Source organism: Nomascus leucogenys, chromosome 3 (assembly GCF_006542625.1).
Source record: "Nomascus leucogenys isolate Asia chromosome 3, Asia_NLE_v1, whole genome shotgun sequence".
Lineage (NCBI taxonomy): Eukaryota > Metazoa > Chordata > Mammalia > Primates > Hylobatidae > Nomascus > Nomascus leucogenys.
The window spans coordinates 44,922,612-45,499,327 of NC_044383.1; the positions used below are offsets into that span (position 1 = coordinate 44,922,612).

Genomic DNA, 576,716 nt, shown 5'->3' on the forward strand with positions numbered 1-576,716 from the left:
TGGTGGCTCATGCCTGTAATCCTAGCACTTTGGAAGGCTGAGGCGGGCTGATCACTTCAGTCCAGGAGTACGAGACCAGCCTGGGCAACACGGAAAACCTTGTTTCTAAAAAAAATACAAAAAATTAGCCAGCCATGGTGGCATGCACCTGTAGTCCCAGCTACTCATGGGGCTGAGGTGAGAGGATCACCTGGGCCCAGGAGTTTGAGGCTCCAGTGAGCTGTGATAGCACCACCACTGCACGCCAACCTCAGAGACAGAGTGAAACCCTGTCAAAAAAAAAAAAAAAAAGAAAGAAAGAGAAGAAAAGAAAAGAAGAAAAAAATTTAAAAAAGGATGGGAAATATTGTCCTCCTTTTATTTAAAATAAAACTGGGTCTTACAAAGTCAAGTAATTTGCCCAACATCAAACAGATGGTCATGGAGGCGGAATCTGAACTTGGGTTGCCTGACTCTAGGAAATGCACATGAAGACTATGCTCTTAACCACTCAGTCCATTCAGACTAGTTTTACGGGGGCCCTCTGGCTTCTGTGTGTCTAATTAGTGTTTTTCTAAGTATGGCCCATAGACCACAGGCATCATAATCACCATGAAAAACACTGAAGACTCTTAGACCTCACACTGAAAACTCTTAGACCTCACCACCACCTAGCTGAAGGAGAATCTATTGGGGGTGCTTGGCCCAGGAATCTGCATTTTAAACCATCATTACAAGTGGTTCATATGCATTCTAAAGTTTAAAAAACAGCCAGACTGGTTGGATTCTTTCAGAAGATAAACTGTTTCATTCTTGTTTCTGTTTATCTAAGACCTAGCATGGAGGTCTTTATAAATGCCAATAAAATGGATGGATGAAGGAGTACATGAATATGTTATTTAATCTTTTTTTTTCCTGAGACGGAGTTTTGCTCTTGTTGCCCAGGCTGGAGTATAATGGCGCGACCTCAGCTCACTGCAACATCCATCTTCTGGGTTCAAGGGATTCTCCTGCCCCAGCCCCCTGAATAGGTGGAATTACAATCACCTGCCACCACACCTAATTTTTTGTAGTTTTAGTAGAGATGGGGTTTCACCATTTTGGTCAGGCTGGTTTCGAACTCCTGACTCCTGGTGATCTACCCACCTGGGCCTCCCAAAGTGCTGGCATTACAGGAGTGAGCCACCGCACCTGGCCATGTTATTTAATCTTAATGGCTATGCCAAATTGACTCACTATTTTATATTACATATTGCTTCACTGGTTTGATTTTATTCCACTTCATCATTCCTCACTGAGAGTAAGCTTTGAATGTTGATCGGGTCCTTACCTCAGGATTATATTTTATGGCAAAGTAGTAGGGAAATATGTAAAAATTGGTCTTCTCTCTCAAGGCTTTGACAGTTTACATGCTCTCGTTTCTGCTGATTGGCTGGCATTTTGAGGCCTCTGAATCACAATCACCAGTAAGTAAACCTGAAGCCCTTGTGTTGGAGCAGATCCAGCTCTCTTCTGAAATGGCCAAGCCTGTGGGTGTTGTAATGTTGCAGGGGAAGAGGGCTGTGAGCTAGCACAATGTGCTGCTTGTAGGAAGAGCTGGGAGCCAGCCCCAAGGGATGGCACAAGGATATACTAGCCATGACAGATTGCCTTTTGTAACCATGACATACAGGCCATCAGCTGCCTTTGTTTCATTCCCCTGTGTTATATGGATCTGGATATAGAATGATGACACACCGCAGCAAGAGAAGTCTGTACGTGTTCCATTTAGGAAGGAGTGTCAGGTCCAATCTAAACAGCCTGTCTTCCAGTATCTCTTACGAGGGATGTTCTTACCTGCTTTGCCTATCCAAGCTTTATAGTATTAACTATAATTGTTGGGTAAGGGTGCTTGATTCAGGAACCTCTCTTAATAATACACTGAGTTTTTTTATTTCTTTGGCCTGTTTCTGTGACAGCTCCCTGATGAATATTGCCTTCTCATGTGTCCCACATCGACATTCTGCTGGTTCATATATCCTTATATTCTATATAATATCATATATCCTTATATCCTGTTTCATATATCCTTATATGCTAATGCATATAAGGATATTAGACTAAGAAATATAAAGATATTAGACTAAGAAACATAACGATATTAGACTAAGGATATGCTAATGCATATAAGGATTTTAGACTAAGAAGAAAGAAGACATGATAAATTCCAGGGGATTCTCAGTTTTTAAAGATGAGACTCTTGGTTGTAAGTACTCACCTTAAATCACAATAGATTATATTTATTGTATATTTTATTATAGATATAATCTATAATAGATTTTATTGATTTATCACTGTAAATCAGCTTTTCACATTGCCGTCCTACAAAACATGACTCCTATAAAATGCTATTTGTATAAAGAGGCCATGGGCAAATATATATTCAACTATATATGTGTGTGTACATATTATATATATGACTTCCTTGGAGACTTATAGACTGTGTGTGTGTGTGTGTGTGCGCATAAAACTTGCTTGGATATTCAGACTACACACACACATACACACACATGTATATGGATACACTTATATAAATGCTATAAACATCACTTATTTGGAGAGCCTTAGTTTATAATTAAGGTTCACTATAGTCCTGCAATCAAGACTCTATTTAACTTTATTTAACCTACTTTTCTGCAGTCTTTTTTTAAACTTTTATTTTGGATTCAGGGGTAGATGTGCAGGTTTGTTATATACATAAACTTGTGTCATGGAGGTTTGTTGCACAGATTATTTCGTCACCCAGGTACTAAACCTAGTACCAAATAGTTATTTTTTCTGATCCTCTTCCTCCTCCCATCCTCCACCCTCAAGTAGGCCCCAGTGTCTGTTGTTCCCCTCTTTGTGTCCATGAGTTATTAAATGCTGATTTAATATTTCTTTCTCTATTTACTATACCAAAAAAATCTATATAATGAAGGAAAGGCTAAAATAAGTGGGCAGAAATTGGAAACGTCTCTTTCAAAAGTTTCTTCAGGCAGATGCTCTACATGACTGTGGAGACAGCTGCTAGTTTTACTCAAATTTGGTTGGAATTTGATTGGAAAAAGGTACATTACTTGCAAGACCCTCTTCCCATGCTCAAAAATCTCCCTTCTCCAATAGTTGCTTTTTGTCCGCTCCCTGCCCCCAACCCCTCTAGCTACTGCAGTCAGTAGGAAATATGAGACTTTCAAGAGAATATTGCCTTGATGCATGTTTGATTTTATATTGGGTTTATATATTGTATATCAAATGCATGTGGATTATATGTAGGCAACTCTCATAAGTAATGCATTTTGCACTGACAAATACATTGATGTGAAATCAAGGATGGCAATTTCTCAACAGAAGAATATCAGAAGTAATGGAGACCTTAATTCCATTTTTCTTATTGCCTCATAATAGGAACTATCAGGCTCATCAAGCAAACACTTAATAACAACTTATGGCAATGCTTGGAGAGCATTCTTAATCAGTCTCCACCCTAATTCTTCACTATATTTGTAAATGGAGGTGAGAATTGGCCACAGTATGCGGGTACAAAGACCCCACAGAAAACTCTAAGCTCTAAGTTTGGAAACCTCTTAAGTTTAGGAATGCAAAGGCGTCAGTTTCCACAGATGAATTTCAGTTTGATCAATGGTAAAATAAAGCTAATGATGAATCCCTGAATGCTTTGTGGAGAATTCTGAGTTAAAATTCTAACTCTGTCCTTCAGAAGATATGGCAGCCATGAGAATGCAGCTGTCAGAGCTTCAACTGCGGGGAGCAAAACTGGCTATGAGCCACAGCTCCTGTGTCTCAACTTCATCACTAGCTTCCCAATGAAGCCGCACATTGTAGACACTTCCTAAATATTGGCTATCACTGTTTTTATTATTAGTTGTATGATTGCTAGGCAATTAAACTTCTCCGAAACTTAATTTTCTTATCTGTGTGGTGAGGATAATAACACCTACATGTAGGGTTGGCTTAAGATAATAAAGATGTGGTAAATAAGATGATAAATAATGTCTATAAAACATCTAACAATGCTTGACTCTCAGTAAATGGTAGCTATTGTTATACCATGTCTTCTATTTCTGTGATTATTTCAGATGTATGTCTTCGTTCTTCAACTAGTTCCTAAGCTTCTTAAGGACAAGAACCACATTTTATACTTTATATTATAAATACAAATACTTCGTATTTATAAGTTTTTAAATCTTTTGTGTCTCTAGTTTTGCTCATACTGAATATGGCACAATTATTTCAATTGACTTATGAAAAATAACAACATATTTTGTACCAACACTTCTCAAATAGAATAAGAGCAGTCAAGAATTTCTGTTTACTTATTAATTCTATTAATTTTCATTTTTCACTCTACAGAGTACTTTACCTATTTAATCTATAATTTATATACCATGGACTGAGCATCTATATGCTTAATCATTACAATCATTATTTTTCCATCGCTAGCAAATGTAAATGTCAATTTGGAATTTGAACAATTTCTGTTTTACTCAATGTCTTTTCACTGAGTCTTACTCCCCCTTATGAAAATAGCTTGGGAACAGTGTAACACATTGGAAGATTACAAGAGAGGAACAATTTTGTCTTAACAAATTTGAATATAAAATTGTTATGAGTGACAAAGTAAAAAATAGGATAGGGCCCAGGAAAATGAAAATAGAAAATATCTTGTATATGCAGGTTACCTGGTAAACAAATAAAAGACACAAAACAAAGCTGATGTCAACATGCACAATAAAATGTAAGCAAAATGTGTGACATTCTCACAGCCCAAGGAAGACATGACAAATGGGATAAAAATTTATATATATATATAATTTTCTAAAGTATATATATAAAATTTTCATCCTATATTATACTTGGCTTCCTTCTATATATATACATCTATATATATAAAATTTTCTAAATAATATGTATGTATATATGTAGAAGGAAGCCAAGTATAATATTAGTGAAAGACATGAAACCATATCTTGCCTGTCATCAGTTATGGCATACATTTTTTGTTTCATCTTTTCTCAATTAGTGAGCTCAGAAAGATATGGAAAAGAAATGTGGGAATGTAGAATGCATGGGAGGAAGAAAGCAATTATATAACAGATCATTATTTGGACAAAAGGATAAAAGGTCCATATTTATAATGAATCGATATTACCTATATGATCTTAAGCAGGCTAAACAAAAAACTGAAAGAGCCTCTTTCCTGCCCCAAGAGAGAGACAGAAAATGAGAAAAGTTAAAGAAAGGAGCCAGGAGGGCAAAGAAAAAGAGAGTGGGGAATAAATAAATCAGAAAAAAAAATTAAATAATACAAGTTTAGGCAACCTGAGTGATGTTTTTTCACTTCTTATCTTAATAAGCTATGTTTGAGCAATTTTTCACCTTCAGTTGTTGGTAAACAATGAAATGGCTGGTCTTGAGTAATATATTTCTATATATTTCCAGATGAGATATTAGCAGAAATTTTATGGCAATTGTGCATTCAGCTTATTTTTGTCTGTAGATCAGATGGTACATCATTATTTCCCAACTGTGTGCTGAGGAGGAAAAGTTTATTATCCTCTTCTCTGTTACAATGCAGAATTAGGAGAGTTACTGGGAGTTAATGAAAGAATTCTAGAAAAAGAGTCTGAAAACAGAAGACCTATAGTGTGGGCCTTTCTTTTCCTATCTGGGAAAACACATGGACCTTAAAAATGCCCATGCCACCTTCCTCATGAGGTTGTTGCAAAGTTCCAAAGAAATAATGCTAAAGACAGCATAACTAAATCATAAAAAAATAGAAAATATGGGAATATAAGGCAAGATGCATCTTCTTTACAGAAAAACCCAAGAGTAGAAGCTGAATGCCTTCTGCTATGTTTCTAAAATAACTCAAGCAAAGTTAAGGACCAAGTCGAACCTTTTCTTTACTATGACTTGAATGAAAAGATGTAGAAGGGAGCAGAGAGACATTCCAAAGGAATATGGTGTTCACAACCAGGTATTTAGCAGATGATTTGAGAGCTCGTCCCTATGTTTACTATTTAAATGAACTGGATGACAAAACAGACAAATCCTAGAATCAAACATGTGGGATCTCTCCTGCTGTCTCCTAGTCACCCATCCCCTTCTTTACCTCTGGTATTCTGACTCCCAGCTCCACCCTTTGCTAGCTACATGCACTGGTCTCTTTCCCCATTCTCCTTGATCCAACAGTGTCTTATCATCTGTCCACTGCTTACTCTTTCTTTCTCCCCATACTCATTCTCTCAAGTATCTCTCACTAATCACATACTTTCATATATTCCCTAGGTGGGAAAAAAAAATCCAAATCCATACATCCCACATGTGAACCTCTAATTCCATATTCCCTCAAGCCTTCAGGATACTTCCACTTTGATTTCTTTTTGCAATCTTTAATCCAATATGCCCCCAAATAGAATTATTCTCGTTTTCTTTTTCAATTCCTCTTTTATTTCAATTCCAGAATCTGTATCCTCCCAATCTTGAAAGATGGAAACTGAAATTTTCCTATATTCTGGCCAGGCTCAGTGGCTCATGCCTGTAATCCCAGCACTTTGGGAGGCCAAGGCGTGTGGATCACCTGAGGCCAGGAGTTCCAGACCAGCCTGGCTAACATGGTGAAACCTGTCTCTACGGAAAATACAAAAATTAGCCAGTTGTGGTGGCACACGCCTGTAGTCCCAGCTACTTGGGAGGCTGAGGCAGGAGAATCACTTGAACCCTGGAGGCAGAGGTTGCAGTGAGCCGAGATCGGGCCACTGCACTCCCACCTGAGTGACAGAGTGAGACTCGGTCTCGAAAAAAAAAAAAAAAGAAAAAAAAGAAAAATTTTTCCTAAATTCTCTGATTTCCTCAAACTCTATTGCCAATCTCTTAATAAACAGTGATGTTCTTTCAAATTTTTTCAAACTCCTTTTCAAAACTTTGCTCAATTATCTCTTTTCTCTGTCATTCTTTTAAAAAAGTTTTCAATTATTACTATTACCTATCTAGTCTAGTATCTAATTCCAAATACCTTATATCATTATACTGGTCTCCTGCCTGGTTTTTCATTTTTGAGTCTTTATGAGTTGAATCATTATGTATGTTGCCAGAAGATTAATTTTTACAAAATCATTTTATCATATTAAATATCCATTTAAGAAACCATAATGAAAAACTTCCGCTTCCAAATATGATGGTGTAACTCATACAAGACTAGTTCTCTCACTAGATCAAATATACAAGTCAATTGTTTTCAGGCATAGATAATAGGGTACAAATTTGCAATCTTGAGATAGGCATATTTTTAAAACTCAATAGAGGAATCCTGACAGAATGCTAATATTTTATTATCCTAGAATAAGGCAGAAAACAGGCAAGGAAGGAAGGAGAAAGAGAGAGAGAGAGAAAGAAAGGAAAGAAAGAAAGAGGAAGAAAGAAAAGAAAAAAGAAAAGGAAGAAAGAGGACAAGTGGAAAACAAATAGCGAAAGGTCAGAATGGCAGATTTAAACAAAACTGTACCAAAAATTACATTAAATGCTAATACAGAAAATACTCTAAAAAAGGCAAATATTATCAGACTATATATATATATATATTTATATATATATATATAAAAGCAGGGTCCAACTACGTGCTTTCAACAAAAGCACACTTTAAATATAAAGGAAAATAGGTTGAAAGTAAAAGAAATAAATAAGTATACCATACAAGCAGTAAGAATAAGAAGGATGTCAAATTTATAACAGACAAAGTAGGCTTCAAGACAATGAACATTATCAGAGTCAAAGCGAGATATTTCATAATGTTAATTCATCTAGAAGACAAAAGTCAATTCATTAGGAAGATAAAACAACCCTAAATATGTAGGCATCCAATAATAGAACTTCAGAATATGAGAAGATCAAACTGATAGAGATATAGGGAATTATTCAGTTTCATAGCTGTATGTTTCAACATATCTCTTTCAATAATTGGCAGAAAAATTAGACAGAAATAATATAGAAATATAGAAAACTTGAACAGCACTATTAACCAATGTTATAATTGACATTTGCAGAACATGCCTAAAGAACCCATAGAAACTGAAGCAATAAAAAGGGAAATTAGAAGATATTTGCAACTAAATGATAATAAAACATGACATATCAAAATTTGAGATACAGCCAAAGTACTGCTTAGAAATAAATTTAGTGATTTAACTGCCAGTGTTGGAAAAAAGTTTATAATCAATTATCTGAGTTTCTACCATAAAAAGTTAGAAAAAGAGAATCAAATTAATATCAAAGTAGTAGGAGGAAAGGAATAATAAAGAGGAAATAATAAAATAAATAAAAATGTTAGAGAAAATTAATAAAGCCAAAAGTTGGTCCTTGGAAAAAATTAATAAAAATCAAGTAACTCTAACAAAAGTAATCAAGGAAAAATAGAGCTATAATATGTGCCAATATCAGAAATAAAGTAGTACATATCATTAACAATACAAACAATAAAATAAGAGAATTTTCTGAAAACTGCAAATAAATTTGATAAATTATATTAACTAGACACATTCCTTGAAAAACACAACTTAAAAAACCATTTCCAGAAGAAAAAGAACATTTCTATATCTACTTTAAAAGTTGAATTTGTTTTATAAAATATTTCCACGTGCATGGACAAAAATTCCAGAACCACATAGTTTCATTGATGAGCATCCTATCTAATATGAGGAAGAAATTGTTACACTCATCAACGATTTTACAGAGCTGTAACACTGAAGTTGTTCATGTGTCCCTGAAATTGTTAGCATACAACCCTTCCTGACAAACATTCTTAGTGTTCTGATGGATGAATTGGAGCCAAGGTTATTAGAATAATATGGAAATTAATCAAAGTAGCAAATAGTTTAAAACGATCAGTTTTAAAATTGGGAAGTACATTTGACAAAACTCAACACCACTTTATAATAAAAAATTTTTAGGAAAATAGAAATGGAAAGGAAATGTCTCAATCAGATGAAGGAATTCTATAAAATATCCTCCAGGTACAATTATAATTAATGCTAACATATTGAATACTTTCACCTTGAGAATGAAACAAGAGAAAGCATGTCTTTCTTATCACCTCCATTTACCATGATACTGGAGGTGCTATTAAATAAAATAAATCAAAAGAGAAAACAACAACAACAAAAAAGATGGGAAAGTAGAAACGACACTAAATTTATTTTATCTTATTTTATAATTTTCATTTTATTTTATTTTAATTTTTATTTTCTTGAGAAAGCGTCTTGCTCTGACACCCAGACTGGAGTGCAATGGCATGATCTCGGCTCACTGCAATCTCTGCAGTGAGCCTCTCCTGGGTTCAAGCGATTCTCCTGCCTCTGCCCCCCAAGTAGCTGGGATTACATGTGCCCACCACCTTACCCGGCTAGTTTTTGTATTTTTAGTAGAGATGGGGTTTCACCACGTTGGCCAGGCTGGTTTCAAACTCCTGAACTCAGGTAATCTGCCCACCTCGGCCTCCCAAAGTGCTGGGATTACAGGTGTGAGCCACTGCACCCGGCCTAAATTTATTTTTACATGGTGTGGTGATGCATATAGAAAATCATAACTAGTCTGCACAAAACCCACTATATCTAATAGATGAATACAGAGAAAAGTATTAAGATACAAGACTAATATTTAAAAAGCAATTGTTTTTTCTTATGCTGATAAAGTAGATAGTTCATAAAACTATGCTTCTTTCAGAACTCTATTTTCTTGCTTTGAAAGTTTATCCCTCTTTTTTTCTAGTCACCAGAAATAAAAACACTATTATGGTAATACTTATAACAAAAAATCAAAATATAATTATGACAATAACAGCTATAATTTTTGGTATCTATCACATATAATAACAATTGGAAATAACTATATGCCATTGACTTTAAAAAGTGATTTATATGAATTAATTTAATTTACAAACAACTCTATTGGTAGGTGCTACTATTATTATTTCTATTATCCTCATTTTTTTGGTTTGTTGTACAGAAAGTGGAACTCATGCAAAGAGAGGGTAAGTAGGTTAGCTAAATTCACATAGCTAGAAATTGCTATAGCGAGATTTGTATCTGATTGGTTTGATCCAAGAGTCTACAGATGTAACCACCTCTCTATACTGCGTCTCCTGTGTGATGATGGAGTATCCCATGTATTCCATTTCTTTAAATGACTACCAGGATGCATACATTTCATGGAATTCCAGTAACCTAAAGCTAATATAGAGTTACAGGCTGAAAATCTTATTCAAAAGAAGTTGGTCATGTTTTCTTTCAGTTTCCTTATACCTGGCCCTCTGGTTAAAAACAAAATAAAACTCTTTGAAAGAAATTATGGACTATTGCAATGCACTATTTCAAAGCTTTCTCTTTCTCTCTCTTCTTCCCTTGGTAGCAGTAAGAATCACACTAGCATTTTCATTTTAAATAGGACTGTTCTCTCTGAAGAAAATGAGCAGAAAGGTAAATGGGAACAGTACAGATACATCAGCACAGATAAATCCCTGCAAAAGGCTGTAATTAGGCTAAGCTGATGGTATGTGTTAATGAGAAGTGGCTCAGATGATTCACAGTATGGATCCTGGAATTAAGAAAAAAAGAACATTATCTGGAACAAAGATATGACTTTCACAAAGAATATGTGAGGGAGCAGTACTGTATTTGCAATACACACCTTATCTGTTCACCATTTATGAGAATGTAGGCCACCAACATGTGAATGTTAGGTCCACATTATGGTAGGTCCACAATATGGATTTGCTGAATAAGTGCATGAATAATAAGTAGGTAAATGAAGCTTACTTGCATTGTTACCAGTCATTTTTATTGTTGCTGTCGTAGCTAGTTTTAGTTCTTTTTAGCTAAAAAGATTACTAAAACATTGTAAAATTCTTATCTATTAAAAAGTGGTAAAATATGATTTCAACTGAGAGAGTTCAGAGTCATCACTGCACTACACTTGTTATGCTAACAAAAACCAAAATAATGAGAAATACACTGAGCAAAAGATCAGTAAAATCTTTACACTGAAAATTATAAAACAAATCCAAATACATAGAGAGATATACTTTGTTTATACATCAACAGACTCAATAGATTAAATTATATGTTGTTTAATAACTTTCGACATAGGTTTCAATGTATTTCAATGAGAAAGTATTTTCAACAATCATTCCTGCAGGAACAATTGGAAATCAATTTTGAAAAAAATAACCTTGATACATTTCCCAAACCAGATACAAAAATATACCTCAGATTGCAAATCTGAAACTAAAACCTTAAGTACAAAGTTGTTAGAAGATAACAAAGAATAATATCTTTACAAATTTGGGGTAGAAAACTAACCATAAACAAAAAAAGATTAAAAAATTATTAAAATAAAAAGCTTCTAATCTTCAAAAACATCATTAAAAAAATAGGCCAGATACGGTGGCTCATGCTTGTAATCCCAGTACTTTGGGAAGCCGAGGCGGGTGGATCACCTGAGGCCAGGAGCTCAAGACCCACCTGGCCAACATGGTAAAACCCCATCTCTACCAAAAATTCAAAAATTAACCAGGCATGTTGGTGCACGCTTGTAATCCCAGCTACTCATAGGAGGCTGAGATATGAGAATCACTTGAACCCAGGAGGTGGAGGTTGCAGTGAGCCAAGATCACGCCACTGCACTCCAGCCTGGGTGATAGAGTGAGACGGTCTCAAAAAGCAAAGGAAAAGAGAAGAAAAGAAAACAGCTAATGTACAACATGAGGGCTATAGTTTATTGTATTGTACTTGGAATTTTGGCTAAAAGAGTAGATTTTAAGCGCTCTTGCCACACACACAAAGGATAACTAGGTAAGATGATTGACATGTTAATTTGTTTGACTATAGTAACCATTTCACTACATATATGTATAGCAAAGCATCACGTTATTCACATTAAAATATATGGAATAATAAAAGAAAAAGGCAATTCACAGACAAAAGGAAAATATTTGCAATAGATATTTGATAAAAGACTCTAGGAAATTTCAAGAACTCCAGAAATAAATAACAACAAAAAAATTAAATTTAAAAAATGGACAAAATACTTGGACAGACACTAAACAAAACAGAATAGACAGAAGGCCAATAAACACAAGAAAAGATGTTCAACATTGTTAGTCATCAGAAAGAAATGCAAAGTTAAACCCTAGTGAGATACTACTGCTTACTCACTATGCTAGCTAACATCAACTGCACCAAATGTTGGGGAAGATGAGGAGCTACTGGGCCTTTCCATATATTGATGATGGGATATATATTTATAGTTTATAATATCACAGTGACTCTCAGAAACTCTAAGTTTCTGAAACTCCTGTGAGATAGCAATTCTGCCTTTAGGTAGTTGCTTAAAATAAAATATTGGTTTGCAAGATTGTTCGCTGAAGATTTGTTCACAAATAGCAAATTATTGGAAATAATACAAATGTCCATTAGTAGTAGAATGGACACACAATCATGTTATATTTATTCAATAGAATGCCCACTACTCATCGACACATTCGACAGCCTGGATAAATATCACAAACATTATGCCAAATGAAAAAAGCGCAAAGGAGTGCATACTCTAGAGTTGAATTTCTGTAAAGGTCAAGAACAGATAAAACTAATTCATAGGAATAGAAATCACAATAGTGTTTGCTTGGTTCTAGGGCAAATTTTGACTGGGGTAATTGCTAAGATTCATCAACGTGTACAATTAAGATCTGTGCATTTTACTGAATGTAATTATACCACAATTAAAAGGAAACTGGAAACTGTTGCAAAGCAGGTGTTTTCAGAATTTACTAGTGCTGGTGTAAACTAGTAAAACTTATTTGACATATTGCTGTAATTACTAGGAATTTTAAAGAACGTCCACATTTTATATCCCAGTAGTTCCACTCAATAAATACATGCTAAAAAGGTAAATTCTCAACTTGGAGCGGGATTTTTTTGTACAAGATTGCTTTAATTCTTGTTATTAGTAATAAAAATTAAAAACATGTTTTCAATTACAAGACGATTTTAAAATAAACTATAATACATTAATCTTGTAGATAAATCCATTAAATTATTTTAAAGACTACATAAAAACATGGAAGCATACTCATAACATTATGTTAAATAGAGGAAAAAGTTGCTGGGCAAAAGAATTATATATACCAATAGTCTACAGAATATACAATACCTTTCAAGAAATACATAGGCACATTCGTAGTTTTAAAAGAATGAAATTCTAGACCTTTGACTCTCATCTACACTCTTTTGTAATACTAATTTGGCCTGAGAATTTCTGGTTTGAAGCAGGGTCTCCTTTTCTAACTTTCAAAGGAAAAGCCCAACCCTCTCCTTTCCTGAATCTTATGATGTGATTTGTTCCAGGCTGTATAAATGGCTGAGACTCCCTAACAAGGGAATAATTGACAATATTGACGTTGGTATTGGGAAAGGAACTGACCTTAAGAAAATAGCAATCCCTTTCCAAGGGCATTTAACCTCTGCAAGTCAGTTTCCAATTCCTTGCTTTAAAAAAAAAATAGAAAAAGGATACACTTGAGTGGTTAGTAGATAGATCATAAAAAATAATTTTTGTGTCTTGGCTGGAAGCCATCATTCTCAGCCGACTAACAGGAACAAAAATCCAAACACCGCATGCATGTTCTCACTCATAGGTGAGAGTTGAACAATGAGAACACAGGGAGGGGAATATCACACACTGAGGCCTGTCAGGGAGTGGGGGACAAGGAGAGGGATAGCATTAGGAGAAATACCTAATGTAGATGACGAGTTGATAGGTGCAGCAAACCACCATGGCACATGTATACCTGTGTAACTTACAAACCTACACATTCTGCGCATGTATCCCAGAACTTAAAGTATAATAAAAAAAAAAATAATTTTTGTTGATGCATCACTATGTGATTTGTGACACAGAGCTTCATAAAGAGTTCAAAAAATTGTGGCATTATGTAAACATGGTTTCTCAGCACTCACATCTATTCAAAAAATGAAAAAGATGATGAATTTTGTGTTATTCTGTCAATAAATAATCATCAATGGATGCAGAAATTAAAAGGAAAAGATCTATTTACATCATTAAGAAAAGCATCGCCAATAAAGTTTTACTCCTAATGCTTAATCATTTTTCATTAAACTTTTAATGAGTTATGATCCTTTGGACAGTTATATACAAATAAAAATTAAAATCACACATCATTAAAAACTTTTTAAAAAATGCAACCTTATGGTCACAGGAAATGAAAACAATTTAAGTTTTAATGTACATGGAACTTTTAGTCGCAGAGAATGATCTATTGATCAATAAAAGAAATAATAACACCAATATGTTATATTAAAATATATTTGTAGGAATATGTAAAACATCTGTAGAAATTACTGGAATGAGAACATGAATAGAAGGAGAAAAATAAAAGATGTAAAACTTTAAATTCATTAAATAAGGGAATTTTTAAATGTATATTAGGCATCAAATCATTATTGTATTGGATTCATTTTGAAAATTGTGTAACAATTTAATTTTAAACTATTAATATTTACAATGTGCCATAAAGTGCATCCTTAGCAACTATTTAAAAATATGACACAAATTTCATATGCCAACCTAAAAATTTGCAGTCACTTAACAGAGTTTTGCAAACTTTGGGGCTATAGAAGCAAAAATAATATTTAAGCAGCTGTTATATATTTTTAAATTTTTATTGTTTTTAAACTTCTAAAACAAATAAACAAAAAAGTATGGTCTTCAAAAGACTAGAAGAATTACTCCAAAATGAAAATGGTTATATTTGGTCACTGGGAATAAACATTTTCCCTCTTCCACTAATTTGCTTATTGGTTATATATTTTCCTTGATGAATTTATTAGCTTGAATTATCCTTATAATAATAGCAAAGGTTATGACATTTAGAAATAATTACATATAAATTTAAACTCAATGACCTCTGAGTAAATGTCCTAGATGTCTCCTTAGGGGCAAAGTTCAGAAATTTTAGTACTTCCGTCTTGTAATAATCACTTCAGCAGTATCATATAGTTTTTGTTTATTAAAAGATTCTTGGCAGCCATACAAATGACTGGGTTTGCCAGATGACTGTTGTTTATCAATTAGAATGTTTTGGCATCTGCCACATTTTTCATTTTTATCTGACATTTTAAATCTAAAAACCCACTGGGTGTTTACAAAGATTTAGAATCTGTCTTGCTCCTACCTCAGCATCCTTCATAAAGCTCTAACACCTTTAACCTCTTAACAAAACACAGTGACTCACAACTATTAGTGGTCAGGTTTGTCAGAAACTAGATTTAAATTGCTTCCCTGTTTTTCCCCCACCCACAGGGTGAAAGACAATGAATCAGGAGGAGTGAAGAGACTATTAACAAGTGAATGAAAGGAAATCTTTACACAATAGGATATCCAGTCCTAAAAATTGTAGATTTGAGAATTAAACACCTAGCACATTTGAATCAGGAAGAAAGACTAGGCAACTTTGATGAAATTTTCAAATAGGTTAAGAGGCCAGTAGCTCTGTGCTCTAAGCCTAGAGGCAAGCAGAAAAGAACAAGACTCTTAGGATGAATGGGAAAAAAAATGCCAAGGCAGAAAAAAAATGAGTAACAAACATTTAAAGAGCATTATATTTCACATGTCCTCTATAATATGAAGGACAAAGCACTTGTCCTGCCTGGCAAAATAGGCTCTGAAAGATTGTTGCTTCAAATTAAAGGCAAAAATTAAATTAAATAAACCACAAAGGAAGAACAGTGAAGGAAATGATTTTTCCCTTAATGTCCTTACGAAGGAAAGGAGAGACAGGATAGGCCAGTGAAGGAATATGAAACCAAGTCATTTTAGAGTAAAAGGGCACTTTAACTTCATATTGTTATTCCAAAATTCAGTTCCATACTCTCATATTTACAGTCTGAAGTGCTAAGTATGCCAAGGTGCTATATATTTGAGTTGGTTTCTGTTTTCAGATATGAAGAAAGCCTGGTAAAAACTGCTTTCTTATTTCTAGAAAAAGAAAATAAAGGATAACTATTTTGTAAAAACAAACACAAATAATAACAGTTTGGCTTTGGCACATAGAATTAAAGAATAATTATTTAATCTCTCTATGTCTAGAGAGGATATTAGTCCATCCAATTGACTCATCTTCATCTTTCTAGCTTCCAGTCAGGTCTGCAATTAAAAGGGTGACAGGAGCGTGTTACTCTTAAATATCATCTACATTAATGTGAACCACATTTTCACTCCTCTCCCAGTAAAACTATTTATTACAAAGCAGCAGAAAAACAGAATGGTGTGTCATCCACAAATGATTGATTTCATAAGCAGTTGTGTCACTCTTGACAGTTACTTTGCTTCATATTCCCCTGCAGATGACCCTGATCATAAAAAAGAATATTCATACTCAAGGCCATTGGAATGAGAACATAAAGGGCTTTCTAAAAAATGGTAAATGGTTTTGAAAACATTATCCAAACATTATTTCCCAAACCCCTAGATGCAAGACTCAAAAGAGAGGTTCATAAAAAATATCTATTGCTAGATTTTTCCAGGTGTAGACTTGTGATACCTCCTCTCACTGAGGTTCAAATATAGTGATGTGTGCTTTCTAGATGCTACAGCTTTCTGAAAGGGAAAACTTGTCATAACATGCCTAGAAGACTCTCCATCTGAAGTTGTCACATTATACTCTTGCTGTATCTTGCTTAACCTGATAGAATCAAAATACAATATTCATCATCAACATGTAAAGTTCTGTCCCTCTGAAGGTTTCCCATGTCTCACTAATACACTATGATCCAGGCTCTGCAAATAGATGAAAAGTCATTACCTGATCCAAGTCTTTGGAGGTCTGTCTTCAAGACCTGGGAGCTTCAGGTGCATTCCATATCCTTCCAGAGGCAACTGTCAGTGGAACATGCTCTGTTCTAAACAGCTCAGAAGTTGTCGCAACTAGAAATTTCTTAACTGGAAGCAGATTAATCATGGTTTCAAATATGACAGATGCTACTAAGGTAAACTTGTTAGGTGAGTTCTTAGCCAGTGATGAAAAACAGTGTGATTGAGACTAAAATTCTCACTCTTGCCAAGCCAATCCTCATGTTCCTTGCCTCAAGGGTTAGATGAACTGGAAGATTCTCAGCAGAATCTGAGACTCTCTACTTAGAAAATAATTTCCACTAAGGGTGGATGAAATGACCCCAGTCATATGAGCATCTCTGTAAAATGCCACATCCTCCTGCCTCATCCAGCTGCAACACTTCTAATGCTACCACATTCCCAATTATTGCTTTGGCTTTTCTAAATTTCTTTTACCCTGGTATGTAAATTGGGCATTAGAATTGGCAGGAAATAGTATATCCAATTTTTCAAGATCTCTAGCTAGCTAAAGGCAAATAAACAAAAACAAAACTGACTTTTTTTTTTTCTACTCTCCGACCAATCTCTTTCTTGCCATGTAAGCAGTCTTGTGTCTGCACTCCATGAAAGTTTGAAATCAGATAATCTGGAATTCCAGAACTGCATAGAGTTCTATTTTCAGTAGCAGGCATTTATATTATGGAAAATTACAAGGGTAATTACAAGTCCAGTTTGGGTAAATTAAAACAACCAAATTTCTAAAATGATCTCAAAACTAATATTTCCATGCTTCAAAGTCATCTGAAGAGGAAGAGTATTCCTGAATTAGTTCCTGAATTTTCATCATTGGTTCAGACATGTCTATGTACATGCAGAGCATAGGAAAGAATTGCAAACACACTTGTATCAGAACGTGCATTTTAGTCAGGTAGGACTTAGTGGCATGAGGTTAGTTTAAATACCTTCAAGTTTCTTTGGATTGTGTCAGTTATCAATTAGGTTCCATTAGAGTCAGTTTGATTGGAAATTGTAGTTGGAATTGGCTTTGCTTCCATTACTATAATAGTTTCAACCACTTAATTAAAATTATTTACAGATTTACTTTATTTATTAGAAACGTTTTATATTCCTATATTTTTAATGTATAATTCCACTTACAATGTAGTACATTCTACTGGCATGCCAATTTGAGTCTCTGAAATAAAACATAACGGAACTATATTTCCTCCATATGGGAGCGTTTGCTTTTTTCCTTCATTTTCTCCTTCCCACCTAACATCATGATGGCTGCAGATATCTGCAAATCTTCAGGTTTAGAAGGGAATTATAACTCTCTATCATCTATCTATCTATCCACACACACACTTATATATTTTACACACACATACACTCTCTCTCTTTAAGAATTGCTTATTGCTGATGTATGAATATTGAAGGAAGTACTAGTTGTTTATGTTTACTATTTTGTTATAGGATTTAAACAAATGAACTAAACAACTATGTATATCACAAATAAAACTTAAAACATACCAAAAAAAAAAAAAACAGCTGGAAAGACAGTTCCTGTTTTGGCAGTATACAAACTGCTGGAATCTAGTCTATGCTAGCAAATACAGACATTTCTATACTAGAAAACACAGATATTCTTGGGGAAAAGAAAAAAGAAAAGAAATGATGGAATTTTCAATTATTACATAGTTGATCTTGAACTATTTTGCCAAACATTTTCTGCAATGCATTCCTACCCACAGGAAATCCAAATCATTGTAGTTTGGGGCACTTTTACACTGAATGGGTTATTCATCCATATAAGGACCCTTTACTGCTTTGTTTATTCTTTTACAAATTTTATTTAATTTATTTTGACCTTTGTCCCTGATCCCCACTTTCATTCAATCTCCAGTTTTTCCTGAAGAGTGACCATATCACTGTAAAGTACATAGCATATATGAGACTTTCATATACTATTTTATTATAAATCTCATTGTTTCCTACTTTTCTTACTGTACATTATGCCTGTGAACTGGACTGTCTCCATAATTTGTGGGGCCCAGTGCAAATTTTAAATATGGGACTTCTTATGAATAATAATTTAAAGATGGTGACAGCAAAGTGTCTAAGTGTGAGGGCCTTCTAACCACACCTTCTAATCCTCTAGAGTTGCATATTTCACACATCTATAAAGCAGGCCCGGCTTGTGAGAATCCAACATATTGCATTAAGCATATGTTGTTTGTTACTTCTTACTGTAAAACCTCCACCTTTAAACTGTCCTGTTCCCCAATGACTCATAATTTCATTTCCTTAAATTCTGCACCATTAAATATGTCAGCATTTATATGCCCCACGATGGAATAGTGTGCATGCCATACATCTAGGAATGAGAATTTTTTGGTCATAGGTCATATGGTTGATCAATTTTACTATATATTTCCAGATTATTCCAGAAATATGCTATGCACTTCCATCAACAGTGCTGAGTATTCATTTCCCACTCAGTTTGCTAGTCTATTTCTGTCAATCTGTCATTTCTCTTTTCTTTTTCCTTTTTTTTTTTTTTTTTTAATGTAGTTTTGCTCTGTGGCCTAGGCTGGAGTGCAGTGGTGTGATCTCAGCTCACTGCAACCTCCTCCTCCCGGACTCAAGTGACTCTCCTGCCTCAGCCTCCCAAGTAGCTGGGACTACAGGTGTGCGTGACCATGCCCGGCTAATTTTTCTGTTTGGTAGAGACAGGGTTTCACCATGTTGGCCAGGCTGGTCTCAAACTCCTAACCTCAAGTGATCCACCTGCGTTGGCCTCCCAAAGTTCTGGGATTACAGGCGTGAGCCACTACACCTAGCCATTTCTCTTTTCATTTATGATTTAATTCATTGAACAGAAATCCATCTCTGTTTACACATATACTTGTATAGTAGTATTTATGATTTTAGGGTCTTTAAAAAATTATTTCTCCAATCCTAGGACACAAAAGGGCAAAGGGGCTCTCCCTTCTCCTGTCTTGGTAGTGGCTTTAGGGCCCTGCAGAAGGGTGGGGCCCATCTTCTCTTTCACTCCCTCTCCTTGCCTTATCATGCAGAAGGTTTTCCATGAAACACTTCATCTCCTACTTCCATCAAGGCTTCTAACACCCCCAAGGTATGTGGGCGGATCAAGAGAAAGAAACTTGCCCTCTAACTGACTCATGCTGCCCATACTGCGTGGCCAGGATGTTTACAGCTGCTTGTATTCCAGGTGTTAGGGAGGTCTTATAGAGAATGCATCTTTTAGAATGGAGCTGAGCTGAGTCTCTAATCTACACACATTTTAAAATTTGTGCCTTTAGGTCTGAACCAGGAATTTATTGTTTTCTTAAGGAGATTAAATTCCTTGATATTTGCATAACAACTAGTCTTGTTTTGGTTAATTACTTTGGAGTACCATCCCCTGAGGTTTGCATTTTTTGTGAGCCTCTTGGTAGGGACCTAGGCTATCTGTGTCTGAGGTTTAAAATCTCGAATTTAGGGTATGTGATTCTTCAATGGTGTGCGATGAGGACCTTTTGTAAGTGCACCTGTGTATGCGGACCTGGTATTTTGAATGGCTGGAGTATGCTAGAGCTTATGAGTCAGAGGGAAACAAGGCCCACAGACAAGACAAACATGAAAACTTACTCCCTTTGCTAATGACTATAGCAATTCATTAAGACATGTGGATTTGCCTAGGAAGGGGGTGGTAAATTGGAAAACAACTGAGGAAAGTATTGCAGTATGTTTTTACCCTAATATGTCCTCATTTGTAAAATGTACCATTGTACTGCATACTCCTAGACAAGAAAAACAATGTCAGTTATATTTTTAAGACATCATCAATTTTAAGGAGCATTCTGAGTAGAGATACAAAAAAGTAAAACAAAAATGCACTTTGAAATCAATGAAAGGTAGTTAATTTTAATCCAAGGACTGTTAACTCTTTGTAATGATTTATTTTATGATTCAGATGAGTTAAAACACTCACATGCTTTGGCTTTTGATAAAGTGAAATTACCTAGGATTTTGCAAGGCCCAAAGATCTCTTCTTCAAATTTTGTAGGGGCTTTAAGAGGCCACAGCTACTGGAAAAAGGGTCTTGAGACAGGTTATCTGTTAACTCTAACTGTTACCCAAACTTTGCACAGTAGGTGTATAATCTCCATTTTACAGGTATGGAAACTGAAATTCATAGAAGTTATAACATGCTTAGAGAAACTGCAGATGAAGTCTAAATAGGTGGCTCACGCTTGTAATCCCAGCACTTTGGGAGGCCGAGGCGGGCGGATCACGAGGTCAAGAGATTGAGACCACGGTGAAACCCCTTCTCTACTAAAAATACAAAAAATTAGCCGGGCGTGGTGGCGGGCGCCTGTAGTCCCAGCTGAGGCTGAGGCAGGAGAATGGCATGAACCCGGGAGGCGGAGCTTGCAGTGAGCCGAGATTGCGCCACTGCGCTCCAGCCTGGGTGACAGAGCGAGACTCCGTCTCAAAAAAAACAAAACAAAACAAAACAAAAATATATATATAATGTATAGCCCTTCATTGAGACCTTTAATTCATAGAGCACCAAATGCCTGGTTGCCCTACTATGTAGATACTTGATATTTTGTTGTAGGTCTCATAGTCCAAATGGCTACCTGTACATGTTTTGGAATGTAGAAATTGTATTCCCTTTCTTATATAATAAGAAATACAATTTATAACTTAGTCCAAATGAAGTTTCTAAGTCAATATTATTTATGTTCATGTTATTATCCAGTAAGCTACATGTGTAAACAGGGTATAAATCTGTTCCTCCTATAAAATGGAAGGAGGCAAAATAAAATTCCTCCTCCTCTCAAAATATTTTCTTTACAGACTGGTTGTCTTTAATGCCTGTCTTTATAAACAACTTCAGAATTCATATTTTAAAAGAAAAAAATATCTAGGAAAATAGAAGAATTGATACATATGTTCAAGAGATAATTCTTTGGATAAATATTAACAATTATAACAGAAAAAGTAATATACAAGATTCAGACTAAGAAAAGGAATTTAATTCTTTGTGCAGAGACAATTTGAAAACAAATTTAAGGGAATGCTTTAAGACAGTGTGTTAGCATTTTTCAAAGTGCTTAACTTAGAAAAATATTTGTACGAAAGAATGAGTTAAACAGCAACATATTCTTGAACAAAAAAGTTTTAAAAACTACTTTGTGCTCTTAGAGATTCTTAATGCATATCAGCTTTACAAATACTCTGGATGAAATGGAAAGCTTTATTGGGAAATAATAAATGATCAACATTAACTCCAGAGGTCATAAAAAACCTGAAGAAATCATTGAGAAGTTTAAAAGACAATAAAACATCCCTTCATGAAAAATTCATGCTTAAAGGGGTTATAGATTATAGTTCTATCAAGTCATCAAGGAATAGACAATTCTTATGCTATCTAAACTATTACAGAGGGATTTAAAACTGAAATTTTCTAATGCACCAGACAGGCTAGAATAATCCTGATATTAAAAAATTTAAAGGTTAGAAACAATTACAGACCATGCTTACTTATAAATTGTGATGCATTATTGCTAAATATTAGCAAATATAATCCACCCAGTAGGGCTCATTCTAGCTGTGCAAAGGTAGAATAATATAATGAAATCTTCCAATATAAAATGTGTTTTAATTCTAAGACTTTAGAACACAATAAAAGTTTGTTTAAGATTTGTGGGTAGGCTGGGTGTGGTGGCTCATACCTGTAGTCCCAGCACTTTGGAAGGCCAAAAACGGAGAATTGCTTGAGTCCACGAGTTCAAGATTAGCCTGAGCAATATAGCAAGACCTCCATTTCTACCAAACCAAACAAAACAAAACAAAAAGATAGAAAAAAAAAATTAGCTAGGCATGGAGTGGTGGTGCATGGCATGGTGGTGCATGCCTGTAGCCTCAGCTATTCAAGAGGCTAAAGTGGGAGGATTGCATAAATCCAGGAGTTGGAGGCTATAGTGAACTATGATGGTGCCACTGCATTACAGGATAAGTAATAGAGTGAGGTCCTGTCTCTGGCTTTTTTTTTTTTAATTTGGGGAATTGATAACTAAAAATTAGAGTATTAGTATTCAAACCGTGGCTACAATGAAGTATGGAATACTCTTAAACAAATTCCAAGTCCCTGAAATGCCATGTCATAATTTTTCTGTTATCTATGTATCATTTATTTATTTGCAAAGCAAAATACTAGCATAGTACTGAATATTTGTCTTCCTTAACAGCAGCCATGGAGGTGATGCCACCAGCCATGACTGGTGTTGCTAATTTTCCCCCTTTTTCCTCCTCCTCTTCTCCTTCTGTTTCTCCTCTTTTTTCTTCTAACTCTTCCTTTTCCTCCCCCTCTTCTTCTCTCCAACTCCTCTTCTTCCTCTTATTCCTTCTTCTTAATTTGTTTTTACTATGGTAAAATACACACAACATAAAATAAATCATTTTAACCCCCTTTAAGTGTATACTTAATGTGTCATTAAGTACATTAATGTGGCTGTGCAAACCATCCCTGGTGATTTATTGATGTCCCATCCTGGAACCACTAAACTCAGGCTGGGGCTAGCATAATCATTGCCAATATGCTTTAAAAGTGGAGAGTTGCAGACCTCTGAAATGCAGCTTGGTCTTGCTGGGCAAACCCTTCTGGGAGCTGATCCATCGCAGCTCAGCCATCACCTCCATGGACTCCTGCTATGCCGGAGCTCTCCTGCCACCACCGTCCCAGCTGCATAGTCATTACTGTGTAAGTGAAATAAGACTTGAGCGACTCTTTTCTTATAACCAGTTGAATAATTCTTCATTTCCTTAAAAATATTTTTCTTTCTGAATAGAGAGTGCTCCCTCATCAATCCTGCATCCTTACACTAGCAATCCTGAAGCTTTTCCTAAATGTTCAACTGCCTGTTGAGGCATTACACATTTTCAAACGCATTGCTGTTTATTGATACAATTGTACAGCCTTTTCTGGATCTACATTTTCTATGAGCTTTCCAGCTTGCTCCACCACTTCTGAAGTTGCTGGGTCAGGGGTGCTGTTTTCTAGATACATCACGCAGACTGGTTGTTTCTGCGTCTCCTTCAACATAGTGCCAGCTTGCTTGGAAGCCCTGCTTTTCCATATTCAAAAAGGCACCGTTACAATCTGGCTTCCATTTTGAAAAGGTAGTTTGCAGGTATTTATCTGCTTTGCCAAGGGACTCCAGCCCCTTATTTCTCTTTTGCACTACCATGTCCACATGGGCCTACATGGTGGGTGAGAAAGCCTATTTCTTTTGGCCCCTGACCAGCTGACCAGTAAGAGTTCTGGTCAGCTATTCATAGGATTTTCATTGCAGACATCATCAGTTTACTTATTCATGGTCTCTCTCCCTTATTTGAATATAAGCTCTATGTCAACTTTTCAATTACTGTGTCCCATGCCTGGCACATCACATGAAGATAAAGAGGTATGCAGGGAGAAGGGGTACAGAGTTTCCAAGCCCTCCCTTGTGCCCCAGTCTCTAGGAACCTCCAGATATTCAGCTATATAGAAGCTCCAAGATCCTGTCTCTTAAAAATTTTTTTAAGTTAAAGATTTGTGGGTAAAGGATGAATTATTGTTTGGATAACATTAGAAAATCGACTAAGTATTTGGAACAAAATGAAGCTAAATACCCCATGTGAAATACCAAAGAAATTCCAAGTAAATTAGGATTTAAATATCAAACAGAACAATATCAAAACCCAAAGAAAATGTAGGTACATATTTTTATATTAGAATGAGAAAAGGCTTTCTAAATATGATACCTAAGGTAGAATTCATGACAATAAATCATTAATAGATTAAACTACATAAAACTTTCAATAGTTTTACAATTCCATAAGTGTCATAAGAACACTCCAAAAGCAATGAATTCAGTTGATAATTATATTAAATTTTCACTTATTCCCCTCTTTGTCTGTGTCTCTTCAGTTGCTCCATTAAATTTCCTCATAGAATTATGGAATTTTAGAGCTCCTGAGGTCCTTAGAGATTATGTATTCATATTGCTTTATTTAAAGGAAGCTTGCACTTTAAGAAATTAAGATTGACTGAAGGTTTGTAGCAGAACTAAGGTTAGAACTGATTTCCTGCCCAGTATTAATTTTACTACATTACTGTGTTCTTTAACCACAAGTCATAAAGAACATTGCATTTGTATAGGTACACACACATATATATATATATAACTGTGAACACATACACACTCAAATACGCAGATTATTCTTGAGTTGAAGTTTGGGAAAAAGCACCTAGATTTGAATTTTGACTCCGTTGCTTACAAAGTAGTTGAGCTTTGCAAGCTTCTCTGGCAATTTTTGAAATAAAAACAATTATGGTAATTGTAATGATGTAGCTACCATTTATTGGACATCAACTATGGGCCAGGCACTGAGCTAAGGATTTGACCTATATATTTTAATCCTTAGTACAAGCCTACAAAGTATGAATAGTTGCCCTCACTTATAAATGAAGAACCTGTGCTTGGAGAGATTAAGCACTTTATTTAAAGTCACTCATCCAGGTCAGGGAGGAAACTGCTCTTGCTCTTTCCACATTTGTAAATGTAGACAAAATGTGAATGCGATGATACATACAATGTGCTTAACACAGTGCGTGATGTTTAGTAGATGTTAAATAAATGTCAGTCCTCTTTCCTCTTTAGGCAGGATCTAGGTTACATATTTAACTATGGTAGGAAAAGATGACATGCTGAGTTAACAAGAAATGGGAGAGCGGCACTCTGGAAAGCCAATATCATGAAATCCTATATTTCTCCTTCCTTCTAGGTCCACTTCACTTGTCTGAGGGTTCATTGTGATTGGTGGCCACATTCTCTCACTGTTAGGGTCCCTTGGAACCTGATAGTCATCAAAAGAAGACCTAATCCAAGAGTCTTTCCTCTCCTACCTAATCCTTCAGTAAGGCAACTGCTGACACCTCCTCCACCTAATACCTATTTCTTAAACCTCTCCCATTGCCAAAATCCTTTTTTCCTACTCGGGCCCAGTAGCCGTCACTATCAGAGTATTTGCTGCCTCTCTTGATAGTTGATTGAAGCCTTGTGAAGTGGAGGAAATGCTTCACGTGATGGTGTGGGAGTGTGTGTTTTCATTGGGGATTATAACTGTGACTGCAGTTGGAAAGGATATGTGTTCCTGGAATTTTCTGTTGTAGTTCTAGTGCAGATTTAGATTCCATTAATATGACATAGTAGTATATGATGATTTAAATAGACTTAGGCGAGCCGATGTAGGAGTTCAGCCATCGTATAGAGCAGTGCTGCTCAAATTGTGGTCTGGGGACTCAGCACCAGCAGCAGCAGGAGCTTGTTAAAACGCGATTTACTTGGGTTGCACTACAAATACACTGAATCAGGGTCTCTGGACTTGGGTCTCTGTTTTACCAAGATCTCCAGGAAATTTCTGGGCATGGTAAAGTCTGAGAAGCTCTGACCTACAAAACCATTTTCATAGCAAAATGTGTTGCAAGTTTCAGAGTAGCAATTTAGAAATTAACATTTATAGACAACCCATTATTAAGTGCAGGCATGGCTGACTTTATGAAAATGAGTAGAGGGCTATTGACACTGTCTCCAAGGAGTACATCAGATAGTAAAACCTCTCTTTCCAGTGTCTTCCACCCTTAAGACCATGATTCATTTGTACATCCTTGGCCAACATAAGGTTCCCACACGCACCTGATTTGTGAGAACAGAAAAAGGTAACTTATGCAGAAAAGCTAAAGTTTGGCTGAAATTTTTAGAATTTAGGTTTATTCCTGCCCCAACACCTACCTCGGCAATCGTATTTTCACATGTATGTTGCCTATATTCAGAAGGACAGACTGTTGATAACGTTAATAAAAATACACATTCTTATGTATGTTGTGCTCTATTTTCAGCTTAGCTCAATTAACCAACTCTGAAGTGCCACTTCCTACCCAAACCTGACTGACCAAAGGCAAAGTTCAGATTTATAGGATTGCGTATTCCAAAAGCTTTTGGCACGGTTTTTGCACATAGTAGATTGAGTGCTAATTGATTAATAGAGGTGATTTTTTTTCCTTTTCAAGGAAATGCTTGAGTTTTGTTTTAGAAAACAAATTGTTCCATATTTTTAAAAAACTCCTAGAGATAATAAAAAAAATGATTCCATGAAAAAAATTGAACCCAATAGCCTTGTTTTGCTTCAGTGCAACTTAACATTGCTTTTCTCTCCAATTCTGAGGGTGACATATTATCAGTAAGGGTGGGTACAGCTCTGATATGGTTTGGTTCTGTGTCCCCACCCAAACCTCATGTTGAATTGTAAGCCCATGTGTTGGAGGAGAGACCAGCCTGGTGGGAGGTTATTGAATCGTGGGGGCAGACTTTCCCCTTGCTGTTCTCATGATAGTGAGTGAGTTCTCATGAGATCTGGTTGTTTGAAAGTGTGTAGCACTTCTCCCTTTGCTTTCTGTCTCTCTCCTGCTGCTGTGTGAAGATATTCCCTTTTACCTTCTGCCATGACTGTAAGTTTCCTGAGGCCTCCCCAGCCATGTGGAACTGTTAGCCCATTAAACCTTTTCCTCACAAATTACCCAGTCTCAGATATTCTTTATAGCAGTGTGAGAACTAATACAGGCTCTCTTCTAGAAGATGTATCAGAATCTCTGAGGGTGATATGAATACAGTTTGAATAAACCCACTGATAATTTTGAAACTCCTCTGTTGATAGTCACAGTTATAAACAAGCAGTAACTAGCTAGGATATATGCTAAAAAATCTAATTTATGTTAGCAACAATATTACAAAATCTCTAGAAATACCCTGAATAAAAAATGAGGGTGACCTATATGTAGGAAACAGCATAAACACAGTTTTATTGAGGGACATAGATTAAAAAAAAAGTTAAGCCATTCAATGTTTTGAAGGAGTATGAGCTTTGAAAATTGTTCAACTCTTAAATTATTAAAACGGCTTAATGCAATTTCAATTAAAATTCTGGTGAATTTTTTTCAAACTTGTTGAAAACATAATTTTATTGAGAAGAAAAGGGCAAAAATATTTAAGAACATTGAGTTAAAGCAGAATAACAAGATAGGACTTACCCAAGTACACACACACACACACACACACAGACACACACAAATTTACTATGTATATACACACCCAACTATCAATCTATTTACCCTATATATATATATTCTCTCTATATATACCCTATATATATTATAGATATATATATCTCTATAAGTAGATATATAGAGATATACAGATACCATATATATATATATATGGTAAGTAGATATATATATCCACTTACTATAGATTTATATATATAGGGTAAATATATATACTTACTATATATATAGGGTAAGTAGATAAATAGGGTAAGTAGATAGATAAATACACTTACTATATATATGTATACACACACATACACATACACACACATGCTTACCCAACTATTATATATATATATATATATATGGTAAGTAGAGAGATATAAAATATATATAGTGTGTGTATATATAGTAAGTGTATTTATCTACTTACCTTATCTATTATCTACTTAGCCAATATATATTATATATTTTAAATATTAATATTAAATATTATATATTTTTAAATATTATATATTTTTAAATATTTTAATGATCAGGATTCTTTTATGATTTTAAATCTTTGCTGTGCTAATAGGATTTTCAGTTTTTTTCATCTCAATTACTTCAGACTGACAGTGCAATTACCTGAATTAATTGCTCAGTAACCTGACTAAATAAATTATATATATAATATATTGTATATATAATAATATATAATATATATATTTATATTTTTTAAGGTAGAGACAGGGTCTTACTGTGTTACCCAGACTGGTCTCAAATCCTGACCTCAAGTGATTCTCCTGCTTTAGCCTCCCAAAGTGCTGGGATTAGAGGCTTGAGCCACTATGCCTTGTGGCAATAACATTTTAAAATGAATTTTAAAGCTAAACATTTTAAAAGTGTGTCATAGAGCAAGAATTGACCACAGATCTACAAAAGTGAAAAAGAAAAGTCACAAACAATTAAAAAATAGCAAAATATAATATATTGCATACTATATAATAAAGAGTATACATCAGCAGAAGAGAAAAGACTAATGTTAAAGATAAATGTTAAATTGGAAAATAAATTGGATAGGTTTTTGTGGTCTTAGAGCAAATGGGTTGCGTCTAGCAGGAAGGAATAAATATAAAACATTTTCATATTTTGAGATGATAAAAAAACCTTTTCAAAAATTGACACCATTAGTTATAAATTGCAACCTGGATTCAGACTGAGCTCTATTTAAAGCCTGCATTCCACTACTCTGCCTTGGAATACAGGAGAAAAAAAGATAAGGAATAAGCGGTGGGGGGTGGGAGGTGTCTTTTATTCAGCCTATATTTATATCTTCTATATAAACCAACTAAGACTTTAAGATCAACAAGTATTTTAAAATATTTTAATGATCAGTATTCTTTTATGATTTCAAATCTTTGCTGTGCTAATAGGATTTTCAATTTTTTTTTCATCTCAGTTACTTCAGACTGACAGTGCAATTACCTGAATTAATTGCTCAGTAATCAGACTAAATAAATTCCCTAACTATGCTATGTATTGACTTTGGGTTTCTAATACAGGGAAAGTTACATTTTGAGCCATTTGCAGTGAGATTCCAAGACATTCTTTTGAATAAAGAGATTAACCTTAACATCTTAGGAACAAATAAGAATGACTTTGTGCTGGTGGTTCTCAAGCAACTGCCTTACTCTGTCCTTGGTGATCAGAGCTCCTCTGGACCCAAATGTTTTTCTGATTCCACCATACTGCTCATTAATAGGATATAATAGAGATTTCAGAAAGAGCTTTTAGTTGTTAATGAGGAAGCAAACAAGTCGAGGAAGAATAACCTCCCCATCACATACTAATTATTCTTGAAGGCATACTTTGATATTTTGATAGGAGAGTGGAAATCCAGGAAATGATACAACTTCTTAAAAATATAAGGATATTTATAGTCATATAACCTATCATATCATGACTGAAAAAGACCATTGAAGAGAAACTCAGAAATAAACTTGATATTAATTTAGGAATTAAGCCCTCTCTTGGTTAAATCAAAAGCTACAAGTGTGAGAGACTCTGTTTTGGATTTGACGAGTAGAGATGGCACGACGACACTAAAGCTTAGACATTCCAGCTCTCATATATAAAGTCGAAGATGGGAGCCTTATACTTTTGATGTTATATGGGAGGAGATGATGGAAAGAGGGAGTAAAATTTTATTGGGGATGTAAGTATTTGTATAGACTGAATTTAAAGAGGCCCTTTTGGGAAAAAAATATTAAATGTTAAAAGCTAAAATGGAAATATAAATTAGAGCTGATAGTCTTAGAGCAAAAGAATTGCCCTTGGCAAAAACAAATTTGTATAAAGTATTCTCAAAGATGGATCATATTATCAGGACTGAGGAATAGCATCAGTAAATAAATGGTTAAAAATAAAACAGGAGGAAAGAGCTAGTACAGAGTGAGTCTTATGATACCTATAAATCAAATATGATGCCTGGCACTATTTATATCCTGATTTGGACAAACTCGTTTAAAAAAAAACACATTTATTAGATAATCAGGGAAATTTGAATGATTGCCTGCATATTTGATATTATTAAAAGATTTTTGATCTGCTTGGTTTTTAGGCATGATGTTTGTGTACTGTGATTATTTTTAAAATCTCCTATGTTTTAAAATTACCTTATAAAATATTTTCAAAGGAAATGATATGTGTCTGGAGGTTTGCTTTAAAATATTTTATTGCCAGCTGTGTTAGGGTATAGATAAAATGAAATTATCATATGCTAATAATTATTGAGGCTGGAAAATGCGCGCTTCGGGTTATACTATTTTCTTAATTCTTGTGTGTTTGAAAATCTTTATAATATAAATTTACAAAAGAAATAACAATGAAGATGATGAAGTAAATCCAACTCAGAGAAGTAAAAGTTTTGTATTAAGTTTGGGAATACTTTTTTAATTTTTAATTTTGTGGGTACATAGTAGGTGTATATATGGAGTACATGAGATATTTTGATACAGGCATAAAGGAGTAATAATCGTATCAGGGTAAATGAGGTATCTGTCCCCTCAAGCATTGATCCTTTGTGTTACAAACAATTCAACTATACACTTTTAGTTATTTTAAAATGTACATTAAATTGTCATTAACTAGTCATTCTATTGTGCTATCGAATACTCTGTCTTATTTATTCTATATTTGTGCCCAGTAAGCATCCCCATTTCACTCCCCTCCCTGCCACACAAAAAAAAAACCCTTCCCAGACTCTGGTAACCAACATTCTAGTCTCTATCTCCATGAATTCAGTTGTTTTAATTTTTAGCTCCCACAAACAAGTGAGAACATGAGAAGTTTATCTTTCTGTGTCTGGCTTATTTCACTTACGACGTGACATCCAGTTCCATCCAGGTTGTTGCAGATGACAAGATTAGCTACTCTCTGTCTTTTGATTGGAGACTCTAGTCCATTTACATTCAATGTTATTATTGATAACTGAAGACTTACTCCTGCCATTTTGTTATTTGTTTTCTGGTTGTTTTGTGGTCTTCTCTTCCTTCTTTCCTTCCTTCCTGTCTTCTTTTTAATGATTTTCTCTGGTGGTATGTATTAATCTATTGCTTTTTTTTTTTTTTTTTTTTGAGATGGAGTCTCACTCTGTCACCCAGGCTGGAGTGGTGCAGTGGCACCATCTCGACTCACTGCAACCTGCAACCTCCACCTCCCAGGTTCAATCGATTCTCCTGCCTCAGCTTCCCAAGTAGCTGGGATTACAAGCACTCACCACCACACCTGGCTAATTTTTGTATTTTTAGTAGAGATAGGGTTTCACCATTTTGGCCAGGCTGATCTCGAACTTCTGACCTCAAGTAATCCTCCTGCCTCAGCCTCCTAAAGTGCTGGAATTATTGAGCCATCACACCCAGCCAATGTATTGCTTTTTTATTGTTTGTGTAACTGTTGTATGTTTTTTTATTTGAGGTTTCTACGATGCTTGCAAATAATATAACCCGTTATTTTCAACTGATGACAACTTAACACTGATTGCATAAACAAGCAAAGAGAAAACTAACAAAAATTCTACACTTTAACTTCATCTCCTGCTTTTAAACTTTTAGTTGTTTCTATTTATATCTTATTGTACTGTATATTTCTTGAAAATTAGTTGTAGTTATTATTTTTGATTGGTTCTTTCAGCCTTTCTACTTGTGAACAGTTTACACACCACAATTACAGTGTTATAATATTCTGTTTTTCTGTGTACTTACTATTACCAGTGAGTTTTGTACCTTCAGATCTATTACTGCTCATTAATGTCCTTTTCTTTCAAATTGAAGAACTCTCTTTAGCATTTCTTATGGGACAGGTCTGCTGTTAATGAAATGCCTCAGCTTTTGTTTGTCTGGGGAAGTCTTTATTTCTCCTACATGTTTGAAGGATATTTTCACCAGATATACTATTCTAGCTTAAAAGGTGTGGTGTTGGTTTTTTTTCCTTCAGCGCTTTAAATATGTCATGCCACTTTCTCCTGGCCTGAAAGGTTTCCACTGAAAAGTCTTCTGCCAGACATACTGGAGCTCCCTTGAATGTTCTCTCTCTCTCTCTCTCTCTCTCTCTCTCTCTCTCTTTCTCTCCCCCTCCCTCCCTCTCTTGCTGCTTTTAGGATCCTTTTTTTATCCTAGACCTTTGGGAGTTTGATTATTAAGTCTTTGGGATAAGTCTGCTTGGTATTCTATAGGCTTCTTGTACATGAACATTGATAACTGTCTCTAGCTTTGGGAAGTTCTCTTATATCCCTCTGAATAAACTTTCTACCCCTATCTCTCTCTCTACCTCCTTTTTACGGCCAATGACTCTTAGATTTGTGCTTTAAAGCTATTTTCTAGATTTTGTAGGCGTGCTTTTGTACTTTGTTCTTTTTCATTCTTTTTTCTCTGACTGTATTTTCTTTCTTTCTTTTTTTTTTTTTTTTTTTTTGAGACAGAGTCTTGCTCTGTCGCCCAGGTTGGAGTGCAATGGTATGATCTTAGCTCATTGCAACCTCTGCCTCCCAGGTTCAAGCAATTCTCCTGCCTCAGCCTCCTGAGTAGCTGGGATTATAGGCGCCCACCACTACGCTTGGCTAATTTTTTGCATTTCTTTTAGTAGAGATGGGGTTGCACCATGTTAGTCAGGCAAAGTGCTGGATTACAGGCATGAGCCACCACATCCCACCCTCTGGCTGCATTTTCAAATAGCCTGTCTTCAAGTTTACTAATTCTTTCTTCTGCTTGTTCAATTCTGCTAAGAGACTCTCATGCATTCTTCAGTATGTCTATTGCATTTTTCAATTCTAGAATTTCTGCTTGATTCTTTGTAATTATTTCAATCTCTTTGTTAAATTTATCTGATGGAGTCCTGAATTCCTCCTGTGTGTTGTCTTGAATTTCTGTGAGTTTCCTCAAAACAGCTATTTTGAAGTTTTTATCTGAAAGGGCACATTTCTCTCTCTCTGGGGTTGGTCCCTAGTTTATTTGGTGAGGTCATATTTTCCTAGATGGTCTTGATGTTTGCAGATGTTTGTCAGTGTCTGGGCATTTAAGAGTTATGTATTTGTTGTAGTCTTCACAGTCTGGGCTTGTTTGTACCCATCCTTATTGGAAGGCGTTCTAGGTATTCAAAGGGACTTGAGTGCTGTGATCTAAGTTCTTGGTCACTGCAGCCATACCTGCGTTAGGAGGCACTCTTAGCCCAGTAAAGCTGTAGCTCTTGCAGACTTATAGAGGTACCACCTTGGTGGTTTTGGATAAGATCCAGAAGAATTCTCTGGATTACCAGGCAGAGTATCTTGTTCTTTTCCCTTACTTTCCCCCAAACAAATGGAGGGTCTGTCTCTGTGCTGAGCTTCCTGAAGTTGAGGGACGGGTAACACAAGCACTACCCTGTAGCCACTGCCACTGGGATGGTGCTGGGTCAGACCTGAAGCCAGCACAGCACTGAGTCTCACCCAAGGCCTGCTGTAACCACGACCTGGCTACCGCCTATGTTTATTCATGGCCCTAGGGCTCTACAATTAGCAGATGATGAAGCCAGCCAGGCTTGTGTCCTTCCTTTCAAGGTGGTGAGTTGCCCTCAGCCCCAAGTGGGTCCAGCGATGTCATCTAGGAGTCAGAGCCTGGAGTTGGATATCTTAGGAATCCACCTGGTGCCTTATTCTACTGCAGCTAAGCTGGCACCAAAACCACAAGTCAAAATCCTTCCCACTCTCCCTTCCCCCTTCCATAGAGGAGTCTCTCCCCATGGCCACCACCACCCCAGGCCTGTGGTGAGTATTGCCAGGCTACCGCCAAACTCACTTAAGGCCCAGTGGCTCTTCAGTCAGCTTGTGGTGAATGCTTCCAGCCCTGGGCCTCACCTTTCAGGACAGTGGGCTCTCCTCTGGTCCAGCCCAGATCCAGAAATGCCATCCAAGAGCCAAGGCCTGGAATTGGGGACCCAAGTGCCTGTTTGGTACTCTACCCCACAGTGGTCAAGTTGGCACCTAAGCTGATTTTTGCTTCTGATGAAGGTGCTTTTTTATATAGTTAGTTGTCAAATTTGGTGTTCTTGTGGGGAGGATGACCAGTGGGGGCTTCTATTTGTTCTTTTGCTTTGACAATCAGTAGAGGCATCTATTTGCTCTGGCATTCCATCTTGCTCTGCCTTCCTAGAACCGTGGATCTGGGGCTACATTTTGTAATGATTAAGCCAATCTCAACTATGTTTGCTATTTAAATATAATTTTAAAAAGTAGTCTGACACATTAAAGAACAAAACGGATTATCGGCAGGGAGAAAAACAATTAGTTGTTAAATTATTTGCTCATAAGGCATTTATTATATAGGCACATAATAATAAGCTTCAATAATTAAAGAAGAGCTCCCATGTGGATGGTTGCCATGCAGTAGAGGACGTATCATGAGGTGCAACATGGGTTACCCGAATTTACAGAGTTCACAAGTCTAGAAGCAATGATAAAAACACATCACACGTACTCCAACTATAGAAAACAAAGAAGTAAGATTGATAACAAAGGTAACAAATGTACTGTTTAGCAGGGGATCATGTGAGAGATTTATTTATATTAAGGCTTGATTTGACCTGTTAATGTGGTATATTGGACAAATTTGGGTTTTTGAGTCAGAAAGACCTGAATTCATAGCCCGGTTTCACTATTTTTCATGAGAATTTACACGTATAATTCATTCTACATCCCCTTACTTTACATGCTATAATAAAAAATTGGCACACTATGCCAATATTATATATTTATATTATGTATATATTTGTATAATTAACATAAAATTGGCATAATATTACCAATTTTATAGTACTTTTGTGGGTATTAAGTGTTATTCCATATATAAAGTGCTTAGCAGAGTGTTAGCTTTTCCTATCTTCCATCTGGGAACTTCTCTAAAATTTAATTCCTGATTGGGTTTTGCTTATTTAGATAGTCTTTTTTATTTCACAATTTTTAATAAAGGGGCTGACATGCTAAGTAAAATGAGTACAGACACCATCTATTGATTAAATAGAGTAAATGCCCCTGGATTAAGGGGAAAAACACAAGCAGCCTTCAAATCTACCCTACCCTCTAGTGGCAAATCTGGATAACTGCATAGTTCTATCAAATTCTGTGAAAATAGATTGTGAATGTAAAAATGCTATTTTAAATAACAGTAAGTGTTTTTTTTATAGGGTTATTAGTTTCATGTCCTTGTTTGGTCACTTACGGAACTAATTTCAAAAAGCAGTTAAATTTTAGAACTGCGGAAACAAAACACTGCTAGATTTGCAGCAATTCTGATATAATCCCAAAGCATAATTTCCTTATTAATGGTATAGATTTCTGGGCCTGTGTTTAATTTGAGAAGTCTAAATGCTATTTGGTTATTTAAACTCAATTTTGACTTCAAAAGCTTTTTAAAGATGAAGAAACTAGTATGTTATAGGGATTGAAAATAATAAGGACAGAGAAAAAAGAAAATTATCAACACTCTTTAAATGATACACATCATCTGTGCTTCAATCGGTGCATTTTGTAGCTATAGACCAGAATGTCATCAATACTAACATTAGATACAAGATTAAGGTTGCAATTATTATGATACCCTAGAAGCAGGATTTTTTTCTCTATTATTTCAGTTGTCTCCTTTGTTTCATATCTGGATAATCTGAAGTTGATACTAGCAAAGGTTTGTCTGGGGAAGAAATATGTATGTCAATAAGCTCAACCATATTGGAAGATATGAGAGTTGTCTCTAATAAGAGATATGTTATTCACTATATTTAATGAAATCAAAGATAATAATAGGCCTAAGTAATCTAGAATTGTGAGTTGCTGATTATAAAACACAGCCAAATGAAAGCAAATCAACAATAGTGCAACAAAATGTGATCTGTTTAAGACTCAAAACAGTAATTCTCAAAGTAGAAATTCCTGACCAGTGGCATCAGCACTGGCTGGGAACTTGTTTGAAATGGAAATTCTTAGACAGGGCCTAGACCTACTAAAGCAGGAACACTGGAGATTGGCGAACTCCAGGTGATTCTGGTGTATGCTAAAGGTTGATGCTAGGAGACTATTCTCCAGGGCATTTCTTCATATCTCAGATCAGTTTTTGTCCCAGACTATCTTTTCAATGATGTGTGTTTAATTAAAAGCCTTGAAAGACAGAAGACCGTCTCCCTCCAGTGTAGAGGGTAGATTTGTTCCTAACCAGTATAATAAAGATGTCTTCATATGGGGCAAAGATTGGACAGTTTTGCTGGCAGCCCCTTTATAAGATTGGGAGGTTCCTAAACTTGGAATTCTGCTGTAACATAGGCTTATCATATGTGCAACATCCACCTGGGTCCACTTCTGCATCTTCTCTGTGGACTTGTGGAACAAGGAGAACGTGAAGGTGTTGAGGTCCGCTGTGATACAAGTCCTTTGTCTTTGACCCAAGAGTTTCCTGTCTCCTGCCAGCATCTATGAAATTGTGGCAGGCTACTTTGTTAGCCTATAAGACTCTTCGTGGTCCTTTGCAGTTTAGAACAACGGGACCAGAACACTCAATTAAAATGGATCTTTCTCACTTTAGTCACCTCTCTGCTCAGGTGTCATTTCCCAGGGGAGCTTTTTCTGACCACTCTATTTAAAATAGTATCTTGCACAGAAGAACAGATTTCTCACATTTTCACTTATTTATAGGAGCTAAAAATGAAAAATATTGAACTCATGGAGATGAAGGAAGTACAGTGATGGTTACCAGAGGCTGTGAAGGGTAGTGGGGAGGTGAGGATAAATGGGAAATGGTTAATGGGCACAAAAATACAATTCGATAGAATGAATAAGATCTAATATTCTGTAGCACAATAGGGTGATATAGTTAACAATAATCTATTGTCTATTTAAAATAACTTTAAAATTAGAATTGAAATGTTACTAATACAAAGAAGTGATCAATGCTTGGGTGACAGATACTCTAATTACCCTGATTTGAATCATTACACATTTTATGACTGTATCAAAACATCACATGTACCCCATAAGTATATACAATTATTATGTACCCATAATAATTCAAAAAAGAAAAAACAAATAGTGCCTTGTGTCATTCATTTCTACTCCATAACCTACTGTATTTTATCAGCAATTATTCTTACCTAATATAATAATATATCTGATTATAATTATCAACCTCCACCACTAAAATGTAAGCTCTGTCAGGACAAGGGGTTTGTCTTTTGTTCCTAGAACAAAAAGAACACTGTTTGTTTTGATAAATATTCATTAGACATAAATATTAAACAAATATCAATATAATATATATGATTTAAATTTATCAAATGAATATATCTTTCCCAAGCAGTGCAGATTTAATAGGCCAAGAAGCTTTTTTTAATTTTAAATTTAATCAGATCAATTTTTGGCCTGTTTTGTTAGTAAGTTCAGTCACATTTTGTATCATTGTCTTAACATGCATCTGGAAGAAGGCATATTAAATAGTCCCAGGATATACAATTTCCAGTGCCTTCTTAACTCATTTTTGGTTTGAACTTGCTTTAGAGCCAAACCATTTGCAGATCTTCTAATCTTTTAACCTCCTTTGCTGATTTGACCTGTTTTGAATTCAAGTAGCTTTTGGAATTCTAAAGAACAGTAAGTATTTGCTGTGAGGTGCTGCAAAATGAAGGCATGAAGCACAGAATTCTAAATTCACTAGAATGCACATTTATGAGCTCTCAGAAAAGGAATAGTAAAGCTTAGATGATTGAAATTATTTGTCAGAATATTTATTGAAAGAAATGTAATTCTTTTTCTGACTGTGTGCCTATATCTGTATAAACACATTCTCAGTAAAAGTATATTTATTTGTAAATGTGTATTTACAAATATATAGTGTATACACACACGTATATACACTCACATAACGAGCATATGTTCTTTATCTTCAGTGTCTTATAACCTTAACTAAAATATTTGAGATAAGGATTCACAAAGCAGAGCCACCCAATTCCCAGTAAATATTCTTGTATCATACCTTTCCAATTAGTAGGAACTGACTTAGTTACAGTGACATAAATTGAACAGTAAGATAGTAAGTCAGTTAATCTACTGGCACACATGAATTGGATTTACTCGAATAAAGAACAACAGATTCTTAGCACTTATAGGAAGACCTTTAATTGAGGAAATTTAGAAAAGCATAGATGTTTTTCTTAAATATTGAACTCACAGATATGGCGATTCATATCATCCAGCTGGCTCTCCAGATCAACCATATCTGTAAGTTCAATATTTAACTCACAGATATAACTGGATGATATAAACAGATGAGAAGAGAAGCTGGGCAGAATGAGCAGGGAAACCAAATGAATACAGGAAGACAAAATTTTTCACATGCTCTTGGTATTGAAAACAAACCTTGATGTAAGTACACAAGAAGTTTAAAATTCAGAGAAATATAATTTACTAAGTGCCAAAACATAAATATTAAAATAAAATTATTAAATGGAAGCTGGCTGGTTTCTGAGATTTGGCCTTATTTGGTTCAATAATTGTATGTAAGCTTTGCTTTGCACATTTATGAATATGCTTTTATTAGGTTACTGAAAGGTAATCAGGCTTCTAGGAACTGATTTATATGAACCAAAACCACAAAGAAGACCTGATAAGCCAGAGTATCAATGTTTTATGTGAGCAGAGAAATTATCCATTGTTCTGTAATCAGATACTTACATAGGCTGCTCTAACAATTTCCCACTTAATAAATGAGTCTATCTTGACTCACCTACTATAAGTTATAATAGCTTATAATAGCCTATAAGTTATTATAAGAAGATCATCTAATACGTAAGAGCAAAGGAATAATAATCCTAATAAGTAATACCTTGCAGTTATAAAACCAATAATGGTGAGTAATATTAATTAAGCAATACCACAGATCATGCACTAATTATATTAAAATGCTCAATATAAAGAAGCCATTCAATAGATATTTGTTCAAGAAATAAACACAAAAATCCTCACAACTCTGGGAGGTATACACTCACTATTTTCAATGAAGGAAATTAAAGCTCATGAAGTTAATAACTTTCTCCATTTATTAAATGGCTGGCCAGGAACTCGAATCCAGGTCACTCTGACTCTGTGTTTATAACAATTTTGTTAAACGGGTTGCTTGAAAATGTATGTATTCTTCTCCACCTTCACACCGGCTAGAATACTCCGTTTTAGGCGTTCATTTATCCATACCTACTATAGATTTATTATGGGATTACCTCGTTATGATACTTTGCATTGTTTAATAGTTTATTTTAGCGATAACTTAAAATCCTTGAGGAAATTTTGAACTCACGGTTATCATCAGCAACCCACTTGTAAACTACTTCGTAGAGTGGGTTATTTCAGCAAATAGTTAATCTCATCTGTATTTTTATTTTATTTTATTTACTTATTTATTTATTTTGAGACAGAGTCTCTGTTGCCCAGGCTGGAGTGCTATGGCGCCATCTTGGCTCACTGCAACATCTGCCTCCTGGGTTCAGGTGATTCTCATGCCTCAGCCTCCCAAGTAGCTGGGATTACATGCGTGTGCCACCACACCCTCCTAATTTTTGTATTTTTAGTAGAGATAGGGTTTTACCACGTTGGCCAGGCTGATCTCAAACTCCTGATCTCAGGTGATCCACCCACCTCAGCCTCCCAAAGTTCTGGGATTACAGGCGTGAGCAACCACACCTGGCTTCATCTGTATTTTTATTTGTTGTTCAGAATGTTACTTTCAAAAGAAAATTCTAGAGTGGCATCCTCCTTGTATGCTTTAAATACTTTTTCTGGTTTGGCTTAGATGATATATAGCTTTTAGAATTTTTCCAGTAGGGCTAGGATAATGGCCAACTGAGATATGCAGGTAATGTTTGCACCTGGAAGCTCAAGTCCCTTTCTGTGTCTTCTAATATCTTCCTTTCTTTACTTCCTTCTTGCCTCCATTCCTGCTTTTTCCTTCTAATATCTAACTGCTACTTCTCACTTTCTCTCACACTTTCAGAGAAAGCTTACATTCAACTGGCATTTTTCTTTCACCAGATTTCTGTGTACACTCTGGAAGCTGAGATACTCAGTATTACCCTGAATAATACTTGCTAAAACCCTTAGCAACCCCCCTTCCATTTTCTCCCGCAGACAACTCTGGAAATGTTTGACACTATAACAGAGCTATTCATATCAGCCTTGTGCAGCAAAAGGAGAAGAATGCTTGGATTAGGAGATGTTGATTCCATCTCTAACACTGCCAACTGTATGACCTTTATCAAGGTGCTGAAATTCTATTACTTTAATATCCTCACTTGGAAAATAATAGGATTAGACTAGATAATTGTTTAGATCTCTTCAAATTCTAAAATACCATGATTTCTAAAAATATGAGTCAGGTTATTTCTAGTGGGTTTTAGATTGCAACACAGTTCTCAGTTCATATATGTTGGTTTTCACGTGAGTTATGCACAAAAGCATAGAAAACTATCTGCAGCCTCAAGACAGCGTTAGACAGAATTTTGGAGGGAAATGTGAACAACAATATGATGATACAAGTTTAGAGGTGTATTTGAGGCATAATAAAGAGAAAACTTGACTGGAAGGGAGGCTACTAGTTAAGGTAGTTGGAAAAGAGATAGTATATTTAAGTAACCAGCTTTATGAGGATTTTACATTGTAGGTTGAACAATTTGAACTTAGGTGGAACAATGAAGAGGATTTTAGGAATCAATTTGGAATGTTAAGCAGAGACCAGAGAAAGGTAGATCATTTAAGATGCTACTTTAACAGTTCAAGCATTGTGTGTTGACAGCTATCATGATGGAGAAGGAGATGAAGACCTGAGGTTTTTTTTAACTGACAAATGAATAAATATGAAGTACTGATATATCTTATCTCAAAAAAATTTCCTAGGTCTCTGACTGAAAAGTCCTACAAATAATGACCTAATAACAATGATCATCCTCGCTTATAGAATATGATCTTGTAAAATTCCACATTAAAAAGGAATCGGGACCTCTTAGGGAAATAATTGAGCAGAAGCAGCAAACATTCAGGATGACAGGTTTGGTAAAAGAACTTTGGAGCCAACTTATAGAAGCTCTCACAAGCAACAGAGGGTATAATTTTAATATCAGTAAGGATAATAATCCTTACTGATTTTAAACATATGCATAGAACCATATATTTATTATAATACTAAATGAAGAAAAACCAATTTTGGAAATTTGTAAATAAAGGGAAAGAATCATGCATTTTGGATAACTAAAATATATGTGAAAACAATTCCTCTTTATGGAAGTATTCAGTTAATAAATGAAGAACTGATCAAGTTGGGATGCCACCATTTTTAATCTCCTAATTAACTCTTGGGTTTGTGTATTGAAAAGCAGTAGTCTCTGACAGTCTAAAAAAGAGAAACAGCTGTGCATTATCAGCCTCATTATGGAAGAACACCATACAGTCTATAAAATATTTTTTTTAAAAAATCTTAAACTTATTAAGGTTATAATTTACAGTACTGGTTCTTAACTTAGTAGGGTGGGCATTTTGCCACCAAGATGATATTTGGCAATGTCAGGAGACGTAGCTGACTGTTACAGTTTGGGACGTGTGTGCTGCTGGGATCTAGCTAGAGATACTGCTAAACATCCTCCAATACTCAGGACAACTCCAATAATAAAAAAATTACCTTGAAGGTTGAAAAATCACCTATTGGGTACAAAGTTCACTATTTGGGTGATGGGTGCACTAAAAGCTCAGACTTCACTGCTACATAATATATCCACATAACAGAACTGCACTTGTACTCCCTGAATCTATAAAAATAATAAAAAAAGAATATTCGATTAGGGAAAAAATGACCTTACCAAAAATATCAATAGTGTTGAGGTTAAGAACGCTTGAGTCACAGGAAATGTGAAAGGCGAGGAATGTGGAATATAATCAGCAAAATTCTGATGGTATGAAACTACAACACAAACTACAGTTTCTTCAACAACAAAAACAACAACAAGGCCAGGTGTAGTAACTCATACCTGTAATCCCAGCACTTTGGGAGGCTGAGGCGGGTGGATCACAAGGTCAAGATTTTGAGAGCAGCCTGGCCAACATGGTGAAACCACATCTCTACTAAAAATATAAAATTAGCTGGGCATGGTGGTGTGCGCCTCTAATCCCAGCTACTGGGGAGGCTGAGGCAGGAGAATCATTTGAACCCCAGAGGCTAAGGTTGCAGTGAGCTGAGATCATGCCACTGCACTCCAACCTGGGTGATAAAGCAAGACTCCGTCTCAAGAAAAAAAAAAAGGGCAAAGGCAAATCAAATGGACCTATATATCTAAAGAAACATGAGACAACATTGAGTAATAAAAGATAAAGGCCTTACTTGAATTTCAATTTAAACAAACTATAAAACATTTTGACATTTATGAGATAATTTGAAATTTGAGCACTGGCTAGATATTTTTAAAATTTTAGATGTACTAACAGTATTTTTTTTTATTATTGTACTTTAAGTTTTAGGGTACATGTGCACAATGTGCAGGTTTGTTACATATATATCCACGTGCCATGTTGGTGTGCTGCACCCATTAACTCATCATTTAGCATTAGGTGTATCTCCTAATGCTGTCCCTCCCCCCTCCCCCCACCCCACAACAGTCCCCAGAGTGAGGACACAGGAAGGAGAACAGTATTATTATGTTGAAAAGAGACTTTATCTTTTAATAATTCATCCTGAAATCCTCATGGATGAAATATGTGATGCTTGAGATTTGCTTCAAATTAAGGTGAGAGAAGTGGCTAGAGATACAGATAAAACCAGATTATGAAACAAGGCTATGTATTGATAATAGTTGAAACCGAGTAATGCTTACAAAGGGGATTATTAAACTGTTCTGTCTAAAATTATATATGTTTAACAGTTTCTATCTTACAAAGGGAAAGGATAACTAGAGGAGAGGCAGTATTCAACATTGATTCCAGAGTCTCACTTCCTGGTTACTGGGAGAACTTCATTAACTTGACACTTATTTGGCCCAGAGACATGGGGATGATGAATTTGAGTTTGAAATGATTGAGTCTGACACGGCAGGAGGTTGCCCAAGGAGTGATTACAGCAGGCAGATAAAAATAAACTCTTGAAAATTAGCTGATAAACTCACAGTTCAAATTAACAAGTGGGAGATAGCAAAGCTGCTGTGGGAGCAATAAGATAGTATTTAATTGTGTTCAAAATCCAAACCAAAACTGCCTGTAGCTGCTGAGTACCAACTAAAAGAAAGGCAGTTAGCTGGAATAGCATAGGAGACTACAAGAATCTAATGATTGTTCTTTTCTCAAGGAAGTAGAGTTGATAAAACATCTGAGTCCTCAGCTGCTTCCACCATGAACATTTGTAACTAGTCACCGACATGTTCATGTCAGTTTAGTAAAGTCTGCCAACAAAGTTCACTGAAATATTGAAATAAAGGCTCCCAAGTTATCTTCTTTTAGCAATTTCTTGCTTAAAACAAATTAAGTTTGGGGCTTCCTAACAAAGCTTGAGGGATGTGACAATATAATAAACATTGTTAACAGGTTTTTGTGAATACTCACTATGTTCTATACACTATGCTGGGTACAAGATATTCCTTATCTCATTTGTATTTTATACATCAAACCCTAACATAGCATAATAGGTGTGATCTGAATAACTTAATTGCATGAAATATGCGGTCACAAATTTGTGGGGTTAATAAAATTTCCAAGGTAAGCCTGTGTGTGTTTAGAAATTTTGAAAGCTTGGGTGAGCCTTTTTTTTATTTTTGGTACTGATGGCAGTTGTACATCCTAATTGATATATCAATGGGGATGTTTCTGGATCCTGTGGTTTCCAGCACTGTGGCAGAGATTTCAAAAATAGTTTGGTTAGTTAGTGCCTCTCTGGTGGTCAAGACCCAAAAACATGAGAGCAGAACAATAATAATAATAATAGAGCATACCCTTTTCATCCCAAATTCCTGAATTAGGGTTGACTTCATCTATTGCTTCCCAAACTACACTTTCTCTCCACTCCCTGGGAAGTGAAAATGAGTTGATTCAGTTTATATCCCAATTGGCCTTTCCATGGGGTTAAATATGCAAAATAGCAAGTGATAGGCCCCACTACACAGATGGAAAGACTCAGCTTCATCAACAATAGAAAGCAATATACTCAATATCAAGTGTACATAAGCAGAGTGAATATGAAGCCAACACTGTCCTTTAGTAACAGTTATGGCTCACAGCTCATATATAAGTGAGTTCAGAAGAGAAACTGAGTGGGAAAATGAGAAGTTTCACCTCCCCGGAAATATGTTCTCTCAAGTATTTCTAGATGAATTTCCAGGTGAAAAATCAAATTTCTTTAAATTAAAAAAATTCAAAATGACAAATGGAAGTTTGTTGATGCCAATATATTTCTAAAGTCAAAGTTACAGAAAGAAGCACTGCATGTCAAACATTATGAAAATACTATGTATGAGAGAATAAAGTATATTGGAAAAACAAATGGATAATTCTTTAAATCCAGAACTAGTTTGTATCTTCTGATATCATAGAAACAATGTCGTTGTAAACTTCTTGAGGGGCGTCCATTGCCCAGATAAAGTCCAAGTGATTGTAAAAAGGAATCTCCTTGTGGTAAATAAGATTGGGGAGTTTTGGAAGCAAAAGGCCAACGTCTTGGGGGTCAGCCAACAGGTCCTTGCCACCGTTCCACACTGCAATTGGTACATTCATGGCTGTCACATTGTAGTAGGGAGGTTGGGGCTAGAAAACACAAGACAAAGAACCAGAGTTTAGGTAACCACACTTTAAACCCAGTACTTATTATTCAAGTAGAGTGTATAACATTAACTGACAGTTTTATAAGTGAATTCTAGCAATGATTGCGCAGAGAAAACCACCTTTATCCACAGAGCAAAGTGAATGCAACATGTTTTAGATAAGTGCTTCTCAAATTCTAATGGGCCTGTGAATCACCTGAAGATCTCGTTGAAGTAAAGATTCTGATTCAGTAGATCTGGGGAAAAGCCTGAGATTCTGCATTCATAGGTGATGCTGATGCCATTGGCTCCAAACCATGCTCTGAATAGCAAGGCTTTAGACAGTAAGTCTTACAAATTAAGAAGGTAGATTGCAACTAAAGCTAAGGGAAATGGATTTGATTAGATTCTAATTGTTAATAGGTTGTTTCTACCCAAACACTCTAAAATATGATCTCAAAATATCCTGAGTCATTTATTTTGGCTTTGTATTGACGTCTCAGTACGGTCAGGGGATAGGTCAGTTGTTTCAGTTATGGAGCTGTAATTGTTGAATACTTACCTGAGTATTTATAAAATGTTGCTTCAAATTCTGAGAAAGGGTATTATCATCCCCATGTCCTATTTCTCGAAAATCACAATTCACACATAGATTTTAAAGAGGTTTACAAAACAGAAAAAGGAATAAGAGAATTATCTTGAATTTTCTTGCTGCCCAGAGAGAATTTTGTTACATATTTTTAGATCATAGTTTCAAGAATAGTAATCCAATATACTAAAAGTTTCTGTATTCTCACCTTTTGTCTAATAGCCAACTTGCCATAGCAAAATATTTTATCATATGTAATTTTCCATAGTATTTTCATGATTTCTATTATATTTCCTAAATATTAGAGAAAAGGGAGTGTGTGGAGAATATTCATAATTATAAACCCAGTTTATTTTACTCACATCCTATTATTCAAAGAGTTTTCTAGATGCTGGCCCTGGCTCTTAAATTTGAGTCATTGCTTCAGTTAGTTAAAGACCAACCTGGTATATTATTGGTTTAGTTGGAAGAAGGGTGGACTTGGGGACTGGGTTTCTTGTTCCTCTAAGATGAAGTCCTCTGATTATGAGTATTAGAGCCCAGTAGAAAGAGAGACTCAAAGTAAGCCTGTGTTTTGGAGATTTGAGAAAGTGATGGTGGAGGAAAAACTGTTTTCAACAAAAGTTTGCTCATGCTATTCTGAAAACTTTAAAGACATCAAAAATGCAAAATCAAGGTTGGGGGGCACCTTCTCTACACATAGGTCATTGTTAAAACACATAAATTCATTCTAAATATTGAGTCGTGGAAACGAATGAAAATTAGTAGAGTTGTTCAGCTACTACTTGGATGGAAAAATTGGATGTGGTGAAAAGGAAGAAGAGAAGGTTACAAAATACTATAGGGTGCTTCCCTTGTTCAAAAATAGTCAGTGATAACCCGAGAGCTTACCCTGAGCTAAGAGCTTATAGATATTATAGCACTAAATCCTGTCAACAACTTTCTGAGCCTGGGTGGAGAGATGAAGAAATGACTGCCTGCAGATAAGATAAACTTCAAAGTCTGGATTCTTAGTACGACAAGTGTGAGGACTGCTTAATATGTCTGCCTATGCCAAAGGCCTCTGCCTATTGTAAAATATTTCCAGCCTTGACCTGCAAGCACAGCATTTTTTCTTCTATTTGGGAATATTTCCCAGTGAAATCACTCCTCTGGCCGTCAACAAAGGAAAGGGTATTTTTTAAGAAGACCAGAAATTCCATGAACAGTTAGAATTATTAGCTTATTATATCAGGTATTAGTACTTCAGAATGGAGAGGACAGTGTGCTGGGGATCTGGGATATGGGACAGGTCTGTGTAATGGCAATGGGTAGTGGTAAGTCCTGGGAAGTCTCTCACGCATGGGGGTGTAGTACTTCGAGGGCAGCTTTGTAAACCTCTTTAAATGAGCGTAGCCACCAGAGCACGAATGCATAGTCATGTGGGAGAATGAGAGACAGCACATCAACATTCCTTTGGAAAATAGATGTGCAGTTAACATAATTTCTTCTTTAACATTTAAATAGTTAGTTTTGTTGTTCAAAATGTGAATAATTCCAACTTTAAGAAGCTTACCTGATTATAGTGCATTCTATTCTGAACTGGGCTTCCCCAGTCATAAGCTTGGAATTTCCCAGACTTAACAGCCTAACATAGAGAAATTAAAAGCAAACATAAAAATTATTATGTTGTGAAAAATAAAATTCAAACATTTCCAAGCAGTTTATTTTCAATTTAAACAATTATTAAGACATATTTTTCTTATTCCAAAAGATTATTAATAATCTAGGACAAGGTATTTATGTAAGTTTAAATGCACCTTCACTCAAAATAATTTTTCTTGCATGCCAAGTCATAAAAAGCATTTGCTGGGGGGAGGGATAGCATTAGGAGATATACCTAATGCTAACTGACGAGTTAGTGGGTGCAGCACACCAACATGGCACATGTATACATATGTAACAAACCTGCACATTGTGCACATGTACCCTAAAACTTAAAGTATAATAATAAATAAAATTTTAAAAAGCATTTGCTTCTTTGAAACAAATTCATAGTTATTTTTGTGTGGTAGTCAGTGCCAGAAAAATTACCTTCCAGGTGTACTCAGCAGGATATTTTAAGAGTGTGTTTAGGTAAAGTGAAAAGGGTTGAGACATACAAAATAAATTTTAGCAGCATTTGGAAAAGGATACCTGGGTCCAATGGAACATGTTTTGAACAGAAGTTCCTGCTGGATTATGTGATATATACACATCCAAGCGACTCTAGAAATCAACAGACACATATATTATATGCATACTAAGACACATACTCCATTTCTTAAAAATAGTAAAGATTTATGTTTTCTGATGCAGGTCAAGTGTTTAAAGGTAGCATTTACTGGAAGGATATGAACAACACATTTGTATGTCACTTCAGAATTTGCAAAGTGCAATTGCATGTGTTAACCCATTTAATTTGTAGCTGCCTAATGAGGAGAACTTATTAGTTCCATTTTATCAAAATGAAAATTGGGGCACAAAGAAGTTTAGAGAAACGTCCAAGATCCACACAGAATGGAGCCAGATGCTTTAATTTGGGTCTCTGAATCTGAATTCTCAGCTTTTATGCTTCTCTATCCAGTGCTAGAGTGCTGTAGGTTAAATATTCACACACAGGCCTCTTGCTTTGCAGAACCCCAGGCAATAAACTGAAGTTCCTTTCTCCAGTTGCAGAGGGCCACTTCATAGTGACTCTTAATGCCATTAATATAGAGGACTGTGGCCAGAGTGAAACAAATTGGCCATCTTCATTGGAGACTGAAGATGGTCTTCCGCAAATTAGTACGCAGAGGATGAAATCTCTAATTTTCTTTGTTTCCTTTGTCTTATTTTACTATTATTTTTCTTATAAGACTCTCACTAATGGAATACAGTAATTTGTTCTGCCTTTTCTTAGTGTGATGAGGACAGGCTACTCTCTGTTAAACTCCACATATGGAATGACAAGTAACTACAACACTTCATAGAATTATACCTTCTTATCAATAGATGTAATTTTCTTAGGCGTTCAAGGGTATATAAAGTGACAACTTTGAGTGGAGATAGTTGTCTATGAATAGTAGTAGAAAACCTTATATGCTATTACTATGTGCTATATGGTTTGTACAACGTTCTATATGCTTTAAACATACTAGCTCATTTGATCTTCACAATAACCCATTTTGTGGATGAGGAAATCAAGACAGAGGCGTTTAAGTCAGTTCCAAATGTAGGGTTTGAATTTAAACTGATCTAAATCCATACTCTTAACTAAGATAGTGTATTTTGTCCGTATGTTTTGAAACTCTAACTCAATACAAAGTGAATGAAAAGATAGATAAAGAATATGGGCAAAGTCAGCCGGGCGTGGTGGCTCACGCCTGCAATGCCAGCACTTTGGGAATCCGAGGCATGTGGATCATGAGGTCAGGAGATCGAGACCATCCTGGCTAACGTGATGAAACCCCGTCTCTACTAAAAATACAAAAAATTAGCCGGGCACGGTGGTGGGTGCCTGTAGTTCCAGCTACTCGGGAGGCTGAGGCAGGAGAATGGCGTGAACCCGGGAGGCGGAGCTTGCTATGAGCGGAGATAGCGGCACTGGACTCCAGCCTGGGTGACAGAGCAAGACTCCATCTCAAAAAAAGAATATGGGCAAAGTCTTACATAAATAGTTGCTCAGAAATATAGTCTGTAAGATTTATGGAAATGACTGTCAGCATTAGAAATATTTATTGAAAACATTTATTCAATACCTAGATATTTTTCTCACAAAGGAGCCTGCTAAAATATATGGTTCAGTCTTTTCTCTTACAGAATTTAAATGTAACACCTAGTATTTAGGTGGTCATAAGTGAGTAGTGAATTGTTTTTTTTCTTCATGTTGTTTATTTGGTTTAGGGGCAATTGGGGTGATGGAAGGATGCTGGAAGTGACGAAATTGGGAGCAATGATTTGTGATTTCTCTAATGTTTATCAGGATATCACAGTTCTGAACCTACTCCTAGTTCTCATAAAGTACCACTTCTAAGTGGCAATGAAACAAGTAATCAAAGATGTTGCTCAAAATATAGAAATTGAAATGCATACTAACCGTGTTAAAGTTCTTACTGTCAAATCCACAAATTATAAATAAGGCATTGCTGCAAAGGAGATTCAGTGTCTCACGGGAGCACACTTCAGTAGCAAGAAATTGATCAAAGAAGTTGTGTGGGTAGAATATTTTGTCACCAAATATAATCTGAAAAATAAAGGCACTATTAGAGTGTTGTAGCAATCAAGCTGCAGAAAAGACTCACTAATCTACTTATACATGTGTGATTAGGATGATGATATATTCCTATTCTTACATGTTGTTTTAGGAATTTCCAATACTTTCATTTAGTTAATTCCCTAATAAAGTTGTGAAATGGGCAGCACAGATATCAATACTGGGTATCTATTGTGGCACTGAGAACTGTACTCGCTGCTGAGAGGAAGTATAAGACACAAAGAGTTACAATCTAGTTGGGGTGATAGGAGTTGTGTGATAAAATCTTAAAAACACATGGCAGACTGTCATAATGAAGTGCCAAGATGTGAGATTTCAGCAATAAATTGTGAAAAGTTTGGGAGGAGAAATTGTGACTTGGCCATATTTTCAGCAAAGCCTTTACAGAGGCAACGAGGCTCAGTATAAGAATTGAAAGAGTTTGCCCCAACTCTCTTTGAGGAAGGCAGATATTTTGTCATCTCTATTTTATACATGAGGAAACATGAGGTTAACATGAGTTAGGGTCTTGGGCTAATTAGAGCTCGATTATACTTAGAATCCTTACCCAAGCCTCTAACTTGAGGTCTAGTGCTTTTCTAAATTTTAATCTACGTCTGCATTGCCTATCAGAAAATCTGAGTATGAGTAGGAAATAAGTTCTCAATCAATGTAGCCAATAAATATATCTGGGTCATCACTAAATTTTAGATTTTAATAAAAGTTTTCCAAATGTAGTTTGCCTATAGGTTAAGTTCTCTTAGGCTTTAGACATACATATTAATACAGAATGAAAAGAGATGAATAGTACAAAATCATAGAAGGAAATGGAATCATTATATTTTATAGCCTGAGGCTAAACCGTTCTCCTAAAGGAAAGAGTGTGTGTGTGTGTGTGTGTGTGTGTGTGTGTGTGTGTGTTTGTGTGTGTTGGTTTTACTGGGTGAGAGAATTAGGGTATTAAGCATTGTCAAACAAAACGATTAAATCCATAACATGTGTGCCTACTGCATAAGACACTTAATATTTATAATTTATTGAAATCCACACCACTGACTTATGAAATCCCCCATTTAAAGATGAAGGAGCTCTTAGGAAAGCCAAAAGGGAAAGCCATGAGAGATCTCAAGGTGTTTGCCTCACTCAGTCACTGATTTATTTCCCCCTTTTCTCCTTCTCCCTTCCTTTCCTTTCCCTCCTCTTTCCAGTCCCCCTGGCCCGAGTGGGTTAGTCTTCTCATTTGACTATTTTGTTTTGTTTTTATTTCATCTTCCCTCCTCCTGGAGTGGAATCATAGCCTTAACACAACTGTGTAGAGTGCTTAATAAACAAACCACCTGTGAGAAAGCAAAACTACTCCCAGGCATTGCTGACCCACATGAAGCTAATCAAGAACAAAGAAAGAAAGGGGGATCTCTCAGGCTGTAGAGGAGATTCAAACATGGTCAGTGCTATCAAAGAAATAATACCGATGCGAACAGTTCCATTTTTGGATATAAAAATGATTGTTCTCTTTTTATAACTCTGTTCTCTTTCTATAACTTTAAAATCCATGGGCAATCGAGTGTCTTAGATTCACTTAATTAAAGAGAATTGCATACCTTGAAGAGGAATTGAGGAACAAATCTAAGTTTGTTTATAAGGCTTTTTGTATACTTCACAGTGGCAACAGGAGCTAGAGCATAGAAGGTTTTGATTCTTTTAGCCAGGCTGGGATTGGTGGAAAAGGCAATAAAACCTGAAAAAGAACAAGGAACTGATGAAAAAGGTGTGTGTATGTTGTTGTTGTTGTTTTTTTTGTTTTTACAAGTGTGACATTATTTTGGACTTACTAAGGATGGTGTTTGAGACAACCTGAGAAATTGGCATCTCTGCTGGCTCAGAGTGATTACATTTTGGTATATTTGTTTTATTTTCATAGATTTTTCTATGGGGACATGAGGCTGGAATGTTTTAAAAGTTATCAAAACCCTTATCTGACCTTAGAAAATAGGCCAAATTTAGGATACTTATATGGTTACAAAAAAATTTTTTTATGAATTTCTTTATGAATTTATATTTTTTATGAATTTAAATGTATCTCATTACAATGAGATAATTAATTAACACTTAATATGAGTAGAGTATGTAAGTGGAAAGGTTAAGAGTAGAAATTTAAATATGACCAAACTTGATCTGAATCCTGGCTCTGTGGTTTATTGGTTTTGTGACCTTGAACAAGCCACCTAATCTCTAAGAACCACTGTTTCCCTATCTGAAATACAAGGATAGTGAAGAGTGCTTCATTAGGTTGTTAGGAACTAAAGGAAGTAAATCATGTAAAGAAAGAATTTATCATGATTCTTGGCACATAGTAAATGCTTGATAAATGAGGACCCAAGAAAATTCAAATATCTAGACATAGTAAATACATTCAGTAATTAATTAATTTTGTAAGCAGTAGTATACTAGCAGATGAGGATGTGATCAAGTAGTTATCAAGTTTAACTCTGCAGTATAGCTACATAGGCAAGGCCCTCCCACTGTCAATAATGGCATATTGATGAGACTCAAGAATGGCCTAAAAAAAACCCTTTCAGATCTAGACAACTATATAATATGTAGTCTGATTCTATTTGTGGAAGAATGGTTTTTCCAAGAACACCCTTCATCCAGGTCACCACCATCTCCCGCATGGGTACTATAAGAGTCCTCTAATTGGTTCTCTGCTCCTGCCCCCTTGCCCCTGGCAACAAAAGGGATCCTGTTATGAATCACGTAACTCTTCAATTCAAAATTATTCTGCAGTTTTCTTTTTTTCTCAGAGTGAAAGCTAAAATCCCTACAACAGCCAAAGAGCCCTGAACAGTCTTTCTTCCCCAACATCTGTGATCTCATCTCTCACTCTCTCTGTCTCTTTCTCAATTTGACTCATCCACACAAGGCATAGCCTCACTGCTGTTCCTTGAACAAACTAGGTGTGCTCCAGCTTCAGATTCTTCTCACTTGCTATTCTCTCTTCCTGGAACATCTGATGCCTACTAGGTAGGCACATGACTCAATCTCTGACCTTCATCATGACTTTACCCAAAGAGTGCTTGTGTTACCTATCTACAAATTCTGTGAACCCCTCTGGTGCTCTCCAATGTAATTCCCTGGGTTATTTTCTCTCCATAGCTTTACCATTATCTAAAATGTATTACATTTTACTTTTTAACCTTTTTTATTTTCTCTGCCTCCTATCTCTAGAGTATAAATGGTACAAAGGCAGAAGTTCTCATCTATTTTATTTATTTCTGTATTCTTTTGATACGTCATAGGAGCCTGCCCCATAAATATGGTCAAATAAATAGAATAAACTTAGGTCAGTGGCTGTATGGTATAATGCTTCAGAGTATGTGCTTGGGAGTCAGACCGCCTGAGCTACCCTATTGGTAATAATCCATGTAACCTTGCACGAACTGTATCCCCTTGTTTTGTTTTTCCATATAATAGGAATTACAATTGTCCCTATGTTACTGTGTTGTTGGAGGCATTAAATAAATGGAAAGCAATTAGTGTGGTTGCTAATATGCGTACCATAACCACTGGGAAAGTGTTTATGAGAAGTAAACCATTTGGCCTTGACTGCCATTACTTACCAATGGTAGTGCCCTGGGAATGGCCAACATAGTGTAGCTGCTTCTGTCCAGTTTTCTTTACAATGAAGTCGATTGTGGCTGGAAGGTCATACTTAGCCATTTCATCAAAGCTGAAAGGAAAAAGACGAAATGAAAGTGAATACATTTCCTTGCTATTGTTTCTAAAATTCAAGCATTTATAGCTAATGATCCCTTTGAGATACAGAAAACTGGATTCTCTAAACATTGATGCTTATAGACCATCAGTGGATGTCAGGTGCCCTTTGGGGCAGCTTCTTATAAACAACTGACATCATTTCTGAAGCGCAGCATTGCAGCCACAGTTGAATCCAAACAAGATAGTATCTGTAGGTGGGAATTATTTCTATCCCTGAAATGAAATGTCAGATTTAATAATAATGTGTATGCTGTGTTCCATGTCATTTAATATAAATGCTATCTTTCTATTTTATTTTTCACAAATCAGCCAACATGATATTTTGAAAATGAAAACTGTATTATGCCACTCCCCTTTTAAAAACTTCTCAGTGCACTCAGAATGAGGCCCAAGGCTCTCACTATCACCACTACTGTCCCGTCAGCACCTCAGTCTTCACTCATGTCATTTTCCCTTTTCCCACTACACCTGGGACACACAGGTTTCCTTTCAACTCCTAGAACTCTTGGAACACTTTCATGCCTTAGCATCAGCAGCCGGATTTTCTTCTCTACCTCCATCAGTAATTACCAGGAATAACGCACAAGAAGACCAGTGAGAGAAGCCCATGATAATCTCTCCCTGATATCTGAATTTCACTCTCCCCACCTCTCCTATTGATGATGATTCAGATTGCTGTTCTCCTACCCCCAAATGGGTTTTTACTTCTCTTTTGAATCCATGTGGACATTCCTTTTGGAATTTTCTAGGGGCCATGAATTTCCTTGCTTCAGCCATATTGTTCATTCCATTTGGAAAAGCACATTCAGGGATTCCCTAATGGAGACTCCTAAGATCACAGAAAGTTTGAAGGAAAATCTACCCTAGGAATGAGGTACATGGAAGAATCCAAGAATGGATTAGAATGAAAATGACTTGTTTATCGTCCTACTTGGAGTGTGATTTGTTAAAATGGGACTGGATTAGAAGGGACAAATGCCTATGCTTTTAAAGCCCAGTGTTTATTTTTAATTGTCCCTTTTGTTTACCTGAAAGCCCAGAATTCAACTGAATCTGGTGAATAGTACAAGTTTCTCCTGGCCCAGGTGTTTCCTCTGCTGTTGCCCAGCCACACATCATAACCAGCGTCTGCCAGAATGAAGGCAAGGCTGTTGTTCGGCAGGTTGGAAATCCAGTTTGTGGCTGATGCAAGCAAACCATGCTGCAAAAACACAACAGGTCTCTGGCCTAAGGAAGAAAAATATTTATAAACTTTATAAATTTATTCCTTATTCTAGGATAAACGTGAGGCTAGAAACAGTCTTCTATATGACTAGCACTAAATACATTTGCCTGATTGAGTTGATTATTTTTGAATATCTTCATTGAGGTGATGATTTCTCAGGGAGTTTGATTTCTCAGATGCCAAAACTTATGAAACTGCACACCTTAAATATGAGCAGCTTATTATATGCCAGTTACATCTCAATAAAACTACTGAAAAAATTATATTCTCAGGTAATTCAGCACAATGTTAAATTTGGTAAACTGAGTGGTAAAATTACGAGTAATCTTTTTTTCTTCTTTTTGTACTTCACAACATTTCTACAATGAGTAAAAGGTAAATGTTTAATAGTAGTAGTGAAAATTAGCCTGTATGTGTTTAGGAAATGAGCCTTGAATTGGCTCCCCATCTTCCCCTCTGCAACATACACCCTGGCTAACTCTTCCTGATCCTCTAGATCTTCATCCAGTTATTGTTTCTGAGAGTGAGCTTTCCTTGACTCCCCTCGCTGAGTTAGGTGATTTTATTAAAACTTTCAGTTTAATATCCTATGTACAGTTGTAGCTTGAGCTTATCACATATTATAATCACTCATTTATCTATTTCATTGGGTTGATGATGATCTCCTTGAAGACTGAAAATATAGCTTATTTTTGCATTTCCAGAATAGCAAGACATTACATTTTTAGCAAGAAATGAAAGGAGGAAAAAGGGAAGAACAAAAGAAGGAAAAGTTGGAGGAAGAAAGGAGCGAGAGAAGGAGGAAGAAAGAAGGAAAGGAAAAAAGAGAGAAAGGAAGGAAGGAAGAAAAGAAGCTTATATATACCTGTATTCCCTGAATTTTTCTTCCCATAAGGAATTCTGTTGACTTCAAGGATATAACCATCTTCAGTCACAACTTCGTATTCTTCATTTGGGTATCCCCAATAAGTAATCATCTGACTCTGAGGAAGAAAACCCAAAAGTTTAAATTTTGGTTGATTTTTAGATATATCTAATAAATGGATATTACTGTTTATTTTTAATTGGTCATATAAAATCTTTAACTCATTATGATTTTAAATAATAGCATCTTTTAGTTTTATAGGGTTTTTCCCCAGAGTAACTTACAATGTTCATAGTCACTTCAGGGCTTTCAGGATGTAATTTTCCAAAGAAACCTTGTGTAGTCCCCAGTACAGATATCAAACTTGCCATTGTTAAAAGCAGCCACATTTTGGACCTGCCTGAAAGAAAAGAATAACTCGTGCCATGGTTAACCCATTATACTTTCATAATGCTTATATTTTATGCCAATTTTACCTTTGTGCCAAGTAGAGGAATGCTTGGGTTTGATTATATTCTGTTGGGCAGTAAGCTGAGACATGTGGATGTCAGCACAGGTAACTTAATGCTTTTAATGCTTAACATGTTTTCACTGTTTGATTCCTTTTGTTTAAGAACATTTCCCACTTGGTTTCAAGCCATACTGAATTAATCTTAATTGGCAAAAAAAAAAAAAAAGCCTCTAATTGGCATAACAATGTGTCCTTATTATGCTTTGTGTTTAAGACTTTTGCCTGCTTATTTTTGAGAGCCCAGATTTGGGTGAGGGATGTGTGGGCCTTTGACTTCTCTATATCCAGTCTCTATATAATGTGTGTTCAAAGTCATCATGACGATTTTAAATGTTATTTATAATAGTTATTCCATAAACATTTACTGATTTAAGGTTATTATGTGATTTTCCCACCTCTGCTTCCAGGGTAGCTGGGACTACAGGTGTTCATCTGGCTAATTTTGTTTTCTTTTTTTTTTTTTAGATATAGAGTGTTTCTACATTACTCAGACTGGTCTCAAACTCCTGGCCTCAAGGTATCTTCCTGCCTGGGCTTCCCAAAGCACTGGGATTGTAGACATGAGCCACCACACCTAGCCTTATAGACAATATTTGATATTAGACCCACAACACCTGAACTTCCTTCTATGTTGTAGTCACCAATTATAAGTTTGAGAATCTTCAGATATTAAGCTGGTGAAAAAGCTTCAATAGAGAAATGATATTGTCCTCAAATATTTGAAGGGAAGCCATGTAGAGGACAGTTTTAAATCACTTCATTTTTAGTGTGTCAGAAATAAATTATTCAATAAATATTTATTGAGAAACTGTATGTTAGGAGCAATACTTGGAGGTCACATGTAGAAATATTTGACTTGAATACAGTGAAGAATTTGTAATATTTGGATCTTTGGATTCAAATGGAATTCTTTGAAAAGTGGTGACTTCCCAGTTGCTGATAATATTTCAATAAAACCCATTTATAGTAATTCATGCAGAGCACATAGCATAGTTCCTGATTTACAATAAAGCCAGACCAGAACTCTCAAGGCCTAAATCTGACCCTCTGGTGTAATAGTTTGACCACTGGTTTAGTATGGGATTGGATTTAAGGGTATCTCTTAAAAATCAGTTTTTGGCCAAGCACAGTAGCTCATGCCTGCAAACCCAGCACTTTGGGAGGCCGAGGCAGGCGGATCATGAGGTCAGGAGATTGAGGCCATCCTGGCTAACACAGTGAAACCACGTGTCTACTAAAAATACAAAAAAAATTAGCCAGGTGTGGTGGTGCGCGCCTGTAATCCCAGCTACTCGGGAGGCTGAGGTGGAAGAGTCCTTGAACCGAGGAGGCAGAGGTTGCAGTGAGCGGAGATCGCACCAGTGCACTCCAGCCCAGGAGACAGTGTGAGGCTCTGTCTCAAAAGAAAATAATAATAATAATAATAAAAATAAGTTTTTAACTAAGCCTTGTTTTTACCACGATATTTTAGGGAGAGATAAACTAATATATAAAGACTAACCAGTAGTGTTGTAACATTCAAACCAGAGGCTTTCATCAAGCATTTCAGGAACCCACATGGCCTCCATTAAGTGATTTGCCATTGTAAAGTGAGGACACTTAACCTACTGTTTGCATTGAAGAACATCCCAACGGGCTCAAAGATGTTCAAGGGCAGAATAAATTTCTCAAACTGCTTGTTGCCAAGTCCTAGGAAAATACCAGTAATGAACACATACAGAGGGCTCACTGTGTGCTGTACTGCGTGTTCAACATGGTATACGTGAAATGAACTATCTTTGCTAAGACAGTGTCCTCATCTATAAAATAGGACCTGTAATATACATTTCTCTATGTTAGGGGAATTCACTATGATAACAAAAGTAAAGTTCTTAACATGCGGGGCATCTTATAAACATGAGTTAAATATAGTTATTATTACTATTATTTAATTCTCATAGCAACTCTATGAAGTACGTAGCATTATATTATCCATTTTACAAATAAGCAAGGTAAGGCTAAAAGAGGACTCAACCAACCAAATATATAGAAAGTAGTGGAGCCGATATTTGAAACTAGTCTATTTCCAAAGGCTATGTTCATCCCCACTGTAATACTTCTTCAGTATGATCCTGGGCCAGCTTTTATAGGGACATCCCCAGGGAGATTTATATAGTTTGGTCTAGACTTCTGTTTTGAAAGGTTTATAATTTAAATAAATGTTTTAGTAGCCTATAAAGTTTCACAATGGTATTAATAATGATCAATTCAACAGCAGTTGATTTGGATGATATTAGTCAACATAGCATATTAATACAGCTGATTTTATGACACTAGATTACTGATCTATTCCTTCTCAAAAAGAAGAATCACAGAGACTAGACTTTCACATTAGGAACTTAATAAAATTTGTAATTCAATAATTAAGAAATTATGAGACTTTCACATTAGGCACTAATTGTAATAATAAACAAATTTGTCATTCCATAGTTAAGAATCTCATGTCCATACAAAAAAAAGAAAAAATAAATCCTAGAGGAATAAGCCATAATTTAAACAGGTACATTTATAGAGGTGAATATGCAACAAATATCTAAGCCTTTAAAAATGCATCACTTGGGATAAAGAAAAAATCTAATAATTCAAATAACAATTTTGTTCAGCAGAAGTTCTACTTACAGTTTCCTCAGAAATAGTTAGGATTCTGTTTCTCTGGCTGGTTAGTATTTTGGTCAATGTTATATTGACTTCTTATATACAAAACCTTCAACAATGGTCAGATTCCTCATCCATTGATTACCTTACCAAAAAGATTTACTCTCTGGGCATTATCTAATGTTAACAGGACAAAACTACAAATGAAATATTGCATTCATTTTCACATAGTACTGAGTGCTCACCTTTAACTTTTAACAAAGACAAATATTGGCCAAAGTAGTTCTGAGGATTAAAATGATCTAGGAACCATTAAAAATAATCCTTGATAGCCTAAACATATAAAAGTTTTTGAGCCAAAGGTATAATGCAAATGATTATATAGTTTGGCTCAGATAGAGAGGCATAAAATGACAAAAGGCCACCTGTTATTCTTTAAAAACACAGCGCATAAGCTATTTTGACTAGATGGTTAGATAAGTGAATGTGTTCAGCAAAGATTAATATTTTATTATGGTCTTTGACCAGGGTCTCAAATCCTACAGATAATAGTCTAGCTATTATACAAAACCCAGCCCTTGACCTTTAAGAACATATGTTTGGTGTCTTTTTCCTTCTGAGAAATCTAAGTTTAATACCTGGATGATGAAACAATCTGTACAACAAACCTCCAGGACACAGGTTTACCTGTGTAACAAACCTGCACTTGTACCCCTAAACTTAAAATGAAAGGTAAAAAAAAGCAAACAAAAAAATCTATTGGTTATAGTTTGAACAATATGAATGCATTTATTAAAAATATACATTAAATTATGTTTTAAAATACAGTTGATCCTTTACAACCATCATGAGCATCTGTTGCTCATGGGATACATGTGCAGAATGTGCAGGTTTGCTACATAGTATACATGCGCCATGCTGGTTTGCTGCACCCATCGACCCATCATCTACATTAGGTATTTCTCGTAATGCTATCCCTCCTGTTGCCCCGTAGCCCCTGGCAGGCCCTGATGTGTGACATTCCCTTCCCTGCGTCCGTGTGTTCTCATTGTTCAACTCCCACTTATGAATGAGAACATGCGGTGTTTGGTTTTCTCTTCCTGTGTTACTTTGCTGAGAATGATGGTTTCCAGCTTCATCCATGTCCCTGCAAAGGACATGAACTCATCCTTTTTTATGGCTGCATAGTATTTCATGGTGTATATGTGCCACATTTTCTTTATCCAGTCTATCATTGATGGGCATTTGGGTTGGTTCCAAGTCTTTGCTATTGTTAATAGTACTGCAATAAACATATGTGTGCATGTGTTCCTTACAGTGGAATGATTTATAATCCTTGGGGTATATACCCAGCAATGGGATTACTGGGTCAAATGGCATTTCTGGTTCTAGATCCTTGAGGAATTGCCACACTGTCTTCCACAATGGTTGAACTAATTTACGCTGCCACCAACAGTGAAAAAGCATTCCTATTTCTCTACATCCTCTCCAGCATCTGTTATTTCCTGACTTTTTAATGATCGCCATTCTAACTGGAGTGAGATGGTATCTCATTGTGGTTTTGATTTGCATTTCTCTAATGACCAGTGATGATGAGCTTTTTTTTCATCTGTTTATTGGCCGCATAACTGTCTTCTTTTGAGAAGTGTCTGTTCATATCCTTCAACCACTTTTTGATGGGGTTGTTTGTTTTTTTCTTGTAAATTTGTTTAAGTTCTTTGTAGATTCTGGATATTAGCCCTTCATCAGATGCATAGATTGTAAAAATTTTCTCCCATTCTTTAGGTTTCCTGTTCACTCTGACGATAGTTTATTTTGCCGTGTAGAAGCTCTTTAGTTTAATTAGATCCCATTTGTCAATTTTGGCTTTTGTTGCCATTGCTTTTGGTGTTTTAAACATGAAGCCTTTGCTCATGCCTATGTCCTGAATGGTATTGCCTAGGTTTTCTTCTAGGGTTTTTATGGTTTTAGGTCTTATTTTAAGTCTTTAATCCATCTTGAGTTAATTTTTGTATAAGGTGTAAGGAAGGGGTCTGGTTTCAGTTTTCTGCATATGGCTAGCCAGTTTTCCCAACACCATTAATTAAGTAGTTCTCTAGTTCTTCTCTAGTTCTTTCCCCATTGCTTGTTTTTGTTGGGTTTGTCAAAGATCTGATGGTTGTAGATATGTGGTGTTATTTCTGAGGACTCTGTTCTGTTCTATTGGTCTATATATCTGTTTTGGTACTAGTAACATGGTGTTTTGGTTACTGGAGCCTTGTATAGTTTGAAGTCAGATAGCATGATGCCTCCAGCCTTGTTCTTTTTGCTTGTTTTAGCTATACGAGCTCTTTTTTGGTTCCATATCAAATTTAAAGTATTTTTTTTCTAATTCTGTGAAGAAAGTCAATGGTAGCTTGATGGGAATGGCACTGAATCTATATATTACTTTGGGCAGTATGGCCTTTTTCACAATATTGATTCTTCCTATCCATGAGCATGGAATGTTTTTCCATTTGTTTGTGTCCTGTCTTATTTTCTTGAGCAGTGGTTTGTAGTTCTTGAAGAGGTCTTTCACATCACTTGTATCACTTGTTAAGTTGTATTCCTAGGTATTTTATTATCTTGGTAGCAATTGTGAATGGGAGTTCACTCATGATTTGGCTCTCTGTTTGTCTATTACTGGTGTATAGAAATGTTTGTGATTTTTGCACATTGATTTTTGTATCCTGAGACTTTGCTGAAGTTGCTTAACACCTTAAGGAGTTTTTGGGCTGAGATGATGGGTTTTCTGAAGATACAATCATGCCATCTGCAAAAAGAGACAATTAGATTCCCTCTGTCCCTATGTGAATATCCTTTATTTTTTTCTCTTGCCTGATTGCCCTGGCCAGAACTTCCAATACTGTGTTGAATAGGAGTGGTGAGGCAGGACATTCCTGTGTTGTGCCGGTTTTCAAAGGGAATGCTTCCAGCTTTTGCCCATTCAGTATGATATTGGCTGTGGGTTTGTCATAAACAGCTCTTATTATTTTGAGATATGTCCCATCAATACCTAGTTTATTGAGTGTTTTTAGCATGAAGGGGTATTGAATTTTATCGAAGACCTTTTCTGCATCTATTGAGATAATAATGTGGTTTTTGTCATTGGTTCTGTTTATGTGATGGATTACGTTTATTGATTTGCATATGTTGAACCAGCCTTGAATCAAATGGATGAAGCCGACTTAATCGTGGTGGATAAGCTTTCTGATGGGCTGCTGGATCCAGTTTGCCAGTATTTTATTGAGGATTTTTGCATCGATGTTCATCAGGGATATTGGCCTGAAATTTTCTTTTTTTGTTTTGCCTCTGTCAGGCTTTGGTATCCAGATGATGCTGGACTCATAAAATGGGTTAGGGAGGAGTCTCTCTTTTTCTGTGGTTTGGAATCATTTCAGAAGGAATGGTACGAGCTCCTCTTTGTACCTCTGGTAGAATTTGGCTGTGAATCCGTGTTGTCTTGGGCTTTTTTTTGGTTGGTAGGCTATTAATTACTGCCTCAATTTTAGAACTTGTTATTGGTCTATTCAGGGATTCGACTTCTCCCTGGTTTAGTCTTGAGAGGGTGTATGTGTCCAGGAATTTATCCATTTCTTCCAGATTTTCTAGTTTATTTGCATAGAGGTGTTTATAGTATTTTCTGATGGTAGTTTGTATTTTTGTGGGATCAGTGGTGATATCCCCTTTATCATTTTTATTGTGTCTATTTGATTCTTTTCTTCTTGATTAGTCTGGCTAATGGTCTATTTTGTTAATCTTTTCAAAAAACCAGCTCCTGGGTTCACTGATTTTTTTGAAGGGTTTTTCTTGTCTCTAGCTCCTTCAGTTCTGCTGTGATCTTAGTTATTTCTTGTCCTCTGCCAGCTTTTGATTGTGTTTGCTCTTGCTTCTCTAGTTCTTTTAACTGTGATGTTAGGGTGTCAGTTTTAGATCTTCCTTGTTTTCTCCTATGGGCATTTAGTGCTATAAATTTCCCTCTAAACACTGCTTTAGCGGTGTCCCAGAGATTCTGGTACATTGTGTCTTTGTTCTCATTGGTTTCAAAGAACTTATTTATTTCTGCCTTAATTTTTTTATTTACCCAATAGTCATTCAGGAGCAAGTTGTTCAATTTCCATGTAGTTGTGCAGTTTTGAGTGAGTTTCTTAATCCTGAGTTCTAATTTGATTGCACTGTGGTCTGAGAGACTGTTATGATTTCTGTTCTTTTATATTTGCTGAGGAGTGTTTCACTTCCAATTATGTGGTCAATTTTAGAATAAGTGGTATGTGGTGCTGAGAAGAATGTATATGTTGTTGATTTGGGGTGGAGAGCTCTGTAGATGTCATTCGGTTCACTTGGTCCAGAGCTGAGTTCAAGTCCTGAATATCCTTGTTAATTTTCTGTCTTGTTGCTCTGTCTAATATTGACAGTGGGGTGTTAAAGTCTTTCCACTATTATTATGTGGAAGTCTAAGTCTCTTTGTAGGTCTCTAAAAACTTGCTTTATATATCTGGGTCCTCCTGTATTGGGTGCATATATATATTTAAGATAGTTAACTCTTCTTGTTGCGTTGATCCCTTTACCATTATGTAATGCCCTTCTTTTTCTTTCTTTATATTTGTTGGTTTAAAGTCTGTTTTATCAGAGGCTAGGATTGCAACCCCTGCTTTTTTTGCTTTCCATTTGCTTGGTAGATATTCCTCCATCCCTTTATTTTGAGCCTATGTGTGTCTTTGCACATGAGATGTGTCTCCTGAATACAGCACACCTATGGGTCTTGATTCTTTATCCAATTTACCAGTCTGTGTCTTTTAATTGGGTCATTCAGCCCATTTACATTTAAGGTTAATATTGTTATGTGTGAATTTGATCCTGTCATCATGATGCTAGCTGGTATTTTGCACATTAGTTGATGCAGTTTCTTCATAGTGTCATTAGTCTTTATATCTTGGTATGTTTTTGCAGTGGCTGGTACTGGTGTTTCCTTTCCACATTTAGTGCTTCCTTCAGAAGCTCTTGTAAGGCAGGCCTGGTGGTGACAAAAATCCCTCAGCATTTGCTTGTGTATAAAGGATATTTCTCCTTCACTTATGAAGCTTAGTTTGGCTGGATATGAAATTCTGGGTTGAAAATTCTTCTTCTTTAAGAATGTTGAATATTAACCCTCACTCTCTTCTGGCTTGTAGGGTTTCTGCAGAGAGATCCACTGTTAGTCTGATGAGCTTTCCTTTGTGGGTAACCCAACCTTTCTCTCTGGCTGCCCTTTGTATTTTTCCTTCATTTCAACCTCAGTGAATCTGACTATTATGTGTCTTGAGGTTGCTCTTCTCAAGGAGTATCTTAGTGGTGTTCTCTGTATTTCCTGAATTTGAATGTTGGCCTATCTTGCTAGGTTGGGGAAGTTCTCCTGGATAATATTCTGAAGTGTGTTTTCCAACTTGGTTCCATTCTCCCCGTCACTTTCAGGTACACCAATCAATCACAGGTTTTGTCTTTTCACATAGTCCCATACTTCTTGGAAGCTTTGTTTGTTCCTTTTCATTCTTTTTTCTCTAATCTTGTCTTCATGCTTTATTTCATTAAGTTGATCTTCAATCTCTGATATCCTTTCTTCTGCTTGATCAATTCGACTATCGATACTTATATATGCTTCATGAAGTTCTCATACTGTGTTTTTCAGCTCCATCAGCTTATTTATGTTCTTCTTTAAACTGGTTATTCTAGTTAGCAGTTCCTGTAACCTTTTATCAAGGTTCTTAGCTTCCTTGCATTGGGTTAGAAATGCTCCTTTAGCTCAGAGGAGTTTGTTATTACCCACCTTCTGAAGCCTGCTTCTGTCAATTTGTCAAACTCATTCTCCATCCAGTTTTGTTCCCTTGCTGTTGAGGAGTTGTGATCCTTTGGAGGGGAAGAGGCATTCTGGTTTTTGGAATTTTCAGCATTTTTGCGCTGGTTATTCCTTATCTTTGTGGATTTATCTACCTTTGATCTTTGATGCCAAGGACCTTTGGATGGGGTTTTTGCATGGGCATCCTTTTTGTTGATGTTGATATTATTGCTTTCTGTTTGTTAGTTTTCCTTCTAACAGTCAGGCCCCTCTTCTGCAGGTCTGCTAGAGTTTGCTGGAGGTCCACTCTAGACCCTATTTGCCTGGGTATCACCAGCAGAGACTGCAGAACAGCAACGATTGCTACCTGTTCCTTCCTCTGGAAGCTTCATCCCAGAGGGCACCCACTAGATGCCAGCCAGAGATCTCCTACGTGAGGTGTCTATTGACCCCTGCTGGGAGTTGTCTCCCTGTCAGGAGGCACAGGGGTCAGGGACCTACTTGAGGAGCCAGTCTGTCCCTTAGCAGAGCTCGAGCGGTGTGCTGGGAGATCCACTGCTCTCTTCAGTGCCTGCAGACAAGAACGTTTAAGTCTGCTGAAGCTGCACCCACAGTCACCCCTTCCCCAAGTTGCTCTGTCCCAGTGAGATGGGAGTTTTATCCACAAGCCCCTGACTGGGGCTGCTGCCTTTCTTTCAGAAATGCCCTGCCCAGAGAGGAGGAATCTAGAGAGGCAGTCTGGCTACAGTGGCTTTGCTGGGCTACAGTGGGGCCCGCCCAGTCCAACCTTCCCTGTGGCTTTGTCTACACTGTGAGGGGAAAACTGCCTACTCAAGCCTCAGTAATGGCGAACGCCCCTCCCCCCACCAAGCTTGAGAGTCCCAGGTCGACTTTAGACTGCTGTACTGGTGAGAATTTCCAGCCAGTGGATCTTAGCTTGCTGGTCTCCGTCAGGTTGGGACCCACTGAACAAGACCACTTGGCTCCCTGGCTTCAGCCCCCTTTCCAGGGGCGTGAACAGTTTTGTCTCACTGGCATTCCAGGTGCCAGTGGGGTATGAAAAAAAACCCTGCAGCTAACTCGGTGTCTGCCCAAATGGCCACCCAGTTTTGTGCTTGAAACCCATGGCCCTGGTGGTGTAGGCACCCGAGGGAATCTCCTGGTCTGCGGGTTGCAAAAACCATGAGAAAAGCATAGTATCTGGGACGGATAGCACAGTCCCTCACAGCTTCCCTTGGCTAGGGGAGGGAGTTCCCCGAACCCCTGTGCTTCCCGGGTGAAGAGATGCCCCACCCTGCTTCTGCTCTCCCTCCATGGGCTGCCCCCACTGTCTAACCAGTCCCAGTGAGATGAATCAGGTACCTCAGTTGGAAATGCAGAAATCACCCACCTTCTGCATTGGTCTCGCTGGGAGCTACAGACTGTAGCTGTTCCTATTCGGCCATCTTGCCCGGATCCTTCTTTTTTCGCTTGTTATGCTTAAATACCTAGCAAAATTCTGAAAAAATAGTTATCGTTGAAAAGAACAAAATGGGCAAGCTATAAATGATTCACCTTTCCACCAAGCCCCACAATACAACTGATTGGAGTCACGTTGTTTAAATAAACTAGGAAAAAGTCAGGATATATAAAATACCATGTGTATTTGCATATTTTTTATGTATACTAATGTCCCACCTTCACTCGACTCTGGTTGATTGTCATTGACGATAGAAAATTTTGAAAGGAAAAGATAGTGATGCATTCTTATAAAAATCAGCACAGAAAGGAAGAGTTTTGCTATCCTAATGCAATTTGTTTTAACTTCACTAGCAGATAGGAGGCAGATTAAGCATGTTTCCTCTTGACATTGTTTGCATAAATTTCAGCAAGAAAATGCAGGATGTGTTCTTTTGGCCTTTTACTATAATTGAAGAGGTTTTGGAGTCAGAGTCTTTAGAAAAATGAAAATCCTAGTAGTGTTTGAAAGAGATTTATGATCCTTAGTAAAAGATAATGCAACCAAAGAGCCAAACATTCTCTTGCTTTTTAATATATGTTAAATTCTGATTTGTGAGGGATAACTCACGTAGTCTTACAAACTACTGATGAGGATTTGTTTGTAGTTTGCAATATATATTCAGCTCCATGAGAAAACATGATGCTTTCTCTGCTCCCCTGTCCTTTTCTCATCTTTAGGTCCCAGCTTAGCCATTACTTCTCTGAGGAAGACCACCCTGACACTGTTCTTTATCCATCAATATTGGGCTAGGCATTGGTTTCATACATTCCCATGAAATCCTATCGTTACCTCTTTTGTAGGTAACGATAGGTAACTTATTACTTTATAGGCAGTCAAGTCTCTTCAGTTGGACACACACACACACACACACACACACACGTTCCTTAAGTGCAAGGACTGAAATTTGTTCACTCATTATTATATCCTCAATGCCTAGAACTTGCCTGGAACAAAGTACATGATCAATAAATATTTGATGAAAAAAATGTTTAAAGAAAGTAAAAGAATTACAAAATCATCTATATACACAGGCATAGACATATCAAATATATGCTTTGCAGTAGTAAACTACCTAATGGAGATTTTTTAAATTGTGTAATTAACTAAATGAGAGTATAGCACGAAGGAGGATATTTAAATATATATGAGAAAAACATATGTAATAGAGTATTACTATTTATTATTTCTGATGACAATGATAAGAAATTTTGGTAACAATAATAGAAAAGCATTTATATGCTGCTGGAAAAAAAAGGTGTAGTTTAAGTCTTGCACAAAGTGTGTCATGGAAACCACCTTGATTTCAAGATATTTGGGATGGACATCAACAAACACCACTGATATATTCAATGTTTGAGGCTTTAATTAGGACAAATGAAAACATGAATCTAGTTTAGAAATCATCTTTAATTAGGCTGTAGTGGTAAGAGGTCAAGAGCAGGGGGAACGATTGTCTCCATAGAGACATGTGCTAGCTGATTATAGGCAAATCATGTATTCACTTAAGCCTTACTTATGTAATAAACAGTATATAAATCATAGTAATAATAAACACTATAATAATAGCACTATCATAGTAATAGTAGTAACACTATAATAATATAAAATCATAGTAATAATCATATTAATGTAATACTATAAATCATAGTAATAATAACACTATCTGTCCAACTACATGATAGGTTTGGCACATAAATGACCTTCTTTGCTTTTCTTTTTTTTTTTTTTTATTATGCTTTAAGTTCTAGGTTACATGTGCAGAACACGCAGTTTTGTTACATAGGTATACACATGTCATGGTGGCTTGATGCACACATCAACCCGTTACCTACATAAGGTATTTATCCTAATGCTATCCCTCCCCTAACCCCCCACTCCCGACAGGCCCTGGTGTGTGATGTCCCCCCCCCGTGTCCATGTGTTCTCATCGTTCAACTCCCACTTATGAGTGAGAACGTGCGTGTTTGGTTTTCTGTTCTTGGGTTAGTTTGCTGAGAATTATGGTTTCCAGCTACATCCATGTCCCTGCAAAGGACACAAACTCATGCTTTTTTATGGCTGCATATAAACACATATGTGCATGTGTCTTTATAGCAGAATGATTTATAATCCTTGAGGTATATACTCAGTAATGGGATTGCTGGGTCAAATAGCATTTCTAGTTCTAGATCCTTGAGGAATCGCCACACTATCTTCCACAATGGTTGAACTAATTTATACTCCCATCAGCAATGTAAAAGCATTCCTATTTCTCCACATCCTCTCCAGCATCTGTTGTTTCCTTGCTTTTTAATTATCACCATTCTCACTGGAGTGAGATGGTGTCTCATTGTGGTTTTGATTTGCATTTCTCTAATGACCAGTGATGATGAGCATTTTTTTATATGTTTGTTGGCTGCATAAATGTCTTCTTTTGAGAAGTGTCTGTTCATATCCTTTGACCACTTTTTGATGGGGTTGTTCGTTTTTTTCTTGTAAATTTGTTTAAGTTCTTGTAGATTCTGGATATTACCCTTTGTCAGATGGATAGATTGTAAAAATTTTCTCCCATTCTGTAGTTGCCTATTCACTCTGATGATAGTTTCTTTTGCTGTGCAGAAGCTCTTTAGTTTAATTAGATCCCATTTGTCAATTTTGGCTTTTGTTGCCATTGCTTTTGGTGTTTTAAACATGAAGCCTTTGCCCATGCCCATGTCCTGAATGGTATTGCCTAGGTTTTCTTCTAGAATTTTCATGGTTTTAGGTCTTATTTTAAGTCTTTACTCCATCTTGAGTTAATTTTTGTATAAGGTGTAAGGAAAGGGTCTGGTTTTAGTTTTCTGCATATGGCTAGCCAGTTTTCCCAACACCATTAATTAAATAGGGAATCCTTTCCCATTGCTTGTGTCAGGTCTGTCAAAGATCAGATGGTCCTTTTTTTGCTTGGTACGTTTTACTCAAGATTCAATATTTAAGTTTCACTTCAAATGTCACCTCCATGATGAGGACTTCTCTGAATTGTCCAACAGAGTTAGTTCATTCTTCTCCTGGTTGTACTAGGTCTTTATGCATACCACACTTCTCACACTTTTTGTGCTTTAAATATAAGCTGTCTGTTTCCTATCTAGACTGTGTATAATGAATGAAAGGGTGGATAGAATATATATATATAAAATATATATTTCTATATTATATATGTTATATATAATAAATTAGCACATGAGTAGAGACCAAAGAAGATAATAAAATAGCACATACTTTAGAAAATTTAAAGATCTCGGGACATAAATATAAGATAGTATTATCAATAGTGTTTCATGTTGGCCTCACTGAAGAAACATAGCAAGATCCACAAGAGTGCCCCAGCCTTTTCATAGGCAGATGCTGCCCTTTATATACTGTGAAAATTTATTTACGTTTTTTTTTTCTGACAGGAAGAAGAATAGCATAGGCACAAAAGCATGGGCTCTGGGGTTAAACTGATTAAGCTCAAATTTTTGCACTACCACTTGCTTCCTGTATGAATTTATATCAACTTCACTTCGGTCTCTCACTTCAGTCTCTCACTTCCTTCTTTTATAAGATTGGGATAACATTGCTTACCTCTCAGATTGTTGTTGTTAAAAATTAAATGAGATAATTAATTAAATGAGATAATTCTTAATATACTTAGCAAAAGGCATAGTATAGATGCTCAGTAAATGGTACTTTTTATTTTTATTATGAATAAGTTGACTAATTTCTCAAGACCTCATTCGTTCATTGAAAGCAAATATTTATTGAGTGCCTATTGCATGTTCAAGACTGTTTCAGAAGGTAGAAATACTGATTAAAAAGGCAAAAGAGATTCCTGTCCTGTAGGAGCTTACATTTTACAGTACAGAGAGACAAATAGTGAAGAAATGGACAAAAATCTTAAACAGACCGTGAAAAGCACTGTGAAGAAACAGAGTTATATGAAAGAGAATAAGCAGAGGTGGATCACTTTGGATGAGGTTGCCATGGAAGGCTTCTCTCAGGAAGCAACTGGGACCTAAATGACAGGAAGGAACCAGCCTTGTGAAGAGCCAGTGAAATGCATTCCAGGCCAAGTTCAAAGAGCATGAAGTGGGAAATGACTTGTCATCTTCAGTGAACAGAAAAGAGGCCAGGATATGGCTGAGGCACAGGGAGTGAGGGTGAGAGTGGTATTAGGTAATGCTGGAAAATAAGCCAGGAGCAGATCATAAGGCTCATGATAAGGAGCTTTGAATTCATTTTAAGAGGAATAGAATGCACAGAAGGGTTTGAAGCAGGGTAGTGATATGCTATATGTTTTTTTAAAAATCAACCTGGAGGCTGTATAAAGATGAAGAAAGAAAGGAAAGAATGGAAACAGGAATGGCAGTTAGGAGCTTTTGCAATGTTTCAGCTGAAAGATGATAAAGCTTTGATCAGAATGGTAGCAGAGAAGGTAATAAGAGCTGATTCAAGGTATCTTGCAGGTGTTAGTCTGATAGAATTTACTAACGTTAGATTCAGGAGAGGTCAGGGTGAGATAAAAAAAAGGAGAAATAAGAATGATTCATAGGTTTTTGCTTTAACCAACTGGGTGGATGGTAGATTGGATGGTTAATTACACAGGGAAGCCTAAGGAAGGAGCAGATGGGAGTGGGAAGTAGAAAGTCAGGAAATCCATTTTGGATATTTTGACTCATAGATGAAAATATGAAATAGATATTTTTCATAATACTGTTGAGTTTAAGGAAACATTTGTATTGGGAACAAATGTGACTGTAATTAGTACACAAATGGTATCTAAGCCTTGGAATGGGATAAAATCACTTAAGGAAGTAGCTCTCAATTTTGACTATGTATTAGAGTCCCCTGGGGAACTTTTAAATACAGATGCCAAATCCCAGCCCTGATCAATTGAATAAGAAGCCTAGGTTGTTAGTTGGACATGAATATTAAAAAAGAAACCCTTAGGTTAATTCTGACCCATTCATGAGTGCTGAGAACCACTGACCCAGGGAGAGATTTTAGAAAGAGAAGAAAAAGTAGCCCTAGATTGAGCTCTGAGACACTACAATGCTTAGAGAACTAAGATTCCCACTAAAGGGAACTGACAAGGAGTAGTCCAAAAGACTGAAAATAGACAAACTTGGTACCCTCAAGAGAGGAAAGGGTTTAAAATAGTGTGGCTAACTGGTTTCAGTGTTACTAAGAGGTCAACTATGCTGAGGACAGATGTAGTGTTTTAAAATTTATTTTTCATTGAAGCATAATATACACATAATAAAGTGTACTGTATACATCTTAAGTGCACATTTTGATTACTTTGTGTACATGTAGACACTGGAGTAACTGCCACTCAGATGCAGATATGAAACTTTCCAACACCCTAAAAGGATCTTTTGTTTCTCTTCCAGATTCATATCTCCCTCACCTCCAGGAAGAAGGCAATTTTCTGATTATATAGTCATGGATTAGTTTTGCCTGTATTAAACCCCTTATAAAAAGAATTATACAATATGTACTCTTGTGTCTGGCTACTTTTGCTCAGCTTTATTTCTCTGAGTTTCATCCATGTTATTCCATATATCAACAGTTTATTCTTTTTTGTAGCTCCATAATTTTCAATTGCATAAACTTAGTTAATAGAATTCGTCTAGTCTTCCATTGATAGATATTTGGGTTGCTTCCAGCTTACTGGCACTTATCAATAAAGCTGTTACAACCATTCTACACATGGTTTCTGATGGACATATGTTACTTTTCTACTGGGTATTTTTCTAGGAATGGAATTGCTGGTCCCTTAGGATAGGTCTACATCTGACTTTAGAAGATCCTGCCACACAGTTTTCCAGAGTGGTTATGCAAACTTACACCCCCTCCAGCAATAAATGGGAGTTCCAATATTCCATATACTCACCAACACTTAGTATTGTCATTCTTTTAATTTGTAGCAATTGTGGTGGATGTGAAGTGGTATTTCATTGTAGTTTTACTTTGCCTTTCTTGATAAATAATGGGAGACTTCTTTTTTTTTTGAGACAGAGTTTTGCTCTTGTCACCCAGGCTGGAGTGCAATGGTGCGATCTCGACTCACTGCAACCTCCGCCTCCTGGGTTCCAGTGATTCTCCTGCCTCAGCCTCCCAAGTATTTGGGATTACAGGTGCTCACCACTACACCCGGCTAATTTTTTGTATTTTCAGTAGACACAGGGTTTCACCATGTTGGTCAGGCTGGTCTTGAACTCCTGACCAGTGAGAAACAATGAGAAACATTTAACATACTTACTGGGCATTTAGTTATCCTCTTAGCGAAGTCCCTGTTCAAAACTTTTGGCCAATTGTATTGACTTATTTTTCTTTTTATTTCTTTATTTTTTATTCTTTTTTTTTTTTAAGACAGAGTCTCACTCACTCTGTTGTCCAGGCTGAAGTGCAGTGGCACAACCTTAGCTCACTTCAACTTCTGCCTCTTCAGGTTCAAGTGGTTCTCCTGCTTCAGCCTCCTAAGTAGCTGTGATTACAGGCATGCACCACCACGCCTGGCTAATTTTTGTATTCTTAGTAGCAATGGGGTTTCACCATGTTGGCCAAGCTGGTCTCAAACTCCCAGCCTCAAATGATCCACCCGCCTCGGCCTCCCAAATGCTGGAATTACAGATATGAGCCACCACAACCAACCAACTTGTTTTTCTTTTAATTGTTGATTTGCAGAAATTCTGTATGTAATTTGGATATCGATCATTTGTTAGATGCATATCTTGTGAATGTTTTCTTCTAGTTTCTCAGTGTCTTGCTTTTACGGTCTTTTAATGATATATTTTGATGGAAAGAACATTAATTTTAATAAAATCCAATTCCTCAGTTCTTTTATGGTACTTTTAATGTCATATGTAAAAATCTTTGCCTACATCAAGGTCATGAAGTTATGTTTTTCTCTATAAACTTTATTGTTTTACCTCTTATATTTAGGCCTCCCCAGCAATGCATATACACTCATGCACAAAAAATGTTGCCTATGATTTCTGAGGGCTTGTGCAGATTCCATGAAGTCCATGCATGTTGAGAATATCTGTTCTAGCTGAGCTACCATCTCTTAGGAATCAACCCATTTATAATGTAGATATTGTTTCCCTTTCTAGGGTCTCACTCTGTGACTCAGGCTGGAGTGCAAAAGTGCAATCATGGCTCATTGCAGACTCAATCTTGTGGGCTCAAGTGATCCTCCCAATTCAGTTTCCTGAGTAGCTGGGACGACAGCTGTGTGCCCCCTGGCTAATTTTTGTATTTTTTGTAGAGATGGGATTTCACCGCGTTGTCCAGGCTGGTCTTAAACTCCTGGACTCAAGAAATCCTCCCACCTCAGCTCCCAAAGTGCTGGGATTACAGGCATGAGCCAGCCTGCCTGGCCTTGAATCATTTTTATAAGCTCACATCCTTTGTCTTTACATTCAATCAGTCCCCAAGTCTACTGCTGATCTTTGATGCCTTTTTTTTCCAATTATTTTCATTCCTCATTCCCTTTTTTTTGTTCTAGACTTTTATTACACTTCAGCTCTGATTTTTGCTGTCACTCTTCACTGGTATTCTAGACACTAATTTTCCATTATTCAGTGCATTAGCAAACTGTTGCTCAATTTACAGTTCAAGTCCAATTGTATCATCTTTGGCTTGAAAATTAGAAATGGCTGTCACTGTCCCATGAATAGAGTTTAAATAGCAAAGAATGTATTTCATTCAACAAATAGGCATTTTTAGAGAATCCCCTCCGTTCCAGGAAATAAGAGTATTCCTAAAATTCCCAACCCCAGTTGATCCCTCTGCTTCCTATGACCTCCATTGCACCTTGGTAACTGTAAAACTCATCTTGGTCCTTAAATCTCTATAGTTTTATATTGCTTCTTAATGACTTCAGAGCATGCCCTATTAGTTCAAGAAAATGAACTTCATTAGAATACATGTATATATAACTACAGAGCACATTAGTATTTTAGATATTAAATTAGCTTATTTCCATCATCATTTCACAAATACATGAGACAACTCTAGGTGCTTAGCAAATGAGTTTATTTGATTGTCTTCATTAATTTCCAAAGTCTTTTTTTTTAACTCATTTGTGGGCAACTGATTACATTGTCATCACAGCTCTTCTTAGAAACTTAGGGTGGCCTTTGTCAATCTGAATAGTTGACAGTGACATTATTAAAAGCAGACATTTGTAACCCGAAGTTCATGTAAATTTGTGTGAATTTCTAAGGTGAGTAGTTTCATGGCTTCCATTAGACTCTTAAATTTATCCTTCACCAATAAAAAGGTTAAGAATTATAAATACTGTAACAATCTTTCAAATAACAATTACAACATGTTCAATAAGTGCATGAGTGAGATCGAGTGACAATGTAAAACTGAAAGAATATTCGTGATGATAGAAGGATTTTCTGTAGATGAAAAATATCATGCAAAAGGTTATTTTATATGCATTATGAAGTCAATGTCAGCATTAAAGGATAGGTCATAAATGTGATCATGATTATTTCTGTAACTATTTTAGAGTACTAAAATATAACAGTGAAACAAGGAATATTTTGAAAACATATAAAAGGCATATATATATATATAATAACATCAAGAGAAAAATCCCATTATCAACAAAGTCTGATATTTTTCTTAAAAAATAGTGATGGCAATACAATAATAGAAAAAAATCCTGATCCTTGCATCTAGGAAGACCTTCTTTATTGTTTCTACGATTTAAGAGTAAATATCCTGAAGTGCACCATGATTTTAGAATAAATCCAATTGATTATAGGAAGGCAGAGACAGAGGGTGAATGAGGTTAGAGATTTGATAGAGTAAGTTGCTGACATCTTTAGGGTCAGACAGTAAGATTGTTTTTCCCAATCACAATACAGCTGGGATTTCTTTGTTGGTTACATGGGATTCTAGAGGAGTAGGCTAAATGAATACAAAGAAAGAAAAGAGATTTCACAATTAATCACACTTAAAAGTACTATTATGTCTTTGTAAAACCACGTTTTACTAGAAGAGAATGTGTATCTTAATTATTTATGTTACTATTGGTGACAGTGAGTTGGCCTTAACATGTATAACTTCTAGAAGAAAGACCACTTGCATATTAGCAAAATGGAAAACATCCACATCAAAGTAGCTCAACTACACCTGGCAAGTTATTTGGGGCCCTTCTATGAACAGACTGAGATTAGAGGTTGGACAATATTTTTATTCCTAATCTTTTAAGGCAATGGTAAAATAGACTGTTAAAAATCAAACCGGATCTACTTTGTTGACTTTCTGAAGGGATTATGATAGGTGTGTTTTAGAATTTCTAGACAAAGACCAGTCTGGGTGGCTGGCTAGTCTCCTACTCTGGCAAATTTGTCCTAAGTTGATCCCTTGGGTCTAGTGATAAGGGTGTTGACCACACCCTTAGAGTGAACAAGGTTTAGCCCTAATCCTGCCTAGGTCTGCCTCCCACCCTACCCCCAACATCACTTGGGCAAGAAAAGTTTTCAAGGAGTCCCTGACACAAAGGAGGCAAGTGGAGAGCCAAGAAAGGAAGCTGAGGAGGCTTTGGCCAAGAGAGAGAATTGTAAAAAATTACTCTGGGGAGGGAAAACCCTGGATGCTCTGACTATGAATTTATAGACAGAATCTGCTGCTCTAGGCAATACCCAAGTAATATGACAGAAGCATGAAGACAAAATTGTCTTTGGCCGTGTCATATGATGACTAGAGTAGGTTAAACAGATTCAAGAATATTAAGGTTTCATTAGTTTTAGACAACACTTTGTACATTATATGTGCTTTTACTTGCATTATTATATGCAATATTCAAAGCCTATCTGTGAGGTAGCCATTAAATGTCATTGGTTTACAAGTGTGAACACCAGTTCAGGTAGGCCCATTGGACTCAGGGCATGCAGCTGGAGACCGGAGGAGCTAGGAGCAGGGTTTCTGCTCATGGACTTAGTTCATCTTCTGGTTTACACTGGGATTCTCTGGAGCATCCATTGAAAGTCACTGTACTAGCTTGCTAGGGCTGCGATAACAAAATGCTACAGACTGGGTGGCCTAAACAACATAAATTTATTTTCTCACAATTTTGGAGGCTGGATGTTCAACATCAAGGTGTTCCAGGGTTAGTGTCTTCTGAGGACCCTCTGTCCTCGACTTGTAGATAATTTTCTCCCTCTGTCTTTACATCATCTTCCCTCTGTACCTGCTGCATCCAGATTTCCTCTTCTTATAAGCACACCAGTGATATGGTGTTAGAGCTCATCCAAAAGACCTCATTTAACCTAATTACCTCTTTAAAGACTCTCTATCCAAAAATAGTCCCGTTCTAATGTATGGAAGGTTAGGACTTCAACATATAAATTTTGGGATGATACGGTTCAGACCATAAGAATCACCAATAACAAAACTATGTCCTTATTCACTTAATATTTATAAATCATGTGTGATAAAATGAAATTTGCAGTGCCTGAAACACTTTTTATAATATAAACTTGAATATTAAAAATCAAAAATGAATCTTTTTTAGCTTCAATTAGAACAATATTTAGTCATGCCAAACTTTACAGTTTTTTCTTTGGTTTGTTTTCCTGGTTGTGAGCAGAAATAAATGACAGTGGGGCTCAGGACTTTTGTTTCATTAAGGTCAACAATTTAAGAAATTTTTCACAACATTAGCTCAGAAAGCTAAAAATTAGGTAATTCCATAATGCTATAAACCTAGTAGATGTAAAAAGTTCACTTGTCAGCCCATGACTCCTGAGAAATTTTCCAAGGCAAAGCAAATGAGAGACCCATCCCAAATAAGGGACCCCAAGCAAGCACATAACTTGCTTCTTCTTATAATCTAATATAATATCCGTGAAGCTTCCTTAGTATCAGAAATGCTGGCTCAGACTTCCAGACTGCAGAAGCTATGTGAAATCTGTAGCTTTGAGGGGAGTTGCAGTTAGAGTCTGTGGATCTTAAATTAGTTGGTTAACAACTTGATCACACACCAGGGCCTGTTGTGGGGTGGGGGGAAGGGGGAGGGAAAGCATTAGGAGATATACATAATGTAAATGACGAGTTAATGGGTGCAGCACACCAACATGGTACATGTATACATATGTAACAAATCTGCACGTTGTGCACATGTACCCTAGAACTTAAAGTATAAAAAAGAAAAAAACTTGATTGGAATGTCTATGCTTTAGAGGAATCTTCACATATCCAAATAAATATTTAGAGAAGCCAAGGGTGGCTCTATGCCTTGGGGTAATTAGAAGTTTAATTGGCAAAATTCTTAATATATGGAACATTTTCCATCTGAAATATTCTATTAGAAACAATACCAAATAAACAATTTCAGAGCACATATTTAATGAGATGTTTACTAATTCCTTTGTTACTTGACATCAAATTAACCAAAACAGAAAATTCAGAAATTATTGTCCACAATAGAAAGAATCTCTACTTTCTCTTTCATATTTACTGAAAAGAATGAAGTTCCACTGAAACTTAGGCATCCACTGGGAACATTATAAAATTCCACAGTTTAAAGTATAATAAAATAAATAAATAAAATTCCACAATTACCACTTGCATAGACCAATGTACTTAAAAACATGGAAGGCCAGTCATATCAAACAGATTTATAAAATTAATCATACGGTAGCCATGGCATACTATGTAAACAAATGCCAATAAAACAAGTAAAGTGTACCTTCTTTTAGTAATAAATATATCTTATTAAAATATATTTCATTTAAGAAAATAAAATTGTAATCAGGTAAAGTTGAATTGATTGTTTAATAAAATCATATCATCCATTAGTTAAATTTTACTACTATATGATGATCTGGTTTGGTATCTTGGGAAAAACAATATTTCTACCAAGACATTATACTTGCAAGGTTTTCAATAGTTAATTCTAGGTTTACTTGATTTGGCTAAAAGTTAAAAACAACATTTTTTAAATTTACAAGTATGTCTACCTTTTAGATGTAAGTATGAATAAACCAGAGTTTAGTTTAACTAAGGCTCTTCCAGTATTTGAGTCTTTTGAGGCAGCTATACCCACAAACCATTTTTATTGACCTAGTCAACTTACATGTACTCTACGACTACATGTAGAGTTTTGAACTACACAGAGTTTTGAAGAAAAAAAGCTCTTGTATTCATAGCTACACAACTTCAAAATTTGAGCACTTTTTGACATTTTTTCTTTAAGCCAAACCACATTCTCTTTAAGGAATGAGATTATTTTGATTTCTCTCAGTAGTATATAAAGCCACTTGCAAAGCTAAGGAAAGATGTCTCCTCATAGGCTGTAAAACAGCTACGATGCAATTAAGACTTTTGGGGGCTTTTATCAGTATTGAAAAGTAGGACAAGGCATCTTCCTTTAATTATCTCATATTCCCCATTTTCACTGTTCCATTCCTTTTAAGGGATACTACACTGGAGTTAAAAATCTCCACTTGGTGATAAACATACTTTTGAAAATATCAATCTCATTAGTCATCCTTATTTACTCTTCAACCATAGTTGATTTTATTGGATACATCCTGCTTAAAATCAGCTTGAAAATTTTAAGGTTTCACTGGAAGAGAGCTAAAATGAAGAAAGAATGAAGCAAACAGTAAAAGAGGAGGTGTTTCCCAGCCCAGATCGATCTGCCTTTCTAATCGTCTCCAATATTTTCCATTCTCTCTCTTTTCCCCTCCCCAATTTATTTTTTTCTGTAACTTTTACTTAGTAAACTATTTTTGATATAGCTTAAATACTGTGATTAAAATAAAGAAGCAGTTAAAAGTGTGATCTAAAGTAACCAGCAGGAATGTTTAATGGTTTTTCCCATTATGTGTGATAGAATGTGTATTTCTGCCAGACGCAGTGGCTCATGCATGTAATTCCAGCACTTTGGGAGGCCGAGGTGGGCAGATCACTTGAGGTCAGGAGTTCGAGGCCAGCCTGGCCAATATGGTGAAACCCCATCTCTACTAAAGATACAAACATTAGCCGGGCGTGGTGGTGTGTGCCTGTAATCCCACCTACTTGGGAGGCTGAGGCAGGAGAATTGCTTGAACCCAGAGAGTAGAGGTTGCAGTGAGCCAAGATCATGCCACTGCACTCCAGCCTGGGTGACAGAGCGAGACTCTGTCTCAAAAAAAATGTATATTTTACATCAGGAAATTAATTTTTTCTCTTATTCAAAACAGGAAGTTACTGCCAAAGGGAAAGAATTAGGGTTTCCCATTATTAAGAAGAAGGGCAACAGGGAGTTAGAGAAAAACAGAAAGTAAGATTCAAGATTTTAAACCTAGATGCAATCTCTGGGTTAATAGATTAATAGTGCCAAGCATTTCTCAGAGTGCACTGGAGAAAATTAAATACAAATAATCTATATTTGAATAAATTTTGGAAATTACATTAGCAGAAACTGAGGAAATCTAATAAGAGCACTAACAGTCACAAAATATAAATGATCATCCCAGCACAAAGTAGCAAGGGACAAGAATGGGATGATATCTAATAAAGCTTAGAAAGAAATTCTGATTGAACACAAACAGAAAATACTATTTGTGATCACTGAGGTAAAGGACTAACTTAGGCAGAACTGAATATTGATATCAGAACTACAAAATACAATTGTATATAAATGTGCTTAATGTGTAGGGAGCTTTACAGAATTCTTATTTCAGAGTTTGTGGTTGTTTTAGATTCATATTTTCATGTAAAAAAATCCCCCAAATCCAGCCTTGTAATTTTGCTTCCTGCTTTCCATCTGCATTTTTGTATTCTGGCTCCAGAAAGCCAAACAGCCTCTGATGTCAGGGATGAGTAAGAAATAGTGAAGGAGTCCACGAAAAAGTCATGATTAATCCAAAAACTATTTTACATAAATTAGAATATAATATGTGGAATTAGTCAAAGCTCAGATTATATTCTGTTTTTCTCTTGAAAAATGAAAGCTATCTCATTCGGACTTTTTATCCTAAATCACTTATCTTGAAAGTATTTCCCAACAAGGGACTCAAGGTTCATGAGGTCCTTCATTATCTACCAGTTGGTTTCTTGGTCTCTTGAATTTCCAATGTGTAACCTATCTTCAGTTGTGAGTCATGAAGCTCTTTGGCAAATGCTACAGTCAATGCAAACTTTTCTAATGAAATGAGATTTTTAAAAAAGTTTAGCGTAAGATAAAATGGCAGTTAACTTGTGGTTTGAAGATATGCTCCAAGAAAATATGTTTATCAGAAAGTCAACTGAGGATTCACTTTTCTAATTCAGTAATTCTCACTTTTTGTTTTCAAGACCCTTTACACTCTTAAAATTATTAGGACTTTCAAAAGCTTTTTAAAAAAATGTGGGTTATATGTATATAAAATTAGAGAGACAAGTGCTTTATAGTTTTGCAAATCTCTTTCATGTCTGGCTCCACAAAACAGTTGGATTTTTATATTTGTGTCTACATTCAATCTACTGTAATAACAGCAATAAAAGGCAAATGATGTATTCATATGATCATGAAAGGATTTTAAGTTATACTTTATTTAAATCTTCATAATCAATTAAATAATTCATTATGCATATCATAGAATTAGTCCAACTTGTCCTATCACATTTACATCACTTCATTTATATATTAATGTTTGTTGGGAATCCTAGATTTGATTCATATACAGCTACCCAGAGCAAAATATAAAAACTGATCATTTCTGGTGCTGTTTTATATGGTATTAGTTTGACGTCACCCATAATCCTTCTATATTCTCCTCTGTTTAGAAGGGGAGCAGGATTGAATTCTCTTTCCTATAATGTGTTTCTGCTTTCGTCTTAATAAAAGGGTTTTCATTCATTGGGGCAGTTGTGAGCAGGTGCACAGGCTGATAACAGAAGCTTATGGTGGCTTCTGGGTGAACTGGGAATCACCCACACAGTGCTGCAGGCAGCTGAAATCTGCCATCATTGGCTCCCCTTTTATTCCTGAGCTTCACTTGCAGCAACTCCTAGGAAAGTTCCTGTAAATCACTCATTTCTGGCAGTGACTTTTTTTTGACCTTCATTGCTTGAGAAGTTCCATCAGTTGTGTAAGCATCTAATTCCACGTATAAGAACACTTTCTGCTTGGAACACTTAGAGTGGCTTCTTTATTCTGACCAAACTTTGATATATACAGCTCAATTATTCTGGAAAAATCATTCAAGTAGTATAAAATTGGTATTTTTTTTATTTTCTTCATATTGAAAATATGTGATTAAGACAATTATATATAATAGTTATTGTGTAACTATTTTACATTTATATTATAAAGAGATAAAATAGTAATTTAAGAAAAAGTTGTGGCTATTTGGAAATAAAGAGTCACAGGTGCTAAGCCATTAGAAAGAAAGTAGCTCTGTAACAAAAAGCTTTGCTAAAGGTTTTTCGTAGTTAATAGAAGGGCAGGGACTAGAAATCCAAGTAAGCCCCATAGCAACACTCTCTCCACAATTCCCAGATGCAGAAAGCCCTTTTCTTTAAAGAGAAAATAAATAATTAAATAACTTCATGTGTGTGTAGTATTTTTTGTATACATAGTACATGTATGTATATATAATACATATTTACTGTATATACATACCTACTATTACGTATAATACATACCTACTATTTATATATTTAATATATGTACATATAATACATATTTACTACATATATGTATTATATGTATATTCAGGTCCAACACTGTAACATCCTCTCATCATCCTGTTGGTTTTCTCACTCTTCTCATCCATTCTTTGTCCAGCCCATTTAATTTGTACAGAAATGGCTTCCAATATCTCTAACCCAATCTTTCTCCTAAACTTCAATACCATATATCCAACTGTCATTTGGCGATCTAATCTTGGTTCTGTTATTTACTATTTGTAGGATCCATGCAAGTTATTTAATCACTATAAATTCACTTCTTCACTCTAAAATAAGATTGTTAATACCTACTGCAAAGTATTAAGAGTTCAGTGAGACAGTGTATGTAAAGCACCTGGCATACAATAAGCATACAATTAATGGTAACTATTATGACCACTTTTAAGATTTTCCCTCCCTCCCTCCCTCCCTCCCTTCTTTCCTTCTTCCTTTCTTTCCTTTCCTTCCCTTCCTTTCCTTCTTTCTTTCTTTCTTTCTTTCTTTCTTTCTTTCTCTCTCTCTCTCTCTCTCTCTCTCTCTCTCTCTTTCTTTTCTTTCAGACAGGATCTCACTCTATCACTCAGACTGGAATGCAGTGTTGTAATCAGTGCTCACTGCAGCCTCAATCTCCCTGGGCTCAGATGAACCTCCCACATCAGTCCTAGCTATTACGTTTTTCTTACTGCATGAAGATATGTAACATTAACCTTCTTCCTACTGGATTATTATTATTATTATTTTGAGATGAAGTCTCACTCTGTCGCCCGATCTGGAGTGTAGTGGCACGATCTTGGCTCACTGCAACCTCCACTTTCCAAGTTCAAGTGATTCTCCCACCTCAGCCTCCCGAGTAGCTGGGATTACAGGCACCTGCCACCATGCCTGGCTAGTTTTTGTATTTGTTAGTAGAGACAAGGTTTCACCGCGTTGGCCACGCTGGTCTCCAACTCTGGGCCTCAAGTGATCTGCCCCGCTTTGCCTCCCAAAGTGCTGGAATTACAGGTGTGAGCCACCACGCCTGGCCCCTGCTAGATTATTAAACAATTTTCAGATTGATGTTTTGATCAAGTGATCACTTTATTCTTCTAAAATTTATGTCAGTACTATTTTTGTTTAAATAAATATATTCCTAATTTACATCCTATACAGCATACTCTATGCTCCAATTTCTCTCATTTTGACTTCAGCATTACATATTTTAATCACTGATTTCTCTCTGGGATTTATATAGGTGATTAGAGTTGGGGAGAGCTGGTAGGTGGTGATTAACTATGTGGATCTAGTATTTTCTTTTCATTTCTGACACCCATAAAGGATACCACAAAACCAGCTTCAGAGTACTTTTGAATTTTGTTAAAATTAATTTTATTGAGGTCTAACTTATATACAATAAAATTCACACCATTTAAGTAAACACTTAAATGAGTTTGATGACCTCCTTATCCATGTAACCACCAGCCAGTAAAGTTCTAGAACATTGCTGTCTACCCATTTCCTTCAAGCTCCTCCTTTGTAGTCAATCATTCTCTATCCCCTTCCCCAAGGAAACAGTAACCTGATTTCTATTGATATAGATTGTTTTCCTATAATCAATATAAATCATACAATATGTACTCTTTTTCATTCAGCATTGCAGCTGTGAGATTCATCTATGTTGTTGCATGTACCAGTAGTTTGTTTTTTGATACTGCTGAGTAGTATTTACTGTCTGAATATGCCACGATTTATCTATTTACCTCTGATACTTTGTTTACAGTTGGTTTTTTTTTGCTATTACAGTTAAGGCTGCTATAAACATTTGTGTACAGGTCTTTGGAATGATACATGCTTTCATTTTTTAATGAAATACATGTAGTGCTTGGCTAGAAATATATGGAGTGCTTGGCTTGAAATATATGGAGTGCTTGGCTAGATGCCCTCAGCATCTTCCCCCTTTCAGCTGATCCCAAGCCTTCCCCGGACATTTTCCCTCATCTTCATGGCATATGCAATGCTTGACAGATTTCCTTGTTTGTAGTTTGTGTGCTTGCATACATGTGTGCATTATTGTAGAGTGACTGGCAGGACTCAGAAAAGGCAGGAGCATGGAGACAATTAAGTGCCAGGTTCAAGAAGAGCTCACTTAGTTTTTCTTGGATTTAATGATAACTTTTTTGGCTTTTGGTTTTGAGCCATTTTTTTCTTTTCTCTCTTTCTCTCTCTCTTTCTTTCTTTTTTCTTTCTTTCTTTCTTTTTTTAATTTTCTCATTTGTATAGAGATTCCCTAAGCATTTAAGGTGCTCCGGCTTCCAGGCTCACATCGCTGGGACTAATTAAACCATAGTCCCTACTTTTGTGGCACTCAGAATCAGGTGAGAGAGAGAGACATAGAAAAAAGGTTGCAACTGATTCTGTGTTTATTCAGTGTGATTAAGAAAAAAGAACAATTATAAATGGAGTGGCTTGTTTTCTGTGATCTCCCAAACTAGGCTGTGAGTTCTTCAAAGGAAAGCAATGCATTAACTTCTTTTTCCATTCTTTTTGCAAGACCTAGAATTAAATATTAAGAGTAGAAGAGAATCATCTGGTTTGCCTCAGGTCCTCAAGTATTAGAGGCTAGGAAACTAAGGCTCTGGGAGATTGACAGAGTTGTGAAAATGTCACAAAGCTTGTTACTGATAGATTCAGGGGAGACTATCAAGTCACTTCTCTCTTCATTATACCAATGCCTTCTTTCAAATGATGCAAAATAATTTAATATTTTTATGTATTTTTTTCACACATAGGTCATCTTTTGTAAATACTTGATTTAAGCTTGATAAACGGTTTTACTTGGAAAGCAATTACCATAGTTCTGAATCATTGTTCTAATGCCCAAAGTGTATAGTTTTTCAGTATTCATATTTAAATTTAGTGTTTACATTTTGTTATTTTTCTATGCTCCTTGAAAATGATATCCTCCCTTTATCAGCCCTAATTTAGTACAGTGACTTTGGTGAATCTGGGACTACATTTATAACTGAAGTTTTGCTGCAAGTAAACAGTTCAACTTCAATAAGTAGAAATATTTTGAAGTAAAGATGACATGACTGAGAAGGAGGGTTTTTCTTGCGAGGAATGGACAATGGCAAGAAGGAAAATGGGCTCTATCATCTGAGCCTACTGCAGCCACTAAATGACCTGAGTTGTTAAATCCAAGGCTCCATAAACAATTCTTACAGAGATGAATTTATTGCCAACTTGTCAATTTGTTACCTGTTCTACATCAAAATATTACAAAAATGTCGGAAAGAGAAGAGGGAAAGCGTCTATTCCTCGACTGAATCTCCGAGTCTATCCCCCAGATCTTCTTTTCTTGCATGTCTTCCCTTCTGCTGCAGTTCTTATGACACCGTAAAAGAAGCAGAGTTGATCTTTTGAGTTTCTTTCTCTTGTTCACCTTTTCTTATCCCCTAATCCCCGTGTTCACAGTGACCTTTGGAGAATCTGCCCCATCCTCTCCCTTTCTGTAGCATCTCTCTCACTCTCCCATAGAACAAATGCAATCTCCCTTTACATTCTCTGTGTTTTCATATACTTCGGGCCTTTGGCAATTTCTGCTTTTGGTTTGCAGCCTATTGGGTATTAATGGCTATTGTGGTTTAATCACATGAATGCATTTTATCTGATATGTACACTGGTTTTTGCCTTACTGCTGCAGATTAAAAAAAGAAAGAAAGAAAAAGAAAACTTCCAAAGAGGTTATAGCAAAAATGAATAATTCAGGAAAAAAGATACAGGAAATAAATTTGAAGAGTATTTCTGAGATCCATTGCATCACAATATGTAGGTAGTAAAATTCCTAACTCTCAGTGAATTAAAGGTGCTATTGTTTCACTGGCTGCTTCTTTCCATTCAGTTCCTCCACCTTAGTTCAAAACCTCATTATTTTGCCTTAATTATGGCATCAAACTCCAAACTCAATGTTTCTCTTAGAGTGTTCTGTGGGTCACATGTCTCTGAATCACCTAAAGTGCTAATTAAAATTGTAGATACCTGCAGTCAGCTCCAGGCCTGCTGAATCAAAATTTCCTGGGATAGGGCCTGGGATTTATGTAAATAAGCACTCCAAGTGACACAAGTTTTATCACTGATTGATTGATTCATCAGGAATCTACTGTTTTCTAGACATTATATTAGGTAAATCATGCCAAAGTAGATATGTTTCCTGTCCTTACAGAGTTTACAGTGTAGTGGCTTATGACAGACATTAAACAAGTTGGCACACAGATACTTACATAAGGGCAATGTGGTGAATACAGGAACAAAAAGACTAAAGTGTAGAAGGTAGGAAAAGGTCAAACTGCTTTCATAGTCAGAGAATGATTTGAGAAAGTAGTATTTAAATGTGAGAACTGAAGGATGAGAAGGTGTTAGCTGGGTGAGGAGTGTGGGGAAATTATTTCAGGGAACAGATCTTAAAACTCTCAGCTTGGAAGACGCTTGTTTGAGGAGCTGAAAGTAGGCCAAATTACTGAAGAATCGAGAATGAGGATGAGAGTTGTGTGAGATAAGTGGAATGATGATAAACAATTTAGCCTGTTAGTAGATTGCCCTGGCAACTATGAGAAAGATGTGTCAGAGGGGGCTACATAAACACAGGTCAAAGGCAGAGACTCAGATCAACAGCAGAGAACTAACAGTCACTTGGACTAGAGTGATGGCCTGGGTGCAGACAGATTTGAGATAAATTTAAGAGCTAGAATGAGCTAGACTTGGAGTTTTTAGACGTGAATAGATTTCTCACCTGGCCCAATGAAGTTATTATTTTGCCATTTAATGAGCTGGTAAAGACTAGGAAACTGACAAGTTATTAAAGGGAAATCCAGAGGTTAGATTTGGACATGTTAAGTTTGAAATGACCACCCCTTCACCACCACTCTATTACCCACCCTGGTATTACTTTCCTCCTTCATTGCCTCTATTCCTTCAGTTTCACATTGCTTGCTCCTGTCTCTGACATCTAGGTGTGTCCCTGGGAGATCTCCAGTTTGAGAACTGTGACTCTACATTGAACTACTAATAGATTCTAAAGAGCACTAAGTTCTTGTTCACCTCTTCAGTTTGGCACTTCTGCATCCTCGTCCTAAATGATTTCAATCCCATTTTCCATGTGGGCAACTTCTAGTCAATTTCAAATATTTCTGCTATGGATTCTACTACGTTCTCCCCAAACAAATGTCATTCCTCCTTTGTGCCATCATTTTTCTTTGGCCCTAATTTTTGAATAACTTCTATCACATTGTTTTGACATGTTTGGTTCACATGTCTTTTCTTCGATAACGCTATATAACTTGATACAGGAAGCACCCCTTATTAGGTATTTAATAGAGACAGGAGTCTCACCATCTCACCCAGGGTGGTCTCAAACTCCTGGACTCAAGGTATCCTCCTGCCTCAGCTTCCAAATGTGCTGGGATTACAGGCATGAGCCACTGTGCCTGCCTTCTGCAATCTTCTTATGAAACAAACAACCTTCCAACTCTGAAAGCAGTAATACAAAAGCAGAAAATGAACTAAAATTTGTAAGGAGACTGAGAAGAGTGTTTACATTGCATAGCAATCCCAAAGTTTTAAAACTCCTCTTTTAGGTATATCACTTTTTCTATAAACTTTCTACTACCTCTAATAGTAGGCACATAGTCCTTTCTCCTTATTTTTCTTCCTTCTCAGAAGCAATTGGCTTTAATTTTCCTTCTTGCAGTCCCTCTCTAAATTTCTACATTCATGGTATTTTAGTTGACAAGATAAAAGTTTGACAAAAAATATGAAGCAAAATAAAAATTCTGACTTTAGCCATAGCTTCAAACATCTGTATTTATTTAAGCATGGCTTTGCACAGTGTTACCTGACACTAAAGAGAAGTGTGTAGTATTATGAAATAGTGCAATGATGATTCATAAACTAGTCTGGCAATTGAGGAAATGCTGACTTTGAGCAGATGACATTCACACTGGATGAGCAGAATGAGTAAGAAATATTTGACAAATCTTGAAAGCAAGATTTTAACAAAGTTAGTTTGATGGAGGCGAATCATTCAGGTAGAGGAAATGGCACCTATGAAGCCCTTATAGTGGCATGAAAATGATAATTTCAAAAACTGAAAGAAGGATAATGTGAATGAAGCTCTGATTTTCAAGGTAGTGCCAAAGGCGAGACTACTTAGAATGACAGAGACTGTATCACATAGAACCTTATGGGTTATGTTTAGAATTTGGAATTTTGTTCTAAGAAGAAAGGAAGCCACTGAGTTGTATTAAGCAGGGAAGGAATTGACAAAATTATATTTGCTTTCTACAAACCTCATTCTAATGGTAGTGTGGAGAATTGACCAGAGAGGCGAGACTGCCTCTGGGAAAGTTACAAGGCCCTTCCACGATTCCTAGTGAAATATGATAGTGACCTGGAAAAGGATGGTGATATTAAAGAAAGATGGCAGACTTAAAACACATTTAGCAGGAAGAATCAACAGGACTTAATGATTAATTGGCTATAAAGGATTAACAAGGTGGATGTGACAAGGATAATGATCAGTTTCTGTCTTGGGCAGATTGGTGATAATGTGCCATTTACAGAGATTGGTGCCCCAAAGGCGTCATGACCAAAAGGTAAGATGACAGGTTTAGATGGGGTGTGTTTAGTTTGAAACACATGTGAACCATTCAGTTTGAGTCATTGAGAAGGCAATTTGAGCTATAGACCTGGCACTAAAGGATGAGGTTTGAGCAGAAGAAATAAAATTTGAAGTCATTATTATAAAAATAGCACCTGAAGGCATAAGAATAGTTGCAATGTCTTCTAAAGTTTACATGAGAAGAGAAACTACTATTAATCCATCAGTCATTTGACTTTTAAAAGACGAAAGAGGATAACATAATATGAACATCAAACAATAAACAGGCACACAAACCCCATCTGCTACTCTTCAGGTTCTTTAGGAGAATGATTTGGGAAAGTCATATAGAACTGTTTGTCAAGATCATTTACTATTTGTATCTTATATTGATGACCAAATACATTTTAAAACTCATCCACTGATATTTGATTTTAATATACATCATGAAACATGGAGTGGAATATAACTCATCATTACGAAATTAGTAACTCACCAAGGTTTTGGCCAGAGAATGATGGTAAGATGGAACTCAAGACAAAAAATACGGAGCCGAGAATCAAACTCTAATCAACTGCTGGGGCACTTGTCTCAGTCTCTTGGGATGTAAATGTTCTTGTCTCTTAATTGAGAGTTGGAGTTGATTCTAATAAGTGATTCTATGATTAACCATAGGCCACTTAGCCTCAGGGCCCTGGAAATACCTTTGCACCCAGCTACAGAAAATCCGAGCCTTGATCACCTTGGTCAACTCCATCTTGGCTTTAGCTCAGACATCAAGGTTAATCTGTTTATTGCTTCCTGGCTCTGTGAGTAGAAAGCATGGATCACTTGAAGTGTCCATGAAGATGAAGTCTGCTTTTACTCCCTCACATTCCAGACTATGTAATGACCCCAGAACAAGTACTTTATTTTTTTTTTTTTAGACGAAGTCTCGCTCTGTCACCCAGGCTGGAGTGCAGTGGTGTGATCTTGGCGCACTGTAACCTCTACCTCTGAATTCAAACGATTCTTCTGCCTCAGCCTCCTGATTAGCTGGGATTACGGGCACGTGCCACCATGCCTGGCTAATTTTTGTGTTTTTAGTAGAGACGGGGTTTCACCATGTTGGCCAGGCTGTTACCAACCTCCTGACTTCAAGTGATCTGCCCACCTCGGCCTCCCAAAGTGTTGGGATTACAGGTGTGAGTTCTATAAATGAAAGGAAATTTCAACTCTTGTCTCAAGTTTATTGCTTGCTGTCGGGTACTAGGATCCAACTAGACGATCTCTCACATTCAAAGAGCATAGGAAATAGGAAACACCATATATACAAGTAATATTCTGAGGAGTGAGGTAGATCATAAGGTATAAACATTTACTGAAAGATTAAGTTGAAAAGTAACTATTTCTCCTCCCTGTTTCTCTATTCACAATTCCCTCATATTCACCAGAGGGCCACCGAAAAGGTTAAAAAGGAAACAAGAAAAAAAAGGACTCCTAATGCTTACTAGATAATGATTCCACCCTGAGACCAAGAAGCAGAAAGCACAGGTGCTTCATAGAGAAGATAATAATTTATTTAGTTATATCTCAACTCTCCTGCTGTTGTTTTGCTATGTGCAAGGAGTACCCACACATATCCTTGAAATGAAGCTTTCTAGCACCCATAAAAATAGGGCTTGGGTCTCCCTGTATGTTTTTCAGTTTATCAATTACACCTTGAAAAATCAGATTTAATTTTAATGGTATTGACCTATCATAAATATTTTAGGACATAAATTAAAGTACCTTTAGACTCATCTAGCCCAAACCTCTTGTTTCAAAGGGTGAAGTGGAGACAGAGAGGTGAGGTGATTTGTTCAAAAGGCACATATAGCTGGTTAATAGCAGGATTGCAACTAGAATATAGTCCTGTGAACTTTATATTATAATGCATAACTCAGGATGGCTATAAGATCACCAAACATAAAGTATCATAAGCTTTTGCTTGATGTTCAAAAATTGCTGAAAGGAGAACAATGAGCAATAGTTTGAAAACATTCAGTTTCCCGAGTGTACAATATGGATAATGTCAACTTGGTACAGTTAACATAACCTTAGACTTTTCCTCGAGTTTAAGGTAAACAACCAGCATGCACTTCTGAGGGCTATTGACTGGAGGATGAAGATAAGATAATCTTATGTAGGAAATTTTATCTTTGAAATTAACTACATTTTACTTGCTGGGTACATAAAAGTGGGTACATAGAGGAAAATAAAAGACTTACTGTTTGGACTTTTTAAACAGGTAGACATTTTAATACCTTTTGTTCTCTGTGTGATTTTTAATACTACATTTTATTTTAGTGTGAGCTAACATTAGTAACACCTGAAAGAACATTCTGAATTATCTTGAGGACATTTATGCAAAAGATAGAAATAAAATACAAATAGTTTCCTAAGACGTGCAAAGGCTGTGCTCAGATTATTTTCTCAGCAGTCCTCAATTCCGCTGCTTTTTCCCTTTCCTGTCTTCCATAACCCCTGTCTTCTCTTCCTTTTCCTTCTCCTTTCTCTTTCCTATGAATACATGTACATAAATTCAGAAGTAATACCTAGAGAACCTTATGAAGGAAGGATTTGGGGTCTTCTTAGAGAAGATTTATAGATCTCAAAATTTAATCAGAACTATTGTTTTCACTTTAACCAGCAATCTGGGTCTGGATAAGAGGTTGGAAAACCATAGGCTATGAAACCAGCTGTTCCCCAATTTTGCTCCCTCTCCTGGGAGGCAACAATATTGAAAGCAGGCCAATTAACAACCCTACAATAGCCTCTAAGCTGTTCAAGTGAAAGGAAAAGTCTAATTTTAAATAAAAAGCTAGAAATGATAAGCTTAGTGAAGAAAGCATGTCAAAAGCTGAGATAGGCCAAAAGCTAGGCTTCTTGTGACAAACAGTTAGCCAAGGTGTGAATGCAAAGGAAAAGGTGTTGAAGGAAATTAAAAGTGTTACTCTAGTGAACACATGAATGATAAGAAAGTGAAACAGATTTATGGCTTTATGGAGAAAGTTTTAGTGGTCTGGGTAAAACATCAAACCAGTCACAATATTCCCTTAAGCCAAATTCTAATCCAGAGCAAGGCTCTAATTCTTTTCCATTCTATGAAGTCTATGAGAGGTGAGAGAGCTGCAGAAGAAAAGGCTGAAGCTAGAACAAATTTGTTCATGAGGTTAAAATAACCTCCATAACACAAAAGTGCAAGGTTCAGAAAGACAAATATAGCATGTTCTCGCACATACGTCAGAGCTAAAAAAGAACATTTTATGAACGCAGAGAGTAGATTGATGGTTATCAGAGCCCAGGAAGGGTAGGGTAGAGAAGGTGATGAAGAGAGGTCGATTAATGGGTACAAGTATAGAGTTAGATAAAAGAAACAATATCTGGTGTTTGATAGATCAGTAGATCTATCAAATAGACGATAGTTAACAATAATCTAATGTACATTTCAAAATAGAAAAGAATAATTTGAATGTTTCTAATATCAATAAAAGATAAATATTTAAGGTGAGGGATATCACAATTACCCTGACTTGATCTTTACATATTATATTAATATATCAAATTATCACATGTACCCCCAAAATATGTACATCCATTATGTATCAATATAAAAGTGCAAGGTGAAGCAGCAAGTCCTGCTGTAAAACCTGCAGCAAATTATTCAGAAGATCTACTTAAGATAATTTATGAAGGTGGCCACACTACACAAGATTTTCAATGTAGACAAAATAGCCTTCTATTGGAAGAAAGTGCCATCTAGGACTTTCAGAGCTAAAGAAAAGAAGTCAATACTTGGCTTCAAAGCTTCAAAGGATAGGCTTCGTTAGGGGGTAACGCAGCTGGTGACTTTAAGTTGAAGCCAATGCTCACTGACCATTTTGAATATCCCATGGCCCTTAACAATTACTCTAAATCTGCTCTGCTTGTGCTCTATAAAAGTAACAATAAAGCTTGGATGCCAGCATATCTATTTACAGCATGATTTACTGAATATTTTAAGCCCACTGTTGAGACCTACTGCTCAGAGAAAAAAATTTCTTTCAAAATATTACTGCTCTTGACAATGCACCTGGTTCCCCAAAAGCTCTGGTGGAGATGTTCAATGAGATTAATTTGTTTTTCATGCCTGCTACCATAATATCTATTCTGCAGCCCATGTATCAAGAAGTAATTTTAACTTTCAAATCCAATTATTTAAAAAATACATTTCAGAAGGCCTTTTCTGCCATAGATAATGATTACTCACATGGAATCACTACTTTCCTCAACAAAATAAATTGAAAATCTGGAGTCTGTGGCCAGGATAGCAGGGGTCTGCTGTGAGGAGCTCTGCACTTGTGCTGCCAGGAGCTTCGGCTCCACTCCCTGTGCGGTGTGACTTTAACTTGAAGAAAGAAAGAAGATAGAAATGACATTCCTAGGAATCCAGAGTCAAATTACTGATTATTCAGCAACATAGGCATCCCTCAAAGGTGATCTTGTTCCCATTTTGTAAGCAAGGAAACTGACGCAAATAGAAGGAGTTGTCAGACACCCTATCAGGTTGGTGCCCCTCAAGGTCAGAGATCCCAGAAGAAGAAGCATGCACCCATCTTTGCTGTTCTCCAGGCTCCTTCAGTGACATCTCCAGGTGCAGGAGTGAATCAGAGGAATAGGGCCTGAAGTGAACCCCCAGCAAACCGCAGCAGCCCTACAGAAGAGGGACCTGACCATTGAAAGAAAAACTAAAAAACAGCAAAAAATGATCAATAACAAAAAGTCCCCACAAAAGTCCCACCCAAGGGTCAGCAGGCTCAAAGATCAAAACTAGAAAAATTAATGAAGCTGAGAAAGAATCAGTGAAAAAAATGCTGAAAACCCAAAAGGCCAGAGTGCCTCTTCTCCTCCAAATGATTGCAATGCCTCTCCAGAAAGGGTGCAGAACTGAACAGAGGATGAGATGGACAAATTGACAGAAGTAGGCTTCAGAAGATGGGTAATAAAAAACTCTGCTGAGCTAAAACAGCATGTTCTAACCCAATGCAAAGAAGCTAAGAACTTTGATAAAAGGTTAGAGGAGCTGCCAACAAGAATAAACATAGAGGAACATAATGTTTAGATTATGTTAGAAAGGAACATAAATGACCTGAGTGGAGCAGAGAAACACAGCACATGAACTTCATGAAGCATACAAAAGTATCAAAAGCCAAGTCTACCAAGTGGAAGAAAGGATATCAGAGTTCGAAGACCATCTTGCTGAAATAAGGCATGCAGACAAGATTAGAGAAAAAAGAATGAAAAGGAACAAACAAAGCCTCCAAGAAATATGGGGCTACATTAAAAGACTGAACCTATGACTGATTGGAGTACCTAAAGGAGACAGGGAGAAGGCAAACAAGCTGGAAAACACACTTCAGGATATTATCCAGGAGAACTTCCCCAACCTACCAAGATAGGCCAACATTCAGATTCAGGAAATATAGAGAACACCACTAAGATACTCCATGAGAAGTTCAGCCCCGAGACCCATAATCAGCAGATTCTCCAAGGTCAAAATGAAGGAAAAAAATGTTAACAGCAGCTAGAGAGAAAGGCCAGGTCACCTACAAAGGGAAGCCCCTCAGACTAACAGCAGACCTCTCAGCAGAAACCCTACAAGCCAGAAGAGAGTGGGGGCCAATATTCAACATTCTAAAAGAAAAGAATTTTCAACCCAGAATTTCATATCCAGCCAAACTAAGCTTCATAAGTGAAGGCAAAATAAAATCCTTTCCAGACAAGCAAATCCTGAGGGATTTTGTCACCAACAAGACTGCTTTGCAAGAGCTCCTGAGGGAAGCACTAAATATGGAAAGGAAAGACCAGTACCAGTCACTGCAAAAACACAACAAAATATAAAGACCAATGACACTATGCAACAACTAGTGTGCAAAATAACTAGATAGCATCAGGAAGATAGGAATAGAAATACCATTTGACCCAGCCATCCCATTACGGGGTATATAATCAAAGGATTATAAGTCATGGTGCTATAAAGACACATGCACATGTATGTTTATTGCGGCACTATTCACAATAGCAAAGACTTGGAAGCAACCCAAATGTCCATCAATGATAGACTGGATTAAGAAAATGTGGCACATATACACCATGGAATACTATGCAGCCATAAAAAAGAATGAGTTCATGTCCTTTGTAGGGACATGGATGAAGCTGGAAACCATCATTCTCAGCAAACTATTGCAAGGACAAAAAAACCAAACACCACATGTTCTCACTCATAGGTGGGAATTGAACAATGAGAACACATGGACACAGGATGGGGAACATCATACACCAGGGCCTGTTGTGGGGTGGGGGGAGTGGGGAGGAATAGCATTAGGAGATATACCCAATGTAAATGATGAGTTAATGGGTGCAGCACACCAACATGGTGCATGTATACATATGTAACAAACCTGCATGTTGTGTGCCCTAGAACATAAAGTATAATAAATATATATACATATATTTTATATATATACACATATATTTTATATATACATATATTTATATATATACACATATTTTATATATATACATATATTTTATATATACATATATTTATATATATACATATATTTTATATATATATATAAAAGAAAAGGCCTTTGATAAAATTCAACATCGCTTTATGGTAAAAACTTTCATTATACTAGGTATTGATGGAACATATCTCAAAATGATATGAGCTATTTATGACAAACCCACTGCCAATATCATATTGAATGGGCGAAAGCTGGAAGCATTCCCTTTGAAAACTGGCAGAAGACAAGGATACCCTCTCTCACCACTCCTATTCAACATAGTATTGGAAGTTCTGGCCAGGGCAATCAGGCAAGCAAAAGAAATAAAGAGTATTCAAATAGGGACAGAGGAAGTCTAATTGTCTCTTTTTGCAGACAACATAATTCTGTATTTAGAAAACCCCATCATCTCAGCCCAAAAGCTCCTTAAGCTGATAAGCAACTTCAGCAAAGTCTCAGGATACAAAATCAATGTGCAAAAATCACAAGCATTCCTTTATACCAGAGCCAAATCATGAATGAACTCCCATTCACAATTGCTACAGAGAGAATAAAACACCTAGGAATACAGCTAACAAGTAATGTGAAGGACCTCTTCAAGGAGAACTACAAACCACTGCTCAAGGAAATAAAAGAGGATACAAACAAATGGAAAAAACATTCCATCCTCATGGATCGGAAGAATCAATATCATGAAAATGGCCATACTGCCCAAGGTAATTTATAGATTCAATGCTATTCCCATCAAACTACCATTGACATTCTTCACAGAATTAGAAAAAACTACTTTAAATTTCATATGGAATCAAAGAAGACCCCATATAGCCAAGAAAATCCTAAGCAAAAAGAACAAAGTGGAGGCATCACGCTACCTGACTTCAAACTATACAACAAGGCTACAGTAACCAAACAGCATGGTACTGGTACCAAAACAGACATATAGACCAATGGAACAGAACAGAGACTTCAGAAATAACAATACACATCTACAGCCATCTGATCTTCAACAAACTTGACAAAAGCAAGCAATGGGGAGAGGATCTCCTATTCAATAAATGGTGCTGGGAAAACTGACTAGCCATACAGAGAAAATTGAAACTGGACCCCTTCCTTACACCTTACACAAAAATTAACTCAAGGTGGCTTAAAGACTTAAATGTAAAACCCAAAACCATAAAAACCCTAGAAGAAAACCTAGGCAATATCACTCAGGACACAGGCATGTGCAAAGATCTCATGATGAAAATTCCAAAAGCATTGCAACAAAAGCCAAAATTGACAAATGGGATCTAATTAAACTGAAGAGCTTCTGCACAGCAAAAGAAACTATCATCAGAGTGAACATGCAACCTACAGAATGGGAGAAAAATTTTGCAATCTACTAATCTGGTAAAGGTCTAATATCCAGAATCTAGAAGGAACTTGAACAAATTTACAAGCAAACAAGCAAACAACCCCATCAAAAAGTGGACAAAGGATATGAACAAACACTTCTCAAAAGAAGACATTTATGTGGCCAACAAACGTACGAACAAAGCTCACCATTACTGATTATTAGAGAAATGCAAATCAAAACCACAATGAGATACCATCTCATGCCAGTCAGAATGGTGATTATTAAAGTCAAGAAACAATAGATGCTGGAGAGGCTGTGGAGAAATAGGAACACTTTTACACTGTTGGTGGGAATGTAAATTAGTTCAACCATTGTGGAAGACAGTGTGGTGATTCCTCAAGGATCTAGAACCAGAAATACCATTTGATCCAACAATCGCATTACTGGGTATATACCCAAAGGAATATAAATCATTCTACTATAAAGACACGTGCACACGTATGTTTATTGCAGCACTATTTACAATAGCAAAGACATGGAACCAACCCAAATGCCCATCAATGATAGACTGGATAAAGAAAATATACTACATATACACCATGGAATACTATGCAGTCATAAAAAACAATGAGATCGTATCCTTTCAGGGACATGGATGAAGTTGGAAGCCATCATCCTCAGCAAGCTAACACAGGAACAGAAAAACAAATATCTAGGAATAGATAATTCATCAGAGAACAGAAGAAACCTAGTTACTTGCACAGGACTAAAACTAATTTTCCTGACTCAGGCCATTGCCCCTCTTACTGTATTCAGCTGCCTCTTTCAGACTAACTAGAGATTGCTGGAAAATTATACATTCTTCATTTTACTCTACATATTCATTTCACTAACATGTAAATTCTACATGATTTTTAGAATTTTTTTTGTCACTAAAACAGAATGACATATAGCAAAGTCAGGAAATTTGGGACATAAATGTTTACATAAGTATTTATTTCACTTTTTTAGTATGTATGGAAATATTATTTCCATACATACTAAAAAAATATACTAACCTTATGAAATGTCCAGAGATGTCACTTACACCTGCGTTGAGATCTACCTCTAACGTGAGTAAGGAATCCTGTATATACTCATCTATTTTAAGGGGAAAAGCCACTGTGGAGGAGAGAATTGATGTTTCTGGGATAAATGGACAATGGAGAAAAAGTAGCCAAGGCCTCTAATCTGAAGTTACAAAGCCCCCAAAGAGTTATCTGATTCATGAATCTCTAAGTATTAGTGAAGAGGAGCAAACACTATAATTAATCACCTTAACTTGACATTTTCATGTTCTTACTCTCCTTAACTTGACATTTCTATTTTCTATTTCACAAGAAACTAGCATATGACCATCAACCGAGAAAGAAGTATGTAAGAGGCTAGCAGGAAATCTATTTTCAAACCCCTAAATGGTTCTTGAGTTTAGCTCCAAACTACTTGGCTGAAAACCTGACAGTTTTAATATTAACCTAAGGGCTTAAAAGGTAATTCTTGTCCTTCAGATTGCTTTAAGCATTATTCATAGGAGAATGCTTTCTTAACCCTGACACACTCAGATGGGACATCTCATTTGAGAAGCTGTTTGGAGTCTCTTGGTTTAACTTTAACACTTATATGATTTGTATTGTAGTTCATAAATATACACAATAAAATAAAAATTTTAATAATTTACCATTTAAGTAAGATGGATGTACAAGGAAGATCTCTGTTTATCCGGTGACTTCAGATACTTCCTCCTTCCTGTCAGTGTGATTTATGGGATATTAGCACCTCCATTTAAGAAGTCCTCATTATCGGGTTCTCCTGAACTAATCACACCTCAGAGCATTGGGCTCTTTCTCACCTCTTTAATGAGCTTCTGCTTCTCCCTAGGCATGAAATTGTCATTTCCTCTGTGAAGTCTTTCTTTCTGTCCCTCAGGAAAAAAACTTTGGAGTTGTACTTTACTTTTGCTCTCACATCCCATTTTCAGTCAGGAAATCATATGGGCGTTGCATTAATAATATATCTGCCAACCATCTATATTTTATACCTTCACTGCTATGACCTTGGCCGCCCATACCATGTCTCCTGTAGATTACCATCATAACATTCTCTTAATTGGTCTCTCTGCTCTCACTTGTTTCTCCTCCAGTCCGTTCTAATGCAACATATCTGATTCTTTTTAAGGCATTATTAGTCAGGCCATGTCCCTCTCTGCTACAATCACTGCAATGACTCCTCATTTCACTTCATATAAAGATTTAAATTCTAACAATATAAGGCCCCATGCCACCTGACCTCCTGCTACTACCTGACTTCCACATTCTACTATGTTCCACTTGTTATTCCATACCAGACATCCTAGAAATTCTCTGGCCAAGGCAGGCCTGTATTTTATCTCTTTTCGAGGTACATTATGGGAGCATGGCAGAAGGGTAGTTTTATGACTTATACACACGCTGAAAGTCAAGGTATTATTAGGCATAAATGGAATTTATTTTTTAAACATGTGGCTCTTAAGTAGGTCTCTTGATGGCATAGATAGTCCACATGTATAAATACATTTGTTTCAAGTTGGGATTTAGTGAAATCACTTACTAAGTGATCACATGTTTTCACAACACATGTAACTCATTTTATAAAATAATTAATTCAAGAATGTTACCATCCCTCCAGCTCTTTCTACCGAATCATAAAGACAATTCAATCTATTTTCAGGATAAGGGAGCCTGCCTTACTATCCTGGGACAAAGATTTAGAGAAAATGACAAGGAAAAAGTGAACAAAAAAGAATCCCAGGAGAAGTAGTTTGTAAATGTTTTTGAATGGATCAACGGTGCTATATAGCCATTAGATCAAGGAGAGGACGGCACAAAACAGCTAAAAAGCATTTTGTGGGAGACTTATTTTTCCCTCATGGCGTTTGTGAAAATACAAGTAAAGGATGTTATTAATTTGAAATCTGCACTGCGTCTTCTTTTAACTGGAATACCTCTCTGGGACTGAACCACTTGATCCATATTCTATTATAGTCAAATCTTGAAATTTAGATTTTATTATAGTTTCACCAATTTATAGTGACTCTGCAATACACTTGAATATGCACAAATGCATAATTTGAAAGTGGGAAATGTGCTGACAGGACACTCAGCTGGTGAGAAAGCCAAATGCCAGCATATTTCACCTCTGCTTCTACTTATTATCACATGCTCATGTAGCAGTGTGGTCGATGTATTTTGGGGATGGGAAATTCAGTAACTTGATGTATCACAAATATCTAAATACAGTTTTCTCAAGAATGTAAAAAATGTATTTTACTTACAATTATTTCAATACCTCCAACAACCAAATCAGACTAGTCAGAAAAGATACAGATTGCTTTATAATTGGCCAGGATTTGCTGAAGAGCCACATTGGACACTTAGAGGTATAGAATAGCTTCCAATGTAGATGGACCATATCTGAAAAGTTAAAGAGAATTGTTAATATTATCTCAATATTCTTTTAATTTTTATCAAGGCTACATATTTATATAATTTAAAAAATTTGAATCATGATCTAAGCCACCATCAGCTCTCATCTGGATTAGTACAAAAGGCCTCTTAACAGATCTCCTTGTTTCCACCATTTTTCTCTGTCAATGCAGCCATCAGGGTGACCATGTTAAAAATGTCACCACTTCATGTCCCTCTTTGCTCTAAGCTCTCCATCTCACATAGAGTAAAGTCCATAGTCCTTTCTAATAAACTGAATTATCCTGCACAATGTTGCCTCTAGTTCCCTCTCTGATTTCACCTCTGACTCCTCCCTCCTTAGTCAGGCTTCTAGAGCCACACTGGCCACTTAGCATCCTCCCCTCAGTGCTTTGTCCCACTTAAGTATTTTCAAAGTCTGGTCCCTGGGTCAATACTGTCAGAATCACCTGGGAACTTATTAGAAATGCAAATTCTCGAGCCCACCTGAGATCTACTGAATTAGTTATTTTGGGAATGGAGCCTGGAAATCTCTGTTTATCAAGCTCTCCAGATAACTGAGATGCAAGCTAAAGTTTCAGAACTACCTTAATTGTTTCCTCTGCTTAAAATATTTTCCGTCAGTACTTTAGGTTGGATTCTTTAGAAAACAGAGCTTGAGACAGGGGTTCTTACTAACTGATTTGCTGAGGGAGTGCTCACAGGTGAAATCTGTAAGGAAACAAGGGAGAAGGATAAAGAAGGGAAAGAAGCTAAGTCTTAGTGGAATCCCACAGGGAGCTCTGAAGTATAGTGTTACACCTGGAGAAAAGTCCAGTTTTTGTAGTCCAAAGTCAGCCAGTCAACTATTGTGAGTTGCCCTGTGAGAAGATAATAAACTGTCAGACATTACAGAGGTGAGGTGCTTTCTATCAGCCGAGGGTGAGCTCAGGAGGACCATACAGCTGTGATTTCTTAGCAGTCAACACTCGAAGCTGCTGAAAGCTGGCTGCACCAGCCTGTTAAACTGGGTCTTAGCAGGGCACCAATAGGTAGTACTATACCCAGATGCATCCTTGACTCTCTCTTACTTGGATTCCTCTTAATTACTCATAAGATAATGGTTACCTTTAAATAGTGATAATTCTTTCTGACCAAGAAATAAGAATCAAGGCTGAAATATAGTGGAGCACACATGTTTACCTCTGCTCTCTCCAGAAACCATATTAGAAAGAAAATAGCGGGACATTGACTTTTCCTTAGGTCAAACATCATTGTGTTAGTGAGGCCATCTCTTACCACCCTATCTAAAATGGCAACACCCTGTTCTCCTCCTAATACTTTTTTTTAGGTCAGGCTTATTGATGAATAAAATTCGTATAGTAAAATTTACTAGTTTTCTAAGGGTACAGTTCTATAAGTTTTTACAAATGTACAATTGTGTAAATTATTAACAAAGTCAAAACATGTAAGAGTTACTTTGCCACAAGAAATTCTCTTTTGCCCATTTTCAACCAGATCTCTTCTTATCTCTAGCCTCTGGTAACAATTGATGGTTTTTCTGTTCTATCATTTTGCCTTTTCCAGAATGTTATATAAATGGAATCATGCAGTATGTAGGCCCTTGAGTCTAGCTCTTTTCACTCAGCATAATGCATTTGAGATTCACCCATGTTATTGCATCTATCAAGACTCCATTCCCTTTTATTGGTAACTAGTAGTATTTCACTGTACGGATGTATCACACTCTGTTTATCACTCACCAGTTGAAATGTATTAGGTTCTTCTCACCCCCTAGTTTTGGCAATTATAAATAAAGCTGCTATAAACATTTGCCTACAGGAGTTTGTGTAAATTTAAATTTTCATTTTTTTTTCGTGTGTATATGATTGTTGCATCATATGGTGCTATGAATTGAATGTTTGCATTCCCCCAAAATTTGTAAGTTGAAGCCTGAATCCTCCATGTGATACTATTTGGACGTGGGGCGTTTGTAAGGTAATTAGGTCATGAGAGTAGAATCTTCAGGAATGGATTACTGCCCATTAAGAAGAGATATGAGAAAAATGGTCTCTTTCTGCTCTCCACCATGCGAGGACACAGTAAGAAAATGCCCATGAGGAAACCATGAAGTGGGCCCACACCAGACCTTGGATCTGCCAGTGCCTGAATCTTGGATTTCCCAGCCTCTAGAACTGTGAGAAATAAATTCTACTGTTTAAGCCACTCAGTTTATAGTATCTTTTATTGCAGCCTGAGCCGACTAAGATATAACTTTGTAAGAAACTGCTCAACAGTTATCCAAAGAATTTGTACTATTTGGTCGTCCAAACCAGGAATGTAAGAGAGCTCCAGCTGCTATGCATTCTCACTAACACTTGGTATTGTGAGGTCACTTTTTTTCAGTCATTCTAACAGGTGCGTGGTAATACTGGTGAGGTCCTTCCCCAAATAATTAATGATGTTGAGCATCTTTTTGTGTAGTCCTTTTCCATCTATATATCTTCTTTAGTAAAGTATTTGGTTAAATCTTTCCCATTTTTAGAATTTAAATTTTGAGCCACAGAAAAGTTGCAAAACTAGTAGAGTTTTCTGTTATCTTTGATCTCACTTCTATTAACATCTTTCATAATTGTAATAATATAATTATCCAGAACAAGAAATTCTCATTGGTACAGGATCATTAACTAAGCTATAGTCCTTATTTGAACTTTTCTAATCTTCCTATTGGAATGTTGTTTATCTGTTCCAGAATCCTATTTTGGATTCCACATTGCATTTCATTGTTTTTTCCTCTTTAGTATTTTTCAGTCTGTAATAGCTCCTCATTCTTTCCTTGTTTTTCATAATTTTCACAGTTTGAAATAACACTTGTTATTTTGCAGAAGGTCCCTCAATTTAACAAAAAAAAAAGTTTTCCCATAATTCAAATGAGGTTGTGCATTTGTTAAAGAATATCTCATTTTTAATTAGTTGTTTGTTTCTTTTAATTGCTGAGGTTTGGGGGTCTTTTAATGATAAATTTTGCAAATATTTGTCCCAGTTTGTTGCTTGTTGTTTTTTTTTTCTTAGTGTCTTTTCAAAATGCAGAAGTTTTTAATTTCCCAAGGGAAAATAGACAAATGGAAATAAAATACTAGTTTTATTTGTGGTTGGAGATTTGTCTATGTTTTTATATGCATTAGCCATTTAATCACTGTCATTATTCTACAAGAGTATTCCATTGTGAGAACACACCAAAACTTATGTATCCATTTTATTGTTTTTGCTTGTTTTTTTTTCTTTTTTTGTAGAGATGGGGTCTTGCTATGTTGCCCAAGCTGGTCTCCAATTTATAGCCTCATGTGATCCTCCCACCTTGGCTTCCCAAAGTGTTGGAGTTACAGGCCTGAGCCATGGGGCCAGGCCTCCATTTTATTGTTGATAACATTTTGTTTTATTTTCATTTTGGGATATTGTGAATAATGTTGCTCTGAACATATGTTTTGATTTCTGTATATTCCTAGGAATTGAATTGCTAAGTCACATAGTAGATATGTTTAGCTTTAGTAGATATTTCTAGGCCACTCTTCAAATGATTGTGCCATTTTACAGCAGTGTTTAAGAGTTTTGTTTTTCTGTATGTTGACCAAGTTTGTATTGTCAATCATTTTTCTTTGGGCCATTCTAGTATGTATGTTAGTATTTCTTTCTTTCTTTCTTTTTTTTTTTTTTTTTTTTTGAGGTGGAGTCTCACACTGTCACCAGGGCTGGAGTGCAGTGGCACAATCTTGGCTCACTGCAACCTCCACCTCACAGGTTCAAGTGATTCTCCTGCCCCACCCTCCCAAGTAGCTGGGATTACAGGTGCCTGCCACCATGTCTGGCTAATTTTTTGGATTTTTAGTAGAGACAGGGGTCTGTTAGGGTATTTCTATGTTCCCTGATGGCTAATGAGGTTGAACATCTTTTTCTGTTTATCAGAGATTTGAATTTCTTCTCTTGCGAAGTACCTATTCAAGTATTTTGCCCATTTCTAAATTTGCTTGTCTGTATTTTTAAAATCAATTTGTAGAAATTCTTTATATATTACAATCCCTTTGAAGTTCCTAATTTTAATATAATTCAATTTACCAGCCTTTTCCTTTAGGATCATGCTTTGTGTGCTCTGTTTAAGAAATCTTTGCTTACTCTAAGGTCTTGAAAATATTATGTTTTCCTCTTTATTGTTTTGCCTTTTACATTAAGATCAGCACTTCACCTGAATTATTGTTACAGTGTACAAAACAGGATATAAGATATACATAATGAATGTAATCTCTAGCTGTTTTATTGTAAACCCCAAAGTTTTCCCTATATGGCACTGTCATTTTATCAAATCAGATGACCATACATGTATGACTCTGCTTCTAAACTCTCTAGTTTACTTCGTTAGCATATTTTTCTATCCTTGCATAAATCTTTCACTGTCTTAAGTACTGTAATTTTATAACTCTTGATATTTAATAGGGTAAATCTTCCAATATTAATACTTTTGAAAACATTTTCTTCACTATTTTTTACCACTAGCAATTCTATATAAAATTTAGATTCAACTTATAACTTTTTACAAAAAAGGATTTTAATTGGGATTGTATTCATTGTATAATTCAATTTGGGTAAAACTGATATCAACAATACTAAGTCTTCAATCATGAACATCTATAGTTCTCCTCACATTTTGATTGTTTTAATGTTTCAAAATAGTATTTTTTTTTTTTTTGAGACGGAGTCTCGCTTTCTCACCCAGGCTGGAGTGCAGTGGCGCAATCTCAGCTCACTGCAAGCTCCGCCTCCTGGGTTCATGCCATTCTCCTGCCTCAGCCTCTCCAAGTAGCTGGGACTACAGGCGCCCGCCACCACGCCCGGCTAATTTTTTTGTATTTTTAGTAGAGATGGGGTTTCACCGTGGTCTCGATCTCCTGACCTCGTGATCCGCCCGCCTCGGCCTGCCAAAGTGCTGGGATTACAAGCGTGAGCCACCGCGCCCGGCCCAAAATAGTATTTTAATACACAGGTTTGACACATTTTTCTAGGTTTATTTCAAGGTATTTCATACTTTTGATGCTACTGTAAATCTGTTTTTAATTTTTTTAAATGTTTATTCTTTAACTTTTGATTATGGAAAATTTAACAGATGTACAAAGTAGAGAAAAATAATACAATGAATCCCAACCTACTTATCAGCTACCTTCAGCAGTCATCAACTCATGGCTAATTTTGTTTAATCTATACCTCAAACTTTCTCCCCTGCACTGAATTATGTTGAAGCAAATCTAAAATATATATTTTCTTTTGTAAATATTTCACCATACATCTCTAAAAGGACTTCTTAAAACAACACAACTATACTTCTAAAATATTATTACTAAAATATTTTTAACATTTAATATCATCAAATAACCAATTATTGTTCAAATTTTTTAAACTACCTCATGCTTGCCTCTCCCATAGTTTTGTGCTTAAGATCCAAATAAGAGTCACATGTTAACTTTTGTTTCCATTTTGTGAATTTAATTTAATCCATTGATGCCTTTTCCTCTTTAAGTTTTTTTTCTAATTTTTAAACTGAGAACATTATACAGTAAAACTGACTTTTAAAAATTTGGTGTACACTTTATACATTTTTACATAATTTTTACATATATAATATATATTATATAGGATATATATATCCTTTCTTATTCTGTATATATAATATATATATCAGGATGCCTTTAGTTTCATCACCAGGAAGATCTCCCTTATGCTATCCCCAGTCATACTTCTTTTCCTACTCCCTGGCAACCACTAATCTGTTTTCTATCACTGTTGTGTTCTCTTTCTGAGAATGTCATATAAATAGAATCTTAGAGATTCATCAGTTGATTGTGTTTATCAATTGTGCATTCTCTTTCCTTGCTAAGTGAGATTCCATTGCACCCTCATTACCCTCTTCCCTATACACTCTCCATCAAATCATGTATACAACCAGTGAAAAATAACTCAATCTCTTTTTACCTTTTTTTCATTCCCCCCTCCCCATCTCTAATTTATGCTACCTTCTGTTCTCTACAACCACTTAGCATTCACTGGGTAAACCTGTGATCTGGCATAAGAACTGGGAGTCCTATGTTATGCTTATTTATCTGCAGGAATAGTTACAATGGTTCCCACCTGGAGAAGACATTTATATTTCACCTAGGCCCCTATTCTTCCCTTTCTCGCCTATAGGTCTCTTAGAAAACTAGAAAACATGCTAAGTTTTTTTGTGGAATGATGCCTGCTATTGCCCCGAAGAAACAAGATCTTTTTCTATACCAGCTAAGTCCTCTGCCCACTGTCCCTCCACCACCCTGCAACTACGCTAGCTTCTAAAAATATCCAATTTTGATTACCACATAAATATTGAATATTCCGCTGTGGTCTGAGAGAGTACTTGATATAATTTCAGTTTTCTTACATTTACTGAGACTTGTTTTATGGCCTGTCATATGGTCTAGCTTGAAGAATGTTCCATGTGCTGATGAATACAGTGTATATTCTTCAGTTGTTGGGTAGCATGTTCTGTAAATATCTGTTAAATACATTTGTCATAGGGTATAGTTTAGGTCCATTGTTTCTTTGTTGACTTTCTGTCTTGATGACCTGTCTAGTGCTGTCAGTTGAGTATTAAAGTTCCCCATTATTATTGTGTTGCCATCTCTCTCACTTCTTAGGTCTAGTCGTAATTGTTTCATAAATTTGGGATCTCCAGTGTAAGGTGCATATATATTTAGAATTGTGATATTTTCCTGTTGGAATGGGCCTTTTATTATTATATAATGTCTCTCTTTGTCTTTTTTAACTGCTGTTGCTTTAAAGTTTGTTTTGTCTGATATAAAAATCCTACTCCTGCTTGCTTTTGGTGTCCATTTGCATGGAATGTCTTTTTCCACCGCTTTACCTTAAGTTTCTGTGAGACCTTATGTGTTATGTTAGGTGAGTCCCCTGAAGACAGGAGAAATTTGGTTGGTGAGTTCTTACCCATTCTGCCATTCTGTATCTTTTAAGTGGAGCATTCAGGCCATTTACATTCAATGTTATGAATGTAAATGAATACCTTGCTTTTTATTCATTGTGTTATTATTATACAGGTCCTGTGAGATTTATGCTTTAAAGAGGTTCTATTTTGGTGTATTCAAAGGATTTGTTTCAAGATTCAGAGCTTCTTTTAGCAGTTCTTGTAGTGCTGGTTTGGTAGTGACAAATTCTCTCAGCATTTGTCTGGAAAATACTGTATCTTTCCTTTATTTATGAAGCTTAGTTGTGCTGGATACAAAATTCTTAGGTGATAATTGTTTTGTGTAAGGAGGCTAAAAATGGTCTCCAATCCTTCCTAGCTTGTAGGATTTCTGCCGAGATACCCGCTGTTAATCTGATAGGTTTTCCTTAATAGGTTATGTGATGCTTTTGCCTCACAGCTCTTAGGATTCTTTCCTTTGTCTTCACTTTAGATAACCTGACGACTATGTGCCTAGGCAATGATCTTTTTGCAATTAATTTCCCAGTTGTTCTTTGACCTTGTATTTGGATGTCTAGATCTCTAGCAAGGCTGAATAAGTTTTCCTTGATTATTCCCTCAAATATGTTTTCCAAACTTTTAGATTTCTTTTATTCCTTGGGGACACCAATTATTCTTAGGTTTGGATATTTAACATAGTCCCAAACTTCTTGGAGGCTTTGTTCATTTTTTAAAATTCTTTTTTCTTTGTCTTTTATGGATGGGGTTAATTCAAAAGCCTTGTTTTCAAGCTCTGAAGTTCTTTCTTCTGCTTGTTCGATTCTATTCCTGAGGCTTTCCAGTGCATTTTGCATTTCTCTGAGTGTGTCCTTGATTTCCAGAAGTGGTGATTATTTTTTGCTTATGCTCTCTAGTTCACTGAAGAATTTTCCTTTCTTATTCTGTATCATGTTTTTGATTTCTTGAAGCTGGACTTCACCTTTCTCTGGTTCCTCCTTAATTAGCTTAATAATCAACTTTCTGAATTCTTTTTCTAGCAATTCAGAGAATTTGTCTTGGTTTGGATCCATTGCTGGTGAGCTGGTATGATCTTTTGGGGGTGTACTATTTTAGTGCCAAGGTTCACCAAAGAAAACAAGGACTTCTTCATAGCCTTAACTATAGTTTTGCAAGTTATTATTTACCTTCCCTAGCGGCATTCATAATAATCTAGACACATATTTTATTTCTCTATCTGTATGTTTAATTTATATTTGTGTTACTGGTGGAGGGGGTCCAGGTTCTTGGCATTTTGAACAAAGAATTAAACAAAATGCACAAACAAAGAACGGAAAGAATGAAGCAGCAAAAGCAGAGATTTATTTAAAACAAAAGTATACTCCACAGGGGGGGACCAGGCCTGAACAAGCGGCTCAAAATCCTGGTTACATAATTTTCTGAGGTTTAAATATCCTCTAGAGGTTTCCCATTGGTTACTTGGTGTAAGCCCTGTGTAATTGGAGAGGATGAAGTGAGGTTACAAAGATATTTACTTGGTGTACACCCTAGGCAAATAAAGAGGAAGTTTCCTGACATAGCTGAAGTGCAGTTACAAAGTTATTTTCTTGCTCTATAGAGTTGGAGTTTTTTTCCATGTGATTTAGTTCTAGGAAATCCTTAGGATCCCTGCCTTTGGACCATATTTTCCTGCCTCAATTTGTATAATAATTTCAGACATCCATAAGCATGTGTTAACTACAAATTTATGAACCTCAAAACTAGCTGAACTTGCCTTTCAACTCCTGTTTTGCTTAATGCAGAAAACTTAATTCTCCAATTCAGCAAATTATGGATCGTTTCTGTTAGTCTTTATGTGGTAAATTCACACTCAATTCTAGACTTTCTTCTTAGCAGCTTGGTCTCCCCGGGGACTACAAATGTCCCCGGAAGTTATGCAGTATTCAGGAAATGGAACAAAGAAAAGTTTATCTTCCCTTGTGGCATGTATCCTTGCATGCAATTTTTTTAAGGATTTATTTTTTAGACTAATTTGAGGTTCACAGCAAAATTGTGAGGAAGGTACAAAGATTTCCCATATATTTCCTGCCCCCACACATACATAGCCTCCCTCATTAACAATATCCTCCACCAGAGTAGGTGGTAACATAGTGGTGAGATGTGAGGGAGGCGAAGCGTTCTATAGTCCCATTGTTAGGTCTCAGTCTTTTAGTAAGCCTGTGCCTCTGGACTGTGAACTTCAGAAGTGCTTCTCAGTTCCACTTTGAGGAGATAGCTAGAGTAGGCAGGAGTTGAGTATGATCTTTCCTTCAGGTTCATTAGGCTTTGATAAAACCCTGCAGGTTAGGCTATGGTTAACTAGTTTCTTCTGAGGACAGGCCTTGTTAAGAGCAGAGTGTTGTCACCTGTTTCAAAACGGTTTCTATTGTTCTCTGTCTGCTAGAGCACAAGAGAATTTTTCTCCAATATTTACTGTTAGAACCTGATCAAGCTCCTGAAAGTAAAACTTACAAAAGTGTGTTAAGTGTCAAAAAGACTGACAAGAGGAATTATTGATTTTTCAGTCTACTGAACTTTTATTTGTTGTTTGGACTGAGTGGTGACTTTCAATCTTCTTATGTGATAAACTGGAAACAGGAAGTCTGCATGCAATTTTGAGAGAGATTTTAGTGTACATCTCCTGGTGATGCCCATTGTCTTGCCACAGTCCCTGCTTCCTATTATATGTGTTGCATTTATTGACAGTATCCTTTCATTCCAAATCTTAGTCCTCTTTCCATCTTCTAGTACTCTCTTGAATATATCTACACATCTTATGCATAAGAAATTCTTGGATCTTATATGCACCAAGCGACAGTGCATAATGTTTTATGAGTCCAGCCTCAGATCTAGTTACCTAGGAATATAACTCAACCATTGCTGCTCTTAACACACAATAGGCTGGAAAGGCAACTTCCCTCTTCTCAATCTATACACTCTGGGAAGTGAGGCACAGCCCCTCTACGGTTTCTATGATCTCCCTACATCTGGGACTTTGCCTGAAATGATCACAAGGCAAGCAATATTACATTGGCATCCAGGCTGTCCTTCTTTTTCTTTTCTCCCCAAACTCCTTTATAAAACATGAAAAGGGTTTTTACTCTTCATTTAGCTTAGAGGAACATAAGCTTTCATATCATCAAGTATTTCTCAAAACTCTATTTTTATAATATATGTAATCCCATATACTTTTTAAAAAAACTTTCTTAAAAAGTTATCTTCTGCAATTGAAAATGTTAAAGATTATTGTTTTTGATATGTTGTGTAAATTCTATTTTGAAACTCAACAGGCTTCTTAGATTGCTTTATAATCTGCCATTTCCCCTGAGATGATGAATGACACTGATTTAATGACTGGAGGGCCTAAGGTCAATGAGAATATAGAGGAAAAAACTACATATTTTAGTTTTAAAAATGAAAGAACATACACAGTTAAAAAAATAAGAATTGGATTTCATTAGGAATGATATAGATCTTTAAACACACAGCACCATGGTTCTTTATAGATTGTCTTGGATAATATCAATGATTTCATGGTAAACTTGATCATAGACATCTAATCCAAACAAAAAGTCTATATAATTGTAGTAAGAAATAGTTTTATAATAAATGTGGTTTGTGATTTCAGACTGTAAAATGTTAACGTCTTCAGGGTCAGCCAACAAGTCACTTTCACCATTCCAAATTGCAGTTGCCACATTCATGTTTGTCATGTTGTATAATGGAGACGTCTAAAAATAAATGAGCGAAAAAATAGTTTTCATAGGAGATGATACAGTAGAAGGTTTTAATTACTAATTGTTTAAAATGGTGAGTTTAAATACTGTTTTAAAATAAGTCAAATCTCAGGGATTCAACTTACTGGATCTGTTGAAACAAAGGTATGAAAGTATGAATAGGCATTACAAGTTTTACTTGAAAATAAGTCATACATAAATCTAAACTAGACAGTTTGTTCTAATTCAAAATATTCAGACATTTCACAGAGGTAATTTCAGTACTATTTATAAAACATGAAAGATTTTAAATCAAATTTTCTGTGGCAGTATTACTGTCAATATGTTTGTCAATAAATTATAAGTATTGGCAGTCCACATCAACTCTGATCTCTTTGAATTTGATCTTCAAATTTTATACGAAGATCAGACTTTTATATGAACAGATCACATCAGCCTGGCGTTTAGCTGAGACAGAAAAGTATGGAGGAAAAGCATAAACTTTGGAGTCAGACAGACTTGGGTTCTAGTACTTCAATAATTTTGTCATTATACAATTTTTACCACATTCTCATTTACTTCTAATTTTTCCTAATTATTATATACGTTTTCTCATCTTTCCAAATAGAATAACTGGTTTTAGGGTGAATAAATAGATTATGCCTTTTATTTCTTATTTAAGCAAGTGTAAAGCTATGGATATAAAAAATGCAGTATTTTTCCTCTTGAGAGACAATAACTTCTACTGCCTGTCAACTTTTCCAGACTTATCCACGTTATTTGTTGTTAAAATACATAGAAAACAAGGAAAAGCCACTTCGGTTGGATGTGACAATACGTATCCAAATAAACATTATCTTCATCTGCTGGTCCTTATCAGTGTGTTATTGTACTCTGGGGATTTACAGTTGATCCTTGATTTATAGCAAAGTTATCGGAAAAAATCAGGAAGGTAGAGTTTTTATAGAGAATTATGTACCTGATTATAATGAACCAAGTTCAGATCAGGACTGCCCCAGTCATAAGCTTTCAAATGAGTAGAATTTAAAAGCTGAAAGAGAAACACAAAATAAGACCATATCATTTGTTCATTACAGTGGCAGCTGAGCAAGTTAAGCATTCAATACATATATACCCCCGTTGTACTGGGTCTGCTGGTATTTATGCAGGTGGGCTTCTTTGTTCTTCTTTTCCTTTGGATAGAGAAACAAATGGAAGGGGTTGGAGATGGGGGCAGGGGAATCTAAAGAAATAATTCCATTGTCTTTATATGAATGTACATATACCCAAGGCCTTTTTCTACCCAGAGGGGGGCCTCTTTTGAGAGAAGTAACATCAGGCTCCCTCAAATCTTCAGCTTCATCAACAGAGGTCAACACTGAGTGTCTTGCACTGAGACTAAGATAACACCCACCTAAAACACCATGCTTCAAACAACAGGGCTCAAGAGTTTGTCCCGGAAGTCACTTTTTTTCTTTACCCCTTTACACGCACAGCCTCACCACCGCTTTCTGGCCAAGGTTACTTATGACCTTGACATTTCTAACACTGATCAATTCTGAGGAACTTTCTCATGTTATCTGTTGGCAGCACTTGACATAGTTGTTCATTCCCTCATCCTTGAGATCTTTCCTTCACTTAGCTTCTAGAATACCACAATTTCTTGATCTTCATTTTTACTTTCTGTTACTTTTCAGCTTTGTTTAGCCAACTTAGTTTCTGCCACCTGACTTGTTAATCTTTTCAGATCTCAGTACCCAATCCTTGCTCGAAAGGATCTTGCTCTTCTGTCTATACTCACTTCATTTGCATTCTTGCCTCTGGCTTTTTGTATTCTCACTCTCTTGGCTTTACATGTCATTTATATTCAAAGTGTTTATCTTCTTTTATAAGTCTTTCCTAAATTCTAGGCTCCTATATACAACTGCTTACTCAATGTCATCAATTAAATATCTAAAACTTATTTTACCTTTCCTCCAAAACCTTCATCATCAAACCTCCCTATCTCCTTTAATGGCAATATTACCTTTTCATTACATAAGTCAGAAACTTTAGAATCATTCAAGACTCTCTTTCTCTCTCACCTCTTATAGAGTCCTTCATTAAATCTTGTTGCCTGCATATTCATGATATACATATGTTTATTCAGACTCCATTCATTTTCACCACCTCCACTGTCAACACATCAGTCCAAACAATCATCATTTCCCATTTGGATGACTGCAGTAATTTTCTAACTCTCTCACTGCTTTCACTCTTGTCCTACTATAGTCTACTCAACATAGCAGCCAATGTGTTCCTTTTAAAAGTGTAAACTATATCATACCACTTTCCTGCTTAAAATCATGCAGTGCCTACTCATTTCACACAGAGTGAATGCCAAAGTCCTTACAATGACATGCAGATCCCTGTCTTACTCATTATTTTTGCCTCCTTTCCGTAAGTTTCCATGTTTCAAATGTCACCAACTCACTGAAGCCTGGCCTAACCTTACTATTCAAAAGTACAACCCACTTCCCAGCATGCCTAATACCTTTTCCCTACTCTTTTACCCCAATTTCTCCATAGTTCTATTCCCTTCTAACACATTATAATAGTTTCTAACGTCGACATGGTTATCGTTTATAATCTATATACCTACTAATAATATGTAAGCTTGAGGATGACAGGAGTTCTTGTTTTGTTCACTGATGTAGCCCATGAACACAGAATATTATAGGGACATAGTAGGTGTAAAATAAATATTGTTACAATGGATAAATAATTGCAAAGTTTATTTAGATTTTTCTAGTCTAGCCATCACCAGAGAAGAAAGTATAACTTATCTTACCTAAATATGTTATAATAAATGTTTTCAATAATTTATATCAAATCAATTACATTATAGATTTAAACTTTTATAAATGAAAAAGCCTTACCCAATATCTTAACAATACTTTAAAGTTACCTAGTGTTTATTAACTTTAATGAACATTCATAATCATTAGCCTTTTCAATTCTTACAATATTTTTCTTAGTTAAATCAGAGAATTATTAATTTCACTTTAAAAGTAAAGGAAACTGATTCAGGAAGATTAAATGGGATGCTCAATGTCACCCTGCCACTAAGGTCCAGAGAAAGGATTTAATTTCTGGTCTTTTGATCCGAGAAAAGTGTTCTTTCTACTATGTTATCCTGGTTTTCAACATTAAGATTGCATTCACACTGGATTTTTTTATCAATATCATTAATTAAACAAATATTAGTTGAGTATCTACTATATGCTAAGAACTGTTGGCCTTGGAAATACAAAAGTGAACAAAACTTCTCATGGTTCTCAGGAGTTGACAATTTAACAGAGGAGAAAGTGCAGTCTAGAGAAAGCATTTCAGAGTAGGCATTAGGATAACTAACTGTGTTCCAGTCAGATTTTTAAAAGTGGAATAGCTTTGAAGCATTGGGCAAGTCAATTGTGTGACATGGCCTAGATAATCCCTAGTCTACTGTTGTAACATTTTCTTATTTGTAAAATTGATATTTATATTGCTGTAACAGTACTTAGGTTTAGAGAATTAATTAAATTATAATACTAACATTTTATTTTTATTTATTTATTTATTTATTTATTTATTTTTTGAGACAGTCTTAATCTGCCACCCAGGCTGGAGTGCAGCAGTACGATCTTGGCTCATTGCAACCTCCACCTCCCGGGTTCAAGCGATTCTCCCACCTCAGCCTCCCAAGTAACTGGAATTACAGGCATGTGCCACCACACTTGGCTAATTTTTGTATTTTTAGTAGAGATGGGGTTTCACCATGTTGGCCAGGTTAGTCTCAAACTCCTGACCGCAGGTGATCCACCCGCCTCGGCCTCCCAAAGTGCTGGGATTATAGGCCTGAGCCATTGCGCCCGGCCTCAATATTTTATAAACTATAAGGAAGTATAGAAATATATAATAATTTCATTTTGTCCTTAAAAATTTATTATTTTATGGCCATGGTATGATCCCTAGAATAATGAGGTAAATCATGAGTAGCATAAATTAAATTGTATGGAAATGCACTTTAGCAGTTATACCTGACTCCAATGGAGCATATTTTGAACAGATGTTCCTGCTGGGTTGTGTGAAAAATACACATCCAAACGACTCTGAGGGGTAAAAAAAAAAAAAAGCATTTTTATATAAGTTGAATCATACAGAGCATAATCTTTTAATATTTATTGAACTAAATTATTTCAAGAAAATTTAGTTAATTTTAAATTAATCATATTAATAAACAAATCATCAAATTATATTTTAATGAAATATAAAAATGTACTTATTCAATTGTACAATTTTTAAATTAATATAGAAGCCATTATTGAATTTCTAAGTTATTTGGTCTGTCACTCACCCTACTGAAAACAATCAAATGTGACTGACACACACCTATACACACACATACACATACACCTTTTGAAAGCATTAAAGAACTAACAAGATAGAAGTAAATTACAAAAATAAATTGGGGAGAGAAATAAAGAACCCCCAAAGACAAGCAAAGAACCAAAGTCAGTTTGTTTAAGGTTATTTGTCAGTCCAGGAGAATGTGAAGTTTCATTTTGAGAACTTAGCTTGTTGAAAAAAACAAAAAATCAAAGTCTAAGGCCTGTTAAAGTTGGAAGATTTTAAAAAGAAACACTCTCCATAAGGGCCTCAAATTCTATAGTGCCCAAGGTAAAGCCATGATGTTAATCTGTAATCTATGTTTGCACTGCCTAGATTGTTCCTGGAACCTCAGTGAACCAGACATGTAGAGTACTGATCTCAAAGTGACCTCAGGTGCCTTGAAAAAGCAAGCAAGATTTATTTCCACAAGAAGAAAAGGCCTGTATTACTATTCCAATTCTTAGTAAAAATTTCTCAAAATCAGTTAACCCTACTCAGTCAAAGAAAAGCAAGTATATGAAGAGAGAGGTATCATGTAAGAACAAGCAAAAATGAAAAAAATTATTTTAAGAAACCTCACAAATATTTTTGATGTTATCAAATGCAGACTATAAAAAATTATTCAGGTTTACAGAAATTGTAAAGCAACCACCAGAGGACAGGAACCTTAAGAGAAGAAAAATACAAGAAGCAAACCTTTCATTAATCCCAACTTTCATCCTGTGGACATTTTCCAATATGGTGCAGGGAATTAGAGCCAAACAGAGAATGGCAGTCTTGCTGGGCAGAAGAAACAGAAATCAGTCTGTGTGGGTGCCATGGAGTTGGACTAAAGGCCATAGATTACCAGGAGAAGTAGTCTCCTGAATTAAAGAGAAGTGAATGAAATAAGGCCAACCCTAAAAAGTCTAAAAATGGGCACTGACAATTAGCTAAATGAGCCAAAACTCTTGAAAGGGTAACTGCCATGGTTTGAATGTTTGTTCCCTCCAAAACTCCTGTTGGTTGCCATTGTGGTGGTGTTAGGTGGTGGGATCTTTGCAAGGTGATTGAGCCGTAAAGGCTCTGCCCTCATGAATGGGATTAATGCCATTATAGAAGGGTGTGTTTGAGGCTGGGGGCAGTAGCTCACACCTGTAATCCCAGCAGTTTGGGAAGCCGAGGTGGGTGGATCACCTGAGGTTAGGAGTTTGAGACCAGCCTGACCAATATGGTGAACCCCATCTCTACTAAAAATACAAAAATTAGCTGGTCATGGTGGCGTGTGTCGGTAGTCTGAGCTACTCGGGAGGCTGAGAGAGGAGAATTGCTTGAACCCGGGAGGCAGAAGTTGCAGTCAGCCAAGATCGCACCACTGCATTCCAGCTTGGGTGACAGAGCAAAAACTCTGTCTCAATATAAAAAATGAAATAAAAGGGTGAGTTTGGCTCCCGTTTGCTTCATTGTTGCTTCTTTGCCCTATGCCCTTCACCATGTGGTGGCACAGCAAGAAGGCCATTGTCAGATATCAGTGCCTTGATCTTGGACTTCCCAGCCTCCAGAAGTGTGAACCAATACATTTCTGCTCATTATACATAACCCAGTCTTGGGTATTCTATTATAGCAACAGAAAATGTACTAAGACAGTAATTTAACCAAGAGAATGTGCAGCATACTATTCACAGTTCCCTGCAATCAATCCTAGTCCTAGAGTAAAACAAGAAAACACAGCCAACAATTAGCACATAAAATTATCAGGAAAAGCAGATGCAGAGATGCTGCAAACATTAGAGTTAGCAAAAGCTTTAAAATAAAGTATGATTAATATGTTAAATAAAATATTTTTTAAAGTTTAAAATGGTCATAAAGGTAGAATATTTTAACACATAATTAGAATTTATTTTATAGCCAAATGGACACTCAAAATAAAAATACAATAGATAAACTTTAAAATTTATTAGATGGATTTAAAAGCAGACTATACATAGCAAAAGACAGGATTATTGAACTCAAATTCAAGCCTATATAAAATATTCAAACTTAAGCGCACAGAAAAAATAAAACAAAATAGAGCAAAGAAAGATGTTGGCCATTGTCAGGTGGTCCAATATTTTGAAAGAAGAAATAGAATTGAAATACTAATGGCTGAGAATGTTTAAATTTGATGAAAGAAACTCAGTGTATCCCAAACGGTGAATCCCAGTTAAACTGGTGTAAAGTTTTTGCATTATTTAGGATGTGGATATAAACACAAACTTAACATAAGTAATAATAAATAGTACATTTTATAATTTCTAAGAGAATAATAAAGTATATTTCTTAGAGCAGTAATAAAATAAGAGAAGATAAAATAAAGTATTAAAAAGTATTTCAGAAACACAAAAGTAGTCAAGAAATGTGAAATAAAAAGAATACCAGATAGGACAAACAAAAAGCATATAGCAAGATGATAGCCATAAATCTAATCTTAATAATTATATAAAAATAAATTTACTAAATATTGTAATTCAATTAAAAAGCAAAGACTGTCAAATGAAAATATTGTTAATTATTGTTAATAACTGAAGACATAAAAGACAAGCTTTAAAATATCTTTGAGGAACAATAAGAACAAAAAAACCCCATAAAAATTGACTCATCAGATTGAAGATGTATATATATGTATATGTGTGTGTGTATATATATGTATGTATATATAAATGTACGTGTATATATATACATACATACACACTGTGGAATATTAATCAACCATAGAAAAGAAAAAATTCTGCCATTTGTGACAGCATAGATGAACCTGGAGGGTACTAGTAAGTTAAATAAGCCAAATAGAGAAAGACAAGTACTATATGGTATCACTCCTATGTAGAATCTTAAATAAATAAATAAATAAAAGAGTGAGCTCATAGAAACAGAGAAAAATGGTGGTTGCCAGGGTCTGGCAGGTGGGAAAAATGGGGACATGGTGGTCAAAGGGTATAAACTTTCAGTTATATAGTAAATACATTTTGAGGATTTAATGTACAGCATGGTGACTAGCTAATAATACTATACTGTATACTTGAAATTTGTTAAGAGAATAGATCTTAAGCATTGTCACCAAAAATGTGACTATGTGAGGTGATAGATGTGTTAAACTTGATTGTGGCAATTATTTCACAATGTATTTGTCAATTATACCTCAATAAAAAGAGAGAAAATTTCTTTTGTTTTCATTGCCATTCAGGCTACTTGAGACTGTCAAAAATAAAGTTCTGACTGAACAATTTTAAATAGCCTGTACAGAAATTTTTAACAGAAACATTCTATAATTAAAACTCAGGTATTTATTATGTCCTCTAATTATAATTCTTCTCTGTGTTTGAAATAAGCTCCAATATAATGCTTAGTTTTCTGGTACACTCGAGATATTCCTTCCATCATGGGTCACTACTGTTTACCTTAATGTAGGTCAGAGGATTATACAACCCAAATCGCATTGTTCTGTTCATCCTTCTGGATGAAGAAGTGCACAGTAGCTTTCATAAACACCTGTCAGGCCTATCTGTGAGCAATCTGAAATGTTTACTAGAGTCTCTACTTCACCTTTATCAGAAAGATAAAAAGGAATCCATTCCCTGAAAGGGACCTAAATAATAACCACACACCCTTGACAGCTGCACTCAGGTATCTCAGGCTCATTTCCCTTCATAAGAGTTAGAATTTCTTTTTGTAAATCATCACCAAAAAATTGTAACACCTGGATAAAGTCAAAACTTTGGTTGTTTTATGATGAATTTTCCAAGTCACATTGTGAGCATTTTTATCATCTGTTTTTTCTTGCATCATGACTTGCTTTCAGTTCTCATGACTTGCCTTCAGTTCTCTGGTTGGTTTTCCACACCTGAGTGACATCAGTCAGATTCCACTCACTGCCTTTTTACAAACTACCAGATTCTCTTTTGGTTTTTCATACTGGCTCTAAGCAAATAATTTTAAGCCAGACCCTACTTCCTTCACAGATCTTGCTAGGCTCAAGAGACTGATTCAAGCTGAACCACAGTTTCACAATTAACTATTTCCAAACACGCTGTGCGTGAAAATTTTCTACTTCCAACTTCCTACAATTCCAGCTAAATTAAGACACAGTCATATTACAATCTACAACACTGTCAACTTCTGTTGCAGAAGAAACGCCACAGTTTTGAAGGCTAGAGAACCAGAGTATAAGCTTTTCTAGTAATTAATACACAAAAAAGAGTTCTCAGAGACATCACATTATAATTACAAAAAAATATAGAATTGGCCAAATATACTACCTAAAACATAGAATGAGTGGATAAGTAAAAATAAACATTGTATTTATGATTCTTCCAGGCCTCTCATAGTAGGTGCTTAGCACTAGATGAACAGAAAAATATGAAAAAGAGGGAATATGAAAGTAATCCTTTCTGCCTTCTCTGGCAGAAGGTACATTGCTCATATCTTTATGGGTGGAAAAGATGAGAACTGAGTTTCTTATAGCATTCTAAAAATAAGGTTGAACAAAATAAACAAAGTCAACAAACATGTCCTTGTGGCATAAAAATGTGTTTGGGAATTAAGAGAATACCTGTCTTTCTTTGAATGTCTATATTGGCTCTTTTTGAGAAGCTCTTAAAAGGTCCAGGTACAAGAACCAACCTCTAGTCCAAATGGCACATTTGCTTCTGCCAAATCTGGATGTTTAATTTAATGTGATGAAAAACACTTAGAATGAATGCCTATATTCTTAAGAGAACCTATACACAATCAATCCAAAGGTTTTGGTAATAGTACCTTGAATACCACAATAGTTTCCCACTCCAAGAGTATTGATAAAAGCTAGAAACTTAAAGATAATTGGCAGGCACTAATTCTAATTATGGAAGGATCAACAAGGATAAGAAGGAGTATTAGGAACCAGGAGGAGGAGTTATGGAATTACAGGAAACAAATGAATAGAAGAGGACCTAAATCTTAGAAGTCTTAGGAAACTAACACCCAATAGCAAACAAAGGTCAATAAAGATACCCATCACATCAGCTGCTCTCAAATATTTACAGACAGCAAGACAAATATGGAAGTAAAATAATTCCAGCATGTTAATGCAAGTTAGTTGTACAATGTTGGTGTAGTCATAAAATCAGATAGGCTAAGAATCTGACTACTAGTGTATATGGATGAAACACAAAATGACACAAGGTAAAACACAAGCACTATAATTATTATACTTTCCAAATATTGGAAAATATATATATTTCAAATACAACTTGTTCTTACCATATTTAAGTTTTTTGGGTCATATCCAAACATCATAAACAAGATATTGAGGCAAATCTTATCAAAAATCTGTAGTGGACACAGCTTTGAACCAACGAATTTTTTAAATGAGGTTTTAGGCAAGAAGTCTTTGTTGCCAGAAAAAGCGTGTAAAATAAATTTATTTTATCCACATTTGGATGACCACAATAAGTGCTAAAGAAATGTTGTGGTAATTCACTATGTATAAAACCAAATAAATTATCTCACAGTAGTTTGAAAATTTTAAATAAAGGAAAAAACTTGGAAGCAGGGTGTGGAGATGGTTTGGCCATTGGATTTCTTCTCACAGTGAGGTTCTAAAGTTATAATAAGTAAAATTGTATTCCTTTGCAGAAACAAAAGCAAGAATATAGTGTAAATGAAATCAAAAATTTTAATTCATACTTGTGGTTGTCTACGTATAGTCAAGATCTCTTATTTGAAAGCATAAAATTATCACTTTGGGTTATCAATGACAGAAAATAAAGGTAGAACATACCATGACTATTGACTTCCATTTGTATGTCATTCTAATTAAAGGACTTTTTAAGCACTTTGTGGAAAAAACTGGTGTTAAAGCAAAAAATATTTTGATTCTTTCAGCTATCTTTGATATAGTAGAAAATGTTATGAAACCTAAAATAAAATAAGATATAAATTAGTAAGCTATTCTTAAGCAATTACTAGCATGTAAGAGATGACAGCAAGGAGAATAAGAGTAAGTTCAAAAATAGTTTCTGAACAATTAACTTATTTCTTAATTCGCTTATCAAACATTTTTAAATCACCCAGTATATAACATTATATTGATCATAATATAATGCTGATAATTTGGGTTTCTAAAATGTATAGATCATAAAGAATGACAATTTAGCAATAAATCAGACATGTAACACCATAGTTTAAAAATTAGGAGCAATATTGAACATTTTTTATAACTTGCAATAGTGAAAATGAAATATGTGAAATTTTCAGACAGATGAATCTTATAATTTAGGTGACAGGCTTAATAAACGTCCCATCGTTTTAATATTTATCTTCAATATATTTAAAAACTCCTTATCTTCTTATACAGAGGATACTAAGCATCTTATTTTATTGGCAATTTAGAGGCATTAATGTGAAAAATAGTCATTTTTCCCGTTGCCATCTTATCAAGCTATCTACTTACACATCAATATTCTGATTGGTTATTTATTTATTTATTATTTATTTAGGTCAGGTTCTGAGAAGCCAAACAACCAAAGAATTATATATCATATAATAAGTCAACAATCTCTGACACTCATTACTCATTTTTTCTTATTTCTATGTTTTCAGGCATTCCTGGTTTTAGATAATTGAATAGTTGACGAGAATTTGGACTAAAAGTCACGTATATGGTTAATACATGTCAGAGAAAAGATCTATAGAAAATGGGATTAGATTGTTACTCAACATGCTTTTTCTAGTAGGAAGTGGATTATTTCTATAAGAAAATTATAGTCTTCAGCTTAGAAATGACTTACTTAATATTAGCTTCGTTATAAGATGGCTTCTTCTCCCTGCAAAGTGGGTAAAGAGGTTTACAGTACCATGCAAGAGAATTATGTTAGGTCATAGGTCATTTATTTCCAAAAGTAAAGTTGTTATGTATTAGACAGGCATTAGAGTTCTGATTAAAGTTCTTTCCTAGTCATCTTTAAATATAGAAAGAATTTCCTGATTTTTGTTCATTTCTTAAGTTTGATCAGTCCTGAATGCAAAAACATACATAGCTTTTTCATCTTTTCCATTCATAAAATCCTATGCTACATTTTTAAAAGGAAAAATAGTGTGAAAGTTCTATTTGTAGAACAAATAATACAATCTCATTTTGATCTTAGATAACATAGATATCCAACTTTTATAAAATTTGAAACAAAACCACAACCAACCTTGTCTTTACAATCAATTCTTTGTGACTAGAGAAGACTCCATGTGGGATCAAAGCAGCATGTAAGATTCCAGGGCATTCTGCTATACTATGTTTGTCTCACAGTTTTTGTTTTATTTACAGGTCTAGAAGCTTATCTACAACTTTAAGAAGTATACGCACAACCTTAAAAAAGAAATTAAGGGATATTAGCAATAATCTTTCTTGGCATACCAATAGTAGTACCCTGTCAATGGCCTACATAAAATATTTCCTCTTGCCTGGTTTGCTTCACAGTGAAATCAATGGAGGCTGGAAGGTCATATTTTGCCATCTTGTCAAAACTACAAAAGAAAGAGGAAAATAAAAATAGCACTTTCTACTAATGTTATGTTAGTATTTGAAAATAATGAACAGGTAAATGAATAAAGGCAATTTTGTACTCTAGTTATTAATAAGGAAGTTATATGGTATAATGTATCTTCGGAATAGAGATTAATGTGGGAACTCAAACTCAAGGAAATAAAATCACAAGGCAGTCTTACAAAGAGGGTGTTTGTATATGAAAAATAGAGTAGGGTAGACAAAATATATGAGTTATAGAGTAGAAGAGTAGTTAAAGGAAGCTTGGGGTTGGTCAGTAAGGTACTAAGTAAGAAATAAAGATTATTGCTGAAACGTGAGAAACAAACTCAAAATCACACAAGTACTCTTTAATTTTCAAGCAAAAATTCACATAAATTTTAATAGTCTATGGAAAGTCCTAAATTGTGAAAAGAGTAAGACCTAAATTTTATTTTATTGCATTCAAAATGAAAAATTTGTATATACTTATAAAACGAAATGTTACTTCATTTTATTTGTACCTGAAAGCCCAGAATTCTTTGGAATTCATTTCTAGGTACAAGTGTTTCCTGGACCAGGTATTTCCTCTACTATTTCCCATCCACACATCATAACCAGCATCTGCCAGAATGAAGCCCAGACTGTTGTTGGGAAGATTGGAAATCCAGCTGCTGGCAGATGTAAGCAAACCATGTTGCAAGTATACAACAACCCTCTGAGCTGAAAAAAAAATGTAGAAAGTTCTTTATAAATTTTGTAGTTATCTATATGAAAATCTCTTATCTGAAATTCAAACTTTTAGTACATGACAGTTTAAAGATTTTTAAAAATTGTTTTCGTAAGTGGGGTAAGTTACTAAGATTTAATCTCGTATGACAGAGCTTTTTAATACAGTTCACTAATGGATGTCTTTCAAACAACCAAGTGAGCAATTAGGTCACATCACACTTAAATATGTACATTTTACTGAGAGAAAATAATCAAAAATTTTATAGTAATTCAAGCACTCATACACATTTTAAGTAACACATTTTAAATCAGGGATCAATTACATAGCAAAGTTGACACATCCATTGGCACATGGCCATGGTATCCACTGGTCCTACCATATAACTCCCATCAAGAGGCTGCCAACCTGATAGAAAAATGAAACAAACCCTTGAATGCTCAGTAAAAGCCAGCTGGGAAAAAGCCAGCTGAGAGATGAAATCCTGTAAGTATGGGCACTATCCTTCAGGATTTATTGTACATCTTTTAAAAATGGTGAGAATATATTGATTCCCCAAGAAGTAGAATACAGGAGTCTGAGGAACAAGAGCTTGCCATCACTCCTAGTAACCCATTTAGGGATCTGTTCTCACAATTTTAGCCTCTACATATCTAGAGGCCCTGGTCTCCAGAGAGAAAATGCTACCACCAAGGCGCTGTAAGCATCCTAACAAACAAGGCTATGACCACTGCCTGGTCACTTTGGGCTCTTCATTACTCAAGACCAGGAAGTTCGTTGACCCTGATCATCATAAGGAAGTAGGTCTGCTGATAGGAAATGAGGAAAGGGAGAAATACATTTGCTCTTCAGGTGATCCACTGAGTCATCTTTTCCTACTTCTATGCTTGGTTTTAACTGTACATGAACAAGTACAACTATCACCTGATATGAATATGTTAGCACCTAGGGATGAAGGCCTGGCTTACCCTATCAGGCAGGCTAGCTGAGAGGTAGAGAAAGCTAGAATAGATGGTGGAGGAGGACATTTATGAATACTAGTTATGGCCCTAGTGTTGCTTTTTAAGGGTTTACTATTTCTCCTTTCTCTGTAGAATTGCCCATGGCCAAATTGGAACTGCCTCACCTAAGAGATCACACCTCCTTCTAGGGGTAGCCTTCAGGCAATGATTAACTGATTTAGGAATGCAAAAAGCTGGCTCTCTAATCTCAAGGTGGGACCACCTCTGTAGTGTAATTTTTATGGGAACCTTGAACTCCTCTGAGATCATCTTTTAGCTAGCCCCAAGCTGAGTCATATTATATTATTCCTTAACTCTTTACCCTACTTTATCCTAATTTCCACATTACTGCCTCCTGACAGTATTTCATCAATCAGTCACATGTACCTGAACCCCTCTCTCAGGCTCTGCCTTTAGAGCATTCTAAGGCACTTGCTGTGTTTTAAAATTATCTTTAAATCTTTAATACAGTACTTGTAAAATGAAGTCATAGCTTGGGGGATAATTACTACTATTATATAAAATCTATGTTAAGATTTTCTGCTACTGGGTATAACCTTTATAAATATGCAAAATTATGTTAATTGAGGTTGTTTCAAATTAATATCCTCTCTGAAGTGTACTTTAATGTTCAAAATAACTTGAGAGGATGCCCTATAATATAAGAAACATTCTGTTTGTTTCACATCCTGTTTCCTTCTGAAAGAAACATTCTTTCAGGAAGAAAAGCTAAGGAGAAAAGAAAATACTTGGCTTTTATTTGGGTAATCATATGAATAAGCAAAAGTAATCCATTACATATTCTACTAGTAAGTGGCAGATCTAGGATTACAACCCAGATCTCCTAACAAATTCCAGTGCATTTTGCACCACACTCCGATGATTCAAATGTACTTACTGTTGGAATAAAGAGCCCTGAGGCTGCTACCAACCTCATCTCTGCTATTTCTAGAGGAGAGAATCACAAAGACAAAGAAGGAAATTTGTATCAGCCTTTCTTCAAAACCTAGAGCATAATAATGTTATTGTGTTTCAGAGCATTTCTAATTTCTCATCAGAAAAAGAAAATTCTAGAGAATCAACGTGTAAGAGCAAAGTGATCCACAAAGGAAACCTAGGAAGAACAGCTTGTGTTCCATCACAACCTCTCTGTGACCAGAAGGCCAGTGTATCTTCTTGTGTGACTCTTCTTGTAGCATGCGGGAAGATACATGGGAAGTTAACTATTCACTTAATCTTAAGATGCTTTTCTTGTTCTACGTTCTCTGTCAATTGGAGCAATTAAGAACTTCAGGCTCCAGATAGTCCACAATCCATCTTCAATTGAATATTACCTAGATTTTTATTATTGTCTATCCTCCCATAAGGAATTCTATAAAGGCCAAGGATATAACCATCTTTGGTTACAATATCATATTCTTCATCAGCGTAGCCCCAGTAGGAAATAATCTGGCTCTAGCTAAAGAAAAAGCAAATCTTTCAGCATAAAATTGTTATCCAATTAAGTTGAATGGTTTGCCATTTCTAACACATTATGTGATAATGAACCTTGGTATTCTCTTTCAACCTCAAGCCTATCTATTTTTATTTTCACTAATTTACTGATTCATTCAGGTAATAAATATTTGTAAAACACCTACTGAGCAGCAGTTTTATATATTAGGGATTGAAAGAATAAAATAAATAAACAAACAAACCCCTACCCTCAAAGAGATATCTCAAGAATATTTTCTTTTTTAACTACTAGTCTCTCATACTTTTACCTGCCCACCCGTATACAATTTAAAAATATACATGCATCCATAAATGTTTGCATGTCTATGTGTATATCTAATCTTATATCTGAAATTTTTATATTTATAAATATATAGAAGAGAAGGAGGTATATATTCATACCTTCATATATATGAATATATATTTCAAATATGTGAAAGTATGAATATAGTTACACATTTTTCATTACAAAGATAGAATAAGGCTGAAGGAGAAACTAAGCTATAGAATAGCAGATGAGAAACATTAACATATAGATACATACATTTGACTGTAAATCTATTAACTTAAAATTCCAAATTTGAAGAGTAGCATTCTCTGTTATTTCAGCAGTCCAGATTTATTTTCTAACAACTTACAATATCCATACCTGCTTCAGGGTTCACAGATCTTTGATTTTGAAAGACACCATGAGTAATTCCAATAATTCGGATAAAATACATCATTGTGAAAAGGTACCACATTTGGGACCTATATATATAAGGGAGATGTTTATACAGTTAAAATTGCAGCAAATAATACCATTTATAAAACTGCGGCAAATAATTCTGTGAGGTTGGAAATATTACTGTTTTCAGGTGAGAAAACAGAGGCTTTGAAGAATTAAATAACTTGGCTAAAACCATAAAATGTATAACTGGCAGTCAGAATTCAGATTCAGGACTGCTTAATTTCAAAGTCCATGCTTTTCTGGCTACCCTATTTTGTAGATAAATTCCCTCTTAGAAGTCTCCATTATAGTATTGCTCAGCCCAATTCTGAGAGCTTTATCATGTATTACAAATTAATTGATGTGTGAATTAATGATGTAATAGTATTATCACCAGCCTAACATTTATTTAACGTATGTTATTGGTTTTTTTTTGGGGGGGGAGAATGGGGAGATTTGGAAGCTTGGGTAACTTTCATTCAGCAACTCATTTTATTTTTTTAGATAGGTGATTTTTGAGCCTCCTAAATTCTAGGAAGGCAGAACTCTTAAGTTTTTTCTTGAAACAATAAACCAGGTACCCATAGAGGCTGCCATCCAGATTCTCCCCCAAAAAGCATGACTTACTAATCTTATGAGCCTTGTATAATAAGCCAACCACTATACTCAGAAGGACATGATTCAGGGATTATAAAACCCCTAGCTCCACCACTCATTAGCTAGGTGACTTAAAGCAGATTACTTAACCTCTCTGATCATCAGTGTCCCTGCCTACAAAATGCAACTAATACCTACTTCTCAGGATTGTTACAAAACTTAAATCTGATTAATGTAATATGATGTATTAGTGTAATATCTGTCATATAGCTGACATTAATATGTAACAATCCTCCTTACTCAAGAGAACAAATTACAAGCAATTTAGGGACATAATTTACATGCACATACTTGATATGTCTTTCTTATATATTTATTAGTCCAGTTTCCAGTGCACTGATAGCTTGAAAAAAATTATGTAAATCTGAAAGTTTTAAAGTGTATTCATTTAAAAAAAAACACTTTCTAACTGAAAACTTTAATTTACAGAAGCTGCACTTCTCTCCTTTGGTCCAAGTATTTATATTTGGTATAATATCTGTGGTTTTCATTGAGGGCAACAGCAAAGTTTAAAACAGCATTACCAATACCTTCTACCAAAGAGAAGAGCAAGAGCTGCTAATTTAACTGCACATGGAAAAACTTTATAACATTTGGAATCACATTTAGATATTCCTCTTTGGTTGTATTAATGGAAAAGTGCTCAGCAGGCAGCAAGTCTACTCAGTTCTCTCTCCTCATGGGCTGTCTCAGATAAGTATATGGAAATAGCTTGGGAAGGAATATTTTCTCTGTCTGTACAATGTATTAACTGATATTGTAGCTTACTACACACTGCTTGCTTCCCAGCTGAGGTTTTAAGATGCTTTGCATTATATCTAGAAGGAATGTATAGACTATCATCTGAAACAAGATACCTTTTGAAATAAAATTCTATTAATAATTATCTTGGGAAAATAGGCATAATCTGGACTGTTCCAGGCATGTAGGTTTTGACTGCCCAATTTATAGCCTCAAATATTTATCCAAATTTTAATATTTTTATACAAAGAAAACACAGAAGGATAAGCCTTTGATATATAGTTGTGGTACTCCTAATAACCACCAATGGGAAATGTTTAAACTGAATGAAATTAACCTTATTATTTGCAGTGACTCATCAACCATACAAAGCAACTAGTGAAAAAGTTCACTAAACTCTAGAATGTAGCCACTGAGCACTTGAAATGTGGCCAGTGAGAAACTGAATATTTTATTTTAGTTAAATTAATTTTAATATGAAAACTAAAGCAGTGTAAAATATTCTTCTGTTAAACACAATTTTAAATTTTTATAAGATTTTCTGTATTGTTAATGCAAATTCAAGATTGTCTTGAAACAAAAGCAATACTTGTCAAATATCCCATAACTGAAAACAAGAAAATGGCAGGATGACATGTTTTTTCATCCATATCATGCTGAATGGAAAAGCTCATTTATTACCTTAATAAACTGCTACTAGACTTTATGTTGAAATGAAAACTTTCCATAATGCAATTCAATAATAATGATTTACACATTTTTCTAACATGAATCAATATGCAGATTTTAATTCTAAACAACAGCATTTATATAAATTGGCTACAAAAATACAAGAAAAATAGTTGATATTAATAAATTTAGAGTTGCTTTGCAACTCAAACTTGAATTTGATATTAATAATTTTAAGTTGACATGAGCTATTTAAATATACTTAACTTGGAGAGATAGAGTTTTTAAGTTGATATGTTTTTACTTCAAAGTCTAATCAATTTTTCTAAAAAAGATAAATAATTTTGTCATAGTAGATGCAAATATAAGAGAAAATGATTTATTTATAGTCAATTCAGTTCCTGAAACTTTTAAATATGTTTCAAACAATTTAGGTATGTGAAACTACTCCTGTAGGTGTAAATTTTATGAACTCTAAAAACACCTCAAGTGTGTCTAATACAAATTTAGCTCCAGAATGAAGATCTTTTATACATGTAAAATAAACTCTGGATTTTGAAGGTTTACAAAAAAAGATAATGTAAAATATCTCATCAATAATTTTTCTAATACTTACATGTTGAAATAATAATTTGGATAAAATGGTTTGCTATTTATTAAGTTCATGCAAGATATCATAGAAGTAATCACCACTACTAGATTAAAATATTACCTTGGCCTGTAAACCTTGTACCTAATGGAGCAGGTAATCATTATTACTTCAATTTAAGTTACTTGCCATAATTTTCCATCCATGCTGGCTGCCTGATGAGATACTATTCCATGGAGCAAATCACTGGTGTTTGCTCTGCTAAGAGGCAAACTTTCATAAGGCAGCCAAAGATGAAAGTGAGTAAAAAGTGTAGTTTTGTACCACAGCACTAAAACTGGAGGTTGCCAGAATTTTAAATAATGATTTTTAAAAGCTATCACCCATTTAGCAAAAGTGCTTAAACAAAATATGAAGATATCAAATATCTGTAATATTAATAACATTAATCCATAACTACAATATAATTTCCTAAAAGATGACTTGAGAATTATGTTTCTTTAGCTTCTGCCATTAAAATGATTAGTTTGACTCTAGGTACAACACACAACAATGAAAAGTATTATATCATACCTCTCTGCTTTTGTTGATTTTAAGTGTCCAATGTATGTGTCTTCAAAGTAGTCAATCATATATTGTGTTTCTTTTAGCAAAAGTTGCTAAGTAGAGTCATAGGAAAGCTAAGAAAAAGCATATTATACTAAAAAAAATAAAAAGAGAATATTTAGCTCAAGGCAATGTTAAATTCAGCTTCCTGTTTTTTTCAAGCCCCTTTCCCATACATTAGTCCCAATACATTCACATCTTGACAAAAATGAGAAAACCACTACACAGGTTGTCAGTGATAGTTTCCCGCTAGTGTCCGTTAAAAAGCAATTAAAATTATTAAGATATGAAACTTCCTTAAAAGTCTAAAGTAGATTTATTTTTCTGTCTGGCAGTTATTGTAATAACAGTAACAAGTAGTGACTATGCAGTCTATAATGACTTAAAGGAGTTCAAATATAGAAGCAACAGTCTTAAAAGTATTGTTAGGTCTCAAAAGAAGACATTTACGTGACCAACGAACACATGAAAAAAGGTTCAACGTCACTGATCATTATCCAACTGAATTACCATCCGGTCTATCTTCATTTAAGTATTATCCTCAAAAGTCTTGTATATCTTCCAGCAAACAGATAGTGAACCCTCATAGTCTCTGAGAATTCTAACTTTGATTCTAGTTGCCAGGGAAACTGTGTTGAATACGACAAAATTTCTACCCTCTTGGTGCTTAAATTCTAGTAGGAGAAAATAAATAATAAATAAGTAAACAGGTAAAAAAGCGAGATTACTTCTAAAAGGGATTGAGATGAAGAAAATAAAGCATTCATTTTTCCATCATTTAATGGAATAGGGAGTCACTGGGTGGCTATTTTAGGTCAAGTGGTTAGAGAAGACCTTTTTTAGGTGGATTTTAAGCTGATTTGAATGAAGTCATTCAAGGAGTCAGCCTTGAAAAGATCAAGAATAGGAAAAAATCAAGGGAAAAGGTCAAGGTGATTAGGAAAAAATAAATATTAGACATGGGGGCTGTCTCACCTATCTTGCAATCCTAGGTGATCTAGTCATTCTAGGTCATCTAGTCATTCTTACCTTTCCAGAAAACTGCACTACTGCCAAGTAGTCAACCAAGGACCCATTATGCTGTTAACTGTGAAATCAGATGTAACCCATTCTGGAGGTTGGGGTGTAATGAGAAATTGCAAACCACTATGGCTATTTCCATTTGGTGACCATAGCAATCCAAAATTTTGGATAACTGTTTTTGAAAGAGCATATGATCATAGGGAGAAAGAAAAAAGACAGTGAAAGATTAATGCGAATTCACAACTGCAGGAGATGCAAGCAAAAAGGATGCTGTATACACAGAGAACAGCATAAGTAAAGGTTTTCTTCTGCCATAGATAAGTGGAAAATCTGAGGATGTGTTCAAGGAAAAGAAAGAAATTCAGTTTAGCCATAGCACAGAACAAATGAAGATACAAACGTAAGCGATAACTGTAGGGTGAGAATATATTATTGAACATTTCTTATGCCAAGTTAATGAATGGAACTTAATTCTGTATGAAACTAAGAGCTACAGAAAGTTTTTGAGACTGGTAATGACTTATCTAGAAGCTGGGTGCAGAACCGGGAAGTAGGAAGACTAGTTAGAAAGCTACGGTAATAATTCCAGGAAGAACTGATGGCCTGAACTGGTCTGATGATAGTGGGTTATCAGAATTTATTATCATTAGTGCCACTGAAGTTGGTATACAACCCTCCACTGCTAAATTTGACTGGCTTAAAAAAAAACCTAATGGCTTGAACTCAAGTAGTGAATTTATTTTTTGGCAATTACTCTTTGAAATGTTAAATGTTCACAGCGGGCAGAGTGCAGTGAAGAAAAAGTTCCGACTTTACCATATTCTGTTCACTGTTTTCTACCATTGCTGGTGGAAATGGAATTTGAGCAACTTTTCTGTTGTACAATCTGATGTGACTGGATGATTCAAGAGACAGTGGAGAAACGGTCAAAAAGACCTGAGGACTGATAGGTATCAAGGATGAGAAAAAAGAAGCTGTAGAAGATAATTATGAAGTTTCAAGTCTCATTGTCCATGATGATCAAATTATTAATAGAAGTGAGGAAGCCGGAAAGGATGGAAAAGAGTAGGAGAGTAGACTCAGAAGACCATGAAGGTCTGCCCTTGCTTCACCATTGAGATGATAGGGAACCTTGGGCAAACTCACTTGAACTTAGTGTCTGTATTAACATGTACAAAATGGTGGCAGAGGACAGTTGAAATAGATTACTGCAAATGTACTTTCCAGATTGACGATTTTGAGATTTTAGGGCTATGGCTGTGAGTCACATTAAACTTTTAATTTCAGAGAAATCTGAACTTTTAATTTCAGAAAAATCATAAACTTCAATGTATAATTGTACACTATTTCCGCAAGATAAATGTCTGCTTTAAACGGCGTATTTTTAAGGCTTTTGACATAGTATCAGACTGTATTATGAAAAATTTGTCTAGTACACTTCCATCAGTAATATACCATTGTGTATTTTGCTGTATCCCTGAAAAAGAGACATTTTTACATTTACAAAAGTAATTCCTAACCCGGGGAACATGGCAAAACCTTATCTCTACATAAAGTACACACACTCACAAAATTAGCCACACGTGGCGGTGGGCACCTGTAGTCCCAGCTACTCAGGTGGCTGAGGCAGGAGAATCGCTTGAGCCTAAGAGGTCAAGGCTGCGGTGAGCACTGATCATGCCACTGCACTCTTGCCTGAGTGACACAAGACTCTGTCTCAAGAAAGAAAAAACAAAAAACTCAACATGAAAAATAGTACATTTTAATTTGTATTTCAATATAAAAAATTAAACACACGCTTATTGGACTTATGTATTTCTTTTTATTCAAGAACTCTATCCAATATATGCACATTTTCCTTTTGGCTTTTGTAATTTGTGTCTTTAAGACTTTGAATAATGTTTTTAAATAATATTAACTTTAATCTTTCATACACCTTTCAGAAATTTACTGTTTGTATTTTGTTTTCTGTATTTTGTAACACACAAGTTGTAAATGATTATGTATTGTTTTTCTGTTCAATTCCATCTTTCATTTTTATGCTTAAAAATGTCTTTAGTCATATATGCCCGTCTACATTTTCTTCTAGTTCTTTTATTAGATATATTTAGTATTAATTCATCACCCATTTGATACACGATAATTTTTTTCATTATGTGGACATGAAGTAAATATTCTGATTTTCAAATGTTTCCATTATAATTGGCCACCATTGTCAATTTTCTTATTGGTTCTGATACTTATTTGGTTTCTTAGTTTTCCAGGTAATAATTTATCTGCAAGTCAGTGTAACTTAATTATTTGTTTTTTAATAGTTCAGTATTATCATTGCCTTTTGTTGTTTCATTGAGAACTTCCAGTACAATTTTAGGAGGGGGAAAAAAACAATGGCAATGGCACCAATCCTTCTCTTGTTCATCTTTATATTCCTTAGAACACACGGAATGCGTTCTAACACATAACTTATTGAAGAGTAATTTGGAATTTTCTGATGAATCAACTGTCTTTAATCTTCACAAGTTTGAAAGGTATACGTTATTGTTCCCATTTCCCAGATGGAGAAATTGAGGTTCAGGAAGGTTACACGAAGTTCCAGGTCTAAGAAGAATGTCTCCCAGATTCCAAAAGATGTTTCTATTATGCCAATAGTGGCCGCTCAAGCATTAGAGGAAAGGTTGCCCGTGGTATCGCTGGTGTTTCTTCTTCCCACTTTCAAATCTAGAATAGTAAAATAGCAAAAATCCCAACAGGCATGAGAGTTATCCAAGTAGATAGGTTAGGTTGGTTCTGTGCTGTGGTCAACATCAGCTCTGTGGCGAGGCGGGTTCTCCCAACAATAGCCCACAGCATTTCTAGGCTTTTCTGGGCGAGGGGCACGCCGGAGTGTGGAACTTCTCTGGATGCTCCCGGCCCCCAAAGCGAGGAGACAGACAGCCCCGGTTCTCCGCAGCCCCAGGTTTGCACGTCAAGGACCGAGGGGCCCCTCAGCTCCGGCCGCCTCCTCTCCGCCCCCTGCAGGCTGGCCGGAGGGACAGCTCAGGGCCCAGGTCGACGCAGGGAGCACGGAACCAAAGAGCGCTAGCACCGGTTCGGCCGCCTTTCCACAAAGCCCGGGCCGGCCAGCCCCGCCGCGAAGACTCAGCGCGGATTGCGGCTCCCTCTCGTCATGGCGCGGGTGCTGATCGTGGGCGCTGGGGTGACAGGAAGCTTGTGCGCTGCGCTGCTGAGGAGGCAGACGTCCGGTCCCTTGTACCTTGCTGTGTGGGACAAGGCTGAGGACTCAGGTGGGTTGTCTAAACGCCAAAACCTGGCAAAAGAGGCCGGCCCGCCCGGCTGCTGAGGTGGTGTGGGCCTGCACCCGAGAAAGTCTAAAGCGAAAACGCTAGACACTCAGCTCCCTGAGAGGCCGCGTAGCGCGGCCCGTGCGCCGAGAGGCGCGCCTCCTCACGTGATTGGGGACTTCCGCCGCCCGGGAAAAAGCCCAAGAAGGGGTGAGGGTGGGGGCGGGGCAGGAGTAGCCCGCGCTCTGCAGAGGGAGACCTGAGACAGCGGCGTGGGAGGGGGCGCGACCGGAGTTTGCAAAGCTTGGGCCTACAGCTGTCCCTAATAAATAGATTTTTGCCTTGGTCAGTCTGTTGCCTTTGCAGCTTTCAGCAGATTATGAGGCTCCCAAAGTGATCGTAGACCAAGATTTTCTGAAAATCTAGTTTGCAGAATCCTGTCATTCTGATGAAGATTGACTGCATGAATGAAAGAGCATTAGTTGACTCATTTATTCTGACATTTCTTTCATCATTTTTAGTTTTATCCATTCACTGACTCCTATTACTAAATATATGCACTATAATAGTGCTGGACACTGTTACATTGTTCATGACTCCTTTTCTTCTAAAATCTCACAATCTGATCAAATACTTCAACTTAAAAAAGTTTCTTAAGATATTTTTGAAGTAATCTGTTTGGGGTAACCTAAGGTGTGTTGAATTAATTGCTAAGACTCATTCTAATGCAGTAAGACATTTTCCTGTGGATTAATTCAAGGGGGAAGAATGACTACAGCCAGCAGTCCTCATAATCCTCAGTGCACAGCTGACTTGGGTGCTCAGTACATCACCTGCACTCCTCATTATGCCAACAAACACCAACGGTGAGTTAGTTGCAAGAAGTGGAATCAATCTTAGCAGTTGTATGATGTCATAGGGTTGTTGTGAAGATTAGATTAGCTGATAAATGGAACATAGTAAGGGCTCAATAAATATCAATTACTATGTTGGTGTTATGGAAGAAGGCAACTAGCTGTGGTGGGACTCAATCTTCTGAACCAAATTTAAAATTGATATACTAAATACATTTGTTTGTTTTCATTAACTTTACTTTTAAAATATACTTACAGAGAAATAGGCCTTTGACTAATGTCAGCAAAAGACCTATGGATTCTCAAAACATTTCTTCACCTGTATTATGTTTTATTTAACACAAAATATACATTTTATTTAATACAAAATATTCATAGGAAGACATCTAATTATGATTTTGAATTATAACCTCTAAGAATTATTGAAAGAAAATATACTTTTAGAGCTATTCATGGTATATAATTACATTAAATATACATACTGATTTATTTCAGGTTTTATGATGAACTGTTAGCCCATGGCGTTTTGAGGCCTCTCACCTCACCTATTGAAGGAATGGTGATGAAAGAAGGAGACTGTAACTTTGTGGCACCTCAAGGAATTTCTTCGATTATTAAGCATTACTTGAAAGAATCAGGTGGGAGTAAGATTTTCTCTGCCTAAATTTTAAAATTAGCATTTAAAAACAAGTTACACACATAGTTACATATTAATACTATACAGGAAGTTATAAAAATTAGGTGCTCTATTTGCTGATCAATAGCTAGTCCTTCCCCAAAGTAATCATTGATAAGTTTCCAGTGTATATTTCCAGAACAATGTTTATTCATCTCTCTATTGAGCTATATGGCTGTCTCTATTTATCTATAATATAGGTATTACAGATGTATATATATATATATATATACACATACATATTTCTTTATGTTTATTCTTTTAAAAATATACCCAAAGGGAATAATTTTACATAAATGATTCTATACCCTGTTTGACTCATATCTTGGATCTATTTTCATATCAGCAAATTTAGTGTAATCCATTTTCTTTAATGATTGTCTAGTATTTATGACATATGTGTACCGTGATTTATTTAACTATCAGCTTTCTGGTAGATATTTAGGCTGTATGGGGTTGGGAGATTGTTTTGGCTTTTGCTAATACAAACATTGCTGCATGTCTATTGTTGACATGCTTTTGGAAGCATATCTTTATTTAGGATCAATTCCTCACAGAAGAATAGCTATGCCAAACGGTATGTGCATTTTTAACTTAGCTTGGTTGTGCTGTGTATTTGTCTTAAAGAACATCTCACCAATAGTGATGAGGATGTTTCTTTCCCCACATTTGGGTATAATGGAAATTTTTATTTTTTTACCAGTGTAATAGGTTAAAAATTGGATCTCCTTGTGGTTTTAATTTGCATTTCTTTAATTACGAGTGAGTTTATGCATTTTTTTGTTTTATTAGCCAGCTCTTTGCAGTTTTCTTCTGTGAATGTCTTATTCATAACCTTTGCCCATTTTCTATTAGGATTTTCATTTGTTCCTTATATATTTTATGAGCATTTTGAAAATGGACCTTTTAAAAAAGAAAATAGAATTTTTCTCGGATAATTGATGATTATTTTTAAAACAGAATGAAGCTTCTTGATGAATCATAATTCAGTTAAGTACCCAAGTCAAGATAACTGAGAAAGGATATAGGCTAAGAATTTTTTTTATAAGCCATTTCCAGCATAATTACTGTTTTGGTCTTTATCATCAAATATTACTTATTGAGAACCCCAAGAATCCTTGATACTGGGCATCAGAGATGTCAGTGAGATTGAATAAACAACATGAGGACATAATAAATACCATTCTGGCTTAGACCATTTCTCCATTTGAGATTCAGTGTATGATGGTATATTAGACTACTCCAGAGAAACAGAACAAATAGGGTGTGTGTGTGTATGTGTGTGTGCACGCGTGTGTATATGTGTGTATGGATAAAGAGAGAGCTTTATTATAAGGAATTGGCTCACATAATTATGGAGGCTGGTAAGTCCCAAGATCTGCAGGGTGATTCAGCAAGGTAGACACCCAGGAAAGCTGGTGGTATAGTTCTAGTCCAAAGGCTGGCAGGCTCAAGACTCAGGAAGAGCCAATGTTTCAGTTCTACTCTGAAGGCTGGAGAAAAGCTGATGAGCCAGTTCAAAGGCTTTCAGGCAGGAAGAATTCTCCTTTATGTGAAGGAGGATCAATGTGTTTGTCCTATTTAGGCCTTCAACTGATTGGATGAGGCCCACCCACATTAGGGAGGGCAATCTGCATTACTTGATCTACTGATAATAAATGTTAATCTCATCTAAAAACATGCTCATAGAAACACCCAGAATAATGTTTGACTAAATATGTAGGCACCCTATAGCCAGGTCAAGTTGAGACATAAAATTGACCATCACAGATGGTGACATTATTGGACGTTTTGTAGAATGTTACTATCAGCTTCATATAGTGTGGCCATAAAACTTTAAAAAAATCTCATTTCCACCGTGATTTTCCCTTGACCCAGGTTGGATGAGTATACTTATTGAAATCATCAGGTACTTACTAACTGATATGCATGCATGCATGTGCAGGAGCTTAGAAAATGATATCCCAAAATGAAGCCCTCAGAAGTAGCTCTCTCTGACCTTCTCCTGGCTTCCTATCTCTGGCCTTGCATTCATCCCTGAGGCTGGCCTTAGAAAATAGAATCTCTTTTCCCAAGGCAGATCATAGAAATAAGAATCCCTTTTCCCCCCAAACCAGCCATAAAACCTAAAACTATCACTCTAGCTTTCCCCACCTTTCTTTGTAAAAACTGGCCATAAAGAAATTATCTGACCTACCATGTTTGATTGTAGCTCATAACAGTTCCAGAGAGGGCCATGACCTATAACCATAAAGAAAGAATGCTACACAGAGAAGTCAAGAAGAATCTAGACAGACACACCTTGGTGGGTTTCACCAGTTTGTTAGCCATAGATATAACCCTTTGTCCAATCACATTGCTGCATAGCTGTCCATACTTTGTTGAATCTAAGCATAAAAATTGACTCCTGTATCTTTGGGTCTTCAGTCTGAAGGTTTCAGTGTCATGCAAAACTATGATTAAATAAATTTGTATGCTTTTTCTCATATTAATATACCTTTTGTCAGTTGATTTTTACTGAACTTTCACCCCTACACAGGCATATATACATACATACATATATCCTTTTGTTCAATAAACATTTGTTGAATACTTACTATAATGCCAAACGTTGTTCTAGGTACTAATGATACAAAAACCAATGTCCTTGCCTTCATGGAGTTGATGTCCTGGCAGAGAAGCATCCTTGAATACATTGCATCTATCTCCTTATTTTATTAGGTGTTTGGGGGAATACATATGTTTTAACTTCCAATTTTGCTTTTTAAGCTTTTGAGAGAAGAGATTATTTTTAATCCCTTGTAGCTCACTCAGAACCTAATAGTACCTTGTATATAGTAGGTAGAGTGATATAAATGTTAAAAATTTATTTTATGTCAAGTTCATGGTCTATTTAACTTGAGTTTATGTAAATTTTTCTTTGCTTATTTTAATGCTATTTAATGTTATTCTTCTAATACTTCAAGATTCTTTTTCTCCTCTACCACAATCTATTATTATAGGATTTGTTAGACCCTATCTATAATATTTTTAATTTTATAATTATATCCCTTTTAAACATTCTTCTTTCCCTTTAAACCTTTCTATTCTATAAATCGTCCACAAAAACATTTTGGTTTTTCCACACTATAAGCTAAGACAGTCCTTGAAATCGGAATTACCTGGATTCCAGTTAATGTCCTACCATCCCTTTCTGTCCATGTAATATTAGGAAGGTTTAAAATCTGTACCTCAGTGCTTTCGTTGAAAAAATGAGGGTAATGAAATGCAAAAATGAGGGTACTTACTACAGAATGTTGTAATGGAAGTTCTTACTATGGAGTGTTGTGAGGAATGAAAGATATAATGCACTCAAATTCAAGCAAATAGTAAGCCAGTCACATAGTAATCTTTTGATAAATGTTAATTTAAAAAATATTCTACTTGAATGAAGCTGACCTTCACATATTCCTCACTTTAAGAAATCAAATTGCCAACTATTTTCAAAAATACTCTATATTTCGGAATCTGGTTGAGTTTTAAACCCCACAATCTGATGGACCAACCAGTGGTCATTCAGATTGGGACCAGACTCCCAGGGAAATTATTTGTCTGGGGTATGCCTAATCAGGCATGCTTTAGAATAGGTTCAAACCTTTAAAGCCAATATTTAACTAGCCCAATTTCCCAGAACAAATAGTAAAGGGTAAGGGAAATAGATACTTTCTTCTTGACCTTATGTTCTATTTTAATTTATTGTCTGATGTGTTCACATTAACCTCATTGCAGAGAAGGCTGTATTTATTGACATCAATTTTACTGACTGCCTGCCTTCTCCATTAATACAATCTTCTTGAGTGAGTGAACATGATTTTCTTTTGCTCTTTTTTTTTAAATAATAGTTGTCATTATGCTGGGGTGAGAATTGACAATAGTAAAAGTGATTCTAGCTATCAGTTATTAAGTGCTAACTATTTATCTAACACTACCTTAGGTACTTTACGTATGTAGGTTCTAATTCTCACAGTAAATTTTCAAGGGAGTTAATCATCATCCCTATTTATTAATGCGAAGAATGAGACAGGTACTTGTCTAAGGTGGCTTGGCTAGTTGGTAACAGAACTGGAGTGCCTTTGCAATTAATCATGTTGTTTTTTTCTGTTAAGTCTCTCATGGAGGGCAATGAGAGGTGCTCATACTCTCCAATTTAACATCTATTTTGTAGAGCCTTCTCTTTCCTTATTGATTATTTTCCTACAGTATGAAGATTGTACCCATCCCACCTGGTGCTACGTGTCAGTAGACACATGGTTCAATAGAACAACCTCATAGCTCCCTGTGCCCCTAGTTTCCCTCTTTCATCAGTTAATTCCTGACACAGAGGGAAGTGGATATTGAAGAGTAATACCACCTTAGTTCTTTATGCAGTCTGGGAAATTGGTCACCTGATGGTTCCTGCCTATGACATTTGGAAAATGATGGGCCAGGTCCTTTTGCTTTTGAATAAGGTCCCATGTTACTAAATTATTCATTAAAAGATGAATTTAGCTTCCAGGACACAGAGTGAGAAGCTTTTATTTAGCTTGTCCTACCAATAGGGAGGACCGTTGCTGCATTTATTTGTTTTTATTTTATCATCTTCCTAAAAAGGACATTGGCTAGTGATCTGGAAAGTCAGCATTTGCAATGTAACCTGTCAAAGTTGACAAGATCAATTTATTAGAAAAAAATGGTTTAGGTGGCAGATACCATTAGCTAGGATGGCTTCTGTATGGTAATATTTACTTTTATTATTCTCTCTCTTTTTACTTTTGTGCCTATTTTCTCTCTAAAATTGATAGAGGGGAAATGAGTCTGGGTGGTTCTGTCTGAAAATTTCTCCCAGCGGGTGATCTTGGCACTCATCTGTAACAATGTTCTTTTTAGAGAAGCTAGAGGATGGCATGAAAACCAGGTTAAGCATTCTTCTATTTACTTCAAGCTGTGTAGTCAGTTAGAGATGGTTCACATCACTTCAGGTCCCATTTGAGCAGTTCTGACTGCTGCTCACTAAAACCTATTTGTGGGAAATCATAGGAGAAACATAAACTTGGATTTTCTCCTTAAAACGGAGGAAGGCCAGGGATAAAATTGAATAAATATATAACAGAAACACATTTGCCTTTGTAAAATGTTTAAACCTTCTTAGACTTCTGATATCTTTATAGCTATCTGAAGATCATTTTATTCTAATTAAATATTATGTGCTGGGGAAACAAAAGTCAATAAGAGACATGATCCTGGCCTCTGTTAGTGTAGAATATAGTGGGAAGAAAAGACATTAAACTAATTATGCATACAAAGAAAAGATGCATGATAAATGTTAAGAAGAAAGAGTGAGAGCATTATGAGAGAACTTACAATAGAAGGACCTAGCCTAGTAGGTTTTAGAGGAGTGGTGGGGGAGACGTGTTAAGGAAAGCATCCCTGAGGAACTGCTATTTTCATGGGTACCTGAAAGATGGGCAAGAGGGAATTAGGCTGAGAGCCGAATGATGAGAGTTCCATGCAGTGGACACATCAAATTGGAACTGTTTTGAAGTAGTAGGAGGAGGTTAGTGCATTCAAGGAATAAAAGATCATTATGACTGGACGGTAGTGAGTGAGGGAGAAAATGGTAAAAGATGATGCTCAAGACTAAGGCAGGGCCAGATTATACTGGGCTTTGTAAGCAATGTTAAAGATTTTATACTCTAAGTGCAATGGGAAGCCATTGAAGGGTTTTATGCAAGAGAGGGACATGGTCAAATTTACTAAGCTCAGACATAACTCTTGAGACAATTTATTTATCCATTTTAAAATTGTGTTTTCCAGAGCTTTTAGATTTAAACACATAGTCTTTGTGAAAGTTATTAATTACTTTCACAAGGAAATGCCACTTTCCCAAAAACTTTGCTCCAAGCAGTTGGAAAGGAAACCTTTCTGGTTAATAAGAGAGGCTATACCATTTCTCCTACCTCTTGATAAATGCTACTTTTTGGGTGGTTTTGCCAGTGGTGTTTGATTTGGGCGTGTCCACCTACCCCAGTGGTTCTCATACTTTAGTGCGCATCATGACAAGACTAAGGGAGCTTGTTAAACACGGATTGCGAGGCTCAATTCCCAGAGTTTCTTATTCAGTATGGTCGGGTTGGGTCCCAGGAATGTGCATTTTCTAGTACATAGGTGCTGCTGGTCTGAGGTCCATACTTAGAGAACCACTGACCATATATACATATATACCTTGCAGAACACCTTGTAGCCATTGGGATACATTTTCAAGGTTTTCATCTGGGGCATGAAGAATTTTCTAGGACTGTGAACTTAAGTCCCCTTAAACACACACTCATGCCACCAACAATAACAGCATATTGTTCTCTTCAAAGGAATATTATGAGAAAACAGAATCAGTTAACTTAGCTGAGGTCTGGGACAGGGCCATGGACTAAGTGAGGCAAGTAGGGTGAGACATCCTAAATAAATAAAAACAGAGTGAAGCAGAGCTGCCCTTGTTGGAATAAAGGAGATGGTGGATATGTGTTGAAAGTGCAAATTATTTGCACCTTCCCCAAGCAGGGGCCTTAGAAAAGCCCTCAGGCAAGATGGAGTACTGTTTACAAGCCCCTTGCTCTAATCTTTGAACAGAATGATGCACACTGCCTTGAACAGAGATTGATCTCTTGGGCTAGCTAGAACTATGTTTCTTCTAACATTTACATTTGATTTTTTAAAAATTGGAGTGCTTACTAGTGTGTAGCATTATTTAAGGGTCAATGAAAGAGATAAAACTGTATGAGGTCTGAAGACCCGACATGAAGGAGCCTTGAGTAGTATTACATAGATAAGATACAACTAAAGCATGCAGATATTTTGACTCAATGTCAAAATGAGTAGTAAAGGCAGTGATGGTTGAAGAATATGATAGAGAGGAAGGATCACACTGAGCTGGAGTGGCTACAGAAAGGAAGCTTTGGGATGAACTTTAGCTGGATTTTTAGTGACTAGGAACGTGAGATTTCCCAGGTAAAGATGAACAGGATCTTTCAGTGTGCTTTTTTCCTCCCTCATTCTATCTTCATTTCTTTCTTTTTCTATACACAAAGCTGAATAAAAGTAGATTTGCTTGTAAATCAAAAGTTTTTGAAAACTGGAAGGTGAGTACTAGTTTACTAAGGAGACTTAATGACCTAATTGTACTTTCTTTCAGTTTATGATTCATAATTCATTCTTTTTATTCTATTTTAATTTTTTTGAGACAGAGTCTTGTTGTGTTGCCTAAGCTGGAGGGTAGTGGTGCGATTTCAGCTCACTGCAACCTCTGCCTCCCAAGTTCAAGCGATTCTCATGTCTCAACCTCCTGAGTAGCTGGGATTGCAGGCATGCACTACCACACCCAGCTAGTTTTTGTATTTTTAATAGAGATGGGGTTTCACCATGTTGGCCAGGCTGGTCTCGAACTCCTGACCTCAAGTGATCCACCCACCTCAGCCTCCCAAAGTGCTGGGATTACAGGTGTGAGCCACCGTGCCTGGCCTCATAATTCATTATTTTAAATAAATACTTACCTAATAAATTCCATGCTATGTATACTATATGCTATACATAGAAATAAAACAGGTATAATTTATAGCTCATGGGGCTTACATATTAAAAGGGAAGACAATATTAAAGAAGTAATTATTAAAATATCCTTGTGTTAAGTGCTAAGAAGGAAAAATTATGGGAGAGTACCCTAGAGTATGTTTCTAAATTCTGATTCTTCTTAATGAAGACAATTGATCTATTAATGAGAACTTGCATTTCCCTTACAGAGAACCTTTTTTAGGTCCTTTAATAGGAAATATTAATTCCTTTAATAGGGAATATTGCTCTTCTTGTTTCATTGCTAACACACATGTTTATTGAAGTGTATACTTGTTCTGCAAAAATGATGAACTTTAGAGTCAGTTGGTTATAGTTTTAAATCATGGCATGCTATTTCTCAATCTATTTCCTTGTCTGTGAGATAGATTAGTATAATGTGTACCAAGCAGCTGGCATATAGTAGCTGCTTAATGAAAAGTAGCTATAGTTATTGTTTTTATTTTTATCATTAACTGTAAGAGTAGTTTTTGATTCAGAGCAGGCACTGATAGGGAAGTACAAGGATGCCAGGTAGGGATGAATTCCCACTAAATTAGAAAGAAAGTAAAGGAAGAGAGCTGGAGGACTGTAGAAGACAGTCTTGGCCATTTTGTTCACTTGAATGGATTCAGTTTGTGACTACTCACATCCCCTTTATTCATGTATGAAATTCTGATAATGGGGACATGATTTTGCTTTTGGAACAGGTGCAGAAGTCTGCTTCAGACATCGTGTGACGCAGATCAACCTAAGAAATGACAAATGGGAAGTATCCAAACAAACAGGATCCCCTGAGCAGTTTGATCTTATTGTCCTCACAATGCCAGTTCCTCAGATTCTGCAGCTTCAAGGTGACATCACCAACTGTGAGTCTGCCTTTGCCATTTACCTGCCTCAGGGAATGGGATTTCTTTTGACAAAGCATGAATTTGGTTTAACTCTCTTAGCAAAGGGCAAGTGATAGACTCTATTGATTTGCCTGTCTTAAAAACTGATACTTATGGCCCTCTTCATGATATTAATCTAGGCCAAGGTGAACCCCATAGAATTTTTTTTAAACTGGTTAAAAGTTGAACACTTTTCTTATTGCCCATGTCTTCAAGTCAGTATTATTGATGGATATGCAATGATTTTGCCTAAAGGAAGAGCAGTTTTCGTGGCCATTTTTGAGAAAAGATTTTTACATACAAGTACTTGCTTGGATTGCCTCCTTTCCTATGTTCTTGTTCTCTGGGTTTCTCTCTAATTGTATTTACTTCTGTTTGAGGCAATTGCCTAGCTCTTTTGTGAATGAGAGGCATGAGAAGGGATGGGTGAGAGGGGATGAGTTAATTATGCTGAAGAAGCTAAAATTATGCCAGAAGAGCCAAATTTTAATAAAGGAACTAAAATTCAAAGAAAATTTTTATCCTTTCTAAGTCTTTGGATACTGCAATTGGTTTCGCATTATTCACTTTACCTTAGGTAGTAACCTTTGTTTAATTTCTTTTTGATATAAAACGTGGTGGTGAAAGTATGTGCAGAGGGTTTGATTTCCTATCTTTCCCCAAAGTAGACTCTAAACTACAAATAGCCAATTTAGAAATGTCATTTACATGCTTATGTCTTTCCTAGTTGACAGCAGCTATTTACTCTCAGAGGTGGGAGTAGGGGAGGTGGATAGCTAAGATTTTCTTAGGTAGATACCTAAGATTTTCTCCGTGATTCCCGAGGGTTCCTGGTGCACTGCCACCAGAAACTTGTGATAAATCCACAGACATCTTTTTCCTGCCACTTTGACTCAGCACAGGTGAGATGTAACTCAGTGCAGGTGGGATGGCGGTGGTAGAATTTGCACTTTTACTGCCAGAAATGCTGGGGATAGTGGGAAGGAGAAGATAGTAAGCCAGTGGCCACATTAGAATTTCTAGTATACATGTGAACAACGGGAGACTTTGGGTTTATTCTAAGTCAACTCTGAGATCCAGAGGTGAACAGGACAATAGTGTCAGCAAAAGGCACATGTGAGGAGTCCGAAAGCTAAAATTCCTGTACTAAGTAGAAGGAAGGGATTCAGATATGAGAAACAAAAAGGGAATAAAGGTATTAGGTACTGGGGCAGGGAGGATACATTTCTCCAAGAAGTTGCACTTGCTCAGTTAGCTTTTGTTTCATCAGGCCAGTTTTCCTTACTGATACTACAATCCTAGCTGATAGTGTTCATTTTAATCATAGAAACTCAGAATTGAAGGGAGTCTTAGAGAGCATGTGGTCTCATCTTTTAGCCCTTGCATGAGTCCTCTTTTATTAAATCACTTTGAGTATGATTGACATATGAAAAGCTGTACATACTGTATACAGTGTGATGAATTTGGAGATAAGTATACATTCTTAAAACCATTATCACAATCTATGCCATAAACATATCCACATCACTTCCAAAAGCTTTTTCCCCTTTATTTGCTATTTTTTTTTCTTTTGTAATAAGGATGCTTAACATAGGCCAGGTGTGGTAGCTCACGCGTATAATCCTAGCACTTTGGGAGGGCGAGGCAGGTGGGTTGCTTGAGCCCAGGTGTTCAGGACCAGCCTGGGAAATATAGCAAGATCTCATCTCTCCAAAAAAAAAAAAGTAGCAAGGCATAGTGGCATGTGCCTATAGTCCCAGTTACTCAAAAGGCTGAGGCGGGGAATTGCCCGAGCCTGAGAAGTCAAGGCTGCAGTAGGCCCTGATTGTGCCACTGCCCTCTAGCCTGGGTGACAGAGCAAGACCTTGTGTCAAAAAAAAAAAAAAAAAAAAGAAAAGAATATACAACATATTAGATGTACTATTTTAACAAAATTTTAAGTATACAATATATTATTATCTACAGATGCTAGGCTATACGGTGGATCTCCAGGATTTACTTATCTTGCATAATTGAAACCTTGAAACTTCTGACTAAAGTGCCCTGTTTTTCCTTCCCCAACCCCCTGGAACAAGAATTATATAAAAAGCCCTAGCTAGCAACAATCTGGTGAGAATATGACCTTTAGAAAGGATGTGCCCCATCAGTATCATTGTGCCTCTGCCCAAGACTTAAATTTCAAGAGAGCATCCTATTGACCTGACATGGGTCTTATTCCCACCCCATGGCTAGGGAATTACAGCATCTTGGATTATAATCCTATTGCATTGCATGTAATCAATGGGACAAAGTAAACCTCAAAATAAATATAGGTACTGCCATGAAGAGAACTTGTGTGCTGAGTAATCAAGAAGAATGAGTGTTCACTGCATAGGTGTTCTTTAATATTTGTGAAATGAGTGAATGACCAACTGACCGACTGAATGAATGTGTTTCCAAAAGACCTAAGGAAAAACTTCAGTGGTCCATATTACTTCTTCACATTCTCTGTAAAATTCTCATTAATAGAATCCCATAATAGACTTTTTTCTTATTCTATTCATATTCTATTTTCATTAAATATGGATTTGTATGAAGAAGGAAAGAAAAACTCTATATTGACAATGGGCCTTATTTTTTAATGCTTTTTATGTAAATCTGAATTTGGCTTGCTAATATGTTGTTTAGTATTTTTGCATTCATGTCCATGAGAGTGATTGAGCTGTAGTATTTTTTCTTGTATTAATTTCTCTAGTTGTTGGACATGGAGGTATGTAGGCCTCATAGAATTATTTGGGAAATATTTCCTGTTTCTGTTCGGGGGAAGCATTTTTATACAAATTTGGTGTTCTTTCTTTCCTAAATGTTTAGAAGAATTCACTGGTAAAATCATTTAGGCCTAGAGTTTTCTTTGTGGTAAAATTTTAAATTACAGATTCCATTTCTTAAAGGAATCTATTCAGATTTCTTTGTTTATTCTTTTTTTTCAAGGTGCTAGAATACCATGATATAATCTTTATTTTTTAATTTTTTTAGCTTTTATCTTAGATTTGGGGGTACATGTGAAGGTTTGTTACACAGGTGAACATGTGTCAATCTTGTTCATATGGCTAGCCAGTTGTCCCAACACCACTTATTAAATAGGGAGTCTTTTACCCATTGCTTGATTTTGCAGTAGACCTTATTTTTTAAAATACTAGTTGTTTATGCTTAAGTTCAGATCTGAAAATTGTATTTACATATTCCTTTGACTTTCATTAATTTAATTAGTTCTATATGTTCATTTTGATTCATTTACTTTTTATCAACTTACTTATTTTCAAATAGTATGTTGCTCTGTATGAAGTTCTATTTACCAGGTAAGAAGGGTGTCCTGAATCATGCCAGGAATATGAATTGACATCCTTTTTGGTACTCCAGCTGCTCTCTCTCTCCTTCATCCAGTGTGTCTGGGAAGTCCAATCTAATATCTATATGCCCTAGAATTGAAATATTAAATCTTTGAGAGAACTTCAGATTTCTCATAACTTTGCTGTTACAAGAAAAAAAAAGATGACATCTTGTTTTTTAAATTGGAATACTTTCCTGTTAAAACCTTAAATATCTAAAACATCTGTTTCAGTTCCTTTATCTGGTCTGTGAACAATATAGCTAAAAGCTGGGTTTTGCTTTCCTTAACAAGGGTTAAAACAAAAGTTTCTTAGAAAAATTGCTTGGTAATAGCTATTCCCAGGCCTGACAAAAAGAACTAGAAGGGTACACCATATTATGTTCACATCAAGGGTCTGGATGCAGAATGTTCACCCTGTCTCTAGTGGATTTTTGTTGCCATTGTTTTGGTTTGTTTTTATGCATACCTCCGAATCACCTGGAAGACTTGTTAAAACACAGATTACTAGGCCACAGTCTGAGTTTCTGGTTATATCAAGGTATGCATGGACAATTTGCATTTTTTACAAATTTCTGGGTGATGCTGAAGATTCAGCTCCAAGCTACACTGTGAGAATTATTATTAATACCTTGCCTTAGCAAATCTACTTGTTTCTGGAACAGAGCAACAGATGTATCTTCAAAAAGTGACTCGCCTTGTAAACAAGTAATGCTCCTGTGCAGCCAGGGTTGAAAACTGCTGTCATAAAGCATCAGCCTGTCCAAACAATTTGTATCTCTTTTCCTCACATTTGCACCTTTGCTTTGCATGTATTGATTATATGAACCCGTGCGACATCTCATCTTGGATTACTCTTGAGTCTCTGTCTTATGCTCTTCCCTGCTTGGGACTTCTTGGCTCACCTCTTCCCTGACTTCTTCCCCAACCCCTAAGACACACCTCTTAAAACAAAACGAAGCAACAACAACACACACAAAAAAATAGCTTTAAAATATAAGTCACATACCATACAATTCACCTATCTAAAATGTACAATTCAGTAGTTTTTAATATAATAACTGATATAGGCAACCATTATCAATGTCTGTAATTAGTTAATTTTGGAATATTTTTATCACCTCAAAAAGAAATTCTGTCCCCTTTAGCTATCACCCCCATGCCTCCATCCCCATCCCTGCCCCCAGCCCTAAACAATCATTAATCTACTATCTGTCTCTATAGATTTCCCTATTACCTGGATTCCAGATAAAAGCTCATAATGGAGCTGGAGGCCCTCATCCTTAGCAAATTAATGCAGGAACGGAAAACCAAATACGGCATGTGCTTACTTTTTTGTGGCTCTGTTTTGTCAGTATCTGCACAGATTTCTCTTATTTTCTCCTGCTTTCATCATGTCTCACTGATCCTGGCCCATCAAGTCATTGAATTGTAGAGGGTACCTCATCTGTCCTGAAGCCCATGAGCTATAACAGAGTCTGGTGGTGGTGGACAAGGCTTCAGGGCTGTGGGATGGCAGTGGGTATTGATATGCCTGTAGCTTTTGACTTTTTTGCACAGCTAACATTGACATTGGATTTGATAGAGAAATGGCTTTTTATGCCACTAATAGAAAGAAAACTGGTAATAAATATGTTTTATAGATCTTAGATTTAGAACTATAGAAGAAATTGTTTTCTGAGGAAGGGTATAGCTGCTGTTAAATTTTGAAAGCAATTTTTTCCTTGAGTATCAGTTCTACTAAGCAGAAATAATATAGCTTATTTTCTAGTACAGTGTTTGATAATAATATAGAAGAAATTGGAATATTTATTAGATGCCTATAGGCAAAGTGGGAGACTAATTTGAATGATCTCTTCATGAATCTACTTCTAGTTTGTTGCCAATGACATTTAAAGTAGGATAATTTATTGCCATGGAGGTTGGCAATAATTGGATTGATTTTGAGATTGTTTTAATAACATACTATAACATTTTATAAAAATACAGTATTGCCATCAGTCAAGACATTCGTTTGTACTGTAAATTACATATTCTAATATTTAAAAGCTGCATAGTTTTGTATATCAAGAGAGATCCTTTAACATTACATTTTGAAAGTATTTCTCAATATTTGTGTTAGTGACATCTAAAGCAATACCATGTCATAGACTGTCTCCTAAATGTGTTTAAGGGCTTGCTAATTAATAATTTCATTTAGCTCTTTTTACATCTTATATTTTGTGTGTGCACTTGAGCTGTGTTTGGCTGAGAAAGATAACTTAACTCACCTACTATTATTACTTTTCTTTCTGTCTTTCCTGGGGTTTTTTGTGGCAATTTTTGCTTTATGATTTTATTTGATTTGTACTAGACCTTCATTGAAATTATATCTTTTGACTTAAAAAGTTCTCTCTTTAGTCTCATTTTAATTTTATTTTGCTTTCAAATAAACTTTTATAAATGAAATGTTCTTTCTTTTATTTTCATTTTTCTGGTGTATGCTTTTTCCTCAAAACCTTTCAGGGATATTTTACTTTAGAGCCATCTCTTTTATATTTTTTATCTTTGAGCCCAGTAATTTCATAAGTATATATCTTTTTTTATTTTTTTATTTTTATTTTTATTATTATACTTTAGGTTTTAGGGTACATGTGCACAATGTGCAGGTTTGTTACATATGTATCCATGTGCTGTGTTGATTTCCTGCACCCATTAAATCGTCATTTAGCATTAGGTATATCTCCTAATGCTGTCCCTCCCCCCTCCCCCAACCCCAAAACAGTCCCCGGAGTGTGATGTTCCCCTTCCTGTGTCCATGAGTTCTCATTGTTCAATTCCCACCTATGAGTGAGAACATGCGGTGTTTGGTTTTTTGTCCTTGTGATAGTTTACTGAGAATGATGTTTTCCAATTTCATCCATGTCCCTACAAAGGACATGAACTCATCATTTTTTATGGCTGCATAGTATTCCATGGTATATATGTGCCACATTTTCTTAATCCAGTCTATCGTTGTTGGACATTTGGGTTGGTTTCAACTCTTTGCTATTGTGAATAGTGCTGCAATAAACATACGTGTGCATGTGTCTTTATAGCAGCATGATTTATAGTCCTTTGGGTATATACCCAGTAATGGGATGGCTGGGTCAAATGGTATTTCTAGTTCGAGATCCCTGAGGAATCGCCACACTGACTTCCACAATGGTTGAACTAGTTTACAGTCCCACCAACAGTGTAAAAGTGTTCCTATTTCTCCACATCCTCTCCAGCACCTGTTGTTTCCTGATTTTTTAATGATGGCCATTCTAACTGGTGTGAGATGGTATCTCACTGTGGTTTTGATTTGCATTTCTCTGATGGCCAGTGATGATGAGCATTTCTTCATGTGTTTTTTGGCTGCATAAATGTCTTCTTTTGAGAAGTGTCTGTTCATGTCCTTTGCCCACTTTTTGATGGGGTTGTTTGTTTTTTTCTTGTAAATTTGTTTGAGTTCATTGTAGATTCTGGATATTAGCCCTTTGTCAGATGAGTAGGTTGCAAAAATTTTCTCCCATTCTGTAGGTTGCCTGTTCACTCTGATGGTAGTTTCTTTTGCTGTGCAGAAGCTCCTTAGTTTAATTAGATCCCATTTGTCAATTTTGGCTTTTGTTGCCATTGCTTTTGGTGTTTTAGACATGAAGTCCTTGCCCACGCCTATGTCCTGAATGGTATTGCCTAGGTTTTCTTGTAGGATTTTAATGGTTTTAGGTCTAACATGTAAGTCTTTAATCCATCTTGAATTAATTTTAGTATAAGGTGTAAGGAAGGGATCCAGTTTCAGCTTTCTACATATGGCTAGCCAGTTTTCCCAGCACCATTTATTAAATAGGGAATCCTTTCCCCATTTCTTGTTTTTGTCAGGTTTGTCAAAGATCAGATAGTTGTAGCTATGCGGCATCATTTCTGAGGGCTCTGTTCTGTTCCATTGATCTATGTCTCTGTTGTGGTACCAGTACCATGCTGTTTTGGTTACTGTAGCCTTGTAGTACAGTTTGAAGTCAGGTAGCGTGATGCCTCCAGCTTTGTTCTTTTGGCTTAGGATTGACTTGGCGATGTGGGCTCTTTTTTGGTTCCATATGAACTTTAAAGTAGTTTTTTCCAATTCTGTGAAGAAAATCATTGGTAGCTTGATGGGGATGGCATTGAATCTATAAATTACCTTGGGCAGTATGGCCATTTTCACGATATTGATTCTTCCAACCCATGAGCATGGAATGTTCTTCCATTTGTTTGTATCCTCTTTGATTTCATTGAGCAGTGGTTTGTAGTTCTCCTTGAAGAGGTCCTTCACATCCCTTGTAAGTTGGATTCCTAGGTATTTTATTCTCTTTGAAGCAATTGTGAATGGGAGTTCACTCATGATTTGGCTCTCTGTTTGTCTGTGATTGGTGTACAAGAATGCTTCTGATTTTTGTACGTTGATTTTGTATCCTGAGACTTTGCTGAAGTTGCTAATCAGCTTAAGGAGATTTGGGGCTGAGACAATGGGGTTTTCTAGATATACAATCATGTCATCTGCAAACAGGGACAATTTGACTTCCTCTTTTCCTAATTGAATACCCTTTATTTCCTTCTCCTGCCTGATTGCTCTGGCCAGAACTTCCAGCACTATGTTGAATAGGAGCGGTGAGAGAGGGCATCCTGTCTTGTGCCAGTTTTCGAGGGAATGCTTCCAGTTTTTGCCCATTCAGTATGATATTGGCTGTGGGTTTGTCATAGATAGCTGTTATTATTTTGAAATACGTCCCATCAATACCTAATTTATTGAGAGTTTTTAGCATGAAGGGTTGTTGAATTTTGTCAAAGGCCTTTTCTGCATCTATTGAGATAATCATGTGGTTTTTGTCTTTGGTTCTGTTTATATGCTGGATTACATTTATTGATTTGCGTATGTTGAACCAGCCTTGCATCCCAGGGATGAAGCCCATTTGATTATGGTGGATAAGCTTTTTGATGTGCTGCTGGATTCGGTTTGCCAGTATTTTATTGAGGATTTTTGCATCAATGTTCATCAAGGATATTGGTCTGAAATTCTCTTTTTTGGTTATGTCTCTGCCAGGCTTTGGTATCAGGACGATGCTGGCTTCATAAAATGTGTTAGGGAGGATTCCCTCTTTTTCTATCGATTGGAATAGTTTCAGAAGGAATGGTACCAGTTCCTCCTTGTACCTCTGGTAGAATTCGGCTGTGAATCCATCAGGTCCTGGACTCTTTTTGGTTGGTAAGCTATTGATTATTGCCACAATTTCAGAACCTGTTATTGGTCTATTCAGAGATTCAACTTCTTCCTGGTTTAGTCTTGGGAGGGTGTATTTGTCGAGGAATTTATCCATTTCTTCTAGATTTTCTAGTTTATTTGCATAGAGGTGTTTGTAGTATTCTCTGATGGTAGATTGTATTTCTGTGGGATCGGTGGTGATATCCCCTTTTTCATTTTTTATTGCATCTATTTGATTCTTCTCTCTTTTCTTCTTTATTAGTCTTGCTAGCAGTCTATCAATTTTGTTGATCTTTTCAAAAAAACAGCTCCTGGCTTATTGTTACTAGTTTTGTGTTCATTTTTCATGGGCTATGTTGTCCACTTTTGCCTTGAACATTCAGCTTTTCTCTTATTTAGGTAAGTTTCCTTCTAATACTTATTGGAAGATTTATTTCTGTTTCATTTATTATGATCTCTTAGTATCTACAAAAGCTTAAATTATCTCCCTCTCAAAGCTTCTGTTTTCTCTTAACTCACTTTCAACTTTGATCTTTGCATTACTTTTTTTTCTAGCCTTTTCTCCACGTCATCCATGTAATTTTCAAGAGTTCCTTTTGGCCCCTTCCTTGAGGTATTGTTTCAAAGAGGTCCTGTATTCTTTTACTGTTGCTGAACTAATGCCCGAGTGTTTGTTGAACTAATTTGCTTCCTGGCAAAATTTTTCTGATATGTATTTTTCATCAGCTCATTTCTTAGGTTCTGTTCTGTTCTGTTCTGTTGTCTTTCTCCTTTTCTCTGCATGTCTCTTGTTAGTCATTACTCATCTTTAAATGGGACCAATTCTGTCAATTTTGTGAAAAATAGTGTTGTGGGGCAAGACCAGACTTTTCAATTAAGGTGTGTGTTCTCAGAACACTTTCTGTGTACATTTTATAAATATATACCTATGAAAAATAAAATGGTAGCAACCACTAATATAATAATATATTTATTAACAGAAATATTTATAAATATTTTTAGCTTGGAAAAAAGATTAAAGTATGTATTTATATATTTTTTCATGTATCAGAAATAATTTGACAAACATTAACATTGGCTATTGCCCAGATATGATTTTCATTTTCTTCTTTATAATTTTTTGAATAATTATAACTTTAAAAATAAGAATAGTTTACTCTTATTATTAAAAATGATATTGGCCAGGCGTGGTGGCTCCTGCCTGTAATCCCAGCACTTTGGGAGTCTGAGGTGGGTAGATCACGAGGTCAAGAGATTGAGACCATCCTGGCCAACATGATGAAACCCATCTCTACTAAAAATACAAAAATTAGCTGGGTGTGGTAGAGTGCACCTGTAGTCCCAGCTACTTGGGAGGCTGAGGCAGGAGAATCGCTTGAACCTGGGAGGTGGAGGTTGCAGTGAGCCAAGATCACGCCACTGCACTCCATCCTGGTGGCAGAGTGAGACTCCGTCTCAAAAAAAAAAAAAAAAAAAGAAAGATAACATTGAAATAGATCGTCTTTCCTTTTTTTTTTTAGTGGAGGAGTATTGTGGCATATGTAGGCTCTTTATGATGAAAAAGTTTAAGAATAATTGACTTGGTATATTTGACTGAGGATGAGGGTCTTTGGATGTTGTATTGAACTGACTCAATTCAGAATTGGACCCCCATGGAAATCATTTTGTGTTTACTTCATTGTTATGAAATAATTCTTTCTGGCACTAAAGATTTAAACTAGAATGTCCCCACAAGATCCTTTAACATGTGTGGGTCAAATCAAAGAGATTAAAACATGACCTCAGTATGAAGAATTGGTTAATGTCTACCCTTCTCTCTGTGTTTTCTGGAGAAAAATCATCTCTTATTTGATTATTAGACGTCTTAGACGTCTATGAAAAAGACATGCACTTACAAAGCCATATATTGCCATCTAGTGTATGAAATGTATATTGTAGTTCCCCTTAGAATCCAAACTAGAGAGGACTATGAAAATGACAGAAACTTAGAATAACACTATAACTATAATATTCACAAAACTGCATATCACAGGGAAATAAATTTAGGCCCATAAGAATTACATAACTTACCAAAAAGTGCTTGATTAATGAGTGACAGAATTAGGAATGTGCTACATGTTTCACGTTTGTACAGACTATGAGCAGCCACGTCTGTAGCTTCCTGTGTTTTTCTTCTCATTCACATTCTCTTTCTCTCTCTTTCTAATCATATGTAGCCTTTAGGGTTAACATAAGTATCGTATCTTACGTGAAAGAGTTCCCTTTCCATTATAGAGTGGTCTGGATTTTCTGTCATCCAACTCTTTCTCTATTTTGCTTCTTATGGAAAAAGCAGATGTAATTGTTTTTTTCTTTTGGCAATTATTTATTACATTTATTAAACTTTCTCCCAGCTGGGAGAATAGAGGAACCTCATGTATCATATTGTGACCCTCTTATGATTTACTTTCTGGTTCTATAATAGTGCTACTTTCTCTATATTCATATTACAAAGATTATATCACTTAATCCTCAAAGTAATCCTAGACATTATTATTGTCTCAATTCTTGGTGAAACTGAGATGTGAGCCTCAGTAAAATGACTCCAGAGCTTGTACTCTTAACCACTGTTAGGCGTAGCTCGTCCATGTGTACTTGATCTTCCTCTCTACCATGCACAGAAATTCCTCAAACGCTTAAACATTAGATTCAGGAATTCCTAATCTCTCCTCCTAGTTTTGCTTCTAGTTATAGCACTCATCTCCACCCCCCACTCTCTGATTTTCAGAGATTCACCAGTTTAATCCACCTTAAGATCCTGCAAGAGAAAGATGCTTTACTTTCTCGTGTGTGTGTTTGTGTGTGTGTGTGTGTGTGTGTGTGTGTGTATTTGCAGTCATCCTAACCTTTCAAAACACAATGTTGAGCTTCTCTTTCCTAGACTGGAGGATGGGGAAAGGAGTTTGTTTTCCCTAAATAATTTATCCTGATAAATTTTTTAATTTCTAATTGCTATGTGATAGCAAAGAGGTAATAAAAGCGGAGAAGATCTTAAGAAGGCAAACTCTAATAACCAAAGGATCACATGCTTATATGAATATATGAATAACAGAAATAAAATTTCTTTATCTAGAAATATAGAGCTTCACAGATCTATAATGGCAATAGATGCAGATATAGAACAGATATGCATATATATGTTTAATTATAATTTAGGAGAACATGGAATTGTTTTTAAAATTCTAAAATACAACCACAAAGATTAAGGAAATCCTACTTTATTTCAATGTAGAAAAGTTTTCAATTCATAAGACATTATTTGTTTGACCAAATAATTTTGCTTACATTTAAAAATTATAGCACGTGTTCATCCAGTATAATAGTTTTTGAAAGTTCCAGTACATTTATAGATGCTAGGTTTTTAAATGAACTATTAAAGATCTTGGGGGTACCTTTCTAACTTTCCAGGGATTCTGTGGTCAGTAACTGCTTTCTCAGTGGTGAGAAACCATCCCACTCCTTTCCTCACATAATGCTCTGGTAAGCAAAACAAAGCTTCTCACACCCTGCTGTCACCTGTTCTTTCCAACCTCTGGCTACGTTCTCTGGCTTCAGCTATCCAGTCATCAACTTGGACCTTAATGCTATACTTAAGATATGTGAAATTGTGCAGTGGATTTTTCAAAACTATATTACGGTATATTAAGAGTATCTTTTCAGTGCCAGTGAATATCCATGTGCATCATTATTTTTACTGTGTAGTGTGCTCATCTTTTGATTTACCTTAATGTAGTAAACCAGTTTGATGGGCATTTAGGAGATTTACAGTATAACAAAGTGTGGCTTTAATACTGCCAATATGAAATAAAGATTCTTTTCACTAAACTCTTTTCCTCGTGGAAACAGTTATGTTGATGTAGAGTAGAATAAAGCCCGCTTGATTTTTGTCCTGTTTTTTCTTAGCTAATCTATTTTTTATTTCTCTGAGTGTACTTTAGAATCAGGTTTCATTAAAAACTCCTGTTGGAATATTGATTTGAATTACACTCAATTACACTGCATTAGTTTAGGAAGAATTGGCATCTTTATAATAGATCATCTTCTCATCTAAAAAAATGAAACATTTCTCCACTTCAGGTATTTTAATGTCCTCAGTAAAATTTTATAGCTTTTATCATAAGATCTTACACATTACTTATTAGGCATATTAAGAAATATTTTATGATATTTATGGAGATTGTAAATAAGATCACTTTTGTTGATTTATGGTTACTTAGTTTTAGATGTTTCCAGAGAACAATATACCTACCTGAGTTTTTAAATCCAGCTTGAAAAATCTTTTCTTTCAATAGGAGTGTTTAACCCTTTTATATTTATTGAGATAACTGCTGTGTTATCTTTTCCATTGGTATCTACTATTTATTTTTTTCTTTTGATAGATGAGTTCAACCCTTTTACATTTATTGGGGTAAGTACTATGTTGTTTTTATCCTTTTCATTGGTGCCTACTATTTACTTTACTTTTTTCCATTTTTTAATTTTTGCTGGTTTTATCAAGTATCTCTTTATTCTTTCCCACACAGTCTATTCATAGAATGTCCAACGAATTGTCATTGCATTCGTGGTTCTCTTCTTATTCCTTACAAACCTATTTATTCCTGGCCCTGCCCTCCTTTCCATTCCCCAGAGCTAACTGATGTTAACAGTTTAGTGAGTGCCCTTTCACACTTTGTTCCAACCATATAAAGCTTTGGATGACTATGGGTGCCTTCTAAAATTATTGTTTTGCATTTTGCTTGTTTACTCAACATTATTTTAGATAAACACATCTGATTTATTTTTATTTAACAGCTGCATAAAGTTTTTCAGTTTGGGAGTACTGGAATTTAGTCTTTCATCTCTTGTTTATCTATGGACTTTCATGTGGTTTCCAGTTTTTTTCTCTATTAAATGCTATGCCTTGAAAAACATCCTTGTTTACATATTCTTAAAAACTGGTGCTCTTAACGCTGTACTGGGTGATAAGATCCCCAAAGTGAAATTTCTGGCTCAAAAAACCTGTATGTTTTAATAAGTATTGCCATATTACCTTCCAAAAAGTTTGTCGTGATTCTCATTCTTAACGTTTGACAATGCCTGTTTGCCTACATACTCATCAGGACCGGATATTTTAAATTTTTATCAATCTTAAAATTTCTGCCAAAGTGATAAGTAAAAACACGTTGATTGCTCTTGCGTTAATTTGCATTTCCCTTGACCAAAAGTAAAATTGAGCCTCTTTTCATAAGCTTATTGGTCATTTAGAGTTCTTCTTCTATGAAATGTCCCAGTCGTGTCCTATGCTTACTTTTCTAGTGGATTATTTGTTTTTTACGAGCATTTCACACATGAAGGATATCAATATTTGTAATATGGTACTACATATATTTCCTAGACTAGCATTTATTTATCTTTTGCTTTTATTATTTCATTTGCCATAATAATTTCTTAAGATTTTTATTTAGTCAAGTGTGCCTTTTTCTTTAATAGATACTTGACTTCCTGATTGCTAAGGATTATCTCCCTCATTCTAAAGTCATATAAGTATTCTGAATTATATTCCTAATATTTTTATCCTTTACATTAAAATCTTTACATGGAATATATGTTCATATAAAATATGAGAAAGGTATCTAGCTTTGTTTTTTGTCTTTCCAGAGTGAAATCCATTATATCAGCACCATTTATTTAATAAGAGATTCTTTTTTTCCCCACTAAATTGAAATTCCTCATTTGCCATATGTTAAATTCCATATATGCTTGAGTCTGTCTCTAGATATCTGTTCTGTTCCATTTATTTACTCATGTTGCAATACCATCATTGTTTTCATTATAATCAATTTGTGGTTTTAAGTCATTTTTAAGGAGTCTGAATTATTTGAGCTGTAAACATGATACAGCTTTATTTTTTCCCAGAACTGCCCTCAATGTCTCATGTCTATCTAGAGAGGATTCCTTAATGACATCTTGGTCCTTTGCTACAACTTTCTAGTCACTTTTGGCCATTAGTACAGTCTCACTTTGGTTTTGAAGACTCGTTGTATTTATGTTTAAACTTCAGTCTCAGTCTAGAGCTCATTCTCTCTACCCTAAACTCCAGCTATACCTGTCTATGGCACCTGTGGTGCTAGAGAGTTGTGGCAGAGTGGATTATGGGTGTGTGTGTGTGTGTGTGTGTGTGTGTGTGTGTGTGTATCTCTGAACATCTACAACCTATAAGCTTACAGAACCCTTGATTGCCACTAAGACTGGCTTCTTGGTGGTAGGGAGGGGCAATTGGCTGCTCTTGCCTGTTCCTCCATGATGGTCTATATGTAGACCATATGTGTGGTGTGTTTCTTTGGCCAGTGGGTAGTGTTTAGCCTCCTATGAACCTTTCTGTTGCTGTTAACAGTCCCCTCCTTATAGGCAGCCCTGCTAGCAGAGCTTTGCCCTAGGCCCCGTGGGTTCAACAGTTCAGCAAGTACGTAGCCAGGGAACCAGGTCTCTGTCACTCCTCCTGGGAGCTCCCTCCCAGAGTTTGCTTCTGAATCATTCTCCGGTAGGCTCCTAAGGAGGAGCTACTACTCTCTGCTTACGGGGTTTGGAAGATAAAGCTTCTCTCCAGAAACATGGCACTCTCTGTAGGGCCAAGCTTTCACATCCGTTTGAATATTTTTCCTATATTGCCTGGGCTGTGGGGCTCAGGGTAGTGGGGCTCAGGGTAGTGGAACCAGTTTTGACTGATCATTTCCCAGATCTTTCCAGGGCTATTGGCTAGCACCTTTTCCTGGTGGCTTCTTAAACTTTAAATGTAGGATCATTATTGTTTTGTTTTTTGTCCCCAGCTTTACAGAAACCAAGAATAATTGGGAGAAATACTGTTGCAGTAAGTTTTAATGCCTGGAAGGCAAGAATTTCCTTACCATATCTTTACTAATATATCATAATTTTATAATAACCATCAAGAAGGTTTGTTTATTGACCTCCCTTTGCCCTACTTTAGGCCCTTTTTCATCCTTCAACCTCAGCTCAAAACCACTTCCTCAAGAAAGTCTTCCTAATAGAAGAGAAGAATTATAATGTAACCAACACAAAGAAAAGATAAATATTTGAAGTGATAGGTATTCCGGTTATCCTGATTTGATCATTACATATTTATGCATGTATCAAAATATCACATGTACTCCAAAAATATGTAAAACTATGATATATTAATAAAAAACACAAGAAAAAAAGAAAGTCTTTCTGACCCCCAAGACCAGGCCATTTTTCCCATTACTTGTGTTCATAGTTTTCGGTGACTTGTATTTTTAACACTTATCACAACTTTAATTAATTAACAGTTTAATCCATTGTGCAATGTGTGTCTTTTCTGGCAGAATACAGAGTACACTCAAACGGGTACTTGCTTGGACTTACCTGTTCCTGTTTTCCCAGGATTCCTTTGTGAGTGCCTTGTATATGTAGGCTCTCAGTCTGTATTGAATGAATGAATGAATGAATGAAAGAATGAATGAAACAATCTGAAAATGTCTTGGAGGACATTCAGTGGGAAAGGGAGAGAGTGCTTTAGAGAGAAGAATGGTCTTATCATAAAGTTTGAAATAGAAATGTTCATTTTATATTTGGGAGGCTGAAAATGGACTGACTTGGTAGGAGCTAGGCTTTATGGTGGGGAATTTCAGAAGATAAAACTAGAGATATGGATTTGGGGCAGATTGTGGTAAGCCTTGGAGGCGAACATCTGTTGAACAAATGACAGGGGTCTTAGTTCATCAAAAATACTGAATCTATCTTTCAAAACCTGGCTGGATACATTGAGGTGGTAAATAGCTTTACCTAATTAGATTGGAAGAAAGAAAACACTCTTAAGACTTTGAGAAATGTTGTTCTAAAGGCTGTTAACCTTAACATATGCTTAAACTGACACTTAAAACATGAATAAGTTATACTACAAAGATGCAAAATTTATTATGCACTGTAGAATATAATGATAATAAGGAATACCTTCAACTTCCTTTCTATAACTTCTAGAATTTTCCATCATTCTTGATGGAAAAATGAGAACGAAATACTTTTACTAAAAGACGTTTAAATTCTTGATTTTTTCCTTGACATTTTGCTGAAAAGAGTTTTATTAAAAGCATAAAGAACGAAAGTCCTGTTTTCATCAAATAGTATGCTTCATTGCATTTTTCAGCAGACCCTCTCCATAGGAGGGGGAAATAGTCAGTTTCTAAACTTCTGACATGAGCTGGTCCATTGGGCTGCCTGCAAACTTATAAACTGGGATCTTAATTTTAGAAAAAACAATTATTAGCCTTACATTTTTAATGTATTAAATATTGTCACCTTTGATATTTTATCATGTTCTTGTATTTTTATATTTATTATTTCCTAATTCTCTTGTCTTTTTAAATTTATTATTTGCTAAATGGCAGATTGGGAATCTGTTCTACTTAATCTTTCTTTCTCTAAGTGCCTGAGAGGCAGCCCAAGCTAATCTTTACCTCTCTGCCACCTTCCACAAATGGAGACGTCAGTAGAAACAGCAGAGACTCCCATCATCTTGGAGTTTAGGGTGATCTGGCACTTCTGTTATTGCACTTATTACTCACTTCTGCTCCTGGCAGGACAGAGGGAGTTTACCTACTTAAGTGTCCCTCTGGGGAACTAATTAGTTGTGTCAGAAAAAAAATAACAACATAAAGTTGAGGATAGCTGGAAGATGATGATAATTCCAATATCAACACAATTTTGTGAATACTTATGTTAAGCACTTTCCTAAATTATAATTTTTACCCTTCACAACCACCTCATGAGAAATATTATTATTCCCATTTTATAGAGGAGGAAAGTGAGAAATTATGTTAACTTGCTTAAGGCTCCCTAGCTGTTGAGTGGTAGAACCAATTATGGAATCCAAATCTTCTCCAGGCTTTAGTAATTGGACCAGTATACCTTTTTGCCCCTCTCCTAGCAATTTATCCTTTACTAATGTGTGAGATCTCTCCATGCTTGATATAAACGCATCATGATGTAAATATTTTCATATTTTTGTTCTCATACACATGCTGTCAGTAGACGTGTGATGTTTTAAACTAGGCCACCAGGTTGCTACCCTAACAGAAGGAAAGATTCCTCCTTAATGCTGCCTTGCTGACTGTGTGCTTCTTTTAGAACTTGGAGCCCTATTTTTCATTTAGAGTTCTTCGATAACAGAAAAGCTTTAAAAAGAAATGTCCATACTAGAGATGGGGATGAGATGAAAGAGCAGAGAGCTATAATTTATGGAATTGCATCATTATCACCAACTGAGTCATCAACTGAATTGAATTAAACTTTTCCCCATCTGAGCTGGCAAAGGCATTTTCAAAAGAGAAGAAATTTGAGAACTAAGATTTTAGCTTTCTGGCAGAAATCTCTGAAGATTCAAATATAATGTGCTAAATCCAAATAAGAAAGTATTACCACAATCAACTACTAATTTTAAAGTAGGGAATTCTAAACATTAGTGAAAAGAGAGGAAGGGAAGGATAAAAAAAAGAATGGGAGGAATACCAGCATTCTTCACTGGATAAGCTTTAGTCCAAATTTGTTTTTTTTTTCTTCACAAATGTATCTTATATAAGTAGTTTTGTATTATATTGCCTCAGATTTATGAGACTTGTTTATACACTGACTGGACATTTCTGACCGTCATTCTTCTGAAGTCCTGTTTCCAGAGTCTGACATTTTTTCATTCTGACTTGAATGTTTATGTCTAGAAAATAATGAGAGAAAATCTAAAATATATTTGAGTAGCCAGCACACAACACTTTTATAGTATTTACTAGTCTAGAAGTCTCTGTTGGTTTGAGTAAGATATTTAAATGTTGATCTCTCCTAAAATTTGCTACATGAAATAGCCAAAAGAAATCATCATATCCGAAGCAGAATTTGCTTTCTATTTCTGTGACTTTTTAGATACTTTTTGCAAATCTTATAATTTTACTTGCCAAATGCATATGAAAATATGAGATTTTACTCCAAGAAGAGAAATTAAAATTCAGTTTTATTTTTTAAATGGCACTTGTCATCTTTTATTCAGATGTCAAATTCATTTTTTTTTCATTTTACAGATATTGAACATCTACTATGTGCTAGACACTGTTCTAGACACCCTGGGTACAAGCAGTGAACCAAACATTAAAAGCTCCAAGGAACTTCTATTCTAGTGGAAGGAGGCATAATATTGTATAGTATTTGATCCAGGGGGTGGAGGAAAAATAAGTAAATATCTATGTGAAATGATGGTATATGCTGGGGGAAGAGAAAACAAGATAGGAGAAATAGAAAATGACAAGGAATACTCTCGTATATAGTGTGAGCAGGTCTGTGACAAAGTGATTTTTAACCAGTAGACACCTGAAGGTAGTGAAAGTGTAAGCCAAGAGAATCTCTGGAGGGATATCCAAATAGAAGTTCCTTGGAACAAGTAGGAAAGCCCCAAGCAGTGAGCAGTTTTATAAGGCAGCCAGTGTGGCTGGCATGCAGTGTATATGAAAGGGACAGTGGCAGAAGATGAGAGCAGAGAGGAAGCAGGAGGCTCAATTAAATAGGGCTTTGTGAACTGTGATAGAGACACTGGATTTTACCCTCCATCAGATGGGAAACCATTTCAGGAAAGACCTTATGTGACTTAGATTTAGGGATTATGAATTTACCTTGCTGTTGTTTGGAAGTTAGACTGTAAGAGGGCTGAGATGACCAGATGAACTGATGTTGTGAATGCAGAGACCAGAAATGATGGTGGCATGGACTACAGCAATACTGGTGGTACGTTGAGCAGTAGGTGCAATCCAGGTGTACAAGGATCCCTCATTTTTGCATCAATTCTAAAGGGTTCAGGTTGCTACAGACACTTGATTTCAAAAGTATGGCTGCCAGGTTTTGCTGATGGACAGATTTGGACTGTGATAGTGGTTTCCAGAGTGAAATCACTGTTTTGGGATTGAATAATTGCAAAAACAGAGTTGTCTTCTACCAAAGGGAGAAAACTGAGGGAGAAGTAGGTTTGTAAGGCAGGTAGTGAACTGGGAATCAAGAATAGAAATTTGGTCTTGGATTGGGTATGAGATGCTTAATAGAGATTCAAGTGGGAATATTTATGCAGTTGAATATAGGTTTCAGGAGCAATGGTCTGAGCTGGAGATATATATTTGAAAATCATCAGTAGAGAAATAGTATTTAAAGCCATGGGACTGGATGACGTCCAAGATTGAACCCAGAGAAACTGCAGTGTTTGGAAACTAGAAGATTAAGAGGAACCCCAAGAAAGACTGAGAGGGAGATGCCAATGAATGAGGGGGAAAACCAAACATGTATGTTGTCCCATAGGCCAAGAAAGTGTTTGAATAAGGAGGAAGTCATCAGCTGTACCAAATACTGACTGTAGTTTCATCTAAGAGTTGCCCATTGGATTTCGCAATGTGGAGGGTGTGTTAGTCCATTTCACGTTGCTATAAAGAAATACTTGAAGCTGGGCAATTTATTTAAAAAAGAGGTTTATTTTGGCTAACACTTCTGCGGGCTATACAAGCATGGCACCAGCAGCTGCTCAGCTTCTGGTGAGGCTTCAGGAAGCTTTTAGCCATGGCGAAGCATGAAGGGGGAACAAGAGCATCACATGAGGAGAGAGGGAACAAGAGAGAGATGCCAGGTTCTTTTAAACAACCAGCTGTCATGTGAGCTTATTACATAGGGAAGGCACCAAGGCACTCATGAGAGATGCGCCCCCATGACCAAACACCTCCCACTAGGCCCACCTTCAACACTGAGGATCACATTTCAACATGACATTTGGAGGAGACAAACATCAAAATCATGTCAGAGGATAAAGGTGACATTGACAATAGCAGTTTGTATGGGATGCTGGGAATGAAAGCCAGATTGGAGAAGGCTCAAGAAACAAATGGGAAGGGAGGACACCGAGACAGTGTGTTTAGACCAGTGTTTCTCACTTTTTCATGATTACCTCCTTAAAGAGCTTTCTTAGACATTTTTTTCTAATCCTCCCCTCTCCATGAAATTCCAGTATCACAGGTATACTTTTGTTATGTATTGTATATATATCTATGCCTTACATATACAAAGAGCAAGCAATTTTTGCCTAAAAGAATTAATTTTTGACCTTTTGGAGTGGTATCACTCCTATTGAGAATGGCAAGGAATAGACAATTTTTTAGATGAGCTTTTCTGTGAAGCAGGGCAAATAATTAGGCTGTTAGAAGATGAGGTTGGATCAAGTTTTTATTGTATTGTATTGTATTTTTAAGATAGGATACATTATAATATGTTTAGGTGCTGATGGAAACAATCCAGTAGAAAGGGGAAAACTGATTATGTAGGAGCAAGATTGAACAGTTACAGAAGTCATGGTCTTGAATAGCAGACAGAGGATGGGCCTCAGATGGGATCCAGACAGTTCTCTCAAAATAATACACAAAGGAGGGCAGAGCACATCAACACAGGTAGATGATACTTTTGGAGGTGAGGGCCTGTGGAAGTCCTCTTCTGGTTGATTTGTTTTCCCAGAGAAACAAGAAGCAAGATCATCAGCTGAGATTGAAGAGGGGCTGAAGATGTTGAAGATTTGTAGAGAGAGGAGAGGTGTTCTGTGGTCATGTAGTGGGGGTGAATTGAGTAGAATATAGTAGGATAGCTAGGCAGCACTAAGACTCAATTCAAATTAGTGATCATAAGTTTAAACTGCAATCAGTTAATATTTTTCCCCTCCATGACTTGATCTTCTCTAAGCACATTACACACTTTAAATATTTCAGTGAATGAATAAATGAATCGAAAAGTGAGTTAATACTATTTATGCTGCATACATGTAAGATTTTTTCCATTTACTATTTATATGTTTTCAGTTGGAATGTTTTATACAACAAATGTTAAAATTAAGGACTTCAAATAAGCACATAGAATAACATGCTCAAGTTCAGCTTTTTTTTTTGGATCGAACTAATTAAAATCAACAATGATTTCAACAATGATTCAGTGCCTTTTTTTTTTTTGGTTGGTGATGTTGCTTATTGTGGGAGAAGTATGTAAAACTAAGAACTAATTTTGAATCTTTCCAGATATATTTTTATAAGAAAAAGGAAACTAAAAGTAAATGGTAGTTTCTTTCAGGATGTGGTATTCATTCTTTAGAAATTGTGAACTGTGCTTAAACACTTATGTATCCATTTATTTTTTCAATAAATATTTTCTTGAGATCTCTTCTCTTACCAGCCACAGAAAGGACAAAACCGAATAAAGCATGATTTCTACCTTGAAGTATATTATAGGCATCTGGATGTTCTAGTTTTTAGAAGAGGTGGGTATATGTTTCTTTAGCGTACATAGAGGTAGACTTGAACTAATATATTTAAAGAACCAGGCTTCTATGTGGTACAATGTAGAATTAGCATTAATAAAGATGGAATGTTATGAAATTCATAAAAGAAAAAATTCAAACACATTAGTAAATTTAGTGCATTATATATAAAATCTTAATGGTAGGGTCTCTGCTCCTTTACTAGGAAGCAGTGTGCTCATGGAGACTGTGCTTTGTCATGACTACAATTGTGTGCTATATAAAATCTTAATGAGAAATTACCATTAGATTCTTAAGATTGTTATACTTCCCTTTTTCAAGACCATTTGGTGCTTTTGAGAAGTTAAGAGCTTTATAAGCCTGACAGTACTTGTGATTCGACATTCTATTGAGGCCAAGTGGGGACCTGGAACTCTCAGACTGCAGGACACACAGATGAACAGCATGTGGCAGTGTTTAAATGTTCTTCTGAAAGCCAATGCCACAGGCTTAAGACAATTTAGGGCAGTTCTCTGCGATGATTGCAAATGCATCCCAGGATTGTATTTTTCTTTTATATTGCTATGTGTCATGCTTTGTTTGCCAAACAGAAAGAAAATGAATAGGCAGTTTTCTGGTGCAATTCTTAGTAAACAAATTGTCAAAATGAACTCTATCCATTGCTTAAGAAAAACATAAACACAATTTAGTCACTGGATGTGTCTGTATGTAGATTGTTCCTATGGAGAATTTCAGTTTGACCCATGTTTTTGTTTGTTTTGTCTTTTTGAAAATTCTGATAGAATAAGGTTCTCTTTGTTTTCATAATAGTCCCTATTCCCCCCAAAATAGTAAGCGATCAAATTACCGAGGTTTTATTTGTATAAATGTAGTTGCACATATCTAACTTAATAAATTGTGAATTGATTTTTATCATGACTTTAAGTCATAGGTATTATTTGAATGAAAGAAAACTAAGCTGTTGAGTTATTTTTACAACTTTCATAGAGAATTTTCATTCATGTAGATTTTTTTCATATAGCATATACAATAGAATACATTTTAAGCCATTCCCTATATATGTGTGTGTGTGTGTGTGTGTGTATAGTGTGTGTGTATGTATCCTCATCATTGTCCTTCACATTTTAAGATGATAACACTCAGTGATCGAAATCTTTATATAATAATATAATTGAGGAAAAATCTATGAACACAATTGTCATCAGACAATAGATTTATAAAATATTTTAATCAGTAACTGTTGTCCTTAAGCATGAATACCCTTACTACTCTTCTACGTTTTACATTTGCTGTTATCGCAAACACTTTGCTTGGGGCAAATGTGATTCCTTATTTCCCAAATGCTTATTGCATTCCAATTTATTATAATACACATGCATCTGTTCAGCACTCACTGTGTTCCTGGAATTGTCCCAGAGTCTGGGCTTCCATCCTTTAATGAGACCTAGCCTAGCTCTTAAGGAGCTCACAGTGGGAAGACATGTCTGTTGCACTTATCCTCTAGTTGCTTCTGAGCTTCCTTGCTTTGTTTACAGGTTCGCTTTAGGGCAGCCTCTGCTCATTTCTTCTGCCTTTCTTACCAGTCCTGGCTCTGCTGCTTGTTAGCTGTGTAACCTTGGGGACAGTTACTTGATCTCTCTGAGTCTCTGATTCCTCTTCTGTGTAATGAAGTGATAATTCCTACCTCATCAGGGCATTTGGGAAGAGTAATAAATAAGATAATGTGTTAAAGCATCTAGTAAATTGCTGGCATATGCTAAGTGATTAGTGAAAGAAACTGCTGCTGCCATTTGACTTGTGTTCGTTATGTGCCTGGCACTTCATTGCTAAGAAACAAACTTTAGTTCCTTTTCATTCCCTTGCTGCTGCACTTTCTTCAAACACATTATCAGATGGGAATTTAGAACTAGAGTAAATAACAATAGCTCCAACTTATGAGTACCCATTATGTGCTAGATATTTTACATGTCTTGGTAACAATTCTTAAAACAACCCAGCATTGTTATTATCCCCACCATATAGAGCAAGATGGGAGAGATAAAAGTGACTTTCTAACCCTGCAAAACTACCCACCAGAAGAGCCAAAATACTGACTGCAAAGCTTGTCTTCTTCTTCTTTTTTTTTTTCAACCAGTCATTTTCTCCAGTCTCTTCCAATTCTAAAATATTTTAAAGATTTTTTGAAAAATTCATGTGTATTATGATCATAAGCACTAGATGTTTTTGTTTGAGCACAAACTCCAAAGTAGAAGCAGTAGAAGTTTTCACTTGAGCACCAATTCAAATCCATATGCCCAATGATGTCATTAACAAGTTAAAAATATAGAAATATGCATTTTTATAAATAAGTGTGACTATTAGTCCACAGACAGACCGAAGTTCCCTAAATAGTTCTCAGATCTTGCCATCCACATTAGTTGATTTTTCTGTATCAGCTGAAAGCAGAATTCTTTTTAAAGGGGGAAGCAGTGGTTTCCTTCTTTAGACTTTTGAAAATATTTAAAAATTTTAAATAAAATTTACCATTTTGATTTTTAATAAGAGGTTTGTTTTGATATTTTAACTTTAGACATATGAAGCAAATTTTGAAAACCTATGCTGGCTTCAGTAAAGTAGTTTTTTGGCTTTTTTTCTATATCTTGGTCACTGGTGGCCTGGGGACATCAGGCACAAAGAAGAGATGATACAGTTAAGGAGGTGGACAGCTGATCCATGTGGTTCACTTGAGCCATGCCTTCTGGGTTTAATATAGCAAGAGTTCCTGATCTGAGAAAGGGGAATTTGCGGATGTGTATTTTCTTTGGAAAAACTGAACAAACTATAAAATTGGATCAGAATAATTATAGTTCTATATAGAATCCTAAATATCAGTCTCTAAATGGTTACCTCAGGCAAATGCCAATCTATCTGGACTTCATCTTTCTCCTCTGTAAAATGAGAGCATTGAACCCTAGATCTCTAAGATCCCTTCTCAATCTAAATCCAATCTAAAATGATTCTCTGAAGAGGCAGGCATATGTGTGTGTGTAATTGCTGTTTGAAGTTTGAGTTATTTTGAGTTATTTAAACATAGGATGTAGATATCAGAAAATGTGTTTATAAAATGTTAATGTGGGTGAGTGAGAGAGAAATATTTTATTGTTGTTTATAAACACCTTAGTTAACACATTTACACCTTTGCTGAATACATTAGATTTTGGGGGAGGAGACAAAAAGTTTATATTCAAACCAGGATCCAATTGGATTTAAAAAAATGGTTAGTTTATTTGTCTTTTTCATCCACTGAATTTGAGTTTCTTGAGTCTTTCTCTATCTCTACCACTTTGTACTTCCCCAAGTAAATATTTCTTAAATGAATGAATTATTAATTGAATGACAACATCCCCGTTGTACTTGATTAAATATTGCAGACAAATAGGAGAAAATTAGACTCCCTCAATTTGTACTCTTCTGTGGCCTCAGCTATTCCATCACCTAATATCTACGTAAGTTACATTGAAGGAAAAAAAGTCAGTTACCAAAGGAAAACAAATTCCTTTTATCCTGTCCCTTCACTGACCTTTCATTAAGAAAAGCAAACTATAATATCTTTAATGGCTAGCAGAATGATTCTTTGAAGTTTTATAAACATAAATAATCTTTATTTCTGGTAAGCAGTTTTACTTACACAATGAAACTACTGAACGAAATATAGTAGAAATTTGGATAGGACTTTTCTCCTGATTTGTTTTGAAAAGGCATACATAAAGTAACAACAAAACATAGCAACAACCCCCCAAAACTTTAGAGATTGTATGTGTATGTGTAAGTGTGGGTGTTGTCTTCGAAGAGGAATGGGATTTTAGTTATTTGTACATTCTGTGAAGCAAATCATGAGTTTAGTATTAAGTGCAACAATACATTTCAACATTAGTTGTTTTAAATCTGATAATATTTTATGCATGGAGAAGTTTTAAAAAACAGATTTCAATTTGTGAATATATAAAAAATTAAACAACTTCTTTTTCTGGGCCTCAACCTCCTTAACTATAACTCAGAGGACTGGGATAAATGATGTTGCAGATTTCTTTTAGCACCAAGCATTTGCTGATGGTGTGAATTAACTGATCAGTCGGCTGTAATACTGGCTTTATAGTTTTACTCTAGTGTGGCATTCTTCTACTTTAAATTCATCTCCCTGACACTGCTTTTTTACCGTGTTCTATTCATCTCCTCTAGAAAAGAATTTATTTATTTATTTTTAGAAACAGGGTCTTACTCTGTCACCCAGGCTGGAGTGTAGTGGCACAATCATAGCTCATTAGGGCCCTGAACCCCTGGGCTTAATTGATCCTCCTGCTTCTGCCTCCCGAGTAGCTGGGACTATAGGTGCATACCACCACGCCTGACAACTTGGTTTTTTTTTTTTAATTTTTTGTAGGGACAAGGTCTTGCGATGTTGCCCAGGCAGGTCTCAAACTCTTGGCCTCAAGTGATCCCCCTTCCTTGGCCTCCCAAAGTGCTGGAATTGCAGGCATGAGCCACCATGCCCAGCATAAGAATTTTTTTTTTTAGTTTTATTTTTTGTAGTTTACTTTATGAAAGAATTAAAAATAGGAAGCAAATTGGACATTTTTAAAATAATATTTTTACATGTATGGGCAAAATTTTTGTATTTTGAAATGTGGAACCAAGTTTTAGGAGATGAGACAGTATAGCAGTACAACTATATGATAAAGGCTGTAGCTTGTTCCTGTGACCCGATAGTCCTTGAGGCATTCAAAGGGATTTTTCACATTGAATACCATCTGTTACCTTCTAACCATTCAGTCCTGTCAGTATCTCTCCACCAAATGTGAAATAAGAGACATTACCTAAGCTGTTATGCTGTAAGTTCACGTGTATCAGCCCACTCTCCTTATTAATGCCTCTGTGTCAGCATATCTAAATGCATGTTGATACTATTATAATGTGACAGTTTTGTATGTATGCTTTATTTTTATTTTTTGCAAGATACAGATTTATTCAGAATTATAGAACTACGGAAAACTATAATATATTCTATTATATATAGGGCTACATATATGTATGCACACATATATGGCCATATATATATGTATATTTTGAGACAGAGTCTCGCTTCGTCGCCCAGGCTAGAGTGCAGTGGTGTGATCTAGGCTCACTGCAACCTCCGCCTCTCAGGTTCAAGCAATTCTTGTGTCTCAGCCTCCCTAGTAGCTGAGATTACAGGCGCCCACAACCATGCCTGGCTAATTTTTGTATTTTTAGTAGAGATGGGGTTTCGCTTTGTTGGCCAGGCTGGTCTTGAACTCCTGACCTCAAGTGATCCACCCATCTCAGCCTCCCAAAGTGCTGGGATTACAGGAAAACTATATTTTTACATATGATTCCATTATTTGACAGTTTATAAGTCACTTGTCCTATTTAATTTTGTTTGTTTGTTTTTTTTTTTTTTGAGACAGAATCTTGCTCTGTCGCCCAGGCTGGAGTGCAGTGGCGTGATCTCTGCTCACTGCAACCTCCGCCTCCCGGGTTCAAGCAATTCTCCTGCCTCAGCCTCCGGAGTAGCTGGGACTACAGGCACGTGCCACCATGCCCAGCTAATTTTTTGTATTTTAGTAGAGATGGGGTTTCACCGTGTTCCCCAGGCTAGTTGCAAACTCCTGAGCTCAGGCAACCTCCCCGCCTCAGCCTCTCAAAGTGCTGGGATTACAGGCGTGAGCCACTGTGCCCGGCCTTGTTTTCTTTTTGTATTCCACTCCTTCAGTGTAGATTCTTTTTCCTTGTTTATTAATTTATTTTTAATTGACAAATAATAATTGTGTATATTTATGGGGTACAATGTGATGTTTTGATCTATGTATGCATTGCAGAAAGATTCATTCAAGCCAATCAACATGTCTATAAACACCAATTTATCATTATTTTGTGGTGAGTACATTAAAAATTTATTGTTTTAGCAATTTTGAAAGACATAATACACTATTATTAACTATGATCCCCATGCAATGCAACAGATCACTAAAACTTCTAAGAACTTTTGAACAATTCACTTGGAAATGATTAGGGACTCATTTAAGCATAGACATTTTAGTGCTATGCTTATAATTCTCTTCATGTCTAGAGAAAAAGTTTGTCCCTTCAGAGAAGATTTATATCCTACCCATAACTGGAAAAACCAAAATTTCTCTAAAGTTTCAAAATGCTGACGTTTTGGAAATATATTTACTTTAACCGAGATAAAGTCTATTTTATCTGTATTTCTCTTAGCATGTTGCAAGAATATGTATATTAGTAGATTTTGTAAAACCTTACTAGTTTAGAATATTTGAAGAAACATTTGCTTTTCAAATCTGTAAAGTTCAAAATGGCATACCAGGGCTAACATGCATGTGCCAGGACAGGCAGATGGATGCACTTGCACGCATATTTCCACTTTGAGCACAGTGATGGACTTCAGATGTGTTCTTTGGGTTAGTGCTATCATGAATCAATGTGAAAAGAGGGAAGATAACTTAAAAGTAAATAAGAAAAGGAAGGCTTGAACTCAGGACCTGACATCTCTGAAGATTATCTCAAGGTGTTGATATCTCCTTTAGGATCACTGCTTCAGAATAATGAAATGAAAAAGCTCACGCTCCTGTTCAACCGTTCATTCCGAAACAATAAAGCACACAGTGCACATACTATCAATTTAGCCCATAAATATTTTAGATATCTGCTTTGGATGCATCATAGTCTTTCTATAATGTTTTTCCCTGTCATTCACATGGTAGAGTCTTCTGTCTAACCTTTTTTTTTTTTGGTTTCTTGGTAAGAAATCAATTTTGGACTTGCAACGTCTGGCTGCCTTTGAAGTAGTATTGTTGAATTTTCTAACACTTATTATCCAGAAATTTTATCTAGCCCATTCAATAATAAGTTTATGGCTAGTTGGCAAAGATTTTAACATTTCTTGCCTGGATCATTTCTTGTTTAATTATTGACATATGACACAAGTTTTGTGAACCATGAATGAGATTACAAAATTTCTGTTTTTCCCTCACATGAAGCCAACAATCTGGACTAGATTTTACCATTGTCATTATCAGAAGTTTCTCCAGTGATAATGTTTTCATTGGCTTGTTCATTGTTTCTAATATGAAAATAGGAAAAAAACTCAAAATGTCTATTAGCAATAAGCACATAGGGCAAAACTTAATTCTCTGACTTAATTCTCAAAGTTAACATAAATCAGGGAACTCTTTGTATTAACTTTTCAGAGTTTTTAAGAGTCACCATTATTTATTTTAGAATTTTATATTTTTCATTTCTGGTTCAAGCAGATGGAAAGATCAGCAAATCATTTTTTCTTTTTATAATAATATAAAATGTTCTGAATGGACAACAGTGCCACAATACTCTTACATTTACAAAATGACTTTATAATCAGATAGATATAAATGATTGAATATGGAGCTATATATATTTATATGAATAAACCAAGGGAAGTCAAATATACTTATGATACTTAAAGAATTATATAGTTTAAAATTTTTAATTTTAACTTATAAGAGTAATTGCAGTTTTCCTGCCGTTAAAAATGTAATATTGAAAATATTCTATATTCCTCATAATTACTTCCTAATGGCACTGTACTTGTCATATATATTTTTTTTCTCAATATCCCTCCCCCCTACCAGTTTAGGGCACTTAATTTCACATGGCCCTTGACATAATTTTTTATTTAATAATTATTTATTGAATGAATGAGTGAATAGGTGACTCAGATTTTCACAATACCTCAGGATGGTCATCTTAGCTAATTGTTATCATTCATTAGTGCTATTGATAAAATATGTGTTTACTTAGAATCTCCATTTAAAGTATATACATTTGGATATTTTTACCTGAAACAGCCAAGTCTCGCATTATGTTTTTACTTAGATGTATATATAGATATGGCAGAAACCAACGAAAAATTATCTTTTGACATAATGAAGTTCCTGAGAACTAAACTGTCAACCCTTTAACATAATAGCAGTATAATGCTGAGTTATACTGTTCAATTTATTTTGACTCTGTATTGTTACTGATATGGTTTGGCTGTGTCCCCACCCAATTCTCCAATTGAATTTAGCTCACATAATCCCCACGTGTCATGGGAGGGACCCAGTGGGAGGTAACTGAATCATGGGGCCAGGTTTTTCCCGTGCTGTTCTTGTGATAGTGAATAAGTCTTGTGAGAGCTGATGGTTTTGTAAAGGGCAGTTGTACATATGCTGTCTTGCCTGCTGCCACGTAAGTCATGCCTTTGCTCTTCCTTTGTCTTCCACCATGCTTGTGAGGCCTTTCCAGCCATGTGGAACTGTGAGTCCATTAAACCTCTTTTTCTTTATAAATTACCCAGTCTTGGGTGTTTCTTCATAGCAGTATGAGAATGGACTAATACAGTTACTTTTTCTTTTTTATTAGTCTTTCTCTGTTTATTTAAATTTTTGGTCTGTATTCTAGAAAAGGGAAGATAAAACTTCCAAGATAAGATAAGGGAAAATCTTAGTAGTTTACTACATTGAAAATACAGATTGTAGTGCTAAATGCCTGAAAATTAATGATCTTAGAAGAATCGCTCCAGCTAAGAAGGGGGCTTCTAGAGTAGGAAAAGCAAAGAAACATTATGAGACAAGCTGCTAATGTAAGACACCCAAAAAGCAGAGGTATCCAGGATAACACACCTTGGAGTGTATTTGTCTTTATCAAATAGCTACCAAATGTGATTATCCTAGGGGTACATGGGTTTTATGGTAGACACACTAATTCTGCATTCTACACTGTACAACACAAATGGTATATACCATCTTTCAAAGTTTTAGTTGAAAGAATCAAACTCAAAACAAACCTTTATCTGCTATACGAAAACATCCTTTCCATAGTCATATTTCCCACCAAAGCCATGAAAGAAGACTGAAATTCACTGTTCATCTAAATACATTTAAGGAATTGAAGTTGTGTCTCCTAGAGTGGCTGTATACCATTCAGGTACCCATATTTGTTTGTAATTTCAAAACCAAAGAATACAACATATCCATTCTTCTCAGAGTTGCTTACCCACAGGCCACACTTGACATTTTAAGTCGAAGTCATTTTTGGATTATCTGAATGCAGGAGGAACTCTGGAAAAGATTCTTGTGAGTCAAAACTTTTAGTTTGATAGCCGAATAATTAGACCTACTTTATTAAGTTTTTCTCTACCCAAATTTCACCAGACTTTTATCTAATTGTATTATGAATGTAGTAAGAAGAAATGGGACAAAGCAGAAATATAAAAGAGAAGATTGACAAATATCAGTGCCTCACTCTGGTAGAAACTGGCAGTAGAAACAAATGAGGAAGAGTGCATTTATCTCCGCCACAGACCAGTCAAATAGGGAAAAAATATGCAGATGTTTATCATTTCTTATTCCACCAGGTACTTTTAAATGAGGCAAACTTAGAAGTATGTAGAGAAATTCTCTCTCTGAAAGAAAAGGAGGAAGGAGTAACAAAAAGAATAGCTAACAGTTAAACAGTGCTTACTATCCACCAATTCCTCTTCAAGGTGTTTTAAATATAATAGCTAATTTAATTCTTGTACTAGTCCTCACATTATAATCCCATTTACCTGATGAACTTAAGTATGGAAAAGGTAAGTAGCTTGCCCAAAGTCACAGAGCTTATAAGTGACTGAGCCTGAGTGAGGTTTCCTTCCCAGGCCATCTGGCTCTACGGACCTATACTGCTGTGCCTTGGATTTTTTAGACTTAACAGAAAATAGATTTTCTATTTTGAATATAGTGTTTTCTCTATAGTCAGGTTACTAAGATCTCACAATTCTATCCAAAACCCTTATGCTGTCTCAAACAAAGCAAATAATATATATTTTATTTGAGGGTTCAAATCTCCAAGACCTATTTTACAAACTGGTTTTTAGTGACTAACTTGTAGGAACCCACTGGTCAAAGATGCCCTCTGTTGTCATTGTAATGCATTCAGAATCTTTGCATGTGGCATGTCTTGCATTTTATTATGGTTGATTTTATTTTGAGACATACTAAGTTTTTTTGTGTGTACTTAGTACCTTTTAATGGATTTTTTCTGTTAAATAATTGTCTTTGTGTATTTTAGGTTTGCTCTTCCTGAAACATTTTCTTGATACTTTAATTCATCTCGTATGTGTCTTTTTTAATCAGATTAAACTTTCACAACTAGACAGCCCATTGGTTCATCTAAATTGTAAAACATATAACAAGAAAATGTAAAGTAGCAGTTAAGAAGTTTCTGAAAAAGATGGGGGAATTGCTTGATAACCAATTTTAGAACGTTAAAAAATATTGGAGCAAATTTCTTTGTATGTAGGTGTTTGGTTGTTCCTGACAGTTATCAGTGCCTGCAGGCAGAACCTAGGATGGGAACACTGGGAGCTGTGGATGAAAATGGGAGCTGGGGAGAGGATGGAGTCATAGTGCGGCAAAGGAAAGAGGCTGGCAGCAACATCAGATCAGCAAATAGCATGAGGAATTAGGCTGGAAATACTGAGCAGAAAGGATTCTGTAGTAATCTTTTGAGATTTGAGGCTTGAGAACAAGGGGAAAGAGTAGAAAGGTGGGAATGCATAGGTTGAGGTCAATTTAAATAAGCCCACCTCTTTTTAAAGCATACTGAAAAACAAAAACAAAAACTCCTCATGGAGTTGTCTGTGTTACCGACTAGAGGTTGCCTCAGTTTTGTGGTAACTTTGTCCTCATTGTTGTGTGTTAGGAAAATAATGGTTTTAAATCATTCAAGGAAAATACACTTGTATGTCTCATAAGAACCTGGAGCATTTTTTATTATATTTTGTGATTACAGTTGGAGATGCTGCTTATCTTATTTCTTGTAAAACTCAGAGGGAAGCCTTCCAAGTGCTTTACTGCTCTAGGGGCCCTTTGTAATCAAATATGCTTCTTCAGCAGTAATTTTAGCACCTATTATCGGTGCTTCAGCCCTGGCAGTTCGGCAGCCTTGCAGCTTTGACATCACTTGTGGTTTGCAGAAGATCATGCAGTGCTGTCTAGTGCTCCTGATAATAGTTTCTAAATGCTTAGCTGATTTATACTGACTGGAATTGTCCCATATCTTCCTAGCAATTGAATCTGGCAAATTAATCATTTAACCTTTTCTGCCTCATGCACAAGCTTCACTGTGAGGTCAGCAGTGTCTCACCAAGTATGGCTGCCCATTGACAGAAAAAGTTTGTGCTGGAATTGTGGATGTGCTCCCCCTCTAGAAGATGTACACGTTGTCTTTTTAGATAAAACAAAGGCAAACAAGAGTATATTTTTTCAAGTGCACTTAATGAGAGTACAACAGAACCAAAAAGGGAAATCTGTGCTTCTCGTTCCCAGTCACGTGCTGACTCCCTGGACTTCATTCTTTTTTCACCAAAACTCCTGTGCGCGCAGCATGGAGTAATCATGATTGAATCTAGCCTCACACTCAGGCTCTCAGAGCTGATTCTGAGATGTGAGGTTTAAGGATTTAGAGAAGGGCCTGGATTATTCTGATATGATAGCTTTTCACTTACTATAACTTGAAGTTTTTATATCGTAGGGATCTATCTTAAAACAAGGCATAATTAAACAGAAACTCACTCAGTGGAAAGGGGCTCTGACAGTCATATAACTGGTCCTCCAAAGAAAATGCAAAGGTGTCTTTTCTCTCTCTCCTTCTCCCCCAGAAATACCTCATCATGTCCTTGGCCTGTGCTGTGGAGGACTCCATTTAATATCCTCATCTTTCCCAGCTCCCAGTTCCTCATACCCTACACCCACCAGACAGACACATCACCCTCCTAGGCTCCCTCCTCTATAAAGAACCCTCAAATAAACTTCAAAGGCAGGAAGTCCTTGTTTGTATGCTACACTGACCCAGAGGGGCACAACCAGGATATTTCTCTTTGCCTCAAGGGTCAATTTGACCCAGACCCAGACAAGAATACATATATTCCAATTTTAAGGCTAAAGAAGGAGCCGTTGGTAGAGTCAACTGTCTTCTACAGCTAAAGAAGTTTACGATTATTTTCTTTTGAAAACATAATCTTTTCACCCTGATTTCCTGATTCTTAGTACAATATGTTCTCAAGACTAATTCTTGGAATTAGTCTAGAGAGGCTCATGTGCTTCTTATTTTGTTGCTACTTGTCAAAGGCCAAAGGGGTTGAATGTGTCAGACACTGTAGGTCATTTGCATAACATACTATGTATTAATAAAAAAGGATATGTGGGAATTCAAGAGTATGTTTGATCCTGTTTCGGCATTTAATTTCAGATCATGGCCAAGTATCTGTTTTCATTGTGAAAAGCCAGGATCTGCCAAAATCAACGTGAAGTAAATGACTTAACATAGCAGTGAAAAGGAGTTAAGACACGTACACAGATATGTCGTTCCTTTCGATTATTATCTAAATAGTGTTGTTTAGACAAAAGTATTAAACTTGTCGTTGGAACTTAGAAAACTTTTAGAGAATTCAGTTTTTATATTGATTTATGTTTCATTTTGAAACTACTCATAAAGTTTAAATATTTCCTTTCTATATAACAGAAATGGTCAGGCTACATTTTTAACAGAGACTTCTCAAGGGTGAGAACTGGTAGAAGTTGACATTTTTTACATAAACCATATTTTAGAATTTTAGTTTCAAGCTAGTTAAGAAATGTACTTTTTTTTGGCAGCAAGAAGGGACTTATGATGACCACAATATAACAAAATGTGACTCTGATCATGGTGAGATCGAAATCTGGAGTTTCCACAACTCAGTTTTTGATTGAGGGTAGCAAATTATCTTTGTAGTAAATTATGATACACATTGCCTAATCTAGATTTGAAGTGTGAAAAAATATGCTACTATATGTGGCATGCCTGTAAAGTAATGAGGCTGGGTTTTTAAATTATTTATAATTTCTTAAAAATGTATGTTGTCCTTGAGAGAGTTTCTCTGGAAAAGTACATTTATTCCACAATTCTTTAAAAAGATTATTTGACATTTATTACAAATGTAAGAATAGATTTGGGAACTTGAAGCCACTCTGGAAAAATTCTTCAAATTGCTGTTGTAGCCACACATTCTTTGTGATACACACCTACTTCACTTGTCATGGCCTGAATAATTATTGACTCTTCTAGAACTGTTTTCCACTTTCAAAGGGAAAATATTTGCTTTGCTTTCAGATAGTCAAAGGATTAAGCTGCATTCTCTAAAAGTAATTCCAGAAGGGGACTTTCAAAATGGTTATGATAGTAACAACTTGGGTAAAATAGTAACACTTTTGAAATAGCATACTCATCTGGATGTGTTAATTATTACCTTTGTTGAAAAACTATAATACTTTTATAGTCACATCTCCAAGGGTGAAGTAGTGGATGCCTTGTTTTACTTTAAGAAAGTTTTACTTTTTTACAACCGAATACAGTTGCTGTTCTAATAGCTTATGAAATGCTTGTCTTTGGCCTTTGGAGGAATAGGTGATCTTGTAATTTTGCATGATAGCATAGCATATTGCAGTTGTTCCACAGGCATTTTTAGAAACTATATCCTTTAGTTATAAAAATGTGTTAACAAGGTAAGGCTTCACAAAATAGAAAATACATATATTTTGAAAGTCAGAGAATTATTTGAGATACTTTTTACCACACTATAACTTTTATATTTGAATTATATTGCCATTATTTTGGTGAAGGTGGTATCTAACTCAACTTTGTTAGTTTACGGGCTGTATTATTAAAGTAATAGCATACTATCTTGTATGTAGACTGTGGTTAAACACCTATTGATGGAACAAATAAAGGTGAATATTGAAAAATTAGATCATGAATGATATTTGATCAATTATCTTGATGGATATTTAAAAATAAATACAGAGTGACTTGTATAAATCTTTCTTTTATGTGATTTCACTTTAATATGTTATATTGACTCTAAAATCATGAACCTGAAATCAGACTCAAGAAAGTATTAGATATCCCATGTTAAAAAGTAAGTTAGATATTTACAGAGATTGATTCATAACACAGATGTACTGAGGGATAACTGTGGTTCCAGAGGCTGCATCAGATGCTACGGATAAATATGTGGTGGAAAAATAGGTAACATCCTTGCTATATGGAGCTCATACTCAAGTGACTATGGGGCTACCAAGAAAATAGGCCAAACTGGGAGCCTCTGTAGCAGCTCTGTGTCCCATGGAAGTTTAATGCCAAGTATCTGGGTTCTGTTCTTTAAAGTGTGACAAATTTGTATTCTGTCTCTAAAGTGCTTCTGGATTAAAATTTATGCTATTATTTTCTGCATTCTCCTTTGTCATCTTAATTGATATAGTCCTACCCCTCCAATTTTTAGTATTTTCAATATGTGATATTATATGTGCATACATATTATATGTGAAAGTAATTTGTAAACTGTAAACATTTTAAACTCTAAGGCAGTGTTGTTATTCAACAAGAAGATATATGCACACAAAGTATAATGTAGACTTGCCTAGTTATGCAGATAATAAAACTGCTATTCTGAAGGTCTTTTATTCTCCCTAAAATTGACTGAATTTGCTGATTAATTTATCCATTGTCCATCTTCCTTAGTCTTTTAGAAACAGTTTCCAAATCTCTTAAAGCTACAGTTTATGTTCACTATGGTTTAGAGATTATGTTTTCTGGTGGGCACAGAATGTGTCACCCCATTAAAGGGAGACTCTCAATATTGTTTATGGAAGCAGAAAACAAAATGACCTCATAAATCTGGAAGACACCCTATTTGGCCACCTCCTGTTGGGGAGAAGTGATTCCAAATAATTAAATGGGGCTAGTAACTTTTACATTAAATGTTTTCCATCAAGTAGATGTTATAACTTCCTTCAGTAGCCCAAGTCAGCAGCCATATACGTTTTCTTAAATAAATTTCATAGGGTGGAAAACTGAACGAAAGGAAATGATAGAATAAGGTCTAAAACCATCCCCTAAATCTTCCTTAATTTTTCTATTGTTTTCTTTTTGCCTTAAATGCCTCAATCCATAATTAGGCCCTCATAAGATTAAACTGCAATGGAACATGCTGAAAACTTATTAAGAAAAGAAAAATAAAATCAGATTTCACTGGTATTATCACTAGGGATTAAGAAGTATTTTATTATTTCTTTCAAGTTTTACTTTTACACTTTTCTGGAAGAATCTCTGAACACAGGCATTGCAAGAGATTTTGAGGGGAGATAAATGGTGATCAGATACAACAGTGGCAGAAATGTCTTTTCTAAGGGTTAATGAGGTCACATTGTTTGTTGTATTTTTTGAAGTCTTAGAATACTTGTGGATTTCATTCTGACGACAAAGTGCAGCTGTTCTAGTCATCTCTTCCAAATAAGGTTCTTTCTTAGCACATGCATTTCAAAATCAGGGAACTTCTGGGCTAAGAGTCAATCTTCCCTTATGTGCATGCCAGACACTTTCATGTATTTGTGGGAGTCACAGGTTAATCTCCAAAGAAAGATTGCTTTCATTCGGAATCACAAATGAGTAAATAAAGACCCCGTCTGGCTCCCTACATCTGAGGCTTGTTTTGAATTTGTGTACAAATTATTTCCACATAATTGTGCTGCATTAACCATCTCTGAACATTAATTATATTTTTCCACTGCTGAAACTCTCAAGTGATTTCACAAGTACAAAAAGTTTGTAAGAGGCATTATTTTTTTTCCTCCAAGTTCCCTTAGGGAACCCTGATTTGGAGAGAATTGCCTGCAAACTTATCATCATCAATACTATCTTTTTCATTGTCTTTAAAAAACTTTTTATTGAAATATAATATCCGTATAGAAAAGCACAACCATATTAAGTACACATCTTGATGAATTTTTACAAATTGAACAAAAATCCATATAGTCAGCACCCTAATCAAGAAATAAAACACATTAGCACTTGAGAAGCCCCCCTTAGCTCCCTTCCAGCCCCTAACTCTCCCATTCTCCCACCCTGAGTGGCTAGCCATTACCCAGACTTCCGACAGCATAGATTGTTTTTTTGCCTGTTTTTGTGCTTCATTTAAATGAAATCAAACAGTGTGTACTCTTTTTTTTTTTTTTTTGAGACGGAGTCTCGCTCTGTCGCCCAGGCTGGAGTGCAGTGGCGCAATCTCGGCTCACTGCAAGCTCCGCCTCCCGGGTTCACGCCATTCTCCTGCCTCAGCCTCTCCGAGTAGCTGGGACTACAGGCGCCTGCCACCACGCCCGGCTAATTTTTTTTTTTGTATTTTTAGTAGAGATGGGGTTTCACTGTGGTCTCGATCTCCTGATCTCGTGATCCACCCGCCTCGGCCTCCCAAAGTGCTGGGATTATAAGCGTGAGCCACCGCGCCCGGCCCAGTGTGTACTCTTATATGTTTAGTTTCTTCCACTCAGCATTATTTCTGAGTAATGTCTTAATGTTACATGTAGTTAGAAATGGTTCATTCTTACAACTGTGCAGTATCACATGGTATGAACCTAGCATGCTATCCATTTCACCCTTGGTGGGTATTCGGGTAGTTTTCCAGTCTGTACTATTACAAATAGTGCTCCTGTGAACATTCTTGTACATTTCTCATGTTGAACAATTTGTGTATATTTCTGTTGCATATACACTTGGCTATAGGAGACTATACATATTTTAATTTTCAGTTTTATTAGTGAAAAACTTACATAACTCAATAACTTCTGATCAGCATGAATCAACCAGAGTTACTGTATTGAGTTGATAGTAATTTTTTTCTAAATCATAGAAGCTTAACATTTTAGTTATATTCTTAATTCTTCTTGTAAGTAAAGGTTTGCTTTTTACTAGACATTTAGAAACTCAGAAAATAACTGCTGGATTCCTCATTGCTGCCTTCCAAGATCTCTAGAAGTTCAGGAGCCCTAGAACCATTGTTAAACATCCATTATTTTCCACATTACTTAATAATCCAGGTTGCTTTTAAAAATTGGTAATATGCTACTCACTCATTCATTCATTTATTCACTGACATTTGTTGAGAACTCACCTTGAGCAGTGTATACAACAATAAACAAATTGGATAAAGACCACTGGAAGACAGACAATCAACATATAAACCGATATTGACTGTAATGCCACGTGTTTTGGATTTAAAACAAAGTAAAGGTAAGGGGAAAGTTGACAACTTGGTTTTGAGGTAGGGGTGCTGCTGTGAAGGATAGGGTAGTGAAGGATGGTCTCTGAAGAGGTTACTTCTGAGTGGAGACTTGAAGAGGCAGGCCATGTTGCATGGAGGGAAGAATGTCCCAGACAGAGGGAACAAGTGCCAGGGCCCTGAGATAAGAGTGTGTGTGGTGTATTTGGGAGTCAGCAAGGAAGCCAGTGTGACACAGAGCAGGCTGAATGAAGGACAGCATAGTAGGAGATGATGCTGGTGAGGTAGATAGGAGCTAGAGTATAAAGGATCTTGTAGAATATTATAAGATGAGAAGCCATTGAAGGATTTAAATAATCAAAGTGATGTAATTTGATCTATATTTTAAGTGCTCTCTCTGACTGCTATGTGGAGAATAGATTGGTGGTGGGGGAAGGTGGCAAGACTGGAAAGTGCAGGAAGAAGATTGCAGTGATTCAAGTGAGAAATTATGATGGCTTGCACAAGAGAGAAAGTAGGCTGAGAATTGAGGGTTGATTTTTGTTTTTTAAGGTAGTCTCAGTGGGATGTTCAGATGGACTGGATATTTGGTGTGAGAACAAGGAGCATAAAGGTGACTGTAACTATGCTAATACCTTTCCAAACATTAGGTATTTCACATAACACCCCTGTGAGGGAGGTACCACTATTATACCCAGTATACGGCCAAGGAAACAGGCTCAGAGAAGTGAAATCACTTATGTGGTATTGCACCTATTGTTAGGTACCAGAGCCAGGCTTCAAACTCAGGCCTGTCTGATTGGAAAGTCCATGTTCCTTATCACCTCTAGATACCATCTCTCAGATCTCTCAATGCTATTTTATTTTACTGAGATGGAGGATATTTCATTTTCAAAATCTTAGCATTATCTTTTATTCTTCTCTCTTTCTCTTTATTTCCTCAATAGCCTTTAAGTCATCTTATTTCTTTGCAGATTTCTTTCTAAGAAAAGGTTCATCTGAGATATGCCATTTCCACTTTCAACCTTCCCTAGAATCCTAGCTCTGGTTCCTCTTGACTTGGGTTACTGAGATAGTTTCTCAACACTTTCTTCTACTCTAGTTTATTCTTTGTTATTTCTATCATTTGACTCTTCAAGCACTACTCTCATTTTATATTTACCCTGACCCAAACTTTAGCTGTAGGGACTCATTATTGTTTATTTTATCAGTAATGAGTCCTACTACCTAGCTTTTTTTAATCTTTTTTTTTCCAACTTTTATTTTAAGTTCAGGGGTACATGTGAAGGTTTGTTACATAGGTAAACATGTGCCATGGTGGTTTGCTGAACAGATCATCCCATCTCCTAGGTATTAAGCCCAGCATCCATTAACTGTTCTTCCTAATGTTCTCCCTCCCCAACCCCTCCCCCACTACCTGGCTTTTAAAACCCTCTGTATAATAGGTCCTTCTTCCCTCTCCTGTTTCCAACCTATACAACTACTCCTAGACTGCCTTCTTGGTTTCAGTCAACCTGATTTTATCTCTGCTTTGTTCACTACCCTCCTCTCACCACACATACTCACTTATACACATTACATACTTGTGTTTGTTCCATTGTTTGTCTTTACTTCTGTCTCCTCCTAGAATGGGACAATAACAATACTTACAGTAAGAAATAGCAGTAACCATTTATTGAGAACTATGTGAAAAACACTGTCATGGTTTTTAATATTACTTTATTTAATCCTCATGTTATATAGATATTATTGCCCCAATTGATCAAAACTTTTTAATTACGAAATGTTACAAATATATTTTTAAAAACCCATGAACAATATAACTGACACTCAGGGACCCATCTCTCATATTTATTTATGTAAAGTATTTGCCATTTTTGCTTTGATTTTTTCTGTCCCCAAGGTTTAGAATTAGGTGACTTGCTCAAGTCACACTGCTACTAAATGACAGCGCTTATATTTGAACCCAGCTGATACCTGACTGTCTGTTAGTGTCCATGTAAACGTCTCCTTCCAACTCCCACATTTATATTTATTTCAAGGTCTCATCTCCTCCAGATGATGTTTCCTCGCAGGATTCTATCCTGCTTTTGGTCCTTTCTAAGAATACAAGTTGAGATTTATTCATTTAGCCAACAAATATTTATGAAGCCTTTTTAGACTCCAGGAACTATACTGTTATCTTTTCATGCCTTGTGTAATTCTCAACACAGCCCATGATGGAATTGCTGATACTGATTTCATTGACACAAGAGGAATCCACGGTTTAGAGATCAAACCACTTGTTCCGTACTATTAGGGGTTCAAGCTAGCATCAATCTCAGGTGTACCTGACTCTCAAGCCAATGCTTTTAATAACTTCTAAAATCTTTATTTATTGAAGAATCATTTTTTATTATTTCTTATAATTGTAGTTAGTATGAAATGCCAGCTCGGAGCAATTCCTTGTTTCAAGCCTCTGCTGTCTCCTATTTTAAAAGGTGAGGATGTTAATGTCCAGAGGATTTATATGACCAGTATTAGGTCACACAGCTACGCAGGGGAGCCAAGGGTAGACCTCTTGCTAAATGTTGCCTAATTCAGGGCTTCTCTGTTACATAATGCTGCAGGTCTCCAGTCCATAAAACAAATTTAAACCACTTTTGTTAGTCCTTTGCTCATCATTCTCTTAAAGGCCATCCCCAGTGACCTCCTCATCATGACATCTAAATTAGCCTGTAGTCTGCCTTCCTTGTTTCAGTGTCTTCTTTATAAATTTCTTCTTCCCTTAGCTAACCAGGACTGATTCTATTTCTAACTCTAATCACACCTTCTCTTTCTTCTTTGTTAGTTATTTCTTCTCTCTCCTCCTAAAATATAGGCAATTTTCAAGGCTTTGTCTTGGACCTTCCTTTTCTTTGCTCCCTTCATTAGCGATTTCATCTACCCCAAGGCTTTCTGTGCTGAAGATTTCAAATCTTTATTTTTAGACTGATTTCTCCTTCAAGATTTAGACCTAGGGTTTAGACTATTTGTGGGATTCTGCTTGTGTATGGTTACTTTAGACATCACTGTCCTCACCAAACCTGTTTCTCTCTTCATGTTCAGTGCAGTGTCACTCCCTGTCTTGTCATTCTGTCTGTCAGAATCCCCTGCTTCCCTTACCTCTTGCCTGCACTTCTATAGAAGCCCTTTAAGGGATCTGCCTATTGCTAGTCAAATCCCACTTCACTACATCCTCACAACTGAAACTAAAGTACTATTCCTAAGGGTACCTTAGGTAATTTTGCTCTCCTGTGCAAGTAAACTTTGAGGGGTTCCCCAGTGCTTATGGACTAAAATTGGGTCTTCAAAGCCCTTTTAAAAATCTGATTTCAACTGACCTTTAAGGTCAAATCAAAGTATTTCTTTTCTTCTTGACATGTCTATATGTTTCCATTTCTGTATCTTTTTTCTAACACTGTTCTTTTCTTTAGAAAGTATTTCCATGTTTCTGTTAAGACTCAGTTCATCCTTCAAGGCCGCCTGCTTTTATCCTTTTCTTCTATCCTCAGCCAAAAGTGCTTGGTGGTGCTCTTTAACCAATGACGATTTGTACTAAAGAAAAGGCCAAGCCGTGGCCAACATTTCTTAATAAATAAGAATAAAAGAATTGATTGGCACTCTAACTTGAAAAATGAAACTAAATATTATACATTACAAACATGTTTGTTTACTTATAATTAATAAATTTAAGTTGTAATTGGAATTATGTGCTAATTCTTAGAATATACAAAGAGCAATTAAATGTTTATTTTGTTTGGAGCACAATTTTCTAACAATTGTATGACAGAATAATTCAATAACATGATTTTGACTTTTGCAGCACCAACATAAATGTTTTATGAAAAAGTATTCTAGAAACTCAGTTTTACCTAGAGCACCTTCTTATTATTTGATTTCTTAAAGTATCATGTCAGTCCTTAGTCCCTTCTTAAGCTAACTAGTTTTTCTCTTCCAAATCCTCATTTGCATGTGATTTGAGTGGTCCTCTGCCATCTCTATTTTCATTGCCTTTATGCAAATGGGCAGATTTTTCAATATCTATGATTTTCTTTTTCAGGAGATTAGTATTGATATTGTAATTATTAGACAATCTGCAGAACTCTCTGTGATTACCTAACACTTTATCCTTAGGATTTCTGTAGAATTTACGATGCTTTAACTATTTGAGTACACATCTGATCTACCAAGTGTTAAGTTTCTTGAGACAATAATTATGCTTTAATTGTACCCTCCACAGAATTTATGGGAATAGCTTGTACATAGTAAAAGGTTAATAAATGTTTGCTAAATTCTATTGTTGATTGGTTCCCAAATGGAACCAATCTTTGCTTTTCGTTACATTTCATCATTAGAAACAATATCATAAAACTAGATTATGGAAAAATCAATCATTTATTTTTCCCATAGGAGCAGTATACTAGTAAGTATTTGCATTCCTTATCAGGCTCAATTTTAGATATAATCATTGGAGTATCATAAAAGTTATAATAACTAAAATCTTCTGTGATAACTTAAATAAAAACATATTCCATATTCTAAGTCTTGTAAAGTGTGCATCAGTGTATCATACACAATGATTGTGTGTATTATATGTATGTAAAATGTGAAGATACAAATTAGATTATGCATTTAACAGAAATGTAAAGGCTGTCGTAAACATCAGTTAAGATTCTGACAACAAAAACTCTTCTAAAATTTAGAAGGGACTTTGAAGAATGACTTTAATGACCTAATTCTTTCAAAAGCTTCACTCAGCTAAGACTTGAGCTGATACTCCCTTTTACTGCTAAGTAGAGATGGGGGTTGAAGGAAGCAAGCAATTCCATTGAACTTAGTTCTGCCTCATCTAATTATAGGGATTACTCAATATTTGTTTTTGGAGGGATAATGATTTTGTTTCTGGCACTAAAGAGCTGATCTAAAATTTTCCTCATTCACTCTCTCCTTTTTCAAGTTAAAGGTATTCAATCTCAGAACAAAGAAATTCTACACCAGAGCAAAAAGTAATGTCAATCTATGTAATATTTAGTCATAAGAATACTTCACACATCATTGGAAACCCATAAAAACTATCACTGGGATAGTGGAATGAGCTTTTTAAAGGGAATTTCTGGCAGAAGATGGTGCCCTGACTTAGTATGTGCCATTATATAAAAATTACTGAATGAATAAAGGTGGCAAAAATCCAGGATTGGTGGAAATATGCAGCTATGATTGAGTGGTGCTGAGATCTACAGAGTGGCTTGAATGGGGAGTGCCTGCATTGCTAACATCTAACCAGGAGAAAAGCACTTTGCCTTCATAACTTGAATGTCCTTGCTCTTTCTATAAAGCTTTTATCTAGACTAAGTGGAATCGTAATGTACCTAATCTAACGTGGGTTTTTCAAATACTCAAATTCAATTTGGAGTCAAGATAAATTAAAATACATACAACTTATCTAAAAGATGAGTTTAAAAACCATTCTCTTATAGTTGCCTTTTTTTTTTTCAGTACTTCAACAAGCCCTTCTGCTTTTATGTTTCTCTTTGTTGCCTAGCAATACCTACAAACTTGTAGGGATATTGATAAAGCAAGGCTGACCTCTGGTGTACTTCTATATCCTTCCATGTAATCATGAAAACTAAAATCAGATGTTGTACTCTGGTACTCACCAGTTGTAATGATTGGTTCCTCTTATAAATATTGGGAACAGTGGCTTTAGGGACATTTACTGAGAACATTTGCTCAGTTTAACTTCTATTAAATAATACTTAATTCAAACTTTTTTTCCTTCCCATCTAGCTTTTTTTATTTTGTAAAGTAATTATTTTTTATTTATTAGGAAGTGAAATTACGTGCATTTCTGAAAACATTATGTTATCTCATTAGGCTTCTTTGATGATCCTGCCTTGGTGCTCCCTCTCTGTTTCCTGTGGATTTACCTATTCATTTGTTCATTCGTTTGGCATGTATTTATTAGGAGAAAGCTTTTGCTGACCATGGCATTATATTTAGCCAGAATCAAAGCCATATGTTGTGAGAAAAATGTTATATTTTCAGTCCTAAAAATACTAATGGATTATCATTTACATACAATCACTATGAGAATTATCAAAAGATATGTTTAAGAAGAGCAAAAGCAAAGGGAAAAAATGAGGTATGAGAGGCAATGGTGAGCACAGAAAGATATTTGTAAATGTAATTAGCTGATGGCTGTAAACAAATAGCATTTTCTTTTTAGTTTGTTAAACATTAAAATGCTAAACAACAACAAAGAGATGCATATACATATGTTGAACGAGTAGTTAAATTTTGAGTACCACAAAAAAAAAAAACTACATAAAATTGTAACTTCTAAATTGACAGAGGAAAAAACATGGAAGTTATAAATGTCAATTAAATAAATGTCACAAAAACAGAGAAAAAGAAACAAAAGAAACAGGAAACAAAGAATAAGATGGTAGAAATAAGTTTAATGTATTTGTAGTCAACATCTTGTCAACAGATGAAAGTCACCATTTAGAAACAAGATCTATTGCAGATACTTTGGTATGTGCCAGGTGCAGTTCTGAGTGCTGTATGAATATCTACCCATTCACTTTTCACAAGAGGCCCATGAGGAAGGGACGTTATTATTACCATTTTGTAAATGAGGATATCAATTTGGAGATAAAGTCACTGCCTTAAAGGCCTTGGAGCCAGGATTTTTTCCAGGTCAGGCACTCTTGAGCTGACTAGTATTGACTCGAATTGCTTTTTTATTAGTAATGTTGCCTGGAAAACATAAGCTGCAGAATTCTATTTGCCATATGATACCACATATTTAAATGCTAAAGTAAATAAAACAATACTATATGGTGTATACATATGTGTATAGTAAAAGTATTGGAAAAACACATTCATCAGAATGGTATCTATCAATTTCAGGATAGTGGGAGAGGGAGAAGAAACAAGTAAGTGATTTCAGAGGACTTCAGATCTATTTTGTGCTGGTTTCTCTTAATATATTGTAGGAACAAAAATAACAATGTTCAGATTTGTTAAGGCTGGATGATGATCTGTAAGTGTTTTTATAGTATTCTCTGTTCTTTTCATATGTTTGGAATGTTTCATAATTAAAATATCTTCTCTTGAAATAATTATAAGAAGTAGACTTTGCTGTCTTCCTCACCTTCAGAAATTAGACATTTAATCCTGAATTTTAAATATGAGTAATTGTCCTTTTTGCATACTGCTTACTCAGTAAAATACACTACTACCCATCATTACACACATATACAATCATAACAGTGTTGATGTTTGAGAGAACAATAAATAACAACCCTTTTCATTACCAAAATTTAGAACCAACTGAGAGAGAGAAAGAGGCAAAGGAATCAGGCAAATGCAAAGCAAACCACTTTTGTTACGGATATAGCATGTTGGAAGAATGTGTATAGCTAAATGTAGCCATTTAATACTGAACAGACCTGCCCACCCAATCAGAGGCAGCACTAGAAAACCACATACCTTTGCAGGGGAGAACCTGCCCCTATACAATTTATGGTAGGGAGAAGCAGATCAAACTTGAGGTTTCCTGTAGAAATAGAGGAAGACGTTGGGTTTTGCATACCCAGTTCCTCCTTCAAGTCCCTCCCTCTCTCCTAAATTCACATCTGTAGAGGACTGAGGAGTGGGAGAAGGAATGGAGATTTTTTAGAGAAAATTATCCTAATGGAAGTATAAAGAGTAAGGAAGAAATATTTCTACATCCTTTCCCAATCTACTCAAATAACAGTGCCTTCTGTTCCTTCCAGATACATGAGATATTAGGAATTTTGAGGACATTCCTAGCATTAATTTATAGCCAAATTGTTGGCACAACTAAAAACATTCTTTCAATCCAGTTAACCACATTAGATATTCTATTGATTGATTGATGGATTTTTCTGGAGACATTACTTCTTAGTTCTGTCCTTTATTTATTTTTTTGAGACGGAGTCTTGCACTGTCACCCAGGCTGGAGTGCAGTAGCGTGATCTTGGCTCACTGCAACCTCCGCCTCCTGGGTTCAAGCAATTCTCCTGACTTAACCTCCTGAGTAGCTGGGATTACAGGCATGTGCCACCATGCCCAGCTAATTTTTGTAATTTGTATTTTTAGTAGAGAAGAGGTTTCACCACGTTAGCCAGGCTAGTCTCGAACTCCTGGCCTCAAGTGATCCGCCCGCCTCGACCTCCCAAAGTGCTGGGATTACAGAGGAGTGAGCCACCACGCCCGGCCCTGTCCTTTCTCTTACTACTCTCAGGACTAGTTTCTCTCTAGATCTGCCTCAGAGCTCACATCTTTCATTATCATCCAGGGCATTCTCATCACCTCTTCCCTATGTTGTACCCTGTTTCCTGCTTTCTTTCTTTATCCCCTTGTTTGGGTAAAGTACATCCTTTTGCAGCTTCCTAATAAGTACATAGGACATACATTTTCCACACAGGCCTATCTTTCTCCTACTTGAGTTGTAATTTGACTAAGCAAGAATTCTAAGTATGATTTCCTCTTAGATTTCTAAAGATACTGATTTGTTGTCTTCCACCTTCTAGTTTTACTGCTAAAAATGTGGCATCATTCTGATGTCTTAGCCCTTTTCTAACTTCTTTTTTTTCTTTTTTTTCTTCCTGGAAGCTTTTAGATTCTTCTCTTTATTCGTATCTTCTGTGCCAATATATGCATATATGTATATCCTTCATTTTCTTTTCTTTTCTGAATGTTATTTTTTGTTCACTCAGTCTCACATTTTATTAACTCTTCTCTATTTTCTGCTTTTCTGTTTTTTAGTACTACCATTTAGATTTCTTCCATAGTATCTTTCAAACCTTCTGCTGAATTTTCTTTTATGATTTTTTTTATTTTTATTGTAGTGTCCTTTCTTATTTTCTGGATGCAGTATCTTATCTGTCTGAGGATAACAAACTTTTTTCCCAGATTTTATTTTTTTTTCAAGTTTTATCTTTCTTTTCTTTCAATTCCTTTTTTGGCTTAGTTGAGTCTTTTTCCTTTTGGTGTTACAGATTTTCTTCATAACGGGTGACCCTGGGCTGTCCATTCGTATTTTAAAGGCGCACTACTAAAATGCCAACTGGAAGCTCTATGTATTTGTGTATATGTGGGGGTAAGAGGGATTGCCTGTGGACTGGCACATTTCACCAAGGAAAATCAGGAAAGATTTCGACCATTTCAAGGGGGACCTCTCAATAGAATTACGATTAATCTATATGGCTCCATTGTGTGAAATAGAGAAAGATATCCCATGAGGCATGTGAGTTGTTTATCAGTTGGTGCCTTTATGCTAATTAGAAAAAGGTAGCCCCTCCCCCTGGCCTAACAAAGCCCCTCCCCAGGGCACAGGGCTTGGTAAGTGGAGCAGGGCTTGGATTTTATCCCTCACTCACCTTCAGCCAATGTCCCCGGTAAAGATAAAAACTGGAAAAACTATGTGAGAGTCCTGCTCCCAAATGTTAATATCTTTAGGCCTTTCTCATAAACAGGCCAGTTTCTCAGAGATAGACCTTTAGTGTTCTGCCTGGGGATGGGGAAGGTTGCTGGTGTAGGGAGAGGCTGAAGGTCTGGCTGCTAGCATTCTGGAAGCCAAGTGACGAATGAAGCTGGGGAGGCGAGAGTGCCTCTCCATTATGTCTGTGGACTTTCACTTAATTCCCTGGTTAAGTGAAGGAGGGTGACCCACACAGATTTCTACACCTACGTGATTCTGCACCTTCAGAGAATAAACTTCCAGTCTTCTGCCTTGATGAGGTTGAGAAGTCTTCTGATTGTAAAGGAGGGAGGAAGAAATATGCAGATCCCTAGAACCCAAGTACTTAACTGCCCTCTTTTTTTTTTCTTTTCTACCCCTCACCTCTGCCTCCAGAGACATCTGGTGCCTCCAGTTCCTTAACATTTCTGCAGTGCTGCAGCTTTGCTGGTTTCCCACTGCTAACCTCCTTTGCAAACTTAGAATTGAGCTTTCTTTAATGAAGGGCAGTTACCTTTTCTACTATTCAGTAGCTTCCAAATTTTTTTTTTTTTTTTTTTTTTTGAGACAGAGTCTTGCTCTGTCACCCAGGCTGGAGTGCAGTGGCATGATTCCAGCTCACTGTAACCTCAAACTCCTGAGCTCAAGTTGATCTATATGCCTCAGCCTCCTGAGTAGCTAGGACTACAGGCATGAACCACTATGCCTGGCTACGTTTTTAAATTTTTTTGTAAAGGTGGGGCCTCCCTATGTTGCCCAGGTTTGCCTTGAACTCCGGGCCTCAAGTGATGCTCCCACCTCGGCCTCCCAAAGTGTTGGGATTACAGACCTGAGCTAGTGTGCCTGTCCAGCTTCCAAAATTTTGTTGCTGTTTTGTCTGCTGTTGTCACTTCTCAAGTTTTCTTTGTCCTTTTAGATTTATTCCGTTTTTATTGTCATTTTAGTAGGAAATAAGGAAGCATAAATAAACACAATGCTCAATTCTTCATGCTTAATTGAAAGTTCCTTACTTCTTTATCATTCAGGGCAGAAGCTCTGCAATTCTGAGTTTTTGCATAAATTCATCTAATATGATTTCTAAATGTGTTAAAGATTTGCTATATTTTTCTCAAGGTGGCCATTTGCTGCACTGATTGCTCTGACTCTTTTGATCTTTTTTATACAATCAAAAGACCTACTTGGCAGAGTCTGTTTTTGATTTTTATTTGCAGTAGTTGAGATGCTATGGCCACTGTAAGATTGTGAAGATGAAGTAGGTTTAAACAAGAGTTAAGTTGCAGCTTTGCTGGATTCATTGCACCTTGGTAAGCAAAGTCACTTGGACTTCACCTCATTCCACAAATGTTGATTGGCTTCTGTGGGCATTCGGCCAGTTTTTTTAGTGAGTCATATCACGATTTCCTAAGGGGCTGAGGAGACCTGGGCAGCTAATTCATATTTGTACTATTACTGGGAGGTATTATAATCTCTAGTGTCTGATAAAACTGTGATTTAATGTTATAAATACAGAAATGTACCAGAACATACAATGTTTTTATTAGCCTAGTTGTACCCCACAGCAATGCTCTAGTCAAATAAATAAAAAGTAATATTCTTTACCACCTACTTGACCTGAATTATTCTCCTTTATGGGTGAATATCTATTTGTAAGATCTTAATAACAAATCAGAATATCTAATTTAGTAAGATACTGTGGTCTGGAAGATATAAGGATCTCTTCTTTCAGCACAGGATTAGTTTGAATACCAGTAAGTGTTTGCGTATGTAGTAACTGCACTACTACATACGCAGGGCCCAGGAAGCCATTGCAAGTTTCTGCAGCACTATTTGTAAACATAGTTCCATATTAACAAAAATAAATAAAATTAAAAATAAAAATGAGGTCTGCTAAAAACCTGCTTTCTGCTTAAACGCCTTCCCTTAGCATTGAATGGCCTTCTGCATTGCTATAGATTCTTTCATCTGAACTATTTCATTACTTAGATGCTCTACACGCAGTTAAATAGGGCTTTCCCAGTGCCTTTATAAATATGAAGAAAGTTTATATTAGTGAAAAAATGGGAAGTTACAGGTTCTCTCATGTTCCATAGAATATATTTCTTATTAGGGATGATCCGGATTTGTATGGGATGGGGTATAGAATGAAGTAATTAATTATGGTATGAAATGTTTGGTTTAAGTGTCTCTTATACACACACATACACACAAACACACCAAGAATACAACATATTTTATGCTCCAGATAACTTGAGCAACTAAAGTTTCTCCTTGCTGCAGTTTATTTATTTATTTATTTTAATTTTTGTGGGTACATAGTGGATATATATATGTATATATATATATGGCATACATGGAGTTTAAATGATTCTTGCCATTAGGTTGCCAGACTGGGAAAATAAGTTGAAGCGTGATTTTATTTTGGATTAAGGCGAGGAGTTTTAGTACTTGAAGAATACAGAAAGGTTAGATATAGCCAGTATTTGACAGAAGACTGTATAAAGGACCAGTATTTATATGGACAAATGAGAAAGTGGTCGAATCTAGTACCGTTTAGTAGAACTTTATGTGATCCTGGAAGTGTTCTATATCTGCACTGTCTGGCATGGTAGACATAAGCACATGTGGCTGTTTAGCTGTTGAAATATGGTTAGTATAACTGAAGAACTGAATGTTAAATTTTGTTTAATTTTAATTAATTTAAATAGCTAATAGAAAATAGGGTTCTTTTACAATTGCCTGGAAATATAGATAACAGAGTTAAATTATTTTGCACAGCATGTCTAGTCTTTAAAACAAAATCACTTTGGCAGCATGACTATGGAGGCAGGTCAGGATTTCTTTCATTCATTCATACGTATACTCAACAAATGTTAAGAACCTATTATATACTATAGCATACTATGCTTACTGTATTATGCTAGATGCTGAGGTAAATAAGTTGCCTGTTGCTGAATTGGGCTCCAAATAAATGAAAACCTTCTTAACGTCACAATATATACATGAAGCTGACCAACTGAGGTTGGAAGGGGCCAGTGGTTCTATTGCTGTTACAGAACAGGATAGACAAGCAGGGCCCAGGAAGCCATCGGGGGCACTGCTTATAGCCAGGGAAAGAGGATAGAGCCAGGAAACCTAAAGAACTTTTTTTTAAATATAATCAGTTTTAAGGAATGATGTGTGGTCAAGAATTACGAGAAGATAGAGTTCAAAAAGCTATGACAGAAACAAGGGCCAAAGTCAAGCAGAGATTATTGCAAGTTTAGCACAGTCAACAGTACATTTCAGGAGGCTGATGTTTAACCAGATATAATATTGTTCGGTGTTACAGCTGAGTGACAGTGATCCTTGTGGAAAATCCATGTACCAGGAAGATGTAGGTTGGCAAAGGTATGGACCTGCCACTCATTTTTCTTATTGTCCTGGCTCAGTGGTAAGGGAGGAAGGAGTGAATTTATAAATTGAGTAGTGATTCGGCTCCTATGCAGGTGATTCTGAAACCGTGCTTGCCTTGAGAATCCCAGCTAGGTTCTCCATTTCTGTGCAGTATCTACAAAGGACTTTATTTGGCTTCTTTTTAAAACTGAATATCCAACCAAAACACTGTAATAACTCTTTCCTGGATTTCAATGAGAATTTGGAATACATGAAAGAAATGGGAGAGAATCATCTTTTATTTTGTTCTTTGTAATTTCTGACTCAAAGATTAGAAAGGACTATAGCCAAATGTTTCTGAGCTTGGAACCTGATGTAAAGCGATCCCTTGCTCCTAAAGGAGAAAAGAAGTGAAATGGAATAATAATAAATGCCATCTAGTTGTATTGCTTTATAGGCTTAAGCTGACATTTGAATAATTCCTTTCAGAAAGTATGTAACATATTTTCAAAAAGTCTATAAATGCTCAGCTTTTTGGAATAATAGAAAGTAGAGTGTCCTTTTACACTTGCCTAGAAATATACAATCCAGTTATTTTCTGAATGGCACAGTGGGATGCATGGAAAGCAGACTTATAGCTAATCAATAGCATTATGTTATTTAAAAAAAAAACGTTTTTATGATGAAGGTTCAGAATCCTCCCTTTAAGGAATCTTGAGAAAAATGACTCTTTTGAAAGTTTCTTTTCACATCTCTTCTTGCTTAACTGTATGTGATGATTTTGACAACTGTAAAGATAGAAAAGGGGTTTTTTTTGTTTGTTTATAGAATTGCTCCCTCTTCCCTGGACAGCTGTTTAAATATATAGCTGCACACTCATGCTAAGGAAGGTCCAGAGAGAGGGAAATGCCACTGTCTCTTGAGTTCCTATCAAACAGTACGTCCCAGCTCCTGCAGCCAGGAAGTTCTTTGGGGAAAAACCAGTGGTGCATTTGCACTTTCCTGCCTTTGCTCTGGAAGTTCATTTTCTTTTGTCCTGCTTACAGTGATACAGAACAGCTGCTGGCCACATTGGCAAAATATTTGAAGATCGTTATTTGCTTTTCAGCCTCTTCTTAGGTTAAATAAATGGTGTTTCTTTTGTGTTTCTCTTTGGGGCCAATTTTCTTATCATTTTTTTGTTCCTTTAATCTCTTTGATTAGTTTCCTCAGGACTCCTTCCAAATCCTTTAGAGAAGTTTTTAGTTTGTGGGCCTAACATTGAACCTAATAAGTACCTTTATAGAGGATTGACCAGTGGTGAGCCTAAAGAGATAATTGCCCTGTATTTCTTTTTGAAAATATTTTTGTATAAATCTTGGTTTTAAAATTATAGCATAACATCATTGGCTTGTATTTAACCTGCAGTCTTCATAGGAGCTCAAGTTTTCATATCATAGACACTCAATACCAGGCCTGCTAAATCTTTATTGGTTTAGAACGGTTTTGCTCAGGGAAATTTATACTACTGAATCTTTTTGATTGCATCTATTTGCCAACTCCTACAATGTTATTGTCATTAAGGATTTTTATTCAATATTTAAATTTCTGTACCCACTTTGCATGGGATTAAATTTGTGCATATCCAACTAGTCACCTATTTCTTCAACATCTGCTTATTAAACCTGTTTATTTCAGGCACTGTCTGTACTACTACCAGGCAAACTATTAATGTATTGACAAATACTTTGGAATCACACTACAACCTTATTTCAGCCCAAAGCAAGGGTGCATTGGCCCCATTTCAGGGAACTATAGTAATGAACTATGGAAAACACCCATTAGAAGATGAGTCTTCAAAAATAGTATTAGAGTGGAGTTCTGGTATAGTACCAGCCAGTGAACTGAGCCTGCCAAAGCTAGTTTGAGCATTTGCTCCAGGGTGAAGGTGAAGCAAGAGTTATTGTTTCTTGGGTAACACCATTTAACAAGCTTTATGATGGAAATCAGCCTTCTAATGTTCACTTATTAGCTAAAATCTGAACCTCACTTTTCTCCCCTGGCATTCTGCTAACTATGGCTATTCCCAGGTTGACTTAGTCCTTGGTGTTCTATTCTCTTTGTTGTTTTCTTTGGTGATATGATTCTGTACCACAATTTTAACTCTTTTTCTTTGTACTTATGTTTATACTTTCTGTCTCCAAGCCCCAGTTCTGTGTCATCAGCTAACTTAAATACCATTATCTGAAATGTGTTTTGTCCCAAACCTAGTACATTTTATTCTCTTTCAAATTGTTGCCAGTTATGATAGTTGCATTTCCATAGCTGACACGCACATTCTTCACCTTAAACCTCATTTATTTTTAAAAATTCTGTTGCCCTCTTATTCTGTTATATTCTAATTATCACCTGCCTTAGTATCCTCCTTCATTAATTCATATCGCCCATTAGGGACAGACCGAATTGTATTACATAACCCTGATCTAAAACCTCCAGTAGTTCCCCATCATCTGCAGGAGGAAGTTCCAACATTTCAGACCACATGAACCTGTGAACAAAACAGAGTCAGGATATTATACACAATTATTCTAGAGCCTTGCTTTTTCCATTGCTCCAATAATCCAATCAATTCTGTCAAAGCATAGTCTTTATCAGGGAAACAAACATAGCTCAGGTGTAGTGGGTTAAAGAATTAGAGAGATGCATGTGTAGACATTATAGGACTTGATGAAATCACCATGCATTTTATCGTGGTAGAAGCTTCTACATTCATGGAAACTTGAGATTTTTAGAAACTCCTAAAAGGCAGTATCTTTGAAAGTTGGGACAAGGTAAATAGATTACCCAGGGTTAGGATTTGAACCAGAAGAAACTGACTCAGGAATAAGATGACTGGATGGAAGAAATTTTAAGCACATTTTTCATAAAGACCTGAAGCAGACAACACCCATGAACAGGAAATGATATCCCATGAGGAAGAACGAGAAACCCAGCCAAGACTTTGATGGTTGGAGAGAGAGGGAGGCAGAGCAAAGAACAGATTCATTGAAGGGGAAAAAAAGTGAAATCTTCAGGATGACTGTTAAGGTAGCATAAACTAGTATTTACATAGGATCTTGGCATCTGATAATTTACCCCTTCCTACAACTCTTCCAAGTTTGTTTTAATAGGCCAGTATTCTGGGGACATGATTCTATTCTGGATTTAGAACTCTTCCTCCAGGAGGAGGTTTTTATGCCTATGTTGAGTAAAATATTTATTCAGAGATACGGCTCATCTGTGCCGTATGTGTGAGATGTAGAAGACGGCAAATAAGAGGCAACGTATGGGATTACCTGCCTCTTACTACCTCAATCGTCTATTTCTTTTCTTAACTAATATGCCAAGAAACAGTTTCACATTTATGTGGATATCACGGTGTCCCTAGCTTGAGCCTAAGCCAGCCCTGTCACCCAAATGCCCACACATTTGGGCATGTCTATGAAATTGGTGAAACTGACCTGCCAGAAGACAATTCACAAGAGAGACTAGATAGCATTTCTGGAGAGAGAACTCCTTCCTAGGGAGGATGAAGGTAGACAAAGTCGAACTATTAACAAAACTTTAATAATTGTTGCGAGTGATACTTCTGAGAATATCATTGTGCCCATCACTTGATTCATCTACCGGCCATTCCCCCTTAAAATACCCTGTGACTCTTATAGAGAGATAGGCAGGAAAGAACTGTAGAGAAAAACAAAGAACTTCTCACTAAAGTCTAAGAAGCCTTTGGAGCAGTACCGCTTCAGTATTTGTGTGAAAAATTACATCCCTGAATCAGGGAATGAGGCACTTCCAGACAGCTGTTCACTTTTCATGCAACACAGAGTAACTTCTACATATTACGAATTTCAGAGAACTCATAGCAACTTTAGGTCTTCAGGGACTCAGGTTCACTGGCCAGAATGCAACGGGAGATTGTGCTATCCATAAGACATAGGCACAATGTTTGACAAAGGCAGCAGTATCCAGCAAGTTACAGTGGTAAATTAGTGATATGTGAGCCGGAGGCAGCTGCTGAATACATTTAGACACCATTGAAGACCTCAGAGACTGAGTTTCAGACATCATGGATATGGGGGATACCTAGTGCAGGAAAAGAGAACAAAATGTCAGTATCATATATATATGTGTGTGTGTGTGTGTGTGTGTGTGTGTGTGTGTAGCTGGCAGGCTTATTAAAGAGCACACATGAGATAACCCTTGGAGATCCATAAATATTTGTGAAGGGCTTTGTAGGACATTAGAGATACTGCATTTTAATAGGTAGGGTCAGGAAGCAGCACAAATAGAATCCTTAAGTTTCTTGGGCTTAGTGGAAGCCTTTTTTCTGTTTCTTTTTTTTTTCTGGTTGTTAAAGACATCTTGAAATGAACAACGATATTTGACATTTTTTAGAGAGACACAAGGTATGTTTTAGAAATTATATATATATATATGTTGTTTTTATAAGATTAAGGGAATGATAATTATGCCTATGTAAGCATTAGTCTACTGTCTAATAAAGGAGATTACATGTGGGAGGCAATATATATATGAAACCCTTTTATACAATGCCTGGAATTTAGAAGTGTGCAAACATTTCTAATATCCTTTCAATCAGGAAGATGCTTATAATTCAGGGAAGGATAAGGATAGAACATTTGATAGGCTTGGAAAAGAATAGCAGTTCAAGCCTGAATGCACATTAGGTTCACCTGTGGAGATTTTTAAATACAGACGTGCCTGGGAGGATCCCAGATCTCTGAATCAGGATATCTGGCTGTAGGACTCAGATGCTTTTTAAACAGTTCTCAAATGATTCTAATGAGCAGCCAAGCTTTTGAATCACTAATGTGCAAGATGGAGAAAGTACTAGTTTTCTCCTTTATGAAACCAAAAGCCAAAGGACTATCTTTTCTTTCTTTAGAGATATACAAGGGTCAAATGGAAAGAGTACAGGGATCTAGTCCTGGACTTTACTAACGAGGAGGGTCACTTAATGTCTTTCTTATCGGTTTCCCAGCTGTTTAATGGAGGATGTGATAGTTTCTCTCCAGAGCTATTGTATGAACAGCAGCAATACATCTTTACCATAGGAGCTGACCTGTAGTACCCATAGTAGGTGGAAAATCCATGTTACTTCTTACTGTTCCTTTTCTCCTCTCTCTAGGTAGACAGTGATTTTTTTCCAAAACAAGTGCTTAAGCATCCCAGGTATACCCTGGACTTTAGCTTTCCATCTATGTGTATTTGATCATGTGCCTATCTTGCTAGATACTCAAGATGAAGCTTTTGCAGTTAATAGTATAATGGGAGAGACGAACAGCAAACCAATTATATTGATATTTATTCAATTGCAATTTTGTTAAATGTCACAAATGTAAATGACATGTTGTAAGGATCTCTAACAAGATTTTCTAACTTAATTCACAGTATATTTTAGCCTTCTGCTTTAGCTATCCTTTTTTTCATATTGATGTATTGACATAATTTTTTTCCTTCAATGTTAATGTAGAAAGGCTTACTGTGGGGAATAAAAATCCCTTATCCACAAGTATAAATGAACAGATGCGTACTATATTTTGCCTGTGGGTTACATTATATATATATGCATGCTACTTACTGTTATGGGTAAATATGTGTATCCTTAATGCCAAGTTTTCTGAAAGCCCCTTTTTCATGGATTTTAATAAAAGATCTAGGGCTTAAATTTTATTTAAGCTGTTGGATTAAAGACAAAAAGACTAGTTCTCATTATGGTCTAACTTGGCTGAAGTGACAATGAAGAAGCATCCAGAGTCAGCTCCATTTGGCAACACTAAAAAGAGAAATCTCTCTTACCATGTTTTCAAAAACAACTTTCAATTAAATTTCATTTGGGATTAGGGCTTGTCCTAGTTACATACTTCAGAAAATTAAGATTTATAACAAAAGAATCTTAATGTTTTAATACCATTAGCCAGAGCTATAAACTATTTATTTTTTTCCCATTGTGTAAAATTCAGTGTTCCTTTTCAAATGGTATGAAAATGTTCTCTCCAAACCTGGTGTTGGCAGTCAGGTTTGGTTAGGTGGAAAAATATTTATTCAGTTAAAGATTATATGAGTCTCTTTGGCTTTTCACTTTTTATAAGTAATTTAGGCCTTCAGGCACTTGCGTCTATGAGAAGTTTCGAATAAATTTTTTAACTGAATAGTATAGGTGCCCATGTTGAAAGATTATCTTAAAATTGGGAGTAAAAGTATTAGATGAACAAATGGCTCATGGAAATCACTTTTTAAAATTTATCAACCTTTATGTATTTATGTAAAAAACAAAAGGCCATTTTTCTCAGTTCATATTATATACCATGTAAAATAAATATCAAAGTAAACCTTTGAGACACTATTGTAAAAATTAGCACATTCAAACCATTTAAAATTTCAAAGCACTGCTAAAACGTTAAACCTTTTAGATATGTTCTCAACTAAATATTATTATCCCTATTTTATAACCAGTGTTATGGACATCCAAGGACAATGTTGATTTTGTTAATAAATGGTGCATCAAATAAGTATGTGGTAAAAAATGAAAAGTTGATACATTTATTCCTTCCTTATTATGTAAAGTCTGTTTGTAATAAAAAGGAGTTCTATACATAGGGCAATAGATTTATGCACAATGAATTCATAATGGTTTCCCAGATGTTCATATTTAACTAGCAACCATTATGAAAGGAGTAAGGCTTTCAAAGGTTATCTTTCTGATTTACAGTTATCACCATTCCTAGCTGGGTGATTTTATAGTCTGCCAGGAAAATTAACCATGTCACCTCCAGATCATAGCTATCATAATATAGATAGAATATAATTCCACACAGTTCTATCATATTTTGAAATGAAAACTAGATATGACTTGATTTCACTTAATGGTTGGTGCATTGTCATAGACATATTGAATTTCCCAAAATCTGAAGGAAAATGAACAGTTTGTCAAAGTCGGTATATCTGAAGGGAAATGAACAGTTTATCAAAGTCGGTAGACGGTTTTAAATGCTGTACAAAAATACAGCTGTCAACAGAGATGAAATATATGACTACAAAAGCACTCTCAAGGACTCCTTGTCCAATAATTAATTTTTTTTTTTTTATAATGCCATCCAGTATGCCTTTGTGTCAAACTTCATTTTCTAAGAAAAGCATCTTTTTGAAACAAACTAACCCTGTAGTAAAGTGAAAAATACTAAATCAGAAAAATACCAACTTTATAGATGGACTAGAAATTTTAGGGACTTCTTTACAGTCTCAACAATGAAATATAGCCATGAATGCATGTGCCTTCTTAAGCTTGAGTGGCTTATTATAATCATACTAAGTTCTCATACCATGTAATTCCATTGTAGTTTATGACTTAATTCCATAAGAATTATAACTGAAAGAGTCTTGCCTAATCAAAATAAAATTTAATTACATATTCACATTATAATCTAAAGAACAAAGGTTTTAGTTTAAAATCAGCTTTATCTCTTTGTCCTGAATGGAAAATAAAGAATTACTATTTTTTCCTCAGTTGTGACATTCTTGCCAGAACTCATGAATGTTTCTATATTCCTCTAATGTCCAGATTTAGATATTTCCTTATCCAACTATTTTTCCTTCTATATCTTCTAACCCTTTGTATTAGTTTGCTAGGGCTGCCATAACAAAATGGCACAGACTGGGTAGCTTAAACAACAGAAATTTATTTTCTCACCGTTCTGGAGCTAGAAGTCCAAGATCAAGGTGATGGCAGGTTGGTTTCATCTGAGGCTTCTCTCTGTGGCTTGCAGATGGTTGCCTTCTCGCTGTGTCCTTACAAGGTCTTTATTTTGTGTTGTGCATCCTTGGTGTATTTCTTAGTGTCCACATTTCCTGTTCTCTTAAGGACACCAGTCAAACTGGATTAGGGCCCACCCTAAAGGCTTCACTTTATCCTAATCACCTTTCTAAAGGCTTTATCTCCAAATACAGTCACATTCTGAGATACTAGGGGTTAGGGCTTCAACACATGAACTTTAGGGAGACACAATTCAGCCCATATTGCCCTCTATCTTTCACTCCCACTCTCTCTCCATCCTTTGCTTTTTCTTATTTCATTACTTTTTTCTTAAACATTTATTGAGCACCTGCTTTGTATGCTAGCCAGTGGGCTAGAGGCTGAAGATACAATGATTAATGAATGAAATATAGTTTTTTTCCCTTAATGATCTAAGGGACAAAGCAAGGAAGTAGCTAATTACATTACAGAAGGGTAATGTTCTGATCAGAGTGCACATAAGATGCTATGAAAGAATAGGGCAAGGCCGTTGAAACCAGCTGTGAGGAGTTAAGGAAAACCTTTGCTGTAAAAGCAGCCTTTTAGCCAAGTCTTGAATGACCAGTAGCAATTAGTCAGGAGAAAAGTATTGAGAGAACATTGCACAAAGAAGAAGCAACATATACAAGAGCCCATAGATGGGAAAGACATGGCATAATTGGACCCTGCAAGTGATCCAGTAGAGTTTAAGTGAAGCAGTTTTGAAGGTTGAGACAGGAACAGTAAGTAATGGAGAAATGCTGAATCAGCATTTGGTACCACTTACAAATAAATTTATATAAAAATAAATTTATGCTTGGAAAAATAAGTCATATTAAAATCAAGATAGAAATGACAAACTTGGAAAAAATATTAGGAACTCAGTGTAGAAATAGCTAGTTTCCTTAATATAGAGAGTTCTATGAATCAGTGTGAAAAGGCCAGTAAGATAGTAGAAAAATGGACAATGGACTAGAGTTGAAAGAAAAAAAAGTACCCATTATTTAAAAAAGCAAGTATTGGTGAACATATGCAGAAACTGGAACCCTTGTTGGTAAGAATGTAGAATGGACAGCCACTGTGGAAAACAATATGGAGTTTCCTCCAAAAATTAAAAATGGGATTATCATATGATCTAGCAATCTGACTTCTGAGTATATATCCCAAAACACCCTGAAATCAGGCTCTTAGATATCAGCATTTCCATGTTTATTGCAGCATTTTTCACAATAGCCAAGATATGGAAGAAAATGTGGTCTATACAGGCAACTTAATATTATTTGGTGTTAAAAAAGAAGGAAATCTTACCATGTGCTGCAACATGGATGAACCTGAAGGACATTATACTAAGTGAAATAAGCATGCCATAAAAGGACGTATACTACATGATTCCACTTATATGAGATATCTAAAAGAGTCAAACACAAGAAAACAGAGTAGAATTGTGATTTCCAAGGGTTGGGGAGAGGAAAAAATAGTGGTTACTGTTCAGTGTGTATAAAATTTCCATTATGCAAAATGAACAAGTTCTAGAGATTGGCTGTACAGCATTGTGCCTATGGTTAACAATATTGTATTGTACATTCAAACATTTTTTAAGAGGTGATATGGTTTGGCTGCGTGTCTCTACCCAAATCTTATTTCAAATTGTAATCCCCATAATCCCCATGTGTCAAGGGAGGGACCCGGTGGGAGGTGATTGGATCATGGGGGTGGTTCCCCCATGCTGTTCTTGTGATAGTGAGTGAGTTCTCAGGAGATCTGAAGGTTTTATAAGGGGCTCTTTGCCCTTCTCTCTCTCTCTCTCACCTGTCGCCATGTAAGACATACTTGCTTCTCCCTCTGCTATGACTGTAAGTTTCCTGAGGCCTATCCAGCCATGTGAAACTGTGAGTCAATTAAACCTTTATATATATATATATATATATATATATATATATATATATATTACCCAGTCTCGGGCAGTTTTTTATTGCAGTGTGAAAATAGACTAATATAAGATAGTAGCTCTCATGTTAAATGTTCTTACCATAATAAGACAAATAAATAGAAGGTATTATGGATAGAACGTTGTACCCAACAGAAAATGCAAGTAGTTATTAAACATGAAAAAAAATGTTGAACTTCACTAAAATAAATGTAGAACAACACTACTCAAGATCCCTTTTCATCCTTGGTATTGCCATGTATTTAAACATTTGATGATAGTATATTATAAAGGCAAAGAAAAACAGACACTCACCTACATTGCTGGTGGGAGTGTTAACTGTTACAATCTCGACAGAGGAAAATTTGGCAATATCTCTCAAAATTATAAACGCACAATCCCAGCAATTTAATTTCTAGGAAATATTCATACATGTGTGAAATGGTGTTTATACAAGTTTTCATTACAGTACTAATTGTAATGACAAAAGTTTAACATCTAATAGTTAATAATATTCATTAAGTATTTCAGGGGAGGTGTAGTGATATCTGCAATTTATTCAGAAATTAATAAAAAATTACAATGGACTGATAGAGTGATGAAGGGATGATTAGATATATGATAAAGCAAGTAATACTAAAATTTATAGAAACTATCTGGTTTGTGTGTGAGTGTTTAATATAAAATTATTTCAACTTTTGTGTACATTTGAAAACTTTTATAATAAAATGTTGGGGAAAAAGATTGCTAATAATCTCAAAGTCTGACCACAGGGACATGGTTTACTTAGTGATAGTGCATCCATATTATGGAACGTGACAGCTGTTTAAAAAAAGAATGAGACAGATGTTTGTGTCCAGATAGGGAAGGCTCTGCAAGATATATTATGAAGTGAAATAAGAAAGATGTCAAAGACTAAGTATATAGTAGCTCTGAAAGGATGTGCAAAAAAGTGGGAAAAAATATAGCCTCTGTTAGGAGAACTTCTTGTGGAGGAAGGAGTGGAGGGGAGGCATCTTTTTGTCTACATTTTTGAATTTTGAATCATGTGCATTCACTGTCCACTCAGAGGTAGAGTTTAAAAACGTAATGCTTATTGGGCCAGATACTTTTGATGTCTTACTTTATGTAATTCTCACTGTCAGCCTGCAAGGTAGGTATTATTATTATTATTTCCATTTGCACTTGAGAAAAGGAGAGGTTCTGAGAAGCTTAATAATTTATCGCGCACCATACAACTAATAAAGGAGAAAGGCCTAGTTGAGACATAGGTGTAACTTTGCGCTGCCAGTAATGAGAGGAGTGTGGCATTCCAGACAGAGGAGTCAGCCTAAGCAAAAGGCACAAAGGTGGGAGAGTGAAGTGCTCATTGGGCACCTGTGGGCAGTGCAGAGTAGTTGGAGTGTAAGATGTATTGTGGAGAGTAATGGGAGAGAATGTAGATGAAAACTACAGGCCAGACTGTAAAGGAAACTTAGACACTACATTATGAAATATGTACTCTGTCTTACAGATACTTAGGAACCATAAGTGATGTTAAATAAAGCTTAAAAATTACTTTTTGATCATGTATGGTGAAGGATAGGCAGGTATAAAAAAGTGACAAGTTTGGGCAACTGGCTTAATGGGGAGCCTGTATTACCTATGTTGTTTCATGAGTATCTGTGAAGTAATGAATAAGAAATATTTTATGAACTGCAAAGCGTTTTTCATTATAAATTACATTTTATATACACCTATGAAGAAGATCCTACTTTTCTGTATTAGAAACCTACCAAATAGAACTATACACAGATAATTTGCTTTAGAAAGAATTGTGTCCAAAGAGGACTTATTTCTGACATAAAAGGGTGCAAACAGACTGCTTCCCATTTTTTTCTCTAAATCACATCTTCCTTTTAAAATGAAAGTAATACAAATAGATGGCACTATTGAGGGATATCTGCGTTATCAGAATTTTCTCAACTTCTTTGTTGCAATATTTAGTGTACATGTATGTTATTTACTAGCAAAATTTCCCTTGCATTTTAATGCATGCTGACTCATTTGAATTCATGTAAATATAGTGTTACTGATTTACATTCAAGGATGATTTTACATTGTTATTTATAAAAGTAAAAAATTGGAAACAACTTAAATATCCACAATAACAGTTTGTTTAAATAAATTATTGTGCATTTATATTATGGGATGTTATGCAGGCATCGAAAATAGGATTTCAAAGCGTTATTAATGGCCAATAAAAAATAGAAAACAAAATTGTATCTACAGCATGACTATCACTTTCTTAAGAACATGAGTGACTTCCAGGTTGTTAAATCCAACTATTAATCCTCAGCCATCACTGTACTTGACCTGCCTGGAGCATTTGAGTGTAGATCACGATCACTCCCGCCTTCTTTAAATACTGTCTTCACTTGGCTTCTGGGACAGCACTCCCTCTTGCATCCTTCTTAACTTCTCTTGGTTTCCTCATTCCCACTCATCTTCTCTAGGCCTATAAATGTTAGCATAACCCAAGACTCAATCCAATTTTCTCTACCCTTCCCCATCTATACCTTCCTCATCCAGTTTCAGGACATTAAGTCCCAAACATACATCTTCAGCTTGGGCATCTCCCCTGAACTCCAATCTGCTCAGGAATTCCACCTGCTTGTCAAGTAAGTGCACCATACTGAACTTATAGAAGATAAACTTCTGGTTCTTTCCTTTACAAACATTCTTTCAACAATCTTCACTGTTTCAGAAAATGGCAAGTCTGTCTGACTCCAGTTGCTCAGGCCAAAAGTCATGCCATTATCATGGGCTCTTCTCTTTGACATCTCACATTTTGGTTACCCAGGGAGTGAGAGAGCTGCTGTAATCGCCTGTGGCCTGTACATCATAGAGGGGTGATTCTCCTGAGAAATGAAGGACTGAGTTTCTCAGTGCAGCTGTAGAAGGCTTGGAACCTAACAATGGTTGGTCTGATAGTGAGGGAAGGAGATAATGCCCCATAGAATTCAAATTTTAGAATAGATTTCTCCCTTGTCTTAATCCATATTCTTATGTCTCCCATTGTTTCAATTCAAAACTTCAGGTTTATTTTTTTCATTTGTAAAATGGGCATAATAATTGCCTGGGCCTCATATTGTCTTCTTATGTGGATGAATTTTTTAAAGTCGGTTAGGCTCTAAATAATATATTAGTATTTTATATTATAAAATAAAGAACATAAAAGTTTATTATGTAAACTTTTTTTTTTTTTCTCGAAACTGAATCTTGCTCTGTTGCTCCGGCTGGAGTGCAGTGGTGCGATCTCGGCTCACTGTAACCTCTGCCTCCTGGGTTCAAGCGATTCTCCTGCTTCAGCCTCCTGAGTAGCTGGGATTACAGGCACGCACCACCATGCCCGGCTAATTTTTTATATTTTTAGTAGAGACAGGATTTCACCATGTTGGCCAGGCTGTTCTGAAACTCCTGACCTCATGATCCGCCTGCCTCGGCCTCCCAAAGTGTAAACCCTTAAGAAAATATTAACTATTACGTATCTGTTACTTATTTTTATCTCTGGTGATATATATATATATCCTATTTATAATAGAGATACTTACATAAATTCATTACTACTGAATGAAGCATTTTAGAGATATGAGAAGTTTAGCAAAAGCTTTGTTCTGAAGCTGCTTGTGATGTGAGTCGGTGGAGTTTTTAAGGGACATTATTAAAAAATTTCTTGCTAGTTTGAATAATTTAAACAAATTATGTGTTTTAGTTTTTGTCTATTTTCTTGCCAGTTTATATCAGGATGGTTAGAATTATCTGCCTCATTTTTTTTCTTTAAATGTTTTAAAGTGTGGAGTCCTCTCTTCTGTTACACAGTACAGTTGCATATTTTCCCAAGTGTGCATTCAATTTATATATACACCATGCTATTCTATTGAGGAAAATATGGTCCTTCATCTAAAAGCCTAACATAAATTTGACACACTTTCATGAAATGTGAAATGGTTGAGACTTCTAATCTTAAATTATTTTCTAAATGTTCATTTATATTAAAAGCCTCAGTAGGCATATGTACTCCGAATGTTAATATCCTACGGGATTACTTACAATGGTCATTTGGACATAGCTACAAAGGAGACTATGAAAAATTTATCAGAGTTGGAATGGGGCTTGATAAGTCATCTTGGCAGAAACAGTCCTATATTGTTCCAGGCAGATGGGTATCACTCTTATTGCTTTTAAAGATATTTGAGGAAGAAAGGTTATATGACCAATTGGTATCTTATTTTGGTATTTAATAATTGTAGCTGTGAGGAAATCTTTCCTTAATCTTTCTTTATAGGTGTTACTATTTAAGCCTTCCTTCTCCCCCTCCCCCCACCCACCTTTTTATTATGTGCTTGGTAGAGAACACCTGGCCTATAAAATAACTTTTTGCACTTATTTTTGAGTTGTCTCCTAATCTTTCGTTTTCTTAAGCTAATGTTCTTAAAGATTCAACTTTAAGAACATCTTTGAATCTTAAAGATTCAAAGGCAATCACATGCTTTATATATTTTAATCTGACTTCAGAACTGAGATTAGAACTGCCCTTCTCCCCTCCCATCCTGTCCTCTCCCCCTCCCTCTCCCCTCCCCTCTCCTCTCCTCTTCTCTCCTTTTTTTTCTCTCTCTCTTATTTCCTTTCTTCTACTAATTCTGTCATTTAACAAATACTTTTTCTAAACCTACCCACATCTGCCACTATGCTACATATTGTGAATGCAATGGGGAACAAGATACATGCAGTCCATTTTCAGATGGAGTTCACAGACAAGTGCAATTCTGTCCCTCATTTAGGATAATGTGCAACAGTTGCCTGTCTTTGTTTGCCAGTGTCTAAGACCAGCCCATCACAAAATCATAATCATACAATTTTTTAAAAAATGATAAGTCCATCTAGGTTTTTAATTAGTGTCATAACATTGAACTTGAAAGTTCTACATTTTGTTCAACATCACTTTACTGTGAGCCAAATAAGAGCCACAGAGGAATTCCATTCAGGAATGAAGGAAGAGACCTACATAGGCAGTCTTTGAAGGGGTTTACGAACCAGCCCCCCCACCCCCACCAGAAGTGAATGTCTTGCCAAAGAAAAAGTAGTCATTCTAAAATGATTGTATTCCAGGACCCAGGGGAAAATGTGCAATGCCTTTGAGAATGGGTGGAGGGTGATAGTAAATCAGGAAACTGGCCGTTATATTTAGGTATTAAGCTAACAATGAGAATATTTGACATTATTGGTGCTAATGTTTCTTTTTTTTTCCTTAAATTTTTGCATAGTTTTCCTCTGTATAAACAGTGTCTTAAAGGGACATTCCTAACTGGAGTAGAATATTGGGAAAGCAGTAGAGGGGAATTATGGGAAATGGGCCTCCACCAAAAGACAAGGCTGTAGTCTTTTAATTCTTCGCTAAACAATGCCAGAATTTAAAGAAACATTGGCACCAGTAATGTCAAATATTCTCATTGTGGGCTGCTACAGCCACTACCACCATCATTACTAACAACTCACAGGCGACTGATAGGAAAACCCTAATAAAGTTCATTAGAATTATACCAAACACTGATGCCAAATAACAACATGCACTAATAATCCTAGCCACATGTACTGAGTATTCACTATGTGCCAGACACTGTAGCAAAGACCTTATCATACATTGTCTCATTGGGTCATCACAACATATCCACATGGTAGAAAACTATTAATGTCCCCGTCTTACAGATGAGGAAATAAAGGCATGGAAAAATCATGTAATTTTCCTTAGGTTACACAGCTTGTAAGTGATGGAGTTATTCAAACACAGATCTGTCTATTTGCATAGAAAACAATCATAACCACGAAGCTATCGTTCCTCTTCAGAATCTCTGACCTTTTACCTCACTCACGAACCCTCATTTCAAGCTGTTCATCAATCAGAATTCATTATTTTTCCCAAGTCCAGCACATACACAGTTGGCAACTGAAGACAGGATAAGAGACTTACTAATAAAAGCTTTCAACATAGTGCTTACTTAAAATACAGAGACCACTCAAGATTAAAATTCAGACTTTCAAAGAATGGTGATTCATTTTGCAGCTGCAACTGCTATTAACTAATTAACTCCTCTCACTATTGACTGTTTACTCTGTTTTAAGGTTGCAGAAATATCCAGTTAATCCCACTGTTATCAATTGTAGAGACATTAGATTTACATATAATCATAGCTCAAAATCATGCTTGTGGCTATAATAAGTGGTTGCATTCTTTTATCAGTAGATTTAGTTTCCTAGTGGCCAGTAATTTTGAACTCTTAATGTGTGCTGTGATTGAAATTAAATATTCATTATGATCTTTTGAAGTTTACATTGGAAAGTACTTCAAAAACTATCAGTACATCAAATTATAATGTATCTCTTTTAAAAAACCTGATAGTGGTAATCCTTTGTGAATTTTGCTCTTTACAATTCTTTCATCAGTGCAGATGTTAGCAACTCACATGGGACATCTAAAAAATGCCTCTCATAAAAGCTGTGGAAGAAAGTGAGCCATAAATCATGCACTTTAAATATGGGGAGAGTGTCTTGCTATGGATAGTACAGTTGCTCAAGAACAAATGATTGCAAAAGAAAAGATCTAATACTTTATTAGCATTACCCTATCATAGCACTTTCTTATTGATTTGTTTACAGCTGATTGGACACCTTCTTTTAGGAGTATCATTTAGGATTTACTGTTTTGTATTTTTCAATAGCTTTTTTTAATTACCAGGAAAAATATTCAAAGAAAATTATTATATTCATTGTGTGTGTGTGTGCGTGTGTGTGTCTTTGGGACAGGTGTGCTCTCAGATGACATTCGCATTTATTACATTTTATATTTCATCTCTCATAGCTCTTGGACTTGACTGATGGTTAACAGTAAACATGTATAATTATTCTTTCATGCAACTTGGCCATTGGCAGTGATTTTCATAGCAGTAATTTAACTGCTGAGGCTGCAAGTCAAGATTCATCAGTTTTATTAGGATGCTGAACCTTAAAAGCTTATGGTTGATGATGTTATTGACTCTCTGCATTTCCTCTGTAGTGAAGGAAAACTCTGTAGTGAAGTGCAGCACTTTTTAATATAGTTCACATGTGGGTGGCTATAAGCTATGAGCTGGAAATTCTGTCAGAGCTCAGTAAGTGACCAACCCCGTCCCTCCACTCTGCCACTTCAGTGGTTGAGCATTTTAGTTTGCTTCAGAATGCTTTAGTCTTTCACTTTGAAAACATAAACTTACAGACTTACTTTGTTTTCTGATTTTTTGGTTTTTTAGAATACTCACCCTTTTCCAATTTCTAGGCATGTGTTGCATGAAATTTTGTCCACCTTTTTATTATGAAAATGTTTCAAATACAGAAAAGTCGAAAAACAGTTGGAAAAAAGACATCTTTTGCCTTAATGTATCAATTGTTACCATTGCTTCTGACTTATTTTCTCTTCTTATATATAGATATAAATGTATAGAATTTATTTTTAAATTTTTATTTATTTTTTAATTTTTTCTCATTTTATTTTTCCTGAATCATTTGAAAGTTGCTAAGTTGTAGATATTATGACATTTTATTCCTTAGTACTTCAGCATACATCACTTAATAATAAGGATATTCTGTTTTATAATCAAAATACATTATTACATCTAAGATAGGTAATGATAAATGCACACTGTGATCTAACATAAAGTCCGTATTTCAGTTTTCTCAGTTGCCTTGAAAATTCTCTTAGTTTTGATTCTCTTATATTAAAATCTACTCATTGTATTAGGTTGTTATGTCTTTTTAGTTTAATCTGAAGTTTCCTTCCACCATTTCTTCCTGGCTCTGTTTTTTTTGTTCTTTGTGACCTTGACTTTTTTGAAGAGTTCAGGTCAGTAGAATATATATGAAAGTCTGGATTTGTCTCACTGTTTCCTTATTAAATTCAGGTTAAACCAGTGGTTCTCAAACTTTAGGGTATTTCAGAGCCATCTAGAGGGATTGTTAAACATAGATGGCTTGGCCCCACCCCCAGAATTCCTGGGATCTGTGTTGGAGCCCAGTCATTTGAATTTCTGACAAGTTCACAGGTAATACCCATGCTGCTGTCTCAGGACTACACTTTGAGAACCACTGGGTTTCACATTTTTCACATAGATAACATGTGCATTCCTTATTGCATTACATCAAGGACACATGGTGGCATCTGGTTTTACTATTAGTGCCAAGTTTGATCATTTGGTTGACATAGTGACTGCTAGATCTCTCCGTTGTAAACGTTCATTTTTTCTCCTTTGTAATTAATAAGTTATCTGTGGGATTTATTCTCTGAAATTAATAAATAATCATTAAGGGGAAGGTGATATAAATTTCTGTTCCTTAACAACCAGGTTTTAACATCCAGTGATGAACCTTGCCTGAATTAATTGCCATTATTCTTTAAAAAACCTTTTTTGTTATTATTCCTTCTTCTGTCCCACCCTCTCCTCTCTCTTCCTTGAATCCTCCCTTCTCTCTGCCCTACTTTCTTCCCTCCTCGTCTCTCTTTCTCCCCTCCTCCTCTCTCTCTTTCTCTCTCTCCTTCCCTTCCTCCCTTTCTCCGACACACATGCACACAGTTTTTCTCTGTCTCACGCACACTCACAAACACAGAGTGTCTCTGCTACTTCTCTTTCTCTCTCTTCCTCTACCTCTCCTCCTTTCCCTCTCTTTACCTCCCAGTGTTATGATTTATTACCATTGTTATTCTTTTTGAAGCTTCCAGATTCTTTTTTTTTTTTTTTAAATTGAGAACCTCTCCTGTGTTCTTTTGAGATGATGTCATAGCTATTGTTAAGCACTTCCTGGCTTTCTGGAAAAAGGTATTCAAATCTTACCTTGTTCTTTTTCTGCCCTAGATCTGGAATCAACCATTTCTTTTAGTTGGTTTCTTTTAATAGGGAATGTTACTTAGAAGCCAGTATGTGGGTTTTTGGGGTTCTTGTTGCTATTTGGAATGTCATTGCTACTAAGACAGACCATAGATTTAATTTTTTAAGAAGTGATGAGATCATGCTGTCAAACTCCAGTTCAAATGCGGCACCACAGGTTTCTTCATCATCTCCCCCCAGATCCTATTGGCATCCACATTTATCTACAGTGAGAACCCTGATACTTAAAAAAATAAAAGTATCTACACACACACACACACACACACACACTCTCTCTCTCTCTCTCTGTCTAACTTGCTTCAATACATACAAAATAGATTCAGAATTACAGCAATAATACTTCAACCAACAATAACAAAACTATTGAGGAAATTAGATTTTCTTACAATTATTGTTCTTCGAATTTAGTAGAGTGTACACAGTCTGAGTGCTGAATGCAAGAGTTCCTTTAATTATCATTTTTGTTTGTATTATCAACTTGATATAGAGTGTACTACAATTGCTTCTTTATTGTTCCCTTTTAGGGTTTGCTTTTTCCAACTATTTTAATTTAATTTTTGAATATGTAAATTATTTCCATAGTCAAACTACGTAAAAATGGAAAAGTTTCCATTCTATTTGTATTTACTAGTTTCAGGTTTATTTTCCTGTGCTCCTTTTTGATAAAAGTAAGTAAAAATGTAAACATTTAACCCTATTTATTATACAAAAGAGGCATATTATTCATTATACATTCTTTCGCATCTTTTTTTTAAAAAAAAAAAAAGCCTAACATTATATCCTGGGAATCACTCTAGTATCAACTCATAAAGATCTTCCTTCTTTTTTCTCACAGGTACATATAACCCATTGTGCATGCACTGTAGGCAATTTAACCAGTCTCCTAGGGATGGACATTTAGGTTGTTCCCAAAGTTTTGCTGTTATAAGTAACGGAAGTAGCTTAGCTGTCTTGATTCAGTATCTCTCATGAGTTTGAAATGAAGCTATGGGCCAGTTTTCATAAGGTTTAGTTGGGGCTGGAAAATCTACTTCCTAGCTCACTCATGTGGTTGCTGGCAGGCTTTTGTTTCTTGCTGTTTCTCCATAGGCTACCTGAGAATCCTCAAGACATGGCAGTTGGCTTCCCTCTCCCCAGGGCTGCTTTCTGACATGGTAGCTATCTTCCTATAGAATATGATGAGAGAGAAAGCATATTCATCCACCTATCCCCACATCTAAGGCAAAAACCATAGTCATTTTATAACCTAATGTTAGCAGTGACATCCAATCCTGTCTGCTATATTTTATTAAACTAGAAGTGAGTCACCACGTCCAGCCCATACTCAAGGGAAGGGGAGGGAATAATCTCTACCTACTGAAAAGAGAAGTGTCAAAAAGATGTGAACATATCTTGAAAACTACCACATTGTCTTATTCACAGTCCTCAAGCTCACAACATTTGTTCAATGTATGATAGCACCTGTGCTAGATGCTGTTACAAACATTATCTCATTGGAGTCCTAACAACCATCTTGTACTTGCTCTAGAGTGGAACTACACATCCACTGAATTGCAGCTTTGTAGTTCTAATGATGGTTCCAGGTTATAAATCTATTTGTATAATTATATTCAATATTTAAAAAAATTTGAGTAGTTTGTCTTAGCAGTTTTTCAGTATCTTAGCTTTTGTTTTTCAGTATCTTAGCTTTTGTTTAAAGCTTTGAGGACAATGATTTATTTTTATTTCTATTTTCTATTTTTGAAACAGTTTCACTTTGTCGCCCAGGCTAGAGTGCAGTGGTGCAATCTCAGCTCACTGCAACCTCTGCCTCCCATGTTCAAGTGATTCTCATGCCTCAGCCTCCCAAGTAGCTGGGATTACAGGCATGCACCATCATTCCCAGCTAGTTTTTGTATTTTTAGTAGATACAGGGTTTCACTATGTTGGCCAGACTGATCTCAAACTCTTGACCGCAAGTAGTCCTCCCACCTTGGCCTACCAAAGTGCTGGGATTACAGGCGTGAGCCACCACACCTGGCCAGGACAATGATTTTAAAAGAAAGCTTGTTTGGAGTTGAGACATGGGTAGTGATAGATAAAAAAAAGATTGGCTATGAATTGATTGGTGAAGCTAGGTGATGGGCCAGTACCTGGGGAATCACAGTTGTATTTAATCTACTTTTATGTATTTGTTTAAAGTTTTCCTATATGCAAAAGATAAAAAGAAAAAAAAACTTCTCTCTCCCTATATTTTCATTTTTTGTTTTTAAAGATTTATTGTGATCAGAGAATATGTGTTTTTGATCATTGGGAAAAAACAGACTTGTTATTCTTCTGAGAACTATCAGGTTTTCTGGGTCATCAGGAAGAACCTCAGGTTCCTAATGTGTAGCCCTTCTTCTGTGATAGGATTCCAAAACTTGATTATACACAGAATCACCTGTAGAGCATGATAAAATGTCCCTGTGCCCAATACCAGCCTGTCTTAGTCTGTTTTGTATTGCTACAACAAAATACCTGAGGCTGTATAATTTATAAAGAAAAGAGGTTTATTTGGCTTATGATTCTGTTGGCTGAAAAGTCCAAGACTGGGCAGCTACATCTGGTGAGGGCCTCATGCTACTTCCACTCAAGGTGGAAAGCGAAAGAGGAGCAGCCTTGTGCAAAGGGATCATGTAGAGACTGAGGATGCATTAGAGAGAAAGCAAGAGAGATAAACCTAGGAAGCCATGCTCTTTTTAACAACCTACTCTCTGCTCTTCAGGAAGTAATCTATTCCCCCTCCTCACCTCCCCGCCCTGCCCCCTGCCCACCTCCCAGGAGAACTCATTCAACCCTACCCCACCTTTAATGCTAAAGGGTATTAATCTATTCATGAGGGATCTGCCCAAATGACCGAAATGCCTCCTCCTTACACTGCCACATTGGGGATCAAATTTCAACAGGAGTTTTGGTAGAGACAAACCGTATTCAAGCCACAGCATAGCCATTATAATTTAGAATATTTGGACAGAATAAAGAAATCTGCATTTTAAACACGTACCCCTGGGTGTTTCTGATTTCAGTGATAGATGGACCCTAATTTGATATATCTTATATGGATTTATAGCAAGGACACCCTTACAAGTAAGGCAGGACAATGGATACAAAGATGAATGTGATGTTCCTATATTATGCTCCATTTCCTCCAGAAACTTGTAAACTAATAGAGGAGACAGATATGCAATAAGTGTTATCATAAAAGTAAACAGAATTGGGCTGTTTCCATATTATTATACCAGGTCTCAACAGGGAGTGAAGATCATATGGAACAAATTTCTTGTCTGGAAGAGCAAAATAAGAGAGAGCTTTGGAAATGTAGAGAAATATATAATTGTTTGCTTTTTTTAAAGAATCAAATGTTTCAAGCTAGTCTTGGCAAGTGCTGAAAATTGTTCATTTTATAGATGATGTCTGATGTGTACCAGGGTTTTAGGTTATGAATTAAAGAGGAATCCACACGCTTCGAATACAAAATGTGCAAATGATGAAGATATTTTAAGAACTAACGCATTGTGGTTCAGAAGATCAACTCACTTAAATGTATCCGTAGACCTTAGGGGAACTCAGGGGTGCAATGGACAGTCATTATCTTAATTTTTCCAATCTGTTCAGGAATACTGAGAGAGTGTTTAAGAATCCAGACTCTTGAGAATTAGGGTGTTACCATTTGGCCACTTCATTATTCAAGTAAAATCGATTTTGTGAAAAAGATTGTATACTACTCTTTGCATTGCTGTGGAAGGCATAGTGTTTGGGGAGAGAACTAACAGTTAATTGAGTGTCTAATGTGAAATATTTTCTTCAGAACCAAATTATGAGATATAGGTAGTATCACCATTTTGATGACGGGGACACAGATAATGACTAAATTATTAAAGGTAATGACTTTTACAGCTAATTCATAATTATTGATCATGTATATATCCCCAGGTGATCAAATCAGTTTCCTTTTGGTATGGAGTTAAATTAGTATTGTTGAGATTAACCTTTTCTAATAATAAGCAAGAGGAAGCTTCTAGTTCAGTAGTTTCAAAATATTAATAATGCCTGACTTACATTAAGCACTTATGAATTAGGTATGGTGTTTAGTGTACATATATACACACACACATATATAGAGAGATATATACATACACATATATATACATAAATATACAGATATACACACATTATATATCTCCCCCTAAATTAAAACAATAGTCTCATTACATAGATGGCTGTTTATTTAGGATAAGGGAAAGCAAATCCAATTTATGTAATTGCTAGACCAAGTTACACAACTATTGCATATCTCCTACTACTACATTACTTGTGAGTAATCTCTTAAAGAGGTAAGATCAGAGGAGAAATAAAACAACCAAGTCAAACTTTTTGGAGAGGATGATTATTTAAAATGAGTCTTTGGATTAAACACTAATGATTGAAAGTTATTAGGTTATTAGTTTTGCCATTAAAATGGCAAAAAGCACAATTACTTTTGCATCAATGAAATATATTTATATTTTCAGAGAGTTGTCAATATAAATAGCATGATTTGCTTGCCTTAGTTTGTATCTGCAGTTTTAAAAAATTGCTTTTGTCTTGAGGGAAATAAAACAAGGATATAAAAGTTGAAATGCAACTAAAAAATCCAGGCGATTAGAGAAACATTCACAACCCCATCACGTGTTCCTAAACAAGAGTCCAGAACTGACTCCAATTTAGTCCAAAATCACTGAAGAGGAAAGTTTACCTCTAGTTTGGAAAATACAGATGCTTCAAATGCAGATGAGTTCATTTAGCTGGAACAAATTGTATCTTTTGTCTTAATCTTAGTGTTCTAAATGAGTCATATGGCTCTCCTGAATACCTCCTGTGGAATTAGTGTAGGAGATGATTTGTCAGTGAAATAATGAATCAGTGACCTCCTGTTCAGACTACACCAGGAACTAACTTATAACTAAATTATTTGAGAATAAGCCCTCAAATTTTATGTCTCGTTATTCAGAACTTCTGTTTGGTGCATCGACATAAATGGCTGCTTAGTAAACACTGTTAAAATTGTATACTAACTAGAGGCAGAGCTTTGCTCTCATTAAATCCTTACAGGTTGACTGTAAAGGCTACTTATGATCATACATTCTTAGAATTCTTTCTCCGAGCCTCAACTGCCAGTAGAGGAATTTTTAAAAACCTGCATAGCTTATAAGTATATGCAAAAAGTATTGCTTACCCTCTTTTATCTGTTTGACACTTGTCTTTAGACTGCAGTGTACCCTTCTTGCTTGTCTGCCTATTTCTTATATGTACTTCTTGGAATTTCAGCTGGATAATAAGTGGGGCCCACTGCTGGGGCACAAGCATATGAAGACAGATGTGCTGGGTCAGGGCTGGCAGAAGTTGACTGCCCAGGTGGTAGGCTAGGGAGAAGCACTGAAAATCTTCTTGAGAAATAGCTCAGGCAGCATTCACTTCTGGAGTTCACTTCGATCTGGTTACTGTGGGGATGGTCCAAAGAAGTCTATTAAAAGAACAGCTGAGAAACATCCCAAGACAGGGGAGGGGAGGGAGGAGAATGCATCCTGTGCCTCACCCCACCCCTGCAAAAAATAAAATAAAATAAAAAGCCAGATCTGATAAAGCACTCACAATAACAAAAATTTTTTGTAAGAACTTCTAACATATTAGCTGTTACGAACACAGGCCTGAATCTGGGGCAGGTTGTTTGGAGAGAGCTGGGGGAGGAAGAACTATAAAGAAATGCTCAGAAGCCATTTTCACTAAATTTTGAGACTCACTGGAACTGAGAAATTCTGCTTTAAAACCTTCTAACAGTGTTAAACAAATGGGAAGCTTTGCACCCTGAGAGATCAAGACAATCACTAGCAGAGAAATGCCATGCCTACCTAAGTAAGGAAGGTAGAGAATACTATGTTGAGCAGAGCAATAGAGAGTGGAGAAGTGTCTAGCTGCTACTGCCATACTTTGTGAGCAACAATGGACTCCTCCATGTGCATAACACTTTTACTTTTAATCACTTCAGCACTGATCTTCTAAGACTAAGGACATTCCCCTGCATAAGCACACTACCGTTGTCAAAGTTGAGAAAAATTATAATAATTCCATAATTTCATCTCATATTTTATCTATAATCAGATTTTCCCACTTCTCTCAAAATGTCTTTCATAGTGGTTTTATTCCCTGAACCAAGATCTAATCAAAGTTCATGAGTTGTTTTAGTTTGTTCTTTCCAGATAATTTTTAGTTTATAATTTTGGAATAATTTTAGACTTAGGAAAAGATTTACAAAGAATTCCTATACATCTTTCACCCAGATTCCCCAAATGTTAACCCTTTACATTTGTTTTATCAATCTCTCTACATATATACACGCATTAGTCTTTCTTTTTGAACTGTTCAAGAGTAATTTGTAGAAGTGACACCTCCTATCTTTATATACTCCATTGTGTATCTTCTTAAAATGAGCATTTTCGTAAATAACCATGCATAGGACAATTGTCAAAATTAGTAAGATGGTTACATATTGACAATAATTACATTTTGACGATTATCAAAATCAGTAACATAATTACAATATTATTATCTAGTATGCAGACCTTATTCAAATTTCACCAATTGTCTCAGTAATGCCCTTTATAACAACAGAAAAAAGAAACTTTTTCTGCTTCAGGAGCACATATTATGTCTAGTTGTTTCTTTGATTTTCTTTAATCTAGAACTATTCCTTGGTCTTTCTTTTTCTTTCATGACCCTGGTATATTTGAAAAGTTGAAGAATACCAGAAAGTTTTAATCCAAACTGGCCCTTCATTTGGGTTTGTCTGATGTTTCCTCACAATTAGATTCAGGCTTTGCATTTTTGAGCCAGATGTTAAATTGTGTCCTTCTCAGTACTTTATGTTAAGGAGACACATAATATTGATATATACCATCACTGGTGATGTTAACTTGGCTATGTTAGCTGGTGATGATCACTTGGTCCAGGTGGTTTGTCAGATTTCTTCATTCTTAGGCTACTATTTTTCCCTTTGTAATTAATAAGTAATTTGTTGGGAGATACTTTGAAACTATGTAAATATCCTGTTTCTCATCAAACTTTCACCTACTGGTTTTCAGCATTCATTGATTCTTTCCTGAATCATATCCAGATAAATTTTATGCTCTTGACTAGGACTTTTTGTTTTTTTTTTCTCTTAAATAACCTCTCGAACACTATTTTATAAATACTTTACTCAAAGTTTTTTTTTTCCCCAAAATTATAGCTAGTTGGCACAAACTTTTTTTATGGTATATTCAGAGACCAGGTGGTGTTGTGTCTCTTCCTCCTCACACCTTCTCTTTGGACAGGTGCTTCTTTTCTCCCAGAACTTTTATTGGCTTAAGCCATCAGCTTGTTATGTAAGATATTTCACATGACATTTCTGCTTTGTCCTAGTTTTTTTCCTGCGTGTTCCTGGTTTTAAACAAAAATCTTTTCTTTGTGATGACCATGTCCTCCGATCCATCCATTTCTATTTCTTAAGTTTAGGCCTTTGACGACTCTGTTGTTAAAAGACTTTCCCATTTTTGTTGTTGTTGTTTTAAATCTTGGCATTTATTTTCCAACTCTGTTATTTGCTTTACTTATCCTCCCTTTTTGTATCTCTCCCCTTTTAGCTTTTGAAAATCACCTTCATCAAGCTATCTTATTTATTTATATTTATTTATTTATGTATTTGAATCAACCTACTAACCAAAATCAAGGCATTATAAATCTTTCAGTGAGGGCTACTGTAATTTGAAGCCTACTTTCCAGTGGTTGCCATCTTCTTTTGTCTTAATGTTAAACTTAGAATTATAAAAATTAGAAAAAGTGAATTCTGCATTGTTTCTGTCTACCCCTCTGCTTCCAGGAAACTGACTTGTGTTCATTATCTGTATTACTGTTAAGTTGTATTTCTATAATATTTTCAACAATTTCCATTTGTCTTCCAAAACAACTTTGAACTCATTTTTAAAAATTAATTTATTCATTTTCCATTTACCTCAGACTCCGTATCTGACCCCACCTCTGATGCTACTAGCAATAAGGTTCATTCTTACTGGGACTCATTACATAATGTGTTCATATTTCTCTTTTCTTTCATTTTCATTTTAATATGTTTCTCAGGGTAACAATATATTCAATTAGAGGTTCTCAAACTTTAGTGTGCCTATCCTTTCCTCCCTTTTAGAATGCCTTACTCTTTGACCATCTCCATAGCTATGTTTATATTGCCACAAGAGTTCCACATAGTATCCCTCATAAGAAAGGCTAAGATTATAGTTCTCAAACTTGAAACCTTCTCTGGCTGCATATCATAGGAAGGTGCTCTTAAACTCTATTTATTAGTATTATTTCTTGAGCCATAGAGCATGTATTTGCCTATCCCAGCTTTAACCCTTCTCCTCTATGAAATCAAGTGTTCTTTAGAAGGAATGCTGTGTGTTGCCTGTTGCATGTGGGGATGGGGTGGGGAACATGGCCACAGATAGATTCTGAAGTCTTAGAAATTGTATGCAGATTTTTGTGCATTTCCCTTGAGAGAGAGCTTATAGTTTCATCAAATTCTTAACAGCATCCTGCCTTCCTTTCTCCAATTCTGGTTCAAGTTCATATTCTCCAGTCCAGAAGTTAACCAGGCTAGTTTTTCTGCATTTCAGTGTCTGAAGAAGTAAAGCATCAGGCCACTGCTTCTTCCTTCTGCTATGCCATTCCTGAAGTATGCACTGGGTTTAGCATTTGCCAGGTTAATGAAATTCTAAATAGTTCTCTTGGAAATTTTCGGTTCTTTTCTCATAATATAATCCCCCAAGGGAACCCAGTTTTACAACTTGAAGATCTTATCAATTCCTTAATTCCTGGGGTTTTAATTACTGACTTGGATTCATACAGTCTTGTCTATAACCACTCTGTCTGTTGGGTAATTGCTCTCTACCTTTCATAGATAATTTCAAATTGTTTTCCCTTACAAGTGTTTTTCTGGGGTACTTCTCCCCTTCCAGAAGCTGCATAAATGTTCTCTCCCCTCTTCCTTCTGTCCCCTTTGCCTTCTGCAACCCATATGGAAGGCAAAACAGACAAGTTAAAAATGTTTGTCTTATTTCCCTTTTTGTCTTTTGCATCCCCAACCACGACTTTTTAAAGCTGCCTTCCTCTATCCTGCCCCAGTTTTTCAAATATGTTCTGTCTTTTTTTCTTTCAAAATTCCCACTTGAAGCCGACACCTGACACTCACCAAAATCCTGAACCAAAAGAAAAAATTGCTGAGATGCATATTCCTAAATTCGCTCATTTCCAGTCATACTGCCCTTAACCATGGATTCCTTGTCACTTGGGCTTTGCCCTAGCTAAACCCAAACCAATTTTCCATATCCCTTCCATTTCTCATCCCATTCCTGCCCCACTCTTCTTTACTCATTCTTATGCTGCCTTCCTCTCAATACACTGCTCTCTCTCATTTCCATTTCTATATTCTCTCCTTCTCTGCAAATTTTCCTCCCCTCTCATCCCCCACTGGTAGCCCTTTTGGATTTCTTTTCAGTATGTTCCACTCACTTAAATGGAGATGATTTACTTTGACATAATCCTTGTGCAGTAATGAGAGCAGATGTATTATATACATTTTTTTACAAAGATAATATCTGAAGCTTGCAAAGTTTAATCTACTTGTTTAACATAATATAACCATTTGCCATAAGAGTTATAGACCCAAAGCCTCCTTGTCATACTTGGTTTATCTAATGATCCCCCCTCCCTCCTGTAGCTAAAGACGGAGATAACAAATTGACTCTATTGACTATTTTTCTCAAGTCATATCAACATCTGTGTGTACCTTTCTCAGAAAGATAACTTTCACATTTTTGCAACAAGTAAAACATGCAATGCTTGGAAAGTCTCTGTACAAAAATCTTTGTCCAGAAGTTGTACCAGTTTATTGTTTAACATTGCTTCTTAAAAAAAAGAGTGGGATGTTTAACATATCTAAAATTAGGTAATGGAAATAGGATTTGCTGTCATCACTAGGAATTATATCTGTTGTAGGAGAGGTTATAAAAAATATATAGGACATCTTTCCCCTTCCAAGTAGTTGCTGAATTAGAGGCAAATCTAAGTGTCAAACCTGTAAAAATTTGGGGAAGGATGCCTAGACTTTTTCAGACATAAGAAGGAAGTGGCAGTAGTTGAATGTTGTTAATTATTCTCCTGAGTAAAGAATATATGGACCTCAGAGTAACCCTTGGCTGTTTTCTTGGTGTCCTGAAATTTCTGCTGAACTATTTAATTTAAAAGAACCAAAACTTAAGTCTGGTCTAGAGAAAGGGTTCACCACTAAATTTGGCAGGCACCTGTCAGAGTTGCTTCCAAATCACACAATTGGTGAACATTGATACCACAACTTGGCCAAGGTCTCTAGGCCCAACTCTAATGCTCTTCTGATGTATCTCCACCACACTGGTAATATTACTCCTTGAAAATAGTTCCTCCACCAGGCTGGTTTTTGAATATGTACCATTCATATTCAGAAAAACTTAACACATAATTTCTGAATAATCTTGAGTCACCTTAGAAAAAATGCAATGAGTGTTTTCTAAAAGTAAGTAGAGGTTCAAATAAATACTTTAATGAAATGAAAAGAAAATAATAAATATGGTTCCATTACATTACAGAATCTTTTATTAATTTTATTCACTCACATTTAAGCTCTTTACTTATTCTTTTGTTCCCCACTGGCCCAGAAGAGATACTTGTTCATGGCATGACTGAAGAAAATGTCTTACTGAAGGGATAGGTGGACAAATATTCCATTTATATGCTGATTATTAAGGAAGTGAAAGCCACTAAGCTTTTTCATATTTTCACCATTTTACAAACAGTATGTAACATTTTTCTGTGTAACTTCCTATTGTGGAACTTTCTGTCCTCTGAAGCTGATTACAGTGCTGTTCAAAATCTGAATATCCTCAACTCTTGCTTTCCTTGTTCTTTTCAAAATCTGTCATTGTCAATGCATGTGTTTTAACAAAATCCATATGTTTCTTATTTTTATTACCTTATTTTTGTGTGTGTGTCTACTGTGCATATCATGCATGGCTCTTGGCATGCATATCATGACAAAGGATAATCAGTTTTCTTTTAGTTTAATTTTAGAGCCAGGATTTAAGACATCATCATTTGAATGTCTTCCAGTGTTCTCCATTTTGTTTATGGTCTGCCAATGTTCAGAATTGTTCAGGAATGTTTTTATAACCCAGTCGTCAGCAGTGGTAGAAAGCACCACTGACAGATGCAGCTCTGAATGACTTTACATCCCCCATCATATATAAGGAAACAATCACAGTAGTTGAGATTTGTGCCTCTTAAGCTGTTGACCCTACAGTGAAAAAGCAAAGAGAGGGAGAAGGAGAGAGAAATGGAAGGGAAACTGTATTCTCCTACAATTTAAAAAAGCCCGTAAATTCATAGATCTATCCCTGCAACAATATAATACAGCAATCTTGAGCTGGTTTATAAAATGACAAGAACAAATAGATCACTCATCTTTTAAAAAGTAAATGGTCAGGAAAAAAATGAAAAACTTTCAAATTAGAAAATTATCTAGGAGAGGGCAATTTGCTGAGTGTTTTTTTTTAAATCACAATAATTGATGTCATATTGTAGCTATTCATTAACCAATAGATGATGCACAACTTACATGCTTCCTTCTGTTCTTATATATGATTTCTGTTAACATCAGAAGATGATCTGTATGAGATGGGGAAAAACAAGATTATAATCTTCTTAAGCCTCTATTAAATATCCATTTACTACAATTATTATCTACTTTGCTAGATTATCAAAAAAATTTTCCATCATTGATGGAAAAATAATTATAATACATGTAACTCCTATTAAATATTCATTTATTATCTATTCTAAATATGCACCAGATTTTCATAATGGTTCATTTAAAGCTGGTTTACAAATAGAACACATGCCAGAGCAGAAATAACATGTACTGGTAGGATAATAAGAAATAGGAATCCATTATACTGATTTAATTTCTCAAATAACTGAAAAAGATTACTAGTATAAAATGTCAGTTGGTGTAGGTAACATCCACAAATGTTTTGAGTTATAGATATACTTAAATAATTTCATACATTTCTTCATTTTCAAATATTAAAAATTTCATGTTCAGAACTTTATCCTGGGTAGAAAGTGAACTGATGTAAACACTGGGAGAAAAGAAAACATATCATGTCTCTAAGTTTGGTCATTCTGCTTCCCTACTTTCAGGAACCTTTCATAAATTGTCCTTTAGTAAATATTTGGGGATGATGAGATTGAAAAAGAATTGGGTAGCTGCACACACACGAAACTGGGGAGAAAAAAGTATGTTAAAAAGTTTAAAAGGGCCAGGCGCAGTGGCTCACACCTGTAATCCTAGCACTCTAGAAGGCCAAGGTGGGTGGATTACTTGAGGTCAGGAGTTCGAGACCAGCCTGGCCAGCATGGAGAATCTCCTTCTCTACAAAAAATACAAAAATTAGCCAGGCATGGTGGCTCACACCTTTAATCCCAGCTACTCAGGAGGCTGAGGCAGGAGAATCACTTGAGCCTGGGAGGCGGAGGTTGCAGTGAACCTGGATCATGCCACTGCACTCCAGCCTGGATGGCAGAGCAAGACTCTGTCTCAAAAAAAAAAAAAAAAAAAAAAAAACTAAAAAGCAGGTGGATAATTTACATTTTATTTCTATAAATATGTTAGCAGCTTGCATGCCATTTTCCAGAGCTGCCTCCAATACCACTTATTGGACTTTTTCTGATGTTTCTTAAGAGGGCTAAATGCTACCCCAAAAATTACTTTCTAAAACACAGTGGAACATCTTTTCCCAGAGTGTATCCTAGGAAATGCTCTAAAGAGTGGGGAAGCAATGGCAGCAGGGGTCAGGTTGCTGGGAAAATCAGTTTGGGAGGTTCTCACACAGTCTATTTTTCTCTCAAAATACATAACACATATTATATGAATGACTCTGCTGTAAAGCAGATTATTAACTTTGTTTATTCTCTCTTTTCTCAAATCTAGTTTTGATTTTTCTTTTTACCTTTCTAACCTTTTATTTTAGGCTACTGATTTTATTTTACTCCTTAAAAAAAAAAAAAAAACTCTTTTTCACCCTAATACCCTTTAACATATTATGAGAATTAAAACTCTCACTTTGGGTGAGAATTGGGTTGGAATCTTTACACTTCATCTTAATGGTCCTTCATTACCTCCACTTCATGTCATCACTAGCTCTTCAAGATCTTTTATCAGTGATAATTATAACAAGTAATCACTTCTTCTTCCACATATTCCACAGATACTTGGGTATGTGGATAGAGTCTTCTTAGCATTGTTTGTTCATAATGAGGAAATCTTAACAAATAGTATAGTAGGCTAATAAGAAATTAGTTGTACATTTAATACAGTTTTGAAATATAGGCCAGAGTACTAAATAGGTTTTCTCTGGGAATAGTTTGTTCATTCGTTTTAAGCTTTTACATATTCAAGAGACAATGGAAACTTCTGCCTCACTTCTGCATTCTGAAGGAGTTTTTGTGGCACTCAGAAACATATATCCCTGCCATCAGCCCTAGATATTTTTAGGCCTAGTTTTTATAGGTTTATAACTTCCTGAAAAGCCAGGCATTTAGAAGCTCCCTTGTATGCACCTATACCATAAGCCTGTCCACTATGGGCAATGAACCAGGTCCACTCTCCTAACAGGCACAGATGAGAGGCAGGTGCAGGTAGGCTACTCTTATCCCAAAATAATGTGTGCATCTTACTGGGTCTTCTAAATCCAGTACCTTTTCCTCTCTTCAGTATGTTTTGCAATCAGTCCGAGAAGAGTGAGACTGGAAATCCTGGAAAGAAACCTAGAGTGTGAGGTGCTAAATATGAACCACCAGCACTAGCAGTGTTTTCTGAAGCAGACTGGTTGTTCCCCTCTGCCTCAGTTCCCTCAAAAAAGGGAGACAATTCGACTTGTCATCCACAGGTTTGCCATGACCAAGAGTCATTTTCTAAGCCCCTCAATCTGTAGGGCACCGTGTGCTTTTTTAGAGATACAAAAATTAACGTGGCGTGGCTTTTATCACACAACTTACAAGAATACTATGAAGATAAACATAGACTTATAACATTTTATTGTTATTTCATTGTATATAAATTGATAGTCTATGTTAATCTATTTTTGTCCAATAACAAAGAAAATATTTTTGATAGGATTTTGAAATGCCCCAGGGTTTTAGTTGTTTTTCCCTCCTGTTTGAGGTTTCAGTATGTCACAACTCAGGTGGTTTGTGTGCTGTGGCTTACCCATGTAGCTGTAGTCACTTCAGGAAATGTTATAAGAAAAAGTTTTAAATTTTGAAAATCCCTGTTTTAGGTGAGAAGAAATTGATGTTTGGAACTGGCTGCACATGAAAATGAATGAATGCACATTTTAAAAAATAAGTATATTTTTAAAGTAGGTTGTTACTGTAGCTTGCAGTTCATAAAGTTATTTTTAGGAAAGCTAGAAGACGTTACTCCTGCAAAATGTATGCTTTACATTTGCTAACAATAAACAGGATTCTTGACTATCAAAACAGACAGCTTTCTGTATTATCTGATTTCGTTTAGTAATTTATTATCAGAATTCTGGCTGATGTTCACTTTGTATATGCACATTCTTTTATGTTTAGAGCTTAAAAAGTTCAGAGGTAAGATTAATGAAAATCTTTCAGTTTAAAATTATGCAATAGAGAATTCAGCTACAATTAAAGTGCACACTACATTTGCCTCTTTTAAGATAACCTCAGACTATTTGATATTTTATAAACTTTATAAATCACGTATTAGAAAATTACCTTGAGGCACTGCAAATTAATTTCACTGATTCAGCTTCTAAAAGGTAATGTTTTGCTACAGCTTGCTCTAAAATCAGCTTAAATTATGTCATTTAGATTACTATTAAGTGAACAAATTGAAATTAGCATTTTGCAGCATATTTTTTCCCTATAAGACCTAGCCAAAAATCCATATAAAACGTTTATTTTTAAAAGAGCTTTAAGAGCCTTTTCGTGTTATTCTAGTCAATTTGCCAATACAGCTGGTCCCTCTAGCCATACAATGGACAGCCTTCTAGCAATATCTCATCTCTAGTTGCTCAACCTAGAAAATCAGTAATTCGTAAAAGAGTTAGGGGTTCAGTCAAGGCCAGACTTTTGAATTTTCCATCTTGCCTCACAAAAAAATTGCAGCCTGAATGCCTTGCTCTGATGTAGAAAAAGCTCTAGAATACAAATTGATGGTTGAAACACTCTGCAAATCTCAGATGATGAACTGAGCCTTACAGATCCAACAGACATGGCTATTCGGTAAAATTAGCTGACATGCGCATCTCTGTCACAGGACTGATGCATTGATGTGGCCCTCTCTGCAGGAGGTATCTGTTCTTGTGAGAAAATGGGGAACTCAAATTGATGAGGTCCTTGCTATTAAGTTTTAATTTGAATCACCTTGGGAACCATAGTCTCCACATCCATTTTGGCGTTTTCTTTGTTTACACAAAGGGAACAACTTCAAAGGGCTCTTGCCCTAGTATTCATACCAGCCTCATCACACAGAGCTGTGGTTTTGATGTTCTTGTTCCCAATTTATTGCTAGGGTCCGAGTACCTGGGAACCATGGTGATAAAGTGCCATTGAAATACATAGGTAATCAGCCAGTGTACTGGAGGATTGATTTTCTCTTTCATTTTCTGAACAGACAAAAGCAGTCCTCTCAGAAGCAATGGGAGTGAGAGGACACTTACTATTTACTTTATGAGAACAGTGATGATAAAGCCAAGATGCCATTTAATTAATAACTTTACTTTGGCAGTGACTATCTCCAGGGACCAAAAATATTGGAAACCTTAATTGACCTCCCCACATATAGAACACAGGCCTCTCTTTTTTCTTTTTTAAATTGAAAGTATAGAAAAAACAAATCATTTGCTCTCAAGATGACTTCAGAACCATAATGGAATTGGGACCAGGACTCAGAATGCTTGAATTTCGAGGTAAGACCACTTTGTACAGTGTGTCTTATTACAGATAATGATCCTCTCTTTAATCACTTATCTGTCCTGAAAAGCATATTGCAGTTTAAAAGAGGCCATGCAGTCTGAACTGACTACAAAGAATTTTTTTAAGATCTTTTAAATATTCAGATGCATACATTTCATTTTAAATGTTGGCAGCTTTGCCATTCGCAACTATGACCCAAATTCCTCCTTCAAACATTTTAATTGAAGCCAAATTACTTCACTTTCTGCTTTTACATAATAATGTAGCACACTCACTGCTGTGACTGTAATCACGGAAAATTTGGCTTCTGGCACTTTTGCTCTGTCAGCCGTCAACCTTTTTTTTCACATTTAATTTTTCATTTTGCTTGCTCATATTTTAGTATTATGTGTATTTTCTCTAATTTATATATTGTTCTTTACATTTGCCTCTTTGAAGGTTTTTTTTTTTTTTTGAAACAGAGTCTCGCTGTCGCCCAGGCTGGAGTGCAATGGCGCGATCTCGGCTCACTGCAGGCTCCGCCCCGCCAGGTTCAAGCGATTCTCCTGCCTCAGCCTCACGAGTAGCTGGGATTACAGGCATGCGCCACCATGTCCAGCTAATTTTGTATTTTTAGTAGAGACGGGGTTTCTCCATGTTGGTCAGACTGGTCTCGAACTCCCAACCTCAGGTGATCTGCCCGCCTCGGCCTCCCAAAGTGCTGGGATTACAGGTGTGAGCCACCACGCCTGGCCTCTGATCATTTTTTAACAGATTCATTGAGGTATATTTGATATACAATAACCTGCACATATTGAAAGTGTATAATTTAATGTTTTATATTATGTATACACTCATGAAACCACTTAAACTTGTGAATATATCCATCACTACTCCCCCAAATTGCGTCATGATTCTTTGTAATTCATACCTTCTCTCATCTCCAGCCCTTGCATCCTCAGTTAACCATGGATCTGCCTTCTGTCTATATAGATAGGTTTGCATTTTCTAGAATTTTATATCAATGGAATTACAGATTATGTGCCCTTTTTTGTCTTAGTTCTTTACTCACAATAATTTGAGGAATCATCTGCATTACTGCATGCATCAATAGTTCATTCCTTTTTATTGCTGAATAGCATCCCTTTTATGGATATACAACTGTGTTTATTCATTCATCTGTTCGTGAAAATTTGGATTATTTCCCGTTTGGGCCTATGACAAACTGCTATGATCATTTGTGGGCAAGTCTGTATGAACATGTATTTTCTTTTCTCTTAGGTAAATACCTTGGACAGAAATGGCTGGATCATATGTTAAATATATGCTTAACCTTTTAAGAAATTGTCAAATTATTTTCCAAGTGGTTTCACTAGTTTACATTTTCCTACTAGCAGTATATGAGAGTTCCAGTTTCTCCACCTTTCTGCCAGCACATAGTCTAATAAGTCTTTTGCATTTTAGCCATTTTAACGAGTGTGTAATGGTATCTCATTATGATTTTAATTTACATTTCTCTAATGACTAATGATGTAGAACATTATTTCATGTGCTTATTTACCATCTGTATGTCTTCTTCAGTAAACTGTCTATTCAAATCTTTTATGCATTTTTTTAACCAGTTGCTTCTTATTTTTGAATTTTAAGAGCTCTTTTTTTTTCTTTTTCAAAGATGACTTTATTAAACTTTTATTTTAGGTTCAGGGGTACATGTGTCATGGTGGTTTATTGTACAGATTATTTCGGCATCCAGGCACTAAGCCTAGTACCCAGTAGTTATATTTTATGCTTGTCTCGCTCCTCTCACCTTCTACCCTTAACTAGGCCCCAGTGTCTGTTGTTCCTGCTTTGTCTCCATGAATTTGCATCATTTAGCTCCCACTTATAAATGAGAACATGCAGTATTTGGTTTTCTGTTCCTGTGTTTGCTAAGGATAATGGCCTCTGGCTTCATCCATGTTTTTGCAAAAGACATGATCTCATTCCTTTTTATGGCTGCATTGTGTTCCATTGTGTATATGTACCACATTTTCTTTATCCAATCTGTCATTGATGAGCATTTAAGTTGATTCCATGTTTTACTATTGTGAATAGTGCTGCCATAAGCATTTGTGTCCATGTGTCTTTATGGTAGAATGATTTATATTCTGCTAGGTATATACCCAGTAATGGGATTGCTGGGTTGAATGGTATTTCTGTTTTTAGGTCTTTGAGGAATCACCACACTGTCTTCTACAATGGTTGAACTAATTTACACTCCCACCAACAATGTATAAGTGTTCCCTTTTCTCTGCAACCTCACCAGCATCTGTTATTTTTTTAACTTTTTAATAGTAGCCATTCTGACTGGTGTGAGACAGTATCTCATTGTGGTTTTGATTTGCATTTCTCTAATGATCAGTGATGTTGAGCTTTTTTTTTATATGCTTGTTAGCTGCATATATGTCTTCTTTTGAAAAGTATCTGTTTATGTCCTTTTCCCATTTTTTAATGTTTTTTTTTCTTGTAAATTTGTTTAAGTTCCTTACAGATGCTTGATATTAGGCCTTTGTCAGATGCATGGTTTACAAATATTTTCTCCCATTCTGTAGGCTGTTTACTCTGTTGATAGTTTCTTTTGTTGTGCAGAAGCTCTTAAGTTTAATTAGATCTCATTTGTCAAATTTTACTTTTGCTGCAATTGCTTTTGGCATCTTTGTCATGAAATCTTTGCCTGTTCCTATCTCCAGGATAGTATTGCCTATGTTGTCTTCTAGGTTTTTATTGTTTTAGGTTTTACATTTAAGTCTTTAATCCATCTTGAGTTAATTTTTGTATATGATATAAGGAAGGGGCTCAGTTTCAATTTTCTGCAAATGGCTAGCCAGTTATATCAGCATCGTTTATTGAATAGGGAGTCCTTTCCCCACTGGTTGTTTTTGACATAGTCTACATTCAATTTCTTCATTAGATGTATGCTTTGCAACTATTTTCTCTCAGTCTGTGGCTATCTTTTCCTCTCCTTAACAATATCTTTTAAAAAGTAAAAATGTTTAATTTTGAAGATGTTCAATTTAAGTATTTGTTCTTTGATCAGAATTAATATTTTATTGGTTAATGACTGGGTTACTTTATACCACATTTCGTGTGGTACAATTTTATTGATTTTTAGTACTTTTTTCTTTTGAAAGAAATTTTCAATATCAAGATTTCCATTCAGTCGGTGCATACTGATTTAAAAATTAATGTCTCATTTTTTATGTATCTATTTTTTAGATACAAGTTATTCTCACACAGTTATAATTAACCTGCAAAATGAGCTCATACCAGAAAAAAGAATATTGTGATTAGAGCAGTAATTTATAACGTTAACTGCAAATGGCTCATATTCTTTTTTTTTTGTTTTTCATTGTATAAAAAGTTCATCCAGCCTAATATCTACAATGCCTGTCACAACTAAAAAGAAGAGTGACCTGGTATGGCAATACTGGAGTAATTCTTTTATTATCATAGATTTGATGTTACAAAGAATTTTTCAAACTTTTCTTCAAGAAGTTTTATAAATTTTAAGTTTTCTATTAAGTGTATGATCTATTTTGAATTAATTCTTATATATAGTGTCAGGTATGGCTCAAAGTTCATATTTTTATATGGATATCCAGTTGTTCCAGAACAACTTTTTGAACAGACTCTTCTTTCTCCACTGAATTGCCTTTGTCAAAAATCAATTGCCCATATATGTATAGGTCTATTTCCGGACTCTCTACTCTATCCCATTGACCTGATTGTCTGTCTTAACATCAATGCCACGCTGTCTTGACTAGTATATATTTATAATAAATTTTGAAACCAGACATTCCGCCAACTTTGTTCTTTCTTCTTGAAGTTACTTTTTCAATTCTAGGTTCTTTTCTATCCCTATGTGTTTTAGAATCAGCTTTTCAATTTCTACAAAGAAACCTGCTGGGATTTTGATTGGGATTGTGTTGACAGTGTAGATAAATTTGGATATAATTAACATCTTAACAATATTGAGCCTTCTGACTTATGAAAAAGCATCAAATAACATGAGATGCTTAAGGATAATTCTGACAAAATATATGAGATATATACACTGAAACAAACAAACAAAAAAACATTGCTAAGCAAAATTGAAGATCCAAATACATGGAGATAAATGCCTTAACTGACTATTTCAAAGTTTTGCCATACTGTAAATGTCTTGCATTTTTTTCTTTTCTCTGTCTGGCAGTCCAACTTTAAAGAAGACCTAATAGATTTAAGGGTGTGCTATTTACCTCTACCTTCAGTTACTAATGAAAAAGTGATAGATGGAAAGTTTAGAAAAGTGGTGTTGATAAATTATTCATGGAATCATTAACTGCTCTATATATTATCCAGGCACTTTGTTTTTTCTCTTCTTCCATTTTTCTGTCTTGTGGCACTTACTCTTCTCATTATCTCTTCTGTAGTAGCTAGGAGTGGGGAGAAGAAATGAGACTGAACGCATAAGTTCTTTTTCCCCTTGTTATTAAAAACTTTTATGGAAAAAGATATTGAATGCTGTGTTTAGGGATTTCACTTATCCTTCCTGTCCCCATTCTGTGTTCCTCATTATCACAGATGAATGAGGATTGATAATAGTGGGAAAGTACAAACATACACATTTAAATATCAGATTCTGCCTTCTAAATCTGTTAATGTGTTTTATCAGTGAATACTCAGAACATATGTGAAGTACATTTCTCAAGAAGGAAGCCTATCTTTTTGAAGAATTTGTCATTATAAAAGATTTAGAATTATGAAATTGGTTAAATTATCTAATAAAGTTGGTTTGGTAGCTGTTGAGATTAAAATAAGCTATTACTGAAACCCTCATGAATTTTTGTGTTATGCATCCTTCATCCTTAAGATTAATAATTTTTACAAAAATTTGTTTTCGGATTTCATCTTGTCAAAGACTTGATATGAGTTATAGCTGAAGTATTATGTTACCAAGATACGACTTTTCAGAATTGTGTGGTATAATAAATTATGTTATTCACAAGAGCATCTTCAGTAAGACATAACTAACACTATGTTATCTTGGGTACAATAAATAAAGAGAATACATACTGTGATACAATTCCTTAATTATCTTTATTATATTCACTTAATAATTTTTAAAATTAGGTAATCTGCAAAAGAGTCTCAGTTACTACTACCAATTTGTAAAGTTCTTGTGTAATGTAATTTTGAGTAAAATTACTTCCACAGTATAAAATATGAAGGCTGTTTTTTTTAAAACAAAATATGTGGTATGAGGTTATTGATTCTCTGGAAAGAAGTGTGAACAAAATATAGCAAGCAAAGAAATGGAAACCAGAAATTGTCAAGAAAAAAATGGCATTTGGTCTTTGAGAAACAGAAATATAAAAAACGCAACCTCTATAATAGAAGAAATAATTAGGAGTACCAAGAGAGGCCGGGCGTGGTGGCTCACGCTTGTAATCCCAGCACTTTGGGAGGCCGAGGCGGGCGGATCACGAGGTCAGGAGATCAAGACCACGGTGAAACCCCGTCTCTACTAAAAATACAAAAAATTAGCCGGGTGTGGTGGCGGGCGCCTGTAGTCCCAGCTACTCGGAGAGGCTGAGGCAGGAGAATGGCGTGAACCTGGGAGGCAGAGCTTGCAGTGAGCCGAGATGGCACCACTGCACTCCAGCCTGGGCGACAGAGCAAGACTCCGTCTCAAAAAAAAAAAAAAAAAAAAAAAAAAAAACCAAGAAAGACTAAAATTATTCAAGTAAGCAAGGTCAATGACATACATTATATGACAATTACGAAATTTGTAAATGTTATTACAAAATTAGTAGCCATCAATTGAAAAATCACAGTTAACAAGAAAATTTGCCAAGCAGTTTTTAGGAAATTTATCCAGCTTAGGAAAAGGAAATAAAAAAGAGAAATTTTGCCAGCATTTACTGAGAGTCTACTGTGTGCTAAGGCCTGGAATATAAAGGTGCAAAATCAAGACCCTGAGCTCAGAGACTACTGGCTGTGGCCAAGGGATGGGCTTGAAGATGCTTTTCCCAAAAAAGGGGTTGTAAAGCCAGAAAAAACTGACAAAAATAACCATTTAACTGCTATGGAATCAGACAGAGGCATATGATTATCTGATAAACTTTATCCTTGAAAAACTGCTAAATTTTGAATATGTGAAAGCTTCTAGAGATTGAATGCTTTACTGGCTCAAGATGTAGGAGCCCAACCTTAGTCCAATCATTGGCTGCCCATTAAACTATACAGTCAGAAGGGTAACCTGTAGGAATCCAGGTTTAAAAATTACAATAAAAATTAAGAAAATGTGGCACATATACACCATGGAATACTATGCAGCCATAAAAAATGATGAGTTCATGTCCTTTGTAGGGACATGGATGAAACTGGAAAACATCATTCTCAGTAAACTATCGCAAGGACAAAAAACCAAACACCGCATGTTCTCACTCATAGGTGGGAAATGAACAATGAGAACTCATGGACACAGGAAGGGGAACATCACACTCCGGGGACTGTTGTGGGGTTGGGGGAGTGGGGAGGGACAGCATTAAGAGATATACCCAATGCTAAATGACGAGTTAATGGGTGCAGGAAATCAACATGGCACATGGATACATGTGTAGCAAACCTGCACATTGTGCACATGTACCCTAAAACCTAAAGTATAATAATAAAAATTAAAATTAAAAAAAAAGAATTTTAAAAAGATTTAGCAAGACCCTGTCTCTACAAAAAGGAAGAAAGGGATGGACGAAGGAAAAGAAGGAGAAAGGGAGGAAGGAAGGAGTGAGGGAGGGAAGGAAGGAAAGGAAGGAAAACTGAGCGGGGATATCAGTGGCTACACCCCACAGGGAGACAGATTTCACAGATTTAGCCCTGGTTACTAAACAAAAAACAAATGGCAACAATAAAAAAACAACAACTACCTTCAGGGAAAAGGTTATACTCCAGAGTTGCTATAATATATTACCTAAAATGTTCAATTTTTAACAAAAATTCAGAGACATACAAAGAAACTAGAAAGTGTAACCAAGGAAAAAATTATCATAGAAATTGCCTCTGAGGATCCCCAAATGTTAGATTTTGTAGACAAGGACTTCAGAGCAGCTTTATAAGCATGTTCAAAGAATTAAAATTCAGATTTAAAGAATTATAGGAAATTATGACAACATGACTCAACAAGTAATAAATCTCAATGAGGGGATATAAGTTATAAAAAGAAAAAAGAATTAAATGGAAACTCTGGAGCTGAAAATACAGGACCTGAAATGAAAAAGTCCCTAGAGTCTCTCAGTAGCAGATTTGAGATGATAGGAGAATCAGTTAACTTGAGACAAATCAATAGAAATTATTCAATCTGGAGAACACAGAGAAAAAGACCGAAGGAAAATGAGCACAGCCTTGCAGAGCAGTGGGACAACACTGAGTGTACCAACGTAGACGTAATAGGAGTCTTATAAGGAGAGAAAGCAGTAGAGAAAAAAACAAAGTGTGATGAAGTAATGGCCAAAGAGTTGCCAAATTTGAAAGCCAACATTACAGATACAAGAAACCCAATTAACCCTAAGTAGTATGAACACAAAACCATCCACATCTCGACACACAACAGTCAAACTGTTGAGAGCCAAAGAAAATGAGAAAATCTTGAAAGCAGCAAGAGATAAAACAGCTCATGACATAGAGAGGAATTTATGCAATTAATGACTGATTTCTCATTTGAAAGATACTGGAAGAAAAACAATATCAACCAAGAATTCTATATTCATTAAAACTAGCCTTGAAAAAGTGGAGTGAAATAAAGACATGACCAAATTTTTAAAAAGACAGAATCCATTGCTAACAGACCTGTCTTATGAGAATACCAAAGGAAGTCTTCCAGGCTAAGTGACACCGGAGGATAACTCAAATTCACAGAAAAAAAAAATGAAAAGCAATGGAAATGGTAGATATGTAGGTTAACATAAGAGGCTCTGTATTTTTTTCTCATATAGTAACTTCTTTAAAATACATAGGATTTCATAAAGCAATTATTATAATTATTACTGAGTATATTATCATTAAGTTTACATACATATATGTAATTTATATGACAGTAATACTGCAAGAAATGGGGAGAGGATGGAGCTACAAATGAGCAGATTTTCTATGTTTCATGGAAATTATTTATTATTAGTCTGCAGTTGATTGTGATTAGTCAGGATGCATATTGTAATTGCTAAAGCATCCATTAAGAAAATAATTCCAAATAAATTTAGAAAATCAATATAGGAATTAAAATGGTACACTAAAAATACACTTAACACAAAAAAGGCAGTAAAGAAGGGATAGAAAAACAAAAAACACAAGAGACTTAGAAAACAAATAGCAAAATGGAAAATGTAAGTCCAGCCATGATAATTAAATGTGAATGGCCTATACATCTCAGTCAGAAGACAGAGGTTGACAAACTGGATTTTAAAAAGCAAGATCCAACTAAAATGCTGTCTACAGATACACAATTTAGATTCAAAGACACTTTTTAAAAGTAAGTAGATAGAAAAAGATATATTATGCAAACAGTAACCATAAGAAAGCTGTAGTGGCTATACTGTTACCAGATAAAATAGACTTTAAGACAAGAAATATGCTATAGAGAAAGAGGGCTATTTTATGATAAAGGGTCAATAGACCAGGAATATACAAAAATTATAAATATATACACACCTGGCAATAGAGCCCCAAAATACATGAAGCAAAAACTGACAAAATCGAAAAGAGAAATAGAACAAATCATGGAACTGAATTGATTAATTTCAGTCAACGAAAAAACATAAAATATTTGGTTGTCACTAGTCGTATCTTTGTAAAATAATATTATACCAGACAAATATAAATTCCATTTGTAATATCACACACATACACACACACACACACACACAAAGACACAGGAATGAACAGTACTAATGCAGTTCCATAAGAATTTTAGAAAAGTATGAATTTGGCCGGGCACAATGGCTCATGCCTGTAATGCCAGCACTTTGGGAGGCCAAGGCCGGTGGCTCACCTGAGGTCGGGAGTTCGAAACCAGCCTGATCAACATGGAGAAACTCCATCTTTACTAAAAAATACAAAATTAGTTGGGCGTGGTGACGCATGCCTGTAATCCCAGCTACTTGGGAGGCTGAGGCAGGAGAATCGCTTGAACCCGGGAGGCAGAGATTGCAGTGCACCAAGGTCACACCATTGCACTCCTGCTTAGGCAACAAGAGTGAAACTCCATCTCAAAAAAAAGAAAAGTATGAATTTGACTGTAGTTTCCCATAAATCTTAGGGAAGGAGAAACTTGATGATCTTATAAGAATCTCAGGAAACAATGAATTAGACTAAAGATTTCCCCTAAGGGATAATTATCAGAGGTTTTCAACTTTGAAGAATCTCTCAAATTCAGCCTAAAGCTATGTCTAAGAACTTGTACTTAATTGATTACCTAGGTAAAGGAACATGGAATATGCTTACTAGAGTTAAAGGTCCCGTATGAGGTGACATTTCTAAGCTTGTCTCAAAGGTAGAAGTAAAATTTAAAATATATTATTAAATAGGAACATAGGCCTATGCAAATTAGATGAAGTTCTGGCAAGCCAAGTACAATGCAAAAACTCAGTAATGTAAGAATATGACAGACCAAGACTGAGTAAGTTTAAGTTCCACAGAAAGCTCAAACTAATAGGCAAACACTTGCTGAATGTAGACTTGTGCAGAGAACTAATACAATGCAAGAGTTTATTTAAAAAGAGTGTGACATACAAGTTTTAAGAAAGAATCATTTTATTATGATCTTTTGGTAAATTTGTATTCATATGTTGCATCTGGATTTTTTTCTACTATACCTTTTAGAAAGTAGGAACTTAAAAAAAAAAAAAAAAGAAAAAGAAAAGAAAGTCCAGAGAAGAATGGCTGATATGAAAAAGTCATGAATGGAAAATAGGTCCTTCAAAAGGGCAAATAAAAGGAATTTGGGTTACTTTTCTGAAAATGGGAACGGCTAAGAGATGGCAGCATAATTTTTAAAACTAGGCTAAGAATCAACAGCTGTTATTTCTAGTTCAAGGTCATCTTTGCTTAGACAAATCCGATGATGATGATGATGATGATGATACTGATATTTCTAAAATTGACACTAATATTTATAGAGGACTAATGCTTACCATTTACATGGGTTGTCTTATTTAACTTCATAATCATATTATGTGGTGAACACTTAAATTAGCTCCATTTTTCAGAATAGAAAACTGAATATAATTTTCCTCAGATGAAAACAGTGCTATTAAAATGTGTCCTACTTACTGCTTCAGGTGGAAACATGAAAATGCTTTGCAACACTCTAGCTACCAAGGTTTATTTGTCTTCCTAAAATTATAGGAATTCCATGTAACGATGCTTCATGATCATTAAGAACCAAGTAAGGGAATATTGGCCTCAAAGCAAAGCCGTTGACTTTTTGCTCTGATATAATTAAAGGCAACAAGAGGTTGTTGAATACCTGTGATATGCTTAATAGGGTTTCAGATGCCATGCTAGGATATACAAAGAAGAAACAAGACTCAAACATATTTAATGTTCTAATAATAGTTTTAGCTAATGCTTGTTGATCACTACATGTTCATTTAGTCTTCACAACAACCCTATAAAGTAGCTACTATCATCCTCATCTTACAGATGAAGAAATAGTACCTAGTTAATGACAGAAGTAGGATTGAAACTCAGGTACTTGGGCTCCTCAGCATGGCTTGAGAGAGAGACAGAAAGAGAGAGAGAGGAGAGAGAGAGAGAGAGGAGAGAGAGAGAGAAAGAGAAAGAAAGAAAGAGAAAACAAGGTAAATTAGTTAAGGCTATGTGAAGTCAGGAAAACGGAAAAGTCATTTTGAATCAGTTTGAACAAGTAGCTTCAGTATCCTTAAAGTGATGGGTTTGTGTGCCAGAAAATGGTACAGAGTATATTATAAGTTGTATGGGAATGAGCAGAGCATATTTCGAGTGAACAGAAGCTGGAAAGGGCAGTTGAGGATGGATAAGCCATGTGTCTTGTGGGTTTATTTTTTATCTGGGGGGACAGTGGAGAGACTTCAAGTATACCAACCTGCCCGGGCATGCTTTGATGACTAGAGGTATATGTGGGATAAGGTAGGGCCACATATAAAGGGATCTTTAATAACAGAGTGAGGTATTTGAACTTGAGATGATAGGTAGTGAGGGATCATGTGTCATAATGAAACCCAGCCATCTGGTTAAAATTAGCAATTGGCCCTGAGGTGATAAAATACTGGCAAGCTAGGAGTTGGGCCTAAAAATGAAATGATGAATCTGACAGAAATGTTGAAGACATATTACCAAATATCAGATACTAACTGGATACAAAGAATAAGAGAAAGGGGGGAGTCAGATGGGCTCGTGTTTTCAAGCCTAAGAAACTTGGGAGATCAGGATAACTGGCACCAAGAAACTGGGACAAGGAATGCATTTAGGTAGGAGAAAGTAAATGTTTTTTAAATGTTTGAAAGATAATATGAGAGCCATTTTGGAATGGATTTTAAAGTCCTTGTTGATAGTTGACTTCAATCCACAATAGGTCCTGAGACAGCTAATCTTAAGTTTTAATAATTCTTTACTTTTAAGAAGTTACCAGATAAAAATCTATCCAGGATAAATGTTAATCTATCTGAAATCGGCACGGGGCCATATGGCCTCCTAAGATTCCATGCGTGAATGCATTCAACAGACACATACTGTGAACCTCCAGCTAGTATTGCATAGTAGATGGTGTCATAGCTTAGTAATGAACAGTGTGTCCTCTAGAGTCAGGCAGAACTTGGGCCATATCAGCTCCTGCTCTGGACAGCTGTGTGAACTTGGCAAAATACTTACCCTCTATCATTCTGAAGCTTCTTAGATGTGAAACAAAGATCATGATAGCACCCACCTCATAGGAAGGTCATGGAAATTAAGGGGGATGATGCATGTGAAGCCTTAAGCCTAGTGTCAAGCACACAGAAGATGATCAGTGTTATCTGTTAGATACCACTGTTATTGTCTTCCACAGTCTTCAAATTTCTGTCATCCGTGTCATCACTATCATCCTTGTCATCGCTGCCATCCTTGTTTCACCATCATCCCTGTCTTCACCATCATCACAATTGTCAGTGTTTACATCAGCGTTGCTGTTGTCACCATCATCCTCTTCTCCATTGTCATCCCCACCATCATTATCTCTGTCTTCACCATCTTTCTCTCCTTCCCTGTCATCCCCATCATCACCATCATCACTGACATCCCATTGTCACCTTCATCCCTAACTTCACCATCATCCTCATCATCTTCCTCATACCATCAAGGCACCTGCTTTGTTGTTCCTGTGTCAGTTTTTCTGTGAACAAGTCCTGAATATCAGCACTTTGCACTTTCTCCATAGGGCAGATGTACACTTGGAACAGTCTTTGAATGGTTGTTGTTAGCTTAGTTCACACTGTACCATTTTCCAGTTCTTGTTCTAATAATAGGTAGTATCTATTATTTAATGATATTGATACAAAAATATAATTTGCTTGAATTACTCTTGTCTTGGGTTAATCCAAGAATTTGAGTTTCATTTATAATATAGCAGATCAACTGCTTGAAAAAAAAGGCCACACTATTATTGCTTTCTTACTTTTTGTGGCAAAACTGCACAGCATAAAGCATTTACAGGCTTATCTCTGTTTAAATAAATTTAATTAAAATTTGAATTCAGCAGGCCTTGTTGCATAAGAACAACATTGACTTTGCTGTTTGGATTTGCATGTTTTATGAACATCAGCACCCTGGTAAATGAAGAGTGGAAAACAGGCCCTTCTGAACTACCTCTCAACCCTTTCATGAAGGTTTTTTAAAAAGAGATAATGAAAAGAATTTGACTATTGTTTTATTATTGCTAAATACATATATTTTTGGGAAAGAGGCTTCCTGTTGACCATGTGTTCTTTTAAAACATCAACTTAGTAAGGTAGTTTATATTTTGTCTTGACTTCTACTTTGAAATATTACAAGATTGTTTGTGTATGAAGTGCCTTTGATGAATAAGATAAAGGAATGTTGCTTTTCAATATGTCATGTACCCATTCTACTTTTTAGAGAAAAAAGCTTTTTATTTACTCTGTTGTCCCCGTCCTAGTAATATGCATCAAGATTAAAGGGTATACAGCATGGATAAAAGAATAGCTCCTTGGTGTGGTCCATGGACCAGTGCCCATCAGCAAACTATGTGTAATTAATTTACAATAGGTTAGATATTGAAAAGTGATTAGAAACTTCTGTAGTAATTTGCTGTTGTCATGACATCCAAATATATGATTTTTGTATTTAACAAAAATCTAAGTGGCCGGGCGCGGTGGCTCACGCTTGTAATCCCAGCACTTTGGGAGGCCGAGGCGGGCGGATCACGAGGTCAGGAGATCGAGACCACGGTGAAATCCCGTATCTACTAAAAATGCAAAAAATTAGCTGGGCGTGGTGGCGAGCGCCTGTAGTCCCAGCTACTGGGAGAGGCTGAGGCAGGAGAATGGCGTGAGCCCGGGAGGCGGAGCTTGCAGTGAGCCGAGATTGCGCCACTGCACTCCAGCCTGGGCGACAGAGCGAGACTCTGTCTCAAAAAAAAAAAAAAATCTAAGTCATCAATGCATTAGAAGTTTAAGAAAATGAAAAACAGTAACAACCACCAAAACAAAAACAAAATGTAAATCCTGTTCCTTCAACATATTAATTTGTTCTGTGAGATTTTAATAGGCATTCCATAAAAAGCACATCCCTTCCTTAGATAAGTTTGGAAGGGACTGATATAAAATAAATCATGTAAGTTATTGTCCTCTGGACTCCCAGAATCTGCATTGTGAACCTCCAATTGAAGGCAGGGTAAGAAGAGTCTCCTGAATCATAAACCCCTGGATTTGTAGAACATCTCCAAAGAGTAATGTCCTGTAGAGGATCCTTTACTAAAAGAGTTAGTATTTTTCTGCTATTTTTAACTTTTCAGTTGCTTCCTATGCAGCTTTAGAATAGGACTATCATTTTTAAAACTTGATTTTTCCCCTTAATTTTTTAATTTTTGAAATGCAACCTGCAATGTTACCATTGTAATCAATGTTACTATTTTTCTAATTTCATGGATTTTTTATTTTCTTAATTAAAAATTTTAAAAAGCTGACCAAATGCTCAAGAAGACACAAAGTCCCACCCCCCAAAAGCCAGAGACCATGTTTTTCCTATAATCTCTGGATCCTCACAGAGAATATAGAGGGCCTGCAGTTTTTATGAAGGAAAATAATTGTGTTGCAAAATACGTCTTGGCATAGGAAGGTGAGATTAGAGACTGAAAGGACCTTGGAATGAATCCGAAAAGGAAAGGTTTTTTAGTGCTACTAGTAGAAGTTAGAAGAAAGGACAACTGAGGGTTAAAAAGATCATTGAAAATGTACTCAAAGAAAATGAAAAAGTGTTCCTTAAATTGCTATTAGATTTCAGGGCTCTGAGGCTAAGATCTAGCCCCAGGAAGAATTTTTAGGGAGAAGATTGCTTCATTTCAAAGTAGACTGTGCTTCCTTATTTTTAGCCAGAACACTCAGTTCCAGATGCCTTTCTCTTGAGTTTGATAACATTAAAGCAGGTCAGGTGGTTGCTGGCCATCACTTTTAGTGTGAGGCACTAATAAAGGGTGGAGCAGGTGAAAATCCCAATGAAATTGGGCTAACTCTATGAATGTGTAAAAACAGCTTCATGCTTGGAAAAGCCACAGTGAATGCCAGGGCTGCCCTGTCGCCCTGTGTGCCCAAGCCTCCTGACTTCTTCATTACATCTCACATTGTTACCTTTGTATCTTCTTGGATCTCAGCCTTAGTTTCACCAGTGTCTACTTTCCCTCTGCCTTCAAACATACACAGCAGTCCACTATCTTAGTGCGGGAGGGAGCTGACTACTTTCTCCAACTACTTTTTATGTCCTGTTTTTGTAAAACTTTTCAAACAAGGCATCGTATTTCTTTGCTACCTGCTTTTCCCCAGTCTCAGGAGTCTGGCCTTAATAATGAGGCAGCAACTATGGCCAACTTGACTGAGAGCTGACTGCACCAGGATCAGTGCTTAGAGCTTGGCATATGTTACTTCATTGAATCCTCAAATAATCCTCTGAGTCAGGTATTACGCCTATTGTAATTTCATAGATGAGATGCTCAGGTTTAGATTAAGCAATTTGCTACACAGAGACACTATTGACAGGGCTGGAACAGAGCCCAGGTCTGACTGACCTCAACACATTTTCTTAACTACTTTTTTGTTTACTCAAAAGTGCCAGGAAAATGTTCTCATTTAAACCTTCCAACTTGAAGAGGTATTATTATAATCCATTTAATACACTTGCTCTGAACTAGGAGAGTCACCGCCTTCCTGGAGGGCATTTGCAAATTTGTCCAGGTATTTGGTTGTGGGAATACTGGAGGAGGGAATGCTACTAGTATTTAATTGCTAGAAGAAGGAGGGACATAGGTGTGGGAACTGCCATGCAATGCTGAGAAATACCTCACGCAACAAAGAATTCTCCTGCCTCAAATGCCAATAATGCCCCATTCAGAAACAATGATAATGGATGAGAATTTAATAATGGATTCAGAAAGCCTAAATAACTTCCCTGAATCTGGAGCCATAAATCAAACTGAGATCTGTCTGGCTCTAAAGGTTGTTTTTTTTTTTCTGCTCAATTCAACTTCATCTAACAGAACATTAAAATATTATGTATAATTTGATTTACTCCCAGAATTACCATATTTTATATGCAGCATCTCAAATATAATTTATTTAGAGAATACTTAACTAATTTCCTGATTGAATGTTATTTTAATACATTTAATGGAGATAGCATGTATCATAGTATTTGCCAGATTTTCACAAGGATGCTAAAATTTAATGAAAGAAACCATCAACATTGTATTATACAAGGAAAGCTGCATATTCTGGAACATGCTGTCTTCTGCACTGACAACCAGGAGCAGAAAAGACTCATTTACGAAAGGAAAAAAAGGAAAGAGAGAAGCTTGGTAAAGAAGATAGGAGAAAAAAAAATATATACATGGCTTTTTATTTAATTAGTCTTATACACTGAGCTGTGACCTGTCAATTGCAATGTTTACTTCCTCTGAAACTTCATTTTTAAAAAATCTCCTTTATAAACACACTAAGGTCTAAAGGGTTGCCCAAATTTAAATAAGATTTTCTACTTTCTATATTTAAAGACATCTTCTTAATGTGCTTCTTTCTAAAAGAAATGCATTGTATATATTTTTTGTAGCAGTCATAGGTTGTACTAGGCAAAGACCTTGTCACGCTTGGTAAATAAGGGCTGTGCTTTTCATAATCATAGATTGCATACCTGGACTGTACATTTGAACATGACTCAAGTCTCCAAAATTTAACCATCATTTTATAACATCAAGGCCTGTGTGCCATATTTGTGTGTGTGTGTGTGTGTGTGTTTTACTACCCAGAAAAATAAAATGGTAGTTTCAGCTTCACCCAAGTGCATACATTTGAAACACACATCATGCAAGACAAACTCTCATCTTCAGTTGTTGGTAGGAAAAAAAGGATCTTTCTTTATGCCATTTTTCTTCTTCCTATTTTCACTGTTTGAGATACACAGTCATGTGCCACATAATGGTGTTTCAGTCAACACCAGATCACATATATGTCAGTGGTCCTATAAGATTATCATACGATATTTTTACTGTACCTTTTCTATATTTACCTGTGTTTAGATACACAAATACCATTTTGCTACAGTTGCCTACAGTATTCAGTACAGTAACATGCTGTACAGGTTTGTAGCCTAGGAACAATTGGCTGTATCACCTAGCCTAGGTGTGTAGTAGACTGTTCATCAACGTTTGTGTTAGTACACTCTATGATGTTTGCAAAACAACAAAATTGCCTTATATTTCTTAGAACATATCCTCACAGTTAAGCTATGCATGACTAGTTAAATTCCCAACATAGACGATTTTCTGGGACCCATAATTAACAGAGAATTTCAGACTTTGTGGGTGATAAGAGTATCTCAGTGCTTGTTAAAAATTTAGATTTCCAAACCCTATGTTAGAGACTTGAATTCAGTAGCTCTTGGGAAGAGTGAAATGCTTTGTCAACAAGCTCCCCCAGGTGATGGGGTGCATGTAGTTCATGGAACACACTATGAAGATAAATAGTTTGGTACTTAATAAGCCTCTAATAAATAGTTGTTGAATATATGAATGTGAATATATGAATATATGAATGTGGCTGTACTAACAGCTTTGTTCCTGTCAACAGAGGCTTTTACCTACAACCACACAAGCTTATATTCCTAGGAAATTCTTACCTTTTCCTTCCCCTCACCTTTGTCCACCTATTTTCTGCAACTCTTGAAGTCTTGTTTGGGCAGATCCCTTCCATTTTCACGCCTATCATGCTGCTTTAGCACCTCCTGTCTCCTGGCTTGTTAACAGGTTTCCCCAGCCTCCAAACTCTTTTGACTTCAACTCATCTTTAACACAACTACCAGATTAATCTTCCTCAAACCTGTGCTTATCTGTATTTAAGACTCTTCATGATTTGACTCAACCTACTTTTTCCCTTAATTTCCTTCTCTTCAAAATACCAGATCCCACTCTTGTCCCTAATTGTGCTTTATACACCTCCATCTCACTGCTTTGCTTATGCCATCCCCTTCCCAGCCCTGGGCAGGAAGGAAGGGGTTAACTCAGCAGGCCTGGGTTACTCAAATCCTCCACATTTCAGAGAAATGCCTGCCTGCAGGACTAGCCCTTGGTCAGCTCCTGGGAATTAAACCTCTGAGCTCTTGAAATATTCTTCCAGATAAGAGTCTTTTTGGCTGCATAGTATTCCATGGTGTATATGTGCCACATTTTCTTAATCCAGTCTATCGTTGCAGCCATAAAAAATGATGAGTTCGTGTCCTTTGTAGGGACATGGATGAAACTGGAAAACATCATTCTCAGTAAACTATCGCAAGGACAAAAAACCAAACACCGCATGTTCTCACTCATAGGTGGGAATTGAACAATGAGAACTCATGGACACAGGAAGGGGAACATCACACTCCAGGGACTGTTGTGGGTTGGGGGGAGGGGGGAGGGACAGCATTAGGAGATACACCTAATGCTAAATGACGAGTTAATGGGTGCAGGAAATCAACATGGCACATGGATACATATGTAACAAACCTGCACATTGTGCACATGTACCCTAAAACCCTAAAGTATAATAAAAAAAAAAAAAAAAATAAAAAAAAAAAAAAAAAAAAAAAGTCTTTTTGTATGCCTGAGGCCTTGGACCATGCTGTACAGATAAATTTATCCTGACAATGTGATTTATGGTGAAGGCTTTTTTTTTTTTCTTTTAGGTAGGGAGAGGCTGGAGTCTCACTAGCTGAGGTCAGTTAAGGGGCCTATATTGCTGATCTCCAATAACAACTCTGGACACCAAGGCTCATGTGAGTCTTTCTGGTTGGCAACATTGAACATGTGTTGTCATACATTGTTGCTGGGAGAATTAGGCACACCCCATGAGACTCCATGGGGAGGGGACCACAAAAACCTTGCACCTGGTTTCTTCTGGACTTCCAAACACGTACCTTCTCCTTTTCCTTTGCTAATTTTAATCTGCATCCTTTCACTATAGTAAACTATACCCTGTGAATTTAACAGGTTTTCTGAAGCCGTAAGTTCTTCTCATGAATCATCAAGCCAGAAAGTGGCCTTGGGAACTCGTGACACCTCTCCACAGAATGGCCCTCTCTTTTTGCCTTGCAGTACTCTGTACATTCTTCCAGAGACTGGTAAAATCCCTTCCCCTTTCTTTGCCTTCCCCAAAAGGTAGCCAGCAAGCAGCACCCATTGCTGGTGAGAGTGCCCACTGGAAAGGCCTCTCTGAAAAGAAATATGGCTGTGTTAGCAAAACTTAAAATGGGTATAACATTGACCTAGCAGTTCCACATTTTTGGAGTTTATTCTATAGAAATCCTCACCCAAGGCTTCAATTAGTATGTTACAGTCTTATTTATTGAAGTCAAAATTGGAAATAATTCAGTTATCTATTAATGACAATATTAATAGAATAATCCCTTATTAGTAATATTATGGAATAGATATATTGATATAGCTCCATGTACTGAGCACATTCTGTTTCAGCCTTGTGCTAAGTGCTTTACTTAAATATTTTACTTGAAAATCTTCCTCTTAGGTAGGTTACCTTTACTTAGAGAAACATTGAGGTACCTAGAAGTTAAATGAGATTACAGGGCTAAGATATTTATGACTCCATCCACACAATTTATACCAGGCAGGGTTAATGAAGAGTGGTAGAACTCTATACACTGGCATGGAAAGATGCTTATCATACATCATTAAGTTTAAAAATTAAAATTACAAAACATGTGTATAGTATGTTACCATTTTTGTAAACCATATATGTGTGTATATGTACATTTGCATAGGAAACAAAAATGCAAAAATATTTATTAATTTATAGAACAGGTAATAGGTAACTTCTTTTCTCCCAAATACACTAAATGATGATTATAGCATTAACTTGGCTGCCCTTATGCAGGGTATATAAAACAGAGAAGACATGTACCACATTTTCTTTCTCCAGTCTACCATCGATGGGCATTTAGGTTGATTCCATGTCTTTACTATTGTGAATAGTGCTGCGATGAACATATGTGTTCGTGTGTCTACCTATCGGGTACTATGCTTATTGCCTGGGTGACAAAATAATCTGTACACCAAACCCCCATGACACACTATTTACCTCTATAACAAACCTGTGCATGTATCCCTGAACTTAAAATAAAAGCTTAAAATAAAAACATGTGACAGAGAACTGTAATTAAAAATAAAATCTGTGTGTTTCCATTGGTAAAAGGAAAGGGACTCTTGATTCTAAACTTTGGGCAATAAAAAACTATTAATACATGTTAGAAATACTACTAATTCATTGATGAAAATAAAGAGTACTTGGGTTGTTTCACTTATAGAAACAGACTATATGTAAATATACGTGAGATATACATATGTATATGTATAAGATACTATATACGTATACTTTGTATATGTATGTATTAAACATAACTTTAGGTGTAAGAAATTTAGAAAGTGGAGCAAAGCACACACACACACACACACACACACACACATAAAAATAATGACCCATAGATGGATCCATTATTTCCTTGGAGCAGCATATATTTTCTGTCTTCTAAGAACAATCGCGTAAGCAGAGATGCTAGCAGGTTTTCTCAAAAAAGAAAAAAGAAAAGGAAAAGAAAAAAGAAAGGTTTTGGTGTTTAAGTAAATTTGACAAACGCTGTATATTGCATCCTCTCCTTATGCTAGTGCAAATATGTATATCAATGAAGTCCTGCAATAAACCCCTTTCTTTAATTCAATATTTCTTTAATTGTGCAACTATATAATGCTTCTGCCACCTGACTGTCTGTGCCTGAGCACCCCATAGAATGCTGCTTCTTCCCTCATCATAGGAACCTGGACATTGGCAGCAAGTATTTTCTCATCTCTCTATCCAAAGATATTTCAAGAGCCTCAATTTATGTGTCCCAGTATTTATACAGTCAAGATCCCCAGGAATGACTCTGATTGGCTCTATCTGAGCCACATGCCTCAAACAGTCACTATGGAAAAGGGGATAAGATACCTCTGTTAATCAGCCTGGATCCCAGGTTGAGTACTGTGGCCAGGGCACTGAACTTTGTGATGACCAGAACGACATGAATCACATTGAGTGAGGAAAATAAGTTTCTGCAAGGAAAAGAAGGGAGAGAAAAGATGACAATACATGAGGTGTCTGACATGCTGCCTTACTCTCTTTATCTGCACTTTTTTCTTGGAACTCCTTGTGTGTTTTATAAAATAAATATTGTTTATATGTACCATATATCCACTCTCACATTTTTTAATGTATCATGAACATTTATTTTCCACTGACATTAAATATTCTTCAAAAACATGAGCTTTTAGAACTCTATATATGCCATTTTATCAATGGACCATACTTTATTTAACAACTCAAAGGCATTTAGTTTGTTCCCAGTTTGTGCTATGTTAAAAAAACTCTGTGTTGCACATTCTGCATCAAGAGTTCTTGGTTCAACTTAACATTCGGATTCATAAGCCCATTTCACCATTCTACTCTAAAGGGACATAGTGCGGGAACATAGCTTCCTAGAAGGGCAGTGATGGTTATTCCTTTCCTATAGGAGGCCTTGCAGCAGCCCATAGCAGCTCATGTGCAAAGAGATAAGATGCATACTAGGTAAGTGCAGGAGTTTTCCTGGTGTAAAAGCCTTATTTCCCTCAAAGAAGCCAGTAGCTCTTACAGCAAATATATAAGCATAGCTTTCAAAGTCCCGGTAAAGGACACATCCAGTTACAAGAGCACTACACTCAGAAAGACCAAAACTGTGGTTCCTATCAGTTATTTGTAGTTGTTTTAGTCTAGATGCCACTTACCAATCCAGGGTCAGTTTTATTATAAATCAGGTTGACTAGTTGTCAACATAGTTGACATACATTCTCATTAGGTTACCAGATAACTGAAAGTCAAATTCTGTGCTCTTGGTCCAGGGGAGATATAGAGCCAGGAAGTGGGATGATTAGGGAGTTGTGGAGCAACAGTGGCTGAAATGAGTTATGCTTCATCAATGATCATGTTATGCTAGTCATTAGATGTTTGGTACAATCATTTTTCTTTGGGCCCACCCCAGAGCATTTTTTCTCTTGCTAATTTGTGAGTGCTGAGCAAAAGCAATCTAATTCTACTTTTTGCTCTCCAAGGAGGTTAAAGCTTTCTGCCTTTACCTGAAATGCACTAAGCTCTTTCCATCAGTCTCATCCTGTTGTTCTTTTCAAGTCCTAATCAGATCAAAGAACACTCCTTATCTATTTTTATTTCATGGAATGTTAAGCAGATCATATTTTCAGTGGATATTTTGGAATTCTTGAAAGACTGCCAGCAAATTGTTTGGAATGGCTGTAGCAAAAGGCAATGCTTCCCAAACTGTAATATGCATGCAGATCTCCTGAAGATCTTGTTGAAATACAGATTCTGACTCAGCAGGTGGAGCCTGAGAGTCTACCTTTCTAATAAGCCTCCACGTGTTGCTGATGTTGCTGGTCCATGGTCCCCACTTTAAAGAAAGGCCGAGAGCATTGGTTTTGCGTCTTAGCTGCTCGTTAGAATCCACTAGGGAGCTTTTAAGTCTCCTGACACCCAGGCTGCACCCAAGCTAATTAAATCTGAATCACTAGGGTTGGGACTCAGGCATTTTTTTTAATTCCCCCAGGTGATTCCAGTTTTTGAGAGGCACTGGCTTAGAGCAAAAGGTTGGTAAATTGTCTCAGTTAATCTCTTAGGTAAGTCACAAGCTAAATTCTGTAGTCATTGATGAGGCACCAGGTGTGCTTTTGGAAAACAGACCTCCTAGGAAGAGTAAACTCTACCCTCTCAAAGTCCTAAAAGAAGTCTAAAGATAGTTAAGATTTTTAAAAATTTTTTGGTTTTGTTTTTCTTGAGTGTGTTTGTGCTTTCTCCACTAAGAGCAGGCAGTTCTTTCCTGCCCTTAGGCTATCCTAATTTAAAGTTCCTGTTATTGATCTTGGATTCTTTTTTTCTTTCTTTTATTTTTTTTAAATTTTCCACACAACACCAGTGTAGAGCCTGGACTTTTTTGAAAAAATCTTTTCCTTTTCTGAAAGCTTCAGGCAAACTGAGGCTATAAAGCAAAGGTAAGAAGGACCTATTCACTGGCCTTTGCCTTACAGCCCAGCAAAATGAAATAATGGAGTCTGAGGTTTGAGATAAATATGGTTGTGTCAGGCTAGTGAGCTTTCCAAACTCCAAACTGATGCAAAAAATTGTACCCTGCTGGAGTCCACTGTAATTAACTCTCGGACAGCATTTCCATTATAAATCTTAGTTTTAAGAGGTTTGTTACTCAGCTGTAAATTGTGCTCTAGGCTATGGCTTGGTCATAGACAATTTCAGCTTGAAAGAGGTTTTAAAAATAAAAGAAGGTTTTTTTATTTTTCATTGAGCAAGTGAAATGTGGTTTTAAAAAGAATGAAGCATCCACTATGCTCAAACATTCTTTGCATCTCTATTTTTTCCCAAGCGGTCTTGATTTCTAACAAATATACCCTAGTTTGTTCATATATTTTTAAACCAAATGTTTAAATTACCAAATGTTTGGAGGACTCTTTGAATTTAAAAAATGCACTTTTGGGGTCACAATAAGAAGGGAGAAAAATGTTCTGTGCTATTTTTCCTGTGCAGAACTAGAGTGGGATACAGTTCCATTCTTTGAAGATATTGAGCCTGTTGCTCGTTTTTAAAGGTGGTGGCGGGTTACAAAGGAAGGAAAGCTGAATTGAACAATAGGAAGCCCATTCACAATTTGTGTGCTCTCACTGAAAAATTTCCAATGCTATTTCTAAAATGTCTGTCATATGTCTGTGTTAACATAAACATTGAACAATTTCATGACAGAATTTTCATTTTGTGAGACAGAGTCTTCCTATGCTGCCCAGGCTGGTCTCAAACTCCTGAGCTCTAATTCTTTTCTCACCTCAGCTTCCCAAAATGCTGGGATTACAGGCGTGAGCTATTATACTATCCCCGGCCCTCATGACAGAATTTTTTATTTTTGCTTATTGGTGTGGGACTTTTTTTCAATGATAACTGTCTCCCCATATTCAGAAGGGAACTGTTGCCTTTCTCCAGTTTAGCTTGTCCTTCTAATGGGTATATTGGGCAGGACAATCGGACTTCCCACAATGTCACCTAATATCTCTCCCTGGCATCCCATCTGCTCATAGTGAATGTCCTTTTCTCCCTCTTTGTCTTCTCCTTTTAACAATGGATACAGAACTCATCACCCTTACCTCATGCCTGAAGGTGGCATAACTAAACCCCAGTTACATAATGGTATGGCGGAGTAGCTCTGCCCCAGGGTTTCAATCTGGAGAACCTCATTACTGGCCAGTAGTGGTTGACTTTAAGCCCTAGGACTCCATGTATCCCAAAATACCTTACACAAGTGTGATTGATTGAAGTAAATTATTATTTATAACTGTATGCTGCAATCATTAATATTTCCTTTGACAAGCAAATAATATAAAATTATGACATATAAAGATTGTATAAGCAACTACTAATAGTAGAAATAAACAAATAAAGACAGGCATTAACTTTAAGAACATACTTTAGGCTCTTTGTCAACAATACTAAGGGATTCAAGGTATTCTGGCTATTACCCTCAATTCGATTGGCCATCTGTATTCTAACTAAAACAGGATTACCCCACATTTGAGTCCAGCTATCATCTCTAGGGAATAATGCCTGACCATCCCCCTGCACCCACCTATTCTGGATCAAGTGATCCTCTTGCCTCTCCCCTCACTCTTTTTACTGGCCCTGCACATAGCTTGAGCCACGTAGTTCAAATGTGGATCCTTGGAATTTTCTGTCTATTCTCCACAACTAGGGTGAGCTCTTTGGGTTCCGAGACTATATATCTTATTCTTTGTTGGAACCCTAGTGCTAGGACACTACCTTAGTACTATACTCAAGAATTATTTGTTGTGTAAATCAATGACAAAATGAATAAATAAACAAAATTTAAATTTAGGGATTTGTGCCTAAATAACAGCTCTTGAATTCACTTGTTGGCATTCTAGAATACATTCTGGTTTTAATTAAATATTTGGAAAAATGGTCTTGTTTTATTTGACAAGGGCTCATTGCCTACTAGTAGCAATAATAGGAGTTATAGTAATAACATTTATTGAGTATTCAATTAGGAGGCACTCTTCGAAATGCTTTACCTATACTATCTCATCTAATCTTCGTAACAGCCTATATCATGAGCACTGCCATTATTCATATTTTACAGATAAAGAAACTAGCTACTTGCCCAAGCCACGGCTAGTGGTTTGAACCCAGCCATTCCAGTTTGAACCACCTTTAGGCACCATGCTGTATGGATAAGACAAACAAGCCCACTGATGTCCTTCCCTATGAGCATGTCATGGTTGACTCTGATTTTGTATCAGGGGATGTCTTCAGCATTTAGTTTGGCAGCCACCATACTCCTTGTGAAGTCCATTTTCACTGATGTTCATTTTCCTTGTAGTGTGCACATTTTTTTTTTCATTCTTTGCTGTTAGTGTTGTATGACTTGAGGAGCTTTAAGAGGCAGCTGTATTGTTAATGTAAGCCATTACCACAGAGGTTTCTGCTCTTTTTCAGAACCTCGTAATTTGTAAAAAGTTCTGGTTTGGGTTTTCCTTACATCTTATTGTTGACAGTTTTAGCAGTATGTACAAACATTATCAGCGGTCTCCAGGGTACTGACTGAGATATAAAGGTTTCTGTAATTGTCTAAAATCATTTGTCACTTTATGTAGTACAACTTGCTCATGTAGGTGTGCTCTGCTTCCAAGTGATTTTTCTGGCCCCAATGGGCTATAAAATCATTTGATGCTGCTCTAACTTTAGGGACAACAAAATATTAGCTCTGAGTCATTCGCTTTTGTTAACTCACATTTTAAAGTTGCCCTTGTACACTAAGAAGAGGAAAATGGTAAGCAGAGATTCTTTTATTAAATAGAAGAAAATAAAGGAATATTTTTCTCGTCATCACTTCTTTCCCTTGCTGATGATATTGATTTGCAGTGCTGTTTTTACAAGCTTTCTGCTGAGCTCTTTTTCATTTTAATGCATGGATATTAGCTATTTTTGCAAATAGTGGATCATAGGCAATATCAAAAGCTGCTCTGGCCCACGTTTTTCTTGAGCTAGTAGCTATTTGAAAATTAAGCACTTGTCCAAGGCCACACAGTTTATTAGGACCAAAATGAGGCTAGACTCCTGGTTTCCAGACATCTAGCTTGGCACTCTTTTTATTGTTCTACATACTCAAGGTTTGTTTGTTTAAGATGATGGTCAATAGTGTACCTTAGGAAGAAAAGTTAAAGAGAAATTCACTTGCTAAATGGCAATTATTTTGAGGCCTCAAAGTCGACATAGATTTAAGTTTCCAAAGAATTGCACATACAGACACACACACACACACACACACACACACACACACACACACACAGAGTGAGAGACAAACACACATACAGGTAGCTTAAGAACCTAGGATGAAGAGATATAAAACTGCATTTTATATTTTAGCCAAATACTAGACTGACCTGAAGTTAACGTTGAAAAAAAATTATATATTATATATTTAAATGCCCTGAGTTACTACATAAACTTAAAAATGAGTAGTAATCTCTCAATTAACTCCTTAGATATTGTTTTTCTCAGTGAAGTTGATATTCCAGTATTGTGTAGAACCTAGTTTAAAATTTCCATGATCCTTCATCATGTTTCCAAGAAGAATTTACAGTTTGTATGAGTTTGCCAGGGATGCTGTAACAAAGTACCACAGACTAGGTGGCTTACACAATAGAAATGTATTGTCTCACAGCTCTGGAGGCTAGAAGTCTTCATAGCATTGGTAGGGTTAGTTCCTAATGAGGATTTTGGGGAAAAATCTACTCTATGCCTTTCCCCTAGTTTATGGTAGTTTTCTGGTAATTGTTGGCATTCCTTTGCTTGTAGCAGAATAACTGTAACTTCTGCATTTATCTTCACATAGCATTCTCCTTGTGTGCATATCTGGGTCAAAATGTCCAGTCCAGTTATTTTGAGTTAATGGCCCATCTTACTCTAGTATGACCTCACCTTAACTAATGACAGTTGCAATGATCCTATATCAAAATAAGGTCGTATTGTGAGGTACTGGGGCTTAGGACTTCAAAATATAAATTCAACCCATAACACAGTCTACTTAAGAAAAGATTAATGCTTTATTTAGTGACATTAAACAGGAAAAATCTAAATATAGGCAGTGTGGTTTCCCATCTATCTGGAAAGGAAGATGCAAGTGGCAAGTATTTACTTTAATCATTTACTATCATTAAATCCATCATGTACTTTTAAATAAAGTCCCTATAATTCAAGACCACACTACCTGGAGATTAAGAATGTAAAGAATTATTTCATCACCTTGAGATACTGATTTGATTTTTATAGGCTTTCCTCTTGTCTATTTTTTTTTCCTTAGCAGGACAAATATTTTCATTTACTTTGAGTGAATTCTTGATAAGTTTTTGATCCTCAACTTCCATCTCCACTTTATTTAAAAGGTTATTTAGAAGGCAGCATTCTCTAATTCCCCATAGGTAGGTTATTATTCCCTTTTCTCTGCTTCCACAATATTAAGTACATGCCTCTATTGTAGTATTTTGCATTCATTAAAATCATTTTTTTAATGCCTGACTCCTCCATTAGACTGTTAGACTGTGAGTAACTTGAGAACTGGATTGTCTATTTATAAGACAGTATATTATTTTCCTAGTACCTGGTAGAGAATCCTGGACATAATGCTTGGGATACATTAAACATCCAATAAATGTTCATTAAAGATGAAATCAACATAGAAGAGTTTATAGAGGCAGATAATTTTAGAACAAGAAGATGTCTCAAATCAAATGTTATCTAATATAAAGAGTATAATTGGATTGTTTGTAACACAAAGGATAAGTGCTTAAGGTGATGGATACCCCATTTACCCTGATGTGATTATTACACATTGCATACTTGTATCAAAATATCTCATGTGCCTCAGAAATATATACACCTACTGTGTACCCATAAAAATTAAAAGTTTAAAATTAAAAATATATATATCTAATATAGTCTATATACCTACTGTCTGGTCAGTGGTTTGTCAAAACACACAAATATAAAGTGGCAAATAATTAACCCAAATTAGTATTCATGAAGCAAGTATTCCCAAGAGTAATAGAAAAACCAAAACTTAATTTATAGGGCAATAACTATTTGACAAATTCTTAGAAGCATAAAGCATATGGTCCTTTGAAACTGTGAAAGATTTTAAATAAAGTCTAAGCATTATAATTAGATAGAAAGCATTTCAAATTGCTTACATTTTAAAACTTTTGGGAAGTCTTTTTCATGATGATGTAATTTCAAGTAATAAATAATATTTATTTGAGTAGATCCTATCTGTTACTTTGTGGCTACCTTGGGCAATAACTTTCTTTCTTTGGGCTTTATAAAATATCAAACTATGAGTTGGGGACCCTTTTATCTCCAAAATTTTATTATTGAAACATACCTCCTACTTTATATATTGTGTACTTGGTATATTCCTAGCATTTAGCAAGATACAAAGATCTTGATTGAAGGGTCCAAAAATCTATGAGACACATTGCCTCCAGGGACCAACAGCTGGATGTGGTTGCAAGACACATAAGAATGTGACTATTCCACAAGATAGATAAACCCTGATAGAGGCAAAAGATGGTGTTGTGGGAAAGGGTAGAACTCTCCTATATGCCCAAGGAAGCCAGAGAAAGTTTCCCAAAGGATAGAAACGTTCAGCCTGGGCTTTGATCTATGATTACTGAAAGGTTACCTAAGTAAAAGAAAAGCTGACTTTCATGGAGAAAGCCTGCTTGCTTTAAATCTGGTGGACTTTAAAGGGGTGTTCAGACCATCCATTTTTACCTCGACTTGACTTTGAATGGTTAGCAATTTCATGCAAGGAGAGCAGAGCCCAACCAAAAACACCCAATGGCTCTTCCCACTCTCTTAGCCCTTGGCAACCTTTAATTTCTGCTTGAGCCCTGGATAGATGCTGAGCCTTGAGGACATAACTTGAGTTTAGAAGTTCAGTATCCAACGAGGGCTTTTAGCCATTGCATGACCCCAAAAGCTAAGGGCAGCTTGGCACTGTGGAGAAACATTTTCAGAAGCTCCCTGAAAAGGATGAAGAAGGTCAGGGCAAGTTTCTTTGCACCATAGAAGCCACTTCTTCCCTCCCATTGTTAAATATCTACACCTTCCCACAGACACAGGGTGTCACCAGATCTTTGATCTGTACCCACTTACATGTCCTGTACTCAGGCCCAGTATAGACAGACCTCTTCCCTGAGACTAGAGAAAAACAGTCCAAGTCCTTTTGCTACAGAGCAGGAGCAAAGTCAGCTTTCCTCTCCTGCATCAACTGAAGTTCAGTGTAACATGATACAGGATCACTGGTGACTGAGATGAAAAGAGGTCAAATGGAAGTGAACCCAAAAACAGTCAAAGGGAAAGTGGGAAATAGAAGGGAACTTTCATTTATTTAGTAGTTCTAAATTAAACATGCATTATCTTTCAGTCACTCATGCATTCGCTCAACTAGTATTTGGGGGTAGCAACTATATGCCAGGCACTGTGGTAGGCATAGAACATGAGCAAGATAGGAATGCTCTTTTCTTTCACGGAGGCTTTATTCTGATGGGGAGGAGGGATAGTAATGAGGCAATCATAGATTGTGATAGGTGCTATTAAGGTGATAAACAGGAAATGTGATAGTGACTTGTGATGTGATAATGAGGTTGATGAGACCTCAGGTGGATAATCTGGGAAGGCCTCTTGGAGGCAATGTCATTTAAGCTGAGAACTAAAGGATGAGTAGGAGACAGCTATGCAAAAAGTCAGGCAGAGGGAACTACAAATGTACAGATAACAAGAGCTATTCTCTTTATATTTCACAACAACCACTTGGGGATGTCATTATTCTTCATTTAACAAGCAAGAAAACAAAAGTTAGAAAAGAAGAAAAATGTAATGGTCAGATTTCTCCCCTGTCTAATAAACAGATTTTATGGAGGAATGTTTTACTAGCATCTTGCATGGCCACAGCACATTCTCTCATGGTGACAAGGTTCTCTTACCTACCTGAGCCTTAGTTTCTCCTGTAAAAGAAGCATAAAAACTCACCTGTCTGAAGGATCTCACGAGGATTAAATAAACTAATAAACTGCTTAACACCATGCTGAACTCAAAAAAATGCTTCATCAGTATTAACTTTTTCCCTTTTTGCCTTCTTTTTCCAGTGCCAGTCTAAAAGACACCAGAAAGTGTCTGGGATATGAGGTAGTTATTCAGTGGCCATGTATTTCTCAGCTGTGAATTGTAGGGGTTACCTCAATTTCAATTTTGCCTAATAGCCCATTTAGTGCTGTTAAAGGTCTAGAGTGATCCAGTGCCCTTTAATCGTGAGTACAGATATGTAGGAACACAAATGTCTTTCAGTGAACAGAAGGCTGACCTGATAGCTTAAACTGTGCTGGAAAGAAGTCAATGGAGCATCACATTGTCCGTCGCCAGTGAACACTGTTTGTCCTCTTCCAAGCAGTGGAAGGGAAACAGAGAGGAACATGCCCAGTCATTTGTTTTCTTTTTCAACTATCCCTGAAAACCTTGAATTTCTTGACGGTGTCCTGGGGCTCTGTTGACTCTAAAATTGATTAGCAATCTCCCTGGGTACGTGGACTGTTTTAGTAGCAGAGGTACACTCAAGCTTTCTGCAATGGTACAATACGAAACAGACAAAAAGAGCAAACTGCTTTGTATAGGCTTAGCATTAATGAATTGCCTCTCTTTCTTAGCCCCAGTATTTCCAATAAAAGTAGTGGGTTTGGTCTTGTGGCATGGTCTCTTGAGTGAACGCTAAATTTATCCACTAATGGACCTAATCACTGTGCACACCAGAATACGTTTCCATCAAAAAACATGCCTCTTGTAAAATCGAGAAGCTATAAAGTACATATTTTAATAGGAAAATTTAAAAACGAATGAGAGAAAGTCCTCATCTACCAAAAGCTTTTTGAAAACATTCACTCCCACTTCTTCTTGTCCTACCCACCTTCCCAACTAGATCCTCTCTCCTTGCTACCTCTTTACCATCAAAAAAAAAAAAAAAAGAAAAAGCTAGAAAGCTCCACACCATATGTTTCTATTATTGAACAGTAAATTTCTGGTTTTGTGGTTTATGAAAAAGTGTTGGAAGCATTGAGTGAGAGTTCTAGATGTAAGGGCCTATACCACCAGGCAGTCTGCCCTTCTTTCTTTCCTTCCTTTCTTCCTTTTCCACTTGAAAAAGTTTTCTGCCATCCATTTTTATATGCCATTTTCTAGTATTTTTTGTGAAATATGCCCTTAGATTTCTAGCCAGAGGTTCACATCTAAAATATAAACCAAAGCAAAACTAGAATTGAGGAACATACTTGCTCTTTTCAAAGCCCGGTTGAGGACTGTTATCATGGGTTTTTTTCCTGACATAATCCATACACAAATACTATTCTTCTTGTGAACCTTTATGTGCAGTATTCTTCTAGACCCTGTAGGGACAGGTAGACAAGGCCCCATTTTTCAGAGTTGATAGCATATTGAACTCAATACCTCTATATAGAAAAAGAAAACCACACCAAGTAGTACATCCAGTATAAGACAGTTACTGGCACAGTTATCACAAATGCCAGTAAGAATTCAGCAGAGAATGCAGAAAGAACTGCAGGCTGGTGCAGCTAGAGAGAGGCAGGATGAATTCTTCAGAGAGATTGGGTGGGTGTGAATGTAGGAAGTGTTTAGAGATAGAGGGATGGGAAAGAAGCAAAGAGGACGGGGAAGACATTACCAGAGGAGGAAGGAACTGTGCATGAGGGTCCTTGCTTCACAGAAAGGAAGCTCCATTTGGAATCTGTCCAACAGAGTGGAATCTTGGCACTGGTAGGTTTTGCTATGCTTCTGCCACACATGTTCTGCAAAATGGATGTGGCACTTCCTGGTTGGAAGACTGTGGGGAACGACCAATGAGAACAATTTGAAACCTACTTGGCTAACATGTCCTGCTAGAAGGCAAAGCTAACCCAGATGGGAGATGGGGTGGCATCTAACCTGTGATGGATGTCCTGGAAGGACAGGTTCATTGAAGAGGAAAATAATTTGGGTGGGGAATCAGTAAAAATATCCAAAGGTTACCCTTCAGGCTGAAGGGTGTATATTAAATGGGCCATTGTTTTCAAGGAGTCTCCCTGACCTCAAACTCTCCAGGAAGAAAGGTCAGCACATTGATTGCTCATGTTTCCAAGGTAGGACACGCTTGGCACCAACGGGTGGCACGTCTCCTCTGTGCTTCCTGCTGTCTGTGACATCAAATCTAGCTTCAAGACATTCACAGCTGCTACAGAATGTTCTGTTTGAGAGTTCAGGAGGCTTTGTTGATGGGGACACCTAGATGCTGAAGACTGATAGGGATAGGGAGACATCAGAGGAGAGGGATTTCACAAAGCCTTTTGGAAGGATTCAACATTCTAATAAAATGCACCTCCTGAGTCTGAGTTAAAACTCAAATGCTTTGCTAAACATTATAAAATATCAACAACAGAAACCTCATAAACCCTAAATCCTTTTCCTTGTAAGGTACTTCACACCAGAGACAGTGCATTGCATTGGTTTGAATGTCATTGCATTTTTCAGCAGAAAATCTGTTAGGTTTACCATGAATGTAGGACTACAGCAGGCTGTATTGGGTTTATTATGCAGTTGAGGTGGCAAATGGTTTTCTTTAAAGATTTACATCATCTTTATCTTCATTGTTGCCACCCCCCTTCTGATATTTTTCTCACTGAGGTGGACCAGTGCTTCAGATAATGAACTAGCGTTTACTATGATCTTGTTATACTTTATTACCTCCTTTAGCCACATATATCCCCAAACTCTTTACAAAAACAACCATTATATGTTCATGTTTTAGGGAGGTACAGCAATTTTGTTGTTTAGTATCAACTATGTCATCCAAACAACAGAGTAAATGGGGTGAACTGCTTCAAGTTAAAATCCCTCAAGCCACTGCCACACCACCAAATGAAAATTCATGGGTCATGGTGAGGAAGAAAAACTCTTGAGGTTTCACAAGGGCTTCAAGGATTTTAGCTAGAGCTGGATTTTTTCCTAAAACTTGTGGATTTTTTTAAAATGTGGGTGGAGGAGGGAGGCTGCCTTTATTTTCTATTTTGCTTCACCGACCATTTGGAAGGTTTATGCTGTATAAATCCTACAAGTATGACTCAATAGGATCCTTCTAAAAGCCACTGATATTGTGCAAGAAGGCAGTGAAGAAAACATGTTAAATCTTAAGAATTCTGATGGTGAGGTACACCACAAAGCCTCCATTTCTGGAGGAAACCAACCCTATGGTGGGACCAAAACTGACAGTATACTGCTCACTTTGAATTTTTTAAAAAAAATTGGTCAGGTACCTCAAATTTAAGAATAATGAGACAATTGCAAGGTTTCTGGTGACTGAAGCTGCTGCATTATAGGACTCATGAGAGCCCCCACGAAGGTCAGTTCCAGGCCTGGCCCTAGCTGTACGTTGCCCATTCTATATAAATGCTACTCTTTGAGTTGTATAGTGGGTGGCCCTGCCTGTGATGTCACAGACACAGGACCTGATTTCCTCACCTGAATTCTATTCTCAGCTCTGCTCTTAAATTGCTACTTGACCTTTGGCAGTTATGTAACTTTGGTTTTGCATTATCTGTCAGTAATCACCATGGTCCCTAGAATTTCTAACATTTTCTCATACTCATATTTTTACCTTCTATACAATATACCCTATATTAAATTGTAAGAATAAATAAATAAATAAATATTATATATATATCATCAAGAAAATATATGATAGAAATAAAATATATCATATATATAAAATTAAGGAAAGATGTAATAGTTATAAAAGTAAACTGTAAGTATACTCAGGAAACCCATAAGAATTTTAGTTTTGCTGAATCTTTGGGTGTTTATTCAACCTTCTTAGATAGTTTGGAGTACCTTGAGTTTTAGTGCCCAGCACAGGGAGACATTCCATGGAAATAGCCATTCTTAATTTGCTTAGTTGAAACAGAAAACAGGAGAGTCTGCTGGCAGTAAGACAAAATTATTTTCTTTCCAAATCTTAAGAATTTGGCTTAGGACTGGGTTTTGTCAAAGAATGTTCTTGCTGACATCTCATACAGCTTCTTCCATCCCTTGAGCCCATCAGTTAAAACTGTTCGATGCTCACTGGAGCTAAGTCCTCTTGGGAGGCTTTTAATGGAGGTAGATTAGTATTCATTTTAAAACAAAAAGATCAAATGATGAGTGGGCATGCATTGGGATAAAGCGATTTTTGTTTTGTTTTGTTTTGTTTTGTTTTGTGGGAAATAACCAAGTCATTGGGAGTTTTTTCTAACAGAAATGTAAATACTGTGTTGACTATCTGTTCCCAGTTTTTTCTCATGAGGAAAAAGAGAAAAGGGAGGGTTTAAAATTAATTATAGGCCAGGCATGGTGGCTCACGCCTATAATTCCAGCACTTTAGGAGGTCGAGGCGGGCGGATCGCGAGACCAAGAGATCAAGACCATCCTGGCTAACACAGTGAAACCCTGTCTCTACTAAAAATACAAAAAATTAGCTGGTCGTGGTGATGGGTGCCTGTAGTCCCAGCTACTCGGGAGGTTGAGGCAGGAGAATGGCGTGAACCTGGGAGGCGGAGCTTGCAGTGAGCCAAAATCGCACCACTGCACTCCAGCCTGGGCAACAGAGCAAGACTCCGTCTCAAAACAAAACAAAAAAATTAATTATAAGGCCATGTAGTTAGAGGTAATTACAGGAAGAATTCCATGCTTGCATGGGTTTTTAAATATCTGAACTAGTTGCCCTAGTAGGTTTGGAACGTTTATTTCTATAAATTTTCTAGAAAGCAATTGATTTTTTTTTCCTTTACTTTGATTGTCCATCATTCCAATCAACCTGCAAGAGATACATCCACACCTGTAGCCATCCTGGTTATACCTTCTTCCTAAGGCTGGCTGAATTGCCCACTTCTCTGTGGCTCCATAGAACTTAGTACATACTACTCTCATAGTGCCTTTGAAATTATATGGCAGTTTTGTGTGCTTCTCTAGCTACTAGTCTGTGAACTTCTTGAGAACAGAACATATGTTGTTTATTTTTATGCTTGTTTTTATTCTTTCAATCTTGTTTCTCAATTCCTAGTATATCTGTTATCTGCCTGACAGATAATAGTATTCAATAAATAGCTGTTGAATTGAATAAAAATGAGTATTTATATAGATCAGATAGTTCCAATTCAGGAAATATGTCCAGACTTGCTTAACTAACTCTTAGGGGAATAGGCAGGAATCATCTATTTTCCTTGCTTCTGTGTTGTCTGCCAGACCTCCATACACCCCTACGTTTATCCCCACACTTTGGAACAAGTTCTACTTCTTGCCTCTTTGGTCACAGGGGAAAGATGTCTGATAAATCTACCCAGATTGGGTTGTAATTGGCTTTAATATGATTCCCCTGAGTGACTTAAGCACCTCTGGTTTATTTGAGCTCTGGGTAATTGTTGGTTAGGCTTTATAACTTTCAGTAAGGAGTTGACCTTGTTGGAGGTTTGAAGGTCATAATCATTTACCTGCCCTTTCTAAATTCTAACAGATACAAAGAGCCATGTGGATATCACAGCATTATTAATGGAACCCAGTGGATTCCTAAAGAACAAAGCCCCTGCTAAAATGGGATGTGAGAACATGGCTTAAACAGGAAGCTGAAGTCCGTGCTTCCTTTGACTTCTCCAGACATGGATGCAGCAACTACCTAAGGGAAAAGGTGGCTCTACATACAAAATTGATCCTATATATTTCCTCCCACCTTGCCACCAAAATATGGCTGGAAAATGTCACCAAGGCCTCCTCATTATCAAATCTGATAGTCATTTGTTTTATTTGATACTCAATTTGTTATTTGACTCTGTTGAATATGTCTTTCTTGAATTTCTTTCTACCCTAGGCTTCCAGGATGATCTCTTATCTCACCAACCATTCTTTCATGGACTCTTTCTTCTCTTTTCAGCCCATAAGTGTTGGTATTTCTCAGGGTTCTGTGATAAGCTATCTTCTCTTCTAATTCTACCCATAATCTATCAGGAATCTCATCCACTCCCATAGTTTCTAGTCTGTATTCCAGTAACTCTATGAAATTGATATTGCCAACCAGATCACTATTCATATTCTAGATCAATATGTTTTTGTTTGTTTTTAATTCCACAAATATTCAACAAGTTACTGTGTCATAATAAACAGTGAGAATAGAAAGAGTCTCTGCTGTTAAAAAACAGGTGATGTAAACAGAGTGCAGTGGTAATACTTGAGAATATTTTCCAAGCACTAAATAAGAAAACTCAGATCAAACCAGGAAATTTAGAGGAAGGACTTAGAAAGAAAGGATGTCATCAGTGATTCTAAAATGCTAGTTAATAGCTTTGTTACGAGAGTAGAAGGAGTAATACCAGCAGAGAACACATAAATAAGGAGCAAATTTCTCCACATGAGTGATCTGCAGACACTCAGAAATAGCATGTTTGTCACAGGTTAGGTTTCCCAGAAAGCAGGCTCTGGACAAGATTTGCATGCAGGAAGGTACTAGAGGGGATGCTCTTGGCTGGATACCTGTGGGAGAATGAAAGAAACTGGATTGGGCTGAAGGGAGCTTGAACTGCCGTTCAATCACAACAAAGCCTCTGATGATCCCAGTGAGACCTTTGCAGCTGCAATAACTCCTTAAAGTTCCCTAAATGGGAAGCAAAGGGACAGGCCTTTAGACCCTTCTATCACCCAGTCATTGGATGTGGGCTACTGCTGGGAAGGAGCATGACTTTGAGTAAGGCGGTTTTCTTGAGCTGAACGTATGACCCTTAGAGGGAACGTCACTAAGAGCTGTTGGTTTCTAAAACTTCTTGCAGCTAGGGGTGTAAGTACTGTAGTTTTGGAGGTAGAAATTTAGGCAGTATTCCATGGTATCCACTACAGTGTACTCCTTGCAACCATTCATACCCACTTGCTTCTTATAATAAGTTCTAGGCCTTCAGGTGGATTAGTGAGATGAGCTACAGCTCCTGCCACTGCAGCTGGTCTCAAGGCCTTAACAAATACTCATTATCCTTCTCCTCCACTATCCAACCATTCAGAATTCCCCTCACCATCAACTAGCACCTCTGCCTATTTAGATGGCTTACATATGGGATGATCTGGACATGGTTTTGAGCCCCATGATCACCACATTCTTTTCAGACGATAGCACTGAACTTGCATTTTTATCATCAAAATTGAGCAAGAGAGTACCAAGAGACATGGAATTACTTGACTGGCAAACATATTCCCTGCCCCCATTCTGTAGCAGCAGCCTAACCTGTGCCTGATGATCCATGTTGGTTATATTTGCCAGGATATTGACCCTTCTCACCTCCTGGGTCTTGTCTCAAGCAACATGAAGTGACGGGGTGGTAGCCATAGCTTGAGATTTAATGGGCCTCTTATTGTGTTATCTAGATCAAGCATTTCCCCTTTAGAAACCAGGATTTGTAAGTCGCAGAGCCCAGAGTTGTAGGAACAGCTGTGGGTTACTTAGGAGTGATGACAAGTGGGATCACTTACACTTTTACACCTTCCCATGTTTTATTCCTACTGGGGACATACATAAAGTGTACACTACATCCTGAAGGATGGAACCTCTTCCTTTCAGGGAATTCTCCCTAAAATGTTACCTCAAACTGTACATTCAACAGACCATTTTATTGCTCTGTCAAGCCAGAACTTCTGGAGCATGCAGTGTGTGATTATAGTAATGGATCCCATTTATGTGTACCTTCAGTGTGCCTTCAAAGTGTACTAGGCACTTTACATCACCATAGTTCCCACTTTTGAACCCTAACAAGATGATGACCACTTGATATGATCTTTGTACCAGACTATCATTAGTCATCTCTTACCCACATTTTACAGATAAAGAATCTGAGTCTCAAAAGAGTTCTCTACTTCACCAGTGTCACATAAAGTAATAATTGTGAGAGCCAAGATTCAGACCTACTCTAAAGTTAGGGCCCTTTCTACTGTATTGCTTAACCTCCATACATATAATAATCTCATTTAATCCTTACAAGGATATTGTGAAATATGTGTTATTCCTGTTCTCCATATGAAAAAACAGAGACTCCTTCTAGTTAGGCAACTTGCAGTGGGTTATGCCCCTGGGAAGTGGCTCACCTGGGACCTGAACAAAAGCCTGACTCTGAAGCCCAAGTTCTTTCTACTATACCAGTTGCCATGGTGTCAACCTAGCATCAGAGAAAAGTATCAGAGAAGAAAGGAAAAATAAAGGTAGTGGGTGTAGATCATTCTATGATGTTTAACTTTTAAGCCATATAGGCAATAGGGTCAAGTTACTTGTTTTATATGTGTATATTGAGGGTTGATGGGTGGGGCAGAGAATAGACCCTCTTGATTCAGTGCTACCTACAGCTTTTACAGAAGCACCAACCCTGAAACTATACTCTGCACTTCTTACATCCACTTTAAAGAATTATAGATTTTATTGAAGATATTGTGGGAGATATACGAGAAAACTTACATTGCATATTACCCAGAAGACAATTCAAGATCCCATGAGACATCTGAATGCTCCCTAAAGTCTTTCTTTGGCTGCATTGCTCAGTGGGGCTCCCTTGTCTCTCTGACATTTCCATCTCATGGATCAGTTCCTCATGTTCCAGTCCCTTCCAAAACCTGGGCTCTAGACATATGCTACACAGCCCCATGCAGTGGGGGCTTCTCTCACAGGGGATGGGGCAGCCAAACCACATTGTCTTCTCCAGTCACTTCTATCCCCAACTACAAATTCTGGTGAATAAAACTCCCTCTATCTCAGTCTCCATAGTATGGGAGGAGTGTGCATACCAGAAGGCAGAGGGAAAGTTGCCATTTGGGAGGTAGATTGTCTTTCTTCCTGCTAGGCAGACCTCTAATGAATGAATCCTTTCCCAAATGCCACTCAGACTGCTTAAGTCCTGAAGGTCTATGCCCTTCATTTTTGCACCCAAGGACCTTCATAATCTGACACTTGCATCTCACCTCTCATATCCTAGCCTCTGTATTCCTATTACTCCTACTGACTCCTGCTAGTCCCAGGTTTAGGCCTTTGGACAACTTCTTTTTTCCTGTCACATTCTTTCCTCCTCCTGAGCCCAGTTCTTTCTGTCTTTTAAACAGCCCTGTCTAATTCTGCTTCCTTCACAAACCCTTCTCTGACAACTCTCCCTATCCTAACCTCTCCTGTTTATTGTTATTTATACTCACAACTCGTGTACAAAGATATGATATTCTTTAATTATTTTTAACTAAATATATCTTTGCACATAAACCTCCACTTCTGCTAATAGTGTTAATCCTGTCAATTTACTGTAAACAAGTCATTTCCAGGGTCAGTTAAGTTTTTCATATTATTGATTCAAGACTCCCTTCCATCCTTTTCTTCTCTTTCTTTTGGTTAATGATCTGCATTCCAACAGGGGATTGGCCTGTAAGCCCCCATTTTCCTCACTGACCAATGACAGTTTTATGTGGTCTGTACCACTGTGTATTGGTATCTCCTAGTATTTATAGTCCTCCTGTGACTTCCGGTTTTATGGCCTTCTCAGTACTTATGGGCCTTCCGTAAAGGACACAGAAAACCTCTCAGCTGCCCTCTCTACACCCTGCTGGAGTGTGAAGAATCCTGTGAGCCTGACCTGAGATTCATCTGCCCTGACACTACCTCACAAATGGCATGTCAGAATGAGGATTTTCTGATAAGCACAGGCTTCCCTGGCTCTACCTTGTGATTCTCTTCTACCATCTATCTCTCAACGTATCTGATATGTTATGACATCTAGTTCTAAAGAACTCAGCCTAGAGTGGGAGACAGAGAGCAGGCAGCCCATGCTCATGTCTAGCCTTTCTTCCATCTTTTGACATTCTCTCTCCAATCCCCACCCCTTGTTCCTAGAGGGTGTTGATTTCCTTTCTACGTCCTGTATCATGTTCTGTAGCTTACCCTACTGTAAGATTCTTATATAACTTCCACATGTTAAGACTTCCAGACTTTACTACAACTTACAGATCTTTTTTTTTTTCCCCCTCTCAAAAGGCCCAGCTCTTACAAATCAAAAGCTCCTTGACTTTCAGAACTGTTAACTCTGTCATGAATTTCAAGGACATATTTTGGAACTCAAAGCCAAGAATTGGACATTTTCTTCTTGATGCTTCTTTTGTGTCCTACCCTCCCAGAAGCAGAGAGCTCCAACATTCTTTAGTTTAATGTTAGAAACACCAAAAGATACTTAAAAAATTAATAAAAGGAATAATATATTTTATTTTATAATATTTTGCTATACTAGAAGCTCATGCCAGTTTTCTATTTTTAATTATATGGCCTTCCATTTTTTAATTGTCCTCTAATGTCTTAACTCTAGTATTAAAAATTTAAGATTCTTAGGGCAGAGAAGTCAGAGACATCTTTTATATTCCTCAGAGCACCTGGATTGATTTGTTAGACAAATATTTATTGAGTACTAAGAGCTGTTGACAAAAAGATAAATGAGAGTCCTTGCCCTTCATGAGTTCATGAGTTAATAAAAATTATTATTAGTTAATCTAAGGGAAGTAGAAAGTTAAAACCAAGATAACTCAGAGGAGAAGACTATAAATCAATCAGAATGAGGAATCCAAAACAGCTTCCTAGAGGAGGTGATACTTGAGCTGGGTTTTGCCTGTTCAGCTAATTAAACATGTGGAAAAGAGTTTTATTCCATCCACAGGGATCTGGATACATGAATAAATGGAAGTATGTTTGGGAATAACAAGCATTTAATTGTGCCCAGAAGAAGTAAGGAGTCTTTGGTGGTCAGAGAGGAAGGCAGTGGAGAGATGAGATTAGTATTCAATAAATAGATCCAGAGGACATTTTGTGCTTATTAGTTTGAATTAAACTTTGTGGTTTTTTGTTTTGTTTTGTTTGTTATTATACTTTAAGTTCTAGGGTACATGTGCAGGTTTGTTACATATGTATACATGTGCCACGTTGGTGTGCTGCACCCATTAACTCGTCATGTACATTAGGTATATCTCCTAATGCTATCCCTTCCCCCTCCCCGCACCGCACAACAGGCCCTGGTGTGTGATGTTCCCCTTCCTGTGTCCAAGTGTTCTAATTGTTCAATTCCCACCTATGAGTGAGAACATGCAGTGTTTGGCTTTTGTCCTTGCAATAGTTTGCTGAGAATGATGGTTTCCTGCCTCATCCATGTCCCTACAAAGGACATGAACTCATCCTTTTTTATGGCTGCATAGAATTCCATGGTGTGTATGTGCCACATTTTCTTAATCCAGTCTGTCATTGATGGACATGTGGGTTGGTTCCAAGTCTTTGCTATTGTGAATAGTGCCTCAATAAGCCTACATGTGCATGTGTCTATATAGCAGCATGATTTACAATCCTTTGGGTATATACCCAGTAATGGGATGGCTGGGTCAAATGGTATTTCTAGTTCTAGATCTTTAAGGAATTGCCACACTGTCTTCCACAATGGTTGAACTAGTTTACAGTCCCACCAACAGTGTAAAAGTGTTCCTATTTCTCCACATCCTCTCCAGCACCTGTTGTTTCCTGACTTTTTAATGATGGCCATTCTAACTGGTGTGAGATGGTATCTCATTGTGGTTTTGATTTGCATGTCTCTGATGGCCAGTGATGATGAGCATTTTTTCATGTGTCTGTTGGCTGCATAAATGTCTTCTTTTGAGAAGTGTCTGTTCATATCATTTGCCCACTTTTTGATGGGGTTGTTTGTTTTTTTCTTGTAAATTTGTTTGATTTCTTTGTAGATTCTGGATATTAGCCCTTTGTCGGATGAGTATATTGCAAACATTTTTTCTCATTCTGTAGGTTGCCTGTTCACTCTGATGGTAGTTTCTTTTGCTGTGCAGAAGCTCTTTAGTGTAATTAGATCCTATTTGTCAATTTTGGCTTTTGTTGCCATTGCTTTTGGTGTTTTAGACATGAAGTCCTTGCACATGCCTATGTCCTCAATGGTATTGCGTAGGCTTTCTTCTAGGGTTTTTATGGTTTTAGGTCTAACATTTAAGTCTTTAATCCATCTTGAATTAATTTTTGTATAAGGAGTAAGGAAGGGATCCAGTTTCAGCTTTCTGCATATAGTTAGCCAGTTTTCCCAGCACCATTTATTAAATAGGGAATCCTTTCCCCATTTCTTGTTTTTGTCAGGTTTGTCAAAGATCAGATGGTTGTAGATGTGTGGTATTATTTCTGAGGGCTCTGTTCTGTTCCATTGGTCTATATCTCTGTTTTGGTACCAGTTCCCTGCTATTTTGTTTACTGTAGCCTTGTAGTTTAGTTTGAAGTCAGGTAGCATGATGCCTCCAGCTTTGTTCTTTGGCTTAGGATTGACTTGGCAATGCGGGCTCTTTTTTGGTTCCATATGAACTTTAAAGTAGTTTTTTCCAATTTGGTGAAGAAAGTCATTGGTAGCTTGATGGAGATGGCATTGAATCTATAAATTACCTTGGTCAATATGGCCATTTTCATGATATTGATTCTTCCTATCCATGAGCATGGAATGTTATTCCATTTGTTTGTGTCCTCTTTTATTTCGTTGAGCAGTGATTTGTAGTTCTCCTTGAAGAGGTCCTTCACATCCCTTGTAAGATGGATTCCTAGGTATTTATACTCTTTGAAGCAATTGTGAATGTGAGTTCATTCATGATTTGGCTCTCTGTTTGTCTGTTATTGGTGTATAAGGATGCTTGTGATTTTTTTTTTTTTTTTTTTTTTTTTCCAGACAGAGTTTCACTGTCGCCCAGGCTGGAGTGCAGTGGCGCAATCTCGGCTCACTGCAAGCTCCGCCTCCCAGGTTCACGCCATTCTCCTGCCTCAGCCTCTCCAAGTAGCTGGGACTACAGGTGCCCGCCACCACGCCCGGCTAATTTTTTTATATTTTTAGTAGAGACAGGGTTTCACCGTGGTCTCGATCTCCTGACCTCATGATCCGCCCGCCTCAGCCTCCCAAAGTGCTGGGATTACAAGCGTGAGCCACCGCGCCCGGCCGATGCTTGTCATTTTTGCACATTGATTTTGTATCCGTAGACTCTGCTGAAGTTGCTTATCAGCTTAAGGAGATTTTGTGGTGAGACGATGGGGTTTTCTAGATATACAATCATGTCATCTGCAAACAGGGACAATTTGACTTCCTCTTTTCCTAATTGAATACTCTTTATTTCCTTCTCCTGCCTGATTTTCCTGGCCAGAACTTCCAACACTGTGTTGAATAGGAGTGGTGAGAGAGGGCATCTCTGTCTTGTGCCAGATTTTAAAGGGAATGCTTCCAGTTTTTGCCCATTCACTATGATATTGGCTGTGGGTTTGTCATAAATAGCTCTTATTATTTTGAGATATGTCCCATCGATACCTAATTTATTGAGAGTTTTTAGCCTGCAGGGCTGTTGGCCTTTTCTGCATTTATTGAGATAATCATGTAGTTTTTGTCTTTGGTTCTGTGTATATACTGGATTATGTTTATTGATTTTCGTATGTTGAACCAGCCTTGCATCTCAGGCATGAAGCCCACTTGATCATGGTGGATAAGCTTTTTGATGTGTTGCTGGATTTGGTTTGCCAGTATCTTATTGAGGATTTTTGCATTGATGTTCATCAGGGATATTGGTCTAAGATTCTCTTTTTTTGTTGTGTCTCTGCCAGGTGGAGGTGTTTATAGTATTCTCTGATGGTAGTTTGTATTTCTGTGGGATTGGTGGTGATATCCCCTTTATCATTTTTATTGCATCTATTTGATTCTTCTTTATTTTTCTTCTTCATTAGTCTTGCTAGCGTTCTATCAATTTTGTTGATCTTTTCAAAAAATCAGCTCCTGTATTCATTGATTTTTTGAAGGGTTTTTTGTGTCTCTATCTCCTTCAGTTCTGCTCTGATCTTAGTTATTTCTTGCCTTCTGCTAGCTTTTGAATGTGTTTGCTCTTGCTTCTCTAGTTCTTTTAATTGTGATGTTAGGGTGTCAATTTTAGATCTTTCCTGCTTTCTCTTGTGGGCGTTTAGTGCTATAAATTTCCCTCTACACACTGCTGTAAATGTGTTCCAGAGATTCTGGTATCTTGTGTCTTTGTTCTCGTTGGTTTCAAAAAACATCTTTATTTCTGCCTTCATTTCGTGATGTAGCCAGCAGTCATTCAGGAACAGGTTGTTCAGTTTCCATGTAGTTGAGTGGTTTTGAGTGAGTTTCTTAGTCCTGAGTTCTAGTTTGATTGCACTGTGGTCTGAGAGACAGTTTGTTATAATTTCTGTGCTTTTACATCTGCTGAGGAGTGCTTTACTTCCAACTATGTGGTCACTTTTGGAATAAGTGCAATGTGGTGCTGAAAAGAATGTATACTCTGTTGATTTGGGGTGGAGAGTTCTGTAGATGTCTATTAGGTCCACTTGGTGCAGAGCTGAGTTAAATTCCTGGATATCCTTGTTAACTTTCTGTCTTGTTGATCTGTCTAATGCTGACAGTGGGGTATTAAAGTTTCCCATTATTATTGTGTGGGAGTCTACGTCTCTTTGTAGGTCTCTAAGGACTTGCTTTATGAATCTGGGTGCTCCTGTATTGGGTGCATATATATTTAGGATAGTTAGCTCTTCTTGTTGAATTGATCCCTTTACCATTATGTAATGCCCTTCTTTGTCTCTTTTGACCTTTGTTGGTTTAAAGTCTGTTTTATCAGAGACTAGGATTGCAACCCCTGCCTTTTTTTGTTTTCCATTTGCTTGGTAGATCTTCCTCCATCCCTTTATTTTGAGCCTACGTGTGTCTCTGCATGTGAGATGGGTCTCCTGAATACAGCACACTGATAGGTCTTGACTCTTTATCCAATTTGCCAGTCTGTGTCTTTTACTTGCAGCATTTAGCCCATTTACATTTAAGGTTAATATTGTTATGTGTGAATTTGATCCTGTCATTATGATGTTAGCTGGTTATTTTGCTCATTAGTTGCAGTTTCTTCCTAGCCTCGATGGTCTTCACAATTTGGCATGTTTTTGCAGTGGCTGGCACCAGTTGTTCCTTTCCACGTTTAGTGCTTCCTTCAGGAGCTCTTATAGGGCAGGCCTTGTGGTGACAGAATCTGTCAGCATTTGCTTGTCTGTAAGGGATTTTAATTCTCCTTCAATTATGAAGCTTAGTTTGGCTGGATATGAAATTCTGGGTTGAAAATTCTTTTCTTTAAGAATGTTGAATATTGGTCCTCACTCTCTTCTGGCTTGTAGAGTTTCTGCCAAGAGATCCACTGTTAGTCTGTTGGGCTTCCCTTTGTGGATAACCCAACCTTTCTCTCTGGCTGCCCTTAACATTTTTTCCGTCATTTCAACTTTGGTGAATCTGACATTATGTGTCTTGGAGTTGTTCTCCTCGAGGAGTATCGCTGTGGCATTCTATGTATTTCCTGAATTTGAATGTTGGCCTGCCTTGCTAGATAGGGGAAGTTCTCCTGGATAATATCCTGCAGTGTTTTCCAACTTGGTTCCATTCTCCTTGTCACTTTCAGTACACCAATCAGACATAGATTTGGTCTTTTCACATAGTCCCATATTTCTTGGAGGCTTTGTTTGTTTCTTTTTACTCTTTTTTCTCTAAACTTCTCTTCTCGCTCATTTCATTCATTTGATCTTCGATCACTGATATCCTTTCTTCCAGTTGATCGAATTGGCTACTGAAGCTTGTGCATTCGTCACGTAGTTCTCGTGCCATGTTTTTCAGCTCCATCAGGTCATTTAAGGACTTCTCTACTCTGGTTATTCTAGTTAGCCATTCGTCTAATTTTTTTTCAAGGTTTTTAGCTTCTTTGCGATGGGTTCGAAGTTCCTTCTTTAGCTTGGAGAAGTCTGATCGTGTGAAGCCTTCTTCTCTCAACTCGTCAAACTCATTCTCCATCCAGCTTTTTTCTGTTGCTGGTGAGGAGCTGTGTTCCTTTGGAGGGGGAGAGGTGCTCTGATTTTTAGAATTTTCAGCTTTTCTGCTCTGTTTTTTCCCCATCTTTGTGATTTTATCTACCTTTGGTCTTTGATGTGGTGATGTACAGGTGGGGTTTTGGTATGGATGTCCTTTCTGTTTGTTAGTTTTCCTCCTAACAGTCAGGACCCTCAGCTGCAGGTCTTTTGGAGTTTGCTGGAGGTCCACTCCAGACCCTGTTTACCTGGGTTATTAGCAGCAGAGGCTGCAGAACAGCGAATATTGCTGATCAGCAGATGTTGCTGCCTGATCGTTCCTCTGGAAATTTCATCTCAGACGGGTACCCGGCCGTGTGAAGTGTCAGTCTGCCTCTACTGGGGGGTGCCTCCCAGTTAGGCTACTCAGGGGTCAGAGACCCACTTGAGGAGGCAGTCTGTCCATTCTCAGATCTCAAACTCCATGCTGGGAGAACCACTACTCTCTTCAAAGCTGTCAGACAGGGACATTTAAGTCTGCAGAGGTTTCTGCTGTCTTTTGTTCGGCTATGCCCTGCCCCCAGAGGCAGGCAGGCCTCCTTGAGCTGCAGTGGGCTCCACCCAGTTCGAGCTTCCTGGCTGCTTTGTTTACCTACTCAAGCCTCAGCAATGGCAGGCACCCCTCCCCCAGCCTCGCTGCCACATTGCAGTTGGATCTCAGACTGCTGTGCTAGCAACGAGAGATGAGCGAGTCTCCGTGGGCATGGGACCCTCCAAGCCAGGCACGGGATATAATCTCCTGGTGTGCCGTTTGCTAAGACCATTGGAAAAGTGCGGTATTAGGGTGCGAGTGACCCAATTTTCCAGGTGCCGTCTGTCACAGCTTTGCTTGGCTATGAAAGGAAATTCCCTGACCCCTTGCACTTCCCGGGTGAAGCGATGCCTCGCCCTGCTTCAGCTCACGCTTGGTATGCTGCACCCACTGTCCTGCACCCACTGTCTGACAAGCCCAGTGAGATGAACCCAGTACCTCAGTTGGAAATGCAGAAATCACCCATCTTCTGTGTCGCTTGCACTGGGAGCTGTAGACTGGAGCTGTTCCTATTCAGCCATCTTGGAACCACCCATGGAATTTAACTTTGAAAACTTAATAATTACAAAAGGATTTTCAGGAGGGTGGTGTCATATAAAATACACAGTTTTAGAAAACTCACTCTGGCCACAGTGTATAAAATGTAAAAAATGGATTGCATTTTTATGGAAAATCCCAAATTAGAAGGGACAAAAGTTATAAAATTGTAAAATTTGTATAGCGAGTGGTAAAAACCCAAATAAAGACAGTGAAATACAAAGGAGGGGAAGAAATAGAAGATGTTTAACAGATTAAATCTTCAGGCATTGGATGTGGAAGTTGAGAGGGAAAATGAGACTGAAGTTTCTAAAGTCATTGAGCAATTGTGAAAATGCTTTCAATCTCTGGAACAGGGAATGCCAAATTTAAGGGGAAATACCAAGTTCAGATCTGGCTGTATTAAATTTGACATACCCAAGGGACATGAAATAGCGATGTCTGGTGGAGGGCCTCATGTTAGGATCTGTGGCTCAGCCAAGTGTTGGAGCTGGAAGTACTGATACGAGCTAACATAAAAGTGACTGCTGACAGCAGGCGTGCGGGCAAGATGATCAATCAGGAGGACTGTGGCAAGGAGGCGAAGTCAAAGGCAGAGGGAAAAATCCTAAGGAACGTGGTGTAGGCAGAAGAAAAGAATCCTCAGGGGCAAGTAAGAAGGAACTGTTGAGAGGAAAGGAGGAGAGCCAAGGAGATAGGGTACAAATTCCAGGGGTGAGGGAGGTAAGAAAAGTGTGGTCAGCAGAGACCTGTAAAATAAAAACAGAAAAAAAAAATTAGGAAGCAAGTGAAGATTAAAAGCATCAGGGCTCTGGCATAAGGAGAGTATAGGTAATGAGTTCTGCTTTTTCTTGATTAACAAGAAACAAAAGTGGAGGTGTTGAATTAATGGAGGGATTAGAAATCCATTTTTAAATTTTAAACCATATTCTGAATTAACCAAGTTTTAATCAGCTGAATGACCAATCATGTGAATATAAGGGAAATTTATTTTGGTATTCCATATAGAGACACCCTTTCTAAGTGAATGAAACTTTGGTATAATAAATAAACAATATACTTAAGAGAAAAATATTCTACAGCTGTAAACTATTTGCTTTCTCTCTACCTTCTGGAAATGCTAAGCAACAACAAAATCCTACGTTGAAACATATTATCCTACATATAAGAGAATTATAACTCCTTATCAGTTTATATATCATATGATTGAAGACCTATGAGGATCCCTGTCTCTGCAGAAGGGCTTCTAAATCTTTCCAAATTCCAAAGAAATGTTCCCAGCCTCCTGTCATGTTATATGAGCCTGTCATTCCTGTTGCAGAGAAGCTTTTGGGAGGGCATCACCATAGGGAATAGTAATCCTGCTGCCTCTGCCTCAAAGGAACTATTTTCTTCCTTGCACATAGAATTTTCAAGTTGCCTGCATGGGTAAAGGAAGGCATCATAGCTAGGAGCTGTCCTCTCAGGAACCCCATTAAGACCTGTCAAGGTTTTCTACTTCCTTTCTATGTTTATTAATCCTAGAATAAACACAGTAACATTTGAGAGCAGCCATTGCATCTCCGGCCCATCTTAGATGTTTGTTTGATTGTATTTCCGATGCTTACAGCACAATTTCTTCCCCAGGAAATGTACCCCTTGAATTACTTCACATACCACAGAAAGGCAGCCCTCACTGCTGTGCCTGTTAAGCATTCTATGACTGAAGAGAACGCACCCAGGCTTCACTATGAAAACAGAATTAATTCTAAATATCCCCAATCATGAAGCACCAGGCATTCCAGACCTAGCATTTACCTACTCTATATAGAGAGGTCAGCAATGAACACCGCAGATATGCTAGGAGACTTTTAAGACTCATAAGTAGTGTGCCTTTCAGTATCATTTTGTTTTATCCTGAGAAAAATGCCTACTTCCCAGCACAATAATGTGCTCTCTCATTCTTTAATCATCATGATCAGCAAAGCACGATTTCAGTGAATCACCATCAACTTGTGTATACGTAGGTGGGAAGGAAGGGCTTGCTCTAAATAAGTGCTGCATAGATAGAAACTGAAGAATAGGAAGGCACAGTCAAGTGAATGTTCTGATAAAATGATCGTTCAATGTAGGGATTTATAAATTGCCGTGGGTTCCCCAAAGTACATTAATAGGCATAGAAAAAAAGAATTTTCCCCTGATCTGTCAGTTTATAAGTAACTAGGATATAAGTCACTCGAGCCAATGAAAAGATAACACTGAAATATCTATTATTTATAACACATGTGTTTTTAAAAAAGGAAACTGATTTATTTCTCTCGACTTGACTCATAATTCCATAAAAGGGTTTTTTTGTGCTAATTTATAATTTGAAGAATTGTCACCCTTAGATCATGTACACTGATGATTCCCTTCCATTCTTCCTTTCTCCTGAACAGAACCTGAATGTGTTTGTTTATCCACTCCTCCCTCAAGCATCTCAGCAGACTAAGGGGACACTAACTAGTGCCAGAGACAGTTCTGAATTTCTCAGCCAGGCAGGGTCATACTGTCCTGTAGTGACTGTAATTGGTCTAGTGTTGGTCATATGCCCTAGATTCAGTCTAAATGGAAAGATTTTTATTGCCTAGTTGGGAAAGAGGTTTCCTTTCTCTTGCTTCACATTGACTAAGGAAGTGTGTAGTCCTCATTGCTACCAGCAGATATCTCATCACCAGTAGGCAAACCTGACTGAGGAAAAGCCAACACCAAGGATTATAGAGGTAAGCGATAAAAATAATTTAGCCTAGGGGGACATGATATGGCCAGTAAATCAGCTGAACTTGAAGTCTTTCCTCCATGGGGGCTTCCCATTGTATGAGATAATTTATATCATTATTATTTAAGTCAAAGTGAGTAGCACTTTTCTTTCTTTGCATCTGAAGGTATCTTGAATTATACATTTGTGATTACCATTTTATATGTATGTCTGGGAAGACTGCAGGTAATTGAAGTCAGTGACTACTCTAGTGCTTTGATTGGAGGAGTATCAATCAGATGATCTTTTCTACCAGTCTAATGCCAGACATGAAATCCTGACCATTAATGACTACTTTAGCCTAAAGCACTCTGTATCCATGGAGGTGCTTGTTAAGATGTCAAGAGGACTGACATCTTCAACCATTAATTCCCCATAAACATTTATAAGAGTGCAAATGTTTGTTGAGTACACTTCAGAGAGACTCAACAAATATTTATCACATAAATCCTGTTAGGACCTATAAAGAAAATAAGATTGAAGATGAAGATATAGCCCTTGCCCTCAAAAATTTTATAATCTAGTGGGAGTGACAGATATGCACACAGTGATATAACAAGCAGTTCAAGAAGGAATCAATGTGGCATAGAGAGCCTTGAGAACAGCCTTGGTTACTTATTACAAGAGGAATTGGAGAAGATTTCAGACAGGAAATGACATCTGCCCTGGATCTGGGTAGACAGGACTTCAAGAAATGGCGAAAAGACAGTCCAGACAGTTGAAACTTGCCGTGAATTTAATTGAAACAATAAAGCAAGACCTGGATGTGGAGTGTTAGTCTGGACTCAGAGCTGGGAAACCTGTGTCTGGGTTTCATCTGTCACTTTGGGCAAATCACTGCCTACTACTCTACACCTTGGTTTCCTTATTTGTAAATTGAGGATTTGAGTGGGTCACCTGTAAGGGATCTTCCAACTCCAGCGTGTCATGATTCTACAAATGTCTCAAGAGATGCCAATACTATACACAACCATGAGTTTTACTCTTTGGCCAAAAGTTGACCCTAATCATACTTATATATTCCTTTTTAAAGTTTGTGCTGCTTGAATAGGTCCTCAAAACTACCCTAACTCACAAAAATGTTTTCACCAGTTAATAAGCAAAGCATAGTGGCAGGATGTCCCTTTGTTCGTTTCAGAGCCTAAAATTGCTCTGAGGAAAACAGGAAGATATTTGTTATATTTCCTACTATCTGATATACTTACCTGGAAGTGTTGGGGCTTATAATACCAGCAATAATTAGAAGGTTAAATTAAATTACACCAGCAACATCTGGAGCTTAAGATTACATGTTCTTACTGAATATCCACTAGCAGTCCTCTGAGATTTATTTAAAGCAGCCACAGTAACAATAACTGTGTAATCTTTTATGACTGAAAAGAGTCTTGAGTTTAATGTTGTGCTTTTAAGGTTAAAATGGGTTTTGATATATGAGGAAGGAGAAATAAACAAAACGAAACGTAATAGGGAGCAAAACTATTGGGCTGCACATGAGAATATGTTGGATTGACCTGTGTGTATTAGTACAAGTTCATTTTTGCCTGTTGGTGCTGCAACTAAGGCACCCACACTCCCACCCAACCCCGGTGATATCAGTCAGTTACTTGTTGTTCTTGGCAAAATACAGAAATCGATTTTGATTAACCTAAGCAAAAGGGAATTTATTATGATAATATGGATATATATATTAAGTGCAGCCTGAAAAATTGAAAGAAGACTAGAAGACTGGGCTTGGGAATGCGCAGAGACCAAGGAACCTCCAATGAGCCAAGAGGAGCAACCAAAGTTTCCAGTAGACTTCTGGTCAGCCCACACTGTTGAAATAAATATTATCACCTGTATTCTTTTATTCTTATGCCAGCTGTTTAAAGGCAAGGGGTGAAACATTCAGCCAAACTCAGATCACCCACCCATTCTGTGGTTCTCAAGAGAGAGGGAAAGAAAGGATCTGACCTTTTCTGCTTCTTTACTTGGAAGCATACTCTATTACCAAGATTACTTCTTACACAACAGTAATAAACAAATTCCTAAAAGCTGGCATTAGGATGGGGAAACAAATGCTGGGCAGTCAAAAAATGACAAATGATCTGTAGGTAAGTTTTAATGTCTTCAGTTATAAGTAGCATAAATTTTTATTAAAATATACATAAATAAGAAGGGAACTTACTAATTTATATAACAAGAAGTCCGGAGTGGGCGCAGTCTTTAAAATTGATTGAATCAGCAGCTCAATAAAGTCACCATGCTCCAGGTTCTTTCTATTTTCTCCTTCTACCATCTTCAGAGTGTCAATTTTGCCCTCTGCCTGGATTGACTCATGGCTGCAAGGTGGATGCAGCATTTTCAGGTATCACATCCAGATACGACAAAGTCTGAGGTAGGAATGGGTCCATCTTTTCCTGAGCTGCTGCTTTTTTTTTTTTTTTTTTTTTTTGAAAGAGTTTCACTCTTGTTGCCCAGGCTGGAGTGCAGTGGTGCAATCTCAGCTCACCGCAACTTCCGCCTCCTGGGTTCAAGTGATTCTCCTGCCTCAGCTTCCCAAGTAGCTGGGATTACAGGCATGTGCCACTATGCCCTGCTAATTTTGTATTTTTAGTAGAGACGGGGTTTCTCCATGTTGGTCAGGCTGGTCTCGGACTCCCAACCTCAGGTGATCCACCCGCCTCGGCCTCCAAAGTGCTGAGATTACAGGCATGAGCCACTGCGCCCGGCCTCCTGAGTTTCTTTCTTAGGATTGAAGAAACCTTTCCCAGAAGCACCCAGCAGATTTTCCCTCACATCTCATTGGGTAGGATTGGACCTTGGGGGCATTCATAAGAACTAGGGATGAGAGTACCATGATTGGCTTAGACTAAATAACATCCTCCTTCTATTCCCTGAAAATGAGGATAAAGTCAACCTTGCATGACTCATGAGTTACATGGGGTTAATGAATGGAATCAATGTTTTATTTGAAAACAGGGTGTGGAAATAAGAATTGGGAAGGCTTCCAACTGTGTCTAGCATAGTCCATTATCCTGGAATCTGGAAATGCTTTGTAGAAAACTGGTCCACTGGGTAAACTTTGAATTGGATTTCCCCCTAAGACATAAACCTTGGATACAATGATTGTAATAATTATTATTATAAGATAAATATCTTGGTTCTAAAATAAATTGTACCACAAATTTGTCTGGTTTTGTGCAATATTGTTGATTTAAAATTCGGCCCCATCTATTTGGGGCATTAAATGCAATCTTTTATTGATATCTTTTCTGCAAGCAAGTGTTAAAGGTTGGACTGGAGAGGCAGGCAGGCAGGAAGATGACTTCCCGTCTTCTCTCTTCAAGCAGATTGATACTTGTTTATACCACTCACAGATTGAAGGCCAACAGTCTATCACTTTCCCATCAAGAGATCCTTGTTACAAAAAAAAATGCTAAAATGTCTTAGCTAGTATTTTTCAGGCAGGGCCTAATGTGCAATTTTCACTCTTGTTCATGAAGTTGTTTAGTATTGTAAATTATACATTAGGCCCCAAACTGCTGTAAGCATCACCTCTATTATTTGTGTGTTTCATCAATAAATTATGCCATTTCAATAATATGCAAATGTCTACCAACTTTTTTTTGGTCTTGAAATTACAAAGCTCAAGCTTGTATCAATAATATATGGAAATGTAGATTGTATCTGCAAACTGATTTTATTATTGGGCACTTAATGGTAATAAAGTACATAATGTTTAGTTGGCTGACTTATTTATGAAAATATAAAAATGGGTCCCAAGCTTTCCTGCATTCCCTTTAAAAAAAAAAAAAAGACTTTTATCTAATTATAGGGGTGAATGATAGAATTCTGAGGGACAAAGACCAACTTGACGCCCAAAGAATAGTTTTATAGAAACAAATCTGTTAAAAGGCACTTAGAGGTTTGTCTGTATTTGGGACTTTGTGGATGCATATAATGGTCTGTATCCTGGCAACATTTCTCACTAGTAAACTGAAAATTTCATTGCTGCCAATATACATATTAAATGGTAAAAGCTTGGAATGATTAAGAAATATCATCATAAGTGGCTTTGTCAATCTTGACAGATATAAAATATACAACTGGCATAAATCTGTGGATTTGCTGTGGAACAGAGGGATAGAATTTGGTTTTAATTCAGAACTGCCCTGGCCCGAGGTTATATCTGATTGAAAGTAGCAGTATGGATCTTTGGAGGATAGGGAGTAAGAGGCTGCGGGATGAGTCTACTGCTGACCCCCTGTGTGGCATCCTACACATGCAGGGCCTCCATCCAGCCCCTGGGTCTCATCACACTTTTACTTAGTAAAGGTAAGTTACCTTATCAGAACTCAGAACGAGCCCACAACACCAACCCAGTGGCTGACCCTCTCTGAATATAAGGCAAGGGATTCCTCTTTACTTTCCCATGTCCTTTTGTTTCTTGTCCTCACATCTGGCTTCCTACAGTCCCTTACCAACATTCTCATGAGCGTCATCATTCTGCCCCAGGATCCTGTCATCCCACTTCCCTGGCTCCCTCCCACCTCAGTCTCCCTCCTAATGTCATCAATTCTTAGTGTTAAATCTGGGACTTTGCAGAGAGATCATCCATTGATACCTTTTCATTTTGCTGATAACATAATAATTATTATAATTGTTATAACATTAGTAACCAGGAATGGAGTATGGAGTATGACTGTAACAACAATATGGATAAACAGCAATAATAATAAAATTGCTTTTATTATAAGGTTTCCACATGGTAGCCACTGGACTAGGTAATTGTACATGGTTTCTCTTCTTTAATCCTCTCAGCAGAACTATGAGGAGTCACTATCATTATCTCCACTTTGTGCCTGAATATTATTTTCCTTTTGCCCTGCAGCTGTGTCCCTTTTGCTATCCAGCCATCTATTGAGATAGTTTTTGTGTTGTCTGGAAACTTCTAATTCCAGATGCATTCATGTTTCATTTTCTTAAGGCTTTTCTTATTTTATACCTCTGCTACCCTCAAGATTCTTAGAATGTTGTTTTTATTTAAAGTATTGAAGTATTCTACTAGTTCTACTGTTTACTTATAATTTTAATTTTTTTGGTCTTTTTTTATTTTTTTAATGTTGTTTTTGGTTTACCCCCAAATATTTGGTAATTTGATTTCTGTCTCTTAGTGTTTGAAAATCTTTTTGAGGGGTGGTGGTATGGAGAAGATGTAGATTCTAATTATTGGTGCTCTAAAATAAAAGGAAAAAGAAATAAGTATGCTCATTGCAGTGTGCTGGAAACTTTCCCTCTAGGCTTGGAGGTGCCTTGCATTTCCTAAAGGTCTCCAGTTATACTGAGTGGTGCCTGTCTGCCAAGTACCAGGGCCCTTTCTCTGTATTTCAGCAAATGCGAAGAGGCAGAGTAGGAAAGTAACAAGACAGCTGATCAGAATTTAGTTCACTGAGTAGTCACACAGAGATGCTTCTGCTACTTATATTGGTTTACACTAAGTACACAGAACATTTTTAACTGCTCTGTCCTTTACAAAGTGCTCTTCTGCTTGTATTTGGGGGCATAGTTTCCTCCAGTCTTAGTCTTCATCTGATTTCTGACTTTCACTAATGATTCAAAATCTCTAGCCCTTTATTGGCACAAATTCCTATTTTCTACTGCTGTGTGGTTTAATATTTTTTAATACCTTTTCTGTCACTCAGGGAATTTTGTATGGGAAGAGGCAGAGATTCCTTGATTTAATCAACTATTTTAATGCAATCTTTATTCCTATTTCACAGATGAAATAACTTTAGTTAGCTTAAAGAATGTACCCAAGAATCTGAAACTCTAGCTATTCTAACCAAATCCTTTGATGCTAGAGCATGTGTGTACAAATAATATGTATTCTGATTTTTAATACAGGCTTTGAAGTTTATATATAATCACATACAATGGCTCATTTGATCCACACAATATTACCTGTAAGGTATAATACCATGACCGTTATCCCAGTTTATTGATAAGGAAGTAGATTCAGCAATATTAAGCAACTAGCTCAGGAACTCACATTTAATAGTGTCATGTAGCAAATATTTTTACACATGCAGCAAATAAGTAACACCACATAATAATAACTCTGGGTACCAAAAAAAGCTTTGCCTCCACTCTGCAAGACCTCACAGTGTAGAACCCAAAGTAGAGCTCAAGTTTCCTAATTCTCAACCAGTTTATGTATGTTTATATTAGGCCTTGATCCTGTTGTTATTCTTTTCCAAAATTATCTTGTTAATATACACACACACACCCTTACACTGTTGGGAGATTGCAAGTGGCAAAACCTGGCTTGTTTTTGATATGACTACATTGAATAGTGCATTGATGTTTCATGCAAGCATACATCAAAGAATTAGCCCTTAGGTTTGCAAAAGATTTCCAATATGGCCTCGATGCTCCAAAAGTTATACATCTTTGTTTTAAGGTAGCTGTGCAACATGCTTGGAAATAAAAGAGAAAGAGCCAGCTGTATCAAAGAGAAAACATCGACAAGTCAGAAACTTACTAAAGAATCTATTCAACTGGGGAGTCTGGTAGACCAGGCTGCCTCTAGACACTTCAGATAACACCAAGCTTCTCTTAAGCAACCACATTGCACTGCTTGCTTCCAAAAGACTGTCACTATCAACCAGAGATAAAATAGCAAGCCCAGGATGAAATAATTATAAGCATATTGCATTACATTATTTTGATTTCAGCACTGTAACCTAGGTCCTTTTACTCTCAGTGGAAGAGTATAAAGGCAGAAAGCATTAAATATCAGTGATGAGGGGTGTGGCTGAAGTAAATGCCATTGCCTCTGCTGAAAAAAGAGGTTTGATCTAAGTACTCACTCCCTTCATTAGTTATGATTGCTAATATTACATTACATTCATTACATTCCTACTAGCTAACTTCTGTTGTACTAATGAAAAGCAAAGGAAGTAAATTAATAGGAACAGTCATTTACATTTGAAACTGCCTAATTATAGATAATTTTTAGTAAAATTGCCTCTTTTAACTCCAATCAAAATATTGTAAAATAAATATTATGATATTTAGATGACATCTAAATTATGATAATTCGATAGGAAGATAAGGGAATATATTCTGAAAGGTTAAGTGACTTACTCTGGGTAGCACTGCTTGCAAGTGATCAAATGGTGAAACCAAAACTCATACTCTAGCCATCTCTCTCTGAACCCTCATGGTTATACCACACTGCCTTGCTTCCCCAGCAATGCTCAGAAGCACAACTCTGGACTATTGGAATTTTTCATCTTTCAGAAAGGGACCTTCCACCTTACAAATATTTGGGTCTTAGCATTCACTGACATCACAGAACTCTTGGAATTTCTCTGTTCTGTCCTCCTACCTCAAGTCTTCAGACCTGTATATCCAGCAAAAAAAAAATCACAGAAATATGTAAAACAATCTGGAGTTTCTCTTTATTTTACCAAAAATAATTTTCTTCCTGTGACCTCTAGGTTAACATGACTTTTTAGTCAGTTATTTTAAGTGCCAGCCATTAATCTTTTGCCTGAGTAAACACAATGTCTAATGTTTAATACTTATTAAGAAATTCAGCATGGCATCACTAAGAGCTATACATCATTTAAAAATAGGAATTTTCAGCTAGTTGAAAAAAATCTCACTTCAGCTCTGCAGTAGCTATGACTGAATTTGCTTTTAAAACAATAAGATGTATTCTGGAATCTTGGCCCCATTTAAGAGATTATTAATTGCCAACATTCATTTCATCTTGAGGTTTCAGCCCATTCATTGAGTGCCCCTCCAAAAATTGAAGACAAAATACATAACCATAGAGTCTTACAGAGTCAGATTTGTATCTTTCTTGGCATTTTGTTGGAAAACTTTCACTTTAAAAACTGCTTTACATTCACTAAAATAACAAAAGCAAGAGCTATAGCTCATAAATCAACAAAGGAGATAAAATAGGAGTCATAAAAAATACTTGGTTAATCCAGAAGAAGACAGAAAAAAAGAGAAAAAAATGGAACAAGGAATATATGGTGAAAATAGAAAACAAATAGTAAGTGATAGTGATAGACCTAAACCTAATTATACCAACAATGACAATAAATGTAAGTGGTCTAAATGCTCCAATAAAAAAACAAGAATTGTTAGATTAGATTTTTAAAATCAGGACATAACTATATGCTGCCAAAAACAAACACACTTTAAATATAAAGATACAGATAGATTAAAAGTAAAAAGGATGAATAATATATGCCCTGCTAACACTAATCAAAAGAAAGCTGAAGTGGCTATATAAACATTAGACCAAGTAGATTTTAGAACAAAGAATATTAACAGGGTTAAAGGAGATAATTTCATAATGATAAGTGTGCTAATTCAAAAGAACAAAACAGTCCTAAATACATGTATACCTAACTACCAAATTTCAAAATACATGATAATGAGGAAAAAAAACTGATAAAGCCATAAGAGGAAGTAGACAAAATCCACAATAATTGCTAGAATTATCAAAGCCCCTTTGTCAATAATTTATAGAACAAGAAGACATAAAATCATTCATGATATAACACTATCAATCAACTTGACCCAATTGACTTATAGACCATTTCACTCAACAAGGACAGAATACACATTCCTTTCAAATGTACATGAAAAATTTACCATTATAGACAATATCTTGAGCCATAAAGACATTGTCAGTAAACTTTAAAAGATTCAAGTAATACAAACTATGTTCTCTAAATACAGTGGAATTAAATTTAATATCAATGACACATTTCTGAGAAATCCTCAAATATTTGAAAAACTACATAACATACTTCCAAATAGCTCAAGGGGAAAGTCAACAGGGGAAACTACGAAGTATTTTGAACTGAATTAATGTGAAAATACAACATATCAGAATTTCTGGGGTCCTGCTAAAACAATGTGTTGGAGGAAATTTATGTGCTAAATACCTATCTTGGTAAAGAAGAAACATCTCAAATCAGTAACCTCACTTTCTACCTCAGGAAGATAGAAATTAAAGAGCAAAGAAAGCCCAAAGTTAGAGGAAGAAATGAAATGATATAGCTTAAAGTGGAAATTAATGAAATAAGAAACAGAAAAACAATAGAAAAACCAATGAAACCAAAATTTGCTTCTTTGACAAGATTAAGTAAAATTAGTAATTCTCTAGCCAGACTGATCATGAAAATAAGAGACACAAATTGCTAATATCAGTAATGAGAGAGATGACATAATTACAAAGTCTATAGAGATACTGGTATATCTACACAATAAAGAAATATTGTGAACAGCTTATGCCTATAAACGTGACACTTAGATGAAATGGACACATTTCTTGAAAAACACAAATTACCAAAGCACACTCAAAAATAAATAGATAACCTGAACAGCCCTAGACCTACTAAAGAAATTGAATTTGTAGTTAAAACCTTCTAACAAAGAAAACTCCAGGACATATAGTTTAATTGGAAAAATTCTACCAAATATTTAAGACATAATACCAATCCTACACAATTCTTCCAGAAAATTGAAGTACTAGAGGCAATACTTTCCAACCTAATTCATGAAGCCAGCATTACTCAAATATCAAAAACAAAGACATTACAAGAAAACAGAACTACAGGTCAATATCTCTATAAACAGAGAAAAAAAATTCTGAAAAACATTGTAGCAAATTTTATTCAACAACGTATACAAAAGACCATGACAAAATGGAGTTTATCCCATAAATGCAAGGTTTGTCTAACATTCAAAATTTAATTTAACTCACCATATTAAAAAACTAGAAAAATCTATGATTATCCCAGTAGATGCAGGAAAAGCACTTAACAAAATCCAATATCTATTTCTGATAAAAACTGTTAGCAAACCAGGAATAGCAAACCAGGAATAGAAGGGAACTTTCTCAATCAATGGACATCTGTGAAAAACCAACACCATACTTCATAGTAAAAAAAACCAAATACTTTCCTACTACTGTTGGGTACAAGATAAGGATGGCTGCTGTTACTACTTTTGTTCAACATTTAACTAGGGGGGGTTAGACAGTACAATAGGGAGAAAAAGAAATATAAAGTATCCAGACTGGAAAGGAAGATGTAAAGCTGTCTCTATTTACAGATGACACAAGTGTCTATATAGAAAATTCAATGAAATCCACAAAAGCAGCTAGTAGAATAAGTGAGTTGAGCAAGGCTGCTATCTACTAGAGCAATATGCAAAATTTAACTTTATTTGTATATATTAGTAATGAAAATTAGAAATAAAAATGTTTAAAAGAATACATTTATAATAGCATTTAAAAATGAAACATAGGAATATATCTGACAAAAGATATATAAGATATATACATGGAAAACTATAAAACATTACTGAAAGACATAAAGAAGACCTAAGTAAATGGACAAATAAAAGAAAATACCTTTTTCATGGCTTGGAAGAATCAATATTCTCCCCATATTGATTTATACATTTAATGCAGTCCCAATCAAATTCCCTACAGGTTTTTTGTGGAAATTGAAAACTGATTCTAAAATTCATGTGTAAATGCAAAGGCCCTAGAATAGGGAAAACAATTTGAAAACAGAACACAGTTGGAGAGCTAACATGGCCTGATTTCAAGAATATCATAAAGGTATATGGTATTGGCATACAGATAGACAGGAGCAGTGGAACCGAATAGAAATCGTTTCACTTGTATATAGACAATTGATTTTTGACAAAGATGTGAAAGCGGTTCAGTGGAGAAATGATAGTCTTTTCAACATATTGTGCTGGAATAATTGGAAGGCTATATGCACAAAAAAAATTATAGAATAAAAAATAAAAAGTTGAACTCTGATCTTTATCTCACAATGTATAAAAATTAACTCAAAGTGAATCACAGGCCTAAATATAAAACCTAAAATTACAAAACTTCTAAAAGAAAACATAGAAAATAAATCTTTGTGGCTTGGGATTAGGTGAAGATTTCTTAGATATAACAACAAAAATATGATCCATAAAAGAACAAATTGATCATTGGATTTGGGGTCAAGAAATGATTCCAGCCACCTTTGTCTTTTTGAACCTTGGAAGACAGATGATGAACGTGAACTCCAAATTTATTCAACATTCCTGTTCAGGAAACTAAAATTTGAATTACATTCAAAGGAATTCTTTTTGTTTGTATGTTTTTATTTTCCAATATAGCAGTAATGACTAAACTTTGTATAGCAGAGTTCAAGTTATTGATGGATTTTCTATATATCATCTTAATTATACAGCAGCTTTGTAAAGAGGATGTTGTTAGTATGTCCATCTTACATATGAGTAAACTAAGGCTCAGATAGGTTTAATTACTTGTCCAAGATTCCACTGCTAGAAAGTGGCTGCCCTGGCTCCAACCCAGGTTCCCTGACTTCAGAGCCTGGTTGTTTTTCTCCTGTTTCACTTTGCCTCTCTTTACAGAATGGTGAATTGGTCCCTGATTTTTTTTAAAGCTTCTTTAAGTCAGTTCTTACTAGATGAGATTAATGAAGGCATTAACTCTTTTAAGACACCAGAATATTACTTAGAAAGCCTTTATCTTTCAAACTCATCATGGCCACCATCCATGTTTGCAAGTGTGGCTGAAAGGAAAAAATGCACAACCAACTGCCCTTTCCGTCTTGAATAGAAATAGATTCTGCCTTCACCTTTAATGACACATTGGCACTGTGTACTCAGGCTGCTGTAAATTAATATAATTCCCAGAGTGACTACCAAATGCCCATGGTGTAACCTCTTCACACAGTAGGATCTGATCTGATATTCCTCTGATGTTGTCTAAATAGATGACTCACTTCAGGGAGTGTCCCTTTGAATTCAGTGCTCTTGGCATTTGCCCCAGTTCTATTATAGCCACATACCCCAGGGGTAAAGTAATGGATCTCTGGCAATCTGGCTGTCCCCTTTATTTCTCTTTCACATTTGTTTACACATTTGCGACTGTCCTCTGAGAACAGCACAAAGTAGAAAGGATAATATCCTCCCACTATCCTCTCCAAGGGTCAAAACCACATGGACAGTCTTATCAGTCTCGGTCAGATTAGTCTTCGGTTGTGCTCTTAGACACAGTTAAGCCATTTAAAGCCTAAGTAGAGTGTCGTTAACAGAATCAAATTTAGACCAGCACATTTCTTGCGAAAGACAAATTTGAGAAAGGTAAATGAATAAAAGTGAGCCTTTCACATTATAGTCAAGCATTTAACATTTAGAAGGAGGTGGGGGATACTTTATAAAACTACAGAAATGCAAAACTGTGTTTTCTTATTAGTAATAGTCCTAGCTCTTTTCCTTGGAAAATAAATTCAGTGTTATACTTGCACATCTTCATGAGAAATGGAAATGGAGCAAGAGATTTGGGAAATTATGATCAGAAATAAAATTCTTTTAAGTGCTAACATATAGATCTTTTGTCCAATGTTAACAACAGCCTTTGCCCTTTTGCTTTGCATTATTTCTGCCTTTAAACCTCTAGTCCTTTTTTATTGTTCAGGATATGTCCAGTCTTCATAACAATTCTGACAGAAACAGAGAGTTGATTTCCACTCTACTGTCTCCTAGTAAAGGCAACATAGTACAAAGAAAATGTAAGCATATCTGAGCTGTCTCTGCTACTCAGCTTTTTGACTGGGAGGAACTTTCTTAACCATGCTGTAGTTCAGTTGCTTCCTATATGAAATGAGGTCATAATCCATGGATCATTCTGAGAACAACATGAGTTACTATAAGTATGTAAAATACACAGCATATGGAAGATGTCCAATCAACATCATTTGTATCTTTTCGCTTTAATGACTTTAAGAATATGACTGATTTCTCTCTGTTCTATGGAATTGTTGATACATTTTCCTTTATTTGTATCAAATAGTAAGTAGATTTTTATTTGGCCACCAGAATTTAACAGGAATAATGCAATCTCTAATTCCTGTACTATAGTTGATTATGGCTTTCTGTTCTTTGAACTTGAAAAGAGATATGATTTTCATGCCTGAGTCTGGAGTTTATAACTTGAAATGTGTCAGGTAGATAAAATATCTTACTTTAAGAGAAAGAGCAGTTAATATGTAAATATTAGATATTGGAAAGAGATAAACAATTGTCCACACTTAGGGTGGAGGCAGAGACATGGATTATCCAAAATCTCAAATAATTCTTCTTGTTCTGAAATGCCATAAAGAGCTAGCCACCCTGTCAAAGAAATATAGCCTTACCCCTCAATGCCATACCCTGATTCCACTCCAGCACAGCAGGACATTTGGCATTCTAACAGATCAGTAGAATCCACAAGGCTGATAACCATAGGTAATTGTACGGATAATGAATATAGTGTGGTAGTAAAGATTAGACGCACTAGTCCTTGCTAACTATGTGAATTGTGATAAAGATTAAACAAACCTCTTTCTATTTAACCATGAATCTGCAATTTTCTTTTTGCAAAATGGTGGTAATAATGGTACCTGTGGGGAGTACCAGACACATATAGATGCTTAATCAATATTAGATACTGTTTTTATTAGTTACCAAAAGGAAACCATTTCCTGTTTATGTTTAATTCTAACCACCATTACAAAGTGAAATAATGTAGGCTCTTCCCATCAATTTGCTCCACCCATTTTAGCTTTTCTTAGGTTTAACTGATCTTTATCTGACATCTTTCTGAGGGCTTCCCCTCCCCATGTACCACTGTTACCCCCTAGGATCTTCACACTTATGAGAAAGCTGTGTTATGTGCTGGTTAAGAACAGGGCTGAACTTGAACCCTGGCTCCTCCTCCTTACTGTCTTTTGTGCCTTGGCCATCTCTAAGAAGGTATGTATGGATGGGGATAATAATAGTACCTGTCTCATGGGGTTGTTGTGGTAACTGAGTTAATACATGCAAAGCATCTAGAACAGTGCCAGGCAAGTAGTATGTGATCCATGAGTGATTGCTATGATTAAATGCTAGCAATTAGAAATAACAAAATTTCTTCATCTTTTTTCTCTTCCAAAAACATTTGCTTATTAAGGGGGCCTCACTTCCTCTTGTGAATTTTTTTTCCCTATATCTCCTCCTTTTCTTTTTTCCAATAGTAAAAAAAGGAGGAATTGGGGGGAATGTTATCTATATACAACTTACAGCCCTCATAAGTTGTCAGTACAAATGTCCTATGTTACAATATTGAAGATATAAATGATGATGACTCCCTCCTTGGCCTCTATTCTGTGTTTCCCACTATTCACATGAGCCTACTTCATTGGAACAGGATTTTGGTGAACTGCCAAATGTGCCCCAAGTTTGACATGGTATGACCTTCAGTACGGGTTTTAATTCATGTGTACTTCTCTGTGTTCCACATTAGACTGTGGTCTTCTTGAGTACAAAGAGCCATATTCTAATTTCATTGTGTCTACAGTACCTAATACACATACTGCTAAACTGCCATATAACAAAATAAATGAATGAATGAAGTCATATTGAAAGTATACTATTCTAGCCCTCTGTCCAGCAACAGAGTAAACTTCCAAGTTAGTTTTGGGATAATTCTGGAACTTTAAAATTTTCAGGGACACTCATGCATTCTATTCTGGGTCTTTCTCCCTCTCTAATTTTATCATTCCTGCCACAGTTCATTGACCCCCTACTCCAAACACATTTTGTGTTTTCCTATATCTGTGGCCTACTCTTACCATTCTTTTTGGAATGTCTTTTTCTACTTATCTGAATCTTTAGCTCACACCTCACATCAACGTTTTTTTTCTCTACCCTAAGTGTATGTCATTTCACCTTCTTCTAACCTTCTATAGCAGCTGATGTCTAAACCAATTAGCTGTCACTTAACACATACAGTTTTGTATTTTTAGCTATCATTTTTAAGAAAAATACTTAACCAGATTTTAAATTCCTTGAGAGCAATGATCATGTCTTATACTTCTATACCTCATAGTAGGTGGAATACCCAATAAATCATTGTTAATGAGGTGGCTTACTCAAAGCCACCTTAACCATACTGTCAGGCAATATAAAACTAAATGCAGCATAATGAAAACATTAATTTGTGGGTAAATAGGAAGATTCATTGTACAGAAACACATTAGGACAAACATAGAAGTTGCCAGCAGTTTCAGCTTTATTAGCTCCTTTTGACTTTTTGCTTTATTTGTATTTGGTTTGATGCATCTTTTAATTTTTGTTTTATTTATGCTTTGGGGCAGGGGTAGTAGGGAAAAGGCATTTAACTTTACTCTAAGTCTAGTTGTATGTACTAACAAAAACTCTACTGAATAATTGTTTATTTTACAATGAAACATTTCAAAACAAAACGAGACAACTAATGCATCTCTGCCATCTGTTCTGATGAAGCGTGAGGAAAGAATAGATGGGGGTGAAATATTATATGCACAGTTCCCTTCCTCCCCTTCAAAACTTTCAGGAACATGCTGCCAATGGCTGTGGCATGGATATCACCCAATTTTACAGTGTGTGGCAATATATTTGAGCATCCTGATTATCTTAATACATGGAGCTACCAAATCCAAAGCAGTGTAAAAAACGAGCAGGATGCTAGAAGGTCATATAAGTTCTTGTTACATATTTTATATTCTAGTGAATGAGTCTTTTAAAAATGCAGATGAAGAAAAAAGCATGACCAAACATTGCTCCAAATCTCAGAGCAGCACAAAGATCTTGTGCCAAGGACCAAAGTTGTCTTTTATACTGAACACTTCCTCTGCCCCAGTGCTCAACAGCTCTGGTCCTATGCATTTTCCTTACTCTGCATTCATGCATTAAAAATTTTTATATCTAGTCATCGTGTATTTACTATCATCTGAGTAATGTGTCAGCATTATATGGAGGCTAGATTAGCAGCTTCCTTTACTCATTACCCTATTGACATTTGCCTTTGATTGTATATCCACAAAGGAGAATCAAGTCCCATTTGTTTTTAGATGTGATAGAACACTTTAGGATTGGTGTGGGCTGCCTCAAGTCATCAGCTAGGCATAGAGCCATCTCCTTTAGGTAACCTCTACTTCAGCTCAGTTTGCATGCTGCTTTTCTTATGGTCTGCATCTGACAGATGCACAGTCCATGCATTTTTATGAAACTACATTCAAGCCACCTATTCCTCTCCTCTAGTTATCAAACACCTTTTCTTACCATTCCTGGATTATTTCCTTTATCCAGTGTTGAACTTCCAGTTTTTCCTTGCTTCATCCAGTCTTCCACAGCATCAAAAAGAACTGATATATTGCACATTCAGCCGCTATCTCCATTTTCCATTCACTCATTTATTCATCCCTTTTTCAACTTACATAGATGCACCTGGTATGTGCCAGGCACTATTATGCATGTTGGTTGAACAAGCAAAGCTTCAGCATTCATGGACCTTCAGTTCCAATGGAGGGAGTCAGAGAGTTAACAAAGTAGACAAACACACATCATGCCAGGTGGTAATCAAAGCCATGAAGGGTAAGGGAGGGCAGGGGGTGGAAATGAGGTGGTGAGACAAGACTTTACATGAGAGATAAGAAAAACAAGACATGAAAGGGACACTTGTCCCTAGGTCACACAGTGAGTGACCAAGCCAGATTCAAAGCCCAGATGCCTGGCTCAAGAGCTCTTCAACACTGCACCAAGCTGTGCTCTTGACCCCACGCCATTCTGTAATGGATTGCTGAGAGTATTTCCAGGGGAAGGGTCCATACCTGCTGTAGATAGCACTGCAATAAGAATTAACACAGTGTGAGGACACAAGGAATTGAGGAGAATTTGGAGTACCAATGCATAGTCCTATTGATTGAAAGCAAATCAACCAACAAGCAAGGTTTAACAGATAAATTGCAAGATTGCCAATATAGTCAGCTTTTTATAAATCCAGTAAGTAGGCTTTGTAAGCATTTACATAAAAGCCTCAGTTTGAAATCTGAGATTGCATCTGACAAATCTATTGCAAGTATAAATTGTGCTAATTTCAGGAGATTCTTAAACCCGTAAACTCAGCACCACACTCCTTGTTCAGTAAAGCAAATCTCTTGGTCAATATTCCTTCAGATATGGTGAATACTGAGTAATTAATCTTAACAAAGTTAATCTTTGTCCACTCCATGAAATTAGTTTCTAAAGAAGTGTTAAAAGCACTGGCTATACCACAGTGTCTATCAATAAAACTTCTGGGCCCAAATAAATAGAGCCTGTTCTAATGATATAAGAGATATGGAAAATGCTGACAGGTTGTATGTCAGCATATGTGTAGCATATATGCAAACACAAAGCAAGCCTAATCATGCCACTCTTTACAACTCAGGGTCATTAACAGTACCATTAGGGAAAACAGAAATTAGATTTCATGTAGGATGGTTTGGAAGCATGAAGAGAATAGAATGTCTTACCTTAAAATAGAACTAGTATTCAGTGATTTTTGGATTCATAACTATTGTTTGTTGCATTTCAAAAAGTGTTTTCTTTATAAAAGCCAACTAGGCCAGGCACCATGGCTCACACCTATAATCCCAACACTTTGGGAGGGTGAGGTGGGTGGATCACTTGAGGCCAAGAGTTTGAGACAGCCTGGGCAACATAGAAGACCATTCTTAAAAAAAATTAAAAACCAGATGGGCTTAAAAAACAGTGGTGGTAGTCCTAGCTACTCAGGAGGCTGAGGCGGGAGGATTGTTTGAGTCCAGAAGTTTGAGGCTGCAATAAACAACAATCATGCCTCATGCCTCTGCATTCCACCATGGATGACAGAATGAGACCTCATCTCAAAAAACAAAACAAAACAAAAAAAAGGCCATCCAATTGGAAAAATGGCAATAACTATATAATGGCAACAACAGAAAGAAAATAATTTCTTCCATTATTCTTTTTCTTAATCTCATCTTTTATGGGATTTCTATCAATCTTGTCACTTGAGGAGGGCCAAATCATGAAATAGCAACACTTTTGAACCAAAGGTTCTGAGGTTTAGCCACAAATAAACAGAAGACCCTAATGAAACTCAATTTGTTAAACTTCAAAGTTTCCAGTTACCTGAAAGAAAGTATAAGGAAGCAGCATACCCTGTTTCATTAAAGGAAATAAATCCAGGCCATCACAAAATTCCATTTCTAATTCCTTCAAGGAAATACTGAAATATTTTTAGTGATTTGCTATAAGGCATAGATTGGTTTTGAAATATAAAGTGTTATATATAACTCCGGGAAGCTCCTTTTTTCTTTCAGCCTTCGAATTCATATCCCCCATCCTTCCATATAAAATGGTTTTTAAAGCATGAGTACACTGAATAAGGCAGTGTTAGCAGAAAACAAGATAAGATATAAGGGAATAGTGCATTCTCATTCTTCCTATAGGACAACTACCTTTAGTATTTGGAGCTATCATTTAATGTTTAAGTAACTGTTTTAAACAGAGCAGAAGTTAATGAAATAAAGATAGAGCTTCTCCCTCCAGAAGCTTTATCCTTCTCAAGAGTTAGCTAGGACAGTAGAAGTGTTGAGTGTAGAAAGATATTCTTAAAAAACCAACATAACCTTGCCCTTGAGAAACCCAGTACAGATAAGACAAGACATGTACATCAAAGATGAATCACAATATGGCGTGATCTTGTATAATGAGCAGTAAAGAGGAAAGCGATGTGTGGGGCTTTTGCAGGGAGCTTCTTAAGACAGGAGGAGGAGGGAAAGATAAAGAATGTTCTAGGTGGAAGAATGACCAGCAGCAAAGGTCAGAGGAAGCGTAATTGGGACAGTGGATCAGACTGGCCGGAGCAACAGGTTATATCTAGGTTATATGGAACCTTAAATGCCATGATATAAAATTGGCATTTCCTCTGTAGCCAATAAGACAGCCATCGGCGGTTTTTCACTGATCATACATGTAATGGGGCAAAGGAGGAGTATTTTTGGAAGAGTAATTCAATAATAAGGTACAATATGGATTAGAAAGGAGAGTGATTAGAGGCAGGTGATCTAATTAGAAGACCACTTCACAAGTCCAGACATGTGGACAGCACATACCAGGGAGATGGCAGTGAAATGAACACATATGAGAAGCTTTTTGAAGATATTGGAACTGCCTACAGAGTGACTGCATGAGGGACAAGGCCGTGTCACAGATGATTAGCTTTTAAAGCTTGGGTAAACAGCAATATGTTGGATCCCTAATTGTTAGCGTTTGCCCGTCTGATTAAAGGCTATATATTTTTCTTTCAGAGGTGAATAAAGAGAAGCTTCTTTTTATTCTATGAGTAGGGCTTTACACAGAAAGGACAGGGCACACAGAATCATAGGCTATGGGTAAAATATCATCAACAATATTAATAATGCTTCCTGTTCACCTGAAACCCAGTAAGGAAGAAAAGGGAGGACCCTTGGCAAAAAGGGGGAGTTAAGGGTTTGGTTACCTCTCCAAGCTGTTACTTTGCTGGCAGAGAGTGATAGGCTTGTTCCTGCAGCCTCTCCTCCCCCAAGGAACTGATACTTTTCTTATCCCATGAAACAGGGGTGGGACGTTCCTCAGTGGTCTCAGCATATGCCTCAGAAACAGTTTGGACCACATGCAAGGGCTTGCCTGAGACTTCCCAAGAAGGGGCCCTTTGGGCCCTCTCTATTTTAGGGTTATAGGTATAGACTTGATCTGATTAAGAGTAGCCAGGCATTCATGTCATGTGCTCAGGCACAAGTAACTTTCTAAAACATAACCAAAGCCAGACACACCCTTATAATTCAAACATAGCATTAGCGCCTAAACTCAAACTGCTATTGCAGTAAATTGAAGGATGCTTCCTCCCCACATATGTTCACATTCTAACCTTTGGAATCTGTAAATGTTATCTTATTTGGAAAAATTGTCTTAGCAGATGTAATTAAGTTATGGCTGCTGAGATGAGGATCATTCTGGATTATCCAGGTGGACTCTATATACAATAAATGTCCTCCTAAGAGACACGCAGAGGAGAAGGCAATGTGATAAAAGAGGCAGGGACTTGAGTGACATAGCTGCAACTAAAGAAAGCCAGCAACCATCTGAAACTAGAAGAGCTATGGAACAGATTTGCCACTAGAGCCTCTGTAAGGAGTATGACCCTACAACACCTTGAGTTTGGACTTCTGGCTTCCACAACTGTGTAAGAATAAATTTATATTGTTTTAAGCTATCAAATTTGTGAGAATTTGTACAGTAGACCTAGAAAACTAAGATAGCTGTATTGAAAATCAGTTAGCATCAGCCAGCTTTATATTTAATGGACTATAAGTCTTAACAGTTTATATGGCACTCTGGTGACCAAAAAGAAAGATCTGGTCTTTACATGGTATTATGTATAATAATAGAAATATTGGCTCTGTAAATTGCACGCCTATTATATACTAGGCCCTCCTCCAGGATCTTAATAGACATGAACCACATATCTAGGTAGAGCCAAGACTGGGCCTTCTGACTCTAAATCCAGTGCTCTTATTATTTTATTTATTTATTTATTTATTTATTTTGAGATGGAGTTTCACACTTGTTGCCCAGGCTGGAGTGCAAGGGCATGACCTCAGCTCACCACACCTTCCACCTCCCAGGTTCAAGTGATTCTCCTGCCTCAGCCTCCAGAGTAGCTGGGATTACAGCCATGCGCCACCATGCATGGCTAATTTTTTGTATTTTTGTAGTAGAGACAGGGTTTCACCATGCTGGCCAAGCTGGTCTCGAACTCCTGACCTCAGGTGATCCGCCCACCTCGGTCTCCCAAAGTGCCCGTGTTACAGGCGTGAGCCACCGCCCCCAGCCAGTGCTCTTTTTATTAAGTGTCTTCATGCAGCAGAAAGGAATCATAAGGAAGAAAGCACTCTTCGAAATTTGTAAATGAAGAAATCAAATTTTTTTTCAAAAGGCAACTGAATAGTTTAATAGTTTTTTTCCTTCTGATTGTTACATCTTTAAAAATGCAAAAGAATAAAAAGAAACAGGAATTAAACCTGAAAAATAAAGATCGTGACTTGGAAAAAAAAGAAAACGTTGAATCAGTCTTGTTTTCCTCAACTCTCCTCACCTCTTGTTCTCCATGGAGAAGTCAGAGTTCTTGATGGACAGAGGAGTACTCAGATCCTGGGAGACTGGCCCCTGATAGACTAGTCTTCTGGCAGTGGCCATGTGAATGATCTCTAAGACAGAATTCTTGCATTATGTTTCTAGATTCCTATTGGCTAGAGTTAGTTCTGGATTTAGAGGTTTCAGAAGCATCAGCTTTCTTGGAAGGAAGAGCTAGGAGACTTCCTTTAAATACCATTTGCAAGGCAAGGACACCATTTGCACTTAGATGGTATGTCTGTGGGTGGGAGGGGGCTGCTAATGCCCCACTTTGCACCATATGAACCCTGCAAGAGACTTCAGCAAACAATCTGAGGTCAGATTTAAAGGGAGCCCTAAGGAATCTAGGCCTCCCTAACCTCAAGGTTGGCCAATGGAGTGGTTAAGCAACTCTGTGCAAATTGGGCCTCACCTTTCAGGGCTCAGCAAGAGAGAACAGGAGAAAGTAGGCCAGGCTGTCAGAGCAAAGTCATTAAGAAAATTGCTTTTTAGGGGTATCTGTAGTATATACAGTCCTTTACACAAAGGACTCTCTTTCCCTGGAACCCACAGGTTATTTGCTATAATAGAAAACTCCTAGGTTCTCCATACCATTTGTAAAGACTTCTTTATCCCAGGAACTTAAACACCATTTGTAGTTTATACTCCATTGTATACACACATACCCTGAGATGTGGTTAAGTTTTAGTAGATGGAGAGGTGTAACCAACTTAACATCCTGACTGCTTGAACCACTTGTGCAATTCCATGAGAACTCTGCTAACAGAGACAGAAGAAAGAAATTGTATGTTTGATTCTTATCTCAAATGAGAGCCTTTTTAGCTATTTCTTCAGGATATTTTTAACATCAGATTGTGTAAGCCTTTGATGAAACAAGCAGCCATTTTGGATGGCTAAAGTTGAGGAAACACTGCTATTTTCAATAACATCATAATGAAAAAAGTATTCACAGGTATAGCACAATGTGGTGGATTAACAATGCATCTTTTCTAAACTAACTAATATACTATCTTCAAGTTTTATGTTGTATAATAGTGAGCAGAGGCCAGTGTTAGGAGTCAAGGTTAGTTCCAAGTTTCAAATGGGCCACATACATCTGAGTGACTGAGGAAAAGTCATTTTACCTCTGAGCTTTTATTTCCTGAACTTTAACTCCAAGTTAGTTATCCTTATTTACCAGGATAACTAATTTGTTGCAAGAAACCAACAAGATAACATGGGAAAGCATTTAGCACATATAGGCATGCAGTAAAAGAATTTCGTTGAATCTTTAGCTTTGATGAGGCAAAAATACCGCTGCTTACTCCTACATCTCCACCTAGGAATTAAAAAAAAAAAAAAAAAAGACAAAAGCTCACTTTTTCCATTCTGAACTTTCCATTCTGGACATTCTTACTAAAACTTGGCTTCATTTTATGTGAATATTTTTGTGTATTTTAAAAGTCAATAGAAATCAGTTTCAGATCACTAACTCCAAAAGGGAAAGTGAGTAATTATACAACATAGAGTGAGGCAGGAATGTCAACATGATCACTTAAAACAGTATTTGTATCTGCATCTTAAAAAGAAGGCTTCCATAGTGCATAAAATTGTGACACATGAACAACAAAAAGCCAAAACGGTAAAGATTCCAAAGAAAATAACTTGCTGATGTCCTAAGCTTGAAGAACATTTTTAATGCACTTTCTTTGTTCCCATCCTCTAGGCTAGATGTGGAAGTTATGGCTAAAGTCCTTGGCATTGTCATAACATAGACATTTAAAGGGCTATGGCTCATATTTCAGGAGCTGGCCTTTGAGTGGCCTCAAGGAACAAGAGTGCCATTTTATTCAGCACTGTTGGCACTTTGACATTTTTGGGAAACATGCTGTATTATCTTTCATACTGTTATACCATTTTTTAATTTGCCTGTCAAATTAACATATTAGACTGTTTACAGCTGTTTTGTATAAAGTTTTACTGATAAAAATTCCCCATAAATGTGGACTCTTGTTGTTTTAAAAAGAACCACTTTATTAATCAAAGGCTTTTAAATCCAAATTCCAACATAAATATGGCATTTTATACCAAGATTTTCTAACTGTAGGAAGCATATAAAAGGAAACACCAAATTTAAAAAATTTGTGAAATATCTTCTCAAACCACATGTACAAATCCAAGTTTGAGGCTACTAAACAATACGATAGTGTTTAGACCCTGCTGTTCAAAAGGCTTTGGAAATTTCAAAACATATAAAATCTTGATTCAAAAATTACAACTTCTCCCAGAATACTGCAGAAAATAAAAATAACTTAGCTGGGCTCCCACTCCCCTTTCCAAACATATCATAAAGTCTAGGAAGGCCAGATTCTCATCCTATATAACTCTCTGAGAATTCCCACAGGGAAATCTGTGAAAGAATTCAGAAACTTTCCTTGCGGAAATTCTCATAGAGAGACATAGGACAAGAATCTGATTTATAAACAATAAACATAAACTTTTTTAAGATTTGATCTTTGCCCTTAATTAAGCTCCAGATGTTAAGTGGGAAGAGATCATCTTGGGGCCCCAATATTCTGTTTCCTGGGTTCCCAAGAATTCAGTCAGTCATTCAGCAACTGCATTGCCATAAAAAGACAATAGGATAGTTGTAAAATTGCCCCATCCTTTTTAATTCAGTTTTCAATAGGATGGGAGCTAGGACACATAGGACAAATTGAATTTTCAGCAGAGGAGTAATATGATTATATTTGCATATATGTGGTTTTTTGAGTACAAAAATGGCATATGCTTATTGTAAAACATTTGAAGAAAGAAACACAGATAAAAATTAAAAAATGAAAGTCCTCAAAAGAAATCTAATAGACTTTGCCAATTAATATAATTCAGGGCTGGGCGCAGTGGCTCACGCCTGTAATCCCAGCACTTTGGGAGGCCAAGGTGGGAGGATCACCTGAGGACTGGAATTTAAGACTAGCCTGACCAACATGGAGAAATCCCATCTCTACTAAAAATACGAAATTAGCCAGGCGTGTTGGCGCATGCCTGTAATCCCAGCTACGCAGGAGGCTAAGGCAGGAGAATCACTTGAACCCAGGAGGCAGAGATTGCAGTGAGCCGAGATCACGCCATTGCACTCCAGCCTGGGCAACAAGAGCGAAACTCCATCTAAAATAAATAAATAAATAAATAAATAAATAAATAAATAAAATATAATAAAAATTTTTTAATATATATATTATATATATAATTCAGATATATTTTTTTTCATGGAACAAGGAGGAAAAATAAGGTCAGGTTATCAGGTAGCAACTGAATAATTTGAAACCTTCACCTACCTAGAATTCATTGTATAGTATTCTCCAAGCAAAGGAGAGTAGGAGTTTTTTAATGTGCCCTAACTCATTAGGACAGAAACAAGAATGGAAGTAGGAGTCATGAAGGTCAGAAATAGGCTTTGTCGTGCTAACTGCCATCAGAACACTGAAAGTGGAAGAAGGGCAAGGAAGGAGGAGGCCCACAGATCAGACCCACAGAAGAGTTCAGAAATCAGATCAGTCACAGGGAGGGGAAAACAAGACTGCTAGAAAACCTTAATATCTTCTCCACCACCTGATCTTAACTTTCAGGTTAACCCATCTGTGCGTGGCACTAGAGTGCTGTGTGAGCACTCTAGTCTGGGAGCAAGAACAGACAGGCTTTACAATGTGATGGCTAACACTGACTGAGTACTTACTGTGTGCCAAATACTATTCTAAGAAGCATACATGCATATCTCATTTCAGCCTAACAGCAACCCAATGAGACGGGACTATTATTAGCACCATTTTACAAATGGCAAAACTTAGGCTTAAAGAGATCAAGTAATTTGCTCAATCACATAACCAATAAATGATAATGAAGTTAACTTTTATTTTTTGAGTTTTTCTATAGATACACAAACCAGTGTCAGTATATTCACTATATTGACCAGTTTGTTGAGGGGGGAAAAAAGTCATTTAAAAAAGCACCAGTCTAATAAATGGGATGGTTGAGATTTTGTTTTGGATAAGAAATCATCAGTCTAGACAATTCAGTCAAAATTAATAATCTATCTTTTGAAGTAAACACAACCTCAATGCACTCTTGAATGCCAGTTCTTTCAAATGCCATATACCTTTCCCAAACTTCTTAATGAGCTCCAGTTTTTCCCAACATCAATTGTTTATTTGGGGAGAGGTTAGGAGCTGACATTGTTTATAGGCAAGGAGAAATAAATGTTTTACCATTCCACAAAACCCTTTCTCAGGTTCATTTGCCCGTATGCTCAGGAATGCTTACCCTGATCCTCAGTGAATCTTTTACTTTTCCAACACCCTGGAGTATCTTTGTTCAAAGCAAGACCATCCTACATGCCAGGAGCATTCTCTGCTAAGAGCTCACACATACAGTATCTGTGTGCTTTCTTTCAATATAAGCAGTATTTTGGTTGAAGGCAGCATCAAAACCCAGAGTTTTGGGGTACCTTTTCAGTCTTCTCTCTACCCGTCTTTCTCAGAGCTCTAGATACCCACAGGCTGACTTCCTGAATGCCCGTCTCAAAAGAATTCCTCCCTGACCAAGACCAAACTTCTATTTATTCATTGCAGTAGATGCGAGAGGCACAGAATCAATCTGGTGAACAAATTATAATCAATTTAAAAGACAATTTTGGTTAACTAAATGAATCCCTAATGGGCAGGTTGATTGAATGGACCATTTCTGGAGCAAGAAAATTTTCTCAATACTAACAATACTTCTAACTCCCATCTTATATATTATTCAAGTAAGAGTCAAAATCTCCAAAAGGTTGCCAGTGGCCACATTTGATTGTTAACTTCAAAAGGGCCTTTCTGCTTTTGCAATTTTTCCATGCACACAGCGGCAAAATCCATAAATATATTTTCAGATTTCATATAAGAGGGCATCATAGTCCAAGCTGAAGTCTAAAATCAATAGTCTCAAATGGTAGTTTTTAATCTTCTTCAAGAATCTGATAAGAGGTATATATACACACACATAGAGATACTGCAATAAGATCCCATCATGTGAACAGTTGTAAAGAAAAGAAATGGAAACTATACCCTAACACCAGTCTTTAAATAACAGCCTCATCCTTCCAAGCTAGTTTCCTCATCCCTAAAATTAAGCCATTCAAATTTCCTAATCTCTTATGTTTCGTCAACTCTAGGACTTTTTTTTTTACCACTTTTTTTCTTATGCTCACAGAAAGCCTGTTTTTATTATACTTTGCAATGGTAATGATACAATCTCTAAAGATAAGTTAACAGAAGACCACATAGATTCAGAATATTTGCTTCATGGTGAAGCGGTGTCAAAAAATAAACAAAAACTTCCTAAAATTTCTTTAAAATGGAAAGTATGTATACATAGAAACAACCTAAATAAGAAAATGACATAATATTTATATTAATACCTTCAGATAGAAAGTGTTTCCCATGTATTTAATTTACAGATGTGATTGTGAAGGCTGTTTATTTTTGGTACAAAATATGAAATTAGAGGAACAAAATAAGGTCCAGGTTCTCAGTAGTTTACCTGTTATACTCAAATGAGTAGGAAGTATTGACATAGGAAAACTTCTTCACTGCCCTCAAAAGGAATAGGGAATAAAATAGGGCAGATCCACTCATAAATTGAAACATTTCTGAGCAGAAGGATTGGAGACAGTGAAAACAAATTCTGTCAACCAAAAAACCACTGAAGAGATACCTGAAAGAGGAAGGAAGAGGCCTTTAAAATTAAGTGGAAAATACAACCCCCATCATTTCACCTCAGTGATGCTTAATAGTTTGGGCCTAGCTACAAATAGAACAGTGAGCATTTGGTCAGCTACCTGGAGGAAGACCACGAACACAAAGCAGGGATGATGTAAGATCCAGTTGATGTAAAATCCAGTGGGTATAGTACCAAGTAGGTGAGAAATCCTTAAAAGTAGACTTAGCTTTATGAGAGAGGGAAACACGCTGCCCTTTGCTATTTTCACAGTGCCAGAAGCAATTTTGTTAGCACAAAGGCACTTAATATTTGTAGAATAAGTGAATGGATGCATGTCAGGTAATGTTGGGAATTAAGTTTCAATTTGCACATGGGATAAATGAAAGAAGCTGCAGGCCAGCAAAAGCTATTAACAGAGCTGGGACATAAGATCAAGATTAGTGAAGAGCAGAGCATAAGAAAAGATCAAAGAAAGAAAAAGACATTTACTACTGGAGCAGAAGGATATGGGAGCAAGGTATCTGGAAGCTTTTGAGTGGGAACCAGGAAACCTTTGTCTCAGCCCTCCACCTTGATGCATTATATGACCTCAGACAGTTAATCTGACTTCATATTTTCCTGTTACTGACATTCTCTCCCACTTTTAAGGGAGCATAAGAGATTCCTTAAACACAGTAGTGAATGGATACTTTTCCTTTGCGGCTGGACATCATCAACAGATCTGTGTCCAAAACATATGCTTTAAATATTTCTAGTGTCTCTTCTGAATCAGTGCTAAGGATGAAAGTTTATTCACTTAACTAATATTTAGGGAGCATCTGCTATTTGCCAGATATTATTCTAGGCAGGGGTAACTACCCTTTACTTTGAGTAGTTCCCTATTTTGAGACATAATCTATAGAAAGCAATTGGGAAGCTACAGAATATTTAGAATCACTTTATTTTTATTGTTGCTAAGTGTCTTAAGGTTTACACATCATCTCATCTCTCATTCATTTCTCTTCCCTATGCCATCTGACTGCAAGCCTCCTGGCTACTTGGAAACTACCTTCCTATGATGCCATATATGACTGCCTAATTCTTTGAACTTTGCTCAGGTATTTTTTTTCAACTTTTGTTGCAACACTTGATATTATTGATTTATTAAAACTCCAACCTTCCCTGGATTTCATCTCAATGATATAATGAGTTCTAAACATTTATCAACTGAGTTTGGAACCACAGAGATATTAGTGTAGATCTCATCTTTGTCATCTTGTGAAGCTGAGCAAATTACTTAACCCAAGTCAGTGAGTTTCTTCATCCATAAAACTAGGTGCTTGTATCTTCATTCAACATCCCCGCTTACACTGTTGTTAAGGATTTTATGAAGTTAAAGCCTGGTACTTGGCACATAGTAAAATAATAGGATCCACATAAGAGTTCCATTTTGGTTCCCCTTTTCTCTGTCTGCACTACTACTGCCATAACTTGAGGCCCTCCTCTCTGAATTATTGCAGTGGCCTTCTCACCTGACCTCCCTGTCTTCAATCTCTCATGGCTTCATTCTACTCTCCACCTAGGGGCTTTCCAAAATGCAAATCTGATCATATCACCATCCTTCTTAAAATTCATCAGTGGAATCCAGTGACCTGTCAGATAAATGACTCAAACTCCTAAACATGATGTGACCCAGGCTCATCTCTGCCCACATTAACCACAAAAGCTTCCTTCGCCCTTTACTATGGCCATGTTGAATGATCCTAGTTCCCAGACTGCTCTGTGCACTCACACACCTCCATGTCATTGCATGTGACTCATGTTCTACTTGGAACACTCTTTTCTGCCTGGAAAACTTCTGTATGTTCTTCAGGATTCAGCTTACCATTATACCCTTCTTACTTCTTCCCAAACCAGACAGAGTTAGATCTCACTCTGAAGTGCTTCAGTATTATCTAATGCATACATTATGTTTTAACCATTAGTTCTGCTTATCTGTCTTCCCATTTAGGTATGTTCTCCATGAGGGAATGTATGTTTGCTCCCAGTTCTTTTCATAGAGCCTGAAACCTAGTATGTTCAATACATGTTTGTTGGCCTAATTACATAAGTATGAGTGTTAGTGCTTTGGCATACAAAACAGAATTGGAAAAGTGTAAAAAAAAAAACAAAACAGAAGATGGGGCTTAAGTCAGTCCAAATGTGAGAGTAAATGAACCAAGAGTAAAGGGGAAGATTTGCAAAATCAATAACGAAGGCAGTATGAAACAGAGTTAGAGTCTGCCTAATAACAAACATGTGTACAACATACATGTTTTTTTCTGTGGTCCGCTGAGGAAACAGTTTCTACTTTTTCAAAAGCAAATAAATATATAGGGGCATATTTAAGTTCTAGAACATGGAGCAATAATCAAATGCTCACATGTAAATTATTTGGGGCACACAGTGAGATGAGGCCACAGGATTGCCATGGGGTTGGCTAATTGACTGTGCAGTGACCAACTCCTGTAGAGCTCATTGGCTGAGATGAGAAATAGCAAAGGCCATTACAGGAAATAGACTTGTCTTGTGGAATCATGAGAATTTAGCCTCCTTTGAGGAGGGAATCTGAGCCTAGCCATGTAACAGCACCAAGAGGAGAATGACATTGAAATCATGTGTGTCCATGTGCATTTCCATGGCTTTAACTGTCTTCTAAAGATTCCCTTGAAGTACCTCAATACACAAGAAAGAGCTAGTGATGTTGTATTGTTAAGTCTCAAACTGTTATATTTTAGCATTGACCACTGAATTTATTTCTTAGTGAATTTATTTCTTATTTATTCCTTAACAACAACAGTGTAAGCAGGGGTGTTGAAAGAAGATACAAGCACCTAGTTTTATGGATGAAGAAACTCACTGACTTGGGTTAAGTAATTTGCTCAGGTTCACAAGATGACAAAGATGAGATCTACACTAATATCTCTGTGGTTCCAAACTCAGTTGATAAATGTTTAGAACTCATTATATCATTGAGATGAAATCCAGGGAAGGTTGGAGTTTTAATAAAGTTAGAACAATCAATAACTCATCATATTTTTATGGGGACAAGTTCATTTTGTGATTCCCTGGAACTGAAATTATTATTTCACCACAGTTGTTACAGCACCTTTCTTGTTTGAACTTAGTAACAAAATGTCAAGAGAGTACACTGATAATTTATAAATTTAACTCTTTGGGTCTTTTATACTGGTATGGTCCAAAATCAAGTTTTATTTTCTGCAGTTACAATGAAAATAAGAATAAAGTGAGATAAAATAAGGAAAACAATTATATGGTAAAAATCATTAACTCTGATATTAAATTATGGTCAAAATTTCAAATTCTCTGATTGAATTCATTTGAATAATAAAACTATGAATATTTTTAAAAACTTATTTAAAAGGTCTTTGAACTTTTATTCTTTGTTAAATTTGGCATAGAACGTTTCCTATATTCTCTACTGTTTTATGAATATTGTCCTAATATAGATCAAAAGTTATCAACTGCAGCTGAGTAGGCCAAATCCAGCCTGTTGCTTGCTTTTGTAAGTAAAGTTTTGCTGAACACAGCCACACGTTCATTTACACATTGTCTGTGGCTGCTTTCATGATCTAATGTCAGAGTTGAGTAGTTGCAACGGACACCGTATGTCCCACAAAGCCTAAAATATTTGCTGTCTGACACTTTACAGAAAAAGTTTCCTGACCTTTGATATTGACAATTCATATTAAAACAAATAAAGCCTCCTCTTTATTATATGCAATGCAGAGCTACTAGGTTGACAAACTTAAAGGCAATTTATCTTAAAAAATGAAAAATAAAAAGATTTTAAAACAAAAGTTGCCAGTCATCAGAAATGAATTTCAGCTCTGCCATTAATTTTTTCCAACAACTAATGGACAGAAGTTTCTTACTCACCACCAGGTATGTTTAGAAGATTAATGACTGGCATTTTATGTGCACAGTAAGTGAGTTATTTGGCTCCACTATTTTATATAATCCTTTGAAAATCTTAAGTAACATACATTTTCAAATATGGGGGAAATGGACTGCAATCTAGAACTGTTTTCTTGTAGGAAAATGGAGATAAGATGTAAAATCACTAAGTTAGAGACTCTCATGACTCACAGAATCTTTCTGAGTTCTATTTAAATCATTTGAAACTGAAATTAATGATTCATATATGTGACAGCTCTTGCAGAAGTAAGAAAGGAATCATGATTCATCAATATTAGCGCATGTGCTTTGTTCTTATGGCACAAGGTGGAGAAATGCATGTTTAACGCTTTTAGGTGTGTGTTCTTGCACATGTTCTTTTCTCAATTTTGTATCCCAAATGGTAAATAAGGCTAATTAAATTAACTTTCTCATTGCATTACTATGAAAATATTCATATAAAATACCTGAAACTGAGAAGTAATTTGTGATCCCTCTGATTGAAAATGGTGGCTTTGGTGCACATTCAACTAATGACTAAAGGATATTGTGTATAGATTTTTATCTGTTCTCATCTACATCATCTGTGTGAAAAAATTTTAAACAGTAAATAATTTCCTGAACATAATTTGGTATAAAGTAACATTTTTTGTAAACTGAATCATACTTTGCTAGTTATTTAAATTACATTTTCAGAAATGGGTCTCCACTAAGGTTTTGTTTTCAACACATCATTTTTAAAAACATTTTCCTAATTAAAACAAATCAAACTTTTCATAGAGAAATATAATTTGCTAATAGTAATCATATTTTGCCATTTATTTAAATTGCATTTTCAGAAATAGGTCTCCACTAAGGTTTTGTTCTCAACATATCATTTAAGAAAACATAATCCCAATTAAAACAAATCAGACTTTTCATAAAGAAGTATAATTTACTAAAAATTATTTTTGAAACAAGGAAGTTTATAAAAAATAAACAGTATGCCAAAAAAATTTCCAAATAAATAAATTGCATTATATAAAACACCAAATTGATAATAGTTCATTTGGGTTTCTGTAACAAGATACCTTAGACTGAGTAGTTTATGAAAAAAAATTTACTGGCCGGGTGCAGTGGCTTACACCTGTAACCTCAGTACTTCAGGAGGCTGAGGCAGGATGGTTCTCTCTTGTGTGTCCTCATGTGGCAGTCAGGGCAAGGCAGCTCCTTTTGATTTCTTTTCATTAGGGCACTAAACCTATTCATTAGGGCTCTTCTCAAAACGCGTCACCTCTTACTACTATCATATTTGGTATTAGGTTCTAACATATGAATTTTGGAGGAACACCAACATTCAGACCATAGCAACAGTATTATTCATTGTCTGAAATGTGGAAAGGGAGAAGTTTCATCTCATTGCATAATGCTTGTAGAGGAAGCAAAAAAAAAGGAAGAAAATAAAAAGGAAATGGAAAAATAAAAGCTTTCACATTCAATTGAACAATTCTTCTCTACATAAAGCCACCATGATTATGTTTTTAAACTATATTTTGGACAATTTTCAGACATCCTTAGTTGAGGTGCAGAACTATATGCAGTTTAAACACATTTAATAATTGCATGTATGTAATATGTGCCTTATCTCTTTAAGAACTTGCTTTTTCTTTCATCTTTCATCAGCACACTACTGGGAATGAGGGTGGGAGGTGGGAGTAAAGACAAGTACATTAAAAATCCAGCACAAAAGTAGAGAGGACAGCAGAGTCAAAGTTTATATTCATAATCATTTCCTTAGATGGAAGCATTTTATCCTATATATTAACCCAATTTGCAAGTCAGGTCACCTGTGTCATTTATGTTTTGCACACAAAGAGATTTCCATGTGCTACAGAGCAAATACTAATAATGAAATCAGAGTGCCCTAATAATAACTTTCAAAGCAGGGACCAGCTATTGTTTTTAGCTCTGACAATTGTGATTCCCTAGGTTAGGCCAGCAACTGTAGTAGGGCAGCAGTAGGTACCACAAGGGGTAGAACTGTGACTGTGTTATTTACCCTTTTACTCCTGGTACTAGTAAGTATTTCTTGACCTACCGAAGGAATTAGAGTTGTCCTTTCTTCATTTCTGCTATTTTCCCTCCCTTTTCTTCTCATGATAATTACAGTTACCTTAATTCTCACTCCTTTCTCTTTCTTTGTCCTATTATTTTTTTATTAATTTAATTTATTAAATTTCTCCTCTCACATCAATCCATGTATAACCACCTTTTTCTCACCCTCTCATCATAAAGGAATCTAAGAGAGCATAGCCATAGAAAAATGAATCACAAACCAAACCAAACTAGCAACAAAAACAATAAATGTTGCATTTTTTTTCATGAGGAGAGGGACTAGATACTCAAAAGGGTAGATATTATGTTCTTTTCATTGGTAGTGGGCTGGCATATTCCACATGCACACAGAGTTCAAGAAGTATTTGATGTTGACTATTTTTTTTCCATAAGTTATTGGGATTCAGGAGGTATTTGGTTACATGAGTAAGTTCTTTAGTGGTGATTTGTGAGATTTTGGTGCACCCATCATCCGAGCAGTGTACACTGCACCATATTTGTAGTCTTTTATCCCTCACCCTCCTCCCATTCTTCCCCCCAAGTCCCCAAAGTCCATTGTATCATTCTTATGCCTTTGCGTCCTTACAGCTTAGCTCCCACATATCAGTGAGAACACGCGATGTTTGGTTTTCCATTCCTGAGTTACTTCACTTAGAATAATAGTCTCCAATCTCATCCAGGTCACTGCAGATGCTGTTAATTCATTCCTTTTTATGGCTGTGTAGTATTTCATCATTTACCACGTTTCTTTATCCACTTGTTGATTGATGGGGATTTGGGTTGGTTTCACAATTTTGCAATTGTGAATTTTGCTGCTATAAACATGTGTGTGCAAGTGTCTTTTTTGAATAATGACTTCTTTTCCTCTGGGTAGATACCCAGTAGTGGGATTGCTGGATCAAATGGTAGTTCTACTTTTAGTTCTTTAAGGAGTCTCCACACTGTTTTCCATAGCAGCTGTACTAGTTTACATTCCCTCCAGCAGTGTAGAAGTGTTCCCTGATCACCACATCAGGAAACTTTGGTCACATTTTTGGAAATGTGAAATGCTCTGGAAAGTCTCAGCAATAGCATTGAACAAGTAGAAGAAAGAAATTCAGAACTCAAAGACAAGGTCTTCGAATTATCCCAATCCAAGAAAGACAAAGAAAAAAGAATAAGAAAATATGAACAAAGCCTCTGAGAAGTCTGGGTTTATGTTAAACAACCAAACCTAAGAGTAATCAATGTTCCTGAGGAAGAAGAGAATTCTAAAAGCTTAGAAAACATATTTGGGGGGTAATCAAGGAAAACTTCCCCAGGCTTGCTAGAGACCTAGACATCCAAATACAAGAAGCACAAAGAACATCCAGGAAATTCATCGCAAAAATATCTTCGCCTAGGCACATTGTCATTAGGTTATCCAAAGTTAAGACAAAGGAAAGAATTTTAAGAGCTATGAGACAGAAGCACCAAGTAACCGTTACAGGAAAACCTATCAGATTAACAGCCGATTTCTCAGCAAAAACCCTGCAAGCTAGAAGGGATTGGGGCCCTATCTTCAGCCTCCTCAAGCAAAACAATTATGAGCCAAGAATTTTGTATCCAGCGAAACTAAGCATCATATGTGAAGGAAAGATGAGGTATTTTTCAGACAAACAAATGCTGAGATAATTTGCCATTAACAAGCCACCACTACAAGAACTGCTAAAAGGAGCTCTAAATCTTAAAACAAATCCTGGAAATACATCAAAACAGAACCTCTTTAAAGTATAAATCACGCAGGACCTATAAATCAAAAATACAAGTTAAAAAGCAAGAACAAAAAACAAAAAAAAACTCAAAGCACACAGGCAATAAAGAGCATGATGAATGCAATGGTACCTCACATTTCAATGCTAATATTGAATGTAAATGGCCTAAATGCTCCACTTAAAAGATACAGAACTGCAGAATGGATAAGAACTCACCAAACAACCATCTGCTCCCTTCAGGAGACTCACCTAACACATAAGGACTCACAAAAACTTAAAGGGTTGGAAAAAGGCATTTTATGCAAAAGGACACCAAAAGCAAGCAGGGGTAGCTATTCTTATATCAGACAAAATAAACTTTAAAGCAACAGCAGTTAAAAGAGACGAAGAGGGACATTATATAATGGTAAAAGGCCTTGTCCAACAGGAAAATATCACAATCCTAAACATATATGCACCTAACACTGGAGTTCCCAAATTTATAAAACAATTACTGATAGACTTAAGAAACGATGTTGATAATTATGATAGTTCAGGGGAGTAGGAAATTGAAATATCAGAGAAGGAAATGAGGTCTGATCTACATCTGCCCGAATTGTATCTGCCAGAATTGTATCTGCACCAAACCAATTAGTTTTACCCACATCTATGAGATTTGAATGTAAATCACTAGATATGCAACATTTGGTTGTCCTCACAACTTCAAGAAGGCTACACTAAAATCATCTCAAGGCAGTATTCGGCCCTGAGCTTAAAGATCCCCAGAGAAGGAACATTTCCAATTGCCAGGTGCCAGGAAGTTTTTCTTCTGGCTATATATATATTAACTATATAGTTAAGCCTAACTATAATTCTCTCTTCTATAATATAAGCCCAGATACTACCCAGCTGACTAAAACAGCTCCTTATCTTCATCTGGAGAATATTTATTTCCCAATTCGAAGAATTGTTTTTGTAGTTTCCGTCCACTTCAGCATTCCCTGGGCCAAGTGATCTTAGTTGCCTTAGCTTTGCCTATTTTGTGACCCTTTTGACAGGTTCATTCCTGCCATTCCCAAGTACACTGTATTTCACTTAATACCTAAGAATAAACGAGGTAGAATTTGAGAAGTGCTGAGTCAAGTGTCTGGGTAACCTCCTGGTTTCTCTTTGCTGCAGTTCTTTATTCATCTTGTGTTACCAAGCTTCATTTTTCCACAGTAGCATTATTTTGCTACTTCCTCATTAAGTTTAGGATCCATTCTTATATTTAGACCTTTCCCGTCAAACTTAAGCCATGTTTTCCTCATCTTCTAACTTAAAATTATGTTTCCTGGATACATTACTATTCTATTGTCACTTGGCCTATGACTTAGGGGTTTAGACCTCATTTTAAACTTCTAACTATTTGACATTAGGAAAATCCCATAGTACTTTTCAGCAGAATAAAATGTCTGGGGTAAAAAAAAAACACCTTAGAGGTGGTAATATCTGAATTGTAGAGAAGGTTAGAGAACTCTTTCATTATCCAGATGATGAAACAGGCTTAGAATGATTAAACAATTTGTCCTAGGTCACAAAGATTCTTGGGAACAGAGGCAGGATTGAAACCAAGGTCAATTGATTCTCAGTTGCATGCACTTTCTACAATACACTGAAGCCTTTCAACCATACCTCATGTATAATAACAAAGTTAACAAGCTAGGATTGCCGATGAGAATGATATGAAAATTAGAAGTTTAAAGGAATTTAACAGAAAACTGCTTTTGTTGTAAATTCCACAATCTTATAAATAAATAGTATGGATTATAGAACTAGACTTCCATTTTTTTTTTTTTTTTTTTTTTTGTCCTTTTTTGTTTTCTGTAGGCAAGGCCTTGCTCTGTTGCCGAGGCTGGAGTTCACTGGTGTGATCATAGCTCATTGTAACCTTGAACTCCTTGGCTTAAGTGATTCTACCACCTCAGCCTTCCAAATAACTGGGTCTTAAAGGCATGCACCACCGCATACAACTAATTTTTTTTTATTTTTTGTTTTGTAGAGACAGGGTCTCCCTATATTGCCCAGGATGGTCTCAAACTCCTGAGCTCAAGTGATCCTCCTGCATCAGCCTTGCAAAGCGCCTGGAATACAGGTGAAGCCCCCAGGCACAGCCCATCCTATATTAAACTAGACAAATTTATGTATTTTAGTTAGCCAGGAAAAAAAAAGCTACAGGAATCCTTTAATTAATTAAAATAGGTCCTTCCCACTAAATTGTCTTTTATTTTAAAACTTATTATATAAATCTTCAAGTGTGTGCAAATATAGAGATGACAGAATATTGAATCTAGATTTAGCAGTTGTCAACATACAGTCAACCTTGTTTTATCTATAGTCCCAATGTGACCCAAAATTATATGATGGAAATTTCAGGCATCATATTATTTCATCTGTAAATATTTCAGTGTATATTTCTCCAAGATAAAGGTACTTGTTTTAAACCATAACAAAAGTTATCACAGGCACAAATATTAATAATAATTTCTATTTAACATGTACACTATCACATAATTAATATCATCAAATAGCCAGCCAATGTTCATATTTCTTTGATCTTCATATGTGCACATGTATGTATAAGTCTGTATGTTTGATCAAGATCAAAATAAGGTTTTGTAATAGAAATGCAATTGCAATATAAGTAATTAACTTATATGTCTCTTAAATCTCTTTTAATCTACAGGTTTTTTTCTCATTTTTCCCCTTGTAATCTTTTGTTAAAGAAACCAGGGATTATTTTTGCCCTGTATGGTTTCTGTGTTCTGCATTTTGCTGAAAACGTCCCCATGATGTCACTTAACATTCATCTGAGTCTTGTATTTCCTATAAATTGATGGTTACGTCTAGAGGCTTGATCAGATTCACTGTGGGGGGGCGTGAGAGACTACTTTATAGTATTGTATTCTCCTATCAGGAGATAAGCTGTTCTTAACTATTGCTGAGGTCTGTTAATTCATTAGGAATTGCAAAAAATGTATTTTACTTTATTCGCTAGAATATTTCTAAAGAACATTCCACTTGTTAACTAGTTGCCCACTTGTCAGTACTTTTGTCAATATCTCATTCGTAACTGCTTGTCTATAGCTTGTACTTTTAGAGATTACTCAGTAAAGGTGCAGGAACTCAGGAACATTCTATAAGATAGAATTTTATAGAACATTCTATAAGATAGAATTTTATAGAACATTCTATAAGATAGAATTTTATAGAAAATTCTATAAAATAGAATGTCATCTTTTTTACTTAAATATCATTTGGGCTAGATATAAAATCTATGGCTCACACTACATTGTCTTCAGCATAAAATGTTGCTGTCAAAAAGTTTGATAATAATCTGAATTTCTTTTCATTATAAATGACTTGGTCTTTTTGCCTGGAAACCCCAACGATTTATTAGTATTATATAAAAGAAACTTTTAGCCGTAAAACTATTAAAGACTCCTAGTTTTGGCCGGGTGCGGTGGCTCACACTTGTAATCCCAGCACTTTGGGAGGCCGAGGCGGGCGGATCACGAGGTCAGGAGATCGAGACCACGGTGAAACCCCGTCTCTACTAAAAATACAAAAAAAATTAGCCGGGCGTGGTGGCGGGCGCCTGTAGTCCCAGCTACTCGGAGAGGCTGAGGCAGGAGAATGGCGTGAACCCAGGAGGCGGAGCTTGCAGTGAGCCGAGATCGCGCCACTGCACTCCAGCCTGGGCGACAGAGCGAGACTCCGTCTCAAAAAAAAAAAAAAAAAAAAAAGACTCCTACTTTTGTTAGAGTATGTCTCAGCAATGGCTATTATTGTTTTTTTTTTTTCCAGAGACATGATTCACTCTTTCAATGTGTAATATCAATCATGTTTCTTTTAAAAAACAAGTTTAGTATTTGTTCTGTTTCATTGCTCTGATTTTCTTCTTCTGAAACTCCAATATGTGTCTCTCTGGCATACTTTCATCATCTGTAGAGAAGTTATTCTGCCCTTTCTATTTTGTCTTATAATGCCTTTGTATGGACAGTTTTATCCTGCTGCTCAGTTGGTTTCAGTGAGTAAGTGTTTCTGTACTGTGAGAAGGGAGGTGCGGGCAAGAATAAATTTTTTTGATTCAGAATTCTAGAGCTCCCTCTTTTGAAAGGCATGATAAAAAAAAATCCTCATTCTTTCTGAAATGTGCTTTCCCTGCTCCTACCCCATTTTTAACTAGACCCTCTCTTTTCTGTATCTTATTGCTCCAGTCCTATTCAATTTGGATTCTCTTCCCAGGAGTTTCTCCATAGTGTGGAAAAGGATCCTGTCTTGTTAGGGGGCTTTGGTTAATCAGTTTTAAGAATTTGTCTGGCCCAGATTGATCTAGCACCATCAGACCTTAATGAGTCACAGACACTGTGCACTACCTATAGTTGGATTAGGCAAAACACCCTACCAATTCAGCAGCCATATATGATTTATGCACATACATTTCATCACCTCATTTTGCTTTAGATGTTGTCTGCGGGCCTTTGATTTTGCTATCCTAGTTGTTCTATTTTTATAGAATGTAAGTACATCTATACTGTATCTGCCCAGAATTTTGCCCCACATTATCTTTTAAAAATAAGCAAATCAACAACAAAAAGATGATATAAGACATCATTTTGTGTGGTATTTCCAAGGCCTTAGCCATATCACTTTTAACCTACAGTAGAACTGCAAGACAATTGCTCATGATAATTCTAATACTTGGGCAATGCAAAATCTTGAACCATCAGAAAAAGAAAGTCTCCGACTAACTTTTAATTTACTAAAAAATTCATTTTCAATAAATAATTAGAACACTCTATGCTGGTGTTTAGTATTTTGACATTCTGAGGCTATGAATGCTAAGAGTAACTGAGTTCTGTTCAACTAGTCCAATATTTTCTAGGACTGAATTTCAACATATATGTTATAAAGACCTGTCTCAATATTTATTATGGTTAATTTACTAAGAATATGTTTACTGTATTTAGAAAGAATTTATAACATCTGGTTTATGGAAAGCATGTTGATTTTTCTTTTTTGTCACATTGATTTTTCAATTGATTTTTCTCAGAATTATCAGAAGTGCATTTCTCTGAAGTGTGTCTTTCCTAAAGGTGAAATTTACCTTACAAATCAATGGCAACCATAAGGTTATGGTAAAAGGGGTGGGTAGGGGGGAAATTGGGAGAACTCCTGGAATTCAACATCCAATACAATTTGAATTACTGTTTTCTGAAGGAAAATTAAAATGTTCATTAAAGGACAGAAGAACTGAATATTATTTAAAAATTATAATATCTAGGAAATAATATTCAATAAATTATATTGAATAGTACATTAAGGAATTTGAGTTACATATCTGTATTTGTAAAATGTTAAGATATTCTTCTAAACAAATCTAGGTCACATAGGGGCATTGAAATACTCTCAAAATTGAGAAACAAGGACCTTTCCATAAGCAGCAAAAGTCCTGAATAAGTAGAACTTAATAAATGCCTGTTCCTGATGCTTGGGTACTTAAAATGGCACATCAATAATAAACTCTTAAGTCATTCATTCAAGATACGTGTATTTTATATGTCAAGCCCCGTTCTTAACACATAAGGAAGTTAATATGGTATTATCCCTGCATTTGACAAATATAGTCTAGTAGATTAACCAGGAATGTAAATAGATTCATAAAATGTCATATGATGTGTTTCAAACTGGAAGCAGCACACAGTAAAGAGGATAGAGATATCACTTCCTAGCACTCACAGAGAGGTGATTAATAAGGTCCCAAAAGATTGAAAGTGTGACAAAGAGGAAAGAGTATATTCAGTGGAGTGAACAGTATATACAAGGGCATGGATGTATGACAAAGATTGCATTATGTTCAACGTGACTAGACCAGAGAATCCAAGGAGGAAATAAATGAAGCTACAAAGGGAGATCAAAGGAAAATAGGGATTCCTGTATGTCATGCTAAAGAGACTCTATCTTGCAGACTGGTAATTTTCAATCCTATGAAACCCCATAGGTGAATAATGGGCCACTCAAATATATTAAATTCTATTCTCTGGAACTTGTAAATGTTACCTTATAAGGAAGGAAAGGTCTTTATAGATGTCATTAAGTTAAAGATCTTTAGATGGAGAGATTAACCTGGATCATCCAGGTGGACCCTGTATCCAATCCCAAGTGTCCCTATAAGAGAGTGGCAAGGAAAGATTTGACAGAAACACTGAGGAGGCAATGTGACCACAGAGTAAGAGAGTCGAGTGAAATAGCCACGAGACAAAGAATGCTGACAGCCACCAGAAGCTGGAAGAGTCAATGAACAGCTTCTCCCTTAGATCCTTCTGGGAGAGTGAACCCTACCAACAACTTGGTTTTTACCCAATGAAACTGCTGACTTATAGACTCCAGAACTCTAAGAAAATAAATTTCTGTTGTTTTAAGCCACCAAGTAGCAACCACAGGGAGCTAATACCAACCCAATGTCCTTTTTTAAAAATTGGGATATAATTCACATACCATAAAAATCACCCTTATGTATTCACAGAGATGTGTAACAAGCACCTCTGCATAATTCTAGAATATTTTCATCACCTCAAAAAGAAACTCCATGCCTATGGGTAGTTGCTGTCCATTCCCACCTCTGGCAACTATTAATCTACTTCCTGTTTCTATGCATTTGCCTATTCTGGTTGTTTTGTATAATACAGTTAGTGGACTTGTGTGTCTGCTTTTTTTCACTTAGAATAATATTTCCAAGGATCATCCATGTTATAGCATGAATGAATACTTCATTCCTTCTTCTGACTGCATAATATTCCATTGTATGGATATAACACAATTGTTTATCCATTCATCAATTAATGCACATTTGGGTTGCTTCAACTTTTTGGCTATTATAAATATTATTGCTATAAAAATTTTATGAATATTCATGTACAAGTTTCTGTCTGAACATTTCTTTTTAGTTGTCTTTGGTATACACCTAGGAGTGAAATCGCTAAGTTATATGGTAACTCTATGTATAATTTTTTGAGGAATTGTTTTCCAAAGGCGTTGTACCATTTATATTCCCAGTGGCAATGTATGAGGGTTCCAATGACACTATATTGCTGCCAGTACTTGTTATTGTCTCTTTGATTTTAGCCATCCTAGGAGGTATGAAATGATACGCCATTGTGGTTTTGATTTCCATTTCCCTAATGGCTAATGATGTTAAGCATCTTTTCATGTGCTTTTTGGCCATTTGTTTATAATCTTTGGAAAAAACGTCTATTCAGATTTTTTGTCCACTGTTTAATTGGATTATTTATATTTTTATATTGAATTATAAGAGTTCTTTGTGTATTTTAGATAGAAGTTCCCTATCGGATATATGATATGCAAATATTTTACTATTCAATGTGTTGACTTTTTAACTTCTTGATCCTAGTCTCTGAAGCACAAAGTTTTTAATTTTGATGAAGTCCAATTTATCTTTTTGCCTCCCTTTGGTTGTTTGTTCTGTTGATACCTAACAAACCATTGCCTAAGCCAAGGTCCTGAAAATTTATGCCTCTTTTCTTGTAAGAGTCTTATAGTTTTTGCTCTTACATTCGTATCTTTGCTCTATTCTGGGTTGATTTTTGTATACCATGTAAAGTAGAGATCCACTTTGTATTAACTATGTCCTTTATTTTCTATATTCTGATGTTTTAGTGTCTTGGGCCCTGATGATGCTAGAGGAACTGACCCTTTTAGAGTTAGTCAATTCTTAGATATAGTAAATCACCAGCCCATGAGGATTTCTTTCAAATGCTAATCACCCAATCCAGAGCTTTTAACCTCAACCACCTTCTTTAACCAGCTCTCACACTCTGGGCCACTATCCACCTACCTTAATTGCCTAGGGCCAGGTACCATACAACCAGGGACTTCCCCTATGCTCCAAAGCCCACTAAAATTATTCAAAGTAGCCAATCCTACATCTGCTTACCCTGAGTCACTTGTTCCTTTCACAAAAATCACAGTTAAGGCTCTTGTTCACAATTTTCCCTTTTCCTCTGCCTCTTGTTGATCCTGGATCTTCCATGTGTGGCCTTCCATGGTGTGGTGTGCCTCTTCTTTTGGGATCTATGAGTATAACAAACTGTCTCGGCAATGGCAGTCATCTTCTGATCTGTTGGCCTTGCCATGCCCAAATAATCTTAAAAACATGTACGAAAACATGGCTTCATTCTTTTATATGTAGATATCCAGTTGCCCCAGAACCATTTGTTAAAAAGACCATTCTTTCCCCCACTGAATGGTCTTGGTCCCCAGTTAAAATCAATTCACTATAGATATATGGGTTTATTTCTGGACTCTCGATTTTATTTCATTGATCTAGATGTCTACCTTATGGCCAGTACCACACTGTCTTGATTTCTGCAGCTGTGTAGTAAGTTTTGAAATTGGGAAGTGTGAGTCCTTCACTGTTTTTTTTCTTTTTCAAGATTGTATTGGCTATTTTAACCCTGTGAATTTTCATATGACTTTTAAAATAAGCTTGTTAATTTCTGCAAAATAAAAGCAGCAGGGATTTTATAGCAATTGTGTTGGATCTATGAATCATTGATCTCTCTATTTTCTATCTCTGTTTTGTTTATCTGTATTCTAATAGTTATTATTTTTTTCTTCTGCTTTCTTTGGGCCTATTTTGCTCTTATTTTTCTAGTTTTGTAAGTTGGGATGTCAGGTTATTGATTTAAGATCTTTCTTTCTTTTAATATAAGCATTTACACCTACAAATTTTACTCTAAGCACTGCTTACCTACATCCAGTAAGGCTTGGTATATTGTGTTTTCATTTTCATTTATTTCAAAGTATTTTCTAACTTCCCTTGTTAGATCTTTGTCCTATTTAGGTGTGTGTTGCTTAATTCGCATATATTTGTAAATTTTCCAAATTTCTGTCTATGTTTCTGTCTATTATTGGTTTCTAATATCATTTCATTACTACCAGGGAACATGCTTTTTATCATTTTAATTCTTTTAAATTTACTGAAACTTGTTTTATGGCCTAACACAGGCTTTATCCTGGAGAATGTCCCATGTACACTTGAAAAGAATGTATTATTCTGCTGTTATTGGGTGAAATATTTTGTATATGCGTGTCAGGTCTAATTGGTTTATAGTGTTGTTCAAGTCCTCTATTTCTTTATTGATCTTCTGTCTGGCTGTTCTATCCATTATTGAAAGTGGGAAAGTGATGTCTTCAACTATTATTTTTCCATTCACTTCTGTAAGTTTTTGCATCATGTATTTTGGGACCCTGTTGTTTGGTGCACATTTGTGTATTATTGTTATATTTTCTTAGTGGATTAACCCTTTTATTATTATAAAATAATCTTGTCTCTAGTAAGGGTTTTTTTTCTTAAATTCTATTTTTTCTGGTATTAGTGTAACCACTCTAGTTCTATTTTAGTTTTTGTTTGTTTGGTATATCTTTTCCCAACCTTTTACCTTCAACCTATTTGTGTCTTGGATCTAAAGTCCATCTCTTATAGAAAGCATAGAGTTGGATCAGGTTTTTTTTTTTAATCCATTATGCCAAACTAAGCCTTAAATCAGCGTTTAATTAATTTACATTTAATGTAATTCCTGATAAGATAGGATTTATGTCTGCCATTTTGCTATCTGTTTTCTATATGTCTTAAGTCATTTTTATTCCTCTAGTTCTCCATTACTGCCTTCTTTGGTATTAAGTAGAATTCTTCTAGTGTATCATTTTAATTTTCTTCTCATTTATTATATTATTAATATTAATACATTTTTTAAAGTTATTTTATTAATAGTCAACCTGGGGCTTGCAGTTAATATCTTAATTTACAACAGTCTAGTTTGGATTAATATGAACTTAATTTCAATAGTATACAAATCTTTGCTACTATATAGCTCCAGTCTCTCCCTGTTTTGTTGTGCTTCCTTGGTCATACAAATTACATCTTTGTACATTGTATACACATTAACACAGATTTATAATTATTACTTTCTAAAGTTGTCTTTCAAATCTGATAAAGAGCTACAAACAAAAAAGAAATTTGTGCTTTCTTTTATATTTATGTGTAGTTATCTTTACCAGTTTTCTTTATTTCTTCATCTGGATTCAAATTACAGTCTATTAACCTTTCATTTTAGCCTGAAGGACTTCCTTGAGTAGTTTTTGAAGAGCAGATTGCTGCCAATGAGTTACCACAGTTTTTTTGGCTTATTTGAAAGTGTCTTGATTTCTCCTTCATTTCTGAAGGATAGTTTTGCTGAATGTAGAATTCTTGGTAGATGTTTTTTTCTCTCAGCTTTTTGAATGTCATGCCACTGCATTCTGACCACCATAGTTTCTGATGAGAAATCAGCTGCTAAGCCTATTGAGAATCCCTGGAACATAATGAGTCACTTCTTTCTTGCTGCTTCAAGATTCTTTTTGTCTTTGTATTTCAGTGGTTTGACTATGATGCATATAGGTATGAATCTCTCTGATTTTATTCTACATAGAGTGTGTTGAGTTTGCTGGATGTATAGATTAATGATTTTTTATCAAACTGGAAAGTTTTAGCCATTATTTATATATATATTCTTTCCACTCCTTTCTCTTCTTTCCTGTGACTCCCACTGTGCATATATTTGATGGTGTTCCCCAAATGTCTGAGGCTTTGTTCATTTTTCCTCATTCTTTTCTCCTTCTCTTCCTCAGACTTGATAGCATCAGTTGACTCATCTTCAAGTTTGCTGATTCTTTATTCTGCCTGCTCAAATGTTCTATCAAGCCCCTCTAGTAAAATTTTTTCTTCTGTTATTTTACTTCTCAATTCCAGAATTTCTATTTTTCTCTATTTTATATTTCTATCTCTTTATTGATCTCTATTTGATGCAAAATCTTTCTCATACTTGTCTTTAGTTCTTCGGACATAGTTTTCTTTAATTCTTTGAATGCAACTAAAATGGCTTACTTAAATCTTTGTCTAGTAAGTACAATGTCTGGGCTTCCTCAGTGACAGTTTATATTGACTGCTTTTGTACTGCATGTGTGCCATACTTTTAGTTTCTTTGAATGGCTCCTAACTTTTTGTTGAAACTACATTTTAAAAAATGTTGCAACTCTTGAAATCAGAATCTCCTACCTCCCCAGGGTTTGTAAAAGTTGCTGTTTGTAGTTGGTGTTTGTTTTCTTTGTTTGAGCTAATTATTTAATGTCTGATTTCTTTGTCATAGGTGGCCATTGGAGTCTCTGATAGCTGACTTAGTGTTCAGCTAATGATTGGACAAAGATTTTCTTAAATTTCTGGATCTCACAAGTCCTCCAGTCTTTGCCTAAGGGCTCTGTGTGCATTTGGAGCACACCTTGAACACTCCAGCAGGCAGTATGAAACTCTGCCTTCACTTTCATTTCCTGCCTGCATAGAGCCACAAGGTTGGGCAGAGATGAGAATTTAGATCTTTCTCAGGTCTTACCTGAGCATGCAGATAGCACTGAGTATGCTTATATCCCTACACATGAACTTGGACTTCTAGATTCCCAGTATTATGTCTCTGCTTTTCAAATCATCCTGTGGACATATCTTTCCACAGCTTCTCTTTTTAAGCTTTTGGTAAGCTGATTATTTGCTTCAACTCCTATGTACTGCCTCAGTCAATGGTGATGTGAAACAATTGCCACTGAGTCTTTTCTACAAATAATTGAAAAACATTTCTGTTAAGAAAAATATTCACACTGGGTGAAATCTAAGTCAAGTCACATAGACACAATATTATGAGTGGAATATTTCAGGGAACCATCAGACAGGTCAAATAATGATAGTTCTCTGGAAATGGAGTTTGGAGAGAGCGCTAACCCTGTTCTATCCCCTCCAGGGGCTGCCAGACTGCCAGTGTTTATCATGATTGCAAGTTGCTGGTTTCCCAGGTTATTGCAGAGCTGGGGGCAGGGGAGGGAGAATGAGAAAAGAGCAGAGTAAAAGACAAAAAAGCTTAGTTTTTACTGATATTCAGCCATTTTTTTAAATAAAAGCTTACCTGATTTCTGCTAGTCTTTGATTAATTTTCAGAGTTCTGAAAAAGTTTACACTGACAATTTTTGCCAGTATTTTTATTGCTTTTATGGAGGAGAGGGTTTTCAGAGTCCCTTATTTTGCCATTTTCATTATCACCCCATGTCCTCTTTTAATAACAAATATTTTTAATAACATCTCTTACTATTCTAAAACGAAATTCATGGGTAACATAACCTACCAATACTTTTTTTTTTTTTTAGACAGAGTCTCGCTCTGTCGCCAGGCTGGAGTGCAGTGGCGCGACCTTGGCTCACTGCAACCTCTGCCTCCTGGGTTCAAGCAATTCTTCTGCCTCAGCTTCCCAAGTAGCTGGGACTACAGGTGCCTACCACCATGCCCGGCTAATTTTTGTATTTTTGGTAGAGACAAGGTTTCACCATGTTGGCCAGAATGGTCTCGGTCTCTTGACCTTGTGATCCACCGGCCTTGGAACTCCCAAAGTGCTGGGATTATAGGCATGAGCCACTATGCCTGGCCAATACACATTATTTTAAAATTACTAATATGATTTGCCTAATTGTAATTTAAAGAAGAAGAAAGGAATATCATAATAATAATTGAAAATGCTTGGGGACAACTACACTGGAAGACAGAATCAGACACACCTGTTTGTATAATCACTTTGAATTGGGATGTTACAAATGATTGCAGTTATATTTTCAGAGGATTCAAATATCATATGTGCCATGGATATTGATATTACAATTTTCAAAAATGATTAACAATTCTCAGTAAGGTTCAAATGAAACAAAGTATAGTCTTCAGTTAGTTTACATTGGATTTGCATTTATGGGAAATTAGGTGTCTATTAAAACCATGAAAAGAAATATTTAATTTTTTATGTAAGATTGAATTTGGTCCTAGGCTTAAATCATTACATACAGATTTATTTTAAATCTACATGAATAGTTGGTGGGACAGTAAAATCTAACATGATATGGAACTTCCCCTTACCTCCCTGACTACAACCCACTGAATGTCAGTAACAGCCCCATAATAATTTATACTTTGAGACACCCTTCCCAAGAAAAATGGCCCTCATAAACATCCAAAATATCCCCTAGAAGGCAGTACCATTCCTCTGAGAACCACTGCTTTAGAAGAGCCAGCTGTTAGTTGTTTTTTGGCTTTGGGTTTTTTAAAATCTGAGGTGCACCAAGTTTCAAAGAAAGGTCCCCAATAAGAAAACCAACAAGCTGACTAAATGCATGTGTGCTATAGTCCCTGCTCACTACTCCTCTGCCCCACATTCCACCTTTCAGGAAGTTTGAGTACTGAAATAATCACTAAATAATTTGCAGACACTTTGGGGGATTGGATGCTCAAACACTTTTTTCTCCTCTTATATGTTATCTGGAATGAGAGTTTTATTTAGTGCATTCAGATGAACGAATATTAAAAACTTCCTTAGGTCCTCAAAGAAGGGCCTTGACATCTTTCCTTAGTGAGCTGGTCCAATGTTCTAAAATCTCTGAGCAGGATCCCTGTGGTGTGTGACCCAGATAGCGTCCCAGAGACTTTCACTTTATTTCCTTGTGAAGATACGTGAAAGCTGCTTTATCAAGGAGTCACTAAGTCTGGTCACAACACAGTTTCAAGGAACCAACACTGGGACACTTACCATTTTGATGGTTTTATCAGCTTTGATGGTGAGCCTAATTACAAAAGTCCTATCAAATGAATATCCACTGGTTCTTGATAGACCACAACCAAATTGTATTTCCCCCTTGTGTTCCTAACTATTTATCAATATTGTTGCAAATGCTGTAATTGCCATCACCTTCTTCTGACTTTCTCAATATAATACCTAATTAGTCAGTGTCAGTGTTGCCAGATGATTTGAAATGCTGTGGCTTCTGGCCCTCATTTTCTAATGGATTTGGAATTGTATGTATTTATGTCATTGCTCTTCCTTTATAGCACCTGCATGCCCTATCCCTGAATCTGTAAATATTCTGAGGCATGTATATCTTGTAGTCCCCCAATAGCAAGAGTACCCTGCTTATAGTTTTTGGACAGTCGTATTTAATGTTGCTCCTTTTATTTCTGTGTACATTCTCACTAGATAGGGCTTTAGCTTTAAAAACTGTGTGAATTTCATTCCACCAGAGGGCACCATGGTAAACTTCACTTTCAAAAGGATCCTTAACAACTCAGTTGAGAAATCCCCAAAACTGAAATATTGAAACAAATGAATGTAATTAAAGCAGCAATATCTTTGACCAAGATATTGATTCCATCGTGACTTTTAAATCTCTATAGAATGATTCATTTTGCTAAGGGTACGTTAATCACTCTCAAGCACAACTTTGACAAAACAAAAATAGATAGCAGGCTTTATTATGGCCAGTGTGTGAGCTCCACAGACTGTCAAAAAAAAAAAAAAAAAAAAAAAAACCCAGCACAGTTTTGTTTGTTAGGAGACAGACCTCTCCTTTTCTGGCTCCAAAAGAGAATGAATGCTTTTTGAATCCTAAGAGGTAAACCAATATCGTAATTTCCTACATGCTACAAAATAGCCATCTTTAGTAAAGCTCCAATTTCAGGGTGGATTTTAATTGTTTACTACTAATAAACCTTGGGAGTTAATTTATACCATCCCTCAAGTCCCAACACAAACAGATTCCCTTTTCCAGAATTCATGGTGGCAGGATTCCACAGAACTCCCCAAATGATGGCAGCTACTATCAGAGCTCTCAACTCTGACAGGAATTAACAAATAACAGGTTATAAACAGGAAACACAGTGTCTCATACCCATGGCTCCACTGATGCATGGTACTATATAACATGTAGGGTATGTTAATTCCCTGACATTTATTCATTTATTCATTTGACACATAGTTATTGAGTATCTCCTGTGTACCATGTTGTAAGCTCTGGGGATACATTGATGAGGGCAATTGACCTGATCCTTGTCTTAATGGAGTTTGATTACTATTAGGGGAAAGTCATATAAAAAGATGATGATAAACAAGGAATCAAATAAAAACATAAGTAATTTCAGTTTGAGAGATCACAGAAAGTTAATAAAAAGGTTCTATGAGAATGAACGGAACTCTCACACAGCTTGTGAGAGTAGGACTGTCTGTGTAGACTGCATGAGATGATAGGAGAAAGAGCTAGCCACGTGATGACACGGAGACAGGGACCAGCAAAATATTTAAGTCTCTTCACCTGGAAAGACTGTGCTGTGTTCTGATAAAAGGAGGCCTCCATAGCTAGAATAGTGAGTCCTAGGCAGAGTGAGGCAAATTAAACTGGGGCCAGATCCTAGGAAGGATTTTGAATTATTCTCAGGCAAGCTTTAAGCAGGATGGCATAGTCCAGAGAATGGATTTGAAGGGAGGGAGGCAAGAGCTGGGGAAGACAGTGCGCCAGAAAGTATTGAAACCAAACAGGAAGTTATGGCAGTGGCTCAGAAGGAGAACACAATGGTGATTATGGAGATGAACAGAGTAGCCTTATTCAAGGTGTGTTTCAGAAGTAGAATCTACAGGACTTGCTGATAAATTAAACATGGAGAGAAAATTAAGACAAAGATGACTTACAGGTTCTTAGCTGGAGCAACTGGGTGAATGGTTATGTTGTCGACTAAGCCTGAGGAAGGAACAGCTTTCAAGGATAGATGGAAGGAATAATTAGGTATCCAACTTCTACATGTTAAATGCAAGGTGACTGTGATACACCCCAGGGAAATATATTCAGAACTGCCCTCTAAGCCCTCTAGACATAGGTTTCATTTGTACCACAACCATCTCCCCTTCCAAATACCCACAGAGATGTTTCCTATATCTATGTTTTCAAGGTGTGTGGTCATGAAGAACAGGGAGCCCTTCACTCCCGTCTGCATTGCCCGCTAAACTACAGGCTGACGTGCCTTCTGATTTTCTTTTCTGCTGTCAGAGCATTTGCTTCCCTCCATCCTACAGAACAACTCTAAATCATTATCTCCACAACACCTGCTCCATATCAAAAGTGTTAGATTTTTAGCCAGAAGACATGCACTATTTTTCTTACTAGCTGGGTGACCTGGGGCATGCCATTTAACTTCTGGGAGCCCTGCAGGTCTTTGTAAAGACAATATCAATGATTACATGTAAAAGCAATTCGTAAACTGTAAGCAGTTATGTAAATAGGCTTGTTATTCTCATTTTTGTCTCGGTCTCCACCTCTGTAACAAATAATCTTTTTTTTTTTTTTTTTTTTTTTGCTCTGTTCTTCTCGCTTTTCTTCTTGCCTGCTTCTTCTGTCTCTTGTCCTTTCTGCCACATAAATTTGCTTTCCTGAAAAAGGCTGGTTATTTGGAGACATCATCACCAGCCAATCAGAGCTCTCTATTCCTTCTGGCTGGAAAGCCAATCAGATGTAAGCTCCAGGTCTCTTTTCAGTGTTGCTAGGGCTTCAGGTCTACTTCTAAAAGCTGACTTGCTTGCTTTCTGCTAGTTCATTCTCTGTCTCTCTCTGCTCCCCACTTCTCCCACCCCCACTCTATTCCTCTCACTCCTCCCCTCTTCTGGGTTTGGAGCAGTTCCAAATACTTAAGGCTTCCGGAAGTTTGGGTTATGGATAAGCAAGGTTTGACTGTATATTTTTTCCCTTGAGAAATAGAGGACAGCTATTCCATGTTCAGTATTGAAGCAAATGTTTTAGCAGCTTAATGTCCCTTGGCTACATAAAATTTAGTTCTGTTTATGTGTTTCGGGTGTACAGATCACTTTTTATTCAGATGGACTAGAGCATAAACTGGCATTGAGTTTTTTGGCAATGAAACGTCATAGCACTGGAACCTCACTGGGCTTTACAAAAATGCATTCAAAATATTTTAAAGTAATTCCACTTTATGACTGATGACAGAAGATGATAAATACAATGTGGTAATTTTGCTCCTGTTTTTTGAACTTTCAGTGCTGGGATTATTGGAGAAAACTACCCTGAGATAGCAGTGATCTGGGAAATAATACCTAATGGCTAAGTGGGTGTCCTCAGCCCTCACATCCTGCCTATCTATGGAACTAAGTAACATGGGAATGACAGCTAGAAACCCACCCTTTTCAGAGGACCCAAGAGTCCATCTTTAAATGCTGTATGTCTGGGTATGCTGTGAAGATTCTCTTAACACAGAACAGCTCTGCCTTCCAAAACCCTAAAGACGTTTGATAAGGAAAAAATAGCTAACAAGTTATGCCTTTCTCATAACCTTTGAAACCTACTTAAAAACTGAAACAGTACAAGAATTTGCAGTTTAAAATGACCAGAGAAGTGGCAGAAAGCCAGAATTCTGTCAGAGACGGCTTAGAAAAGCTTAATGATTAACAAATGGGTCACTGCCTTCAGGCTCTGACCTTTAGAACTAACCAATTTCAGCCTTTTGGTTACTCGTTTTTTATCAAGGAAAAAAAAATACTCTCTAATGGCACAGTACCACCCATCCAAAAAAAGGATTCTTAGCAGTCCAGTATTTGGTCAGTAGCTTTTCTGGTAACATGGAGTTGGTCCTAAGCACAGTATTAACAACTGTTAAATTATATTTTTTGTTAGAGTTTAAGGAAGGCCCTAAGCACGACTGCATATCCTGCAGGTGAAATGTACGAAATTTCGGTTAACATGGTAACGGCTCTAAAAATACCTAGGCTACAGTTTAACCACAGAGTTTCCTCCTTAACGTAAAAAAGCCACCATCACGAGCTGTTAGAAAGTGCAACAAAAGCAATCTCTGTCGGACTTTGTGCAAGCAGGCTATTAAATCAGGCCTGCAGTGACAATCTGCAGCCACTCTGCATCAAAGTAATAATTAAAGTTTTGCAAGCCCAAACAGCAATGCACAAACCACCTAAGAAATATGTTACATTGATAAGCCCTTTTTTTCTGCCTGTAACCTCTCTTCTCCCCTACCCCCAACCACCAGGTGGACTAAGCAGGGCGTGGCAGGGGCACCATGACAAAGAGTCACCACAGCATAACCACAGGGCCCCACCCAAAGGAAAACCTAGGGCAGGCTGCCACGGTTTTCCCAGCAACCTCTGCACCAGGCTCCTACAGAGTATGCACAGGAGGCTAAATCACTCACCTGGGGTTTCCCATCTGGGCTCTTTGCTTGGCAGAGACAGAGAGGGTGGGGTCAACCTTTTCCTTGATGCTTTTGCAGTTAGCAAGTTGGAAACACATTTGACTCTTTTGAATTCTGTGCCTTGGCTCTTCAGGAATAGGCTTACTAAATTCTACCACGTCTAGGCTGCCAGGTTTAATAAATAGAAATACCTGACATCCAGTTAAATTGGAATTTTGAATAAACAGTGAAGAATTTAGTGAGTGTAAGTATATCCCATGCAATGCTTCGGATACTTACACTACATACTTACATACTTATACTACAAATAATTTCATAGTTTACATGAAATTCAAATTTGACTGGATGTACTTTCAGAGTCTTTTTATCCATCAACACCCAATTAACAAGTTGGTTTTTATTTGTTTGGACTTTTTAACTTCATTTTATTTTTATTTAGTTTTGCTTTGCTTTGCCTTGCTAGCCTTGGGTCAGTGTAGAAAGGCTAATCCAAGGAAATGAGCTAGCATTTGTTGAGCTCATTCTTAAATCAGGCTTCATCTTAGGTACTTTTAATGCATGGTCTTTTAAAATCCTCACATCATCCTGTATAATAGGCTACTTAAAATCCACATTTTATAGAGGAGGGTACCTCAGCTCAGAAAGGTTAAGTGATTTGACCAAGGTCACACAGCTAACAAGGAGGCAAAGCTAGGTATAAGCCCAAGTGAGTATGACCCCAACTGGCTTTCTCAACTACTTAGTACATCTGCAATAGTCACATTTAAATGTAATAGTTAATTTTTGCCTGTTTATCAGACATTAGGTTCTTTTCCTTAACAAATGTCAACTCAGTAGCATAGATTTCATAAGTGAAAAGCTCAAATTGACAGCTGAATTGGGAACTGTTCTCCATCAACTCCTGGTACATAATAAACTATTTTATTAATCTCTTTACTGAAAATGAACTTCCAGGCCATTTCTGGCTACTCCACACTAGAGCTATAGTTGTTCTAAGTGCTTTCTATATAGTAATTAATCTAATGTTTAAATCAACCCTATGATATAGTCAGTACTGTAATTTTCAATTTATAGTGTAGAGAAATTGAAGTTCACAGCCTTTCCCAAGGTCATACACTGGTAAGGGAATTAACCATGATTTAATCTCATCTTCCTGGCTGCAAAGCCTAGGTTGTGTGGCTTTGAGGAATTACTTAACCTCTCTGAGCCTAAGTTTTTTCATGTGTAAAATGGGAATTATAACTACAGTACTATCTATATCATTGTTAACCATCTAAATAATGGTTAATTCATTTACCAGTGTTTGACCTTGAGAAAGTCTCTGAACTTAAACAGCTTTGCACATAGTAGGCACTCAACAAACATGAACTTATAAAATTATTTTGAGAATTATCTTTAGTAGACACCTTTGACAATAAAGGGCATAAGAGAATAGTCTACGTCAGGGATTGGCAACATTTTTCTGTTAAGACCCAAAAAGTAAATATGTTAGACTTTTTAGGCCAAGAGTCAAAATCAAGGATATTATGTGGGCAATTACATGACAAGCTAGAAAACAAATTTCTATAAATCTTTATTCACAAAAATGGAAAATTTGATAATAATAGTTAAGTATAATTTTCTATAATATAGGTCTACTGATGAGAAAAATGGAATTCTTTTATTGTGGGAGAGTGATAACATTTCACTTAATTGGGGTTCAAAGTTAGTGTTTCCTATCATCAGAATCAATTGCCCATGCCCATCTGTTAATGCTGATTCATAATGAGGTTTTACATATTTTGTCTTTGAAAATATCTTTTCACACAAATAGATACTGTCAAATACTAATATCTGTTGATGAACATGTGATTTTAATTTAGCACAATCATTACTTGAAAAGCACTTAAAGAACTCTATTGGATTCTTCTTTTGGTATTTGCCTTTTAGCATGTCATTATATTAATTACTTCCAATCGAAGGGTAGGTGGAAGCTCCTCAATTGCACAGTTAAATGGATTTTGAAATAAGGAAATTTCATTTGCACTTGCATCAAAGTCCAAAAAAATCCACTGCTGGAATTGTAGTTTGAACTCAAAAAATATATCTGCTGCACGTTTGTGTGGAAATGGAGGTCTTGCTTCTTGTTTTAACTTTTGACAGCACAGTAAATGTAGAAAGCAGTTTGACATTACATGTGATTCAAACAACATTAGTTGTCACGGAAATGACTTTACCACAGTATAAATTTCACTTGTAAGTGCTGTTTTGCCTAATAATTTTAGGTTGAATTTTTAAAGAAACATTAACAGTCTGTAGGAAAGCTCATTTCCAAAACTATTCAGTATTCAATTATAGTAGGTGATAGTGGTGCATCTCATTCATAAAAATTTCAATCTTGGCCCTGAGCTCAAACAAATCATAATGAAATGTTACTACTATTTAGCAATTGTTTCTGCCATGTGATAGAGAAGTAGAATATTCAGATTCTATTCTAACAAAAATTTACAGGACTAATGATGATTAAGTCTGCAAAAGTAAATGAGTATCACCATTGACACTACTGTTTCAATTACACATGATTTAAATATTTTCCACAAAGCACCTGCTGATGAATAATATAATGAGTCACTATAGGTTTAAGATGCCTTACATTTTGAAAAGCTATATGAATTTGTACAATTAAGCCCTTTTTCTGCTTAAAAATAAATATTTTTACCACCATCTATTGGAACACATCTTAGAAGATTCCCCTTCAGGTTGTGCAGAATTTGTGTTCTCTCACTTTTTTTGGAAATGTTGTCACCTATAGTTTTACAATGCAGACTATTCATTACGCTAATTCTTTAATCACTGTAGACACAGAATTGACTCCTCAAATAAATAATAACTGAGTAGTATCAGCTACATATGTCAACTCATGAAGATGCAAAGAAAACCACTCAAAATTATTTGCCTTGTCTTTTAATCAACAATTGCCATTGCTTCCAACAATTGCCATTCTCAACTATTCAAGCAACTGTTCTCACCAAAAAGCTAATAGTCTTAAACAGGTTTGTTCTATCTGGATAATTTATTCAGCTGCTATAATCAAACACAATTTAATTTATTCATCCTCAGTAAATAGCTTTCCTTGCTTGGGAAACAAATGAGCCACTCAGAAAATTATTTTTGATGCAGTGTTATTTGCACTTTTTATTTTTGTGAAAAAATTCTACTGTGATGTATATTCAATTTAATTTTTTATTTCTATGACTATTGGTTACTGGTGAGTTGAGAATAATGTGATGAGTGTTTAACCTAGAAATGCTTGTATATATTGTATTTTTTTTAGCATAGCCAAAGTGTCATGCACAATAAACACAATGCTTTGTCATCTAATTTGATAACAGTCATCTACACTCCACTGTACCTGTTTTTGAAGTCCACTTTTCTTTTACTGTTTTGAGATGATAGGTATGAAATGGCAATTTAAAAAATAATAAGATGTCACAGTACAACATGGCATGTAAAACACAAATGATAACTATGTCAGTATGATTAGTAGTATATCCAGCAGCACTGCAAAGCAATAAAAGCAACATATACAGTCTATGTCACAACTACTCTACTCTGCCATTGTAGTAGGAAAGTGATCATAGATAATAGATATATATGAATGAGCATGGCTGGTTCCAGTAAAACTTTATTTATGGATACTGAAATTTGAACTTCATATAATTTGTATGTACCAAAGATATTGTTATTTTGGTATTTTTCAATCACTTAAAAATTTAAAGACCATTATGTCAGCTGGGGGGATATAAAATACCAGACAGGGGTCAGATTTGGCCCATGGATGGTAGTTTACCAACCCCTGTTCTAGGTAACTAAGTATAAAGTAGATTTCAGAAAACATTGATAACAATTTTTCTAAAATGTAGAAACTTTTAAGTGATATATAATTTGCACTTTAAAACTGTCTCTGTTTGATATATCTTAATATTTGTTTAATCAGAGAAACCTAGTGTAATCTATAATTCAAAAGGATGGTCATCTAGCAAATTAGAGGAAAAATTCAAGGAGAATCAACTGAAAGCCTATTACCACTAATAAAAGAATTTTTTAAAAGTTGAATATAAAAACCAAAATATTTTTAATATGTATATATATAAATACACATACAAATATATACATAATTCAGTAGTTTTACTATACTTCAGCAATGGCCAATTTGAAATTATTATATTTTTTAAAAACTATCCACAAGAATAACAAAAACAACAAGACTACCTAGGAATAAACCTAAAATAATTGTACATGAGTAGATGAAGAAAACTTCTAAAACTTTACTAAAGGATCTACAAAATGACCTGGATATATGGGGAAATATACCATGTTAATATACACGAAGACATAATAAATATGTCAGTTTGCTACACGTTAATTTATTAAGGCAAAGCAAGGCTTTGACTTAAGTGCCAAGCAAGGCACTTGACAAGTTTATTCTGAAATTTATCTGAAAGATGAAATTCTTAAAATCTGCAAAGATATTTCTGGGGGAAGAAAAATTAGACCATACTATGTGTTCTACCAGATATCAGAACATATCAAAAAGTTTATAAATGAAAATAAAATGGCACTTTTTTAAAAAATTTTTATTTATTTTATTTTTTTTTCCAGAATTATTTTTAATGGATATATAGTAATACATATTTTTGGAGCACATGAGATATTTTGATACAGTCATACAATGAGTAATTACCACATCAGAGTAAATGGGATATCTGTCCCCTCAAGCATTTATCATTTATTTGTGTTACAAACATTCCAATTATACTCTTTGGGTTTTTTAAAATTTCTTTGTTTTGTACTTTTCTTTTAGTTATTTTTAAATGTACTATAAATTATTGTTGACTGTAGTCACCCTGTTATGCTGTCAAATACTAGCTGTTCTTCATTCTATCTAGCTATGTTCCCATTAACCAACCCTATTTCTCCCTCACCCCCATTACCCTTCCCAGCCTCTGGTAACCATCCTTCTATTTTCTATCTTCATGAGATCAGTTTTTTTTTTTTTTCTTATGGTTTTTTTTTTTATTATACTTTAGGTTTTAGGGTACACGTGCACAATGTGCAGGTTTGTTACATATGTATCCATGTGCCATGTTGATTTCCTGCACCCATTAACTCGTCATTTAGCATTAGGTATCTCTCCTAATGCTGTCCCTCCCCCTCCCCCAACCCCACAACAGTCCCCGGAGTGTGATGTTCCCCTTCCTGTGTCCATGAGTTCTCATTGTTCAGTTCCCACTTATGAGTGAGAACATGTGGTGTTTGGTTTTTTGTCCTTGTGATAGTTTACTGAGAATGATGTTTTCCAGTTTCATCCATGTCCCTACAAAGGACATGAACTCATCATTTTTTATGGCTGCATAGTATTCCATGGTATATATGTGCCACATTTTCTTAATCCAGTCTATCGTTGTTGGACATTTGGATTGGTTCCAAGTCTTTGCTATTGTGAATAGTGCCGCAATAAACATACGTGTGCATGTGTCTTTATAGGAGCATGATTTATAGTCCTTTGGGTATATACCCAGTAATGGGATGGCTGGGTCAAATGGTATTTCTCGTTCTAGATCCCTGAGGAATTGCCACACTGACTTCCACAATGGTTGAACTAGTTTACAGTCCCACCAACAGTGTAAAAGTGTTCCTATTTCTCCACATCCTCTCCAGCACCTGTTGTTTCCTGATTTTTTAATGATGGCCATTCTAACTGGTGTGAGATGGTATCTCACTGTGGTTTTGATTTGCATTTCTCTGATGGCCAGTGATGATGAGCATTTCTTCATGTGTTTTTTGGCTACATAAATGTCTTCTTATGAGAAGTGTCTGTTCATGTCCTTTGCCCACTTTTTGATGGGGTTGTTTGTTTTTTTCTTGTAAATATGTTTGAGTTCATTGTAGATTCTGGATATTAGCCCTTTGTCAGATGAGTAGGTTGCAAAAATTTTCTCCCATTCTGTAGGTTGCCTGTTCACTCTGATGGTAGTTTCTTTTGCTGTGCAGAAGCTCTTTAGTTTAATTAGATCCCATTTGTCAATTTTGGCTTTTGTTGCCATTGCTTTTGGTGTTTTAGATGTGAAGTCCTTGCCCACGCCTATGTCCTGAATGGTATTGCCTAGGTTTTCTTGTAGGATTTTAATGGTTTTAGGTCTAACATGTAAGTCTTTAATCCATCTTGAATTAATTTTTGTATAAGGTGTAAGGAAGGGATCCAGTTTCAGCTTTCTACATATGGCTAGCCAGTTTTCCCAGCACCATTTATTAAATAGGGAATCCTTTCCCCATTTCTTGTTTTTGTCAGGCTTGTCAAAGATCAGATAGTTGTAGATATGCGGCATTATTTCTGAGGGCTCTGTTCTGTTCCATTGATCTATGTCTCTGTTGTGGTACCAGTACCATGCTGTTTTGATTACTGTAGCCTTGTAGTATAGTTTGAAGTCAGGTAGGGTGATGCCTCCAGCTTTGTTCTTTTGGCTTAGGATTGACTTGGTGATGCGGGCTCTTTTTTGGTTCCATATGAACTTTAAAGTAGTTTTTTCCAATTCTGTGAAGAAAGTCATTGGTAGCTTGATGGGGATGGCATTGAATCTATAAATTACCTTGGGCAGTATGGCCATTTTCACGATATTGATTCTTCCAACCCATGAGCATGGAATGTTCTTCCATTTGTTTGTATCCTCTTTTATTTCATTGAGCAGTGGTTTGTAGTTCTCCTTGAAGAGGTCCTTCACATCCCTTGTAAGTTGGATTCCTAGGTATTTTATTCTCTTTGAAGCAATTGTGAATGGGAGTTCACTCATGATTTGGCTCTCTGTTTGTCTGTGATTGGTGTACAAGAATGCTTCTGATTTTTGTACATTGATTTTGTATCCTGAGATTTTGCTGAAGTTGCTAATCAGCTTAAGGAGATTTGGGGCTGAGACAATGGGGTTTTCTAGATATACAATCATGTCATCTGCAAACAGGGACAATTTGACTTCCTCTTTTCCTAATTGAATACCCTTTATTTCCTTCTCCTGCCTGATTGCTCTGGCCAGAACTTCCAGCACTATGTTGAATAGGAGCAGTGAGAGAGGGCATCCCTGTCTTGTGCCAGTTTTCAGAGGGAATGCTTCCAGTTTTTGCCCATTCAGTATGATATTGGCTGTGGGTTTGTCATAGATAGCTCTTATTATTTTGAGATACGTCCCATCAATACCTAATTTATTGAGAGTTTTTAGCATGAAGGGTTGTTGAATTTTGTCAAAGGCCTTTTCTGCATCTATTGAGATAATCATGTGGTTTTTGTCTTTGGTTCTGTTTATATGCTGGATTACATTTATTGATTTGCGTATGTTGAACCAGCCTTGCATCCCAGGGATGAAGCCCACTTGATCATGGTGGATAAGCTTTTTGATGTGCTGCTGGATTCGGTTTGCCAGTATTTTATTGAGTATTTTTGCATCAATGTTCATCAAGGATATTGGTCTCAAATTCTCTTTTTTGGTTATGTCTCTGCCAGGCTTTGGTATCAGGACGATGCTGGCTTCATAAAATGTGTAAGGGAGGATTCCCTCTTTTTCTATCGATTGGAATAGTTTCAGAAGGAATGGTACCAGTTCCTCCTTGTACCTCTGGTAGAATTCGGCTGTGATTCCATCAGGTCCTGGACTCTTTTTAGTTGGTAAGCTATTGATTATTGCCACAATTTCAGAACCTGTTATTGGTCTATTCAGAGATTCAACTACTTCCTCGTTTAGTATTGGGAGGGTGTATTTGTCAAGGAATTTATCCATTTCTTCTAGATTTTCTAGTTTATTTGCATAGAGGTGTTTGTAGTATTCTCTGATGGTAGATTGTATTTCTGTGGGATCGGTGGTGATATCCCCTTTTTCATTTTTTATTGCATCTATTTGATTCTTCTCTCTTTTCTTCTTTATTAGTCTTCCTAGCGGTCTATCAATTTTGTTGATCTTTTCAAAAAACCAGCTCCTGGATTCATTAATTTTTTGAAGGGTTTTTTGTGTCTCTATTTCCTTCAGTTCTCCTCTGATTTTAGTTATTTCTAGCCTTCTGCTAGCTTTTGAATGTGTTTGCTCTTGCTTTTCTAGTTCTTTTAATTGTGATGTTAGGGTGTCAATTTTGGATCTTTCCTGCTTTCTCTTGTGGGCATTTAGTGCTATAAATTTCCCTCTACACACTGCTTTGAACGTGTCCCAGAGATTCTGGTATGTTGTGTCTTTGTTCTCGTTGGTTTCAAAGAACATCTTTATTTCTGCCTTTCATTTCATTATGTACCCAGTAGTCATTCAGGAGCAGGTTGTTCAGTTTCCATGTAGTTGATCAGTTTTGAGTGAGTTTCTTAATCCTGAGTTCTAGTTTGATTGCACTGTGGTCTGAGAGACAGTTTGTTATAATTTCTGTTCTTTTACATTTGCTGAGGAGAGCTTTACTTCCAACTATGTGGTCAATTTTGGAATAGGTGTGGTGTGGTGCTGAAAAAAATGTATATTCTGTTGATTTGGGGTGGAGAGTTCTGTAGATGTCTATTAGGTCCACTTTGTGCAGAGCTGAGTTCAATTCCTGGATATCCTTGTTAACTTTCTGTCTCGTTGATCTGTCTAATGTTGACAGTGGATGTTAAAATCTCCCATTATTATTGTGCGGGAGTTTAAGTCCCTTTGTAGGTCACTCAGGACTTGCTTTATGAATCTGGGTGCTCCTGTGTTGGATGCATATATATTTAGGATAGTTAGCTCTTCTTGTTGAATTGATCCCTTTACCATTATGTAATGGCCTTCTTTGTCTCTTTTGATCTTTGTTGGTTTAAAGTCTATTTTATCAGAGACTAGGATTGCAACCCCTGCCTTTTTTTGTTTTCCATTTGCTTGATAGATCTTCCTCCATCCCTTTATTTTGAGTCTATGTGTGTCTCTGCACGTGAGATGGGTTTCCTGAATACAGCACACTGATGGGTCCTGACTCCTTATCTAGTTTGCCAGTCTCTGTCTTTTAATTGGAGCATTTAGCCCATTTACTTTTAACGTTAATATTGTTATGTGTGAATCTGATCCTGTCATTATGATGTTAGTTGGTTATTTTGCTCATTAGTTGATGCAGTTTCTTCCTAGCCTCAATGGTCTTTACAATTTGGCATGTTTTTGCAGTGGCTGGTACCAGTTGTTCCTTTCCATGTTTAGTGCTTCCTTCAGGAGCTCTTTTAGGGCAGGCCTGGTGGTGACAAAATCACTCAGCTTTTGCTTGTCTGTAAAGTATTTTATTTCTCTTTCACTTATGAAGCTTAGTTTGGCTGGATATGAAATTCTGGGTTGAAAATTCTTTTCTTTAAGAATGTTGAATATCGGCCCCCACTCTCTTCTGGCTTGTAGAGTTTCTGCCGAGAGATCAGCTGTTAGTCTGATGGGCTTCCCTTTGTGGGTAACCCGACCCTTCTCTCTGGCTGCCCTTAACATTTTTTCCTTCATTTCAACTCTGGTGAATCTGACAATTACGTGTCTTGGAGTTGCTCTTCTCGAGGAGTATCTTTGTGGCATTCTCTGTATTTCCTGAATCTGAATGTTGGCCTGCCTTGCTAGATTGGGGAAGTTCTCCTGGATAATATCTTGCAGAGTGTTTTCCAACTTGGTTCCATTCTCCCCATCATTTTCAGGTACACCAATCAGACGTAGGTTTGGTCTTTTCACATAGTCCCAAATTTCTTGGAGGCTTTGTTCATTTCTTTTTATTCTTTTTTCTCTAAACTTCCCTTCTTGCTTCATTTCATTCATTTCATCTTCCATCAGCGATACCCTTTCTTCCAGTTGATCGCATCTGCTACTGAGGCTTCTGCAATCTTCGCGTAGTTCTCGATACTTGGCTTTCAGCTCCATCAGCTCCTTTAAGCCCTTCTCTCCATTGGTTATTCTAGTTATCCATTCTTCTAATTTTTTCTTAAAGTTTTTAACTTCTTTGCTATTGTTTTGAATTTCCTCCCGTAGCTCAGAGTAGTTTGATCGTCTGAAGCCTTCTTCTCTCAACTCATCAAAGTCATCCTCCATCCAGCTTTGTTCCGTTGCTGGTGAGGAACTGCGTTCCTTTGGAGGAGGAGAGGTGCTCTGCTTTTTAGAGTTTCCAGTTTTTCTGCTCTGTTTTTTCCCCATCTTTGTGGTTTTATCTACTTTTGGTCTTCGATGATGGTGATGTACAGATGGGTTTTTGGTATGGATGTCCTTTCTGTTTGTTAGTTTTCCTTCTACCAGACAGGACCCTCAGCTGCAGGTCTGTTGGAGTTTACTAGAGGTGCACTCCAGACCCTGTTTGGCTCGGTGTCAGCAGCGGTGGCTGCAGAACAGCGGATTTTTGTGAGACCACAAATTCAGCTGTCTGATAGTTCCTCTGGAAGTTTTGTCTCAGAGGAGTACCCGGCCGAGTGAGGTGTCAGTCTGTCCCTACTCGGGGGGTGCCTCCCAGTTAGGCTGCTCAGGGGTGAGGGACCCACTTTAGGAGGCAGTCTGTCTGTTCTCAGGTCTCCAGCTGCGTGCTAGGAGAACCACTACTCTCTTCAAAGCTGTCAGTCAGACAGGGACATTTAAGTCTGTGGAGGTTCCTGCTGAGTTTTTGTTTGTCTGTGCCCTGCCCCCAGAGGTGGAGCCTACAGAGGCAGGCAGGCCTCCTTGAGCTGTGGTCGGCTCCACCCAGTTTGAGCTTCCTGGCTGCTTTGTTTACCTAAGCAAGCCTGGGCAATGGCGGGCGCCCCTCCCCCAGCCTCGCTGCCGCCTTGCAGCTTGATCTCAGACTGCTGTGCTAGCAATCAGCGAGACTCCGTTGGCATAGGACCCTCCGAGCCAGGTGCGGGACACAATCTCCCAGTGTGCCATTTTCCAGGCCCGTTGGAAAAGCGCAGTATGAGGGTGGGACTGACCCGATATTCCAGGTGCCGTCTGTTACCCCTTTCTTTGACTAGGAAAGGGAACTCCCTGACCCCTTGCGCTTCCTGAGTGAGGCAATGCCTCACCCTGCTTCGGCTCGTGCACAGTGCTCTTCACCGACTGTCCTGCACCCACTGTTTGGCACTCCCTAGTGAGATGAAACCGGTACCTCAAACAGAAATGCAGAAATCACCCGTCTTCTTTGTCGCTCAGGCTGGGAGCTGTAGACCGGATCTATTCCTATTCAGCCATCTTGGCTCCACTAAAATGGCACTTTTGTAGTAATGATCAAACAGTTTAATGGTTCAGAATAGACAGTCTAGAAATAGGCATATATTTATTTAAGAATTTAGTTCATAAAGGAGGCATTTCAAATCAATGGAAAAAGAATGGATGATTTAAATAAATAGTACAGAGACAACTGACTATCCATCTAAAAAGAGTTAGATTTTCCCTGTCCCATACCATGTAAAATAATACATTCAAGATAGAGTAAAAGATTGATCTTATGATGAATAAGAAAAGGTATAAAAGTGCTGGAAGAAAGTATAGGATATTTTTATAATCTTCAAATGGGAAAGCCTTTTTCTAAAAAAAAGACACAAAACCAGCCGGGCACAGTGGCTCATGCCTGTAATCCCAGCACTTCGGGAGGCCGAGGCTGGCGGATCACGAGGTCAGGAAATCAAGACCATCCTGGCTAACACGGTGAAACCCCACCTCTACTAAAAATACAAAAAAAAATTACCTGGGCATGGTGGCGGGCGCCTGTGGTCCCAGCTATTCGGGAGGCTGAGGCAGGAGAACAGCATGAACCTGGGAGGCGGAGCTTGTGGTGAGCGGAGATCACGCCACTGCACTCCAGCCTGGGCGACAGAGAGAGACTCTGTCTCAAAAAAAAAAAAAAAAAGACACAAAACCCCGAAACTAAAAAATGAAAAGAATGAACGGCTACATAAAACTCAAACTTCTCTATTACCTAGCAAGCAACTGATTGAATACATTTGCAATATACATAACAAAAGTAGGATTAATATGCAGAAAATATGAGCAAGACAAATAACCCAAGAGTCTAACAGGCAAAATTTATGAATAGACGGTACACAGAAGAAATGCAAATGATCAATAAGCATGAAAAGATAACCAACCTCCTTCATTGTTGCAATTTTTTATTGCAATGTGACAAGCCACTCCAAACTTTAGTGACATAAAGCAATCATTATATTATGCCAAGAACTCTGTGGGTCAGAATTTTGGACAGGTTACAATGTGGATGTTTGTCTCTGTGCCTTGGTGTCTGGGGTCTCAGCTGGAAAGATTCAAAAGCTGGGAGGTGACTGGACAGCTGGGGGCTGATACCTTTAGGAGGCATCTTCACGCACAAGTCTGTTGATTGATGCTGATGTAAGCTGGAGCTGTCCAGAAACCTATGAAGCCTCTGTAAATGTCCTGAGATTCTTCACAACATGATGGCTGGGTTCCAAGACTGAGTCAGAACCAGGCATAAGTTGTATCATCTCTTATGACTTAGCTCAAAAGTCACTGAGTGTCAGTTCTGCCTTAACCACAGACCCTCTTGGATTCAAGGGAAGGGGATATAGACCCTACCTCTTGATAGAAAGGTTGTCAAAGTCATATTTAAGAAGAGAATCAGGCATGGGAGATACTGTTGCAGCCATTTTTGGAAAATCTATCTGGCAAATTAGTTATCAGGAAAAAGCATATTAAATAGCTAGAAACCACTTATCACGTATCAGACTGATAATTATTCCCAGGTTCATTCATTCATTGGGAAAAAGAGCCAGAGGAGTGACAGAAAAGAAAGATAAAAAAAATCATTTGAAATTTTAGCACTATTTTTCCCTATTAAATAAGAAACACCTTGGTCTGGGGGGAATTTTTTTTGTTCAAAATATTATTAAAACTGGCCATTTTACTAGAATATGAAAAAAGTATTTATTTTGTACACTCTGCTTAAATAGCAATCCATTTTCACATTTAAGTAAACCAAAGCAAAGAAATTCCCTGTTATTAATTTAATTCACTCTTCAACATTAAAACATATATGGTCAAGTGCCACATAACAACATTCCAGTTAATGACACCAGTGGTCCTATAAGATTATAATGGAGCTGAAAAATTCCTATGACCTCGTGATGTTGTAGCCATCATAATGCCGGAGCAAAATGCATTACTCATACGTTTGTGGTGATGCTGCTGTAAATAAACCTATTGCTTTGCCAGGCATATAAAAGTATAGCACATACAAGTATATACAGTATGTAATACTTTATAGTGGTAATAAATGACTATGTTACTGGTTTATGTATTTATCTATACTATTGTAGGGGCCCAGGGAAAACTTCTCCTTCACCCTCTGAAGGTTTGATGGAAATCAACTGACAAAAAAGCAGATTAATAAAAGGCAAATACAAATTTATTTGATTATAATTTTACATGACTTGGGAGCCTTTAGAATGAAGACACAAAGATGAAGGAAACAGTCCATTTTTATACTTTGGTTCAACAAAGTATGTATAGCATGTGCAAATATGATTGGACAAAAAGGGTATGATCTAATGCTAATAGACTGTGTGGGAAAACCCAGTAAGGCCTGTCTGTTTAGATTCTTCCTGGCCTTTCTGTGCAGCATTCGTTACTTCTGGGTAGGGGGCAGGAGCGTCTCTGGAATGGGGGGTCTTATGACCTACAGTCAAACAAGGTAGGTGAGATAATTTTTTATGGCCAGTTTTTATACAGAAAGGCAGGGGTGAGGTGGGAGTTAAAGTAATATTTTAAAGTTTTATCTTAAGTTAAAGTAATATTTTTAAGCTGGCTTTGGGGGAAAGCGTTCTGGTTTCTATGACGTGCCTTGGGAAGAAGGGATTCTAGTTTCAATGGCCAGCCTTAAGAGAGAATGAGTGGCCACAAACAGGATGGCAAAAGATCAGGGAGAGCCTTTTGCTTCTGAGGCCTTCCTTTTGAGGTATAGTTTTCTGAGCTCCAATACCATATTTTTTATCATTATTTTAGAGTGTACTTCTTAGACTTATTTTTTTTTTAGTTAGCTGTAAAATGGCCTCAGGCAGTTCCTTCAGTAAGTATTCCTAAAGAAGACATTGTTATAGGAGATAACAGCTTCATGTGTGTTAATGCTCCTTGAAGACCTTCTAGTGGGACAATACAAGGAGGTGGAAGACAGTGATATTGATGACCCTGACCCTGTGTATACCTAAGCTAATCTGTGTGTTTAAGTCTTAGTTTTTAATGATAAAGCTTAAAAAGCAAAAAAAAAAAAAAAATTAAAAATACAAATTTATAGAATAAGGATATAAAGTATTTTCGTACAGCTATACAATGTGTGTTCTAAGCTAAGTGTTATTACAAAAGAGAAAGTTTAAAAAAATAGTGTTTACAAAGTACAAATGTTAAGGAAGCTAAGATTAATTTATCATTGAAGAGAAATTGTTAAAATAAATTTAGAGTAGCCTATGTGTACAGTGTATATAAAGTCTACAGAAGGATACAGTAATGTCCTAGGCCTTCACATTCATTCACCGTTCACTCACTGACTCACCCACAGCAACTGTCAGTCCTGCAATCTCCATCTATGGTAAGTGTCCATACACATGTACCATTGTTTATCTTCTACACTGTATTTTTATTGTACCTTTTCTATGTGTAGATACACAAATACGTAACGTGTTACAGTCACCTGTAGTATTCAGTACAGTAACATCTGTACAGATTTGTAGCCTAGGAGCAATCCACTAGACCACGTAGCCTAGGTATGTAGTAGGTTATACTATGTACATTTGTGTAAGTAAGTACTCTCTATGATATTCACATAATGCAAAATCACCTAATGATGAATTTCTCAGAACATATTCCCATTGTTTATGTTCTTCTGAACATAAATTTCATTGCATTTTTTCCCTGTAGCTTACAGTTGTCTTCTACTGGGAGTCAAATAAATACATTTAGAAGATGAGAAGAAAATAACAATAAGGATGTGTGCGTGTGTGTGTGTGTGTGTATGTGGAGATAATGTGTGTGCATGCATGTGACACACACACACACACACACACACACACACAGATGTGGAGAATACACCTTATCTTGTATTTGAGCTCTTCAAAGAATATTTCTGAATTATATGCAAGAAAGTAAGAAACTCAAGTGTAGCTAACCTTGTCTGATTTTAGGAAGCCATACAAATATTATTTCAAAGAGAATTTTCCCATATAAAATAATTCACTACATTTAATGAATAATTTATAATAAATGGTTTGATATTTCTTATGAAGTTAAGTGTTACTCTGGTTTTGTTGTATCTTAAGTGCATAGTTTATATGGTAGTATTTTTAACAAGACTATTAAAACAGACTTCCTTTTCCAAAAATAAAATGTTCTATGTTCTTAGCCAAAACCAGTTTGATATTTTAAAAATATTGTGAATGTGAATGTATGATTTTATATTGATTTACTTTACCCACAATATTTATATATTGTTCATTGTAGAGTTAACTACATGGTATGTAGGGGAGGATTTGCATATATTTCACACAGGCAGGTTGCTGTATATACTGATATGTGAGTGTAATCCCATTCTGATTTTGGTATACCTGCCACCATAGAAATAAAGCCGGGGATTCAGTGACTAGAAAAAGACAATGAAGAGTGCAAGCTTTTTCCAGCCATGCCCGAGTAATAGTTGGAGCTGCTTTCCCCACATTATCTTTTTGACACTTGCAAGAGAATAATATTCATTTGCAATTGCTAATGAAATACAAACACCAAGTTAGCAAATTAAAAAGTTAAATTTCTCAAAGCGACATTGACTCATCTATATTGCATACAAGAAATAAATATTTTATTTGCTTCACCATTCAATTCAGTTTCCCAATATGCATTATTTGAAATAGAGGTAATTTTTTCTATGAGGTGCCTGTTCTTATTTTCTCCTTTTTTCACTAAAGGGGTTCAGGAAATGCCACCCCAAAATATGACACATTGGTATGTTTATTGCTTTGAACTGAGGACACTTGGGGAACAGTGGATGCCAGCAGAGGCTTCCTCTGAGCTCCCTTTAGTCTTCTTAAAGACAGCCCCCAAAAGGAACTAAATTGTCATGAATCCCCTCCCTGGGAATCTTATCAACCAAGGAAGATTAACTTTGATCACAGGAGAGGAGACTGGAGGTGGACACCATGACCCCACAGATTAACACCTATTTTTCTGAGGGCTGCTCCCAGATAACTTGTATTACATGAGAGACCTTATGTCTGTGTAAGACAACCATTTATTCACCATACATTGTCTCCCCTTATCCTCCCATAGCTTGTGTTGCCACCATCTCCTGGAAGTGCCAAGCCCCTACTCCTTTCTGTACCTCAGGACACTATATAAACTTCAATCATCTGATCCTTCTTCCAATCCCATATTTTGTGGGACTTCGTGCATACATGTTATTAAATATGGTTTTCTCCTATTAATCTGTTTGTTTTATGCCAATTTAATTTGTAGCCCAGCCAAAGAACCTAGCAGACTGAAGGGAAGCCATTTTTCCTTACCCTACTGCACCATCCTAAATCTTTGTACAAAAGGAGAAACTAGCACAGTGAAATTGTTTCTAAATTAGAAACCAGAGTGTAAATCAGTTCTCACTGCAGGCAGCTCTCAGTTTATGAACTCTCTGTTGGTAATCTGATTGATTGTTTCAAATTAGGAATGGGTATTCCCATAGAAATAATGTTGTAATCTGCCATCTCAGGCTTGCCTGAAAAAGTTTATCATTGATACAATAGAAATACTACCATTTGCACAAATGAAAGAGCAATACAATTGAAACAAAGCAATGTTTCTATTTATATTGGACATTGGTTATTAACAAAAAGCCAGAAGATGAAGGAGATGGAGTCTTTTGTGAGATTCTGAAGGGGACTTAACAGGGAACTCTTACTAGTTCATAGTCCTTTATGACATCTAATTTTGTTTTAAAAGAATGTGGTTTTTCTTGTCCCTGCAGCTCTAAGCATTAAAGCCGTTTTTAATTTATTTTGGGGGTTTTTTGTTCTCTTTGAAGCTAGGGGTTGTTTTGTTCTGTTGTTGTGGTAGAAGTTGGTGTCTTGTTCATAAATGAAATAAAAGAGAAAGGGAAGAGAAGATAATCTGGTGAGCTAAGAAGAGATCTTGTGACAACAGGACAAGAAATTGAAGAGGAAGAGAGAGAGTAACAAGACTGGAAATGTTAAAAGGATATATATACTTTAAGAAGGAAACTGGGTTAGTAGTGAGCTGTTAACTGAAAACTTTGGGTAAGAATGAGCGCAAGTGGGGAGGAGGTCATTTGTGGTTATAGCAGGGAGTAGGAGGTAGCAAGAGTAAACCATCAGATGGACATCAAGCCAGAATAATTTGCTTGCTGCCTGAGCCGGGGGTAAGTGCCAAGATTAGTTGCGTAGAAGCTTGGAAAAATAATCTGCATGGATATTCATAACCTAGGGTGAAACCAGATATGTATGAAAAGATTTCAGCAGGTAACTCAATAATTGTATTCTAAGTGTCCATGAAATCAATGAGACTAGCTCCATTTTAATGTCCCTGAGAAGACCCATGTATCACTCACAAGTGTGGGGAGAAATGTTTGATCTTTGGAATTTGTTCTTTAAATAATGGAATGACGTCCCATATGTCATCTCATCATCGAGATCACGCCCTAGCAGATGTACACATTTCCCTGCAAACAAAGAGTAAACAGGTGTGTGACGTGGGTATGTTAGGGCAGGAAAGCAAAAGGAGGAATTTATGTTTTTGACTCTAAAAATGGGAAAACCATGAGTCTTGAATATGTCATAAGAAAGAAGTAAACTACCTACTATGTTCTAGGTGTAAGAGGTGCTTTGGTTAATTGCATTAAATTATATACTAACTCTAATTAATAACAGACACCTGGTAAAAACAGATACCTGGTTAATAAGGAGAACTTTTGGATAACCTGATCTATAATTGAAGTTATAGGTCAGAAGCAAACACCTTGAGGCTATGAAATTTCATGTCTTTCCAGAGATGAGCCAGGACAACTTTTTCATTTTCTTTCTCGTTTGCTATCACAGCTGAATTTCCTTTTAACACTTGTACCTTCTTATACCAGTTAAGGCCATTTTATTGAGCTCTTTTCCTGCAACAATAACAATAATTGTTATTATTTTTGCCCCTATTTTGTGTCAGCTATATATTAATATATAAAATTTCTAATTTTCTAATCTTCATAACAGCCCTTTAAGGTAGGTCATAATTCTACTTAATGGATGGGGCTAACTGAAGCTCAGTGATATAAAATTTGTACATCACATTATATTATTATACAGTTATTTATACATACACACACAGTCTTTTGCTGAGGGTCAGAAATGCAAGTGTTCAGTTAAAGATAACCTCCATCATCAAATTTTTGAGGTTCAACATTTGCAGTGATGTAAATCTCAGGTAGGAAATAGGGGAAAATGATTGAAACCTATTTCAATCACCCATTTTCATATTATGGAAACAAAGATAATAATATGGAAACAAAGATAACCAAGAAAATTGAACAATATTTTACTAATGTGTGAACACCAGTACATTAATAAAATTAACTTTTAAAACATTGCAAAGAAATGGTAGGCTGATATGAAGATAAAAAATAATTTGCAAAGAAATGCTAGGCTGATATGAAGATCAAAAATAATTGTGCTTTTCATCAAATTGAGATTTTTGTTAGTTATGAAAGCATAATTTTAAAATAAATAAAATGCTGTAGGCTTCCACAAGATGAAGGCTGTTGCCTCTTACACTTTTTATTCCCAAGTTTAGTTTATTTGCTTTGGCTTTAGCTAAGCTTTGTGAAGAGTTGTTATTATGTAAACAGAAAAGAAGCTAGTGGATCTGCAAAGTACAAAATGAACATATTTTTGAGTGTCCTAGAGCTTATACCACCAGATTCTGATGTTTTGCTTCAATACCACAGATTTCAGGTGTTTGCAAACAGTGCTTTCTGATTTCCAAAACTATAAAACTTTTTAATTAGAATATTAATTCTCCAAGTCATTGCCTTGGTGTAAAGTATCTCCAGCCATAAATGTAAAAATATATATCCGTATAAAAATATGAGGTGACATGTAATAAAGTTTTTATTGTTATGGATTTTAGAATGACTATATTGCTCATGAATGGCATGGCCATAAAGTAATTAGATTGACAGGCTGGGATGAGTGGCTGTAAAATATGTATGATATTCTGTGACATTTTGTATAATATAAAACACAATGTTTTATTTTCATGTTCTTGCCCATCTGAAACTTAGCATTTTTCCCAACAAAAAGAATGATGGCATAATAGCCTAAAAAGTTTAGAATGCATGGAAATAAGGAAAGCGTTTTCCAACCATATTATTGTGGTTTGCAGACTTACTGTATGTTCTCTGTAAAGAAAACAAGAAAGCCAAATATGTTTAGATTTTGAAATCCAAAGAGAAGATTCCCAAGGATAAAACTGATAATAACTAGAGTGAAATTATTTTACGTGTCAGTCCAAAATTAATTCTAGACTCTGCTAAGTGGTTGAGAGATTTTTTATAGTAATTAGCGTAGTGCTGGATGCATAGTAAGCCTACAATAATATTGCTTGAGTTAACTAATCTTTCATGCTTTCAGAAAAACAGTTCCGGCATTTAAAAATGTTCATTTTTTTCTAATCCCATGCTTAGAACATGTTGCTATAGAAACGATTGAATGTCATTTCGGTTTCACAGGACCTCCGGATAAAGAGAAGAGTGGGTAGTTTGTAAAGCAGCAGACTTTGTATGATTGGGAGAAAGTCATAAGATTTTATGAAAAACCAGCTACAGTCACATCAACATAGCTAAATACTCTTTTACAATGGCTGCTGGGACAGAGCAGCAAAAGGCAGTAAAGCAGGGACTAGAGAGATAACCCTTTTTTCCTTGACAGATTTTTCTTTATGATTAAAGAGATAGGGAATCAGCAGGGATTAGAAAACGCTCCCTGATTGCCAGGGGGAGAGGGGAGGGGACCTGATTAATCACAAATACTGGTAACACACTAACAGTTTGAGCCTTTACAGTACTACAAAGGCCTTTCGGCATGACATCTGCCCCCAGTATGGCAGGATCACCTGTTTAATCACGGAAGCTGAAGAACTTGCTTCTAAAAAAATGCCTTGTTTATTTTTATCCTATGGGAACAAAAGTCATGATCTATTTATTAAGTATTATTATATTTTAGAAACTTCAAATGTCTTTTCTTTCCTTTTAAATGCCACTTAATGCATTGATTGTTAGGGTCCCACATAATTTGGGAAGCATTAAGATAACTTTCTCTTGCTAGATATGAACTTTATTGTCCTATAACACCAATGGTTTCCTTCTGACGACTTCCAAAAAAAGCCAGCTATGCATAGCAACTAGGCAGAATTTACCTGTTAGACAGTATATTCAAGTCATGATTTGTATTCAGGTAATGATTAGCATTCTCCATAAACACATGAGTGTAAAAACAGCTTAATCCTAAATGTTTACCAAAAAATAATCTCAAGTGAGCAGAAGGCAATACAGAGAAAGCCACTTCTTTGGTGCCCTTTATTTTTATACAATTGTGAGACAGGATTAAGATTAAGAAATATAATGCTAGAGTAATGATCCAAAATTTGGTTTTCATTAATTTCCAAAGACAAATCTTTGAACATTCAGCCTTCTGAAGTAGAAAGATAACCAAAGAATTCCACAATGTACATTAATTTTTCAAAAATTATTGCCCAAAATACTTTTGACATTCTTAATACTCCATAAAGTTTTGTTTTGTTTTGTTTTTATTCTCTACTCTGAAAAGTGAAGTGTAGCCGTGCACTTTACCAGACAAAGACATGTCTTTGATTTAATATTGTCCTGATATGCTTGAATATTAGGATGCCACCTCTAAAGGCTTTTTTAAAACGTTTCTAAAGTGTGATATACACATAGACACCCCTGAAGGCTTTTAAAATCAAGTACGGTCATGTTGGATTTTTGCAATACACTTATTATGTGCTAGGTTTTGTGTTAAACCCTTACTATTATCTTGTTTAATTTTTTCAACAATCTTTAAGGCAGGCAGTATTATTACACTTATTTTACAGGAAACCAGATGCGTAGAGGGATTAAGTAGCTCAACCAATGTCACACAGATAAATGTCAGAAACAGAATTCAAACCCAAATTTTTCTGACTCCAGAGATGCTTCTCAGGATGAAAGAAATATTTCCTCAGGGAAATCCCACATAGATGTAACTGCTGAAGTCTGTCACCAATAAACTCTAGATTTATTGCTTGCCAAGACTATTTCTAAAACTGTGCTTTAGCCTTAATGACTTCTGTACCTATTAGAGTCCAAGTTAACATTCAATTTAGTCCAGGTGAAGTGAAACAAGACTGATTCTGTGCTTTTATAGGAAAGGAGTGACTCATGAGTGGTAAAATTTCAAACTCTCCTGGCCTGCTAGGAGAACTGTTTATGGAAAATGGGACTTTCAGCACTATTTCTACAGCCACTTTGAGTCAAGAGGAACCAGCTATTCTGGCTAAGATACTATTGTCCTTGTGTACTCACAAAGCCCACAAAGCTAGATGGTCTAATGTAAGGAGTTGAATTCGTGCCCAACATTTCTTGACATTCTTGGAATTCACCATAAAAAACAAAGGTAATAACTAAATCAAGAGCTGTTTTCCTTGATCGGAGCTTAGTTATAATACAAATTGGCTTCCTAACTTTAGCTGTCCCTGAGCTAAAATGCTTTATATACGGTGTAAATCAGGAAATTAGCAATCTTCTCTAATTAGCTGTAAACAACAAAACTTCTGGCGGGAGCTTAAAGGCTTTGAGCACCAAGTATCAATGTGAGCAGCATTTACCAATAACTATAATATTGGTAATAAATACCATGATATGCTTTAAAAAAGTGTTTATTTTACTATTAACATTAAAATCTTCATAATCATGCCCCCAAAGTCAGTATAATGTGAAGAGAAATGCATCTGAAAGCAGTAACTTATTTACTTATGAAAAAATAGACCTTTATAAATTGCAAAATATTCTTACCATACTCCTGGGCCCATGGATTTGGTTTTAAGAGGTTGATCTCTACTACTGCCTAAGAGTGTAATGTTTCTACTTGGCTTCAGAGTGTTTTCCTAGAAGAAGCTAGATGAAAATATAGTTAAATATTGTTTCAGTCAGGGTCCCAGCAAGAAATAGATGGTATATGTGAAAGAGTTTTATGTAAAGAATTTAAGGGGCTGGGCACACTGGTTCACGTCTGTAATCCCAACACTTTGGGAGGCTGAGGCAGGTGGATCATTTGAGGTCAGGAGTTCAAAACCAGCCTGGCCAACATGGTGAAATCCCATCTCTGCTAAAAATACACACACACCTGCAAAATTAGCCAGGTGTGTGGCATGCGCCTATAATCCCAGTTACTTGGGAGGATGAGGCAGGAGAATAGCTTGAACCCAGGAGGCGGAGGTTGCAGTGAGCAAAGACTGCACCTCTGCACTCCATCCTAGGCAACAGAGTGAGATTGTCTCCAAAAAAAGAATTTAAGGAAGGGGTATTTATAAAACAGTGGGCACGGTTAAGGCAGCCAGCCAGGGATGCTGTGGCACCTAGGAACTAGTAACAGCAGGAAGCCATTACTACTCCTAGGCCTAAATGAGTGAGGGAAGAAAAGGTTACCAATGCCCCATGAGCGTTGGAACCAGGGGAGAAGAGCCACCTGAAAGGAACTTTAGCTGTAAAGGAGCTCACCATTGCCAACACCTGGCAAAGCAGGAAGGAACAGGAGGAATCAATATCCCAGCCTCTGTCTTCTACCTGAGAATCCCCCGCCTATGTCACCGATTGACCAAAACCTTCCAGAAACCAGAACTCTAGGGAATTCAGCCCATAAAGGGGCCAGTCTCCCTGGGCACAGATCAAAGCAGAGAAGGGCAAGGAATGGACATGGGAGAGCAAGAATAACCAGCATAAATAGACTTCTTGTCTCTGTTCAAAGAAAGAAGAGTCATGGGGAGGGAGGAAACTGATTATCCATGTAAATATTATAATATATGCAATATTAAAAAGTAAACAGGAAAAATTTTATAACACACAATAAATTTAGAATGCCTATATCACCCATTAATAGAAATCAATTTAATAACATGAAGAATCTAATAGACCAGTTAGCAAAATGACATGAACAGATTGTTTGCAAAAGAGAAAATATATATGAGCTTTTAGTCATATGAAGAATGTTTAGTCTTACTATAATAGAACCAAAGCGAGATCTATTTTTCCTAGCAAGTAACAAAAATTACTTAATATAAGCAAGGAATACAGTGAAATGGATCTTTTGTATACCATTAAGTAGAAATTATAAATTGGTATAGTGTTTCTGAAAATCTATTTTACAGTAATTCCACTTTCAATATCTATCTTAAGGAAATAATTAGAAACATAGATAAAAGTCTGCACAAAGATGTGCATATTAGTGTTAATTATAAAGGAAAAAGGAAACGAATGTTCAACATTAATGAAATGATTAACCAAATTATGCAACATATATTTCATCAAATATTATAGAGGCATTAAAATATTTACAATGAGGGCTTTTGGTCTTATGGTAAGCAGAAATTCAGTACGCAAAATTATATGTACAATGTGATCACAACCATGTTTAGAGAAAAAAATCGTAATACCCTAAAGGAAAAAATCAAAATGTTACTTGTTTATCAGAATAATGAAAATATGGTGATATTTTTACCTTTTCCCTCTTTATATCCTTGCCTACTTGCCAAATTTTCTGAAATGAGGATATATTCATTAATATTTATTGAATGCCATTGTTGCACTAATCACTGTCCTGGGACCTGGACAGACAAAGCTCATGAAGCACAGTCTTTGCCTCAAGTTGCTTACAATCTAGTGTCTTATTTTTATATTGTAATTTCCAAAATAATAAGATAATAAAGCTATTGTTTATTAAATTAGGGCGGATGAGGGGAAGTAGCATTCAATATATTTGGTCTCTTTCCCTCACACCACCTTTCAAAGCCAGTAGGAATCCTGGCTGCCTATTACTTTAAAATATATCCAAAATCTCATGAAATGTAAACTAATAAAGCTTTCGGGAAAAAAACCTATAAGAAAACATCTTTATGATCTTGAAGTAGGTTATTGGCAAAAACATCTTAAGCAGGACACAGAAGTGTTAACTATAAATGAAAAAAGTAAGTTACGCTATATTAAAATTAAAACTCTATTCATCAAATCATACTATTAAGAGGGTTAAAAGGCAGGCCACTCAGGAAGTTTTAAGTAAATTCATATTTAAGATTCATATCCACAATATATAAAGAACTCCTATATCGCACTAAGAAAAAGACAGCCCAAAAGAAAAATGGACAAAGATTTGAACAGGCAGTGACAAAAGCATATATGAATGACAAACATGGAAGGATTTTCAAATATTAGTCACCATGGAATACAAATTAGAACCACAATGTAATAGTATCTCTACATCCCAGATTAAAAAGACAGATAGTAGCCAATTCTGGCAACAACATGGAGCAACTCAGCTTTCATACACACCTGGTGGAAGTACAAACTGGTACAATCACTTTAGAAAACCATTTGGCAGTATTTGCTAAAGCTGAATTATGTGAGCTCCACGATTCCGGAATTCCAGTACTAGAGAATCACGTACCTATGTTCTTCACATTAAATATATAATAACCAAAATCTACAAACGATCCCAATGTTCATCAACAGTGGAATGGATAAGTAACTTGTATATATGTATAAGCAATACTGTCCCACAATGAGAATTAATTAACTACAACTACATCTAACAACATTTATATAACAAACATAATATTGAGTGAAAGAAGCCAGACACAAAAAATATATACCATATCATTCTGTTTATGTAAAGTTCAAAAACAGCTGAAGTAATCTATGATGCTGGAATTAAGGATTACTGATTACCTGCAGCAGGAAGAGAGTGCCTGGAAAAGGGGCAGAAGGTAGCTTCTGGGGTTCTGGTAATGCTCTGTTTCTTGATCTGGCTGCCAGTTTTACAGGTGTGTTCACTTTATGAAAATTCATCAAGGCATAATTTTCTCTGTATGTTAAACCTCTATTAAAATTTACATTATCCATATTATATATTTATGTATACATATATTGTGTGCATGTATGTGAAATGACAACATTTCAACAAATGAAGTTTTAATGAGTTAGTTGACTTTTATTAGCAATTCATGAACCAGACAGCATCCAGTCTATAAAATAGACAAGAGCTCCACTGGCCATGAAGTCATGGCCCGTGAATTGGTTTAATAGAGAGCTCCACTGGCCATGAGTTGGTTCTTGTAAAGGAACTTGAGCAGGAACAAGGAAACATCTAGTGCAAAAGGTAAATTGGTTAACATCAGGTTACTAGAGGTTACTCTCCTTGTATGGATTAAAGCAGAGGGGACTTGGTTATTATGCCCGCTCAGCTCACATTGACTGGACCCTTTTAATTGGTTGCTGTGGATTTCCTGGGGTTTTTTTTTTTTTTCCAGAAAACTTACTTTCTCCCCTAATCTCTCAGGTCAGATCTTGCAAGTAAACAGCTTAGGTTTTGGTTTGGTGATCAGGAATATTAGCATGAGTGACTCCAGTTTAGGTTGGTCTGTTGGGACCTAGTGCAAGATCTTAGCCCAAATCAATAGCCTCTCGTAATTTTTATTTAAGAGTATATACACATATTCACACACACACACACACACACACAAACACACACACACCTATATATTTCATCCACACTGTAGCCACTTCTGGCTTCCTCTACTGTTCTCTCTAAGACTTCTGCAATAGCTGCTTGCCCCAGTTCCACTCTTGCACCCCTGTATCTTCACCAGTAGCCAGAATAAGAATTTTAAGACAGAAGGCATGCCATGTCTGTCCTTGGCTCATAACGAGTAGTAGCTTCCCATGTCAATCCAAGTAAAATCCTCAGAGGTAACACATATCCCTGACAGTCTGTATAAAATAGCCTCACTCAAACCTGTTATGTATCCCTTTACCTGCTTTATTTTTCCTTATAGCTCTTATCACCAACTGACATACCATTTACTTGATTATTTATTTATAATGGCCTTTCTGCCACCAGTATGTAGGCTACAAGAGAGCAGGGACTTTATCTTTCTGCTTTACAGCCTTCGTGTCTAGAAAAGTGCATGGCATAATGGATGGATGGATGGATAAATGGATGGATGGATGGATGGATGGATGAACAGATTGATTTGATTGTCACCAAAAAATGTAGAAAATAGGCAGAATATGTATTATTAGCCTTCTTTTATAGGTTTGGACACTAAGAGAATAAAATTACATGAGGAAACAAAGAAAATTAAATTACTTACCCAGTGTTATTCAGGAGTACAGCCAGATCTTCTGTTCCTCTCTCTCACCCTCCTCTTCTCTCTCTTTCTCTCCCTCTGCTCTTCCCCTCCCACAAACCCACTCATGCACACAAAGACATTGGCACAAGGAGAATGAAATAAGAACAATTTTCCTCATTAATGAAAGTATGCATGTGAACTACTCTGTTCACTACAATTTTTAGCCATTTTACTCATAGTCATAAAATATATTTTATATTATGTATGTGTAAGATATATATAATATATATTATATAACATATCTTACATATACGTGTGTGTGTTTGTGTGTTATATAATCCTATCCTCAGAGAAAAGTAATTGAATAGAAGCCTACTAACAACTAGCTTTCCCCATAAATTGGTAGTCAATGCAATTGACAAATGGTTGTAAGTGTGTACTTTGTGCTTAGATTGTGTTATGCCTTCTGTGAACGTTTGAGATGTGGTCCGTGTCGCAGAGATGCTTACCAATTGGCTGAGAATTAAATGAGGATGACAGCCAGGTAAAGATTTATTATATTGGAATTGGGCCTTTTTATATAAGCCTTGATTTGTGGTCATTTTTTCTATTTGAAAACATGATAAGAAAGAATCTATTGTTTTGCTTGCCAAAATATGTGGGACCTAGGGCTGGTTTCTTTAGCATTTTGCACTAGGAACTTTTTTAAACAAAGTAAGACATTTTTTTAAGATCCTACCCGCATTGCAAGAATAAAAAACTTTTAAGGCTCTGAAGACAAAGTTTTTGTCAGTGAATGTCCAGAAATTGAGATTGTTTCAGTCAGAAGTCTCACCTCCCTGTTCTCAGAATGAATTGCAGAGCCCCTGGAATAGACAAGGGTGTGTAAGGTTAATTGCTGTTTCTATATAGATATCAATTACCTTTTCAAAGGGCTACCTAGTGGGATTTACCACTTGGCACTTTGTCTAAAAGCAACAAAAAGGGGAGTGGGGAGAGGACCAATTTGGTTGTCAACCTATTGATCCTTCAGTGTTGGTTAAAAAAATAAAAGTTTTAGGCCCTTTCAGTTACTAAGTAGCTAACTACACAGTTTTGTTTGGTTGTTTTTTTTTTTTAATTTAAAAAAATGGGAAACAGTGATTATGTGCTCAGCTGCTAGCATTAATATGTTTCACCTCCTCCCTCTTAGAAAACAGTAACTATAATATCAAGCCATAACTTTAAAAGCAGATTAAATTAAAAAATGAAGTTCCAAATTCATTGAGTGTAATGAGACCAATGTCAGATCATTCGTTCATCAAGTAGTTACAGCTTTTAATAAGGCAGAAAATTATGGTTAAGGGGAAATATGGCTTTTACTTATGAATACAAAATAGCCATTAATGTCACAGGAGAAAGCAATGTCAAAGTTTATTCTGAAACTCAGACTTGCAGATGAGCAGAGGAAAGTATAGGGTAGTAAGAATATATGTGTAACTCCAATGTGGGAGCTCTGGCCTCATCCTGACCACGCAACTTGGAAGCTATGTAACCTAAAGCAGGTTAGTTAACCAATCTGAATCTCACCTTCCTGGGGATGTAAAATGAGGATGGCTTTTGTGAAGACTAAATGAGGTCATGGTTCTAAAAATGTTTTGTAGCTGAAATAATGTATAGGATTATTACTGTGCTATAATAATTTATTGAATCCCTTTCCTGCCTCTCTCTACCTCCTAAAGCCACTTCTGTAAGATTTAACTAAAGTTTCCCCCTCATCCTTGAGGTTTGCTTATCCCTACTGTCGTAGATTAGGATATTTTACCCCAATTAAATGAGAATTTCCCATATGTTCCATGTCTGAATGAGCCTTCCTAAGGCAGGACAGAACTATGACCTTCTCTGAAACCTAAACTATTAATGTTGTACATACATAAACAAGCAGCTCCCTGAGACCTTAAAGGTAGGGGTATTGGAGATAGAAAGTAAAAAGTGGAAGAAATGTCTTCTTTTCCCACCTCAGGATGGAACATTGTCCCATTTTCCTAAGTATTTTTTCTTGTCCGATTTTCCTAAATATTTTTTCTATCTGTAGTAGAAAAAGTTACTATTTAATGAACACTTATTATATGCCAAGCACTGTGCTATGCATTATTTCATATAATCCTCACAACAGACTAATGCATTCTGTACTATTATTGCCAGTATAGACAAGAGAACTATAATCAGAGCAATTAAGTAGTTTGACCAGTGTCACATATCTGGTAAGTAGAGAGTCAGGATTTGAACCTAAACCTGCTCAATTCTTTTTCCAGGCTTTTCCTATTATTTACCTCCTACATTTCAACTTCTTTTGTGAAGAAGTTGACATACACATTATTTCTTTGCATGTCTGTGTTTGCCTTTCTATCCCTTTAAAGTTTCATCTTTGGTGTGCTTGTAATGAGTAGGGTAGGGACCTACAAACAAAGATGACTAAGGTGTGGTCCCTCTGCTTAAGGAGCTATTATAATCCACTGGCAAAAAGATGACAGGCAAACAAATCACTCTATGACATGGAACAATTTGTGTGCATGTACGTGTGTGTGTGTGTGTGTGTGTGTGTGTAGCAGTTTTTGTTTGTGTTCTGCAACTTTTAAGTTCAGGTGTACATGTGCAGGATGCTCAGGTTTGTTACATAGGTAATCATGTGCCATGGTGGTTTGCTGCACAGATTATCCCATCACCTAGGTATTAAGCCCAGCATCCATTAGCTCTTCATCCTGATGCTGTCCCTCCCCAATGCCCCCATCCCCAACAGACTCCAGTGTGTGTTATTCCCCCCTTGTATCCATGGAACAATTTAAGAGGTCATAACAGATGGAGCATCAGCCTCCTCATCTGTAACTTGGAAATAATACTCTAAACCTTTTAAAACTGTTGTGATAGAGTGAAATGCTTATGTCAAGTATATAGCAAATACCCTAACTTGTAGTAAGGGGTCAGTATATGGAATCTATAATGTGGCCAGACAGTCCAAGGACTGGGATACCAGACTGGAAAAGCAATTTGGAGCCAGATTTTGAGAACCTTGAATGCCATTCCAAAGAATGTGGACCTTCAGCTTGATAAAAACAATGTGCCAAAGTTAATAATTATTCCAAAAAGAAATTAGAGCTGGTGCTATTTTACAATACCTTTCAAAATTCATTGTAAGTGAGATGGAGTTGGTGGAAGCGGTTGTAACTGGTTTAAAGGAATTTTATATTTGATGTGCTAAAAGGAAAGATGATATTTTTAAGTTTGATGCCTTTTATTTTTTCTTCCACAGTAATTAGTGAATGCCAAAGGCAGCAGCTGGAAGCTGTGAGCTACTCCTCTCGATATGCTCTGGGCCTCTTTTATGAAGCTGGCACGAAGATTGATGTCCCTTGGGCTGGGCAGTACATCACCAGTAATCCCTGCATACGCTTCGTCTCCATTGATAATAAGAAGCGCAATATAGGTCAGTACCCCCATTATTTCCCTTAAATACAGTAACAATGGTGGGTGTAGATCATGAAAAATGCTGTTTAATTGAGTGTTGCCATTCTGAACAGAGCAAGCATTTAACTCCAAGCCACAGGGGATAAAATTTAATGTCACATTTGGCCAGTAATAAAATACACAGTGAAACCAGCAAAGTTTTTCAGAATTTCATTCACCACATGGTTTATATTACTGAGTTCAGGAAAATAGTGTCAGAAAGTTTAAGATTTCAAAATGGCCCAAGTTCTATTGCTTTAATATGGATGCATCTATATGCAAATATATCTCTCATTTGTTTCTTGGTGAAGTTTGTTTTTGTTTGTTTGGTTTGGGTATTTTTTTGTTAATTTGATAAGTGCTGCTCTTCCACTTCCTCGGCTAGAAATTAAAGGAGAATTTTACTATGTTATGAAAATCCTTCATTTCAATATAGTTTTATTGTTTATTTACATTTTATCTGGGGAAAAATGGTAAATTTACTTTATAAACAATGTAACGGGTAAAATCTTTCATGAGAGCTTTACTAGAATGTGATGAATCTACACTCCACCCTTTTTGTTGAAGACAGTTATAAAAATTAGATTTGAATTGTAAGAAAAACATAACTGATTCCTTTTAGGCAAAAAGGTGAAAGTGTATTCTCATTTGTAGGATTGCAGTGATCCCTGAGATGCTGCTTTTTGTGGAATAACCGTTAATGATGTAAAACTCTTGAATTGTCCTGTCAATCTCTTACAGTGTTTTATGGGACAGTAATGGCTTCACCAAGCCATTAGTTAAAAGTCTGGCTTGATAAAATCACCAACGTCTCTTGGCTCACCAGACCTTCATAATGATAGAACTGGGCTGGAGTATGGTTTTTATATCAGAGCTCATGATCTTAGAAAAATGTTTCTTTTATAACTTAAAACTCCCTTAGGGGTGGACTGTTTATGTTAACATGATACCACATATATGTACAATCAGCAGTTCATAAAATGCCTTAGAACTTCAATGGACTATTTTTAACTCTACAACTGCTTTGTTCTGAGAAAAGGAGACTAACCCTTGATCTTTTCATGTTATATGCCATGAATTAGACATTATCCTGTGTGTATTTCATCATAAGATATGATATCTGTCAGGGTGTATTCAGTTGTACATAACAGAAAAAAAATTTAAACTTGTTTAAATTTTAAACTATGTTTAACAGCATAAAGACATTTGTTATATTATCTGCTATGGACTGAATTGTGTCTCCTCCATAGACATAGGTTGAAGGCCTAATCCCAATATGGTTGTATTTAGAGATAGGACTTTTAGGAGGTAATTAAGATTAAATGAAGTCCTAAAGGTAGGGCCCTAACCCTGTGGGGTTGATGGCCTTAAAAGAAGAGCAAAAGAGACAAAGCTCTCTCTTTATATCCTGGCTTGCACACACCATGTGAGGACATAGTAAAAAGGCAGCTGTCTGCAAGCCAGGAAGATAGCCCCAACTAAGCCAAATCTATCAGCACCTTGATCTTGGACTTCTCAGCCTCCAGAACTGTGAAAAATTTCTGTTGTTTAAGTCACCCAGTCTATGGTGTTTTGTTATGGTAGCCTGAGTTGACTAATACATTATCTAAGGAGAAGATTGGAGAGACTTCGGGGTTCATTGATTCAGGAACTGAGCAATATCTTCAAAGACCTAGGTTTTATCTTTCTCTGCTCTCTTCCACTCTCAATGTTGATGTCCTCAGAGGACTGGCAGCAAGATGGCAATAGCTGTTGGAGTCACACTGAACCTAACAACATGCTTAGGAATGAAATGAACTATAACTGGCTCTGTTCCTTTCTAAGAATCAAGGAAATCCTGGGAGGCCAAGGCAGGTGGATCACGAGGTAAGGAGTTCAAGACCAGACTGGCCAATGTAATGAAACCCCATCTCTACTAAAAATACAAAAAACTAGCTGGGCATGGTGACAAGGGCCTGTAATCCCAGCTACTCGGGAGGCTGAGGCAGGAGAATCACTCTTGAATCCAGGAGGCAGAGGTTGCAGTGAGCAAAGATCGTGCCACTGCACACCAGCCTGGGCGACAGTGCAAGACTCCATCTCAAAAAATAATAACAATAAATAATAATACTAATCAAGGAAATCTTTACAGAAGCCCTTTAATAGACTTCTCCTCATGTGCCACAGACCAGAATTGGATTACTTGAGTACTCCAAAACCAGGTGCTGGCAAAGAGTGTGGGAGCAATGTGATAAGCCTTTACAAGTCCAGATCTACTCCTGGAACTGGGACTGGGGTCATCTTTCCTTTAGTTATGAGGAGTGCTACCTGAATACAATAGAGTTTTGTTAGAAGGAAGGAAGGAAGTACTAAATGCTGGATTAGCAATCAATAATGTCCATTATCTTCAAGTAGAGTCACATCTTATATGGGAGGTAAAGTTCTAAAGTTGTCACATAAAGAGTCATATACATTCAAAATTACCTTCAAAGTTTCTTACAACGACACTACATTTTAGAGAATGATGTAACATCTTTCAGTAAATTCAGTACAACTATTTTCCCAACATTCAATAGATTTCTGTTTCTTTGGTGAAGCCAGATTAAAAGTTGATTTGGATTTATAGGACCCAGTGATATTTTCTACTATGAAAGGCACACAGGAAGGAAAGAAATAGCAGAGTCTTATCTCCTAACAGACTATAAATCTGCTATAAAAATGGAGTGGGATGGTGGGTAAAAGCACCCACAGTACAGTGCAGTAATAATTTATAAAATTATGCAAATTTTAAGGAGTACAACATAAAATATTAATAAATTATCTCATGATTGGAAGCATTTGAAAGAATTTTAAAATTTTTTTATATCAGCAATCATACAGTATTGAAAGGAGTGGCTACATGAATTGGAAACCATGTTTTTGCTAAAGCATATGGTGGTGCCACTTCAGCAAACAAAGAAATACCTGCTTTTCTTTGACAGCTGTATGGGAAATTAATCTTCAATTATGCAAGTTTTAAATTAAGTGAGACAGAATGCCAGTAATGGCATTTCATAACATAAAATCTAACTGCTTTGCATTTAAACTATTTTTTTCTCACTATCTGGGGACCAGGATACTAAATGGGTCTAGTTGAACTCGCATACTACAAATGCCCATATAATGTAACTTCACTCTATTTTATTGATATTAACTAGGACAGTAAGAGTTTTTGTTTTGTTTTGTTTGTTTTTTGTTTGTTTTTGTTTTTTTTTAATGTAATTTCGCTCTGTGGCCCAGGCTGGAGTGCAGTGGCAAGATCTCTGCTCACTGCAACCTCTGCCTCCTGAGCTTAAGCGATTCTCCTGCCTCAGGCTCCCAAGTAGCTGGGAGTATAGGTGCCCACCACCATGCCCAGCTAATTATTTTTGTACTTGTAGTAGAGACGGGGCTTCACCAAGTTGGCCAGTCTGGTCTTGAACCCCTGACCTCAAATGATCCAACTGCCTTAGCCTCCCAAAGTGCTGGGATTACAGGTGTGAGCCACTGCACCCAGCCAGGAGATGTTTCTTAATGCCAGTAACACTACCCCACACCCTTGCTTTATGTGGGGTGTTTGATTGAATCAATAATTAATACTACAACGTACATACACAACCAATGAAACATTTGTGTTCTGTCAGGGTAGAGAAGCAACAAGATAAACAAAGTCTGGCATGGTTGAGACCACAAAATACAGTCAGTTGTTAAGTCTTGAAGAGAGCTAGAGGATATAGAAGTAGCCCAAAGATCAAGGCATAATCATTTGTTAGAAGTCAGGAATAGGTAGTACAGTACATGTAGAAAGCCACAGCCAGAACCAAAGTTTCCTTAGGCAGAGGGAGTAGATTCCAAGATGTACTAGACCCGACTTCAAGTAACAATAGTTATAAATATGCCCCAATATCCTTGTTTGTGTTTCCCAAAATCTGTTCAGTGGAACACTATTTCCTTGAGTTGCTCTTTGAAAAAGGGCTCTGTCATCAAATAAATTTGCAAAATACTACAGACATTTATTTTGGAGAATCTCAGGACATATTATCTTTTTAAAGGATATTCCTACAGAAAAGACACCTTTTTACTTCTTTTAATCTAGAATTTCCTAAATGTACTTGACCATGGGTTATTGTATTTCAGCACCAAACCTACTAACATCCCACAGAAATGGTTCCCAAGTATGCATTTGAGAAACCCTGACTTGATGTCACCTTTCATGCTTCACATCTGGTCAGGAATTGTAGGCCAGATAATTGGAGTGGGAGGTTTGTTCCTGAAGGCATCAATTGGGAAATACTTGAGATTTTTTTTAGAAATGAGAGAACCCTTGTTGCCAATAAACTCAAATCTTCATGGAGTTAAAATTTGAGAAAATTTATGTTAAAATAAGGTGTTTATCATATTAACTTGGTAGTTTCTAAAATTAGTAAGATTGGAATAGTGGGAAGAATTTGGACTTACAAGACCTACATTCAGATTCTGGTTCTGAAAAATGCTACTGTTGTACTTTTGTATAGGCCTTGTATTTGTAACGCTAGTTTTTGTAGTAAACATACCCAAAAACTTTAATGGCCTGAACATGACTGAGGTTTATTTCTTGCTCACATAAAGCCCAAACAGGTGTTTGTGATTGGTAGGTAGCTTTCTTCAAAGCTTTATTTAGGAACCCAGGCTCCATCCATTTTTTGACTCCGCAAACTTCATAAGGTAACTAACAGAGTCAGTGTACTCATAGGCATCAATCTGTGGATGGAAACAGGATGGAGGAGAGCCAGAGGAGTTTTTAGGGGTAGGCCTAGAAATGGTGCACCTCAAGTGTGCTCACATTCTGTTGGTTAGGACACAGTTATGTGACCACACTTATTTGGAAGGAAAGCTGGAAATGTAGTCTACCTATATATGTAGGAAGAAGAAAAAGTGGATTTGGTGAACATCTAGCCAGTTTCTACTAAAACATTTAGCATAAATCATTCTGAAAAAGGAACAGATTAGACCTGTGTGAATGATAAATAGGTTTCAACAAGTGAGAATCATTCAATAAGTAGTTGCCACCTGGAACAACAACTAAGAATGCTTCCCAGGCTGGGTATAGACTCAGTAGAAAAAGATCTTCCAACAATTAACAATATCTGTCATGTAGAGAACATAAGGAATAGTGCCACAAGTGAGATACATTAACCTCCCAGGAAGATCTCTGAGGTCCATCCCAGGATCTTAAATTTGAAGTTAGACTGTCCAGGAGTCCAGACTCAACTCAGTTCCACCATTTACTAGCTGTGTAACTTTGGGTAAATTAAACTATCTGTTGCCTCCTCAATAAGATGAGTAAAATAATACCATACCAATACCAAAGGGTTACTGAGAATTAAATGATTTGAACATATGAAGACTTTGCGTGGCATTTAGAAAGTAAGTATTTATGGTACGTATTATAATAATTAACAATTCCAGTCTTCAATTTGGATATTATAGTCTCTGAAGCAAAGAGCATAAATATAAAAGTCTAACTTAGGTGAATGCAGCCTCTGTTACCAATACGGGTAGGAATTAGGGCAACTTAAATAAATAAAATGAGTAAGCAACCCTGAAAATGATTGATCAGAAATTTAGCATTCTTTCCTTGTCACCATCTGAGGAGTGTTAATGATCAATAAAATAGCCAACAGGCAGCAATCTGAGGAGATTAAGACAATCTGAATTCTAGAGATGTGATGGCCAATAGCCACAATGACATAGTTTTCAATATCTTATCAAAGAAAATAATCCAACTCACCTTAAAAGAAAAAAAGCAAATGAACAAACTTAGAATGTATTCATAGAATTTATACTCACAAGAATTTTATTGTTAGAATCTCTGAGTAACAAACACTAATATAATATATAATAACTTCAATGGCTGTTTTGCAAAATATGCAGAAGTGTTATTCCATATGGCTATTTATTATGTCAACTCTTTATAAAAACAAGGACATAATATGAGATGTTATAAATAATTGGGATGGGCCTGAGGCTTTAAATCCAGTCACCTTGTGACACTTAAAGGAGTTCATGATTATTTCAATTAAACAAATAGCCATAAACCTTATAACACAAAATGGTCCACTTAAGAATTGAATCGGGGGCAGTTTCAGGATGGCCGAATAGGAACAGCTCCAGTCTACAGCTCCCAGCATGAGTGACACAGAAGACGGGTGATTTCTGCATTTCCAACTGAGATACCGGGTTCATCTCACTGGGGCTTGTTGGACAGTGGGTACAGGACGGTGGGTGCAGCATACCGAGCATGAGCAAAAGCAGGGTGAGGCATTGCCTCATGTGGGAAGTGCAAGGGGTCAGGGAATTCCCTTTCATAGCCAAGCAAAGCTGTGACAGATGGCACCTGAAAAATCGGGTCACTCCCACCCTAATACTGCTCTTTTCCAATGGTCTTAGCAAACGGCACACCAGGAGATTATATCCCACGCCTGGATCAGAGGGTCCCATGCCCACGGAGCCTCGCTCATCTCTCGTTGCTAGCACAGCAGTCTGAGATTGAACTGCAAGGCCGCAGCAAGGCTGGGGGAGGGGCGCCCGCCATTGCTGAGGCTTGAGTAGATAAACAAACTGGCCTGGAAGTTCAAACTGGGTGGAGCCCACCGCAGCTCAAGGAGGCCTGCCTGCCTCTGTAGACCCCACCTCTGGGGGCAGGGCATAGCCAAACAAAAGGCAGCAGAAACCTCTGCAGACTTAAATGTCCCTGTCTGACAGCTTTGAACAGAGTAGTGGTTCTCCCAGCATGAAGTCTGAGATCTGAGAACAGACAGACTGCCTCCTCAAGTGGGTCCCTGACCCCCGAGTAGCCTATCTCGGAGGCACCCCCTAGTAGGGGCAGACTGACACCTCACACGGCCGGGTACCCCTCTGAGACGAAACCTCCAGAGGAACAATCAGACAGCAACATTTGCTGTTCAGCAATATTCCCTGTTCTGCAGCCTCCGCTGCTGATACCCAGGCAAACAGGGTCTGGAGTGGACCTCCAGCAAACTCCAACAGACCTGCAGCTGAGGGTCCTGACTGTTAAGAGGAAAACTAACAAACAGAAAGGACATCCACACCAAAACCCCATCTGTACATCACCATCATCAAAGAACAAAGGTAGATAAAACCACAAAGATTGGGAAAAAACAGAACAGAAAAACCAAAAATTCTAAAAATCAGAGCCCCTCTCCTCCTCCAAAGGAATCCAGCTCCTCACCAGCAACGGAACAAAGCTGGACAGAGAATGACTTTGACGAGTTCAGAGAAGAAGGCTTCAGATGATCAAACTCTGAGCTAAAGGAGGAAGTTTGAACCCATGGCAAAGAAGTTAAAAACCTTGAAAAAAGATTAGACGAAGGGCTAACTAGAATAACCAATGCACAGAAGTCCTTAAAGGACCTGATGGAGCTGAAAACCATGGCACGAGAACTACATGACGAATGCACAAGCTTTAGTAGCCCATTCGATCAACTGGAAGAAAGGGTATCAGCGATGGATGATCAAATGAATGAAATGAAGTGAGAAGAGAAGTTTAGAGAAAAAAGAATAAAAAGAAATGAACAAAGCCTCCAAGAAATATGGGACTATGTGAAAAGACCAAATCTACGTCTGATTGGTGTACCTGAGAGTGAAGGGGAGAATGGAACCAAGTGGGAAAACACTCTGCAGGATATTATCCAGAGAATTTCCTGAACCTAGCAAGGCAGGCCAACATTCAAATTCAGGAAATACAGAGAATGCCACAAAGATACTCCTCGAGAAGAGCAACTCCAAGACACATAATTGTCAGATTCACCAAAGTTGAAATGAGGAAAAAATGTTAAGGGCAGCCAAAGAGAAAGGTCGGGTTACCCACAAAGGGAAGCCCATCAGACTAACAGCTGATCTCTCAGCAGAAACTACAAGCCAGAAGAGAGTGGAGGCCAATATTCAACATTCTTAAAGAAAAGAATTTTCAACCAAGAATTTCATATCCAGCCAAACTAAGCTTCATAAGTGAAGGAGAAATAAAACCCTTTACAGACAAGCAAATGCTGAGAGATTTTGTCACCACCAGGCCTGCCCTACAAGAGCTCCTGAAGGAAGCACTAAACGTGGAAAGGAACAACCGGTACCAGCCACTGCAAAAACATGCCAAATTGTAAAGACCATCAAGGCTAGGAAGAAACTGCATCAACTAACAAGCAAAATAACCAGCTAACATCATAATGACAGGATCAGATTCACACAGAACAATATTAACTTTACATGTAAATGGGGTAAATGCTCCAATCAAAAGACACAGACTGGCAAATTGGATAAAGAGTCAAGACCCATCAGTGTGCTGTGTTCAGGAAACCCTTCTCACATGCAGAGACACATATAGGCTCAAAATAAAGGGATGGAGGAAGATCTACCAAGCAAATGGAAAACAAAAAAGGCAGGGGTTGCAATCCTAGTCTCTGATAAAACAGACTTTAAACCAACAAAGACCAAAAGAGACAAAGAAGGCCATTAAATAATGGTAAAGGGATCAATTCAACAAGAAGAACTAACTATCCTAAACATATCTGCACCCAATACAGGAGCACCCAGATTCATAAAGCAAGTCCTTAGAGACCTACAAAGAGACTTAGACTCCCACACAATAACAGTGGGAGATTTAACACCCCACTGTCAACATTAGACAAATCAATAAGACAGAAAGTTAACAAGGATATCCAGGAATTGAACTCAGCTCTGCACCAAGCAGACCTAATAGACATCTACGGAGCTCTCCACCCCAAATTAACAGAGTATACATTCTTTTCAGCACCACACCACACCTATTCCAAAATTTACCACATACTTAGAAGTAAAGCACTCCTCAGCAAATGTAAAAGAACAGAAATTATAACAAACTGTCTCTCAGACCACAGTGCAATCAAACTAGAACTCAGGATTAAGAAACTCACTCAAAACCGCTCAACTACATGGAAACTGAACAACCTGCTCCTGAATGACTACTGGCTACATAATGAAATGAAGGCAGAAATAAAGATGTTCTTTGAAACCAATGAGAACAAAGACACAACATACCAGAGTCTCTGGGACACATTTACAGCAGTGTGTAGAGGGAAATTTATAGCACTAAATTCCCACAAGAGAAAGCAGGAAAGATCTAAAACTGACAACCTAACATCAATTAAAAGAACTAGAGAAGCAACAGCAAACACATTCAAAAGCTAGCAGAAGGCAAGAAATAACTAAGATCATAGTTAGCTAAGCTAAATAACTAAGGAGATAGAGACACAAAAAACCCTTCAAAAAATCAATGAATCCAAGAGCTGGTTTTTTGAAAAGATCAACAAAATTGATAGACCGCTACCAAGACTAATAAGAGAGAAGAATCAAATAGATGCAATAAAAAATGATAAAGGGGATATCCCCACTGATCCCACAGAAATACAAACTACCATCAGAGAATACTATAAACAACTCTATGTAAATAAACTAGAAAATCTAGAAGAAATGGAAAAATTCCTGGACACATACACCCTCACACGACTAAACCAGGAAGAAGTTGAATCTCTTAATAGACCAATAACAGGCTCTGAAATTGAGGCAATAATTAATAGCTTGCCAACCAAAAAAAGCCCAAGACCAGACGGATTCACAGTCGAATTCTACCAGAGGTACAAGAGGAGCTGGTACCATTCCTTCTGAAACTATTCCAATCAATAGAAAAAGAGGGAATCCTCCCTAACTCATTTTATGAGGCCAGCATCATGCTGATACCAAAGCCTGGCAGAGACACAACAACAAAAGAGAATTTTAAACCAATATCCCTGATGAACATCGATGCAAAAATCCTCAATAAGATACCAGCAGCACATCAAAAAGCTTATCCACCATGATCAAGTGGGCTTCATGCCTGGGATGCAAGGCTCGTTCAACATATGCAAATCAATAAACGTAATCCAGCATATAAACGGAACCAAAGACAAAAACTACATGATTATCTCAATAGATGCAGAAAAGGCCTTTGACAAAATTCAACAGTGCTTCATGCTAAAAACTCTTAATAAATTAGGTATTGATGGGATGTATCTCAAAATAGTAAGAGCTATCTATGACAAACCCACAACCAATATCATACTGAATGGGCAAAAACTGGAAGCATTCCCTTTGAAAACTGGCACAAGACAGGGATGCCCTCTCTCACCACTCCTATTCAACATAGTGCTGGAAGTTCTGGCCAGAGCAATCAGGTAGGAGAAAGAAATAAAGGGTATTCAATTAGGAAAAGAGGAAGTCAGATTGTCCCTGTTTGCAGATGACATGATTGTATATCTAGAAAACCCCATTGTCTCAGCTCAAAATCTCCTTAGGCTGATAAGCAACTTCAGCAAAGTCTCAGGATACAAAATCAATGTGCAAAAATCACAAGCATTCTTATACACCAATAAAAGACAAAACAGATTGCCAAATCATGAGTGAACTCCCATTCACAATTGCTTCAAAGAGAATAAAATACCTAGGAATCCAACTTACAAGGGATGTGAAGGACCTCTTCAAGGAGAACTACAAACCACTGCTCAATGAAACAAAAGAGGACACAAACAAATGGAAGAACATTCCATGCTCATGGATAGGAAGAATCAATATCGTGAAAATGGCCATACTGCCCAAGGTAATTTACAGATTCAATGCCATCCCCATCAAGCTACCAATGACTTTCTTCACAGAATTGGAAAAAACTACTTTAAAGTTCATATGAAACCAAAAAAGAGCCCGCGAACACAGCTGGAGGCATCACGCTACCTGACTTCAAATTGTACTACAAGGCTACAGTAACCAAAACAGCATGGTACTGGTACCAAAACAGAGATATAGACCAATGGAACAGAACAGAGCCCTCAGAAATAATACCACACATCTACAACCATCTGATCTTTGACAAACCTGACAAAAACGAGAAATGGGGAAAGGATTCCCTATTTAACAAATGGTGCTGGAAAAACTGGCTAGCCATATGTAGAAAGCTGAAACTGGATCCCTTCCTTACACCTTATACAAAAATTAATTCTAGATGGATTAAAGACTTAAATGTTACACCTAAAACCATAAAAACCCTAGAAGAAAACCTAAGCAATACCATTTAGGACATAGGCATGGGCAAGGACTTCATGACTAAAACACCAAAAGCAATGGCAACAAAAGCCAAAATTGACAAATGGGATCTAATTACACTAAAGAGCTTCTGCACAGCAAAAGAAACTACCATCAGAGTGAACAGACAACCTACAGAATGGGAGAAAATTTTTGCAATCTACCCATCTGACAAAGGGCTAATATCCAGAATCTAGAAAGAACTCAACAAATTTACAAGAAAAGAAAACAAACAACCCCACCAACAAGTGGGCAAAGGATATGAACAGACACTTCTCAAAAGAAGACATTTATGCAGCCAACAGACACATGAAAAAATGCTTCTTATCACTGGCCATCAGAGAAATGCAAATCAAAACCACAATGAGATGTCATCTCACACCAGTTAGAATGGTGATCATTAAAAAGTCAGGAAACAACAGGTGCTGGAGAGGATGTGGAGAAATAGGAACACTTTTACACTGTTGGTGGGACTGTAAACTAGTTCAACCATTGTGGAAGTCAGTGTGGCGATTCCTCAGCAATCTAGAACTAGAAATACCATTTGATCCAGCCATCCCATTACTGGGTATATACCCAAAGGAATATAAGTCATGCTGCTATAAAGACACATGCACACATATGTTTAGTGCGGCACTACTCACAATAGCAAAGACTTGGAACCAACCCTAATGTCCAACAATGATAGACTAGATTAAGAAAATGTGGCACATATACACCATGGAATACTATGCAGCCATAAAAAGATGAGTTCATGTCCTTTGTAGGGACATGGATGAAGCTGGCAACCATCATTCTCAGCAAGCTATCACAAGGACAAAAAAACCAAACACCGCATGTTCTCACTCATAGGTGGGAATTGAACAATGAGAACACTTGGACACAGGAAGGGGAACATCACACACCAGGGCATGTCATGGGGTGGGAGGAGGGGGGAGGGATAGCATTAGGAGATATACCTAATATAAATGACGAGTTAATGGGTGCAGCACACCAACATGGCACGTGTATATATATGTAACAAACCTGCACGTTGTGCACATGTACCCTAAAACTTAAAGTGTAATAAAAATGTATATATACATTTAAAAAAAAAAGAATTGAATGAAAATGGAACTATTTGAACTTGCAGAAAATGCAATCCAGACAGGTAAAACTTTATAAGTAGAACAAAAAAGGAAGACCGAGAAGAAGGGAAAAGGAGAGAAGGAAAAGAAAAGAAGAACTGTGATCATGAAAAACTGTCAGGTTTCCCGTTTGGGTTTTTGTTTTAAAATATCAGGGCTCTCAGATAAATTAGTAATCCTCATCTTAAAATAATAAGCAGTGACTAGTAATCATGACATTTTGTCATTTATATAATAGACATAGTTATTTGTAATTCAGTTATGTAACTGATGTTTTCCCTATAAATCTGTTAAGGCAATTTAATTAACAGCTGTCAAATACTAATTGCAAATATTCATCTCATTATTATAGTGATGTCATAGAATATCATATGATAGTAATATCAGATCTTGGGGTGGTCTCTCAGGAAGAAAAATATATATATATAATGTATATATGTACTTAGATACAATATGTGTATATACACATATATACATACATAAAAATAAATATCTATTTTTTGTTATTTAAATTAATAGGCACAAATTATAAAATAGAATATTGTGATTTCATGTATTTCTCACTTTTAAAACCAAATATGGGGACCAGGTTCACTTCCTCATGCCTATAATCTCACTGCTTTGGGAGGCCAAGGCAGGAGGATTGCCAGAGGCCAGGAGTTCACACCAGCCTGGAATATGTAGATCCCAACTCCATCTCTGTTATTTAAAATAAAGGGGAGGGGACTTTTATTAGAGAATGAAATAACACAGCCCATTTTGTAAGGAGAACATTTGCACACAAAGTAAAAACAAACAACAGACCTCTTTCAGCCTCTAGTTTCCCTGTCCAGTTATCCTCAATGGGAAAGATTTACATCTAAGATAACATTTGCCCTCTCACTTGCAAAGCAACTTAAATCAGTATGAAAATCAATGCCAGAGATGGAATGAAAGTAGAAAATCAGCTAACTATAGAAATCAAAAATAAACTTTAAATATATCTTATGGAATATACTGCTGTGGAAGTGTCTTTCAGCACAATTGAACTCCCAAATATTTGTATCTTTCATTCTCATTCAATTGAACAAATATATACAAATATGTATTGAATTCCTTCTGTGTGCCAGGCATTGTGCTAAGAACTGAGGACTCCATAGTCCCTACCGTCATGAAACACAGTTTCATAAAGTCTGCTCAAATGAGAAATTCTGAAGGAAGTAAGATGATGCTCTGTTGCACTCGTAATTTGCAGTCAAGTAAGAGTTCTCATGAATATAAAAAGATGCTCTGATCTATACAATATATAGAATGCTAACTCACACTCATGATCAAAACCAGGAAGGGCCATGTTGCCTTGTGATAATATTATGAGCTTTTAAAGGAAAAGTTATGGTCTTCTGTCAACATTAACCCAATAATCTCTTTTCTTTAAGGTGAGGAAATGAAAAATGAGGGCTATGGAACGTTTAAATCCATGAATAAATCAGAAACTTTAATAGGGAATATGATTTAACTTTCTCCTGGGGATGCCAAAACAGATCAATAGATGCATATAAGTCATGAAATGTCCAAGAAACAGCAAAAGGGTAAGTCTACAGCTGCCTGGCATTTCTATAGCTATAAACAAGTCCAAATTACAGATCTATGCAGGATCCATACTAAAACGTGAGTCTTAAACATTAAATACCCTAAGTCACATTTGTGTCAACATTACACCTCATGTTCTGCCTGCCTTGCTCTCTGAAAATGATATTTTCCCTTGTGGATAGGCCTAAATGTGTGGCTGTCAGGCTGAGATTTATAAAAGACCTCCAGGTTGGCCAAGAATTGGTTCAGAATCTAAGAGCCAGCCAGATGTGTTGGGGACTGAGTATAGTTTCTATCCATCATTTGTCAGGAAGAAAGCAGGAATGAGAATCAGATGACTGTTAATGATGAATAAATGTGTGGATCTGAAATTTATAGGTCATAGATGAGATGAGAGCATCAGAAAACATGGACAGAGGCCACCATCTCTGCTGCCAACTGAGAAAGGAAACAGCAAGAGGAAACCCCACTGTGTGTTGGCTCTGTAAAGAGATAGGGATGGCCAATGTAAAGACAGAGGGAAAACCAGCAAGGGTCACAGGTGGGAACTGGCACTGTTTTTCAGACCTCCCCACTAACAAAGGTCAAGTAATAAGTGTGTAACAAACTATTCTGTAGTGAAAAAACTGCTGTATTAAATATAACAGCAACTGACTTTGGCTATTATAATTACAGTCCTTTTAATAGGATTATTCTTTCTTCTGGGGAGCATTTATAAAGATAAGATACTAGTTTGAAAATGGGAGGAGAGAGAGCTAAATTACTCTGCCTAATTGAGGAGAAAATTTCAGATATCCTGAGGCAATGGGGGAGGGGAAGGAACAAAGAAAGGGAAAGAAGAAAACCAGGTGGTGGAGGTTCCAGCTTGACCAGAGGGATTAATATGTAGATTTTAAACTTGTTTGCTGTTTAGTTTACTTTTTGGCCCTCCCACAACTCTCTACAACCTCACTGTGGTTCTGGTATGAGCAGTTGCTTTATATCCATCGTTGCTTTTTATTGGGGGGTTGGTGTTTAAATTAAGATAGCCCAGACACTTTTGGAATTTCTAGGATGAAATTAGATAGGAACGTTATGGTTTCTTTAGGTTGGTTCCTTTGCAGAAATTTAGTCTGCTGCCTAAATGGCAATATTCACATCTGTTTGATAACCTTATTTTGAATTAAAACAGAACTCTTCATCCTCTGAATCTCAAATATAGAAAGCTCAACTTGCTGTTTCCATAATACCTGCAACCATGTCAATCTGTTCAGAGAGGGAAATTGGAAAAAGGCTGTGTCTGTGGGACTGAGCTGTTTTGAAGGATCTTGAAGTTAAGTCCTTACTGTGGTCTGAAGTGAAGCTGTCAACACTCTGGGTCATAAGCCCAGGGCTCAAAATAATGGGCTCTGCTTCCCAGACAAGTGCCTGGTTTTCATCATTCAGGAGGTATCTCAAAACCTTTGCAAGTTGAGAACAGTATCGTAAAACTGCGTAAATCACAGACTGCTTGTGAGCCTCAGGTCCTGGGAAACAGTAAAGACTTGAGCTGGATAAGAATTTGACAAGTCTTCATTGTGGTCCATTTTTATCTGGGACCATGACAACATTATCCCAAAGAGATGGGATCATTCCTTTGCCTAGAGCTCCCTCAGAAAAGATTTCACCACTTTCCTCACTGTCAAGAATTCCTCTTCAGATCAGTCTAAATGTCTCATGGGCTAAAGAAGTAATATGCTCTGACTGCAGAGCCTGCTGCTTTCTCCAAAATTAGAAGCTTTCTCCTTTAGTCGGAATACATGCCACAATCCATCACACATGTGACACATCCGTTGATACTTCTTATCTTGATCAAGATTGAAAATAAGAGACACTAACATCACGGCATAATAGGAGTGTGTATTCAGTGCTTGATAAATATTTGCTGAGCCAGTAGTCCTTTTTGCAACTCTGAAATGCCCTTCCCTGCTTCTGAAATAATATTGAGAATTAATACTTCAGCACTGGTCACCCACTTAGCAAGCAAGGAAAAGTAATGGCTAGTCAGCAAATTGTTTATCTCTAAAACAATCTAGGTGTCTGTTACCACTACCTTTAAATCACATAAAATGAATAAGCTCTTCATTTAATTGCTGAATCTGAAAGCCACTGAAAAGCATATGTGAGTTCTTCGCAATTAGAATGATTAGAAGCCTCTTTTTGGATGTTCTGTACCATGCCTAGAACACTGGGAATACTTGACTATATAGTATTGTCAGTAAAACCTGAAAAGGAGAAACAAGTATTCTTACCAACAGTTTTACTGTGGTCTCTGAGGAGTATACATCTGCTTTGAATGATGCCCTGTAACACAAACCGTGATTTCGAAGGTTACAATTCAAAGAATCCCACTGTTCTCTTTGTGAAGTATATTTCTTTCTAATAGTTTGTTAAAGAACAACTGTGCTCCAGCTGAGATATTTAACTTAGAAAATATATGATAAGCTCTGCAAATGTGCCATTTCTCTGCCACAGTTTAGCAATTATCTCTCTTTTTATATCAGAATGATATTAAAATGAAATGATATCTTGCATTGGAATCTTGCCATAAATGATGAGTTCATATTAACCCAACTTGGTGAGTGATTAATTCTTTATTGTATAATTCATGATTTGGTTTTTATTATTATGGGTGGTAAAAAATAACCAGTATTATCTAATATACTGCAGTGGACTTCTGAATCACACAGACCTATTTTCATACTGTAACTCAGCACTTAGAATTAGGTTGAAGCATATGATATTGCTGTCTTTATAGATTAAAAATGGTCCAATATCAGCATTTTCATGTGATTCAACCTAACAGCTCTGTGATCATGATTAAACTTCTTAATCTCTCTGAGCTTCAGTTACTTACCAGTACTATAACTATAATGGCTCCCAGAAATGTTATAAAGATTGAATGAGATAGTATATCCAAAACTTCTAATATCACGCCTGGCACATAGGTGCATAGTAAATGCCAACTTTATAATTGTTGTCACATACAAATTATTTTATGGTTTTGTTCTATTAGTTATATAAATTTTTATTTTGAGAGACAGAAGAGAGAATGACACACTGATAGTGCAGGTTTAGTTAAAAATTACCCTTTGTTAAAAATAATACTTATACTTACACATTAGCAAGGCTAAACAATATCTTATTACCTGAATAAGTTATTAAACTTAGAGAACATGAAGTTAGATGCAGTTCTTTTTATGGGATGTCAAATCATTTTTTGAATAAGAATTTTTCCAAAAAAAATTTACACTACAAATAGTCTGAGAAGACTAAGCACTGTGAAGTAAGTCGTTGCAAATCAAAGAGCTGAGACTTAATTCAAGAGCAGGTTTTGAAGTCTGACTGCAGAATCTCACCACAGGAAATCACTTCATTGCGTTTCATAAATACTTTATATCAGTTAGCATTTTTAACTCTGTTCAGAATCACCAATCCATCTTTTTGCCCAGTTGTGACATTATTGAGTAAATTGAGCCTAAAGAGTCCTTTGGTTTATTACCAGTAACTTTCTTGTTATTAAGTGAGCTGAGAAGGCTTTTATATGCCCTCTAAGATCATATGTGGGCCCTGCTGTTTTTAATTATCATTGCCCCTACAGATTCCATATATGTGCTCATTTATATAATGAGAAGAATCCATATGTACTGTACAGGACATTGAATTCCCTGCATAATATGAATGAATATTAAGCACTGGAATCAGAAAAGAATCTCTTGAAATTCCATTAATATTTATAACTGATCTGTGGGACTAGGGGAATTCTTTAGTATAAAATATTCCAAATTCATGTTTGTAAAAAATGAAGCATCCTTGAATTTAAAATATAGTTTTCCTCACCAAAATAGATTTCTATTATAAATATACCAAGTGAATTCTTGCTGTTGTTATATATCCTTACATTATTTAACAGAGTCAGGAAAGGCACTTTAGAACCTTGAGGTCAGTTGAACCTAATTCACTCTTTTTTATTAAAAATAAAATGCCTATTTGTTTACTGTATTCATAATAGTAGTTTCTCAGGAGTGGCTAACAATATCGTAAAGATTATAGTCCCTCTGATTTAAGAGCTTTTGCCAAAATACCCAGATCCAATCTTTGTTTTTCCTGTCAAAATATAACAGGAAGAGTAACTCCATTTGTCTTATTAGGAAAGAAGATAAGAATGTCCACAGTAAACCAGTAGATTTCCTCCACAAAAGGAGCCAGGAATATTTTCACACTATCATAAATAAAAACTTCACCATCTGATTAGTCTCAATTTTTCAAATTCAGCATTTTATAATGTCAAGGCAAAAACTTCTCTTTACTAAACCAAATGGATGACAGCAAAGCTTTAGGTCAAATCCCCCAGCCCTGAGATGTATTTCGTTCATTTGGGCAGCTACAAATCTAAAGCTGAACCCAATTATGCAACTGCAGTGATAAAGTGATATCCTTAGAGGCAAACCAGTAAGCTGGCTCAAGGGGAAAACCTTGCCCAATTCAGGAAAACAGTCCAATCATAATACCACTTAACACAAAATTTCATAGAGGGCATAATGCTGAGTAGGCCAAAATAACAATGTATAATAAGGGGTGGCTGCATACTGCTGGTGAGTATTGGGAAAGTGGAGCATTTTAGTGGACTGTCATCATAGAAAACCAGGGCTTTTTTAGGCATTGTGGAAGGAGAACTCCAGTGAGAGCCTGGAAAACCAAATGTGAGTTAGGACAAATCCTCTGCTTCAGGGACGTTTCAATTAAAGGACTATTGAAACCCTTTCGTTTTTCCTTTTGGCAGTGCAAATAAAAGCTGCAACAGACTGAAAATCTCCTTGTGTCCCAGGATAAATAGATGTTTTCATGAAGCTTGGGAGGTCTCTGCCAAAGAAAAAACTTCTCCCAAACAGATCCTGAAATATATGCAGTCTTACTAAATGTGGCCTTTTCTTTGAATGGACAGAATCTATGGAATTTTTAAAGGAATGAATACAGGGAAAATAGACGAAAATTATCCCAGCCCTGGACAGAAAGTAGAATTCAGAATATATTTTTGAGAGTTGTTTTACTCCTTTTTTTGTTGTTGTTTTTGGAAAATACATATATATATATGTTAAGATCAAACTTATGTTCATCACTGGCTCTTGATTGCCTACTTTCATTATTCTGAACTTTCTCCTCCCCCATCTTTCCCGTTTTTGAAAATGGAGCCACCAATCTCCTAGCTTTTTTGGGCAAAAATCCGAAATCATCCTTGATATTTTCCACTCCTGCACCACAATATGCAATCTGAAACCAAATCATATTGATTTTTTTTTCAAAAATAGACTTTGAATTCACTTCTCTTCATTGTCACTGTCACTGTCAAGACACTGTCTTATTTTAACTGGCTTTTCCATCCTTGCCTCTTTCCAGTTCATTCTTCAAATAACCAGAATGGTTTTCTTAGAGCACGCATCTGTTCATGCCACTCACTTTCCTGTTCAAAGCCCTTTAATGCCTTCCCTTTGCACATGGGATTAAATCTCAAATCCTTAACATGGCTGGCAAGGTCCTGAATGATCTAGTACAGGGGTCAGCAAATGTTTTATAAAGGCCAGATACTTTAGACTTTGCAAGCCCTACAGTCTGTTGCAGCTACTCAAATCTACTGATGTAACCCAAGCAATAGACATATAAAAGAATGGGCATGGCTGTGTTCTAATAAAAGTTTATTTACAAACACAAGTGGCAGGCCAGATTTGGCCTGAAGCCCATAGTTTGCCAACCCCTGATCTCACTATCTCCTTACTCCTTAGCTCTCAAGTCACACCTCTCTTTCCTCCCATACTTTTTTCCACCTCCAGACCTTTGTCTATTCTGTTCTCTACCTAGACAGTCTCAGTTCACATGCCCTTTCCACAGAGGGCATTCCTGAAGTCCTAATTTAATTAAAATGGTTTCTCTATTTTACTTTTATGATTTATTTTATATTTATATTTTAATTTTCAGTAACTATACATGGATTAATGTGATTATTTGTTTAATGCCTGTTTTACCTTCAAGTTGTAAGGTCCATAAATTAAGAAATTGAATATCTGCTCATTGTATCTCTAGCACCTGGCACATAGCTTAATACACAGTAAATTCTCAATGAAATGTTTGTTAAGTAAATAGTGAATTAATGAGATCTGATCAAAACAAGAGAGCAGAAAAAAAAAGATAACAATTTGGGAATCTGAGATCTGAAATATGAGATGCTTTTCTTGAGTTCATTTGTTCCCAAGGTAGGTCATTTTAAAAGTTCTATACTTGAAATAGGGAATATGTATTAACCAGGGTGATGAATAGGCATGTCCCAAATCTTAATGCTACAAAGGCGCTTGTGGCTGACACACTGTGACTTACACAAAGTCAGATGCAGGTTGAGCAGCTCTACTACATCTGCTAGCTCTGCCATTTGGAAGATGAGCCCCAAAAGTCAGCCTGGAAATAGGAAAGAAATGGAGGAAGGTTTTAACAGCTTTGGCCTAAGGTTGATAACACTTTACTTTCCCTCCTAATCCATTGACCAAAAAGTATTAAAAGTAATGGTACAACCACAGTTACTTTTGCACCCACCTAATAGTTACATGGCTGCGACTTTCCTGCCAAGTAGACTGGGATTACTCAGGGAGCACCTAGAATATGTGGTGAGTAGAAACTATCTTTTTGAGAGAATATAAAAAATCATTTAAATATATTTCCTAATATTAAAGAAAATTGGTTATATGAAAATACTATAAACCTCACAGATTAGTATGCAATAGGTTATATCTTTTATTCATTTGTAAAAAGCTTTTCTTATACCATTTAGTACATTTAAGCTAGCATCTCACTTGGTAGTAAACCTTGGTGTCTTCCTCTCATGCTTCCCTCAGGCTGTTTTCCACAAAGACCTTTAAAGTATGGTAGAGCAAAATGCTCATTTTTAATAATTTCATGTTATGAGCCATGATTTTTCTATGTACTCTATGTTTTGGTTACTTTTTTTTTTTTTTTTTTTGAGACGGAGTCTTGCTCTGTCGCCCAGGCTGGAGTGCAGTGGCGTGACCTCGGCTCACTGCAAGCTCCGCCTCCCAGGTTCACGCCATTCTCCTGCCTCAGCCTCCCAAATAGCTGGGACTACAGGCACCTGCCACCGTGCCCGGCTAATGTTTTGTATTTTTAGTTGAGACAGGGTTTCACCGTCTTAGCCAGGATGGTCTCGATCTCCTGACCTCGTGATCTGCCCGTCTTGGCCTCCCAAAGTGCTGGGATTACAGGCGTGAGCCACCGCACCCAGCCTTGGTTACTTTTAAATAATTATATGGTACATTTCTTTTTACTAGTAAAAGATCAAAATAAAAAAATTGACTGTAGTGAAATGACCTTCACAAGAAAAGGAATATGTGTATGTTCTCTTTGCCTCTGAAATTACTTATGTCTACATAAGCAATTCATTGTTTATACATTCAGTGTCTAGTTATTGCACTCCATGGGCTAGGCATTGTTCTAGGTATTCTGGTGAATGATACAGCCAATATTCTTGTTCTCATTCTTTTTTTTTTTTTTTTTTTTTTTTTTTTGAGATGGAGTTTTGCTCTTGTTGCCCAGGCTGGAGTGCAGTGGCATGATCTTGGCTCACTGCAACCTCTGCTTCCCAGGTTCAAGCAATTCTCCTGCCTCAGCCTCCCAAGTAGCTGGGATTACAGGCATGCACCACCACATCCGGCTAATTTTGTATTTTTAGTAGAGACAGAGATTCTCCATGTTGGTCAGGCTGGTCTTGAACTCCCGACCTCAGGTGATCCGCCCGCCTAGGCCTCCCAAAGTGCTGGGATTACAGGCATGAGCCACGGCACCCAGCTGATTCTTGTTCTCCTTGTACTTATGTTCTTTTTTTTTTTTTTTTTTTTTTTTTTTTTGAGACAGAGTCTCACTCTGTTACCCCAGCTGGAGTGCAGTGGCACGATCTTGGCTCACTGCAACCTCTGCCTCTCAGGTTCAAGCGATTCTCCCACCTCAGCCTCGTGAGTAGCTGGGATTACAGGCACGTGCCACCATGCCTGGCTAATTTTGTATTTTTAGTAGAAACGGGGTTTCACCATGTTGGTCAGGCTGGTCTCGAACTCCTGACCTCATGATCTGCCTGCCTCAGCCTCCCAAAGTGCTGGGATTACAGGCGAGAGCCACCGCACCCGGCCTCTCCTTGTACTCACATTCTACAGGGAATATTAAAATATATTCCTGCATAATAATAAGTAGTTAGAATTCCTTATAAATAAAATATCACCATGTTTAATGTTTTCCTTTTTTCTTTTATTTCTACAAATTGCTGGAGTATATATATTTTAAAGTCTATGCAATGGAATGTTTATTGGATTGAAGAGGTAGTATCATAAGACATTGTCTTTTTATCTGACCAGTAATCCTAGTTGGGTCTTTAGAAATCCTTGAGTTACACTTACAGGAATGTAAAAATGTACCTTCTTTTAAAGAGACACTTGAAAACTTTGAGGCTATATATACTCCATCAAAGAGAAAGGAAATGATCCTCTAATTTGAAATCAATCTCCTGAGGTTTATCCTCCTTACGAAAGTATTTCATAGGAGAGGAGATCTGTCTCACAAAACCAAATCTATTTCCTGCACTTGCAAGTAAAGTCAGAAGCCTAAAAAATGATGGAGAGGAATGCACTCTAACATGAGTTCTTGGCCAAGTGGAAAACTTCTCTGGTTCAGAACTTCCTAAGGCACCCTGAAGCAGGGATTCTGTAGAGCTACAAGGATTGTTATCCCGTGCTTGGGAACCTGGAAATCTCACCTCCTTGGTTTTCCACACTGGAAACCTTCAAGATATTGCTTCCTCTGTAAAGGTCTGAATTATTGCAAGATAATGAGAATTTCCAATTCAGTAGTTAGATGTGACTGGAATAATCAAAGAAGTTTCAAGTCCTAAGAACGAGGTGTGGGGAGAGAATGTTATCTAAAACCCTATGTAATATAGAAATGCCTATGAGTCTTGAGCTGTCATTTACACAATGTATATCTGGGTGTCAGGGAAACAATGGATCTGCCTCAAAGGTCTGCCTCACAGCCCAACATCAGCTTCTGCCTCCCTCTTGCTGTGTCAGTACATACAGATATATTCACTTGTGTGTGTGCTAATTGTGTCTCATCCTTTAGCAGAACTTATTTCTATATATGAACCAAAGAGAAGCACTTATAGCAGAATTTAGGATAATTTGTATCAGGAGTTTGAAAAATAAAAAGAAATGAAATTAAAAACTAGAACAACATTGCTCAATCTTTAAAACACCATACCTGTAATCTTAATTCAGCTTGTCACTGGTCACTGTGAGCCAGGTACCATGTTGTGTGCTTTACGTGTTTTATTGCATTCTATCATCACAACAACCCTATGAGGTAAATATTATTATCCCTGTTTTATAGTTGAGAAAACTAAAGTTTAGAGAAATTAAGGAAGACCATGACTTCAACCTGAGCTTAGTTTGTCTCCAAATCGTACATTTTTGATAAAAGTAAAAAAATCTCTGCCCTGAAGACCTTAATAAAAACACCCCAGGAACACTTCTTTCTTTCCCCACCACCTACTCTGCAACACATTGAAATTGACTGATACCTAGAAACTAGAGTCTTCTCTTTCATATCCTACCCAATCTATGCATTCTGTCATTTGTATAAAGAAAATAGCTGTGGCTTTTAAAATGTATTTGCTCAAGAAGAGATTATAACACCAAATGTGGTAGTTCAAACTTAACTTGCTCCCCTCACATATTTCCCAGATTTGGGTTAATGAAATCCTCAGTCTGTGTCTCTACCACAAATCCTCACGTTCCACAGCCACCACCATCTCTACCATCCAAAATCCTTAGAAATCTAGCTTTCTGGCTGGGCGCAGTGGCTCACGTGGTGGCTCAGCACTTTGGGAGGCCGAGGCGGGTGGATCATGAGGTCAGGAGATCCAGACCATCCTGGCTAACACGGTGAAACCCCGTCTCCACTAAAAATACAAAAAATTAGCCAGGCGTGGTGGCGGGCGCCTGTAGTCCCAACTACTCAGGAGGCTGAGGCAGGAGAATGGCGTGAGCCCGGGAGACGGAGCTTGCAGTGAGCTGAGATCACGCCACTGCACTCCAGCCTGGGCAACAGAGCGAGACTCCATCTCAAAAAAAAAAAAAAAAAAAAAAAGGAAATCTAGCTTTCCTACTGTCACTCACATGATGAGTGATATTCAGACTCATGGCATGATTCATGAAGATAACTCAAGTTATTAGGAATCCCAAGAAGCTCAGTGTTCTCTGGTGCTCAAGAGCACATATATCAAACTACATGTGAGCCAGAGTAATGTTATTTTAGGGATAAACTTGGATTCATCTTAAGATATCTTTAAAAAGTATTATAAGTCATCTAAATTCTGTATATACCAATTTACCTACTGTTAGTTACACATGACTTTCCATGGATCTGTGACGCTTGTGAATCACTTGTCTATTTCAGTATGTGAATTGCATACATGTGCTATGTCAAGAACTGTTAGATAGTAGCAGAGCTAAACTAGACCAAAGCTTTCTTAAATAATGTAGTGCTTTTTCTTACCAAACTACAAAATAGTCTATTGTATTTAAACTCAAAAGTAGGATGGAAGTGAAGGCCTAAAATTCACAGTGGCTCAAGGATTAAGAAAGCTCAGTTGAAGGGAAGTGTTTCTATCATTTTGGCCCTGCAGTTTCTTAGTTTTAGTCTCTTCTCTGAAGACACAAATTTCCACACTAGGAAAATCAAGGAGTGGTTGGGAAGGATGAACTTTTCTTCTCAAATCATCACTGCCAACTGATTTTTAGACTGCTAGAAAATTAAGGCTGAAAGAATAAGATGGACTTCTGCAACCCCTTTACTTCACATATGAAGAAACTGAGGCCCAGAAGAAGTGTTTCCAGTAATTATTTGGTCATGCTTTCTAAAGGAAATAGTCAAATCTAATCTTCTGTTTTACACTAGAGATATAAAGTAAGATTTGGGGGAGATGGGAGGAGGAGAAGGAGAGGGAAAAGAAAAAGAAAATAAAACTGATATTTGTAAGAACGAGCATAAATATGCCAGACACAGTACTAAAGGCTTCACACACTAGAATAGTTTAAGTTGCAAGTGACATAAAACTCATCTCAAATGGCTTAAGCAAAAAAAGGAGTGGGGAGACTTATTAATGTTCCTGAAAAATCCAGGAGTAAAGCTATAGGGAACTCTAGATAGATTCGATCAACATCATGCAAACTTAGCTTCCATTCAATTTCTTGACTCTACTTTCTGCTGCATTGGATTCACTCATGACGACACCAGGTAGTACCAAGGATTTCAGTGCCAAGTATGATTATTTTTAAAAAACAGAGAGAGCAAGACTATTTTCCTCAAAGCACAATAATTTTGGAATTGAATCTTATTGACCTGATTGGCCTGGCTTTAGTTATGTACCCATTATTCAGCCAGTCACTGTGGCCAGGAGGGGTGGATAAACTGATCAGTTATAACCTAGGCTACCTTCATCAAGGCTGAAAGTAGAGGAGGGGTGATTCCTCTAAAACAAAATTTGGATAGTGTTCCCACAAAAGAGGTAGTGGATGCTGAGCAGCTGACATCCACCACACAGACGTTCTCTCATCTGGTCCTCCTAACTAGCCTGGAGGTCAGTAGTTAGTTAGCTACACTACATCATGCCATCTCTCAACAGGGTCCTGGATTTCTTGCATTTATTACATAGATTACCAGACAGAAGACCTTTACCATCTGTGAACTGTTTTGAGCCCCTTCATGAGACCCAAAGCCAATCCAGTAGGAAAATAAAGATTAAAATCAATTCGTGTGGGCAATGTATTTTTTTCTCCCTAAAATAGGGAGTACTGTGCCCCATCTCTCAGGCCCAGCCTTGCCTGTCATCCCTCACCCCTATGTCAGCCTAATGACCTAATGTCAGCCTTAATGACCCCTAAGTCAGCCATTTCCACTGATCACTTAGTCTATTATAAAGTCTTATCTACTGTGATGATTTAACACAACACCTTGATGTTACGTCTGCTCCACTCTCAGGGCTTTGGAATGCCACTATAATCAGTAGGAAATTATCCGTAGTTGCCCAAACCAGCCCCAGCTCTTGCCTTCCTACCCTGTCCCATAGCCTCTATCCAGCACCCGAAAGTATTGCTAAAATAGATAACATTTTGTTTATTATTCAGGTAGTTTATATTGCTGGTGAATGCTATCATTTACTTTCTCAGCTGACTGAAGAAGACAGAACACACTCTTGTGTGAACAATTTTTCATTGTTTACTGGAAGATTATTTCCTAAACTTGTATACATTTACTTATGCTGTAGCTATGGAGAAACATCTTCTGAAACTGGAAGTAGGAACTTTAGGGGAGTTCTCATTTTATTTTCAATTCATCATGTGGGGTTTTACACACTTGTTTATATTTAACTAAATGCCTATCAGAATGGTTATCTTATGTGGAGTTGTTTAGAGGATGTCTGTGTATCTTGTTTAAACATAAGAAATCCAAACATACGTAGCCTGGAATAACAACGATTACAAACATACATGTGTATTAGTTTTAAAACTTCCCTTCCTAGCCTTTATTTAAAATGGCAAATGCATACATCCACAGATCTATTAGTACCCACAGGCCTAGAATAAACAAGTCAAAGACCTAAAGAAGAAAAGAAGCTAATAGATGTGTCAGTTTTTTAAAAGCTAGTATTTCCACCTCAATGATAGAAAAGTTTCTTAGGGTTGCATATGGAACTAGAGCTGTAATTGCTCTGCTGTGTGCATTCAATGCTGTCAGATTCTAAATGTGTCATAGCTTTGTCCAGTACTGCTGACCCTGCCGTGTTCATTTGATAGATGGAGAAAATCTTGCTTTATCTATCCACGCTTCTTAGGTCCTGAGAACAGAACTGATACCTCATTCATTCATCTATTCATCCAAGTATTCAACAATTATTCATTGCTTACCAATTGCCAAACCCCAAAGTAGTTACTATTAGAAATGTAAAATTGCATTTCTAAAATTTAATAGTAAAAGAATAAAACACTGAATAACAATCATCCTAGCTTTATACAAAACTAACATTTTCAAGTCTCTTTATTGCTAAAAATCAACCCATAGTGAGGCTTTGTTTGGCAGGAAAGGATCACAGAGCAACCTCTCTTATACTTCCAAGCCCACAATGTAGTTATTTTGAACAAATTCAATCTGCATTACCACTACATTCCACCTGCTTCTTATTTTTAATAAATGTGTCTTTGTCTAATGAACTAATATATCTAATGAGGCAGCTCTTAGCCACCATTAAGTGAGGAATATAAAATTTATGGCCTACATTTAGAAACAACTCACATGGGCCATCTGAAATGTAAAAGAGGGGCTGGGTGTAGTGGCTCACACCTGTAATCCCAAAACTTTGAGAGGCTAAGGTGGGTGAATCCCTTGAGTTTAGGAGTTTGAGACCAGCCTGGGCAACAGAGCAAGACCCCCATCTCTATAAAAAATAAAAAAATTAGCCAGGCATGGTGGCACACACCTGGCAGTCCCAGCTACTTGAGAGGCTGAAGTGAGAGGATCGCTTGAGCCCAGGAGGCGGAGGTTGCAGTGAGCCAAAATTGAGCCATTGCACTCCAGCCTGGGTAATAGAGCAAGACATTGTCTCAAAGAAAAAAAAAAAGTAAAAGAAAAGAAAGCTCAAATCAAAAAGTCAATGTACCAGTATACAATATATTCTTTATTATGGAAGCTTATGCTTAAAGTTTATAAATCAAATTCACTGCTAAATGTGATGAAAGTATAAATAAATAGATATTTTGATAGTTTCACTTTTTAAAATAAACTTTAGGAAGAATTTGAAGATGATTGGAAAGACTTTGCTTATTTTAATATAAGTTGTTGAAATTTTGACTAAGTTGGTATCTCACATTAATTAATTTGTTAATTAACTACATATGTTTAGTTTGTGGCTTATAAGATTGCAGTTTTTTCCTTCTGCGACAAGAGATATGAACTCAATGAACTTGAACTACAGAGGAAAAATTGCTTGCTCATTTTTTTAAGAGATTGAATGTCTTTAGCCTTAGACTTGATTGAGCTGTGAGTAGATTCACATGATACTAATCACCTGTGGCTGAAATGCCTTCAACTCAATAAAATCATGATTTCAAGGGAAAAAAAAGAAATGTAAAATAAGACAAGATCCATAAATTCAGGTACCCCTCAATCTAGAGGGGAGACAGACAAATAGACAATGAAAATACAACATGATAAATACTGTGAGTGTGGAGAGTACTTTCCTCCCATCTACATTGTTTTCTGAAATCTGCATTTCCCATTGATGAAGTGAGGTACAATAAAACCTCAGTAACTCTAATCCTTTCAAATGAAGTGAGTCAGGCTTGATAGGTTGGTTTTTCAAATAGCATTTGATGAGCACTTATTGGGTGCCAAACCCTGAACTTCTGACTTTACATGGATTGAATCTGCACAGTAATCCTGAGGTCGGCATTGTTGTCTCTAGTGGGGCAAGAAAAAGTCAGATCTTTGGGAAAGAGTTTACAAATTGAATTTGTATGCAAAAATGCCACACTCATACATAACTAACTGAAAACTAAAAATAAAATAAGATACATTTTAAACTAACTGATTAGCAAACATTACCCAGTGTTAAGAATGTGGAGAAATAAGAGCTCTAATTTACTATTAGGGGGAATTGTGATTTTGAAGGGCCATTTAGCTATATCAGAAATAATTTTAAATATGCTTACCCTTTGACTCAGCAGTTCTATTACTAGGAATTTATCCTGGAGATAGTCTCACAGAAGTTCAACAAAGGTATGTGAATTGTCTTAGTCAATTAGTTTGTGCTCCTATAACAAAATACCTTAGACAGGGTAGTTTATAAGCAGTGTAAATTTATTGCTCACAGCTCTGGAGACTGGGAAGTTCAAGATCAAGATACTGGTAGATTTGACATCTGGTGAGGGTTCACTCTCTCCTTCAAAGGTGGTGACTTCTTGCTGCATCCTCACACAGTGGAAGAGGGAAACAAGTTCCCTCAAGCCTCTTTCATAAGGTCACTAGTCCCATTCAAGAAGTCGTAGCCCGCATAACCAAATCACCTCCTAAAGGCCCTACCTCTAAATAACAACACATTGGAGATTAGATTTCAACATATGAATTTTGGGGAGACACAAACCTTCAGACCATAACAGAATAAATGTGTTTGTTGCAGCATTGTTTCTAACAGCAACAAACTGGAAAAAAATGGAATTCCCAGCTCTGAAAGCCTAGTAAACCATGGCAATTTATGTTATTAAATTAGGTAGGTCCCCATGAACTGCTAGAAATCTATCCAAGATATGTTGCGTGAACAAAAGCAAGATATAAATTATAGCTATGGTAAGATTGTGTTTCCGTTATTAAACGGGAAGTAAATATGCGGGCTCATGTGTAGAAAATTTCAGGAAAGGTATTAAGAAACCATTGACAGTAGTTACCCTGGAGAATGGGGCTGCCAGTTCTGATACCAAAGCAGAACTTTTATTTTTTCACTTTATACACTTTCGTCATGTTTGAATAACTTTTTTTAAAAGTTTTGTAACTCAGATAAAAGTAGTTTTAAAACACCAAAAATAATTTAATAATATCTTTCCTTTAAAGATTTACACTGTACACAACCATATCAGGGACTGACAAGTTCCACTTAATTTTGTTTAAGCCAGGCATTTCAAAAATATATTCATCCAAAGAATTTTGTTGTTGTTTTGCCTAATAACTATTAATATGTCATGGTTCCTGCAGGAGGCACTGACTTAAGAAATTACAAAACAACAAGCGGCCTAAAGTCATACAGGCAGGGAGTAGGGAGACACAATTTCAGACTCAAAATCTGAAGCTCAACTGATATTCCTCAAAAGTGTACAATCAGGATGGAGAAAGAGACCTGAGTTGCTTATGCTAAATGAATCATATCTTGTTTCTTAGGGGTAAAAATATTACTCCAGAATTTTCTATAAATCTTAAATGGTACATCATAGTTTCCTAGGAAGAGGTATGTATAACCTTCAGCAGGAAGAGGAGAAAAAAACCACACACTTTTATGCTTGAATTATATTTCCTGACATTTAGAAGGGTGTCATTTCACCTCTGTCATTTCCCCCTTTTAAAATAGATAGTTAACCTGTAAAAAGGGAAGTAAGGGTTTGTCAGGCAATTTTGGTGTCTGCTGACAAGAATACAATTTCCACATTCATTTATCTTTCTGAATCTTTTCCAGGCCAATTACCTTCTCCTATCACTTCTTTAGATCTTGTAATCCTTAAGTCTCCCAAATGAGGCTGTTAATTCAAACCTCTTCAACGGTTTTAACTAGATATGTAAACAACTGCTTTTATCAATTAATATAGCCCTCTACCTACAGGGACATAATATGGAAGAAAGTAAAACAAGTACTTTTCCTCAAAGATGACACGATAAAAGTGAAATATGTAAAGGGGAGGACTGTGAGTAAAACCATCTTTTCTCCACATTGCCCACGCCATCATTTCAGAAGTATTTACTTCCAGAACTTTACTCTTCAAGTAAAACTGTAAAATTGTGTTGAATGATTATAAATACTACAAAAGTCCCTGCCATAGATGAAGTTTGAGGTAACAAAGTTGCCCAGGACATATTTGGTGAGGAGTGTTATCATAGCTGAATTTTGGCTGCTGTAACCTATATATAAGAACTAGAGCTGAGAATTTTAAAAAGCAAGTAAAATCTGTAGGTGGTCCCTCTGAATAGTGAGGCCTAGTTCTTGACCTGGGACCAGCAGTAGACGCACAGCCAAGGAGGTAGAATGCCAAAAGGCAGAGTACTTTGTGTTCCTTTGGCTTGGCTCTGCTAGTAAGGCAAGAAAGAGGAGAGACAGACATCAGGAGCATGTTTACTTCTCTCTCAGCCTCCCCTTCCCATCTTTCTCCCCTCTTTCTCCCTGGCTATCTCTTATCATCCAGGGAAAGTTAGATTTTTTTTGTTGGACTTACTGATATGATTGGCTTGCTCTTCATTACAGGTGCTGCTGGGCCTGGGAGCCATATAAAAGAGCTAAATTGTAATAACTCTCATGGCTAGAGGGCAATTGAGCCAGTTCCAAATGGACTGGAGAAGGGCAAACGTATCATCAACCTCCACCGCCATGAGAAAGGAGAGCAGACCACCACCCCTAAAACAGTGTGGCCCTCAGGTCCTTGTCCAACTTCTCTCTTCATGTGAATCTGTTTTCTGAACTAAGTCCTCCCCTTTACTTAGAACATTCATTTGCACACACATCAATACTATACCGTTTAGTGGATAATGATTGTGTTATTACTTCGCATGTGTTTCATTTCCCCCAGTAAGATGTAAACTCTTGAAAGACCTTAATACTGTGTCTCATGGCAACAAATGCCAGACACCAGGATGCTCATTTGATTGAATCAATAATTGAAGAAATATTTCACCCATTTCTTTTTGGTCTTGGTCTCTAACATGAAAGTCTTCCACTCCTTAAATTTCTTTAGTCCTCTATTTCCCTGTCAGAGATATAATTTAGAGCTGGCCTTTGGGAACCCAACCTCTGACCCTTGATACATACTGCCAAAAATATAATTTTTCAGATGGAAGAAGTCTCTGATGTGTTTGCATGTGAATAAGGGTGTCCCAGGGAGTTTAAACTTTTAATATAAAGTTGTGAGAGCAAACCTAGGAGCAGAGATGCTGTGTACCTAAGAAGGTACATTCTTCATATGGCTACAGAAGTAGAAAATTAGAAATGGGTGAGAAATTTGGCTCAGAAGTGGAAAAAGAATATCTAAGTAAATTTTTTCCTTATATCCAATTTTCTAGCCAATACTAAAAATGCATTTGTTCCCCAGTGCTTTGTTAAGTTTCTGTTATAATACTTAATATGGTTTAGGATTTTTTCAGAGATAACTATTCTGGTTCATCATTATTATTAAATAGTATCAGCCTATTTTAATTACTGTAGCTTTATAATGTATTTAAATATATGACAAAGCAAGTCTCTACTCATTGAATTTCTTTACAAAAAATTTTAAATATTATTATTATATTTTACCTTTAGCGTCATTTTGTCAAATTGTAAAGGATGTTGCATAATTAGTTAAAAATTATTTTTCTTACTAGTTATCACTGATATATAAGGAAATCAATTTTATGTAAAAATGTTTCAATTTGATCAGGTTTATTTGATTCACTACCATTTTCAACCATGTTTTCCTTCTTTCTAATAATTATACATCTTTTTTCCATTTTTTATCTTATTGTACCAACCAGAGCAATGTTAAATACTATGGGTGTTACTAAGAATTTTAGTTTCTGATTTTATTTAAAAAGCCTATATTATTTAATTATAAGATATGCTATAAACCATCAGCTTAAGAGAGATATTCTATCTCATTTTGAGGAAGTTACTTAACAAAATGTCTTCCTGAGATGCCAAACCACAAACCCACCCTTAAGCAGATTTGGTGCCAGAATTCATTCTGCCAGCATATTGTATAAATCTAGTTAAAGTGGTCATGGGCAATATTGCCCTAAGGCCTCTGGCAGAAACCAAAGCACATTTCCAAAGGAACATTATTTAAACACAGGCACAAAGAATCTTTCAGATAAAGTTCCTAGGAGCATGAGCTCACAATAGAAATACATATATTATAAATAAACATATATAGAGAAATATATATATAGAGAGAGAGAATATAAAGTTGTGTGTGTATATTTATATATAGTGCGTGTATATATATTTATATATATAGATATATCTCAAAACAGACAGAAAACCATGCAATTATGAGCAATAGTCATCCAACAAGAACAACAACAAAAAAAGCCAGAGCCAACCTTATAAAGCCTGAAGATTTTGGAATAACCAGACACAAATATGGAATAACTATATTGAATATGTTGGAAGAAATAAGAGTACTGACAGTATGACTAGGGAGAAAGAGACTATCGAAACTGATCATGCAGATTTGAAAAAGAGCCAAATAGAACATTTACGAATGAAAAATAATTTAAATTTGAAACTCAAAGGACAAATTAAACATCAAAAAAAACACAGATGTAAGGAGAATGGTGAACTAAAAGATAAGTCACAAAAAATTACACAGAATTTAGCATGGAGAGATAGAGATAGAGAATACTGAAAATAGATCAAGACATGAAGATAGAATGGCAATATCTAGTATATCCCTAATTAGAATTTCATGAAAAGAAGTTAGAGAGAGTGGGAAGAAGGAAATATTGGGAGAACTAATAGCTGAACAATTTCCAAAATTAATTACAAAATTAAGTCTTCAGATTCAGAAATCCCAATGAAGTCAACACAGGTAAACCAAAAAAAACTTCAAATCTTAAAATAACTGAATAAAACTGCACAACACCAAAGACAAAGAAAAAACCATAAAAGCAGCTAGATATAAAAGAAAAATTAACTGCAAAGGACCTGCAATCAAATTAAGAAAGACCTCTCAGGCTGGACATGGTGGCTCATACTTACATCCCAGCACTTTGGGAGGCTAAGGCAGGAGAATCGCTTGAGGCCAGGAGTTCAAGACCAGCCTGGGCAACATAGCAAGACCCTGTCTATATAAAAAATAAAAAGCTAGCTGGGTGTGGTGGTCTTAGCTACTTGGGAAGCTGAGGCAGGAGGATTGCTTGAGTCTGAGAGTTCAAGGCTGTAGTGAACTATGATTGCACCACTGCACTTCAGCCTGGGTGAGAGAGCAAAAAAAAAAAGAAAAACAAAAAAGAGTTGACTTCCTAACAGCCTCAAAAGAAGCTAAACTACATTGGTATCATATCTTTAAAGCCCTGAGAAAAATATTTTCAATTTATTATTATATACCAAGAAAAATTATATTTCACAAATGCAGATAAAATAAAGACATTTTAAGGAAAGCAAAATCTGAGAGAGTTCTATCTCCATTAGAAGTTCATTTTAAGAACTTCACAGAATACTTTTGGAAGAGGAAAATGAGCCTAGAGGGAGAATCTGAGATCCAAGAAAGACGCTTTTCATGAATAAAAACAAACATTAACTGTATAAGATAGAACCAAAGAAATAAAATAATCCTGAACAATAAAAGCATATAAACTTAGAGTTAGTAATCTAAGGCTCTAATATTATTTGGGAGAAGGATAAAGATATTTATTCACTTTCAATTTTAATTTAATATGGATGCTTAAATATATGAGTATTCCCTAAAAATACAACTGTATAATTTCCAAGATAGTAGAAGGGGGAAATGGAATAAAATGTAAACATGGTTTAATCAAAAAGAAGACTTTTTTAAATTTAAAAAAGAAACATGCAAACATGCATGCTGAATAAGTGGGACAAATACAAAGAAAAAATACCCCTTAAAAAGCATATCTACATGTAAAGAGGTCCACAATATATTGTTAAAATATTCAAATATCAGGAAACTATTAATCTAACTTAGATATAAAGCAAAAATTGTCAAGACTGAAAGCAGAAATTGGCAAATTTACCATCATCAGGAGAGATACTTCTCTCAATAACTGAAGTGGACAAAAAAATCATAATTTAATTCATGAGAACTATACAATCAATGAGATTGTTCTAATTAACTTTCGTAAATGTTAATTCAGGCCAGGCACGGTGGCTTCTGCCTATAATCCCAGCACTTTGGGAGGCTGAACTGGGCAGATCACATGAGGCCAGGAGTTTGAGACCAGCCTGGCCAACATGGCAAAACCCTGTCTCTACTAAAAATACAAAAATTAGCTGGGTATGATGGTGCACGTCTGTAGTCTCAGCTACTCAGGAAGCAAGGCACAAGAATCACTTGAACCCGGGAGGCAGAGGTTGCAGTGAGCTGAGATTGTGCCACTGCACTCCAGCCTGGGTGACAGAGCAAGACTCTGTCTCAAATTAAAAATAAATAAATAAATTGGCTGGGCGCAGTGGCTCACGCCTGTAATCCTAGCACTTTGGGAGGCCGAGGCGGGCAGATTGCCTGAGCTCAGGAGTTTGAGACCAGCCTGGGCAACATGGTGAAACTCCGTCTCTACTAAAATACAAAAATAAATAAATACATACATACAGACAGACAGACAGACAGACATAAAATGTCAATTCAATACCTAGAAAATTCTATTCAAGTACACATAAAACACTTATAAGAACTGACTACATATGAGGCCAATCAACAAATCTTAAAGTAGCATTGCCTTAGTCCATTTTCACACTGCTATACAGAACTTCCCTGAGACTGGATAATTTATAAAGAACAGAGGTTTAATTGACTCACAGTTCTGCATGGCTGGGAGGCCTCAGGAAACTTATAATCATGGCAGAAGGCAAAGGGGAAGCAACCTTGGACCTTTCTCACATGGCAGCAGGAGAGAGAAGGGTGAGGAGTGAAGGGGGAAGAGCCCCTTATAAAAACCATCAGATCTCATGAGAACTCACTCACTTTCACAAAAACAGTGTAGGGGAAACCACCCCCATGATCCGATCACCTCACATGAGTCTCTCCTAGACACATGGGTATTATAGGGATTACAATTCAAGATGAGATTTGGGTGGAGACACAGCCAAATTATATCATTCCACCCCCGGCCCCTCCCAAATCTCATGTCCTCACATTTCAAAACACAATCATGCCTTTCCAACAGTCTGCCAAAGCCCTAACTCATTCCAGCATAAACCCAAAAGTCCAAGTCCAAAGTTTCATCTGAGAAAAGGCAAGTCCCTTCCACCTACGAGCCTGTAAAATCAAAAGCAGGTTAGTTACTTCCTAGATACAATGGGGGTATAGGCATTGGATAAATGCTCCCATTCCAAATGGGAGAAATTGGCCAAAATAAAGGGGTTACAGTCCCCATGCAAGTCCAAAACCCAGCAGGGCAGCTATTCAATCTTAAAGCTCCGAAATGATCTCCTTTGACTCCATGTCTCACATCCAGGTCACACTCATGCAAGAGGTGGACTCACACAGTCTTGGGCAGCTCTACCCTTGTGGTTTTGCAAGATACAGCCCTCCTCCCAGCTGCTTTCACAGGCTGGCATTGAGTGTCTGCAGCTTTTCCAGCTGCATGGTGCAAGCTGCCATTGAATCTACCATTCTGGGGTCTAGAAGCTGGTGGCCCTCTTCTCACAGCTCCAGCCAGCTTGAATTTCTCCTCAGAAAATGGGTTTTTGTTTTCTGTCGCATCATCAGGCTGCAAATTTTCCACTTTTATGCTCTGTATCCCTTTTAAACATAAGTTCCAATTTCAAATCATCTCTTTGTGAATGCATAAAACTGAATGCTTTTAAGAGCACACAGACCACATCTTGAACGCTTTGCTGCTTACAAATTTCTTCCACCAGATGCCTTAAGTCATCTCTCTCAAGTTCAAAGTTCCACAGATCTCTAGGGCAGGGGCAAAATGCCACTAGTCTCTTTGCTAAAGCATGGCAAGAGTGACCTTTGCTCTAGTTCCCAATAAGTTCCTCATCTCCATCTGAGACCACCTCATCCTGGACTTTATTGTCTGTATCACTATCAGAATTTTGGTCAAAACCATTCAATAAGTCTCTAGGAAGTTCCAAACTTCCCCACATCTTTCTATCTTCTTCTGAGCCGTCTAAACTGTTCCAACCTCTGCCTGTTACCCAATTCCAAATTCTCTTCCACGTTTTTAGGTATTTTTATATCAGTACCCCACTCTCTGAGGTACTAATTTACTGTATTAGTCTGTTTTCACACAGCTATAAAGACATATCCAAGACTGGGTAATTTATAAAGAAAAGAGGTTTAATTGACTTACAGTTTTGCATGGCTGGGGAGGCCTCAAGAAATTTACAATCATGGCGGAAGGCGAAGGGGAAGCAAGCTTGGGCCTTCTCACATGGCAGCAGGACAGAGAAGAGTGAGGAGCGAAGTGAGGAGAGCCTCTTATAAAACCATCAGATCTCATGAGAAGTCACTCACTATTACAAGAACAGCATGAAGGGAAACCACCCCTATGATCCAATCCCCTCACACCAGTTCTCTCCCTAGACATGTGAGGATTATAGGGATTACAATTCAAGATGAGATTTGGGTGAGGACACAGCCAAACCATATCAATCATAGAGAGACCAACACAATTGAGATAGAATTTATTTTTAAAAATGTGTATTATGATAAGCAGCATGCAGTTGAATGTGACCCATTATGACAATCTTTTTCTTTAAATAAGTAAATTTAACCTATTAATGGTTACAACTGTTATGACCATGAATCTGAGGCAGCTACAGTGCTTACTTCAAAACAAATGTTAATTTCTGTTTGGAGACTCGGCAACTTCTGTAGCTTTTGATTGTAAGTATTTAATGCTTGAGCCTTCTAAATCTTAGTGCTCTATTAGCAGTTGATGATTATAATGCTGCTGCTACTGCTGGGGTTGCTGCTGTTTTTATCAACATTCAGTGTCCTGACCTTCACTCCAAATTGTAGATTAAAAACTGCTGTGGCTATTTCACACTCATTAGGATGGCTATTATTAAAAACAAAAACAGAACAAAACAGCAAATAAGTGTTGGTGAGGATGTGGAGAAATTGGAACCCTTGTGCATTGCTGGTGGGAATGCAAATGGTGCAGCCTATGGAAAATGATATGGTTGAGTCATCAAAAAATTAAAGATAGATTTCCCATATGATCCAGCAATTCCACTTCTGAGTATCTACCCAAAAGAAGTGAAAGCAGAGACTTGAACTGAATTTGTACAGCAATGTTCATAGCAGCATCATTTACAATAGCTAAAAGGTAGAAGCAACTCAAGTGTCCATTGAAGGGTGAATAGATAAGCAAATTGTGATATATACATATGGTGGAATATCATTCAGCCTTAAGAAGGAAGGAAACTCTGACCTACTACAAAATATATGAACTTTGAGGACATTATGCTAAGTGAAACCAGTTACAAAAGGACAAATATTGTATGACTCCATTTATATGAGGTGCCTAGTCGAATTAATACAGACAGAAATAGAATGGTGGTTGCCAGGGGCTGGGGAAGGGAGAATAGGTACTTATTGTTTAAGGGATATGGAGTTTCAGTTTAGGAAGATGAAAAAGTTTAGGAGATGGATAGTGGTCATTGTTGGCTTTTAAAAAATAATTTCAGGTGGCACGTGCAGATTTGTTACATGCGTATATTGTGTGATGCTGGAGTTTGGGCGTCTAGTAAACCCATTACCCAAATATTGAACATAGTACCCAATAGGGAGTTTTTCAACTCTCTCCTCACTCCCATCCTTACCCTTTCTGGAGTGCCCAGTGTCTAGAATGCATATCCCATTCTTTCCATCTTTATATCATGTGTACCCATTGATTAGCTCTTACTTGTAAGTGAAAATATGGGGTATTTGATCTTCTGTTTTAGTTATTTTTTTGCAAAGGACACAATTTCTTTTTTTAATGGCTGCATAGTATTCTGTGGTGTATATATACTGCATTTTCTTTATCCAGTTCACAATTGATGGACACTTAGCTTGATTCCCTGACTTTGCTATTATGAATAGTGCTGCAGTGAACATACGTGTGCAGGTGTCTTCTTGATAAAATGATTTTTTTTTTCCTTTGGGTAGATACCCAGTAGTGGGATTGCTGAGTAGAATGGTAGTTCTATTTTTAGTTCCTTGTGAAATCTCCATACTGTTTTCCGTAGGGGTTAAACTAATTTACATTCCCACCAACAGTGTATAAGCATTCCTTTTCTCTGCAGCCTTGCCAGCATCTATTGTTTTTTGACTTTTTAATAATAGCCATGCTGACTGGTGTGAGATGGTATCTCATTGCAATTTTGATTTGCATTTCTCTGATGATTAGTGATGTTGAACATTTATCCATATGTTTGTTGGTTGCTTGTATGTCTTCTTTTGAGAAGTATCTGTTCGTGACCTTGCCCCAATTTTTAATGGGGTTGTTTTGTTTTGTTTTTCTTGTTGATTTGTATAAGCTCCTTATAGATTCTGGATATTAGACCTTTGTCAGATGCACAGTTTGTAGATATTGTATCCCATTCTGTAAATTGTCTATTTACTCTGTTAATTAGTTTAATTAAATCCCGTTTGTCTGTTTTTGTTTTTGTTGCATTTGCTTTTGAGGTCTTAGTCATATATTCTTTGAATATGCCAACGTCCAAAGTAGTTTTTCCTAGGTTTTCTTCTAGTATTTTTATAGTTGCAGGTCTTACATTTAAGTATTTCATCTATCTTAACTTAATTTTTGTCTATGGTGAAAGGTGGTGTTCCAGTTTCATTCTACTGCATATGCCTAGCCAGTTTTCCCCCACATAATTTACTGAATAGGGTGTCCTTTCTCCATTGTTTGTTTTTATTGATTTTGTCAAGATCAGTTAGTTGTAGGTATATGGATTTATTTCTGGGTTCTGTATTCTGTTCCATTGATCTTTGTCTATTTTTATACCAATACTATGCTGTTTTGGATACTGTAGCCTTGTACTATACTTTGAATTTGGGTAATGTGATGCCTCCAGCCTTGTTCTCTTTGCTTAGGATTGCTTTGGCTAATTAGAATTGTTTTTTCTAATTCTGTGAAAAATGATGTAGGTAATTTGGTAGGAACTTCACTGAATCTGTAGATTGCTTTGGGCAGTATAATCATTTTAACAATATTGATTCTTCCTCTGTATGAGCATGGGATGTTTTCCAATTTGTTTGTGTCATCTATGCATTCTTTCATCAGTATTTTGTTGTTCTCCTTGTATAGATCTTTTACTTTATTAGTTAAATGCATTTTTAGATATTGTATTTTTTGTGGCAAATGTAAGTGGGATTGAGTGTTTGATTTGGTTCTCAGCTTGAGTGTTGCTGGTGTATAGGAATGCAACTGATTTTTTTGTGCATTATTTTTGTATCCTGAAACTTTACTGAAGTCATTTATCAGGTCTAGGGGTCCTTTGGAGCAGTCATTAGGCTTTCTAGGTATAGGATCATGTCATCAGCTAGCAGAGATAATTCTACTTCTTCTTTTCCTATTTGTGTTACTTTTATATCTTCTTCACACCTAATTGCTCTGACTAGGACTTCCAGTAACATGTTGAATAGGAGAAATGAGAGTAGACATCCTTGTCTTGCTCCCATTCCTAGGGAGTGTATTAGTCCATTTTTACACTGCTATAAAGAACTGCCAGAGATAATTTATAAAGTAAAGAAGTTTAATTGACTAACAGTTCTGCATGGCTGGGAAGGCCCCAGGAAACTTATAATCAGGGCAGAAGGGGAAGCAGGCACTTCTTACATGGCAGCACATGAGAGAGCACCTGTGAAGGAGGAACCATCAAACACTTAAAAAACCATCAGATCTTGTGAGAACTCACTGTCACGAGAACAGCATGGGGAAAACTGCCCCCATGACGTAATCACCCCCAACCCCTGACACGTGGGGATTACAATTTGAGATTAGATTTGGGTGGGGACACAGAGCCCAAACCATATCAGGGAAATGCTTTCAACTTTTCACCATTCAGTATGATGTTGGCTGTGGGTTTGCCATATATGGCTCTTATTATTTTTAGATAAGTTCCTTTGATGCCTAGCTTGTTGGAGGGTTTTTATTGTGAAAGGATGTTGGATTTTATTGAATGCATTTTTTGCATTTATTGAGATAATAATATGGTTTTTGTTGTTAATTTTGTTTATGTGGTGAATCACCTTGATTTGTGTATGCTGAACCATCCTTGCATACCAGAAATAAAACCCACTTCATCACAATGAAATATCTTTTTGATGTGCAGCTAGATTCAATTTGCTAGTATTTCATTAAGAATGTTTGTGTCTGTGTACATCAGGGATATTGGCCTATAGTTTTCTTCCTTGATTGTGTCCTTGCCAGATTTTGGATGATACTGGTTTCGTAGAATGAGTTGGGGAAGAACTCCTCCTCCTCAGTGTTTTGGAATCGTTTCATTGAGATTGGTACCAGCTTCTTTGTAAGTCTGGTAGAATTTGGCCATGAGTCTGTCTAGTCCTGAATTTTTTTTTTTTTGGTTTGTAGATTTTTTATTACCAATTCAATTTTCTAACTCATTATTGGTCTGTTCAGCATCTTAATTTCATCCTGATTCAATCTTGTGAAGTTGTGTGTTTCCAGGAATTTATCCATCTTCTCTAGGTTTTCTCGGTGGTGTGCATAGAGATATTCATAGTAGCTTCTGAGAATCTTTTGTATTTATGCAGTATCAGTTGTAATGTCACCCTTGTCATTTTTTGATTATGCTTATTTGAATATTCTTTTTCTTGGTTAATGTAGCTGCTGGTCTATCAATGTTGTTTATCCTTTCAGAGAACCAACTTTTCATTGCATTGATCTTTTGTATATTTTGTTGGTCACAATTTTATTTCATTCTGCTCTGATCTTCGTTAATTCTTTTGTTCTTCTAGCTTTGGGTTTGGTTTGTTCTCATTTTTCTAGTTCCTTTAGATGTGACATTGGGTTGTTAATCAGAGATCTTTCTATCTTTTTGACGTAAATATTTAGCAGAATAAACTTTCCTCTTAGCCCTGCTTTTGCTGTATACCAGGGATTTGGGTATTTTGTTTCTATTTTCACTTGTTTCAAAACATATTTTGATTTGTACTTTAATTCTTTTGTTTACCCAAAAGTCATTCAGCAGCAAGTTGTTTGTTTGGTTTCCATGTACTTATGTGGTTTTTGATAGTTCCTCTTGGTATGATTCCTGATTTTATTCCACTGTGGTCTGAGAAGATGCTTGATATGATTTTGATGTTTTTAAATTTATTGAGATTTGCTATATGGCCAATCATATAGTCAATTTTAGAGACTGTTCCGTGCACAGATGAGAAAAACGTACATTCTCTGGTTGTTGGGTGCAGTGTTCTATGGTGTTTACAGGGTCCATTTGGTTAAGAGTTCAATTTAAGTCCAGATTTTCTTTGTTGTTTTCTGCCTCAATGTTCTATGTAATGCCATCAGCATGGTGTTGAAACCCCCCACTATTATTGTAAGGCTGTCTATCTCTTCTCTTAGGTCTAGTAGTATTTGTTTTCTAAATCTTGGTGCTCCAATGTTGAGTGAACATATATTTAAAATAGTAGAATTTTCTAATTGAATTGAACCCTTTATCATTATATAATACCCTTCTTTGTCTTTTTTTTTTTAACGTGGTTGTTTTAAAGTCTCTTTTATCTCACCCGAGAATAGCAACCCTTACTCTTTTTTGTTTTCCACTTGTGTGATAGATCTTTCTCCATTCTGTTGTTTTGAGACTGTGGCTGTCATAATGTGTGGCATTGGTCTCTTGAAAACAGTAGATGGTTGGGTCTTGTTTTTTTAATCTAGTTTGCCAATCTGTGTTTCTCAGGTGGGGCTTTTATGCTGTTGTGCTCAAGGTTAATATTGATATGTGAGGTTTTGTTCCTGCCATAGTGTTGTTAGCTAGTTACTTTGTATTCTCAATTCTGTAATTGCTTTATAGGATCCATGTACTTTGGCCTTATGGGTACTTTTATGGTAGCAAGCATTGTTCTTTTGTTTTCATGTTTAGAACTCCTTTGAGCTTTTCTTGTAGGACTGGTCTGGTGAAGAAGAGTTCCCTTAGCATTTGCTCATCTGGGAAAACTTTATTTGTCCTTCATTTATGAAGCATAGTTTGGCAGGGTATAAAATTCTTGGCTGACTTTTTTTTCCTTAAGAAAGCTAAAAATATACCCCCAATCTCTTCTTGCTTGTAAGGCTTCTACAGAGAAGTCTGCTGTTAGTCTAATGGTATTTCCTTTACGGGTAATTTATCCCTTTTTCTCAGTACCTTCCTTTGAGATTTTTTTTTTGTGCGTTGACCTTGGATAGTCTGATAATTATAGGCCTTGGTGACTATCATCTTATGTAGTATCTTGCAGGAGTTTTCTAAATTTCTTATATCTGGATGTTGATGATTCTACCAAGGTTAGTGAGATTTTCCTGAATTACTCTCTCAAATATGTTTTCCAGGTTGCTTTCTTTTTCTTCTTCTCTCTCAGGAATACTAACCAGTTGTATGTTTGTTCACTTTACATAATCCCATATTTCTCAAAGGCTTTCTTCATTTTTCTAAATTCTTTTTTTTGTCTGACTGGATTAATTTGAAAGACCAGTTTTCAAGCTCTGAAATTCTTTCTTCTGCTTGGTCTAGGTTATTGTTAAAACTTCCAACTGTATTTTGAAATTCTTTCCATGAATTTTTTCATTCCAGAAGTTCTAATTGTTTGGGTTTTTTTTTTTTTTTTACATAGCTATCTCATCTTTTATAGCCTGAATTGTTTTTCTAGCTTATTTGTATTGGATTTCAACTTTCTCTTGGATCTCATTGAGTTTCCTTAAAATCCATATTTTGAATTATTTATCTGCCATTTCAGACTTTTTCATTAGGACCTATTGCTACAGAGCAAATGAAATACTTTGGAGGTGTCAATCCACTCTAGGTTTTTTTTTTTGCTACTAGAGTTCTTGCACTGATTCCTTCTCATATGAGGGAGCTGTCACTGTTTATTTTTTAATTTTCTGTCATTTGGATAGGACTTTTACATTTTGTAATTCTTTTTTATCTTGAGGGTATGTTGCATGTTGTGTATGATCATTTGGCGTCCTTTCCAGGTGCTTTCAGAGGACCAAGGTGCTGTATGGGTCCTTCATTATGGATAGCTTTTGTGTGGTGGCTTTCTCAGATGCTGCTTGTTGTAGCATCTATCTACTGCTTGGCTGAGGGTGTGGAAGTCTCATCACATACACTAGCACTCAGCCCTTCTGGCAGCAGGTGTTTTATTTGGTGGTGGAGTTCAAGCTCTAGTCCAGTAGGTGGTACTTAAGAGTAAGAGCTGGCCCAGCCACAGGTAGATTGATGATGAGTGGAAGCACCTGCCCTGATACAGAGGGGAAGAGATTTTGTTGGAGCATGCTGAGGTCTTTGGGGAAGGAGCAGTTGGGGAAGTGCACCAGCTCCTCATCCTGACCAGGCAGGAATGCCAGCTGCTTCCCCTATCACACCATGTCACAAGGCTCACAGCCTTCAGTTCATAAAGACTTTTTCCTTTGGTTCCCAGCTGCAATGTGGCTATGGGCTACTGATACACCATTTTGGCAGCTACCACCAAGATGGGCTTGGGGCAGAGCCCCTTCCCCCAGTCCAGAGAAGACAACTCTGTGGCTTGTCTGTGTCCTCCATTGCCAGGATGCTGCTGTTTTGTGTAGGGTCAGGGTGTTGGGCCCTGCCCTTTGTGCAAGCCCAAGCAGCATGGGCTCACTTTCAGCAAGTGTGGATTCACTACAAAAAGTGCAATAAGTGCTTTCTCCAGGTGCACATATACCAGCCCCCAGCCAGGAGAACCACTACTGCATCCTCAACAGTGGCTAAAGGTGGCAAGCGGTGGATGACTCCTTCTCCACAACCCTTCCTAGACATCAGTGCTACCCCCTTCACCGATTGGTGCCACTTCCTTCATTTCCTTTGTCCCAAGGGAGACTTTAGTGGGCTGTGCTCCCCATTCCCTTCAAGGCAGCCCACCAAGGGTGAGATCTCCAGGGCTCCCACAGCTCCACAGGGACCCACCAGCCCCATGTTTGCCAGAGACAGAGTGGGTTGTGGGGTATGTTTGTGGGGAATCTCGTGGTGTGGTTACTCAAGGGCAGAGATTCCCTGGGCAGGGCAGTGTCCCACCACAGGTGCATAATCAGCATGGCTCAGTTCAGCGATGTCAGTTCAGGTCTGGGGGGAGTGTAGGCATGCTTAACATGAGCTGGCCACGTGGTTCTCTGTCCCTGGAAAATTCCCCCAAGTCACCACTGACAGCATTGCCCATGATCCAGAGGGCAGAGGGGCTCCCCAACAGTTTGACAGTCAGTGAATTGTTGCAGGGGTGAAGGGAGCAGAGAAGCACTCCCACTACCCCTTACCACAGGGTTGTGAGTTCCTCAGGGGTCAATCTCTGCCAGACCCTTGCTGCTTTTTTTTCTGCATCTCAGCTTTTTCCCCTGGGCACTCTGTCAGGTCCTGGATCTCTTCTGTCAGTTTTTCATTTGGAACTTGTCCATTCACAGGTAACTTTGATCTTTCTGAAAAGAACTGGCATCTGATGTCACTAGACAGGCATCTTGAAAACCAGCAGCTTGATGGTGACTGTTATAGAACAAAGTGAACATACTCAATGCTACTGAACTGTATACGTAAAATAGGTTAAAACAGTGAATTTTATGTATATTTTACGAAACACACACACAAAAATCAAATCCTGCTCTGCCTCTACCCAGGAATAGTCTTCCATTGTCGCTGGGGTGTTGATGTAATGATCAGTCTTAATGCTTTGAGAGAAGTCAATTCTATTATCCCTTTCGAAAGCTGCTCTTTCAACAGTGGAGAGGTGAAAACAAGAATATTACCTAGGAATGCCTTCTGTTTGTGTAGCACTTTATGTTTGAAGGAAGGCTTTTATGTGAGTAATTCATTTAATCCTCATGGCAGCTTTGTAAGGTCATTAGTGTTGCTCCCTTTTAATTGATGGAAAAAAGTGAAGCCTGAGAGATTAAGTTGTCCAAGATTACAGGGCTATTAAAGGATGCAGAGGTTCAAATACTTATCTTCTGACTCTATAGCCATTGATTTCCCAAAGTAGAGAAATAATTGTCAACTTACTGTGAGCTTTACATTTAAAATGCCAAAAGCTAGGTGATATTCTTGTTAAACTGAATAAAGAAAAGAAAAAGAAAAATAGCATCATTAACTTCCCAGTGACCAAGGAATAATGATTGTGCTGAATTTATGCTCTAAATCCTATTAACATATTTGTGGCTTTTTATACTGCTCTATTTTCAAACTTTGGTCACGTTTAAATTCTGCTTGACTCTTGTATTTTTAGACTTCAGCTTCTGAAAATACACTCTAATTGAGGGTTGGGGGAGCTTTTCCCCAGAACTTACTGTTTTCAGTCATAGCTATTCAAATTTTCATCTAAATTTTCAAAATAAATGTACAATTACAATAAAAATAAGTAGCCAGGTTGTTCTCTCATTGTTATGCAAGAACTATTTCACCTTAGGTCTTAAATTTCATTTTTTATTGCTCTCTGTGGAGTGGATGGTTAATGTAAATGGGAGAAACCTGGCATCACACCATCATTGGTCTTAGTGACTTTACAAGTTCCCCCTAGAACAAATAGCTGGGTCAGTGCAACCTCCCAATTCTCAGCATGCAGCTAGCATTCATTTTCCTTTGAAGCCTGACATAGATAAGTCAACTCAGAGCCCCAACTTCCCTGCTTCAGAATGCTGACCTAGTAGTTTTCTCTGTCGCTGGGAAGATGTGGTACTATATGGGAAGAGGGGTGGCATTGATACCCCGTCACTGTGAACAAGCCTCCCTGAATTTATTAACTGATAACGTAAATAAAACTTCCTAAGGCAATATGCAATAGATTTCTCACTGTGGTAGTATTCTGTGAAAGAAATTGAGATTTTCCACTCCTGGGTCCTTCCATCTGTACAGAACCTGTAAAGTCTTCACTGACAGATTACACATTGAACATTCAAAGAGATGGCCCCTCTATTTCCTCTTTCAAGTTGTTCCAGCTACTGTGAGGTGAAAATACTGTACAGTCCAGCTTACCATTGCATTTACTGCACAAATTCTGAATTCAGGTCCCTCACCTCGTATATGTGAAACTCCTTGGAAGCATTCACTGCACTTTAAAAAGCTTGCAGCATGTTGGGACTCTCTTCTCTTGTGTTTTGCCATAAAATTCATAAGCCAGGGTTCCTTGTGCTGAGTGCAATGGAAAAATGAAGTACTTTCACAAAACATGACTCACACCTATAATTTAGGCAACACTCAGGAAGCTTTACCCGTGTCTCTGGCTTATTGCTTCCATTCCCATAGCTTACATTTATTAAGCACCTACTCTGTGTCAGAAACTGTGCTGAGTATTTCAATGTGTACTATGTTATTTAATGCACATCATAGACCTATGTGGTGGCTACTAACTTATTCTCATTAAAAAAAAAAACAAAAAACCTGAAATGTAAAGAGGTTAAAGCGGGCACACAGTAAGTGGCTTATGTCAACTCTTTCTTTCCTGTGTCAATTGTACTGCTGTAACTCAAATAGATCATTGTATTACCTTTCACAATCCCAAGTTAAAGAATTTCCAGAATCAGATTTGACATCTATCAGTGCCTTACACACTTTAATATTCTCTTCTCTCAGGAGGGGGAGGTTCCAATTTTCATATTATATTCATATGTTTCACATCTATCATTGTTTTCCCCTCAGCTTTCTCTTCTGCATGATTCAAACAAATAATAGCAGACAAATTCTTGTTAACATTCTTCCAAGATGGTGCTTTCTAATGTCTCAGTTACTTAAGTTTCTTTCAACTCAGATTTTATTTGATTGCTCTATATTCTACTAAGGAGTGAATGATACAAAGCAGATATTCATTATTTGTGATTACGAACAGACAGCAGAAAAATCAATGGCAAACAAAAATGGAAAGTTGCTTCATGTTTTGAATGAGACAGACTTTTATTTTTAATGCTGATTAAAACATAAAGAAATGGTAATTAAAACATAGAGAAGAATATTATGAGGACAAGCCTGTTTTTAGAGAGGAGCTTGGTTTCTTTTTGTTCTGACATTTGTGTAATTTCAACAAATTATATTTCAACCCATTAAGCATTAATTGAATGAGACAGGTATTTATTGAATATATACTTTGTTCTCAGAATTTATGAAGAATATAGACTCTGTATTAAAAAATGGACCTGCCCCAAAGAGTTAGCAATTTTGTGAATGAGAGAAGACAAACCCGAATATAATTATATCCAAGGCAGTTCATATTAAATGCACTTCTACCCTTTCTTCCAGTTCTTTAGCAATATCTGACAATTTTTCACTAAAACTTCTCTTTAATCTGTCTTCCTCTTCAGAGAAGTTTGATTTTGAATTTCAGAAATGCCTAATTTATGCTTTAAAGATTAGAATAAGTTTTTCCTGCATTTATTGCTTGATTGTTGTGATAAATTCTTAAGTCTGCATTGAAATCCTGAGAGATGCTTGCCTGCTACCCACTGTAAGATGCATCTTTATGATCCTCTTATGCCACAGAGTCATCAGAAATTGGGCCTTCCCTCGTGATTCACACCACTGTCCCATTTGGAGTTACATACTTGGAACACAGCATTGAGGATGTGCAAGAGTTAATCTTCCAGCAGCTGGAAAACATTTTGCCAGGTTTGCCTCAGCCAATTGCTACCAAATGCCAAAAATGGAGACATTCACAGGTAATCAAAGAATCCAGTGGTCTAAGCACAACAATTTTCTTAATAGGCTCACAGAACTGATGTTACTTCTTTATTCTTTGCATTCTCTAGTGAAAGAAATTAACTATGTGATCCTTGGAGCAAATATGTGTTTGCCCAACACATAAATATAACTTCTATGGGTTTTATGGTCCTGCTGTTTCTCAACAAGAAGTGCATAGAATTTTCACCAATGTTATCTCCAAATTCTAGCATCTCAAGTCTTACAAACCTTGATAATCTGAGTCTTCTCTTCAGAAAGGCAGGTTATATTTCCAAATGCAGCTCTTTCTTTGGGGTTTTTCTAGATCAGTACTGTAGATATTTAGAAACCACTATAACTTCCCAAAATTTTGCAATATGTCAAATTAACCTTGCAAGTGTATTTTGCTACCACAATTTTCATTTTTATTAAGTTTCCACTTTGGTTTTGACTGCTGCCAGCTGAGCTCTCTGGGGGAGAGAGATAAGTACATGCATAGGACAGCTAGTTGAGCTGTTTTTCAGGGTTAGATTAAACCTGCTGATCACTCTACTAGTTCAAACTTAAAGCTCCTTATACTAAGTAAATGTTGACTTTTTCTGAAAATTTCTGGATATTTCAATGGAAGTGAGTATTCGTAGAAAAAGTCTTTTGATCCGTAAACTCAGTAGTGAAGTCATTTAGGGGACAACGAAGCAAAGGGCAGATACAGGAGAAAAAGCAGTGAGTTGTCCATTTTTTTTCCTGGGATTTCTGAGCTTGTTGACGAACTGATTTATCAGCCCTATTGGTTATCCAAGCTGTGAAACCTTTAGAAAAAGTGGTGTTGTTGGAAATTGCAGTTGGTTTTGTATATTTTAAAGGGCTTTCCAAAATCAGACGAAATAGTAAATTATTTCCTAAAATATTGCAGCAGGTCTATGTTTTACTCATATCTTCTCAAGTCAAATTATACAGTGAACCTTTGGGAAAAATATTTACTTAAGCACGTCATGGTCACTTTAGAAGACTTTACTTTTTCCTTTTAAAAGCATTGAAAAATCTAAATAGTTATTATCTTTAAGTGATATTGAACTCAATTGTAAGTTGGCTTGAAAAAGAAAACAGGGAAATAATCTTGTTTATATACTTTGAAGCTAGATATATTACACATCAAGTCACTTTGTGATTTATAAATACTCCTTTAAAAGAAACATTTGTTTATGAGGTTTCCTCTTGTGCCTTTCTCGTAATTTATTAATAAACTGAAAAAGTGGATTTGAAATCTACTTATTTCTTAAAATTTGATGTGTTAATAAAAATAGATTTGTCCTAACCACAAAATGGCCTAATCAAAGTTGTGCAATATCACAAAATTTAATAAAAATCTTTGAACACAATGTACCTCCAAACCCTAGCAATGATTTTGTTACAATTTGGATGTTGAAATTATCTCACTATATTTACAACTCTGAAGTCATGAAGTCTACATTGGGTGCAAAACCTGAAAGGGAGTAAGTTATCATCCAGACTTAGAAGTTTGCATATTCCACTATTCATATACTTCTCAAAGTACCTTGAGGATCATTTTACAGAACACAACATTGTCATTTATGGTAGAAATGTGGGAGGGTAGGGGGCATATTGGAAATCTCTATACCTTCCTCTCAGTTTTGCTATGAACCTAAAACTGTTCTGAAAAAAAAAAGTGAAGTCAATTTAAAAATAGAAAAAAATTTAAATTAAAAATGTATCTAGTTGTAAAGATAAACCCTAAATAGATTATTTTAAATATATATTTTTTAAAAGCAGTCTTACGAGTTTGTTAGTTTTAACTCTATAGTGATGAGCACACGAAGCCTCACAGAGATGAAATAAATTCCTTCAATCCCCACAGCTAATAATGACAAAACCAGTCTACCTGCCTCTCAAGTCCTTCCATCCTCTTCACCCACCTTATATTTCCTATTGTTGTTGTAACAAATTCTCAAAAACTTGGTAGTAGGAAACAACACAAATTTATTATCTTACAGTCCTGGAGGTCAGAGTCGAAAATGGGTCTCACTGGAATAAAATCCAGGTGTGGTCAGGGCTGCATTCCTTTCTAGAGGCCCTAGGAGAGAATCCATTTTCTTGCCTTTGTCATCTTCTAGATGATGCTCACATTCCTCAGCTGGAGACCCCTCCCATCTTCAAAGCCAGCAACAGCAGGTCAAATCCTTCTTCCACTCTGACGTTTTCTTCTACCTCACCCTTGTGATGACATTGGGCCCACCTGTGTGATCCAAGATACTTAGCCCATCTCAGTTTCAGCTGACTCATAATTTTAATCCATCTGCAACCTAAAATCTTCGTTTCCATTGACATAACATATTTGTAGGTTCCAGGGATTAAGACATGGATGTCTGTGGTAGAGGCATTACTTCTGCCTGCCACACCCTCTTTTCTCCCAAATCCCTTGATGGATCCCCTTGATGAGGCATTGTTTCCCTCTTCCTCATAAAACCTCTGGAGAGAGCATCAGCCCTGTAAGGCTCAAGCCACCCTAAGGGAACACCTGCTATCTGCAAGAGATAAGAGGAGTATTTTGTATGGGGACAGTTTCTGATTTCCCTGGTGTTGCTCTCCCAATCCTAGTGCTGTTCCTAATGTCGCATATCCATATCCACAATTGCAGCAGTGGGGTAAAAAATGTTTTTTCATGTTTTCGTTTGGTAACTCATTTATTCAATAAGCGTTTAATGAATGCCTACAATATGCCTAGTACTCTGCTCAGGAAAACCTAGAGACTAATATTTGCTGACGGCCTTCTCCTAAGACTCTGAATTGAAGTTTGGCTTGGGTAAGATAATGGTGCATTCTTGTGGGTGTACTCTTAAATGAGGAAAGAGGCAGGTGAAGAAAGAAGGCGTTTTTTGAAAGACTTGGGAGCTGTTTCTGTGCATCCCATTTTTAATTTGAATAAAGCACTTGAGTAGGTGGTTCAAACAAACAGAAAAGCAATGGCAGATTTTTTGTGGTTCTCAGTTCCTCCCTTTTGCAGCTATTTGCCTTCCATAATTTAAATGTTTAGCCAGTTAATATAACTTGATTCTTAGTCTGTTATGCATTGAATTAAGGTTTCTGTAACAAGTATGATGTATTAACTCTTTCATTAGAAGCAGAATTACTGAAAATATCTTTCCATGTACCTTGACGGGGGACATTTAATCAGTTTGATAACCCTAATACTCTAACCATTATTTTATGCTGTGCTTTCCTTTGTTTCAGTGTCTATCATGATGCCCTTCTCAAACTATAGTAAATTTCTGATTTGCACTCAGGTTTAACTCTAATTTTCCCCCTCTTTCTTCAATTCCAGAAAATGTTAGTGGCCCTTTTCCTTACTTTATTTAGCACTCTCATGATTACTTATTTATTAATCTCCAAATGTAAATTTAAATACCAAGGAAATCAGGAGAGGAACTTAGGGGGAGGAAATGAATGAATACAGTGATATTCAATCTCTTTGGAAAAATAAATGGATGTGGACTAGCTTAGTAAGCTTGTACAGTACAATTAGAAATCAGTTATCTTCTATAGTTATGTATCTTCACTTAATATTTTGCCCTGAGCTTGTACCTTTTCTCTTCCTTTTCTTTCTTTCCTTTTCTTTTTTTTTCTTTTTCTTTTTTTTTTTTTTTTTTCCAGAGGTAGAATCTAACTCTGTCACCCAGGCTGGAGTGCAGTACGTGATCAGAGCCGACTACAGCAGCCTGCCTCAAACTTCTGAGCTCAAATGATCCTCTCACCTCAGCCTCCTGAGTAGCTGGGATTACAGGTGCACACTACTGTTCCTGGTTAATTTTTAAAAATGTTTGTAGTCACGGGGTCTTGCTATGTTGCCCAGACTGGTCTCAAACTCCTGCCTTGGCCTCCCAAAGTGCTAGGATTACAGTCATAAGCCCCTTTCAGTTGTTTAAAGAGAAGGTCATGAATTTTTAAAGGATCTGATGAAAGCTATAAACATAAAGATTCTCTTTATTAAAAAAATACATGTATACATAAACACAAAAAGTGCATATGATTATCGGGATTTATTGGCAACCTAAATTCCTTCCATGAATCCAGTGTTAGGAACACCTGCTGTAAGTGTTATACCGCTATTATCTGAATAAATCAAGAGTCTCTCGTGGCCCAGTCTTGGCATATTGTTGCAGTCAAAAAGATATAATCCAGCAATCAAAAAGTATTTATTTACGTATACATTTTTTGAGACAGGGTCTCGCTTTGTCACCCAGGCTGGAGTGCAGTGGTGTGACCTCAGCTCACTGCAGCCTCGACTTCCCCGGCTCAAGCAATCCTCCTCAGCCCCCCAAGTAGCTGGTGCTACAGGCACACTCCACCCCATCCCTGGCTAATTTTTTGTATTTTTTTGTAGAGGTGGAGTTTCATTATGTTGCTGAGGCTGGTCTTGAACTCCAGGACTCAAGCGATCTCTCTGCCTTGGCCTCCCAAAGTGCTGGGATTATAAGCATGAGCACTGCACCTGGCCACAAACAGTGTTTAAAATAACTCCAATCTTTACTGGTATCTCTTATAGAACTTTAAAGAATTTCCAAAATTTATCATTCACAACAACTCTTTTGGAAAGCTCTCTTCTCATTCCTTCTTTGGCCCTCTTATGAAAACTCCCTCGAATCCTCTCTTTGCTCTCTTAATAACCCACGGAAGCTTTCTCTGACAATCAGCCATGTAGGCTTGTCATTTTTTCTTTCCTTTCTTCAACCTTCCATTCACATTCTTCACTTTTGACTCTATCCTTTTATTCCCCTCCCACCTCTTAAACAAGGAAGTCTTTGCCCTTTTCAATACAAAGTTTCCATTTGGCTCCTTCAGGCCTTTTCCAGTTGATTACCTCAGTTACCCATAGTACTGCTAGGAGTTAAAAGGAGTAAGAGAGAAAAGGGGAAATGTGCAGTGGCTGAAGGCCAGAATTTTTCTTACAGATTTTGTTTGGTGGGGGAAGTGGGTGTGCACACACAAGAGCTTGAGACCATCCATACGCTTACATTATTCCCCCATGAGATTAATTTCTGGGAGTAATAGTGTCTAATTTCATCATTGAAAGGTCAGGTGGTAATTGATATTTTAATTTTTTCTTGCTTTTTCCCATGCATTTTTTCTTTTTCTTATTTTTTAACTTTTAAGTTCAGGGGTACACGTGCAGGTTTGTTGTATGGGTAAATTTGTATCATAGGGGTTTGTTGTACAGATTATTTTATCACCCAGGTATTAAGCCTAGTACCCATTATTTCTCCTGATCCTCTCCCTTCTCCCACCCTATACCCTCCACCCTCTGATAGGCCCTTGGGTCTGTTATTCCCCTCTATGTGTCCATGTGTTCTCGTCATTTAGCTCCCACTTATAAGTGAGAACATGTGATATGTGGTTTTCTGTTCCCGCATTAGTTTGCTAAGGAGAATGGCCCCCAGCTCCATCCATGTTTTCCTGCAAAGGACATGATCCCATTCTTTTTTATAGCTGCATAGTGTTCCATGGTGTAGATGTATCACATTTTCTTTATCCAGTCTATCATTGATGGGAATTTAGGTCCATTCTATGTATTTGCTATTGTGAATAGCACTGCAGTGAACATATGTGTGCATGTATCCTTATAATAGAACAACTTACATTCCTTTGGGTATGCATCTAGTAATAGGATTACTGGGTTGAATGACATTTGTGATTTTAGGTCTTTAAGGAATCGCCACACTGTCTTCCACAATGGTTGAACTAATTTACAATCCCACCAACAATGTGTAAGCACTCCTTTTTCTCCTCAATATCACCAGCATCTGTTATTTTTTAATAATAGCCATTCTGACTGGTGTGAGATTTCACTGTGGTTTTGATTTGCATTTCTCTAATGATCAGCGATGTTCAGCTTTTTTTCATGTGAATTTTGGCCATATGGATGTCTGCTTTTGAAGTGTCTGTGCATGTCCTTTGCCCACTTGTTAATGGATTTTTTGTGTGTGTGTAAATTTGGTTCCTTATAGTTGCTGGATATTAGACCGTTGTCAGATGCATAGTTTGCAAAAATTTTCTCTTATTCTATAGGTTGTCTGTTCACTCTGTTGTTAGTTTCCTTTGCTACGCAGCTCTTTAAATAGATCTCATTTGTCAATTTTTGCTTTTGTTGCAACTGCTTTTGGTATCTTTGTCATGAAATCTTTGCCTCTTCCTTTGTCCAGAATGGTATTGCCTAGGTTGTCTTCCCGGGTTTTTATAGTGTTGGGTTTTTCACTTAAGTCTTTAATTCATTTTGAGTTAATTTTTGTATATGGTATAAGGAAGGGGTCCAGTTTCAATCTTCTGCATATGGCTAGCCAGTTCTCCCAGCATCATTTATTGAATAGGGAATCCTTTCCCCATTGCTTGTTTTTGTCAGGTTTGTCAAAGATCAGATAGTTGTAGGTGTGTGGCCTTACGTCTGAGTTCTCTATTCTGTTCCATTGGTCTATGTGTCTGTTTTTATACCAACATCATGCTGTTTTAGTGCCTCCAGCTTTGTTCCTTTGCTTAGGATTGCCGTGGCTATTCAGGCTCTTTTTCGGTTCCATATAAATTTTAAAATAGTTTTTTCTAGTTTTTTGAAGAATGTTAATGATGGTTTAATAGCAATAGCATTGAATCTATAAATTGCTGTGGGCAGTATGGCCATTTTAACAATATTGATTCTTCCTATCCATGAGCATGAAATGCTTTTCCATTTGTCTGCGTCATCTCTGTCTTCTTGGAGCACCGTTTTGTAGTTCTCCTTGAAGAGATCTTCCACCTCCCTGGTTAGCTGTGTTCCTAGGTATTTCATTCTTTTTGTGGCAATTGTGAATGGGATTGCATTCCTGATTTGGCCCTTGGTTTGACTATTGTTGGTATATAGGAATGTTAGTGATTTAGTGATTTTTGCACGTTGATTTTGTATTCTGCGACTTTGCTGAAGTTGTTTATTAGCTTAAGAAGCATTTGGGCTGAGACTGTGAGGTTTTCTAGATATAGGATCATGCCATCTACAAACAGGGTAGTTCAACTTCCTCTTCCTAGTTGGATGCCCCTTATTTCTTTCTCTTGCCTAATTGCCCAGGTGGGCCAGGACTTCCAATATTATGTTGAATAGGAGTGGTGAGAGAGAGCATCCTTGTCTTTTGCTGGTTTTCAAGGCGAATGCTCCTAGCTTTTGCCCATTCAGGATGACGTTGGCTGTGGATTTGTCATAGGTGGCTCTTATTATTTTGAGGTATGTTCCTTCAATACCTAGTTTATTGAGAGTTTTTTACATGAAGGGGTATTGAATTTTATCGAAAACCTTTTCTGCATCTATTGAGGTAATCATGTGGTTTTTGTATTTAGTTCTGTTTACATGATGAATCATATTTATTGATTTGCATATTTTGAACTAACCTTGTATCCCAGGGATAAAGCCTACTTGATCATGGTGGATAAGATTTTGATGTGCTGCTGGATTTGTTTACCAGTATTTTATTGAAGACTTTTGCATCAATGTTCAAGGATATTGGCCTGAAGTTTTCTTTTTTCGTTGTGTCTGTGCTAGGCTTTGGTATCAGGATGATGTTGACCTCATAGAATGAATTAGGGAGGGGTCCCTTCTCCTCAAATTTTTGGAATAGTTTCAGCAGGAATGGTACCAGCTCTTTGTACATCTGGTAGAATTCAACAGTGAATCTGTCTGGTCCTGGGATTTTTTTGGTTGGTAGGCTATTTGTTACTGACCCAACTTCAGAGCTTATTATTGGTCTGTTCAGGAAATCAGTTTCTTCCTGGTTCAGTCTTGGGAGGGTGTATGTACCCAGGAATATATTCATTTATTCTATATTTTCTAGTTTATGTTCATAGAGGTGTTCATAATATTATCTGATGGTTGTTTGTATTTCTGTAGGGTCAGTGGTAATATCCTGCTTGTTTTTTCTTATTGTGTTTATTTGGATCTTCTCTCTTTTCTTCTTTATTAGTGTAGCTAGCAGTCTATGTATTTTATTAATTTTTTTTCCAGAAAACAGGTCCTGGATTCATCGATCTTTTGAATGGTTTTTTTGTGTCTCAATCTCTTTCAGTTCAGCACTGATTTTGGGTATTTCTTGTCTCTGCTGGCTTTGGCTAGTGTATTTGCTCTTGGTTCTGTAGTTATTTTAGTTGTGGTGTTGTTAGCTTGAGATCTTTCCAAGTTTTTCATGTGGGCATATAAATCAGTAGTGCTATAAATTTCCCTCTTAACACTGCCTTAGCTGTGTTCCAGAGATTTGGATATGTTGTATCTTTGTTCTCATTAATTTCAAATAACTTCCTGATTTCTGTCTTTATTTCATTATTTACCCAAATGTTATTCAGGAACAGGTTATTCAGTTTTCATGTAACTATGTGGTTTTGAGTGAATGTCTTAGTCTTGATTTCTAATTTGATTGTGCTGTGGTCTAAGAGATTGTTTGTTATGATTTCAGTTCTTTTGCATTTGCTGAGGAGTTTTTTACTTCCCATTATGTGATCAATTTTAGAGTATGTGCCAGATGACAATGAGAAGAATGTATAGTCTGTTGTTTTTGGGTGGACAGTTCTGTAGATATCTATCAGCTCCATTTGATCCAGTGCTGGGTTTAAGTACTGAATATCTTTGTTAATTTTCTGTCTGTATCATCTGCCTAATGTTGTCAGTAGGGTGTTAAAGTCCCCCACTATTACTGTGTCAGAGTCTTAAGTCTACTTGAAAGTATCTAAGAACTTGCTTTATGCATCTGGGTGCCCCTGTATTGGGTGCATATATATTTAGGATAGCTAGATCTTCTTGTTGAATTGAACCCTTTACCATTATGTAATGCTCTTCTTTTTTTATCTTTGTTGGTTTAAAGTCTGTTTTGTCTGAAACTAGGATTGCAACCCCTGCTTTCTGCCCTTTTCCATTTCCTTGGTAGATCCCTTTATTTTGAGCCTGTATGCATCATTGCATGTGAGATGGGTCTCTTGAAGACAGCATAATGGGTTTTGGTTTTTTATCCAGCTTGCCACTCTTTGTCTTTTAGTTGGGATATTTAGCCCATTTATGTTCAAGTTTTGTACTGATATGTGTATACTTGATCCTGTTATCATGATGTTAGCTTGTTATTTTGCAGACTTGTTTATGTGGTGGCTTTATAGTGTCACTGGTCTGTGTACTTCAGTGTGTTTTTGTAATGGCTGGTAACTGTCTTTCCTTTCCATATTTAGTGCTTCCTGCAGGAGCTCTTGTAAGACAGGTCTGGTGGTAACGAGTTCCCTCAGTATTTGCTTGTCTGTAAAGATTCTTATTTCTTCTTCTTCTTCTTTAAGCTTATGAAGCTTAGTTTTGCCAGATATGAAATTCCGGGTGGAATTTACTTCCTTTAAGAATATTGAATACTGGCCACCAATCTTTTCTGGCTTGTAGAGTTTCTGCTGAGAGGTCCGCTGTTAGTCTGATAGATTTCCCTGTGTAGATGACCTGACCTTTCTCTCTTGCTGCCTTTAACATTATTTTTTTCATTTTGACCTTGGAGAATCTCACAATTATGTATCTTGGGGGTGATCTTCTTGTGAAGTATCTTACTAGGGTTCTCTGTATTTCCTGATTTTGAATGTTGGTTTCTCTAGCTAGGATGGGGAGGCTCTCATGGACAATGTCCTGAAATATGTTTTCCAAGTTGGTCCTATTCTTTTCATCTCTTTCAGGGACACCAATGATTCATAGATTTGGTCTCTTTACATAATCCCATATTTCTTGGAAGTTTAGTTCACTCCTTTTCATTCTTTTTTCTCTATTCATGTCTGACCATCTTATTTCAGAAAGCCAGTCTTGAAGCTCTGAGATTCTTTCCTCCACTTGGTGTATTCTGCTGCTAATACTAGTGATTGCATTATGAAATTCTTGTAATGTGTTTTTCAGCTCTTTCAGGTCAGTTATGTTCTTTTCTATACCACTTATTTTGTCTGTCAGCTCTTGCCTTGTTTTATCATTATTTTTAGCTTCCTTAGAAAGCTAAAAACCTGCAGTAGCCCCGTGCAGTGTTCCCTGTGCAGTGTTCCTTAGAAAGCTAAAAACCTAGATTGGGTTTCAACATGAAGCTCAGTGTTCTTCATTCCTCTCCATATTCTGAATTCTATTTCTGTCATTTTGGCCATCTCAGCCCAGTTCAGAACTCTTGCTAGAGAGGTAATGTGGTCATTTGGAGGAAAGAAAGCACTCTGGCTTTTTGAGTTTTCAGGGCTCTTGCACTGATTTCTTCTCGTCTTTGTGAGCTTATCTACCTTCACTCTTTAAGGTTGCTGACCTTTGGATTTTTTGCCCCTTTTATCCTATTTGATGACCTTGAGAGTTTGATTGTGGCATAAGGTTGATTCAACCAACTGGCTTCATTTCTGAAAGACTGTAGGGGGCCAACACTTAGCTCCCAACTCCTGGTCTGCATGCTGTAACTCTGCAAGACTCGTAGTGGGCCCCAACTTTGTTCTCTGGCTCCTCAAGGTTAGCAGCCCACTGTGATGGTGGGACCAAGGTATGGCTGCTGCAGCAGAGTATTAGCAGATGCCAGGGCGCTTGCCTCCCTGTGGGTGTTCACCACATTGGTGGAGGCAATGCAGCTGGTGACTGTGTGCACAGTCGCATTGGAGGAGGCGTTGGCCTGGGGACAGGGTGCTGGCTGGCACAGGTCTGGGTACCTTCTCTTTGCACTGAAAGTGGGAGTGATCACTCAGGGAAGGGGAAGATCCGCTGTTCTCTGTGCAATATTAATACAAGGGTGGGGCACTGATGGAGGTAAGGCTGGCTGGTTTTGTGCCCACCAAGGCTGTCTGCAATGGTGGTTGGTCGGGGGAGGGTGGGCGGACTGCAAAACCCACCCCATGCAGACATGCACCAGCAAAGCAAAGCAAAACAATGTGGACAGTTGCCAAGGGCCTGAGGGAAGCTGTAGTATGGGGAAGGAGTGGGCAGGCTGGTGGTTGTAGAGGCTGCCCTACTGGAGCCCTGCACTCGTCAGGCACAGTCCACCAGTACAGAAGCTATAGTGTAGGGCCCCAGGATACCTGGGATTGCGCTGCAAGCAGGCATGGCCTGAGCTGGTGCTCAGGTCAGCCTAGCCCCATCTAATGGGCAATATTGTCTTTGGGAGATCAGGTCCAACAGTTCCTCTAGAGCTAAAGTCTCCTAGGAGCAAGTCAAGCCTAAGGGCATGACCATCCCTGGCTGTACTTCACTACTGATCCTCCCGCACCAAACCATCTGGGCTCCACATCAGCTGGCTTGCTGCCCCTACCTCTTCTCTAAGCAGCTCTCCCTGCCAACTTGATTTCCATGGTGATTAAGGAGCGTTCTCCTGCCAGAGTTCCACAGGCCTATGGTGAGGGCAGGTTGCTGCTTGCCAGTTCAACTTACCCATTCCCCTGGAGCCACTGTGGCCAGGAATGAGTCCAGGTGTGCAGTAGCCCTGTGCAGTGTTCCCAGCTTTCTCCTTCTTTAGTCCAGCTTCTATGTCTTCCCTCAGTCCACTTTGGGTGCCTTCCTTCTGAAGATCTATTAGGAGCATGTCAGTTTTCTTGGTCCCTCGGTGGGAGCCATTCCACCTGGCTGCATCTAGTCAGCCACCTTGCCTTCTCCCCTGCATTTTCTGTTACCCTCATTTTCTCCTTTTAGGTGAGTTGGAACTGGAATGTAGTGGCTGATACCATAAATATACCAAACTTGTAAATCCAAAACATTGTTGTCCTCTTCAAAGTAGTCAGCCACCTCGACAAACTATACCCTCATTTCAATAAAATTGGGCATCTCTTTCATAGTCTGACACATATTTTTCAACATATCATCAGTTGGATCAGGTCTTTGAAACTTGAGGTTCAATTTATTGTTTTAAAAACCACAGTCATTTGTACTTAACTCATTTAAATAAAATGGATGATCAGTCTTAACAATTTAAAAAAATTTAGAGGTAACTAAAGAAATACAGCTGGCTTATATTTGTTTATCTGTTTTAATGTAGCCAGTAAGCTGATTTTAAAAGCAATTTAAATCTGCCAGCCTTCAAAGACATTGGCCAGTTCATCCTCATGGGTATAAATACATAGCCTTCTAAGATAAGTACTTTGAAAGACAACAATCAATTGTGTTTATCAGTTAAAGTACATTAGGTGTTTTGTTTCGTAATTCTTTTCCATAATAAAATCAAGCTCTTTTGGTTATTCTGCCACTATTCCTATGACTGTTCTCCCATATTTGTGCTTCATAATTCCTGGATTTTTAATAATGTGATATAATTATGATCTTGGACTTTGGCACAACACAGACTCATTTCAAACCTTTGGGCAGGCTGGACTGTAACTATGTCTCAAGGTCCTCATCTGTAAATGGTAACAACTGAACATGCCCCTTAGACTTGTGGTTAAGGTGAAATGAGAGAACACAGTAGAAAACATTTACTACAAACATTAGTACAAAGCAAGTTATCAATTAATATTATCACTAGTAGTAGTAAGAGGAGGAGATGGGGTGACAGTGCTTTGATGGTCATTTCTTTGTTGGTAGCTTAGCTCTGTGTTCGTTGCTCTCTTTTCTTGATTACCTCTCTTCATGCCCACATGTCCCACTTTTTCTCTTTTCTTTCTCACTCTTTTATCTTTTCAAAGTTTATCTCTTTTCTCTTCTCTCTGTTTTATATAAGTAAATAGTCTGGATAGGAATTTTTCACCAGGTCCAATTCAATACCAGGGACTATGACACTTAGTCATTACCATAAGGGACTGTTGAATAACATCAGAACAAGGTGTGATAAAAGTGATAGATCCCTGTGGACACAAGGAACTCTTGCCAGTTGGTTTGTTGTTGTTGTTGTTGTTTAAGCTTAAAGATTTTCCAGCTTCTTGCCAATCATTCCTAAACTAACTTGCACATTTTCCAGTGTTTGATAATTTAACACAGTTGGGCCATGAGTCAACATTTCCCAACAAGAAATTATGGCCACAAGAGTATCTTGCCTATGTATCATAAGTTATAGTGACCTTTGGATAACCAAAATGGGCCCTTTGGGATAGGTGGACTGTAGTGTGACCCAATTTATCAACATCAGGAAACCTAACAGGCGTCAATCATAAGCATTGCATTGAGTAATTGCCCACCTCCTTGTCATCAGCACATAACTAACCACTTGTTTCAGTTTATTATGAGGTAGTCCATATGCGTGAGATCATCAGCTGAGAAATTCTGATCATTGAATTAGGATGTACAGTCACAGTTTAATTGAAGTTTATATAGGCAGATATTTCCCCTTTTCACAAAATTCCGTATTACATAAACTATTAAATGTTTTAACATGTAAGAATTTAATGAAGTCTTTTTTTCTCATATACTCTTGGGACTTACTCTGCCATGTAGTCAGTATCACACTTATTCAGAATAACTAATTATTTTGACCAGCAAATACTTTATAAAAAACTTTAAAAAGGAGTCTGTGTCATTGGTACTGGGCAAATACTACATATATTCACTTGCCCCCAGCATTAATACTTAAAATTGGATGGTGGATGTTATTACACAGGCATAGATGCTCTGCAAGAAATAGGCTGTATTTCAGCACTTTCCCATAAAGAGTAAATCTACTTGGTCTATTTAAGTAAACATCAGTATTATGCTATAAAACTAACAAACAAAAAAAGTTTAGTAGTCATATCCACATTATAAATTAATACTATATACTCATCTTTTCATTAAACACACATTTGTTGAGCTTCTACTATGTGTCAAACATTGAACTGGGTTCTAAAGACTCAAAGGCAGCTCCCTTCCTTTAAAGAGTTTCCCATATAATCAATCACCAAAGGTAACCAATAAGCACATAATCCTGATATAGTACAGTTTACTATACAAAAACTATGTACAATGTACTATGTGAGCACAGAGCAGACTTTGGGAGGAAGTGGTAAGAAGTAGCTTCTAAAAGAAGATGTCACTTGAGCTAAATCCTTCAAAATGAGGGAGACAGGTAAAGTTAGTGATGTTGGAGCAGTGTTCCAAGAACACATGTACTTTTTCAGAAGCAAAAGAGGCAAAGAACACTTGAGGAATGACCAGTAGCTCAGTATGGCAGAAACTGAACTTGGTCTTTGCCATCGTGTATTGTAGCACTTCTGTATACCATGATAATTCACATCAGCATTTTATTAGACAGTCTCTCTTTCTCTCTTTCTCTCTCTCTTTCAAGAATGCAACTTATTAATTCCTTACTCACTGTAGCTCACTGGGCTCTGTATGTAACTCACTTTATACTCCAACCACCTTGTGTAGTTTGTATCCCTTCCTCATCACATAGGTGAGAAAACTGAGGATTAGAGGGCTCAGATATCTTATGTGTGTTTCAGCTGCTAGGAAGTGGCAAAGCTGGCATTCAAATGCAGGCCTATTTAAAAGCTAGTGCTTTTAAACACCTCACTTTACTGCAGTAATTTTTTGAGCTCTGGCTTTCCCCCAGTTATGACACCTTCTTATACCATTCTTTTTTTGCTGCTGTCAGCTAGAAATAATCATAGTTAACATTTATACTCTGATTTTAGAAAACACTTGTATACTTGTTTTCATTTGATCCTCACAACTGTTCTGACAGATCAGGAAGTAAATATTATCTTTACTTTATGAGGAAATCAATGTTCCTATTGAACATTTTTCTTAAAGAACTAGTGAACAACAAAATAGAATTTGGAAAACACAACTTTATATTCAAAAGTTGATGTTTCACAACATATACAAAAATTAACTAAAAATGGATGATAGACCTGAACATAACACCTTAAATTCTAAAACTGCTAGATGAAAACATAGGAGAAAATCTTTATGACCTTGGATTTAGTAAACATTTCTTTTTTTTTGAAATGCAGTCTTGCTCTATTTCCCAGGCTGGAGTGCAGTGGCACAATCTTGGCTCACTGTAACCTCCACCTCACGGGGTCAAGCAATTCTCCTGCCTCAGGCTCCTGAGTAGCTGGGATTACAGGCACACGCCACGGTGCCTCGCTGATTTTTTTATATTTTTAGTAGAGATGGGGTTTCACCATGTTGGCCAGTTCAAGACCAACCTTGAACTCCTGACCTCAAGCGATCCGCCCGTCTCAGCCTCCCAAAGTGCTGGGATTACAGGCATGAACCACCCGTGCCTGGCAACATTTCTTAGATAGAACACAAAAAAGCACAAACCATACAGAAAGAAACTGATAAATTGAGCTTAATTAAAATCAAAAACAGTATCTTTGAAAGACACTATTAGGAAAATGAAAAGACAGCCACAGACTTGGAGAAAATGTTGCAAAGGACATATCTGTAAAAGCATTTATCAGTAAAAGGCTAGTATTCAGAATATGCAAAGAACGCTCACAAATCAATAATTTAAAAAACAAACAGCACAATTATCTAAAAATGGGCAAAAGACTTAAAAGAGTACTTCACTAAAGAAGAGATGTGAACTTACTATGGAGTTATAAGAATTCTACACCGAAAACTACAAAACATTGCTGAAAGACATTTAAAAAGACCTAAATAAATGAAAACACATCATATATTGAAAGATGTAATATTTTTAAGATGGCAGTATTAACCAGAGTGATCTACAGACTCATTTCAGTCTCTGTCAAAATTGCAATGGCCTTTGCAGAAATGAAAAAGCCAAAATTTGTATGGAACCACAAGGACCCCCTGATAACCAAAATAATCTTGAAAAAAAGAACAAAGTTGGAGGACTCACACGTTCTCTTTTCAAATCTTATTGCAAAACTACAGTAATCAAGACAGTGTGGTACTGACATAAGGACAGGCATAGATCAATGGAATGTAATTGAAAGTTCAGAAATAAACCCATACCTATAGTCAATTGATTTATGACAATATTCTCAAGAACATTCAATGGAGAAAGAATAATCTTTTCCTTATATAGTGCAGGGATAACTTGATATCCACATACAAAAGAGTGAGCTGGACCCTTACACTGCACAAGACAATTCACTCAAAATGGATCAAAAACCTAAATATGCAAGGTAAAATAATAAAAATTCTAGAAGAAAACATACTGGTAAATCTTCATAACCTCAGATTTGGCAATGGTTTCTTAGATACAACACCAAAAATATAAGCAACAAAAGAAAAGATAATTTGGACTGGACTGCATCAAAATTCAATACTTTTGTTCATCAAAGTATTATCAAAACAGTGAAAAGATAACCCAAAGAATGGGAGAAAATATTTATGAGTCACATATCTGATAAGAATCTACTATCTAGAATGTATAAAGAACTCTTACAACAGCAAAAAAAAAAAAAAAAAAAAAACCAACCCAATTAAAAAATGAGCAAAGGACTTGAATAGACATTTTGCCAAAGAAGAAATACAAATGGCCAATAAGCACATGAAAAGGTAAAAATCATTATTCCTTTGGGAAATGCAAACCAAAATCACAATAAGATACTATTTCACTCCCATTAGGATGGCTATAAGATACAGAATAATAAGTGTTAGGATGTGAAGAAATTGAACACTTGTACTTTGCTAGTGGGAATGTAAAATGGTGCAGCCACTATGGAAAACAGCTTGGTGGTTCCTCCATAAGTTAAGCATAGAATTACAATGTGACCCAGCAATTCCACTCCTAGATGTATAATCAAAAGAAATGAAACGTGTTCAAACAAAACCGCATTCACAAATGTTCATAACAACACACTTTAGCCAAAAGTGGAAGCAACCCAAATGTCTATCAACTAATGAATGGATAAACAATATATATTATATCCATACAGGGGAATATCATTCAGCCATAAAAAGGGATGAAGTACTGATATATGCCATAACATGAATGAACCTTGAAAACATGTTATATGAAAGAAGCCAGTCATAAAGATAACATCTCTTGAATGATCCCATTCATATGAAACATTCAGTATAGGCAAATCCACAGAGACAGAAAGCAGATTAGTGTTTACTGGTCACTAATTGCAAATTTTATGTGTATTTCACCAAACACACAAAAAGAGGAGATGTGAATGGCAATTGAGCACACAGAAAGATAATGACCATCAATGGTCATTAAGGAAGTGCAAATTACAACTATGATGAAACACTATGACATACCTACAAGAAAACATGCTATGTGAAAGAAACCAGCCACAGCTCAGATCAGAAACTCTGAAGATGACAAATGCTGGCAAGGATGTGAAACAACTGCAACTCTCACGTATCACTGGTAGGAATGCAAAATGGCACAGCCACTTTGAGAAATACTTTGGCAGTTTCTTACAAAGTTAAACGTGCACTTACCATGTGACCCGGCAACCCCACTCTTAGAGATTTACCCAAGAACAATGAAGACATGCATCCTCATAAAAACCTATAGCCAAATAATATTAGCAGCTTTAGTAATAATTGCTGAATAGTGGAAATAACCTAAATATTCATCACCTGCTAAGTGGGTAAATATTACACATCCATAAATGAAAAACTACTCAGTAATAAAAAGGAACAAACTAGAAATATTTATAATAATGTAAATGAATCTCAGAAGCATTATCTCAGTGAAAGAAGTCAGACTCAAAGTCTGTGTTTATGACTTTCTGGAAAAGGTAAAACTTTAGAGACAAAAAACAGATTAGTGTTAGCAGGGGCTGTGATTGAGAGGAAGGGATTAACTGCAGTGGGGCATAAGGGAAATTTAGGGGGTGGTGGAAATGTTCTCTGTTATTTGTAGTGGCTGTAACACAACTGTATATGTTGTCAAAATATAGAACAATACACACAAAAAATAAATTTTACTGTATATAGGTTCAATTAAGCTGATTTTAAAACCACCTGTGTTTTTTATTCTCCATTATTGTCTTTCTGAGGAACACAGTATTAAATTTTTTAATACTTTTAATTTAATTTTCACAGTATTAAAAGTAGAAGGAAGTTCATTTCTAGACCTGAAGATCAAAATGCCTGCATTCTTTTTTGCCATAATCCTATGGCCCAGATATAAAGTCATTGAGTCCATTTAACATGAATGAGAACCAGAAAGAAATGTCAATGCCATGCTTCTGGGTCATCAAGAAGAATAAATAGGGAATGGGAGAAGAAATGCAGAAAAATCGCGTCTGCAGGAAATTAACTAGCTGTCAACCTACAGAGCAGGAAGAGGCAGTAGTGAGGCCCAGTTCAGGAGGAAAAGTGATTTTCAGTTTATCTCTGGACTCACCATGGAAAGCACTTTCAGTCCTTTGCATCCTAGAATCCCAAGCAATTGGATCCTTTGAGAAATTGTGACAGAACATTTATATTTAGATGAAAAAAAAAATAATTCCAAATCTGTTAAATCAGTTTACAGAAAGGAGCTGGTTTTTTACCCTCACACTTTTCATACTGCTCAGCAACTACTGGGAACAAAACAAATATTTGAAGAATTAATGAATGAATATACTAAAACTCGCTGAAGGGCAGAACAATTTTCTATTAAATTAAAAACTCTAAAGGAGAATGTAATATGACTGTTGTTCTGTCCATTATTACTTTAATAGTACTAGAGAAAACTGTATTTCATTCTTTATTGTGTGCTTGTTCTGAACAAGTCCTCATCAAAAGAGTTTGCTCCAGTGTTTTCAGGATTTTAAAAGATAGATCTAAACAGAGTCAATGTAGACCTCAGCAATTGAATATACAATTTCAGCAAAGTATGTCCTTTGCAGTTTGAGCCCACTAAAGCTGCTACATGGATCGTATAATTGATTTGTGGCACATTCTGCCTGCATCTACCCAGTGGTTTATTAAAATAGAATAGACAAATGCCAATAAAATGAAAAGCTCCACTGAGAATTGACCAAACCACATTGCTTTCTTCACACCTAAGGCATTCCAACCAATAGTAATTTTACAGCAGCTCTCTGTAGTACCAGATACAGAGCTCTGTAATCAGGAGTCCACAATACAAGCAAGCCTTTCCCTAAAGCACAACAAAGAAATGGGTTTATGAAATCACCATTAAATATAATAGAACACTGGAGAGATGAGAACAGAGGAAAGATGAAATGATGAACACAACACATAAGAACCAATTAAAAATGTACCATCTCTGCAGGAAAGCACCCGTGTGTTGATAAAGCTCTTTATGAATATTAAGTACTATAGCATAAGATGATTAGAACTGAGAGTCTCAAAAATCTGTGGCCAAAAGAGGTTCAATTATCAAAGAAAGATACCTAAAAATAGATTAAATGGTATAATCAGCACCCCAATTTATCATTATTATCCCAGTTTGGAGTATCACTTATCTTTAATAAGATGCAGTGTATGGTTAAGAAATAATCTTTAGGCCGGGCGCGGTGGCTCATGCTTGTAATCCCAGCACTTTGGGAGGCCGAGGCGGGCAGATCACGAGGTCAGGAGATCGAGACCACGGTGAAACCCCGTCTCTACTAAAAATACAAAAAAATTAGCCGGGCGTGGCGGCGGGCGCCTGTAGTCCCAGCTACTCGGAGAGGCTGAGGCAGGAGAATGGCGTGAACCCAGGAGGCAGAGCTTGCAGTGAGCCGAGATCGCGCCACTGCACTCCAGCCTGGGCGACAGAGCGAGACTCCGTCTCAAAAAAAAGAAATAATCTTTATCCTCACTTTTCTTAATAATATAACAAATATATTTCATATGTGTATGATTTCTACTTCGCTACAAAAACCTGAGCATGGAGAATCAACTGTTTTAAGAAAGAATTTTTAAAATTCAATCAGAATAGGTGTTGTCCTGGGCAATTCAGTTGCTCAGGAACTGGGATAGAGTGGTGAGGGGTTAAGTGTGACAAAAGAGAAGGTGGTTAATAGCATGGTTATTTGGAGGGCGGGGGCGGGAAAGCAAAATTTAGAGACTCAGAAACTAAAGAAAATTATTTCCATAGAGAAAAAACTTCCACCACCCTTAGAGAACATTTGAACACTGAGAATATAAAAATTTCAAGACTTTGAATTAGCTTTTTTGTTGGCTTGTGTTCATTTATTCTTTGAGCAAATATTTATTCAATGCCAGTCATATACAGTGGAGTAATAGATACCAGAAATACAAAGATGAGTAAGACACAGCCCCCATAGCTTGCTACTTTAAGGACTCAAAAAGGCTTTTAAACATCAAACATCTCTTACCAAATTGCATTTTGGTTAGTTGTGTGTAGCGGAATTAGCAACATTTTGTTGGATTTTCGTCAAACCCCAAAAGGATTTTTTAAAAATAGGAGAACGTTAAGGGTAAATACACCCCTAGTAGAAGTAGGAACATTACATTTTGAATTTGGCCAATAGAAAATATTTTGTGTATAAATTAAAACAAACAAACAAACAAAAAAACCTGTTTTCAACTTTCATGTCCCAGCCCTTCCTTTCTTATATTATGGAACTTTACTCAGTGGCTAATAGTATTGTTCCACTGTAGCCACAACACTGAAGTTATATCTTTTTCAGAGTGCTTGGACTAGTTTCCTATATGCAAATAGGTAAACAGGCATTTCCATTGACATCAGAATAAGTTCAGATCTCTCCTTCATTTATTGACACTTCTCCCTGTGTGTGTAAACAGGCAAGTGATTAATGCTATAATCAATGCCTTGGAAATATGGTAAGATTAGGGAGATATATACAGAGAATCAATATGAACCACATTCACTCTCTAGGCCATATGTAATTTGAATTTATTCCACATTTGATTAAGTCATTTTCCCCCAATCCCTATTTTCCTCCAACCCTTAGATGGTTACTACCTAAATATTTAACCATGGGTGAACAAATGAACCATGTGTTACTGTAGATTCTAGTTCTATCTAGAGTAATATTCGTATAAAAAAGAGATTGTGCAGATTTCTGGGAAACACGTTTTATACAAGATTTCATTCCATTTTAAAAAATTATTCATCCACTCACCAAACCCACACTCAGGTTATCCAGTGATAATGGAAATTACTGATGGTTTTTCAAAGCTCACATTAGCTCCTCCCTAGCCGCCATCTCTCCCTTTCATGGAAAACATTCTTCAGACTGACAGAGACTCTGCTTTGAGCTGTGTCAAGCCTTACCCCAGAGCAGTGATTCCAAGCATTTTTTTTTCATGGACCAGTAAAATCCCTCTAAATGTTTTGGGAACTAAGATAATATTGTTATCTTTTAATTCTTCAATCAAAAATTTAAAAGGCAAAAACACAGCTACAAGAATTTAAACAAAAGAATAACCCAAAAAATAAAGTTACAACCTCATAACAGATTTATAAATATTATATATATAAAATGCACGTAGCTCCATGAAAAAGCTCAAAATTCTTACTTTTTTTTCATCTTGCCACAGATTGCCTTTTGGGAAAAACTACCTTTGTGCTTTGCATAGATAGGGGCTATAAAGGAACAAGTTAACCAAATATTCAATTTCTGCTGTTTATGTACCATGACATGGGCTTAGGTTTACACTGGCAGCAGAGTAAAGAAATGCAAGGAAGTGAGAAAATGTATGAATCAGCTGCATACCATCTTAGCCTTCAAAGCTATTTATTATTGCCAGTATAGTCAATACCTCACATACGCAATGAGCAGGGGAAATGCCAAGGCAAGAAGATTATTACGAATTCAGGAACAATTTAAGTAAAAAGTCACTGTCAGATATTGGAGTGGATGAAAATCTTTTTTTGTTTTTTGTTTTTTGTTTTGAGACAGTTTCACTCTGTCACCAGCCTGGAGTGCAACGGCGTGTTCTTAGCTCACTGCAACCTCCGACTCTGGTTCAAGCCATTCTCCTGCCTCAGCCTGCCAAGTAGCTGGGATTACAGGCACGTGCCACCACGCCCAGCTAATTTTTGTATTTTTTTTTTTTAAGTAGAGACGGGGTTTCACCATGTTGGCCAGGATGGTCTCAATCTCCTGACCTCATGATCCACCCGTCTCAGCCTCCCAAAGTGCTGGGATTACAGGTGTGAGCCACTGCACTTAGCCGAAAATTGTTATTAAAAGATGCAGTGTGAGTATCAAAATACAAGTGATGGCTTAGACATCTCCATCTGCTGTCAAGGCTCATGCATACCCAAAGCTTATTAAAGTGACCTGCAGGAAGGTAATATGAGATAAGAAAGTGGTAAAATTATCTACAGTCTTTTGCAACTAGGTTTTTTTTTTAAACGTGAATTACCTTGTATGCAGTTGAGAAATAAGAGATCAATATCAGGAGACTCATATTTGTTTCAAACTCATTTATATTTTGAAGTAATTGGATTAAGTTTTCTTACAGGCAAAGATAAAGCCTTGCTAAATGTGAAGGTCTTAGGAATAAAAACTAAAAATCTACAAACGTGCTTTCCTTTAGTGCAAATAGTGGCTATTCCAATGGCTTAAAGAACTGCTGGTTTTCTACCACATTAAGCTCTTCAGCAAAAGTGGAAGTCCAGATGGTGAAACCACAAAGATATTTCCCCTATATTAACATGACAGACCGATGAAAAAGGCAGCATCCTAGATCATATTTTCAATTTAGCTCAAAATGGTTTATTTTAGAAGCAACTGTCCTCCAAGACCCATATCTCAAAGGAGAAACACAAGCCCCAGGATCTAGGCTGCAAAGAGTGTACCACTGTAGCTAGATGCAGAAGCTGGGAGAATGTTAACTGTACTAGCCACTTTACTATGATGTTTATTGGTTTTGTTAGTGCTTGGTTCAAAGTTCCATAGGCTTTGAGTCATCTGCCCCCAACTCTGTTTTTTTCCACAAGCCTTGATATTTTTAGCATACGATTCTGTAGAACTATGGTTGTAGCTAAAACGCCTGTATTTTATTTTCACACAGCAGCCAAAGCACCTGTGTGACCCAGAGAAGGGTAGTGTCCTGGAGAGGGGTCTTAGAAGGTTATTAGAAGGAATTGTAATTGGGTTTGCAGCAGCATCTAGAGGAAATGGCTCCTGATGTGATCTGTTTCTTGGCATTGAAGGGTCTCTGGTTTAGAGAAAGGCAGTGCATCAGGCTATCGTAACTTAATGGGAAAGGAGAGAAAATAAAAAGTAAAGAGTATTTAGTTCTCTTATTTCTAATGATGCGTTCCTTCTGTAATCTTCTAATCCAGGGTTGGTATATAGAATTCCTCTCAAGTGCCAACTCCAATTGACTGGTGGTGGCTGCCTGGGGCACGGAAGGGAGAAGGATGCTGAGGCCCTGTTGGGCTTCCTGGAAAGAATGCCACGATTGATTAGCAATGTCTGTCAGGAGTTGCTGCACCTGTGTCACCCCCATAATCTATGATACAGTTGGGGAAATTGGCCCAGCAAGATGAATGATCTGGGAAGACAACCAGACTTGGTTCTGGAATTGGTACATTTACCTTTGAAAATGAACAAATGGATTCTTAGATAACCAGTATATCTCTGTCAGTTTCGCCTGAGGCTGCTCATTTGGGTGAGCTGAGAAAATGGAGTGTTTAAACCAGCAATGCTAAAGACATTAGAAGTCCTGACACCAACAATGCTACTTAACTGAAAAAGCACCGCTTAAAGGATCCTACCATTCATTATCTTTTGACTTGTCATGCACTGAGAAACTGTGGAGTATTTACTGTCCCTCTCCCCTCAACTTACTTAATACTTGTCATATTTCTTCAACTATAAAATGCCACCCCATCAGTATACACCAGGAGACAGTCAAGATGTAGTTTTCACATGTGTGAACTTGGTTATTTCTGGTGCTCTTGGAGTGGGCAGCTGTAACTTCTTGATATTTAAACTAACAAATTATTTAAGAACAATTTGAGGAAAGAATATGAGACCTAGTTGCTGTCTGAAAACCTTTCTTTCCCAGTGAAGAGAAAAAAGCATAATCCATACTTGCAGAACAGTGTCAGCAGCTCAGAAGAAAACCCAAGAAAAAATAATTCAATGGAACCTCCTTGTAAGAAATGCCACATTGCCAGTGTTTTAGACAGCACGGAGGACCGACTGGATAGGAAGTGCATGGATATCAGACATCAGCATGTCTGAGTTAAAGAGTGGTTCAGAGAAGTCCATCTCTAAATGCGAGCCTTTAGAATGGCTTCACCAATGTATTTCTCTTTTATTTCCTTCTTATGTTTGCAAAAGATACATGTAGATAAATCCGAAAGAACATTTCTATTAAGTATCAAATAAAGTTTTGTGTCATGTTGACACCATTTTTTCTTTCTCATTGGTACATAAAATATTGGTGGGTTTTATGGTGCCTTAGATTCAATGAAATGTGGTATAATTTGCATTCATGATATAAGTGAGGAAACGTAGCAGGAAAAACTTGATTATTCATTGTCCAGTCTCCCTGATCTCATTAGTTGCACATCTAAAACCTTAATTCTTGCCTACCCACTTGAATGTCACCTGTTGCCATGTTTCAGAAAGGTTTGTTTAAGTAACCAAATTATGGGATGGATGGCTGACTAGGTCAGCCTAAAATAAAGCCACTCTATAGGCCAGACAAATGACTGTTCTCTATGGGTAAATGTCTCCTAGTCCAGGGACATGCTGTAGCTTTAGCATAGATATGAAAGGAAGAATGGACATTATTTGAATTATTTTGCAAATAATCAACTGTCATTTTGTGAAAATACTCAGCCTACTTATCTGCCTACCTCTTTCTTTTCATCTTTAATTTCATTTTCACACCAAAAGCACTTTTTTGTGTGAACTTTTACAATTAGTAATCATGATACAAAGAAACTATTAGGCTGAACCATACACAAATTGACAATATTTTACCATTTTTGACCTACAGAATCAGCAAGTTTATGTGGTTCAACTTAATACATGACAGGAGACAGTCATTAAAGCAGTGCACAGTGTGAGGCCAGAGGACACCCCTTCATTCATCATTATTAAGAGTCTTCTAAATACAATAGTTCCTCCATTTGAGCTTCTCCTCAGCTATATGGGGAGCCTCTGAATAATACTTTTTGTGTAGGTTTTCTGTCAAGACCTTCGTTTGATCAACTGTGTACAATATCTTTTTTTAACTCAATAAACATTTATTGCCCACTTTCATATGGTCCAGGCACTGTTCTCAGTCTTAGATACAAAGATCAGTGAGTCAGAGTCCCTATTCTTAGAAGCTTGCAGTCTAGGAGTGGAGGAGACAGGCATGGACATCATTACAGTGCAAAATAGCAAGTAATATAATAGATAGAAATAACATGCTGAAAAGGCACTGACCTTGCCTGGCTGAGCAAGAATGCCTCAGAGCAAGTGATGTTTATACTGAGTCTTGAAGGATGAGCAATTTACTTGTCAGCAAAGAGGAGGAATGATGCAACATCACCCAGCAAAATGGTTTGTTCCAAGCCACAGAAGTACAAGAAAAAGAACCTGAGTTTGAATATAGATAGGACAAAGGCGAGAGAAGTGGCAAGGACAAGGGTGACAAAGGTGCGAGAAGTGGCACGAGGTGAGATTTGAATGGAAGTAAGATCCTGGTTATGAAGAGCTCTCCATGCAGGGCTTAGGCGTTTGCATTTTATATAACAAAACACATTGACATGGGTTTAAATTGCTTAGAAATAAAACCACTTCTTCAGCTTTATTTATATACCCAGTCCAGTTATCGCCTAAGTTTATAGAAACATTGCATTTGCTACTCTAGAGCAGGCAAGAGTTCTTTCTGACCAGCCCTGGCACACATGTGAGCCAAAGCAACCTGGATTTGCAAGGGGTTGTTTCAGCCCTGACATCTCTCTTAAACACAGTCATTGAGCTGTGGTTCCTCACTGTGGCTGAAAGCATAGCCAAAGGCTGCATTATTGTGAGATTGTGGCTTTGACAATTACGTGCTCCTCCACTGCAGGGCTCTTACTTTACATGGGTGAAGGAGCTTGCCAATACATGCTCCATGTTTTCATATTTTCCTCATCGGGTAATTGCAAAATGGGTGATTCCACCTAAATGCAGTGAGATTGATTTCATCCAAACTGCCGACTGGCTAATCAGTGGCCCAGTTTTCCAGCCATGTGATCTGGCATCTGGCATTTACCACTCATCAAATTAAATTACACAGCACCAATAAAGTACCACCTCATGACTGGGCAAAACCCTTTTCCTTAAACTCCTTCCTGGTTAATACTTGTGCAATGTTTAATAGTGCCACAGTTTATCTATACAGGGATGTCAACAGGAATGTATCAAAATTTTACCACAAATGGAGATTTATGTATGTGCAAATTATACACAGATAGACACACACGTATATATGTATAGATAAGAATATGTATGAATGTGTTATTCTATTGATATGAATTTTCCAGATGCCTAAAGCTAAGTGACTAATCAAAAATTTTTGTTTTGTTTTACTTAATTGAGTCTTTATGGAAATATTTCTGAAAGTGCTGGAAATGTAAGTTCTGGAGTCAGCCTGCTCTGTTCGAATCCCTGCTCTGTTCGAATCCCTGTTTCTTTATCTACTGACTTTCTGTCTTTGGGCAAGTAGTAATCTTTCTGAGCCTCAACTTTCTTATGTATAAAATAAGAACATTAGGAGATATACCTAATGCTAAATGACAAGTTAATGGGTACAGGAAATCAACATGGCACATGGATACATATGTAACAAACCTGCACATTGTGCACATGTACCCTAAAACCTAAATTATAATAAAAAAAAGAACAATAGTAACCACCTCATAGGGTTGCTATGTGAATTAAATGGGGTGTGCATATATAGTATTTGATATCAAATGCAGTGGACATTCAAGAAATGCTAGCAATGAATATTTTATGCATATTAGAATTGCTTCTTGAAAGCTGGGGCCATCATGGTGAACATTAATGATTGTACGACAACTAATAACTGATGCCCTCAGCTCCTATTAAGAGCCAGAAAGTTATTTGCCTCTCCATTAAATTGCCCCAGACTGCCAGGATTCTTCCCAGTCTTGTCTGGGTTTTGAGTTTTTATATAGCATCCCAATATAGTTTGGCTCTGTGTCCCCATCCAAGTCTCATCTTGAACTGTAATCCCCATAATCCCCATGTGTTGAGGGAGGTACCTGGTGGGAGGTGATTGGATCATGTTGGCAGTTTCCCCCATTCTGTGCTCATGATAGTGAATGAGTTTTCATGCGATCTGATGGTTTTATAAGTGTTGGACAGTTCCTCCTTCACACACTTTCTCTCTTGCCTGCTGCCATGTAAGACGTGCCTGCTTCCCCTTCCGCCATGACTATAAGTTTCTCGAGGCCTCCTCAGCCATTTGGAACTGTGAGTCAATTAAACCTCTTCTCTTTATAAATTACCCAGTCTCAGGGAAGTTCTTAATAGCAGTGTGAGAATGAACTAATACATATCCCTTGCCATTAAACTATTGGTTATCACATTCTGAAATCACTAATATCTAAGATCCTAGCCATTTTCTTCCTCCTGTAGTGTTTTACTGACAAATTAAATAATCCAACTTGATAAAATTCTATCTAAAGCAGGTTAAAAGCTCTAATTGATCACCCAAGTCTGTGCTTCAGTGACTGCACTATGTACTGCCTATTTTAGCCACTCAAAGATCTTGTCTGCTGATTTCAAGATTATCAGCTATGTTTGTGATAGACGATGTTGCTATAAGAGACCTCCAGAAAAGTGAGAGGATACTCTTAATATTTCATGTTTGTATCTGAGTGACACAGGTCTACAGAGGCCCATGTCTTTGGAGGTTCAACAGGGAAATAACAGTACCATCTCTTTTAAAAAAGCAAATATAACATATAAATAAAAAATATCTATGGCAAAGTTTTTCTGCTTTAAGAAAACTGCAGGCTCTGTAAGCCAGGCATGGTGGCTTACGCCTGTAATCCCAACACCTTGGGAAGCCAAGACAGGAGAATAGCTTGAGGCCAGGAGTTCAAGACCAGCCTGGGCAACATAGTGAGACCCCATCTCTAAAATTTTTTTTTAATTAGCCAGGCATGGTGGTGTGCACTTACAGTCCTAGCTACCAGGAAGCTAAGGCAGGAGAATCTCTTGGCCTAGGAGTTCAAGAGTACAGTGAGCTATGATCATGCCACGGCACTTCAGCCTGGGCAACACAGCAAGACCCTATCTCTAGAAGAAAAAAAAACTGTCAGGGAATATACTGACTCAGCCTATCTAGAACAAAGATCTCAGCACCATAATTTAAATAGAATTTGTTACATTTCTTGATGTTTTTTTCCTGATTTTTAAATGAGTAAATCCTCATGGGCCTTACTCTATTACTATCCATGAAAACACCGTATAAGAGAGACTAGAACTGTCATATTGTCATCCAGGTGAATGGAGCCCCCTGAAGTTGTACAGTGAAGCAGTCCCAAGTGAGATGGCCATTACAACAAGTTTTCATATTTTGGTGTTTTAGAGGGTTTTTGGTGCTTCAGTGGCCAAATCGTCTCAGTGTCCAACATAACTACATTCACCTCCCACTCATTCTCCTTATTGCAAATGCTTATTAGCCATCATCCATCCAAATTTTGAGAATATTTTCTCCAGAAAAACAATCTCTGTGTCTTTTTTCATACTTTCAGATATGAAAATAAAAAGCTGTTTAAAAAGACTGCTTTGGGGTCAGTCTTACTCTCAGGACTGAAATTTCCTTAAGGACAAGGTTGTGAAATTTTAAAATTCTCCTGCTCCAGTGCTCAGCATGGGGCTTGGGCCAGAACAGCACTCAGGAAATACGTGAGGAAGAAAGAACCATGGGATGAGGAGTGGTGGAGAGAAACTGAAGAAGGATGTATTGGTCAATTTGGGCTGCTATAGCAAAATACCATAGAGTGGGTGGCTGATAAACAGAAATTTCTTTCTCACAGTTCTGGGGTCTGGGAAGAGCAAGATCAAGGCACTGGCAGATCCAGTGTCTGGTAAGAGCCCTCATTCTCATAGATGGCACCTCTGGCTGTGTCCTCACATGGTGGAAAGGACAAACAAGCTTCCTTGGGCCTGTTTTATAAGGAGCTAATTCCATTCATGAGGACTTTGCCAATGACCCAAAATGCCCCACCTTCTAATACCATCACCTCGGGGGTTAGGACTTCAACATATGAATTTGAGGGGGATAAACATTCAGACTATAGCCCCTACTAATTTTGAAGTTCAACCCACTTCTGGTTATCTTATCTAATAACTGAAAATTTAAACATTTAAGAATATAAATATAAACATTTGAACTGGGGTTGAGGGGAGTTTAGTGAGTCTTGGTTTGTTTTTTGTTTCTCGTGTGTGCAGTTTTTTTGTTTGTTTGGTGCTTCTTGTGAGAAATCTTGATTTCTCCATGTAGAGTAGCCTTTTCCAGGTGGGTGTTGCCATGACAGCACAATAGAGCACAGAATGTCAATTGCAATCCTCTGTTTACTTTTTCAGGTTACAAATGCTGCTGCCGACTGCCCTGGCCAAATGACTCTGCATCACAAACCTTTCCTTGCATGTGGAGGGGATGGATTTACTCAGTCCAACTTTGATGGCTGCATCACTTCTGCCCTATGTGTTCTGGAAGCTTTAAAGAATTATATATAGTGCCTATATCCTTATTCTCTACATGTACATTGGGTTTTTATTTTCACAATTTTCTGTTATTGATTATTTTGTTTTCTATTTTGCTAAGAAAAATTACTGGAAAATTGTTCTTCACTTATTGTCATTTTTCATGTGGAGTATAAAATCAATTTTGTAATTTTGATAGTTACAACCCATGCTAGAATGGAAATTCCTCACACCTTGCACCTTCCCTACTTTTCTGAATTGCTATGACTACTCCTTGTTGGAGGAAAAGTGGTACTTAAAAAATAACAAACGACTCTCTCAAAAAAATTACATTAAATCACAATAAGAGTTTATGTGCCAAAAACTTGATTATCCTTATGAAAATTTCAATTCTGAATAAAGAATAATCACATTATCAAAGCCCCATCTGAAGTCTTCGGATGTGTCCTTGAATCAATATTTTTGCAAATTATACAAAACAAGATTTTTCTAAAATGTGGGTAACAGAGTGTAATTCTTATTTCTCATTTATCCATACCCAAGTTATTAAGTGATCCTGAATTGCAGGTCATATATGTCATCATCTTAGTGTGGAGGGTAACTTGACTGACAAAGAGACCTTCCTTCAAATTTTCAGAAAGTATAAGATTCCACATGATTTTCCCAGCCACACAGTACTTTTTAACTTTAAAGCAAATTCCAGTCCTAATATGAAAGATAAAAATTAAATAGAAACTGAGAGAGAAAATTTATCGATCCTTACCTTTTGCTATCTTTTATAGCTGTTGCTGTTATTTTATGGGCTTTCCAGTATGTGCTGTGGCATTTAGACTGTGTCAAGTTTAATGAATTTAACACAACAAAAAATTTACTGAACCAGAAAATAGATGCACTTAAAATAGTTCAATATTTGCCAAGTTGGTGGTTCAGCATATCACCCACATGCTTCAGTGACCTGACCCCACGACTTGCTAGCTGGAGAGAAATCAATCTCCAGCCTTCCAAACCAGCTACCTGTTGCTAATTTGAAAAGCAAAATCATGAGTTCTATTTCAGCATTTTGAAAGGAGAAAAATCATTGCAGCCTCTCAAACTAACAAAAGTTCAACAAAAGACTTCTTACTGTAATAGTGTTTAAAGTTTCACACTTACATGTCCACTGTCATACATACACATACACAGGCACAGGCAGAACTTGCTTCTATAGCTGCAAAGTGGGTTTTATGACCCTATAGCATATTATTATATGTTTCCTCTTAGCAATAAATTGGTAAAAACTTAAATGCCAACATGTGGTTAATGTCACTTATTTTGAAAGCAGAGAGAGGAAGAAGGAAATTTGTAGTCTCTATAAAATGATGAAAAATAGTGATTTTTTGTTATTTTAGCCCATATTTGACTAACATTTGGCTTTATATTTTTTAAATTTTAAATTTAGGGATACATATACAGGTTTGTTATATAGGTAAACTTGTGTGACAGAGATTTGTTGTACAGAGTATTTTGTCACCCAGGAGTTAAGCCTAGTACCCATTAGTTATTTTTCCTGATCCTCACCTCCCTCCCACCCTCTACTCTCAGGTAGGCCCCACTTTCTGTTGTCCCCTCTATGTGTCCATATGTTCTTATCATTTAGCTCCCTCTTGTAAGTGAGAACCTGTGGTATTTGGTTTTCTGTTCCCGCATTAGTTTGTTAAAGATAATGGCCTCCAGCTCCATCCATGTTCCTGCCAAGGACATGATCTCATTCTTTTTTACAGGTGCATAAGATTCCATGCTATATATGTACCACATTTTCTTTATCCATATTCTACCATATTTACCCTTAAAATATGGTAGAAAGGTCACTCAAATTAACTATTTTTTTTAACAAATATAATTCAGGAGCCATTTGACTGAAAGCACCCTGAATAATGCTATATTTATTTTATGAATTTATGTCCTCCAAAGGAGGGGGAGGGAATTTGTAAAGCTGGGATGGGTTGCCTGGAGACAGTACCCCTCTAAGCCATTACTAATGACTTTTAATATCTATTCTTTCTAACTCTACATCTGTTTTTATAATACTATGGCAATATGAGGAAAAACCCTACTTGATATGTAGATCATTGTTACTTTGCTGTTTTAATTATTTTGAAAACTTATTTTACATTTAGATTTTCTTTCAATTCTTCCCCATTAGAAACGAAATGGTAGAAATATCTCCTCCTGGAAGCCATCCCAGATGGCCATAAAATTCAGCTGGCCAGGATGCTCTGAGAGACACAAGGCTAAGGTATCAAACTCCCCTGGGAGACCGGAGTCAGCACCAGGTAGAACAGTGGCCAAAGTGTATGTATGTTAGCCCCACGGGGCCACACATCATCACAGTATTTCCAAACAAGAACTTTTATTAATCAAGCCAGCCAAGGAAAGCTGTTCTGTTTTGAAAGGAGAGCATTCAAGTGAGAAATGGCTTGAGCAGTGGGGTGATTTAATACTTGTTAGCTGATAAATATAGCCTTTGCCAGAATAAAACTTTATGATGCAGTGTTGAAAAGCTTAATTACTAAACTGTCTATGCACGTCTTGATCAGGCAGCAAGGGTGACAAATTATAGCAGTGAAATAGTGTTTTTCACCTTTGGCATTTCTGAAGGAGAACAGTATGTCTAAAAACATCAAGAAAGCAGCAGTAATCCCAGACCAGATATTACTGGGGGGAGGGTGGGGAGGAAGACACTTCACTGAGTCACCAAGCCTTCTGTGCAAAATGCCATTGTCCCCACCCCCCGCCTACCCACTACCTTGTTAACTGAAGAGAACAGGGTCAATTTTACATTTTTCTGGCATTTTATACTCATCCAAGCGTGTGTGTGTATGTGTGTGTGTGTGTGTGTGTATTTTCACTTTTCATCCTCCTAACACCTCTGTGAAACAAGCAGAGCAGAGAATTCTTATTTACATTTAACAAGTGAGGAAACCAAGGCACAGAACTTGGCCAACCAAGGTCATGTAATGTTATTCCAGGACAAGAGCCCAAGCCCCTCATGACCCGTTTCTATTTACAGGCACCATGCTGCTGCCAGATGAACATGATAATTAAAACTGAACTGAAATATTAGTTGGGGGTACAGTCCACACCATGTGGTCTTCTTATTGATGTTTCATTTCAGAGAGTTAACACTAATCCTGATGTGATATATACAGGAGTCTAATATGGGCTAAAGTCTCTGCAAGTACTGGCTAAGTGATTCATACTCCTGTTACTTTCATTTGCTGGTTTATTTCCTTCTTTGGGGGGTACTTGCTGTGAGAAATAGCTGCATGCTAATGACAGTGAATTTCAACCCAGCTGTAGCTGGTTACAGTACAGATTCACTATGCGTTCATCCTTTCCATCTGATTCCTCTTTGTTTCTTTGTTCCCCTTGTTTTGCTCTCTTCTTTTCTTCCAGTTTTTGCCATTTCTTCCTCCCCTTCTATTTTTTTCCTGCCTCTTCTCCTATGCCTAATTCTACATTCTCAAAAAAACCTGGAATATGAATGCAATCACCTTATGATTCATAGTATTTGTACTTCCAGGTTTTAATATATCAGGGTTTTGTGGTGGCTGTTCTTAAAATTTAAAGCTGGAAGCCATCCCAGAGGGATGATCCTGTTTGTTATTCAAGTTGATTGGACAACCCTTATGTTGATTTTCGAAAGTGATGCAAGAATTTAAAACTGGCCATAGCTTTCAGGGATCTCAGTGCTAATAAACTAAAACATGACTTGTTTGGTTTCTTTACACCAATTCCTTACTCTTCCTGTCACACGTGTGCAAAGCCTGGGACCAGGCTGTGTAGTGGACACAACGGAATATAATCAGCAATCCCCACCAAGAGATTCTACTTAGGAGAAGACAAGACCCCTGGAGTGGGAGACAGAGTAGAGGTACATGTTGACAAGGTCACAGGCAGTGAATAAGATGCTCTAATTCGTGAAGCTAGAGAGTCCTAAGAGAAATGTTTCCTTTGGGGAGAAAGGATCCCTGAACAAATACAGAGAAGCTTCAGTCAAATACATCCAGCAATATCCCTCCCCTCCACACCATACCTGGGTTGACCTGGCTGACTTCAGAATCCAAACTGCATATTAGTGTGCTCAGCACAAGTAAGTTCTTACTGTGCAGAAAGCTCAGCAGAACAGAGAAAGAGGTCTCTGGCAGGAGAAAAAAGTCTCAGCAAACATCAGACAATCGGGTGCAGGACCAAACTGCTGTATTTCAGTCTGGAATATATTTGTGTTTTAGCCAGTATCATCTGACCAGGTAAACCAAGGAAGGTAGAATGGTAATATGACTCACGTTTCCTTCTCAATAGACAGTAATTATTGTCCACTCAACAGTTCACAGCAGAATCCCACAAAAGAGCCTGCTAAGGAGAAAGAATCTCTAAGGGGTTGTTAATGTAAAAGGCTAGTTGAATTATGGAACCCTGTGGAATATCTAAGCTTAGAGAGGTTTGGGAACCATTTAGACCAGTTCTTAACTATCTTGGATTTTGGACCTGTTTAAGAAGCTATAGAAAGCTATGGATCTCCTAATAACAACAACAAAGACAACTATGCATATGAGCACGTAGAATCTGCACACCATGTAATGCCTGCTGACCAGCTGCTTGTTTTTGTAAATAAAGTTTTATTGGAACACAGCCTCACCCATTCATTTGTGTATTACCTGTGACTGTTTTGCACTACAACAGTAAAGTGTTTTTGACAGAGATCATATGGCCTGCAAAATCTAAAATAGTTACTATGTAGTCCTTTAAGAAAATGTTTACTGACCCCTGTTTTAGGTTCAACCCCTCCCCCCACACATCTGTCTGTAGACACTCAGGGGTCCAAGGAGAACCTCTAAATCTTAAACCTATCACTTTATGTAAATATGATCTTATCTTTGATCCACACATCTGGTCCATTGTTCCTTGAACCTATGCCACGTTGTAAATCCCTGAAGGCAAGCCTATAACTTTGCACTTAAGAACACATCATCTGCAGTTAGATCTGCGCTTTAATCTAAAGTTTGCCCCTCATTGTGTGACCTTGATGCAGTTAAACAATCTCACTTAGCTTCCTTTGTCATCGGCAAAATGAGTTATTGATAGCTACCTCATAAGATTGTTGTGAGGCTTATGTTCATATAAAACCTTAAGAGAGGGCTGGACACATAATAAGTGCTTAATAAATAATAACAATGATGATATTGATCATAAAGAGGGGAGGAGGAGAGAGCAGAGGGGAGGAAGAGTTTAACCTGGTGCCTCTGAGGCCCCTGTGAAGGCCAGTTTCCTCTGTAGTCACATAGGACACAGGAGAATTGATGATAAGGAGAGTTGGTGGATTGATAGCAAAAGCTTAAAAGTTCTAGGTTGCTTCAAAACCATGAGACAGAATAGCAGTGTCTCCTGGTGACCATCTCTGGGCCACTTTCTCTTTTCCAACTACAGTGAGTAAGTAGACAACATACCTGGGGAAAAGGTGGTTTGCTCTAATGTAGTCCTTGGAAAGACACTAGGAAAGGTCATTACCAGGAGTAGTGATGGTATAAAATAGAAGCATTCTCTGCAAGAACATTGTCTTTTTTCTTAGCAACCATATGTGCTGAATGCAAAGAATTGCACGCTTGGATTGGATTCTGCTGAAGATTAGTGAATCTCCGAAACACTGTGAAAACTAGGACTGAGTTATTTCACACTCCTAAGTGTTTGGCTAAGTATGCAGATTCATTTCCTGTCCCTGGCCTTCATTTTAAAAAGCTCAATTCCTGGTGGGGTCGGTAACATCCTGAATATGCCACTTACTAGATGTATGATCTTGGTCCAATTTCTTTGTCTCTGAGCCACAGGGCCCTCATCTATGAAATGTGGATACAATTTTACCTACTGTAGGATTATTCTGAGGGTTATAGTATGTACATGCAAAGTGTAAGCATTGTGTCCTGTGTAGAGAAAACACTCCATAAATGCTGGCCATTATTATTACTATTATAATAGTAAAATATGATTTAGGAAAATAATCCCCTTTGATAGCCATCACTACATCCATAGGTAGCTTTAGATCTAGCTAGGAAGCCACTTCAGTATTTGTAGAACTCACTGGTGACTGTATTTAAGTGCCACCATAAGGCTGGCCTCTTCAAAAATTCTTACTGACTCTTGAATGAATAAATGCTATCTGTGGTTTGTGGCTGTGCTCTTTCACAGACCTTGCGTGGCACTGTGTTCTCCCCCAGCTGATCCAGCCTCCCCACTCTTGTGATACTTATCCCATGTGTACTTACTTGTTCAATATCTACTTGCTGCCAAAACTGCAATAGCCACAAAAGCGGGATGTGGCACATAGGAGTTACTCAGTAAATATCTGTTGATCCAAAGAATGAATGAATGAACTTAACTAATTAACTTTTTTTATTCTAATATTAGTAAGTACCAAAGGAAAATCTTGCTGACCCAGAATTATCCCACAGAACAAAAATGTACTAACCTCATCCTTAACAGAGGCAATAATTACAATAGTATCTATATTTACTTTATGTGGTTTCTATTCAAAGTCATTAGGTGATTTCAGAAAGTCCTTACTTTATACTACATCCCATTACATTTTGGAAGAGGTGGGGGGAAGGTGGGAGAGTTGCTCTACCATGAGAAATATGGTACTTAAAATGGGCCATCTCTGTGTAGTTGGTGTGTTGTGTATGCACATGTGTGTGCTAGCATGGGAGAGGGGAGGGGAATGGTGCTGTCCTTGTGCAAACAATCAACATAGCTCCTGTAGCAGTGTATTCTGTCATTGTGATTTTATCACCTACCAATTACATGCAAGCAGGGTTTATTGACTGACATTCTTATTTTTTCGATACTTTTTAAATTGAATTGCTCTAAAGGTGGCAAGAGTTAGGCCTAGAGTTAGTTGCACCCACTTCTGCAAGACAGTTACCAACCTCAAACTTGCACTATATATTTTAACCATTACAGTAAGCCATGTTTATTTATCCTTTGGAAAATAATCAAACTATTTTCTGTGAACCAAAAGACTGTCAGAAAACTGAATGTTAATGATACAGAGACCGTTGTGGAGGAAAAAAAATTGGCAAGCATCACCTAATTGAGAAATTGAGATGTTCACCATCATGGCTGAACAGCACTCTAACCAATTAGCTCTATATTATAGGAAAGAGCTACAAGAATGTGCCTAGAAGCAGGAAACCCATTCATTATGTGCCTAAAATCAGGAAACCCACTCACTAAATAAACCATTTTAACCATTAATACTAAGAAATGTCAATAGTTGAAACAATAAAAACATTATAATTATTTCAATAGATGCTGAAAATTTTTGACAAATCTGCTAAAATTTGCTAAAAGTTAAATTTGGCAAACTTTAATATACATAGCTGCTAAAACATGATAAATTCAGAAACGGGGTACTACCTTAAAGGAACAAGGACTTCTATTTTAAAACTATAACAAACATTAAATTAAGAATAAATCTTTTGGCTTAGGATTGACTTGGCGATGCGGGCTCTTTTTTGGTTCCATATGAACTTTAAAGTAGTTTTTTCCAATTCTGTGAAGAAAGTCATTGGTAGCTTGATGGGGATGGCATTGAATCTATAAATTACTTTGGGCAGTATGGCCATTTTCATGATATTGATTCTTCCAACCCATGAGCATGGAATGTTCTTCCACTTGTTTGTATCCTCTTTTATTTCATTGAGCAGTGGTTTGTAGTTCTCCTTGAAGAGGTCCTTCACTTCCCTTGTAAGTTGGATTCCTAGGTATTTTATTCTCTTTGAAGCAATTGTGAATGAGAGTTCACTCATGATTTGGCTCTCTGTTTGTCTGTTATTGGTGTACAAGAATGCTTGTGATTTTTGTACATTGATTTTGTATCCTGAGACTTTGCTGCAGTTGCTAATCAGCTTAAGGAGATTTTGGGCTGAGACAATGGGGTTTTCTAGATATACAATCATGTCATCTGCAAACAGGGACAGTTTGACTTCCTCTTTTCCTAACTGAATACCCTTTATTTCCTTCTCCTGCCTGATTGCTCTGGCCAGAACCTCCAGCACTATGTTGAATAGGAGCGGTGAGAGAGGGCATCCCTGTCTTGTGCCAGTTTTCAGAGGGAATGCTTCCAGTTTTTGCCCATTCAGTACAATATTGGCTGTGGGTTTGTCATAGATAGCTCATATTATTTTGAGATACGTCCCATCAATATCTAATTTATTGAGAGTTTTTAGCATGAAGTGTTGTTGAATTTTGTCAAAGGCCTTTGGCATCACGCTACCTGACTTCAAACTATACTACAAGGCTACAGTAACCAAAACAGCATGGTACTGGTACCACAACAGAGACATAGATCAATGGAACAGAACAGAGCCCTCGGAAATGATGCCGCGTATCTACAACTATCTGATCTTTGACAAACCTGACAAAAACAAGAAATGGGGAAAGGAGTCCCTATTTAATAAATGGTGCTGGGAAAACTGGCTAGCCATATGTAGAAAACTGAAACTGGATCCCTTCCTTACACCTTATACAAAAATTAATTCAAGATGGATTGAAAACTTAAATGTTAGACCTAAAACCGTTAAAATCCTACAAGAAAACCTAGGCAATACCATTCAGGACATAGGCGTGGGCAAGGACTTCATGTCTAAAACACCAAAAGCAATGGCAACAAAAGGCAAAATTGACAAATTGGATCTAATTAAACTAAAGAGCTTCTGCACAGCAAAAGAAACTACCATCAGAGTGAACAGGCAACCTACAGAATGGGAGAAAATTTTTGCAACCTACTCATCTGACAAAGGGCTAATATCCAGAATCTACAATGAACTCAAACAAATTTACAAGAAAAAAACAAACAACCCCATCAAAAAGTGGGCAAAGGACATGAACAGACACTTCTCAAAAGAAGACATTTATGCAGCCAAAAAACACATGAAGAAATGCTCATCATCACTGGCCATCAGAGAAATGCAAATCAAAACCACAGTGAGATACCATCTCACACCAGTTAGAATGGCCATCATTAAAAAAGCAGGAAACAACAGGTGCTGGAGAGGATGTGGAGAAATAGGAACACTTTTACACTGTTGGTGGGACTGTAAACCAGTTCAACCATTGTGGAAGTCAGTGTGGCGATTCCTCAGGGATCTAGAACTAGAAATACCATTTGACCCAGCCATCCCATTACTGGGTATATACCCAAAAGACTATAAATCATGCTGCTATAAAGACACATGCACACGTATGTTTATTGCGGCACTATTCACAATAGCAAAGACTTGGAACCAACCCAAATGTCCAACAACGATAGACTGGATTAAGGAAATGTGGCACATATATACCATGGAATACTATGCAGCCATAAAAAATGATGAGTTCATGTCCTTTGTAAGGACATGGATGAAACTGGAAAACATCATTCTCAGTAAACTATCGCAAGGACAAAAAACCAAACACCGCATGTTCTCACTCATAGGTGGGAATTGAACAATGAGAACTCATGGACACAGGAAGGGGAACATCACACTCCGGGGACTGTTGTGGGGTGGGGGGAGGGGGGAGGGACAGCATTATGAAATATACCTAATGCTAAATGACGAGTTAATGGGTGCAGGAAATCAACATGGCACATGGATACATATGTAACAAACCTGCACATTGTGCACATGTACCCTAAAACCTAAAGTATAATAAAACAAACAAAGAAACAAAAAAAAGAAATATACATAAAAAAAAAGAATAAATCACTAGAACCATCTATATTAAATTAGGGAGAAGTCAAAGATTCTTACATCAATGTTCTAAAATTTCTAGGGTATGCATTAAGGCATGGAAAATATTTAAGAGGTGTGAATGTTGGGAAACAGAAGGCAAAGTGGTTACAAATTGTGTTAATACGATTATACTTCTAGAAAACTCAGGTGAACCAACTTTTAGATTGATGAGAAATAAGTAGAGTGGCTGAATTACAAACATTCAAAGGTCAATAACTCTTCTGTATGCCAAAATAATCAAAGCAAATGTATCTTATATATAATGTTGTTAAGAAAAAACAGAATACAAAGGACTTTTTTTTCTTTTATTATACTTGAAGTTCTAGGGTAACTGTGCACAACGTGCAAATTTGTTACATAGGTATACATGTGCCATGTTGGTTTGCTGCACCCATCAACTCGTCATCCACATTAGGCATTTCTCCCAACGCTATCCCTCCCCGAAACCCCCACACCCCGGCAGGCCCCCTGGTTTGCGATGCTCCCCGCCCTGTGTCCAAGTGTTCTCATTGTTCAATTTCCACCTATGAGTGAGAACATGCGGTGTTTGGTTTTCTGTCCTTGTGACAGTTTCTGAGAATGATGGTTTCCAGCTTCATCCATGTCCCTACAAAGGACATGAACTTATCCTTTTTTATGGCTGCATAGTATTCCATAGTGTGTATGTGCCACATTTTCTTAATCCAGTCTATCATTGATGGACATTTGGGTTGGTTCCAAGTCTTTGCTATTGTGAATAGTGCCACAGTAAACATACGTGTGCATGTGTCTTTATAGTAGGATGATTTATAATCAACAAAGGACTATCTTTAGGATCCAGAATTTATGCAAGGAAATATTTCCAAAATTTTATGGAGTGATATTTTGAAACATTTGAGTAAGAGAGGATATATCATGTCCCTAGAGGGAAATAGCAAATATTATGAATTTTTTCCATTATCCCATGATTAATTTATAGGTTGCACAAAATCACAGTGGGATTTCGTTAACCTGAAAAAATAATTTTAAGTCCACCTGGAAACAAATTAACAGGTAAAAATAACCAACAAATTTGAGCAAGCAGGTAGTAAGTACCTTCCTGCAAAATGGCACTTTTATCTGCTATTATGACATATGATAAAATTAGATAAATAAGCAGTTTACTGTTGATTCAGGAATTGATACAAATCAGTGGAAATAATAACTATAAAATAGCCCCTTAATATGATAACTGAATCAATACAAAACCAATGAGAAAGAGATAATTATTTAACAAATAATTTGAGGAAAATTGGCAAGGTATTTAGTTTTAGAAAAATATCAAATGTGATTCTACCATATATTACTATAATTTCCAGATGGATTAAAGGGATAAATACAAACAAATATATAATACATGCCTCCCCCAAAACCATATAGAGGAAAATATAGATAAATGTTTAACCTATTTCTAGGTTGCAAAAGAAGTTCTAGAAATTAACAAAAGAAATCATGAAGATACAAATTGGTCTACTTGATTATATTTTAAAACTCTTAGAAAACAAAACTAAAAGATTACAGACCAGTTAAGAAAAATACATATACAACAATTTATAATAAAAGTATGCCCCTAATGTAGAGAAAACAACAAAAGTTAAAATTTTAGCTCAATTTTTTAAGGGTTAAAAATGATACAGATAGAGCTAAAGTCCATCTGTTTTATTTTTTGTTTTTCATTATTCGTATGTTTTTGTTTTGTTATTTTTAGAGACAGTGTCTTGCTCTGTCACCTAAGCTGGAGTATAGTGACCTGATCATGGCTCACAGCAGCCTCAACTTCCTAGGCTCAAGGGATGATCCTCCTGCCTCAGCCTTCCGAATAGCTGGGACTACAGGCACACACCCCTACATTAGGCTAATTTTTTTTTTTTTTGTACTGATGAGGTATTACTATGTTGCCCAAGTAAGACTCAAACTCCTGCCATCAAGTGATCTTCTTGCCTCAGCCTCCCAAAGTACTAGGATTACAGATGTGAGCCATTGTGCCCAACTTACATGTCTTTTTAATTGTAGTAACACCACCATATTTTCCTACTTTGATATCATATGTATGTATCCATAAATTATGGTAATGTTCTGTGCGTTAATTTTACAGCATATTGTATGTATTTAGAACTTTATTCCCCCAGTGTTGTATTTTTCGTATTTTTCCATGTCGATATACATAGATATATTTCATTGATTTTTACTACTGTACACTCTTCCATTTTATGAATATATCACAGTTTATTTGTCCATTTCCCCACTGATAGGCATTAGGTTGCTCTAAATTTTTACTGTTGCAACATTGTTGCAATAAATATGTTTGTACATTTCTCTTTTTACCCTTGTGCAAGAGTTTTTATAAGGCAAAATGTTAAAATGTATTAAAACTGAGACCTGTATTCAAAGGAATATGTTAATTTTTTATATATTCTATGTGTTTTAAATAATTAATAATTTGAAGATTAATAGAAGATAACAATTATGAAGAGTGTTTTAAAGCCAACTGATAGAATTTTTTATAACTAAAATAAGTGGGACAAGGTTAGGATAAAGATGTAAAATTGGGGGTCCTGCTTGGTGGCAGCTCCTCAAAAAGTTAGCAAGACCACCTATAGAGCCAGAACCCTCCCCATTCCAAGTCTATATATGTTCGGTGAAAGCAAAGAACCACTATTAGTGTAGACAAGGTGTCAGAGGCCATTGTGGTGGGTGGCACTGGGGTTAAAGGATATTCCTTTGATTTTCAGGTACCAAGTGCTGGTGTGATTCTAGGATGTGCAAAGAGCCCCTGGATGATGGCGATTGGATTTCCCATCTGACTTCCTGGAAATTGGAGCACACAGTCAGGTTTTATATGATTTTTTTTTTTATGATACTACTTCACAGCCTTTAGGATAGCTATTATTTAAAAGCAAAACAAAAAGCAAAACAGAAGATAAATGTTGGCAAGGATGTGGACATATCGGATTCCCTTGTGCAGTGCCGGTGGGAATGTAAAATGATGTAGCTACTATGGAAAATGATATGGCAATTTCTTTAAAAATGAAATATAGAATTGCCATATGATCCACAGTTCCACATCTGGATGTCTATCTATCCAAAAGAAGTGAAAGTAGGGACTTGAACTAACATTTGTACACCAATGTTCACAGCGGCTTTATTCACAACAGCCAAAAGGTGGAAGCAACCCAAGTGTCCATGGATAGATGAATAGATAAATAAAATGTGGTGTAAACATACAATGGACTATTATTTAGCCTTAAAAGGGAAGGAAATTCTGACATGCTGCAATATGGATGAAACTTAAAGTCATTATGCAAAGTGGAATAAGCCTATCACAAAAAATAATATTACATAATTCTACTTATATGAGGAATCTAGAGCAGTCAGTTTCATAGAGACAGAAAATAGAATGGTGGTTGCCAAGGGCTGGGAGAAGAGGGCACTGGAGAGTGAGTGTTTAGTGGGTCAGAGTTTTAGTTTGGGAAGGTAAAAAGTTCTGGAGATGGATGATGGTAATGGGTGCTCAACAGTGTGAATGTACTTAATGCCACAGAACTACCCATTTAAATATGGTTAAAATCATCACTTTTATGTTGTGTATATTTACCACAATAAATAAAGAAGTTGATATTTCTTATACTTACAAAGAGGAGAAGGGCATTTGCAAATCAACAAGAGGTGTGAGGCCCTTCTCTCTAGAAGGCCTCTAAATAGACTCAATCTATTTCTTTATCTTTTAACATCGTGTTTAATGGAAATGCCAAAACAAATGGGAAAAAATACACACACACAAATATATATGAACATGTTTTGCCTCATGAGTAATCAAAATGTGTACATATGTATGTTTATGTATGTGTGTTTATATTTAAAATCATGTTCTGCCTTATGAGTAAACAAAAAGTATACAAATTAAAAACTATAATGAAACATAATTTTTAACCTATCAAATTGGCATTTTTTTTGAATGACTAAATTCTAATCAGGGATTAAAATGACTGGTAGAAGTAAAAGCTTTCACATCCTGTTCGCATAGTAAGTTGGCAATATGTATCAAGTGTTTTCTAAAGCATGTTTTCTAACTCAATAACTTACATCTAGGAATCTGGCTTAAAGAAATAATCCAGGATGCAGACAATGGTTTATTTGCAATATGTTTATTTAAGCATTAGTTATGATAGTGGAAAACTGGAAATAACCTAAATCAACCCTAACAGGAAATGGATGAATAAATTCTAATAGATCAAAACAGTGGAATTTAATGTAGTCATTTTAAAATGTGGGTTTAAAGCAAATTTTTCTATCTGGGATATTTTTTGTGATATAATGTCAAGAGAAAACCCACAATATGTAATGCTAAGTCAAGAATACAGGATGCTTTCCATTTCTAAAAAACATGAAGTGAGTATAACATGCATTTATGTGTGTACATATATTAAGACCAAAAGAAATATTCAATGTCTTCAAGGTGGTGGGATTTTGAAAAATTTTCATTTCTTTCTTTATATTTTTTCTGTATTTTTACAGTGAGCAGTCAGGCAGCCAATTGGCCTTGTGTTGAGGTGCTCCAGAGGGCAGAACCAAGACTAGTAGCAGTAGGAAAGTGATTGAAGCTAATATCAGAAAGAAATTTCCAATAAGCAGAGCTTTTCAATGTGGAGCAGACCTCTGGGAATTTCTTTCTGCCAGCCCAAAACGTTTCCAGCAGAGGCTGGGTGACCACCATCCACAGTGATCCACAGTGGGGAGAGGTCACAAGAACAGTGCATCCCAACCCTGGCTGGGCCACAGCATCACCTGAGGGAGGATAGAATGCAGATTCCTGGGCCATGAACCCTATCTACCTGGATTGAAACTCCAGGGCTGGGGTCTAGGGATATGTATTTGCCTTAAACTTCCCCAAGGAATTCTGAAGCAGCAAGACAAAGCTTATACACCTGAGAATCCCTAGATTAGAGACTTTCAAGGCTGCTTCCAACTTGGAGATTCAAAGCAATTTTGCAATTCGAAGGTCTAGCGACTATTTGAGTATCTATCTTTAAAAAAACAGGGACAACAGTATAGATGCAAAGGGAGGCATGGCTGGGGTTGAAGGATGGAATCATTTGAAGATCAGTACTTTTTCATTCATTTATTTATTCAACCACCAACGACCAAGAGCCTGTGCTGTACTGAGTTCTTCGTTTAAAGCACTTGGGATATGTTAGGGATCAAAACCGTTTCCTGCCCTCATAATGGTCACATTCAGGCCAGGTTAACATAAAACATGGATTCTTGGGCCCAGGAATGACTGAATTAGAATCCCTGGAGAGGGACCCAAGAAACCATGTTCTATAAATGTTCCCAAGGTGCTGCCTATATACACTAATGCAATGTTGTTTTTCAAAATATGGGCTTTGACTCATAAGTGGTTTGTTATAGTAATTTAGTGAGTCAAGAAGTTTTTTTAAAAAATTAAAATAACAGAAAAAAGAACAGGAAAAGGAAAGGAAAATTAGAATGCTGACACATGGAAACAGTAACTTGTTTCATAAAGCTTCTGTTTCTGTGCCCTGGGCCACAATGTAAACTGGGTTTCAGATGGAAAACCATTGCTAGAAAATATGATATATAAAATACATCATTGCTCTAGTCCTCTCTAACCCCTGCACGCAACAGTTTTGTTTTAGTCCAAATCTGGAGCTAAGATGCTGGGGCACACTGACCACCTTGAGGAGGGACAGGCTGTTCTGGGAATTTGACTCACTGGGAATATCCCTGCTATAATGCCACTTCCTTTTTCTTTTGGATTGAGCCTAGGGCTGCACTCTTGCACAGATGGTAAAGTCTCCAGCACATGTTGCATCATTTTCTTTGGTAGACATGACAGAGCACTGCACACTATCTGTCCTGGCCTTTGTGGCAGAGTTAGAGCCGTATACAGAAAGGAACTCCTGGGACCCATTGCTTCCATTTGCTAGGCTGCTTTTTAGGGGAAGAAGAGTGTAGGGCTTATACAACCAATTTTCCAGGCCAAGTCCTGGGTATTTGATTTGGGCCCTTCATATCAGGTCCAAACCATATGCAACCCATACTTTGCAACCAAGATGAAAGATACCAATTGTTTTAAATCAAAATGAAACAAGACGGGGTGAACAAACCCACATAAGACAAGCTGAAAAGTCCTCCCAGGCTCTCTGAGAACCCAAGAGCCTGCTGAGCTGAGCAGACCAGGGATGTTCCTGTGGTTTACTTGTTTGCTGTCACGGAAGTTTTGCTGTCACTAAGAAGAAAAATCCAAAGGCTAATTCAGCATAAATGGTCCCCTTGGCTGCATTGAGGGCACTCACAGGTGAGTCATAAACAGTGTTGAAAAGTAGAGATCCACCCTAGAGGCCTGAGACAGGCTGCTTTTATCTCCAGCTCAGAGCAAGAAGAATGTCTCAGAAGGAACTGAAAATGGAATTACTCAAACTGAAAACTGCTGTCCTCACAAGGAGGATTCCTTTCCTGACCCAAATCTGGGAAGTGCCACTGGTAAACCCCCAGAAATGAATTTGCTCATCAGTGAAGGACAGAGCTAGATATTCTCAGATGTACCCAGTGACATTTTCACAGCATTAGAAGCCAAGCCTCCTTCACCTCAAACCAAATCACTGAAATGCTTGATTCTATGCAGCTGTGGTAGAAATGCCCTGTATCAAAGGCAGGCTCCAGTACCACAAGCCAAAGATAAATAACAGAGGAAATGATCAAGACCATGACCTCTTGATGACCCCCTGGAGCTAAATCTTTGCTAGACCTCAGAATATCAAACAGGCCACCAGCCCGCCCAGAGCAGTTCATGAACAGCATGGAAGCCACCTCGGCCTGCGAGAGCCTGGCTCTCTAGAAACTTGAGACATCCCAAAGGAATTTCTTGTTTTATCCTCCCAAACAGGGGTTTGTTAATTCTTTCTTCAAGTGAAGAAACCCTTTCCAAATAAACGTACCCAGAAAAGGTATTTTCCATTTACTTGGAAGTTGGGGTTGTATGTGTCTCTTGTCCAGTGGTGAACTATTAGTATTTTGAAAAATGTGTTCTCCCACCAACTAGCAAAAAAAATGAAAGAGAAATACAAGGGCCTTCTCCTACTGGAGATTTTGATTATAGATTCAAACAGGCAAACATTATGGAGTGTTTACTATTGGACAAGTATTGAGCTAAGTTCTCAGAGGATCCTGAGTGGAACCAGACTCAAGTTGCTCACAGAGGGAAGCAGTGGGCAGGCTGAAGCTTAGGTTTCTTTCTCAAATCAGGGTCATAGCACCTGAAGGAAACTCTGGGCCACCACTTCCAGTTTAGGAACCCCTGAGGCACAAGACAGCAACTGAGGCTGAAGGGACCCAGTATCTAACAAGCAAGACTTGTCCCCTAAATTGCCTGAAGACTGAGGCAAGTCAGCTAAATCCTCAGAATAAAGGATGTGGAGAGCAGCCAGGAGACACCACCTGATGCTCAAGGAGAAGGAGATCTTGACTGCACTTGACCGCACTAGGAGAGCAAACAGGTCTAATTTGCATCTCTTAGCTGTAAGACTCACCATGGAGTACAAAGGTCGATCGACAGAGATGATGGTAGAAATAAGTGTCATTGTTTCGTTTACTCCTCTCTCCTCTTGTCAAAGAGATAATCTCTCTCCCCAAACCTAAGAGGGCCTCAAAGTTTAGAAGACTCATGTTCCCAGCTGGCTTAAAGAAATGACTCTTCTTCTCAGGGCTTTGTCAGAAATATGAAGGATTTGGTGAGACAAGTGGATTTCAAACTGCACTATAAGCTGGGTGTGGTCGCGCACACCTGGAGTCCCAGCTACTCGGGAGGCTGAGACAGGAAAATCACTTCAACCCAGGAGGCGGAGGTTATAATGAGACAAGATCTTGCCACTGCACTCCAGCCTGGGCAACAGAGCGAGACTCTGTCTCAAAAAATAATAATAATGATAAAATAAAATAACAAACTGTGCTATAGTCATAGAAGTTATATTCAAATAAAATCTTCTATTGTTGTTTACATAAATCAAGTCCAAAGAAGAGCAGCACTACAAGTTAAAGAAGGACCATATTGCATTCCTCTAAGGCCCCCTCAAAGCAGTGTAAGCCATGGATAAAGGAGACTTCTCAGGCCCCTGTTGCCCAATTCTGTAACCCTTTTTTAGATGCCCCTCAGACATCCATGACTTCTGTCTTTGGCCTGTTGTGGGGCAGTCACCCAAATAATGGATCAAGACCTTGTAAACCCGGAGCCTCCTGTTTCAGCAGGAGTCAGTTAGGCCAGGCCCTAGTTTGATGATGGGTAAGAATGACGGCTCAGACCTGCCTAATATCGCTGTCACTTTGGTTTTTCTGCCAAAGCATCAAGCAAGCAGTGAAAAAACATGAAATTAGGGAGGGAAGACTAATAAAATAATTTTATGCATAGGACCTCAGCTTAGTATACTAGCCCTATTTACATATAGACAACCTATTCTCAGGAATCTCATTGTAAATACTCCTTGATTCAGAGAAGTATCAATTCATATCCACTCCCTGTGAATGCCAAACCAGGGCCCTGTGTATGAAAATATTTTATTCAATCTCATGGTTGTCAAATATGTTTAAAAGTGGCCAAAGAAGTCTGAAAGATTTGATGCACCTGAATTTTGCATTATATTGCTTTCTCCCCAAAGAGGATATGTCTCTTTGAGTTTCATTGATCTTTATTATAGATTCCAGCAATTTTCTGACTCTAGTGAACATTTGTTGATTGTCCCCCTAACATCAGGGGTTAACAGCCTTTCTTTCCAGAGATTTCATTTGAGTAGGCTTTCTTTCACTACCCTCAGTCCATGTGGCCTGGGGTGGGGCAAGGCACCCTGTACTGGAGTGGTCAGAACCCCTAAGCCTGAGTTAGTCGGTGCTTCATATTGTGTTGGCCACACCAACTGGTTCAGAGGTAAAATAAACTTGAAATAAATTCATTCTGTCAGACTGGGACTCAGAACATTGCAAGAGTTTCCCACTGGACTTGAAGCAAAAGATCTGAGCCAAAGCTGCTGGTAGCCATGCCACTCTCTGGGGCAAGTCTAGAGCTGCCAGGGCCCCCATAGGAAGGTCAAGAATAAAGTTAACACAGAGGATAGGAGAGCTAAGAGATGGAGATAAACTGAGACCTGATGGCATCATTTGAGCTCTGAATTCAGCCCTGGCCTGTCTACCTGTAGGAATCAATAAGTTCTTCTTTCGCTTAAGCCATCCTGATTCATTTCTGAAACTGTCATTCTAGTGAGAGAGATATACAGCATGCAGGGGCCATGGAATCAACCCCCCACAGCCACCTCCCACATGGTCCTATTGCATGGTTTGGCCATGTCTCATCATTGGGAATTGTCTGTTCATTTGTTTTTCCCCAACCTGGCAAGGTACCACATCCTTGAAGGTGAGGAGGGCATCTGGAAATATATGGAGAGCTTTCAAGTTTTTTCAATGACTGGGAAGTGGGGAACACAAGTGACATTTAATGGACACAGGCCAGGGATGCTAAATGGTCTTGAGAGGTATGGGACTATCCTGCCTAACACAAGATAGTCCACCCAAAATGCCAATAGTGCCACCATTGAGAAGCCTTCAGAGGGTGAGCTTGCATATTGAAATAACTCAACCCAGAACTATGGTAGGTCTGAAAAGAGATCTAATTAGTGATTCTTTAATAGAAGAATCCATATGAAGTTCAAAATCTTTGAAAAGCGTAAAATAAAACCAAGTGTTGTCTCGAATACCTTCTTTGAGCACTGCCGAAATTCACAGAACCTTTCTGTTTATGAAAAAAAACTTACACCAACGTTTCTCCCCTATAAGGCTGTAGAATTTAATTTTCTTACCAAGATATTTAAGATCAAAATTTCTCTGGGAACAGCACAGCCATGGCAGGCTCTCTTCCCTTCTGTGGCCTCTGAGACCTTTAAGAAGACATTGAATCACATGACTTCTCAACTTTCACATCCAAATTCTCTATTCCTCACTTCTTCCTCCTTTCTGAGCCTTTGTGCCATTGGCCATCTTTTTAAAAATGCACCCTAACTCAAAATGGGAAGGTCTGACTTTATTGTTCAGATGTGCTCAATTCGTAGGTTTTGTGTTCTCCTGGTTAGACTTAAAGTATGTATTGGTGGTATTTTCATCCAGAAGTCCAACCACTCCTTGACAGGGGGTAGTTGTTTGTTTTGTTCTGTTTCTAGAGACAGGGTCTCGCTCTGTTGCCCAAGGTGGAGTACAGTGGTGTGATTGTAGCTCACTGCAGCCTTGAAATCCTGGACTCAAGCAATCCTCTTGCCTCAGCCTCCTAGGTAGCAGGGACTATAGATTTGTGCCACCATGATCAGCTAATTTTTTCCCCTTTGGTGAAGAGGGGGTCTCGCTATGTTGCCCAGGCTGGTCTCAAACTCTGGGATCAAGCAATCCTCTCGACTCAGCCTCTCAAAGTGCTGCAATTGCAGGTGTGAGCCACTGTGCCCAGCCTCCTTTTGCTTTATAGCATCTCTTATATGTTGCTTCTTGGGTTTGCAGCAATGTGTCCTCAAACATCTGACAAGATGCTAGAGTCTTCACCCTGGAAGATTTGTAATTCATTAAAACCAGAATTTATGGTGTATTAATTTGGGTCCTCTGCAAAACAGACACAAAGACCAAATTAGAAGGAAAATGCCTATGAAAGATAAAGGGTACAGGGAACAGGAGTAGGCAGGGACAGCTTTCAGACAGTGATACAGGTCTGACACCTGCATTGGGAGACAAAGAAGGAGAGAAGGAGGACTGGCTAGGAAGACCAAAGACAACGATGCAAATTTGAGATGACCTCAGCCTGGCCACTGGAGATCCCCAGAGCAAAGATTGTCTGTTAGAGGAAGAAAATGGCCCAGCTTTTGTGCCCTGATAGCAGCTGACACCAGCCAGCTACCTTTCTCACAGCAGATTCTCTTAAAGGGGGAATCTGAGTGATGTACATGCTGGCAGCCATACATGATGACTTTTTTTTTTTTTTAAGTAGAAGTTGTTTGGCATGTGTGGTGTGTGGCGTGTGTGTGTGTGTGTGTGTGTGTGTGTGCGTATTTAAAAGAAAAGAGATTGCCTTGGAAGTAGGAGTATGAACTGTGACATGATAAAAACAATAAAAACCACAATAGAATATTTCTGTTTGCGAGACCAAGTCCCACCCACAACTTCTAGACTGTTGGCTTGGTCAAAAGTGAATAATTCTACACTTTACAAAGCAACGGGATTAGACATGAAAATTGGCCAAGGCAAAGGATACTGAGACTGCTGGGCATCCAACATCCTGTGTTAGCTGTAAAGGGGGAAAAGCCCTCTGTTTTGGCCAGGAATCAGGGGAGTTATTTTAGGAGCAGCCTCCTCAGTGACCCAGACGTTACCATCTGATTTCCAAAGCTCTAAAGAACATAAGCCTTGAGAGCGTTTTTCCACTACCCTATGTTTCTTTCTCCATAGGGCTTTTTGCACAAATCTGCTGTAAATCCAGCATTCACCTTCTCAGGGGAGCCTGTGGAGCCTGTGGAGAAGTGGATCATTATTAGAGTGGGTGAGCCTGCCTGAGAAGTGACTAGCCTGCCCATCCTAAGGACCTCCTGGCTTAGCATCACGTGACTAACCAGCCTGGTGAAAAAGCACTCAGAATTTACCCATATGCGTTAAATTTTACCAGCCCATCTTCTGCCAATAAAGTGCCCTAGATAAAAAAGCTCAGGAAATGACAGTCACTTCTACAATCTTTATAACGTTTTCTAGGTGAATTTCTCTAGTGTGAGCTGCCTCATGCTGGCTGCTGGGGAGATGAAGGAAAGGAATTTGGAGAAAAGTAAAGCATGGAACTTTTCCTAAAGGGATGAATGACTAATTCTCCATTTGGGACACCCATGAGTAAACTCAGACCCTCCTAATACTCAAAAGGGAAAGACAAATCAGTTATAACAAGCGATATTAACTGTGCACTTCTGAATGATCTCATTTTATATTTAGAACAACACTCTAAAGAAGACTTCTCCAAAAAGCTCCTAGAACTGATAAATACATTCAGCAAAGTTAGAGGATACAAAATTAATGTACACAAATCAGTAGTTCTGCTATACACCAACAGTGACCAAGCTATGAATCAAATAAAACACTCAACCCCTTTCACAATAGCTGCAAAATAAAATAAAATAAAATACCTAGGAATATACCTAACCAAGGACATGAAAGACCTCTACAAAGAAAACTACAAAACGCTGCTGAAAGAAATCATAGATGACACAAACAAATGGAAACACATCCCACGCTCATGGATGGATAAAATGAATATTGTGAAAATGACCATACTGCCAAAAGCAATCTACAAATTCAATGTAATTCCCATTAAAATGCCATCATTCTTCATAGAACTAGAAAAAAAAATCCTAAAATTCATATGGAACCAAAAAAAAAAAAAAAACCCACATAGCCAAAGCAAGACTAAGCAAAAGAACAAATCTGGAGGCATCACATTGCCCGACTTCAAACTATGCTATAAGGCCATAGTCACCAAAACATCATGATACTGGTATAAAAATAGGCACATAGACCAATGGAACAGAAGAGCGAACCCAGAAATAAACCCAAATACTCACAGCCAACTGATCTTTGACAAAGCAAACAAAAACGTAAAGTGGGGAAAGGACACCCTATTCAACAGATGGTGCTGGGCTAATTGGCAAGCCACATGTAGAAGAATAAAACTGGATCCTCATCTCTCACCTTATACAAAAATCTACTCAAGAAGGATCAAAGACTTAAACAGAAGACCTGAAACCATAAAAATTCTAGAAGATAACATTGGAAATGCCCTTCTAGACATAGGCTTAGGCAAAAATTTCATGACCAAGAATGCAAAAGCAATCACAACAAAAACAAAGATAAATAGACGGAACTTAATTAAACTAGTAAGTTTGTGCACAGCAAAAGAAACAATCAGCAGAGTAAACAAACAACCACAGAATGGGAGAAAATTTTCACAATCTGTACATCCATCCAAGGGCTAATATCCAGAATCTACAAGGAATTCAAACAAATTAGCAAGAATAAAACAAACAATCCCATCAAAAAGTGGGCTAAGGACATGAATAGATAATTCTTGAAAGAAGATATACAAATGGGCAACCAACATATGAAGAAATGCACACCTGGAAAGTGCACAACATCACTAATGATCAGGGACATGCACGTCAAAACCACAATGCGATACCACCTTACTCCTACAAGAATGGCCATAATCAAAAAATCAAAAAATAATAGATGTTGGTGGGGATGTGGTGAAAAGAGAACACTTTTACACCTCTGGTAGAAATGTAAACTAGTACAACCACTATGAAAACAGTATAGAGATTCCATAAAGAACTAAAAATAGAACTACCATTTGATCCAGCAATACCACTACTGGTATCCACCCAGAGGAAAATAAGTCATTATATGAAAAAGATACTTCCACATGCATGTTTATAGCAGCACAATTCACAATTGCAAAAATATGGAACCAGCCCAAATGTCCATCAATCAACAAGTGGATAAATATATTGTGGTATATATATACTGTGGAATACTACTCAGCCATAAAAAGGAATGAAATAATGATATTCACTGCAACCTGGATGGAATTGGAGACCATTATTCTAAGTGAAGTAACTAAGAAATGGAAAACCAAACATCGTATGTTCTCACTCATAAGTGGGAACTAAGCTATGAGGATGCAAAGTCATAAGAATGATACAATGGACTTTGTGGACTTGGGAGAAAGGGTGGGAGGTGGGTGGGGGATACAAGGCTACACATTGGGTACAGTATATACTGCTTGGGTATGAGTGCACCAGAATCTCAGAAATCACCACTATAGAGCTTATTCATATAGCAAAACACCACCTGTTTCCCAAAAACCTATTTAAATTAAAAAAAAAAAAAAAGAAGAAGAAGACATTACCATTATTCTCCTTGGACAGATGAGAATGCCTAGGCTCAGAAAGTTTAAATCATCTGCCTAAACTAACCTAGTTAGCAAATAGCTGAGCTGAGACTTGAACTCAGGTCATTCTGACTCCAGAATCTGTGGCCTTAACAATACCCCCCTATTTCCCAATCAGTGCAATTAAGGCAGGTTCAGGTTTTGAGGACCCCGAAGTAAAACAATTTTGGGTTGGGCTTGGGAGCAGGGGCAACCCTCTTCAAGAAAAAGAAAAAAAAATGAAAACAAAGCAAACACAGAGTTTCAGAAGGGGTCCCTGCAAATGAGAGGGGCTGAAGCTACAGCCTCATTATCTTCACAGTAAATCTACTTTTGATTGTGATGGTGCTATTATTGACAACAATGTTAATATGAAGAATAAAAATTATTCTTCAAATCCAAATATATGAAATTTCATTGGCTTAGGACTTTAAGATTTTTTTTAGGTAACAAAATTGTTCTAGACACTCAGAGATCCCACATGCCCCCTTTCCAGCCACCATATAATTTCTCTGAGTCAGAATCACATCCTATCTGCTCAAATTCTCGTCATGAATTTCACTTCCCCTTGCCTCAAATTCTCTTCAGTTTTCCTGGAATATCTATTGGGTTTACCTCTCTTTCAACATCTTTATTATTATCATTATTATTACTATTATTATTACACTTACTACTCACAATGTGTGCTAGACCACATATTGCCCTAAGCTGTTTTCTCACCTATGAAGAAACCTAGTATCATTTCCATTTTTCAGATGAGAAAACCGAGGCCCTAAGAGAGGAAACAGTTTGTTTCTGAAATCTACACTCTTAACCACTTCAACATAGTGCCTCAAATAGCCCGGGTAAATCAGACATTAACACAAGCAGACTCTATAGAGGCCAGAATAAAGTATAACAATCATAATGTCTTGATCAAGTACCAAATACAAGGCTAGATGTCCTGTGAGTCACATACTTTGACCAGAATCCCCTTCTGGCACCTCTGAATAGTACAAGAACAGAAATGTGTTTTCAGTCAAATCAGCAATTCTGAGACACGGGAGACCTTGAAAATGTGTGATTCTGCGATGTGAAGTACAGTATATTTTTCTCTGGGTTACAAATTTTGAAATCCAAAGAATAAGCTTGGCAGTGCCTAAATTTACACGCTTACCATAGGTATTATACTTCTTTAGTCATTATCATGAATTATCTGTGCCAGAAAGATATACTACCCCTGCAAACTAGTAGCCAATCAGAAATAGTGTCTCAGGAACCTCGGTGAGGGGTAAAATTATGAGTCACACTGGCATAGCCATCTTCCTGGGGCTGAAGCACCACAGAGGGTGCTGATCTGAGTCCTGTTCCTTGAACTTGAATGTGTGAAAGAACCTCAAATTTTACTTATTTAAACCTTTTTGTTTATAAATAAAGGCCATGAGACCTTGAGATGCCAAAGTTCACAGAGCTGATGAATATTGTTCCTTCAGCAGAATTAATGAACAGATTATGAGATGAGTTTAGAGGACTTTCCACTGCACATTCTGCTCTCATTGTTAAAGACACAGTGTTAGGTGCAACACTGGTAAACCTACATTAAAAAAAAAAATTCCTGTCTATGGCATAGATATACAAGGCGTTCACTAGTCTAGACCCTGCCTACCTAGCCACCGTCACTTCCCACAATTCCCCAGCATGAATCCTGCCCTTTACATTTCCCAGAAGGTACTCACTATACCCTCTCCTGCCTCCATCTCTGTGTAGATTTTCCCCAGCCGATTTGCCTTTCTTCCTTATTCTTCACCCTGTGAACTCCTACTCATTTGTCAAAACTCAGAAGTGTCACCTTCCCAGTGAAGCTTCCCATGTGAAGACCTCATTTCCCACTCCTCCATCTAAAAGATTACATTGATTCTCTTCTGCTCTCTCAACACACAGTTCTTTGGGCTTTTGGCACTTATCACATTGTAGTTTGGTTCTTGGTTTGATTTTCTTCCCTACATTAAACTCTGAGCTGCTGAAAGTCATGGTCACTGTGTTGGTCATTCTTTTTAATTATCTAATATATGGGCTCTAGGAGTATTGAAGTAAATCATAACAATAATAATTAACATTTAATCTCTACAATAATCCTAAAGGGAGGCTGTGGTAGAAGTGGATATGACCAGCGCTTACTAAGATTTCTGGTTCTCTTCTTGAAACTAGGGGTGGACACATGACTTGCTTTGATGGATGAAATTTAAGCAGAAGTGACATGTATCACTTTCATGTATAATCATCTAATAAGAGGTACTCTTTCCCCTTGCAATGGTGGGTCCTAAAGCCTTGTATTGGGCAGGCATCATTATAAGGTAGCGAAGGCTCAGTGACCCCCAGCTGACCCACGTTGGTCACAGCATGGATGAAAAATAAATCTTTGTTGTTTGAAATCACTGATAACTGGTGTTTGTTACTGCAGCATAACTAAGCCTCTCCTGACTAGTGTGGTGGGGGGCAGAGGGTGTCTAATATTATCCTCTTTTTATAAATGAATTGAGGACACCCAGGTGGTAGGTGGCAGAGGGAGGATTCAAACTCAGCAGATGTTAAAGCTTGATGTTAAAGTTTGATATTAAAGCTTATCTTCCAGATCTCTATTGAATAGAGAAAGAGGAATGAAACCAATCTTCTTCCATATTGACCATTTTAATTATTACTTCCTTTCCTGTTTCTAGCCATTATCAGAAATTGGTAGAGCAGCTATTCCTTCAGAGAATATCTAAGCAAATTCCCCCCTTCTTCTCAAGTCTGTTAATATCTCCATCCCCTAATTCTACTTTGGGTGTGTTGGGTTTTGCTCACAGCAACTCTGGAAGGTTTGGGCACATATAGTATTTGTCTTTTGCTAAGAGCAATAAAGAACATGTCAGCACATGTTCATTTTCTGGTTAGATTTTTAAAAGTCATTTCAAGAGTTCCTTTTTAGTTTCTGCTAAGCAAACATAACCTTCCATTAAATAGCAAACACAAATGTTTGTGTGGTTTGCTTTCCTTAAAGAAATTCTTATTTTAAAAAAAGTCAACTCTCTTTGCCAGTGGTATCAATGAGTTGGTAAAGCACTGAAATTAGGGAGGATGAGGAGAATACAAATTCAAGGCTAAAGAATATATTATTGTTTGGCTAATTCAGCCTAAGAACCCTTCCAACCATGAAGGCTTAATACAGATGCTGTTCGTGAAGTCAGACTAGTACTAGGTAGTGTTTAAGAGGAGGGTTTCAAAGTCAAATGAGTTCACATTCAAACTCTGCCCTTTATTTGTTCTTTGATGTGGTCAATTTAGCTAGCCACTCAGAACCTTAGTTTTATCATCTACAAGATGGGTAAATTACAGCTACCTTTGTACAATTGCTATAAGGATTCCATACTTGCATAAATTCAAATAGATAAAGCCTTTGACACCATTGTCTACTATCTGATAAAACATTTGATGAAGAATAGTATTAAGTTTGCCATAAATAACACCTGCCCATCTGCATAGCTTAGGTTAAAAGAAAATCAGAATACCGCCACAGGGAAGTGGCTGCAGGACTCAGAGAAACCAGCTCAAGTTTGCTTATCTTCATGTTTCCTGTTCTTTGAGGCAATTTCTTGGTCAGGAAATTATGAGGGGGATTGGTCACAGGCAGAGATTGTGTTCTCTTGGGAGCCCAGGAGTAGGGTGCTGTTAGAATTTCATACACATTCTCTAGGCCCAAACCAAACTCTTTTTTTCCTTAAAAGTCCATCTTTGGCCGGGCGCTGTGGCTCATGCTTGTAATCCCAGCACTTTGGGAGGCTGAGGCGGGCGGATCACGAGGTCAAGAAATTGAGACCATCCTGGCCAACATGGTGAAACCCCGTCTCTACTAAAAATGCAAAAATTAGCTGGATGTGGTGGCCCTTACCTGTAGTCCTAGACTTGGGAGGCTGAGGCAGGAGAATTGCTTGAACCCGGGAGGTGAAGGTCGCAGTGAGCCACGATCGTGCCACTGCACTCCAGCCCGGCGACAGGGCGAGACTTGGTCTCAAAAAAAAAAAAAAAAAGTCTATCTTTAATTTCTGTTGAATCCTATTTAAGTTTTGTGCCCATATTTTTATTCCTCCCATATACTTGGAAAAAATTTGCATGTTCTACACACAGCTCAGTACCTGGCTTTTCAGTTTAGAACGCAGCCAGTTGGTAACTATGCATGAGAGTGCAGTGATCTGCCTCACTCAATTTACAGGTGTGGAAAATGTGTGCAGATTGGCCAAAATTCATTCACCTGATTCCCAGAGATAGACATTTAAACCGTTTCCAAGTAGAACTTTCATGCATAGCCTTTGCGCCCTTAAGCACACATACTTAATGTCCATTTAAATTGAGAAAATATGTGTTAGCACTGAAGGTTACCTGGCATGGTGATGATAACCCATTTCTTCTTGTTTGAACTACCCATTTCTCTGGCTCCAATTAAAATCAATGCCCTGTAGAGATTGGAGTGATAGTTTCTGCCAAGTTGGAGATTGGGATTGCCTTCCTCACTCAGACGGGAGTGAGAATCTTTGGAAACTCCTCCCTCTTTCGTCTTTAAGACTTCACTTTGCTAAATGGATATAAGTTGAGACCGGCAGACATGATTCCCAACCAACTGGTCTTAGCCAAATCCTGTGTGCCTTTCTAAACCAGTGTCTTTGTTGGTGATCATTTAAATAATGATAAGTAGAAAGTAACCAGTGTGTGATAGCATTTGCTGCTGTTCCCACAGTATTTAGAATTACAGAATGATTAAAGTCTCCACACAAAGTGAATGTGAGGGAAATCCAGGGCATCCGGAATGCTCTTTAGCTTCAGGGATTTGAGCTTGCCAGTAACAGAGCATTAAAGACTGCACTTTGTCGCCCCACATTTTCACAATCACAGCAGCAGAGCGCCCTAGGTCTCTGGTGAAGGAATGACCCTGTCTTTTCCAATACCCAGACATCACAAGAGTGGATGCAGTTCCTAAAACTCCTAAGGTAAGAGTTCCTCTGCAGAAAATAATCAAACAGTTCCTACCATGACCCGATGGCAGCTTTTAGGCCTGGGGTTTATTCCCAACTACTGCCTTATCTCATCCTGCGGCTACAACTTACTACTTTTCTCATTATTTCAGTTTCTCTGTTGGTAAAAGAGAAGAAAGAATGTTTGTAATCATCAAATAATGATTGCACTTTGCATGGAGATCTCCCAGTGATGGGAGCAGCCATGATTAGACAGTTTATATGCATTGTCTCATGTATTTCCCACAACAGTCCTAGGGGGAAGGTGATATTAATCCTCTTTTTATAGTCTTGGAAAACTAAAGCTAAGAGAAATTAACTAATCTGCCCACATGTATCAGAGCAAGTGAGTTGTGGAGTTAGGGTTCAAAACGGACTCCAAAGACTGGTCTTTCCACAAGTCAAATTAGATTTTATTTAACAGGATCCAGAATGCATAGTTCTGAATATTTATCTTTAGTGCCCAAAGTCCTTGAGAAATATATGCCTAAAAGAATCTCTTACAGGAATTTGCACCAATGTCACAGTCGGTCACAATATTTATAAAGTACCCTTTATGTCCTGTATAATTGCAGTAACATTTTGCACTCTAACCCCCCTTTCAGCTTCTCAACACTCTGTCCTTATCTATTGCATTTTATTCTCCCAGAAATACTGTGATTTCTCAGAGACAAGGAAACTGGCACCCACAGAGGTCAAAGGACTTGCTAGTCAATTATAAAGTTTCCTGAACTTTATCCAGTAAAATTTCTTGTGGGGGAAAGGGTGTGTGTTTATGCACATGTCATTCAATTAATTTCAATGGATTTTTTTAAGTAAAGGAAAAAGCATTACAACAAACCACACAGTACAGATTTGCTTTTCATGTTAATGGGCTTCCCCTTTCTTCTTCCAATTCCACCCTCCCAAAGTCATTTGTAGTCATGGATTGGTGTATAATGTTCCACTCCAGACTGTGAAAGTCCATGGTTTGAAGATAATATCATAGACTGAGTCCTCAAGTCCAAGGAGTTAGGAAGTGTGATTTTTTACTTTTAGCACAGGAATCCAACTGGGATTTTCTCACTGGCCCTAGAGTCTATTTCTCTTCCCCTGTTTGCCCCATTACTGAATCTCCTTTCCTAGCTATAGGTCTCCCAGCCTGACCATTTAGAAACTAGGCTCTAGGGATTCATCACCACTGACTGAGTTTGGTTTGTTCCCAGTTGTCATTCACTTAACATACTATCTGCTCATCTCAGTGCCTAAAACATTGTGAGCCAAACCCACTCTATCACCCTAGCCAGCTGCCCATCAACTTCCTCTGAGGGTATTTTGTGGTCTCTAAGGATGCCTTTATAAGAACTTTAAATTGGGAGTCAAGCCTGTGTGCACACTATATTGTCCTGATATGAATCTGGCAGAGTTCTCCCATTAATCCCTTCCTACCATTCTCCTGACACAGTAATAGTCTCTCTTGGGCTCTGTCCTAAAATTGTTTTACAATCATTTAACTTACACTCACATCACATCAATTTTGACATCGTAATGGGATTTGCATTGATTTGAGGCTGCCATCAGGATGAGCTCATAACTATGTCAAAACCTCCGTTGAGTAAATAAAGAACTGATTTTGAACGTGGGGAATGATGGAGGATGGAAAAATCACAGAAAGAGACCAGAAACAATACAAGCTTAGTAGGGAAATTTTAGACATCAAACTTTTTTTTTTTTTTTTTTTTTGGCACAACATACCAAAGGTCACTAGTCTCCCACATCAAATACACAGACCATTTTTTTAAACAAATCCATTTTAGTCTGAGTCTTGAAACAAGCCTAAAATATGTGATCTTGCAAAGATTTTAGGATAATTGTAATTTTGTTGTTTTTAAAAAACGAAGGAGGAACTAACTATTCGAGATGTCAGAGGAGTGAGGGAGGGTGAATGGCCCTTCAACCCATCCAGAATGGTTGACATTTGAATAACTGATCCTGAAGAGCAAAATTCCAGAATCATATTCATTTTCGGGACTAAGATGCCACCAGAGGGGCAAAGCAGCCTCCAAAATATGGCTTTGTGCCTGTTTTTAAAGAGCAAGCAGCCTCTTTCGTACTCAATTAAGGCTAAGTGTGGCACCCTACACTCTGCCCGAGATACAGCCTCCATGTTTATCTTGGCAACAATTCAAACGAGGGTTTGTGGGGGAGGGTTTGGCCGAAGGTGGGTGGACCCCGCATGAAAAAGTTCCTTCGGCCATATCCTCCTGTCTGAAGAAGGCGGATGGAGACGGAAGGTTTTCAGGCCGAGTTCCCGCCGACCTTAACTGGAATAACTTGCTCTCTCACATCTGCAGCTGTGTCCTCCTCAGGGAGTTGTCCGACTAAATGTGATTTTAAACATCTGTCAGCTACATCAGAGCTCCAAATTTAGCACTCGGGAACATTATGTGGATTTGTGATGCTCGCTGGAGAACACTGGAACCGTAAACCGAGCTCACATGAGACAGGCGGGTGGTACGCGGGTTGGTAATTTCATCTATGACACATTGAATTTGGCTGCACATTTAAGAATGTTATGTAAAGGGAAAGAGTGACCATTTCCTTGCAAACAGCTTTCTGAGTTGCCAGAAGATCAATATCGAGAAGGGAAAGCCTTTACACTGGGAACGCTTATTGTATTCCTATCCAATCATTTGCCTGGAATTTAAAAATATTCCCCACGGGCTGGTTTTGTCTGAATTTCCTGAAACTGATTCTCCTCCCTGAGCTGCCTTTCTGCTCCAGCTACAACTGTGCTCCAGTGTACCCATCCTAGAGGAAGATGAGTTCTGCATAAGTCTTGATTCCTGTTTGCCACCTTTGAAGGTGTCCAGGGACATGTGAGAATCCCCACAGGGCTGCTTTCCCTCCACTGGGTTGGCATTTCTGAAGAGATGTGCTGCCCTAGGGGGAGACTGTGAGACCAGTCCTTCCACTCAAAAACTCTTTGCTGAAGCAAATCCCTGGATGATTGGCTAGGAATTCTTAGTACACATGAAGGTTTGTAACCAGTTCTATCAATTCCCAAAATCATGGTGCCCTTGAAGAGAGACATGGAGAGACATAGCCCTGCAGTTCAGCCTTTGTTCCTGATAAATGATTTGTCATAATATCACAGCAGACGAAAACTTGTGCATTTGCTTTACTTAGGTTGATTGGGTTAGTATAAATGCTCACAGCCTCCAACGTCTAGTTGTTCATTAAGCCTTTTCCACAGATAGAGTTAGTTTACACACCCCACACCACCCCTCTACCCCTACTCCTCCTCCCCTGCTCCCAAGGCAGCCTGTGTGTGCCTCTACTCTGATGTTAATGTGTGGCATTATTAGGGAATGTCTTCAAATGCCTCTGTGATCTCTAAGGAGGCAGACATGCTGTTTGATTTGTCCTGTATTCCCGGGATTAAGACAGGCCCATAGACTGTGGTCAACTAACATGTTAAAGATAGTGAATAAATGCATGAGTGACTGCCACTAGTTTGAAATACTTAAGAATATACCAACTAGAAGCAATGAAAGGTGGTTCCAGGAGCACCGTTGATGGCAAGAGGAGAATTCTTACAAATGTATCATGAATAAACCACGGCTGGATCATGCAGACATGTTTGTATGCAGAGAACTGACTCAACACAGGTCTTCCTTGCTGTTGGAGAAAGGGTAGGCCCATCCGAGGTACCAAAAGCCAGGCAAGGACATCCATAAGCCAAGACACAAGGAAAACAGTACCTTCTATATGGGGTCGCTTGAGGGGGGTTAAGCAGGAAGAGGCTTGTGCCTCAAAATGTCTTCTTTCTAGCATCTGAAATGAATGTGTTTTATATTTATTCTTGGAAGGCATGATGTTTCTTCCCTCTATTCATCCCACTTCTGTGATGACACACTTAACTTGAGAGTCCACATAGGGAATAGTTAAGACCATAGACTGTAACATCAGACAAGATCAGGGTTCAAATCCCAGTCCACAATTCATTAAGGGGTATTACCTTGAGAAAGTTACTGGATCTCTCTGTTAGCTTGTTAGGTGATTGAAGGTATTAAATACCTCGTGTGTAAAGTATCTGATACATCACAAATGTTCTGTGTCATTAATATTACTATTCTTATAATTAGTTTGGACTCTTGCTTGCAAGTGATAAAAATGAAACAAAGCTGGCTTAAGCAAAAAATACAGGTGTGTCTCACAGAAACCAAGAGCAGGAATATACCTGGGCCTCAGGGAAGTTCTGTCACCTCTGCCCTTCTCTGCACATCTGCTTCATTCTCCTCTCTCAGCTTCTTCTCTTCTTAGGTCCACAGCATTGTTGGAGAAAACCCACTTCTCCACTCCTAAGCTGACATGTTGCAGGTTCAGCTACCCAAAAAGAAACCAACACAAGTCCTTTTCCTGGCCTTAATTTCGCAGTTTGGGGAGAAAGACTCTGACTCATCTTGCATCTAGTGCTACTCCTGTTTATTCAGTTTGGCAAGAGTTAGTCATAGGTAGAGGCAGGGTCACAGTTACACCATGGCCCTGGCCCTGGGGGCTCGCTTCATTGCCAGGAGGCAGGAAGAGAGGGAGGGCAGCTGGATATGCCGGGGAGAAATCATGAAATGGACAGATGCTGCAAAAGCTGCCCTTCAAACTACTATGAGAATGAGAGTGGAACATTAAAAAATGTGAAGATGTGCAAAATGTTCTTTATGAAAAAGTGCCACATATTGCATATATATATTATGATCATAACTAAACTCACTTTTAAAGGTAAGGATTTATAGGGGACACAAAGAAATTGTTTTTATGCTATGGTGGTGAATTTTTGATGCCCTTTGATTTAATAACAAAACTTTGTTTAATGTGGAAAGCTCCTACAAAGATTAATAACCCTTGAGCCTTTGCCACCTAACACCTTAGCAAGGATTAGTTGACAACTGGCTGAGGTCCACGCCCCAGGGGGACAAACCCAGGCCAGGAGGAGGGGAGGGAGGGGGGCAGGAAAATGCCAAAGGCTCTGGGGCCAAGCTTCTTGTTCTACACAGTGTGTGGATACTAAGACCCTGTCTTCCTGGAAAGGCAAAAACCTGGCTCGGAATTCAGAAGACTCCATTTTCACAGAACCTCAGTAAGTTCCAGGCCAGAGACAGGGCAGCTACTAGAAAACTCCTTTGGTAATAAAAAGGCATTGGGAACATTGTGAAAGGGCACCACATGGTTCTCAGGGCAAGACCAGTGCCACCTTCCAAAGGCCCTACAGACATCCTATAGAAATGTTTCAATAGAAACAAATAATCCCACACCCACCCCAACAGCCTCTGGGTCCATCTGGCACCCCTGTCCCTAGTTTCCACCTCTGGACGCCATAAGAATAACCCAGGAAATGTCTTTCCATTTAATCTTTGGCACACTGCATCTTCCAGCCTGAATGTCAATGCTCTGCTGCTTCTAATGTTTCCCTCAGGGATTGGGTAGGACAGATGGTCACTGTCATGTTAAAACCAAAGACTTATGAAACAACTTTGTGAGCATTGTGAGAGCTTAACTCCTACCCCAGAGACAGACCCCTGAGACTCTTGCCTGGACAGTGACCGAGGCTCTGAAATGCAGTGGGTAAATCACATCCACAACCCGCTCTACAAAGTAGACCCAGTGTTTTTGAAATTGCTCAAGTTCACTGCCCTAAGACATTGCCCAAATGTTCCCTTAAACACTGCTTTTATCTTAGGAAGCTCCAGAAAAATTCACTTCGGCCTAAGGGCTTTGAGTGAGTGTTCAAGGCCCAGGAGCCTGAGTTCTGGTGTCAGAGCCCATTCCCTTCTGCTCCCATGACTATTGCCTTAATTGAAAACCTTAATATCACCAACTTGTGAAACTCAGCAGTGTTTATCCAGAGCCCAGGCCTCTATGTCCTACAGAGTGCAGACTTACAAAGTTATCTCTACAACACATGTATTAAATAGCCATATGTTCACTAAGGTAGTCAATTAATTGGGCACCTACTATGTGCCTGGTAGTGTGATAGGAACTGTGTATAAAATGTGAACAAGCTTCAGCCCTGCTCAAGGTACCTCCAGTCCAGTAAGGGAAATGACAGTGCTGGCTGATGATGTTCACAGGACCAAGGACAGGGTGATTAGCACCCATGAGGGAAACTTAACAGGATCTCCAGGAGTCAGACGGAGAATGTTTTCTGCAGCAGAGGATAGTACTGCAGAGTCCTAAAGAAAGTTATAGACTTGGGCAGGTAAAGATGAGGAAGAAATCGAAGCCCCTAGCCCCCTCTGGCCACAGCCTCTGCCCACCCACCTCGCGAGGTCTGGCCATGATCTGAGTTCATGAAAACTGCACAGTGTACTTGTCTGTGTGGGAGTTGTATGGGGGTAAGGGATTGGACACCCAAAAATGAAAATAAAGGCTTTCCCTCTTCCACAACTTGTTATAAAATCTGACTTTCTGATTGACAGCTTAGAGAACCACCAGCGTTTTTTGTCCGAACAAGTAAGGTCAATCTAAATAGTTTATCAAATGCATACAGTACCTACTGTGCACCGGGTTGTGGGGGATGGGACATAAATTGGATATGATGAGATAGAGAAGAGACAAGAGAGATGGAAAAGGATCCTAGGGTGGAGTAAAGAAGGAAGGAAAAAGGTCTAGAGCAGGTTAGGTGACCCACCAGCAGTTTGCTAGTGTACCTGCTGATTTTTATCTGTGGACCAGCAACTTTATCTCTTCCCAGACCAAATAGGAATGGATACTTGGAAGGAGAAGAAATAGCAGCAGCGCATCATAAAGCTTTCTGGTCTGTTGTCTCTGACGTGCTCCAAATGTGGTATAAATACACTGTGGTGTGGTGCACCATTGGAAGAGGCTTTGTAGGCCAGGGAAAAGCTTAGCTGACCCATTTAGATGTCTCCTGGACCTGGGCCTGAGATTCAACAAAGCATAGGTGAAATGTGGGGCAAAGGAATCTTCAAAGGGGTCTCAGAGGTTTCAGTTCCATGAACATCTTCTCTAATGCACAGTTAAGTCACAAGAAGGTATTAAATACTAAAATGCGTCATTCCAGCTTTGTGTGTTTCCACGGATACGTGTATGTATGCACGTGGTAGTGTTGGCCATGTGTGACTTTTGGTGAATTGCAGACTTTTGTCCATTTTTACCTGGTTCAAAACTAAAGAGAAGAGATGTCAACCAACTCCTTATGACAGCTACCCAATCCATTCCATGCTCTTCGGAAGCCCTTTTTTTATAGAAATTTAGAGCTGAGGGGCCATAGAAATTAAATGAGAACTTGTTTATTAGGATGCTTGGCATGTGCTGGGTGCATTCATCAATGATAAAAGAACTCTTTCAAATTCTTCATTTTACAGATAAAGAAATAAGTCATTTAGGTAAATTATTCAAAGTCACATGCTGCTCATTCTCTCATGTATAAATTTTATGTACACATTCATGCAAATCTTACTAAGCACCTTCCTAGTGCCAGGCGTTGTGTGCAGGATGCTGGCAAACCCAAGTACTAGAAGGCAGTTATCTGGACTTCTGGTGCAGTGCTCTTCTTTTATATGCTGGAATTTACATCTAAGATTTTTTAAGTTAGAGGCATCATTCTGCCCGTCATCTTTATGAGGGGCTGAGTAGTCATGGAGGAGTGATCTCATTTCTTCATCATTATCTCTGTATTCTCTCCGAATATGCAAGCATTTTATTCAGTGGCAAAATGTGGAGAAAATATTTTGATCACAAAAGGTAAAATTATTATGAATTTTAGGTTTGTAGCTTTTAAAACAATCAAGGTGGGTAGCATGAAACACATTTAACAGTTTCAAGTGCAGTTTGCCATATTATTTCATTCGATTATTGTGTATTTTGTTATGTTAAATACACAATGTTAAAGAGTCTAGCCAGTTAACAAATTTACATGCCTCTTTCACGAATTATATTTCTAGGATGACATCTCAAGCTATTGAAGTTTAAGTTAATGAAGTTATCTGTGGATCCTTGCCAGGCAATTCTAAATCAGAGGACATGAATGAGGGCTGAATCTGGCCTTTGGTTATATTTGGTTTGGCTTGCAGAGTGTTGGTCCACACGGAGTTTTTAAAATTTTTTCGTTAATTTGCAACACTTAAAAATCAGGAAATAAAAATAGAGACTCTGACTTCTAAAAAATATCAGAAGTTCTTGGAATACTGAGCCACATTCTCACTCACTGATGGTCTGAATTGTTGAGGGCTGTGTACAGGGTGGCCTTGGTAGACAGGGTAAACACTCCCCACAGTCCACCTCACACCCTCTTCTCTATACCTGTCTGCTTCATTCATTTCATTCATTTACCTGCCAGGCCCTGTTGGCATTTGAGTTCATGGCCTTTGCTTCACATCAGGGGTCAAAATCTTTATAAAGCCACATGGAGACTTCCAAAGAATTTTCTCGGGGTGTTAAGAGCAAAATGATTCTTGATGATCAATAGGATTAGAGTAAAATATGCATTCATTTGCTCAACATATATTATTGTCTGCTGTGTTCTAGACATGTGCTAATAATGGAGGAAACTGAGATAAATAAGGCTCAGTCCCTACAGAAGCCTACAGTTTATTGACAGAGAGAAACAAAGTGATTAGAACACAGTTTATCCAAATGCTATGATGAGTCATGGTAGCACAAAGGCGGGGACAACCAAGACCAGCTCTAATCAGGGAATTTAAGGAACTTTAATAGCACAAACAACAGCTGAACTGAATGTTCAGGGTTCAACTGGAAAAACAGAAAACACTCCAAGTTAGTAAAATGGGCAGTTTCATGCCATGGATTGGTAACCCAGGGATGGTGGTTTTAAAACATGACTCCAGAAATTTTGACACTCCTTCCATTCACAGGCATGATTTGTGTTTCCACCACCCATTTGAATCTGAGTGGACTTGGGACTATTGCAACTTACAGAATAGTGGGAAGTGATGCTGAATGACTTCAGAAGCTAGAACGTAAAAGAGAGCTTCAGCTTGTTTGCTGAATGGTACACACACATTTGGGGCCCTGAACCACCATGAAAGCAGACTGACCACCCTGAGGCTGTCACACTGTGAGGAATCGAGCCACATGTCAAGCTGTGTGTGGGTGCTCTAGCCAGCTGTCTTAGTCTTTGAGTCATCCCAGCCCAGGCACCAGACATGTGAGCAAATAAAATTCAGATGATTCCAGCCCCCAGGTGTGGAGTCATCCCAGTCTTTGAGTCTTCACATCTGAGGTCCCAGATATTGAGGCCAAGAGATAAACCATCTTGGCTATACCCTGTCTAGATTCATGACCCATGAAGTGGTTGTTGTAAGCCACTGAGTTTTCGGGTAATTTGTTACACAGCAATAGTAATCAGAATTACAGGTTATGGAATTGCTAAGAAGCCAAACAAGACAGTCCATAGATTAGGCATCCCATAGATTAGCAATGGCAGGTAATGCAGTTCTACAACCCCTAGGCCAGAGAAACAGGATTTGGTATTCATGAGGCTCAGCGTTCAGGGTTACCTGGCAGAAGTTAGAACATGTCTTTTCCAAAAGAGTTAAAAATGGAAGAAACATCTGGGGCTTAAGATACCACCCAAGGAAAAGAGAAATACTCGTTTCTTTCTCTTTCAGCCCTAATATCTTCTGCTATTGCCTCCCATTGGCATAACCCATCCAGAAGCCTACAAAACACAGCCTCCAAGGGTCATTTGCTTGCAATAAAGAGCAGACGAGGGGAAAGCAGGAAATGGATCAGAGGGGACCAGGCCCAGGATTGGCACACTAATCTTGAAGAATGAGTAGAGGGTCACTAGACAGGTAAGGAGGGATATCATTCCAGACAGAAGGAACAGCAGAAGGCACATGGACAGCATGTTCAGGAAACTTCAATTTACTCTCCACAATTGGAATGTAGTAGAGATTCTTATCCCCACTGTACAGACAAGAAAACTGAAGTTGCAAGAGGTTAAGTGTGGTGGTCATTTGTCATGTTGGAAGTTACCTGGGCCACAATAGCTTCATCCTTGGGGGAATCATCTGCTGTAAACATCTTGGTGGGAGGGAGGGTACTATCAATCAATATGGAAACCAAAGGGGCTGACCCCACCTCTGTCAGAGCTAAATGATCCCAATTGGACATTTTTGCCCAGAACTTGGAATATTGAATAATACAAAGATTGAGGGTTGAAAAATTATCCATAGCATCAGTGATGGCATTGGGAGTCCAGCACCACTGGAACTGAGTGTCCAGGGGCAGCCTCTGAACCCTCCTTGTCTTGATCTTGGCCCTCTTACCTGCTATGTGATCTTTCTGGACTCTTGCTAATTTTCTGAATCTGATCCTCCAGGCTTCCAGTTAATTCTGTGAACTATCTAATACTTTGACAACAAATGCCTTTCCTGATTAAATTAGTGTCCATTTCTGTTGTTTGCAGTCAGTCAGTACTACAATAAGTAAGAATTTGTGCTCTTTGCCACTATTTATAACATTTATTTTGAGAACAGTAGGTAGATGGTAAAGTGAAAATGAATCCAGACGAAGACTCTAGATACATAAGTGTGATATAGATCTTTCTGAACTTGCTCATCACAAAAGGGACATCACTTAATAAGGGAAAAATTTAAATTACCGGCTAACATTTTATTAAGTACTGTAATAGTTTCCTACAGCTGCTGTAAAAAATTATTAAAAACTTGGTGGCTTAAGTCAACATGTACGTATCATCTTACAGTTGCAGAGGTCAGAAATCCACAACATCTCTGAGCTCACATCAAGGCGTCAGTAGGGCTGTGTTTCTTTCTGGAGGCTCTAGGTGAGAATCCATTGTCTTGCCTTTTCCAGCAACTAGAGGCTGCCTGCATTCTTTGCCTAGTGCCCCCTTTTCATGTCCAAAGCTAGTAATGGCAGGTTAAGTCTTTCTCATATCTCATCACTCTGAAACTGACTCTTCTGCCTCTCTCTTCCACATTTAAAGGATCTTTGTGATTATATTGGGCCTACCCAGGTGATCAGGTTAAAGTCAGCAGATCAGCAAACTTAATTCCACGTGCAACCTGCTTGTCAGGTAGCATAACAGGCTCTCAGGGTCCAGGGATTAGGATATAGGAATCTTTGGGAGGCTATTAGTCTATCTACCACAAGCACTTACTATTTGCCACTTTTTCATATACTTCACTTAATCCTCACCACAACCCCTTGAGGTAGGCACTGTTATTGTTCCTGTTTTACAGATGAGGCGATTGAGACTGAGAGAGAATAGCTGGCCCAAGGTCACATAGTAAATGGCAGACTGGGCACTCAATGCCAGGCCTGTCCAGCTCTGCTAGTCAATTCTCCGAACTCATTCATTTTTTCTGATCTTAAGGCCTTTATATATGTTGTTCCCTCTGCTCAACCCTCACTTCCTCCTTCTTCATCTGACTGCCTTCTTCTGATCTGTCAAACTCCTACGTATATGTCACTTCCTCGGGGATCCTCTCTGATTCTACAAATGAGGCCAGGCCCCTCTATTGCATGTATTGTTGATTTTGTTTGATCATTTGTGTGCATTTCTGCCCTTTCTCAGAATAAAATGCCCTGTCTTTATCAGGGCCCTCCATGCCAGCCTCTGCCCTCCTCCAGCTTCATCTCTCCCTCCACTTTCTCCCCGACTCTGGCCATTCTCACCTTCTTTCAGCTTGTTGAAGTCACCAAGATTTTTCCCACCTCAGGATCTTTGCACACATCTTTCCTTAATCTCACCATGATTCATAACAAAACAATACAAGTGACAGCTATTTGGGTCAACTGCTTTCCATTTCGGCCTAATTACCATACGGCTAGAAAAAATAGTCAAAACACATGTCAGATTAGCCTGTGTGAGCTTTGTTTGATTACAACAGTAACCTCCATTCTGTATGCTAACCTTCATGGCTGGTTACACATGTAAAATGGTTGTCTGCTCACAACTTAGACATCAGAGGGAATGCTGGGTGTTAAGAGACTTGGGAAATTATCCAATGCATTGATTTCTTGCAGTAAGGAATGGTTAAAGCTGTGATGGCTATTTTAGAAGGTCTGTCTCTACACCTACTTTCTTTGCTTCCAAAATTCTAGCCATGAGAGAGAGTGGGAGGAAAGGGAAAGGAACGGAAAGGAAAAGAAAGCGGAATTAATATAAACATGATAAATCTGTTATATTACCTACATTACACACTGGACGCATTAAAAAAACAACAACAAAACTCTCAGTTCAGAACAATTGCCGCAAATCACACATCCCTGATTATATGGCAGTATTCCTGGTGGGAAAGCCAGAAGTAGTGAAGGATGGATTTTAGCATGTCCTATGTGCTTATTTATGGTGCAGCACATCATCAAACAACACTTCACAGGCTCTAAGCTGGCAAACTGGAGGGCTTTGAAGAGAAATAATGAGCTGAGAGGTTCATGACATGCCATTAAAAAGTTTGTGATTGGATTTGGAAAGTCAGATGAGTCTCCAAGGGAAAGGGACCAGTTCTGAGCTGTTGCACTTATAATATTTTTGAGCCCCAGAGCAGATATTTCTGAGAAGGGAGAGTTGTTTTTGTCTCAAATCCAGGTTCTGACTCTGATGTGTAGTGAGGAAGCTGCTTTGCACTGCAGACCTGAAGTCCCGGAATATCCATGACGTCACGTTTTTCTACTGATCTGCCTGCCACTGCACAGAGGCACGCTATTAGCTCTGTGATGTTTTAGCTTAATTCTCCCACATGTGGGTTGCAATTCTAGCCAAAACAAAGTCGGCAGGAGATTTTATAGCCACTGAATTGCTCAAGGTGCTACAGGCTCAGTGAAATCAGGAAATTAGGTTGGGATGCATGAACAAAAAGATAAACAGAAAGAAAAAGCATCAGGATGGTGGGATTTGAGGTTGCCTGTTACGTGATTTCCAAATCAGGAATCAAGCCTTCGGTTTTCCAATGGGTGATTTGATGCTCTGGGTTTTCACCTTTGAGATTTTAATGCTTTTCTGGCATATATGATAGAAGAAAGCACCTTGTTCCAGGTGGTGAACCAGGAGTCCCTCTCACTAAATTAGAAAGGAGACATTTTAGGATATGAGATCATGAAATAGAATAGTATTTGAAAAGAAAAAAATGAAAAGAAAAAGAAAAGAAAATCACATATATGCAATAACACACAACTAGCCCAGCACAGGGTGAATTTGTGGTTAAGCCATTTTTTCCCATTGCAGATGACACTTTAACCCTTTGAATCTCAGGGTCCTCCTGCACACATGCAGGATGAAAAGACGTTTCTGCAGCTGCCATCATAAAGCCAAGCTGTACCTCAGGTTGAATTAGGAAGGTCCGGGGCTCTTAGTGTTCTGATTCTGAGCCTGCAGCTCTTTGCCTGAGATCATTCCGCCTAGCTCTCTTCTCCCCGCCAGCGCCTTAATAACATAAGCCCACGACCCTTGCTCTCAGACCTTTTGAACGAACAATGGTGCCGGGCAATCACACCATAAAGGACTATTTGTGATCATTAGGGAAAAAAGGGAGGGGGGTAAAATGTTATGCTAATCAAAAGCAACAACTGTTACTACTTCTTCAGCGCTCTTCACAAAAGTCACATGGATGATGGTACATCTTCGAGCTTATGCCAGATACACTGAAATTTTAAAGTATTTGTTTCATATAGGCAAAGCTTTTCCTTTTTCCCCCTTTTTTTCTTCTCTCCCTTTACCCTGTGGGAAAATGAACTTATTTTCAGTCACCCCTGACATCTTACCACTCAACTGATCACGAGGACACTGTGGCAAACCACAACTCAACTTGAAATTATCTCTTTTAGGCTTAGTTCCTGTACTTTGGATGGCACCATCCTTGCTACCCAGCATTGGCTTTTTTTCTATGGAGGTTCCATTTTTACTTTCCTCCATTTATTCGAAGTAAGTGGTCTTGCTGTAAAGTCTCTCAGTTGGGCTTGTCCTCAAAATAAACTGAATGCAAAAATGACACCAGCTTTTCAGCCAAAACCCCAAAAGTGGCCCATTTACACAGTGTGTCCTTCTTTTAAAAAGAAAGAAAGAAAAAAAAGCATGAAAACCTTAAACATCCTGCAAAGGGGGAAGGAAAAGCCAAGTCTCTTGATTAATATCGAGATGATACAGCAGGGTTTATACATATTCCTTCTGTTTGAATCGTCTTGTTTTTTGTAGCTGTTTTACACCTCCAGGATCCTGCCATCTGCCCACTCTAAAGAAACACAGCAAAGCAGTCCAAAAACAATGGCTGGAAGGAAATCACTGTGATCTAACCCAAGAGATCAACTTGTCTGCACCCTTTCGGTTTGCTACTCTTCCTGGAGAGAATACAATGTGGCGTGGCCCAGAGGTTCATATTATGGGGGGCGTTGCCTCCTAGTAAGCCCCCCTGGTGCCTGTCACACCATCGGCTGACAAGACAGAACATGGTGTACGGATCTGGCTGCCCTCCTGGCTGAGGAACAAGGAGGAGGAGGGAGTGGGCAGCGCCCTGGGCAGTTATGTCCTACTCATATCTGGTGTGTGTCACTGGAATATAGGTCAGCATTTGCTGTACAACTTGGGGCAGGCTGGAAGCATGTAGACCCCGGATTGGGCCCAGGAACCCCCACCCCCACTCTCTTCCTGCCTAAAGCAAGTTAACAAGCCCAAAGAGCATTGAGAGAGGCCATCAGGACAGACAAAACGAGCCTTTCCATTTTGCACGCAAATGCTGGGGAAATCTAAAGCTTAGCAAAGGCGTTATCAGTCCTGGGGTTGGGCCAAGATGCAGGCTGAAGTTCAGCTGGCCAGGCCAAACGCAGCTGCTGGCTATTCAGGCTTCCCACAGGGACTTTTCCTCAACCCCTGATTTAGATAGTGAAATGGATGGGTAATGTGCACATAGCTGCCGAGGGTGATAGGAGAAACAAAATGACTTTCAGTTACTGAGTAGTTCAGGTGGAGGCAGAGAACACAGAAAAGGTTTTCTTTCCAACAGCAAACTGAAGTGTCCGTTAAAGAGCCGCTGGCCTTGCAGAGAGATTATTACTTTAAAGGAATATTGGCAAATGCTTTAGGCTGAACATTTGGGCTTGGTTACTTCCGTTTTTCCCCGCAGTTCATAGAGGGATAAAGATATTACATGAACTGGATTTTTCTTGTAAATTAAAACATCGATGCCCTGATTTTTGGTAACAAATGTTGCCAAGTTTGTGCTGAGCAGGCAGAAAGGAGGAATAGGACTAAGCCTTTGCCTTTGGGGAAATGCAAAAAAGGTTCACAAAAAAATGTCCCATTGATTGTCCAAGGTCACTGGACTATGCATGCTCAAAATGGAACTCAAGACTCCCAAACTGCAGTGTCTGACTCATTGTCCTTTGACTAAACCAATGAAAATAAAATGGGTTAGCACAGGGTATTGTTCCAGGACAAAAAGTTCAGAAAGCCAGCAGAGCTTCAAGGAAAATGGGATTTTCTTTAATTAATCTGACATTGAATGCCTCAGTAATAATCTTGTAAATGTGAATTTATCATCTGCAAAGTAGGCATATTTGTGATTTCCTAGCATGCAAGTTAAATTGAAATTTAGTGAGCATCCCTTATGTTCCTGGCACTGTGCAAGGCATTTTCCCACACATTATATGATTTAATCCTCACAAGAATCTAGAGAGTCAGATATTATTATCACTGTTTTACTGATGAGACTTAAACTGATCAGTGTTCCGCTTGAAGTCTAACTGTGGAGCTGGTATCCAAACCCAGGTTTCCTCACTCCCTTATGGGTTTGTTTGTTTGACAGAGTTTCGCTCTCGTGGCCCAGGCTGGAGTGCAATGGCGCGATCTCGACTCACTGCAACCTCCACCTCCCAGGTTCAAGCAATTCTCCTGCCTTGGCCTCCCAAGTAGCTGGGATTACAGGCATGCACCACCACGCCCCGCTAATTTTGTATTTTTAGTAGAGACGGGGTTTCTCCACATTGAGGCTGGTCTTGAACTCCTGACCTCAGGTCATCTGCCTGCCTCAGCCTTCCAAAGTGCTGAGATTACAGGCATGAGCCACCGCGCCCGGCCTCCCTTATGGTTTTTACAGCCCTTTAGCTGCTTCTTTTAAATAGTATCTTGTCCTGTGTAATTCATATCGAGGTTGGTTGTTGTAAAGTTTAAGTTCCTAGATGAAACAAACTATGAGAAAAAAAAAAATCAGATTTTTTTTGAATTCCCTACCTAGAATATTTTGCCCAAATATGAAGGTTCTAAAATGTAGTTGAATTGGTCATAAAATTTTATCTTCCCTTCTACTTAAATAGTGCATAAGTTTATAAATAAATGCTATGAGGAAAACATTATACAACCTGATTAAATTCTACTGTGGTATTTTTAATGCATTGAAATGTCTGAACATAAACTACTTTGGACCCTATAAGAAGAAAATATTGGCCTAAAATTGAAAGATTGAAGATGTTAGCAAATAGGTGATTCAATGCTAAGTGCATATTGACAAGGGAGGAAGAGGAAAGTAAATTTAGTCAGCATCTTAGTTGGAGGGGTTGGATGCCAACCTTTCTTAAAATAGAGGAAAGGGACATCAGGTAATCTCTATTTTTTGCCTTTCCAGTTTAAAAAAGGAAAGATATGGGGATAAGAGAAATAAGTTAAAAGTTCTAGGAATACAGAGATGAAAAATAGATTGCACCTTCCATCAAGGGTCTCCTGGTCCAGGAGGCAGGCAGACACATAAAACATGGTGATAGAGGAAAACATAGGAATATGGGTAAGGCACAAAAACAAAGCAGAGAACAAAGTAATTACAGAGAGAGAGAGAGAGAGAGAGACGGAGAGAGAAGAGAGGAAAACTTGAGCTGGAATTTAAAGATTTTGACCAAACAGAAAACAGAACAACAAAAAAGTCTGTACAAATGCACAGAGCATGAAATGGGCTGACATTTTGGGGCCTAGAAGGAATCTGATATTGCTGGAGGGGAGAACAGGAAGGACTAAGTATGGAGAAATGAACTAGTGAAGCAGTTAGGAGGTGGGAGCTCGGATATGGTGTGGAGAGCCACTGATAGGTTTTTAAAACTGGAATTGAGTTTGCAAAAAATTACTCTTGTGGTGGTGTCAAGAATGAATGGCTGATCATCTGATCAACAAAATGAAAAGCTGGTTGTTTCCAAAAAAGTAATTAGATGAACTCCTGGCATGATTGATTTTTTTAAGAGGCAGAAATAAACAGTACTAGACATGAAAAGGGACATTGAAACAAAAAGTAAATATTTAAAAATCATAAGAGAATCACATGAACAACTTTAGGCCAATATATTTAAAACGTTAGATACATTGTACGATTTTTAGAAAGCATAAGTTATGGAAATTAAGTTGAGAAGAAATTGACATTAAATAAACCTATAACCAGCGAGGAAAAAATTAATTCAATAGTCAAAAATATTCCACAAAAGAAGACTAGCTCCAGAAAACTTTGCAGACTTTTTTTTCTAAAAATTCAAGGGAGAAATAACCCCTAACAAATAACCATTCCGGAAGAAAAATATTTTACAAATATTTTATAAAGCTATTGTAACCCGGATGTCAAAACCAGACAAGTACAAAATGAGAATCAACCTCACATACAAACAGACATGCCAAAGTACTAAATAAATGCTAGCAAGCAATCCAGATGGAGTATATATATAAATATCCTAGAAAATAAGTCTTACATTTCATGTAACAATTTAACATTAGAAAATCAATTATATAATTTATTACAGACATATGACAATAAATAATGAAAAACATTCAGTAAAATTTTACACCTAGTCATGATTTTTTGAAAAAAATTCTTTGCCAACTGGTTTAAATCATAGCTCCATGATTTATTAGTTATTAAATTTTAATTTGGATAAATATAATCTAAGCTTTGTATGAAAATGGAGAAGAATAAATTAGAAGAGGAAAGAGAGTAGAGGCTAAGGGAATGATTAGGAGGAGGTCATTGTGGCAAATCTAGATAGGAGAGTCAAGATGTCAAAGGCTAGAGAAAAGCTCTGATGCCAGAGACAGAGGAGAGGGTAGATTTCAGTAATAATTAAGAGGGAAGATTGATAGAAGCTGGTGATTGACTGGATGTGGGAGGAAGGTTGTAACGAAGAGAAAAGAGTCTATTATGACTCTCAGCTTTCTAGACAAGGTGGCTGGGTGGATGGTAATTCAATTAACCAAAATAGAAAATACAGTTTGAAGATTGGTCTGAAATTAGCAAGTATTTCTCGTATGAGAAGGAAATGACTATTTAAAAGAATTTACTGCCAGTAGCCTAATTTTTTTTTTTTTTTTAAAAAAAAAAAAAAAGGACTTTTTGCCATCACCTGATTTCAATTAATATCAAGAGAAAAAAAAGTATTATGGGCTTTTAAAGCCCAAGCTAGTACTGCGCCAGGCAGAGTCACCACTCGATATAGATTTGTTGCACTAGCCCAAAGCTGCCAGCAGTTTACTGAGTATACGGATAGGTAAGGAGATGAGGATTTTGGATAGCCAGAATCACAGAAGGCAAGAAAAAAACAATGGTTACCCTGGAAGTATATAGAAAATGTAGAGTTAAGTATTGTCTAATAATGGTAATGTTATTGATAAAAATATTTTAACTTCGAAAACAGAGCAAGGAAGGAAAGATGTCTCCATTTCCTTACATCTTGCTCTATTATATCTTTCATCATGTTTTTATAAATAGGTATTACATTTTTGACCAAACAGAAAACAGAGGGTTAATCATTAAGATTTCTTCACAAAAGATTAAATTTTGTAGAAAATAACAAAATACAATATTTTGGTCCTCAATAATTCCTCTGTGCCGAAGGCACTGGACCCACCAGCTAGCAGCTACCAGAATTGCCCTTTTCTTCTTCCTCTTCTTGGAGAAGGGAAAACTTTCTCCAATTTGCCCTCAACTTGATGATATCCATGTAAGTCCCAGCCATTATGTTGTAACTTGAATGTGTATCAAAATATGTAGAAATAAACCAAACCAAATTACCATTTTATTATGTATGTGCAAAATATTCAGAAAATTATTGGTTAAACATTTCCACCCAACCTGGGAAAGAAAGGACACTATAGAATGTGGAAGGCCACTTCCACAGTGGTAATATCCAACTGAAAGCAGCATCGGGCAGCTACTGAGATGTTTTGCTAATAACAAGACAGTTGAAAATGAGGATAACTTCATCTGGCTTTAAGGAAATTCATTCAGGCACAAATTGGGTGCAGAGTGCTGGAAAAGTCTGAGTGGCTCATCTAGAGTTTGGGTAACTATTTCATCACTGCCTGGTGCTTGCCTTTCAACCTTTGGAATACCATATTTCAGATGGCATTACCCAGTGACCAAGCGCAAATCAGAGGGAGAATGTTCTAGAACCTGCTGCCAGGAGCAGTCTCCTGCTGATCCAATCCAAGTGGCAAGATCCACAGCAGGACAAAGGAACTTTGGAAAGGGACTTGAAAAGGGTTCAGTTACTCTGCGGTTAACCCATCAAAGGCATCTTCCTGTAACCCAGAGGACAGCAGGCCTCGACATGTGCTGGCCATTTGGAAAACATATTCAAACAGAGCAGATCAAACATTTCAGGAGAGGCCCTTGCCTTGAAAGGATGGAGCCTTATGAAAATCATTAAGCAATTCGTTGATATTTATTTGCTTACATTGTGCTTCAGCAAAGCAAGCAGGAGACAAGGATGAGAGCTATTGACCCAGTTTCAGAGGCTCTAGTTCAGAAAAGAAGAAGTCCCTTACATGTTTGATTTTAAAGAGCCTTTTAAGAAGACATCCTACCACACGGCTGCCATAGGGAGGCTGTCTTGGCTTCCTTCAACTGTGTATTAGGTTAATAGCCACCTCAAGCTTCTTAGAAACCTAGAAATCCCAAGGCAGTTAAAGAAATTCCACAGAGCTAAGAAAACCCTCTGCAATCTCAGAGCTCTAAGCAGAAAAAATATTTCCAAATATCTTCCTTTCCTAGTCTGTGCCACTTTGTGTAACCTACTCCCAGCCTCGTAAAACATGGTGGCTCCACAGCGTGCCCAATCATCTGTCCTTCCTAATGAGCCAAACTCTTAATTCATGGCTCAGCTCCCATGAGCCTGGAAATGAACAAGGAGCAAGTTCCTATTTCCACTTTGAGAGTTACCAGGTTACTGTGCATGAGTTCCTTCTAAACCAAAGCAATTCCACTGTCTGATAAAAGGAACTGTGCTTGCTTTAAAGTTTAAGGAAGTAGCCCCTCACATCCATCAGCCTCCAGCCTCAATTCCCTGTTTACTCAGATGCAAAATTCCTGTGATCAGAGAAGGGCTCAGCAGAATGTAATCATTCTTACACTCTGGGCTTTCAAATGGTGTGTTTGTTTCATCTATGCTATGGGGAATGCCAAAAGCATAGCCTCCGAGGCTCTGGGAAGTTGGGGAGGCTGCTGGCTTAAGGAAATTGGGCTCAGCTTCTCCTAGAACATTACAGAGGTTGCAAATCTGTCCTCAAATATTCAACACATATGTTCTAAAATTCATTAAGTTCCAAAATTAAAAAAATAAATTTTAAAAATCCAGCATTGGTTCTTGTACAAAGCAGATATTCAAGGAATGCTTGTTGACTGTTGAATCTGTTGGCTGATAAATATGAGAAATACAGTCTGGTTTGTACCACATGGCAGCTGAAGTTCCTAGGAAGACATTTTTCCCTAGTTTGTCTTTAGACATGTTTTAGAAAATGAATTACCTAAAATAAACCCTGTCTGTCTTTGAAAAAGTACTTTCCTTACAAAACCTTCTCAAAACTCTCCCCTTTATTATTTTGGGGGGAACAACTGTCACTTGACTTTAATGAGGTTAATGAATCTTTTGTTACCGCTTCAACTACATGGTCCTCAGAGGGCAGAATTCTGTTTTATTATTTACTTACTTTTTTTGGTAACTCCCTTGGGATCCAACATGGTTCTTGCACAAAGTAGATACTAAATAATTGTTCATTGGTTGATAGATCTGTTCGTTGATAGATAATAGAAATACAGTCTCATTTGTTCCATATAGCAGCCAAGCTTGCAGTACACAAAAAGCGTTATTCTCTGCTACTTTCTTATAAGCCCATGCTTAGAAGAAATGTCTTAGAAAGTATTTTCTGTGGTCTCAAGTTAGCTTTGGACATCAGTATTTAAGAGGGAATAATATATTTTATAAAATAAAATAAGATTGCAAGTATATAAATATTATCACCACAAATATTACAACACTGTTATAGCATTTTCTGTTGCTTGCCAGAGACATTTGTTAATTCCTAATAGGCTCATGACATCCATTTCTGTAGTAGACAGAGGCACCTTGGTTATGGCAATTCCTTTGTAGATGAATGAATTAGGCTTTTCAGATAAGATCTAACTTATGTTGCTTTTGTATTGAAGGAAGGAAGGGGAAGAGGGAAGGAAGGGAGGGAGGAAGGAAAAGGATGAAAGAAAAGGAAGAAGAAAGGGAGGGAAAGGAGGGAGGGAGGGAGGGAGGGACTCAAAGTGTCTACATATAAAATGTGACCACTTGTTAACTACTGACATGTTCACATAACAAATATGCCAGTATAGGAAATTTAAAAGAAAAAAAAACCAACCCTAGAAATATAATTTGAAGAACTTTCCCTCATAAGACTTTGTTATCATAAATGGCAACTTTATCCAACTTAATCTGACTTCCAACTGTAAGAAAAACACACTCCAGTAGTCTACCTAAATTTTAGAACTTCAAAGTAGCACTGTACTTAGCAGTGCTTCCAATGAACAACAAAAAAAGCCTGGAAGATAGCCCTTTCTCGATGCTTATACTTATCACTACTGGGAGAATAGCTTCCATCACAGCATTTATTGACTCCTTGCAGTAGACTCTGCGGGCATCATCTCATTTCATCATTCCATCAAAGCAGGGGCTGTCTGCTTTATCTGCAGAGGCCTAGCACATGGTAAGCATTCAATACCTATCTGTTGAATAAATGAATGATTATAACAGCTCTACGAAATAACAGCATGATGTACATTTAATGTATGAAGAAACTGAAGTGTGCATAGACTAAGCGAATTGTCTGAGATCTTGGTAGAGCCCTGCTTGCACTGCTACCTCTCTGACTAGCACTTGTGTTGAGCAACCATTTACCTTGGTACCACCCTCCTCATTACATCTGGAGGGCTACTATCAAGGGTAGCCCTTCTTTTCTTGTAGGTTGAAGAACCTCTTTTCGTCCCTAGAGGATTAGCTAAAAAGAAAGCTAAACCATCAAGGCTTATAAAATAGTGTTTCCCTGTGACCTTTTTTTCTAAATCAGGAAATGGTTTCTTAGGCCCCATAGAGCCAGCTCAGAACTCTACCTCCTCCTCCTTTATCAAGACTTCCTTGACTTGGAAAGTGGTTTCTATGACAAGAAGTGTGCCAACAGTTTTTACAGGCTGCCAAAGCCTCCACCTCTTTCTTAAAGGAGCCAGGGCTTTTTCTTCTGCAGAACTTTGACACAATTAAGCAAAATCCAACTATTTTCAAGGTTATACCACGGTTTCTTCAGAATATTTTAGAAACCTTGCCATATCTTAAGTAGTATTTAACATAGTACAGGGGTTCAGTAGCAATCATTCCATAAATACTACACTTAAAGATCAAAGATTTCTACAGAGATAAATGGATATTGATCAGAGTCAAGCAAAATTTTCACATAATTTCTTAATTAAGTAAATGTTAAGGGAGGCTGAGGTGGGAGGATCACTTGAGCCTAGGAGCTTGAGGCTAGAGTAAGCAGTGATAGCACCACTGCACTCCAGCCTAGGCAACAGAACAAGACCCTGTCTCAAAAAACAAAACAACAGCAATAACAACAAAAAACTTCTCTCTCTCTTTCTCTCTATATATATATATATATGATAAATAAAGAGAAAAAAGAGTAATTGTCTATATATTGGTCCGTATTAGTCATTTTTACTGAATACGTACAATGACAAAAATGGCATATCAATGAAAACAATCTGGAGGGGGATAAAAAGTAGACTTTGTAATACCAATGGAAGAATTTTCGAATCTAGGTGGAGGGGTGGATGGAGTGGGGTTATATAAATTGACTTGGCCACATTCTTAATCTTGCAGTTGACATGATAATAGTATCCAGAAAAATGCCATTCATTCATATGAAGTAATATATGTAAATCACACAACACAATGTCTGGCACATGAGCTTGGTGTTTTGTTTCAGCTGTCCATGTGAGTCGTTGATATCACCTAGATACTCCTGAAGCAAAAACTTTATAACAAAATCAGTTGTGCTTGTTTGCTTTGGATACTAGCATATGACCATATTTATCACTAGCAGAATTCATTTTGGATCCATGTTAGGGATTTCTTTTTTTTTTTTTTTTTTTGAGATGGAGTCTCGCTCTGTCGCCCAGGCTGGAGTGCAGTGGCGCGATCTCGGCTCACTGCAGGCTCCGCCCCCCGGGGTTCATGCCATTCTCCTGCCTCAGCCTCCTGAGTAGCTGGGACTACAGGTGCCCGCCACCATGCCCTGCTAATTTTTTTGTATTTTTAGTAGAGACAGGGTTTCACCCTGTTGGCCAGGATGGTCTCGATCTCCTGACCTTGTGATCCACCCACCTGGGCCTCCCAAAGTGCTGGGATTACAGGCTTGAGCCACCGCGCCCGGCCCATGTTAGGGATTTCTACATGAAACACAATAAAAGACCAATTGCCAAATATATCCACCCCTCCATGCCCAACCTAATGAAATCTCACTTGTCTGCAAGACTCATCTTGAACACCACCTCCTCCACGAAGTCTTTCCTGGTCTCCCCTAAAAGCAGATATATTTTCTTGCTGTCTTGATCATCTTAAAAGCTTTGACTTTTACCCCTCTGACAATACTGACTTTGTTCTGCCTGCTTTGCTACTGTCTCTTTGCCTTATCCCCTATTAGAACTTAAGACTCTTGAATCTCAGGACGGACCTTATCTTTACATTTCCTACAGGCTGAGCACCGGGTGTTGAACCTAGGAGCTCAATAAAAATGTGTTGAGTTGCAGTGAATCGTGACCCACCCTGGCTACCAGGCCCTCAGCCAGCTTTAGAGTACAGGACACAATAGGTCCTTGTATTCACTGCTGTGCGCACCCACAAACATACACTAAGCACCTGGAAACAAGGGGACACTTAGTTACTTGGCAAATACTTGCCCTCCCAGGGTGTCTTCCCTTTTGAAAAGGCTCCTTGGACAGCTGGCCTGCTGCTGGTTAGATGGGGCACTCCCTGGAATGGCCCATCACTGCAGCAAACGGCCAAATTCACCGTGCTAGGAACCAAGAGAAGAGAAGGGTCCAAGTATGAGAGTCTCAATGCCAAGAATGTGCTCCAGACTTATAAATGAGAGGGAAGCAGGGAGCATTGCGATGAGGGAAATTATGTTGAATTTGCACTAAAGTCTCCTCTCTCTCTCTTCCTCTTTTCCATCTGGTCCCTTCCTTCTCCCTCCCTGCTCCCAATCTCCCATTGTCACTTGGTCCTGCAGAGCTTGGAATTCAAGCCTAATCCTTAGGGAGGGGCCTCCGCTCCAGGGAGGTTAGGGCCATCACCCACTTCCTCTGTGGGATGCGCTCACAAGATGCTGTGGCAGCAATGTTGGCTGCTCTTTATTAAATACAAATTGTACTGACCGGTTTCCAGGAACTTCAGTGGAAAGTTGATTCCCCCAAACCCTCAAGACATTTCCCAGATCCTGAAAGGATTATTATTATCTTTGTTATTATTTACAAAGTCCACATCATTTTTGTAACATTTTCTTTAAAAAGCAAGATAGAGCATGCATAAGCATGCATCTTCCAGAATGCATCCTTAAATTCTGCTTCCTTCACAAGAACGAAATAACCTGTTGGATTCTGGTTGGGCAGCAAGACAGAGGGAACAGGCTTGTTCTTGAAGTCCAAAACTGACAAAGTTTCTAGATTTAGCAAGTAAAAACACAGGACACCCATTTGAATTTGAATTTCAGATAAATAACGCATAATCTTCTAGGATAGGTATATCCCATATATTGCATGGGACGTACTTATCCCAGATGATTATGCATTGTTTATCTGAAATTCAAATTTAACTGGTCATCTTTTATTTTGTCAGGCAAACCCAAGCCCAGGGAAAGTCAGGTCAGTAAAGAGATTTCCACCAACAAAAGCTCCTTTTAAAGCCCTAGCTGAATGGCTTTGGACGACATTTCAACTCAGGCCCTGCATTTCCCCTGGAGTGTGAGCTCAATGTCATAGAAAAACAATTGGGAGAATGAACATTCAGTGAACATTCTGCCCCTTCCTTGCCCTCAGCAGCCTGTGGCAAACTGCTCCCCCTCAACCAGCTGGGGAGGAAAAAAGCTTTCTCTTTTAAGATGGCTTCCCCCTCCCCTTTTGCAGATTGGATTGTTTCTTGGATTTGCTGGAGAGCTGCTTTTGCTAATTGCTTGCAGACTGCAGTCCAATCCGGCCTGCCAACTGTGGAGGCGGTGTGGTGGGGCTGAGTGATAAAGAGTAAGGGGTTTGGAGGCAGGCAGACCTGATTTGGAACTCCAGTTCTGCCACTTCCTCCTGTGAAACATCAGGCAGGTTACCTAACCTCTCCGGGCCTCCATTTCTGCATCAGTAAAATGAGGATGCTCACGGGTGAGTTGAGAGTAACACAGGATTGGAACATGTACATACTTGTCACAGTGCCTGACCCATAGTGGGTACTCCTTTAATAGTAACCATTATTATTACTAGTGTCTTTGGTACGTCACACATCACAAGTGCCACCTGGAATTGAGTCTACTTGAGCCTGAAACTTGGAAATGCAGGCACAGAGATTCTAGAAGGCTGTTAAGCACTTGTAGACAGGAAAGGATGGCTTGGTTGAAAGATGGCTCCACTGCTGTCACTAGGGGCCCTGCCCCATTCAGTCTTGCAGCAGGCTGGCAGAATGGCCACCTTAAAGCCAATGATCGGATGACAAAATGAACTTAAACTAGGTCACAACAAAAATGTGTTAGGAGTCAGAAGTCTACTTTAAGAAGTAGAAGTAAGAAGCTGGGCACGGTGCCATGCCTGCAGTCCTAGCTACTTGGGAGGCTAAAGTGGGAGGATCCCTTGAGCCCAACAGTTGGAGTTCAGCCTGGGAAGCATAGCGATAGCCTGTCTCTAAAAAAAGAAAAAGAAGTAGAAAAGGGAGAAGGAGAGAGAGATGGAGAGAGAAAAAGAGAACTCCTTGGCTTTATTGTTGAAAATCACCTCTTTGTCTATGTGGGTGTGGGTGTAGTGGCCATGTGTCTGGATCTCGTCACCATTCTTCTGGTCATTGTTCTGGTCCCCTTCCCTCAGACCTCCTTTGGAGGGTGGTTCAGATTCAGTTGTGGCCCATGTGACACAGGCCTAAGCCACCAGCTCGTCAGATACCCTGCCCCAGCCAAGAGGTGAGTGTAGCACTGGGCACCCGACTCAAGAGGAGCTAAACAAAAGCAAGGAAATCTAGTCCCAGGCCTTGCCTGGATGATTAAAAGAAGGATGAATTTTCCCCTCCTAAACTGTGAAAGTGCAAGCAAGTGAAGGTCTTAGAACCACCACAGACATCTCACAACCACAAACATGGAGTCTTTTGAAGAACTGGAATAGAAGGAACTCAGCCATCTGAGACAGACACACACACACACACACAGAGAGAGAGAGAGAGAGAGAGAGAGAGAGATCCTGTGACATCTTTTGAGTTTCTGTACCCATCCCTGAACTATTCATTGGCAGGCCCAAATACATCCAATTTTTTTTTTTGTTTAATTCTGTTTGAGACAGGCTTTCTGTTACTTGTGGATACAGATACAGCATGTCTCCCTGGCCCCTAGTTCATTTCTGTCTGCCTAGTGCTTGATCTTGGAATCTGTCGTTTTTTGTAGCTACTAGTACTCTTTGGGCTCCTCTTAGCTTGCTATTTGCCAGCAGTCAGGGGTTTCAGCCTTAAGCCCCTACCAGCCCTGACACTTCCACTTCTGTCCCCAAAGGTCACCTTAGGATGACAGGAAGGGAGAAATGGCTGTTGGCTGGTTGCTGTACAAGAAAGTGCCTGGCATTGTGCTAAGAAATTTATTCCACTAAATCCTCCAGCAACCCATTTTACAGATGAGGTGACTGAGGTCCAGAAAGTGTATACATTTCCAAGCACTGCCATAACCAAATACCACACACACACTGGTGGCATAAACAACAGAAATGTATTTTCTCACTGTTCTGGACACTAGAATTCCAAGATGAAGATGTCAGCAGGGTGTTTCTTCTGAGGCCTCTCTCCTGGGCTTGCAGACGGCCACCTTCTCAGTGAGTCCTCACGTGGGTTTTTCCTCTGTGCGTGCACATCTGTATCCTAATCTCTTTTTATAAGGAGACCAGTTATATTGAATTAGAGGCTTAACTTAATGACCTCATTTAACCTTAATTGCCTCTTTAAAGCCTTATCTCCAAATACAGTCACATTCTGAGGTACTGAGGGCCAGGACTTTAACATATGAATTTGGAGAGGATGAAGCTCAGCCCTATAAAGAAAATGCTATATGATTAAAAATGAGAGAGAAATTGCAGTAAGTGAGGGTGGGTTGAGAGGTTAGAGGAGGGAATGAAGGGAAGGGATATGGAATCAGGAAAGGATTCAGGAAGGAGATGTTTCCACATAAGAATCAAACTGCCTGGATATAAATCCTGGCCTGACTACCTACTGGCTATATCATCATAGACAACATGTTTAGCCTTGATTTCCTCATATTTAACTAACAATTGTACGAATTATTAATTGATACTAATAATTGTATGGATCTCACAGACTTCTTGTGAGAAATCAACGGGATAATCCCATGAGTATTAGAACAGCACTGACACATAACATCTCAACAAATGTTAGCTATTATTATCTAAGATGTCTCAAAGAATAGGTTGGGCTATATAAGTAAAGAAAGAGATCTGTGGCTAAGACAGATAAATAAAGAGATGCTGAGACTGACCTTATTTGTGTGAGTAATGAATTTGGACTTACTTTTATAGGCAGTAGAGTTGAGCAGGAGCTGTAACATTATTACCAGTAGACGTACGCTGTGGAAAGATTGTGCTCACCAAGATGTGTGAGATGCATTGGAGGGGGAAGAAGGCACGACAGAAAGACAGGTCTCAGCAGGAGGCCGTTAGGGAAGAATGGCTGAGAAGTAATGTCAGCATGAAGCAGAGGGGGCGACTCAGGTGGATGAGGGCAACGAGAGAGAGAGAGACGAAACCATGGAGATCAAACAGACAAGCTTGGCCACCAGTTGGATGTCATGGGTCAGGAGAAAGAAAAAGACAAAGTTTCAGAACTAAAAAAAAAATTGGTTGTTACCTGCAGCAGATCTGTTACTTTGTTTTTTGTTTTTGTTTGTTTGCTTGTTTTTGTCTATCCCACATTCCCTACCAACCCTCCCTTCCTCATTTCTAACAGAAATCCAGTTTTGTTCAAATATTCACCCTCTTCTAAGTGGCCACTGCTTCAGAGAAGATTGACTCATCTTCAACCCGAGGAATGAGTCTTGATTTGTCCAAGTCACCCAGACAACTCTATTTGTCCAAGCCATGCAGCTGGCTCCACTTGTCCACATCATCCAGGTGGCTCCATTTGTCCATGCTTTCCAGGGATTGTATTAGGCATAAGCAGCTGCAGAAATTCTTAGCAAAAGAAGCAAAGGAATGGAAACCACCTGGATGTCCATCCACCAAGCAGAAATGGATAAGCAGAATGTGGCATATCCACACAATGGAATATTATTCAGCAACAAAAAAGAATAAGGTACTGATTCACAGTACAACAATGATAAGCTCAAAAGAGTATGCTAAGTGAAAGAAGCTAGACACAAAAGGCCACATATTATATGAGTCTGTTTAAACAAACTGTTCAGAATAGATAAATCCATACAGACAGAAAGTAGATTAATGGTTGCCAGAGACTGGGGAGAGAGGGGAGCAAGGAGTGATTGTTAATGGACAAAGGGTTTCTTTTGGGGCAATGAAAATGTTCTAAAATTTATTGTGGTTATGGCCCCACAATTCTGTGGATGTACTAAAAGGCCATTGAATTATAGACTTTAAATAGGTGACTTACATAATATGTAAACTGTATCTCAATGAAGCTGTTAGTAATTTTTTTTTTTTAAGGAGCAAAGGGAAGACTGCTAAGGAGACTTCCCAGAAAGCTTCTGTCACTCTTAAACAGAAAAAAGAAAGTTGGCTACTTTTCCTCTGGAGGCTGAATATAGCCTCTAAATATGACCACTAGAGCTATTAGAGGGGTCTAACTACTGTGAGAGGAGCCAGAACTGATACACACATCGAGGCAGAGCTGAGAGAAGCACCTCAACTTCTCACTAGTTGAGATAATACATTTCTTTATTTTAGGCACTTGAATTGGGGTATTCTGTCACATATCCCAGGTATTCTAACAGATACAGTTCTATTAATAGAAATTGTTAGGTTGGAAGAAGGTCTGTATTTTCAGACCTTATGAATTTATGAATTTATGTCCATTTAAAAGTGGAAGTGTAATGTAAGTGAAATTTAGAGGTGTAATTCTAGATCTGAAGAAGGGGATGGATGGGTGGATTGATTAATCGATTGACTGAGGAGTTACATGCTCAGAGCTGAAGGCTGAAGCCCAAGGGCGAGGACATAGAGGATGCAAAGAAAAGTCTGAGCTACATGGATTCCCTACACTGAGTAGGAGGAAGAGGAAGAGAAATCAGTGAAAGAAACTGAAAGAAGGTCCGTATAAAAGGATGAGGGAAAGCTTGAAATGCTACATGTGCTGTTATACAAACCAAAAAGTGAATTCGGGAAGAAAGGAGATAAAGCTTGGATCAAATTCCGCCAAGAAACCCAGGCAGAAGTAGCAAAGATAATGTGGTTAGATAGACGAGGTGATCATTGTAAGAAAAAGATAAGGCAAAAACAAAGGTAGTTTCTTGGAGTGATGGTGGCAAAAACCAGATTTGAGAAGATGTGGGTTGGAAGACAGTGGTGGACACTGAGGAAGTAGTGGCGCTTCCTTATGGAAGTTGTAGTTGTGGAAAGCATTACTGTATTCACCAATATCTGGTTCTACTCCCGTTCCAGGCACATGGAAAATGGTACTTCCCAGTGTCCTTGCACTGTGGAAGAGTATGTGGCAGTTCTTCAAAGAAATGTGAAGTGGGTTCTTTCTGGACAGAGGCAGGGAAAAGCCTGTGCCAGATTCATCTGACTCAATCGCTCTCTCCCTGCCGCAGTGGTCATGGGGGAGGCCCTGTGCAGAAACAACAAAACCGAAAGATGAAAAACCCATGATTGCTGAATCACTGAATACAGCATAAGTCCTCTTGAGAAGAGCCACCCAAACTTCTGTGGCCATTGCATGTACGAGAAATAAACTTATTTAAGCCACTAGGAAAGCAGCAAAAGAGAACAGCAAAGTTGAGGAAAAGAGTTTTGTTTTTGTTTTTAATTTTTAACATATTTATGGTAAGTAAGACCAAACCATGTTTGCTAGGAGAATGGAAAGAGAGGAATAACCTGAAGATGAGAAAGCAACAGTCTAGAGAAATCAGAAAGTATGGCAACACACAAGCCACGAGGTGAGTCTCCGCCCTTCTTCTTCCAAGACAGAAGTAAAAAGCCAGGCCCAGGATGAATACCCGGCAGTTTTAGTTGGAGAGGGAAGTTGAGGAAGCCCACCCTCATTAGTCCACGTACTAGACTTCTGAGACAAGCAAGCAGAGGCTGGAATTTGGAATCTTAGGAGCAGAGCAATTTCAAGGGATGACGAGCGTCTACGACAGAAATAACCATGCATGCAATGATCGCCTCTGCATATCAGCCTCCTGGCAGCTGTCCATGTAGGATGACTGGCAAGGAATGATATAAACTGCATTTCATTCTCTTGGTTCAAATTCTATAGGCAACAGAATTATCATTATTTGCAAAGTAAAGTCATACCCAAAAAGGGTTAAAACTCTTCTTTTCCCAAGTTCTAGCCTGCCACCCCCACTATTTCCCCAGTCCTTTAACTAAATTAGCTATTCCATTGACAGGCCAGCACTGGTCCCTCACAGAACAACACATGCTGTGCTCTCTCTGTGAGTGCACTCGTGGTGAACTTTGAGCCACACATCTGCTGCAGAGAAGAAACTCTTATTCCCAAATGGCTGACATTAGCTGAGGATGCTGGGTTCATCGCTACCACAGCATATTGTTATTAGATAAGCTGCTGGAGAATCAGAGGAGTAAATTTAGTTATTATGTCTTTATCTCATTATAGTGCATTCCCAACTATTGTTCATTTCATCAGCTTGATATTGTTCTATGTTTCTACAAAGTGAATGGTTGGATTAAAACCAGTATCTACTCTCCTGTACCCCTAAGCCATTGCTGTATCTAGGCTAAGGATGTATTTTCACAATGTTATTTCTCCAAGACTCTTTCTTTGATTTAAAGCATGAATCAGCAAACATGTTCTATAAAGGGCCAGATAGTAAATATTTTAGGCTTTTTTGGGCCATATGACCTCTCTTGCGACTACTCAACTCTGCTGTTGTAGTCCAAAAACCATAGATAATAACTAAACGAATGAGCATGATTGTGTTCTATTAAAACTTTATTTACAAAACCAGGCAGTGGGTTGGATTTCGCCCATGGGCTATTCTTTGTCAACCCTGGTTTAAAGTATGGATTAGCAAGAAAGCTTCAAGTGAACAGACAGATTTTTAAAGTATCTTTTCACATGTTCATCTCTTAGAAGGAAAAAAAAACATTTTGCTGGACTTTTTTTTTACCTTCTGTAGACAACAGTATGGTATTTTTCCCCTTTTAATATTTTGCATCTTAAGTTTTTAGATTCCTCCTCCACTGCCAAAAAAAAAAAAAAAAAAGTGAAGGGAGAAGAATTTTAATTCAGAGAAGAGAGGGTTAAATGGTTAAAAAATTAAAGGGTGAAAGTATCACTTATCTGCAAACACAGCCTCTTCTTTAGAAACTGATTTACCCAGACACTGAATTGATTATAAGATATGTAGAGTAAAAACAAATTTGCTGACCTTCATTTCAGAGAGCAAAGGTTAAATTCATACCCTGTAGGATGGTGCTGCTAAATTGCTCCCAAGCTGCCTAGTGACATATTTTCAAAAAATATCTCTCTCCAACTTTATCAAGTGTTCTTTGTGTTCTGGAAACATGATTTTGAGTCCCAGCTGGAGCTGGGACCTCATAAGTCTTAGATAGCTGAAATTCTTCTCCAGCTATATCCAGAGGCATATGGCTAGTTGGGATAGACGTTAATTGCAGGGATTAATATCTCTGAGTCTAGTTGTTTATTGAAGACTGAAATTAACATTTTTAAGCTAGATAACCAAGGGTTGCACAAACTGTGCATAGATAAAGGGCTAAAAATGTCTATTTTGATGTCCTTGACATTGGGCTGAATAAATATGTCTTGGATTGTAATATCTGGCAATGACTGTGTGTTCTCAGTTTCTTTGTCTTTAAGCAATGCCTCAGAGGAGAACTTCAACAGTTCAAAAGTTGGGAAAACTGTACACACAAAAAATTGATCCAACATAATAACATTTTTAAAATATTAAGCAAATTTTCTGTCTCTTTCATTGTAAGCTAATACAAAACACTCCAGTAGTAATAATTCACAAAATTCATTTCACAGCCAAGTTTTCCTAGTTCTTAGTGAGATGAAAAAAAATAGGATACTGATGTAAATATTTTATATAGCTAAGTGCATTTCATTTAAAGAGCCATCCTTTAGTCTAAATTATGCCTCTCTATTTGTATGTTAAGTAACTAAATTTTATTACTTTTAATTAAATAACTAGTTACTTAGTAAAATAATACATTAGCAACCCTATATTGGTCTCTACTTGTTTTATTTTATTATTATTATTTTGTATAGAGTCAGGATCTTTCTCTGTTGCCCAGGTTGGAGTGCAGTGGTATGACCATAGCTCACTGCACTCTTGAACTCCTGGGTCCAAACAATCCCTCTGCCTCAGCCTCCCCAGTAGCTGGGAGTACAGATGCCTGCCACTGCATCTGACTAATTTTTAAATTTTCTGTAGATATGAGGTCTCGCTATGTTGCCCAGGCCGGTCTCAAACTCCTGGACTCAAGCAAGCCTCCCGTCTTGGCCTCCCAAATGCTAGGATTATAGGTGTAAGCTACCGCACCCAGCTCCCAGTTGTTTTAAACCACAATTATACTATTTAATGAGAAGGGAATTGAGAAAAGGAAAGGGTGTTATTGAAACTTTAATTTCTTCCGTTTGCTAGCTCAACAGGGAGTAACAAATCTGGATTTTTTTTCTTACAAAGTTCAAAAGGTATGTCATTGCTTACCCCTTAGACTCTAAAGCGTAAAACACTAAGCTGAATAATTTTTTGTCTTTTGGCAGCTGTATGTGTACACTCGTGAAGAGGTCTCATCACTGAGATACTAGGACGCATACATCAGTACACCTTATTTAGTGGGTGTAGAAACTGAAAATTGTTTTTTCCAACTGTGAGAGAAATGAAAATTAAATCCAAATATCCTCACAGATAGCATTTCACTGATACACCACACACTTCCTATTGCAGCCTAAAGCAAATCAATAGCAATTTCATCATTGGAATTTCCAGTAAGATACCGATCAGGTTGTCCTTACCAAGACTTGGCTTCTTAATCTATAAATGGTGAGAATAAAATGTCCAATCTCATAGGAGTGATTGGGGATTAAATGAGACAATGCATATAATACACTACTTACTGGCATAAAATAAGTACTCAGTAAATGTTTTGTGTTATCATTTGAATTACATGCATATATATATATATGACCTTGACATAAACAGAAAAGATTGCATGTAACCTGAGGGAATAAAGAGATCCCTATTAACCCCAATCAAGAATGCTTGCCTGACAGCGGGAATGAGCTACAAACCTATTATTTCAGCTAGAGAAAGTTATATAATACCAATTGCAGCTCCTTTGGATATAAGGAAAAAAAACCTACTCAAAGTAGCCCAAGAAAGAAGGAGGGTTATTTCATCAACAATTTATCCAACAGAGTGCCCACTCTCTGCCAAAACATGGCAGCATCTTGTGGCAAAGAAGTCCCATCAGGTATCATGGTGGGATTTGGAAACCATTCCTTCTAGTTTTCAAAACCTTCATGGTCTTTCTCAAATCTTCTCATGCCTTCATTACCCTTTGCTATGATCTGAATGTGTCTTCCAAATTCCACGTTGAAACTTAATGACCAATGTGATAGTATTAAGAAGTGAGGCTTTAGGAGTTGGTTAAGATGAAAAGGAAGCTGTCTTTCCCTTCTGCCATGTGAGAACTCTACAAGAAAACACTATCTATGAAGCGGAGAGCCCTCACCAGACACCGAATCTACTGCCACCTTGATCTTGGACTTCCCAGCCTCTAAAATTGTGAGCAGTACGTGTCTATTATTTATAAATTACCCGGTTTAAGGTATTTTGTTACAGCAGCCTGAACAGACTGACTCCCTTTGTGCATCTACTCCATTTTTCTCTATTTCTCTCCTTACCTTTTTTTTTTTTTTCTCTGAGTGCTCATTTGGGGCATGGTCCAATATTGCTAATTTAGCCTCAATCTCCAATTTCTCCTCACTCAAGGATTTATACCAACTGGAATCTTCTTCTCTGTGATTTAAAACTCTTAAAAGAAGGGATCTGATTGGCTTTACCAGTCTATGGCTCTCCTTGGGGCCAGATGATGTTAATCAGCTGAAGCCATAGCATAAGGAGAGTTGGGGCTTTCGAGTGTGCAAACACGATAACCTAGGTTCACACATTTCAGGTCATGGCAGAGGTGCAACTGTGATAAGTGGGCCTACTGTACGCCCTAGTCTCCAAGAGAATGGGGGGGGCAGTGAAGTGATAATGGTCCCTCACAAATCTATCTCTATAGTGAAGAAGAAAACTAAAAGTCATATCTCCATAGAAAGTACACTTTCCTGTATTTTATTTAAAGGGCAACATGTGAACTCCTGGTTTCACATTATGCCCAAGTCTTTTGAGAAACACATCCAACAGTGGTTTGTGCCTATTTCATACTTGTTTTATTTTATTTGGCAGCAACATGAAGATCGTGTTTCAAATAAAACCCAGTACTGTCCTTTATACGTTTCATTAAGCATTATATGCTGTTCCTGTCCTCTTTTTCACAGTCATGCCCAGGCATACTTCTCAGACTCCTTTTGTGGGAATATTTTTGCTCATTTTTACATTATGGTTTCTCATAGCCAAAAAATAAATCTGACATTTTACATAGGGTTGGAGGATTTGGGGAAAATAAAAGTCCCTTATCAACTCATTGTTTATATCAGTGAACTAATAAAATTGCTTTTACTTGATAGTGTTTAGAAAAAACTGCCAGGAAACCTAAAAGTGAAATATGTTCCTGAAGAGAACAGGAGAGAAGGAGGATGGGGGAGACTGTGAGACTGAAAGTCTCAGCCCAGGCTCTGCCCTCACAAGCCATGTAGCCTTAGGCAAATTACGTAACCTTTCTGGGCCTCAGCTTTGCCTCATTAATCATATAGGGGTGATACTGCCTTGAGCTTGAGCTTGAGCTCACAGGTTTGTTTGAGGACACAATGAAATAAAAATGTGCTCTCACAAGAGTATTTTCATGATTTGAGAATATGCTTCCAAAAGTGGAAGATGCTAGTTAAAAGAATAAAAATCCCTCCTAAGGCCAGGAAGCTGACTATAGCTGCCTCCTTTGCCATGTGACTCCCTCGAATTGATTTCTGGTTGCCTCAGCAGCAGATGAATCCAAACCCTCTGTACTAACTCTGCCCTGTTCAGTTCCCCACAGTCTTGTGGACAGATCCTGTCATATTTGTTTCCCTGCTGTTTCTTAGATCAGTCCCCCCAAAGGTAGATACTCACCTCTCATGGTGATTTGAAAACTAAATCAGTCAACACATGCTAGTAACTCTTGTTCATCAGGCGTTGTGCTGGGCTGTGATTTTATAATAATAAAAAAAGCAATATTCCAGGAGGTCTTTTAAGCATTTACATCAATGTTATCATCTGAGGTGCATGACAAACCCCTAAAGTATATTGTTTTTCCCCAGTTTTATAAATCAAAAATTGAGGCAGAGAAAGTAACTTGTCAGGGGGTAAACAGCCTATTAGTTGTGGGACCAGGCTGTGAATTCAAATGATAACTAGAGCCTCCTCCCAGACTCCAAGGAGTTTATAATCTACCAGGAGGTTTGTATATCACATCCTACTAGCCATAACACAGAATGACATGTCCCAGCCTAGTGCTGTGGGATGAGGGAACTCAGATGTGGGTTGGATCATTTCTGCCTGTTTCTATTAGGACAGCTTCAAAGGTGGGTTGAATCTTAGGACGAGCCAAGCTGACCAGACCTCCCTTGTCACAATCCACTTGGATCTACCCACCAGAATTTTAGATATAATTCCTTCCATAGTTTTCAGTAGCCACATAAGCCTATGTGTCAGTGAATTGGAGGCAAACAAAAATAATAATAAAAAAACCCAACCCCTCAGCTGAGTGGTAAAATACTTAATGGTTAATGATAGTACAAACTATCTACCACCCAACTTTCCATCCAGGATGCATTCACCTCAGGCAGCTCATAAAAGCTGAGACCCTGGAGATCAACTAGTTCAATTATAGCAAATAGATTTCATTTCATGTGTCTACTCCAATCTACTGAGAGTGGATTTGCTGCTGGAACACTGGGCTTAGAGGCATGCTGAGGCCATCAGAGATCAAAGGAAAAAAAAAATGTGCCACAATTGATTAGTGATGTCTGACATGGGCTCAGAAGTGGAGAATGATGACACATGTGCAATACATACACCAGACACAATCTGATCCAACTTGCTTATTTTACAGAAGAGGAAACAGCACTCCAAAATGGAAGACTGTGTGCCCAAAATCGCTTTGTAGGTTAGTGGCAGAGTTACTTGATTCCCTGTTAAGTGATAATTGATGTTCACAGGATCAGCGGCAAAACCAGCAAGAAAATTACATTATGCTTAGTACAGTATTTGTGTTAAGTGTATTTTATTCTGATTCCTTGAAAGCTGCTGATCCATGTAATGTTAACTCCATTCATTGGAATATTTGATTATTCAGAACATTCCCTGACTCGGCTGCATAATGGGAAATAACCATCCCCCAGGCAAGTAGCAATTTATTCTAGAAAAAAGAAAAGAAAAAAGACGATAGTTCAAGGTCTACATTCGTTTTCAAAAGGGCCAGTGACAAACATTTATATAAGTGGTACTGCTGACCAGTTTGACCTAAGCTTGTCAGTAAAACCTGACAAAATGAAAGGCATTTGAAGGAATGATGGCTCCCTAAACAGCAAGCTTGGCTAGGCTAAACCTTGGAGGCCAGATTTCTTCATCTCTAAACATTCTTGAAGTATGAGCTCATCAAGATGTGAGCCCCGAGGGACAAGTGGGACTGCAAACGTAGAGAGGAAGAAAGGAGGGCATGCCAAGTAGGGGGGTGCATATACAAAGCTTCCTGGTCTGAAGGAGTGCAGCCCTTTGATGGGAACAGGTGGAGTCTTGGGAGCAATTGAGAAGCAAATGCACCAGAGTGGAAAGAGCCTGGATTTGGCACTTAGACGGACCGCAAACTCAATCCGAACTCTGTCACTTGCTAGCTGCAGAATCCCAACACAGGTTTCCTTGCAACCTCTCTGGGTCTCAGTTTCCTCATCACAAACAAAAGACAACACCACCTATCTTTCAGGATGCTGTCAAAATTGAATGAGATAATTATGTCAAACACCCATACATGATGCCTGGCATGTAGTAGGTGCTCGACACATGGTCAGGTTGGGTCATGAATAAACATGCTGGCTTAGTATATTTTGTGGTAAAAACAATACTAGGGCAGGGGCGAGAAGCCCTGAGTTCTGGTCCCAGCTCTGTTACAAATGCACTGGAGTCCTTGGACCCTCTGCCTTGCACACAGCCAGCATTAAATAAATATTTACAGAATGAATAAATAAACGAATAAGAAAATCCAAGGAAGATTTTACGTAAACTTGTTAGGCTCCAGTTTTCTCATCTATCAAAGAAGACTGGCTTCTCAGATCTCATTTAATAATAAAATTATTTTGATATGTGTATGTCATGCAGCTGAAAGCATCCACTATAATTTGAGCACTGTCTTGGGCATGAGATCAAAGTGCCAGGGAAGTTCACAGAATGCAGCCCTGACCCCAGCAGTCCCTTGGCTTAATGGCACCTGAAGTCTTGACCCTGCCCACCCCAAAATCCTAAAATTCTTTGCTCCTTCTTAGAGCTGACTCCAAGCAAAGGAAAGCAGATTTCAAAGCAAAGGATATAGCCATGGGTGGAATTGAGGGCTGGGGATGTGTTTCTGCCACAACTCATTCATATGAACTACTGGCACCAGCATTGTCCTCTTTGTGGATTTTCAGCCTCCTCAACTGTGAATCAGGAACTGCTAATTAGAGGGTTTATGCTTCTCAGTCACCAAGAAAGTCAGAATGCCCTGTCCACCCTTGGCCCTTCGCTGCAGATGGATACCAGCTTGTTCAGTGAGAAGTGAGTAGCCGGGAAGGTGGGCTGAGCCATCAGGGCACCAGCTCAGCTCAGGGACCGTCACACTTTTCCTGGTTTCCCATTCCCCAGAGGAGATTCCCCTGAAGGGTGGGCTCAGATCCCAGAAGGGGGCAAAGGAGCTCAGGAAGAGGGGGACAGTAACATTCATAAGAGGAGAGTTCAAAAGGAAATAGCACAAGCTGGAAGTAATTGATGTGTCTTTAATGCTTTAAATATGCCTGCTTTTGTTTATTTTTTTAAATCTCAACAAGTCACAGACACTGAATGGTAAATTAGATTTCTATTCCTCCCTTTTGGTACTCCCCCTTAAGAGGAGCTTTTATATGGCTTTTAAAGATAAAACTTCAGAAGGCCCTAGGTCTGTGCCCAGGAGTCAGGGAAAGCAACCGTATGACTGAGGGAGGGAAGTAGCAAAGACTGGCTGATGTGCCCTTCCTGAAAATGAGGTAGAAACCAGGAAGTACAATTAGGTAGAAACCAACAGTTAAGTTTGCTGGGAGTTGATGAAAGCAAGAAGTCACAGGACCAGAGAAGTCAGGGGAGCTGTTTGTAATTCACATGAGTGCTAACAGGAAATCGCCGTAGGTTTCTAAGCAGAGTAGGAACATTAGGAAAATTCTGTTGATGAAAGATATTTCTAGTACCTCTTTTTGCTGCAGATGAGAATAAATGGTAGGAAGGGCATGTCGACCTACTAAATAGATCATATTTAGACTTGGAAATAGCAATGATGAAGCTAGGCTGTGATTTTTCTAACCTGTGATTTACTCAAATAACAAAGATGTTTTTGTTTTTAGTGCCATGCAATATCATTTAGTTATGTAACCATTTACTCAACAAATAATTATTAAATACTTCCTATGTGGTCATCCCTCTTGGAGATACAAAAGGGGAAGAAATTCATGGTCTCATCAGCATAAGTGTATACAAATATGCTAAAAAAAATATAAAATAGGACACAATTAGTTACCCAAGAAGTAGTGCAAATACCAGATGATATAAATAATCTGTTGAAAAATTCCTTGAGAGCTGGGAATGTCTGGATAGGGCAGGTAAATGACAGATGGGGGCAGGTGGTTGAGGCAAAGAAGTATTCCAGGCTGTGGGAAAAGTTTGGCAAAGATTTGGGGGGAAGCATGAGGCGAGTGTTGAAGGCTCCTGGGGGTGGGGCCTGTCTGAGATGAAAGTATTCAAATGCTGTCTTGGAAACAAAGAGGAAGGCTTCCTGACTTTTGAGACAGAGCTCACCACTTTAAATGGTGATTTAAGATGAAGAATCCAGCCACCTTGTTTGGGGTGAGTTGGAGGCAGGGGAATTGAGGTAGGAGAGCTCAGCTGGGGCCTACACTGGCGATCCAGAGGTGAAGAGATAGGCCTGGGAGGCTGGGTCAGGCATAGCTTATCCTAACAGTGGGTGTCCACTGGCCCTTTCAAAGATTCCAGGGCCCAGCCAGCCGTCCAAGCTGTCCAAAGAACAAATTGGACACCAGTGCTCCAAAGCCCTGCTCGTGCCAGGAAATGAATATTTCTGGTGCCTAGGAGGAGCCTGGAGAATGGAACAAAACCCCAGGAAAGTGTGCTTCCCATCTGCAGCCCACGTCCCCGGCAGCCCGCCCACCATTGTGGAAAAGGGGGATTAATAAGATGCAGACCATCCAAGACCTAGCCTTATATTATTCATTTTTCTTGGAAATGTCTAAGGTTCTGTGATCCCTCTCTAGGCTCATATGCCATACTTGGCTTATATTTTGACAGGCACAGGGCTGCTGCTTGGGCCAGCATCTGCTTTAGCATGGAGGAGGCACTGCCTTTAGTCCATACTGAGGGCAGGCCACCATAGTGGGCGGGCACCCATTCCAGGTGGCATCAGTTAGCCCCAGGAGCTCAGCTTTCTGGGGCTAATCACAGAGCAGGAAACCAGAAAATCGGGAGTCTTTTATTTTTTTTCTTTTTGAGACAAGGTTTTGCTCTTGTTGCCCAGGCTGGAGTGCAACGGCATGATCTCTGCTCACTGCAACCTCCGCCTCCTGGGTTCAAGCGATTCTCTCACCTCAGCCTCCCGAGTAGCTGGGATTACAGGTGCCTGCCACCATGACCAGCTAATTTTTGTATTTTTAGTAGAGACGGGTTTTCACCATGTTGGCCAGGCTAGTCTCAAACTCCTGACCTCAGGTGATCCACCCGCTGGGTGCTGGGATTTACAGGCGTGAGCCACTGCACCTGGCCCTCTTTTTTTTTTTTTTTTTTTTTTTTTTCATTTGAAGGCAATAAGAGATTTTCTTGAGTACCAAACTGAATTAAATTTCTGAGTTTAGAGAAGCCATAAGAATTTTTATTTGCTCTATAGTGCTCTACTTCCAGACTTTGAGCATCTCTACAAGTTTCTCTTTCTAGCTGAGACCCTCTGTTTTATTTTTCTGAATAATGTGTAATTTATTCTATTACCTAGTAATGTGTATCCAGGATCGCCTGCTCTGAACCAAAGTTATCTTCGCTTTCTGTATCAGATCACACTCCTAGAGTGTGGATCACTTTCTACCATTGGGAAGACAAAATGTTTTAAGGAAGGTTGTGATCTTTATTTTTTTATTAAAAGTGGTGAAACAAAAACCACAAAGCTTTTATATATTTTAACCCAACTGATGAAAAGGTTATTTCTGCAAAATAAATGACTCCATACCCTTTCAGAAGACCTCTAATTAACTGGGTGATCTGTCCCTGACTGTCCTGTTTCGTTTGACGAAGTTTGCTGCTTCTTCCTTGTTTTCTAGTCACTAGTAACGGCAGGTGTTATCTCCTAGTGTCATATCTTGAGAGTGCCGCCCAGCAGGGTGTAGCACAATACTGGTCTTAGAAGTGTTCTAAAGTCTTGTTTAATAACCACCCCAAATGGATGTTTGAAAACCAATCTGTTTTTCCCCAGGCCTGATCCTGCTCTCTCCCATCCCACCCCTCACCCCCTAATTGAGCTGCACTCACTCATAATTACTGTAGCCTCCAGGCCTGCTGAACTAACTGCTAGAATGCCAAGAGCCTATCTTGGTTGCCCTAACCAGTGCCTGGGCAACAGCCCACACACCACACCTTTCTCTGCCTGTCCCCCACATCAGTGGGTGCCCAGGGACTGCAGCATCGTGGAGTTGGATTATTTCCAGATAAAGACATTGAGTTGTAGAGAAAGTGTGGTAAACACCTGGGTTTGTTGTTGTTGTTGTTTAGCAGGTTGGTTTATTCCTTTGATTCCTCTTTTTCCTGTCTTTCTTCTGGAAAATCATTTTTTCTCCACATTTCTAGCATTTATGGTTCTTGAGGGGTTGAGCCACTTCTGTGCTCCAGAGAAAAGCACACAACTCACACCAGGTCAGTTTGCTTCCCTGCTTTCAGCCATTAATTTAGGATGTGGGTGTGTGACCCAAGCCAATCCAGTAAGTGTCATTCTCAGGATTTTTGCTAGACCTATTGGAAAATAGATGCTATGTTTCTGCTAGGTTTGAAAGCTGATAGATTATAACCTAGATGCTTCTGGGAGGTCATTATATACTTAGAAGGAGCACCTTCTAGAGTACTAAGACAAGACACGAAATCAGAGATGAAAGACAGGAAAAATACAGATATTTTATGACATTTGAGCCCCTAGATCCAGCTGTGCCTGAAGCTAACTATCCCTGAACTTTTCAATTACATTAGCCAAAAAATTTCCCTCTACTGCTTAATGCAGTTCGAGCAAACGCTACTTTCCTGGAAGAGCTTCTCTAGCCTGATGCCTTGAGACTTGCAGCCTATTATTTATGCAGGGTTCCTATTCTTACTGATATGCTAAAACCCAGGAATGGATTGATTCATTTCTATTTTATCTACAAAGATACAATATAGAGATATATAGCTTTTAGGAACTCTACAATCATTTCCAACTCATTTTGACCAATATCCTTGATCTTTTCTTTCCCAAACATGACTAAGTAATGAACAAGTAGCAAAAATTACAGATGAGGCCGGGCACGGTGGCTTACACCTGTAATCCCAACACTTTGAGAGGCCGAGACGGGTAGATCACCTGAAGTAAGGAGTTAGAGACCAGCCTGGTGAACATGGCAAAACATCATCTCTACTAAAAATACAAAAATTAGCCTGGCATGGTGGCATGCACCTGTAATCCCAGCTACTCGGGAGGTTGAGGCAAGAGAATCGCCTGAATCAGGGAGGTGGAGGTTGCAGTGAGCCAGGATCACACCATTGCACTCCAGCCCGGGTAACAAGAGCAAAACTCCATCTCGGAAAAAAAAAAAAAAATTACAGATGGTTTCCCTATGTAAGGGCTAACAGATAATGAATGGTCTAAATATGAGGAGCAGCAACATGCAATCTGTCTGATGCACAAAACTGGTGCCTTGTTCTCAAAACAGTGATCATGGACACATTATTTACAATTTAAGTGAAGCCCCTCTCCAGAGTTGGTCCGTCAGAGCTAGGGAAAAGGACTTCCCAAGGCAAAGTTATTTTTCTTCCATAGACCTGAAGACTAAATCTGTCAGTTAGAAAGACCGAAACACAAACCAGGAACTTTGCAATTAGACAGATTTAGATTTAAATTCCAAGGTTTGTTATTTACTAGTTATATAAACTCTCAGCCTTGTTGAATTGTTCAGTCTATTTTCTAAGCCTTGGTTTCCTCACCCAGGAATGGAACCATCTCATAGGGGTCAATGAAATTTTAAATCTAAGTACTTTGGTCACTAGCATATGTAAGCACTCAATAATAGGTAGCCATTATTAGTATAACTACTAATAGTAATATTAATTGTACTATAATTAATATAACTAGTAATAGTAATTATAATAATAATAATAGAGATACTAGGAGTTTACTCACTCCTATTTAAAATTCATACGTGTGGTGTAACCAAAATTTTAGGCCTGCAAATAGGATTAAGAATAATTACCATAGATAGGCCTTGGTGTTCTCAACCCGGCATATAAGGATTAGGATAGCAAAGAGAAGAAAGAAGGATGTTTTGGTTGGTTTGACTGAGTTAAATACAAATACCTTGACTAAACCATATTCCTGAAATATAAGATTTTGTACACCAATTTTTGCTTACTTTCAAGTCAAGCAAAATGTCACATTTAAGACAATACTAACCACTCTTTCAACAGTTGAATTATATAAACTTTATAAAAATATAAAAGTTAATACATTCCATTCATTTGTTCAGCCTCTACAAATAGCAAGCAAAATGACATATTAATTTTTAAAGAGGAACATGTTTTAAATGCACTGTACAATATTTCGTTTTTAAAATAAGGCATAAAATGGAAAGAAAACTGAAAATGAAAATGGAGGTAAAAACTGAATAAAACAATGCCACAAAAATCATACAGAAAAACAAGATAATACCAATGGATGTAAAACTATCATAAATATGCATATGATTATGGTTCATTCAGTCCCTGTTAACTGAGTTTTGGGGGGTTTTTTTTGTTTGTTTTTTGTTTTTTGTTTTTTTTTTTTTTTGAGACGGAGTCTCGCTCTGTCACCCAGGCTGGAGTGCAGTGGCGTGATGTCTGTTAACTAAGTTTTAAATGAATTTACAGGGCCAGATTTTCCTTCACACCAAACCTGAGTCCTATATTGGTAAAAGAAAGAGAAAAGGGAGTTGAAGTTCCCCAAATGACTCTGGAGTAAAAGGCAGCTTAGTTCTGTTTTGCTGTATCTAGGGCTCTTTGCCTGACTTTCCTGCCCTGACTCAGGAGTGGTCCAGAGATGGGTATGTGAAAAAATTCTAGCCAATGATAGGCAGATTCAGGATTTTGTTGAACATCATGGAGAGAGAAACTTACTTCTTTTGACAGAACCTGAAAGTTAGAGAATGTACTTCCACTACTGCCAACTGCTACTACTACTACAACTACTGCCCATGAAACTTGAGACTTAAGCCAATGATAGCAGAAGACAGAGCCGAGAAATGGAGAGAAACCGAGTCCTGATTATCCCGTTGAGTCCTGAATCCAGGTATGCCCAATGCTGCTTTCCAGTTTGTGTAAGCCCATGAATTCCCTTTTTGTTTAAGCCAGTTTAGGTTAGGATTTTGTTACTTGCAAATTAAAGTGACCTAATGATATAGAGATCAGGTATCAAAAATAAACAAACAAAATCAAGAAATACCTAAATTTAAACTAGGCATAAGCAAATCGGGGAAAAAGTCTAGGATCAGTTAAATGAAGAATCAGTACAACAGCCTGTTGATCCTAGAAATTTCTACAAATTGAACCACAGAATCACGATGTACCTTCAGATAAAAATAATTAACCAAACAAAAGAAACATCTAAATATGCTCTGTGGCCATATCTGTTCAACTGGGGAGTTTCAAGAGAAAACTAGAAAAAGTGTCTGAATTCAAGATGGCGGCTCTGGCAGGAACAGGGAGCAGGGATTGAGAACTCTCTTTGGGAAACTGGCCGAGGAGACAGCTGTTTTATATCTGCCCTGATCAGAAAAAGCATGGGGCCACTTGCTAAATGTTGAACAAGGATGCTTGCAACAACTGCATTATTTAGGGCTTCTGTGGGTTCTTATTTGAGAAGTTTTCCCAAACTCGGGAAGGTGCCTGTAGGGCCAGAAATAAAGGGGTATGATTCTTCTAGCACACAAGCAGAAGGAACTCAGACAAATGAGGAATTGTAGTTTTATGAAATGGGGACTGTACAAAGCAGATGCATTAGGAATTTGGAACCAGCTTAAGACAGTACATCGCTTGTTCAATTCCTGGTAGAAATCCTGCCCCCCAAATTATTTTTAATCTTATATGGCAATTTATTTGCCAAAAAAGGGCTTTGATGCAATGTTAGCATGAAAATCACTTTAAAGCCAGCGCAGAAGAATCTTGGATCTCAGAAGCTTCTCTCTCAAACCGCAACTAGTCCAGTGCCCATTCCTGGCAGGATAGAATGCAGGGCGATGGTGGGCTGAGAGCTGTGAAATGACAGTGGCAAAAGCCAAAATTTTTTCTTTATATTAAGAGCTCTGCATTAGGACTCACATTCTTCTGAATCACACATTTGAAGTAACTGGTACTATTTAGTTCTGCTTCTGTTGGACAAATATCAGGAACTGTTCAAAAAACAGAGCAGGATTAATTCAGCCTAGTACACATCCAAATTCCAAAGTTTGGGTCCCTTGGGCAAGACATGTGCCAACTACAGACAGCCAGCACTCCACCTGGGAAACCAACAGTCATTCCACAACTTAGTCCCTACCCATGCCGTCAGATAGCTCATCTGGGTACCAGGTGCTAAGGTGTGCTTATGGCAGAAAAACATTTCTAGTACATTCAATCCTCATTTTACATGATAAACAGGAGAGGAAGTCTGTCTCTATGTTGGAAAACATAGTATCCAAAATGAAATAAGCAGCCCAGTAAAAAAGCAGAGAATCAGCCCTAGAATAGTGCCTATGGCATAACAGACACTTAATAAATATATGCTAAGTGATTAAAAGTATGAGCAAATGGATAAATGAATGAGTGAATTACTAGATTATTGGTTGTACCATTTAAAATAAGACCTGGAAGAGAACCATCTGAAGAACTTTCAGAAGTAGAGCAAGATCACAGTTGGTCAACAGGACAAATACGTATTACATACAGACCTTGCACAAGATGAAGTAGGAAGTACCAAGAGGAGGGGAAATAATGATGTATCAACATGGTTTCTCTTCATCTTGCTTGCTATCCACTTGAGAAGAGAAAGATGCTATGGAAACAAGAACTGATATTACAAGTCAGTTCTCTTGGTGAAGTAAGGGAAACAAAAAATGTCTTACAACCATTTGTATAGATTCTGAGGACTGAGGGTCAGAGAAGGCATCATAAGAGATGATATCAATGTGGGTAGAATTTGAATCCATGGCCAGGAACAAGGTTTGCCTGGCAGGGAAATGTATGATGGGAATGCAATTATTATGTGACATATTTGGGGACAGACTGACATTTAAAGATCTTGAATCTGTCCACATATCTTGTCCTCCCTGACATGCTCCTTGTTCATACCATCATCTCTTATCTGAATTGCAGCTTGCAACTGAATTTCCAGTCTCTTCTGATCCACTGTCCTCAAGGTAGCAAGAGTGATGTTTTAAAAAGGCAAATCTTATCAGTTTCCTCTCCTGCTTAAAATCCTACAGCAGTCCTTCATTGACCTTCAAGAAAGTCCTAACTCACCAGGCTTTCAAGTCCAGTAGGATCTGGCTGGCCCCTGTTTTCTTCCTCTACTCCCCACCTTATCAGCTCCATCTCCACCCCACTCTACCTTTCAGCTATTTTGAACTTCTTTCAATTCTCCAGCATGTTATGCTGTCTCGCCCCTGGGCTTCACACATGTTATCCCGTCTTTTCCCCTGTCTTTCACCTGGCTGACTCCTATTCACAAACTAGATTTCAGCCTAAATAGCACTTCATCCTCAAATTGTCCCTTGTCTTCAGTGTCCCTCCCAAGTTCTATTACAGCACACCCTGTGCTTTTTGCTCATAGCACTTGCTGCACTCTGCATGATCATGTCTAGTGTTCCATTTCACCAACATGCTGTAAACTTCTTGAGGACAGAGGCCAGGCCTGTCTCCATCACACTGTACTCTAAGCACAAAATGTAACGTCTGGCACTTGTTAGATATTCGGTAAAGTTTTGTTCAATGGATGGATGCATGCATGCATGCATTGGGAGGGAATTGAGGATTGTAGTGGGCCTTGAATGACACGCCAAGAATTCTTAATGTTTCCTTGAAAGCATCTCATTATTAAATGATTTTTAATACAAAGTGTGGCAAAACATGGGATGATGAAATCAATATTTAAAGCAAAGAATAGATGTAATTGATTTTATAGGGAGGCAAATTTGGAGAAAGAAGGAAGTCAAAGATTTCCTTTCACAAAAAGAAAGGGTTTAAAAGAAGGAGGCAGGAAATCAACAGTACAGTCTTGAAATGCTTCTTAGAAAATATACTACTATTTGGGGACTTTTAAGATTTGACTCAACCCAGCATTGATCCTCAAAACCAAACATAGGCCATCCTCCTTCAGTGCCATGGAATGTACACTGGGACACGCCTCACCCAGACACACTCACATTTAAAAAGGGGGAATACAGTCCCACAAGGAGTTTGAAAATAACCCTTTCCACATGAGGTGAGCCACTTTTCTTTGGTTTAGGACACAGAACAATGAAGATTCACAGCTGAATAGGAAATAGACACTCTCAAGCTCAACTCCAATGGAATTCGAGTAGCAACGAACATGCAAGTCCCCAATCTACCTAACCCACAAGGCAGAGCTGGTCCTTAAGATTCAAAAAGAAGAAAAAGAAAAACATTAAAATGTTACAATTGTTCTGTGATTATGTGCGTGGTAAATGTCATGTAGGCAGAGGAGGGACAAAATGCCCAGCCAGTTTGCAAATACTGGAAAGGTCAAAACAGTCCAGCCAGCTGCCATGAGTCGTCTCTGAATACACTGGTCTGGGTGATTCCCAAGCCTCGCTCTGCATTCAGTCAAATGTTGTTTGGATTATAATATTAAACTAGGACTAACATGATCCACATTATTAAGATTATTTGAAGAGTGGAAAATTGCACAACTCAACATTTTCTTCATCTTCAGAGCCTGAGGGTCATAATTTGTAGGGATCACTGTGCTGGCTTAAATACTGATTATTTACTAAGTGTTGACAGCTTCTTAAACTCTGTATGAAATGGAAAAGAAGTCTCAGTCCCTCCAAGGGGAGTGATAATATAAGTTAGGCAGGCAAAGAATCCCTCATAATATAGACAAGGTGTGGCTACAAAGTAATGACAGGGAATTTTTTAAACAAAAATACTAGCACTTACTATTCAAGAGAGCTGTTCTGCAAATCCGTCGCCTCAGGGCACGGTACAATTAGTTCAGAGAAATGTCTATTGCACAAACATTTTTGGAAGCCATCTTCAGACATTGAGCGGCAGTGTGGTGTAGTGAAACAAGCATAAATTTGAATTCTGACCATTACCAGCTGCATGATCATAGGCAAGTTTCCTAATTTATCAGCTCCTCAGGTTCTTTCTCTTGTAAAATGGAGATAAGATATCATTCTACAGCTTTTTGAGGATCAATGAGATAACGCATAAAAATTGCTAGTCAGAGTGGACTTGCCACCAAAGTTAGCCATTATTAGTGGTGACATTTAAGTTTAGTTTTAGATCTAAAAGATAAAATCAGTCTTGTTGGGTTAATCATAGAATTTTTTGACCAACAGCAGAAGTACCTGGCATGAATACTCTTCGGTCATCCAACTTATTTTCTGTGTATGTTTCTTAGGATTGTCATTACAAAGTATTACACATTGGGTGGTTTAAACAACAAAAAATGTAGTCTCTCGTAATTCTGGAAGTTAGAAATGCAAAATCAAGGTATCAGAAGGCCATGCTCTCTCTCTAAAGGCTCTTGAAGAGAATCCTTCCTTGCCTCTTCCTAGCCCTGCTGGTTGCCAGCAATGCTTGACATTCCCTGGTTTGTAGATGCATCACTCCAATCTCTGCCATCGTCATCACATGGTGTTGTCCCTGGATGTCTCTGTCTCTGTGTCTCTTCTCTTCTTTATATGAGACACCAGTTATAATGGATTTAGGGCCCACCCTAATCCAGTATGATGGCATCTTAACTATAATAACTACAATGTCCTTATTTCCAAATAAGATCACATTCACAGGTTCTAGATGGCCATGAATTTGGGGAGCCCTATTCAACCCAGAACAGTCCCCAAAATCGAACTCCAGAGCAAATATATTTTTTTCATTCTCGAAGATAGTCAAAATAATCCAATGCAGGTTTTATAAAAGCTAGCAAAAAAGAAGAGCTTCGGATATATTTCAGATAGTGGTAGCTTTATTGGAAAAGCTCCCAGTTACCACTGGGAAAAGCTATCCGATTAATTTAAAGCCATCATATCTGATTCTGTGTATATGTTCTTAAGGTTTTAAAACTTTACTTAAACCACTCTTTTGTCCCACCACAAACATGGGAGGGAGGATGTATTCATGCATGCCTATGCTTGCCAAATGACAATCATCTCAAAGAGCTATTCTCTCAAAAAATAATAATAACAATGAAAGTGAAGCATTCCTCTAAATTTGATCTGGCCATGACAGATTCAAGCTGAGTTACCCCTTTTTCACTTTCACTCTCCAAGATTTGTGTAGTTATATGGTTTTTATTTGCAGAAATATCACAAATTTCTGTAGATAAGCAGCATTTATACTTCTTTTCATCCAAGCAGAAAGTCAAGGATGGTCCCTAGTCTCAGGTGAAACCTTTCCATTGGAGACGGCAAATTCTTTTTTCCCCGAAATTGAAATATTGCCTTTGCCATACGTTAACTTCCCATGGCCACTGGGATGTATTTATTGGCTCTCTATTCTAGTCCATTGGTATTTTATGCCAATACTATATTATTGTAATTACAGTGGCTCTAGGGGATTACTCTTTAGTAAAATATCACTGCTTTTCTTTTTAATAATTTTATTGATTATTTTCATTTAATCTTCCATACATTCTTTTTATAAAATTATTCTTTTTTATTATACTAAGTTCTGGGGTATGGAGACAGTTACTTAAAGAAGACTGAGATTACAACAGAGCTTTAATTTTCAAAACGATGGGAAATTTCCCTGTAGCCAATCTTATAAAACCATCTCTTAAAAAAGAAAAATAAGGACATAAGGACTTAAAGGCAGGTTCCATAAGATGTGAGTACCTGAAGATGGAAGGAGAAACTCAGCAGAAATTAGAACCTGGCGAAATAGAGAGTGGTGACATGAGGAAGCGTTGTACAATTCACCTATAGAGAGAAAGCACACCAGAGTTTGAGGGACATTTCATTCACTTGGTGTGCTGCTAGCTTGTGGACTACACTAATCTCTGAACTTCAAAGGAAAGGGCTGTGTCAGCCTGAGAAGAGACGATGACCCTCTTCTAGGGTGAGCCCCCATGTCTGATGAGGCAGCTGAGCCACAAACAGAAGACATCAATCTCAAAAGCAGGGAAGTCCTAATGTGGCCCTGGGAGGCTGGAAGGGTAGAATTGTTGTCTAGATCAGCACGAGGATTTCTGGACTCCCTGTGCCAAAATCTAGGCAGTCTAAGTGGACTTGTCCAGAGGCCCTGGTAAAGCAAACAGGTATCCTAGAAGCAGTGATAGGGGACTAAGACAGAGTCCTGCTAACAGAGAGTTCCAGCGTAAAGAAAACCTTCATCCAAGGACTGACTGACTGTCACGTTGGGAAATGCTGCGCTCAATTTTTGAGCCCTGTAATTTTAGCTATGGCAAATTACATAAGCTTTATCAACTTTTCTTCTCTTTTTAAAAGATTCTTTTAAAGCAATGTGTGAGAGTCCCATTTGCTCTACATGCTTGCTAACAGTTGGTACAGATGGTCTTTTTAAATTTTGACCATTCTAGTACCTGTGTAGTAGTATCTCACTGTGGTTTTAATTTGCATTCCCCCAATGGTCAGTTCAGCTGAGTGTCTTTTTATGTGTTTATTTGCTATTCATATATCTTGATTGGTGACGTGTCTATTTAAATCTTCTGCTCATTTTTATGGGGTCATTTGTTTTCTTATTACTGAGTTTTGACAGTTCTTAATATAATCTGTATGTATGTCCTTTACTAGATAAGTGGTTTTCAAATATTTCTCCCCATCTGTAACTTGTCTTCTCATTCTCTTAAGTGGCTTACAGTAACATACGTTTTTAATTTTGCTGAAGTTCCACTTATCTTCGTTTCTCTTTTACGGATCATGATTTTGATGTTCTATCTAAGAAATCTTTGTCTAACCCAAGGTCATAAAGATTTTCTCCTCTGTTTTCTTTTTAGATAATCTCTCCATTTTAAAATGCTAAAAATAAATTTTAAATTTTATTAAAGTTGTATGTAGGCCAAAACAAAACACATTTATGGGATCTGTCTAGCCTGTGGGCCACCTTTATAACCTTTTACTTGCAGAATTGTCCCACGTATCCCTAATTTTATATCAGACAAGGCTAACGAGTCCCTGGCTTAACTTCACAACACATAATGTATCATAAGAAACTGTAGTCAGTCTCGTTCAGGGTCATCTTTTTCTTACAAAAAAGGCCTTCTTTTTCAAAAGTATTGAGATATCTAAATCCTGTTACTGAGCATTGAAGGATGAACGATGGCTTCGTTCTCCTGAGTCTGGGCTTCCTTGGAGTTCTCGTGAGATGAAAATGACATTCACTTTAGCAAGATGTATTAGCAATCTACTGCAGCAACCAACTATTCCTGAACTTTAATAGGGAAGTTGTAGAGAAGAGGGGGTTTGGAGAAGAGGCAGAGAAAAACCAGAATTTTCTGTTTACATTTTGCTTTCAGGTGACTAGGGTCCCTGCCAGTTGGGGCCCTTTATTCTTCAGCGCTGTCTCAGAACTCAAAAGATGATTTCAAAAGCACTTGTCTAATTAAATGTTCTTTTAATATCAGCTCTCCAGGATAGCATTTTTAATACACTGAAAGAGATATAATTCTGGCCCTGGGCAAATGTTAAATATATTTTTGCGTAGTCAACAGAGAAAGAGTGTTCTTAGCCCCTCTGGCATTGTCTGGAAATCCACACATGATGCAGGAAATTAGTTGTCTCTTGTCCAAAAACTGCTCACAGGAATGGTTTTTAAAAGTGCAATCAGACACCACTAAAATGCAGAGTGCCGTTCAGAATGTGCAATATGTGGATCACAGAGGCTTCAGAATGTCGCAGTCCACAGGCTAAGGAAAGACGGGCTTCAGCAGAAACTTATTGGGAAAAACCTTTGCTAAACCTCTGAAACCACTGCAGCATTAAACTTCAGAAACCCCAAAGAAGCTAAGGTTAATTATTGAGCCCCAGTGCTCTGAAAACACATGAGCCTTGTCTTCTACTACAGCTGAGACGCTGATTTTGATCAATAGGCATAAACTTTCCTTAGCCATTCTGAGGCTACTCTGTTGGTCATTGCAACAAGATTTCAAAAGCAGCTCTGGAATCCTATAAACAGTATGTTTGGAGAAGTGGACATTTTCTATTTGCCTTTAAAAGAGAATATTGCCTCTGAACCTCCTTCATCTCCTCTTCCAGGGTATACATGATATTCTCAAAGCAGAGGGATGGCTTATCCCTCCTCCGAAGCCATTTCACATGATTATATCTATTTGATTTTTTAAAAGGAAATGTAGAGTATCAGCAAGTGGTTAAATGCCTCCAAAACTTCCAGCAAGTCAACAGTTAAAACTTGAGTACCACTTGGGACCAGACCTTTTTGATTTTGTACCAGCAGTCTAGTACCTTGGCCTCTTTGTATTTCTTTCAGTATTTAGTACTACTCTTTGGTCAGTTCATCACAGCCCAAAGTGAAGCGACTGATTCTTGCAACTAATCCAAGGTAGGACAGGTTTCAAATCTAAATAAATATGAACTAAGGAATAATGTTCCTAGCAAACTCCATTACTGCAGAACTTCAAATAACAACATGGGGTCTGTTGATTATCTTAAGGGTGTCCCCTGTGTCCTTCACAGACAGGCTCACTCAAACACAGGAATTTGGGACTTCATTATCCCTCCACACACTTCGGGATAAGTTTAACTCAATTTTACTTAGTAGAAAACATATCACCCACCACAGAGAAAGGCAGCCATTCCATTTTAGTTTACTTTTTGCTAGTCCCAGATGACACGGTCTAGCAAGGAGAGCATGACCCTTGCAGTTTGTAGACAGGGGTTTGAATAGTAGCCCTGCCACTTGTCTGTGAAGCCTTAAGTAAGTGTTCTGACCTCTGAAACGGTGTCTTCATATACAAATGCAGCTACTGACACACAGGTCAGAGGGTTGCCGTGAGAATTCAACTGCGCTTGAGCAAGGTACCCAGGAGCCGTGGCTTCTTATGCATCTCTTCTCACCGCACTGGATATTCTATCATAGCATTCACCACCGTGTGCTACAATTGTTCATTTCATCTTCGACTTCCCCCAACACCCCTTTAGGGTAAGGACCATGTCTTTCTCGCTCATCTTTGTATTATTCACCTAATGCAGGCTTAATACAGAGGAAGCATTCAATACATGTTTTTTGGGTTTTTTTGTTTTTTTGGTTTTTTTGAAGGAAAGAAAGAAGAAAGGGAGGGAAAAATAAGTTGATTAGAATAGTGAAAAGTAGTAAAACTACTATTTGGAATCAAATGGATTTCAAATCCAAACCTTGTTACTCACTAGCTGGGTGACTTTGGGCAAGTTATTCAACATTTATGTATGGGGAGAAGATAATAATACCCAACCCAGTAAGCCTTATGAAATTATTTTTGCAAAAGATTTAGCACAGGGCTTGGCACATAATAAGTGATCAATAGTCATTATTCTCATTATTATTATGTAGTTAATTGGAATTCATCTGAAATCTAATTGGCACTTTGCAAATGTTTGGGTAACAATTGCTTTGGTACTTGCTGGGTGAAACAAGTATGGAAGTCATCCAGGGATGACCTTCTGTTATCACTAGAAATAAGCTGTAAATACTCAGCACCTATCCTGGAACTGCATATAAGACACGAAAGCTGCCACTGTCATCAGCAAGTCTGACCCTGTTTGGAGTGTGGAATTTTAACCGATTCCGACAGACATTTGAACGACGCTTATCTGTACATTCAAGGCACAGGGCTTAGGGTTCTAAGCCTTTCAGAAATAAACTGGATCCTGCCCTGCAGGATCTGGCAACTCATAAATCACTATAAGAAAAGGCAGAATGTGATCAAGTGCTCCAGCCAAAGCACAGACCATGGTCTGGTCCCCAGGGTGTGAGGATGGGTGACCTGCTGATTGGGGAAAATGGGCTCTGGGTTCAAATCACTGTCTCACTATTTACTGGCTTGGTGCAATTTCATTTCCTTATATGCCAAGTGAGAGCGACTAAAGTATCTGTGGTGAACATAAAATGAGAAAATACTTGTGGAAGAATGAACACAACACCTGGTAAGTGCTCGATAAAAGTTAACCATTATTATTGTGGCTGTTACTATCCAGCTAGTATTATTTTAACTGGATAATAGTAATATTAGTATAGACATTAATATATGACATAATGCTACTCACATATGAAAACATGTATCTCTATGTTCCTATAGTTATTATATTATAATATAATATTTGTATCAACTTCTCAAAAAATGTTTCATGAAATTTGTTTGTAAATAAATCTAAGGCAACCATTCTCAGACTTCAGTGAGCACACGCACCACTTCAAGAGCCACTGAAAATTTCTATTTTCACCCCCAGAGAGCCTGATTCAGTAGGTCCAGAATGGAGCTCTGGAATCTTTATTTTTAGCAAGCTTCCTGTGTAATTCTGATGTAAATGGTCCTTGAACCACTCTTTTAAAATGTTGGTCTAAGGTTTAGGATTTTCTCTCTTGAAATATATATATATATACACACACACACACACACACACTTTTTGCTGTCCTTCTATTCATCTTGGAGTTTTAACTGTTTTTCCCAACCCAACTTTCTCGCTGAGCATAAGATTCCCATCATTTACACAGGTAGATTTTCTTTTCCATTTTGGAAAACTATTTAGTCTCTGAAAGTTAAAGTGCCTTTCCTTGAGTAGGACTAGGGCAAATGTAGTGGAGACTCCTTTATCCTGGACCTCAGCTAGGAAATGACAGAGAAAGCCAAAAGGGTCTCCTCTTGAGGGATCTCTCCACCAAGAGCAGTTTAAACTGCAGGAAGTCTGCTGAACTGGATTATCCTGTGAGTTGCCCCCTCCCCAGGTTATGTGGTCAGTTTTTGCAAAGAACATGTGGCCACAGAAATGTAGCCCTGTGTGCCATGGGGGAATCCAGGGCTTTGGTTTGCTGTATGTAGCAGCTGTGTACACGATGAGGTGAATCTGAGGGACTAGGGCGCCCCGTCAAGAGGCAAATAATGCAAGAGTCTGCCCGAATCCTGCCGTCCTGGGATCTGCCCTTTCTCGGCTCCCAGTAGAACAGCTCAGGTGCCTGTTCTAAAGGAAGGAAACTTGAAAACATAAATCACAATGTCCTTTGTGCCCTCTCTACATTTGAAGTTGAATAAACTCTGCTCATGGATAAGGTGGCAGAAGGACAAAGGAAGGACCCTGGCTACTAGGGCTGGACTGAGTCCCCTCACAAGGGGCTCTACGATGGAGTGCTGGTACAGGGTGGGGTAAAAGGGATGAGAAAGAGACTAAAAACACAATTTTTTTTTATACTTTAAGTTTTGGGGTACATGTGCACAACGTGCATGTTTATTACATATGTATACATGTGCCATGTTGGTGTGCTGCACCCAGTAACTCTTCATTTAACATTAGGTATAACTCCTAATGCTATCCCTCCCCCCTCCCCGCACCCCACATCAGGCCCCAGTGTGTGATGTTCCCCTTCCTGTGTCCATGTGTTCTCATTGTTCAATTCCTACCCATGAGTGAGAACATGCAGTATTTGGTTTTTTGTCCTTGCGATAGTTTGCTGAGAGTGATGGTTTCCAGCTTCATCCATGTCCCTGCAAAGGACATGAACTCATCATTTTTTATGGCTGCATAGTATTCCATGGTGTATATGTGCCACATTTTCTTAATCCAGTCTATCATTGTTGGACATTTGAGTTGGTTCCAAGTCTTTGTTATTGTGAATAGTGCCACAATAAACATACGTGTGCATGTGTCTTTATAGCAGCATGTAAAAACACAATTCTGAACTTAGTGGCAGTAATAAATATCTTCTTAAGAAATTGGAAGATCAAAAAATGGCTTTATCTGATAGTCACAAAGCTGTTAAAATAATGGTTAATGCCCGAGCTCTAAGACAAGTAGCTGTTAGTCCTGGTGTTTTCACATCTCTGGATTTCAGTTTCTTCTTCTGTGAAATACAGATATTGGGGCCAATGATTTCTATGACTCCCTTCTAGCACTAACATCCTAAGAATGAATGTTTTGTCCAAGCGATACCTGAGAAGTTTCTTAGGATCTGCTGTAACAATCTTTAGAAATTGAAAAGTTGGTTATCTATTACTGTGTAATAAACTACCCCAAAACTTAAAGCAACCTTTTTTTTTTGCCTCACAATTTTCTGGGTCAAGAATCTAGGAAGGGTTCAGCGAGGTGATTCACCTCTCTGCTCCTTGGTGTCAACTGTAGCAGCTGGGACTGGAGGATCCATTTCTGAGATTCTGGATGGCTTCTGTGCTCACCTATCTGATTCTTCAACTTCTTTTCACCCCCACCATGACAATTTATCTGCCAGAGTCCCTGTATGTGGCTTGTGCCTCTCACAGCACAACAGCCTCTGGGTAGTCAGACTTTTACCATGGAACCTCAGTGTTCCAACAGAACGAAGTGGAAGCTGCTAGTCCTTTAAAGCCTAGGCCCAGGGTTGGCATGCATCACTTTCACTCTCTTCTATTCATCAAAATGTCACAAGCCAACATGGGTTCAAGTAGAGAAGAACTAAAACTCACTGCTCCATGGAAGGAATGTCAGAAAATTTCCAGCCATTTCTAATCTGCCATAGTCAGTATTTAAACAGAAAATAGAAATTACCTTCCAACATAATTAAATCAACCAACAACAGTAATTTTAAAGATGCAACCATCTTAAAGCAACCAAACTTTTCGATATCCAATGACTGGTCTATGGCCTCTGCTCTCCATACCCAGACAAGAAGCTGATTGCTAAGAAAGGTCAGGGACATGAAGACACTGTAAATAGACCAAAAGCTATTTTTAAATAGAAACTGCTAGTTGTTAAAAAAAAAAAAAAAAAAGGATTCATTTTAATGGAATTGACTTTTATCTTTGAAAATGCTGAGTCCTTGGCTGTTTCAGAAAAAGAGTGGCACTGGGAAGCCTAAGAGTAGCCAGTAACTCTATCTACAAAGCATTGTTACTGTGGGCCACTTCCCGGGACCAGGAGATAAGTTCATTATTCAATGCTCTGCTTATGGTATTCAGAGTGACCCTTGCAGTCTACACACAAACAGTTCTTTGTTGCTGGGGTGCAGCAAATTCTTTACCGTGAATAATCTACTACAACAAATGTCCCTTTAGTTCCTTCTCAGTTCTTGAGAGTATTTGAGCTCTCTGCAGAGAAAGAAATCCCTGCTCAATAGGAATTAAATGCTGGAAAAGCTCTCTTTAAACATTGCTATGGAGAATAAATGGAATGGCACGATTTGTTCTACAAGTACCACAAAGGAATAAATGAATGAATTGGAGACAGACATAGACACAAAGCACTACAGCAGTAAGAAAGCAGTATGGTAGAGTTGTGAGGCATCTGGGCTCTGGAGTCACCTAGACTGGGTGTGTATCTATGCCTCATCACTTTCCATCACTTGGACCTCATAGGTAAAGAAAAGACCACAATAGAAACATCTGTTTCCTAGGATTGCTGGTTAAAGCGTTAAAGGAGACAATCCCTGCAAAGTACTCAGTGTGCAGTAAGCATGTGATACATGGTAGCTGCTATTGTTATGACTACCTTTACCATTTCATGGATTCACACTGCTCTTCAGATGTGCAAAGAAAATGTAATTTTCTAATTTTGCCATTGTGGATATAATATTCTTCAGGAGTCCCTCACCTCTGTGGGTAGTTGGGAAGGGAAGAGTTTATTTATTTATTTATTTATTTATTTATTTAATTTTTGAGACAAAGTCTCGCACTGTCACCCAGGCTGCAGTGTAGTAGTGCAATCATGTCTCACTGCAACCTTGACCTCCCAGGCTCAAGTAATTGGCCCACCTCAGCCTCCTGGGTAGCTGGGACAACAGCCATATGCCAGCATGACCAGCTAACTTTCGTATTTTTGCAGAAACAGGGTCTTGCCATGTTGCTTAGGCTAGTCTCAAACTCCTGGTCTGAAGGGACCCTCCTGCCTTAGTTTCCCAAAATGCTGGGATTACAGCCATGAGCCATCACTTGTCAGGGAAGGGAAGATTTTAAATATGTCAACTTATGTGACCTCAATCTCTCTGGCTTGAATGCTTTTTTGGGGAAATGACTTCATCTTGTTTAGGTCATCTAGATGTTTTCCCTTCCCTCTACTTCTCACCAAAAATGCAGTCAGAGGGTCTATACAGGAGGTGAAGGCCAGGGACCCATAGGCCCACCTCTGGTTCTTGCTTATCTCTGCAGTGAGTGTGTCTTCGTCCTGGACTGGCATTGATGACACTGACAATCATGGATCCAGCCACTTGCTCCAGACCTCTGCAGTGCCGCTGTCCTTCCAGCACCTCTGAGTACCATCATGGGGCGGGATGCACAATTTTGCTTCCAGGAGACATTTGGCAATATCTGGAGATGTTTTTGGTTGTTACAACTGGGAGGTACTACTGGCCAGAGTTGCTGCTAAACATCCTACAGTGCACGGGACAGATGGCCAACAACAAAGAATTATCTGGGCCAAAATGTCAATGGTGTTGAGGTTGACAAATATCTGACGTAGAGGTACACAGGAACCCCCGCCAGGCCACACCCAAAGAAGGCAGCCACTAGATTTCAGATTCTCAACTCTCCTTAAATCTATCTACATGTTTCTATCGCACAGCAGTGTCTCCCTCTCCCACTAGTTCAGGCTTCCACTGTAAGATTGGAGGATGTGGGGAGATAAGGGCATGAACCCCTAACCACCTCTCTTCTCCTCACCTTTCACTGGGGGCAGAAACAGTGGGATTTCCTACCCTTTCCTATAGGACACCAATTTCCCCAACATCATTTCCTCCTTCTCCTTTCTGAGGTGTTGTTTGCCCTGGAGTCTTTGCTGGGGCCAAAATGGTGGAATGAGTGCAGGGAGAGAGGCTGACATCACTGAGGAAGAGAAAATGAGAGATACTTCAAAAATGTCTTGTTACACTTTTATTAGTATTAATAATATCATATAACCAACTGTTTTCCTTATGCAAGGTGTATTAGTTTGTTCTTGCACTGCTATAAAGAGCTACTTGACACTGGGTTATTTATGAAGCAAAGAGGTTTAATTGGCTCACAGGCTATACTGGAAGCATGGCTAGGGAGGCCTCAGAAAACTTACAATCATGGTGGAAGGGGAAGGGGAAGCAGGCATGCTACATGGCTGGAGCAGGAGAAAGAAAGAGAAGGAGGAGGTGCTACACGCTTTTAAACAACCAGATCTCATGAGAACTCAGTCGCTATCATTAGAAGAGGAAGGGGGAAATCTGCCCCCATGATCCAATCACCTCCCATCAGGCCCCTCCTCCAACATTTCGGATTACAACTCAACATGAGATTTGGGCAGAGACACAAATCCAAACCATATCATCAGGCATAAAACTTGGTAAAATATGCATCGAATGAAACTATTTACACAATAAAGAATTTATTGCTACCAAAAAAACCAAAGCAATGTATTGTTTTGGGTTTCTTTTTCCTAGGTAGCCTTCCCTCTAATAATGCTGGGCCGCTCCTGAAAGGTCTACCCTGGTCAAAAGAAACCCTACTCACAGGCCACATGCTTGCCTCTCTCCACCTCTGAAATGCACTAGCCTATGCTCTGCTCTCTTGGCATCAGGTCTCTACACATTGGTGGCTGTGTGGATTCTGCCCAAGCCTGAAAGCTGCCTGCAATGACTAAGGTGGTCAGAGCAACTCACTACCCAAGAGAGCAGAGTGATGAAAAGCACAGGCCCTGGGGTGGGGCTGCTGGCCTGGGAATGCTGGGTTCAGCATCTGCTAGAGGTGGCATTAAGAGTCAATCACTTCCTCCCTGTGAACTTCAGTTTTCTTACTGGAAAATGGAGATGATAGTATTCACCACAGGGGTTGTTTTATAGTCATTTGGGCTTTGTTAGCAAAATACCACAGACTAAGTGGTTTAAACAACAGAAACTTACTTGCTCACATTTCTGGAGTCTAGAAGATCAGGGTGCCAGCATGGTGAGTTTCTGGTGAAGACCCTCTCCTTGGCTTGTAGATGGCTACCTTCTCACTGTGCCTACACATGGCCTTTCCTCTGTGCAAACTTAGCAAGAGCAAACTCTCCTATCTCCTCATCCTTTAATGAGGCCACCAATCTTATTGAATTAGGGCCCCACCCTTGGAACTCATTTAACCTTAATTATTCTTAAAGACCTTGTCTCAAAATATAGTCACATTGGGGGTTAGGGTTTTAACATGAATTTGAGGGGGAAACAATTCAATCCATGTCATTGGGTTTCTTTAAAAATTACATCATCCAGGTAGTGTTTGAATCTAGTTAGCACTTAATAATTATCTCTTATTATTCTAATTGCTGTGGTTGTTGTTAGAATTGCAGAGCACCATCTAACCACTGCTTGACACCTACCATGAGAGGAGCTACTGAATAGGGAATAGGGAAGGAAGACACACTGCTGACATGCAATAGCAGACCCAACAGCCGGGCCCCAGGAAGTGCCCCAGGAAGGTGCCATATTGGGCAGGAAAGAAGAGGTGAGTACCTTATAAAGAAGAGCTGGTCACCGATGCTGAAAGAAAACAGTCTTTATTTATTTATTCCACAAACATACTAACAGCTGCCAATTATTTATTTAACACTTACTATGTGCTGAACGCTTTATTCTCTCTACCAACTCTTTCCCAACAACCTCAACAGATGGAGAAACTGAGATTCAGAAAAACGAAATGGCCTTGCCAAAGTTCCATAGCTATTAAATGGCAGAAGCTTTACTTAGTTCCAAGATTGGATCCCAAAGTCATGCATGCACTTTCATCTCCTGTACAAGCTCAATGCCACGGACAAAAAGATTGGAAGATGTGGTCCATCTCCCAGAGTCATTATTAATTAGAAAGAGGAGCTGATGTCTAACAACATGTCACTGTATCCAATATATAGAATCAGCTCTTGCAGCATTTGGAAAGGGCTAGAAAAATTATCCATTTGCCCCAAAACATATTGGGCTGAGAATTAATATATAAACTGGAGAGATGAGGGGATTGAGGATATTTTATCAATTGGCTATTACTGAGTAACAAGTAATACTTCAGTGGATTAATTAAAACAATAACCACTTATTCTTGCTCACAGGTCTGCAGGTCACCTAGGCATTGTCTCATCTAAACTGGGCTCAGCTAGGTGGCTCTACCTCAGGCTGTAAGTCTGGCTACACCTAGTCCCATGCTGTGGGTTCTTTATGTATTCATCAAGTCTTCAAGCTGAGGGGAAGCAGATAACTGGGAGAGAAATGATGCCTCTTATAGTCCAAGTGCAGAACTGGTGCATGGTCACAGCCATCCACACTGCATTGACCAAAGCAAGTCACAGCCAGTGGAAAAATTGACTCTGCCTTTTGTGGGAGGGACTGCAATATCACATGGCAAAGGGTGTGGACCAAAAAACAGCTGAAGCATGAGGCCAATAATTCCATCTACCAAAGACGTTTTCTGATTTGGAAAGGGATAGCTAATGTAGACGGAATAGAATAGATAGAGAGGATCTATACAATCCCACTAACTTTCAAACGATTTGCCAGAAAGGGCTTTGCCTATGAATAAAACACCACATCTCCTCATTTCTCTAACAAAGAAGACAATGAAAGACAAACCCTCCCACCCTCCCACTTTCCCCTTCTTTTTCCTTAAAAAGTATACAAAATTGTAGGATGCCAAAATATTAGGCAAGCCTGACTAAAAAGAGAGATCCCTCAAGTCTCAAATTTCAACCATCTATAAAAGTAGCACTTGGAAAATTTCTGTGAAAAATGCAACCCTTTGCACTTGGGTCTCAGAGTCCCCATTTTATCTACACCTCTGTAATCTGTAAACACAGATGCCATCGTAACTGCTTGACAAATAGGAACAAGTATCCTAATTAAACAAAAAAATGAAAGACCCTAGAAACATAAATTGGAAAGGACTCAGGTCATATTTTATTACAGAAAGCCAGAGCATGCCTCTAGCTATGTCACATTACTGGATAGAGCTGTATTTACATTTTGTTGAGTTGACCCAGCAGTTCTAATGATGGGGCTGCTTTTGAATCAGGGAGACGGTTCCAGTGAAAAACTGGATTGGTCTGTCTTTTCAGTAGAAATCTCCCTGGTATCATTTTCTCTTCTATTCTATTTAGGCAAGCTCCACAGTGCTATTTCAGTTCCCAAGAGGCAAGGAAACTCGATGAGCTCTTTCTTGGGGTCTGTGTGGCATCTGGGTACCCTCTTGCTCCTACTCTCTAATGAACTGTGGGAAAATTCTTCATGTAACTTGATGTACAGGTCAGCATCCAGATGTCTTCTTACCCCAAACTATAGGGTCTACAGGGTTGTTCAGCCCTTCCTTCCATTCGGCAAGTAGTTACAGATCTCCTATGGTGTGCCCAGCATTGTTGCCAGGTAATGGAGGGTAGCAAAGGAGGGGGGCGTGAAATTATGTTCTCTGCACAAAAAGCAATATTGTCTATCCATTCACTAGGTTCAGAGCTTTAGTGGCTTTAGTTGCACTACAACTGGACAACTAGGGGTTAAGTGTTTTGAGCTTTGCTTATAAAAAGGCAGACCCAAATCAGATAAGGTAACTAATTTAGACGCAATTACAATGCATTTTATCCTATTCTTTTGCCAAAGAGCACCTTATCTAAGCTGGCTTTCCTTTTTACTTTTCCTTTTAAGTCTCAAAAATATCTCATTCAGAGTCAGGAAAAAGAAGAAGCACAGACAAAGCATTTTGAAAAGGGGATGATGATTGCATTGGATGCTCACACTGTGTTGAAGAGGGAATTTGGATCCAACACCCACCAGGTCTTAGGGCTTGACAGACTCACTCAAGTATGCCTGACCAACCTCATATTCTGGTGGGGATTTTTGTTTTCCATGAACATATGGATTGTGTTAGTCTTTAGGAGGCACTTAAGCTAAAAAAGAAAACAAAGTTAAGATACAGTCCTTCTTATTATATGAAAGCCTAGTTCTTCTTTTTGTACTATTAAGTATTCGGCCCCTGGTTATTTCAAAATAAGCAATTTTTGAAGATAAGTAAATAAGCATTGCTATTGAATGCAGTGGTTCTCATACTCTTGGATGCATAAGAATCCCCTTGGGAGTTTGTTAAAAGTCCAGATTTCAATACAGTAGACCTAGATAATAACCCGCAAAATTTCCATTTTTAATCATTTCTTCAGAAGATGTGGTTTACAAACAAGACTTTGAACGTCACTGGTCTAACTACCTTTCTGATTGTCTTTGGTTTACTCTTAGTCATTTGTATTATGGCTTATTTCTGACTCTACCAGTGAATGACAAAGCATGACCCACTCTTGCTTTTCAGAAAGCACTTGCCTCTCCCTGGCTATATTCATTTGTGGTTGGTCCAAGATGAGAGAGATATCACCTGAATCATCAGAGAAGGAGGCTTGAGCCACTTTGTCCCAGGACTCAGAGGAAAATATGGGAGACCTCTAGACCAGTGCTTTTGAACCAGGAGCAATTTTGCTCTCTACATTTGACAGTATCTGGAGACATTTTTGGCTATCACAATCTCAGCATGAGGGGGGACAGTGAGGAATGCTACTTGCATCTGGTGGGTGGAGACAGGGTTGCTGCTAAACATCCTGTCATGCAGAGTATACCCCTCCACAACAAAGACTTCTCCAGCACAAAGTGTCAACCAGGCTGATGTTGAGAAATCCTGCTTTAGGCCCAGCTGTTCTTTGAAGAGAATTTGGAGAGTTTACACCCCATTTCCACATGCCCAAAAGATATATTGAGCCCAGATGGTGAGAGTCTTGAAAGCCATTATTAGGCATGTAGACATGATTTCATATTTAGTAAGCTTAGAAAAATAAGAAAAATCACCTGTGCTTGCAAAACAATTAGCCAAGAGGAGTAGTGATAACCAATGCAAAATAAATAGCTCTTAATAGACACATGCATGTCAAATTTTGACACTAAGAAAACCACATTGTAGTGGGTCAGTGTCTCTAAATAATTGGTTTTAGCTAATTTTGTTGTAGCACAAACTCATTAAGATGTGGCCAGGGACATGGATAAAAACAGCACAGTCCTTGCCCTCAAATAAATTATTTTCTGAGTGGAGATCATGTGTACCCCAAAACTCATAATGTAAAGTGGAGCAAGATGAACTCAAAATGCAGCATAGGAAACTACAGTAAATAGGAGAGGGGAACCTGGCTCTCCTGATGGAGGGAGACTAGGTAGGCACGGGAGGAAGGATCAGGGAAGCATATGTGATATTTCTTGAGTTTGCTCTTAAAAAATACATATGATTTTGACAGAAGACATGGAAACAAAGTTATTCAGACAAAGATTCAGAAGCAGAAATGTACAGGATGGTGGTGGGGTGGGGATAGTGGTCCCAGATGAGTGAAGAGGAAGGTTTCATTGGTATGTGAGGGAGAGATGTGAAATTGACCCTGTTTGAGAAGGTTCTGACTGCTTGGCTAATGTGTTCACACTCTATTCTGTGGGGAGCCAAAGGACCACCCAGGTCCTTGATCCTGGGACATTCTGATTCCTAATCTAATCCCCGTAGCTCTAAACAGTTCTCAGGCGAGTCAATAAGGCATGCAGGCACACACTCGCTCTGTGGGTCTAGCTGCACCTTTCCCCTTCTTCTCAGTTCCCATTTTCCACCTGCAGACTCGGCTCTCTAGAGGTCTGTTGACCATTAAGTTGTGGGTGACAGGTAAGAGATGTGATTGTTTGCAGGTCCTGTGAAGAGTGTAAGGAGAATTTCCAGAATTTTCAGGCCCCTGGCTCTCATTAACCTCAGGAGCACAAAGATCACCTCTCCTTATTCACAAAGCCAGCACTATACTTCAATGTCAGGAATGAGTGGAGGTAGGTTAGTTGTCCATGCTCTTTCACCAAGGCAGCCAGCCATGCTAACTCCACGTCAGTATACACTTATTTTAGACTGCTTCCTTCAACAGGGTACCACCATCTAAACTACTCTCAATCTTTAAAGTTAGCAAGTAATTACTCAAGTAAAAGTGTAAATACAAATGGCAGCTTTCCTATAAATACTAAAAGTATAAGTAGAAGACAGCACAAAAGTGACAGATATCCCTCTGGATAAGCAGACCCTGAGAACCAAACCAGCAGAAGAGACTTTTGATGAAGGTTGCACAAATTAGCAAGAGGATTTCATGTTCTTGGAGCCATGTTCCCAAAACTATGTTCCATGAACTCATTCAGGGTCCCTGAGACCATATTAGGTGTTTCACAAAAGCAACTCCACAGTCAAGTAGCTGTGGAAAATTCCAAACAATACTCTAGGCCCTCCATAGTCTCTGATGAAGTTTCAAAATTCCCCTGCATGGGATGGCATTAAATATTCTAAATACTAAAGAAAAAGATGTGTCTGACTTTGATTAACCCAGATTTTCCAAATAAACTTTTTTTATTTAAGGCTTTTATTTTTTTAAGTAGTGTTATCTACCAACATTTCATGGGTACTTAGGTATTTAACAAGAACTTCCCATGTGCCAGGTGCTGTGTTAAATAATTTACATAATATTAATTAACTTGATTCTCATACCTACAAGGCAGATAGGATTCTCTTATTTTACAGATGAAGAAACTAAAATCCACCATAGGGGTGTCCATGTTATCCAGGCAGCAAGGTCCCATGGTGCATGTTTCTTTAAATAATACAAGGAACACAGCATGGGAAGCACAGTGTTTTAGAGGGGCTGCCCTGACAAAGAACATAAAGATAATCTGGCTCTTTTGTTGAGAAAGTACCTATGTACCTAGGTACCCCATAGGTATATATCTCTGTGCTGTGGTTTAAATAAACTCTTTGATCATAATGAGTTGGAGACAAAGGTAAAGAAGAAGAGCCTATGGGGCACCCCAAGCTGAAGATGCCACAGTAGATATTGCCAACAGGTATACAAATCAAGGGATGGCGTGTTCTCAAAAGTACATTGAAGCCAGAGTCAAGATCTCAGACCTCGCTTTACACACAAGTGAGGAAACTGGACCCAAGATAGTGTTTCACCCAAAGGCTCACAGCAATAGCTGGGCTCCTCTTTCCTGGTCTAAGACGTTTTCCTACACATGACTACATTGCTGCTAATTTTGAAGATTGAGAGTAGCTTCGACTGAGCTTCTCTGATGACAGAAGCAACCAGAACATATTCTCTCTTGACAATGGAGCTAGCACAGCCTCCCCAGGAGCACAGCTCAGCTGTTTTACACCTCTTTGCCTTCTAATCCCTGCATTTGGTTTCTTTAATAAAGGGGAAAAAATCAAAACATCCTTTTCTTAAGCAAGAAGTATATTTCATCCTATAGAACTCTCTAGGTTAATTGACTTGATTTGACTAATCCACAATATAAACTTATATTAAACCTCACATCATACACCTTAAATATGTATAATTTTTATTTGTCAATGAAAAAATTAATTAAAATTAATAGATAAAGACACATGCAGAAAAAAAAGAAACTAAAAAGAGGAAGAACTCCCTGGGACTCAGACCCAAGAGTTCAGTACAGGCTGTAATTCCTTAACTTCTCCAAAATTCTCCTACTTGCCATGGCAGGTAGACACCCTACACAATGCTCATCCAAAGAAGGGAGCTGCTGAGTCAATGGAAGGTAACAGATGAGCCCCCTTTAAAGATTGGTGTGGGTGGGAAGACTGGCAAGCCACTGCTACAGCTGCAGAGGCTGCCAAAGCTTCTGAAAAGGGAACGTGAATCCTGCCCCCTCGATGTCACTGTTGCTAAGCCAAGCCAGCTGGGTCTAAGCAGAGGAGCCCATAGAGAAAGCTCCTGGCACAGTTCTGTGCCTCCCTTTCCAATCCCTGAGTTGAGCCAGGCAGAGCCAGAACAAGCCTGTCACTTGGCCCTGGGGGCTTCCGTCTGCCCTGGACAAGACCCACGTTGGACCTCACTGCTTGGAGAAGCCTGTTCAGGATGCAGTGAGGATGGCTGCACACAATATGGCAGACATGGCTGAATCAGTTGATTCCCAAGAGGAAAGCCAACTCTGAGATGATTGTTTCAGACCATGAACTATGATCTGAGAAGATGGGAAATAAGCAAGCACAGATGTGTATAAACAAGGGAGGAGAAGGAGGGTGGAGAACACAGACAGGAACCTATGCCCAACCTACTCAGGCCATAAAGCACTTATAGCATATAAGGAAAATAGAGAAATCTTAGAATGTATGGAAACTAGAAAACTTGCTGTAAAAGAATAAAGAAACTTAATATATTATAGCATGCTAAAGATATTCCATTTTATTACATGTGGGTTCATGCAATACTTACTACCAACGGGAAGAGGAAAAGCTGAGTTAACCTACCCTTCATGTCCCACCTCCTCTGGGAAATCATCCCTCACCTCTCTAACTCACATAGGCCTCCCCTTTATGTGCCATGTCCTGTAACTATTTCTCCTATGTTTGTCTGTGTCCTTATGAAGTTCTCTGGGTCAGGCCAGGGTGTAGGCAGCAGAAGAGAACAGCCAAGGATTCAGACGTGGCTCAAAGTCTCAGGCAGGTCGCCAAGATCAGAACAGATGGTGAATGAGAAGTCCAGGTCTGAGGGATTGAAAGAATGAAGCAGTTCCTCTACATCACAGCAGACTATCAGTTGAAAATCTAGGGAGACAAAAACAGCTTGAGGAGTTAGACAATTATATAAGTTGAAGGCAGGGAAGATTCAGAACTCAGCAGGTCAGAGAAGTTGAAGAAAGAGTACCAAAGAGTGGGGACCCCAAACACAGGGTTGATCCCAGGGCAGAGGCCCTTATCCCTCTGCCCTCGTCTATGATGATCACACTTCCTACCATCATTCAGTCATCCCTAACCCCAAGAAGGAGTCATGGTTCTGGTTATGACATTTCGAAGGGGGGATGTTGAAGGGGCACTCAGTCAGTATTTTAAATATGCTGGCCACCCTTGATTAAGACAGCTGTAAAGGTGCAGAGAATGGACAGAAAAACAATTTTTACTCCTTTAGAACAACACAGATGTCAAAAACTTTCATCCCCCAGTACTTCGCTGCATTGCATGCCTGGTCAAAGATTCATTAAGAGGTAAGAATAATTGAAAATCAGTCATTCATTGTTTAAATGCTAAAACTTCTGTTTCAGTCAGCCACTCTAAACTGTCATTCAGTTAGCAAATACTTATTGACTGCCTACTGCATGCCAGGCACAGTGCAAGGCACCAAGCACTGTGAGGAATAAGAACAGTAGTAGTCCCTGGCATCATGAAGTGTCCCATGCAGCCTAAACGTATCTCCCTTCTTTCCTCCCTATCTTCCTCTCTCCCTCCCTGATTCCTTATTTTTTTTGTTTACTATTATTGTCTTGGAAGAGTAATTTTCATAGGTTCTGGTTAAACCCCACGATAAGTTTTCTATATAGCAAAAGTATTACTATATCCCTATAGAGATCCAAATTGTTACTTTGTTGATCAACCTAAAATACACAGAGTAAAACAATAAGTTATTGACACTCCAAAATCACAAAAGGGAAATGTGAATAATTATAAGATGAATGACATAGGGAAACTGTATTTAAATGTTGGCCTCTCTTAACAGCTTTTAAAGTCGTATCTGAAATGTTAAGAGAATGTATATATTAATACTTTCATCTATCTATGCATACATACCCGCACATTTATTTAGATGGATAGATACATATATACATACCTATATGTGGTTCTCTTTGTGTCCTTAGAATGTACATCAATACCAGGAAAGCTTAGAATATTAGAACTTGATATTCTAAGAACATTTTTGAAATGAGAAAACTGAAATCCAGATAATCACTTAGGATCAAAGAACCAGTTTAAGAACTGGCTCTCACATCTGTTAGCTGCCAGCAAAGGAATGTTTCAGTTGACATCATTTTAAGGATTAGCTCAAATTTGAAAGTAACACTCTTGCACCTACAAAAAGCACAGAGAGTTCAAAGAGCAATTAAGAAGGGACTCAAAAACATGATCATTTTAACTAACAAAATAAAGGTCAAATGAACAATGAATTCTAAAATATTCTCCTGTTCTTTTTATTTATGTTGTTCAGCTGGTAACTGTAGCTGGTGACTGTAGTCTTGTGTCTATGGTGCATTTCCTAGAAATTGGAGCTAGCTTTTTAAAAAAGCTAAGTAATTAATTTTGAAATAAACCCAAAAGAGCATACAAATTAGTGTTTATACTGTAATTATGTGGGTCTTCAGCCACCGGTTGCATTGTCTGGACTGTTTATACAATGCACCCTTGCAGCTCAACTACTTTTGGAGTTTGGTCCAAAAGGAAAAGCATTGTACCCAAAATCTCTGTTGGACAATCACCTGTAGTATAATAGTCTGCTTGTAAAGCCTGATTTTAAAGAACAGCTATTGAAATAGAATACATCTGACATCAGAAATGTCACATTAACAGTTTAGTAAAAAGTCTCTAATGCTGCCAGCTTTAAGATAAAGAAACAACTGAGGTGGCTTATGCCTGTAATCCCAGCACTTTGGGAAGCCAAGGCAGGAAGATCACTTGAGGTCAGGAGTTTGAGGCCAGCCTGGCAAACATGGTGAAACCCCATCTCTACTAAAAATACAAAAATTAGCTGGGCGTGGTGGCCCACACTTGTAGTCCCAGCTATGCGGGAGGCTGAGGCAGGATAACTGCTTCAACCCAGGAGGCAGAGGTTGCAGCGAGCCGAGATCACGCCACTGCACTCCAGCCTGGTGACAGAGCAAGACTCCATCTCAAAAAAAAAGAAAAAGAAACTGAGGACTTTTATTTTCAAGTAAAGGACATGGCATGTGTCAAATAAATGCACACCAACATTTCAGGGCCAATATTGCAGGAATGCATGTTTGTTTTATGCAGATTTAATGCTAAATGTCCATGAATACTAAATATTTATTATTAATACTAAATGTTTACTATTGCCCATGTGAAAGCATTGACTGGAATTTTACAGTCATAACCAAGTGTCAAAGAGTTAGAAAGTAAGAAATAAGGTAAATCGGGAAAAAGAGAGATTATTCGTAATTATTCAAGTTCCCTCAAGACAAAAAAGTTATCTCAGTCCTATGTGTATTAGTCTGAATAAGCTAGGTTGTGCTGTGGTAGCTAATACTTCCCTAAATCTCAGTGGTTTAACCCAGAAAGACTTATTTCTCAATCCCACCAGACCACTTGTCCTCCAGGACAGCTGAGGGACTCAATCTGCTTATGTCTTATTGCTATGAATCTTGGTGCACGTACTTTCAAGGCCACCATGACAGCAGAAGAGAAAGCTAAAGGTAGCATATCAGTTTTCAAATGCTTCAGCTCATTGGCTACCTTCCTGCCAAGGGGCTGAGAGATGTGGGAAGCATATGGATATTCTATGAGGGGTAAATGTCTGCCCAACCATATGACCCTAATCTGTCTCCATCTAAATGTAGGCTAGGAGAAGTTGGAGATTAATTCCCAATTGTTCTAAGGAGGATTTCTCCAGCCCCCGTTTAATTTGTCACACTCTGATCAATGCCAACATAAATGTAGAAACTGATTTGTTTATACAACAAAATACTCAGGAGCTTCTTTACCTTCATGGGATGCACAAGTCTTATCTTTTTTTTTTTTTTTTTTTTTTTTTTTTTTTTTCTGAACAGTCTTCTTAGCAGACATCAGTGTTTCTCAGCCTGCAAAAGGATTGGGCTCGATGTGCTGGCTTTCTGTCAACTTCTGTGGTGCCTACACATTTCCTAGTCCCAGAAACACCCTGATTAGGCAGTTGTGAGATTTCAGTGCTCAGTGTTGTAACAGGGTTTTGTTCTTTCCCATGAAGAGTTTGCTTTGTACTATTACTTTCTATTTCAGGTCATGGTTTTGCTTACGTTAATTTGATGATTCTCTCTAGAAAGTATACCTGAACTGTACAAATTCTGCCTTAGCTCTTAATAGCCTCCATAAATTAAGGTTGCTGGAGCCCCTACCATTCCCCAAAAAAGTGGAGGTGGGAATATTTCAGGCTTCTGATCTTGTCCTTTTTTGTTTAAATTTTGCTCAAAAAATTTTTTTTACCATAAAGAAATCTCCACATAATATTTTCCAACAGAGTTAGCCAAGAATATATCCTAAGTGGGAAGCATTACATGTGTTACCATTTAGCACTGATATATCACTTAAATATGCACTCAATTGCAATGTGCTTTACCCAGCAGTGTGAACTCTTGTGTATGGCACTGAATGCGTGTCTTGGGTTCCCTTCCAGCTCCCAAGCACTTTCATGCCATAACCTTGATTGAGTCACTCAACATTCTTCTGCTAGGTTTCCACAGAGAGGTGATAGATGAACAGAGATGAAATGTGTAAAACACACATTCTTTGAGGAAAGGGAAAGTGTTACATGAATTGAATGGTGAGGCATGAGTACTTGGCTATTCGTCTATATGATATATGTCATTTATGGGAGATGTTAACTCCATCCTGAGGGCTTAAAAATAATCAGGGTATTCAGATTTTACTCTGACGATTCTGTTAAGATACATGAAACAAGAGTAGTCTTCTAACGTAGTTTCTTCCATGACCCTGAACCCCAGCGCCAGAATCCCTTATTTAACTTCCTATTCTGCTCATTTATTAAAAAGTGTTGGGTTTGTTTCAAGACTGCTTAAACTCTCTGCCTTGTGTTTGCTGATTAAGCTAGAAAATATTCTTATTTTAACAGCAGATTTAATTTTATTTATTTACTTTCCTTATCTCCTCTGGTCTCCGCTCATAATCTCCGAACTTGCTTCATTAGAAATGTACAGTTAAGCAATATTTTCCAGGAAAGAAGAGTTTGGGGACCTGCCTCCTGGAAATATTAACAGACCCTTGGTGAGAAAAGGCTTCTCCGTTAAAATTGCTTAGTAAAATCAAGACTAGGAGGTGCTTTGGCCAATGTTTTTTAATGCATTTGATGCAGTTTTATTTTAAAGGACATTAATTAAAATTTTACTGTTTTTTATAGTCAATTGAAGTAGATTTAATACTGTATTTTATTTTTCCTTGTTAGCTTAAGCCTGTCATTTATTTTTTTTCTCTGACTTCTCCTCATAGAACAGGTCTTGAAGTATCTAGGATTTGGTTAATTGACAGAGCTTAGTCAAAGAATGTGTCTGTTTAATAAAGAAAACAATGCCCAATATACACTGGGTCCTTATGTGATAAAATTGACCAAAATAGACATGAAAGATGAATTGGAACCACATCATGGAAGACACCAGAGATTATGGTGAGGAGGCTGGAATGTACTAAGTAGAAGACGAAGCTCCTTGAAGAGTTTTGAGGCAGAGATAGTATGTTATCTCCATTGTGTTTTAACAAAATGAACTTGTTAGTATAAAGATTGAATTTAAAAAACCAATATAAATGGAAAAAGACCATTAAAGGTACATTTTTAATGAGACCAAAGCTAGTCCAGTAGCAGTGAGAATGAAGAGAAAAGGATAGACTGAAAGGCATTTCAAAGGTAAAATGAGCAGATCTTAATGGCCAGTGAGGTAGAGGTGGTAAGGACTGAAATGTGAAAATGAGACAAAGGATGAATTAATGAATCTGTGTTGTATAGATGGTAAAAGGAAAATCCAGTACTTCCAGATCCACTCTCATCCCCATATTTGTGTTTCATGGCACACCTAGTCTGAATCTAGTAGATTATTCACAATCTGCCTTTCTTGTCTACTATGTAACCTTGGTCTCAGTGACTATATTTCTGATCAGCGGATGCTTTAGGAAAGGCAGGGCAACAGGATATTTTAAAAATCCAGTTCTTCCTTTATCTCAATTGCCTTAAGACTGAACAAAGGCGAGGGACCAATGCACAAAGAAAATGGTGTTGCTGAAAACATTCTGATGCTTTTGTTCTCCACGGCCTCTGAGCATTGATACCTTGGTGGCCAATAAGCTACCTGAACACTTAAGATCTGGAGTACCTCAGGACACAAAAAGATACTTCGCAGGAAGATTTATGGTTACAACAAAGCATTCCATGGTGTTGAGCTTTAGCAATAAACTTGAATATCACCAGATTAGCTTGGTATGACATTCATAAACAATAATTTTATAGTTTACTGTCAACTATATGCAATGTCTGAGCAATCTTCTTGGACTGTTGCTCAGGTGACCTATTTATTTATGCAAAAGATGGGTCATCTTAACTCAGTGGACTAAGGACCCAGACATAATAGTTGTTATGAATGTGTAGGCAAACTTGAGGGCTAAATTCAGTACTCTTTCTCAGTCATTTGGCTGGGGGGAAAAAAAAAGAACAGAAAAGGACCTATCTCTTGTCTCCCAGCATGATTACTGAAACCAAGTTTAAAAAGAAATCTATACTGATTATTCATTTCAATGTCTCCCCCCAATAAACACCCATTGAAGAACCTGAAAGATATTGGAAAGATCAGAAAGCTACTCAAAAAGCTACATGACTGTCTAACGCAAATGAACTAATTGTCTATGGGTATTACAGGGAGTGAGTGATCAAGGCCTGGGTAGTTGAATAAGGTATCATCAATAAGCTGGAACTTGAATGAGGCCTTCAAGGACAGGTAGCTCTTGAGTGAGTAGAGAAGAAAAGGCAGAATATTTAGGAAATGAGAAATATAGGCTCACACAGAAACTGTCTGTGCTGACCAAGAAGAACATCTATTTCAAATTGAATCCAGATAGAGAATTTATTGGCTCATGTCACTACAAAGTCCAGGAGTTCATCTTTAGGGACTGAAACACCACTACCAGAACACTACCTCTAATCTTCTCTCAGCTCTTTTTTCTTTTGTGTTAACTTTACATTCTTGAAGGCACTCAAATAGTTGCAGCAAAACGGTGGACAGTGGATGGAGGCTTGCACCTTTCTCAGTTGTCCTTTAAAGCAGTGAAAAATATGACTTCTCTCTAGTTGATCCATCAAAAGTCTCAGTATCGCCATTGATTCCAACCATCTTGAATTATCTACCCATTCCTGAACCAATCACTACAGTAAGGAAGATGAAACATCCTGATTGGTCAAGCTGGCATCACATGGATCAGGGAATGGTGATAAACAACTAGTTATCATTAGATATTACTGAAAAGGCAAAACAAGAGATGTTCCCTATAGCACTAATGCATTTGGATATTATACAGATCAATCTGAGATGAATAAAAACTACTTTAATGGAGTAATGAAAAATATGATAGGAGGAAGTACTGATATAAGATCAGTAACAAAGTAGTATGGATTTTTTTCTGTAAAACATGAGAAATCATTGAAGATTTTTGAACAGGGAAGTGCCATTTCAGTTCAAACGACACTTTAATTTCAAATATGTCAACTAAAAATGTTCTTTCACAGAGAAGAAAGTTTGCTAAATGCATTGAAGTTACATTTTTATAGAAAAGTTATATATTTAATGGAAAGTGTTAATATACAAATTAGTTTTCTCAATGTCTATGAAGTTGTGTGAAAGTGAGAAAGAAGGCTTCATCTACCCAATAAATTAATTCTATTAGAGCAATTTCACATATTAGCTGACATGAATGTAAAGTAAAGTAAAGAACAGCCTCTCATTTTCTTTATTCATTAATTCATTTGTTTCTATCTTTCCCTCTTCCACATCCAAGGCATTCAAGCCATCATAGCTTGCATCCAAAGGAAAATATGGATTTGGTCACCTGCATCTGAATAATATTACTCTGGAATGACAAGACAACTGAAAGTACCTTCTTCACTGAACCCCAAATCTGTGTCAAGAATTGTGCTAATATGCTAGACAGCATGCATACTTTGCAAGATGAATATTATTGTTCCCATTTTACAGATGAGTAAACTGAAGTTTAAAGAGTTTACAGAAAATTTCCCCAAAAAAACACAACTGGTAAGTGTCGGGCATGTAGGAGTCAAAGCCAGTCTGTTTAACTCCCAGTCTGGGTTCTTTTTACTACACTAGGTTGCCTTTCCACAACTGAACTTGCTAATGGTATTGTTTCTAAGGTCACTGACTAGAGTCCCAATTTAAAACAAACAAGCAAAAAGCTTCGCTGTTGATGAAATTACTTGTCAAGAACAAGTTTCTGGTTTGCCAAAAGCAATAGCTGTTCTACGTCACAAGAACTTAAAATCACTCTTTCTTACACACACACACACACACACACACACGTGCATGCATGTACACATACACATACACAAATACATAGAGGGAGAGAGGGAGAGAGAGAAAGTTTCACTGTATACTACTTATGTATAATTCTGATTTTTGTAAATTGAGTGTAATGTTAAATTTCCTGGAGACTTTGAATATTTTAAAAGAATGCTGGAATGGGTATTTTTGTGAAGTGAATGATATATTAATGTGGCTACTTTCTGTATTACTTATTATTCATTATTTCAGATACGAATATAGCTGAGTTATCCTAAAGTCTGACCCCCATGCATTTTGAAGCAAAAAGTATGATCAGTGTGTGGCTTCAGAAAGAATAGACAGCCAAAATGTTAAATATGTTATCTGAAACCTAATATTGTTTTAAACTTTATACCATCCTAAACATGAAAGATGAGAGCTGGCTTCGAGCTGGGAACAGGGTTAGGTACATCCGGTCACCTGGGGTGATATTTTTTTCTAAATCCTTCATCTACATTAGCTGCCTCCCAATCAACAGTTTTGAGTTCTGATGTGGTTGACGTATTTGAGCAAAGCTACCCTTGAGGCTCATAAAAGAGGCAGCTAGCCTCTGACCAACTCTAATGTATATGGAGAGAACCCCATAAAATAAACATACTTCAAGTTGTTTGCCCAGTAATGGATATTTGACCTACCCACACCCTTCCCTAATGCCAGCATAAGTGGTGTTTGAAGAGCAAAGCAAATTCCATTTCAGTTCTAAAGCTTGGTCTGATGCACTCTGACTAACATTTCAAACTTTAGGGAGTAGCTTCACCATAAAGATCTCTTCAAGCAGCTCTTGAGTTGGCCATTATTCCACGAATGTAGCAATTATTTCCATCTACACAGAAAACACAAAGGCTTCTGTGGCCAGCTGAAAAGAAGAGTTATACTGTAAACACTATAGAAACTAAATAGCTAGAACCAATAGCTGAAAGAAAAGAATGATGGCCTTTCTTTATCCATTTGCCTAACTCCCAGTCAGGAGATGATGCTTCTTAAATTTGGCAATGCACTGCACATGAAAAGTCTGAAAATTTCATAGAACACTGATGCATAGTTACCCTTAAATAAACTGATCCTATATAAATAGTCAAAGATGTGCACCAAGGTTTAGCTACAACGATGTTCATGGCAGTCTTATTTCATTAGTGAGAAATTGAAAATGACCTAGGTATACAACAAAAGGTGTGTCAGTTTTCTATTGCCATATAACACATTACCACAGGCTTAGTGGCTGAAAACAGCACAAATGTATTATATTAAAGTTCTGTAAGTCAGAAGTCCATTTAGCTTTTCTGGGTTCTCTGCTTCAAGTCTTCACCAAGCTAAAATCAAGGTGTCAGGGGAGCCGCATTCCGTAGTAGAGGTTGTAGGGAAGAATAGGCCCCCGTTTCCTCTTGGTAGTAGGACTGACATCTTTGTTTTCTTATTGATTCTCGGATGATAACTGTTCCTAGTTTCTAGAGACCTCCAGATTTCCTGGCTTATGATGGGGCCAGTCCTTCTCACATCACAGCTCCCTGATCTGTGCTTCTGCCTCCTTCTTTCATTATGAAATGCCATGTGATTACGTTGGGCCCATCTGATAACCCAAGAAACTCTCCCTGCCTGAAGATGAGTAACCTTAATTCTATCTGCACAAAAGAAGTTGTCATGTAATTTAACATATTCACAGATTCCAGGGATTAGGGCATGTTGATCTTTGGGGACCTATCACAATAGGGTAGCAGTCAAATAAAGCATGGAATATGCATGAACTTAAATGGAATTTAAGTAAAAGTGATTGTGTTTAAAAATTACTGGCATAAGAAAATGCTAAGTAAAATATCACATTGAAAAACATTAAAATTAAAAAACAGGTTACTCAATAGTATGGATGATTTCATCCCATTTTTTTGTAGAGTGAAAAAAATCTGTTTGATATATGTATGACAGGTCTGTATATCTCTACCTAGCTCTACATCTGTTCGATACTTGTGTATCTATCTAGGTAAAAAGGTATACCCCAAAATATTCATTGGTTATTTCTGAGGTTGGGGATTACAGGTGAACACTTTTAGATTAACATATATTTTTGAACCTACCTAAAATGAATAAGTATATTATCTACAACATACGCACATGTAAATTTTTTAAATTAAAGCTTTCTTTTATAAGTAGAGTGCAGTAGCTAACCCTTTGGCCAGCCAATTGACCAACCTAAGGCACCAAAAACTGTTTCTGTAAGATATAGTGAAATTCTCACTCTCATGGGACTGAACCCAATTCTAGTTCTCAGCCACCCTGCTCTAGTTCTGAAAAATCCAATCTTTATCCCAGTGTCCCAATAGCTATTAAACAAAATTATAAGAGAAGGATCTCACTGACTCTCCACAGCTGCAATAATATATTGTTGTTTAATGTCATCTCTGAGAAATTTTCTGACATGGTGCAGTCTGAAACATCCATATGTCAGTGTTAGGTTTGGTTTAAATTTCAGATAGCTAAAAATAAGTCTTTCTCCTCCTTTTGGTTTTAAAGTATAAGCAGATCTAGCTTTGATGTACAAATCTTATAAACGAAACAATTTGCTGTCCCCACCCAAAGACAGCTAGTGCAACTCCAGAAAGAAGGATCTATCCTTAACAGTTTACTCTGCGTTCTAACTGTGGTTTCCGTAAGAACATACTGTATACAACTTTGTTTCTAAGGTTATTTCTGTTGGTGCCAAACTGACTTCAATTCACAACAATCATGTGATGCATTCCCGTGTAACTTGGATGTTCTGTTCTAAAGAAAACATAGGGTTTTTTTCTTAAGCAACCATTTCTGTTTGTGGAAGATTCACCTCCACCCTGAGGATTATACATAGAGTCAGTCTCCAAATGTGGATTTAATTATTAAAAGACATAGCAAATACTTTGATTTCTACCTAAGAATAGACTGAAGACCATGTCCTATCAGTAGCAGATTGGTGGGGCACCTTAGAGCATTGTGGTTAAAAAGTATGGTCTCTCCTGCCAAAATCCTGGGGTACCAAAATCACTGGGTTCAAATCCTGTCTCTGACCTTTAATCTCTATGTGACCGTAAACCAATTATTTAATCTCTATATTCCCCAGTTTGTAAAACAAAGATAATATTACCTAAATTCAAAGACTATTCTGAGGCTTGAATGAATTAAATATATAGAGTACTTGGAGCACTGCCTGATATATGCCAATAATAGTAGTTGCAAGAGAACCATGTAAAGGAGACAGTAATACTATTTACAGTATTATCCATGATGAGAGAGAGAGAGATTCTTTAAAAGAATCATGACCATTTACCAAGAGTGCAAGAAGCTAACATTCTACTAACTAGCCTGCTACCCTCCTGCTTCAAGACTTTTGAACTGGCTTTTCTCTGAACCACATGCTTCCTCACTGAAATATCCATATGGTCCATTATCTCACTTCCTTCAGGACTTTGCAGTAGTAACTTCTCGGTGAAGCCCATCTTGGTCACCCAATTTAAAATTACATCACCAACCTTAATCTGGTACTCCCATTCCCTCTACCTGATTTCTTTTCTTCTACTGCACTTTTAACATTCCACACAATTTATTGTGTTTACTGTTACATAAGTTCCAGGAGAGCAGAGATGTATGTCCTTTTCTTTTCTTTTTTTAGAGATGACATCTCGCTCTGTTGCCCAGGCTGAAGTGTGTCTGTTTGACATTATTAATATATCCTCAGCATCTACAATAGCACTTGACTCATAGTTGATCTCTATAAATATTTGCTCAGTGATTGAATAGCCACTACCTTGAAGAGTAGTGGCTTTGTCTAAAATGGAATCAAAGATTCAACTCAGAGTTCCCTCAACAATCCTAATGGGAGCCCCAGATAGTATGTGTTTCTCCCCTGATAAGATCTCCAGTGGAAGTTCTAAATTGATAAAGTAAGGCAAACAGTAGTCTGGGTCTTCAAGACGGCTGACTAGAAGCTCCCAGCACTTGCCTCCTCCACAGAAAAGACCCAAAACAATAAATAGATAACTCTTGTATAGAACATCTAAGGAAAAACACTGGAATCCAGCAAGAAAGTGACAAAGACCCTCTAAGGCATGGAAATTCATGATGGCAGCATAGACAAGGAAGCAAAGCAGGCAGCCAGGATGAATTCAGAGTCAAGAGGGATTCCTCATTGCAGGGAAAAGATAAGCAGAAGATCTCCAGAAATCCACATTCTCACCACAGATACCTACAATCATAACTACAGGAGAGTCCTCACAGGCTTCACAGGCCCTGAGTCCAGTATACTGTACTGGGGAGCTACCTGGAGCCAATGTGGCTGCATTATTCCAGAAAGAAGATTCACACTTGGTCACCCTCACTCCCCAGGAACCAGGCTGCTGCAGCAAAATAGCATTTTGAGAGCAAGGAAACCACCAGAGTACAACCTGATGGGGGCCCAATAGCATTTACATTTCCACATCCCTGGGACTCACTGACATCTTACCACATTCATCCAAATGTCTGCAACATGGTGAAACCAGCTGGACCCAGAGGTACAGCTGAGAACCCAGCACCCAAGTTCACATAGCACCCTACACCATGGGGAACAGGAAGTCCCACGCAGCAGAAAGGCTGCCCACAGAACCCAGGGAGCCAATGTGTGTACTTCCAGAACCTGAGAACCACCTGCCTGGAGGCCAGAGAAATGGCCCACCCATGATTTGCTGCTGCTCCCCCCAATGACCCTGCCACCTCCAGCAGGGATGCTGCATGCCCACATGTGCTACCAAAAGGCACACGGACCAGCCTACCCAATGTTCACATCCTCAACAAAACCATGTCACAGCCACCACAAACAACCAAAGCCTAGGCCACTGAGGCACTTGCAGTCAAATAAATCATACGGAGACTACTGCACTCATGTAGCATCAAAGCCAGAGCAACCTACCAAACCTACACTATAGAACACATCTACAGGAAAAAGTCTTTCCCTGCAAAAGCAACTCTATAGAATTGGAAGAAGTGACTGTTCTGCCAGATGCGCAAATAGCAACATAAGGACACAAGAAATATGAAGAAGCAAGGAAATATAACACTTACAAAGCAAAACAATAATTTTCCAGTAACAGACCTCAAAGATAAGGAAATCTGTGAAATGCCTGAAAATGAATGAAATATAATGATCTTAAGGAAATTCAGTGAGATAAGAAAACAAATAGACAGTTCAACCCAATCAGAAAAACAATTCATGATATGAATAAGAAATTCAACAGAGATAGATATTATTAGAACCAGATAGAAATCTTGGAACTTAAGAATTTAATTAATGAAATAAAAAATACAGTTAAGCATTTCAACAGTTGAAGAGCTCAAACAGAAGAAAGAATATCTGAACTTGAAGGATGGTTTTTAAAATAACCCAGTCAGACAAAAACAAAGAAGCAGAAAATACAAAAGAATAAGGAAACCATATGGGACATACGGACACCATTACACAAATAAATATTTGCATAATGGAAGTTTCAGAAGAAAGGATAGGCAAAGTTATAGAAAGATAACTAATAAAATAATAGCTGAAAACTTCCCAAGTCTTGTGAGAGAGATAGACATTCAGATACAGGGTGCTTAAATATCCCCAAATAGGTTCAACCCACAAAGGACCTCTCTGAGACATATTATAGTTAAGGTGTCAAAAGATGAAAAGGAAGAGAGAATTCTGAAAACTAAAACAGAAAAGCATCAAGTCACACATAAGGGAATTACCATCAGACTAACAGCAGATTTCTCAGCAAAACGTTAGAGGCCAGGAAAGAATGAAATGATATATTCCAAGTGCTGAAAGAACACTGTAAAACAAGACTACTATTCCTAGCAAAGCTATCTCTCAGAAATGAAGGAGAAATAAAGTCTTTCCCAGACAAGCAAACTCCGAGATAATTCATCAATTAAAAGACTGTCCCTACAAAAATTCTACTTCTGGAAGCAAAAGAACAATATCTACCATTATAAAAACAGAAAAAAAAAAAAACACAAAAGTACAAAACTCACTGGTTGAGCAGATATAGAAATTAGAAAAAGGAAGGAATCAAATATTATTACCACAGTAAATCACCAAACCACAAAGATAAACAATAGGAGAGTAATCAAGGAACAAAAGATATGCAAAACAGCCAAAACAAAATGATGTACATTCTTACCTATCAATAATAACTTTGAATGTAAATGAATTAAATTCCCTAACTATAAGATTGGCTGGCTGGGCATGGTGGCGCACATCTGTAATACCAGCACTTTGGGAGGCTGAGGCAGGTGGATCATGAGGTCAGGAGATCAAGACCATGCTAGGCCAATGTGGTGAAACCCCATCTCTCCTAAAATACAAAAAAATTAGCCAGGTGTGGTGGCACATGCCTGTAGTCCCAGCTACTTGGGAGGCTGAGGCAGGGGAATCTCTTGAACTCGGGAGGCAGAGGTTGCAGTGAGCCGAGATTGTGCCACTGCACTCCAGCCTGGCGACAGAGCAAGACTCCATCTCAAAAAAGAAAAAAAAAAGATAGGCTAAGCCTGGCTAAATGAATTTTGTTTAAATCCCTAACTATATGATGCCTACAAGAAACTCATTTCACCTGTAAAGACAGAGCCCGAAAGTGACGGGATGGAATATGATATTCCACACAAACAGAAACCAAAACCAAGCAGTAATTGCTATTACATCAAAAACATAAAAAGAGACAAAGAAGGTCAATGATAAAGGGATCAATTCAGCAAAAATATATAGCAATTCTAAATATGTGTGCATCCAACACCAGATCACACTCATATATGAAGAAAATATTATTAGATCTAAAGGTAGAAATAGACTCCAATACAATAGCAGGGAGGGACTTCAACACCCCACTTTCAGCATTGAACACATCTGGACAGAAAATTTTAAAAAATTAAACATAAACTTCATTGTAGACCAAATGGACCAAACAGACATTTACAGAACATTTTATCTAACAGCTACAGAATACACATTCTTTTCAGCAGCATATGGAATGTTCTCCAGGATAGATCATATGATGGGCCACAAAACAAGTCCCAATAAGCTTTTTAAAATTAAAATTATATCAAGTATCTTCTCAGACCACAATGGACTAAAACTAGAAATCAGTAACAAGAGGAACTTTGGAAAAATACAAATACATGGAAATTAACAAATATCTTCCTGAATAACAAATGAGTCAATGAAGAAATGAAGAGGGAAATTTTAAAATTCTTGAAACAATGAGAATAGAAACACAACATACCAAAACCTAAGGTTATAGTAAAATCAGTACTAAGAGGGAATTTTATAGCAGTAAATGCCTACATCAAAAAAGTAGAGATTTCAAATAAACAACATAACAGTGCACCTAAGGATCTAGAAAAGCAAGAACAAACCAAACCCCAAATTGGGAAAAAGAAGAAACAATAAAATCAGACCAGAACTAAATGAAATAGAGCCCCCAAAATACAAAAGATCAACAAAAAAGTCTTTTTTTTAAAAAAAAATAAACAAAATCAACAAACAACTAGCTAGACTAGAAAAATGAGAGAAGATCCAAATAAATAAAATCAGAAATGAAAAAGGAGACATTACAACTGATACCGCAGAAATACAAAGGATAATTAAAGGCTACTTGAATAACTATATGCAAACAAATTTGAAAACCTAGAGAAAATGAATAAACATCTGGTCACATATAAGCCACCAAAATTGAACTAGGAATAAATAGAATACCTGAACAGTCCAATAACAAGTAACAAGATTGAATCAGTAATAAGAAGTATCCCAACAAAGAGAAATCCACAACAGAATGGCCTTACTTTTGAATTCTAGCAAACTTTTAAAGAAGAACTAACATCAATTCTTTCCAAACTATTCCAAAAAATTTAAGAGGAGGGAATTCTTTCTAATTAATTTTACAAGGCAGCATTACATTTATACCAAAATCAGAAAAGGATACAACAACAAATACACAAAACAGACCATTATGCCTGATGAACATAGCTGCAAAAAATCCTCAGCAAAATACTAGCAAGCCAAATCCAGCAGTATATCAAAAAGCTAATACACCATAATCAGGTGAGATTTAACTCAGGAATGCAAGGATGGTTCAACATCTGCAAATGAATAAACATGATATATCACATCTAAAAATGAAGAACAAAAAACATATGATCATCTCAATAGATGTCTAAAAAGCCTGTGATAAAATTCAACATTCCTTCATGATAAAAACTCTCAACAAATTGGTATAGAAGGAATATACCTCACCCAATAAAAACCATATATGACAAACCCACAGCTAACATTATATTGTATGGGGAAACATTGAAAGCTTTCATCCAAGATCTAGAACAAGACATCTAAGATCTTGAACAAGAACTTTCACTGCTCTTATCCAACACAGTACTGGAAGTTCTAGCCAGATCAATCATGCAAAAGAAAAAAAAATGAAGAGCATCCAAATTGGAAAAGAAGAAGTTAAATTGTCTCTCTTTGCAGATGACATAATCTTACATATTGAAAAAATTCTAAAGACTCCACCAAAAAACCTCTTAAAACTAACAAATTCAGTAAAGTTGCAAGATACAAAATCAACTTACAAAAATTGGTAATGTTTCTAATGCCAATAATGAACTAGCTGAAAAAGAAATTAAGAAAGTAATCCCATTTATAATAACTCCAAAAAAAAAAATACCAAGGAATAAATTTCTCTGAAGAGGTTAAAGATCTCTACAATGAAAACTACAAAACACTGAAATTCAAACTGGGTTCAGTGTATACTGCTTAAGTGATGGGTGTACCAAAATCTCACAAATCACCACTAAGGAACTTATTCATGTAACCAAATGCCACCTTTTCCCCCAAAACCTATGGAAATAAATTTTTTTTAAAAAAAGACCAACTTGGTTTATGTACTTGGCCTGATTATTTGTATAAAGTGCAGCAAGAATAATTAGTTTTCACTAGCCTTTTAAAATTGGCTTTGATGGAACTTTGTTGCATAAAAGAAATCTAAAAAACAACCACTGAACTTGTAGAGGGCACAAGCAAACAGAAAAATATCTCACGTTCATGGATTGGAAGAATTAATATTCTTAAAATAATCATGCTATCCAAAGAAATCTACGAATTCAATGCAATCCTTATCAAAATACCAATGGCATTCTTCGCAGAAACAGAAAAAAGAAACTCCTAAAATGTGTATGAAGTGATTAACCATGAATAGCCAAAGCAATACTGAGCAAAAAGAACAAAGCTGGAGGCATCACGTTACCTGACTTTAAAACATACTACAAGGCTATAGTAACCAAAATAGTATGGTAATGGTACAGAAACAGACATGTAGACCAAAGAAATAGACTAGAGAACCCAGAAATAAGTCAATGTATTCACAGCCAACTGCTTTTTAACAAAGGCACCAAGAAAATGCATTGAAGAAAGGACAGCTTCTTCAATAAATGGTGATGGAAAAACTGGATATCAATGAAATTAGATTTCTATCCCTCACCAAATACAAAAATCCACTCGGCTGGGCGCGGTGGCTCATGCCTGTAATCCCAGTATTTTGGGAGGCTGAGGTGGGTTGATCACGGGGTCAGGAGATCAAGACCATCCTGGCTAACGTGGTGAAACCCCATCTCTACTAAAAAATACAAAAAATTGGCTGGGCGTGGTGGTGGGTGCCTGTAGTCCCAGCTACTGGGGAGGCTGAGGCAGGAGAATGGTGTGAACCTGGGAGGCGGAGGTTGCAGTGAGCTGAGATCGTACCACTGCACTCCAGCCTGGGTGACAGAACGAGACTCCGTCTCAAAAAAAAAAAAAAAAAAAAAAAAATTCCACTCAAAAGGCACAAAAGTTTAAATGTAAGACCCCAAACTATTAAACTCTTAGAAGAAAACATAGGAGACATGCTTCAGGACATTAGTCTGGATAAAGATTTTATGAGTAAGACTTCAAAAGCACAGGCAACAAAAGCAAAAATAGATAAATGAGACTATATCACTCTAAAAAGTTTCTGCATAGGCAAGGAAGCAATTAACAGAGTGAAGAGACAACCTATAGAATGAGAGAAAATATTTGCAATCTATTTATCCAACAAGGGACTAATATCTAGAATATATAAGAAATTCAAACAACAGTAAAATAAATACAAATAATCCAGTCTGAAAATGGAGAAAGGATCTGAATAGACCTTTCTCAAATGAAAACATACAAATGGCCAATAAATATATGACAAAAATGCTTAACATCACTAATCATCAAGGAAATGCAAATCAAAACCACAATGAGATATCATCTTACCCCAGTGACAGTGCTTATTATAAGAAAGACAAAAATTAGCAAATGCTTGCAAGGATGCTGAGAAAAGAAAACTCTTACACATTGTTGGTGGGAATATAAATTAATACAGCCACTGTGGAAAACAGTATGGACATCCCTCAAAAAACTAAAAATAGAACTACTGTATCATTCAACAATTCCACTACTGGGTATTTATCCAAAAGAAAGGAAATCAATATATTGAAGAGATATATGTACCCTCATGTTTATTGCAGTATTATTTACAGTAGCCAAGATATAGAATCGACCCATTCACCTGTCAACAGATGAATGGACAAAGAAAATGTAGTGTGCCTTTTCTATATATACAGTAGAATACTATCAGATATCAGATACAAAAAAGAGTGAAATCCTGACACTCACCACAATATTGCCAAGCTTGGAGGACATTGTGTTAAGTGAAATAAGTCAGACATAGAATCAGTCATATGAAGTTAAGCACACAGAAGTAGAGAGTAGAATTGTAGTTATTAGAGGATAGGAAGGGTAGGGGGAAGGGAAGATAAGGAGAAGCTGGTTAACAGACATGAAATTACAACTAGATAAGAGAAATGAGTTCCAGTGTTTTATAGCACTGTAGGGTGATTATAGTTAACAATAATTCATTGTATATTTTCAGATAGCCAAAAGAGAGGATCTTGAATGTTCCCAACAAAAATAAATGATAAATATTTGAAGTTATAGATATGTAAATTACCCTGATTATATACATGTATTGAACTATACTCTGTATCCCACAAATATGTACAATGATTATATGTCAACTAAAAATTTAACAATAATAAAATAAAGAACAATGATCTGGATATCAGGAGACCATGTTCCAGTCTACTGCTGTCTCTAATAGTCAAGTCACTTCAGTTTTCCATGAATGTAAAATGAGAACCAGGTTACTGGTCAAGGCTTGTCTGGATGTAAAACATCCATGTTTCTGTGAGTAAATGAGGATATAAGCAATGGGCTCAGCATTTATTCAATGCCCATATTCTCACCCTGCATCAGTTGCCCTTATCAATGCTTCTGACAGAGCCTGGCTGGAATCAGCAAAGAAAGCTACATTTTCCTATTTGCATGCGTCTAGTAGAGCATCCAGGTGACTCAAATAGAAAGATTGCTCCAAGAATCCTGATACATGTTCATTGTTATTTTGTATGAGACCTCTCAAGAAATCCACAACATAACTTTCTCAATTTAGTCCAGTGACTGACAAATTTTGAAATATCTCTTGCATCTCTCTGTTTAAAAACTCTTATATTTTCTGTTGGGGGAAATATATGTGTTTTGGCCTCTCTTCCTCTCTATGCCAGTAGTAAAGTATTGGCTTTAAGCAATAATATCAGAAAGGAGTCTGATAACACTGAACAAACATGTAAAAATTACCCACGTCTTTGGACAGAGTGAGATTCACATTGCCTCCTGGCCAGATTTTGGGGCAGAGGCTGCTGTGGCAATATTAGCATCTCTATTTCCTGTCTATGTTTTCTGGTCTGTTCTGGGAAGTGGAAGGCCTATAGTAGATCTAGATCTTATCTTCTCTCCTCATTTTCCCCTTGAAATATAGATAAGATTTGGCTTGAATCTCTAATTCAGAAGCTCTCCACAAGATTTCTGCGAATTCATGGGTTGGTTACTGCTTGTATTACTTGGGGTTCAGTCTAAGCTGCTATAATAAAGAGGCTCAAAACAGCAATGGCTTAAACACAAGAGAAGTTTACTGTCTCCTAAGTAATGGTCCAGAGATTTCCAGAACAAAGAAGGTAAAGCTACTCAGCCATCTTCAATGCCTGAGATTACATGCCTGAGTTCAAGGTGACTGGTCCAGCTCCTGCCATCATATCTGCATCCCAGAGAGCAGGAAGAGGGAAATAACACACAAAGCTCATGTCTATGCCTTATAAAGGCATAGTGCAGAAATGGCACTCATTATTTCTGCTCATACCCCATTGCCCAGAGCTCATCTCACTGCACAACTAGCTGCAAAAGACCTGGAATGGGAGTCATTACCTGGGCTGACATAGATCGAACTACAAAAAGGAAATTCTATGCATAAAGGAAAGAAAAAATGGATGCTGGAGGACAATCAGCAGTCTCTATCAGATCCTGTCTCTAGCCACTCAGATATCCATTCACACCTTTTCTCCCCCTACAAATGGAACATACTTTTCCCATCCCTGAGGAATTCAGCCCAACATTCCATCTAGTTACTGCATCTAGCTCCAAGTCTGGGCTCTCCCATGAGGAGTAGTCTTTTCCATCAAGTCTAAATAGGATTTCTCTTGGTCTAGTGGAGAGTTATCTTCCACTTCCACATACACTCACACACAGTCTACAATGATGGAGTAGAAACAAATGAACTACAATTTAAAACTCCCATTATGCAAAGAAAAAGGGAAAAACACAGCAGTCATTTGTCCATAGCAATTACCAAATTCTCCCTTCCCTAAACGGATACATTGCCTTAATTTGATCCTGTTTCTGCCTACTTAGAAGTTTTTCCTTCTCCATTATTCTCACTTATCACATATAAAGTGAGTATTGAAGACCATGCCCGACTTGAGAGCTGTACCACTTTTGTAACTTATTTCCTGCTTGGGGTATATTTGGAGGGTTGATGATGTGGTTTGGCTGTGTCCCTACCCAAATCTCATCTTCAATTGTAGCTCCCATAATCCCCATGTGTCGTGGGAGTGACCCAGTGGGAGGTAATTGAATCATGGGGGCAGGTTTTCCTGTGCTGTTCTTGTGACAGTGAGTAAGTCTCATGAGATACAATGGTTTTATAAAAGGGCAGTTCCCTTGCACATACTCTCTTGCCTGCCACCATGTAAGATATGCCTTTGTTCCTCTTTTGCCATCTGCCATGATTGTGAGGCCTCCATAGCCATGTGGAACTGTGAGTCCATTAAACCCCTTTTTCTTTATAAATTACCCAGTCTCAGATATTTCTTCATAGCAGTATGAAAATGGACTAATCTCAATGGGGTTGTTTTAGGGATGAAAGAATAAGAGGCTTTTGGAGACCAGACTTGTGGGTTTTTGGCAATTAAATTTCTCAAAAATATTTTTATGCTTCTGGCTACTTGGTTCCATTGGTTCCATATATATTTAAGTGCAGCCAAAGAGTTCATCCATAAAGAGTTTTAAAACAAAAACAAAAACAAAAAAACTGATCTTACATGTACTGGTCTTTGTGCTCCAACTCTCTCTCTCACTTCCTCTTACTCTCTCTCACTCTCGCTCTCTTTTTCTCATTTTCTCATTAATTATAGCTTCTTTGGGACCATCTGAAACAATAGATTTGGTTGGGAAGGCAGCACCCTTAATCTGATTCTTGCTTCTGGATTAGCTCTCACCATTTGGATCGGAAGTCTTGCTGGCAAGTGATGGGAAAGTCTTGGGCTAAAATATTATCATTTGCTAAAGCCGCCCCTTTAGAATATGAGTCACCTTTTATAACTAGACTGATGTCGTCAATCTAAAAGTGATAAGAAATTTCTAGACTACATCAACATTCTGACTTTTCCAACCAGTTTCACTAAAGTTTCTTGATCTAGCATCATACAGTCTGTCTTCCAAAGTTTTATTTGAGAACATTTTTCTGAATATTTTGTCAGGATGTAACAGGAGTCACCAGATTCTCAGCCTGCAATGTTTTTCTTTGCCTCCTGCTGCCCAACCACTAAGCCACTTATTTTGGGTTATGTTATGACAGCACCCCACTTCTGATAGCAAATTCTATGTTAGGTGGAATATAGCATAAACCACTAACACAATGAATCCCAGGTGCAGTGGCTTAAACAAGAAATGTATTGTGTTAAAATACAAAATTTTCACTTGTAAACAATTCTGAAATGGAAATGTGTTTTATAATCAATGTCATTCAAGCATTATGTCATAGTTCAACTGGGTATGTATGTTTTTCTTCTTGAGGTTACATAAAATAATAGTGCTTTTGCAACTTATGGCATCTAAAATTTCATTTTTCTCTCATATAACAGTCCAGATGTTGGCAAGCAAGAATTAGTAAGATGGCTCTATCATCCTCAACATGTGCCTCCCGTATTTGGGTCCAAGGTGTCTGCTCCAGCTCTTTCATCATTTACTAGCCAGCAAAAATGGGAAAGTGGCAGGGGAATGTTTGCTCATTTCCTTTAAAGGCACAGCCTAAAAGAAATACGTATCATTTCTACACATATATGAACCTTCTTAAGTCACATGTTGACACATACTTTTAAAAAGGCTTGAAAATGAAGTCTTGGCTGGGCACGGTGTCTCACACCTGTAATCCCAACACTTTGGGAGTCCAAGGTGAGTGGATCACCTGAGGTCAGAAGTTCGACACCAGCCTGGCCAACATGGTAAAATCCTGTATCTACTAAAAATGCAAAAATTAGTCAGGCATGGTGGCGGGCACCTGCAATCCCAGCTACTTGGGAGGCTGAAGTATGAGAATTGCTTGAACCCAGGAGGCAGAGGTTGCAGTGAGCCGAGATCGCGCCATTGCACTCCAGCCTGGACAACAGAGGGAGACTCCATCTCAAAAAAAAAAAAGAAAAAGAAAGAAAAGAAAAGAAAATGCAGTCTCCACCTGGACAGCAATATTCCCAGATAAAACATAGCAGTTTTTTTATGATAGGAAAAGAAAGGAGGGATACCGGTAATCACTTAGCAGTCCTTACCATACCTCTGCCTACAAATTCCTGTTACTTCAGCTAATGCATTATCTCCCAATTCACTATTTCATCAAACCCAATGTGAAACTCAATCAGTTCCTTGGTCTCCAAAAATTCACTCACTCAAGGCAATTTACATTTATAGAGGTAGACTTTACTGAAGCCCTGACTATGGGGAGACAAGATTTCCATCACAGCAATAAAAGAAACTTCAAACTGCATAGCAGATTCTCTATTTTTGGAAGTCTTTCAGTCCCCAATAGCCATAGTGCTAGGGACTTTTCCAATCTCATTGTCTTCTCTCCTCATTCTCTCTTTCTTCTCCTTCATTGCACAGTCTTATTTTTCACCTTCTATCCAGTGCAGAGCAAGCTTGCTTTCTCTTCACTTTCCTTCAGCCTGTGCAACGCCTGCCTGAGGAGTCTCACTTTTATCACTCACAACTTATCAAGGACTGTTTCTAAATAAAGACAGCTACCCTCCCAGAAAGAAACTCTGATAAAGCTAACTGCAAAGATGGTAATATTGTCATGCTTCTTCAGAAGACTGTCAGAGGCCTGAGAGAAGCATATAGAGGAAGCTAAGCCCAAATGCCTAAAATTCTACCAGATGTAATCTGACAGAAATCTGACATGGGGAAGGTAGAACTCAGCAAATGCATAGAACTAAGTGTTGTTGTAATGCTTTTTGGGTCATTTTGAGAACAAGTCCATAAAGTGATACATACTTTCTGCCTTGTTAACCCTCTAACATTATAACCTTCTATATTGTCTAGCAGTTTCCTCACTAAGGTCTTTAGTAATGCCACTGCCATCCACACATCAATAAACGTATCAACTCATATGTGAAATCTATATAGTTCTTCCTTAAATGCCAGTAATTAGGTATTAATGAGGCCCTAGTTTCAGAAGACAGCCATTTATCTTTCCCCTATTGTTCCTCGTTCCTGTATATCAGCTATTCATTTTCACATTTTTAGGGGCTGGGTATCTGCTATTTATATTCCCTTTCCCCACATCTTATTTGAACTGGAAACGGGTCTATCAGTGGTAAAGCACACAAGACTCATCCAGCGTGGGGCCTGACCCCATTGATGATTTCCACCCAGTTTCCCCAGCATCGGCAGCTTACTACAATGCTTGTGAGTTCCAACTGGGACAGATTTCAGATCCTGCCAACCTCCTGGCACAGACAAGTAGGTACTAGCATGCCTTCAACAATGTTGTATAATTCTGGCCATCTGAAGGGTGATGAGAGTCTGGTGGCCTCATGCCACTCATTGTCAGCCTCCAGGTTTGGGTCAATTCCTGTAAGTTTGGGTCAGTTCCTGTAATGGTTGAATCACACTAGCAACAACAGCCTCTTTTAATAAGAAGTAGACTTTTGGGTTTTTCTTTCATGGAATTACATGTGAATGCCTCATATGGTCAAAAGAAAGAAGGTCTGCACGCCTATATTTAAATGCTGCAAGTAATTCCCACTCATTCTAACTCTATCCAGATGTGGGTACTCTGTGCCCATGTAAATTAGATGGCTTTCTTTCTTTTCAGCCTTGTTGAGAATCTGCACTCTGACTCACACAGAAAAAAAAAAAATGGAAAGAATGTGCGGCAACTACACACAGGACATGCTATTTTAATAGTACACGCTCTGTTAAAGGGAAAATTGGTGCTTTTGTGCTGCAAACAACAGCATTTGCATTTCGAGGGGCTAGACACTATTGCTCAGTACCAACCAGTCAACGATGGCCTTTAGTCCTGGATGCCAGCTATTCCCATAGTTGAATTTCTGGTTTGGGTTCTAAGTATTCTTGACTAGGAGCCACATCTGTTCTCTGCCCCCAGCCTTACTGCAGTGACTTTCTAAAAGGGAAGAATTATTTTGAGATAATGGGCCCTCTGTAGTGCCTACAGCATTTTCCATTCTATTCCTCTCTCTCAAGTAGTAAACTGCAGTCAGGCAAATGTGGGTACCAAAAACTCCACACAAAAAGCAATTCACATTGCCCATCATGTTTTGTGTTCCACAGAGTGTCTCATTTAAAACACATCCCGCTAGAGGCCCATTTCACAAAATTGGGCTCTTACGAAATGGAAAAAAATAAAAGGAGGAAATAAGGCAAGGCATCTCTTTCTTTTTGCCGTCCTTGACTCCTTTACTGATTGCTCTTTGGAAAAGCTTGTTCCATGCCTGACAGAATAGGATTAATCTTCAGTCCACCTTCACCTCAAACTCATTCTTTGTCCTATGAGACAGCAAGGGGAAGAGACCCACAGATGGCAGAGGGACCTATAGGCACCTAAAGTAATGACCCTGCCTTTTCAAAGGATGACATCTCAGCAGCTCCCTGAGCCTCGCTATAACTCCAGATTTTGCCCCAGTCACCACCTACAGCATATGACATGTGTGTTTGTTTACCCCTAACTGTGAGGATGAGAAACAAAATTCAGAATAAATAGAATAAATCAAAACTGAGACTCATGTGTTATTGATGCATAAATACCTTAGAACAATAAAATCACATTACGCTGACCCACTTCTTACAGTTTACAAAGTGCCTTCTTATACAATATTACATTTGCTCCCTGGAGCCGTTCTGTGAAACAGGCAGGGCAAGTCTACTATTCAGGTTTTACAGATGAGAAAAACGAAACACAGAGAGGAGTGTTAACTCCCCCAAGATCTCAGAGCTCATAACAAGGGGAAGAGAGAAGCTGAGCTTCTGGTTTCTAAGCCCAAAATTATTTTTAGATTATTATTAGACATTCCAAAATCAATATCTCCACTGTCTAATTGTCTAACTTGTTGGTACTGTGAAGGTAGGAATTTCAGCCCTGGCATTTACTTGGGAGCAGGGTAACTGATTGTCCTAGTTTGCCTGGTACTGTCAGTGCTAAACCTGGGACTGTCCTGAGAAAACCAAGACAGGTGGTCACCCTAGCGGGCAGTACTCCCAGCACAAAGAGGGTCTGTTCTAGCCATGTTTCCCCCTCAGTCAGCACACAGCATTTTCAGGCAATGTGTGCTAATTCCAGAGGACACCTTTAGCAAATGCTTTCAGAAAAATGAAGAAATCCTAAGAGCCTAATCTTTTGATGAGAAACGCAAGAATCCTTCTACAGCACTGCCCCATGAAGGCACTGGTGCCAGACCGATTTGAGAAACAGTGAATCTGCTCCTCAGAGTGTGTCCTGCACCAATAACTCTAAAACCATCTTTCCCCAGGCAGTCAGAGATCGGACCTCCCACCTGGCTGAACTGGAGCCCTGTGAAACAGTGTGACCACTGGGAGGGTTGTGAGGTGAATAGGAAGGAGAAAAATAAGAGACTTGTTTGTGATTTTTTCCCCCAGTGATTTTGAATTATTAGATTGATGTCTTTGATGATTGAGTTGACTCCACCAAAGAGAGACTGATGCTGACATTTTCAGATAATTTCTAAGATGCCCTTCTGCTCAAAACAAAACAGGGATTCTATTCTCTATGCCTTTGATGCTAAAGTGAGCTTGGTCCATTATCTGAATATCAGCCCAAATATGGAAATATGTATCAAAATCCTTTAAAATGTCCACACCCTTGGACCTAGACATTTTACTTCAAGGAATTTTAGCTTAAGAAAGTAATCAGAGAAACATATATTAGTATTAATATAATAACTTCATCATAGCAGAGATATTTGCCATGTAACATTGACTGTTGGGGGTTCAGGAAGATCTGGGTATGTTTGAAGCACGGTAAGACTGGCTACAAGGGAACTGGAGTTGTGTTCACTCAGGGGGGTTACAAAGAGCAAGGCATGTCTGGGAATCTGGTAGGGTACAGAAGTTCAGGTCTAGGTCAGGGGACCTAATCAGCCAGATTTAACCACCTGGCCACTCTACAGGCCTCCCTTAAACCTTCCCCACTTAGCTTGCTGAGAGCGAGTGAGACCACATATCCTTGGCAGGAGCACCCTTCAGTAAACAAAGAGAAGTAGGAGTGGGGCTGTTCATACCTTGTTTCTCTCCCAAACTCACCAGTCCAATAACACTCCACCTCCCCAGGAGTCAAGCAAGGGCTATGGTAAGCAGTTTTGGTTAATGGGTATTCCCCAACATGGAAACATCAGGAATAAGAAATAAATTTCCTCCTAATGACAGAGATAGAGACAGAGCTATATGAAAAATAAAGACCCTGGGTCAATGTTATTCTTCATTGTTATTATGGGTGATTTTTGTTTTCTTCCATGCATGTGTGTGTGTGTAATTTTCCATATTTCCTGTAAGTATGTAGCATATTTGAAATCAAATTGGAAAAGAAAAGTAACTATTTGGGATCATATATAAGAGAAGACAAAGACAGAACCCCCCACCACTGGGCATCCTAGCTCCTGCCTAGAAGATACGTGACTGTTGCCATCCAATGGTATTTCACCTGGGTTGGTGGCCTTTAGGAGTGGCCCACTTATTCCACAGAAAGCAACTTCAGGCCTCATGCTCAGGGAAGGAAGTGGCTCTGAAACTTTCAGGTGAAGGACTGACAATTCAGCAAGAAAATGTTATCTTGAAGCTCCTCAAAGACATGATGAGAACCCATTGACCTCCTGTAATCAGTTACTGGAGATTTCAGAGAGAATAGAAGGCTGACCAGACTGTAGACCATCGGGAAATGACTCTCACTGGGTGTGAGGATGTGAGAGTGCTGCTGGGGAGGGGAAAGAAGAACCTGCAACATTATATCACTGTTGCAGAATATCATAGCTTGGAGAATCCTTGAAAAGGGGAGAGGAGCTAGCGTTCGGCCTCCTAATTTCACTGGTAAAAAGACAGAATGGAGAGCTCAATGACTTAATGAAGATTCCACAATTCTTTAGGAGCACTGGCGTTATCTTAAATTTTTTTTTCTTTTTTCTCTCAGTTAGACATAAGTGGCACATTGCCAAGATCTAAAGAAATCATTGTAAGAAAGTTGTCCAGCCATAAGAACACACTCTTCATAAACAAAATTAGGTAATCGATATGGTTCTTATGACTCACAGAAGGGAGTTAAGGAGTAAAAAGGTATTGCCATTTCCCAAAATGTGATCACCAGGACTCTACTTTTACGGGTGAGCAATAGGTACCAGATGGGAAAAGAGAGCTAGGGTAATAGCTTTGAGGAACACTAGGTTAAGCAATATTGTAAATGACTCCTGATTGCTACTATGTTTGTGAATCTGCATCTGTATTAGTTCTCACGCTGCTAATAAAGACATACCTGAGACTGGGTAATTTATAAAGAAAAAGAGACTTAATGAACTCAGAGTTTCACATGGCTGGGGAGACCTCACCATTACAGCAGGCAAAAGAGGAGCAAAGGTATGTCTTACATGGCAGCAGGCAAGAGAGCTTGTGGAGGGGACCTCCCACTTATAAAACCATCAGATCTTGTGAGACTTATTCACTAGCATGAGAACAGCATGGGAAACACCTGCCCCCATGATTCAATTACCTCCCACTGGGTCCCTCCCACTACACGTGGGGATTATGGGAAGTACCATTCAAGATAAGATTTGGGTGGGGCCACAGGCAAACCATATTAGCATCTCAAACATCTTTGACCATAGAAACTTCATTCGTCTTGGAGAACTAATGTACAGATATATTTGGGTAATGCTGAGCTACAGGGTCACTGCCTTAGGCAGAATCCATGATTTATTCAGAGCAACCATGGCTAGGTTGCCTATGGCTGTGGCCTTCATACCATATCCTGAGCCTTTCCTAAGAGTCAAAAACTCTACTCAGGAATGTTCCTGCCCAATAATCTGCTGCCTGAGATAAACACACATAAACACACATCTGTTTATTTTCATTTTGCTAATTTTCTTGGTCCATCATTTGTAATTCCACAATAATTTTTTTTACATTGTAAAACATGCAATGAAATATCTTCCTAAAACTTCAGTGTTATTTTTCTCATAAGCCTCTGCTTTGATGGACTATAGAACAATGCCAAATAGCACCAAAAAGAAAACTAGTGATGACTGACAGAAGATCCTAAGCAGAAAACAAATCAAATAACCTCAATTTGAACACTATCTGTTCAATCACTTCTAAATGATAGCACTGCAAGAAAATACATGCTATTGATTTTATGGTTTTGATTGCTTTGCTTTTGTATTTCAAAAAAAGAGCTTCCTTTGTCAAACTGGAGTTTGAAAAGGCCTGTGTCACTGGAATAAACCATGGTGCTTTTAGATAAAACTTCCTATGGAGACAATTAGGTGACAAATTCAATGCCATATAGACACAAAATCTTGTATGCAGACCTTGCTGTAAATTGGCTGTTTTCTTAGCAGTTCCTAAATACACAGTAAACAAAAATCCTAAAGATTCATCTCAATTATCATTAGGATCTGCAGAGCCAACAGCTAAATCAAGATAGAGAGAAAAGTCCAGATAAGACCTGTGTGTGAGGCAGGCCAGACTTGATTAGGAGAGTAAAGAGTGAGTGTTGCTGAGGCCACTTAATGACAAAATACTTTTCTTTGTGTCAAACTTATTTCTGGGTATAGGAATATTCATGATGAATATGACTGAAAATATATTTATAGCAGCCTTCAAAAGTTCTTAAAAGTCATCCAAACTGTCAGAAGCATGTCACCCCTAGTAAAGACTAGTTAAAACTTAGAACATATAATCTTTTAATGTAAGATCCTTTTCACCCTGCAAGAAAATACCACAATTTCCTTCCCCAAACTAAATTCTCCAAACTAGTGGTCCTACAGAGAGAACCCATGGCCAGTGATCAACAGCAACAATAAGAAATGACATTCAAGTCCATGAGTGCACGTACGTAGAACACACTCTAGCCTGAACTCCAGCACACCTATGATAAGGAAAAATGCTTAACAAACTGCTACGATGGATGTGTCTACCTCCACATTCGATTTTTTGTTTTCATTTTATGTTGCTCAAATACCATGTCCTGCCATTCTTATGGTCATCAGAAGAGAATATTGGTCTTTGTTATCTACTAACCTTCTATTTCATAAACAGGAGCTGGTCTTAGCAAATACTTTCTCAAGAAGCCATCATTAAAGAAACCTTTATCCTTAAAAGTAGAAATGCCAGTAGGAGCACAATAAATTCATTTCTTAAATTGTTCTCCCCTTCTGTGCAAATCAGTTTACATTTGCTTTTTAGAAAGAACTTTAATTTTGTTGGGGGGGTGAGTTGGGGGGCTGGGCAGAATCTGCACTGCATCGACAGGAGGAGGTGGTGGCTGTCTAAAAGCTGTATGTTGGAATAATAGCTATAATGGAGGAGAACTCTGGGAAAAGGAAAAGAAGGGTGGGAGTAAAGGGAGGGGAACCTCAAGCCAAGTCTCCCTCTCCCTGTTTTTCTACCTCTTCATCCCCATTTGGACTACATTCTCAGATTCTAAGCATTTCCTGAACTTCAAGCTCTTATGCCTCTACATAGTGACAGATTTTTTTTTTTTTTTTTTTGAGATGGAGTCTCGCTGTTTTGCCCAGGCTGGAGTGCAGTGGCATGATCTCGGCTCACTGTAAGCTCTGCCTCCCGGGTTCACGCCATTTTCCTGCCTCAGCCTCCCAAGTAGCTGGGACTACAGGCGCCCACCACCACACCCGGCTAATTTTTTGTATTTTTAGTAGAGACGGGGTTTCACCGTGTTGGCCAGGATGGTCTCAATCTCCTGACCTCGTGATCCACCCACCTTTGCCTCCCAAAATGCTGGGATTACAGGCGTAAGCCACTGTGCCCAGCCCCCCAGTTTTTTTTTTTTTTTAATTTACTCTAAAGTGACAATACTACTTCGTAGCAGATATTTTATATGAGTCAAGGGGCAGGTGTCGGCTCTTGAAAGTCAGACACAAAAAGAGAGAAAGAAGAACAAAGAGAAAACTTGCCAATGCCTAGCAAGGCCTTCTTATGGTAATATTATAACAATATAATATTATTTTCTTACATATTATATCATTATATATATTTATATTGTTACTATTATTATTACTATTATTTATATTATTAGTATATTACATTATATATTTATATTATTACTATTATATGTATTATATACATATAATAATAGATATTAATAATAGTAGTAATATAAATAATAGTAATAATATTACTATATATAATGATATAATATGTAATAATATAGTGAGTGTGTGTGTGTGTTTGTGTGTGTGTGTTAGGGATACATGAAGGGAATAAACCTCCACAGCCAAGATAGCCAGGGAAGATCTGGGGATCCAGCTGAGATGGGTTTGAGCAGGAGGAACTTCAAGTTCCTCAGACCTTGGGGCTCTCAGACTTCTGAGATCAGATCAGCTTTAGTCATGATGACACAGGGCACAGGGTGAAGCTGTGGAAGTCTGGTGGACTCACCTGGGAATGACCCAGGGGGGCTGCTGGGATGTTCACCCATCAAAGGAGGAATGTGGAAAAGGCTGAAGCTTAGCAAGTAAACATGAGCCCCTGTGAGCATGAAAAGAATAAAGTAAGGACATGGGAAAGAGACCAGAAAAAGCAGGAAGTAGGCTGGCAGGGAAGAAAAGATGAATTTGAGCGGTGGGGGAGAGTGCGTTATTCTCATTTATGGGCACTCAGGATGATAGAAGCCAGTTAGTCATTCCTGAAATTCCTGTTTCTGGTAAATTTCTCCATAGGAAGATGAGACCTGTCCACATGTGAATAGGCAATAGTCTCCTTTGTGAGGCATTTTATTTGCTGTGATAAAGTGCTTTATTGCCTTTGCCTTCCGTAAACTGCAGGATTCAAATTATGTAAGATTTTAGGGTACTTCCATTCATACAAGGACAAGTCAAAGGCCATAATTACTGTGTTTATGTAATACAGATACATTTCAAAACAAAACATGAGCCATGCCCTTGCTTTTTGCAAAAGCAATTCTATTGAATCATAAATAAGTTTACACAGTCTTTATCGCTCTGCAAGATGTTTTCATTTTGTTTGGTCCATGTCCCAAACTGTATTTTGTTTTAGACTTCTCTCATTTTCTTTTCCTTGTGAAAAACTACTTAAGGCCAAGTCTCAATTTCCACAAACATTCTAGTTAAAAATGAATTATTGATTAGAGAAAAGTAATGCTATCATCCCGAAGGCCCTGTTTTCTTCCTTGGTTCCAGCTGTATGCTCACTACCATCCTTTATCTGAGAAGCAAATGTATCAAGTCTAAGCAAGAAGAAAACACTTGGAGCAGGTGGGATTTGAAGGGAAATGGTGAGGGTGTAGAGCTGATGGAGTCCTTTCAAGACGGTGTTGCAACAGGAATTGGCTGTGGCAGGCAGAAAGATTCTTTTGTGTCAGAGACTTATGAGGATGACGGCTGGTAAAAAATTGGTATAATAAGAGGTTTTAATGGATGGAAGTCAAAAAGGACTAAAAAAAGAATCAAAAGCACAAAGGTTGACTGCAAACACTTTGGCTCTGAGCCTAAATAGAAAACCATACTAAAAGTTTGGGATAGTCTCTGTAAAATGTAATTGAAAAAGAAGTAATTTATGTTTATAAGCTGGATAAACTTGGATAACACAGAGATACTCTTAGACTGAGTCATACACCAGAGCAAGGATGACTAGACTTGACCATTGGAAAGAAACAGGAAGTAGCCAGGAAGAAACCTGAGACTGAGGATTTTTTTTTTCTTGTGTAGGACAAGTACACCAAAGGAAATGGACATTTTGCATTAAAGGGCCTGTCTAGAAATGAAATAAATACTCACAAATCCTGGAACTTTTCAAGTATCCCTGAGAATACCCCATCAGCATGGTACTTCCTACCACTGGAGTATCAGAGATTAGGCCCAGGGCAGCATGTTCCATGCTGGGCAGCAGTTTTCAATCTGAGATGGTCATTGGGAGTGGAAGTTCTTACTCAAAAAGAAATAGCAGCCATTGGGAATCTTTGGGAGGTATAATCCGGTTATTTTGACCCTAGAAACAACGACGTTGCATTTTCTGTGATAAGAAATGAAAAAGCAAACATTTGGGATGCTTCTTTACCAAAGTTTTAGGAAGAGGCATTTCTCCCCAGTGTGGGGTCAGGCCAAGACCAGTGATATATCAGTATCAGTAATGTCAAAGACTCTAGTCCAACATGATCTCTAAGATCTGGTAGCCAGAGATGCCTATGGCCCAGCATTGTCAGGAAAAGCAGCACAAGAGACTCGGAGGTCATGAAGTTCACTGTGGCCTGGAAAGGGGGCTGACCAGGAAGGCTAAGCTAGGAAGATGAAGGTAGAAGGTGGACTCTAATTTGGTTCTGTAAAATAATTCTAGAAACAGTATTAATCTCATATATTTCTATAGGCCTTTATAGATATAGACCTTTACAATGCACTTTTATAAGCATTATCTCATTTAATTTCTAAAATGGAAGGGCTTGTATTTAAACTCAGTCTTTACCAATTCTTAGCCATGGTGACCATGGGCCAGTCATCTCTATGAGCTGAAGTTTTCTCATCTGTGAAATGAGGATAATAAAAATACTGACTTCCAAGTATTAGAATGAAATAGATGCAAAGCCTTTCACATGGTGCCTGAAGAAATAGTAAGCACTCTCTACATTTTATTTATATTTTAAAAATTTTAATAGACCTCATACTAACCCTGTGAGGTGCCCAGAGCAGATGCTGCAAATCCATGTCACAGATGAGGAAACTTAGAAAACTAAAGCTCAGAAAGTGACTTGCCTAATATGGCCAGGGCATAGACCCTCAGAGAAACTAGAAAATGTGTTGTGTAATCAAAACTAAGAGAGCTCTGCACAGTGGCATTCTGAGTTGCATCTCCTTGTGTTTGTACCTCGTTGCAGCTGGGAAGAGTCAGAGGGACAAACAAGTTTCAGATTTTTAAACCGAAGGAAACTCTGACAGAAAATCCAGCGTTTGCTGGACCATTCTGATTCTCACCCAGCAAGGGTTAAATTATGCTCAGGAGGATCTCAGGAGACAGCAGGGTTCAAAAAAAGAAGGAAGGGTGTTGTCCCTGGGAGAAAGATGTGTCTTGAAAGCCCAGATGCCCCCACTCATGCACATGGCAGTGCTTGGTGAAGACCTCCACCCTTGAGTCAGCAGAGCTGTGTGCATGTGGCTGACCTCTGGTCACATCTCTCAGCCCATACCATAAAACATCAACTTTCTGGAATCCCCATGGACTGACTCATCATGGAGAGAGTTGAGGACTTACTTTTTAAAGCACCCAAAACTTGACAAAATATCACCATTACCTTTGTAATGAAAATGTCTTAATGGGTCACAGACTTCCTTGGCTTTTTAAGCCGAGTATGTGGAGTATAACTTATCCTTTCCTTGACAACTGACCATCAGGAATGATACTGATGCTGCTATTCCAAGCAGCCATATTTTGAGTAACAAGGTTCTAGATGATCTATGGAAAAGTACTAGGGAATGTAACAACTAGAATTAGCTAGTAGGACACCATCATGAACATCCGTTATTATACTGGGTTGTATACACTCATCTTCTTGGGATATTTTGAAGCATGTTGGAAAGAGGTTTCCACTAAACCAAATATTTCCAGATTACTGCCTGAGCTTTCTTAGCATTTCTTTGTGCTTCATTTAATATTTTTTGTCTTGTCTTTTACTCTTTTGCCCTTGCCTGCCTATATCTATCTCTTGTTCTCTCCAAACCCCTTGCCTCTTCCCTTCTACTATAGACAGCCAAGCTTTATAAAATAGGTTGTAAAATAGGTACAAATAACACTTTAAAAGGGTGAATTTTATGATATATGAATTATATCTCAATAAAGCTATTTTAAAGTGCATTGCAAACTATAAAATCTTACAAAAGATGAGAAATCACATCACTCTGTTTATATTGATAATAAACTATTTCACTCTTTTATTTAAAAATATAAAAGCCCAAATAGGCTCTGAGTTGACTTAGAACTTCTCCAGAAGTAATATGCCTAAGAGTTAATGTATGGCCTTTGAGACATCTATTTTTGTTTACATGGGTGATTTTCTGGCTTAGTTCTTAATCTTGTAAGCAAAATTAATAGTAAGATATGGTATGACTCTAGCTTCTTTGATTGAAGCCTCCTTCTTTACCCTTTCTTCATTCATTTGGCATTTTTGGATGGCCTACTCTGTGCTGGGCCCTAAGAGTAAACATGAATTTCTAAGTGATTCATGAGCAAATGAGTCCTTGTGCAGATCTTAGGTGTAACAACACTCTAGGAAGTATGAGTTTTAATGCTTCCTTGATTTTTTTCCCTTAATAACTTCATGACCCCCAAATCCAATCAGTCCCTATAGAAGCAGCATAACCAACCAATTGGGTTGCCAGCCCATTGTTGGAGAGTTGGCCCACAGAGTGGGGATTCCTGATCAGAGGACAAAGCTGAAAGGACAGCATAGAACTACTTCTAGTTGTCACATTCCCTAGTACTTTTCCATAGATCAGCTAGAACCTTGTTACTCAAAGTATGGTTTCTCAGAACAGCAGCATCAGCATCATTCTCATCACACCTTGTAGTATGTGAGAAATACAAAATCTTAGGCTCCACCCAAGACCTATTACACTAAAAGCAGCCTTTTAACAAGATGCCCAAATGATTCATATGCTCATTAAAGCTTGAAAAGCACTGATCTAGATAATATTTTACACTAGCATGCCTGAAACACCTGTCTCTTCAACCACCGCAATAATCACAGCTTTCAGAGCCCTTAGATGAATGATGCCCAACATGAGAGGCCATCGTTTGGCACAGAGGCACATCCCACCGGTTAGTAGGCAGAAGATGGTCCTGATGATGCTGAGCAGATGTTCAGCGTTCTTGCTGAACAGTCAGAGACCATTGCTGTTCTCTTCACAATGCCTGTCAGGTTCAATAACTCTTCTCCAGTGACTCACCTCTTTATACACATGTGCAGTAATTTTCTTTAAAGACTAGTTTGTCAGCAGCATCCAAAGCTGGATCTATTTCCTTTGTTGCAAAACTTCATCTGCATTCTTGGAAATACCCACCCCTCCAGTTCAAATTCAACTCTAGTCTTCCTAACGCCATTTCATTCATCCATTCGTTCACTTGAAAAGTACTTACTGAATGATTACTATATGCCAGGGACTACCAGCATCTCCATCATGTAAACATTTGCACTCCTTCTCTGCCAACTAGCTTGCTTGCTTGCCTTTAACACTTAGTTTCTACTTCTTACATAATACTGGAAACATTTTTAAGTAGAAAATATAATCTCTATCCTTAAATAACTAATACTATAATAGAGCGGACAAGATATAGAATTTAAAAATGTGTGAAGAGCAAATTTTCAAGTCCCAAAAGGGATGATATATCCTATACTAGAACAAGCGTTGCATTGTGCATGAGTCAAGAATCCATTAATCCACTTCAGCATCCTAGATACGTCTCTTTGTCCTTCTAATTTTCAGTTTCTTCTTTGTCTTTTTTGCTGTTTTTTGTTTGTTTTTGTTTGTTTCAGACAGCACCTCGCTCTGTTGCCCATGCTGGAGTGCCATGTCGCAATCATGGCTCACTGAAGTCTCAACCACCCAGGCTCAAGCAATCTTCCTGCCTCAGCCTCCCAAGTAGCTGGAAGGACAGGTGTGTGTCACCATGCCTGGCTAATTTTTCTATTTTTTGTAGAGACAGGGTCTCGGTATGTTGCCTAGGCTAATTTTATCAACTACTAAAAAAAAAGTGTTAGACCATCTAATCTCAAAAAATTCCTCCTAGTCTCCAACAATTCAAATGCCCAAAGATGGCATCCTAAACATATACAGTGAAGGAATTCAAAGAAAGAAAATAAGTACATGGGTTTGGATAGGGAAACTTTATATTATCACAGTTAAGAGTCCGTTTTGATGTCACACAAATCTAAACTCAAATCTTTGAGCTAGAAATTAATACCCTTGAGGTCTCTGACAACTGGCTTAATCTCTTTGATCCTGTTTTCTCCTTCGTAAAGTGGAAATAATAATAGTAACTATTTTATAAGATTACCATGAGGATTAAATGGAATAATTCATGTAAGGCCCTTCACACAATGCCTGGCATGAAGATGTGCTAAATCGATGATGGTAGTGATGTTGGTGCTGATGGTAGTATTTTTAGGAAGGTCTCTGTGGAACATGCAAGCCTTCCCAGTAAGGATTAAATTCAACTTTGAGTTGGAAGAACTGGTGAGCTATACGAGGTGAACTACAAGGGGACTGACCAATGGGCCATAGAGAAGCAAAAGGAAGGAATGGTAAGAGGTAGGAAAGATGGGAATACAGGTAAGTTAATAGATAACTTTGCTGCCAGAATGGATGTGGGAGGGAAGACTTGGTTTGACAGAAAGAAACAGTGCTTCAGGATGGTGTCTCTAACATTTCTGGGCAGATAATGAGGGGTTAAGAGACTCAAGGCAGGGATACCAGTCAGAAGCCCATAGTTACCTCTGGATAAAATACAGGGATCTAGACAATAGAGCAAAAAGTCAGGAAGCAAAAGCTCTGTCCTCTGGAGCTCCCCAAGGATCTTCAAGATCCTCCCTAAGAAATTCCTCTTGGTCTCCTACACACACATGTTTAGTATTTTTTCTCACCCCAATTAAAACTGGAGGAAACATGCAACCATGCCCATGTGCCTAGAAGGTAGGTGAGGAGCTGAGATCACATCCTGTCTGTGAGTTCTGAGTCAGAGAATCCCGTAAGAGGATATTGAGAGTTACTAAGCAGGCCATGTCACTTTCAGCTGGCTGTAGTCAGATCTTGTTGGATAAGAGCAGGGCCCAAGCCCTCCAGGCATGGCAAGGCTTCTGCAGTGTCATGTGGTTGCTATTACTGAGCCTAAACAATGAGCCAGGAGCTCATACAGACTGCTCATCCTGGCCTGTTTCACAGGCTACACCCCAAGGCTGTCCAGAAGAACAGAGACTGCCCCAACATAACCATGGTAGGCAAATTATTTCCTAGAGACACACCAGGGGAGGAAGTGGGAGAGAACTTGACCTAATTATAGACTAAATTGACCAGAACTTTGCTCCTGGGATAACGTTATCACTGCTTGTTCCTTAGCATGCTTACTTGGGTTTGGCACATTGTGGCTCTTCTCCACAGCTTCCTGGATGGCAAACATTGCTCCGGCCGCGTATTCCAAACAAAGAAACTGTCACATGATACACAGAGACGTGTCTGGTGAGAAGGGACATCACTAGGACAGTTCAGCAGTACACACACACACACACACACGCTTGCACATCCATCACTGGAGTGGTGGTGGGTGAAGCATGATTTCATACTTCACAATCTCAGTAATCTTCTGAGGAAAAAAAAGATGTGATAGGAGATGGATGCAAGTTTTTCTAGTAGCACATGGTGGTCATGTTCCCATGGCCATAACCAGGTGGAGAAGTGAGGTGATTATGCAGGCAAAGATTGTAGTTTCTTTGAAGAACCACCCCAGGAAGATTCTCCAAGATCCCTCTCATTCTTGGCCTAAACTCAAGTGTTCAGCAAGTGATGACTGAGTTCTGGCTGTATCAACAATAGC

At 37.4% G+C, this 576,716-nt stretch overlaps 3 protein-coding genes across 4 annotated transcripts; 1 reads left to right on the plus strand and 2 right to left on the minus strand.

The window, feature by feature from the left end:
* Window positions 1–45,018: 45,018 nt before the first annotated feature.
* On the minus strand, window positions 45,019–59,312 carry LIPF (lipase F, gastric type). 2 transcript variants are annotated; one of them, XM_030809296.1, is made up of 10 exons: window positions 59,263–59,312; window positions 56,378–56,493; window positions 56,094–56,211; window positions 55,032–55,230; window positions 53,847–53,956; window positions 51,828–51,964; window positions 50,071–50,217; window positions 48,150–48,221; window positions 47,530–47,601; window positions 45,019–45,389 (listed from the first exon to the last, which is right to left on the minus strand). In XM_030809296.1, exons 2-10 carry the CDS (start codon window positions 56,480–56,482, stop codon window positions 45,153–45,155), a joined length of 1,197 nt encoding a protein of 398 aa, XP_030665156.1. In that variant the 5' UTR covers window positions 56,483–56,493; window positions 59,263–59,312; the 3' UTR covers window positions 45,019–45,152. The 2 variants fall into 2 exon arrangements, with proteins under 2 accessions (XP_030665156.1, XP_030665155.1); XM_030809295.1 differs by lacking the exon at window positions 59,263–59,312 and having other exon boundaries at window positions 56,378–56,739.
* Window positions 59,313–110,656: 51,344 nt separating this feature from the next.
* On the minus strand, window positions 110,657–126,869 carry LIPJ (lipase family member J). Its single transcript, XM_030804321.1, is given in 9 exon segments — window positions 110,657–111,014; window positions 111,979–112,050; window positions 115,058–115,129; window positions 120,666–120,812; window positions 121,186–121,322; window positions 122,815–122,924; window positions 123,447–123,645; window positions 125,988–126,108; window positions 126,786–126,869. Coding segments are annotated over 9 exon segments (1,173 nt in total). The 3' UTR covers window positions 110,657–110,783.
* Window positions 126,870–132,951: 6,082 nt separating this feature from the next.
* Window positions 132,952–441,856, plus strand: RNLS (renalase, FAD dependent amine oxidase). Its single transcript, XM_003255175.3, has 7 exons — window positions 132,952–134,425; window positions 135,183–135,288; window positions 135,772–135,914; window positions 144,280–144,438; window positions 363,507–363,680; window positions 411,758–411,933; window positions 441,311–441,856. The coding sequence occupies exons 1-7, from the start codon at window positions 134,308–134,310 to the stop codon at window positions 441,461–441,463; spliced, it is 1,029 nt and encodes a 342-aa protein (XP_003255223.2). The 5' UTR covers window positions 132,952–134,307; the 3' UTR covers window positions 441,464–441,856.
* Window positions 441,857–576,716: the final 134,860 nt, after the last annotated feature.

Coding starts and splice junctions, on each gene's coding strand:
- LIPF (XM_030809296.1), bottom strand. CDS start 56,482: ATGTGGCTGCTTTTAACAATGGCAAGTTTGATATCTGTACTGGGGACT. Junction 51,965..53,846: donor TTCCCAGGGCACTACCATTG/GTAAGTAATGGC, acceptor GTTCTTTTTCAG/GTTTTATTGCCTTTTCCACC. Junction 50,218..51,827: donor TTCCTCAATTCCTCTTCAAG/GTATGCAATTCT, acceptor TTTATTTTTCAG/ATTATATTTGGTGACAAAAT.
- RNLS (XM_003255175.3), top strand. CDS start 134,308: ATGGCGCGGGTGCTGATCGTGGGCGCTGGGGTGACAGGAAGCTTGTGC. Junction 135,915..144,279: donor GCATTACTTGAAAGAATCAG/GTGGGAGTAAGA, acceptor CTTTTGGAACAG/GTGCAGAAGTCTGCTTCAGA. Junction 411,934..441,310: donor AAAAATGGAGACATTCACAG/GTAATCAAAGAA, acceptor TTACTTTTTCAG/GTTACAAATGCTGCTGCCGA.